Here is a 413,974-nt window from a genome sequence, read left to right on the forward strand (position 1 = left end):
CATTTTTCCGCTCTATTCAGTGGGTCTCCCAGAACAGGATTTCCCCTGGGATCTAAGGATTTCCTGGGGAGCACACTCAGGGCCTGCGCCCCAGGACACCCTGAGATTCTGACTCAGTGGTTGTGGAGCGGCACCCCAGAATTGTATTTTTCCAGCACCCACACTGATTCTAAGTGGAACATACCCATGCCCTTGAAAAAGACTGCCCTGTGAACACCCACCCGAGACCTAACAGAGGATAGAAAAGTCTTTCAGAATCTTCCAGAACAAAAGGAGGAGGTGGTGGCAGTCGCAACAGCTGGAGGCACGTATCACAGCATCTCTTTATCTGCCTTGTTGCCGAGCCCTCTGTCAGCACTCCATAAATAATAATCACCATGATAATAATAGCTGGAATAAGTGGACTGAAATTAAACATAAGAAAAGTGGAGCCACAGCTGGAATGTGCAGTGGTATAATGACGTGGGGGAGGGAAGTCCTGGCTCTGATTAAGGAGAGCCCCCGGAGGCCCCACCGCCTCACCAACCACAGGCAAAAGCAGGCTGTCCTCCTGATGCTGATGCTGATGCAGATACAAGAAGTCCCATACAGAATCGTCCCCACGTGACATCTGTGGCTCCTCGGGTGATCTCCCTGAGCCCAGACAGGACTGGGGTTCCTGGGGACCACGTGAAATCAAACTTCATCACTCTGGCATCGGAGACTACCACCCCACCCCGGAAGTCACCCAGTCTCTCCACCAGTCATCAGCTCCATTGCTCCCGATCTCTTGACCAATACTAGGGTTCCAACGGGGGCAAGGCCCTGGACTAGACAAGGGAGATCACAGAAGGAGACACTGTGGCGGCCTCCTCAGATGTAGTCTCTTTGTGGAGATGAGATCAAGGATGTGATTAGTAAGACCAGGTCCTCCCTTCTTGCTCCCCCGGGCTCACTCTCCACCCACATCCCGCTCTGGGGCCCTAGACGATGATGACTTAGGAATGCATAAACCAAGCCCCCATTTCCTCTGGCTTCCACCAGAGGTTTTCCAGGGGTTCCACCACTGGCAGCCGACAGTGGGGGGGATTGGAGAGCAGGAAGAACAAGAGGTCTAGATGTTTATCCCCCAATCCCTCCCTTCCTGTCCAAGGGCTGTCAGTGGCTGAATACCCCTACCTGAGAACACAAATGCCCTTTGGAGGCCTTTCCCTACACCTGCCATCTTACCAAGTCCCAGCAATTACACTCTCCCCTGGGCCTTTCTAAGGCGTCTCTTTGATTTCCAATTCCAGTACTGACCATCCAGTGGATAAGAACCTTCATTGTGCACCTTGTACCCACTGAACCGTCTTACATACAACCTGGAGCACCAAAAATGTTCAACGAATAATGGCTTTAATTAAATCGAATTGAAGTTCTCTGGTCATGTTGGTCATATGTGTTCTCCGTCTCTGTAGGGATGGGTAGAAATGAGCTTCCAACAAAGAGACGAGTCCTGAGGACAAGCCCCAGGGAAACTGGTCACTACTGCCCCTCATTTTAAGGAGGGAGAAATGAAGGCCTCCTCTATCACTGAGATGGAGACTCGCCTTTCTCACCCCTGCTATCTTCTTTGCACTACGTTGAACAGCAGAACATAATGCACGGGCAAGAATCTTTGTTTATGTTTCCCATAAAACCTCCGGTGGGTAGAATAGACCTTGAACACAATGGGTACCTGATTCATGTTTGTGGAATAAAGAAATGGAATGTTAATTTTGTGGCCGTCACAGTGCATCAGTCCAGGTCCTGATGGAAAACACAAGGCACAACCAAATTGGGAACATTTGAGGTGGTTTAATAAAAGGACGATTTAACGAAGATGTGGGCAGAGTGTAGGGAAGTAACGAGTAGTCGTGCAATACCCTGAGGCAAGCAACAGTGGAGAACCATTATGATCCCTGGACCTGACAGGCTGGCAAGTTAGCTGCTTTCCAACCCCAGAGAAAATTAGTGGAGAGGACCATCTGACAGGAGTTGTGACCTTCAGGCCAGGGACCTAGTGGACCCCCAGTGGCCTCTCAGAGAGGAAGTTGGAGGAACAAATACTCCAGCTCACTCTCCTCCCACCTTCTGCTCTCCTGCTGGAGCTCCTCATTAGCCAGGCTAACGGGAAACCAGAGGACGTGAGAACTGACTGATTTGGCACCTAGCCTGTGGGGCAAAAGGTGGTGTGGGGAAGAATAGATCACCCAAGGGGGACAAAGAGAGATTACCCAGCATGACTTCGCATGTATTATCTCATTTAAACTTCACAAGAATTTTATGAAGTAGGAACTTTCATGATTCCTATTTTAGATGAAGAAACAAGGGCTCAGAGAGGTTAGGTGACTTGTCTAAGGATGCACAGCTACTGGAGGAGTGGGGCTGAGTTCAAGTCAAGGAAGCCTCACTTCAAAGCAGTATCTTTAACCACTGCCCCATCTCTATTGTCCTTTGCTTGAAGGGATCCCAGAAAGAGGTCGTTGACATCCATGAACCCCCAACAGTGAACCACTACCCTCATCACGCTATCTGTGCCCAAATAACCATTTCACAAGTAATGTGGTTCATTTCCCATGTACCGAAAACCAGTATTATGTTTTCTCTCTTAAGTCATGCTAGTTTCTTCACATCTCCTTAAGCATTCTGGAGGCAAGTTTCAAGAAAGAGGAGACCAAGTTCCTATCATCAGAGTTGAGAAGGAACTTTAGAGTCCAAGGTCACCTGGCCTGGTCTTAAATCCAATACTTACGTGCCTCTAGATGGTCTCCCGGTCTCTGCTATTACGCCTGCGTGATGAGGGATAACATGCTCCTGGTGCGCCCACACCATCTGGGCAAGTCTGACAACGAAAGCATCCTCCCTGATGATGTACATTTTTAGTTTGTATGTAAAAGTCTTGATTCTCTTTCTGCCCTTTGGAACTATGTAAAGCACGTCACATTTCTTTAACATGAGAGCCCAGATTCTGATGGGTCCCCACAAAGCCATCATATCTCTGGTCTCCTCTCCACTTGACCCTACCACTTGGATATTATTCCTCATAAAGTATGTCTCTCAGAACTGAACACACTACTTCTGGAATTGTGTTCCTCCCTTTCGACAGATCTAGAAGGTTAGGTCTAAAAGTAAAGCAAGACTTCCTGAAAGTCACACATGCAGACACACAACATGTATGATCCACTTGGGCCTACAGCTAGGGCTGAGGGCGGCCATGGAACGCCCCCCCCCCCGGGGGGGGGACATTCTCTCTTCTTCTCCTCCCCACCAGCAGCTTCCATACCTCAGCTGCCTCCTCTTTGTGGATGACACTGGACGGGGAGGCAGGCAGGAGATATGCTCTATGCCCTCCCCTCTCCCTTCCCAACAGGGGCGGCCACGGTGGGAGCCAGGAGAGTTCTATTTACAGCCGCCTCACTTGCACAGGCGGGGGATCTGGACAGCCGACTGAACTCGTCCAGGATGTGAAGCTCTGGGAGATGCCAGATTGTTATCATTGTCAGATACAATTTCCTCCCACTGCCTCTGCCCCTCCACCAGGCCCGTGGTGTCCATCTGTTTATGGAAACAACGAGGTCCTGGCTGGGTATTTTTAGACAGAGCCTTTGTTGGGCAGGAGTGACTTCCCACCAGAGCCCCACTTGTCAGCACCATCCAGTCTCTCTTCTCCATTTATTTGTTGTAAAATCTCTAATAATATATAAAACCACAAAGCCGGGGGTTGAAGGTTCCTCAGAATGTGGTGGGTGCTGACCTTTCTTCCCACCTCCTCCTGCAAGGGTGGATTTTCCTGTTTTGACCTGCTTCTGTTTTTGTTGTGTTTTGGTTTTTTGTTTTTTGTGTTTTTTTTTTTTTTCTTTTCTGGTTCTTTTTCTTCTCCTGTCGTTATTTTGAAAAAGAATAATGTACAGCAAGTCCCACCCCCATTGAAAAATGAGCTTTATTTGAGGACTTCCTGAGGAATGGGAAATTGCACGGCATGCTTGTGACAGCTGAGTCTGCGGAGGAGAGGAAGTAACGCCAGGGTCAAGGGGAATGAACAGTATTCCAGCGTTAGCACCATTGGGTCAGGGACAGGCTATTAGTGACCATCAAAACTGATCATCGTTTTACAGATAAGGAAACTGAGGCACCCCAAAGGGAAGGGAGTCATAAGTGACAGCCTGGCAGCTTGTGCTTCAGCGTGTGAGTGTCGCTGGTCGCCCAGCACAAGAAGCTGGGGCCGGCAGGGGCAAATGGGAGCAGCCTCTTTGGGGAGAAGAAGCTTAGGAGGGAGAGGTGATGAGCAGAAGAAGAAAAGCCTGGTAACCCTTAAAGAGAACACATATCCCCGTGCTTTAGAAACCAACTGTAGGGGGACTGAGACACTGTCATGGTGGTTTAAATGGAACCCCATCGGATTCTGAACCATGTTATTAACCAAATAGCTTTGGGGGCTTTGAGCTTAAATTTGCTCATGCAAACAAACCGTGGTGCATGCCAGGTTCCAAACTTACACTATGTGTATAAAGTTTAGATGATTTAAATTATGAAAAGCTTGACTTCCATCAAGTCCATGTAAAAGGACAGTCAGGAGAAAAGCAATGGACATGGAACTGGCTTGGGAGAACCCGATTCCAGCTCCAGCCCGGCCACTAACCCTCGGCAGCAAGGCTGGCGGGATGGGCAGTGATCTCAGCCCTCGGGGCCTCAGTTTCCTTATCTGGAAAATGCCCAACGAGCTTTAAAAATTTTTTTCAAGCTCCTCGTCTTTTAAAACATTTCCTTGTCTTATCTGAGAACCAACACTAGGTAGAGGTTGGAGTCCAGATCCCCCAACTGGCATTTAAATTGTCTTGTTTTCTAATACATATTGGAATAAAAATCAAACTGGAACACGAAATAGCAGGTAAATACGCAGCCTCTGGACGCAAGAGCCTGGATTGGAAACCTAGTTCCACCACGCACCCATTCTGTGGCCCTGGGGAGGTTTTAACCTTATAGTACTTTGGTTTCTTCATTATAAACGGACATACTAATACCTACCTCGTGAGATAGTTCTGAGAATTTAGTGAGTTACTTCATCCAGGGTGCTTAGAGCCTGTCAGAGCAAGCAATGCATGCTAACTATTAAAAACTGGTCTGCTGCCATCTAAAATCCCCTCGTATACTACCAAACGTCTGAAAACAATGAACTTGGGGTGAGTTCTAACCCATTACAGGGGGAGGGAAGGGAGATGAACAAGTATGGAGTATGACAAGTGGGGGTAGCACTAGCTTTTAATTGTGATGTACCAGGAGGCATTAGCCCTGCTGCACATGGAGGCCCTGGATCTCCCAGAGCTCTCCACGGCTCAGGCCCAGCATGCACCCTGCATGTCTTAGAAGGCCTGCTCGTTCATGCTGGACAGCCAGACACTGGACCTGAGGGCAGCATGCCAAGTCTATGGCTTCAAGAGAAGCAGGGAGCGAGGGCTCACCTGGGAATCAGAACACGTGGGTTCCACAGCTAGCTCTGGAACTATGAATCATGTGACCCCAAACTACCACTTCTACTCTCAAGCACCACTTCATTGTTCATCTGCCAATGGTGGGGCAGGGGGGACAAGGTGAAAATGTCTCTGAGTTTTCTACCACCTCACACAGTACATCTCTGGAACAGGGTCAAGTTCTGGGAAAGTTTGCCCACCTGGACATTTCTGAATAATCCGAGGAAGCCGAATCACATACAGGAAGTGCATGAGCCCCTCAAGACCTCCAAATTCCCTTCTGCTTTGATCCAGGTCCTTGTCTGGTGACCAGAGCTAGGGAAGGGGCAACTGGGCACTTTCCAAAGACACTAGAACCACCTGTTCCTTGGCCCTTTTCCAGAGACAAGAGGAATAACAGTAACGATTTCCCCTAGGAATGCCACCAAATGGACCCAACCCGCTGGTTGCCCCCCCCCCCAGGTGTCCATTCTCATAGAGCCAAAGTGCTTATTAAAATGCAGGTTCTTGGGTCTGCTTGGAGCCCACCAAATCAGAATTTCCAATGACAGAACCTGGGTATCTGTATTTTCACGACTTCCTGCAGGCAATCCTGATATAGAGTCCTATTTAAGAACCCTAGATCCGAAGAATACCGAAGTATATTGCCATCTTTCTCTCCACTGCAAGGTACAGACAACTGGTCGAGTGTGACTTGGCCATCAATTACCCAGCTGGAAAGGCTGCTACATCCGGGCCCCTTGTTTCTGCTGTGGGCCAAGCAGAGATCACTATGACCCACCTGTTCCTTCAGGGGCATGCAGTTCCTAGACAGAGATGAGGGAGTGGAGAGGGATGAAGAGACAGACCTCAGATGAGTAATTAAAATACAACTCGGTGTGAGAAGTATAATAGGAAATGGGCAAATACGATGAGCCATCACAGCAAGCAGTGTCATAAGGAGTATGGCCTTTGGAAACACAGAGAACAGAGTTTGAATCCCCACCCCACCACTTACCAACTGCGGATTCCTGTGGGCCTCACCTTCCTATTTTCATAAAGGGGATGGAAAACTCTGAGACTCGTGAAAATCACACGACTGCACCTGGCACAGAATAGACACTTGGCGACCTCCAACCCTTTCCTTTGCCCCTGGACTTCACTAATGACAATCGGTCCACCAGGATGCCACAGAGACAGAAATGATCTCTTATCAGGAGCTATTGTTAACTCCAGTTGTCAGAGATAATAACATATTCATCTAGTTGTCTAAGAAAGAGTTTGTTTTATTTCCCATTGTTTAGCTGAAAATAAGACCTGCTTCCGTTTTGGGGATCTTGGGGGCTATTTGTTCTGGCCCTTCAGAGAGTTCTAGACCCCTGGGAGTGGCTTGTCCTGGAAACAGAATACCTTGCTTTCCCAACGGGAGTGTGGTCCTCCAGGCTCCTCCTCCCCAACGGAGGAGTCCAGCATGGTCTGGGAGAGAGGCCAGCATCTCCTCTCTTGGGGACATATCAGTCTGAGATGCCAAGACAAATGGCCTTGTTTGTTTGTTCTCTGTCAGCCGAGTCTATACCGTTTACAAAGTGCTTTCCCACGCATGGCCGATCCCGTGGTGATGTCAACATGATGGTAGCGATGACAACTGAATGACTCTCTCCCTCACCTCCTCCAAATCTTTGCTCAAAAGTCACGTTGTCAATGAGGCCTACCCTGACCACCTTACGAAAACTGAAACCTGTGCAATCCCAGCACCCCCACTGTCCTTAGAAGTTACTTTTCTCGTGTGTAACGTGAGGAGGCACCCTACAGACCAACTCTAGGCAGCACGGTTGGCCAAGGGCCTCAGCTGCTCTGACCCGACACCCATCACTGCGTTTGAGCTGAGACCCACCTTCCAAAGGCTGTCCCCAGCCAGCGACTGAGTACATCCACAAGACTGGGACTCCTCCCATCGGGCTCAGGCTTGAAGTCTCCCTGATGGCCTTGCCGACCTGGGAAGCTTCCACCCAGCCTTGTCCCTCTCCTCACTCAGGGTCGGACTTGCATGGCGGTCCGATGGCCCACGTTTCTCCACAGCCCCCTCCTTTCCCTCCCACAGGCATTTCCTCTAAGGAACTCTTCACATGTTCAACCCTAACTTGGAGTTCGCTTCTCAGAAGACCCAGACTAACACCCGTTAGCTAATTTCTCTACCAGTGCACTAAGCCCTTTGCTTATGGTATTTATTTTATTTTCTGTCTCCACCCATAAGAAGCAGGATTTTTTTTAAACCCTTGTGTTCACTGACGTACCCAGGCACCTAGAAGGTGACTCTATACGAATGTTAAATAAATAAACAACGCCCATTTCACAGATAGGAAAAGCAGGTTCAGAGAGGTGGAGTGACTGGCAAGAGGCTCAGCCAGTAAGTGGTGAAGGTAGACCTAACCCCAGCCTTCCGGCGCACAAACTCTGATCTCTTCCCTAGGACCTGTCCTGTCTTCCCTCCCTACTCTGTCCTCCCTTCCTCTCCGCTCACCCATCAGAGGCTCCATTCCTCTGTTTCTCCGCTTCTGGGTCTTTCTCTTTGTTCTTCATGATGTCGTTTGCCTCTCACGTGCTCAGTCTTTGTGGTGTGTGTATGGTGTGTGTGTGTATGTGGTGTGTGTGGTGAATGTGCGTGTGTGTTGTATGTGTATATATGTGTAGTGTCTGTGTGTGCATGTGTATATGTGTGGTGTGGGGGGTGTATATGTGTAGTACGTGTGTGCATGTGTGTGTCTGTGTGTGTGTCGTGTGTCTGTGGTGTGTGAGGTGTGTATATGTGTGGTGTGTGTGTGTGCTGTGTGTGCGGTGTGTGAGGTGTGTATATGTGTGGTGTGTGTGTGTGCTGTGTGTGAGGTGTGTATATGTGTGGTGTGTGTGTGTGTGTGCTGTGTGTGTGTCGTGTGTCTGTGGTGTGTGAGGTGTGTATATGTGTGGTGTGTGTGTGTGCTGTGTGTGCGGTGTGTGAGGTGTGTATATGTGTGGTGTGTGTGTGTGCTGTGTGTGCGGTGTGTGAGGTGTGTATATGTGTGGTGTGTGTGTGTGCTGTGTGTGCGGTGTGTGAGGTGTGTATATGTGTGGTGTGTGTGTGTGTGTGTGCTGTGTGTGTGTCATGTGTCTGTGGTGTGTGAGGTGTGTATATGTGTGGGGTGTGTGTGTGCATGTGTGGTGTGCGGTGTGTGAGGTGTGTATATGTGTGGTGTGTGTGTGTGTGCTGTGTGTGTGTCGTGTGTCTGTGGTGTGTGAGGTGTGTATATGTGTGGTGTGTTTGTGTGCTGTGTGTGCGTGTGTGAGGTGTGTATATGTGTGGTGTGTGTGTGTGTGCTGTGTGTGCGGTGTGCGTGTGTCTGCGCTGTGGCTGACCGTGTGTCAGTCTCTCTCGGGGATGTGGGGCCGGGGGCGGGGGAAGGCTGATGGGACACAGGTGGAACCACGCAGGTGTAGGGCTAGGAAAGATTCCAGCAGGAGTGGAAGGATGACCCAGGGAAGTGACAAAAGCGATGACAGAGACATGTACCCAGGTGATAGACAAATGTGCAGGCGGGAGTGGGATGACGGGCCCCACCCAGCTCCACACGGGCCTGGGGACTTTGGCGCAGTCCCTGAATTCTCTTCACTGAACTGTCGTCTTCACTTTAGGAATTCCAGGTCAGTGGTCTCCACAGCAATGAAGACCAAATGAACCAGTGGTGGGAAAGTGCCTGGTGAGCTGAGCATCCTTAAGGAAGGACAGGTGGACACGGGCGACAGGAGAATCACGGCCAGGTCTGGGTTCTCTCGCACTCCACGTTGACCCCAGATGCTGCCGCCCACTGAGTGGTCGGAAAGAAAACACCTTCGGCCTGTGGGATTGGGGCGGCAACAAGGAATTTCCCGACAGAGGGGCGGCAGAGGCGATGGAACAGGTGCCCGGGGAAAAGCCAGGGAGTCGCCTTCCTGGAGCGTGGGATCCATTCCCATGTGCCTGGGGTGATTTATGCAAGGTCTTCAGGGCACCCCCGGAGGGGGAGGCTTTAGCCTCATGAGGACGGCAGGGGGTGGACAGAGCCCAGGACAGAGGGACTGCAGGCCTGGTGCTGCCTGCAGGGAGAGGCCACCAGGGGCATGAGTGCCATCAGTGGAGGTGGCACTGGCCCTGCCCAGAGCCCTCCCAGCCCGCAGACTCCAGCTCCTGGGCCCTAAGGAGGGAGAAGCAGGAGAATGTGGGGAGCTGGTGTCCTGATTATCCTTCTGCAATCACGGAGGGAAATAAAAGGCAAAGTGCAGTGAGGGTTTCACCCGGGTGCCCCGTCCTGCCCGACCCAGCATCTGTCAGTCATAGCACACATTCTAAAGGGGCTTACAGCCATCGGGGAGCAGAAACCTCCTGACTCAGCAGAGAATGTTCTTTCTGGGCCTTAAGGAGAGCTCCAGGAATCCTGCTCTGATTTACAGCGTCACTCGGGGTCTCCCCCCACCCACCCACCCACTGCTCCGAGGCTGGAGAGCCGGCAGTCAGGAAGATGGACGGTGGACTGTGTCACTGACTTGCTGAGGGGCAGGGAACATGGACCAATGACCACATTCACTCCAAAAGGAGGCACGAGGGCGGGGCACCAGGGGGGTGATGCTGCCCTGGCCCCCATGGAGGTGCCCATCCCGCTCACCCCCAACACCTGCATCCAGTGGTCCTCGCAGCCTGTGCACGTCAGAGTTCTCTAAGAATGGGCCCCCATTACTGCCCTCGTGAGCCATGCTCCCTGCGGGAACTCAGGAGAGCGTCAAAGCCTCTTTCCCCTTCTGTCTGTCTTCTCTGAGGGCACAAATAAAATACATAACTCTGTGGATCTGGGGGAGTAGCATAGAGAGCTCGGTGGAGAAGAGCCTGGCCAGGCTCATGATCCTGGAGGTTAATCCAAGCAGTCATTGATGAGGACCTGAGAGGAAGTCCCAGCAGGTTCATGCACTCTGCAAGGCGTCGCCTGGCCTGGCATCGCCCCCGCACTTCCTGGATGTCAGCCAAGCCATCCTCGCCAGACCAAGGCCAGAGAAAGGACGGCGGTGGAGCCTCATTGATCTTGGGCCTGGGGGAGTTCTATTCTGCTGAGCCAGGATTCCAGGAGTCCTGAGAGCTCACTCTTAAACAAAAACCTCCTCCAGTTTCCCTGTCTGCTGGTCCTTTGGCCTCTGCTTGGCCACTTCCACTGACAGGTGCTCACGACCTCACAGGACAGTCCATTTTACGGTGGGACAGCCCTGGATGATAACTCAGAGTTTTATAGAATAAAGGCTCTGCCTTTACCACTACCCCCCTCCCACCTCCTTTAGCTCCATGACTGGGGCACGAATTGGGACCTGGGATACTCCTTCTCTGCTACTTTCCTCAGCAGCTCTCTGGGGGAAAAAAGCACAAAGACAAAGGACACCCAGGAGAACCTGAAGTTGCCTATGGCTCTGGCCTCCTAACTTTGCAAATGGTAAAGAAACACAAAAGGGAGAACTTCTTTAACCTAAAAAGTGGGCACATCCCCCAAGCCCAGGCTCTTCTTGCCCTCCTGTCCTTGTCTGGTTTTTGCCCTCCCACTCCACTCAGAGAAAGTCATCCGGGAGGTGGAGTAAGAGAGAAAAACCATGACCAAGACAGAACCAAATTCTGGGCGCTGGTCTCCTCAGTCTGCCAAGAACAACAAATGAACTAAATGACCATGTGACCTTCATAAAGTTAATGCTCCCCATCTGACACTCTTTGACTCGTGCGCAGCGACCATGCATGGGCTTGGACTCCGGATCGCCATGTCCAACAGATCCTCTTACCTTCACCTGGGAGGGGGTGCAAATCCCGGAGTTCCTTCTCGGAAATTCAAAGCTATCCCATCTCTGCCATCCCATCTAGACGAGGCCTGGGATTGTGGGTGGTCTCGGATCTCTCTGAGAAGGTGTCCGTGTGTCCCAAAGAGCAAAACTGGGTCTTGGGTGACATCCCAGAGTCCCTGCACTGTGAAACAAGTAGCAAAGGGGACAGGCGGCATGCTACCAGGAGGGCTCAGAAGGAGGACAGCCTCTATAGGTGTCTTGGAGACCCGCTGGGGCGCATTATCAGCCTGTGTGGGTCAACATATGCCATGGTAAAGCGGACAGCAGGGACTGGCAAATCCAAAGCCCCATAGTGACCCGGAGGCCAGCATGACCACAGCGCCATGCTCTGTCATCAAGATGCCGCGAGGGCCCGGTTCACCGGATGGCGGCTTTATTTGCAGATCAGCTCCTGCTGGGCCCTCCTCCACCTTCCTGAGCTGTAAGTGTAAAAATGACTCAGACCGAGGCAGTCTTTCCATCTAAGCAGCCTAAACTAAATCTGATGGAGATCTCACCCTCCCGGCTCAATTCCGCAGGCCTTCCGGACATGCCTAACCTAACTCACCAGGTACGACGAGGGACCCCTGCCTTCTCTGAGACCCCATCTTAGAAGGGAGAGCAACTGGTCCCACCTGAGCGCACGGCTGCCCTCCTGTGACTACATCAGGAGTTCTGAAAGAGCTTCCTGGCAGGAGCTCTCCTCCTCGCTGGGCTGTCGCCATGGAATAAACAGTCCTCTCCTCCATTTGTAAATGCGGTTCGGGGAACCACCCCTCCCCACGTGCTCAGTCCTGTGTTTGGACCTTATGCCTGAATCCCCTGTCCTGCCTACTTCCATGACTGATCAAAGTCCGGGTGATGGCACATGACCCAAGACAAGCCAGAGAGACTCAGGACAAAGGCTTCTGAGTAAAACTGTTACAAAAAGACATTTGCCGTTGGGGATGCTCAGCCGCCATTACCTAAGCTGGTGACTTTATCTGGTGTCCATCTTGCCACCTTAAAGAAGGCTCTCCCTGAGGACAGAGCCACTACAGATGAGAGCCAAGTGATAGAGAGGGGGAGAGAGTCTCAATGACATTGTCTGTCTGGAACCAACCACAGATTAAATGGCACTCCCTCTGAGCTTTAGAGATCTGGGTTGGAAGAGAAAGGAGCTGATACTGATCCCAACATCCTTCCTGGCATCTCTGTGCCTCTTCATTAAGTGTGAGAAAAGCGAGACCTCCACTCTTCCTTCCCAATAGGGCATCACTAAATAACCCACCAGCACCAGCCCCCAGCAGACTAGAGAAAAATTCTAAAAAGCAGAGACTGGGGGAGGACACCATGAATGGATTTAAAGAGTGAAACAGCATGGAGTTTGGAATCTGGCAGATTTCTGTTGCTATGAAACCTTTGACAAGTTATGGTGCGCATTGGGGAGGACACCTTTTGTTTCATAGTACAAATAATTCATAGTTATACCATTATAAAAAATTTCAACTTAATACAAAAAGAAAAAAAAGATTAAGTCCTGAAAGCCCACCTTATCTTACCATCTGAATCCTACTTCCTTTTCCAGAGGGAACTTTGGTGCATATCCTTCTAGACATTTTTCTTTGTATTTGCCTGAGTGCGTACACACACACCCATAGGTAGTTTTATTCTTTTTTACATAAACGATGTAGCAGAAACCTTATCATACTATGTATTCACCACATTGTTACTTAATCCTGGGCATGTAGCGGAAAATATTTCCCAGCTTCCCTTGCAATTAGGTTGGGAACCTGGGACTGAGTTACAGTCAGTGGGCAGTAAGTCACATGTCACTTGTGGTCCAAGGCAATTATGTCAACAATGCCTTCTCCGTGTCGCCTGTTTTTCATCCCCATAGCCAGAGGTAAAGAATTCTGAAATGATGGAATTACAAGGTGGCGGCAGCATGACTTCCGGGTCCCCACTTGGAAGAAAGCCACACCAGAGAGCCAATGGACCCACACTGGAGTGGGACATGGGCAAGAAGTAAGTGCTACATCTCTCAGATTTGATGTTTCTATGTTACTGAAGAAAAGCCTAGACTATCCTGACTAATACAAGTGGAATCATACTCTTCCTCTTTTTCTGCATTTTTTTCTTCTTAACACCATGTATTTGCACATCATTTCTCTTCTCCTCATCAGGATAACATAGAGCCTTTGTGAGGGGATTAAGTGAGAGCACCGAACATAAATTCTCTCAAACTCAAGTAACCCTTTCTTCTTCGTCTCCCGCATGCCTCCCTTATAGCACTAACTAATATTCTGAAGGACACCTGAAACGCTGGGGTTTTCTTATTCCTCTTGGGAAACGGGATGGGTTCTCTGCTTTGAGGTGCTCTGAGAAGACATCCTTGTCCCCAACACGTCTTTCATGCTGGATCAAAAACACCATTATTAGCCATATATTCCTTTGGGTCCAGAGGCTTTAAGAATTCCTACAAATACTTTGGGAACTAGAACATGTTAAACCTCACCCAGTTAAGTGGGGATTCGTGGTCCAAGCTGAGAATTTGATCGTATCAGGGTGTGGGGTGAGTGACAAGGGCACCCAGATAAGAAAGAGGTGAAAGAGGAACACAGACAAAGTTCTTTGATTCTTCAGTTTTATTTCCTCAAAAAAGCACATTCTTTCCAGGAGAGCTCTAGTGTTGGTTATAGTGTGTTGTTTCTAATTCTCGGAAAAGTGGTCACCCACGTAGGGAATCCCTGACAACACTCCATTAGCCAGAGTGTCCAAGCAACCAGAAGGCCCCAGGGATGTTCCGTTGGGAAGCACAATGATGCTGAATCTTGTCCATATTGTTTATGATTTAACAACTGGTTTATTGTGTAGGGTATTCTGGGTCACTCCTGGGAAACTATTTAAACAAATAATCTGCAGTTTAATGATCTAACAGAACAAGTGTTGTCAGGTTCTTGGAAAAGAAGCATGATCTAAAGCTATTCATAAATTCTTGGAATTGGAAGGTACTTTCAATATCTCCTAGTAAGATCCCTTTATTCTAGGAGTGAGCAAACTGGGACCTAGAGAAGCTAAGGAACTTGCCCAAGGTCAAAGTTTGCATTCTTCACACATATCCTGACCACCAAAGGGCTGATGTCATTTTCACCGCGTTGACATTTCCCTGGTGTTACGGAAAGAACACTGGAATGTGAGCCATAAGACCTGTTTCTAGCGTAGGCTCTGCTGCCCAGCAGTGCATGACCTTGACCAAGGTGTTTAACCTTTCTGAACCAGGTCCACCATCAAGCTCTTAGGAGCCTGTCAGTTATATGACTCCCTGCATGCAGTCATTTCCTGCAAAACCTACCATAACTTATGCTTTGAGTTGAGCAAAACCACCTGCTCACAACTTTTCTGGCCAGGGATAGGGGAGCAGTCAAGGGCAACCACAGCCATACTCCAGGTGAGTGTGGGAAAGACCACTGACATCAGAAATAAAACAGTATGAAATCTACGCAAGAAGCACACAGGTACTGGCAGCTCCCTTTGGGGATATTTAAATGCTAGGCATCATAAACTCACTTGGGTATCCACCCAGCACCTCTCACCCTTTTCTCCTTCCTAGGAACTCCAGTTTTGTTCAAGTGTCTGCTCTCCCTCACTTATTCTGCTTGCTTCAGGTGTAAGTTCTAAATACACTACCTAAATCATGGCAGTCCCATCTCCCCGACCAGTGTTTTGCTCAAGAACTCAGTTTCAAGCCATTCAGCACACAGCATTCCCCTAACAATTATTATTTGTCCAGAAATGGGCACACGTCTTAAGTAGGACTATCAGGTAGAAAGAAAGGACTTTTATTCCATGCCAGGGAAGGATTTTTATTCCGTGTTTTCCCTATCTGCCTGTATGTGAAATAAGAGAGCATATCGCCCCACCTGCTGTGGGCAACCATCTTGAAACCATGACGGAAATGGCCTGAGAGCCAAGACCAACCCTTAGAAGGGAGAAGAACCAAGCAAATCACAAAGAAATGGATCTGATGAATACCCCTTGCTTCAAGTCCACACCACCTCTAGATGTTCTCTACGTGAGATTTTAAGTGTCTCTACCACTTAAAGAAGCATGAGGCTGTTTCTTGCAGTTGTAAACATTCTAACCAATAGACAAGGTCAATACATATGGAAGAAGGCAAGTTCCTGGAAATTATGGTGTATCCTAAATGAGGTCAAGAGATGGCTCTAGTGCCATACGTCTTGGTCCTGGAAGCACCGGGTCCCACATGCCATGCCGCTGAGAGGTCACATTCCTTATTCCTTGGCGTCTCTGAAACAAATCCCAAGAACTGAAGTTTGACCTAGTGTGTCTGTTCTTGTAACCTCTAAGGAGGGTGGCCAGCATGTGCTATAGTCCTGCTCCCACGTGTAAACCAAGCGGATACGGCGCATCTAGCTGACTCTCATTGTCCGCCTCATAAGCCAATTAGCCATTTCCAAAATCTCATCTATTTCCCTTCTGCTCATCCCCTCTCTGTTCCTCCCTGAACCCCTCAGCCAAGAGCGGGATCCGGTTTGGAGGGAAGGGGAGGAATGAAGAGTAGAGGCCCTAGAGCCATCACCTGAAAAGATACCGTTTTGCTCTGGGGATGGCCAGAGCCTCCGAGACGAATCAGAATTCATTCAGATGGAAGTGCACCACCCTTCTGCCTCCAGCCCGGTGCCTGGCAACACCCTGCAGGATGGGCCAAGGCCTCCAGTCCCTCCGCCGTCCTTTTGGCCTTTGGAAGTCCATGCATTCCATTCCTGGGCCCAAGATGGTGCTGGAATGTTGCAAGTCACTTCTGCTTCTTCCCTGAGAACTTCTGCCAGGCACGGACTAGGCTAGATTCTGAGAATGGGATCCCTGAGCGGGAAGGGTACATCAAATCTCACCATAGGCAACTCTTGCTTTCCCCTCTCCTCAGGAAACCGTTCAGCCAGGGATCCCTGAGTAACAGTGAACACAGAAGCCACACTTGTAGGGAACCAGAGATGCCACAAAATCGCATAGTGGAAGCTGAGAGGCTCCACCTGAGCCTCGTCCTCTTCGCCAAGGATGTGTGAGGACTTCACTTTTCTTCAACCCCCAGAACTGCATCCCTGAAAATGTTTCTATTCCCTTGGAACAGGATATAACAGCATTCAGACACTTAATGTGAAAAACAAGAAGTTTGGAATGAAGAATCCCTGAAGTCACTTCAGATCATTTTTTTTTTTTTCAGATTTTATTTATTTATTTGACAGAGAGAGAGGCAGTGAGAGAGGGAGCACAAGCAGGGGGAGTGGGAGAGGGAGAAGCAGGCTTCCCACTGAGCAGGGAGCCCAATGCGGGGATCGATCCCAGAACGCTGAGATCATGACCTGAGCCGAAGGCAGACACTTAACGATTGAGCCACCCAGGTGCCCCCAGACCACATATTCTTGGTTATAACCTCTCCTAGAATTCATGAGACTCCTGGAATTGAAGACTGGCACCAAAAAGCTTCTCTCTGGCCTCAGTGTCCTCCCCTGTTCCGTGGAGCTCTACCTGTCTGTCAGGCTTTGCCCACAATCAGAGGAGGTGAATGGATGTGCAAAGCAAGCATAAGCTCTTCTGTCTCATTTTCACACGTGAATAGAATGGAAAGATTTCCTGCTGTTTCTCTCTCTTTCTGCCTCCAGGGAGCATGAGAAGGGGGTGACTTCCAACCCAGGTCTTCCCGCTATATTCTACCTGCAATCGCAGCATTTTCAGGGACTTGTAGGTCCTCTTGCCACAGGTCTCCCCAGTTGGGAAAGACAACCCCGCTCTCCAGAAATGATCCCCGCCTGCAAAGCCCAGTCTTCCCCAGGGCGCTGGGGGCTGTGTCTTTCACACGGGGCTTTCCTGCCCCGGAGCAGCTGTGGGAATTCGCACCCGACCACGGCGGTTCAGCTGTGAGTCACAGCAGGCTCGGCATACACCCTATGGGCTGCGTAGGTTCCCAGGATCAGGACCCACCCAGGACGTCTGTCGCCTGCACCTGGCTCCTGATCAGCCCTGGAATGCACGGGCAAGTGGGGGACGTCTGCTCCTCTTCCCATTGTACGCTTGTCTCTCTTTTCGGCTTAGCAGACTAAGGTTCAAGTCAGGGTCAGGGAAAGGGCTTGCTAATGCCGTTCAGATTTCAGACCCAGAAGGAGCTGAGAGGCAAATTTCTGGGCCACTGTTGAAAGGTGTCCTAGAAAATATTTTCTCAATTTCCCAGCAATCACATGCTGAGCGCCTACTCCATGCCGGCTCTGAGTCCAAGCCAGGGGATACCGGGATGGGTCCCATGAAGCCTAGAGCGAGGGGACAGACACGCTGATGGTGACAAAGCTACGAACCACAGCGAAGAAAGGGGTCAGAGGCGTGCGCCATTCTAAGGCAGGGTACTTGGGAAGGAACACTCTCTGCCTTCTGGAAGCAGAACCAACTTGATGTCTACAACAATCTTCCACCTCGCCCCGAACAGGATCGAGCTGCACGTCTTGTCTCTGTGAATGGAATTCCTGGAGCTACTCAGGACACAAGACCCGTGCGACCCCCGCCCAGCAGCCCTGCCTAATGGAGGTCGGCATGGAGCAATATTGTCTTTATTCTTTTATTCAGTCCGTCAATAAATAAATGTCAATTACATGCCTACGACATACTGGGCTTGGCAATTGTGTGTTTTATTTCTCTGATTGTCCCTCCACCAGACTGTGGTTTCATGAGGGCAAGCGATCAGGTACGACTTGCTCATTTTTAGATCCCTAACCCCAGCCCAGAGCTCAGCACGCACAGGTTCTCAGTAAATGTTTGTTGAATGAATGAACGAAATTATGCCACCGCTACAGAGTCTTAGGGTTGTGCCAGTAAAACTGATTGTAGCCAGGAGTTGTCTCTGCTTTTCTTCTACTTTCCCCAAGCATACAATACCCACCCAAAAATCCACACACAGGATGGGCATGGGCAGAAAAAATGGGAGAGAATATTTTTAATTGGAAAGTTCCTAAGGAAAAAACAAAAACAAAAAACAAAAAAAATAACAAAGCCATACCATCACAGTACATACTTCATCCCCTTTCTTCTTACTGGCTTCCCCTCCTTCTGTGCCTCCGGCCTAACCTAGGGCTGGTTTTCACCAATCCTTGCCAAATTATAAAAAGTTTGGTGACACATTGATAGGTAAGGACTCAGCTCACTAAGGAGTGTTTGCACCTCGGTAGAGGGCTCTGAAATTTAGCAGTTCAGCCAGGCTTTAGCGGACATCCTGCCAGCGAAGCTACTACACCAAGAACCAGCAAATCAAAGATAAGTAAGACAACTTTCCAAGGATAAAAGAAGTTACCCAAAACTACAAAGTCAAATGCTGTGAGTCTAAGAACCCTACAAAGGGATATTGAGGGTTCAGAGGAGGGAAAGCTGGAAGAATCCAGAATCTTTGCAAGGAACAGGCCCTGAGATAGATCTTGCTGTTTGTGCAGGCATAGACGGGGTGGGCAAGGCTCTCTGCACGGAGGAAAGAGCATGAACAAAGATGGAAAGATGCCTGGTCAGTGTTTCCCTTTCTGCTGGAGCTCGGCATACACAGAAGGGACCAGGACAAAGTGTCAAAAATAACAGCAACACAAGCTAATATTGCTTGAGCTCTTACTCTATAACGGCTACTCTGTATCTAACCCTCATGACGGAGGAAACAGAGAGTATTACTTGTCCCTTTTGACAGATGGAAGACACTGAGGCAGGGGGCAGTGAAATGACTTGCCCAAGCTTGCAGCTCTGTTAAGTGGTGAAGCTAGCATTTAAATCCAGATATCCGAACTGCCAAATCATATCGCAAATAGACTCTTGTCTTAGATTGTGGTTCCCAAACTATGTCCCAGGGAATGCTGATCTTATGAAATGACAGCTCCTCCACGCCCCCACCCACCCCCTCAAAAAAATACTTTTAGGAAACCCTCTATACTATCCTGTCCACCCTCTGGGAGAGTTACGATGCACAATTATTTATTAAATAATTTCTGATAACTCCTATTGTAAAGAGACAGACTTCACTTGGTCTAACCCAGTGTTTTCCAAATGCATTTCACCAGAAAACTCTGTAATCATGTAGCACTCGTGGATAACCGAAGCACAGTGAGCCTCAAGAAAACCTGGGAAATTCTGCCTCAGGACGTTATTCCTCTCCCCTCTCTTCCTTCCTTGTAGACTAAGTCCTAGCAGAAATAATAATAGCTTCTCTTCATTTCATTCCAGGGTTTTTCCAAGTGCCTTAACAAAGATCATCTCATCTCACAATATTTGAAGCTTTCAAACTACCTTTCTAATTTCCTTTTTCTTCTTGAAAGCAGAACCCCACATGATCGCATTTATGTAGGTGTAACTCAGAAAGTTAACACCCCTGTCTATCTTTTATTCAGATCAGAAGGGTGAAATATTCTACTACTTAAAAGAGAGAGAGAGAGAAATCCTTTTCTCCTAACAGATTTTATCAGTTTCTAGGAATTACTTAAAAATACGCTTATAATAGTAAATGTCAAAGATTAACACTTCTCAACTCCCTTAAGAGGTCTCCTGCCAGACGTTTATTCTGATACGAACTCCTTCCTATTAAGGATTACTTTACAAAGAACACAATTAATTTAAAGTAAGACATTTTAAAAGAAAATGAGAATTTGTTGTTTTTTTAATAGAGCATTTTAGTGGCTAAATATTTGCATTCAAGAACAGAGTTTGGCTTCACTCAAAGGAAGGGCTCTGTGATAAGAGCTTCAGGCTGCAGGAGGACTATTTGGGGAGGTGAAGGATGTTATTTTTATCCCTCGAATCACCCCACCTAGGCAACTGCATCTCTAGCTCTCAGGTTTGTTGGGTTCTTTCTACTCCTTCTATCTCCTGAATTTCTGGACTGCATGGACATTGAAATTCGAACTGGTATGAATCCCGGCTCCAACCCTACCTCATCGGATAGTGTTTCTTAAACTGCTTTTATCTCCATTTCTTTATCACTAATTATAAAATAACACTGTTTAATAACACTGTGCTGTTGTGAGAATGAAGCTGGAACAGGTGCAGAGTATCTAGCTCCCGCCTGACACTCAGCAGGCGCTAAGAAGGTGTAAGGCTGCAGATCTCCACTTGCCTTGCAAAGAGCAGGCAAGACAGGCAACCAGACGCCCAGCGTTGCCTTAGGGGCTCCAGGGCGTGGACTTTGAAATTTCTACTTAACACGGACAAGTGGGTGAAGGCTTGTCTTCTCTCCACCTAGCAACCCAAGGGGAGACCGAAGAAGGCCACTGGCTCCCCGCCCGGCCCCATTTCTCTAACATTGAATCCCATTCATTCCGCAATGGCGGCCATCATTCTAGGGCACCTGGCGCTTGGAAAGGGGGGCTCAGGAAGTCTTCACGGCTTCTCCTCATTTGCAGCTGTGGCTCCAAAATCACCCAGAACTGTGGGGCACAGACAGAGGCTTAGGAGACTGGGTTGGGGGCAGGGGCCAGGATGCAAGCATGTTCTCAACCAAATGCCAAGTTTAGTAGCTTGCAAAAAAACCATCCTGACCCCCAAGGCCCAGAGGTCACCGTCTGGAAATGGAAAACCGTCCCCAATAAATTGTTGCCCACCACATTATTTCTGGATTTCAGAAGAAGCTGAGTTCAGCCTGAATTTCTCCCTTTCACTGACCCCATTTTTATCCCTTAAAAGGGTAAAAGGCTTTGGGACCCAAACTGTGGCTGTGAATGCCCAGGAAGGGGGGGATGGGTTGTGGTGAGGAGTGTGGCCTTGCCCTCTTCACAGCTCTCCAATAGCTTCACCCTAAGGCTGGGCCACACCCCACCACGGCTATTTGGTTCCGCCTTGGTTTCCAGACACTGGGCTCCGTGGGCAAAGCCAGCAGATCAGTGAGCCCCTGCCTCAGCTGTGGACCCCTCCATCCCTCCGACCTCCACCTTACATCCCTCAGCCTTAGAGAGAAGCCCTCTTCCCCTTTCCGCGTCCCTCCAGAAATCCCATGGGTGGTCTCGGGTGTCACCTGCAACCAAAGCGTCTGTCTGCCCTGCGGGGCTTTGCACAGTCCCCCAGCCCCATCACCCCAGGCCCCATCAGAAAGCTGAAAGGCCTGGCGTTGCTGACACAAGGATAATGGGTCTGCTGGGCTGAAAGCATTCCAGTCTCCCACATTCAGTAGGAAGGGGTGCATGGTGGGGAGGAAAGGTCGGTAATGCTGATGGTTTATGTTTTCCCAAGCCAGCATTCCTCACAAACAGCTGTGTTTATACAAAAGCGGGGAGAGGGAGAGACGGAGAGAAAGGACAGTGTCCGGGGATGACATCACTCTGTCTTGTCTGCTTCAGCTCCAACCACGGGGGCAGGACGAGGTGGGCGGTGAAAGCCACAGCGCGTTGGTGCCGGGGCGCTCATACGTGCATGTGTTTATTAGATACATAGTTTTGCGACTCTCCACTCTGCGCCCTTCCCCCTCTCACCCCCAGAGCACCCTGATGCACTGTGCAGAACACTGGTTTCCCTAGCACAGCGCCCTACGAAGAAGGCTAGATTGGGGGGCTTGCGTTCACTCCTAATCTCTTTAACCCCCCGCCCAACCACTGAAGAAAAGCCGGATGGGAGGCAGAGCCATTAAAGTGAATTAAAATGCATCCAAGAAGAGATTAGCCCCCAGAGCCATTCCCATATCAGACAAAGGCCCCTTTCATGCGGACTCCAGCCGCTTGGAGCCCTGGAAGCAGAGATTAGGGAACAAATTCTCAGAACCCAGCAGCACTGGCTCCTCGGACGCGGGCCAACACAACCTACCCTAGCTCGACCTTCAGGACGCAGCTTCCGCCGAAGCTACCTCTGCCTTCTTCCGACGCCGGTGGTAAGGGAGGGGGCCACGCAGGGGCAAGTGTATCCCCCCTCCACTGAGCCAGCCTGGCCCTGACACAACTCAGAGGCACAGGGCCCGCACCCGTCCTTGCACTGGCCCGAGGACGTAGTGCTAACTCCAGCCTCCCGTCTCAGCGTTCCAGGGAGGATGTCCTTCCACCGGCGGTCTGTCCTTCCACGCAGTCCCTTCCGAGCGCCATCCCCTCATCTGCGGGGGTTTGGCTGAGCATATCTTGTGCTGGGCTGAGCAGGACGCGGCGTGGCTACAGAGAGACGGGCAGAGCAGGAGCCCTGCTGTCGGGGCACTTCCGCTGTATGTCTGAGGAAGACAGGTGTGTTAGAGTGAGTGCATTAAATATTGCATGCACCTAATAAAGGCCGCCCGGAAAGATGCAGGAAGGGCGCCAAACACGACCGATGGTCCGCTGGAAGGCTCAGGACAATTTCATAATAAAAATGAGTCTTAAAAGAGGAGTACATGTTCGCTAGGTAAGCTCAGGCTGGAAATGGAGGAGGGAGGGGTGGGAGAACATTCCAGGCAAAGGGTGCAGCGTGACCAAAGGCAGTGAGCACGCCAGAGCATGCTGCCCTGAGTAGCCCCCGTGGTTCTTCCCTAGAGGAGCAGAGCCTCTGAGCAGCAGCGCGGCAACAGACGACAGGACAGGTACGCAGGGGGCCGGGTTACAAAGAGCCCTATGTGCCAAGAGATGTTGTCTTCAAACTTCAGAGTGCTGGGGGATTTTAAGCAAGGGACAGTCCAGAGTCAGCCATGCATTTTAGATAGATCGCTCTGGGAGCTGGCCAAGGTTGGATGCAGGGAGATCAGGTGGGAAATTATTTTAAGAATGCAGAAAAGAGTTGGTGAGATTCGATGGATTCACAAGAAGGAGCACGTGTATGAGACAATACTGAAGAGAGAAAAATGGAAGTAACGGGCCTTCTTCATCCGATATGAGGAGTCAGGGGAATGGAGGAATCTAGAATGACTCCAAGACCTGGTGGCTGGAAGAGGTAGTGTCAGTCTCCAAAACAAGGGTTGCAGGGGAAGAAGACTGCTGGGGCAAAGGCACCTGTCCCGTCTTGGGCACCGGCTCCAGCCAAGGCTTCAGCTGCCAGCTCTGGGCAGGTGCCACAGTCCCGAGCCGGGGCAGCCTGTCTCCACCTCGGCCTCGGCACTTTCCCTGGGGGCATCTCACACCAGGGCTTCTCTAGCCTGCTGTGGTGCGGTGGCCCTGACGGGACTGCCGGGCACTCACATGTGCCCAACCCAGAAGCACAGGAGAATTCATGCCCGCTGGGCATCCAGTCAGTGATGGGGATGATGGGAAATGTTTCCCCTTCTCAGAAGGGACCACAGGCTGGGTCACCTAGTCACCCATGGCCGCCTTGGCAATCTATCTTTGTGCTGGATCTCTCTCTCTCTCCTGTTTCATTCTCCTTTCCCCTTACTTCTCTTGGGAGTCCCAAATAAACTATTCACACATGGGATGGTTCATTTTATGTGTCAGCTTGGCTGGGCCACAGAGCCCAGAGATGTGGTAAAACATTATTCTGGGTGTTTCAATGAGGGTGCTTTTGGATGAGATTAACATTTAAATCAGGGGATTTTGCGTATAGCACACAATGCTGGTGGGCCTCATCTAATCAGTTGAAGGGCCGCATAGTGTAAAAGACTGCCCTCTCCCAAACAAGAGGGAATTCTGCCAGCAGATGGCCTTCAGCTTTGCATCAGCTCTTCCTGGGGCTCCAGGCTGCAGGCCTACCCTGAGATTTTACACTTAGCAGCCTCCATAACATCATGAGCCAGTTTTCTACAGTAAATCTCTTTGTATGTAAATATACATTCTGTTTGTTCTATTTCTCCGGAGAACCCTGACTAACACAACATATATGTCTCTGTCTTGGGTTCTGCTTTCTGGGGAGCCCAGCTTAGAGGAATGATGCTGATCTGGGATCTCAAGGAGGTGAAGGTGACTATCCGACTGGGGGTACCCACAAGAGGGGTGTGGATTTAGGTGTCACCCATCTGCAAATGGCACTTGAAGCCAGAAGGATGAGTCGAGGGAAAGAAAGATGACATAGATCCTTCAAATACTCCAAAAATCATTACTTTAGATCCCTTGTCTTCACGCAAAATAAATGAACTCATTTGCTTTATACAAACTTACTTGAATGTTTTGTGAGGGGATAAAAAAGGAAATGTCATTAAAATAAATAAAAGTTTCACTGTGCTCATAAAGGATGAGTGTCACCAGGGGGTCCCAGCTTTCAGCTTGAGAGGCGTTTAAAAACAACCGCACTCTTTCGCCCAGGCTTCCATACGAAGTCCCATCGTCTGCAGCCCCCAGGGGACAGTGGTCACTACAGTGCATTTGAGTTTCAATCTCCATCCCTTCTCCATCCTAACCATCTCCTTCCGGCCCCCAAAGCAGGTGGAGGGCATTGCTTTGTCTCCTGGAATAGAACTATTTTTTCTTTTAGAGTAACCCTACTCCAAGGCTCCTCACTCGCCACATCCTTCACTCTGGCCCCATGGCGTCCTGGCATAGACTGGGTGGGAATGGCAACACTGGAGTTCTCGTCCTGGCTTTAACCTCTAACTCGTCCAGCGTGTCACTGCCTTTCTCTGGCCTCAGTCTTGTCACGAAAGAAATGGGAGAGTTGAACCAGGTGCCCCTTAAGGTCCCTTTTATATCTAGCATCCTGGCTTTCTTACTTTTTTTTTTTAAGATTTCATTTATTTATTTATTTATTTATTTGAGAGAAAGAGTCAGGGGAGGAGCAGAGAGAGAGGGAGAGAGAGAATCACCAGCAGACTCCACGCGGAGCACGGAGAGCCCGATGTGAGGTTTGATGAAAGGCTCGATCTCACAACCCTGAGATCATGACCTGAGCCTAAAACAAGAGGCAGATGCTTCACTGACTGAGCCACCAGGCGCCCCTAGCAGCCTGGCTTTCTAAGATGTCCCATGCTTAACTCCCAGCACATCACTCCCCTTTAGAGAAGCTGGCGGTGACTCCCATGATGCTCTCCTCCTCGGCTTTGGCTCTCAGAAGTTTTACTGGGTGACCACTATGTGCTCAACTCAACACCACACACACACACACAGACACACACACACCCCACATAGCTCTGTGTTCCCTGCTCCACGGTCTGTGTCCACTCCAGTACCCCTGCCCCCACATGGCCTCGCCTCCTCTGTCTTCATTTTCAACTGCATAGGAAAATTCTGGAGGAGGCTGCAGATGTAAAAACTCAGGCACAAGAAAAAGGCAACAAGGAAGCCAATGAATATTTAATAAAAACTTCCTCCAACCTACCTTTTCAAAAATGGAAAGGCCATTTGTCTCTCATTGTTGACTTAGCTCTTTCGTCAGCCATCAGGGAAAACCCTTTTCTTATTTAGTTCTTAGAGGAATCTTGACTCGCCTTCATCTTTTGTTTGTACTATTTTAACATCTGTGCACATTCTCGAGCCTCCGACAGTTTTATGTTGCCTACGCGGTACCGAACACCGAGCGCGCACATTTGCAGGCCCGGAATCTCCCCGGTACTGGGCAGAGGGGAAGAGGCCACTGGCCTCTGATCGCCCCATCTGGGAGACAGAGCTCACCTGCCGAGGGTTTCTCTCTCTGTCTCTTGTTTCCTTCCTTCATAACGCCTCGTTACAAAGACATAGGTTCACACTGTTACCTGGCTGGACTGCAAGACCCCACGGAAAGGTGCCCTTCGAGCCACTGCACCCCAGCTCTGGTACAAGGTGTGGCATAGAAGAGATGCTCTGCAAATGCTTCGTGGATGTTGGTCCATGAAGCGGCTGGGCCAGAAATGCAAGACACTACATCTGATGACAGAATTAACCACCCCCAAGCTTCAGCTGTTCTCTCACTTGCAGACTGAGAGAATTAAAACGGGCTGAAAAACATCCAAGTTACAAGGGCCATGAGGCCCTGGAACAAGTTGAAATAGAAGGAAAAGCCCTGGACTGAGAGCCAGGAAGTCTGAGTTCAAATACCAGCTGTTTCTTTATCAATATATGACCTTGGGCAAGTAGCTTATTCTGTCTCTCATTCCTATAAAAAGAGGAAATTATACCTGATCAGTATTTTTTTCAAGGTTTCAGAACCTCATATTTTTTACAGCAGGTTAAAGTTGCATTTCATTAGCATACGACATTGCCCAAGTTCAAATGTATGATATTTACTTGATCGTTTACATGAACAATGGGACCGATGAGGCTATCTCGATGAACACGAAAATATCAGATCCAGAGCTATGGAGAAAAGCTGACACCTTCTGTTAAGTTTAACTACACCATCTCAAAATTCAGATTCACACAGATAAATGGTTTAAGAATGGTGACTCCTCAGATAACCATGTCCAATTTCCAAGCATGTGCCTAAGACAGTAACCTGGTAAGGCAGACGCTGGTTAGCTGGTTGACTACATTTCTCAGAGTCCCTTGCAGTGAAATGGGGCCACATGACATATTTCCAACCAGTAGCATGGAAGTGGAAAGATGTGCACAGCCCCCCTAAGAACGTCTGACACACAATTCTTCCCGTTCTTTGCTCTTCTGCTGGCTTGATAAGCAGGGCCCCAGACAATGTGGAAGTCCCAAGCGAGAGGTGGGGGAGCTACAGGATGGAAGGAGCCTGGGTCCCCACACCTCGGCTTGAAGGAGAGCTGGCCAGCATTCAGAAACACCCATGTTAGGCTTTATTCTTCTAAGATACTTGATCCATTATGGAATTTTTTGGAGCAAATAGCATTTCCCTAATTACCTGGCAACACAAGTTAACTTTTTAGGGCTCTCAAGTGCACATCTCAAAATGTGGTCTATAATACCTGTTGTTTTCTTTGGGGCTTTTGAAATAGTTTATATGTTTTTCAGGATGAAATATGAATAAAATAAATGTTTGTGATATCCCTGAAGCTCCTTTATGAGGCCCCAAGTCTTTATAAAACATATTTGAAAATCACTGGGCCAGGACTAGATGCTTTCAAAGCTCCTTTCTGGAGTCAACATATTATCGTTGAGTCGTACTGGTCTTCATAAAGAGGAAATAAACTCCTTTTGCCTCTGAAATAAAAACGCATCTAAGAAACACCATGGGCCACCCACGGTATTTCTAGCATAATTGTTGCATATTTGGAGGGGGGGAGGTCCTTCTTTAGAGAACTTTCGTTCCAGGATCTTCTTTCTTTTAGATGTAATAACAATCATGCTAAAAATGGCCTGAACACTCTGTCAAGCAATGACATAAGTCGTTTGGAAGGTCCTTCAAAGCAAAGTCAAAATTAGAGCAATTTTTTCATGGGTTCTATTTATACGCAAACACATTAATAAATGGCACTTTGATAAATCTCAGAATTACTAACCAGAACCAAAACAAAGCAAGGCCAGTTTCTTCTGCTGTGATCTTTCTTTAGGAACCATGGTGCTCGGAAGCTGGGGGATGGCCACAATGACCTTTGCAATGTGCGGTCACAGTAGCAAATGGACGCCAGGCCCAGGCCCAGATCAGAAATTCTCCAAGCCACAAGGAAACCCGGGCTTCACCTGCAGGCAGGACTACCCCAGGAACTTTTTCTAGGCTCATAGGAGGGCCAGTCTCTGGAGGAGACGAAGAGAAAATAGCAATGTGGAAAACCTTGACATTTCCCAGATTCTAAATGTATCTTAACTTAGTAATGTTCACCTCTGGGGACAGGAGTATGCTATCAATCTCCAGGGAGTTTAAGACCTCAGGGAGCCAAATATCATCACTGCCTGCCAAGCTTGAGAGCCTTGAAGAGAGGTATTAGCCTAAAGGATAAGGAAGAGATTCAGAGACACTTTGGATTTAGGCCTCCCCACGTTTGAATCCAATGCTTCGCACGCTGCCATGGGACCTTAGGGAAGTTACGTAACTACCCTGAGCCAGCCAGCAGCTTCTCATGTGAAAATGACAACTAGAGAGGAGCTCAGGGTCCAACCTGGTCCAGCCCTGCGAACTTATGCCCAGCCGCAGCCCTCTGATCGCCTCTCAGCTTCACTTTGTCCCAAGCTTCTAAAGCACCCTGCTAAATGCTGAACCTTCCAGAAGGGGAGGGTGCTCTGTCCCTGCAGGCCAGAGACTCTGAAGCCACTGAGTCCTTGCCCAAGTTATGTGGTAGAAAGAGAGAAGTTGTTTTCCTTTTTTTTTTTTTTCTCCCTCTTTCTTTCTTTTTGTTTTTCTTTTGCAAAACACTTGAGAAGCTTGGGGAAAAGAATCTGTGTGAGCCCCTGCAAAGATGTAACTCGAGATGGCCTCCCAGCTGGGCCAGGCCTGCCAAGTGTCAAGCTGGAGACCACAGAGAGAAGGAGGGTTTCCGCACAAAGGAGGCCTGGGTCTCTGGGACTAGATGATCCAAGGGTGAACCAAAATAAACTTGTCATAGTCTGAAAGCTGGGACAGGCAACACTACCTCCCAGTGCAGAAGGCCTCTCATCTCCTGGGCCACACTGGAGATTGGTGCTTGGAGAAAGAGCATAAAATGGCTCGTATCCACTCTCCATCGCATGGATATGGCCTTTGCCAAAATGCCAGAAGGCAATGTGGGATGGCTGACAGGTTGATTTTCCGACTCTCTGGCCTGCCTTTTCCCTCCTATCTCATCAGGCCCAGGTCCCAAGGTCTGGCAATGGAAAAAAGTAACTTACTGCACTCTCCTTCCAGAGGGATTATATCCCCATGCTATTTCTCAGGAGAGTCCCCATACCAGACTCAGTTTCCTTTCTCCCCAGATTTCCTTGGCCCCACCTGGCCCTAAACCTCAGTTGCTTGTCCAGTGGAGTCTCGGCTGCCACCCCTGCACCCCCACATCTTCTAAACCTGCCAGCTGACTCAGCATCCTCACAGAGCAGGAGCTGGGTTTACGTTGGCCTCCGGCACGTCTGTTCAGGGTGCGTGTTCCAGTGGTTTCGGAGCTTCGGCGACTCCAGCACCCAGCTCTGACCCAGCTGGATTCACAGAGCTTCTGCCTTTCCCAGCAGCTGCCTAACGGGGTCAACTCTGAATCATGAGAGGCGAACAATACAAAGGCTCTAGCTGATAAATGCTTCTCACGGCTCTCTGGAGTAGAGTCTCCAAAGGACTGTTGCAAGACATTCCAAGATTATTCCTCGCAATCGCTCCCGAGAGCTTGCCCGTGTGCCCAAATGACTTGCTGTGTGTCTTCTTGGAAGGCTGTGGCCAACTCCCTAATGTACCACTTTGGATTTGTCTTTCCCTCCTTCTCTGCCTCCTCTTCTGTGTCCCTCACTCTCTCGCTGCCCTCAGATTGTCCTCTCCAAAAACCTATTAGCATGTTGGCCTTAGGCTCTCTGTGCTAAAGAATGTGGCCTAAAACAGCCCTCATTATCCTTACTCTCTCTCCAGCTGAAGGGACTGATTCAGGCAGGCCGCCCTCACCCCCACCCACTTAGCTCTTCTGTTCCCTCCCCGTTCCAACCGTGTACCTCCCAGAAGGAAGTAGTGTAGAATGCCTCTCGAACTGTTATGCCAATGACTTATAGTCACTTTTTTTCATTTCGCGCATTTTTGGTTTTATACCTTGAACTTGTGGTTTTAGGATGCCCTCGTCAATTTATCAAAAATAAGCTGTAAATCCACGTCCCTGCCTTCCCAAGGATCTAGAAAGAAAGAAAATTCCATTCACATAGACCTCAAGCCAGGTCTGCATTTGTGCAGCAAAGAAGACCCAGAGTTCACCCTGGAGTAGCATTTCCCAAAGTCCAATCTACAAAACACTGGTTGTGTAGGATACGGGAAATTATCTCACTACTATGTGGAATTTAAGCAACAAGGCAGAGGATCATAGGGAAGAGAGGGGAAAAAACGAAACCAGAGAGGGAGACGAACCATAGAAGACTCTGAATCTCAGGAAACAAACTGAGGGTTCCTGGAGGGGAGGAGGCTGGGGGGTGGGGTAGCTGGGTGATGGACATTGGGGAGGGTATGTGTTGTGGTGAGTGCTGTGTATTATGGGAGACGGAGGAATCACAGACCTATAGCCCTGAATACATTAAATGTTAATGATTTTTTAGAAAGTAGATGGTTCTATTCTCAAACACACTTGGGTGCCTGAGGGTTAAACAAAATGAAATTGTTTCCCTGGCCCTATAGGGTATCTGAGGGCTTACTATAGTACTGCATGGTGGTCCTCTCCAAGAAACGAGTTTGTGGCATTTTCAGAATTTACTGGAACACACCCTTTTCTCCCTGAGCATCTGATAAGATTGATGCTACGTGAAATACTCAGTTCCTATGCTTACGGACGTGGCAGAAATTCTAGATGAACCAGCTCTTGGGAAGACATCACTCCGGTTACAGAATCTTTGGGTCCCTGCTGAAAACTACTAGGGCTGTCTAGAGTCAGTCTTACTCTACTATCTAGAGGCCTATAGAACTAATAAAAGCCGAGGTTAACCACCCAGAACTAATTCTGGGCAAAGCCTACTTCCTCCTTCCTATTCTCCATCCACGGAATGATTTATATTCATGATTCGCCCACTGCTTTTCCACATAAGGTTCAGGTACTCCTCCCACCCCACTTATAACCGCTGTCAACCCGACTCTTTAAATCCCAACAGAGAGAAGAAACCGAGGTGCAATTCACCCCCCCAACCTGCATATTGCCACCCGTGCCCCCACCCTGCCTCACTTGACTGAGATCAGCTGTTACGGAGGGTTCAAGGCATTCTGTGTTCCTCCACACCCAGTAGTGCTCCCTAAAGTCACTTCTCAGCTTGGGGTTAATAAAGCACAACGAGGAGGTTTGCCGCAGTCAGTCCTGGGGCTAAAGCCGCCATCGCTGCACAAAATCTCGGGACGGAAGGCTTCAGGAAAGCAAAGCAGGCGAAGGCCTCCTGTCCCTCTGGTAATAAGCAGCGGAAAGGAGCTTCTGGGGAAAGCCAGGGTCCCACATAAATCCCTGTGTTAGCAGGTCTGTGGGCTGGAGCAGCAGAGGCTGCAGGGAGGGGACAGCACGGCGGGCCGGGGACAGAGCATGGAGCTGGGAATGGTCCGTGGAGATCACCTAAACCAGCTCCTTCATTTTGCACAGGGGGAGACAGAAGTCCGGAGAAGGAACTTGCTTGCCCAAGGCCACGGCAGGCGTGAGTGTTGAGCTAGGAGTAGAATTCTGGGTTAATCTTCCCAAAGCAAAATCCGGGACAGCAGAGCCAAGCTATTTTGAAGAAAAGCGTCTCTCTGGGTCTTGGAGACGTCAATGTGCGCCTCCCACATTTGGGGAGACAGTGATACCAGCAATGGAGTGAAAACTGGAAAGTGGAGATTATTCTTCCTCTCCGTGCCTCTGTTTCCTCTCTAAAGGCACAGCACGGAAATGGGAACACGACACTAACGTGCTTAGGAGGAATTTTGAAAGACAACCTGTATTCTAGAGTCTCCCATCGCAACAGGTAACTAAACCTGATGTAACAGTTTAATTAGAGGGACTCACTGTTGGAATATAGAACAAAGAAGAGTGGGGAAAAAAATAAAGAGAACTCAGAGCTAAATTCCTCCCTGGTCTAACTAAGCAGAACACCCCTCCCTCCAACATTTGGGGACCTGTAGAGCCCCCCTCCTGGGCAGCAAAGACTAACCCAAAGAGAGGGAATAGCATCTGTTTTGAGGCCTTTGTGTTTTAATATAAATTCTCATTTAGCCACGCAGGGCACAGGGACGACAGCACCATGAGTGCAACCCAAGCCCCAGCTAATGGGACAGTTCTGCAGGGCCCCAAGGAGCCCCTCAGATTCCAGCGCTCTGGAAACTCTGCCCTGTCTCCTGGCAGCTCTCCGAGGCCAGACATTCGGGCTCTGCACTCGGTGTTCCATGAGCCAGCCGCGTGTGGAGGGGGCTCCCAAGCCAGGGTAACCGAGAGCGCCCCATGAAGGAGTGTTCCAGGAGAATCCTTCCCAACGTCAGTTCTTATTTCCTGTCCTCCTGCAGAACTGGCATTCAGATGCTCCTCTCATCTCTGGCTTTCGGGAAAAATACAGCCAGAAAAAAAAAAAAAGATTTTTATATATATTCCCTGCCAATCCAGAATCCTCTCTGCTCAGTCCCCAGCCTGTGTGGAGCGTGAGACACACTGTGCCACCCTGAGAAAGCCCCACCACTCAGGACCTCACACACTCTGCGCATGTGACCAGGGGGCACAAGGGCATCTTTATCTAGCGTCCTACCAGCTCTGGGGCTCGGGGTCCCTATGATTTGATGGCAAACAAAAGAGGACAGACCAGCATCTGCCAGAGTACTTCATCGACCAAAACCTGTGCACACCCTCAAACATAACAGTCCCTCTGCAAGGATCTTTCTCTTTAACCCAGCAAATGTGACTCTGCAAAGCCTATGCCCAAATGTCTACGATGACCCACCAATCATGTTATGGCACTTTGCCCTCCAAGCCCCCCATCCAGAAAAAGTCCAAAAGAACAAGTCTCCCCGACCTCTCTACCCAGTGCCAAATGCTTCTTTGTCAAGACTGTCCAAGAAAGAGAAGGACTGACCACGTGGGATAGATTGGGGGGATGTTAGAAGTCCATCCAGACAGGGCAGAGACTGGGCTCCCTCACCTTTTTCTGGTGAGCAGGGACAGGTGATCTCAACCTTCATCCTTCTTCTCTAAGGCCCCCGAATTCCCCTCGGCCCACCTGAGAGCTCTACTCCACCCACAAACTGGCAGACCATCCTCCCTCCACCAAGCCCTCCTCGCCAATCCCTGGGCCTTATTCGTGCTATGGGGAAGGGAAGCTGGCCAGAGCTGGAGGGAGCGTGAGGTCTCTCCTCATCTGCAAGACCCTTACCTGAGTCCCCAGCCCGACCTAAGCACAGACACTAAGAAAAAGACTCAGATGTGGGGTAATAATCCAGCACCCAGGATCAAGATACCTCTTCCTCAGCAAGAATTCCTCTCTGCAGGTACTGGGGCAGAGTTGTGATCCAGGGAGAGAAAATCCAAAACTATACAAGTTTCTCAGCATACTTCCTGGAAGCCTTCTAGAACATACTGTGACTTCCTCTTGGGCATTGTCACAAAGGAGCCAACTTGTTATGTACTACAAACACCTCAGGTGAAATTCATCATCCCTTGGATCCAAGAGGCTGCATGGGACCAATAATTAATACTCTCAGAAGGCCTGGAGAGCTCCGGTTGGTTCCGGTAGAGATACCTAGCCCCAAAGCCTCTCCCAGGACGGAGCACCCACCCACACTTAGTCCCAAGAGGAATAATCACAAACCAGAGTTTCTTAGGGCTGAAGACATCTCAGAAACTACCTAGATTCTCTCTTAGGCCCCCCCCCTCCCCACAACAAGAGCCATGACTAAAAGATCCCCAGGAAGTTGACTTATAGTTATTTTGAGATGCCTAAGAGATTGGTAAATCCGGCTCATTAACCTTGGGAGAAGCGCTCCAAAATGTCTATGCAAAACCCCTACACTCCTACTGCCGCCAAAACCCACTTTCTCCTCTCCTCCAAAGCTTTCCTTGGCTCCCTAGTGCCCAAGGAATTAATTCCAAACTCCTGGCACTTGATCGAAAGCCCTCCAGGACCTGTACCCAGTCTACAAGCTGAAACTGAGTTCTCATTGAGCCTATCTGTGCGCTCTGTGCCCGAGCCCACCAGTCTGGTCGTTAGTCCGTTAGTCCCCAAGCACACGCTATACTTGGGCCCATGCTGTTCTCCTCCCCTGCTACACCAGCAGCAACACTACCGCCAGCCGTCTGCTCTGCTCTTTTCTAAGCAGTCAGCCCAATTCATCCTGTGTTCCACTCTAAGTCCGAAGTCACAGCTCCTACTTTGTATTTCTATGGAGGAAGCACCAACTTAGAGAGTGAGTCAGGCAGAGGCTCATTCCTCAATGCCCTCAGCACATCTACTGAGCCTCCAGAGTATGCCCAGCCTCCCAGCACTTTGCTGAGAACCGTCACTCCACGAGACTGAGTAAGATACAGTTCGATCCTGGGGCTGCTCACGGTCTAACAGGACAGTCAAAGGAAAAAACACAGATGACAGTGTAACAGAGTGACCGCGCTGGGGGACATGCAAATATCGTGCTGAGATAGAAAGGACCCTGGGACAGCTGATACACACGCTCAACAAATACAATTCCTTCAGACCCAAGTGCCGCGGAGGAAATCACAGGGACCGCGAGAAAGGGCCTTGGGAATTATGTGGGGAAGGAACCACAGGAGTTAGAGATCAACCCAACAGAAATGGTGACTCTGCTCCTCCAGGGACATCTTGGGGATGCTCACGGCATCTCCTTTTAGAACGCCTTCCTGGAAGAAAGGAAGTGGGGCTTCCTTGGGGGGTAGGGGAAAATCATCAATGTCAATTAAGAACCTACTTCCCCACGTTCGACTCAACTCAATTACATTCCACAAACATTTCCAGGACCCTATAAAGAGGCCCTGTGAAATCATTCCTGGAACCAAGCTCAAACCTTGAAGACAGTCCTCAGTACCAGAAAGCCATAGTTATTCTCAGGCCGGCTAGGAATCCTGCTCCTAGAAACCTCTTTAGCCCACCGCACGTGCCTTTCTGAGTCTCAATTTCTCCCACAAGGCTGTCAACTCTGTGAAGGCAGGGACTGCATTGGCCTGATTCATTGGCTTTCAGATTTTTAGCCCTGGAACTCCAGGTTTAAATGCACTCTTACTTGGAAGCATGAATGAGTAAAACGGAGCAAGGAGAGCTTGTACCAGTGTCCTGGGGCCGCTGGAATGATTCGCCACAAACTTAGTAGCTTACAACAACATAAACTCATCACTCGACAGCTCCCAAAGGTAGAAGTCCCACAGAGGTCTCCCGGGCTAGGATCAAGGTGTCGAGGGGGCTGTGTTGCTTCCTGGAGGCTCTGGGGGAGAATCCTTTTCCTGGCTTTTCCAGCTTCCTCAGGCGATACATGTGGCCCCCTTTCTCTGTCTGCACAGCAACACTGCAGCTCTCCAGCCTTTCCTCCACAAGCACAGATTCCTCTCTGACTCTCCTCTTCTGCCTCTCTCTTCCACTTGTAAGGACCCTTGTGATTACATTGGGCCCACTCAGACAATCCAGATTAATCTCCCTATTTTAAGGTCAACTGATGAACAACCTTAATCCCATCTGCAACTTTAATTACCCTTTGCCACGTAACACAAACTATCCACAGGCTCCAGAGATTTGGTGCGGCCATTTTGGGGGGGCCATTATTCTCCCTACCACAGAGCCCAATCCACCCCCAGCCCGGAGCACAGATTATAAAATGACTGCGATTACCATCCGGAAGGATAAATCAGCTGTGTGTAGCCTCCGCAGGGGTCAAACTGGCTCTTCGGCCCACCACGCACAGCAACACGCAGCCCCCAGCTGCCTCCTGTTGACACGCCTCAGGCCGCATCCTTTCCCCGGAAGGCCAGCTTCCCAGGAGTGTGGGGAGAGAAGGGCAGAAGAACCCAGAGGGGACCGGAATGGAGATCTGTGATGGAATGTCACCTGCAGAGAAGAAAGGTCTGTGGGAGAAAGCACATTTCAGAGGGGACCTCTTCACCCCGACGATTGCTTTCTTGTCACGCCAGGCTGTTTGAAGGCAGGATCTGCGTTGTAGTCATTTCTGGGTCCCTTTTCTTTCTCTGGCCATAGCGTCATACTTGTTTCATGGCCAGCCCCTTCGGGGACAGCCCTCAACCAACGACAGACCAGAGCTAATGGATACGCAGGCCAGCTTCTTTGCCCTTCTTTGGCCTCCGTGGAACAATCTGAAGGCATGATCTACACTGTTGTCCAGGTCTACACCCCCCCGTGAAATTGATTGGGCCCAGGTGCCTGCAGCAGTAACCTACTGACGAACACAACTAGGTGACCAGCCTGTCCCAGTTTCCTGAGACTTTCTCTGGTTAGCATGGGAAGTTCCATGTCCCAGGGAATGCCTCAGTCCCTGGCAAACAGGATGGCTGGTCATCTGAAACCCAACCTACTCACTAACACAGCTTTCTTCCTTGCCTTCCCTGCTCCATTTTCACACTCCCCCCTGGTGCTTCCAGATCTCACCTCCCAAATAAAGGACTTGTGCGGAAATCCTTATCTCAGGCTCTGCTTCTGGGAACAGTCAAGCCAAAGTCCACGATCTAACTAGCCAGGCTAGTGCATTATGGCCACACATGCCACACACCCCCAAGCCCTAGGGGGCGCTCTACGCACAGACTACGATGAGAATGACTTCCCGGGCAGAGTGAATTTGGAGGCCCTTACAACAGCTGGTATCTCTGGCTGGGCCCCGGTCAGGTTGTTCTAGCATGAAATTCTCTTTTCCCCCACCTCCCACCACATGGGAAAGAAGAGGCACACATTACCAGTGAAAATCTTCCCATAAAGACGGAGCAGTTTTAATCCTCCCCTGCCCTTATCCTCCTCACCCCAGCCCTGCCCTGCCCTTTTCCAGATGTTCCCATTTAGTCATGGTGGGAGCCGAGCTGCAGACGGACAGCATGACTGGGCCTGCACACACACTGATTGAGCTGTGGCAGCTGGGCTGGCCCCCAGATGGGGAGAGCTCTGTGCAGACGGTGATCATGGCGGTGAAACCGAGAGCCTTGGGGACTGGCAGGCATGGCTGCTGCTTCTGCCATTCCCCCTGCACTTCAATTAGCAGCCCTGAAAATGAGGAAGGGCTTTCTGAGCTCTGACATGCCTCCCACAGACACCGGTTTGGCCTCACCTGGGGAGACAGCCCGCCCCCAGGGATGGAAGGCAACTCTAGCAGTGGACATCTGGAGCCCCCTAATGAGGCCAGCCCGGGATGGGAGCTCGGCTAATTGCTCAAATAGGCCGTAATGTCTGGATTCCAGCTGCCACGTCTGGCAGCCCCGTTCGGATGTCTTGAGTTTACTGTGGGGTTGGGACCAAGAGACCCTTAGGAATGGGGGATGTCAGCCGGCGCTCATGCTGAAGCAATTAAGGGGACATTTGTTGTAGGTGAAGAATGGTGGGACAGTAAAATAAAAATATCACAGCTTGCTGACATCTTACCAGGAAATCCATAGTCCCCAGCCAGGATGGGCCATTCCAGAAACACGGAGCGTGTGCTGTGTGATGAAAGAGGAAGGGAGGGGAGACTAGGAAATGTGCTGGGTCCCAAACTGGGACCCCAGGTCCTCCAGATGAGGTCTCATCTCACATGGCCTGAAAAACAAGGACTCCACTTATCCGTCCCGCGTCCAGACCAGATTACCCTGAAGCCCGTGAAGGTTAAGCTCAGGGCCCTCATTTTTACAGGCCAGTTTCAAGGTCCTGGACAGAGTCCTAGAGATGGCATATATGGTAAAGTTTTCTTTTTTTTTTTTTTCTTTTGAGCAAAATTTGCGAAAGAAGGATGTATTAATCAGAATCAGCTAAGAGCACTGTTTCTTTCCATTCTGACGTCCCCATAGCCATACATCCTCCAATGGCAGGCGGTGTTGGTATTGCGGGGATTTAGCTGAAAGAGTTGAATTTAGGGTACATTTAGTTTGGGTTTAGTGGGTATTTTTATGTGGTTCACAGTTTCTCCTCTTTATGTTCCAGCTGTCCTGTTGTAGGAACGGCTTCCAGAAACACTCCTATTTACCCACTCAGTGGACTCACCCAATGTCATGGCATACAGGTGCCAGGCCAGAGAGCCTATGATGACATAAATGTAACCTGTGGCATTAGAATTGGAAGTATTTGCATAACATAGAACGATTCAGGTTTGAAATATAAAGAGCCAGAAGCTAGACTGTGGAAAATTATTCTGTCATCAAAAGCATAGAATTATACATGGAGAATCCAGTTCTCATCAGTCCCTAGGCAAAATGGAAGAGTTCTTTCTACCAGGAGTACACTTAACTCTACATTCACAAGTATAAACATCTTACACAATAAAAATTAGTTTTCATAGATTTCTACAAGAAATCAAGAGATTACTCTGACATCAATAAGTGAATTATACCAAAACAATTTTGATGGTTCAAAAAGCAACAATTCATTAACAGAGATACATTTGAAATAGGAGTAATGAATAGACTCTTGGATTGTTAGGTAGTTCAATTTTAAAGGAGAAGAAAATTACATAAGCATATTGGAAAAAAGAGTTTAATTTCTTGCTAATTGTCTTGGCACTAAAAAATAACAAAACTCCCAAGAAGCTACTACAAAAACACCATGACAGGGAAACTGGTTAGGATGAGCGCAATCAATTCAAGAGGCACTGAAAATTAGCCACTGCTCAAGAAAGCTTGACTGATACCAAAAACAAGAACGGAACACCACCACCACAAATGGAAAATGGGCAGAGGACTTGAATAGACATGTCTCCAAAAAAAGATAATACAGATGGCCCATAAGAACACAAAGAGATGCTCAACATTGCTCATCGTTAGGGAAATACAAATCCAAACCATACTGAGACACCACCTCATTCCCATAGAATGGCTACTATCAAATAAATAAATAAATAAATAAATAAATAAATAAATAAATAAATAACATGTATCATCAAGGATGTGGAAAAACTGGACATGCAAAGTGGTATAGTTGCTGTGAAAGCATTTCAAGTTACAAATGGTGGTTTCTCAAAAAATTTAAGATAAATTACCATGTTATCTAGCAATTCCACTTCCAGGTATATGCACAAAAGAACCGAAAGCAGGGTCTCACAGAGATATTTGGACGCCCACATTCATAGCAGCATTATTCACAACAGCCAATGGGTAAAGGCAACCCAACTGTCCATCAGTGGGTGAACGGGTGAACAATGTGTGGTCTCTACATACCATGGAATATTATTCAGCCTTAAAGGGGAAGGAAATTCCGACACATGCTACACTATGGATGAACCTTGAGGATACTATGTTAAGTGAAATAAGCCAGTCACAAAAAGACAAACACTGTATGATTTCACTTGCGTGAGATACCGAGGATACTCAGGTTCATAGAGACAGAAAGTAGAATGGCGGCTACCAGGGGCTGAGAGGAGGGGGAAGGGAGAGTTGTAATTTAATGGATATAGAGTTTCAGTTTTGTAAGCTGAGAAATGTTCTGAAATTGGTTACACAATAAGGTCATTGAACTTGACGCTATGGAACGGTACACTTAAAAAATGGCTAAAATGGTAAGTTGTATGGTGTGTGTATTTTTCCACAAGTAGAATTTTTAAATCTCAACAAAGAAAGAAAACTTGCAATGCCTTAAATCTTACAGCTCATATATGAGAGAGAAGTGATTGAGATGTTCCCAAATTTAGGATTTGGGCAAAACCCTAAAAATTACATGACATCACAATAACAAGTTATAAAGTGGACAGAAAATTAACAAATGATCAATAATAAAAAAGTTAATTGTAATCAACATAAAAAAAGACAAAATTATCTTTGTATTCTTGCTGTAGAAAATGTTACCATGGGGCGCCTGGGTGGCTCAGTTGGTTAAGCGTCTGACTCTTGATCTTAGCTTAAGTCTTGATTTCAGGGTTGTGAGTTCAAGGCCTGTGTTGGGCTCCACACTGGGCATGGAGCCTAATTTAAAAAAAAAAACAAAATAAAAGAATATAAAAAGGGGGGAAAAAAGAAAATATTACCAAATTGTGACATATTTTTAAAAAGCAATGAAAATGTATGCATCCAACAATGTAAAAAAAGCATCATGGGGTGGTCTGTTAATTAATAAAGTTATAAATGTTATTTTCTGGACACCGTAGTACTTATGGTATTCTGTGAGCATTTTTGAATTTGTAATGTGTTGTGATTTCTTTTCTCATTCTAAGTAAATGTTCACTTGTGTATGAAATTTTGTATTATTTTTCTCAAAGCATGTCCCCCTGTAAGACCCCATAGGACACGTATATGCCCTTCTTTCTGCCCATCCCTCAACACAGCAGTACTCTTGGGGAAACTTGAGCTTTGGTCCCTATTTCTACGTCCGAGAAGTGAGGCCAGAGGAGCCACATGGCTCTGTCGCTCTGCCTGCATGATCTTGAGTTTGTCCTGTTACAACCTGAGCCTCAATTCTCGATCTTAAAATGGGGGGAAATTCCTTGGCATTCCCTACTTCCCAAAGTGAGACTCGGATCCACAAGAAATCACCATAAAACCAAAAGCACCCTAGAAACACTCATGAAAGAATAAACCATATTTCTCAAAGGATATACCTCATTTATCTGAATTTTTCCAAGGTGCCTTGTCCCATTGAACTTCCTTTTTATGTTTGGGAGTGAGGGTTGGCGTGGGATGGCAAAGGCCACAGGAGAATAACTGAATATAAGGAAAATGTGAAGGGACCCCAGGCTTACTTAGATCCATTGAACAAAGAGCCGCCCATTTGGGATCTATGACAGGGAAGACACTTGGGGGAAGTTGGTGGCTTACTGGTCCGGAGAAGCATCCAAAGAAAATCTAATTAGAGTAATTAAGCTGAAACACACCTCTCCAAGATGTCAAAGCAGTAGAACATGGACCCAGTAAATGGTTTCAGGGCTCGGGTGTAATTTAAGACAATGACCCTTGGGATAAAAGGAAAAAGTAGAGGGATTCATTCCTTCAAAACCATTAGGTTGGATATAGGAAATAAGAGTAAAAGTTGAACTGATTCTTAGATTTCAGGCTCAGGCAACTAGATTGAAGGAAATGCTATTTATTGAGATCAAGAAAGCTGAGGGAGAAACAGGGTGGAGAGGACACTGAGTTCCTTTCTTTATAAGTTCAAGTTGAGACATTTATAAGACATTCAGATAGAGATGCCAAGTAGACTGTCGGTTATATAAATCGGGAGCTCAGAGGAAAAAATCTCGTTTCAGATTATAAATTTGGGAGTTATCAGAATAATAATGGCAATTAAATCCATGAGAATGGGTTAGATCATGTGAGAGGGGACAAGGTGGGGGAGAAACTAGGATGAAAGAACCCGAGCATTTAGATGTCAAGTGAAGGGCTCCCAGGTGGCTCAGTTAAGCGTCTGCCTTCGGCCCAGGTCATGATCCCAGGGTCCTGGGATCGAGCCCTGCGTCAGGGTCCCTGCTCAGTGGGGAGCCTGCTTCTCTCTCTCCCTTTCCCTCTTCCCCTCTCCATGCTTGTGTGCTTGCGCTCTCTCTCTCTCTCTCTCTCTGTGTCAAATAAATAAATAAATCTTAGACATCAAGTGAAGAAGCCAACGAAGCAGAAGTGACCAGGGAGATGGGGGAAGAACCAGGAGAGAGCGTGCCGTCCTGGAATCTAGGAGAAGAAAATGGTTAAAAAAGAAGAAAGTGCTCTGCTATGCCAATGCGGCTGACATATAAATCTAATTACTGCCTTTCTGTTATCAGATGACCTGTGTGAATACCGTCCAACAATACTGTCTGACCTCCTGGTCGGGGTCAAAGGAAGTTCTCCCAGTATTGGCAGGGAAGTTGGTCAGGAAGGTTTTTCTGACTCCAGCTGAATAGGAAGTCGCAGAGCTGTCCAGAGAGGGGACAGGCACTGATGACTCTTTCCTCAGGGAGACGAGAGACCAGTCAAGTGGTAGCAAAGACAGATCTGCCCTAGAGTGGCTCTCAGCGTCCGTTCAGAGGGCCAGGAAACTCCATCAAAGAACCCGACATCCATCATCAGCTGGTCTCAAGCAGAGAAGTTCCACTCAGATCGTTGATTAGAGAAGTGAACAAAAATTCAGTGGCCGGGGACTTTCCTTTCATATTCTCTTCCTGCTGCCTAAGGACACCGACACCAGTCACGTCCACTGGCTTTTGCACACGTCCCCCATTCTCAGTGGCAAGAGGGGAATCGCTGGAGCCACGTGGCACCAACTCACACCAGCTCTGAATGTTGATTGTGGCCACCTTGTCCCAACTCATGTGTCATGTGGGTAGCTGGAAATCAGCTACAGTGGGAGTATTTACCCCAGGAAATCAGCAAACAGTACTAATTAGGGCTTTCCCCATCATTCCCAGAGAGCCGGTTGTTACATATTTCCAGCACACTGGCCAAGAGTGTTCTGCAAGATGTAACATGGTATGCCAAGAGAGAAAAAAAAGTTCAGGTCAAAGACTTTGGGGGAAACACGACCTACCTCTCTTGGAGATTCCCCGTGTACATAAGAATAGGAAAGTCTTTCTATAAAGAAATCTCTTGAACTTTTCTTTTTTATAACGAAGAGTTTTCCAAACTTATTAAGCTATAGAATGCTTTTTTTGGAGAGTATCTATTACTGTCATCCGAAGTTCATGCTGCTTTGGGCTCTTCTTCTTAAATAAAACTAAGTTGTTAGCATTGACATAGAGATAGAAATTGGCCGTAATAGTCCTGCTGTTCGTTCCCATGGCTATTTTGAGAGGTGTGTAGATGACGAATGTCTGCAGCCATTCTTGTGACTGCTGAAAGACACTTCTTATTTATGACCTGAGTTCTGGGTGGTGATTGCTGTCATTAATAATGATAGGGTAGCCCCAAGGCTGGGGAGACGGCCGCTCTGGAGTCAGATCTCTACTTAGCCTGACATTCCTGCGATACAGGAGTTAGGGCTGTAAAGCTCAAAGCACTCACTTAGTACCAGCACAGGGAGTGCTAGGTTTCAAATTCTTGCCTCCGTCAAGAGCAGACTCTTGGGGCCCCAGGACAGGGGTCTCACTCTAAACGTGGAAACCACCACAGGCTCATAAGCAGGGAGCAGGGAGCTCCTGGGGACTTGGGGGAACAGAACAACTGTGTTCATTAAGAGAGCCAGGAAGCAGCCGTGGGGGTCTTGTCTATCCACGACTTGGCAGGACACAAAGTATTTTACCAAAAGGAATCTCACAGCTGGAAGGAGCAGGTGCGGGCAAAGCCGAGCCAGGGCAAATGCTGGAGAGAGATTAAGGCAGGAAGGAAATTGGATTTTCCCAAGTTCCACAGGGGAGGAGTGCACTAGGAGGAGAAAAGTGGTGAGAGAAAGAGAGAGGAAGACTGAAATTGATTTAGGGCTTGAAATAAATATCCTTAACCAGGGAAGGGGTTGTCGTTTTGCATTTTAACAATTTAATAGGCAAAAAGCCTCAGCATTAACTGAATCCGTGCCTTCGACAGAAAGGGAGATTATCAGTGGCTGAACAGGAAAAGCTATAACTAAACAGACAATTTTCACATCCTTCATTCCCCCAGGAGCAGAACCTGGTGCCAGGAAAAATACTTCTCCCTGCTTTCCCTCCACCCTCCAGTGTTCCCGTCCCTGGACAAAGGGACTCGCTCCCAGCCCCTGGCCCTGCAGCTCTGGATAGATGACTAGCAAGTGGCAGGTTGCCCCCAGGGGTGCAAAGAAGAAGGCCAGTACCAGCCACAGACAAGCAGCGAGGCTTCCCTTCCAGACAAGGGTAAAGCGGAGGCTGGCCACCGCGTTTCCAGAAAGCTGTGGGCTTCTGCCCCTAATCACATTAGGTTCAACTTGGGGCCATGTTCCCTCCCCCACTTCCTCTTACTCCAGCCGTTTGAAGTGGTGTTTTACTTCTGGAGATCTAATTCGCGAAACGAAACAAAATGAAACCACACGTACAAACAAACAAACAAAAACGAGAAGTTCGACTAGATAGAATAGCACCATAAATTATATTTTAAAAACCAATGCAAGGTCATGAAATGTCACCAACAAAAATAAAAACAAACCTGTGTTTGTTCCCAAAAAGGCAGGGCTCCTCATCCCCACGCTCACGGATTTGCGCTGTGGCTGAGAACACAGCCCTCGCTTGCAAGTGCGGAGGGGTCTGGGTCATCCTTTAGCTACGGGACATTAGCCCCTCCGGATGGATCACCATGGAAGACTTTCAGAAGAGGGTTAATGGGCTTGCATTCAAGGACAATGGCAACTACATTGGAAAATTCTTGCTCTTATTCGTATTGAATCTTTAAACAGTGATTGACATTCTACAAAGTCAGTCTCATATACATTATTGTATTTAGTCTTAAAATAATCCCATGAGTCAGGTGATAGTCTGAGCCTTGTTTTCCAGTTAAGAAACTGAGGCTCAGAGAGCCCGAGGCAAGCCCGGCTCAGGTCACACAGCTGGTAAGCAGATCCGTGTGACTCTAAATCCCTTGCTCCTTCCTCCACCCCTTGCCATAACCCTCTGGAAGGCAGAGGTATGGGCAGGAGACTGTTTCATTGAAGATGGAGGAGGAGGGTCTATTTTCCCACCACCCCTCATATAGCCCAGCAGACGCTTCCCTGCACCATCCCTCTTCTCTGCATACACAATGAAACGTCGACTCCCAAACCCGCCCTATAGACCAGATTGGGGAATTTGCTGGAGTGACTTGAAATGTGCAACAAATACTCAGCCCTATCCTCTCTAGCACTCCTGCCAGAGAGCACGGAGCCCCTTGGGCTGAAAGGTGGAAGAAAAATTACTGGAAGGATCAAGGAGAGTATACCCAGCAAATACCTGTTGAGCTGAATATTCCCCAAACACGTCCGCTGAACATATCACATCAGGCAACTTGTTCTCTCAGTCTTCTGGCCAGTTTTTATATCCTTCTAATTTTTGTCTGATCTCTCCTCAGTCAGGACCCGAATGTGGCTCAGTAGCCCAACCAGAAAAGAGATGCATTCAAATTCACCTGGGAGATCTGAGAGAGGACCACATCTGGCCTTTGCCCCTTAGATCTCTCTTTAAGCTGCCCCACTGTTCCTGAGCCAGTTCCTGCATCCAGCCCCTCCCTCATCCCAGAATCTTCAATCGTTCTTCGGTGACTCTAGGATTAACTCCAAATTTATCTTCAAGGCATTTCACGACTCCATACCATTCAAACACCACTCGTGCAGGGCAAGCATATATATCTTGGATGGATGGAAGGATGGATGGATGGATGGATGGATGGATGGATGGATGGATGGATGGACAAATGGATCTAATGCTCAGTTTCCAGTTAGAACATTTCCTCAGCATCAGTGGGGGAGAAACAGTCTTCTGCCTCTGGGGCAAACAAAGGACCTTATCCCTTTTCCTGCACATACCTTCCCCAAACCATACACCCTCATCACTATTGACATATACATGTCTGTTGTTTCTATGGCTCATAATCCAACCCACCAGCCTAGAGGGGTCCAAGGATGGGCCACATCCTAAGATGTGGACTATTCTGAAGCCCCAGGCTCTGAGACTTCTAGGATTAATGGACAATGTTGACTCAAGTAACATCCTTCTCACACCTCCATTTCCTGGTTTGAAATTGAGGTCTTCAGGTACAGATTAGAGTTAAGAACTCAAAAGCCCCTCTTCGTTTGGGAGTACACAATATTCCCCAATTTCTCAGATATCAGCCATTTAGAGAATGCAGCTGCTGAAAGATACTTGGAAAATCCCCCAAAGTATTTGCAAATGCAGTATCCTTGAGTGTAGCCAATGGATCATGACCCCTGCTTAAGGCTATGTGAGAGGCTAAGGGAATCCAAACCAGGCAACTACTGAAAAGGGCCCCAAGTGTGTCCAGGTAGATGGTCAAGGTCAAGCTCACCTCTGCTCCCTGCTGCTGCTCCTGCATCTGGGGCCATTAAGGCAGGTGACCCCAGCAACCTGAGAGAGACACAGTCTTTCATCACTTCCCTCTGCCTTCCTTGACCCTTGGTATCTCTGGGACATAGTACCCATTCTCGTCCAAGGTCAAATTAACCTAACATTTCTCTTTCATCATTTTAAATCTCTTTAGTCATTCTAATGAAGAGTTCTGGGGCCTATTACTGCTCCCTAGTGAGCAGGAACTGGATTTTGAGTTCTTGTGAATTGTGGATAAGAGCTCTATTTGTTATAAATTTTTATGAGCACACACTCCTTCCCAGATGATAGTCACTTAATGGGCCAGGGTTAAGAAGTAAGTGATTCTACAGATGCTCCCTTCTTGCTCCTCAAACTTCTCCTCACCCACCCTCTACCCTATAATGCTTCCATCTGTGAAATAAGAGGGACTCTTACATGACCTCTCAACCATCCCGAGCTCAAAGACAGCCTGTTCCCAGGCACAGCCCAGCACTTTTCTAATGGACACATGAGCATTAACCGAAAACAGAATGCTGCACCCTGGATCTAATGGAAGCTGGTCTAGAGGCTCCATGGGGCCAAAGATAGGGCATGGCCGGGGAGGTTAGGAAGCATAAGCCTGTATTCCATGAGAGCCTGTTTCATGATTCTGTGTGGTCTCAGATAAGTCCTTTCCCTCTCTAGGCCTGCTTTCCTTCAGTAAAGGAGGAAGAACTGACTTATTCCCAATATCAATGAAAATTAGAAAACACCTCTGAAAACCCTACTTCCAGGAAATATGAAAGAATATATGAAGAAAGGCATACAGAAGATCTAATTAAATGGAACATACTGTGTTTGTGGGAAGATATCCATGTTTCCCAGATTAATTTGCAAATTTAATGCAATCACAATTTTCAGGAGACTTGGCAAGATGATTCTAAAATTGATACGGAAGAACAATTGAGAAATTATTGAGTAAATGAAAGCAAAGTACACAAGAGGAAATTCTCCCCACCGGATAAAATAAGTAGAGCCCAAGTCATTTTTAAAATGCAGTGTTGGCTCAGGAATAAACGAATAGTCCAGTACAACAGAAACAAAAACCTACAAGTCAACTGTATGATAGAAAGAATAATGGCCTTCCAAAGATGCCTCCCCCTCCCCCGCCATGTCTTTATCCCCAGAGCCCGTGAATATGTTGTATTAAATGGTGTATTCATTTCCTAGGGCTACCATAGCAAAACACCACAGACTAGGTGGCTTAAACAAAAGGAACTTATTTCCTCACAATTCCGGAGGCCGAAAGTTCAAGATCAAGATGTCAGCAAAGTTGGTCTTCCCTGAGGCCTCTCTCTTTGGCCTACAGATGACCACCCCATTACTACCTTCTTACATTTCCTTTTCTCCCATGTCACGCATCTCTCGTGTCTTTTTGTATGTCCAAGTGTCCCCCTATAGACAGCAGGCAGATTATATTAGGGCCCACCCAAATGACCTCACCTAACCTTAATTACTTCTCTAAAGACCCCATCTCCAGATACAGTCACCTCCTGAGGTACTGAGGGTTAGGGCATCAACATACAAATTACGGGGAGACAAGATGCAGCCCATAACACACGGCAGGGGGATATTAAGACTGCAAATGGGATTCATCAGTTGACCCTGAATGAAGTGAAGAGATTATCCTGGAGTATCTAGGTAGGCTTACTGTAATAACAAGGGTGCCTAAAAGTGAAAGAGAGTGATGAGAGTGAGTTTCAGAGTAACCAGTAAAAGAAAGACCTTACTGGCCATTGCTGACTTGATAATGGTAGGGGCCATGGACCAAGGAATGTGGGGAGCTGGAAAGGGCAAGGAGACAGCTTCTCTGTAGAGCCTCCAGATGGAAGGCTGCCCTGCCAACACCTTGACTTTAGCCCCAAGAAACCGTTGTAGATGCTGATCTCAAGAATTGTGAGACACTAAATATGTGTTGTGCTAAGCCACTAAGATTGTGTAATTTGTTACAAGAGCAAGAGGAAACTAATACATCATGTATATAAAGAAATTAAGATATGAGGAAAGTATCATTTCAAATAGCTGGAAAAGGACAGACAATTAGCTCATCCTCTGGTCAAAAAATAAATAAAATCTGATTTCTATGCCATGTCATTCACAAAAATAAAATCCAGATGGATTAAAAACCTTAACAATATGCACATGAAAGTATTGGAAGAAAATATGGGAGGACGTGTTTATGACTTGGGAGCAGGAGAGGGGAAATAAACAAAAATTAATAAAGTTTACAATATTAAAATATAAAACATTTGTTGCAAAAGACACCATAAACAAAGTCAAAAGACAAGCAAAAAATGAGAGAAACATATTTCCAACATACATACTCTTCGAATTGTGTTGTTGTTGTTGTTTCTTCTTGTCAGTGAGCATAGATTACTTCACTAATTGAAAACAAAAAAGGAAAAAGAGGTGGAAAGCGTCATCTCTACCATCCCCTTCTTCCTGGGAACTGGGTTGAAATAAACGAATAACCTCCCTGAGAGCAAATTCACCCTGGGAACACAGGGCTCTGCTTCACTGGAGTAAAAACTAAATTATGATTTCTTAGGGCGTTTCCCCGGCTGCGTCTTCCCCACCTGCCCGGACTCCTCCTCCTTGCACACACCTGTGGCGTGTGCTAAGCTCAGCGTTCATCGGAAAGATTGCTGGAAGACTAACCTATCCAGGACCTGTGGCTGAAACTGGCCATTTAGTTCTTCTTTCTCCCTTCTTCCTGGGCACACAACTAGACTATATTCCCCTAACTGCTCCCTGGCAGCTAGATGTGTCCCCGTGGGTCCTAGCCAATGGACTGGGGGCCCAGGTGTCACACTTCCAGGCTGGTGCATGGGAACCTCACATACTCCATGGTCTTTCTTCTTTTGCTGGCTTGATACAGATGAGTGTGCAAACTTGATGGCGCGTGCTGGAGTTACAGAATCACTCAGGGACCAAACAAGAGAATCACCCAGTGATCAGAAATACCTGTACTGGGCTTATGAGAGCTAGAAAAAAAATTATATTGTATTTGAGCTAAAAGACATTTTTGAGTTTGTGTTTGTTTCAGTAACTGGTATTACATTAACTAACCCAGAAGCCAACCTGACTTCTTTTGGCAAATATCTTGGCCTGGCGTCTCCTCAACGGCTCAACTGAGCCTAACAATTGTTCGGGTTAAATTACCTCTGGTAGAAATCGGGTCAGTTGTTTTGACTCATAACTGGGCCTGATTGATACCCTAATGCTCTCTCGGAGATGCCTGGGTTCCTCAGTTATCTCAGTGGTACCAATAACACAAAAAGAGATGACTCGTGTCTTCCTCCACCCAGCACCCTCGCCCTCCCTACCCCTTGCCACCCCAGACAAGAAGCAAACAAAACACATCCCCACCTTCTGTGGGCATTCAGTAGACCTCCTACTGACGGCTGCGAACTGGAGATAGGAGGACCCCGTGTTTTGTCCCCTGTGTCATGATGTCACTGCTTAGCCAGCCACATATCAGACACCACCTCCACCCCAAGAAAGGTTGGGTGAGCCACAGAAATGAATTCCTGACTGCTGCCCTCTGACACCCTTTCCAAGGGCCACTCTATTCACCCACGCTCTCTGACCAGCTTCTCCACCAGAACCAGGGACACACATCCTGGACAGAGGGGCTGCTGGAGGAAGGGAAGCTCCTTAAAGACCAGGATTTATTCATCTGTGTATCCTCCATCCTGAGGCACAGAGCTCAGAGGGCACATATATGAACTCGCATCTGATTAGCTCTTCAGAGAATTTATATTTGCATCCATTCTCTTTGCCTTACACATGGCAGACATTCAGTGAGCCTAGGTGGACTGGACCTGAATGGAATTGGATCCCATTTCATTACAGCTGAAAGGTTACCCCTCCTAAGAAGCCTTCGCCTGTTGCCCCAGGAAGACCTGCTTTTTATTGCCCCCACCCCCCTGCGCTTCCACACCTCTTACTTGGTTTCCTCTATGTAGCCCTTGCCATGCAAGATTACATTTGCTCCGTATCTGTGTCTGCCTTCCCAATATACTCTGAACTCCCCAAATACAGAATATCTATGCCTTTTTCATTTTTGTGTCTGCAGGCCTGGTAACCAGTAGGCATTCCAAAGACAAGTAAATAAATGAGTGAATAAACACAGGCCTAAGGAAACAACCTTTCCACCCAAAAGAATGCTAAGCTCAAGTTCACTGCCCTAAGCAAACAGTCCCTTCCACTGTTCTACAGCTTTGGTCCTTAGAATGGTCTTCCTTCTGTTTGGCCAAAGTCTTCCTCCTGAAAAACCTCTCTGTGGGCTCTGGTTGTACCCACTGGAAAAGACACCTCTGACATATTCCTAACTTCTAGCAGAGATTCTAGAAGATGCCAAGGTCCAGTGCCCTGGGCCGTCTCCAATCTGTCACTTCCAATAAGTATGGTACACAGCCAGGGAGTTCATTTCCTTGCCTCCAGCTAGGATTCTCAAATATATACCCTATTCCTTTCTGGAGAACATCCACAGGAAAGCAACCCAGCGCCTTTCTCTGTGTCTGTCCTGGTGCTCAGTTCTAACTCAGAATCCTTTTCATTGCAATCTCTGCCACTTCCCTCAGTGAAGAAAGAGTACTTTTGGTCCCTACACTACACAAAGAGTAACCAATTCCTCTCTTTTCCTCCTCCCCCAACCACATGCCCCTGGCAACCCGGCCCTGTCTTTTATGAGCTTATTCAGAGGTTCTGAGTGAACAAAGGTCCTCCTTAAGCACCCTTACTGCCACATGTGGGTGAGCTTGCAGCCTCCCAGTGGCCAATGCCTCCAGGAAGCAGAGGCTCCATGCCCATGCCAGCACCTCCCAAGACACATCCCAAGGCCTCTGTGCCCACCATGTCCCCACTTGGACAGCCACGTGTGGGAGCAACACCTCCAGCAGGGGCTGGAAGGACGTGAGAACCAGCAGGTCCCTCCTGGCAGACCTATTGTGGACTCTAACCCTCCCCTGCTGACCAGCCCTGAGGAGCACTGGCCCCCATGCCGTGAGCTTAATTACTTTGCAAGAGGACATTTGTAACTGGACTTCCTCTTTGTTGCAGAGAAAGCTGGGAGTGGGCAACAGAACAAAGGCAGGTCTTTGCAGAACACAAGCGAGGGAGAGCCCATGCTGGGAATCTGGGTCTGGGCCCGTGCCTGGAGGAGGCTGGGGACATGGGGACTTGGGAAGCATGAAGATGGAGCCCAGAGGAAACTAAATCCCCACCTGAGTGTTCAGGCAGCCCTGTCGCTGGGCTCCGACTAGACTCAGCCATATCTGAACTAATTCATGGGACCCGAAAGGAAAAAAAAAATGCCCTGAGGGTGTCTCTCTCCTGTTCCCGGCCATTTTCTTAAAACAGGGTCTCTTTCTGTTTGGGGAGAATGCATTGGGTCAGAGGGAGTGCGAAATTTGTGTTGTGCCCCTGATCAAGGGCCTGAAGTCTCATCATTAGAATACTCTTCGTGATATCTAGTCTCAATTCCTCCAGCAACTCAATGCTGTGAGTCTCCGGAGACTCCAAAAGGCTACCGGGCCTTCCTTTAATGTATAGAATGGGATCGATGCTTCTTCACCCCCTGACTCTCCCTCGTGACGTCTGGGGCAATATTCCCTTGGCAGAATAATTCTTGGAGCAATTCTCCGCACCAATATTAACAAAGGAGAGGTATGTGGGTGGTCAGTGTGACCTGCTTCTAAGGACGACCGAAGGGTTCCTCTGGCTCGCGGCGGCCAAGACGGGTGGGGAGAGAGGCAGAGAGAAGACCCAGGAGTGGGCAAGAGGAAAGGTGAGGAGACAGCGTGAGAAGGAAATCCTGGGTGCCCATTCAACACTGATTATCTACAGGCTGAACGACAGCTCCACAGAACAGGTCACCGTCGCCGCCCACCTCGACTGCCTCACTCTGTGTTTGTGTCTACCTAAAAGTACGTGCTTCCTGTGGTGGACTTAGCTGCTCTCCTCTCTGCAAGCTGCAGTGTGCACACGTGAGTCACCTTCCTATATGCGTCAAGGTCATTTCCAAATCATCCTTTGACCTTCTTTGCCCCAGACCCAGATTCACAGCATGGGCTCTCCCTCACTTGTGTTCTGCAACGACCTGCCTTGGGCTCTCTCCCCATTCACATCCCTCAGAAATTTGAAGAGGGAGGAAAGGAAACTCATAAACTGAATATATAACTCAAAGAAGGAAATGAGGGAAATGTTTTCCATCCATGTGTTCATTTCACCCTCCCAGCTACCTCCAAATGTGTGATTTTATCATGAAAGGGGGAGAAACCTTCCTCAGATATGGACACTGAGACTGGAGAAATGAATTGAGCAGCCCTGGATCACTACGCTGATAAGTGGCATCCATCAGGTTGAGCTCTGGATCTGTCAGATTCCAAGGATGGGGCCTTCATGGTCCTTCCATCAGCTCTGAGTCTCTGCTACCAACCCTGACCCACTCGCTTGTCCCTCATATCCCGTTAGCCCTGATACTGCTTCGAGCGCCTGACCTAGATGGGAACGTGAAGAGAAAGCAGCACCATGCAGCCAAGTTGGAAGGCAGGAGATAACCCCTAGGTCTGGGTCAGACTCGTGCATGAGCCTATGGAAGTGGAAGCTTCTAGGAGAAGATGAGGTATTATCCATGGCACACAATTATTATCCATGGCACACAAACCTCAAGGGCAGGAAAGGGCCCGGACTCACTAGTAGTTGAGTTTCTCTGGAAACCACAGTGTTCAGTGCTCAAGACCCAGCTTTTGTAATTACCAAAGTGGTGTCAGGAAGATGCATGTTTCAAATGTGGTGAATTCTCAAATCTCTGTTTTCCTCTTTATTTTTTTATTTATTATTTTATATTTATTTATTGGTTTATATCTTGTATTTTATTTATCTTAGAGAGAGAGTGAGTACACACAAGCAAGGTTGGGGGGAGGAGCAGAGAGGGAGGGAGAGGGACAAGCAGACTCTGCACTGAGCACAGAGCCCGATGTAGGGCTCGATCCCAGGACTCTGAGATCATGACTGAGCTGAAACCAAGAGTGAGACTCTTAAACGACTGAGCCACCCATGTGCCCCTCTGTTTTCCTCTTTAAGCACGACTGAATCCTAGAAATATCTCTGAACACAAGAAACACAACAGAGGCAACCCCCAAGCTATAGAATCACAGAATATCGAGGCTGGACAAAACCTCAGAGCTCATCTAAGCAGACCCCCTGATTACAGCTCTGGGAAACCAGCTGTACCAAGTCTTCCCCAGTTGACCAATGACAGAAGGTTAATTCAACCCTGAGAGCCCAAGCTGCCATCCACCACTCTTTCCACTCCACCAGGTATCCCAGATCAAGTGATGTATTTAGGTGTCCTCCCAGGTCGAGGGTGCCATGGGGACAGTAGAAGTGGCTGCTACAGGAAACCGCGAGAAAGGACAAGCACTCGCCCCTATCTAGGAAAGAAGTCTGTGCCTGCCTCTTCCTAATGCTGCCGGGCTCTCTCCCACACCAGCACCTCCTCTTCCATGGAACCCAGGCAGAAATGATTTCTGTCCCCTTCCAGATCGCCGACATCATAAATGCACAGCCTAAGCTCATACTCTGCCCAATTGCTTCTGTGTCATCTCACCCAAAGGAGACAAAGAAGATTCTGTGTGCTGGGACATAGGGCTCAAAATGGCAGAGGGGCGAATTCAAGGATAGAGTTGGACTCTTGTAAAAAGATGGGTAAGGCCAAGGTCTCTATCCAGGGCTCTAGGAAAATGAAGAACCATGGAAGGGAAGCCCCCAAACTGTAAGGAGTCCGTTTCTCTGTCCCCAGCCAGAGGCCTATGACCCTAATTCGTAAGAGTTCCTTGATTCACTTCAGTTTCTTTGTTTGTTTTTATCTCAAGAAGAAAAGGAACCAGAAGTTCAGCTGGAAAGAGACTCTCTGAGTCCACAGAGGGAAGGCCTAGACCACTTCACCAGACCACCCTTTGCCTAGGAGACATTCCTGAAGCCTGACAGCCGAGAGGCGCCTCCCTGTCCAGGGAGAAAGCCGGTCCTCCTCCTTCTGAGGGTGTCAGAGCCTCCAAGTGTGTCTGCTGCCCACTGGCTTCCATGTCAGGTTATAAAACCGCTGGCTAGCCCACGGTTTCCCTAAACACACTCAAAGATTATCTTACCACGGAGGGGGTTATCTGACACAGAGATCTTGCTGTGTGGCTCAGGAAAATATCCTAACAGCCACCAAAAGGTAAATCGAGACGCCAAACTCACGCCAGCCGGGGCCAGTAGCAACATGGCCCTTTGCCTGGCAGTTCTAGGACAGTTCTCAAACATAAACACCTCTCCTCTTCCTCTTGTTCCCTCCCCCTCCTCTCTTTGTTTTCTTTCCTAAGGATTAAGAGATTTCATTTTCATTGTTCCATAGATGGAATGGGAGGTCTTTCTGAGCCAACGCCAAGCACTGTGTGTTCCTTACGGTTTGGTTTGGAAATAACTTGAAACTCTCTGTCCCTTACCCGCCAACCATCCCACACCGTATCCCCAGTCCCTCGGAGCTCTCCTACCCCAATCTGCTGAAGCTGCTCCGGCAGCAGCAAGTCTTTCTCCAACCTTCCCCGACCATGCGGAAGCCAAGAAGGCTGGTGGAAACACCGTCACCCTACCTGAGACAGGGGTGCAGGCTGGCAAGGAGGAGGAGCCCCAGGAGGGAGAGACAGCTCTGCTAACAGTCTCTCTGGACGTCCTGATGTCTCCACGCACCGATGAGACAGGGGCAGGGTCCCAGGCTAAAAACGACTACAGGCCTTATGCAGTCCCTCTACTCTCTTGGGTCAGTGGCTTCTAGTAAGCTCTGGGAAGAAGCGAAGATAGACATCGAGAGATGGGGCAGAGTGAGGAAGAGAAGCAGGGTCTTCTTGCCCCCATACACTGGTCATTCTCCACATGCCCCCTCCCACCCCACCCCACCCCACCCCACCCCAGGTCCGCTCTCCGGCCTGTCCTGGGCCCTGGGACCCGTGAAAACCACTGCATCCATCGCCTTATAGCCCCAGCTGGATTCAGCCAAGGATTCAGCCAAGGGGGCCATGCGGGAGACAATTGGGGAATGAAAGAGCAGACGTCCCTTTTGGAGCTACATTTCTGGCATGTTCTTTCACTACTCCAATCATTCCCCCCAAACCCCCCAGCCTCCATGAGCCCAACCCTCTTCAATCCCAGGAACACTGCTTCCTTCCTTTCCCGCCTTACAATGGTCACCGCTTCCTGCTGTTGCTGGTCTCTGGGTACCTCAGTTTCTCTCGTGTGCCCCTTTGACACCCCCCCACACTTTGTAAGCCGCCCCCTCACTGAAGTCTTGTTTGAACTACCCAAGATGAAGGCTGTTTCTTGCCAGGACCCCGACTCCTGCATCCGTTATGTTTGAGGCAAGCGTGGAGGGTGAAAAAGAAAAGGGAGCTGTCAACCCTGAAGAGATCGTATGTGGTCCCCGGGGCCAGCTGGGGACTTGTTACTAATGCAAATTTGTGGGCCCTGTTGCAGACCCATTGACTCAGAAACTCTAGAAGCGGGTCCTGCAATCTTCGTTGTAACAAGCTCATCTCAGCAACCTAGCTTATTTAGTACCTCAGTCCTGGCAGTGACCTCTGGGAAACTCTGACGCACAGGAAAGATGGAGGAATGCTGCTCTGACCCTGGGGAGCCAGTGACAGGCATCTCCCTCTTCTCTCATTCTCTCTCTCTCTCTCTACTTTCCCTATCTCCTATCCCATCTTGAGGGGAGGCGGGAAAGGAGACAGAACATTCAGATATCCCACGATCACAGAAACTGGGTTCCTGCCCCACTTGGTCATCCGAAGATGACCCTGTAGGTGGCATTTACCAGCTGGGCAATGGCTTGGGCTAAAGAGGTCCCCGTGAGCGGACAGCCCTTCGCTCCACTGTGCAAAGGGGACAGATGCTTTCTGATGCCGTCAGTAGCTGGTGCTCGACAAGCCTGCTACTCTCTGGGATTCTTTGCACGTAAACCCAGTCCAGACTCTTTGTTCTCAAATGCATGAATCCACAGCACGTTGGCCGCAGACACTGTCTAACTGCTTTCTTCCAGCTGTGGCCAGCTGTGTCACATGGACTGAAACACTGTGTTTTTTCATCATCAGGAAAGTTTTCTTCGACTCTCTCTGCTCACACGTGGCCCATTCTGACCCTCCTTATACCAGCTGCTCAGGAACTCGCTCACATTGTCAATGGCAACACTTGGACTCCGGGGGAAAGACAGACCTCTCTTGAAATCTGCTTACCTGTCGTGCCAGCTGTGTGCCCACAGTCTGCTCCTTCATTTGGCATTCATCTCCTCCATCTGCAAAATGGGAGTGATAATCTCTGTGTCTCGGGGTGGGGTAAGGACTCACTGAGATGACGCACGAGCAATGCTTTAGCCCAAGAGGTGGCACGTACTCGGGGTGGAGAAAACCTTTGCTTTTCCACTCTTTCTCCTGAGAGGCTGGGAGCCTGTGTTTTCTACGACGAGCAGAGCAGAACCCGGACTCGGACGGCCCGTGTTTGTCCCAGTGCCGCCACTTACTCTCCGTGTGTCTTTGGGCAATTTATTTAACCTCTATGTACCTCAGTTTCCTCATCCACCAAATGGGGGTGATAATAGTACCTACCTCATCGGACGCTTTAACTCAGAGTACACATGAAACCCAGCACCTGTGTTCACTCTGGATGCCAGCTGCTCTGATTCATTATTAATAACATTACTGTTATAGATTCCAAGGGAAAACCTGAGATGCAAAGCTATTAGGGACAGATCAGCAAACAGGGACAATGGGATGGAATATTTGAAATTAGGACCACATTCATGTGCCTCTTTGCATCTTGCTCATCCCCAGTGTTTGGGGAGGAAAAGAAAGTTGAATACGCATCTCCGGTAAGAGCGTAGAAGACAGAGCAGGGAGATCATCAGAGAAGGCGTGAAGAGTCTGGAAGTGGGAGGAAAAGGGCCTGACAGGGCTGGTGGTAAGAGAAATAGCGAAGCTGAGCCAGCGCCAAGGACTGGGTCTTTGAAAGGTCCTTGCCACAAAGTACTTCTCATGGGTGAGTTTTTCCATTGCCTGGAGAAGAACTGGTCTGTTTTCCATTCCCGCGTCTCCGCGGAATCCTCCACCACTAGCCACTTTGTTCACGCCCTTCCCTACCCTGTAAAGCTGTTCCTTCTTTCTTCTCCTTCCAAATCCTGCAGGACTCTGCTCCATTCCCACTTCCTCTGGGCCACTCCCTGGTGGATCGGTCCCTCTCCTACCTCCTCTGCCGCCGGAGACCCCCGTGTAGGCTGTGGTCAGCTCCAGGCCACTTAGCACAAATTGTCTACATTCCTCACCAGTTTGCTGTGGTTTCACACATGCGAGTCTTTTTTTCCCCAAACCAATCATAGGCTTCTCCCTGAGGGCAAGGACCACATCTTCCATTGCTCCTGGGCCTAAGCCTCTGAAAGAAATTAGACCCAAAGGAAGCATAAAGGGTGCGTTGAAAAGCTTTGAACAGCAAGGGGACCCTTTGCACCATGTCTTTCTATCAGACTTCAGTGTCCCCAGCCCCTGCATGCTTCCTTGTTCTCAGAGACCTGGAACAAATGAAAATAGAAAAGGAAATCGGGCATAGTGTTGTTTCTCCATCTTGGCAACTCACTGTCCTCGTATTGGCTTGGATCTTAATCCCACCCCACGAAGCCCACGATTTCCCACTCCCCAGGAAAACTCCAGTGTTCCGCAGCTCTCCTTCCTCCACCAACAGAACAGCAGTGGACAGGGGTGTCAACCAAAAGGACTTTTCTCCTTGGTGCCCCTCCAAACAAGATTGCAGAGTGAGGTTGAAATACGGATCCAAAATATATATTCATAGGAATTAAGAGATGATCCTACATTTAATATTTAAAAATTAAGTGCAGAAGCATAGCATGGGGAGAGTGAAGTTGACTGCAGCCTCAATATAAAATAATAAATGTTATTAAGAAAATTAAAGCAACCTGGATACATCAATAAATACCTGATGTTCAAAACGTTGGTGGTGATATTTCCACTCCACCAAATGTATTAGTCCGACCGGAACTAGAGCATCTGGGATTTTTTGTAGGGAGGGCACAGACCATAGCCAGGGGAAGACAAGGTCAAAAAAAGCATCTATAAACCAAATCACAAAAAGAATATGCTGGAAGGACCTGAAAGCATTCAGCCTGGAGGGAGAAAAAAAAACCTCCTGGGGCTATGATCCCTATTTTCAAATATTTGAAAAGTATTCATGTCAGAAAAAGACTGTATATTCTATTACTCCAGAATAAGGGGAAGCAGATTTCAATATGAGAAGAAAGTTCCTTCAGTACTCTTAAAAGAATAATGGAGCCCTTTGTGAGATGGTGAGCCCCCGCCACGGGAGATCTTAGGGAAACATGGCTCTCTGCAGAAGCCTGTTACTTTCTGTAGGAGTTCAGTGTCTTCTTGTTGTCCTAGGACAGTTCGGGATCCCCCCACAGGGCACATGGGGACAGGAAAGCAAACGTGGTCCAGCAGAACTGACTTAGCCGGCTCTCCACCCCCTGGCCCAGTGAGGATGCAGGGTTGCAGGTAAAGCAGACAGAACTAGGCTTGCTGATGGACTGACTCGCCGGAAGACACCCCCCCTCGGCCCCCAGCAAACAAGGAACAACAGTCAAGGCAAAATGCTTAATGGGGCTCTGAAATTATTTCACTCCCTGGAGGAAGCCCAGGCATCCAGCGTGGTGGTGGTAGAGACATTCAGAGGCCTGAGGTGTCTACTGTATCACATCAAGAGTGGCTGCCCGTTCCCCCTCTGGAGACAGAGAGTAAAGCCAAGGCTTGAGAAGGTCAGGCAAAGCCTACATAAGCTGAAAGCCCAGCTCTGCCACTTACCACTGTGGACCTTATGCATGTGACATCACCTATCCATGCCACCCTGCCTCATCTACAAAATAAGGATGTTGATCCTGGTTTTACTTGTGATGGTTAACTGTGTGTCAACTGAGCTGGGCCACAGAGTGCCCAGATATTTGGTCATATATTATTCTGGGTGTTTGTGTGAAGGTGTTTTTGGAGGAGATGAATATTTAAATCAGTAGACTGAGTAAAGCAAATTGCCCCGCGTCATGTGGGTGGGCCTCATCCAATCAGTTGAAGACCTAAATAGAATGAAAGACTGACCCTCCCCCTAGGAAGAGAATTCTCTTGCCTGAAGGTCTTTGAACTGGACATCAATTCTTCCTGATTCTATAGCAGCCTGCTGATCTCGGGACTTGTAGTGAAACATTGGCTCTGTAGATTTGGGACTTACCAGACTCTATAATCTCATAAGCCAATTTCTTATAATGAATCTCAGTAGATGATAGATTAGATGATGATAGATAGATAGATAGATAGATAGATGATAGATAGATAGATAGATAGATAGATAGATAGATAGATAGATAGATAGGAGAGAGAGTGTGTGTGTGTGTGTGTGAGAGAGAGAGAGATCCTACTGGTTCTCTTTCTTTGGAGAAAGCTGGCTAATACAGTACTATCTCAAGAGGTTCATTAAGATTAAATAAGATAATGGACCTGACTTTTGCTATATATCTTGTATAGAATAACTGCTCAGTAAATACAAGTTTTTCTTAATAAGGCCATCCATTCTTGAGGAGCAATATCATCTAATGAGTTTTGTTTTGGGGAGAAGATAAAAACTTATAGACAAGACTGGAAAGATTGGGGACAGATGTGACCACACCCCTAGGAGGGGAATGCCTACCACCTGGACACCAGCAGTGTCCCCCAGAGCTCCTGCACTCCCCTGTCCCCTCTTCTCGATAGCGGGGGTACCCGCCAATTCCCTGCAGAGTTGCAGACGCACACCTTGGTCTGGAGCCAGCTCCTCTTCAAGAAAGATAACAAGGCAGCCCTGAGACCAGGAGGGCAGGAGAGGTTCCTCAGCAGTGCCTGCCATCCATCCACTGCAGCTCCCAAAAGACTCCAACTACATCCATCCTTCCTGACTCCAAAACCAAAGCCTTTGTCCAAACTCTAGATATCTCCTACCTTCACCCCATAACCTCCTCCTCTTTTCGTCTCCCTGCCTTTCTAGGCCTGAAAGCTTTAGCTGAGCCCACCCTCCCCATTGAAATCATATTTTCATTCCAGAAGGCTTCCCATCTCCCTCACTCCCACCTGACTTTGTCCCACTACCCACCCAGCCACTTTTCTCCCTTGCTGTCACTTAGAAGACCTTCCTGCACCCTTCACATGGTCTCCCCCCTTCAGTCTGCGCCCACTGCCTTTCTGACGTCCTCCACATGCTCCTTGAGGACAGAGACCCTGCATCTTACATCCCAGCACGTAGGGTGCTTCCACGTCTGTTCAATTGCTTCCACCAAATGACTAGTACACTCGCAGCTCCTCAGCCACCAGCACCCCCTTGGTGTTCTCTAGCCTGGAGGAGTATCAGAATCACCGGGGCCTCACCAAGACCTACAGAATTGGAACCTCCAGAAATGGGGCCTTGGCATCTGCATAGTTTTAAAGGGACGCAGGTGATTGTGATGAGTGGCTGGGTTTGGGGACCACGGCTCTTGGAGATCTAGAAAGCTTTTCCTGTGGCCTTGGACTCTTCCCCAGATGACTCAACTCATCCAAGACCATGTGGATAAACCCATCCCCCATTGCGCTGTGGTACCCACGCTCCAGTCTCCTGTCCCTTGCCTTTCCCCCATCTGCCTGGTCCTCTAAGCCCACTTCTTCTGTCACTCCCACCTTCTCCTTCTCTTCCATGCCATGAACTTGCACGTTCCAGCTCCAGCCCCCTCCTGAATGGACCCTCACATCAGCACTGTCTCCAGCTTGGCCTTCCTAACCAGCATGCTTTCCAACAATGGACTTGAAGGGAGCTATAGAAAATGTCTTCATTTATATGCTGACTATTTCAGGGGAGTTCACGCATGTGTTTGTTCCAAGATAAACACTCAAGAATATGACTGATTAGGTAGAATGTACCAAAAAATGTATTTGTGCTCTGTCTCTTATCTTGCAATAGGTTCTGGGGGGGAAAGAAACCCTCATTTAAAGAAATTTAGTGCCTTTGAGAGCATGAGCAGGGTTTCAAAAAGATGTCATCTTCGTAAATGAGATCTCGCATTCAAAGAGCCGATGGCCTTTATCCCGGCCTGTTTATGACGTTTGGTGTGCCTGAAATCTAGAATAGCAGGGCTGGGAGGGACCTTCAGTGCCATCTTATCTGAGGACTCAGAGAGTCACCGAAAGTTCTTAGAATACAAACCAAGTGCTTAAAACTTTCCTTATAATTTTGTTGTCAGAGGCCACACCTTTGTTCTGTCCACCGGGAACTGGCAACAGTGAATGCTCTTCTCAGACCGTGTGAACCCTTCACGTGTTTCTGCGGACTTTTCCAGGGATTTGGCCACAGTTTACTAATCCCCGGGGGCGGATTTCTCAACAGCGGCACTACCGATGTTGTGCACCCATGGTTCTTTGTTGTAGGGGGCTGTCCCGGCCACTGCAGGCTGCTGGGCAGCATCTCCAAGCTCTGCTCACTAGAGGCCACCAGCACTCCTCCCCAGCCCCTTGGGGGGAGGACAAAGTGGTCCCCAGAAAGAATGTTCTAGACAGTCTTGTCTTCTAGGAGTCCACCATCCAGATGGGACATTGGCATCTCCACCAATACTCACCAAACCCCGTGATAAGCTCTATCACAGGGAAGAGGGAGGGCCAACCCTGCCTCGGAAAGTCAGAAGAGGCTTCACGGTGGGGCGACTTTGGGGGCAAGTCTTAAAAAATAAGAAGACCTTTCCAGAGGAAGGGTATTTCAGATGAAAGAAACAAGCTTGCACCCAAGGCATGGAGTCCAGGGTTGTATTCCCCGAAGAGAACTGATTGGAGGAGCTAGAGCTGAGAGTCCCTGGTGAGAAGGGACAAAGGTAGAAAAACTGAACCAGAACTTCCAGAAGCTCCAGGTTAAGATCCCTGGACTGTATTGTCCTTTCCGAGAGCCCAACCAACGCTGGAATTCTATGACCGTGACTGCCATGGCCCAAATCCAAGAACTCGCATGCAGGTGTGCCTGGGTAGGGGGCTGCCTGCCAGTAAAGGCTGGATTGACTCTGACAGAAGGCACTAAACAGTCTGCCAAAAAAAGAGAAGCTCGCTGTCAGTAGACATTGCTTCTGGCCTTCCCAGCATCCCAGTGGCCCTCACTACCAAACTGGCCTGCCCTCCCTCCCAGCCTCTTGGCTAGCCTCGAGGGCTGGCCTCTGTGCCCCTCGCCTCATCATCCATCCACTCCTGGGTCCCCCCACCCCCGCACATGACAGAATCACAGCGAAATAGCTGCGTATCTGTGGGGGTACATTTTCTCCCGATGTCAACGTCCCTTGTCTCCACCTCGTCCCTGTCCCTCACTCGGACCCTGGCCGAGGCAGGCGCACTCGGGGTGAGCAGCGGATGGAGAAAATGACCTCTGGAAGACCCCTCCAGCTGACATATCTAATTCTATATCACTGAGGACGCTGAAGAAAGGAAAATGTTTATTAAAATCAGTGAGACCTAACAAGGGGGTGGAGACAGCGGGAGCGCCTGAATTCCAGCTCTCTCCCCACGGAGAGAGGGTGGAAAAACCCAGGCCTTCCTGCCTGGACATCATCAGATCCCGGCCTCCCCAGAGCCAGAAATCAGTGGAAATGCATATATATTTTAATATACCCTCATTACCAATAAAAACAGTGTTACATCAATACAGGGGTTGGTTGAAATGCGTCCCAACTTTGCTAAATGGGGAACGCATCGAAACGCCTGTAATAATATCATGCAAGGCACTCCCTCCGCCAAACGTGGAAGGAGGGGAGTTCGTGCTGCCAGAGCAAATCTGTTCTTCATCAGTGCTCCAATATTTGAGGAAGCTGGGGACATTTTGCTGCGATTGAAGCAAATTGCCAGCTGCCAATACTATGATTTAATTCCCTCTTTTTTCCCCTCTCATTTGAAACAATTGCCACAAGCATTTGGTGGGCCATGAAGTCCCTGTGCGTAACCCACCTTACACCTACGTGGAAGGAAGGGACGTGCTTAGGGAGAACAGGAAGAGAGGCAGCGTGGTGTCAAAGTGAGGCAAGAGAAGAAAGGAATGAGGGGAGCAAAGGGGAAGGAGGGGCGGGAATAAGCAGGAGACGGGGGGGGGGCACTGCATGCAGAGAAGGAGAAAGCACAGGGAAAGCAGAAAAGTGAGGTAGGGAAGGACAGAGGAGAACGAGAAGAATGTGGGCGAAAGAAGGTGAGGAGGGGAGAAATCACAGCTGGAGACACAGAGAATGCCAGAGTCAGACTGAAAGGCCTCAGAGACCACACAGCTGGTTTTCTCTCGGGGGCGAAACATTTGCCCAGGGCCATGGAGCTGGGAGGGAGAACCAGGTGGTCCTGACTCCAACGCCGGCCACTCGGCCACAGGCAGAGAGCAAGGCAGAGAGCGCAGGAATTAAAAAGAAAAAGGTGATGTATGGTGACTAACACAATATAATAAAAAATCATTTAAAAAAAAAGAAAAGAAAAAGGTGAGAGCTTGTAAGTGTGCTTAAGTCGGCCTGCAGTACCCGGCTTCTTCAAATACCTGCGTTGTCTAATATCATCTAACATTCCAAAATCTAACGTGATCTCATGTTCATAGTGTCCCGACGGTTAGAGCCTGGGAGCTTCTCATGAAACATACCCAAGACCTTGAGGACACGATGTGCTCCCTCATCAAGTGGTAAATTGTAGCTCCAAGGCTCCCAAGGCCTCTGGCTTCCCCGGGGGGCTAAGTATCCTGACGAGACCCACCCCTTGTGTGCCTGGAAATCCCAAACTCCAAGGTGGCAGTTCCAGCTTTGGAAGCCCCAGGCAGCCCTTCAAAGAGGAGGGTCGTTCTGGCTTAGGCCTTGGTTAACTAGTTTTCAATCCTGTCATTTAGTTAATAGTATTATGCCAATGTTGATTTATTTCGATAATGGCTCTGTGGTTGTGTAAGACATTAATTTCAGAGGAAGCTGAGTCAGAGATCTACGAGGTCTTTCTTTCTGTATTGTTTTTTGTAATTCTAGTAAATTCTTTAAAAGAAAAAAAAATCCTTCATCATGATTTCAAAGGCTAGCTTTGAGTTTAGAAGTGGTGGTAAGTCCCTGGGTCCCCGCCTCTGGCCTCTGGCAGTGGCTCACCTCTCTTCTCTTCCCTCCTCCAGCTCGTTCCCATACCAGGAGACACGTGTGGATGCTGTAGGGTGCTTGCCCAAGCTCAGGCCCTGGCCCCCCGATCCTGCAAATAGCCCCTCCTTTGCACCCCCGGGGCCTAGGAATGTGCACATTGGCTCTGCCATCCATCCCCAGGAGGACAGACCCAGGGAAGGCTCGGGGCCTTTGGACCAGGACATTTCAGAGTCTCAGTTACCAGAAACTAGCAGCAGGTGTGAACCACAGGCTCCAGGGAGGCCCATCCTTGGCATCCACGCCTGAGGAGGGGCATGGGAAGAGAACTTCGAGGTTAAGGATGCCTTACCAGCTTTCTCTCTCTCCATGAAGACAGTGTCCGCACTCACTGTAAGGAGGCAGGTCCTGTTCATTCAGATCCTAATCAGACACCCCAGCCCCCCAACCCCCGATCCCCTTTCAGGAAGCATCCCCAGATTCACTCCACCCCCAGACACAGGGATGCCTGCCCTTCTCGGTTCCATGTCACCTCCTGAACTCCTAGTGCTGCTCTGTTTATAATTCTTTGGTTCAACCTGTGTCTCATTCGCTAGATTGAGAATTTCTCCGAGGCAAGGATTGTGTCTCAGGTACCCCCCGCACTCCCAGCCCCAAGTCCGGCACATATAGGGGCGTTATTCATGGGTGGTTGCATTGTTATATCCTCCAGAGAGCCCAGAGAGCATAGCAGAGAGGTCAGGAGATTATGTTGCCTGGAACCACGCAATTCAGAGTTCAAATCTGACTCACACACTTAATTGCTATGTGACCGTGAAAAAGTTACTTAATCTCTCTGAGGTTTAGCTTCCTCCTCCGAGCTGTTGTCAGAATTAAATGAGGCAATGCTGTTGAAGCACTTGGCAGAGCCCCTGGTATTCAGCAAGCACTCCATAAATGTGACGGACGGTAAGATCAGGCTGCCAGGATCCTGGGCTGGTCCGTGGATGAGCTGGTTTGCTCACACCTCAATAGCAATCTCACGGTTATCTTGAAGTACAGGGAGAGCCTGAGCAGAAGAGAGACGCGCCCCACACACTCCTGGAAGAAATCACCCCAGGTGCCTCCCAGCTCCGGAACCCGGGCCTCGGCCTCGCTCCGTAAACTCAGGCCAGCGCCATGCCGCGGCCCTCCCAGCCCACTGCTGACGGATGGAGCCCCAGACACTTTCCAGAGAGCTGACACTCTATCATCTCCGGCTCAGGCCATCATATTTCAGGGTGGCTGGTGACAATGCTGAGACACATCGGGAGCTGACAAACCAGAAAAGACTGTTTTCAAGAGATCAACACATCAACACCTGTTAGTCAAAACTAACCGACTCCAGCAGCCCGGGAATGCCAAGAAAGCAAGAGACATGAAAGATGGATCCCTGGATGGTAGTAACAGAGACTGAGGTCTCAGAGCAGATGGCCCTGTGTGGTCACAAGTCTGGTGTGCGGGGAGAGGGCAGCAGTCCCCGAGGGACCCAGGACTGAGGTCAAGAGGAAAGTGTAGCAACTCAGAGCTAGACCAAATCAATTCCAACTGCCGTTAAAATGACAAAAAGCAGAAGGAAAAAGAAAGTAAAGGGTAAAAATCGAATCAAACCCCACATTAAAAAAAAGTTTGTAAGAGAATTAAAATGTAAGCAAATTAAATTTATGTAGAATTTCACTGGAAAAAGAGCATGTCTGAAATACAAAGTCAAAGGTTACAGATGTAACTAAGTGTAGACATTAAGGTCTAGTTCTGGGGCAATAACGCAGTGGTGTTCTGGAAAAGTCTGTCTTTCTCATTATCCCCCCACCCCCACCAATGAAACCCTGCTTTGCAGCATTTGCAGGTTTCCATGGTGTGAACATTTGCGGGGAGAGGGGCAGAGGGAGAAGGAAAGAGAATCCCATGCAGGCTCCACGCCCAGCACAGAGCCCAGCTCGGGGCTCAGTCTAACCACCCTGAGATCATGACCTGAGCCGAAACCAGGAGTCAGACGCTTCACCAACTGAGCCACCCAGGTGCCCCTGGACCCACTTTTTTTTTGTTTTTAAATGAGTTGCTTGTTTCGTTATAACTGAGTTATAGGAGCCCTTTGGCTATTCTGGATACGAGTCTCTTGGCAAATATTTTCTCCCATCGTATAATTTGCCTTCTCTCTTTCTTAATAGTATCTCGTGATGAACAGAAATTTGTCTTTTAGTTTTGATGAGGTCCAATGTATCCATTTTTTTTTTGTAGTTATTAACTTTGTGGTCTGCCTAAGAAATCTTAGCTTATCCCACGGTTACAAAGGTATTCTCCCATGTTGCCTACTAGAAGCTCATTGTTTGAGCTTCCACATTTAAATATATACCCATTGCAAATTAATTTTTATTTTTCTTATGAAATAGAGTCTCTTTTTTTAATCCCATGTGTTTATATCCAGTTGCTCCAGTCAGTACCACTCACTGAAAAGACCTTCCTTTCCCCATTGAGCTGCATCGGTGACTTCCCTGAAAAACAAGTGACTTCCCTGAAAAACAAGTGACCGTGTACATGTGAGTCTAGAATCTACACCTGTCCAAGCTGGTCTGCCTGTCCAGGCACCTGAAACTTCATCATTAGAGATAATTATCTTTGTAATTTGCATGATATGAGTCTTTAAAATCCCAAATATCTGTCTGTGAAACACCAAATTAAGCTCCGTTCTCAATTTATACCTTGGGGTCCTGGCTTTCATTAAGTCCCAGATAGTAGAGATGCCCTGGGCCAGAAGGCAGAAGAGCTGGGTTGCAGGCAGTTCCAATCCAGCAAACTTCCACTGAGGGCCTTCTCTTTGCCAGGCAGTGTGCTTGGGTGTGTTGGGGTGGGGGAATGGGAAAGACTGAGAAACACATTCCTTGTCCTGAAGACCTTCACAGCTGGGTTGCATCTCAGATGGCCTGGGACCACCTCCACTGACCCCATTCTCTACAAAGAACTCCAAAACCCAGAGTGGAGAATTTGGAGGATTTTTTACTCCACTGGTAGTTTCAGAAATTTTAAGACATCTTAGTCAGTTCCCTACTGGGTCTCGTGAGCCTTAAATTTCTCCACTGTTGAAGAAAAATAAAAATGGCTTCATTCCTGAGATAATTCACACAAGATGCTTACCTCTGAACTTGACATCTAGTGATTGCTTAATAAATTAGCTGTTGTTGTGATGATGGTGGTGATGATGATGATGTTAATTTCTCCCAGGGATGTGATAAAAATAAAGTTGTAGGGACACAAAATCTCAGGGTTGGAAGGAAACTTCCCACCGAAGATCAGGGGCTAATTATCAGAATGGCCTGGAGATCTTATTTTAAAAATACCAATTTTTTGGTATTTTGGGGTATACCCCAATACCAGGGACCAGCCCAAGATTCCATTCTTTTTCCACTGGGTGAGGCCTGGGAACCTGTATTTGGAACAAAAATCTCCAGATATTCTATGATCAACCAAGTTTAGAGACCACTGACCTCTGGCACAACCAAAGAGTGGTGGGGACGGGAGGATGCCTCCATTGTCTTAGAAATGCTATTACTATACAAATCGAATTGGTTAATCGGACAAAATGGCTATAGTTGTCAAATACTTTCCAGAGAAACAGCTAGTGCCAGGCAAACCCAGGGAAGGAAAGGGCAGGAGATAGGAGGGGGCTGGAAAGGAAAATGGTTGGGTGCCAGAGACACATTTCAAGTATTTCACAATTTTACGTGGGGCCAGGCCCTAAGACCCAAAACCAATTTGTATCAGCTTGGTGATGGATGAAACCAACAGATCTGGTAGCCAATTCAAACTCTAATATGAAAAAATAAATAAATAAATAAATCGGAGCCAAAAACTAATTGAGTGCAAGATAAGACAAGCTGATATTGCAGACTCCTTAAAAAATGATTTTAAGGCACAGTAGCAAATTTCCAATTCTGACTGAGGCATGGTGACCCAGCAGGACTGCTGAGAGTCAGGGCACCTCCAGAATCATGCAAATCCGACAGATGACAGGCCAAAGAAAATTGATTTCAAGATGGAACAAAGCAGGGAGGGGTTGGGACTGGTTTGCTCGGCAATAAAATTTTCCATGGGTCACTCAGATTTCTTCTTCTTTTCTGAATTTCAGGGTGGGTGAGCAGATGGCTAGAGCACAGGAAGAGAGAAATAAAGGCTCTGGCTGAGAAGAACAAAGTGGAAGTCCTGTAGGTCATGACTGAGACGGGAAGCAGAATGATCCCACCCCCAGAATCTCCAGAGAGGAAAGCATACAGCCTCATGATACAGGAGAAGGAGCTCTGGGCTGGGATGCAGGTGGTCTTGCTTCAGCCAGTAAAACCAGAATGACCTTGGATAAGCCAATTCCATTCCCTTGGCCTCAGTCGACACATTGTCACAGGTCACAAGTCACTAGATCCTACAGTCATGACCCCTAAGGTCCCCGGAATACCGGATTGCTATTGCTGGTTCACTAAGCCTTACTGAGAGATTAGGGAGCCTACTGGGGTCACCAAAAATTGCTTGCCCATGAAGCTTCTCCTACTTTTCCTCATATCCCCTTGTGCTTCTCAGGATGGGTGGCTGAGTGCACAGGGCACTCAGTGGCATGGAACTGGGGAAGAGGGGGTTCCATGGGTCTCTTGCCCAGCAGCAAACCCCACCAAACCTGAGTAGGAGACGACCTTGGAAGCACTGCTGGGGTCTCTGCTAACACTTCTCCCACCCGACCTCACCCCCAGTTCCCATCATCACCTCCTCGTCTGGACTGGGGAAATGGGGACTGGAACACCAAGAGCACTCTTACTATGGAAAAAGGGAAAGTTAAGAAAAGCCAAGGGGAGCACTGCCTCTCATGTCCAGAAAGCCAGTAGCATAAAACAAACTTCCTCTTAACTGTTGTAAGCAGACTCTGGAATGGCAAGTCCACAAAGGAAACCAGAATATTTGGCATTTTGGATAAGCTCCAATTTGATCTTTTGGTAATCACATTAAGGAGACTTATCTTTGAGAGGCAAAGATGGCACTAATATTCTCTTTCTTTCTCTTAGACACACACACACACACACACACACACACACACACACACACACACATACACACTGTTGACCTACCATGGCAACAAAGCCCAAGGAGAACCCCCAATAGAAGTTGGGGAAGATTTTGTTCCTTTGAGTGTTTCCCCTGCCTTAGTTTAATTGTTTCACAGTGGGGTGACATATATCTTCAAGAGTCTTATTACCGACTAGGCTGCCCAGGTGATTTCCTAACTCCTATCACCCTGATGAAAAATGGCAAGGCTGACTCGCTCCGTTGAATCCCCGGAAATGGTGTGAGCACCTGAGCCCGCCTCCTCATAGAAAGCATGCCACCAGCTGGAGGGCGGGAGTGGAAGTTCGAATGAAACCTGGTCATTGTGACTGTGATCATGATGGCGTGGAGGGTCAGCTGACACCAGCATTTCAGGAGAACCACCCTTGAGACACCCTTCGTCCTCGGCAACATTCCTGTCTTTCCTGGGGTCAAGCTCACTGCCACGTTGGTTGGGACAAAGAGCAGGACAGTTCCACACCTTGAGACTCAGGGCCCTCTGCAGGTCACCCACCTGACTCACCTAAGGAGACCTGAACTCTTGTCTATCCCTAGTTCCAGGGCCCAGCACAATTGTTTGTGCACATCCGTGCAACAAAATTTTGGAAGACGTTAGACATAGTCGAATTTAACCTGCGTGAACAGACACAAAGACAACCAGGCCACGAATAGATTTCCAACAGAGTCACCTAGTGCTTTTGTCCCTTTCTCAAGACCAGAGATAGGGTCTTTCCCCTCGTTTCTAATTTGAATCTTCTGGCTATTTTATGAGGCTACTTTCTCTTTTTGAGGGAGGAAGAAAGAGGGTTCCCTAGTACAGAGAAGAGCCCACCCAAATTCCTTTTTATTTCATTTTATTTTTTTGAAGGTGGGGGTGAGGGACAGAGGGAGAGGGAGAGAGAATCCCAAGCAGGCTCCATGCCCAGCAGAGAACCCAACTCGGGCCTCAATCTCACCACCTTGAGATCATGACCGGAGCCGAGATCAAGAGTCAGATGCTTAACTGACTGAACCACCCAGGTGCTCGACAAATTCTAAACATCAAAACAATTCCTGGCTGGAAAGACATAGAGAATTCCTCAGACTATATTGCCTGTAACCTGTAAAATGTCTGGAGGCCCAGTCTTCTAAACTTACTTATTTTCCCATATTTTGAGAGAGAAGGCTCCCAAATCCCATTTTATAGTCATAGCCACATTCGATGTATTCCTGAGGTCTCAAAACCTCAAATCCACTGCTGTTGGTAATGAACCCAAAGGCTCCTCTACCAGCAGGGGCGTCTACACAAGTCAGCCCCACAAGACACAGGAAGGACAGGACTCATCGCACACCACATGTGAGCACTGTGTATTTAAAATAGTTGCCATTTTTTTCAGATAAGAATTCGACAAGTTAACTTCATTCCACAGCCAATATCCTTCATGCAGGAGCAACCAAATGGCCATATGGGAATCCAAATTGCTGGAGCTCTGAGCTTCACCACGTGGGTGCAGACTGCGGGTGCACGGGAAATTTTTCCAGCCTAGACTTCCTGGAAATGCCAAAATCTGTTTTGTCCTCATCTTAAGTGAACTGAATTATAAGCTGGAAATATCTCAGTTCCTTGAAAAAGGAGGTGTGCTAGGTACATTCCATCCCCGGATCAAATTAAACAGTTTACTCTAAAGTGATCTTTCACGCACACCAAGGCTCATCGGAGTTTCCCTGCAGTAAGCACAGACTTTGCTCAGTGGGAAAAGCTCCCTTTCGCAACACCCAGCCCCTTCCCCTGAATCGTGTTCATTTCCCCTGCCGATATTGTTCATTCTTACAACTGAGGGATTGTTAAACGGGTATTCTCTTTGATTTCTCCTGTTTCCTCCCCTCACCGCACCCAAGCTCTACCTCTCTGCAAGCCTGAAGGAGAAAATGGTTCTCAAGGGCCAGAGAAATGAGGGAGGCTAAAGAAAGTTCTTTGGACTTGGGAGGGTATGCCAAGCCCTCGGAGAGTTGGAGAGAAGTTTCACAGAGTAAGAGTCACACGAGGCTAGAGCTGTGTGGTCAGTGGGCTGCACCCACCTGCACCCTGGGTTGCTGTCCCCTGAGCTACCATGGGAGGGCAAGAGCCCTCTCCCACCCTTTTTAGAAGCCAGTCCTTCTCAGAGGCTGATCACTTACAGGTGCTGTAGGCAGAATAGGGACGTGGGAACTCCCTCTGCCATGTTCGATTGGCTCCATCGTCTGGGTCCTTTGGGTGCTTTTAAAATCTGTTTTCAAATATCTTTCCAACTTATCCATTTCCAAAGTTGTAAATGTCAACAGTAGGGATTTCATTACATTCAGCAAATCATGTATATGTAATCTGATTGCCTAGCATCTAAGATCTTCCCTGCTTGAATATGAACAGCCTGAAGAATGAGAGTGGGGCCTTTTCTGTCTGTATCTTCAGATCTTAGCTTAATGACTGGCACACAGCAGGTGCTTAATGCAGACAGTTAAGTGAACGAATAGAACAATGAATCAAGGCTCAACACAGACCCAGCATTAGCTAGGCAGACCTTGGGTAGAAGCAAGGAAGGGTGAGAGGGAGGGAGGAAGTGAGAGAAGGAGGGGAAAAGGGGGGGGGGAAGGAAAGAAGTAGCAGCAGCATGTACAGCACTGGTTCTCCAGAAAGTAAGATTTTCCTGCATAAAATAATTGGGGAACAAGGAAATTCGATGTATATAGTTCCCTCCCCTGGAAGACAAATAAATCAGATGAAAGAGTGAAACTGAGTTTTCAGAGGCAGAAAAAGAATGTGTGTGTGCATGTGCAGGGAGGGGAGGGGAGGGGAAGGGAGGGCAGGGGAGGAGAGGGGAGGGGAGGGAAGGTAAAGACACATAGTCTACTGCCAAAGAAAGAAGGGTTGCAAGCCTGATTCTGCCAGGTCAGCCATCCCTATTCATCAAACTCACTTAATTACTATAGTCTGGACTCCTTTTTGCCTGAGTAAACGAAACCTAAAAGATTTTTCGAGTTTATACCCTTGTTTTCTTAGCTCTTCTGAATGTGCTGTCAGCCAAAGGCATTGGCCGCACCCCTCTCTTTCAACACTCTCCAGGGGTTTGCTCTGTTTATCGAGCAAACAACTGGTTTGCAGCAAAGACCATCTCCAGCTTCGGGGAAGCTGCTTTGTTGGCTTGCTAACCTGTTTGAGGAGCTGACAAAAATCAATTTTCTCTGTTGGAATCCTCAGAAAGCCATTCAGGTTCCTCCAGGCTCCTCACTCTTCGCTTTCTTGGATGATCAATCCATCCCCTCCCCACGTGAAGATTGAGACCGATGACACCCCCTTCTCAGTTCTTGCGCTGGCCTCCTGGCTGTCATAGCCACGTTGGCAATGTATTTCCATTGCTAGATCACGAAAGTTTTAGCAACACGTTGATGGCAGCCCCACCCAATTGACTCGCACTTCTTCGATTACATGCCGAGTGTAAGGCATTTCTTTTAACTATCTAGAAACCCACCAAATGTTGCAAAAGTATGCGTGCATGTGCACACACACAAACACATACACACACACAAACTCAACCTGAAAAATCCCATTTCTCACAGGATTCTGAAGTCCTGCTTCTCCCGAAGAAGCCCTTACACACCACAAAAGGCTTATGCTTCCATGTCCTGGAAACCTCTTTGAAAGAAACTATTTTGAAAATTGAGCAAGCCAAAAAGATGGTGGTAGAGAGGAAGTTCACCTTGTGTAGCTTAAACGAAGGAGTGTTCCAGTTAAATGCCTACATATTTTGCCATTGTCTAAATTGATTGTGACATTCCAGTAACACAAATACATTTATCTTTGAGTTCTATGTAATGTATATATAAATCTTACATATTTGTTCAACATTTACTGCCATTATTTATAATGGTCTGAAAGCACTGCAGATGTTAGGTCGATGCTATCTGTTTTACATCAAAAACTTAGTCTAAAGGGTAAAAACCCAGCTCTGAGCAATGACTCCAGACACAGAGGTTTCCAAACCCAACTGCACATTAGATTCATCAGGAAAAAAAAAAATTTTAGTATTGATTGCAGGTCCCACCCCTGAATTTCTGAATCTGGATCTCCGGGAGGGAATCTTAGACTCTTTTAACCACATTCCTTGGTGATCTTTACCAGCCCGCTCAGCAGAGTCAGGACTCAACAGTCTAGCAAATCCAGCTGTGATTATTAGCAGCGTCTCCCAGATGGAACAGCGTCTGCTGACGCCCAAATCTCCCTGAAGTCAGTACTCTCCAGGACCTGTGAGAACGAGATGAGGGAAACCCTGCATTCCTGGGGTGTGGGAGAGACCTCAGAGAAGGCATTTCGTGAGTGAAGACCCTGGAAGATCATGGTGGAGATCAGCTCACACTGCTTCCTTCAACAGGGTCAACGTCTTCCCCTACCTCACCGTTCTCAAACTGCCCTTCCACCTGCAGCCTTCCTGTGCACATGAGGGAAAAAACGAAATCCCGAAAGATCACTCAGGATTGCTCCAGAGACACCCCCTCACCCCAAACGTGTTCTGAAATGACCTTTTCTGCGGTTTGCTCCAATTCAACATTTACCGAGGCTGTAGCTTCTCACCTTTCCTCCATCCCCAAAAGAGATGTTGCTCAAGCTAGGCCATAAGCAGTGCAGACAATCAGGAACCCAACGGAAGCCTCTTCTCACTCCATTCTGCATCAGAAAACCCAAGAAAAGCCAAAATCCCTCCTCCCCGCATCCTTCCTATCCCCCTATTTCTGGACGTTCAAAGAGTAGATGAGAGGGATTCTGGGAGTCCCTCCAGTTCTTGCCTCTTTATCCTCTACTCTGGCAACATTCATCTCTTGTTCTCTGTCTTGCTTTTTTCTGCAGTTTTCCCTTTACACGCTGTGCAGACCACCAGCAAATGCTAAAATGCTATTCCTTAGCAAAGCAGAAACAGCTCAGTAGTGATGCTAACCTGACCTCACGCTGGGCTTTCAGACCCTCTCCTCTTTGAACCTCCAGGGACACAAACTCTTGTCTCTAAGTTCTTTATAGCTATGGTTCATCACCATCCACAAGGTCACTGACTGCCCTTCCCCATGACCTACAGCTGTATTTGTTTGCAGCCTTAAATAGTACTGGCTTCTCCTTCTAAACAATTGCCTCCCTGCCCCACCTCCCACCCACCACTCCTCATCCTTCAGCCCTGGGTCAGCCAGTGGTAAGTCAAGGGCGAGTACAAAACAAATTTGCAGTTCTCCTTCCTGCCCCAGATCTCCCTTAGTGCTAATTTTTTCCAGCTTTTTCCTTAATGCTCAGATATTTGTATCTGGGATTCCTGTCTCCAGATGTATTAGTCTGTGTGGTTCCAGGCTGGACTTTAAGTTCCTGTCCTTTCCCATGAAGAAAGGATCTCTAAATCTAGAAAGTTCCGTCCTGGAATCTTTGCTGTTGTCCACCAGCAGTTCCTGTTCCAGAATCTACACATGGCTTGGAGAAGAGGTTGGGCAGGGGTGAAGCTCTTCAATGGTTCAGGCTGCAAATATCCAGTCAGTCCATCCCACAACACACACCAATATTGGCAACCCGCATCGTGGCTGCTGCCACCCCTCCCGCTGACCTTCACTTGAGCAGAGAACTGGCTGCAGTGTCTCCCAAAATGATCTGCACACAGCTTCAACTGAAATTTACAAGCAGTCCTATCACATTTTTTCCTAAAATTCCAAATCCATAACATCTACAGAACTCCTTTTATCCAATTATTGGATAATTCCGTGGATGGAAAAAAACAACAGTGGAAAAGCAGACCAACCATCCTCCATCCACCCATTAAGGTTTCCATGTTTTGCTCTTTTTTTTCCTACCAGCCAGGCTTTTGCACTTTGCCCATTGTGATCCCAGCTTGGTTTTCCACAAGTGCTCTGGAGCATAGAGAAGTGATCAAGTTTGATTAGAGCTCCAAATACCCACCATGCTCTTGAAAATTAATAATCCCTCCCAGTTGCCATACTCCCTGCCTTCCAGGGTCTTGGTACTAAACCTGTGTATCCACCAGGTGTTCTCTGAACTATGGCACTCAAGGAGAGGCCTGTGGGTCTGGAGGTCTAGAAAGAGGTGGCTCAACTTCACTGACTACCCAGCTCCCTCATGGGACCCCCAGGGGGTTCCCAGTTCTTTTTTGTACTCAGCTGGATCTGAATCCCTTGAGCTAAGAAAATGAAATCCAGCCATACAGCAGTTTTAAGAGAAAGAAAGCACAATGGATCCAGTCACTACCATGTCACGGATTCTGAAAGTTGGGGAATTTCTGCTCTCTGGAATGTCAGTGGGCCAAAGTGACAAATGGATTGTTCTTTTCCATCTGGGTAGTTGGCATCATGTGGCCATAACTGGTATCTGATCCTACTGCTTTGACAAACACTAAAACTATGCAGACCAAATTTTCCTACAACAGCCGCAAAGGGCTGTGGGTTTATATCACGCTGAATTGCCCTGCATCAGAGACTTCGCCAAAGAAGAGGCCACCTGCTAGAATTCTTGTTGCTGCCTGGAGAGTTTGAAGAGAGCAGGAAGGGTCCCCTGAGAACCCAGCCCCCACATGCAGACCTCTAGTTCCTGCAGTGGAGCCACACAGGCTCCCAGGCACCTTCCAGCTGGAAGAGAAAGACAGAGGGAGAGATGGAGAAAAAGAGACACAGAGAGATCGAACCCAAGCCACCCAGACCCCGGGCTCAATCGTCACACCCTGGTTACCCTGGAACAGAGTTTAACAGGGCATTCCCTGATCCAGAATGTGTCCCAAGTATTCTGGTCTAAATTCCATGGTCTACCTAATTTCCCTCTGCTTCTCCAGAATTCCCAAACTCATCCCAAGCTGGAACTCTGGATTCTGGGCCTGGGTGAGGCCTGGTGCCCGGTGGCCACCTCTGGCCTTGGGTCACCCCCACCTTCTGGTTTGGATCCTAAATCTTGCATGTCTCTTCCGACTTGACAGGTTTCTACCTTGCCCTCAGGACTCACTATAAATACCCAAACTCCCCGGGGCTCCCAGGCGTGAGCTGGCCTCGGTTCAGTGACCTGGAACTAGTTATTTTTGGTGAAGGGCTAAGTTGTGTCATACCTTTCCTGAATTCCAGTCCAAATTGTTTTTAGAAGCTCGCTAGCAAAGAATACACAGCTGGAGAAAGTTATCTCCTTTCTCTGTGTTTTCTAATCTCCAAATTAAAAACTAGAAGTCACAGCTCCAATAGGGTATCCTGGCCTCTTGACAAGGACACACACACGCGCACATGCATGCACGCACGCACGCACACACACACACAAGTTGTCCATTATGAGATACAGTAGAAAAGACACAAGTCTGGATGTCCAGAAACCTGGGTTTCACTCCTGGCTCTGGCACTACCTTGCTGGGTGACCTTGGGAAAATCACTTCACTTCTCTGGGCTCAGGTATTCTCTTTCAGCTTCTCTATGTGCCTGTGACACCCAAGAAGTCACAGCCTTGCCAACCTAACCGCCCACCTGGCTTACAAGCATGATTCTAACTTGCATCAAATCACTCAGGTAACTCCTGCGATGGTGAATTTAGGTGTCAATTTAAAAGGCATTTTGAATGAGATTCACATTTAAATCAGTAGACTTTGAGTAAGAAGCTCCCTCTCTGTAATATGAATGGGCCTCATCCAAACAGTTGAACCTGAATAGAATAAAAAGAGCAGTCTCTCCAAGTGATAGAGAAATCTCCAGCAGACTGCTTTCAGACTTCATCTGCACCATCAGCTCTTTCTGGGTCTCCAGCCAGCCCACGCGGCAGACTTTGAACTTGCCAGCCTCCATAATTGCATGAGCCAGTTCCTTATAATAAATCTCCTCCTATATACAGGCACATCCTATTGGTTCTGTTTCTCTGGAGAACCCTTACTGACACAGCCCCCAAGGACTGAGCATCTGCCATGTACTCACCCCATGGCAATCGCTGGGACATAGTACTCCCCAAGAAGTATGCAACCTCACTGGAAAGACAAACTTGGAGGAAATAATGCAGAGCAACATATGCAAGTGGCAGAGGGTGTGGGCCAGTTGCCGGTGCTGTAGCTCAGAAGAGGATTCAGAAGAAACTTCGAGGAGGAGATGGCACTCATGCTAGGCATCTAGGGCAGCTGGAATTTTCCAAGGGGGAGAGAAAAGGAGGGATGGCCTAAAGGTGGTGATGTGGGTGGTTCCTCTCCTCCCCCTGGCTCTCCTGCCTCCGTGAATGCCATCACCATATCCACAGGTGCCTGGGTCACATGGGCCTTGTCCTTGTCTCCACCCAAGCACTCCAGCCTCCACTCCGTTCTCCCGCAGTCAATCATCTATCTTAAGACACTAAATCCTGAGGAACGTTCCCCTGTTGTCCGGCCCCACAGCTGCCTTTCCAGTCCAGGCTGCCATTTTTGCTCCCTCGGACCACTGGTATACCCCTTATATATTCACCCTTTCTTTAGTCTTGCGCCTTTAACTCTTTGCTCCCCACAAAGCAGAGTGATCCCTCAAAAGTGAACATTGGATCGTGCCTCTCTTTAAACTCTTCAGTAGCTCTTCATTTCCTATAGAATAAAATGCAAATTTAGTTTAGCTCCACCATGCTTGTTCTAGCCATTCCTACGTCTCCATCCCCATAGCTTGCTGCTCACCCTCTTTTACCTACTAAAAGCTCTCGGGTCCTGAGAAATGCCATCTTTCCCACCTCTAGGCCTTTGCACATGCTACACCCTCCACCCAGAACTCTTTTCCTCTTTCTTCAGCTACTTGCCACTTTCTTTGGGTCTCAGTTCTTCTATTTTCCAGGAGAAAACCCCTCCTAAGTTCTGTAGATTTGTTTGGGTGTTTCCCCAGCTACACCCTCTCCTCCCTCTCTCCAAGCACTTACCATGAGTGCCAATTGATAAATATTCTATCTTCCCAACTGGACTTTAAGCTCGAGAGACTGTGTCCAACTCCCAACCCCAGAAATCCCCCCCAAATGCAAAAGTACACATGATAGAAACTCAGATGTTTTAAGTATGCTAAGTCTGTCCTGTGCCCCCCAAAATACAACAATAACAAAACAAGCCTGCCCTCACAGAGCTCACACGCTGAAGATAACAAACAAATGAATAATGTATAAATGCAGTTAGAGTGGCAAATAGGGCCATAAAGGAAAGAACTAGAAGGTTGTCTTAGACCATACTGGAGGAGCTAGAGCTGGAACGCCTACTTTAGACACCAAGTGGTAGGGAAGGTCACTCTGAGAAGCTGACCTTGAGCAGGGATCTGAAGAATGCAAAATAGACAGTCATGCAAAGACCGGGGAAGTGAGATCTCAAGGCAGAAGAAAGCTGGGTATATTCTAGGAATGTCAGAAGGTTAAGATGGCAGCAGAGAGGAAAAAGAACATATTCTTCATGCTAAAGCCCACTGCACCGAGGCTTAGACCACAGTCCCTTTATCGCCTGTGGAATGAGTCACTCAAAGAGATGGCTTAGTTGCCTTCAGTGGGAAAGGCCCTGGGTAACAGAGGAGCCCCATGCAGCATTGCCTTTTCTACAAAACATCTCAAAGCCCTAAGGCCACGCCTTACAAGCTCAAATTCCAGTGCAGTGAGGTGATCCTGGTCTTATTTAAAATGTTCCATACGCTTAAATTAGTTAACAACTAGCAAAGGAACAGGAATGAGATTGTTAGTGGTCCATTTTTTCCTGGATTGGAAAAGGTGAAGGACAGGACTTCTGATGTCCTTCCAACCATCACATCAGGATGTGTCTCTTTGAGAAGATGGGCTCTGAAGGTATCCCTGGGATGAGTAGAACTCTTTCTAAGGATTAAGAGTAGGGGCTTCCCAGGGGGTGCCTGGGTGGCACAGCGGTTAAGTGTCTGCCTTCGGCTCAGGGCGTGGTCCCGGCGTTCTGGGATCGAGCCCCACATCAGGCTCCTCTGCTATGAGGCTGCTTCTTCCTCTCCCACTCCCCCTGCTTGTGTTCCCTCTCTCGCTGGCTGTCTCTATCTCTGTCGAATAAATAAATAAAATCTTTAAAAAAAACAAAAGAGTAGGGGCTTCCCTTATGGTCATGGCATCCCCAGCCACACCCACTTTATTCCAAGGTTACCTGTGCAACTAGATCTGGAATGTGCCCTGTCATCTGCTCCTGGTTTGGTTCCACCCTTTCCCTGCCCCAGAACAATACCCGTGATTGACTGTGAGTAACTGTGGATAACAGCAAGGACACTGGAGCCAAGGACTATTTACATGTCCTTCTGAACAACCTGTTCTCTTATCCCACCATCAGAATCAGAGCTCCCTCCCTCCATTCGTCTCCTCCTCCAGCCCTCAGAGATGGTCCACATTCCTAGCTTAGGCAATGCATTCTTGCTGCCCTGACACATACCACCAGCATAGGCCAGGCAGGCTGTTGAGAGAGCCAAGCTACCCACCCAACACTTGGCTTTGGCCAAGGGCATCAAGCCAGGCCATGGCATCATAGCAGCTAAGGTCCCTTGATAAGCCACATCAGCTCAACTCTTAAATTGTTCATGGCATTGCTGATGGAGTCGATGAGGGTTACATCAGACTGTATCCCTCCAAAGCCCAGATTGAATGATTTTTAATTAGGACAAGTCTGGCAGTTAACTCTCCCCTTACTGTGGAGACAGCTGCTAGATCCAAATCTGGGGTGGGTTTCAGTAGGGTTTTGTTAATAGGGTGCTCCATAACATAATAGGAACTGCGAAAACTCTTAGATTCAAATCCACAACTGGGAAACCACCACTGATTCTGGATTATTTTGAACCAACGTCCAATATCAATGCTTTCCATGAATAGGTTTCATTCATTCATTCAGAAATTGTATTTAGCGGCTCCTGCATGTCATGAGCTGTGCTAACTGTGCGGGTCAATGAGAAAGAAGACATGGTCCCGTCCTTCAGAGATATCCACAAAGGGTAATGTATGTATTTATTTATGTATGTATTTTTCTTTATATAAAGGTAAATATGTTTATTTCTCTTGAGATGGTAGCTGAAATACGTCTATGTGAAACTTCCAAAGTCAAAAACTACCAAAAATGTCATCATGAACTATAATGAGCACTCCATCTACAGGGACAGTGATGCTGTTGCCAGCCACCCACCCTCGGATTGCTGAATCGTGCTAAATCAGGCTAATGCCTTTTCTCTTCCACAAGACCTCATGTGTCATAGGCAGTTAATAGTGGACCAATAGAATGAAAGAGAGCGGCAGTCTTTACAGTAAAAAGGTTATTACTTTTTTGTTGTGATTACTAACTGTGACATTAATATTAATAACTACGTTTGAATGCTTACGTAGTATGGGCAAGGTCTAAGTGCGCTCTGTGAATATCATTGAATCCTAACAACCCCAAGAGGTAAACACTAGCATTCCCCTATTTTCACCTGGACTTTGCAGAGGCAGCAATGGAAGCTGAGATTGACTTGTGTACACGATTCCCTGAAAGGATTTCCAGGGGCCCCAGCTGAGAACTGCTGACCTGGTTCAAGCTTCTCGCTTTATGAAGCCCATTCATTCAGGCTTTCTCGCTGCCAGGCAGTGGCCACATCACTTTTCCTAGTGGTGGCCACAAACCCACAGGCCCCAAATTGTGAGGTTATTTAGTCATTCAATGAATGCCTATTCTAAATTCCCATGGGATGAGAATACAGTGATAAAACAAACACAGGCTCTTCCCTCAGGAGGCTTTCAATCTGGAAAAGTAGATAAAAGATGAAGAGAAATAAGGTAGAAAACGAGGAGCAGGCCCTGAACCCACTGGACTGCCCGACACTGGTCTAGGATCCAGTATGAGCCTGGCCCTTCAGCTTCCCCCCAACTCAAGCTCCCACAACTGGACCCTTGGGCTCCAGGCTCTTAGTATGGCTCACACCTTGCAACTGTGCCCTCCTATGGCCCAGAGCCCTATGACCAACCTCACTCCACCAGCACCCATGTCATCAACATCATGGGCAAGAAAATGCCAAAAATTTACTTTGTGTCTCTTAGTGAAACTAAACATATAGAGAAAACACCCAAAGAAGGTCATTGGACAGACTGTCCACTGGCTTCAGGAATTAGAAATGAGAAGACACCCACAGCTACCGAGATTGGGCCCTTTACTTATATCGTGGCAGGAGAGGCCACTTGACCAGCATCCTTCTCTTCATTAGGAAGTGTCCATGAACTACGGCCTGGACTCCTCATTGGTATCATTGTGGTCCATGAACCTGAGGGCCTCCTGGTCATTGTCACTGTCACCTTGTTAATGACAGAAAAACGGATGGCCCAGAAGAACTTCCTGGTGAAGAACGTGGACGCAGTGGAGACCCTCATTCCACTTCTATCATTTGCTCTGACAAAACTGACTCTGAGACTCACCACGGGACCCACGTGCAGTTTGACAATCAGACCTGCGTGGCCAACACACATGAGGAACCGACAAACCAGCTCTCTGCCTGAAGCTCTGGAATCGGGGCCTCCTTATTCAAGATAATAACACCGGATAAGCAAGTTGGGTTCACACAAGGGTCAGAAAAAGTTCCCATTATCAAGAAAGTTGTGCTTGGAGATGCCTCAGAAATTGACCTCGGAAATTCTCAGAGGTCACTGAGGGTGCTATGGTGGAAATTAGGAAATAAAACTGCAAAACGTCTGAAATCTCTTTTGAGGGATGGCTCCAGTGCTAAACGCTCCCTCGTGATGATGAGACCCTCTCCCTGAGAAGGTCTTAGCACAGCACCATCATTATCAATGTCCCAGATTCGCCTCCGGACAAAGGCAAAGCTGAGGCCTTCCTCACCGTGTGCATGGAGCTAGATGGCCTCGGGGAGACACATTCTTGGCTTCTACCCCCTCTACCTGCCAGCACACAAGTTCTCAGACACCTACTCAGTTGACAGATACCATGACCTTTTCCACCTCTAATTTCTGCTTCATGAGCTCTGGTCAACAAAAAATCCAACCCCTTCGGTCCACTGTGCCTGATGCACTCACCAAACTCCACAGTGCTGGGATCGAGATCATTCTGATTACAGGCAACTGTCCTTCCTAGTCAAAGCACTGCCCAGAGTGTGGACAGACTATTTCAGCCCACAGTGGGATGGTAGAAGACATTGAAAAACACCCCACCGCAGGCAGGGAACAAGTTAGGGAACAGCCTCCTAAAGCCACTGTAGTGGCCAGTACTGAGCAGGACGTAAGTCACGGGCACCTGCATGAGCTCTTAACCAACCACTCAGCGATCGTCTTCGCAAACGCTGATCGTTGCGGTAGGCTGTGAGAGACAGGACGCAGGGCTTTCCGTGACCAAGGAGGCTGTGAGTGATTTTCCAGGCTAAAGAAGACAGATGTGGGGACTGTCATGGAGGTAGCAGGTTCCGAGGCAGCCAAAAGGCAGGCCACGCAGTCTTACTGAATGACAATGACATCTCTGCACCTACAGTCACAGAGTGGAGGAAGGCCGCCTCATCTTTGATAACCAATAGATCATGGCTTACACTCTGGCCTCGAACAGTGCTGAGCTTTGCCCCCTTTTTTTATTTAAATTTAATTAATTAACATATAGTGTATTATCAGTTTCAGGGGTAGAGTTTAGTGATTCATCAGCTGCATATAACACCCAGTGCTCATAAAAGTGCCCTCCCCAGCGTCCGTCACCCAGTTACCCCATCCCCCACCCCCGTCCCCCCAGCAACCCTCAGTTGGTTTCCTATGATTGAGGGTCTCTTATTGTTTGTCTCCCTCTCCGGTTTCAGCTGCCCCTTTTTGATTTACATTACTGTTGAGCGCGCCCTGCCATTGGCATCATTTCCATCTTACCCATCAATTTGGACCCAGACATAATTCCCTCATTGCTTTATTTATGAGAAAGCTGAACATGATATTATGAACCAGAAGCCTCGCCATAGGAAGATGGACAGTCTGGTGAACAAGCCACCTGCCACATACTGCTGTCCACACATTGGCCTCCAAGAAGCCTTGGGAGCTTTTGTTGCTCATGTCACTATGTATGCAGGGGGAGATGTCGACCCAGTACTCTCATTGACTCTGGGACAATGGGAAAGGACGGCATGAATGCCTGGGAAGGCAGCTATGGACAGGAATGGGAGAGGTATCCGAGGAAAGACCTAGAATGGACAGGCTCTCATTGGCATTATTAAGGTCCAGCACATCGTGCTGGTAGATCCAGAGCAATTCCATCTTCTAGCAAGATCTTTCCAGAAATAAAGCCTATCAGGTCAGGGATTGCCTCGTGCTGTATCATAGCATTAATCCTTTCCTATGGCCTTAACGGTACCACAGCCCTGAATTTCACTGTGTTCCTGGCACAGGATTGGTCTGTGGCTATGCCACTTGCCGTTCTTTGGATGTATAATCACGTGTGAAAACTTTTCATCAGATTTTACCGTGGAAGCTGTTAGGATAATATGTCACTGAGACCGTCCTTTTCCCCATGTCTCCCAACTCCACATTGGCGATATCTTCAGATCTCTTGTGCAATGATCACATCATCAAAATTCACACTAGAGAATAACAAAAACTACATGAAAGGCGTGCAATCGATGTTTTGAACTTTACAGCTGAGATCTGACTGTTCATGCATATGATTTTCATCTCCCCCTTTGTCTCCTGTTTGCAAATATGAGAATTTCAAGGTGACGCTGTAGGGAAGAAAAGCATGTTTGTATACATCAGGTTTCCATGACATTAAACAGTCTTGTATAACCCAGCTAAGGGCTGGGCTCTCCCTGCTCTTCAGCTCTACAGAGGATTCCCCAAATGTCTATTCTGCATCCTGTTGAAGATCCAATGCCCTCCCCAATACTTCCGTCAATTTCTGGGGAAACTTTGTTCAAAAACTCAGCTCCAGGTTTGTAGGAAATGGAGGTGGCAGGGTCCCATCATAAGAACACGGGCATCTACCTTCATTACTCGCAGACATTGTCGGCATGCTTTCCCTGCACATCACCCCTCACCCCCACCCCTCGCTGGCTTACTAGGCCATTTTTGTATTAGCTACTCCCATCTCACCTCTTCTCCTGTCTCCCAGATTGCCCTTGACCCCTACCACTGAAACGCCAATTTGGCTTCCTCCAACTCGTGCTCTAAAACTGAGCTCCAAGTGCACTTTGCATGTCCTAGCTCAAGGGGCTCAACTGAACAAAAGGGTCTTTCATTTACCAGGAAGCCATTATAGTTTGAAAGAGTAATATCCATTTCTTGTAAAACATGTGCAAAGCACTTTCCAGCACTGACATTTTGCCAATCCTGTTTCACGCTTTTGACTTAGGTTTATTCATGTGTAGAGCGCACACCTATGTTGACAGGCCCAGAGAGAGCTCATTTTAAAGTAAAAGACATTTTCTAAAACAAATAAAGATAGAAAGTATTAAGTGACATAAGAAAGATCTCGGGATCAGGCTATCAGTAACTGACCTCTGACATCCCTTCTTAATTCTAATTTTCCATGTTCCAGGTCATGTACCATGATGCCTAGTTAGGGAATAGAGGAGGTTTCAAGGAGCAGGTGCGTCTGGGCCAGACCTAAAGAAGAGACAGTGTCAAGCTAAGGGAGCCAGTGTTTAGAGAAAAATTTGACTGATTCCATTTTCCTTTGAATCAGTCAGAAGACTTTACCAAAAAACCAATATTGGGTCTTTGATCTTTCTGGGACATTCTCAATTATCTCTTAGGTTTTATTACTTGCAAAATGAGAAGATACCACTGCCTCTCTTTCCATATTTACTTCCTTTAAGCAACATTTCTTGGGGGTCTTCTATGTTTTGGGCTGTGCGCCAGGCACCGGAAATACAAAGACACAGCCCCCAGAAGAAGGAGTTCAAGTCAAATGGGAGAATAGAAAGGCAACAAGTGTAGCTCAGGCTCAGACCTTCCGTCCCTGCATCCCTGACAGCCTCTGCCTGTCCCACTCAAATTGAGGCACAATACCCAGCCCCCCTCCCGAGTTCATTCCCACCAGCCATTTTGATGATTTTAATAACTTACAAAAAACCTTCAAAGGGAGTCAGGATCACTTCCTTGCCTTCGTTCCCATGGTCTCTCCCATCCCCTGGCTGCCCCCTTACCTCTTTCTCCTCTATTTTGTCCTCACTCACCTCTCAGCAACAACGTTAATTTCCCTCCTTGCCCTATGCACGCAGTTCCAAAGGCATCTTTTGCTACTTGAGCATAGCTTTGGGTGTCACCCTCCACCCATAGTGACTCAAAATATTTCTTCTGACTAAATACAGGCCCTCCTCAAAAAAGAGCTCCAGAGAAAGAGGGAAGGGGGGGGTCTCCATCTACGCTCAGAAAAAGTAGCTGTGCTCAGAATAGGGTGGGTCTTGTCCAGTACAAGGCAGAAGAGGCAGCCTATGTGGGAAAGGCTAAAGGGAATTCTGGTTGATAAAACTTTATTTCTAATTCTCAGGAAGACTGTTCCAGAAATGAAGGGAGTTGGCCCATGGACTCGCCAATGTTTGGGTTATGTTTCAACCTTGCTTGAACACCAGAAATGCACAAAGTGCCAACTCCCATGTGCTTTGAGGAGGGCTGGGCACATTATGCTTCTCTGGTTTTGTTTTTGGGTCCTTTCCCCATGTGTCTGCGGTGTTTCTTCCATTAAAACCAGGACTTTTCCTCCCTCTGGGCTTCCACACAAACTCTGGCCCAAGCCAATACTCCCAAGGGATGCTAAATCCACTTTTGGAGCCAAAAAATAGGAATAATTTATTCAAAAACATGCCAATAACTCTACAGAGAACTTTTACAGGCGGTATCATTTCTCTCCAGATTTCCGGACAGGAAGGAGTTATTTTGCTCACTTATGACATGGCAATGACAGGTTATTCTCCAGACATTTCTGTGATGGAAGGAAAGGCAAGTCCAGAACATGAGGTAGGGCAGGGGAGCCCCTATTCTCCCCGCAGCCTGGTGTGGAAGTCTCTGCTTGTTCACCTCTGAGTTATCTCTCCCTCTTTTTTCCAGGTCCTTCTGATGTGCAGGGGCCCCATCTCAAATCAGTATTCCAGATGCAGTTTCCCAGCAGGCATGGCATTCTTGCTAAGGCAGCCTGGAAAGATTTCAGAAAGGCATGATCACTGTCCTCAAATAGCTGAAGGCCTGTCACATAGAAGAGGCATTAGATTTACCCAGCTCGGTGACAGAGAAGAATGGGCACAATAGGCAGAAGCTGCTAGAAGGCGAACACATCTTCATTATGGAAAAGAGGGCTTTAGACCAACACTAGAATTGAGCTATTTCAGACATCTGAAGTTAGGTACTCCCCCCAGATTCCCCAACCCTCAATTTATTTACAGCCCTGATTTGCATAGGGTGTGAGGATGTCCTGGGGAAAGAACTTGAACTTGAACCATGGCCAAAATGGGGGCTCAGACATAGAGACATGGTGAATTTGGGGGGTGTGAGTAGGACATGACAAGAGAAGCCAAATTTCAAGGGGAGAAGCCAAGCAGGATCTGTGAGCAGTGGGGAGTCTGGGGGAGAAAAACATCAGAGTGTGGGTTCTGGACTTCAAGGATGAGAGTGGAGGCTCCGGGAAAAGTAAGGCGGCGGCCCTGCTTTAATCATCCCCAGCCCCAAGGGCTATGGTGACATGTGCATTGAGAGGAAAGGGTCTTTTATAAGCATAAAAAGAGCCATGATATCTAAGGATCCAAGTAATTTTTCAGAGGGATCCACAAAGAAGTAGACCACCAAGACAAGGAAACCATTTCTGTCCTGGCAGAGAGAGAACTGCCAGGTAGCTTGGAACAGTAAGGGGAACAGTACCCTGGGGAAAAGCCTGGAAAGGCCTTGACACAAGCTACAGACCAAGTGCAGCTTCAGAGACAGAAACTGGGACAGAGGCTGGGACAGAGCTGCAGGAACATCAGAATTATTGGCCCAGAGAGAATAATGACCCAGGTCCCTGAGGCAGCTGGAAGGATTCAGACGCCCACGTGAGGCAGCCCTTGTAGACCTCCAGAGGCAGGAGGGGTCCGCCCATGACCACGATTACACGAGGACCGAAACTTTGCAGCTCCACAGATGGAGACCATCCAACTATCGAATTTTGTGTGTGCGTCTTTTCTTTCAATTCAATTTAGTTAACATATAGTGTATTATTAATTTCAGGGGTAGAGTTTAGTGATTCATCAGTGCATAGAACAGCCCGTGCTCATTATATCAAGTGCCCTCCTTAATGTCCATCACCCAACAACCCCTTTCCCCCACCTCCCTCCCCTCCAGCAACCCTCAGTTCATTCCCTTGTGTTAAGAGTCTCTTATGGTTTGTCTCCCTCTCTGTTTTCATCTTATTTTATTTTTCCTTCCCTTTCCCTATGTTCTTCTGTTTTGTTTCTTAAATTCCATATAGGAGTGAAATCATATGGTATTCATCTTTCTCTGACTAATTTCGCTTAACATAATACCCTCTACATCCATCCGTGTCACTGCAAATGGCAAGATTTCATTCTTTTTAATGGCTGAGTAATATTCCACTGTGTATATACACACCACATTTTCTTTATCCACTCATCGGTCGATGGACTTCTGCGATTTTTGCATCTTTTCTATATTTTTCTAAGGTCAGAGTTATATACGTATATATATAATTTGCTTACAGTAAAGTCTACCCTTTTAAGTATGCAATTTAATAAATTTTCACAAGCGTATACATTGCAAAATCACTCCCACAATCAAGATGCAGAATATTTCCATCCCCCCAAAATGTGCCCTCATGCCTGTTTATAGTCAGTACCTTTTTATAGTCATGCCCCAGCCTCTAGCAACCACCAACCTGTTTTGTTCTTTTTTTGTTGTTTTGTTTTGTTCTTGACCCTTGACCAACAAGGGGATTAAGGTCACTGACCCCCCCCACAGTCAAAAATCCATGTATAACTTGGCCCAAAATGTAGTCACTAGTAGCCTACTGTTGACTGGGAGCCTTGCCAATAACATAAACAGTTGATTAGCAAGTATTTTGTATGTTGTATGTATTACATACTGCATTCTTACAATAAAGTAATTTAGAGAAAAAATGGTATTAAGAAAACCATTAGAGGGGTGCCTAGGTGGCTCAGTCAGTTAACCAACCAACTCTTGATTCCGGCTCAGGTTATGATCTCAAGGTCATGGGGTCGAGGCCCGCATTGGGCTCCATCCTGGGTGTGGAGGCTCCTTAAGATTCTTTCTCTCTCCCTCTCCCTCTCTCTCTCTCTTGCTCTCAAAAAGAAAAGAAAGGGAAAGGAAAGGGAAGAAAAGAAAAGAAAATCTTGGGGTGCTTGGGTGACTCAGTCAGTTAAGCATCTGCCTTTGGCTCAGGTCATGATCCCAGGAACCTGGGATCAAGCCCCACATCGGGCTCCCTGCTCACCGGGGAGCCTGCTTCTCCTTCTCCCTCTGCCGCTCCCCCTGCTCATGCTCTCTCGCTCTCTCTCTGTCAAATAAATAATAAAATAAAGTCTTTTTCAGAAAAAGGAAAAGAAAATTATAAGAAAGAAAAAAAGACATTGACACTACCATACTGTATTTACTGGAAAAAATCCTCGTTTAAGTGGACCCATTCAAATACACTATTTGTTGCCTCTTCCAGAATGTCATATAAGAGGAATCGTAACCTTGTGCAGCCTTTTGAGTCCGGTTTCCATAGATAAGGCATTGAAATTGATCCATGATCCTTGACGTTGCTCATATCAGCCATGGGTCCCGTTTTCCTGCTAGTAGTGCTCTAGGTATGGGTACACCACTGCCAGTTGATGAACTATTGATGATGTTTGGGTTGTTTCCAGTTTTGGGTGGTTATGAATGAAGCATTTGCATCCAGCTTTTAGTGTGGACATTTGTTGTCATTGGGTAAATAGTGAAGAGTGGGATCGCTGGACCCAACAGTAACTACGTTTAACTTCAGAAGAAAGGGCCAAACTGCTTTCCAAAGTGGACCCTTTGGCCTCCCCACTGTGTCTGACTCTTATTAGGGGACCCCATTTGCTCTCATCGGACCTCAGGCCGAGCATACTGACCTTCTACTCCTACTGATTCAATATGCAGGAAGTCAGACGTGTGCCGAAGAAGTAGAAGAAGCAGAAATTGCAGCTTCTGGGAAAGGGAGTTTCATGCCCCTGTGGGTATCCTGGCAGCGGCTAGTTACCCACTTGTCAGGGACGCGGCGGAGGGCTAGAAGACCTCACCTTCCAGCACCCTCCCCACTCTGTGTTCTCTGAGACCGTGAAATGAACGTCACCCTGTCCAGCCTTCTGAGACATCACCCACCCGCATTACTTACCCCTTGGCTCACAGACAAACATGCATCTTGACGCTTGACATCTTTATCAGTTTGACTGATGTGTTTCCCCGAGCTGATCTCTTTCATGCCATCAACTGGCTCTCTTGGCAGTTTTTGCAAAAGAGGTAATAAATTAACGGGCCACCCACATTCTGTTGCAGGTTCATCGGCTGACCTGTCTGAGACGGTAGATATCTCACTCAGTCTCTTCATGCTTTCGTTTCCCCATCCGTGGCTGACAGCACCCAGCGCTGAGCATTCTGTAGAATAGGAAGGGCTGAGAAATGATGCTGCTATTTATGACTAGAAAGACTGCTTTTATTCTGCCCTCTTTGCTGTGAGTTCTAGAGACTGACAGGCCTGAATCTGGATTCTGACTCTGTGACTAGCTGTGTGATCCCGAGCCAGTCACTTCACCTCTCTGAATCTTGATACAATGGACATACTCTGCACACGGTTAGCTAACGTAGGTAAAGAACCTTGCATCGTGTCTGGTAGAGTCACCCTCTGGGGAACATGATTCTTATTTTTACTGTCGTTGAAACTACTCTCTCGATCACCACCACTTAAGGGGACTGTATGGTGACTAACATAATACAATAAAAAAAATATTACTATTAAAAAAGGGGGGGGACTGTGGTCATCTCCAGTTAGTGCAATCGGAAATCCGGGGCTGGGAAGTAGCGCTAGATACAGAGCGGAATGCGGGGATGGAGGGAAGGGCTGGATGGGAGGTGACCAAGGTGACTCAGGAGAAGTGACCCATCAGCAAGCATCGAGGAGCTGCCTTCTCGTGGTGAAGCTGGCCCCCAGTTTCTGGATTTGGAACCATTTTCTATCACTGTCTCTGAGCTCCTGGCTCGGGACATCTTTCTGATTAATGGATTTGCATTTCTGTGTCTCCCAAGGCTCTTCAACTCCTCCCAACCATATTGGGCCTACAGGAGCAGAATTACCACAAATTATTTGGGAGGACCCCTGGACCACAGGTGTTGAGCAGAAGGGTGGCCAAGCAGTTCCGAAATGCTTTTCTTTGATAACCAAGGTAGTGGGTGGACCTGATTAGACTTTGCCAGAGAAATCAGAAACTTATAATACTGTGAGCTTTGTTTTTAAAGCGATTTCCCTAGACCAGGCCATTGTCATCTCCAAGAACATGGGAATAACGAAGGGAATATGCCCTTCACCTTAAGAAATGTCTGTAAACGCTTCTCGAGACCAACACAACAGACTTCTCGCCTCCCATCTCCACCCAGGTTCCTCCCGTGTGTGTCATCCCTCATCTCGACCACCCCACTTCTCCCTGCTTGGGGAGACAAATTAATTCCTTCCCTCTTCCGGCGACATAGTAAACCAGGACAATGGGTTCCAGCCGAGAACTGTGCAGTGAAGGAGCCAAGATCTGGGGGAGCAGTGGCCATCTCTGCTCCCAGTCCCGACCTGTTCTGGGTCTAGGGGAGGGTGGGAGAACGGGCGACTCTGCAAAGCTCCATGGGGCAGAGAACACTTGACTCGGAGGGAGAGCATATCATGTGGATCCCAGCATTTGTGAGTCATGCAAATCTGGGCAAGTGACGACTTCTCCTAGACACCGTGTTCAGACTCGGAGCCTATAAAACGAGGGTAACAACACAGCACTTGCAAGCTTATTTTTGGGGATTAGAGATTACACATATAATGCAACTTGCACAGAGTAAGCACTTACCAAACCATAGCTACTCTCGTTATTGTTGTCTTTCTTCTTGCTGTAAGGATTAAATAAGACAGTCCAGTTGAAATTCTAGCACCGATTCTCAGCAGATCCTCTGATGTACGACGGGGAAGGAGGGGAAGGACTGGGTTCATGAGCATGGGCCCTCCTGGCTCCATGACTTGTAGCCTGAGTAGGGGACAAACAGGTTCTTTGCTTTTCATCAGCCCCCACCTTGGAGGGAAACCTCAGAGCGATGGAGGAGCTGGAACTGAAATTGTTCCAATGTCACTTTTCAGCTACTTAACTTTTGAAACATCTTCTTAAGGGGGTACTTAATGCAGGTGGCTGACTTTTCAAAATCATTATCAATTTGGGGTTCTAGACATCATTTCTCTGGGCTCTCCGAATGCTCCCTCACCCTCCCACGCCCATGCCAAACCATGGAAAATCCACAGTTGGCCTTGGACAGCGTGTTCTGCCTCCCTGTCCAGCTCGCAGGTGATACCTGTTATGGGGACAAACAGAGGGGTCTGGTTTCCAAGGCTGTCAATCTGGAAGCCAATCCACTTGCTAAAAAGATTGGAAACAGCGTTTCAGCAGCTTAGAGCTAAGCATGAAGGCCTCGGCCCCCAGGGAAGCTCTCACGTTACACAACTTGACAGAAACCATGGCAGCTCAGAGAGACAAGACCCAGATCACTTTGTTCTTGCTGCAGGAATCTGGGTGGGAGACAGAACTGTGGCCGGATCCCGGCCCCAAATACCACCCCAGCCATGCAAGCTGGCTCGGCAAAAATGGACTGCTTCTCCCAAAGCAGCCACCTCCGTTTTCCCCATCTCTCCACTCCGTCTTTATGTCCAGTCACTCCACAATGGTGTGGGGCCAGGACTGCTGGGGCAAGATCTGTTCTACCAACCTGAAAACCCCACACAAGGGCATATCCCTGCTTTCAGCGCGATAGCTCTGCCTGCTCTGGAGAACAGGCCTAATCAAGCCAGAAACCGAAAATGCCCCATCCTAGGCCTTGAGACTTCACCTGCCAAAAACGTGTCTTTCTACACCATCCAGAAGATTCCAGATCTCAGAAAAGAAGTATCTCACAGCTCCAGGCTCTGCGTGCTGACTCATTTCTCATGGACAAGTTAAACCCCTTTTGGGAGACAGAACTAAGCTACAGGTGCCCCAAACTCAGTTCCAAACGCCCTCCAGGAGGGGGGCTCAGACAGAGCCAGGAGGAGTGGAGGCGGGTGGCAGGGCTGGGAAGGCGCCAGAGGATGGGAAATGAGCTTCTGCCCTTCGGTCAGTTTCCAAGAGCAGTTCCTTCCAGCCAGACTGGGACGCACACAGCTGCCTCCCTGGTGGGGCTTCAATGTGTGTTTCCTCTCCAAAATTGCAGCTGGAAAGGACAGTTGTGCAAAAATGAAAACAGGATTACGAATCCCTCTTCAGCTTTGCTTCAGCTCAAACAAAGTAAAAATGCGGTCAACGAAAAACAGGAGAAAATAACATCCTGAGCGAATTAGTACTTTAGCACAAGATTAATTGGTAAAATTGCTTAAGAACTAATTGTCCGTGTTTTGCATCTCTAGAATCCTAGGGAGCTAATCTAGTCTAAAAAGGAGGAAAGATAGGGACTTTGAGATTCTGATGGAAATGTCAGCTGGCCGCTATTTATGTCTGTGTTCATTGTCTCGATTCCATTTAAATTATTGTGATTTCTTTATTAAAGAAGCAATCTCTGTTTGTTGGAGCAAAAAATCAAAATTCAGTTAACTAGAAAAGCTGTTTTTAACTCCCCCTTCACGTCTTTCCCTTCCCGTACGATGTACATAATTTCCAGATTTTTTTCTATGCACTTAATAAGGTTTTGTTTTTATAAAAATGGAATTACACGTATTTTGTAATTCCTCACCCTCTCAATTTTATCATATGTTACCTCTAATCCAGGTCACCATTTTTTTTTAATTTATTTATTTAAGAGAGAGAGAGAGAAAGTGAGGGAGAGAGAGAGAGCACAAGCCGGGGGGAGAGGCAGAGGGAGCAGAGGAAGAAGCAGAGGGAGAAGCAGACTCCCCACTGAGCAGGGAGCCCGATGCGGGGCTCAAACACAGGACCCTGGGATCATGACCTGAGCCAAAGGCAGACGCTTAACTGACTGAGCCACCCAGGCGCCCCAGGTCACCATTTTAAACGGTTCTATATCATATCTTCATATTCCATAATCTACTCAATAAATTCTTGTTATTGAATATTTACAGTCTTTCCAATTTTTTGTATTATAAACGTTATAATAAGCTCCCCTTCTTGCTACAGCGATGTGAATTTGCCTGGTCGTTTATTTAGAATATATTCCTAGATGTTACATTACCATGTGATATTTTGTTAATTTTTGATACATATGCCAAATTGTCTTCCAGCACAGTTGGGCCCCGTTATATTCCCGTCAAGTCATGAGTGTTCACGCCTGCACACACACTGTCACTATTATGAGTATTGTTCTTCTTCTCTTTATCTCTTAGCCATGTCCAAGTTTACAGATAACTGCTTTCATTTGCCTTGATGAGCGTATCATGAGCATTTTGTCTTTGCTTTTGGTTGCATTTGTAAGATAAGATCAACCTCGATCATTGTCTGTTAATAGGAAAAAAGAGAGTAAGAAGGAGACAAGGGAAAGTCCGTTCAAGTAAATGAGCAAGAACAGGTTGTGTCATGGAGAGACCAAAAATCTCCCTGGAAAGGAGGCAGTGGAAGGTGCCTTGGTTCAGACAATTTCCTGGCCTTTGCCAGTTGTCCCCTGGGAACTCTCTCTGTGCCATTCAAAATGGTAGGAGACCCTGTGTCACCACTTCGTTTCATCACAGCCATTTTTTTTTAAAGATTTTATTTATTTATTTGACAGAGAGAGAGACAGCCAGCGAGAGAGGGAACACAAGCCGGGGGAGTGGAAGAGGAAGAAGCAGGCTCATAGCAGAGGAGCCTGATGTGGGGCTCGATCCCATAACGCCGGGATCACTCCCTGAGCCGAAGGCAGACGCTTAACGACTGCGCCACCCAGGTGCCCCCATCACAGCCATTTTTAAGTTGATGTTTCTGGTTCAAGCGATGCGTGTACCCAACTTGCAGAGAATGCACAGTGGAGCAGAGCTGCATTTGCCCTGAAAGAAAATAGTGAGGCATTCTCAGAGGGATGGAACTGGGCTCGGTCCTCACCCAGTATGCCCCCCCCCAAGCCGTTCTGTTCATTAGCAACCGTGTCAACAACACCGCTAGAACTCCCAACCCCCAAATACCAAAGACTGATTGGGACCCAATGAGAGAAATGATGACGTTAGTGCTTCTACGCTCGGGCCTTCCTTTCTGTTACATTCCACACACATCATCTCTTTAATTCTCGCAACAATTTGAGGTAGACTTCACGGTCTTTCCCACTATGGGGGGAGAGGAGAGAGGGACAAGTTGAAGCACAAACCATGGCGACAGAGCCAGAACTTGAGTCCAGGAGCTCCAATTTCCAGCTCAGGCCCTTTCTACTCCCATCGCCTGGCAGGGCTTGCAGGAAAGCTCTCCACTTCTAGTTCAGTTCGAAGGGAGCCTCAGACAACAGCCCAAAGGTAGCCAAACCTCTTGTCGTTGCACCAGATAAGAAAGAAAACAGTAGTGGGGTGACAATACCCAAAGTCCCTTTCAGGTTCTGGGCACAAGGACAAGGTATCTGTCTCCTAATGGAGTAGACTCCAGTGCTTTCAAAACTGAGAGGTGTTAAGAAATCAACCGCTTTTAGACAAGCTATGTCTAAACGAATGACATCCCGTCTGTTTCTTCCTGGAAAAACTCCTACCAGGCCCATGTGGCTTAGACTGAGTTGCTTAGAAATCATGGGGATCATGCAGGGACACAGGATGTGAACGCGAGACACCAATCATTTGGCTTCCTCCTCGTCATTGCAGCTTTCCTCCAGGAGGCTATCCTGGCCGCCAGATGTTGTTGAGGGTACGAAAGCTGGTGTCTGGGCTTTGCCAGAAGCCTGCCACAACCACAGGGCTCTGTCTGATGGCTCACATCAGAGAAGCTTCTCCCGGGCACCGGGGCTCAGAAGGGGTGTTTCAGGGAGACTGGGTCATCTGGTGCTGTTTGTCAAGACTGCGTTGAATCTGGTAGGCTGATTTGAGGGCTGCTGTCAGGAACATCAAAGCAATGAAAATTTAAGCAAATAAGCCACTTTAAGATGCTTTCTGAGGTGGGGGAGCTCTCATAAGCAAAAGCCAGTAGAATGCTGTCATCCTTCCCCTTTTAACAACCCCACACTTTGCAGGATTCTCTGCCACTAGCCAAAACTTCTTTCACCTAAATTAGACCTTCTACTGATGGGGCTTCAAAGCACTCCATCTCCCAGCCTCTCCCACCTTCTTCAATCTCTTTTAAAGGACTCTTAAGCTCCAGCCCGGACTCCCCCAAAGACAAATGCCATATGACTCCATTTTCCAGCCTTCCAGTCCTTTCTCAGACCATCCCACATAGCAGAGTCCTCCAGCGTCCTACATCCCTGAGGTGCTTGAATCATACCAAATCCCTGACTCTGGGGAGCCTTCTATTGTCCCACACGCCCACACCAGTGGCCATCATCACCATGCACACGGGCTTGCATTCCAGGACAGGCGTTGACCACAAATGCCCCAAAGCGCATGTGTTAATCCACACGTTCACACGTCACATTGCAGGAACACAATTACCTTGTGACTAAAATCAACCTCAGAAAACTTGCTTTCCCTGCGTTCAGTAGATTCTCTCTTCCTCACTCACCAAACTGCCTCATTCCAGCAGAGGCTGAGATCTTCTAGTTGTAAGAACATAGGTCCTCCTTCAATCCCCACAGCAACGAGATGAGTTAGATACCATTAACCCCATTATACAGGGGGATGAAGCGGGGTTCAGAAAGATGGAGTGATTTGCCCAGGTTCACACAGCTGGCTGAGATTCGAACTCAGATCCATTGAAAGTACAAAGCGTGCTCTGACAACAACAGCCTGCCACATGAGGGACTTCCCCCAAGTCACACGCTCAGTGGGGTTAGAAAAATAGAACTAAGAGGAAGATCGAGGCCTGAGGAAGGGAAGAGCAGGGATAAGCGAAGAAGGTAGCCTGTTGTCAAGGCAGACAGATGAACTCTTACACTGTAAGCATTTGACCATGGCAGTTTTTAAGCGGAAAAGCAAAAGTAGGCAGAGGAAGAAAAAAACGTAAGTAGAAAAAAAAAATCTCTAAAAATCATTATGTCTAGCCTTCTGCCTCCAGAAAAGACTTCCCTTAAGCCACACAGACCGGGTGGAATCATTTCCCAGGAATCTAAGATCCCCAAGCCTGTGCGGTATGAAATCCCAAGCAAATGCCCCTGAGCCCTCCCCAGAAGGTCCCCCTCCCGTGATGCTCCCCATCTTCAGCGGCCCCGGGACAGCCGGGCTACAGCAATGGCTTGGGGCTCAGCCGAGGGTTGAAACACCAGCTCAGCACTGCTGCTTAATCCTCAGCCCTGGTTCGTGGCTGTGGTTTTGATGAGAAAGCCCAGACCTCCGCACACCGGGTCTGAAGGGCAGGATAAAATTCCACAAAACCTCCCACCCAAGACTGCATTAGGGCCGAGATCCTATGCCTGTGTCCCCCGGGCTGTCCCTGCAGGGGCACAACTGGATCTCTGGGCACAGATTTTCGTGGGACTCCCAGGAGCCTTGACCCTTATGGATGGGAAGCCAGCACTCCCGTTCCCACTGGCCAAGCCAGCACTCTCTTCCCATGTTGGGGTCAACAAGACACCACACTCAAGAGTCGGGAGAACAGGGTTCTGATCCCAGGCTAACGACCAACCGGCTGCAGAGCCTTGAACCTCTGACCGGCTCAGCTCCCTCATCTCTGGCAATTCAGCCTCCCTATTCTGCGGGGTTACTGAAGAACAAATGAGAGTAGGGATAGAGAAATCACACCAACTTCAGGTCTTTCCATACTTTCCACTTGGTGGGATACTGAGAGAGAGAGGTGGTGAGATCAACGGATCGCTAGAGGGTAGCAAATGTTCTTCCTCAGATGCCTCTCGAACTCTTTATACATTTAAGATGGTATGTCCTAATCTCTGGTCCAGAGAATAGGGAAGAGAATCCAATCCCAGGAAGAAAGTCTCAGCCTAAAGGAGTGACTAAGGACATGGGCTCTGCAGTCCCAACTCCACCTCTGGTGAGGTGTGTGACCTCAGAGTGGTCATTCAACCTCTCTGGGCCTCAGTTTCCTTCATCTACAAAACAGGAACGTCGAGAATACCTCCTGGTTGACTTGGGCCTCCCATAATGGCGGTTGGTGACGTCATGGAGGAATTCTGACTTTCGGGCTCCATCTGTGCCGCTCTGTCCTTCCAGGCCTCCCTGTCCCATACACCCCAGGTATGACTCATAAGTCAGCCCCTGGACGTTGCCTTGGATGGTTTGCCTCTTACTTTGTCAGATACCCACCTCTTGGGAAAGAGCAGATTTGCGGCAGCTGCAGAGCTGGCTTTGCTCCCTCCACACTGCAGGAGCAATACACGGCTGCTGGAGAGATCGAGCAGGAAGAGTGAGACCCCACAAGGAAGGTGCCATGTCCCCTGGCATCTGACAGGGAGCTTCTGAGCGCGGAGCTCCCTTGGGCGCAGTGGCTGACTGTCATCCGAATTGTCCACAGCACTTGTCAGCATGAGGGAGGCCCGCATGTGGTTTGAGCTGCCTTTCCGAAGCCCTGGAAGACAAAGGCGGCATCCACCACCTGGAAACAATCCGTTGAAATGTAAAGAGTATGGTCAGACTCATAATTCGAATTCACGTTGCGTCTCCACCCCACTGCCCTCCGAGGTTCCATTCTTCAGTTCCAGCAGCTGACTTGTAGTGAGGACATGGCCCAAACACGGAACCTTGAAAGACTGAGTTTCCAAGCCATAGTGGAGATATTGGGTCTAACGCCCTCATTTTCCTGGCGGAGAAGGCAAAGCCCAGAGACTGGAAGTGACTTTGCCAAGATGGTAGAGTTGACCAGAGTCACACAAGACTCTAGGAGAGGAGCAGAGGCACGTCCACACCTCTCACTTGGGAGACAGATACCCCCACAAAGAAGGGGATGGCCCGTTGGGAGGTGTGGGGTGGAGGGTTGAATTTCAGGGGCACCATAGAGGAGTAGAATGAGCACTGTACCAGGGGTTAGAAGACCTGTGTCCCCCACTTGTCTCTGTCTCTTACCAGGTGAGCCCCCTTGCCCTGTCACTCCACCTCTCTTTGGCACTCAGTTCCCTTTTATAAAATGGAGCCCCCTACCCACCTCTCAGAACTGCTGTGAGAAGTAGACGAGAAATGTGTCTTGAAAACCATAAGGGTCTGTATGTGCACAACCAAATTCTGCTGGTCTACACAGCCATCTTTGGGATTTGGGTCAAGGGTAGGGGAACAGGCAGAGAGAAGGGTGAGGCATGCTCTCTGAGCAGATCCACAACCAGGGGCTCTCTCAGCAAAGGGGTCCCGGAGCACAAGGCTAAATCCATGTCATTCGAGCTGGGCTCAGGCTGCGTGTGTCTAAGCAGCTTTGGTTTGAAAAGATTAGGAGGCCGGTGGAGCAGAAAGAAAATGTGATGAGGCAGCAGAGTCCTGCCCGCAGTACCACACTGCCCTCTTCAGGTCAGTGGGGAGAAGGCACCTCGGCGGGGCCAGGTGGGGCGAAGTTGGAACGCCTGGGGTCACGGGATCTGTTCCCCTGCCTGGGAGCCCCGCAAGCCCTCCGCAAGTCAAACCAGGGTCCGGAGGACCACCCTCACCCCCAGCAAATCTGTTCTGCCTAGCCCGAATCTTCCTCCTGTCCTAACGCTCACCACTCTCCAGCCTGCCTTCTGAGGAACCTGCAGGCAGCCTTAGCATTTCTCTCTGGATTTAGACCATTCTAGAAACAGAGGAGCAGCCCCAGCTCCTGCCCTGCTCACTGTAACCTCTTTGCCCCAGAATAAGGTGGTCTTTCCATACTCTGGACATATTCCAGTCCTTGGGGAAAACCCCCTGAGCAGACGGAATCGTGACCTGCTTAAAGAAAGGAACAAGCCAGGGCCCCGCAGGTTTCGAGAATGAACCAGAAGAAATTCTATGACTCAAGAACCTCCAGCACAGAACCTACCACTGCTCCGAGATGTGGGGGGAGACATCCAGGGCCCAGAGCCTGCCCCATGGCCCCATGAGAGTGTCTTCAATAGCCCTGGCTGTGCCAGACCTTCCCCCACCCCCACCCCCACCCCATTCTCTGTCCTTTCTCTGCTGGTGTCGCTGGGAGCCTGGCCCTCTGCAGCTGGCCGACCAGCCTCCCGGCGTGGGCTCGGGCCACGCTCCTGTGTGCCCCTGTGCAGACCCGGGGAGCCGCTGCAGCCGGCCATGTGAGTCACACCCGCGGACGCCCAAACCAGCTTCTCCATTCTTCCTCTCCAGGCCATCACAAAAGGCACAGTCTCGGCCTTTTGGGCTGCAAACCCTTCAGGACAGAGCTGCATTGTTCCCAGGGTCAGGAGGGGCTAGAGGCTGAAGGGAATTAAGAAGACAGGGAGCCCAGGCTCAGGGTGGTTTTCCAGGCAGCAGATGCCCTCGTGCAGGCCAAGCCCACTTCCTGTCCTGGCTCCGATCCTGGGGCTCAAGTTTACATCTCCTCCTTAGGAACTGATGTCGGGTTGGGTGGTTGGCTTTTCTTATTTTCCACTCTCTGCACGTGTGCATTTCTTTGAAAAATATGCCTGTGCTGTTTCTTTTGCCCTGTCCGACACACATCCTTTTTTAGAGACCATAACATAAATTTGGAGCCCGGCAACCTTTGTCTTTGGGGGCATGCTTCATCTTTTCTCTTCTGCTCCCTGCTGCCAACCAAATAGGGCCCCAGCAGGTGGATTGGGGCTTTCAGGGATTGAGGAAACTAGTCCAATTCTTCTGATTCTCAGATTATGAAACTCTTCGATTCTGGGTTGTTAAAAATAAGTTCCTAGTAAACAAATACTTGGAAATGGAAGGGCTTTTGGAGGCCACGTGGTCCCAGCCTAATCACCAGGGAGGTGGTCCTTCCTCCAGAGCAGGCCTATGGCAGGCTAGTCGGTCTGCCCCACTTCTAAGCAGCTCCAACTCATTAGAAAGTGTTTTTGACCATCAAGCCAAAAAATCTGCCCCCACCCACCCACCCTCTGCCCCGTGGTAGACTGGGAAAATGACCACCATTCCCCATCCTTCTTATTCCCACACTGTTGCATGTGACTTTGCAGGACAGATCCTGTGACTTCGCTTTGACCAACAGAATACAGCAAAGGTGTTATCATGCTATTTGGGTCTAGGCTTCAAGGGTCTTGCATATTTCCACTCTTCTGGAACCCTGTCACTGCCAAGAGAACAAGATCAGGGTAGCCCGGGGGAGGATGAACAAACGCACGCTGGAAAGCTGAGTCAGGCCAGCTTGAACAACCCTAGACCAGCCAGGCCACAGCCGGCCTGCCAGCCGACCGCCATTGCACCAGTGAGCCCCGGCTGAGATCCACCCCGCTGGCCCCACCAGCAGAACTGCCCTGCTGAGCCCAGCCCACACTGCACGCCCTCAGAATTAGGAGCTGAAGAAATGGTTGTGGCTCTGTTTTACTTGTGGAAAATGTAAACTGATGCACCCCCATGATAACCCTCTGGGGCCATACCGAATAATTCTGATTCCTTGTAGGGAAAGGGGGAAGGGGCTGCCCTTTCAAGCTTGAAATAGCCGATTATCGTTGACTCTACAGACCAAAATGGCTCTGGGGGGAGGTCCCACGCTCTAGTCCCTGCCTTAGAGGAAAAGCACCCCCAGGCATCTTTCCCACCCCACGAGCTGCAGCAGAACTTCCACATCCTTCAGCAGTGTCATGGACACTCAGGAACCCCCAAAAGCCCCAGTGCTCAAATACTCTGGTCTTCCTGGTATATTCTATTACCAATTAAGAGAAAAATTGAAACATTGAAGTGAGGAAGGTGCTAAAAGTTCAATGAAAATACTGGAAGTCAATTAAGCTTCTTGAAGCCACTTCTGACCCAAACCCAAACTGCCAAAAACCCTCCAAACCAATGTCCTTGGTAGGTTTCCAGTGGAGCCCTGGCTCCATGGGCCACAACAGCGGGAGGGTGGTCAGAGGGTGCTGGCTTCCAGAATTTGCCACGTGGAGCCAACAACAAATACACTGAACTTGGTCTTGGGGTCTAATGGGGAAGGTCAGCATCCCCGCCACAGGAGACGGATCAGGCCAACGGCAACCCCCAGGCTTAACCAGACACAGAGGGAAGTGGTGTTGTGGGAAACGGCGGCCATCTGTGCATTATCCAGCTGAAAACTTCGCTGCAAAGTTTGCCAGTTCCAAACGAGCCCTTGCAGCTTGGCTTCCTGTTTTCCGTTTGTGTCCCCCGTGTGTCACAGCACAATTATTCTGGGAGACGTTCTCAAAATGGACATGGTCTCCAATTTTCCTTCCCTAATAACAGTGCTTCGGGAAATAGGGGTGAGGGAGGCAGAGAGAGAGAAACCCCAAACCTCAGAAAAGGATGAAAACACTCCTAAAATCTATTTCAAAAATGAGAAAGTCACAGTACATAGCCCTCTGCTCATTCAATCCAGTCCCCTGCTCCGGGCAGGCTACAGGCTAGGAGACACTTGGGGGAAGGGAGGCAGGTGAGCCCTGCTTTCATGGCAGATGGAATGAATAAGTCACGGAGACAGAGAGAGGTACAGCCCAGGGAACAGAGTCGATACTATTGGAATAGCCTTGTGCGGTGACCGCTTACTGCGGTGAGTGTTGAGTGATGTATAGAATTGTTGACCCACTATGCTGGGCACCCGAACTTATCAGAACATTGTGCATTGATTACACTTCAATTTTTTAAAAAAAGAATATTTTGAAATATCCTTCCCCAAGACCCTAAAACTCATCAGCATGCCATCGATGACAACAGGGTCAAGTGGCTGGTGGCAGGCTCCTAGGAAGATGGCGGCCACCAGCCATTGTTTTTCAACCACCTAAAGGACACTGACTGGCTCAACACAGAACAAAGAACGGGCGACTCTCTTCCAACTCCTTTCTCTCTTCCATCAGACAAATGCACCAGTCCCCAAATCCATTCTTCCTCATGGCCGTGGAAACAGTTTGAAGTCTAGAGTATGCATGTTTTGAAGGTCTTGGAGCTATCTTGCTTACGGATTTTACAAAGATTAGACTATGTGAGTGTCTGTGTGTGCCTGAGTTTACCCGCTCTTTTATCCACGTGCATATGGACATACATTTGTGCTTGGGAAAGCGCCTATCAATGAGTGTGGGTTTACATAAATAAGTGTCCCCGTAATGCTGAAATTCGGTGCAGATGTCTGTGAGCCCATGCGTTTGTGCACTTGTCGGCCGGCACGTGCGTGAAGTCGGGCATGTGTGTGTGCGTGTGCAAGCGTGTGTGCAACATGTCTTTGGGACTGTGTTTGAGGCAGGTTTGCATGCGTGTACATGCTGGCCTCTGAGAGGTGTGCCTGTGTGTGCACGTGTCCTTTGCACACACGAGGCCCCATGCCCGCCCCATCTCCTCCTTCCTTCCCTTGAGCCCACAGCAGCCTTTGTTCACCTCCCTTTGGGATCTGCCAGCTAATGGCAGGGGTCCCTCTCCCAGGAAACAACACTCCTCCCCTGCTCATTTGTGTCTCATCAGAGGGCTCCAGGCTCCAGCCCTTAAATGGCAGCCCACGACTGCAACGGACGACTTTCTTAATTGCCCGTGATGCTTGCGGGCACAGTGCAAACACCGCGGTAGCTACTAGGCAGCCCGAGCTGAAGAAGGCTGCGTTTTGCGCCTGTGTGAATTGAGTGTTCCCGGGAGCTGAGAGGCCAAAGCGGGCTGGAGCTACTGAGAGGCTGTTATTATGGCCTGGCATGGGCCCACTGGAAGCTTCTTGGGACCCTGAGGCGATTTCACCACACTCTCCATCTGCAACACCCCTAGAATTTCCAAACCAGGACACCCCCACGGCTGCCTCCTCCCCTACCCCCCGACTCCTGCTTTCTCTTTCTCTTTCTCTTTCTCTCTCTTTCCCCTTTCTCTGTCTCTCTCTTGTTCTTTCTCCTGGTTTCCTTCTCTGTGTCTCCCCCCTTCCCCCTTTCTCAGCTCCTCCCTCTCTCTTCTCCCTTCCTGTCCTCTCTCTTGGCCTCCCCACCCATCCTTAGTTCACAGCGGCCCACTTAAAGCTGGACAGTGGCCTGAGAATCAGGGCCCCCACCGGCAGCCCCCAGCCCCGGTGTCTCCCCCTGGTCTTCATCCAGCCCATTCCTTCCAAGCTCTGAGTCTCGAGGGGGATTTGTTCTTTATATTTATCTCCAAGGCTTTGGAGAGATCAGGGTGGCCTAGAAAAGGGGCTGTCTTATTTCCCTATTTTCATCTGTTCACCCCCTCCTAGGCACCCAAGATAGCCGTGCCCAGCCCCTTGATTCCTGCTTTGGTGGCTTTCACTCCCATGGGGGAAGTGAAGATCCAGAGACAGGGAGAAGACACAGAGAGACCCAGCAGGACAGAGGCAGGGCCACAGGGTCCATCACTCAAGGCACAAAACTGCTCCTCTCTGGGCACAGATCGAAGAGAGAGTTGAAGGATTTTGAAGGGATGACAGCAGACCACCTGATTTCCTCCTGAGACCTGGGAGGAAGGGGTTGGGGAACAGGGGGAAGACTCTGTTTTATAAAGGGCTCAAAGTACCCTCTTTCAAACAGCTCTTCAGAACATTTTGCTTGGCTCCATAAATGTTTATGAGTCAGTAAATGAATAAATGAATGAATGAATGAATGAATGAATGAATGAATGAATGAAGAGACTACTAGGTTCCCCTCCCCAGGGATGCAGGGAAACTACAGTAATGCTAAATCTAGATCTCTCCTCCAAGCGCAGATGTGTGAGGCAACATCAGCAAGGCTTTCCAACAAAAGGAGACAGCAGCCCTTGGGTCAGTCTCTCCTGGTTGCATTCAAGATTCCTTGTCTATGAAATGAGCCTCCTGTGAAGTCTCAATTGATCTTCCCACCAAAACGGTTGGAGATGAGGAAACTGCAGCATCAGGAGAAAGGAGTGGCAGACCCTTTCATGGTTTTGATGCCATGGGCCCAGCACCCTCTCCTGTCCCCATCCCATCCAGGACCCCTGGAGACTCCCAGGTGGCCCCACACAGAGTCCTCAGCACCGCTGGAGGGACACGGAACCAGAAGTGGGGGTGCCAGCCATATTACCCTCCCCATTTTGTCCACCTTGCCAGGTATGGGGGACATCATCGGACTAACGGTGAGGAAGTTTGAGAGTTTGGGTCCCCTACCTCTAGTCAGGATGTAACTCTCCCTCCCTTATCCCTTGGTGGGATTAAGCTAAACTCCCCTCCATGTGTCTTTGCCTGAAAGAGCTTGCTTGACTCCCTCCCCTCCTCTGTCCTGCGCGTCCCACTCCCTCTCAAGCTTCTCCCAGAAGTCCTTCGTTAACAAATCACATATACACGAATACTCAGCTCAGGTCTGCTTCTGGAAAACTGATCTTTGACAACAGGTACTCAAACAAAAATGCCTTCAGCTAAGGTGTGTAAGCCTAAGGAGCTGTAAAAACATCCCATCCATCTCAAGAGAGTGGCCACTCTCCGGCTGTTTGTTCCCAGAGGGAATGGAAGCCATGTGGCAATGTATCCTGATTTTTTAAAAATTTTCTTAAAGGAATTCATGGTTTTCATGAGATATCTTGGTTTTTAAGTGTAAGAAACATCTGAGAGTGTTTTTAAAGCACTGTGCACAAAGAAAACAAATACACAGACTATCCAACATTCTGGCAACTAGATGCTAATATGTGATCTGCTGGTTTAAAGACTACAGCTCAGAAATGATTGGGAGTGACTTCTGTATCCAACTAAGATGATATCCAATCCAAAATCACCACACACTCAAAAAAGCAGGAAAATAGTACCCATAATGAGAAGATCAAACATTCTGTGAAAACCAACCACTGACACATGGTAGAATTCACAGCCAAGAAAACTGAAACAGTTATAAGAGCTGTATCTTACATACCCAAAAGGTTCAGTGGAAATATGCAAGATATCTTAAAAGACCAAATCAAACTTCTAAAGATGAAAACTAAAATGTCTGAAATGAAAAATACACTAGTTAGAATGAATGGGAAATCAGGCATTGCAGAAGGGAGGAAGGAAAGATTAGTAAAGTTGAAGGCATAGCAATAGGAACTATCCAAAAGGACACAGAGAGAGAAAAGATAATTTTAGGCAAAGGGAAAAAAACCCAGAGTATCAGGGACCTAGGAAATGACTTCGAGCAGCCTAATGTATGTATAATTGGAGTCATCGAATTGGGGGACAGAGAGGACAGAAAAAATATTTAGGAAATATTGACAAAAATTTCTCCCAATTTAATGAAAACTATATATCAACAAATGAACAAATGCCAGGCAAGAGAAATATGAAGAAAAATCACACCATATAATTAAATTGCTCAAAACCAGTGATAAAGAGGTGCTCTTAAAAGCAGTCAGAGCAACAAGATAGACTACAGAGGAACAAAGATCAATATCGGAGTAGATGTCTCATCCCAAACAGTTCATGTGAAAAGGGCAGTAGGACCACATTTTTAAAGGAATGAAAGAAAAAACTGGAATTCTATACCTAGTGAAAATCTTTCTTTTAAGAAGGTGAAATAAAGATGTTTTCAGGCCTAAAAACTGGAATACTCCATCACCAGCAGACTTACACAAGAAGAAATGTTAAAGAAAGTCCATCAGGCAGAAAGAAAATGAAACCAGATGGAAAATGAATCTCACAAAGGAATGAAGACTGCCAGAAATAGTACCTTGCACCATATACAGAAAAAAAATTAACTCAGGGTGCCTGGGTGGCTCCGTCAGTTACATCTCTGCTTTGGCTCAGGTCATAAACTTGGAGTCCTGGGATTGAAGGCCGCGTCGGGCTCCCTGCTCAGCAGGGAGTCTGCTTGTAGATTCTCTTTCCCTCTCCCTCTGCCCCTCCTCCCCCACTCATGCTCTCTCTCTCTCTCTCTCCCTCTCAAATAAATAAAATCTTCAAAAAATAATAAAAAATAAAATAAATTAACTCAAAACAAAGCAGAGACCTAAATGTAAAATGTAAAACTATAAAATCATCTATAGAGAAAATATAAAGGAAACGTTTTATGATTTCTTAAATACAATACCAAAAGTACATGTGATAAAAGAACAAATTCGTTAACTGGTCTTTGTCAAAATTAAAAACATCTGCTCTTCAGAATCAGAATGAAAAGGTCAACCACACTTAAATATTTATGAGTCATATAGCTGATAAAAAGGACTTCAGTACAGACTTATGCAGAGAACTCTCTAAAACTCAATAATAAGAAAATAAACAACCAATAAATAAGACAGCCAAAAGATCTGAACAACGGGCACTTCCCACGGAGAAGAGACATGGACGACTTGCCCATGAAAAAGGTCAACATCGTTACTCACTAGGGGAGTGCAAATTAAAACCACAAGCACGTACCACTTGTGAAGCTAATGAAACAAGGAGGCCATTGGACTGAGGTGGCTCTAACGCCCTGGCACCTATGTAAGCAAATCAACCTTCTAGGAGGCGTGTAAATGCCTCTAGGTTACAAAATCAAAACTCCAAGGACTGCCAATCGCAGACAGCCAACTAGCTTTTCTGCTATAACAAATCAATAATTTCCCTACTCCACTTTTACAGAGAGATTTTCTCTATAGAATCTCTCCCTGAGCTCCTGCCCACGGAGCACTCCTAACCACTCCGAGCTTGGTGCTGCGCAACTCAAATCAATGTTCACTCAGATAAACTCTTAACGCTTGTAATATGCCTCAGTGTATTTAACACAGTGAACAACTATAAGAATGGCTAACATTTAAGAGACTGACCATATCAAGTGTTGGTGAGGACGTGGAGGAACTGGAACTTCCCTAAACTGCCATTAGGATTTTAAAATAGGATAAGCACTTTGGAAAGCAGTTTGGCTACTTCTTAAAAAATTAAATATACACCTACCATATGACCCACTCTTGGGTATTTACCATAGAGAAAGAAAAGCATATGTTCCTACAAAGACCCGTACATGGATTTTTCATAGCAGCTTCATTCGTAACAGCCAAACACTTGAAACAACCCTTCAACAGGTGAATGAATAAACGGTGGTATGTCCATACAAGGGCCCACTAGGCCACAGTTATGAGGCGTGAACTACTGATATGCACTAGGCCATGGATGAATCCCAAAATAAGTACGCCGGGTGAAAGAACACAGACAAGGTGATCTAAAACATATTTTTCCATTTGTAGAAAATTATAGGAAATACAAACCAACCTATGGAGACATAAAGCAGATGAGTGATCTCATGGGGGAGAGGAGCAAGAGAGGACTCCAAAGGGCCACAGGGAAACTCTGGGGGATTCTGGACATGTCCATAACTTGATTGTGGTGAGGGTTCCGCAGGTATAGATGTACATTGAAACTTGCCAGACCGTACGTCTTGAGTGCATGTGGTCCATGGTGTGCCCATTATACTTCCATAAAGCTGTTTTTAAGAACAGGGTCTAGCAGGTAATGAGTGCTCAATAAGCAGTTGTTGAATTAAAAAGAAAATTAACAGTTACAAAGAGGTAAATGTCCCCTACCTGGACATCTTGGGGTAGGAGGAGGATTTGGACACTGCCCATAGGATTTGGGACACTCAGGCGCTGGGGCTCCCCTAGAGGGTAGTGGTCCCAGGGTCCATTCATTCCCTCTCCACATGCCTCCACAGGCTGGAGTTGACAGTACATTTACTCCAAGGCCATGTGGTTAATATCCGTGGGGAAATGAGAATGGATACGAATCTCCCCCAGGCACCAGAGCTGCATCATTATTTTACATAATCCGTATAAAAGTTTGCCCTTTATCCAGGCCTAATACCTGACTTAGGCTAAAATATGGGGTTTACCCTTTACCCTACAAGCATAAATACAGTGTAGGCCAAATATGACCCGTGACTGGCCCATTTGTTTTTCACTTCTCTGCACCAGGGTCTTACTGGTGTTTACTAAAAGCCTAATAATGATTTTTCAATATATTTCTATTAAACTGCCTTTTCCTCTTGGTGGGAACCCTCAAATGACCTCTGAAGGGTCTAATTTATGACCCCGGAGCCCACAGCTACTTCATTTATGTTCTTTTATATTTAAAGCAGTTCCCACTCATCGACATGTGTTTCTTATCTCTCAAGGATTTTCACAGCGCCCCGTGGGAGTCAGCGGAGCGGACACATGATCCCCTCCTCACAGATGAGAAACCCCAGGCACGAATGTGAAGAGATGTGCTCCATGTGACACAGCAGTGAAGCTCCGGCCTCATGACTGCCCACGCAGTCTCCCGGCAAAGTGGGGAGAGGGAAGCAGTGTCACCAGCCAGGGCCTCTCAGAGGCCATGACCTTCACCAGCTCTCTGGGGTCAGAGAGACCTGGGCCGTGAGGTCATCCAGGGGAGCCCCAAGGCCCGAGTGTCCCAAGTCCTATCTGCCACCAAGACTCACCCTCCTGCCTTTACTCACTCGTCAGCTAGGAGAGGATATGAATCTGATTACTGAAGGGGCCAGAAGATTCCATGGGTCTGGAAGCCAAAGTGGATGCCTTTTGTCCAACTCAGCTCTGTCCCTCGAGCCAGCAGGCAGTTTAAATAGATCTCAGACAGCAACTGCTCTGGGAACCCAAGGTCAGAGAAGAACACGTACCTCTTACATTCCACCACCACGAGACCCGCTGCACGGGGCTGGGGTCTCAGAGGCAGAAAGTAGGACGGGCAGGGCTTCTCCAAGGAGAAAAGTGGGAGAATGGAGGGCTGCTCTTGCCGCACAAGCCCTGGGAACCTCCGGACCAGCCTGGCATTCCAGCATGACAGGCTCGCCCCTACCAGAAGGCCACAAGCCCCAGAGGTCAGTTAAGAGGCCGAAGGCCAGCACATGAGGTGCCAGACCCCCTCCAAATGGTTTTAAAATCAACCAGCCAGACACCAGCAGGGATCTGCAGCTGGAGGTGGGGAAGTAATTCAGGAAACTGGTGGAGAAGATCACCAACCGGGGGAGTGGCGGAGTTCAGACAAAGCTGCTTTCAGACCCAGCTCTCCAGCTTCTTAGCTGTGCGACCTCGGGCAAGTTACCTTGCGTCTCTGAGCCTCAGTTTGCTCAGTTAGAGAGTGGGCATGACAGATGTGCCTACGTCATTGGGTTGCCACGAGGATGAAATGGGTTAATGCACAGAAAGAGTTTAGCGAAATGCAGGGTACAGATGAAGTGCCCGGTAAATATTAGTTACTGTTATAAATCTGCTTGGAGACAGAGGAAAGGAAGGGCACATTCTGGCCTGTTCGAGTTTTGCTGGATGGGTCCCCATGGAGGAGGGATGTAAAATGGGGCAAAGGGAGCTAAGACAGAGCACGCGGATGCTAAAAGTGGACACGGGAGGCCACCAGATCCTCCACATACTTGTTCTGTCATCTAATTATTGTTCTCACTTGGCGAGGACGAAATGAGACTCCATGGGTTGCATGGCAGAACCCCCCAGCAGCTCCGGTTCTACTGTAGGCCCCGCTCTTTGTCGAGACTGGGTCCCTTTCCATCTGGAGAACCAGTGGGGACAGGACGTGCCTTTCAGCAAGCCTACTCCAGCACCATGCACCGAACAGCTGACCTCCACGCTGTGGCACCTGCGGACATGCTTCGGGACAGCACCATGACCCTCTGATGCCTGCCACCCTGCCGTAGGGAGAGCCTCCCCAAACCCCCAGGCCCGCAGCCCACCTGCTCTGCACTGGAAGTCCCAGACACAGTCCTTCCAGCCTTCATCCCACCTACTGAGTTGCAAGCCAGGCCCAGGCAGCTCGGTGCTAACTCAGTACTTGGGGCGGGGAGTGTGGAAAGGTGCATGGGGATGAATCACTCAGGCCCTGCTCACCCGGAGAACGAGCGCCGACCAAGTCACAAGGTTGGCTGCGACAAGTGTCTTAGAGGCAGAGGCACAGATAAAAGGCACTGGGAGTTCCAAGAAAGGAGAACCTTCCAGCTGTAGGGCAGGAAGCAGGCATTTGACCCAGGTGGCATTTCTGTGCCTCAGACGGCCACATCCATGGGGATTTAGCCCCTGACTTTCCCTGGTGAGACGTGGAAACAGGTGATGGAGGCAGCTGATAGCACTTCTCTGAAGACCTTGAAGGGGAGCCAGAGCCATAAGGTGGGCTCCCGTCCTCCAACAGTGCTCCAGCCTCAGTCTGGGACTTCCCATGCCTCCCCACACACACACCTGAGAGCTCCCCAAAGAGCCTGGCCGGCTTTGCATGCAGAAAGGGTCTCGCTCAGGGCCCACGGGTGACTTCAGAGCCCATGTGACTAGGAGAGAGCTCTGAGGTCTCATCCCCTCTGCCTTCAACTTGCTGTGAGTCCCTGGGCTCTGGGGGACCCCTCATGGACCACAGCCATTCAATGAGCAGAAACAGTGCCCCTTGACTCCCAGCCCTGGGATAAGTGCTGGGAACTCATTCAAAAGGTGGGAAAGAATAGGATACATAGGACTAGATGGCAAGCTCACACTTCACCTGTCCCTAACACCTCCAGGCTTCTCTGATCCTCCTTCTTTCTTGACTTCATTCACGCATCCATTTACTTAACAAATGTTTATGGAGCCCAAGTTCTCTGAAAGGTCCATGGTCTCTCCCTCCTTCCAAAGTTTGCTGTCTTTTCAACAGTGCTTCTCAAACTGAGGTGGGTTCACCCTCTGCCACAGAAACACGAGGTGGTTGTAAGCCAAGGACTTCCAAGGGTTCCTGTCACTCCCACCCCACACTGCATCGGAACCTCAGCCGTAAATCTGGGACCGCAGGCACAAGTAAAGGTGCCTCCAAGCCCAGCCCCTGTGTGGGCACCCGATGCACACATGTGGGGTCTCTGAGCTCAGAAGCACCCCGTGTTGGCTTTGAGGCTCTGCTGTCACCGTCTTGAAGTTCTTAGTAATTTTATGTTTGTGTTCTGTAAGTGAAGCCCCGTGGGACACGGGCATGTTCACGAGCAGAGCAGAGACGAGCATTAGCTTGTCCACCAAGCTTGGCCTCTCCGTCTGCAGAAGCGTTTGCAATTCCTCGGAGCACAGAGCTCCAGCGGGCTCCTGGTGTGTGGCAGCTCCGCACGACTCAAAGCGAGTGCAAGGTTAAGTGCAGCATGTCTGTGACGAAAGTAACAAGGGAGCGGACAATCTCAAGAAGCTACGTTGTCCATTCAAACCAGAGGTGGTTTAAACACAGAAAGAAAGAAACAGCTTCTAGGAAACATGCACAACCAAGGAAAAGGGAGGAGAGCAATGCATGGATCTCATTCCTTTTGGATCTTCAAGTCCCAGCCAGGAAGCGAAGGTAGAAAGAGCTACGGAATGTGCGCACACCAACAGGCAAAATGAAAACTGTCGAGTCAGGGCCCCTGGAGGGCTCAGTTGGTTAAATGTCTGCCTTTGGCTCAGGTCATGATCTCTGGGTCCTGGCATCGAGTCCCTGCTCACCGGGAAGCCTGCTTCTCCCTCTGCCCCCGCCCTGCTCGTGCTCTCTCTGTCTGTCTCTTGCTCTCTCTCAAATAAATAAAATCTTAAAAGCAAAAACAGTTTGTTCATTAGAACTGTAACTTAAGAAAAAACAAACATAGAGTTTGTTTTGTGAGAGTTCCCACTATTCAGGTGTGAACTATGACATGCGACCGTGTCATTCCGGGGTTCCACTAGTTAAACGCTCCTCTACTTTCATCTAAGACTGGCATTGCACAATGTAACAATAAAATTCATGCTAATCATTTAATTTCTAATTTTTCATTTACTTAGAACTACATTAAACAGCAAATTAAAAACACCTTGAGAGACCAGGCAGGAAAAGAAAAAAAGTTCCATGTTTTAGCAGCTTTAATGGCACTTTTTCCCCTGCTGTTTGAACAAGGGGCCCGCATTCTCATTTTGCACTGGGGCCCGCGAATTCTGCAGCCCGCCCTGTGGACACCTGCTCAGATGAATGCTGGGGAACCTTCAGCTGGGTCACAGTGGTGCCAGAGTCCACAGCAGCGATGTGCCGGGCTCCCTGTCACGGCTCCGGTAGCTCTAAACAGCCGGCGAGCATCCCCCGCCCCCAAGTCTGCAGTCAAGACATCACATCATAACTTGAAATCTGCGATGGCGGGAGTATTTACACCACAGAAATGAGCTCACACTACAGATCAGGCCTTTTTTCCAGACAGCCACTGGTAAGCTTTTACCAGCACTCGATTGGTCAGAGACTCTCTCGCTCAACCTCCTCAAGGTACCCAAAACGAGGAGGCTGTGGTTGTTTAAGTTCCCGCCGTTCCCAGGGAGAGGCCTGTCAGCTTCGGTCTCCGAGGTCTTAACGTGGAAAAGAGTGGTCCCCGAGAGGCCACTAAAAACCAAAGGCCAGCAGCCTGGCAGGTCCCTGTGCCGGGGATGGTGCAGGCTCTCCCCAGATAATGCACGGGTTAACTGCACGGAGTGTGTCCTCCCCGGGTTGTCCTGTCACCAGGCAGGAAGGGTAACCTTTGCTTACAAATGCTGGGTCTCGCTCCAGAACATGCCTCCCGGCCCATAATTGCTTTCAGAACATGCTGTTTCCACTTAGGGAAACCTGAGCTTCCTTCCAAATGGCACCGGGCATGACCTGAAATTGCATGTTGCCTTCCGAAATGGACGTACCAGTGAAGCCGCGGCCCCGGGTCCCAGCAGCTGGGGTGCAGGAGGCGCTGGCAGGAGCTGGCTGGAGCACAGCAGACCGTGGCCCCGGGTGAAGCCCTACTGGAAGCCAGGCTCGGGCAAGTTCCGCCGTAATGCAGAAGCCGGCACCGGTCCCTTCTCTACCTGGGCCTGGACCCCCCCCCCCAGGCCACAGCGCTGCAGCTTGGACCACCAGGGGCTCCTCAGTGCCCCCATGCTGCCCAGAGTCTCCGTTCATTAATGCAGAACACACTTGCCAAGTGCCTATCACTGAAGACGCGATCCTGATGAGACGTTTATCCCGTCCTTACGGGGCCCACGGGCTGGTGAGCAAAACAGATGTGGAGGCAAGATGTGGAGGTCTCCTTACCATGTAAAGGAGACCGTGATGTGCTCCTGGAGAGAAGAAGGAAACATAAGGTGCTTATTTCTGGCCCGGCAGGGAAGGGTGGGGTCTAGGGTGGTGTGACAGAGGCGATGATTCTCCATCCGGACATTGAAGGATGAGTATGCTCGAACGCTTTATGGTTTCCAAGTGCTTGTGTGAGCATCAGTTCATTTGATTCTGAGAACCATGCCATCATAAAGAGTAAGAAAGACAGTGTTAGCACCACTTTCAAGAGGTGGAAATTGGGGGTCAAGTTGACTTACCCATGATCATCTCACTAGAGAAGGAAGAAAACGGCTGAACATCGAACAGATGGAAGAAGAGGTGAGACCTTAGCTTCCGTTCAACAGGAAGACAAGCTTGTCTTCGAAACTGAAGTGGGAGAGGGCTGGTTCTCGTTTCCCCGGATCCTGATACAAGGGTATCCTCCATATTCTCCCCCACTGGGAGACACTGTCTCTGACCTCTGTCCCCCTCTGGCTTCTCTCTTCTCCACAAATGCGCACCCAGCATCTGGCCACCAGCAGCCCCTGATTCCTGGGCCCCCTCAACTCCAGCTGCCCCACCCCTGCCCCACCGGTTCTCCCCCAGCCAGCGCCAGTGTGTGCCGGGCTGCAAAGTGTGTGCACCTTGCTCCTGGAGAGAGAATCTGGGGGCTCCTGGACGTAATCCCTGCAGCTTCCTTGGCTCCATCCATAAGATGTCCTGTCCCTCCAGCTTCACAGAAACACCTAGAGAGCCAGGGAAATACGTCCTGGGTGCCACCTCTGATGACTCTGGTTGAGTGTGTGTGGTAGGGCTGGGAAGCCTCTATGACTTCTAAACTCCCAAGCGAAAAATGAGAAGCATACATGGGTGTTTTACTTCTATCCCCGCAGTTCAATCTCAGCAATGCTTGGAGGTACAAGGATGTTCATGGTACTAGTTTGCGTTTTCATTAACTTCAAAGGGGGTGAAAGATGTGAAAGCTCTCCATATAATCGGACATACCCAGATTTGGGAACGAGTCTTCAAGGCCCTTGGGAGTCACTTCACTGGTCAGCTCTGGTCTTCAAGAAGTGCCTTCAGTCCAGCCTGTGGCCCACTTCCCCCATCCAGGTCTCTGGGGAAGCAGAGGTGACGGCCTCCTTCCTGCCCATCCCCACTGTCTCACCTCCCCCCTGACAGATGGCCCTCCCAACTACATCCCTGTTGACCCTAGACTCCAACAAAGACATTTTCCTTTTATACTCGAGGGGGACAGGCGCCTGCAGAGTTGAAGGCGTAAGGGTGACGATAAATTTTTTAGATGAAAATAATACAGTGCTTTGAAGTGAGCTTATTGGGGTGATACTGGAACGAGTGTGAGGGAGGAACGGATGCACGGGAAAGGGGGGACGGGGATTGTCCTGACACGTCCACACTGAGAAGAGACAGGAGGCATTTGAATGCTAAAATCAAGGGTTTGGCTTGGGTGGTCCCTTCTGAGAGCCATGAGGGAAGAATGTGGTCCTCCCCTCCCCTCGGCTTGCAGATGGCTGTCTTCACATCATCTTTCTTCCTCCGTGCCCAAAATTTAAAAGGACACCAGTGATACTGGGTAAGGATCCATCCACCCTGATGACCTCACTCCAAGTTCATCGCCTCTGCAAAAACCCTGTCTGCAAACAAGGTCATACTCTGAGGCGCCGGGGGCAAAGACTTCAGCATATTAATGTGGGGGAGACACAAGTCCACCCATAGTGCTGACCTCAAATCTCATCTGTTTTCACAACGCGTGATGACCGCGGCCCCTGCGCCTGGTTCACAGAGAGGCTGAACGGAGGTGAGGCGCAGCGGGCTGCCCGTCCGCTGGAACGGCAGTGACTCGCTGGCTGGAGCCAGAAGCTGACCCAGCAACCGGACTCCCGGCCCGGAGCGGTCACCCGAAGCCAGAAGGCAGAGGCCTCAGAACTGGAATCTGAGTCCATCCAATACCATGTGGTTTGCTCTGAGAGCCTTTTATTTACTTTAAAATAGAGACATATAGAGAGCTGCGTGTACTCCAACATATGTGAGACAGCCTCTGCTCCGAGGCTCCGCGAAACCCCAAATTGTCCCCACTAGGTTCCCAGGAACCTCTCTTGTGAGTGCAGCCGGACCTCAAACCCCACCCGCCTGGGCCAGCGCTAGCCAGTCATTCCACTCACTCCGGGGTCTGAAAATCCCTCACGTGCCCCCCATCCCCACCCGCCCCCTCCGCCACATCATCAGAATTCACTGAGTCCGTCCACAGTTCAAGTTCAAAAAGAACATTTTTCTTTTTCTTTCCAATATCCTGAATGTCATTCCCTAGATGACACAGGGCAATGGTGTGCCAGGCCTCCCAGGGGCGATCTGACAATTCAGGGAAAGGGATGTAGTAGACTGGACCCTGGAGAGAACGTCCCGATGCCCACGCACAGCTCAGACGGCTCTGGTCAGCCTCTGAGCCGGAGCTCTGTGGACCTTGACTGTGGCTGTGCTGGGAGATTATTCTGAGGCTATATCCGGTTGTCTCTGTGGCTCGGCTGAGTCCCTAAGTCATGAGCTCAGCCTCCTGTGGGTTCCCCATGTGAGTGTAAAAGCATTCAAACGTGTGCGGGGAGAACCAATCCATTTCTCCAAGGGAGCACGACTTCTCAGGGACGGCCCACACCATTGCGATCATCACCAGTCCTTCGCGAGGGACTTCTGGGGGGTGGCACAGGGCTCGGCCTGCACACAGGGACGCTCTGGGGTTCAGAAAGGCAGACATAGTAGAATAAACTGACTCTTCGACCACAGTGTGTCCATCATTTGCCTGTTTGCTCCCCGCTGTCTGCTCCATGCTGCACTGCAGAGAACCCCAGATCCCAGGCTCCCTTCCCTCTGACTGGGGGGCAGTTTTGACGTGGGGGTGTGACGGGAGGCTGAGGGGCAGAAGGAAGACCACACTCTTGCTGCCCCTTTCTCTCTGCTTTGGGCAGCATCTCAAGCAGTGGCCGCTCCCCCGCCACAGGCTGCCCGTGGTCTCAGCTTCTGCCACGTGGCCCCCACCCTGGGTGCCAATAACATCACCACCCCCCTTTATCCCTTCAGCGCCAAAGGTGTTCGAATCTTCCTGATACGATGAATTCCCATTTCGTGTCTCGGCTCTGCCATCTTTGTGTTCGACTCTCTGCATGGAAAATATTCCAAGTGGTTCTGCTTTCTGTCTGGACCCTGACTAATACAGAGAATGACAGAACTCCAGTTCAAACCGGCCAGGAAAGAGGAGGAAGGAAGCCGTGGGCAGGACAGGGAAGCAGCTGCGTGTTAGGAGCAACCGGACCCAGAATTCTCCCCTTGCTTGTGTCTGCTTCTCTCCGCAGGCCAGCCTCCCCCCCGACAGGTGTCTTCCAGGCTCCTTGGGAGTGGTCCCCCGCAGCTCCCGGACACACCTGCAGGTCCAATGCCAGGAGGCAATGACTGTTGTTCCTTCTGTTTCAATTAAAAAGACAGCAGGTGAGGACTAACTGGGGACACGCGCCCACCTGCGTGGCCGAGACACTGGGAACTGGTGGCCAAAGCCCACTGGAATCACGTGGCTGGGGGGCACTTAAAGAAATGAGGCCCGAGGCACCCTTTCAGGGATCAGGCTTGTTGGGAGGTGTAGTCCCGAGGCAGAGAGGGTACAGGAAAGGGTGGTTGGGCAGGAGGGAAAGGCAGCAAATGCAAGCAGCACCTCACTGCCTGGAGCACGGCTTCCAGAAAGGCCGCAGCCAGCCATGTTCTCACTGCACCCGACCCCATCCCAGCAGGCGGAGGAAGGAAGAACTGATCTGCGGGAGCCCTCCCCTCTGATGTCTCTCCTAGGTCCAAGCCGTCCACACGAGCTAGTAGCTCCCCCACACTCTGGGTTATGCATCACTTGGCATCTCGAGGGAACCCCCGGGAAGTCAGGCGCCGCACTGTGCCATGTGGCACTCCATCCGAGACCAGGATGGGGGGCGGCTTTGGGGGGGTGGGAATGAGGGCCCTTGTGGACCAGGTTGGGTCAGGCCCACCACGGCAGGAGCGATGGAGGCCACGCTGGCGCCCAGACTCATCCCAGGGGAGGTCACGCTGGCAGGAGCCATCGCCGTGGCTACAACAGGTGCGTCTCCATGAGCAGGGGGTGAGGGCCCAAGAGAGAGGGAAGGCCGAGCAAATTGGAGGTAATGCGGACGCTGATGGGATGGGGCTGAGGGGACCAGGGCCCAGAAGAAGGAAGCATTGTCCCAGAAGGAAGGGGTGCTCTGGGGACAGAACGAGAGCTTTAGGGCCGGACACCGCCAGGTTGAACAAGAGGATGAGCCGACCCAGGTGCTCCTCTGACATCCACGGCAGGGGCACGCAGAAGACACATGGGGAACGCCAAGCGAGACTCGGACGTGGGCTTTCGGGAGCGGTGCTGTGTTCTCTCACTCCTCCGTTCCCTCTTCCAGGCACCTGCTCGTGCCTGACACCGTTTCCGGTGACTCCTACATGGTCTGTGCTCACACTCACGTGCCCTGAGTGCAAGCACTCCTCGTGGCCTCTGCGCTGGCCCGTCCTCCCCACCCCAGGCTCCCGGGCTCAGCTTCTAACCAGTCCACCTGCTTTGCCGGCCTTCCTTAGCTTCAGGCTCTCCCATACGCAGCGGCAAGATGGGCCTTGTAAATCCCAGCTCAGCTGTGATTTGTTCAACCTCCCAAGGCTTTCTTCCCCTCACACTTTGGACAAAAGCCATAATCATCTGCTCCTAGAAGATCTGGCCTCTAGACCTGTGGCTTCCCGTCCTCCACTCTCCTTTGCCAGGGCCTTTGCTCCTGCTGGTCTCTCTCCATGAAACCCTCTTCCCCCGGATATCAGCGTGGCCCCCGCCCTCCCTTCTTTCAGGTCTCTGCACTGTATCACCTTCTTGGAAAGACTACAAAGTCCCCCTGTCCAATCACACAAGCTATAATAGCACTTCTGCTTCATGCTTTACCCCCTTAAATTGTTTTCTATTCCTCGTGCATATACCACGCACTGACATCACTGTGTGTGTGTGTGTGTGTGTGTGTGTGTGTGTGTGTGTGTTTCTCCCTCTTCTCCTTCTCCGTTGGAAAGCATGCCCCGTGCACTCAGGCCCTTGTTGTATGTTATACTCCCTGTCACAGCTAAAACAGTGCCTGGCACTCTCAATTAATACTTGTCTGATGAAAGGACCAGGCTGGTGGGGGAGATGGACCCCCGCGGCAGGATGAGTGCTCAACAGGTGAAAGAACAAGCCATCATCATGAACGCCTCGGGCTGGTCCTGCAGCCACAGTGGTCTGGAAAGCCCCGGAGGCCACCCGCCGCTGGCACTCCCTCGCCTGCGGTCTCCAGAGCAGTGCAGGGGTGATGGCAGACTGGGACCAGAGGCCAGGCTACCTCTGGTGCGGGACACTTCACAGTGGGCCTCGGGGGGTGTGCAGTGCAGGCCCTCAGGGCCCAAGCTTACAACTATCTATTGCCTGTTTAAAAACGTTCATCCTAGAATGTCAGGGCGAAGGGGAGACTGAGTCCGCTCCCCTACAGCACAGCCTAGGAAACAGAGTCTCAGAGGAAGTAAATGACTTATTTCCCCTGACACAGTATGTTGGTGGCCAAGCCCACCGTGACAGATTCCTAGACACTCTTGGCCTCTCCATAGTGTGAAAGATTTGGTCCTAGGGACACACCTTCCTTCAGACAGAGACTCTGAGACACATTCCCACCACCCGTGGCTGAGGGGAAACTCGGCTGTTAAAGAAGTTTCCTTGTATTTAAATTAAAAATAATAAACATTTAAAAAGAAGCAACGAAAAAAAATAAAACAATCAAGTGATTTGTCAGGAGATGTAAGATTTTCTTACTCCTTTAAAAAAAAAAACTGGTTTTGCAAACATCATGAGGTTTGGGACGACACTTACATGAGGGGCCAGGCACCTGGTCAGCACTCAGGAACCAGGGCTGACCTAACTGCGTAAGGAGACTGGGGAGTCATTCTTCTGGAGGAAAGGGGCCGGGCACCATGTTTGGTGTTCCCTCCCTTTTGTGTCCGTATGGGGGGAAAGCACAGGGAGGCAGCCGAGACCAGTCACGGCAGTGTTAGGATGAGAAACCGAGGCATGTCCCTGATTCAAATAATCCACTCATGGATGAAAACACGACAACGCCCGCCACTCAGCACTGGCCAGGCTTTTCTCGATTTAGAGAGTAAGAGGAGCTGGTGTGAAGCCTGGGAGTTATTCCTACTCTTGCCGAGTCTGACTGAAGAGGGCATGTCACAAGAAATGTCCCGCAGAAGCCTCAATTATGAAATTATCGACATTTTCCAACTGCCATCCATGTGAGGGAGGAAGCTACCTTACTGCTCTTAAGGGTTTGCCCCTTTGCAAACTTGCTCCCTATGACTTCACTGGACTCATAAATGGTTTTAATCAAGAGTTCTGCTCGTTCCCAGCCTGTGGGCGTCGGGCCTATGTGACAAAGGGCCACCACGGCCGCAGGCCCCAAGGGCAGCTCACTTCTTTGAGGACATGGGCACACTTCTCACAAGCGGAGTCAGCAAATCTAATCTAAATACACAGCCAGACAGGGAGCGCCCAGCGGAAGCTGAGGACAGCTCCACCCTCAGAGCCAGGCCAGACGGACCCCCGTCCCGGGCCGTGCTTACAAGCCCTGACCTGCTCTTCCTCTGGCCTCGAGGTTCTCCACAGAGCAAGGAGTCGGGGGGCCAAGGGGATATGCCAGCCCAAAGCTCAGCACTCCCTTCCACAGCACACTGTGGGTACCTGTGCGCGCCTCTTCCCCCAGGGGTCCTCCTGCCAAGACTGGACCAAAGCCCCCTGCTGGCATGCACACACCTGGGCTTGAGGGGTGACCAGGCTTGGCTGCAGGACGTGGTGTCACCCCCTGCATGCACACAGGCTCTCCAGGCTCAGGGTGGAGACGGAAGCAGGGAGAGCAGAGGGGTGGGGATGGTGGGTGGGGACCAGGGACAGTCCTCCCTGTTGTGGCATATTGTGATCTTCCAGGTTGTTACAGAGGATTGTTTTGGTCAAAGAAGGAGGAAAGAACACACAGTCTGCAGCTCTGTTTATAACTTTGAACACTTAACCACACAATAGAGGGACCTCCCTCCTGCCCTGGGCCCCAGTAATAGTAGGGCTACGTCTGGATGGAATGTCACTTCTCCCCATCAAGTCCTTGGGGGCCACTGCTTCGGGGTACCAAGCCTGCGAAGGGTGTTGGGGGGGTGTGACTGGAATGCCCAAATCCCAGAGCAGCAACCCATTTCCACCAGATTCACCCCAGCAAGGGCTTCTCCAAATTCGAGCTTCCAGCCTTCCTCTGTCAGAAGGAAAAAAAAAAAGAAGAAAAAAGAGTTTCCTAGGGAAACAGTGAGTTGCCGAGGTCACTGGGCTTATATCAGCCGTTCCCAAAGGGGGGCAAAAGAAGGAGACTAGATCAAAGAACTTGTGTGGGGAGAAGGGAGGACGACCATAGGGACTTAAGAAAGGCCTAGCGAGGTCACTTTCTTCGGAGAGTGATTCTCTGCAAGGCTTACAAGACTTTCGAGAGATGGGGAAGGAAAATCAGAGCTGGCCCTGGTTTTCCCAAACCTTGGAGCCAGTGCCAGGGAAAGCGTGGGGTTTAGCACTATGTTAGGGGGCAGCAGGGGCAGCCTGGTCCAGGGGAGTTCTCAGAGCCCTAGAGACCGACAAGGAGGGGCAGAGCCATCCCATCACTGACAGCACACACCGCTGATTTCTCCACCAGGCACTGCGCCTGGGGCCCACTCTGTTTGGGGGCCCCCTCAAAAATGCCTTTATTTTAGTTTCTTTAAAACTCATAAGGAAAAATCAGTGTAGAAAGAATGAATATGGGGGCGCCTGGGTGGCTCAGTCAGTGAAGCATCTGCCTTCAGCTCAGGTCATGATCCCGGGGTCCTGGGATCCAGCCCACGTTGGGCTCCCTGTTCAGCAAGGAGTCCGCTTCTCCCTCTCCCTCTGTCTGTCACTTGCTTGTGCTCTCTCTCTCAATTTCTCTCTCTCTCTCTCTCTCTCTCTCCATAATCATGAATTCTCTGTAATTCACGTAATCATGAATTCAGCCTGAATTGTATTTGTCTTTACACCAATGCCATCATATAATGTTGAATATTTTTCTACGGAGGAAGGAGCCCACGAGGGCCAAGTGCCTCAGGCCCATAGAAATCCGAACGGGGCCCCGACAGCAAGAGGCCCTACGGGGCCGCAGCACCCTGGGGAGAGATGGCCCCGGTCTGAGCACCTGCCCAGCGTCCGTCAGCTCCGCCGAAGCTGGGAGGGGGCAGCGGAGGGTGGAATGTGGGGACAGAAAGCACTGGGCAGCAGTCGGGCGCACAGCAAGCATCGCTGATTCCTGCGAATTATCGGTGACTGTCAGGCCCACCGGCACCCCCGAGATGACTGCTGGGCTGCTTAAGATCCTCGGCTTGCCACGACAAATCTAGAAGCCAATCCCTGCTTTGCTTCTCACCAAAGGTGTGACTTTGGACAAGAGCCTGCGTTTCTCAAGCTGTCGAATGTGAATGATGCCCTCAAAGGGTAGCTCAGAGCCCCACGCATACTAGCTGCTGGGTAACACCGAACACTGACACTTTCAGGGCCAGAGAAGAGGCAGGTGCCCACAGGGTGAATGAGAGGTAACTCCCCCCCCCAAACAGCTCTCCAACACTCCAACCCCCAACTCTCTCCCTCATATCTTCAAATCAGCCATTCAAAGTCTTCTTTGTGAAAATGTAGACACGCATCTTGAGGGCCGAGTAAGACGGCAGGCTTGGGGTGAAGAACGGTGAGGCCTGGGCCTCGCAAGGCCTCGCAGCTCAGCATCCACGAGGCGTCAAAAGCGCAGAGTAAGGTGGAGCCGATCAGCACGTCGTACACCTTAACCTAGCACATTGCTGCACGGCCACTGTAGCCAGTGTTTTACGTGCACTGAGTAAGGGTCTCACAGAATAATCTAGACAGATTCCCAGCCCGGGACGGGAGCGGAAAGAGAAGGAAAGAGCTGAGAGCCCGCTCAGGGAGAGACACTTTGTGAAGATCTCCCCTCCAGCAAGTGGGAGGTCGTAATCCTGTGCCCTCGTCCTGATAGGTGGGCTCCTCTCCCTGTTTGCATCGACAGCCCTCCGGAGGTCCCTTCATCCGTCCCCCTGCCTCCAGGCAAGACTCCTAAGAAACCCCAGGGACACCAGGAGACCTTCGTCTTGCTCTTGTGGTTTCTGGGGAAAGGGGACTTTGCAGCCCCTTCCACTCTGCCTGAGCATGTTAGACAATTTACAAATATGTCCCAGAAATGCTGTCAGAGCCACAAAACTTTCTGGGGCTCTGAAAATCCCATGTTGGCCTCTGTCCCCCTCATCCTTTCCAGCCACTCCCCACTCATCTGACTCATACCGCAGCACTCCCACCTACAGAAGATACTGTTAGCAGGAAATTAGTTCACAGAGACCATTTTTCAAAACTTTTTTTTTAACAAAAACTTTTTTTTTTTTTTTACCTTTTTATGTTAGGGTAAAAAACAAAAATCAGCTACATCCAGACCAACAACCTGTCTTTCTAAAAAAAAGAAAAAGAAAGAAAAAAGAAAAAAATTACTTTCTTGGACTAAAATCAACCCAATGTTTTGTTTTTAATTTCCCAAAGCAAACAACATGTGCAGATCTAGGATCTAAGTTTCATACCCTTCTCCCCACCAGCTCATCCCTGACGCAGAACACAAGGAAAACCAAACAAACAGGAGAGAAGGGTGGGCAAAGCAAGGCTCATTCCTTCCGGGCCAGCTGCCTGATTTCCATCAGGCCAAGCCTGAGACTTTTGTGGTCCAGCTATAGTCAGTCAGGATTTGGAGACTAACGAGGCTACAGAGGCATCTGCAGAAGCTAGGGGTTTCTGATTGCTGCCCCGAACCATTTCAAAGAAAAATCACATCGTGAGGTTAAAGCATCCATCAGCCAGCATAAGGGCTGTGTGCCAAAAACCTTTATCCAAAAGACCCCAGACCGTAGAAATCAGCAAATCAGTTTGAAGAGTGAAAGCACCTTGACCAGCCAATCAGCAGGGCAAGGCCCAGCCTCGGCAGGCTGGAATCAAGGGGTCCAGGCCCCCTGCCCTGAGCTGTTTCCTTTACATTACTTTCTTCTATCACCCCAGCTGAGATCCCAAGCAGCCAAGGGGACAGTTCCCGGTCTCACCGTGCTGGCATTGGAACTATCTGAAATCAGCAGAACTGGACTGGCTCCCCGACCCACCCTCTCCCACCCGACAACAGCTAAATGAACTCAGCTGAGAGTTTCCGAAGAATTTCACTTTGGGGCCAAGCCCAGCGATGGAAACTTTTAGCCTGGGAAGGGAATTTAGCAGGAAGCAGAGCAAGTGAAAACAGAAGGGCCGAACGAGGAGGTAATGAGAGGGGCATCACCGCTTCTGTGCAGGCAGCCTGCGGGATCGGGCACCCCAAGCCTGCTCCACTCTGCGATTGTCCCCCAAGTGGGGCATCCAGCTGCCGAGTCACCATCGTGGAAACGGGGCATGGGCAGGTAGGTGCTGGCTTCCTATCCCTGGGGCCTGTATAATGAGGAGTCTCTAGTCTTTGTCCTCTGTACCTGGCCAACTCACCATCACCCTGCACCCCACTTTCAGAGATACCCCTGAGAGCTCTGAGCTGGGCTTGCTCTGGGGGCTGACCACACCTGACCTAGTGCGGAGGTCACTGGAGGCTGCAAGAGGGGGTGCCAGTGGGGTCTATAGGGCCTCTCGCTGGCCCCAGAGGAGGCACTCAAATGACCCAAAAGTCCTGAAGGCAAGAAGCCCCTGTCTAATGGGGAAGATGGAGACAGGAGGGCAATGTCTCATTACGGGGGCCTCCGAACTTCCCCTTCGCGTCTCTAAATAGGCTTAGACATCTTCCCACCACAAAAACGCTTCTCTGAAGGTGAGAGCCCCTCACCACCTACCAGGGCTGCTGGCAGAGTTCAATGCAGGAATGCACGCGAAGCTCTCAGCCAGGTCCTGACACTCAGAATTGACCGCTGGCCATCAGAGCGAAAGCCTTGCGAAGGCAGGGCACTCTTTGGCTCTGCACCCTCAGTGCCTGGCATGCTACCAGGCATACTGTGGTGCCTCATTAATACTACATGGACTTGCGCACACACACACACACACACACACACACACACACACACACACACATATCGCCAGCAGCCAGGCCCGGGTTAAAAGCAAGAAGGTGGGCCAGTTAAGAGTTCTCTGTCCAGCCCAGTTCCAGAAGCCAGGCTGGAGTCAGGAGCCCCTCTCTCAGGCACACTCTGACTTGCATCACGTGGGCAAGCTCTGAGATACCCGGCAGGAGGGTCCTCCCTTACCTGGGGCCATTGCAGACACACAACCCATTCCATGGCCGGGATGTGGTGGTGTGAGCACAAGGCAGATCACAGTGGGCACGGGCTGTTGGCATCCGCACGGCTAGTAGATACAGGTATGATCTCCATTTCACATACGAGGAAACTGAGGCATCCCATGTTCAGTCACTTATCCAAGTTCACATAGCTACTGAGCAGCAGTTTGGATTGGAAGCCCCCCCGCCACCCCTCTTGCCCCAGAGTGTAGGTCCCTCATTACCACACTCTTCTCTTCTGAGAGGAAGAGAGCTTAGCTTGACTCGAAGTAGATGGAGTCAGTTGTCTGTCATTGCCTTAGCCCAGGCAGGCATCCTGGAGGAGGCCGACTCTGATGAGTCCCGAGAAAGCAGAGGCAAGAACACTAAGGAACTCAGGAAGGAATGGGCTTCCCAGAGCACGCCTCTCAGAGACAATGGCCAAGCAGGGATTACGCAGCCCACGAGAGGTAACAAAGGCTTGGACGTCCACCAAATATCACCTACCAGCTTGTCCTGGTGCCTGGAATCACCCCTTTTGAGAACAAAAAGAAAAAGAAACTTACGTTCCTTCAGCGGCATCCTGGGATCTGAGAAGAGAGGAGAGGCTGGCGCTTCCGGTCCACAGATCTTCAGAGGGGGGCAGCCGCCTTGGCAAGACCCCCAGAGGCCTCACAGTCTGGCCTCGCCCTTCCTGTCCAGTATCATGTCCTCCCGCTCCCCCAGCGTCCCCAGCTTCCCACAGGCCGGCCACGCAGATGACCTCGGCGTCACGCTCCCGGCCCTTACTGGTCTCTCCCATCAGCCTGAGCCTGCGAAGTCCAGCTCACGTGCCACCCTCCTGCTGCAGGCCGACTTTCTAGCCGCCCTGGGCCCCCCAGAACTCAGTTCTCAGGACCAGAACAAGTCCTTAAAGGGAGGCACTCTGGTCACGGTTCATGTATCCGTCCCTTGCCCCGAAGCGCCCGCAGGAAGCCTCGTCCACCTCCGTGCCCCCCCCCCAGAGCGAGCACCTGCGTGAGCGCCCCTCTCAGAGGGTCTCGAAAGGCCAATCTATTATTGTTAGTGATGGATACATTTTTATTTCTGCCTTTTTGATTGCGGTGGAATATACAAAACATAAAATGTACCATTTTAACCACGGTAAGCGTGCCGTTCGTCGGCGACAAGTACATTCACGCCGTTGTGCAACCATCATGCGTCACAACGTCTCCAGAACGTTCTCATCATCCCAAAATAAATTCTCTCCACATTAAACAATAAACCCCATACGCCCCACCCCTGAGTCCCCAGTTAACCGCCATTCTACTTTCTGTCTCTGAATTTGACTATTCCAGGGACCTCCTAGAAATGGGACCACACAATATGTGCTTTTAGGTCTGGCTCATCTCATTTAGCAAAATGCCTTCAAGGTCCATCCATATTGTAGCGTGTGTCAGAATTTCATTCTTTTTCAGGTTGAATAATTTTCCATTTGTATGAAATAGTACGTGAATATTGTTCCATATAATATTTATAAATATTACCTATCAAAGACCACATTTTACCCCTCCACTGATGACACGGGTTTTGCTCCCACTCAGGCTGGGGCAAGCAGAGACTGCCCCTGTGAACACGGGTGTGCACACAGAAAGGTGACTTCTGAGGGGGATAAGAAAGGGCTCTGGGTCAGGGGATCCAGCCTGGCAGAGGAGCCCTGAACTTGGGGGGCTGGGGAGAAGACACGCCTGCCCCCTGCTGTCTGGGTCTCCCTTTGCCCGCCAGGAGGAAGGGACTGGGATCCCAGCGCATGTCAGACTCGTGCACAGGAGAAAACATGCCCTGCTCATTCCTGCCGGGTCCGTGCTCACCGCCCGACATACGCCCTCCCCGAATCCTCAGGGTAGCCTTCTGCACAAGTACTGGCAACACGCCCATTTACAGGAAGGGAAAACGAGGCACAGAGAGAGGTGAAGTGCTCTGCCCACATCACCAGCATGCAAGAGGCAGAGCAGGGATTAGAACTTGGAAATCCTGGCTTTGGGCCTGTGCTGGAGACCCCGAGAGACCCCTGTCTTGATGGGCCCCAACATCTCCCCCGGAGAGGAGGAGGAGCTGGAGTCCAGGCATCTGGGAGAATCTGATGGAAAGATGTCTAGCCCACCGGGGCTGAGGCCTTGGATTTCAGAAGATGAGGGGCCCAAGAGGGGGCCCGAGGGGGTGGCTTGTCTCCAGAGGAGCAAGGGTGTAATCCTGAGGCCAACAGGCCTCCTGGATGGGGAGCCCTCTTGGCAGCCTAAGCTTCCGTGGGCCCCACTTGCCTTGGGAACCACAAAGCCAAAATGTAAAGGAATCTATTTTCTAAGGAAAACACATACTTATACATTCTGAGTAATTTCCCGTGGAACTAGGAAAAAATAAACACAACACCCCAAATGGCTTTTTGCTTACAAATGGTTTCAAGCAGAGAGAAGTGGCAGAAGAAAATATAGGGTCAGGGGAAACTCTGCGCTGGTTCCAAACCTCAGAAACGGCCTGGAGGCTAGAGGGGGCTGGAGGGATGAGGAGGGATGAAGAGGGATGAGGAGGGATGAGGAGGACTGGGAAGGGATGAGGAGGAATGGGGAGGGATGGGGAAGGATGAAGAGGGATGAGAAGGGATGGGAAAAGAGGAGGAGGGCTGGGGAGGGCTGGGGAGTGATGGGGAAGGGTGTGGATGGATGGGAAGAGCTTGGGAAGGATGAGGAAGACTGGGAGTGATAGGAAAGGTTGAGGAGGTTTGGGGAGAGATGGGGAGGGATGAAGAGGGATAGGGAGGGATAGGGAGGGCTAGGGAGGCCTGGGGACAGGGAGGGATGGGGAGAAGTGGAGAGGGCTGAGGAGGGCTGGGGAGAGATGGGAGGGATGGGAAGGGGTGGGGAGGGCTGGGGGTGCTAGGGAGGGATGAGGAAGACTGGGAGTGATGGGGAGGGGTAAAGAAGGCTGAGGAGAGATGGGGATAGATAAGAATAGGAAGGGATGAGGAGGGATGGAGAGGGTTGGAGGAGAGGCCTGGGGAGGGGTGGGGAGGGATGAGGAGGGATGGGGAGGGACAAGGAGGGATGGGGAAGGTTGGGGAAGGGTGAGAAGGGCTGGGGAAAGCTGGGGAGGGCTGGAGAGAGATGGGGAGGGATGAGGAGGGCTGGGGAAAGATGGGGGTAAGGGACAGCCAGGCATGGGGCTGAGGCACCCAGACCCAGAGGCCTGCTGGCTCCTCTTCTAAGAGCTCCTGACCCACCCTGGGAGGACTCAAGAGTCACATGTCACACATGGAAGGGGTTTGGCAGCTAGAGGGCAGATCATGCAGCCATACAGCACAAGCTCCAGACTGGGTTCCAGAGCCCAGTGCAGAGGGCGCCAACAGTGGGCAGCAGGGTTAAGGTGAAAGCTAGGTCACATGGCCATAGACTGGATGGTCTGGGAAGAACCGGCTAGGGCGGGCCTGGGGGCCAAGGAAGGACAGCTCCGTGGGGGGCTGCAGGTGACAAACATCACTCCAATAAAGCCATGAAGAAGGCCACGGGTGGGGAGAGGACAGTGTAACGATGTACAAGCACTTTGCTTTCCCGGGTCTCACTCAGTCTCCCCGGTAACACGATGGGTACACTCTCACGTCTACCATCCTTCCATACAATTCCAAACTTGACAGAGAGATAATCACGGTGATGATTTTCAGAATCAGGGGCCTGGAGGATGGGTCCTTGAGAGCCAAGAGACCTTGGAAGAGCTAAGAGTCCACTGGAGTGCAAGTCAGCCCCAGAGGGCACGTCCTGACTGTCAGGGGTCCCAGGATACTGGAAGTTTGGCGGCTCCAGCGTTCTGAGCAGCTGGCCTGGATCTGCTCTTGCAGTCGTGCCGTGTACAGGTCTCCATTCTGCCCAGGTACAGCCAGCAGCCTCCTACCTGCTCCATCTATGAAGCACTTCCCTGTTGACAAGCCCCCCATTTGACCTTCCCAGTAGCCTAACAAGGAGGGATCAATCCTCATTACCACTTGGCAGATGAGAAAACTGAGGCTCAGGCTGGCCACATGCCTAGCAGAGCCAGGAATGGGTCCCGTGACTCCTGCCCCTTTCCCAGAGGAGCCAGGCCTGTGGAGGGGTGTCACTGTCCCAAGGCGTACAATGCCAAGGGGCAGGGACCCTTCCCATCCTCTGCCTCTCTCCCAGCTCACTCCCCCAGGGCCCACTGGCAGCTGCTAGAGACAGGAGGCCCCACATAAGAACACCTGACCGGGCCCGGAGACCTACCTGCAAGGCTACCCGCTCTTGGCCAAATCACTTCGCCAGCCTGAGCCTCAGCTCCCTCATCTGTAAGAGCAGAAATTGCCCCAGGTTAGCAGTTCGTGATTGTTTAGAGTCAGGTCCTGGCTTCCCCTCAAAATGAATCTTACCCTAAACCCCAACCTAAAAACAGAAAAGGCAGGACCGTGAGTCAGACCAGAGGCCTGGCAGGGTTAACTGCTTATCAACCTCCATCCATCCACGGAGTCCCCTCCACTGGACCAGAAACCAAGCAGAACACGATTTGAAACCCTCTTCATCCTTCTCCACAGAGCCCCGAAGAAACAGAACTTCTTGTGGCTCAATCTGGGTCTCTTCTCTCTTCTTATGTTTTCCTAAATGGCTCAACAACCAGCAAAATGCTGTCAACTCCCAAATTTTAACTTCAAACCACCCAACACCTACCCCTGGCCATCTGTATTAGTTGTCTACTGCTGTTTTATCTCACACAGTTTCTGCTGGGAGGTTCTGGCTCAAGGTCTCTTGTGAAGCAGAAGGCAAGATGTCGGCTGGGGCTGCCGTCCTCTGGAGGCTTGACTGGAGCTGGGGGATCCACTTCCAACATGGCACACTCACACGGTTGTTGGCTGGAGGCCTCAGCTCCTTGCCACCTAGACCTTCACAAGATGGCAGCGACTTCCCCCTCAGCGAGTGACTCAAGGGAGCATAACAAGATGGAAGCCAGAAGGCTTGTTATGACCTAGTCTTGGAAGTCAGAGAACATCCCCATCACCGTACTCTGTTTATTAGAAGCAGGTTACAAAATCTGGCCCACAATTGGGGGTGTGCCCCTGGCTTGCTCAGCGGTTACTGGTTGCTCTAATAGGCACCAGGCAGGTGGGATTGGGTCTGGGGGAGGATTTCACACAAGTGTGGTTTTGGATGATGTAGTGGTTTTAGACAGGTCCACAAATTCTCTGATACTCCTTTCTTCAAGAAGTGGAGCTTGATGGCTCCTTAGATCACTCCTCCCAGTCTGTGTTACTTAAGCAAGTCTTCTCTCCCCCACTTGACATGAAGCCCCGTGCAAGCAGGACCGCACCTGCCTTTCCTTGCCACTGTTTACAGGACTCCTGAGCCAGTGCCCGGCACAGGGTCAGTTTTCACTAAGTGTTTGTAGAACCAATACCTGAAATGTTCCCTCAGGTCCTTACGGCCCAGGTTCCAAGACGCAGCCACTAGCCGACAAAAAGGGTCCGCCCTCCACAGCTGCTTTCGTCCTTCCTCACCCACCCGGAAGGTGCTGACCCACCAAGTCACCCCCTGAGTGGGACCATCCCTCACACCCTGCAGCCTTACCCTACGTGTAAGCGTAAACAGAAACTGGACCCCTGTGGGAGCACCAGGAGGAGGGCTGCCTAGCTTGCTCCGGGGCTGGCTGGGGCTCACCACACCTCTGAGGAAGTGATGGATGGGTTTCACCCATGGCCTCCCCATGCCTGGGAAAGGCACACATTTGCCTGGCTTGCTCAAGGCTGGAGTTGCTAGCGGTCCAAACCCCTGGCCTTCTCTTCAATTGCTCTCCCTGAAATGGAGGTCAACCTTCAGTATTCTCACTGCTTTCTCCCCCAGGTAGAAGCCTCAATTTGTTCCCTACAGTGGGATGACCCAAAATATTCTCTAAGATGCCCCTCGCAAGCATTTCCAGGACCCCAGAGTAGATTTGGAAGAGACTTTCAGCTCTTTCCCTAAGATATAATGTTCTTTTCCTTATATCCCCACACTCAAGTTACTCATTCAACAACCTTCTTTTTTTTTTTTTTTTTTTTGAGAATCTAATCTGTACTTGCCTCTATTTTGTATACTGAGGTTGAAGCAATGAACAAAACAGACCGGAACACATGCCCTCTAGGGTTTGCGTTCTACTGAAAGCCCAGCAGAGATGGAGCCAAAGTCCAGAGAATTCCCTCTGCCTGATCCTGAGGCCTCTCCACTTACCAAGTGGAGTCCACCTTTCTAGTGCCGCCATCTTGAATCCCAAAGCATCTCGCCAATTATGTCTCTTTCAAGTTAATTCCTGTTCTAGCTGTGGCTCTCCATGGCTTCCCTTCCAGAAAGGGACAACTGTGCCCCCTTGGGCTTCTCTAATATCTCCATTGTTTTTCCTTCCTCCTTCCTCTCCCCTCCCCGCCAGGTCAGATTCACTAGTCAGCACTTTTTGCCCAGAGGAACATCTGTCTATCCCCTCCTCAGTCACTCACCCCCCTTTTGTTTTGTCTCATCAGCATGGCTAGGCTTTGCCGCCCTCCACGAGGATTTTCTCCTCCCTAGAGGCTGCTTCTGGAGTCCACAATGACAGGGGAGCTGAGCATTTCCCAGTCTGCTGCCAGCCCTCAGCAGAGCTTGGCCTGGGGCCTGTGCAAGCATCTCAGGAGACGAAAATCAACTTTCCTGGACCCAGCCCCTGGCTTTCCAGTGAGAGCCCACAGTCCCCACAAGCTGCTGGCATACCCTCTGGAAGGACATATGGGATGGTAAACAGGACTGCGTATGTCCCCACAGCCTGCAGGCTCCACAGGGCAAAGTCTGGCCCTTTCCATAGGAGTGGATCCACACACAGGTTTTATATCTAGTTCCCATGTGAACATGGTGTGTGCCCGACCTGGGCTGAGGTGTGGCCTTTGGGACCCCTGACTCCCAGGGCAACTGAAGGACTCCTGAGGGCTCTGAGGTTGTGATAAGGTCTGGAACCTACAATGGCATACACCATGATGCCACATTCCATTAGCTCTTCCCTCCCCACCAGGGAACTCTCCAGTAAGGCCTGACTCCTCAGGATCATATGGCCCTGGCATGAACAAGAAGATATTGCACGTTCCCCTGCTTTCCCTCTCATGCACACTCAAAAAGAGAGTTATCCACACTCGTGGGCCAGGCAACCAGGCCGATGCCAACTTCCAGGTGAGTAGACAGGCTCAGCGGAGTCTGGACTCTCTCGGGCCCCTGTATGATGTTCAGAGCCCTCCAGACCTAGTTTTAGACCATCACCAACATCTATCCACCCTCTGCGAGGCCTGAGACTCCATTTGGGTGGAGAGGACAGGCTGGGCAGAGAAGGGTGACTCTTCCAGTCAGTCACAAGAATGCCCTGCAAGTGAACAAGTTAGGACAAGACAAAGAAGGACTAGAAATCGAAGTGGACCTCTGATGCTGGGGTGGCCAGCCTGACCCCTCGGAAGCAAGGCTGTGGGAGGATGTCTTCTTCCCTCACCAAGTGTCTTCTGCCCCAGTTAGAAGAGTTTCCAACAAGGGAACGTGCGTTAGCTCTGGCGCAAACCCAGGGTGACCCAGAAACGGAAGCTCAAGAGAGAGCCGTGGCTTTACGAGACCAGCTGCACTGAGAGGAGAAAGGGGGAGGTAGAAGGTAGGACAGCCAGGTCACATTGACCTTGGGAACCCGGTAAGACTCTGAGTCGAAGTCGCCAGGGCAGAAATCACAAGGAAACGATGGCAGCTAGAGCACGGGAGACGCTTCCCAAGGAGACAGAGTGGGGTTCAAGAGGAGCTGGGGAGTAGGCATCATCTTTCCTGGAGATCAGTGCCAAAGAGAGCCCCATCCAGACGGAGGACAGCGACTCCAGCTTCCAGATCCCAGACAGGGGGAAGGGAAGGTATGTGATTCTGAGAGTCCTATTCTCCCCGGAGCAGAGAAGGTTCCACCATGGAAACACCAGGAAGGGTTGAAGACTAGCTTGGGAGAAGAGAGGATCCAGCCAGCCCCCTTGCTTTCACCCATGCAGCCTAGCTCTTGAGTCTTGGCAGTCCCCAACGCCAGTAGACCCGTCCGTGGTACCTCCCAGAATGCAGCCATTACACAAAGCGCAGAGGCAGGTGGGAAGGATCTGGAAACATGGCCCGTAATGACCTCAATCATCCGTAAGGGGGGGGGGGCGGAATGAGATCATATTCTTCTGGCCTCCCCACACATACTTCAACCGGGAAAATGTTTTACTTCACTCTTTTTGTTTCTTCTAGTGGGTTCCATTTTCACTCTCATTTAAAGAAAAGGTAACACAGCTAATGCGAATCTCGGGACCCAATGATGCTCAAGGGCCCTTCCAGCTCTGGTGTGCGCCATCTCCCCTCTGCTGTCCCCTCCCCGCATCCTCGGGTCCTGGGAGCACAAGCTGATGAGCCCAGCTCCTCCGAGGTCGGATATCAAACGTCAGTGCTAGGGTTTACTTAGACCCACGTAGCCTGGCTCCAGAGCGGAGACGCCTAGCCTTCACTCCACGGCACTCACGCCAGCTCGCTGGGGGCCAGACTGTGAAGGGGGAGCCCACCGCCACTGGGGGTTCGGCTCTCTGTCCCCCAGACCAGAGGGACTGGGGCTTCAGGTAGACTCGAGCATTCTCTGATCTTATCCAGAGATGGAGAAAAAGGAGTCAACCTTCCGGGGTTCCCATCTGCCTGCTCCTGAGCTGTAGGTCCTGATAGCAGTTGATCTGGGCCACAACCAGGGGCGGGGGTCAGTGGCTGGAATGGGCAGGCATGGGAGTGCTTTGGGGGAAAATGTTTCTTGAGGAGAATCAGCATGTTTATGGTCTGGGTGTCCTTGGCGAGCAGCGTGGACTCCCTTCCCTCCTCCAATTTTGGCCCCAGTCTACCTTTTCTAAGCCTCAGAGCCCAGAAGCCCACCCCCTAGGCAGGTGGCAGAGACTCCCCAGGCCTCCGATTCAGCTTCCTCCTCCCCTGGCCAGGCTGCTCACGCAACTCAAGAGGGAGATGACGGTGTCCCTGTTTCCTCTGTGAGGATTCCTCCCTCACCAGGCAAGGGCCCTGCCACCATCCGTGTGCGGATCAAAACACACGGGCAAAGGGGGTTCTGGCCTGCCTGAACCAGGTGGGAGAGCCATCCCTCTCGTCACCTTCCTCTTCCCCTCCCAGAGCACTCATTTAAGTTATGACACTTGTCTCCCTCCCTCGAATTCAGTGGGGCCTTCTCATGGTGAGCCAAGCATCTGACTGGTCTCAGAGGTCCTCCTGAAGCATTTCGTGACAAGTGTCCCGGGTCCAAGCCTGATGTTTGGGAGGCTCTGGGCCGAGAGGAGCAGAGCAGAGCTGTGCAGTGGCTGTGCCCGTGGACTCTGCAGACCGATGGCTGCCCGGCGCAGGGCTCCTGACTTCCCTGCTCGGCACCCTTACGTGGTTAGTCTTGTCTAACAGTCTAGAACAGAAAATGCAGATGGTGGCCGGACGCCTACCTTGTACGCTTGTCACGCCCAGTAAGTAAGATGCAAAGGCAGTCACTTAGCATGGAGCACTCGCCATCAGCCCTTATCGTCCTTCCGATTCGACACAAGGGGAGGCCTCCAGGCCCCCCAGAGAAACGGCAGTACCATCGGCAGACAACCCCGCCTTTGTGGTCTGGCCCAAAGACAGCGAGGAGTGGTGGGAACTCTGAGCAGGGAGAGAGGAGTGCCGCCCCATCACCAGGCCGAGGGGACACATTATGGGGCAGAGCCTTCACCATCCCATTTTACAGATGAGGAAACTGAGGGAAAGAACGAAGGCTTCTCACTAGCGGGGCTCTGTGCCCCAAACCCAGTTGCCACTTCAGCAAGACAGTGTGGAGTTGAGCAGAAATCCCCCGGGACACCGGGGGCAGGGGACTGGACAAGAAGGCAGAAGAGATTGGGAGACAGTGCCCTTCACCGACCCGACCCCAGCGGGTCTCTGCCTGGGTACCAGGCCTCCTCACTGACCAGGCCTGCGATTCCCCCAGCTTTGGGTTTTTCCAAATTCTGCCTCTCTCCTCTCCCTCCCCCTGGAAAGCCATCTCGCGCAGGCCTCTCCCAAGCCTCTGTTCACAAAATTATAAGCTTCCTTTGTCCCCAGCCTCCTCTGGTTACAATAATACTCGCCGGCTCTCTGGAGCTTTCAGGGGCATGGAAAATGTGACCTCACTCCTCAAGGATTTTCTGCTTTAACAAAATGGCATTGGGAAAAGAAAAAGAAAAAGAATGCCTCTGTCCATCCTTGAGAGAAAAAGCCCCAGGACTCCTGCCGCCCAGCCGAGAGCTAGCAGCAGCAGCCCCCAGAGGGTCCGGCAGAGGTGGACAAGGGACCCTGGCTGTCCCCACAGGCTGTGTGGGCTGTGCGGGGAGCAGGGAGACAGGCTGCCTGAAGAGACGCGTGGCAGGCAGGAAATGCACACATCCCGCCTTGCCATTCCCCGATCTGACTAATTTAACATTTCTGCACTTAGGGATTGGTTCAGCCAGTCCACTTCCTTGTTCCAGATGCTTCAAGTGAGGGGCTCTGGGCTCCAGCCACCCAGGTTGGTGTCCCAGCTCTGCCTCTTGCTAGCTCCTTTACTTTGGGTAATGGATTCCACCTGTCCTAGCCTCAGTTTTCCCATCTGTAAAATGGAGACAATACAGCACTAGCCGTTGCATGGACTAATGAGATGATATGCCCAAAGGGCTCAAAAGCATGCCCAGCAGATTATAAGCACGCAATGACCGGTGGCTATTCTCCTCGTCATTCATCCCTGCACCTTTTCCAAGAAGAGCAGCGTGCTGATGCTGGACTGTGGGGAACGATCTCCAGGTACTGCCATCTGCAGACCGGGGCCTGGCCTCTCACCACCAGGCCCACGGTGTTGGGCCTAGAGCGATGCGGAGGCATTGATAGGGTGGCTGGCAGCTAAGGAGAAGGGAGCATTTGCTGTGGACTCTTCCTTAGAGAGCTCACCTCTCATAGAGCGCAAGTCTCCAGAAAATATAATATAAAATAAAATAAAATAAAATAAAGAGAAGGAAAGAAAAGAAAAGAAAAGAAAAGAGAAAAGAAAAGAAAAGAAAAGAAAAGAAAAGAAAAGAAAAGAAAAGAAAAGAAAAGAAAAGAAAAGAAAAGAAAAGAAAAAAGAAAAGAAAATGCCAGACAAGACGGTCATGTGTGAGCACGCCCTGCCCTGCGCCCTGCAGCGCCAGCTACTGGAAGCAGAGGCTCGCACAAGAGAGGGCTGTCCACGCGGGAGCTGGGGGGAGTGCAGGAAAACATGCAGGGAGAACAGAAAATGAACCCCCTTTCTCACACAGGTAGATGACACGGCCCCACCTTCAAAGAGGTGGCTTCCAGGGGTCCCTCCATTTCCACCCCTGCAATCCCTGCCCCTTAGCAGCGGGGAGCAGCAACCCACCCTGGTGATATTTCAGGGGCCACAAAACCCTGCAGGAAGCCAGCCGGCGCTGCCCTGAGCCTTCCTGAAGACTGTAGCCTAAGCGCCGATGATCTGGAAAGATCTGCCGTGCAATCAGCGGACTTACCGCTGAGACCACCCGGACATCAGGGTGACAGCAGGCTCAGCTTGGGGAAGCAGCACCGGTCTGGCAAAGGAACTGGAATTTATTTAGCATCCGCTATGCTCCGGCTGGTCTCACAAACACCCTCCCTGTTCATCACACATGCACAAGAGGAGTGCTGTCCCTCTCCCTGCGGACGAGGAGGAAACAAAGATCCCACAAGGGCAAGAGCCCAGGTCGCGGAGCTTCAGTGTGGCGCATCTGAGACTAGAAGCCTCAACCAGTACTTAACAGCAGTAAGAGTAATACTGCCGTTGATGTTACTGCTCCCATTTTACAGATGAGATCCTGAGGCACAGCAATCAAATGACCCTCGAAGGTCAGGAAGGCTGAGCCCAACGCCTTAGCTCTTCCCCACAGCATTTTTCTCTGCTGCGTAAGGGGCACTTGGGTGGCAAGTGCCAGCGGGTCTGAGAATTGGTGACGGGGGTAGCGTCCTGCAGATGCATTGAGAAACACCACCCAGGGGCACGAGTGCCTTTGCACAGGACATACAAACTCTCATTATTTTGAAAGAAAACTTTTGCTGAAATGAAAATTCAGATTTTTTTAATAAATTAAAGCATTGCTTTTGGTAGCAGAAAATAAAACCTCTCCATCTCTCTCCACCTAGCCCACACCTCAAATCAGTGGCCTGAAATGTTCCATTCTTTTAAAGAAACAGAGAAAAGTCTAGAGCTGACCCAGCGGGGACGAAGGAACGCGCGCAGACTGTTGAAACGGAAAGACCCCTCGTTGGACAGATGAGAAAACTGAGGTCCAGGTGACGGGAACGACCCGCCCAGGGTCAGGCACCTGAGCACACACCTGGGCACACGCAGGCCGCACACACTCGGGCGCTGGCCCTGCACAGCCCCAACGTGCCCTCGCGCACGTACACACGGCCGCATCACCCTCTCCTTGAGCCCACCCCTCACCCTCCCAGGGACTCGGCTCTGCTCACCTGTGGGTAAAGACTGCCCCCTGGTGGTCATCAGAGTCATTACAACCTGCAGGCTGTCCTCTTGCGCTCTTATTAGGTCCTCCTTCCAAAGTAAACCCCAGGCTGCACTGCGAACAGGACTTCCACCAGTGTAATCAGGGGTCTTAGGACCAGGGAAAGAATAAAGCAGAGACTTTTGCGGATCAGGTGCCCAGGAGGCAGGAGGTTTAGGGGGGGAGCATTCTAGGGACCAACACACCTGTGCTGGAGAAGGGCGCAAGCAGGGCAGGGCTCTGGCAGTCACCTGAAGGCTTCTCCTGACCCCACAAGGGCACTGAAGTTGGGACAGCCCTTCATCCAGATTCACCAGATCCAGCAAATAAAAATAGAGTATGCTCAGTTACATGGGAATTTCAGAGAAACGTGAATAATTTTTTAATATAAGTATGTCACATTCAAGATGAAGAAGGTGTCTGGCCAAGAAGGGTGGGAGTTGCGGGCAGGAGCGAAACAGATGAGTTACCCAGAGAGAGGGGACAAATAGGGAAGCTACTGAGGGTAATGGAAGCCAAGTTTCTCACTACTGGGGATGGGACCAGGAAATCTGGAAAGAAGACAGAAATAAACCCGAGGGAAGGAGATATATTGGTGTGACCTCAGCTTTCAATATAAGGAGATATAAGAATAAATACAAAGGTAAAATATGTTTGACTATAGATATAATGTTTGAATCCACACCTGTGTACATATGCATACATATATAGTTTGAATATTGTTAAATATTTCGGTATGGAAGAGGCTGGCCAACTGACCGCTACATTTCCTGGGTTCCCAGACAGTTCGAGTTTTAAATGTGATTTGCGCTCTGTCAATCAGATAGATGTATGCCAGGGCTTTGAAAGCAGAGGTGGGATTGTTACTGCTGGTGCGGTTTCTGGCTGGAGCACGCAGCAGTGACCATGCTGGTTTTTCTGTGCGCAGAATTAACAGAAGCCTGGGGCGGCGGGGAGGGGGGTCCAGCAACAAGCTTCGGGAGCGCCGAGGCGGGGGCTGGAAGCAGCCGTCCACTGCTGGTGGGTTCTGAGCAGCTCCGCGGGGCTCTAGAGACAGTGGCAGTGGTGGCTTCCCCATCTAGACAGCGTCCTCCTCATGGGAACAGGAATTGGTAGTGTGGTTCTGGAGACAGTGCTCCCTGACTGTGGACATCACAGAAACCCCCGGGATGCTTTCTGGAGTGGTTCCTGAAATTTTAACCTCAAGTCTGTGTTTTTCTCCTCCTCGTGAATGTTGAAATTCATTTAGTAAATTCCCTCCCACTCAAACTATCTCGAGTGGCTTTCGTCCTGCACCAGAACCCTGACCATACAGTCATGTTCATGTCAACCTTGGACATGGACTTTCAGTTTTAGAATCAGCCTATGAAGGAGAGCCCAGAAACGGACCCTCCATTCTATGGCCAACTCATCTTCGACAAAGCAGGAAAGAATATCCAATGGGGAAAAAGACAGTCTCTTCTACAAATGGTGCTGGGAAAATTGGACAGCCACATGCAGAAGAAGGAAACTGGACAATTGCCTTACACCATGCACAAAAATAAACCCAAAACAGATGAAAGAACTAAACGCGAGACAGGGATCCATCAAAATCCTCAAGGAGAACACAGGCAGCAACCTCTGTGACCTTGGCCACAGCAACTTCTGGCTAGACACGTCTCCAAAGGCAAGGGAAACCAAAGCAAAAATGAACTATTGGGACTTCATCAGGATAAAAAGCTTTTGCATGGCAAGGGTATAGTCGACAAAACCAAAAGACAACCTATGGAATGGGAGATTTTTGCAAATGTTTTATCAGATAAAGGGAGAGTATCCAAAATCTATAAAGAACTCATCAGACTCAACGCCAAAAGAATAATCCAGTTAAGAAATGGGCAGAAGACATGAACAGAAATTTGTCCAAAAAAAGAAATACAAATGCCCAAAAGACACATGAAAAAGCACTCAGCTTCACTTGGCATCAGGGAAATACAAATCAAAACCGCACTGAGATACCACCTCACACCGGGCAGAATGGCTAAAATGGACAACTCAGGAAACGACAGATGTTGGCGAGGATGCAGAGAAAGGGGACCCTCCTACACTGTTGGTGGGAATGCAAACTGGTGCAGCCACTCTGGAAAACAGTGTGGAGGTTCCTCAAAAAGTTAAAAATAGAACTACTCTATGACTCAGCAATTGCACTACTAGGTATTTACCCCAAAGATGCAAATGTAGTGATCTGAAGGGGCATCTGCACCCCAATGTTTATAGCAGTAATGTCCACAATAGCCAAATTATGGAAAGAGCCCAGAGGTCCATCGACAGACGAATGGATAAAGAAGATGTGGTCTATATATACAAGGGAGTATTACTCAGCCATCAAAAATTCTTGCCATTTGAAATCATGCCATTTGCAACAATGTGGTTGGAACTAGACGGTATTATGCTAAGCCAAATAAGTCAATCAGAGAAAGACAATTATCATATGATCTCACTCGTATGTGGAATTTAAGAAACACAGAAGAGCACAGAAGGGAGGGAAAAAGAAAAGACAAAATCAGAGAGGAAGACAAACCATAAGAAACTCTGAACCATAAGAAACAAACTGAAGGTTGGAGGGAAGGGGGTGGGAGGATGGGGTAAATGGGTGATGAGCCTTAAGGAGGGCATGTGATGTGATGAGCACTGGGTGTTATCTGCACCTGATGAATCACTAAACTCTACTTCTGAGATGAATAATACACTACATGTTATTTAATTGAATTTAAATAAAATTAAAATTTTTAATTAAAGAAAGAAAGAAAGAATCGGCCTATGAAGAAATCACTGAAGATAAGAGAAAGACTACAAACTTGGTGATGTACACGGGACAAAGACTGCTAGTTATTAACCAAAATTAACTGTTTTGTTTTCTTCTTCTTTCTGAGCAGCTAAGCCGAATACATCTCCCAAACTCCCCCACCATAAAGTGTGTCTGTGGGTCTGAGTTGCAGCCTGTGGGACGTGAGTGATGTGACGTGTGCTTGGCCCAGAGACATTGCCCGTCTCCTCTTGTCCATGCTTGTTATTCTTTACTGCTAGCTGAGAAGCAGATTATTACCATGGAAACCCCCATGATTCATTGTTGAATTCATAAAGCTTCCATCAACCTAAATCAACGAACAGACTGTCAACCTAGGGCTGCTCTGGGAGCCGTGAGTAAACTTCCTCTGTGTTCGAGACATATTTGTCTCAGCATCTAGTATCACCCCAACAAATACAGTCAGTAAAGGCACACGTGAGAGAAGATAAATGTGTAAGGGGAGAAATTGGTGAAGGAAATGGACCCAAATATCCTCAACTTACAAAATGAGGGAATCAAGATACATTTTTATAACTTATATAACAAGAAATAAAGACGCATCTTCTAGAAAGTTCCAAAACAGACAAAAGAGGGACTACAAGTAATGATATTGATAAGAAGTGAAAGGCAAAGAGAGGGGATTATACGAGAGAGCTGTCAGCGTATCCTTGCGGAAAATGACCGGATAATCCCTGAAACGATCATCAAGAAACAGGAACATATTACAGAAGAGGGAACTGCAAACAAAACTTTAAAACAGAAACGTGAAGTTCCATCCGGATAATGGGCCTGGGATAAGGAAGAGTTGGATGGGGCTCCCAGGTTAGCCTCACAGGTGTGTGACCCCTGCCGTTGGGCAGGGCACCAGACTCATTCTCATGTTCTGTAGCCAAGGTCATGAATTCTTGATGAGTTTGTCTTTGAACTTGGGTTTTGTAAGTCAAGTCCAATGGGCCTATAGATAATGCCCATGAACAGAGATGTAACAAAAACCTTGTCCACTCGTCTTTGCTGCCCAAACACACACAGGGCTGTTGGCAACACCCGGTGAGCCCAGAATCCAGTGGCTGTGCCCTGCGCTGGAATTCGGCAGGATTCAAAGTGAGTACAAGGCAAGCGTGATGTATCTAGGACTAGGTAAGCCGGGCCCTCACAGCCCTGGGAGGCCACGCCTTCCATTTGAACCAGAACTTGCTTTGAACCCAGACAAAGGGAAATTGTGTTCTAAGAAACACACGCAACCAAGGAACCGATCACAGTCTTCCTCGTTCGCGCTACTCCCCCGTGTCAGCCAACCATTCATGCTGAAAATGGTGCTGCAGGAGAGACGAGCCCATTGAAAGCGTTCTTCATTTCTGCTACTGTGTCTTCTATTTTGAGCCTTTCCATTTGATTTTTTCCTATAGTTTCCACCTCACTTTTGAAATTACCCATCTGTTCATCCAGGCAACAGTTTAGATGAATCTCAAACCATTTTGCTAAGTGAAAGTAGCCAAACTCAAAAGGCCACTTACTTTTAGATTCCATTTACATAGAAAACAGATCTGTGCTTGCCAGGTACTGGGGGTGACGGAAGGGATTGACCGTAAAGAGGAACAGGGACCTTTGGAGGGTGGTGAGGTGGTGTTGGAAATATATGTATTTTTATTACAAAAATATATAGTTTAATGAAAATTCATAGATCTGTAGACCTACAATAGTGATTTTTGCTATCTACAAATTATATATCAATAAACCTTATTTCTAAAAAAAAAAAAAAACCACAATGAATGTCCTGCCATTACACACACTCCGGGAGAGCTAACTTTCAGGCAGGTGTCCATACAAAGTGTTGGTAAGGATGGAGAGCAATGGCAAGTCTCTGGCTTTATTGGTAGGAGTGTAGATTCCTATGAGAACTTTGGAAAATTATTTGACAATATCCACTGAAGTTGAATATATGCACACCCCAGGACCCTGCCCTTCTATGACTAGGTTTATGCCCAAAAAGAGATTCATAAGAATGAACCCCAAGATATTTACCCCAAAGATACAAATGTAGGGATCCAAAGGGGCACCTGCACCCCAGTGTTTATAGCAGCAATGTCCACAATAGCCAAACTATGGAAAGAGCCTAGATGTCCATCAAGTGATGAATGGATAAAGGAGATGCAGTATCTATGTACAATGGAATACTATGCAGCCATCAAAAAATGAAATCTTGCCATTTGCTACCACGTGGATGGAATTAGAGGGTATTGTGCTAAGCGAAATAAGTCAATGAGAGAAAGACAAATACCATTTGATGTCACTCATATGTGGAATTTAAGAAACGAAACAGAGGATCATAGGGGAAGAAAGGGAAAAAGAAAGCAAGACAATGTCTTCGGCTCAGGTCATGATCCCAGCATTCTGGGATCAAGCCCCACATCGGGCTCCCTGCTCAGCAGGAAGCCTGCTTCTCCCTCTCCCACTCCCCCTGCTTGTGTTCCCTCTCTCGCTGCCTCTCTCTCTGTCAAATAAATAAATAAAATATTGGGGTGCCTGGGTAGCTCAGTCATTAAGCGTCTGCCTTCAGCTCAGGGCATGATCCCAGGGTCCTGGGACCAAGCCCTGCATGGGGCTCCCTGCTCCGCTGGGAGCCTGCTTCTTCCTCTCCCACTCCCCCTGCTTGTGTTCCCTCTCTCTCGCTGGCTGTCTCTTTCTCTGTCAAATAAATAAATAAAATCTTTAAAAAAAAAAAAAAAAGCAAGACGAAATCAGAGAGGGAGACAAACCATAACAGACTCTTAACTCTAGGAAACTGAGGGTTGCTGGAGGGGTGGGGGTGGGGATGGGTAACTGGGGGATGGACGTTAAGGAGGTCACGCGATATAATGAGCATCGGGTGTTATATAAGATTGATGAATCACTGAACTCTACCTCTGAAACCAATAATACAGTATATGTTAATTGAATTTAAATTAAAAAATAATTTCTAAAAAAAAAAAAAGAATGAACCCCAAGAGACAAGTAGAAAAATGCTTAGAGCCTTACTTATAGTAGCCAAAGGTGGAAACACCACCATAGGACCCGTAATGTGCTGAGCTCCGTGTTTATATACAGTTGTGTTTTGTACACTTTTCTGAAGGTATGTTGTGGTTTTCTATACTTTATGAAAACATACTCTACAGCAAGGCACGCAGGCCTCCCATGCTCCGCCCTGCCCACCTCTGCAGACTAATCTCCCCATTTTCCGACAGCCCCCGCTCCAGACACACTCATGCACTACGGCCTCTGTGCCTCATGCATTCGCACACTCTGTTCCGGCTGCCCGGATAGTCTTCCGCGTGTCTGATTATGACACGCCTCATCTGCATGGGAATCGCCGACTTATTTCCCAAGCCCAAGTCAGACAGGACCTCCTGCCAGGAGCCTTCTTCGAACTCCCACTTCACACCACCTCTCCCCACCAGGCTGAATTGGGCACCTGTCCTGTAATTTCTCGTAACACCCTATGTTTTAGGTCTGAGTTTATCAGTTCCTGCACTATGGACATTTGGGTTGAATAGTTTGTGTTCTGAGGGTCTGTCCTGAGTATTTTAGGATCTTTTTTTTAGCACCCCTAACCTCTACCCACTAGACACCAGGAGGATTCCGCCCTCCATTGTGAGAAATGTCACCTGGGCTGGCAAAACCACCACTGGTTGAGAACCATGGCTCTAGGGATTTCGAGAAACAATAAATAACGTCCTCTTTCCACACCTGAATTCAGAAACAATTGACCTAAAGTCGGGAAGATGAAGATCACGGCGTTACTAATAGAGCTGATGGGAGAACGTGACTTTGGAGCCGTGGCCACAATAACCTGCTCCCATGTCACTCAAAGTGAGGCCCTCCGGTACAGAGATGAGCGGCTCGGAACGACGCCAGGGCCCCTGCCCAGGACAGACCCCCGGCCACGGGGCAGAGACTGGAATGCAAACGTTGCGAGAGCGTGCTGGCTCTGAGGGGCAGAGAGAAGTACAAGGAGCTCCAGTTCTCCTCCCAAACTCCCCAACCCGAGAGGGGTGAAGAGAGAGGCCAGAAACCCCTCCGCAGGAGAAGGGGCTATGCCCCTAACACTGTGTCCCTCCATCCCGGAGATGGCTGCGTGATGGTCAGCTGGCCTCCGGCCTGGGTCCCGCATGGATGGTGGAGGGCACGGTCCACAGTCCTTGGCACCGCAGCTATTTTAAGGTGCCTGGGAGACCTAGAGCTCCGAAGTTCCTCCGGAGAAAACCACTCACGACAATGAAGTCTGAAAGCCGCCGCCATCTCGTACGCACCCTGCTCCTGGACGTGTCTCACTAAGGGAGCCCGATGCCCAGGAGGTCAAAAGTATGGGGCCCTTCCTCTGATCATCCAGCCCTGACTTCGTAGTATCACAGCATGGCCACAAGGGGGCGACATCCCCTTTCCATTGTCTCTCCAGCCTCCTTTCCTAAAACCAACCCTTTCCTCAGGCCCCAGGGGAGGTCAATGAGGCAGCATGCCCACTTCCCTCTTCCAAAGGAGAGAGGGGATTCTGGGCCAGGTGACTGACCTCGTGGCCACAGCTGGATGTCCAGCGGACTCAGACTCCAACCATGATGTCCTTGGCCATGAGCTGCCTCTCTGGGGCTTTTCTCTCCCTCCTTCCCTGCCTTCCCTTGAGGTTCTTTCCTATTAAGTCCAAGAGCATCCCCAGCCCCTCAGAGTCAGGGGAGGTGACCCCTCCAGTGCGGTCTGGGGGCTCTCCCAGTTCTGGCCCCACCTCAACCCTCAGGCTTCTCACCACCACAACAGCTTCGTCCACGGTGTCACTGTTGCCCTTTCCCAGTGCTGCCGATGGCCAGGCCCTGGAGTCTCCCCAGAAGCATCCCACAGACAACATCTGGCCTTCTCAGCCTCCTGATGACCGTCCTCGGACTCTCAATCCCTGAATTTTGGACGAGCCAGGCTCCATGAAGCCAAGTGACCTATATGGAAAGTCCCTTCCCCTCTCTGAGCCCAGCTGTCCTGCTCACAAAGGGCACAGTGAGATGAGCTGTTACCAGATCTCATGAGCCCCAAGGCCTGCCCCTGGCTGCCTTCTTCCCTCCCTCCTGTCTGGCTCTTCTCTGGTCTCACGAGGACTTCTGCCTTCTCAGGAACCTGCCCTCAGGAGGCCCCTGCCTCCACCCCATCTATACTTTCCTAGATGAGTCTTTGGAAGCAGACGCATGTGAGTTCAATTCATTAGATGGGCTCTGAATTGCATTGTCACTTCTCTGAGCCTTGGTGTGTTCATCTGTGAAATGGGGTGATAATGAACACTTTCTTGAGTTCATGGTAAATGAGATCCTGTGTCTCACACTCGCAGGCAGTCGATAAATGTGACGGCCCTCCCAGTATTCCAAGCTGGACACCCAACATAAAGGACTTAGTAATATTTACATAACTGTGTCATGACTTCCCTGTGTTACAGACAAGGAAACTGAGGCACAGAGAGGTCAAATGACTGGCCCAGAGTCAGGGACTAGGAAGTAGCAGCGCACGCTGGAGCGACTCCCCCACCAGGCGCTTCACCTCCGTGTTCCACGTGCAAGCTATAGAAAACATCTCATCTTCGTTTTTCAGCTGGGGTGTCAGAACTTCGGTCCTGCCTCTGTGGAGACGCCCACCATCACTCCTTTTAGGGGAAAGAAGCCTATTCACTTATTTATTTTCATGTTTTGTCAGATTCGGCTTCTCTTTCATAAAGACCTGGGGTAGTCTGGTGAGCTCAGTGGCCTGGAAGTCCGCGAGAGAAACGTGGCTGTTCACGCTCACTCTCAGGGGGCCCCTGACCTTACAGAGGGGGCAAATTACCAAGTCCAGGGATTGCAGATGCTCGCGCACCTGGTTCCCAGACCCCGGGCCCTGAGAACGGGAAGCCACTGTAGGGCTGGACCCTGCAGAAACATGCTCCCGCGGAAGGCAGAGGCGCAAGGGTGAGCAGAACAGAATCTACAGTGTCGAGTCCCTCCAAAGGGAGGCGTCCACTCTGGACTCCTTGCCTAGGAGAGACGCTCGCCTGCCCTGCGGTGAGAGGAGGGAGAACAGCAGGCCGGTTGCAGGGGGTGGGCAGATGGGCCTTGTGGACCCAGGGAGTCAGAACACGGGGCTAGGGTGTGCAGGGCTGCGAGAAGGCATGGTCTGGCCCAGAGGCCCAAGTTAGAGAGGAGGACATGGCGGTTTTGAGAAGGGAATTCGCTTGGCCAGCCCCCAGTGTACCCAAATCTCTTGGCTGCTAGTCCAGTGCCCCTCCACGGAGCCACGCCCTTCGGTCAGGGCCTCAGTGACTCCTGCAGCTGCTGACCACCTGCAGGGTCTCTGGCCCTGCCCCCAAGCAGGTGACAGAGGGGCTCCAGACCAGCTCCAATCCGCCAGGAAGGATGATCCAGGTCTCTGTCCCCGTCAGTCCCCTGGAGATTTTAATAAACAGCCTGCCTCGAAGTGCCCAACTACTCTCGGTTTCCAGCTTTCAGTAAATGGATCTCTCAGGCCCTTGGAAGTTGGCTGAGCCCTGAGCCCACTGTGACCTCGTCCAGGAATACCCGCAGTACCCCCTGTTGGCCACTGGAGGGAGCCTTAGGTCAGGGTTGCACTGGGAAGCCAGTGTTGTGTGGCCCTAAGGCTGGAGGAGAAAAGCTCAGATACCAGAATCCAGCCCTGCCTGTACTTCCAAAGCCCTCCCTCAGCCCCCCACCCATGCCTAGGCCCCTCCTGTTCCCTGAGGTCCCTGCTCCATCCACCCTGAAGGACCACAGCCAGAAGCTGCAGCTTGTCTACAGGTGACCCCATTGTGGGGGCCGGGGGGGGGGGGGCCTGGGGGACAGAGAAGGAGCAATGAGATGAGATGGGAAGTGAGGGGACAGGACTCAGGGAAGGAAGTGGGAAAGAGCAGCTAGGAAAGGGAAGGAGAGGCAGGGAAGAGCAAGAAAGGCAGGAGGGGAGGGAGGAAACCTTGAGCTGACGGTCTTCCCTGGGCCTCCTCCCCTGCAGGGCCCAGACACCCTCCTCTGGCATCTGCCTGGAGCATGGGGCGGCCTCCTCAATACCGATCCAGGGCTGGCTTATCAGCGCCCCAGGACGTCCGGGGGAGGGGCAGGAAGAGGGCTGTAATGTCACACCAGGCACATACAAAGGCTGCAGGTCTCACCTGGTTTTCACCTCCCTTATCTCCACACTTGGATAGAGTCAGCCGGTTCTAGTGATCTGAAGGAGCTTCATTCAGAGAAGGCTTCTCCCTCGCCGGCTGACACCTGCCGATACCGCAGCAGGAAGGATCGAGGTGAGGTATCAGGCGGCTCCTTGGGCTGGGCCACCCCCAAGGGGCTTCCGATTTCCAGGACAAATCACCCCCTTTCCCAGGTCTCAGCTCTGAACGCAAGCTGAACACCTGAAAGCAGAGAGTGTCACGGGGGAAGAGAAGTGAATCACAGTGGGGAGAAGTCAGGGTTCTTGGAAGAGCTGTCCACACCTGCTGTCTCTCTCCACCTCCTGTTCACTCACGGGGTCACCAATTCTAGAAATACCATGAGGCTTTTGGAGCCAGACACTGTGCTGAGTGCCTTCCTCAACCCCACGCCCCCACACTGTGCTGTCTTTCCCCGGAGGAGGAAGCCAGAGTGGCCTCCTCGTGGGCACTTCAGTGACCTTCTCCCAGGGCTCATTCTATGTGCTCCTCTGGGGGGCGGCTGGATTGTCTGTCGATCTCCCATTTCTTCCTGGAAACTCTCGCCCCCTTGCCTACGAAGACACGAGCTCTTCCTCCCGTTCCCAGACCTCCAGTCTTCTTCACAGGACCCTCTTCCCCCCTCCTCCCTGCACCCCCATGTGCCCCGGTCCCTTTCATGACCTCCTCTCTCTATGATGCCTTTCATCGGGATGAGTCTTCCCCCACAGCTGCACAACAGTCCATCTGTGATTCAACTCATCTCCATCACCGAACCCTCCGGACGGAAGTAGTGAGAACGTCAGTGGGCCAGGGACCTGAGCCTTAGGTAGCGCCGGGGCATCATCTGGGCTGCGGGGCCCTGGTTAGGCTGCTTCCCGCAGTTTCTGGGCCACACCTGAAGCCCAGGGTCTGCCGCCCCGGTCCTCGTCCTCTGTACTGAGACGCAGGACCGTCCTTCCCCTGTGTCCGGTCCCATCACTGGAGGTAATGTCGAGACGTTCCTACAGCCACCTGCCACCCCAGACCCCACCTTGATACCAGCCTGCTATATCACGGGGAGGAAGCGGTCAGGGTGCCCCAACGTGCCGACATGGCTGCAGGGGTTCACCCCTGGAGGTCAGATCCTGCCCATGAAAGGGTGACCACTGAGCTGTGTAGCTACGCCACGTGGTGTCACTAACTCCAGGATCTTGACCCCTCACTTCTAAGGGCCCAGGGAGCATTTCCACCAGAAGTCCCACAGCTGCTACCCTCCACACGTCCACCTCCAAACTCAACTTCTGCTCAAACCAGTGCCTCTCAACTCAGCGTGCTGTCGCGGGGCCCAGCCCTTCTCAACCGGCCCTCCTTCGGCCCTGAACTGGGTCCGTGTTGAAGCTTTTCCATGTCTACCGACTGAGCATGCTCTGAGTGTGGCTCCAGAAGGAAGCATGGTGCAGGCCCTCACCTCCTGCCCCGGGAGCGGCAGACGGGCTCTCCCCCGCACTGGCTCAACTAACAGCGACTCCCAATACCCACTGTCCTCTTCTTCCTTTAGTAATAAGTCCCCAGAAGTATGGCTGGGCTCTTGGCAGCACAGCATAAAAAGTAACGTTTCCAGCAGCTAGCTGAGGCCATGTGATAGTTTGGGCCCTTGCCATCTAAGAGGAAACAATGTATACAATGTAAGCAGTGCATTGTGTCCTTAAAGAGAAGGGCATGATCTTTCCTTCCCCTTTCTCTGCTTCCCACCAACTGGAATGCAGTTGCAATGGCTGGAGCTGGATCAGCCTTTCTGGCCACATACTGAGGAGGGCCGAGGGACAAAACTGAGCTCCTAAACGACTTCATAAGTAGAGCTCTGATATGAGCTAGAGCCTTTGCTTGAGAGAGGGAGAAACATCTATCACGTTTAAGCGTTCGGTAATTTGGAATCTGCTACAGAAGCCGAGTCAACATCCTAAATGGTGTGGAGCTAGGAGATCGGAAGTCCGTTTCTCTAGCATTTTTAGCTGCGAGATCTCGGGCAAACTGAATCTCCCGTGCTTTAGTTTCCTCGGCTGTATTCCCTATTTCCTGGGGTCATGTTATAAATAAAGGAGGTAACATCTGACACATCATCTTACATGTAGTTGGGCTTCAACAGATGTGGAAACGGACAGCTGAGGCATCTTAGCCAAATGCTGATCTGTCCCCCCACTCCCTTGACTGACACTTTTCAAAAACATCCTCTGTTCTTCCGACAAACACCAAACCCTTCACATGACCCAAGGCGTCCTGCCAAACTCACCCACCCTCTCTAGTCCAACCTCCTGACTCCCCCAGCCCCCACCCGCTCCCTCTGGCAACACTGACCTTGCGGTTAACTCACTCCTTCTACAAACGCTGATGGAGGGCCCCCCATGGGCCAGACACTGTGCTGGGGCTTCAGGTATAGACCTGGGTCCTTGCTCTTAAGGACTTAATAGTCTGGTTGGGCAGAGGGGGTCAAATAAGTAGATAATAAACATAGCTGACATTGATCAAGCATTTACTATTTGCCAAGTGCTGCCCCAAATGTGTGTATAGGTAGAGACCGTCAATTGCTAGAACAACCCCGAGTTAGATACCACCGTTACCATCCCCCTGGCAGCAAGGTCGAACAGCGTGCTCAGGGTCACACGGCTAATAGGAATGGAGAAGCATTGGAACCCTGACCCCACAGCCTGTGCATGAGCGCTTTTCCCCGTGGCCTGCAGTTGAATGTGAAATCAACATGGTAAAACACGCCACCCAGGGGAAGCACATGAGGTTCAGTGCTAGGCCCCTCCTGCCCCTGGACCTTGGCATGTGCTGTACCCTTTCTCTCCTTTTTCCCCAATCAACTCCTGCTCACTCTGTGAACCCTAACATTTGGAAAGAGTCATGTCCTCGGGGACACCTTCTCTGCTCTCCCCAGACCATCGGGATCCATTTACAAACTCTTGCCGTACAATGAACCTGTCCTCCAGGGCACTAATCATATTGTAATTACATAATAGCTGCTTCTTTGTTTTCCCCACTCTCCCTTCCCTGCTGTCATTAGACCAGGAATGCTGCAAGAGAAACAAACACACCAGTAGTGTTCAGGGCCAGTACAATGCCTGCACATAGTAGGTACTCAGTACATCTCCGGTGAATTCACTGGCTGATTAACTTACCCCAAGGGAACCCCAAGGTCTCCACCAGCTCTAGAGCTCCGCGTCTGTGAGGTTTTCTCCGTCTCTCCCTAGTGGTCTCCTGCCCTCCTCCAGGACCCCCGGCCCACACAGCCTGTGTTCCTGATGTCCCCAACCAGCCCGAGTCCCATGAGGAAGGGGCGGTGGTTGTGCCAGCTCAGGTCCTGCTCACGCAGGATAGGAGGCTGAGGGGAGGCAAGGGGCCTGTGAGCTTAGGGGCGCCCCCTGGTTTCCCAGGACCAACTCGGAAGTCAGGGTATGGGAAGGGGCTGGGAGGAGGGGTCCAGACCCCAGACATCCTGTCTCGATGGCCAGAGATGATCTTTAAACCCCATAAAAGCTGGAGCCACAGAGGCAGCTGTACCCCCCCCCCAAGCGTGTGGTCTGGAGTCAGGAGCCGGCTAGATCAATATCGTTAGGGAGGCTTTCAGCTACAAGTCTGTTCTGCCGCCAAGTCCCCCCAGAGGCCTGAGAAATGGTGGGGAGGAGGCAAAAGGCACAAGAAGCGGACAGGGGTGCATATTCCTTAAGGCCCCAGAGCCCAGCAGTAGACTGTGTTCCATCTGCACACCACGCCTCGGGATTGGTGTTCTCCCATTTTATGGATGAGGAAACTAGGGTCCAGAAAGGACAAAGCTTTCCTGAGGCCCTGGCAAAGCCAGAGCCAAACCAGTGTGCCTGGTTCGGACACCAGCACTCCCAAGGCAGGTCACAGCTGACCAGGCTCATCTCTGGTCCCAGGGCCTGGCTGTGTCTGCACTCCCGGCTCAGGCTGGAAGAGGGGCCTTTCCTAGGCTGTGCCTGCGGCCACACCCAGGATGGAGGCAGTCCTCACTCCAGCATCTGTAGGCACAGGGGCTCACTGGTCCCAGAGCACGCTTTGCAGTAGCTCCTCTCCACTCTGGGCTCCCCATAGCGCTCACCTAGGACAGCGAAGAACCCAGAGACTGTGGGCTCCCTTGTCCACGGGAGGCTACAGGACACGGCACAGCCAGCAACTCAGCCTCCCCCAAGCCTCCATGTCTCTAAGCCCAGCTGTCCCAGTCCTTAGGCTCCTCATGGCTGCAGCCCACCAGCCCTTTCCCACCGACTCCCATATGCCCACGTCCTGCGTCCACCGTGCACTGGGCCCCTGCATGACCTGCAGAACTCCGGGAGGCAGGTGCTCTCCCTCTTCCTCCCTCTCTGCTAATTAGTGCAGCCAGGGCTCAGCTTGCTGAGGGAGCAGCCCTGCCCCGTTGCTGGCTTGATGGCCCTGGGACTGTCTCCACACCAGAATGTCGACAGCAAGGAGGGAGCAAAGGAGGTGCCTACGTGGAGACAGCACAGCCCAGCAGGCTAGGCCTCGTGTGCGCGCACACATGGGTGCATTTGGTCCTACACCTGCTATCCATTGTTTAGCACCAGCTGTATCCTTTCCATACTTTGACTTGCTTAGAAATTGCTGAGACTAATCATTAGTCATCTTTGCCAGTGAATGAAGAAAATCCAGGTCTTTCAAAGAGGAAGGCAGAATCTAATGCCCATGAGGAGAAATTTCAGAGCCACTGGAGTTGGATTTCCCAGACCCTACCCTTTCACCCACATCTAGAGGTCCTGGGCATGGCCGCAGGGGGACAAAGACAGCTTCTCCTTCCTCAGAGAGCTCTGGCTCAGGCGGGTCCGGGCTAGGACCCCCCTGGATGCAGGAGGAGGGACATTGGGCTCAGCTCCTGAGTGGAGAAGGGGGGTACCTGGGGAAGGGGGCCGTGGGGACGCCCGAGCCAATCCAGAGCCAATCCAATTCTTCCTCCCCTGCCCCTGCTCCAGACCGTTTCCCAGTGCGTGTGCGTCTATGTGTGGGTGCACACTCCTGCCACAGAGGATTCTGTTTGCACAACGGTCTTCCACAGCGGTTCTGCCCATAGAGTCCCCGGGGGAGAGAGGAAAAGATCCAGTGCCCCCACTGGACCTTAGATTCACCCAGGACCTCAGGGTGCGACCCCCGCCCAGGCTTCGGTACTTTCCAGCCAAGTTTGAGACCAAGTGAGAGACAACTCATCTTTGGTCCTGACCCCATCCCTCTGCCCCTCCTGCCGTCCTACTGATGTTCCTGCCTCGTGCAAGGGTGGCCTCTGCCCACACTCCAAACACCTGTCTCAACCAGGGGAGCGCGTGCCCACGCCAGGCCTCACCCCCGCCAGCTCTCGCCAGCCCCGGGCTGCACAGATTCTGGGATCCCGCCAGCAGGGCCAGCCGTGAGGGGAAGCCCAGGACCCCTTGTGTCCAGCAGAGGCCCAGACAAGAGCAGTCACGGTCCTCATCGTTCAGGGGGTGCGGAGGCGAGCCCTGCGCGGCACGTCAGGCCCTGGGTTTGGGTCCCAGCCGGGCGACCCTCCGCCAGGCCGCTCGGGCTTCAGTGCATGTGCGGGTCTCCTGGGGGTCTCCTGAGGGGCTGGTCTGCAAGTCTGGGGTGGGGCCAGATGCTCAGCCTTTCCAATAAGTTCCTGGGCGTTGCCAGCGCTGACGGTTCAGGGACCGCACTTGCATAAGAAATGAAGACAGTCTTCCGTGTAATAAGGTGTGTCAGACGGACCCATGTCCCTACCCCGAGCTCTCCAGCTGCACCTGCTCACTCCCTCCTCCTCCTCAGGGCACACTGGGAGCACAGCCGGCCCCCACCCTGCCTCCCTATTGGGGCCCCTCAGAGCCAGGCCGCATGAGCCCAGCCCGAGGTAGCCACGTCACTCCACAGCTGGGTGGCATCAGAGGGTGACCTCCCGGTCACACACCTGCAGCCCCAGTCCACTCCATGGGAAGCCAGCCGGACTGCCCAGCCCCCGGGCCCCCCTGTCTGACCAACGCCACCAGTTGGGTCTCCTGCGTGCCCCTCACTCATCAGAGTCTGTCCTTCCCTCATAAACAAAACCCTAAGAGCAAAGGAAGGGGTGTGAGCTCCAAAGTGCACGGATTTTCAGGGTTCACAGCCTGCTCGGCCAGTCACCAGCCTTGTGATGTCGAGCAACCTCTCAACGTCTTTGAAGCTCAGTTTCTTTCTCTGTGAAATGAGGACAAGGACAGCCCTCATGTCACTGGCGCATGTGTGTGAGAAAACACACGCTCAGCACTTAGCAGGATTGCTCCACGCCAGCTGTCACCTGAGGGGACAAGTACCAGTTCTGCCTGTTAGAAGCTATGTGACCTCTCACAGACTCGGTTTCCTTCTTTGTCACTTCGATGTAATGACAACTACCTCCCGAGTGTGTTGGAAAGATGAGTTGTGACAACCCTAGCCCGCGGCAGGCGTGCGGGACCTGCTGTCGCCATGCTCCAGAAAGCTCCAGAGGCCGTCATGTGAGCCAGCTCTGCATAGACGGGGTGGCTCTGAGTTGGTCGTAGGACCCAAGCAGGGTCTATCAGAGCCTAACAGCACTTGCCCCAGCATTTAATATTTGCTTTTTTTGCCCCCCTTAAACCAGTTTGAGTTTCTCTCCTCGCTGAAGGAGTCCAGACGAAACTCTCATGGCGATCGGAACCAAGACTGGACGGCAGGGAAGCCGCTGGAAGAATCATGGGCAAGCTGTGTGCAAGAGGCACCCCTCAAGCCCACCTCACATCCGGAGCCTGGGGGAGGCCCCCTTTGTGCTCCCCGGAGACTCGGCAGACCCCTTCCCAAAGAACACAGCTAGAGAAAGGCACAGATTTTTTCTTTCGCTTTATCATTTATAAAGCCATACAATGGGTCGCAAGGAAACAAAGCGGCTGTACAGGGCTGGGCCAGCATGGGCATACAATACATTCATATCCGGGTAAGTAGCACAGGTCAGGGTTTATACAAGGTGGCAGAGCTTATAGGCACGATGATACAAAATAGAAAGGATATTTCCATCTATATAAATACACAGCCAGGGGATGGGGAGGATGCTGGGTTATTCTGTCTCTCCTGCAGAGGGCCGGGGAGGCGGGGAGGCAGTGGCAAGGAATCTCTTACATTTGTTCTGAACGGCATGTCAGAGGGAGGAGAGAAAACGGGGAAACACGGCATGCACACGCCGATGTGCTCACCCGCACACACAAACCAAACATGGACACACGGGAGAGTCTCAACCTGTTTAACACTGATTAGAAACCAAACTTGGGACGGCCATCTGCAGTGACCTCGCTGCCAGGAAGAGCCCAAGTGTGGGACATACACGAAAGTCCACCAACAGTGTGGACGACCAAGGACAGAGAAGTCAGGAAGGAGCCGATCTGCCAGACCCCACCCAGGGGAGCCAGTCCTCCCCATCGACAATACTGAGATTCCACCCATGGGGGGCCCTCCTGATTCCTTTCGCTGCTGGATGATACTGAACTGGATGTCCATTGCCCACACACTACCTTTGACCCTATCCCCACATTTCCCAAAGAGATCAGCAAAATATGCACACACATACACCCGCACGCGTACGTCCTGCGTTACACTGGCCAGGAGCTCCAGTCTCCGGATCCTGGGCCCTGGACCTGGGTGAGGAATGGCTCTGGGACTCTGCCCCCAACGTCTCCAAGGACCCTGAGTGTGGGGAGTTGTAGGGGCAGGAGGCAGCCGCTGGACAGGGCATGGACCCACTTGACCTCCCCAGGGCCTGAAGTTGAGGATTTCCAAAGAAGAAGGGAAGACCCGGGAGGCAGGGATGGTGGGCAAATGTCCAGACGCCTCCATATGCCCTGCATGGCAGGAGGAGCCTGCCTGACCTGGGCTGGAGTGCATCAGCGTCCCCCCACCGAGTCCCCCCTTATAAGGATCACACTTGTCCAGCTGGTTGCTGCCTCTTAGCCCCCAGGCCCCACCACCCCATCCTGCCAGTTTCTCATACACAGAGGGATTCCGCAAAACCCAAGGGAGAAGGAGTCCACGAGTTTCCAGAGCTGCTGGGGTGAGACTCTGATGAAGATGGGGGTCAAAAAGGCTCATCCCAAACCTCAGACGCAGCGTATGTGGCCCTCAAACAGCTGGCTAGATGAGGGGGCCAGGATGCCAAGACTGCAGGGCAGGGGCACTCCAGGCACCCCTGGAGGCGGACCAGACAGCTCCCTTCCTTCCTCTTTGCCCTCTGGGGTCACCTCTCCATTGTTCCCATGCTCTGCCCTCTCCTCCTCGTCCACCGGCGTGGGGCCACCTGCACCTCGCTGGGCCTCTCTCGCCAAGTCGCACAGATGTCATTTCCCTGCCCTCTTCCCTCCAGACACCACGCAGGCCAGCCCCAGGCTGGCCTCAGACGCCTGGCTGGAGTGTGGGGGCCGTGAGCCCGCCTGGCATCTGCACCCCTGCTCTGCAACCTGACCCTGCCTCTCCCGTTCCTCCTTGCCAACTTCCCCCAGACCCTGGCCCTGCCAGCCTGTTTTCAAGACCAGACAGCACTCTTCTGGCTGACAGACAGATTCAACAGTAACAGCAAAATGGGGCGAGGGGGAGGGAGGAGAGAAAAGGCTAGACATTTACACAATAATAACAATAATGATTAAAAGTGCTTTCTCTTAAAGGAAGTCTTTGGCAAGAATATACTGCAGTGCTGTGTGTGTGTGTGTGTGTGTGTGTGTGTGTGCACGCGCATGTGCAGGGGTGCACAGACCTAACCTGTGAGACATGGGAGGGCCACAGTGTCCTCCCAACCAGTGTCTGACCCAAAGGTAGGGCCGCTTGGGGACTGGGGTACCCTTCCCTAGCATTCTTCTGGAAACCCACTCCTTCCAGAGGGATGCGAGGGAGTGAGGACTGAGCTGATCAGCTTCCCAGGATGCTCTGGTCCTTCCCAGGGTCACACTCAGCTCAGGCCTAAGTGGGGCAGGCTGGCCATGCCTGGGAGGTGGGGGCTGCCGGTGGGCGGTGGGAAAGCGTGTGTGAAGGCCCAGGGCTGGATGCTGAAGGGTCTGCCGCTCCGCCTGACCCCGAGTGAGGAGAAGACATCCAGACCAGGAGGGGCGAGTCCCCGGGGCCACATCCAGGGGGAGATTGAAGATATTTACAAAGGAAGTGGCAGGAAATATCTCCTATCTGGGAAGAGAGTTGGGGTGGGTGGGAATGAGGAGGGGGGAGATCTGGGTATCTGGCTTGAATGCCTCAGAAGGAAGAGCACTTTGGAGGGACTTCGGTCACCAAGTACAAGGTTGCAATCTTTTGGAAGCGGGGGCCTGCTCCCCACCTTCAGACACTCTCCTTTCCAACTCCCTGAAACAGAATGTCCACACAGATAACAGCTTCTTGGAGGAGAAAAAAAAACGCAACACACACACACGTCACCCATACCCACCACACACACCCTCGTCCCGCCCAGGCTCACGCGTTTGCTCAGGCCCCTCTCTGGGAGCGGACTGCTGTGCCCCGGGCTTGCCAGAAAATACGGGGGCCAAGGGGATGGAGCACGGGCACCCCTCCCCGCTGAGCCCCCTGCTCGCTCCGAGGATAAAGGGCCCCTACATTTCAGACTTCACTTAGACATAAAAAAGGGATGGGAATTGATTTATGCCTGGGGAGGCAATAAAGCAATATGGGAAAACAATAAATACTTCTTGTCAATTTACCTATTCTTTTTTTCAACCTTTTCTTATATTTTATTAGCTTACAGATTCTGTCAGTATGTCTCACATATATATTATATATATTTATATATCAGTACAATGCCTCTCTCTAGGGGACGCCAGAGGCTTAAGAAGCCACTCAAGAATGGAGTCCTGGTGAATTTTCCACTCTGGCTTAGAGTCCTTGGGTGGCGATCTGGGGGTTTCCCATCTGCCCAGATGGACTCTCGGCCCTCTGACCTACATGCAGGCCTTCACGCCTCTGTTCCACGGGCAGCTTGGCTCTGCCGGGGAAACCAAGGCAGGAGGGGGAAGAGCAAGGCTTTGGCATGATAGGGAGGCCATGTGGGATGCATGGACAGCAGCAACAAGAGCTCTGCTAAGGCCATCTTGGGCAGCCCAGTAAAAGTCAGACCCTGAAACACTCGCAGAGGGGAGCACGAGGCCTCCGGGAGTCTCCCCCGGGGCTGGCCGGGCAGGGCTTTTGAAAGCAGGCTCCCCAGGACAAGCTCCAACATGGGGACCCCGAAGGGCAGGGCAGGAAGGCTCAATCCCCCACACCCGGAAGGGCATCGAGCAGAGAAGCAAATGTGAGGAAAGGCTGATCTGGGGCACAAAACCCGAGAACGGGCTGAGGGCTCGGAGCTGTGGGGGGCAACCCACCCGTACTGCCACGGAGCCACACATCTCCGAGCCCCCGAGCCACCGAGTGCACAGCTGGCCCTCCTGACGGATCTCTTTCCCAAGACGATGTGCACGCGTGTCTGTATCTCCCGAAACCAATGCTCCGGCCTCACGGCTGAGACAGAACAGGGGTACCATCGTCGCCGTCGGGCAGCCAGCCCCCCTCCCACTGGGGTCTTTGTGGAGAAGGGGCTGGCAGCACCCAGGGCCACCAGAGTGCAGGCACAGGGACCCAGAGTCTGGGACCCAGAATCTTGGGTACTCCTGGGGAAGACGGCCTATGTCCCCCCACCCTGCTGCCCTGTCACCCCCAGCTGTCACCTTCTTTGGACAGGACGCAGGTGTATGTGCAAATACATGGGGCTTGGACAAGGACAGGTGATTATAACTCTGCCAGAGAGGCCCACGGAAGTCAGTGTGTGAGGGTGTGGGTGTGGACCTATTACACACCCCATATATACACCCGCACACACTGTGCAGCGGAGGCTGGGTCCAGAGACCGCAGGCACCCAGGTCTCAAATACTTTCAAAGGCAAAAGTTGGGCCCCTTGACGTCCCATGCTGGCTCTATCTGGTTCACCAAACTACCCCCAGAGGCCGCCAGAAAAGGATTCTCTCAGTCTGATTTCTCTTTGCAAAGCAGTCGGGTTAGGGAGACAGAGCTTTTCTATTTACTCCCAAATGACAGATCCCCAAGGAGTTGGTCTGTCTCCTCTGAGGAGCCCCATCCTCTCGGAGGGGGAGGGGGAGTGAGGGGGACCTGGTGAGCGGTGGAGGCTTTGGGGGCTCCACAGTATCCGTCTACCCAGGGGAATCCAAGTTATTCTCCTCCATCTTTCTCTCTCTCTCTCTCTCTCTCTCTCTCTCTCCCCCCTTCCCCTCTGCAATTCACTTCCCCCTCCCCATGTTGCACTTTCTTCTCTCCTTCTCCACAATTGGCCCAAAGTCCTCCTTCTGGATTCAAGGGTGGTCAGGATTCATGGGTCCCCTCCCCACATGCCCCGTCCCCACTGCCCTGGCCCCGGGGAGGGGTGGCGTTCATCTCTTCTGGCCGGCACTCAGCATGACCTTGGAGACGAAGTTGACGATGGCGGAGGCTGGCTGGTTGGGGTCAAGCTCAGCGAAGAGGTGGCAGGCGTTGTCAGTGGTGCTGCCCTGTTTCCGGGCCACGAAACCGAAGAGCCTGCGGGGGGGCAGGAGAGGGGTGACGGGCATGAGGGGAAGGCAGGGGTGGGGGGGAAGCCCAGGCCTGGTCGAGCTGCCCATGTGAACAAGTTCATCCTCAGGTCAAGAAGCCTCTCCCCAGTCTTCCCACCTCTCCCTGCGCATGGGGACGGGGCCCCTAGCGCAGGAGAGAATCCTCTCTCTCTTCCACCCCCAGAAAGCCAGGTCCTGGAGATGAGGGTGTCCCTGGTTCCAGGGTAGGCAGCCATTCCCCTTCAAGGAGCGGGGGGAGGAGGAGCGGGAGGCAAAGGAGGAGACTGGACAGCAAGAGGTGGGGAGGACACCAAAAATAAAATGGGGACATTCCTAGGCGCGCTTCTCTCCGTCCTTCCCAGCCCCACCCCTCCCCGACTGTTCTTGCCCACGACACAGAAGCACATGAAAAAAACGCCGCCTGCCTGTCAAAGCGCTTGACCTCCTCAGACACCAGGAGAGGATAAGGGAGACCAAAGGACAAGGGGTCACCACCCCCTTCACACGCACGCACGCACGCACGCACACTTCTGGGCTCAAGAGAATGGGAGGGGACGGGGGACCCCACACCTGTTCCTCCCCACCCCCACTCTCTGCACCAGAGCTGGAGTGACCTGGCATTCTCTGTGCAAAACAGAGTTAAAAATATGAGCAGAGAACAGAATGTGAGCCCAGGTCCCCTCCCAGTCGGCACATTGCTAATTAGAGCGAGATGGGGAAATCGGGACAGCTGGAGATTCCAATGGAAACCCCTCTCCCCGGGACTGGACCACAACAGCTAAAATTAGCAAAGCTGGGTCCTGCTTGCCACCAGCCGCATGCGTGTGCATGCACACACACACACACACACACACACACACACACACACACACAGAGGACTTCCTATAGCTTTGCTCTCCCCAGCTTTGTTTCAGGGGTGGGAACAGCTGGGGCCAGAGGTCGGGGGTAATGGCCCGCCCAAGGGAAGGGGAGGCCTGGGTGCCGGGCACCTCCTTTCCAAGCTTGCTCAGGGCCCCTCCGTGCCGCGGAGGGCAGTAAGGGCGGAGGGAGGGAGCGGCTCCGAGCTGCCGCAGGACCGCCAGCCAACGCGGGCTGCCTGGTTCTGCCAGGGTGGAGCCGGCCAACCTCACCAGCCTAAACATGGCCCACCTGCCCTCCCCGCTGTTTATGTCAGCTCCTGGCTCCACGGGCCAGTTCGACAACTGCCAAGTCCTTTCTCTGCTTGGGGGAATGGATCCAGGCAAGAAACCTCAGCCCCAGGGCAGGGAGGAGCGCTTGCGAGAACCTGAGAACAAGGCCTCCTGAAATGTGCGGCCTGAGGCACCTCGCATACCTCTCCCTGGTCCCTGTCTGACTGAGCCAGGCTCTCCGGCCTCTGCCCTGCTGAGCAAGGCCGAAGCTCCGGGATGAGAAGAACGACTTCCAGGCTTGGAAGCAGCCCCCTTGGGTCCGTGACCCAGCATCTCCCCATCGCGGGGCCGGCGGTGAGCGAGCATGAGCTCCTTCAGACACGCAGCTCTGGCCTGCCTGCTTGCGTCAGGGGCTCGGAGTCCCTAACGACCTGGGAACTTGGAGAAGGCTGACATGGGTGTGAGGCACGCTCTGAGACGGCTGGACACCCGAGTCCTTCTTTCCGCTGGGCTGCTAACTCTTTACGTAACCGGGGGCAAGGCCAGGGCAAGGCGAGGTCCCCTCAATCCCACCCAGCCCCTCTGGGTGCACCCAAGGGCCTTCACGATGCTGTCTACTGCTGAGCAACATTCACTCCTGACCACAGGACTCACAGAGGCTCACCGAAAGAGTGAGAATAGGAATCAAGGAAGCCAGGATTTGGGCAGAAAGACCTTTCAAACAACCCCCGGCCCTGTGGCCACTGCCTGCAATATAACTGCCAGATCTCCGTCCACTTGCTCAGATCCCAGCTGGTCTGGTCTGGTCCTGGGAGAGGCAAGGTGACAAGACAGGAGGCTGGGCCTCCAGCCTCGAGGCAGGAGAAGGCAAAAGACCTCACTGCCTGGCCAAGCTCTCCTCCAAAGTTGAGTGACTGACCCCAGCACAAAGGCCTTTGTTGCCCCAGCTTCTAGGCCTCCCCCAGGAGCAGCCAGCCGGGGCAGGGGAGAAGACACTTACTTCGCAGGGACACCTCCCTCTGTCTTCATCCACCTGTGGAAAGATACACACCACAGCATAAGACACTACACCTTCTCACCCCCCAGAACCCGGCCCCGTGCACGCCAGGCCTCATGGGGGAAGGCAAGGGGGACCCCGTTCCAGGGAGATGGGAGCCTCCAAAGATCACGCAGGGGAGGCATTCACGGTGGAGAGAACACTGCAGCCTGTCTCCCAGCGAGCTCTCCCCGGTGTGAAAGGAGAAGCAGATTCAAGGTCAAGGATATGGCAGAGGACATGAAAGCAAGCATCTGAGTCCCTGGGCGGGGCTCCAGATTTGTGGTGGGAGAGCCTCAGAAAGCTACCCGACACAGTTACTCACAGTCTCACAGACACAGGCAGACCTTCCAGCCGCACCAAGAATAGACACCCACACCCACACATGCACACACGTGCACACACAGAGACTTCAGTGTTACAGAAACGGGTGGGAGGGAAGGTGTCTGCGAGAAACTTACTTTCTCTCCTGAGGGTCCAGGTCGCAGAAGGTGACAGTGTTGAGGGGGTAGTGTCGTCTGAAGAAGAGCCTGTGGCACAGATACCAGATAAACAGGGAATGAGCGGCGCAGTGCCCACGCTTTCCCACCTTCCCCTTGCAGGTCAGGCCGCCATGTGTGGCTGCCATGGGCTGACCCGGCCTCCCCGTCATCTGCAAGATGGCCTGAGCTACGAAGAGAGGCAACGCACAGGAGCAGACAGACATGTCCCTGAAACAGGTCTCAAATGCTGGTGACTCGGAAAAGAAGCAAGGAACTGGTTTTGAAGAAGGAGAAAATGAGCAGCCCCTGGAGGAGGAAGGAAAGAAGCGTGAGGGAGAGCCTGAGAGGAAAGGCTGTGCTCTAGACAGCAGGCCCTGTAATCAGTTGCATTTACAGCTGTGTGCTCCTTGCAGGCACATTTGTAGAAGGAAAGATGGAAGGATGGGTGGATGGATGGATGGATGGAAGGAAGGAAGGAAGGAAGGAAGGAAGGAAGGAAGGAAGGAAGGAAGAAAGGAAGGGAGGAAGGAAGGAAGGGAGGAGGGAAGGATGAGTAGAGACATAAATGGATGATGGGATAAGTGGGTAGGGAAGGGTAAATGGAGGGTGAATGGTTGAAGGAACGAGCAAATCAACTGGTGAGTGGATGAGTAAGTGGGTGGGTGGGCAGACGAGTACAAGGAACGAATGGTAAGTGCGTGGGTAAGTGGATGGATAGACGGATCACAGGGAGAGAGCCCAATATGGAAGCAAGTAGAAGAGCCTTACTTTCTCTGGTTGTCAGTCAGTGTAATTCCCTGGGCAGAAACTTTGAAGTGAACGATGGTGGCAGCTGGTGTGGGGTCAGCAGCCAGTGTCTCAGAAGTGGCTTTGGAGATGGCCTGTGGCCCAGTGAGTGACTCCATGTCCACAGAGTTGACGAAGAGCACGTTGCAGGCTGGAACAAACCCACCCGAGGAGGAGTCAGGGGGGGCCGGGGTGGGTGGGGGTGACATCCCAAGTCAGCTCTCAGGGGAGAGGAGTGGATGAAGTTGAGGCCAGCCTCGGGCCGGGCATGTGCGCAGAGCGATGTGGCCTGCTCAGTGATATGTGGGCCTGCAGGAAGGGACAGGGCGGGCAAGAGGAGAGGCCTGGGCGGGGACCCAGGCCGGGGTGGCCACTCACCTGCCCCTTGCTTCAGCAGATCGGTGGTGGAGTTGGCAGGGCCCGAGCTATCTTTCGATTCATCTGTGGGGTCTGAGACAAAAATTTCATTCAGCCGGTAATTAAAACTCCAGAGCTGGAAAGCAGCACACGTCTGGCTGAGCCTCGGGCAAGCTCTGCAAATACTTCATGCAACGGATACTGCTTTTCATAACAGGCCCTGGCAGCTGGCACGTGTGCGTCCAGTCTGAACATTCCAGTGATGACTGTAAGCTGGAGAGCTCCGGGGTCCCACAGTGTGGGCTTCAGACCCTCGCCCCAGCATCTGCCAATATCTATGAAATGGAGATGCCATCGTACCCATTTCTCTTGGGTTTTCGAGATGCTCTACGTATAGTGTGAGCCCAGTGCTTGGCATAAGGCTAGTCTTCACTGCCGCTGTTGTCACTGTGCACGGAGGCGTCTTTGTGTAGATCGATGAATGAATGCCCTACGTCATCAAGCCCTTCACGCAGCACAACTATGATTTTAATATTCACAAGAACTGGGTATGATCTGAACCAGTGTTTCTCAGACTTTGGTGTGCAGGCTTCTTAAAACAGATGGCCGAGCCCCACCCCAGAGTTTCTGATTAGGTGGGGCTTGAGAGTATTTGCATTTTTAACAAGTTCCCAGGGGTGCCAGTGTTGCGGGTCTGGGAACCCTACTTTGAGAAGCACTGTCTTATACAATGTAAATATCGAACAGTTTTATAATTGCTAAACTACTTTCATAAATTTCAAAGAACTATAATTTAGTTGGTGTCCAAATTATGGGGCTAATAATGCTACTTAAGTTGTATTTGAACTTTTAAACTAATAATGTTGGTCAATTATCATTAATAATTCAATGAATTGAGTTGGATACATAGAAATTATGAACTAAAATTGGGGGTTTTGTGAGCGGGCATCACCTCAGGAACTCCGAGAGAAACTGAAAGCAAGTCCCAGAGGCACTTCTGAATATCCTAGTTGTAAACACAGAGGATGGGGAGAAGGGACCCAGTTTCCAGTTCCTAGACCTCGAGGTCAGGGCCGAGCATCACCCCCCTCGCGTGAGCCCTCAAACGTGCAGCCGGTGGCAGAAGCCTGTACCGTGAAGGGCCTTGGATGTCCATCTGCCATCGCCCAAAGCTGGAACACTTCTCTGAGAGAGGCTAAACTCTCCTTTGCTGGGCCCAGGGTCCCACTCAAATTCTCACCTATATGGCCCAAGGCTCTTGGGTTCCATTAATACTTCCCACAATCAACAGGCTTTGCTCCTCCCATCAGTTCTGCGTCCCCTCAGTCAGAGAACACCCTCACAGCCAAGCAGACTGGAAACTCCAGGGACATCTTGGCCCCATTTTCGTCCCACGCCATGTGGAGCCCAGTCACCTCTTCCTCTGAGTGTGCTCCCTCCTCCTTACTCACACCAACCTCCAACCCCTGGGCAACACCCTCCATAACCTAAATCTGCCTTCCCCTCCCCCTTCCCTCAGCCCTGTCCACCGATGCCCATCTCATCCTCTGCACACACGGTCCTCCCCATCACTGTCTCCTACTTCTTGTGCCTCCCCTGGGCTTATTCTGAAGATTCACGAAAGAATTCCTTAAAGCCACCAGAGAACTTTCCAGAACAATGTGGCAAGTCAATTATGTGTGTTCCTGGAGTTAAGTTTTTTAAAGAACTTTTTTTTAATGGGGGGGCAGGGGGAAAGGAGAGTAGTTTTGAATTTCCCCGGATTGGCAAAATGACCCGCGCCATCCAACCCTGGCCCGTGTTCTGGAGCGGCTGGCAGAGCTGACACAAGGAGGAGGCCAGCTCAAAGATGTACTTGGAGAGCAAGGAGTCTCACGTTCCTACCTCGGTTTGGAATGACCAGCTTACAGGGCAGAGCCAGTGGGATGATGGAATGCTGGTAGACCAGGGCAGAGAGAGACCCTGTGGGAGGAGACAGCACGTCAGGACCAGTGTCCCTGGGAGCGGGCCAGGGTGCTGGGGAGCCCAGACACCCCACCCCACGATCTGTAATCTCCAGCTTCTTGATCACCTCTCTCTCCTCACACCAGTACAGCTGAAAATCTACCCCCTCCTTGTTAGCAAGATCTAAGGGAGAAGTTTCCAGAGGCTCGCTCTAGCAGCCACAAGGTTTCCTTTCTAGAAGATTCCTCCCAACATCTCTCCTCAGTCCTTCTGGCTGCTGGGGCCCCTCTCAGGACAGTGCAGCCGAAGTATCAGAGAATTGTGGGATCACATCCCGGCTCAGTGGCTTACTAGCTCTGTGTTCCTTGGGTAAGTTCAGCTTCTGTGAACCTCATGTGTAAAATGGGACCATAACACCTGCCATGCAGGACTGTTATGAGACCAGAAGTAATATAAGGTTCCCAGACAGGGACTTTCACATACCACGGGGTCATTGATAAAGGCAGCTGTTACAATCGTTATTCAAATTCTAACGGTAATGCACTTCAGTGGGGTGGGACAAAAGCAGAAAAGCATCTGGCAGAGCAAAACAGCCACAGTACAGAGGACCGGGCCACTGTTCCCCGCACCCGCGACAAGCGGGACCGGGGACTGCCTGAGACTCTGCGGGGAGGCTGAGGAGGTGGAGGGGAGGGACAGCTCACCAAAGTTTGGCTCATTGGGGCACCCCTTGAGCTTGACTCCTCTGGGGCCGGTCTCGATCAGGAAATGTCTCACCAGCTCGTGGGTCATGTCCCCTGGGATGAAGAGAAAGACGGGAGGAGTGAGCACTTTTCGTGGCATCCTCCCACCACCTGCCAACGGCACTCCATCCCTTGGCTCTGTGAGGGAGCAAGGGTGGGACAGGTAGTATGGCCAGAACCCCCGGAATGGGGAGACCACCACTCAAGCAAACACAATCACAGGGTTCCAATAACCCTGCTTCCCTGTGCTCTGACCCCAACCATCACCAGGCCCAGGACTCGTCCTCCTGAAGAGTCTGACTCAGCAGGGACCAGCTCCCCTGCTAGTCTCAGGGTCTTGGGCACCTCAGGCTCCGAGGAGACCAGACAGACCATGGGGTCTGCAAGCCCTGCTCCAGGAGGGGTGCTACCTTTCTTATTCTGCTGCATGATGGTCGGAGGGGGAGAAGACACCTTCATGGCCAGCCCGTAGGCCCCTCGGAAGGAGTGGCTGTCGCGGATGATGAAGGCCCCCGGCTCCTGGTCCTTGAGGAGTGCGATGGCTGGGATTGGGGAGGAGAGAAGACAGTGAAGGGCCTGGCCTCACTTAAGACTCATCAGGCCTAGTGAATCTTGTTCGTTAGTTAGAATTTAAACACTCCTGAGGGTCCTCCTCTGAGAGAGTAGGCAAGCACCTTCTATAAACGGCCAGGAAGCAGATATTTCAGGCTTCGCAGGCCCTGCCACAGCAGCCCCAAAGCAGTCACGCACAATACGGAAGCCCATCGACACCGTGTGTTCCACGAAAACTGCAGCTACACAAACAGGCCACAGTCCGGATTCGAGCCCATCGCCAGTGCCAGCCCTACAGACCTGCCTTGGGAGCCTGAGGGGGCCTCATCTCCATGCCCACAATCCCAACTCTGTTCTTTCTGTAAAATGTGCAAAAATCTCCCACCTCACGTAGACAGACGGCTAAGATTTGCTGTTACATTGGCAGGCCTTTTACTTGGTTTGGAAAAATCCAGACTTCACTGCTTTTAAGGACCCTTCATAGGTCTACAAACCCTGCCTCTGACCACCCCCCCCCCACTTCACGGTGGGGAGGTGCTTCTTACTGTCTGACCTCGATCCCAGCCCCTTTCTCTGTGACCACCATGTACGGCAAAAATGAGTAAGTCGGCTTGTGTTCCTTGCCCAAGGAAGACATGGTGGGCAGCAGCCAGCTGTGACCTCTGATGGGCCACAGGACCCTCGGTGCCACCCAGGACTCACCCTGCTCTCTGGAGATCTCAGGCTTGTACCAATACTTGGAAGTGTCCTGGACAAACTTCACTTTAGCCCGCGTCTCGGGGCTGTTGTCTAAGAGAGGTGAAGAGAGAGAAACAGTGTTAGGGGTTGAATTGTATCCCCCAGGAAGGTCTGTTGGAGCCCTAACCCCAGGTACCTGTGAATGTGACCTTATTTGGAAATAGGGTCTCTCTGCAGATGTCATTAAGGTAAGATGGGGTCGTGCTGGATCAGAGTGGGCTCTAACCCAATATGACCGACGTCCTTATCAGAAGAGGGGAAGAGACAGAGAGACACATGGGGAGGGTCATGAAGATGGCGGCAGAGACCGAGGGATGTGTCTACAAGCCAAGAGACAACAAGGATTGCCAGCCACCGTGAGAAGCTAAGACGAAGGCCTGGACACGAATCTCCCTCGAGCCTCCAGAAGGAACCAAGCCTGCCAACACCTTGATTTCGGACTTCTAGCCTCCAGCCCAGGAAGGATTACATTCTGTCATCTTAAGCCACCATATGCGTGGTACTTGGTCATGGCGGTCATAGGAAACCAGCGTCCTCACTGCTGGAAGGGACCTTGAGCGGCCTGCCCATCCTTCCCGACTCCTGCCAACTGTCACGCATCACGGAGCTGCTCTTCTGTGGAAGAGCCTGGCACCGCGTTCTCACTGAGCTGCGGAAAGTGCCTCCTCCACCCCACCCCCTCCTTTCTCCAATTTGGACTAAACCCCTCCTGCAGCTTCTCTCCCACAGGCTCAGGCACCCACCTCTGGCCTCTTTCTCCACGAGATGGCTTTCCCAACTGTGTCATAACGACCTCCAAGGTGAGGCAAGAGAGATACATTTCCACCACTTCTCCCCAGGCTCTGCCACCCACTCCCCCATGCCCTATATGGAGAGCCATATAACAGAGCTAAAAAAATTCAGCCCTGCCCTGGAACAGAGGAGGCCTTGCCCTGGAACAGAGGAGGAGGTGGCCTAGAGACTACCTACTGTGAGTCGTATCCCTACCCCATTTCCCTGGCAATGACCTTCATCCAGACCCTCTGCAGACCAGAGATGGTTTATGGAGCATTACGGTTCAGGAAGACACTCAGAGAGCATCCAGTCCAACCACATAACCTTACAGATGAGGGAAGTGGGGCTCAGAGAGAGGCTGCCCAAATCACACAGGTGGCTCTCAGAAAGCCTCCTGTAAGGCCTCGCCAGGGGAGGACACACAGCCGCCAATTCCACGCCGGCCACACCTTCTCTTCCTTGTCCAGGTGTTAGGACGTGTGGCCCTCGCTCTCCAAGCTCTTTCTTCATCTTTGGGCACCAGAGAAACAAAAGGGGTGTCGGGGGAAGAGGAAGAAAGGAAGATTCCAATTGCACGGGTTTCTTTGCTCTCCTTTCTTCATAGAGAAGCTGGGACAGAGGAAGCCTGGGCTAAAGATGCTGAGACGCTGACGGCAAGGACCCGAGACACTTGTCAGTAACACTGTGCTCAGCCCCTGGGACCGGCCTCCGGAGGACAGCAAGGGGGTAGGCCGGCTCCCTTTCCTGGCAGCTGTGCGCGGAGGGGGGCCTCTGGGCTAGGCAGCTGGGCCACAGGGGCGGCTTGCCGCCTCTCTCCCTGCTCTGAAGGCCCAGGCCCCCACTGCTGCTGCGGCCTAATGAGCTGTCAGAGGCGGCTGCAGCCCCATGTGCCTTCCTGTGTTGACTCCAATGGCTATTTTAAGCAGGGAAGATGGTGGGAAACAGGAAATGTCCCAACTACTAGAAGTTTTCCATCCTCCAAGAAGAGGGGCTGGGAACCAGATGTCTCTGGTGGGCAGCAGGAAGCAGGGGCATGCAGGGTCGCGGTAGGTGCCCCGGGTTGGCAGGCTCGGGGCAGGTCCCAGGGGAGTCACACTGAGCATCTAGGCACCTGGGGCCCACCCCAGGCTGCCCGAAACCTTCTAAATCTTCCTCGAGTGCTCCAGAGCTCCAGGCCCACTCGGCAACAGCCACGTTCAAGGTCTGGCTGAGAGGCTACAGATCAGCCGAGGCCTTGACCTTTGTGTTTAGATAATGAGCCCTCTACATGCAGGCGAAAAATGCCCAGTTCTGGTGATGAGTGAAGAATTCAGCGTGTGAACGGGCATGGGCTTCCGTGAAGCCGGGCCGGTAGGAACCAGACTCCGGGAACGTGCCCAGCCCCCGGCCTCGGCCCACGGTGCAGCTGGCTGCCTGGTCTGCTATTAGTGATGTGCACAGTGGGATCAAAGGAGGGGCAGAGTGCTGTGGGCTGCCAAAAGGTATGGCGGTCCAGGTTAGGAAGGCAGATTTTCGAGGTCATGTTAAATCACAAGTATGGAAACATGGTAAGACAACAATCACGCTGTAAGAGCACAAACTCTTACTCTAGGGTACATGGGTCTCAAGCAGAAGCCATTTATTAAATGTCTGACCCTGGACCAATGACAGTCTCTCTAAGCCTCGGTTTGCTCCTGCATAAAATGGGAGTGAATAAGGGGGGGGGGGTCACCTGGGTGGCTCAGTTGGTGAAGCGTCTGCCTTCAGAGCCTCAGGTCATGATCTCAGGGTCCTGGGATCGAGTCGCCCATCAGGCTCCCTGCTCAGAGGAGAGCCTGCTTCTCTCTCTCTCCCTCGGACCCTCCCCCTTGCGCATGCTCTCTCTCTCTCTCCAATAAATAGATAAAATCTTTAAAATTAAACTAAATTAAATTAAATTAAATGGGGGCAATAATACGTACTGTGCCAGGCGGCCATGAGGACTAAAGAGCTCGCGCGTGGCTCAGAGCCTGGCACACAGCAGGTGCGCAACAAACGGCAGAGGCCAGGCTGGTGGTGACAACCATCATTCACAGTAATGTCATCATTACCATTCTCCTCCTCCTCCTCACCCTCATGGGCACCTACACCCTCATCACTGCCCCACACCCAGCACCCTTACTTTGAGGACACCTCCGACTCCCATTATACAGACAAGGAGACTGAGGCCGAGAAGTCAGTGATCTGCTCGAGGTTGTGTGCCAAAGAAACGTCAGAACAGAGGTGGAGACAGATACCCTAACCGGCAGACGGTCCGTCGCAGCGGAGGCGGGAGCAGAAGGAGGGGCTCACCTGGCATGGAGTACTTGGAGAAGTCGGGCAGGGTGTGGGAGAAGGAGACGGTGCTGCCCCCGCTGGGACTGGACATGCCGCTGGCCACAGGCGAGGAGGACACCTTCCCATTGATAGTGGCGTAGTTGGGGAGGCTGCCCGCTCGGTCGCCCACGGACATCCTCCGCTTCTCTGGCAAGGCTGGCGTGGGGCTCCCTTGCCGGAAGGCTGCTGAATCCGGTGATGGGGAGGTGGCAGGGCTGCTCAGGCCCGGGTAGTAGGCAGGGGACACAGGGAAGGAGGGCGTGGAGGGAGCCTGGTAGCCAGAGGCACTGCTCTGCCGGGACAGCGTGGGTCTCGGGTCCTCAGGGGTGGAATAGCCACAGTAGGCCACATGCCGGTCCAGGCTGGGGCTGCTGGGAACCACAGATCCAGACCCTCCCAGGTGCCGGCCCATGCTGGGGCTTCCAGGGCTGGCTATCGCATTGCCATGGAGACCAGAGGCCAGGCTGCTTTGGTGGGCCCCAGGGTGCCGGGCCAGACTGGGGCTTCCAGGAGTCGTGGCCACACTGCCATGGAGGCCTGAAACCTGGTGGGCCCCGGGATGCCGGCCCAGGCTGGGGCTTCCCGGAGTGGTCGCTGCACTGCTCTGGGGGCTGGAGACCGTGCTACCATGGAAACCAGTTCCTGCTGGACCCATCACCTGGCGGTGGCTCAAACTGGGACTACCAGGGGCAGCCACACTGGGGTTGATGGCCCGGCGGCCAAAGCCAGGACTGGGGGGGGTGTTGGTGCCCACTGTCCGGTGGCGTGCCTGAGGGCTCCCGGGCACGGTGTGGACGCCGGCCACGGTGAACTGAGACCGTGCCTGGCTTTCCGGGGAGCTGAACTGCTGAAGTGAGTAGTCAGGGCTGCTGTAGCTGCTGCCTGCAGGCGGGAGAGGAGAAGAGCTCTGGTAGCTTCTCTGAGCTGAAGGGCTGGGCTGGCCCAGGCTGCCGGAACGGAAGCCCGAATCCAGCAAAGGCTGGGTGGGTGTCCGGGGGCCCTGGTCGCTGTTTTCCCCGGATGGGAAACTCCCCACTGAAGTGCTAGAAAGAGAGGGGGCAGAGATGTCAAGGTGAAGGACAGGCTCTCCGTGAGCATGCAGCCCTCCCTCCCCCCGCTAGTAACAACGACATGAGCTCCACTGGTGTGTTTGCTGGAACATCATGACTTTTGCACATGCCCCCATGGAACTGGCAGAAGAAGAGACGGAGGCTCAGAGAGGTGACACACTAAGCTCCCAACCACACAGTAAAAGACCAAGGTTCCAGCTTAATTGCATCTGACTTCAAAGCCCATGTTTCCCCCACTGCCCCTTGTTGCCTCTTAAACCACAAGTCAAAATGGGGGGGGTCTCCCCTATGGAAACTGAAGACAGCTGTCCTCACGTCACCTCCAACATCACTGAAACCGAACACCAGGGAGGGGTCAAACCACCTGGCTCCTGTTCCTACTGGGAGTATCCCCGCCTTGACTCACTTTTCCCAGAATGCTATTATCGCCTTTGGATACAGAGAGTGCTGGAATTGCGCTTTCATTCCTGGAGAGCTCCAAACGGCAAAGACAACAAGTCTCACAGAAGGAGGTTTCAGCTTATTGTGAGGTCTGCTTTCCAGCCGTTGGATCCGGCCACTAATTTAGCAAGCTGCCTTGCATACTAATGAGACGCCCGTCATTAGCAGTATTCAAGCAGAAGCTGACTGACTTCTTGACCTGAACGGGGGGAATTTCCTCCATTGGGGGGTTAGATTAGATGAGTTCAGAGGTCACTCCCCATTCTAAGACTCCCGTAAAATTCAGTTCAGAGGGGGCTGTCCCTGGGGGAATAGCCTCGATCACAGATTCCCCTCCGAAGTTTTGTGCAAGTCTGTATGGCAGTGCAATGCAATGGCCCATCAGCTGGGAAACCTAGATTCTGGAAACCTGTTCAACTTTCTCATGTGGCAAACAAGGCAGCTGGGTTAGATAACCCTGATTCCTTCCAGAACCAAACTCCTACCCATTGATGATATGGTAGGAGAGGCAAAGGTTGACAGGGCCCCTGCCTGAGCTGTGGCTGCAGGGAGGTAGCAGGTGAGCTCTGCAGCAGGAGCTTCTGGGCAGGGGGCAGGGGGCAGGGGGCAGGGGTGGAGAGCAGTCCTGACACGAGACAATGAGCCAAAGTCTGGGCTACAGACTGGAAGGACTCTCGAGGCCAGGTTGGATAAGCTCAGGTCCCCAGCCAGAGCCAAGGGCAGGAAGCAGGTCACGGGCCAGGCCAAGAAAAAGTCTACCTCGAATGCCAGAAGGAGCTAGAGTGGAATGCCATTCCTGGGATGCAGTAACACGGACTCTGACGGATGGGAGGATGTCAGGCTGAGCAGGGCAGGGTGGGGGACACTGACATGGAGTTCTGGAAGATTAATCCCACTGGAGAAATGCTAGCTTCCTGAGCCCTGAAAAGAGCCAACTCTACAGCAAGAGGAATTTGAATGAGAAACAGTGAAAACCTCCTAATGTCAGGGCTTCCTGGACAGGAGCCGCGGTGGCTGGCCAGGTTAGGAAGATCCATCCTCCTTTAAAGGAAGAATTCACCTTCTGCCCAGAAGCAGACTTCCTGAGAAATGGAGCCACCTGCCCTGTCAAGAGGCTGGGGAGGGGACGAGATGGACTGAGGATACATGCTTGGCCTGATGTTCTCGAATTCTTAGAACACAGAAGAACACAGCCTCTGCTCGCCGGGCCACCCCCACCCTGACCTGGGAGGGGCACACTGCGCTGGCCCAAGGTAGGTCATAGGGCACACAGCAAACTCTGCACCGGGCCCAGCCTGTGACAATAGGAGGGGGTGGCTGGAGAGTTTCTGGGCCCCATGGGAGGCCAGGCTGGGAAAGGGGGTGAACATGCAAAGGGATGCCTAGCAGCAGTTTCCCTCCTGGAGAAGAGCTCTGGTCCGGGTAGGCAAGCCCAGTCCGTCCCCCCTGCTTGGCACCCTATGTGTTGCCTGGGCTGATCTCAAGCTCCCTCTCCCATGTCACGTCCCATTCTCCCCGTCACAAAGCCTATACAGCCCACTCCCCCTGCACCCCGTACACGGGGCCCTCCCTCTTCACAGCACTCCCCGGCCTGATTCCAGGCTTTCCTCTCTGTCTGACCCACTCGGAATGCCAGCCGCCCATCCTCCTCCCCACCTGCAGCTGTGTGCCCTCAGCCCCACGCAACAACACGTCCACACCCCAGCCCTCTGGCTGGCTGTGCTGTTCCTTCTAGAATGCCCATTCCCTCCTTGTCCTCCACCTTTCGAGTACTGCTCAGCCTTCTGGCCTCACTGCAAATACCTCCAGCCTCCAGAAACCCTCTGTTCATCCCAGCCAGAAACAACCACCCCTCGCTGGGAGCTCCAAGCACTTCTATGTCTGCTCTGGGCACATCTGTCAGCCTGGGACGGGCGGGCACAGAGACACAGGCCCAGGGGAGGGGAGAGACATGGGCTCTAGAACCAGAAACCTTGGGTCTGAATCCTATTTCTGCTACTGTTTAGCTGCAGGACCTTGAGCAAGCTACTTGGCTTCCCTGTGCCTCAGTTTCCTCTTCTGAAAAGCAGGACCCTAAGAGTACTTACCTCTCAGGATGGCTGAGAGGATTAAATAAAATAACCAGACACAGCATTTAGCGAAGTGCCTGGCACGGCAGAAGCACTCCCTGCATATTGATTGCTGTTGCTAGGTTTTGAACTTGGGGGAAGGACTGGTTCACCACGGTGGCCTCCATTCCTTCCAACACAGTTCTAGACGGTGGGATCTAATTCAACCTGGGAAGGCTCATCCACCTTCATGCTCCCCATGGGCTTTGGCACCCGGGATGCTCTCTCAATGCGCCCCAGTGGGCTGGTTTCCGAGGTACAGCTATCTGGGTGTGATTTCTGCCCGTCCACGCTCTAGGCAGATCCAGGCCTGGCTCCTCCTCCCCACTTACCTGTCAGCGCTGAGGATGGGGCTGCTGGTAGAGAGGGGGCTGGGGGAGACAAAGGAGCCTCCCAGGGTCCCGTTCCTCAGGGGTGTCTCGTGGCCGTAGGCCTGGGCAGCTGGGGCGCTAAAGGTCTTGGGCTCGGGGTCCTGAGCTCGGGGTCCAGCCACTGCCGTTCTCACCACCGACTCCACATAGCTCCGGGGCTCTGGAAGGGGGCAGAAGAGAGCCTGAGATCCATGGGGGTGCAGTGTAGACCCCTCCCAACCGGTCGGGAACTCCCCAGCCTGTGGGGACAGCTTCAGAAGGACAGCCGAGCATGCAAAGGGCACTTCTGGGGTTCCAGCCGGCCCACGCCTACCCCACTTCCCAGTGTCTTGGAGAAGCTGTGAGAGCCCCCACAGAACCTTTAACCAGGGCCTCGCTCACAGAAGCTTCCCAGAAATGGACCCCAGCTTTGCCTCTGAACACAGCCATCATAGAATCTTCCCTCCTACAGCTAGGCACCCCTTTTAGCGGCTAGCACCCCTTTTAGCTGCTTCTTCCCTCCTAGGTCCCCCCTGGCACCGCCGGAGTCTGCTCCACAATGGACCCAGAGCTCCGGCCCAGCCTTGCCCACGTTCAGAACAGTGCCAAGCTTCCCGTGGGCTCCACCCACGCCCAGAATCCAGAAACAGGCTTGCTGGCCTAGCAACAGGCCTGCGCCGGCCAGTCACACCCAGCCCCTTCCATGCCAAGACACACCCACCCACCTTGCCTGACACACTTAGCATTCCTCCCGAGACTGACATCATGATCCCTGCCTGGTGTTTGGAAGAGCCTAAGAATCAGGGGAGTTGGGGGACAAGGGCCAGACAGGCCATCGTACAGGTGAGGACGCCAAGTCCTGGGGCGTGTGACGTCCGGAGGCAGGACCAGGAGGAGATCTGATGCCCAGCCAGCGTCTGCCTGACCCTCCTCCCAGACTGAAGAGGCCAGGCCTGAAAGGCACTCAGGGCTACCCAGGGAGAAGCAGCAGACCACTCTTGGCTTCTCCAGGGACACGATCAGGGATAGATGACGTTCTTAGCACCTCCGTGCCTGGCACCGCCCTGTCTCCCCACATGGGACGTGATCGGAGCACAGCTCAACGCTAACCCCAATCAGGGCATCTGCCAAGACCAGCCTAAGAAAGTGAAGAAGCAGAGGATGTGCACTGCCCTGGGCAGGCCAGGCCCCTGGAGCTTTCGCGGGCCAGGACTGTGTGATCGTGCGTGGGCGTGGGGCAGGATGTCTGCAAAGGGACAAACAGGCGTGGGGTGGTCTAGTCCAGGGACGGGGCCCCGGGTGATGCAGAGCCAGCCACCTGGGTGTCCGAAGCCAGCGTCCCCATCGGCAGAGGTCAGCCTCCCAAGAGGCCGCCTTGAAAGCCCCCCTCAACCGGCCCTGGCCACCCCCCCACCTCACAGAAGCCTCAGGCCGCTTTCTCTCCAAAGGTGTCGATTCTGTGCCGACCATGCCCGAGGGCCCAGCTGGAGCCAAGACAGGCTGCAGAGACCCCCTGGCCTGGCGCAGGCACACGCACGTTTTGTGAAAGATTCGATAGTAAAAGCAGCTAGTCACTGCTGCTTTCAAAGCACGAGAGCAGTCGTAGATAATCCGTAAACAAGAGGGCGTGGCAGTGTTGCAATAAACTTTCTTTACACAAACAGGCAGTGGGGCCAGATTTGGCCACAGTTTGCTGCCCCACGATCTCACCCCTCTCCTCGGCCCAGAGAGGTAGAGAGATTTGCCCCAGAACACACAGCCAATCAATGGCCAGAGACGCAAGCACCACGGTCTCCTGACTCTCAATGCCGGCTCCTGGTGGCCTAGAGGAGGGCCACAGCCTCACGGGGACGCCGAGAGCTGGCGGCCACCCAGTCCTCCAGCATGTGGGCCAGGACTATTAATGATAAAAATAGCAAACGATTACATGAGGAAAGCAGGAGGATGTAAGTAGCTCACCCCATCACACAGTACCAAGGGGCAGAGTTGGCCCAGGAATGCAGGCAGTCTGGACCAGAGCCTGCTCCCTCACCCACGGCGCACACACCAGCCAGCTAAAAATCAGGGAGCCAGTTTAGCCTTGGGGGCCTAGCTGTGTCCTCGCCACGTGACAAGGAGCCCATAGAAACAGCGATGGAGATGGAACACCACAGTCTATGCTCCCCTCCCACCCCTCACGTTCTGGGTCACTGAAAACTTCTCCTGTACCCTTCCAGGCTCTCGGCTTCACCCATGTGCCTGCAACACTCGGCACCCCCCTCTCTCCCACAGAGACAGCGAGACACCCCAGGCTCGTTGCTGATCTATATTCGCAGTGCCCCGCACACCCCCGGGCACACAGAGAGCCCCTGATATGCATCTATCCTATAAGCTAGTGGACGCCTGACCTTCCCCCTCCAGCCCCACCCACGCAGAGATGCATAATAACTAGGACCCAGAGGCCCACATTCATGTTCTTCATTCCCTGGAATTCGCGCTGACCCCAGAAGTTCAAGTTGCAACCCCCACGGATGGTCCCTGAAGTCTGTGCTCGCCTACCCGTCGCTGTCCTCCTGGTCCACTGTCCAGCCTGCTCTGCGTCCCCAGAGCCCAGTACTGGCTGTATCACCCAGACCCTCGGGTCCTGGGGCCCTAGAAGGCTTTGGCCTTCAGCCAGAGGGAGGGATTGACAGGAGATGGGAGAGAGAGTGAGGAGAGAAGGTCAAGGTGCCCGCGGCTGCATCCCTCTACCCAAGACCACAGCTCTGGTCAGGGGTCCTCTCCTCCAGCTCTCTGCTTTTCCTTCAGGTCTGGCATGGGAATGGCCCCCCCTCTTCCTACAGATCACCCAGGGGGTGCTTCACCATCCGTCAGTGCTTTACCCAGACCTTTTCAATAGTCCACGAAACTCCTCTCTTGCCCCATAGAATGAATCATCTGTTTCCTACTGGGACCCAGGCCCATACGCTGGGTAAGCAATTCACATTACCCTACACCCCATCTGTAAGGGAAAAAAAAAAAGGTACATGTATCCCTTCCACCAGCAGTAAAACTGAGATAAAGCGGGCCTCACCACCCTGTCCCCCAGTCAGGACAGAGCCACGCCTGGGACCCGGGGATGCTGACTCCCATCCGGCCCGCTCGCCACTGGACAAGGCCTCATCCCCACTCACTGCTCCAGGCCGGACGTGATAGCCTGAGCTCCAGGCCACGGGCCCGCACGTAGTTTGCACAGGGTGACGATGGGACGGCATATGAGAAATTCTGGGATGTCAGAAAGCACGAGGTGGTTACAGGATGGCCACCTTTGTAAGGCATCCGTGTCATCAGCCCCTTCCCCACTGCAGCAGCTGCCTTCCTTCCACACGGTAGGAAATAGTCCTTGAGCTCAGAGGCCAACCAGCCTCAGGGCTTTGTTCCCGGCCTAGCGGCCTAGCGGGATTCCAGTGACCCAGCCCACCTGGCCCTGCCCTCACCTGGTCACTGTCCTTCCCCAGTCCTGCTAGATGCACGCCCGTCCTCGTCTCTGCTCAGCTAGTCTGTGACCATCTGTCACCCCTTCCGGGCTACCAGGCCCCCCAGGAGCAGAGATGAACAAAGCCCTCTGTCTCCATCTCTGTTTCCCATGAACCTGGAGCAGGAGGGACCCTTGGGAAGTTACTCCCTTTCTTGAGTCCATCTCCAGAACTGTTCAAAACCAACCTCTTAGGTCAAAAACTCCGTTTTCCCAAGTGTTCAGACTCGGTTGCCATATTAAAAACACCTCCTTTTTCTGTCTATTCCTCGGCTTTTTCTCTCTTTCCCACCACAGGACAACATACGACTCGTAGGATCCCCCTGCTTTCAATTCCTGGAGGGGTGACCTAGGACAGGCTGCTGAAACTTTGTGGGACTCAGTTTCCTCATCTGTAAAAGGGGAATGAGAATACTCACCTGCCCAGCCAGGATCAAGTGACAGAGATGGGAAAGTTCCCTCTAAGTTTTTCCTGCTTGTTTCCACACCAGCGTTTCTAAGCAGCCCCACCGCTGCCGGCCTCTGCCCCAGCCACACCTGCTCCTGCCTCCCTCCACCCTTCTCTTTGACCCTCTCCTGCTACTTTCCTCCCCTCGTCAAGTCCTGGAGCAGCTGCACCCAAAGGAGTTGGGAAGAGTAGGAGAGGTGGGGCCAGGGAGGGTGCTTCACACAGAACATTCCAGAGCTCAAACTTATTCTAAGTGGCTGTTGGCGACTGAGAGCAGCTGGAAGTGTGAGTGACTTGGCCCCACCAGGCCCTGCGCACTGTCAGCTCTTCACCCACACCCTGAAGTGCATTTCCTGCCTCCAGGAAACGCTTTTTGCTTGGAGAGAAGGGGTCTGCCCACCCCAAGTAAAATGAAGACATGTGCGTGGGGGAGAGGGAGGCAGTAAAGAAACGCCTGTGTTCCAGTCCAGAAGCTCAAAAGTTGGAATTTCAAGCCTTTTAGGTTGGGCCATACACAGGAGTTCTGAACTCCTGTAAACACCCTGTTCCAACCCCCGCTCAGCACTTCTCCCCAACGCTGAGTTATCTGTTGGTATCTCTGTGCTCACCAGGGTATCTGACCTTATCCCCACAGTGGGTATACCCTCAGTGCCCAGCACAGGACCTGGCAGAGAACAGGCACTCAATAAATGGGCATTGCACAGTACAGCCCTAGAGTCCCAGAGGCCACAGTACACGCACCACCAAGGATCTCCGAGGAGGAACAATCCCCCGGAAGGGCCATTTCTAGTCTGGTCTTCCTTTATGCCAAATCCGTCCCACCTAGTCGTCTGGACAAACAGAACCTAACCTGAACGTTCCCTGTTTACATTCCTCTGGGAAAGAAGCTTCTATGTTTTCTTTCCCTATTTCACCACTGGGAAGACATTCTTGATGTTGACCTCATGGTCTTTACTGCTGCAGGCTTTATTCCTCTCCTTCCTTCATGGACAAGAGTACCCAGTCCCCAGCCCCACTGTTTAGAGGCTGTGGCCTGTGTAGTCACATGGAAAGGGGCAGCCTCCACTGATCTGGCGTTGGCTCTCAGCCATGCCCCTGACTGGCTCGGTGGACCTAGACAAGTCATTTAACTGCCTAAAAGTCATCTCCTCATCCATAAAATGGGGTTCCCACCACCTTCCTCTCGGTGCTTCTGTGATTGTTAAACAAGATGGTGTGACAAGGGTCCCACAAGGTCCCACTCCTGCCTGTTGAACCTCACCTGTACCACATTCCCTCTTGTTCCAGCCTCGAGCTCCCTCTTGCTCTCAGCCTCACTGATTTTGCAGTTCTTAGAAAGAAACCATGCAGTTTCCTCCGACCCCAGGGCCTTTGTATGTGCTTTTCCTCTACATGAATGCTCTTCTCACCTGCCGGTTTCACCAAGTTAATGTCGCTCACCCTCACATCTTACTTCTTCAGCCAAGGTCAGGTTCTTGGCTGTAAGGTCTCACAAACGATATCCCTTCCCTTTGGAGCACTATCTGAATATATCATTCCAAGGAATCGGGCTCCGGCTCATGCATATGCTCCATGAGACGAGGAATCCTAGTACTGCTGCTCATGACACTCCCAGAGCCCGGCACGTGCGCAGCACACGGTAGGCACATGAATTATTAAATACAGGAATCAGTGAATGAGACAATGAGTGCACGACACGCATTTAGCAAAAGCCTTGACCACAGCAGATTACCTTAAAGTCTGGATAATTCTGCCTCTGATCATTTTTCCTCACAGGCATTTCTTCTGAATTTCCCATCAAAGTCTCAGCAGGGAAATCAAGCAGAGCTTCAGAGGGTCAGCAAAGAATGTGCTTTAGTCTGACCCGGGAGGTGGTACATGAGTCAGGAGAAATGGAACGGGCTGCCCACAGCCTTGCTCCCTGCCCTGCTTCCGCCCCCCTCCCCAGGCCGCGACAGCAATTCCGACCCCCCACGCTGGAATCCCAGGGCACGGCGCCTGGAAGCAGGAGGAGGGCTTTGAAATAGCCCCTGGACTAGCAGATGGGAGACCAGTGAGTCCAGTCTGGGTCCTGCTGCCTCCTCACTGTGGCCTTGGGCAGAAGCCCCAGACCCTCACCCCCACAACACAGGCCTCAGCCCCACATCTGTGAAAACGATGGGTGTTGCTCAGCAGATCCACAAGAACCTTCCCCTCCAAGCTCTGTGGCTCCAGGACATAGGGAAGAGGGCCGGAGGCCTCGGGGCCTTGAAGGCTGAGAGTCATTCGTGAAGCGAAACGGGCAGGTCTCAGTTCACAACTGTTGATACTCGCTTCTCTGAACTGTCACCCCAACACAGGAAACACGACACCCAGGGCCTGTCAGCCTGTGGGATAATCTCTCCTCAGACCCTCCCACTGGAAAGTGTTTGTGGGTGGGCTCCCGGCCCCAGCTTTTCTGGACTTCACTGCCCTGTCAGGAGCCAGGAGCCGGCGGCCAGCCTGGGGGAAAGCCCCTTCCCAGGGATGGCAGGAGGGCAGTCAAGAGCACACTGGGGCTCATTCCACTCTGGGATCTGTTGCTGAGGGCCACCTCGATCTGCAAGCCCCCAGCAGCCTAGCGCTGCTGCCCAAACTCTGACTGCTCCAAGTGGCCAAAGCCCATGGGAAGCCGCAGCCATCTCACCTGGGTGACAGCAGATTCAGAGGGGGACAGCCCACGGCCACTCTGGGGTGGGGGGGGGGATCAAGGTGGTGAGTGGGAAATGGACTTAAGAAAGCAGACGGGGGGCGACTGGATGGCTCCGTCGGTGGGGCATCCGACTCTTGGTTTCAGCTCAGGTCCTGATCTTATGGGTCCTGGGACTGAGCCTCACAGCGGGCTCCACACTCAGCAGGGAGTCTGCTTAAGATCCTCTCCCTCGGCCCCTCGGCTGCTCACATGTGTGCTTGCATGTGTGCACGAGCTCTCTCTCTCAATAAACAAATAAATCTGAAAGGAAGGAAAAAAGGGAGGAAGGGAGGAAGGAAGGAAAGAAAAGGGAGGGAAGGAAAGGAAAGGAGAGGGGAGGAAAGGAGAGGAGAGGAAGGAGAGGGAAGGAGAGGAGAGGAGAGGAGAGGAGAGGAGAGGAGAGGAGAGGAGAGGAGAGGAGAGGAGAGGGGAGGGGAGGGGAGGGGAGGTGAGGTGAGGTGAGGTGAGGGGAGGGGAGGGGAGGGGAGGGGAGGGGAGGGAAGGGAAGGGAAGGGAAGGGAAAGGAAGGGAAGGGAAGGGAAGGAAAGAGAGGAGAGGAGAGGAGAGGAGAGGAGAGGAGAGGAGAGGAGAGGAGAGGAGAGGAGAGGAGAGGAGAGGAGAGGAGAGGAGATCGAGCCTTTAAGTCAACCAGGCCACATGGAACCAGGGCCCAGGTGGGAAGTCAGGACACCCAACATGTCAGGGCTAGAAGCGATCTCAGCGCACCCCTCATCCAACGCCCCCTGGTGAAGGAGAGGAGGACACCGATGCCCGGAGCCACACACAGACGGCCCAGCCCGACATCACCTTCATTTCACCTGATGCTCTGAGTCATCATTTGAATTCCGTCCCTAATACATTAAAGGCCTCCAACGAGATTACGTCCCCTCTCTGCCTTCCCTTCTCTGCTTACATCCCCTTCCCTGCTTCACGTACAACGCAGAGTACGAGGCTTAAGCTGAGCCACAGACATGCGCGCTCCCTGAAACTGTCAAAACCGTGTGCACTGGTGTCCCGAGGCCCTCGTGTGGGAGTGGACCTATCGCTGCTCTGCGATCCCCAGAGGCATCCAGACCCCCTACCATCTGTGTTGTTAGGAAACCAAGCAAGGGCTTCAAGAGGGCCATGCTCGGCTCTCGGCTGCTGAGACAGCCCGCTCCGGGCTATGCACACGGAGGACGCCCCAGGCAGTGGAAGAATGTGTGTCCCGTTGCCCTCTGAGGGCGCTGGCTGCTCCCAGGCAAACTAGCAGGGGTGCCGCTGGGGGAGGAGGTGGCGGGGGCGCGGGGGGGCTGTTACCAGGTCGCACCGTCCTGGTGCCTGGAGCTGGCTACGCCTGAACCCGGGCCCAGCTCGCCTGTCAGAACTCAGGCGGAGTCCAGGGTGACAGCTCGTCACCAGGGGGTGGGGACCAGAAGGCTCTGTGCCCGGTCATCTGAGACCTGTCAGAAAAGAGAGCTGCCCCCAAGCCAGCCCGAGCAAACTCCCCGTGAACAGCCATTCCCAGACCCAGAGAGCAGGAAGCAGGCACACAGCCAAGCCACACTTACCTTTGGGAAGCTCGGTTGCCACCTTCCCCTCATCCTCCTCTGAGGGAAGATGAGAGGAGGTAGGAGGAAGGAGAGGTAGGAAAGAGAGGCGGGTGAGGAGGAGGAGAGGAAGAGCAGAAAGGAGAAAGAGAGAGATCGATTAACAGAGATTATTTCCTGAAAGACACTCTGCTGAGACAAGGGAGTCAGGAAAGCAGGGGTGAGGCCGGGGCAGAAGAGCCCGGGGTAAGAGGTAAGGTCCGTCCTGACACATCCCTGGGGGCTCAGGACGCACAGCTGAAGGAGGGCCTTGATCTCAGGGACAAAGCCGCCCCCCTCGCAGCCCCTGCGCCCCGGGCTTGCATCTCAAGCAGAAGTGTGCTGGCTGGTGAGAGGCAGCCCCAGGCCCCGTCTGCTCGCCGGTGACTCAGTGTCCCTGGCCATGCAGACACCTCCGAAGGGGAGGTCGTGCCGGCCGTGTGTCCGCGTGGGTCACACATGCATGTCATTGCCCTCCTACCTGGCTGGATCAGTCTTCTGGGGACTAAGGAAGAAAAGCAAAGTTGGCCCAAGAGCTCCAGCCCAGCCCTAAAACCAGAGTCTAGGGAACAACCTTCTGGGCTCAGCCTGCTCAAAATAGCCACTCAGGGCCCAGGGCCCTCCACTCTCCCCTTCCCCACAGGGAGGAGGGGAGCTGAGGGATGAGGTAAGGAAGTGGGAGGTGTGAACTGGGGGCGTGTGTACATCTGTGTGTGCATGTGTGTGCATGTACACAAGTGCCTGAACACTGTGGGATGGTGGAGCCAGCCTTCTGGCAGAGACCGAACCAACTCCAAGGAAACTGAGGCCAAACTTCCAAATCCCCAAGTCAGAGGCCCCTGGGAGTGGCACTGACCCCACCTGTCCATGGGCATGAGGCTGCAGAGGGTCCCATCCCCCTCAACCCCTGCACAGAGAGCCCCCACTCAGGCCTGACCACACTGTGGGCACAAAGCCAGGCTGCCATCTCGTTTCCAGAAGGGTTCTGAGAACCCATCATCTCTGGGCATTTTCTGATTAGATCCTGAGGCCCTGCCCAGGACCACAGGAGTCCTCCAACCCCTACTCCTCCCTCTGGCCTCCCCCACCACCTCCCTTCCAGCTCAAGTCACTCACCACCTGTAGGGTGCAACAGGATGTCCGCTGGGTTGTGGGGTTTCAGGCCGAGAGCAGACAGGGGTGTCTTGGCCAGACCTGGAGGGGAGCGCACTGTGCCAAGGAGAAGAAAGGAAACAGGAGTGAGCCTCAGGGTGAGGGAAGTGTGGGGAGAGGAAAAGAGGCAGAAGCGGGGACACCCCTAAGTAAGGACATGCTGGTGAGGGGTGGGCAACAGGAGGCCATACAGGGTAGACGGCCCCAGCACCAGAGGTGACTGCCTTGCTCCCACTGCCCGTCCTGTCTCCATATTTCTGCACAGCTCAAAGGGTAGAGTGAAAAAGTCAGGGAATGGCTCTGCCCCTCAACCCGGCCCTGGCCCTCAGCCTCGAGTAAATAACTTCTGTGCTGGGGCCCTTAGTGGCATCGCCGCAGTCCCCGTGCCTCGCCATGGCTTACAACATACACGCAGCTTTCTTTGAGTACCTCTGACTTCCTCCACACTACTGTCTCTCTTCCTTCACCCCTCGCTCCCCCAATACACACACAGTCTTTCCACACTGTGCGCTTGGGTGGACTTGGAGAGCAAAAGGAAATGAGATATCAAGATGGCACCTCCTGAAAAGGACAGAGGGAGGGAGGGATCACGGGCGGAGCCGTGCCGACCCTGAGACCCCAGGGCAGCCCTCGGCTGGAGGTCTTTGACCCCCAGCCAGCCATGTCACTTGTAAACCCCAGGATGAGAGAATTTCTCCTTGGGGGCTCTCTGTACCCCCCAAATCTCGGTGTTCTGGAAGAGGGGAGAGCTCCGCCTCCACAACCCTTGGCCGGAACACCAGCTCCCTGCGCAGACCCCAGGGCCCTTCCAAGCTGCCCGGCCGGGTTAGCGGTGGCGCGTAACACACAAGGTCAGAAAGGGCTGTCTGGCTCTTTCCCCTCAGCCAAGGACATGGCCGGACTCCGAGCTGAACTGCAGGGCGGCTACTATGCGCAGTCACGAGATTTCTCGGGGGCAGCTGCTGCATCCCCTAACACACCTCTGAGAAGAAGCGAGAAATGAGCTGTGTGTCTCCTATGGTGGCTATCGGGAGCGTGCAGAGGCCACGGGCCCCGAGGACAGGCAGCCACACAGGTCAGCCAGAGCCCAAGCCGCCTGCCTGCCACACACCCAGGGTGTGTGGCCCTCGAGTGCCTGCACCCACACAGCAGCTCCAGGACCGCCCAGACCCCTCCTCCTTTCCCCAAAAGACAGAGAGGCCTACAGGAAACAAAGCTACAAGCTCTCAATGCAAGCATCGTGCATAGCGTGTCTGTGCGCGTGTGGGTGTCTGTATGCATGGCACACGCAGCAATGGTGAGAAATCACAGGGGTGTGAAAGGGGGCAGACTCCATCCTCACACCGTCCTCAGAGGCCCAGTGGACAGATACAGCAGATACACACACACACACACACACACACACACACACACACACACACACGCACAGATTTCGGTTTCTGCCCCTCCAGCCGCCTTGCCCATTACTGAAAATGGTGTCTTGCAGTAGACCCTTACCGAGCACTTATTAATGTTTGTCAAATGAACAAATTTGAATGTAATTAACTATGGAGGAATGAGCCCAGCCTCAGAATGCCCGAGAAGCATCTCCAGCCCACGGGCGTGCATGGTCTAGGCGGCACAGCAGAGGCACAGGTGGACCACTGAGACGAGGTGAAGAGGACCAGAGACAGTGGGAGCTTTCTCTTGGTTCCACCTTAAAGCACCTCCAGCTCCCTAGTCACTCGTGCCCCAGTCTCCAGGCATCTGGCTCTTCTGCTGAGGCAGACGAGTAGGTGGCCCTGAAGCCGGGCAAGGCTTTTGCTTCCCGAGAGAGGAAGGCCTTGCATTTCTCCACCTCTGTCCTCTCTCCCAACACTGTACATTGATGAAACCTTTGACTTATTCTCCCCACCGGGGCAGCAGGGTTGGCAAGGGCAGGGAGAGAAGAATGGGAACAGACACATATGGCAAAATCTAACCCTAGCTCAGCCCAGATGGCTTCCATCCCACGCGGGGTGATGGCCAAGATCCTGGCTCACTGGACCAACAGCGAATCAGAGCAGGTGTGAAGGTGAAGGGTCAAGGCCACCCTCAGGAGGGAGAGCGATTCCAGGGAGTCACAAAAGGCTATGGAGGGGGCGCCTGGGTGACTCAGTTGGTTAAGCATCTGCCTTCAGCTCAGGTCATGATCTCAGGGTTCTGGGACCTGGCCCCATGTCGGGCTCTCTGCTCAGCAGGACCTTGCTTCTCCCTCTCCCTCTGTCACTCCCCCTGCTTATGCTCTCTCTGTCAAATAAATAAATAAAATCTTTAAAAAATATAAAAATATAAAAAGCCACGGAATTGTCTCTTCAGCAGACTGCCCTGGGCTTGCACTGTCCAATATGGCAGCCATGAGAGCACCTGCTGTGGGTGTGGCCATGAGAGCACCTGCTGTGGGTGCGGCCGATCGGAACTGAGAGGTGCTTTCGGAGCAACACACACACTGGTTTCCAAACAAGTGTTATGAAACCAGAATGCGACGTATCTCTTTATATTGATTCCATGTTGAAACTATATTATAGATCGTTTGAATTCAATAAAACCTACTAAAAGTAATTTCACCAGCCTCTTTTCACAGTTTTCAAAAAAGATTGAGCACTGGGTGTTACACGCAAATGATGAATTATGGAACACTACATCTGAAACTCATGATGTACTCTATGTTGGCTAACTGAATCTAAATAAAATTTTTTAAAATAAAAGATTATAAGATCTCAATATTTTTATCTTAATCTACCTATTGAAATGACAATATTTTAGACATTTGGGGTTAAATAATAAATATTACAATTCACTTCTCCAGTTTCCTATGATGTTTTTCAGGCTGTACATTTAAAATGCTCCATCACCAACAGGGCTTGGGCTGGATTTCCACTGGGCCACACTGCCCTGGGGAGAGGCATGGCTTCCACTCTCGGCTTTGGCCTCCCACATGCCCCAGACGATTGCCCACACAAGTTCTGCTGGGACAGGGAGGGGCTCCGGGGCCACATTCTTCCCTCACGACAGCCAGCCCCCAGGAGAACATACCGCCAGTTCTGGTCTCTGGTCCTCACCCTCCTCCCCTCCCTGATCTCTCTCCTCCTCGGCTGCCCCAGGCCTGCCACTGGGACCCTGAGTCCTTCTCAGTAGTGTTCTATCACTGCTGTCCCACAGTCACCCTTCTCCAGCTCCCCCTGTCTCTTCTACCATAAAAAAGTACACTACCCCACCCCTGCACTCATCCGGGTCTTCTCTTCTCGTGGAAATGCCTCTGTCCTTCAGAGGCTTTGCCTCTCCATTGAGCGCACCAGGGGCTAGAGACTAAATGTTCCTGCCTAGTGACCAAGGATGGACAAGATGGGGGCTGTGACAGGCTGAGTGTTCTGGGCCTTTCTTTCCCTGATGGAAACTTAGTAGGCTGCCTAAGACAGAAGAGGTGCCTGGATGCAGACGGAAATGGGGATCAGGAGCAAGAAGGTCAAGGGGTATCTCAGAGATTCATCAGCAGGTCACAGAGAGTCACTTTAGGATGGGGGTGGTGGTGTTTTGCACACAAGATACAAAAACGCTCAACGACTAGGAAAATTGCAGACTTTGGGAGGCCAGGGACCCCACAGAAGGTCAGTAGGACCCCAAGCCTGTGGCTGCTGTACCGCCACATATGTGCATGTGGACAATGGAAGGAAGGGGAGTCCGGCAGGGATGGTGAAGTGAAATGAGCCATCAGGACCAGGAGTGACAGATCCTGGCCCTGCCCAACTCTGCCAGCACCTCCCCCCAAACCTGGGGTGCTTACTCAGGCCAGGCTGAGACAGCGGCTAGAGGGGGCTCAGGGAAGACAGGCTTAGTGAGGCGCTCTTACCCCCACTGGGCGGTGGGCTGGTCGGGGAAGTTCCCTCCATCTCCTCAAAGGCCTCCTTGTAGCTGTGCAGATGGGGCTGCAGGAGAAGAAGAGGGGAGGTGGGGGGATGCCCACTGGTGGCCATGACCCTGAAGAGCAGGGGTTTCCCAGGTAACCAGCCCCCAGGTCCCCTTGCCAGTCCCACCACCCACCCCTCCACCTCCAGGACACAAAGGGAGATCCTGGCCATTCACGGCCCCACCCACCCCTTTGTCACTGAGAGAATGAAAAGCAGCTATTTGCAAAGCCATGGTCCTGCCTGGGTGGAAATCAGGAGCACTTGCCTTAGAAATATTCCCCAACAGGGCCAAAGAGAAGGGGCTGGGGATGGGGGACTCAGGTCCTGCCCAATGGCAGGAGAGAAAGGGATGTCCAAAAGCCATTTCTACCCAGAATAATGGATTTTATCGGACATGAGCCACTCATATCAGAATCTTCCGGGCTGGGGCGCCTGGGTGGCACAGCGGTTGAGCGTCTGCCTTCGGCTCAGGGCGTGATCCCAGCGTTATGGGATCGAGCCCCACATCAGGCTCCTCTGCTGTGAGCCTGCTTCTTCCTCTCCCACTCCCCCTGCTTGTGTTCCCTCTCTCGCTGGCTGTCTCTATCTCCGTCAAATAAATAAATAAAATCTTAAAAAAAAAAAATCTTCTGGGCTGTACATTTAAAGTGTATGTTCCCGGGCCCTGGCCCATATCTACTATGCTGGGATCTCCGGAGGTGGACTTGGGATCTACATTTTTAACAAACTCCCTGGGGGCTGTTATGCTTGTGGCAGTCTAAGCTCTACCACCTCCAACCACAGACACGTCTCCAAAACGCAAACATTCCGGCACTGAGATGAGATCTCCCGAGAAAACCCTGTACCTAGAAGGAATTCTAAACCGCTCTTGTCAGTCTATATGATTTGGCTTGCAGTTTAGAGACTGTGGTCGTCTGTGTCATACCCAGGACACTTACCACCCTACTAAGCAGCGCTCTTTAGGAATCAAAGAGGGAACTTCAATCTCAGTGTTAATCTAAGAAGTGGGAGCGTAAAAAGTATTTAGGGAGGGAAATGCCAGATTCCACGTGCCAGCGAAGAGATACTGAGGACTGAGTTTCCTGATAGGGCAGGGCCACGCAGGTGACGATCTGACTCCGCTACTCTCTTTGGCCCCAGGATGAAGCCCAAGGACTCACCTCTTTGGGCCGCCCTCCAGGATTGAGGGCGATGGTGAGAGCCAGCTCGGGGGAGACGCACTGGACAGGGGAACGAACCCCAGGGCTACGGGGGGACGCGGGTTCTGGAGACTGGTTCTCATACTGTCCATCGCTGGCTGCCCGCCTCCGGAGAGGGGCTGGGGGCTCGGCAGGCTGCTTCTCCCGAGCCTGCACTCCTGGGAGGAATGCAGGACGTAGAGGGCAGTGAGCATATTAGGCGAGAAAGATCGATCAGGCCCAGTTCCCCCAGAGAAGGCGGTACATCTCAGCTAGGGGCCACGCTGGAGCTGGGCCTGTCTCCCCTCTGGACTCCCCACTGCCTCCCTCTGCCCACACCCCAGGCTTTCTCTGCAGGGTGGGGGATCTGCTGGGGTGGGGCTGGCCTTCTCCAGGAATCTCTGCCCTGCACAGGGTTGGGGCCCAAAGCACAAAGGGCTGATACGAGAAACAGATGTCAACTTCTTTCAAACCCTGGAGGCAGAGGGCCAGAGCTTCCAGGCAAATGAGGGAAGGTGGAAAGAGGACAGACAGTCTCCAAGGTGACCGCATCAACCAACAAGCAACATCAGGCCCGTGGGGAAGAACTTTGGAAAGAGCAAATAATGCATCATCTTGCAAATGGTACTCACGAGAAGAAAAAAAAGAAATGACTAAGTCTTGTCATGAAGTCCCCAGCCCCAGCTGGCCCCTAGAGTATTGCTGGCCTTCTCTGGGGTTCCCCAGCCTTCCTCCCACGCACCTCTGAAAACACTTACCAACTGCCCTTATGCTGGCCCCTCATCTCCCCACCCCTTGTCTCGCCCCGAAGATGGTCCAGCTCCCACTCCCCCCACCCCCCGTCGAATAGCAGGCAAAGGGCCTGAAGTCATGTGCTCCATCTGCTCTTCTGTATTTCCCTTCCGTTCCACAGGCCAAAGTATGTTGTTAGCCTCGCCCTCCTTCCTTCCCACTCTGTCTTCCCACAGCTGGGCTGAGGCATGGAACCCATTGCCTCATTGAGCTGGCTCCAGAATCCTAGAAAACTTAGTCCCCACGTCCCAGAGGCCAAGACCCAGCCTGAGGACAGGCTTCTTGTCTTCATTATCTCGTGCGAGGACGTTTTCAGCTCTGCCTTCACCACACCCCGGGGAAGAGCAGGTTAGGGGAGGGGACGTGCTGGGCCATACCACGGGGCACGTGGGACCCTGGCCGCCCCAGCATCATGCAGACACGTCCGGAACACCGTCCCACGGCACACGGCACACGGCACACACAGACACATGCACGCGTGCACACCACCGGCCCTTCGGGATGTGCCACTGCAGCCGGGCAGGCATCACTCTCCTCCAGACTGATCACCTGCCCCCACAGTGGGGTCCATGCGCCCCCCACTCTGGCCTGGCACAGCCACTAAGGCCACCATGAAAATCACGTGCTGGGAAGCCTTCCTACTTGTCATGGACAGCAGGCTGTCAATGCCAAGTTAGGGACGGACGCACACTCTCTCTCTCACACACACACACACACACACACACACACACACACACACAGTCACTCCAAGACATGCACTCATCCGATCGCATACCCGGGGGCCCCATCCGGATAGCAGCAGGACTGGCGTAGCATTTACAGAGGCAGAGGGACCCAGGTGGGGTGGGGTCTCGAGCCTGCACTTTGGGCTCTCTATGACTCAGAGGCAGCCTGCCTGTTATGTCCACCAAGAGAAAAGAGCCCCGAATGGGGACAGAGAACCAGACTCACAAACTGCTTGACTTAAAGCAAATAAGCCCTCCTCTTAGAGTGCCCTTATTTTCCGAATAGAAAAATGGAGCTCACATAGTCCTAACAACGGTCTGTTACGACCACCAACCCAGATTAAAGACGCAGGCAGGCTCTCCCAGGGCTGAGCAACACCCCGGACCCCAGGCTGCGGCCACCCCAAGCTCCCAGCCATCAGAGAGGCAGCTGCCCCAAGCACCACACAGCGCCTGTGGGTGCTTCCTGCCTTCGCCCCGCTTCTCCCACCTCCACTGAGCCCCGTACTCCCCAGGCCTGGGCAGCCCGGTCCAGACCTGCCACGCATTTCATTCCTGGCAAAAACATTAGAAAGAAACAGACATAGCCATTGATTTTCTAATAATAATTGTGACAAAGGAGGCCCATTTGGGAAAGACTCTTGGGGTTTGGAACTAAGTTCAGCCCCAAGGTTAAAAGAAATGCATTAGGGCTGGCTTCAGTTCCGGCTCACCCAGCCCAGCAGCCTCTTTCTGGCAGATTCCTGTGCCTTTGCAAGGGGCGGCCAGTTTCCCTGGTTGGGGATCTGATGTCTGCCCTTGAAAGGTGGGTCTGTTTCAATTTGAGGCCCTAAATCTCCCCGAGGGACAGAGAAAATGCTCCCCAGTGTGACCAGAAGCACCCTCTGTGTTCAGGTGCTGCAGAAGTCTGCAGCCACCCAGAGAAGGGACAACTCAAGAGGGGCTTCCCAGCAGCAGAGGATGCGAGACCCTGACACAGTCAGCCATCTGAGAACCATCACACCTCCTGAGACAGGGGGATGGACAGGATGACCCCCAAAGAGCGAGGCGCTGCAGAAGGAGAAGACCCCACATTCCACTCGCACGGAGACGGCCTCTCCCCCTGCAGCATGCCCCACAGCACCAGTAGCCGGTCAGAGCCTCTCACATTCTTTGAACACAGTATCTCACTGTTGTCCCCTTTGGCAGGCCCAGATATGCCCGGAGTGCTGGAGAGCCATGTTCCCTCTCTCTTGTCCTTCTCTATGGGAGGGGAGACAGGGCACGGCCAGGGGAGGGAAGAGAGCCCTATTGTTCCTCGGCCAAGCTGGGACGGCTGGACACAAGCTAACAGCCACTGTCAGAGAAAGAACACCCCTCCCTCGAGTGCCAGAGACTGACCGATCGTAAAAATAGGCTTACTCCCCGCCACCCACCTCCCCACCACCACCACCCTCAACCCCAGGACTTTCTCAGTCTCTTGGCCCCATTCCCTGTCTCTGTCGAGGCCCCTGTGTCTGTATGCTCCACTCCCTACATGCACGCGCGCACACACACACACACGTACATGGACACATGCGTGTGTGCACACACACACATGCACGGACACATGCACGTGCACACACACATACATGGACACATGCGTGTGCATGCACACACACACACACACACACAGCCTTCACCCGCAGGAATGGTGGTGGGTCAGAGTGGCCCTCAGAACCTCTACCCCAGCAGGAGACCACGGGGCTGGAGGAAGCTCGTAAAGAAAGGTGGAAAGAACAGGGCTGAGGGACTCTGGAATGTCTTCTAGCCCCAGGAGCGTGGGGAGTAGGATGCCCTCATGGCAAGGAAGTGGTCTTTAGAATAATAACATTCAGAAGCCCTTTGTGTCCCGGGCGCCTGGGTGGCCTAGTCGTTAAGCATCTGCCTTTGGCTCAGGTGATGATCCCACCGTTCTGGGGTTCTGGGATCGAGCCCCGCGTCAGGCTCCCTGCTCAGCAGGAAGCCTGCTTCTCTCACTCCCACTCCCCCTGCTTGTGTTCCCTCTCTCCTGCCCCTCTCTCTGTCAAATAAATAAATAAAATATTTAAAAAGAAAAAAAAAGCCCTCTGTGTCCTGTGAAGGGTGCTCACACATTGCAGGTGCTGGGCCTTCCCCGCCACCGGGGGGATGACAGGCACCTCAGCCTGGGGCCTCCGCACACGCCACCAGATCTGAAGAGCAGGGTGCCAAACAGCCCCACTTCCTGGGGGTCCTCACTCCACTCCCCACAATGGTGTTGTGTTTGGGGGAACCGCTGGCTCCAAGGCTCCCCTGAAGTGGGCTGGACCTGAGGCAAAGAATCCCCTTCGTCTAACACACACACACACACACACACACACACACACACACACACACTCTGACTTGTGGGGACTGCAACCCTAGCACACATCAATACACCCCCTTTGGCAGAGCACGGGCGCCCACCGCCCGAGTCCCATAGACAAATGCCCCGGTGTCAGGCTTCATCACACGCTTCCTCTACACCCCCCAGACTGACCGTGTCCACCCCCACAGACCCAGCTCTTCTTTCCTGCCTTCCGATTTTCAAAAGCCTGGATTCCTCAGCTCTAGGCGACAGGGCTGGGTGTCCGACAGCATGCCTCGGGCTCCGAAAGCCAGGGTCTCCGGGAGGCCACCTGCTGGGCCAGGGCACCAGAAAGCCACACGGCGATCACACTAGCAGCCCCAGGGCAAGCCATGCCAGCTCCCTTCAGGACAGGCCCACCACCCCAGAACTGCCCCAAACCCCCAGGTCCAATTGAACACTGCACTCCCCACCACTGGGCCGAGAAAGGGTGAAGGGAGGGGAGAGGAGGTGGACAGGAGACATTCTGCTAGAGCCATCTCTCCATTTTCCATGGACGGGGAAGAGGAGGGTCTGTGCAAACACCAGATACTGCCATTAGGAGTTAACAATCCACTACCCCCTATGCCTTTTCCCGGAACTGCTCAAGGCTATGGCATGGGGCAATTCTGAGCACAGCCTTCTCCCTAACCTGGGCTTCTGGACTCAGAGGTGCAGGGAAAATGATGAGGCAACTCCCTCCCCAGAACTAACAGCCTATGGGCAGACATTAGTGGGCATCATTCTCAAGGAGAGCAATGGGACCCTTGATGAAGGGTCCACCATATTGGGTCACGTCAAGCCACCAAGCAAAATACACATGGCAGGGCTATGATCTCTCCCTTTTTCACGTTAGGAAATTGAGCTCTGAGTAATTAAGAGACTTGCCCAGGGTCATAGAGGTGGTCGCAGGCAGAGCCAGAACCACGGCTAGGACTTCTGACTCCTGGCCATGGGTCCTAGGATCAGAGATATGGGATGAGGTCAAAGGGGGTGCCGTGTCCCCGGAGAGTACCGCACTCAAGAGTAGACAGAGCAATGGGTGCTAGGGTGCCACTCTTTGTCGTGAGCCTGGTGGCCCAGGCAAAGCACAGCCTGGCTCCTGCTGAAACCTTGGCCCAGCAGCCTGGGTGGTCTGGCCAGGGGGGCCAGAGAGCTGGGCCATCCCCGCCCTCATGAGCATGCTCGCTGTGAAGGCCTGTGTGTCCACCAGGAGCCTGAAAGTTCATCTAGTCACCCCACACCCTGTTCCTAGCAGGTAAGACCAAAGCCAAAAGCATCAGGCCTGTGTCCATGCAGAAGTGGGAGCACTCGCTCATGCAGAAAGGAGGGGGAGAGGGTCTAGAGAGAGGGAGGAGGGAGAAGTGGGGGGGGCAGTAAGGAAGGGAGGAGGGGGCAAAGAGAATGGGAAGAGATGGAAAGAAGAGGATAGAAGGGGGAGGAGAGAAAGGTAAGGGGGATGGAAAAAATGAACAAGGACGAGAGCGGGCAAAGGTTGGAAGAAGTGGTCCATGAAAAAGAGGGGAAGAGAAGCTGAGAGCTGCAGTGAGGGCCAGAGACTTATAAGGGGGGAGGGGAGGAGGGGAACCAACCGGAGAGGGAGGAAGATCGGAGCCGGTGGAGAGGAGGCAGCCGGAAGCCGGTGTGCCCCATGCCCTGCAGCTTGGCATTGTATGCTTCCCATCCACACCCCGGGGAGCCGGCAGGGAGGGAGGCAAGCAGGAAGGGAAGGGGGGGGGATGACACCAGGCAAGGAAGGCACCACACCCACGGCACAAGGGACAGATGGACACAGGACACACAGAGAACACAAGGGACGAGGCATTAAACAAGACGAAACAAAACAAAAACAAAGAGAAAAATCAAGATTAGTTGGTGTTCTGAGTCTGGGATCTGGCCATAGGCTTGGAGGGAGGTGGGAGGGTGTCAGACAAGAAGAGAGTGTGCATCCAGAGTCTTGCTTCTCCAGTGGGCAGGTGGACCTCTTGCCATCCCGCAGGACGCCACATCTCTCGCTTTTCTAACCCCAGCATGGGGCAAGCAGGTACCAGCCCAGGCCCAGGAGATTGCAATCCTATTGCCCCACAAGTCATCTGCCCTCACCGTCAGCATGGCCCCATCCCAGGGCCTCCCTCCTCTCGAGGTCACCTGCCTCTTCCAGGAACCAGCTGTGACCCTACCAGCCTGAGCCCAAGGGCCACAGTCCCTAACATGCTAGCATCCCCCTGCCCTTCATCCTTCCCTCACCCCCACCTTAGTAACCCACTTCCCCGGAGTCCCTTCCATTTCTACTGTGGCCCAAAGCTGCTGGGCACCACCCAAAAGCCCTTAAAAGGAGCCCACCTGGATACACTATAAAGACCTGCCATGCCCTCCTTCTCTCCACCCTCGCTGACTCCCCGACCCCGCAAGGGCCCCCCCAGGGAAACACTGATCCTTCACCAGATCTCTGCTTCACGAGCTAATGCACACCAGCTTCTTGGCCACTTCCCCTTCGTGCCTCCGACTGCCAAATGTGGGAGGCTCTGGGACTCAGCCCTGGGACCTCTTCTGGATGTGTGCTCACCCCTTGGTGCTGTCACACATGCCACGCTTCGCATGACATCACACACTGGTGACCTCACGTACTGGTATCAGAATGCCCACGTTTCTAAGATCCAACCTCTCCCTGTGGAGGTTTCGAGGGCATCTCAAATCTATCATGGCCATAATCACACTTCGGACATTCCCTCCAAGTCCGCTCTTCCCACATCCTTACCCATCTCAGTAAAGAGCAACTCCACCCTTCAGTTGCTCAGGCCAGGAACCCTAGAGCTGTCCTTGACTTTTCTTGTTCACATCCCACGTCTAGCCTTGATGGCTCCACCTCCCCAACTATCTACATTCTAAGCACTTCTCACCATCTCCACAGCCACCACTCTGCTCGATAGCAGCAGCCCCCTCACCAGTCTCCCTCCCATTCTGGCCACACCAACCCTTTGGGAACAAGTCAGATGATGTCACTGCTGTGCACACAGCATGCAGGGTGGAAGCTAAAGTTCTTAGAATCACCTACAAGGCCCCCTGCAAGCTGGCCCCCAGGCCCATCACTTCCTCAACTTCATGCCCCTCTACATCCTCACATCAGGCACACCCCAACCTCAGGGCCTTTGCACTTGCTGTTCCAGCTGCATGTCCCCTCTCTGTCCAGGGTAGGCTTCCCTGGTCCCTCTACCCCTCACTGATGCTTTCCTACTTTATCTCTGCGGCACCTACCACCCATCTGACCTAGTATATATGTATTTGCTTATTTGTTTATTGTCCATCTCCCCCTTGAAGGCAAGGGTTTTTACCTCTGTTGTTTACCACCATTTTTCCAGAGCCTAGACTAACACAGACTAGGAATTCATGCCAAATGAATGACTGAATGGGCCTTGATGTCATCTCCTCTTTCCACGATGAAATGTAAAAGTTGGGTTCTCAATTCGAGGTTCCAGCTTGATACAGATATTTACCTGTATCTGTATTCATCCTTTATTCTTACTTCACAAGGAGACATCTCACCTCCTCATTGAGCCTAAATCATTCACCTGGGCTCCTAGGCCTATATCCCTCTCCCTTCTTTAGTGGTCTTATTCTAGCAACTTCTTTCTCTTCCATCTTTTTCTTCTTTCTATTCCCTCCATATTCAACCTCTGCTCCTCCTCCTCTAGAAACATTCTCATGGCTCCTATATTTACAAAAAAAAAAAAAAAAAAAAGGCTCTCCATATCTTGCTACACTCTTTACTACCATGCCCTTCCCTTTTATCATACAACCACTCAAAAGAATAGTTGACATCCCGTCTGCACTGCCTCTCTGCACTCACTCCTCAATCCTGCAGTCTGCTTTCTGTCACCACCACTCTACTGAAAATATGTCTTTGAAAATCCCCGGGGCCACCTAATTGGCAAGCCTAGTGAATTTTTCCCAGTCCTCCTCCTCATGTTCTCTCCAGTGACATTGTGAACCCCCTCACCCCGTCCTGGAAACCCTTTTCTGTCTTGACTTCTGTGGTGACCCGCTGTCCCTGTCTTCTCTCACTGTCCTGAACATTCCTTCTCAGCCCCCTTCCCCTCCATTCCCCTCATGGCCATTTCATCCTAAGTTCTTTTCTCTCCATGCCCTCTGACATAGAGATCCCATTCATGGCCAAAGCTTTAACCCGCGTCTTTGTGAGGATGACTCCAAAATCTACAGTTTTTTTCACTCTTCCAAGCTCCAATTCCAGATATTTTGCTGTTTCCCATACATCTCTACTGCTTGCAGGCTCCAGTGTCACCTCAAACTCAACATATGCAACACTGATGTCTTCATCTTACACAAAATCCACTTCTCCTAACTCCTGGTTTGATAATGGAACTAGCATTCTGTTCCTATTCATGGAGCCTCAGCATCATCTTTGATGTTTCCTCTCCTTCACCCCCTACATCCAATCAATTTGTAAGTGCATTGGTTCTACTCTCTTGGTATCCTTGGCACCCATCACTTCTTTTTCATCTCCATGGGCAGCACCCTAATGCAACCCCCCAACCCAGTCTACCTAATAACCAACTATATCTCCCAACTCAAAGTCTCTCCTATTTTGCATCCTTCCTGCCCAGATCCACCAGATACATCCTCCTAAATTACAGCTCTGACCACAGCATACTCCCAACTAAAACACGGCCATGACTTCCTACATTGCCACTAGGTAAGATTCAAGCTCATTAGTCTGGTATTTTAAGACCAACCAGAGGCAGGCCCCAGGCTACCTTTCTTGACTCTCTCTCAGCCTATATGTTCTCAATCTACTATATTCTTCAAACACATGCTTTCCTGTGTTCACTAAGACCTGTCTCTCTAATGACCCCATGCACTTTCAAACTCCTATCCCTCTCCCAAGGCTCTATTTAAAACACACGCTCAATACACTCCTCAATCTCTTCCACTGATACTGATCTTTCCTTTTTCTTCACTCCCACCGAACTTTCTACATATCTCACTTATTAGGATGACTTCATTTTCAAGTTCCAGTTCTTTCTCCCCTTACTAAACTCTAGACTCCTTAAAGATAAGATGCACATCTGATCTCCAACATGCATTGAAATCTCTACCTCTAAAGACATCTGAGATCAGTCCAGTCACAGAATCTGGATCATAAGATAACATGGACTCAACAACTCTGACTCCTATTTCTTTTTCTTGTCTTATTGCACGGGCTAGGATATCCAATACAGTGTTAAGTGATAGTGGCAATAACAAGCATATTTATTTTGTCCCTGGTGTAACAGGAATGCTGCTCATGTTTCACCAGAAAGTGTGATGTGCACTACAGATTCCAGGTACCTACCCTTTATCAAGCTAAGAAAACTACCCCTATATTCTCTGAGATCCAAGCTGAAATAGGACATAAGGAGTTGTTGGATCAAAATGGAATGAGCCAGGGATATAATATTGAGGTACGGAGAAGGTTTTGAGACAAAGAAGAAAAGGCAAACCTGCGAGAGAAAAGCCAGCAGAAACCAGATCAGATTCATGGCCATGAAGAGGCTCTCCCTCAGATCTGAACTTCCTGGGTTACTCGTGCTGAAGCTTATGTTCTAGCTTCTTGCAGAAGAACATAGAAGAAGCAGGAGGAAGTGGTACTGGCCTATTCCCTGACTCCCAGACTGTTGTACACAATGATCCTGCCTTGGCACCTTTACCTACACAAGCACTGCAGACATTCTACAGGGCTACTGAGGAAGTTGTGCAAACAGGACCTGCTGACATAAGAAACACTTTCATGACAGGGCGTGGACCAAAGAGGCCCCTTTCTAGCCCTGGGGACCAAATACATCTGTCCCCTCTATACATCGCATCCCTTCTCCTGACTGAGTCACTCACAGTTGGCAGAGAAGATGATAGCAGGGTTGGGGGTAGAGACATTGTACCAACATCCCTCCCTCCCTATGACTCCTTGGCGGCCGAAGCCTGAGCAGCTAAGGATATGGAGGCTGACAGTCAAAACTTCAGAAGCTGGTAGGAGAGAAAAGGCTGAGGGGAGATGCACTCCAAGATGGGCATCGTTCTGGAGCCATTAAGGTATGGCTTCCTTTAGAGAAAGCTCCAGGAGAGCTATACAGAGGGTTTCCTGGTTGGGGAAAGGAAACCCCCTCAGCTTCCCCAGAGAATCTGCACATCGTTAGGTTAGAGTGTCACCGTTCCTCAGGTCACCTCAACTCTGTAAAATATTAAGAGGAACCCATTCCTCTCCCTTTAACAAAATCTCCGACAAAGAAGCCAGGGGTCCTTCTTTCAGGAGCCCAGAGGAAGGAAAAAGCAGAGGATGGCAGCCCCACGTGGACCACAGCACAAAGCTTTTCACCTCTAGAGTTATAGAGCTACTTATCCTGTGTTTTGACTCTCAGCTAAAAGCAATGATGTGCTCCTAGACCAGCTCTCCAGGCGAGGTGAAACCCGGATGGCCAATTTCCATAGCATAAATACTTCCATCGTGGCCAATCTGAAGTTACTGAGAGTGGAAGTAGGGACCCTGCTCTGCTCTGAAGGACAGCAGGGCATCCCTGCCCCCACACCCAGGTCCTGGACCCAGCCCAATAGCCAGCTGGCCTGCCCTCAGCTGCTTCCCCAAACCCACCCTCCATCCCCAAGGACAGGTCTCCCTCTCTCCCTACAGCTGGTATGGTGACTCAGCTTCCCCTACATTTAGGGAGGGGGGAGAGGGCAGGGTCAGCTGCCCAGGCTCCTCTTCTCATCCCTGAGCTCCCACCACCCCATCAGCTGAGGCGCTTGGCACATCTCCACAGTTAAACAAACCCACAGGATTTCCCACCCAGTGTGGCTGCCCCCATGGAACTGTCACAGGCTTCAGCCAATAAGAAGGAAGGGAGCCCTTCCTGTTCCTCCCAACATGGCCCTGCACACTCTGCCATTTCTTGCCTTGATCTCCCCAGTAAGCTCTGTGGTCGCCCCATTCCCTCTCCTCCCTCCAGAAACATAAGCCCACTCTGATAGGAAATGAGGCTTTGTTTCTCAGTGCTTGTTTCTCACACAGCACAGGTCGGAAAGCAAAGACTAACAGGACAGTTGAACAACCAGGGGAACCTTGGCCTCCCCACCAAAATGAGACATACCCGGAGGGGACCCACCAGGGTTGAACACTCAGGTAGAGCCCTGGCCTTAAGGACACACTCTCTTCTCTATTATGCCTCTGGAACGGCCCAAGGGGGAACCTGAGTCTACAGAAGCCTCCCTCCAGCCTTCTCCACACCTTCCCCCAGGAACTGGAGTCTGAGGACTGCAGGCAGTGGCAGAGAACATCTTCTCTCTGCCTAGAAAAATTTGTACTCCAGCCCCCAAAGCCACCACTTCCAGGAAGCCTTCCCTGATTGCCCTAGGTAGTAAGCCTTGCTCTCCCTCCAACTCTGGGGCTTTGGTCCCCACCCCTGTCATAGCACACCTTACACTCCTGTGTACCTGTCCCTTCACTATACCATAAGCTCCTTGAAGGAATGAACCGAAAGACATTGATCTTTGAATGTCAATGCCTGCCTGACAGCCTAACAGACAGTGAATACAGGGGAGGGTAGCTGGCGTGTGGGCTCCTGATAGCGTCTTCCCCAGGTCAAAGCAGCACTTGCCAAGGGGTGATGGCTACCCCTGGGCCTCCCCCAAGAGAACAACCAATGGAGGGACCAGGAGGGGATTCCCAGGACTGATGGTCCCTGAGGCTCTTACCTGCTACCCGGTGGGCCACCAGCCCCTCCAGGTTCAGCGGCTCTTCCTCTGGAGTGCGGGATGGGTCTGAAGCGGCCTCCTTCGGTGGGAGCTGAGGCTGAGCAGTGAGGCCCGGGAGAGAGGCTGGGGGCTGCTGAGGCCCTGGAGGGCTATGAGTAGTTGGAAGGAAGGCAGGCGAGGAGGAGGAGGCTGGGCTCTTTGGACGGAAACTCTGGCTGGACCCAGGTGGACAGGGCTGATAATCATAAGGTGAGTAAGGCCTGCCAGAAGGGAAGGACTCCAGGGCCAGAGAGGCCCGCGGGGCCGGCTCAGGGGTTCCCAAGGAATGCCCACTGGGGATGTAGCCAGACCTGGACTGGGTCAGTGGATGGGGCTGGCAGGAGGAGCCAGAGGGAGGCTGGGAGGACAGCGGGGAAGCCCCCGGCCAGGCCCCCGGGACACTCTGGGACTTGTGCAGGGGGGCGGCGGCTGCAGCCGGCTCCAAATCCAGCATCAGCATGTTGAGTGCTTCGATGGACTGCTCGATCTCCTGCTGGGAGGCCGCCCTTGGGAACTCAGGGAGCCCTGGGGTCGGGGTCTCTGCCAGCGGCTGGGGGCTGGGCCTGCTGGGCCCGAGACTCTCCAGGTGGGCTCTCTCCTGTTGGCGAGGCGGCGGACGGGGCTGCTGCTGCTGCTGCTGCTGCCAGGAGTTCAGCCCCCTCTGCACAGCCTCCCGGCTACTGCCCCCACGGGCTGGAGCAGGGGGCAGCTGGGGCTCGCTCTCCGGAAAGGACTGGGAGCGGAACATACCGCTGGGGTCAAGGCCGTAGTGGGAGGTGGTCACTGGCTGCGGCCAGGCTGGGTGGGGCCCCTCCCGCGGGTAGCCGGCCAAACCCTCCTGTGCGGAGTAGGAGGGCCGCATGGGGGCCGCGTGGCTGGCGTGGGCAGGCACCGCCCGGCCAGCGGACTCATAGGGGTAGCCCCCGCCGTTGACCATCGGTTCCACGGGGTAGGTCTTGTCCAGACCGTTGGTCAGTGAGGACAGGGCCTCGGGGTAGCCCCCCTCACTGGTGTTGGTGACCCCGTCCAGGGACGACAGTGTGCCCATGCTGCCCACGCTGTGTCCATCCTGGTTGGGCAACTCATCATCCAGAATGTCCGTCTCCCGCTCAGATGCCAAGGCCCCGCCGTTGACGTGAACCTGGGCTGGGACGACGTGGCGGCCAGAGGAGGGCACGGCCGGGCCCCCCGCTGGGCGGGACCGGAGATGCTGGACGTGGTACATGGGCCCTTGCTTCTCTCTCTCCACACCGAAGCCACTGAGCAGGCGGTCCAGCTCGCGCTTCTCCTCGGGACTCAGGGCAGCAGGGGCGCAGGAGGCGGCAGGGACAGGTTCATCGGTCTTGTCTGTCTTGGTGGAGGCTGTGGAGTTGCCTGAGTCACTGCTCACGGAGAGGGTGTGCTCCACGTGGTTGGGGGTGGCCGACAGGGCAGGCCGTGCGGCGTTCACGGCCCCAGTGCTGCCGTGCAGGGAGTCCTTCTTCTTCACCTTGGCATACAGGCTCCCGTCCAGAGGTCCCTGAGTGTGTCCCACCACCTCTGCAAGACAGCCGGAGGGCAAACAACAGACGGCAGATGTCAGTGGAGGCTAGGACTCCCTCTCTGCTCCCAGAGGAAGGGAGGGAAGAGCTTCCATTCCCTGGATCCTAAAATCTCCTCGCACCACTCAAGACAGAGCTGAGGTCAGGGAGGTGGGGGAGGAGGACGAAAGGACGCCTAGCCCAGGCTTTTGGGCCTGAACACCCAGCTTCAGGGCCAGGCAGTGAAGCCTAAGTGGCGGTGGGGGGGCTGGGAGCAAGATGCCCCAGTCCAAAGCCTGGCCCTGGCTTTTCACCAGCTTCCAAGGACCTGGAAGTACTGGGTCAAGATGGGGTTCAGCAAAGCCAGCAGTCCCCGTGTCGAGGGGATGTGCTTTCTCTCGGAATGTTGGGCTTGTAGGATTCTGGAAAGAGGATCCAGAGATCAGGGGGGCAGGGGAAGCATCTTAGGGATCCAAGACACAAAAGTAGATGTTCTCATCAGGGAGGGGTGTCCCCTGTGTCATTTTGTCTGGGGACCCCATGAGCAATACTTTCTCTGGAAGGAAAGAGTGAGCGCTGGGTGGCTCAGGGCCAGAGGGCTGACTCAGGAACGAAGAACTTCCCCACCCAGAGGGACTCAAGTGATTTCACACCCTGTACAGTCAACAGCCCAGCTTCCAGCCCCAGCCCCAACACACACACACACACACACACACACACACACACGCAGACCTTCCCCTCTTCACTCCAAGGCAGGCCCCCAGTTGGCAAGAAGAGAAAGCCCCCTCCCAAATACTGCACAAACTCCAGCCAGACACCAAGAGTCACACACAGACACCATTCACACACACGAAAACCAGACACAAAGACGTCCGGAGACACACACGCCAGCTAATAATCACCCAAGTCAAACACCCTGGTGCCCTCCCAGGGTGCACTAGACAGGGGACCCCGAGGTGCCAGACACCTTGCAAGGCACTTTACACACACTTTATTTCTAATCCCATGAGTCAGGGAGTATTATGTCTACTTTAAGAATGGGAGAAAGTGAGGTTCACAGAAGTGAAGCCATTTATCTGCAGATACACAGTATCTGGTAAAGCTGGGATTTAAAATCGGAACTAATTTAAGATTTAATTAAAATTAAACTAAATTAAAAGCAAAACTAATTTAAAATCAGAACTTCAAAAACCATTCAATTTTTATTATTTCACACTGTCTCTCTGTATCACACACACACACACACACACACACACACACACACACACACACGTAAATTAAACACATAAAAGGCAGCAATACCCCAAAATAAATACTTAAATCTAAAGCCACAATCATTTCAGAAAATACAAGTTCCTACCATGCCCAAGGATGAGCCCTCAGGCCAGAAGTGGCAGCCTCTAAAAATAAACACTCATACAGAAGCCCGCAGCCAAAAACGAGTGATCAGACAACCACAAATGGGAACGTCGTGATCAACACACACACACAAACCACAGGCCGCCCGAATGACGTCCCGGGAGCTAGCCGGCGATGCCCAGTGAGGCATCGTCCACACACACCCCCTGGGGGCTGGATGCTCTGCACATTCACTGAACTCTCCAGAACCATCGCTCTGTCCCCAGTCTTCCCTGGGGCTTTGGGACCTTGGCCAGCAGCATGCCCCAAGTGATATTGGGCCAGAGTGTGGCCGCAGCCCCAGGCTCCCAGGGACGGGGCTGGTCTGAATCGGAGATAGGTCTGAATCCCCAGCAATCGGTTCCTTGTGCTGGGGCCCCCAATGGCTGCGAAGAGGCAGCTGCAAGCACGGCTGTCTCTTCCACCTGGCCTGTCATTGCCTCTAAAGGTGTCGAAGCTTCTGAAGGAGAGAGGCTGTCCCTCATGCCATGTCCTTCCAAAGAACTGGGCTCCTTGTTACACACACAAAAAAAGAGACCCCAGCTGACAGCTTCCATAGGGGGAAAGCGTTGAAGACAAGAGCTCTCCTCCACTCAGATTTCTGGGGGTGGTTCCCACGAGGGTGGGCCCCTTCGGCCAGTCAGTGGGAGGCTGAGGAGCTGTCCTTCCTTCCCACTGTGCCTGGAAAGCGGCTGGCCCCACTCCGAAGCTCACACTGTGAGGCCAGGGAGCTTCTCCATCCCCTGCTCCCCCTAATCTCCCAAGTTCATGCTCATGTGGTCTGGGAAGTGGGGGGAACAGCAAAGCAAAGAGGGGAGTGTCCAATAGGCTCCCCATTTACACTTAGGGGCCATGAGGACCACTGGGTACAGACTTGCGTAAACCGAAAAGAATTTCTTACTTCAGGGAGAAAGTAGACCCACTCCCGCATCTCACTTGGGTTCACAAAAGAAGAGCTTTTGGCAAGAGAGCTAGGAAAGCATCCCCTGAGGGAGGCAGGGAGGAAGAATTCACACCAATTACCAGTACCTGATATCTTGCCCCTTGTGGCCCCTTCATTGATTCTGACATCGTCAATATTAAACTTATTCTGCCATGTAATTTACCCCCGCGTGGACCACTGTTTGCAGCAACATCAGGAACAGTAACTACCAGGCCACCGAGGCTGAGTAAGAAAATCAAAGAAGTGTAGATTGTTTAACTAAATCTTTTCCGCACAATACAAATGGAAATGTCTACTGCTGTCCTCCAAGAAGGAGCCGGCTGCTTCAGACCGCCAAGGGCTGGCCCCACGCTCCGGGCTGTCCTGCCAGACACTGGTCTTCCTTTTCCCATCAAGGGGAGGCCGTGAGGATACCCAGGCCCATGTCGGGTCTGTCTAGCCCCCGGGAGGACTCTGCTGAAAGCTCGGTGTGTTGGCATGAACCCAGCATGGCAGGTACCCCTGTTCCTCCCGATGGAGATGGAGCGCCCCTAGCCCCCCACACCAGTATACACATGCTCGTCCTTCCCTTCAGCCCGGCCACTGCAGCCACATTAAGTGCTACTTAGCGGGACCACAAGAAGCCGGAACACAATGTTGGTTTCAATCTATTAAGGCAGGAAGGGCAAAAGAGAGAGGCGGGCAGAGCAAGGAGGAGGAGGGAAACAGAGAGCCAGAGGAGAGGGTGGGGGAAGATGGCTTCGAGGCTTTCAAGCCCAGGGGTCATGAGAGCCAACTCAGTCCCAGCTGAGCCACGGCCAGCTCAGGCAAATCCTCTTGGGTGAGAGGGCACTGGACACCCAGTGGCAGGGAGCAGGGGACAGAGGAGGAACCTGCCAGCTCGGGGCCGTGGGTACCGGCACAGGTGAAAATGGAGCAGAAGGACGGACGGCAGGGGCAACGCAGGTTGCAAGCGGCCCAGAGTGGGGAGGTCCCAGCCCCACAGGCAGGCCAGCCGAAACGTCCGGTCTCGTGGGCCGTCTCCCTGGCCGCTTCTCTAGAGAAGTCAAGAAGCCCACAGTCCCTTCAAGGCCCCACTTGCTTTGTCTGAATATGTCCCCTGGCTCTCCCCGGCAGCTGCTCCAAGCCCCCGCCCCACCCTCCATACTGCGCTCGGTTGCACCAAGAGGCCCTTCTTCCACGGCGGCCTTAATCCAGATGTGCGAGTCATGCTTTTGGAAAGCTTGGAGGAAAATCCCCAGCTGACTTGGACATGGCCCTACTCCCTAGGCTCCCTCCAGCAAGCCGTGGAGGTGTGCTTGGTGCTAGCAGCACAGTACGGGCCAGCATGCAGGGGAGGAGCAATACGGGCATCCTGTTCACTGCAGAGAGAATGCGAGAACCATGGGATGCAAAGGTGACACAGGTTTGGGGTGGCTGTTTTCCAATTCTGATGTTCATAAGAATCTCCTCCAGGGATTGTTAAAAATGTAGATGCTGGGGTCCCACCCCCAAAGATTTTCACTCATAGGTCTGGCGCGAGGCCAAAAAGCAGTATCTTAATTCTCCCAAGGCTCTGGAGCTCATGTGGGTGGGTGACATCTTGAGAAAGCCTGACCCAGTGGTCAGCACTTTGGACTCTGAGATGAAGGACCCCCACTTCTCTTACTCAGGTCTAGTGGGGACATCTCGCTTATTTAGAGGTCAGGACAGATGGCCCGACCATGAAGAATAAAAGGTGCCAGACTGGTTGACTCCAAGAAAGAAGTTGCCTTTGGCGATGAGTGAGCAAGGAGCGATCCGTCCTCGTCCAACCAGCAGGCCTGTTTTGAATAGTGAATGATTTATTAAGGTTTTCGGGATGCGGCCCTTCCTGATTAAAAAAAAAAAGTCCTTTGGGGGCGCCTGGGTGGCTCAGTCATTAAGCATCTGCCTTCGGCTCAGGTCATGATCCCAGCGTTCTGGGATTGAGCCCCGCCTCAGGCTCCCTGCTCAGCAGGAACCCTGCTTCTCCCTCTCCCACTCCCCCTGCTTGTGTTCCCTCTCTCACTCCCTCTCTCTCTGTCAAATAAATAAATAAAAATCTTTAAAAAAAAAAAAAGTCCTTTGGATCCACGTCCTACAGAATAGCATTCATTAAAATATATTACCCAGAGCTGTGATGAGCAACCAATGTGGAGGAAAATCCAAGAGTGCCAACAGGAAGAGGCCTCGTGCCCACCCTGGACAAGGGCAGTTTAGAGGCAGACCCGGGCCCCGGCAAACCCAAAGGGAATCTCAGCTCCTTAAATAGGGAGTGGGGCATCGAACGCCATGCGCGTGCGTCTAGGAAGTAGGTGAGCTTTGACAAAGGCTGAGGCTTGGCCAAGAAGCAGCCAAGAAAGCAAGGTCTGGACATGTGAACCTTTTATCACAGATTCTCCCTCCGCCGTGGAGGGAGCCAGGCCAGGGCTAGGATCAGGGCTACTGAGCGGCAGCATGTGGGAGCCAGAGAACCGGGCTGGGTACCAGGAAGGCCCCAGGGATGTGGTTCTGGAGAGAAGACAGGAGAAGCGCCCCTTCAACCCCACCATTGTGTCAGATACAACTATTACCCAGAAGGTTGGTCCCCATCTCAAGGGCACGTCAGCTTGCTTCAACTACCTAACCGCACAGAGCCTGGCCTCCAAGGCTGGTGAGTGAAGATTCCAGTGCTCACCTGCAGGTTTGCTGAGTGGTAGGACTCAGGAGCTAAGTACCTGACGCTAGGCCTGGCACACCTGGGCACTCTGTGTTCTCCTCTCTCCATTCTGTTTGGCATGTTTTAACAGCTCCCATCATCCACCCAGTAAAGCCCAATGCCCCCCTCCACTGCTGGGCATGCCATACCTCTTATCATCTGGCCCCTGCTCGCCTTTTGAAGCCTCACCTTCACTGCCCCCAATACCCCCAACACTCTTCACTCCTCTTACTATTCCTATGCTCTTTCCTACTCTGGGCCTCCCACATGCTGTTCCCTCTCCTGAAAGATCCTTCTCCATGTTTCTTCCCCCACAACTCCCAAGCTCCCTGGAAAACCTCTTTCTCCTCCTTCAGGTTCAGCCTGAACTTCTCTGGGAAGCATCCCTCAACCTAACCCTTTTCACAGCCCTCAGACTGACCTTAACCTCTTCTGTGTTCCTGTTGCCCTGGGCAGACAACTCCTGTAACACAAATTACCCCCTAGCTGGTCATCACTGCTGTCCATGTTTGTCCTCTGACCAAGCTGAGGGCTCCTGGAGAAAAAGCCTTTGTTCCCCTTACTCCCCTCCACCCAGTGCCTGGTTCCCAGACGGTACCCTTCACAGTACGATCTATGTGAACAGTGCCTCTTGGAGCTTAATGCATCACCTGCGTGGCTTATAGGGCACTCTGCAGAATGCAGCGTCTGGCACGCACTCCGCGTTTCGTAAATGCTTCTTGCATTCCATTAAATAGTCCGAGAAGTTACACAGACTCCTGTCAGCCACTGAGGCACTCTTCCTCCACTGCCGTCCAGAGACGTGAAAAATCGGAGATTCAAGGTGGACCCAAGCTTCTCCCCAAGAAAAGAGAAAAGAGAGGCCCTGCAGCCAAAATATCATGAGAGAGGAGGATTCCACATAGCTGGTCCCCCAGGCTGGGCACAGTGGAGGTCCTGAGCCAGAGCCTGCCCCAGGGTGTCCCTCAGAGGACTCCCCAGCCATACTCCAGGCCAGTGGACATTAACTTTCCTGGACCAAGGACCCTTTGGGATCGCTGATGAAAGCCCAGACTAACTGCCCCCAAATTGCACAAACACAAATCGTGCACATAATTGCAGGGGTGAATGCACACCTCAAGGTCCACCTATGGATCTTAAATTCCGATGTATGCATCTAAGCTGTTGCATCTAGGGTGTGGTCTCTGGGGAGCCCTCTCTGTCGCCTGGGATCCCACGAAGAATGCCAGGGTCCATCCAAGAGAAACAGGAGAACACACAGAAAAGGAAAATCTTCCAGCTGGAGGAGCGGAGTTGGGGTCCAGCCCAGAGGATCCCACTTTGTTGCAATCTGCCCGGGGGAGGGGAGTGTGAGGAGGGGATGGGGATGGACAGGGGTGTGCAGAACCTCAGCCCCATGGCTCAGGAACGACCTGGAGTCCTCTAGAGACACCGTGGCAACAGTGGCAGGGATCTCTGTCACTGTCTTAGCCTCCACCGTGCCGACCTCCCATCCCATAGGCAGCCGGGGACTAAGGCAGCCCTTTGTTCCTCACAGCTGCAGAGAGCTCTGGAACGTCTCCCAGTGGGAATGGGCTTCGTCAGGGACTCTGAAGGTCAGCAGAATTAGGGTGGAAGGGCAGTCCCCAAGTCTCTGAAGGGGAAGCACACAAAGGCGACACGGCCTCTGGGATGGCAGAGAGCAGGCAACAGGTGCAGCCCAAGAGACTTAGGTTCACACTGGGAGCTGTTGGCTGATGGGCACAGGGCCTCAGGCCCTGCGGGCAGAGACAGATGAGTCCAGGCGTGACAAACAGACACCTGTCTGTCCTCCTGCTTAATAGCACTGACGGGGAACCCGCTGGCTTCTCAGAGACTGGACAAAAGAGAAATAAGGTTCTTCTCAAGGTTGCTGTCAGTCTTTTCACAGGTGGCTCTGTGCCCCATACAAGTGACCTCACTAGAGTCCCCCATAAACCTGCCTCTGTGGACCTGGGGGGAGGGGTGGCCACCTCCATCATTCTGCTATGGCAAGAAAGAGAGAAGGCCCAATGTTCAAATGGAGCCCTGGTTGAATGTCAGCACGTGGGCCTGGAGGATGGAGAAAGTCAGCATTCAAACAGAAATGGGAAGTAGAGCCCCTCCCACGGGCCACTCCTCTCTCCTGCTGCTCCGGGAAGTCAGCGGAGCCAAGAGAGGTTTCTAAATGCCAGGGGGATTTTAGCGGAAGGGTCTCAGGGGATCAGTTAATCCACTGTCCACCCCTCATTTTACAGGAGGACAGGGACACTCCGCAGGCCCGGATCCCCTCACCAAGGTCACCCAGCACAGGGAAGTTCACTGCTCTTTCTCCTAATGGCCCTCAAGGTGAAGATGGCCGGAGTCTGGGGAGGGCAGGGGGGGCGGGGACTCCAACCACGGCTGCAGACCAACAGCCTCCCAACATAATACACGGGGCTTCATCAAGTGATGATGACAGATGTGTCCCCAGGCCTTCCTCAGGAAGGACCCACGGTACTTTCACAGATACCATCTCACTTGAATTCCTCCAGAGAGCAGGAGAAGGGACGGAAAAGTCAATCCTGACCTTTATTTCAGACCCGAGGGACCAGGGCCTGGAGTGACCTGCTCAGGTCACAGGACGGCCCATGCCTGTGGGGCAAATGTGAACTTGCAAGGCCAGCCTCCTGACTCCAGCCTGGCCTTCAGCTCCCACGCCAGGCACTATAAGCAGAGCCTGGCACTCCCACTCCCTGCCCGCAGCCTATCCGGGCACCAGATATCACAGGCACTCGGGACAGTAAAAATAGCACCTGAGCCCACAAGAACCGAAGCCCTTCTCTGCCAGGCCAGGGCGCCTGCCTGACACTCGGGGACCCCTGGCCAAGAGGACGGCCGAGCCACTCCAAGCCCTGACGGAGTTGGGGGAAAGCCAGGAATGGGAGCTCGCGGGTGGCCAGCAGGGTAATGGTCAGCACTGGGGGTGCGACAGAGCTCAGACCACAGAAGGGGAGGGGGGGTGTCCTGAAGACACGTCCCACCAGGAGTGTCTGAGGGGCTCGCCATGCTGCCACCAAATTCCCTCCACCCACCACCTCATCCTCATCTTCCGTGAACCATCACTCCCAAAGAGCGAGGCCAGCTCAGACACACTGCCCCCCACCAACTCACCACCCCTCCGACCTGAAGCAGCGGCTCTTCCGAGTCCCAGGACAGCGAGTTCGGGAGGGAGGCAGCCAGGTCCCCCACATGCACCTCCCAAGGCAGCGCCACGGGCCACGGCCCCACGCAACCCCCCACGCGCTTCCCGGGTCCAGGTCCACGGCAGATCCTGGTGCACGAGCCCAGAAGTTCCCCCAGCCCCAGGGCCCACAGAGAGCCACCCAGGACCCCTCACAAATGCCCAGCAGACACTTACCCTCTGCACGGAGAGGCAGACAGGGGAGGGGAAATAACTGCTCTGATTTGATCTCTGCTCCTTGTGCCTCAAGTTTCAAATAATTCCTCCATGGCTGCAGCCCCAAGGCTGTCTGTGTCCTGCTCGGGCTCACTCAGACTGTCAGGGGTGGGAGGAGCCAGTGCCGCCTGCCTGCCCGGTCCACACGCACCACCCCCCCCTCTGCCCGCGCCCTCGCTCTCCCCCTCTCGGCCAGCTCGGCCTCGCTCTGGCTTGTAGGAAGCCAGTGGGATAAAACTCTGTCTGTAATTTCAGCCAGCTGGGTCCCCAGGGCTTCACTTATCATCCTGTAGCTATGCAGTTCTTGAATGACATCACAGTGGCTTCCCAAGCCCTCCGCACGAAGCGAGCAGCAGCGGCCAGCCCAGCGACTGCGACGGCCCAGCCCAGCCCCAGTCCCAAACCCATCCCAGCTCCGGTGCCCAGCAAAGTGGGAAGAAAAGGCCTGGAAGCCGAGCGGCCGGGATGGTAGCAGGAAAGAGGGAAGGGCCAGAGTTCCTATGAGGGTACTGAGATTTATTTCCCCAAATTTTTCCACATTTTTTTTCCATTCTCAGCAAATGAAAGGCAGAACAGATGACAACAATTTTCCAGCTGCTGAACAATAAGGTGGAAATCTTTTTTTCCCCTCCCTCTCCCTCTCCTTCCCCCTCCCCCCCACCACGGTGCAGAGTCTAGGAGCCAGGACACTTCCTTGGCTTATAAAAGGGGGAAAAAATTTGAAAAACCCACAAACCCTTGTACTTCCCAGAAGTGACAACAGACCTGAGGAGAGGCACCGAGGTGCCACCCAGGCAGGTCTCTGGGAAGGGGCGGGCAGGAGCCCCAAAGCTACATTCTCAGGGCGAAGCTGGATTCTGACCCAGCAACCTTGACAATTCTTGAGGCCTGACTTTGGGAAGGCCAAGTGGGCATCTGGCCCAGGACATCGATCCACCAGGCCACCTAAGATGCCTCCCATTGACTAGCGATCGGTATTCGGGTCGTTCCAATCTATAAAGACCATGGATGGCAGAGGGAATAAGTTCTCAGAGTGTCAGTGACATCCACCTTCACCCCCAAGCACCCAGACCTGAAGCAGCCCCCTCGACCAAAACCACGAGAGCTGCCCAAAAGTCCCCACCACGATCCTGGATGCCCTAAGAAGAGCCAGAAGTCCCTGAGAGCAGGACACCAGACCATAACTCTTATGTGCACGATGTTGGTGACTTATTTTCACACTGAGTGAATGTTCCAACGCAACTCCCAGAGTTGGTAAGAGATGGCCTGGGGTCTGCAGCCAGCCCAGTGGGAGCTCCAGGGCCCACTGTCTCCTTGAGGACCCCAGTTGGTTTGCAACCCCAAAGTGCTTCTGCAGCACCCCCACCCCAGTGCCCACACCCTCCGTAGCCAGGTCTGGGCCCTGCAGGCTCAGGAGAGAGAAACATGCCAGGTACGGGCCACCGATTCCTCCCTCTCCTGAGCCGACACCTCAACCCCGGCCCCCTCCCCATCACACACTCTCCCGCTGCTTTTTTCTGAGAGTAAAGAAGGGAAGTAAGAGGAAGAACAAACATGGTACCGCATGCCCTGTGTGCTGGCCCTATCCTGTCTTAACTGCATCTTCAGGGACAATGTGGGTGAGGCCCCTTGCCCAGTATCACAGACTTCACAGGAGCCATTAAGAATGGGGAGGGGAGGGGCGCCTGGGTGGCACAGCGGGTAAGCGTCTGCCTTCGGCTCAGGGCGTGATCTTGGCGTTATGGGATCGAGCTCCACATCAGGCTCCTCTGCTATGAGCCTGCTTCTTCCTCTCCCACTCCCCCTGCCTGTGTTCCCTCTCTCGCTGGCTGTCTCTATCTCTGTCAAATAAATAAATAAAATCTTTAAAAAAAAAAAAAAAAGAATGGGGAGGGGAGAAGTGGATCTCCAGAACTGGGGGCAGGAGGACTTCCAATTTTCCGAGGGCTGGACTGTTGGAAGACCACAGTCCGGACAAATGATTGCAATTTTCCTCCTACCTCTACAGAGCCTCCTGGAACTAACCAACAAACCCCAAGCACCTAAAAGGGTTAAGGTCACCCAGTCCACCCACATTCCTACCCCTACCCCCACTGGCATCAGGGTGAAAGAAGATTTTATTTGCATACAACCCTCCTGTTTATCTGTACCTGTGAATCCCATCAACATTATTTTTATAAAAGTTTATAATTTAAAAAAATAAAAAGTAAAATAAAACAAAATTTTGTAATTTTTAAAATAAACTTAAGTCCAAGTAGTTCTAAGCATCATGTCCATATATATGTACACGCATTAAAACAAATGCACCTGAAATCATTCCATGTGTAATTGTCAGCCCTGCCGACACACCGTACTTTGGAAACACCACCACACCACAGTCCGTGGAAGTAACAACTCCATCCTATGGTGCTCCGCTACCATCTAGGGACTGGCTGCACCAGAAGCCCCTGGGGAGAGTTTTATAAAAACCCTGATCCCCGGGCCCCACCCCAGACATTCAGAAGCAGAATTGTGAGAGGTAGAGCCCGGGAAATCTGAATCGTAAAACACTCCCCAGCTGAGAATGCTAGGCAGCCAGGTTTGGGAAAAACTAATCCTAGCTGCGCTTAACTATTTTCAGTTATGGGGAATCTTACTATTTCCCCAAAATGCCCATTTCATCTTCTGATGGCTCTAACAAGTAGATTTTAGCACCCTGTTTTTTCCACTAACTGGCCGTATGGTGCCCTATGGGATGGCTCAGACAAGCCAAATTTCTGCCACACGAGAGCTCTTCAGTTACAAAACGTGGTGGGCATGTCCTCCCAAGTCTCTCCTCTGACAGGCAGTCTCCCCTGGTCCTGGCCTGGAGTCCCTGAGCCGGCCCCACCATACCCTCCCTTTGCTTCTCTTCCTTACCTGAGCACCTGCTTCCAGTGGTTTCTATCACTCCGAAGCAAGAGACCCACAAACAACCCATGTGGCTCTCTGATCAGTAAGAAGCCCCACTGGCCTATCACCTCCTACTTTCTGGACACCATACCTTTAATGATGAGGTTATTAATGTTATACCCAATGTTATACCCAACCCTTCTTGCTCATGTCACTTCAGCATCTCCCAGGAACACAGTGGTTAAGAACATGGGTCAAGAAGACACTGCTTTGAATCCAGACACTACCACTTACTAGCTTAGTGCAACCCTGGGCCAATTCCTTAATTTTTCTGAGCTTCAGTTTCTTTATCTGCAAAATGGGTGTATTAATATATTTTTATCTCCGAGGGTACTGCAAAGACTAATATAATGCATAAAAAGCACTTGGCACAGCACACAGCGTGGAGATGCTCTAAATGAGGGGGCCACGTACATACAATCATGACCGTGACATCTGCTTCCTCCTCCTCTTTCCCTAACCCAGCTCCACCTTGAGCTGCACGGTGGTGACCCTACGGCCCGGAGCACAGATGCGCATGGCCGATGCTTCAACTTCAGGGCCTATCATTCACCTTGCCCTTTCCCTTTTCGAAAATCGTGGCATCAAATGAAACAGCCCAGACTCTGAGAGCGTGACGCTGCCCAGCTAATAAATACCAAGACTGCCCAGCGCGCACACCACCAACAGCAGGCCGGAAAACGCCACTGCCTCTCCCGCCTCCAGAGACGGCTTCCACTAGGACCATGAGGAGGGCTGGGGGTGGGGGGCAAGACTTCAGCTGCCTTCACACAGATAGGAAAGTACTGGGCAGAGGGTGTGGTAGACCTGGTTCCAAAAAGGTTATACTCAGTTTTACCACTTCCTATCTGAGAAAAAAAAAAAATGTTTTTTTTTTCCCCTTAAACTGCAGAATAGAGCTGGGGCAAAGATCTTTCTGGGTGGGAGATGGGCAAAGCTGAGCTTGAGAGGGGAAAATACTGTTCACTCTTCCAAGGTGGCTGGGTGTCCCCTGTCCCCTGAGACGCCCCTGGGCAGGGCAGTTTCATGAAATATACGATCGAGAGCAGGGTATGACCCGGTGACCTTCTGGAGTGCCTCGGATGCTCAGTAGTACTGGAGACCCCAGATTTGCCACACGAGGCCCAGCTGTGGGCCACCAGCCCAGGCCAATGCCTACAGTCACAGCATGGTCAACCCAGAGGACATCCTGAGTTCATCAGGCCCCCCACACACACCCCGATGTGGCCCATCAGACTCAGGGCGGGGAATTTTCCCCCCCTCGCATATTTGGTCAGGCCTGGAGCAGAGACTAACCACCCAGGGCCCCCGGTTCCCAGAAGGAAATGCTCTCCGTTGTCAGAGTTGAGTCAGACACCATGAGGGGGATGCCCAAAGGGTACCAGAAACCCTGTTACATTAGACCCTCCAAGGTCTCCGGGTCTGGCCACGCAAACAGAGTGGAATAATTGAGGGCAATTCTACAGCCGAGAGAGACTCTCCCCGTGCAAATCGAATACACGCTCCATCCCCTGCAGGATGAGCTTCTGGCCGGCAGCCCCCCAGCTGGGCCGGTGGGGTGCCCCAGGGCCTCTCAATCACACTGAGGGTCCTCCAGGGAGGAAGGGAGCCCAGCCTCCTTCCATCACCTCCTTCAGCCCCCTTCCCGCCCAGGGCTTTCTTTTCATTGGCAGGTGTGGAAGCATCTTCCCAAACCTGAATTTTTTGCTCTTTCTCTTAAGGAACAAAAAGCCTGAGTGTTTTGGTTTTCAAGCAGTCTATCCTGGAACAGAAACAGGAAGCAGGAAAAGAGAAAAGGGCTGTTTCACAGCCTACCCGTGGGAGAGGTGAAGTCCCAGAGACAAAGAGCTGAGGGGACAGCTAGGCCAGGGGTCCTCCCCCAAGGTGACGTGCCTCCCCCCCCCCCCAGGGAACATGGAACAATGTCTGAAAATATTTGGGGCTGTCGCATCTAGAAGAAATGCTATTGGCATCTGGTGGGTGGAGATGCTGCTGACCATCCCACAGCACAGAGGACGTGGCCCGGCAACGAGCAATGACCCAGCCCACGTTCCCATGTGCCACAGCTGGGGCGCCGTGAGCCAGCCTGACAGCAGAGGGAGTTTGGGGTGTGAGACACAGAGCTCGGACTATGACTCAGGAGTCCTGGTTTCCGGTCCCCACTGCGCCACTAACTCGCCACTTGACCCTGGGTAAGTCACTTCCTTTTCCTGGGCCTCAGTCTCCAAAGTGGTAAAATGAGAGAACAAGATGAGCTCTGAACTCTAAATCAGCCGGTTCTACGCAGAACCAGGAGGAGGAGAAAGGCCCGGGTGTGCCGAGCATCAAGGTGTTGAATCAATGTCAAGGTGTTGAATGAATGTCAGGCGGGCCAAGGGGGAGTGCAGGGAGAGGCCTGCTGCCCAGGTCGGGTGGGACGCTGTGTGTGGGATGAAAACATGTCCACAGACCTTTTCAGGACCTCCTCACGCCTTCCGGCCAAGGAGTGGGGAGGGAGGGCTGCCCGGAAGCTCAGGGAGGTGGAGGCAGGGCAGGTTCTGGGCACCCCTCGCACGGCCCCGGCCTCCCAGGGTCTCCAAGTGCTCCCCACCCAGGAAGGCAGCGGACAGGGCCAGGCTCAGGACAGCGTTCCCTGAGAAGAGGGCAGGAGCCAGTGTGCCTGAGGGTTACTCAGGAAAGGAACTGTCAACTCCCAGGCAGATGTCCAAGTGGGACAAAGGTCGGGGGGGCACACCCGCACACCTCCTCCTGCCTCTCCCCACTCTTACAGCCTCCCAAGGCGTGGCAGACACCTGGAGAAGGATGCAGGGGAATGGGGAGGGGGCTGCGGAGCTGGGGGACCCAGGAAGAATGGGAGTGTCACAGAACGGGGACAGTAGGTTATTGCTGTGCGTCTGCCCTGCGACAGATGCTCTCACATTTGCTTCCACAAGTGCCTTTTAAGGGAGATACAATCGTGCCCATCTTCCTGATAAAGAGACTGAGGCTTGGAAGTTGTGGCTTGCTCAAGATCACATGGCCAATCTGACTCTGACGCTCATGCTCTTTCTGCTTTCAGGAGTGGGAGAAGGAAGGAGAGGGAGGGGCAAAGGGGGAGAGCCGGAGGCAGCCACCGGGACGAAGGGAGTGAAGAGTGACAACCAACCACAATGCTGGGTCAGAACAGCCTGCCCAAACCCCACCATCCAAGTGAGTGCTGTCCCTGTCCAGGTGGTCCCCTAGGGCTTTTATGCACGTATCCTAATGATGCTTCTAGGGCTCCAAGCATTCCCGGAAGCTTGTAGGGAACCGCTATAAGCCTGGTTCCAAATCCACTCAAAGGAACCCATCCAGCACTTCGGGGTCAATCCCCATTCTTGACCCAAACAGGCCCATTAAGTACCACACATAACTACTGGTTATCGGACTGGCCATGCAGTTTTATAATTAGAGCCCCATCACCACCGTGGGGGTCTATGGACGAGTGGTGGGTGTACGTCGAGTGGGGGTCTTTGTGGTTCTCTGCATAGACGGTGAGGGGTCTATGTGGTCCTATACATGAGTAATGGTGTGTGCGGCGGGGTCTGTGCGGTCCTATGCCTGAGTGCGTGTGGCTGTGGGTGGCGAATCTGGTTGGGTCTCTGTTTCCTTTCCCAAATGGGCACATCCATGTGCATCAGTGTAAGGAGGCTCATACCGGCATCTCCGTGGGGTCTGCGAGGCAATGTGCATGAGCTCTCGCACCTGAGCAGGTGTGGGCCAGAAGCTGGCTGTCCCTGCTGCAGAGGGGCAAGCTGGGAGTGACTCTCCTGACCCACAGAGGCTACAGAACCATGGGGTACAGGCCTGGACAGGACACAGGAGCCACAGCACTGCCCCCAGGCTTCTTTCGCTTCTTGTGTCACATGAAGAGCACCTGCCCAGTTCTGGAAGGTTTGCAAGCAGTGTACAGACAGAGGGAGGGGGGCAGGGAGGCAGGAAGGGAGAAGAGATCTGAGTGGCTTTGAGCTTTCATATCAAAATCTGATCTCACTGCCCCTGGAGAAGGAGGAGAACAAACATCAAAGAACACTTTGCTGCTGACAATTTTTAAAGCTATCAGAGCAGCCCAAGGCAAAGTCTCTGACAAGCATCAGGGCATCGACAAGCTGTAAGGATGTGAAGACTGGGCTGGTCCAGGATAAGGGAGGCAGCCAGAGCTCCTGGAGCCCACCCACTACAGCTCCTCAGCTGCTCCCCAGACAAGGGAGTCCCACTGTGGCTTGGATAAAGCCCCCAGAGGTTGTATAGGTCCTGGCCCCGGAGGGTAGGAGAGAGACCCCAGCAGGCCTGCCATCGGAGGCAGGATGCCCCGAGACCCTGTCAGAGAGTCCTGTGCTTGCGAATAATGCTTGAGTACAGAAAGGGAGGGGCAGAGAAAAGGGAGTTTGCGGCAAGACTCCAGTGTCCCCTTTGCACACAGAACCTTGTTGGGCTTTGTCGGAGCACTCTAGAATTTGCCTTGTTCCCCCACGTCCATGAACCGTGGTCACTCATCCCATTTAGACAGCTGTGTGGGGTGGAAGGAAACTCAAGAAAATCCAGTCCTGCCACCAGTTCTCCTTTCTCATGTCCCTCCAAGGCAAGCCAGTTCTCCTGGAAGTCAGATCTCTCTGCCCGGCCTGCTGCAGCTAAATCCCACTCTCTCGCACTCAGTCCTCACATCCCTACCCAGCCGCTGCACAATAAACAGACCAGAAAAGGCTGGCCGGTAGCAACAGCAGCAGCCTGGGAGTCAGGGGGCAGAGTCCTAGGAGTGATCTTAGATGGGCCTCAGTGTGCTCCTCTGTGCAATGGGACAGCACAACCACATGACCCCCGAACTCCTGGCCAACTGTTGGTGCTCGAAGAGCCACCTCAGAGAAAACGCTCCGCTAGGCACTGACCCTGGTTCTCCTCTCCTGCTTGGTCCTGCTTGGGTGGCTCTGAGCTCCAAGCTCATCTGAGGCTCTTTCTGCGGCAGCCCGAGGGCCCCCGGGGGCTAGGACAGAAATAGTGACTTACAGGAAAGCTTGAAGTACACCCCAGGCTGCAGAGCTCGTGAGGGCCATGCCGGGCAATAAAAAGGCTGATTTATTTTCATCAGTGAAATGCCGAAACCCAATCCCCGGAGTGAGCTGACCCCGCAGACAGCAGCAGGGAGCGCCCCACCTGGAGCAGAATCAGCTGGATCGCAGCCTGCAGGTCTCACTGCTGGGGCTGGTGAGGGGAGGAATGGAAGGGGAGGCCAGCTTAGCCCGTGTGGCTCCAGGTCCCTTGGGATGGCCTCTTCCCAGCCTGCTGCTGGCCGGCAAGGGTCTCCGGGATGCAGGTGCAGCAATGGCAGAGTCATCAAGCAGGCTTTCCATTTTAACTCTTGTTTTCAGGAGTCTCAAACCCCAGGCCACTAGGTCCACATGCCCACTTGGCGGGAGTGGGGGCAGAGGGCCAGAGCGCCTCGGACCCCTGCCCCTGTGAAGCCATGGTGGGAAATGGTGGGCATCAAAATCCCAGCTCTACACCCACTTGGCTGTGCAAACACTGGTTGGTTACTTAACCTCTCTGTGCCTATTTCCTCATCTGTGAAACAGGGACAAGACTACTCAGCTCACAGGAGGGTCCTGAGGAGCAAAGGAAATCAAGGGCACCTAATAGAGCCTCACATATGGAGGGTGTGTAGAGAAGGAAGAGGTGGATTTCCCCCTAGTCCCTAACCAAATTGCTGGTGGGGAGTGTCAATTAATACACCCCTTACAGAGGCCACTTTGGCACCATAGAGTTATATACGCATATATTCTTCACCCAGCAATTCCATTTCTACAAATTCCACTTCCACAGATAGAATTGCACAAACAAAAATGGTGTACGTACAAGGTTATTCTCTGCAGCATTGTTGAAAACAACAAAAGACTGGAAACCACCCAAATGCCCATGTCACTTAAATACAGTTAAATAAAATACCAGTTAAATAAAACACAGAACATGTATACAGTGGAACTGATGCATCTGAAGAATGCTAAAACGGCTCTTTACAAAGCTATTATGGAAGAATCGCTATGACACATCGTTGGATGAAAAAGCTCAGGATACGAGCCAAATCCTTGCAGTGGCTACCAGAACCCCCAGTGACCTGGTCCCCACTACCTCTGACCTCATTGCTTACAGCCTTCACTGCAGTGACCCTGGCCCCTCTGATGCTTCCCAAGCCTATGTCTCAGGCAAGCTGCTGCCTCAGGACCTTTGCACTTGCTGCGCCCCCCACCCCCCGCCACCAGCAATGCTCTTCCTCAGATATTTTCTTGGCTGACTCTCTCACCTCCTTCAAGTCTCTGTTCAGATGTCTCCTCCTCAGTGAAGGCTGGGCTGATCAGGTTTTTAAAAAATGTCAACTCACCCCTCAACCCCCCCATCACCCTTATTCTCTTATATTTTCTCCCAAAGTCTTCATCACCTTCTAGCATGCTCTGTCGTTTAGATACAATATCTTCAAATTTGTTTTTCATTGTCTCTCTCCTCTCACTAGAATATAGTCATGACAAGGGTGAGGATCTTTGTTTTGCTCACTGTTAGGTCCTCAGGATCTAGAATAGTGACTGGCACATAGTAGGCACTCAGTGAATATTTGTTGACTGAATGAGTGAATGTTACTGTGGGAAGTCCATGCACCAAAGAACACAAGCGATTTGTTTTTCTTTTCTTCTTCTTTGTCAGTGGAGCGGTTTCAAGGTTACCCTTACAATCATGTTATTCTCACTCTCCTGCACTGTTTTCTCAAATGGATGAGAAAGCAGCAACATTAGGGCCATGCTAGCAGTCACCACAACCCAGAGCCTGGGCATCGTGGGTGACTGGTGCCAGGGAGGCAGGACCGTGGAGGTGAAGACCCTGGAAAGACCCTGGGAGCTAGGGCTGGCTCTGCCCCCAGCTGTCAGTGTGACCGCCGCAAGTCCCCCAGCCCCAGAGCGGTGGGAGGAGCTCCCCCGTGGGAATGGAGCCTGGTGTTTGAAGGATGCCAGGGAAAAGGTTCAGACACCCGCACCTGGTTCCACATGGTAGGAAGAACATGGAACGTGCAGCCAGAGGCCCAGGTTCAAAGTCCGGTTCAACAACTGTGATCGTCAAAAACTGAACTGACTTGCACTCCCGGAAGCATTTAAGAAAGTAGCCCCCAAGGTCAGGTAGCAGTACCAGTAACAACAAACGTGAACCCCTGACCCAGAAGTAGGTGCCTGTAGATGATCTCAGGTAATTCTCAGCCCCAGAGGAGAGGTGCCATCCTTGCCCCATTTTACAGGTGAGAACACTGAGGCTCAGAAAGGCTAATAGATCTGCCCAAGGTCAACAGAAGGCAAACGGACTCGTCCGCTGCAGGATTCTGTGTTCTCTGTGTGTATGATTTCGTGCTGTCTTTTCTCTGAGTCTCCTGGTTCGCACTCCCCTCCTGGACCCTGGTATGTGGCTCCCTAGGCGCGCCCCTCATCCTCACCTCCACCCTCTCCAACGTTCCCACCTTCACCTGCTCCAGGGTCCTCCGGCATCCCACCCGCCCTTCCCAGGATGACAGCGGTGGTGAGAGTGAGGTCAGTCTGAATCGACTGCTTTTCTCCCCCTCCACTAGCTAGACTTAGAGCAATGTCGTTACGCCACTTCTAGACTGGAAAACAATTCTGCTCTCCATGCCACGTCCACCTCCCAGACCCAGTGCAAATGCGGCCCCTCTGCAGAGCCGTCCACCTCTGAGCGCCACCAGCCCCCGGAAGCTGCCTGTCTCCTGAGAAGCCAAGGTCCCTGGCTGAGATCCTTCTCCAGCCACACCCCCTCCCACACTGTCTGCAGGCAACTCCAGCGCACGACTTTCTACAGCGTCTATAGCACCCGGGCCAGCACGATGCCCACCACCTAGGAGGCGATCAGTAAGTATTTGGGGCAAAGAAAGGAGAGAGCAAAGGAAGGGAGAGAAGGAAGAAGGGCAGGAGAGCAAGTGGGGTGATGGGTGAAAAGCAGCCGCAGTTGGGTAGGAAACAAGAGCTGATTAATAGAAGCGTCAATATCCTTCCTCGGACATAGTTAGAATCGGTATCCTGGGGTCTTGTGGGCTCTAGCTAACTTGCACTTGTCTACAGGTCTGGCAGAGGAGGAAAAGGGGAGGGGGGTGGGAAAGTGCTCTCCTCCTGCCCTGGCTGGAGCTCGATATTTGAGCACAGCAGGCAGGCAGACGTGCGGCCCAGGCCACCGGCCAGGAGCTCTGGTCCACTCCGAGTGTGGCTCCGTCCTTCCAACCTCCAGCCGATGGCAAAGATTACAGAGGACCAAAGGCACATTCACTCCGGAGGGTATTGTTTTACTGAATGTTCCATGGGCAGACACTACTCTCCAGGCCTGCCAGCTGCCTCGCAGAGCAGAGCCAGCAAAAGGTCTGAGGGCATGGGGACAAGCCCTGCCTTGCCCCACTAAGCAGGTGGCCGGCAGATGCTGGGTCAGTGGTGTCATCTTCTCTACCCACAAGGTCAGGCCAACCTTGCGTGTGGATTCTCAGCACTCTTGAATGTTGCAGGAAGTCAGCAGAGAGGACTCCCCCCGCCACCTTGGGGGAAGAGAAGGTACCAGATCCTCCTCAAGAAGCCATTCTATCCCTGCCTCTGTCACTATGTCTGTGCAGGCCATCCCACACGGAGACCCATCTCCCTTGCTTCTTGACGTCTCTGCCCAAGGGTGCCAAGAGGACAAGGCCCCAACCTCCCCACCACAGCTGACCCACTCTCTCACAGACAGGAAGTTCTACCAGGTGGCTAACTCAAATCCTTCCTGCTGCAGACTAAGCCCTAGGTCCTATATGACATGACAGAACAGGGACAGAAGATTTCTGCAGCAGCTTTGAATTTCTCCCTCTCTGCCCATCCCTGTCCCCCACCCCCTGAACTCACATGCCAGAAGGGCTGCCTTCTCCAGGAACCAGGTTGGGATTTCCCAACAAAAACCAGTCTGGTGCTGAACCCCAGGCTCTCGGTCAGAAGATCACCCCCTAAAGCCCTCTGCTCAGAGATATGGGGCTGATGCATCACTCTGGGATCCCTGGAACCTTCTTGTGAATTATTTGGGACCACCTGCGATCTTACACTCCTCTCTCCTTGGTCCCTCTTACCCAAAAGTTCCAAAGGCAAGAATGCCACACCCCATGAAAGTATGTCAGGGCAAATATTTAGCATGGGGCCCAAGTGCTCTTCCAGAGAGGCACAGGGGCTATGCTCCCCACTGCGAACGCCTCACTCCCAACCCAAAGGGGCTGCCTTCCGGAAGAGGGGCTACCCTCCCCCATCCAGCCTGGCCTTGGGGAGATGAAGGGACGCAGGGCCATGTGGGTGGCTGAGGCACTGGAGGGCAGAAGTCAGGCACGTCTGTGCTGCTCTGCCATCCAGGGGTCCGAGACGTGGCCTCCCTCTCTGTGTCGCGGGCCAGCTTGTCTAGGCCAGTTGCAGCACCAGCTCTAGGCCTGGAAAGAGACCAGACCAAGCAGCCTAAAGCATTTTGGACTATAGATGAATAATCGTTTCGATCAAGATCATTAAATGATAGGAAGCAGTATCGATCCCCAACTCTGGCTCCAGACCCCCACGCTGGAATCCTGCCTCCACCATTTACTCAGGACGCTACCTTGGACGAGGCCCCCAGCCTCTCTGCTACTACCTGTTTCGTCATCTATAAAATGGGAACCCGAGTCGCAGCCAGACAGTAACGTGGAAGTACTGGGATCTCCGTCGTGACAGAGGCCCCAGGAAGATGAACGTCCCACGCCAAAAGCAAGGCAGGCGTCAGCACACAAGCATTGCAGAAAGACTTCGCCAGCAGCGAGAGCGGGAAGAGACAACAATCCACAGGGTAGGAGAAAACACCTGCCAATCACTTCTCTGATAAGGGACCTGTTTTCAGAATAAAGAACGTATAACTCAATTGCAAATGGACAAACAAAAGAATGATGTTTTTAAGTGTGTGAAGTATGTGACTAGACATTTCTCTAAAAACAGATCTATAGTGGCCGGTTACCACGTGAAAGATGCTCAACATCATTAATCACGAGGGAAATGCAAACCCAAACCGCGAGAGCCCACTTCACACCCACTAGGACGGCCGCGGTCCCGAAGGCAGGAGGTGGTGAGGACGCGGAGACACTGGCATCCTCAGGGGTGTAAGATGGTACGGCCACTTTGGACAACAGTCTGGCAGGTCCTCAAATGATTAAACATGCTGCAACCCCATGACCCGGCAATTCCACCCTTAGGTTACCTACCCAAGAAGAAGTGAAAACCTGAGTCCACGGGAAAACCGGCCCATGAATGCCCACAGCAGTGTTTTTTAAAAGAGCCAAAAAGTGGATACAAAGCAAACATTTGCCGACTGAGGTATGTAGGACCAAACTGTGGTGTGGCCATAAATGGAGTATTATTCAGCAACCAAAGCGAAGCACTGACCCCCACTCCAACCGGGGTGCGCCCTGAAAGTATTATGCTCAGTGAAAGAAGGCCACGTGCTGGGTAATTCCATTTACAGGAAATCTGCAGAACATTCCAATCTGCCCGGACAGAAAGGAGACAAGGCTGGGGATGGGGGCAAGAAATGGGGGGGTGGCTGCTGATGACGGGGGAAGGGGGGGTGTCTGCCAATGGTGGGGGGGCAACGGAAAGGTTCCACAGTTAGGTTATGGTGATGGTCGTACAACCCCAAATATACTAAAACCCACCGAATCATATACTTTAAAACAGGTGCAGTGCCGGTATTAAGTTATATCAAGGAATACAAGTTTATTACATGATATTGGGAATATATAATGTTAACTGTTTTATATATATATATAAACATTTATATAAATATATACATACAATTTTTTTTTTTAAGAGAGAGAGAAGGCCAAAAACTATTCTGTGGCTCTAAACCACCTCACACACATTCATGTGAGGAGAAAAAGGATCAGGAAGGGGGAGAGTCCAAGAGGAATTTTGGAGAGTGTTGTTTTACTGCTGGGGGCTTTTCCTGCCATCTTCCGGAGCACAGGAGAAACAGAGCCTGGCTCAGTCTGAAGAGTGAGAGGCAGGCGGGGGAAGGGGGGGGACAGACAGAGGGGCTGCCTTGGCCACCTCCGTCCCAGGCTTGGCTGAGGCCAAGAGCAGGTAAGGGCTCCTGCAGGGCTGGGGAGGGAGAGCCAGCCTGGGGTCCCCTCAGACGCTGTCCAAGAGGGCCACCTGTTGGGCTGAACCGACCTCAGGAGGAGAAGGCTGCAGGGAGTGAGGACTGTGTGGGCCCAGAAGGGTTGTGAGAGTTGGCCAGAGCGGCAGTCCCCTGCCTGAGGGAAACACTGAGGGAGTGGCTTATGGGGAGCTTAAGGGGGGCCCCCAAAATGCCCACAAAAGCTCTGCAGGAGAGACACAGTCAGCATTCGACACCTCCAGAATCTTCCATTGGCAAAGAGCTCAGGAGTGGTCATCTGTGCCTGTCTCCACCGAGAGTGTTCCCGGTGGGTAGGAACCCCCTCCTGATTCCCTCCCTCATTCCCTCTCCGTAAGTCAGGAACCCTAGTGGGCCGCCCCCCACACGCATACACGCACGGCTGGTGCCGGGCAGGAGCCGACAAGGGGAAAAGAACAAGCTGACTGATGTGCCAAGTCTGCTGGCCCTGGGCAAGCCGTGACTGACCAGAGGGTCCTCCATTCCCTGAGAGCGGCCACATCAGGCATGGGACTCACCCTAATATCATGCAGGCACAGGGAAGGCGGAGGACAGATTGAAGGGCAGTGGTAAATGAAGAAAGGGGTTTGTATAACCACACCCCGCAAGTCCTGCCTATTAGTCACGGAATAGCAGTGCCTACTGGGGAGGGGTAACCACGAGAATGTGGAGCTGGTGGGGCCCGGCTCAGGGCGGGTACCAGGGCTCGCTACCCTCCAGTCACTGGCACTGTTATCATTACCATCGTTAAGGCTTTAGAGCTGAAGTCCCCTTTGGAATCCACCCTCCTCGATTCACTGATAAGGGAACTGAGAACCAGAGAGGAGAAGTAACTTTCCCAAGGTCACACAGCAAGGTGGTGTCAGAGGCAAGTCTCTGGACTCCCAGGAGTGGGGCTCGCAGAAAAGAGCCAGCTGTAGACGGTTCCCAGAGAGTAGAGGGGCCAGACGGATGTGGAATTTTTCTCAAGAAGAGAGGGCTTGTATACATTCAAATCACCTCTCTACCTTCCCTCCTCCAGCACTTAATAATAATAATAATAATAATAATAATAATAATAGTAATAGTAATAGTAACAGACACAAATTACTGCCAGCATAGTCCATACCAGGCAATCTGTACTTCGCCTTTTGTGTACATTACCTCATTGGATCTTAACAACAATCTCATGAGGAAAGTACTGTTATTGTACCCATTTTATAGATATGACATTTGGGTCTCAGAGAGGTAAAGTGCCTTGACCAAGGAACACAGTTATAAACAACAGGGCATAGAACCAGATCTTCTGATTCTAGATCCCACAGACTTCATCCCTATCATAGATCTTAATCTGTTCAACATTATTTTCACTTTCCGCACCATTTCTCAACCCCCTTTGAAGTTAGGCTTGGGTGTGTGACTTGCTTTGGCCAATGAAATGTCGGCAGAAGGAATGTGTGTCACGTCCGGGCAGAAGCAGCGTGCACATCACAGTGTCCGTACCCATTGTGACGGCAGTGACCACTGAAACAGCCATGGGATGAAGCCACCACCAGCCTGGAGTAAGTAAGATGAACGCAGACCCCTTGCCAACCCATACTGGACAGGCAGCATGGGCAAGAATTTTTTTTTTTTAGTAAGAATTTGGGGCTATTTGTTACCCAGCATAACTAAGCCTCTCCTGACTCCTACAACCGTCACTGGGCTACAGTGTTGCCCCCGCTCCAAGCTCATGAGGTGGGAAGGTCTGAGAGGGAAAATCAGCAGGTCCACCTTGGCACCTCCCAACTCACAGAAACAAACGATGATTAAGCCCAAAGAAACAGAAAGAACGACTCCTCCAGTGCCCTCGCTTTACAGAAATAAGGGAGATCTGCAGAAAAGGAGTTACCAAGGACACCCAGAACACAAATCTCCAGGCCAATGTCTGTCTGAGTCTGTCTGTCTCTCTCTCCAGGTCTCTGCCTCTCTCTCCCTCCCTCTTTCCCCTCTCTCAAAAACAAAAACAAAAACAAAAACAAAACAAAAACCAGAGAATTCTTAGACAAGCCCAGCTCAGGAGAAGTCATCGCTGACCAGGGGACTCCGGGCTGCCATCACGGAGGCTCTTCCCTGGCTCAGACAACAGAGCTCGAGGAGGCACTGGGTACCCTACAGTACTGGAAGTCGCCCTGAGGAAGGGAATGCCTCTCCTCACAGATCCTCTGAGGGCTGAGAAGCTTGAGCACAAAAACAACACTCCCTTGTCACCAGCCCCTGGCTCTTGGGGGACTTCCCACAGAAACAAAGGAGGGCCTGATGGGCACCACGCAGGAGAAACCCAGAAGAGGGGTGGTTACCAGCCCCCCTGGCCATCTGCAGCCAGGCCTGGGGGCTTGTCACGGTCTCCAATCTTTCTTTTAGCCCCGAGCAATCCACTGCTGTGCCCAGCATGCACCCCGATACCCACTTAAGTTGTGAGAGGCCCTGAACAACTCAATGTCTGAGGAGGTTGGGGACAGGAGAAGTGAATGGGGACAGTGAGGCAACTCAGGCCTGGCCAGCCTCCGGGCTGCTTGGAGGTGGAAGGCAGCCCACAGCTCTTGGTATGGAACTGGCTTCCGAGAAGGCTTGTCCTGGCACACTCTGGAGGAATTTGGAGGCTGCTCTGTGCAGCATAGGCAAAAAATACAGCCCCACTCCCACCCACAGGGAGCTGGTTGCTGGGAGCTGGGCATGGGGCTTCAGAACTCAGGCCAAACAGCTAATGGGGCTTCTGGAGGCTGTGAGATGTGGTGTCAGCCAGAGCGCTGAGCTGGCAGGCTCCAGACCAAACCAGAGAAAGACAGACACAGCCTGCAAGGAGGAGGCTGGTGGGGGGCCAGACCACTCTCCCCTCCACCCGCCCTGGACCTTCTCTTCCCCACCCCCCCAACTCAGAACCCAGACTCCAGGCATCCGACTACAGGCAATCCAGAAAACTCCTTCCTCGGTGTCATGGGCTGACGTGTTCCCCCCCAAATTCATATGTCGAAGTCCTAAACCCCAGTACCTCAGAATGAGGTAATAGGGCCTTTAAAGAAGTAATGCAGTTAAAACGCGGTCACAGGAGTGCGCCCTCGTCCAGTCTGACTGGTGTCCTTATAAAGAAGGGATCGGGACACAGACGCACACAGAGGGAGGGCCGAGCAAGGCACAGGAGAAGACCACCACCTACGAGCTCTGGAGGAACCAGTGCTGTGGACACTCGGCACTCAGACTGCTGGCCGCCAGAGGTGGGAAAGACTCGTCTGCTGTTGAAGCCGCCCAGTCTGTGGTACCCTGCGGTGACCAGCCGCGCAGACCCAGCAGCGGCCTGTGGGGCTCACCAGAGGGTGCTTCTCCCTAAGTCAGGAGTCCCAGAGATGGCGCGTGTTCCCCTGCTCCCCAGCCACATGTCCCAAGGCCTGGAACCTTCTCTGGTCAGAAAGTTCTTGATATTGAGTTTCTATCTGATTCTTCAGCTTCTGTCACTCCCCTTTCCATCTGGCCTGAGTGCAGGGAGCCATACGGGTCCCAGAGCCTCCATGGTCACTGCAGCCTTGATCCACCACACATCGGCAACTCTCCCTTTTCCCTCGTCCAAGGGGGAACGGCCTGCCCCGTGTGGCGGGGAGCTCTCTGCCATCTAAAGGTGTGAGAAATTGGACAAGCATCTGCAAGGACCACCCGAATTAGGGGGTGTAGGGCGCCAAATATGCTGAGCTCCAAGGGAGGTGGGAAGGCACCCCTGGATTCAATATCAACCCCACATCCTATCTCATGACCGCCCCCCACCCCGGCACGACCACCTTCTCCATATGTCGGTGTGGCCATCGGCGCAACGGGGTCAGGAGAACAGGAGCTGAGACCATGCCAAGTGGGGCTCCACACGTGAGGATTTCCTCCCCCTCCGGCAGGTCCCCGGCCTCTCGAGCCTCAGTGTCGTCCCTGTGGCAGTAGGGCATCAGATGGGCTCCGTGACTGGCCCAGGCCACCCCCGAGAACAGAAGTCCATGGATTTTCTTCCATCATTTTGCTGCTGAGATCAACCAGCGATGTCTTGAGGGAGTGGCAACTTGAACTGGGAATGAGGGGGCCAGGAGGAGAAGGGGGTGCAGGCATCGAGGAAGGGGTTAAGAAGAGGCAGGAGCAGGTGGAACTGGGGGTAGAGGGCTGACAGCCCTCACTGCAAGGAGGGGGTGAGGAGCAGCCCGGGCCAGAGATAATCTCTCTCTGTTCCCCAGTGCCTGGCTCAGCGCCCCCTGCCTTCCCCTCTGAGTCACCCGGTGGCCTCCAGAGACACTGGCCTGGCCTTTCTGATCCCCTCCCTCACCAGGCCTGAAATAGGAGAGGCGTGCCACTTCCAGAAATGGCCTCACCTCACCTCAGACACGCTACCCCTCCTTATTTTGAGAGGCCATCCCCTCACCAGAGGCATCGCAGTGCGAGCAGCTCCACGCCATCTTGGGGGGTGGCATAGGGACATCAAGGGACACGCCTCAGCTGTTGCCTGCACTTAAGTCCAGCTAAGCACCTGCCCAGTGGTCTCCCGGCTGCTACGCTCCAGGTACGGCTACATCCTAAGGCCCAGGACAGGGGTTCTCCGGCCGGCCCAGTGGTGAGAGATGGGGACAAGCTCGGTGGTGACCCAGGGGGTGTCACGGGAACCGGCACCCAGAATGCAGGCATCTGTGGTTACCAAAACAGCTCGGTGGTTAGTGCTGGGGTTCCATACCCAGGTCTGCTCTGCACTGGTGAGGCAACCTTACGCAGGTTACTGAACCCCACTGTGCCCGTTTCCCTACCCAGGCACGGTAACAGTGCCCCTCACAGAGCGGCTGTGAGCCTTAGGTGAAATGGTGACTCACAAGGGCTTGGCGCCGTGGCTGGCGCGTAGCAAAGCCAGGGCGGGCTCCCAAGGCCAACGGGCCTCCCCCTTAGCCTTGTCTGCAGACGCCAGAGACACTGGCCACCGTCACTACGGACGTGTCAGAGACTCCTGAGGGGCCACGACAGGCCGCCTCCGCAGCTCCTAGTCTCCAGAAGGTGCTCAAAATGATTTGTTGACTAACTCCCCCTTCACAGGAGAGTAAGCCGAGGCCCTGAGAGGATGGCGTCTTGTCAAAGGAGCTGAACCCGGGTAGTTTGGATCCAGAGGCCACACTCTGGATCCCTACACTAAACTGCCTTTCGGGAAAAATGCTCCATTAAGCCAGTGACACCCCAAGTCTGTAGAAAAGGAAACGGAGAGCATAAGAAGGCCAAGAAAGGCCTTCAGCTACAGAAGGGGGATCTGGGACCTGGACCGGCCCCGGGCAGTCAGGCCTCAAGCACACATGCTCAGCCACTCTACCACAGCACCTCGGGACTAGCCTGCCTCTCCCTGTCCGTGACTACCTCCGGGAGCAGGCACAGCCACCTCGGGTACCACATACCCACAGAGCCCATCCCCCCAGCCACAGGACCACTCCAGGGAGCTCCCAGGCACCTTCCAGGCTCCAGCTGGAGCCATCTGCTGGGCACCCCAGAGTCTTGGAGGTTAAGTGTCCTTACCCCAACTAGTATATGGGGAAACTGAGGCACAGGGACTTGCCCACAACTAAAGAGACAGGCTCAGGCCTCCTACTTCCCTCTCTTGATCAAGAAAATTAGCCAGAAGAAAATGCTTTTATCTCTGGGTCCCCGAACCTAGAACTTTCCAGAAGTGCCTCCAGCCAGAAAGAAAAGCAGGATTGGAATAATGGTCACTGTTCCCGCCCCACGGCTGGCTTTCCCGTCCCCATGCGGGATGCCGCCCAGCAGCAGACAGGCAGAGTCTGTCCTGGTGACCACCCCAACTGCGTAACTCCCAGTCCAGGCCAACTGTACTCGGGACAGGCCAGGCCAAGGAAGAGGACAGCAGAGCCTCGATCTGCTTCCCCTGCCTTCCCTTCCCACCCTTCAGGCATAGGGCCAGCTTCTCAGCCTCCAGACAGGGGTCCCTCTGTCCCTGCAGGGTGAGCTGACCTTTCACTGGCCAGAAAGTCCCACTGGTTCCGTCCCCCTGCCTGGGGGGATGGATGAGGAGAGAGGAGGGAAGCAAGGGATGGAGAAGAGTCCAGGGCTCCCTCAACCTCTCCTTCCTCCCTGTTCCTGCCTCTCACTGCTGCTGTCTCCCTCTGCTCCGCCGGCCGTCTGCCCCAGGCCTTCCCTTGAGGCAGCTCTGTCCCCACCGGGCCTTCCCCAGCCTCTCCTTTCCCCTTAACTATCTTGCCTTTTGTTTGCCTGGCACTTTATAGTTTACGGAAGGTTTTTAGATTTACCACTGCACGGAATCCACAGCAGGGAGAGACGGGGACACATTGAAAATACCTTCAAATTGCCAAGTGTTCTTGTTAAAAATGCAAACATCCCCAGAACGATAAACAATTAGGCTGGCAGCCGCTGGTAGCTTAGAACGAATTCATTTCATCCTCTGCCCTCTCCCCAGCCACTCAGCACCGAGGAGGGGGCCGGGGCAGTGGGGAGGAATGCTTGGGGCGGTGCCTCAGCAGGATGGGGTATCTGGGGGGAGGACAGGAGGGCGGAAACGAAGGTAGGCTTGAGGACAAGCAATCGGCTTTGCACGGTGCTGCCTGTAAACAACACGCCCTCAGCGAGCCCTAAATGCTAGCCCAAACACCGCCCGCATCCGGCTCACTCTGAAATCCATCACTCATTCTGGTATCTCAAAGGTCAGAGGGAGAATCTTTTTGGAGAAAAGGCCTAGAAGACTTGCAGGGTGGAGTCAACAAATCGAAAACCCTGGAGAAGAAGGTGGAAGGAGGCAGGGGAGTGCAGAGGATCAGGAGCGAGTGGGGGGCCAGCAGGCCTGGCCCTCCCTAACCCAGCTCTGCCCCAGGGCCCAGAGTCCCCAGGATGGCACAGCCCCACCCTAGGACCAGCTGCAGCCCCAGGGGCTGGGATCTGGTGTCCTTGAAAGGACATATCCTGGGCCGTGGGGGTAAATCAAAAGACCCTTCCTTCCGGGGGGGATCTCAGTTACCCCCAAATGATAACTGCAGGATGGGCCGACAGTCCTGAGAACCCTTCCAGCTCCCGCATCTGCAGTTCCGGGACCAAATCAGAAAAGCAAGTCTATGCCAAACCCCACGCAGGCATCTCAAGAGCTCCTGGGCTCCAGCTGTGCTCAGTTTTAGAGGTCCCACCCCGCCTCCCATATTCAAATAAACCACACAAACAAATACAACCCACATCTAACCCTCAAGGACTGAAGTGAGTTGCAGTCGCCCACTTGACATAATGCTAGGTTTTGTAGCTAAATTAAACATGCATTAATTTCGACTGCGGCTTACTTTTCAAATTTTGGAGCCTATCGGTTACCAGCTCTCAAACATTTTTCTTGGCTATTGATGAAAGCTTGTAGGCCTTACACGCTGTGTCTAATTCCTAGCGCTCTGACCCCGGGGAACTCAGGCCGTGAGCCTGGAGACATCTAAGAGCAGGTTTCAAAGAAATCGAACAAAGTCCTGTGTTTGCTGCACGGGAGTTATGTCAAGCTCTCACTCAAGGCCACCTCCTCCAAGGAGCCCTCCCAGGCCCCTCCAGCTCTCAAGAATCCCTCCCCTGCCAGTGTCAGAGCACAGGCCGTTCATGGTTCGTGCCCTGTCTTCATTATTTCACACATTCCTGTTTTGCCTTATTGTCCCCCACCGAACTGGGAGCTCTCCAAGGTGCCCTGGACCTCTCCTCGGCCTCCCCTCTGAACCCACTATGGTGCTGCAGCCCACCAGGAGCGCCGAGGCCACAGGAGCAGGGCAGTGCCACGCGGAGAGGAGCTGGAAGCCCAGTTGCCACCTACCCTCCATGCCGTCCTCTCGATGCCCATCAAAGTTGTCATAGGAATCCCAGCGGATGAGGGGATCAGAGGTGTTATAGTCCACGGACACACTCGGCCCGTTCTCCAGGTGTTCCATGCCTGAAGGAATGGGGCGGGAGGGCAGCGAAGAGAAAGGAAAAAAAAAGGATCAGCAGCTAGAAAAAAAGAGAAGAAGCCAACAGCTCCCCCCAGGGCTGCTCCCTGAGGGGCTTCTCATTTTCCTGACCACGTGGGGTGCGGCCAGTGGCTTAGAGTGGACAGAGAACCCAGGAGTCTGGTTTCTTGCATTCTTGTTTTGTTTTGTTTTGTTTTGTTTTGTTTTGTTTTGTTTTGGGAGGGGGGAACAGAGCAGAGGGAGAAGGAGAGAGAGAGGGACCCCGGAGCAGGATCCACGCCCAGCATGGAGCCCAACACGGGGCTCGATCCCACGACCCTGAGATAGTGACCTGAGCCGAAATCAAGAGTCAGATGCTCAACAGACTCAACCAGGCGCCCCTGGTTTCTTGCATTCTTAAGAAGGCTCATATCCGGTTACAGGGGTAAATCAAGACAGGACACTGAGGAATGAAGAGCCCCCCGGGAGAAAGCTGGGGGGCCTTCTGGCCAGGTGTCTGCCTCTTCCTTTTCCGTGTCCCAGAGGCCCCTGGGGCAGTGCCAGGAGACCAGAAAGTCTGCCTCTGTGTCAGAGGGAGTATGGAAAGGCTTGTGATGAGCAGCATGAGGTCGAGGACAGCAGGGAAACCATGGCCATGACACTGAGAGGACACAGGTCATTCCAGTCATCCCCCTGCCTCCCATTTAAGAGGCTCCGGCTCCAGGCAGAAATGTGAGGGGAGAAGCAGTCTCTCCTACACATCCACAGAAAGATGAAGACTGCACGAGCTGTAAGTCCCACCTCCTAGGGCAAGTCCCTTTCCCAACCTGGCAGTCCTTCCTTGAATCTTCCCAGTGTCCCTCCGTCTGTAGCCTAACTTCGGCTCATCTCATTCTGTTCTCAGATAGGGTGGAGAACAACTGGTCTCCACATATAACCAGCCTAAAGGCTTAACAGCTATTATTAAATTGGCCTTCTCATCTTCAGGTTGAACCACCTCAGTCCTCGTAAATACTTCTCATCCATCCAGCACCTCTGAATGTCCCTTCAGCCACTCCCTCCATCTGCCACAGCCCTCAGTCTCTGAATATAATGGGATGGTGACCTAATGGGACCAGAACAGTTTATCCTATCCAGCACCTCTCAGTCGGCCCTTTTATTTTTATTATCCAAATATTAAGTCACTGATTCATGTTTAGCTAGGGGTCCACTGTGATACCCAGATCCTTTACTGCTGGCCTGCCTCTCATTTACAGGTAACTTGATAATTGCAGAGCACATCAGTAGGAGAATGGTGGGGGTGGGGAGAGGACAGGTTAGGATGGAGGCAAGGGGGTAGAAAAATGAACTCTAACAAGCTTATACCTTGAATTTTCTCTGGTCCATAAGAAAACACAAATTCTACTTTGCCATATTCTGGAAATCGATCATCTGAAAAGAGAGAAGGAAAGACAAAAATGAGCAATTAATTCCCAAAAAGGACTCCAACTTTAATGTTTCTGGAGAAGGTTAAAATAATACACAAACATATGGTTGATAATACCATATACATATATAATGAAATAAGCCTCTTGCCCACTTTGGCCCCAGTCCTACTTGCCTGAGATAACCATTCCCAACCATTTCTATTTCTTGTTCTACTAGCAGTTACCTCTAAGACTCTAATAACCCCTATTTTTATGCCACTATTTCCTGATATACCAATTTCGAGTAATCTCCATTGATTTACCACTATGAAGATAATGAATTTGGCCCACTAATATCACTCCCATCTCCCTTCTTATTAAATCTAGTAGTAGTATTTATTCTGATTGCCTTTGAAACTCTAAATACTACAGCTAAGCCTCTATTTCTTGAACTGTCCATTTTTAGTGGTGCCGACTCCCTCTGTGTAAGAGGAGAAAGTTTGTGCCCCCACTTTCCCCTGCCTCTACCAACTCCACCTTTATGTTGTCTGTTACCCCTTTATTTTTCCCTGTTAAGACTGATAACATTTACATTCTGTTCTGTAATCATTATGGCGTCTTCTGTTTCTGCCCTCCTGGCTCCAGTACAGAGGAAACTCATCATAGACACATCCTTCTACTGCATGAGCCAGACTGCACTTGGGGGGGGGGGTTCAGGATCCTCTCCACCCCCCACCCCACCCCCGAGCCCCAGCCCTACTCTCTTCTCTTGGCCTAAGCCCAGTCTGGACACAGATTACCGTCCAGTGCTTGTGGGAAGAGAAGTTACAGTAGGGATGGTGACTGCCCATCATGCCTGTGCATGTCTCCATCACTGCAGGCACCGCTTCCTAGTACCCCGCTCATGTGTCTCTTTCTCCCATGGAACTGTGAGTTCCCTGAAGGTAGGGCCTGACTTCTTTCTCTTTGTATCCCCAGGGTCTAGCACATGCCTGACACATAGAGACCCATAAGTATTTCTTAGTGGATGGACAGATGGATTTGGATGGATGAGTGGGTGGGTGGATGGATAGATTTAGATGGGTAGGTGGGTAGATGGATGGATGAATGGGTGGATGGATGGACAGATGGATTTGGATGGGTGGGTGGACAGATGGGTGAGTAAATAGATGGATGGTTGGATGGATGGATGGATTCGGACGAGTAGGTAGGTGGATGGATGGATAGGTGGGTGGATGAGTGAATAGGTGAATGGATGTGGATATTGTCCCAGGTCTGAATGTGATACAGACAAAACCTTAAATAGATAAAGAAGCAACGGAAGACACCTCCCTAACCACCTCTCCTTCCCTTAGAAAATGGTTTCGCCTTCACTGCTGCCATAGGTCCTCCATTATTTCTCTTCTACCTTGTGGTATTATTCCTTGCTAGGTCTATGTCTCTGTTCAATGAGCCCACCTTTGAAGGCATCATCAAGGTCTTCCTTCCCAAAGACAACCCCCAGGTCATGGATGGCACAGGTGTGGAACTGCACACGGAAGATGACATCTCGGGCTGGGCTCCGGAACTTCTTGTGGTAGCACTTCAGCTGGGTGGGAAGGAGAGCAGAGCCCATCAGGGGCCAGAGGAGGGGACATCAGGTCTCGGGGAGCCTCCTTATTAGCTCCTTGACTGAGACCCCAGGGCTCACCCAAACTTAACGAGGGAGAGGTCACCAATACCAAACAGGATCTCAGAGCTATCTGGGGAAACTTCTAGAAAGCAGAATGTTGGAAGCCAATCTTGCCCTGTGAGGACAAAACTGTCCTCCCAAGAAGTTCCTGCACACAGAATGGAAAAAATAGCAGTGAATTTAAATTGCAGGAGGAAAGACTGAAGTTAGAATTGAGGGAGTCCTTGTCACAGAGGCAAGGAGGTAACAGCTTATGCTGAGAGATATTTCCCTGGAGATATTCTAGAACAAGAGACAAGCGCAGGAGAAGGGATGTCTGGCTCTGAGGCAGGGGAAGGCCTTGCAGGAGCCCTGAGGGCCTATGGCCCCAAGGCTGGTGGCCCACAGGAGTGACAATCTTGTCTGGAGAGGCAGGAGGGGAGCGGGGAGACAGAAGAGATAAACAGGGAGGAGGGGGCTTGAGACAGGGGAATAGCACTCACCAAGATGTCTCCCTTCAAGAGCAGCCCGGGCTCGATGGTGATGCAGATGCTGGTCTGGCTGTCTCCTTGGACATTGCTATGGGGGAGAGGTAAGCGGAGAGCAAGAGAGCTGCTGAAGGGGGCGGGCAGCGTGCTTGCTCCCCGCTCCCCCTGCCACAGGGCTCCTGGGAAGGTTTGCTTGCCTCTGTCCCTCAGCCCTCTGCCAGATGAGATCCTCCTAGAAGAGGTCCTGGTCCATCCCCCCACACCCTTGTCCCTGGTCCTCGGCCTTGGGCCTCCGGCCTCCCTAGCCTCTTATTCCTGTGGAATACTTACTAGATGCCAGATGTGTAGACAGGCTGCATGGCCTGGTAGATCCGGAGAAAGGGCCGGCACCCTGTAAGGGAGGGTCGTGTTAGCAGGGGGCAGTGTGGGGGCGGGGGAGAGGGGGAAGGAAGGAAGGGCTAGGGAGAGGAGAGGTAGGAAGGAGAAATGGAAAGAGAAAGGAGGAAGAAATACTAGCTTTTCCTCTGAGAGGCATTTTTAAGTTTACAAAAACTACTGCCACATCCAGCATCACGTGCCAGCCGGCACTGCCGGATTCGACCCCGTGAATACAGCGGGGCTCACCGGAAGCTCGGGAGGGGGGCGCAGTCGAGACTCCAGTCCAAGCCTACATTTTTATCCCCTAAGGCTGCCTCTTGAGAAAAGAAGATGGGAGACAGGAGGGGAGGGAAGCCAGACAGCTCAGGCGGGTACCTCCTTTAGACTCGAAGTTGGGGATGCCGTGCATGATCACGTGGTGCAGAAACAAGGGCTTGTTGTTCATTTTGATGGAGCCAGAGAGCAGGCCACTGAAGTAGTGCACGTACCTGGGGCAGGGAGAGGGGCAGCCTCAGCGGGCGATCTGTCCTAGAGCACAGCCACCCCGGTCTCCTTTCTGGCCCCGCCTAGCGCACCGCCCCCCCCCCCCCCAGGCCTCCTGGAAGCTGGGCTTTCCACTCCAGCACAGTCCTTCCTTGCTGCCTGGAGCCCCAGGTAGGGTGGGCAAGCAGATATCACTCAACCAGGACCTGAGTCAGGCCAATGCACCTGTTTGGGGTTCTCTGGCGCCCCCTGGTGGTCAACATGAACATCTCTTTCCAGCTTCGCTCCCAGCCCAAAAATCTGCCACTGGACCAAAATTCCTCCCACACATCCCTGACATCCCTCACATCATTATGCTGCTCACTACTGTACAAGGCAGGCTGATCAACCATCAAATATCTCTAATACTGTCACACTGAGCCTAAACCAAGCTTATGCTTATACCCAAGGCCCCAGTTTTGCCCCAACAGACCCACCAGCCACATGACAGTCCAGCAAACAGTGAAGAGCTTAGTAATTATAGTCCTTCATTTTTTCATATCACACCGAAGTGTATGAAATCCCTCTATATATGGTATTGAAAGACATCTAACTTCCACTAAGGAGTCCTATCCCTCAGGTCAACACTCCCCAATTCTTTTTGGATCTTGTTGGAAGAATGCAAGAATTAACCCATCTCCACTCCTTCTAGAAGAGAGAGGAATCTGGGTCCAGAAACAGTTGCCTGCACATAGCAAGAACACACAAAGCTGGGGGTGGGCAGGGAGAGAAGGAAAGCAGTCTGAACTTCAGTGCACCTGCCAGAAAGAGAGGTCAGTCCTTTTGCTGGCAATTGGTCGATGCGTCCTCCTTTTCTGAATGGCCAGAAGAGGCCGAGCTGGGCCAGCCAGACCGATCAGAATGAATCCTGAGACTCCAGGAGAGGCTCTCTGAGGCTGGTGGAACCAGAACCTACATGACCATGACAACGGTCCCCTCCTATCTCTGGGCTCCTTGGCCCCCCTCCAGGCCTGCGAGCCTCTGTCCCTGGGCCCCGGGTGGGGCCACCTCGCACTACCCAAGCCAGATAATCTGATGGGCAGCACCGGTTCCTGTTCAGCCCCTGCCCAGCCCCCAGCCCCATTACTCAAACCGGAAACCTGGAATGGTAGTTCCTATCAGATCTCTGGATCGTGCCAACAGGATGTGTCTGTGTGCTGGGGACAATGAGTCCGGGGGTGGGGTGACAATGAATGGGGGAGTTGCAGGCAAAGCCCCTCCCTCTGCCTCTCTCTCTGCCCTCCTCTCCTCCAACTGCTCCATTCCCTACAACTGACACTGCCCAGAAGGCGGGAAGGTGGCAACAAATACGCAATGAAGCCAACAGCCATACTTTCACACATCGGTCCGGACACAGTGACCCACCCATAAGCAGATGCGGTTGCAGATAGAAGCTGCCAAGCAGACAGATAATATAAACACACCACCACCGCCGCCCCCACTGCGTAAGTGAGCGCTGAGCACTGTGGTGTCCCAGCACACTCCTGCTGCAGAGAGGGGACAAAGGTCCCGTTCCCTGGGCTTTCAGCTTCAGGGACGTGGCTGTTCTGCCCACTCTGTCCACGCCACATTGTGCCATCGCAATACCGCATTCCTCATCCTTCATGGTCAGACTCGTGACCAAGGCCACCAGTCATATGTGGCAAGCGGGTACTTGAATGACAGCTCTTTCCTCCGCAGGAAGAAGCCCATTGATCTACAGATGCTGTGTCTGGCAGCCCAGCCAGAATTTTCTGCACATAGACATCCGGTTTCTGATGGCTGACCCAGAGACCGGCTCCTGGCTGTCCTGTGCCAGGTGGAAGGCTCCGGGGGCCGGAGGGGCTCACTTCTGCTTGGGCTTCCCGCTACAATAGCAGACACACTCACCAGGAGAGGCCAGGGGGTCCTGCTGGCCTGGTCAGCATTCTGAGGGGCTAGAAAAGTCAGGGGGATGCTTTGGCCCCTGGGCCAGCCTACTCGTTGTTTCGTCTGCATGGTTACCGCAGACCCGCACTCAGGAAGCTTCCTTCCTCCCCTTGGAGCTCACCCCATGGGACACTTTCTCTGCAAGTTCAGCCCTCGTACCCACCCCATCACTCTCGAAGCCATCATGCTCTGCTGGGTTTTTTTTTTTTTCTCCTGCCAAGTATTCTCATGACTTGAAAGTACATTCATGGCTTGTATCCTGCTGAAACGGTCAGCCCCGCGGTCACAGTGCACAGAGCAGCATGGCCCATCACAGACGTGCGGCTGGCCCACCATTCTGGCCACTCGGGGGCTGGGCACCATTCCCCATCTCCAGTTCTGCCCTCTGGGCCTGGGCTTCTGCCTCGCACTCACCTGCAGCCTCCCCATAGCCCACCAGGCCTGATTCCACCTGTGCTCTCCTGTGGACCAGCCATCATTAAACAGCACGTCATCCACAGAGCAGGATTCAGCCCTCAGGACTGGGGCTGGCACAACCCGGGGGCGGGGGGGGCCAGTCTGGCCTGAGTTACAGGCCCCCAAGTACCTTCTAGTTCTGCTACTACTCACTGCGGATCCAGGCCATGTTGAGTCCCCTCCCTAGGCTCAGGCTTCTCATCTGTAAAATGGGGATGCCCTGGATGGTCATACAGTAGCTCATCATTCTTATCCAGGTTTGGCCTCAAATCCACCACCTCTGACAGGTGTTCCCTGACCCCCTTCATTAAATAGCCCCGGTCTCCTCCATCAGGTCTATCCCACTCTGTTCTCTTTCTTTCCTAGCACTAACCGCTACTGGAATGGTCCTGTTGGTCTACTTACTTGTGCGATGTCCATCTTTCTCAATGGGGTATCAGCTCACTGAGGGCCAAGCACTTTGTCCTGTTCACCTAGATTTCTAGCCCTTGGAATATAGTAGAGCACCTAAAACTTGTCCAATGAATGAATGACTCATCCCTGCCCTGCCGTCTGCCTGGGCTGCTGGGGACTTCAGCGAGACCACGTGCTTGAGAGCCCGTGGTTAAATTTTTAAAGCTCTTCCAGGAGAAGATAAGCCTTATGGTAAGAATCTGTGACCTCTCCAGGGCAGGAGGCGATGATGTCAGCCTCCTATAGGCTCACCCACACACGAAGCAATCCCGCTGCCAGGACCAACAAATAGCACCGCCTTCTTATACAAGCTGCCTTCTTGCCCCCAGACCGATGTGTTCCCCACCAACGTCCCCATTGCTCTCCAGCACTGGCCTCAGGAGCCAACTGCCATGCCCACCTGTGGACACACACAGCTGCCCATGGGCTCACCCACGTCCCTGAGCTCACACCACTCCAGGCTGCCACCTGGATATGAACACTCTGTACACCCCCACCTAGGCATGGCTGTTCCAGCCCCTGTGGGTGCATAAGGCCAGTCCCCAAGATAGCAAGCGTGTGCACATACACATACACACACACACACACACACACACACACACACACACACGGATGCACTGGCTGTGACCCCTGGAAACCCACCTTCTCTGGGATGGCTGGCCAATTGGCACAATCTTATCCTCATAGAACCGCTTCATTGCAAACCGGTCCAAGGCCTGATCAGCACTGCAGGGGGAGATGGGTGGTCAGAGGAGCCAAGAGCCTATGTCCAGAGCCTATGTCCTATGTCCAAGAGCCCTCTGCCTCCCCACCCCTGCTCCCCCAGACCCGTAGAGCCCTCCAGCAACCCTGTGCTGAGCAGCTTTCATAAAAAGGGTGCCCCAGCATCTCTATATCCTGTGTGCTGCAGGACTCAGCACAGGGGCTTTGGAGCCAGACAGCCTGAGTTCCCACAGCAAGTCAGCCCCTTACTTATCAGCCCCGTGTCTTGAATCAGGTTATTTAATCTTTCTGAACGTGATTCCCCTTCCTGTCAAAGGAGAGTGACAAGTGCCTTCCTTGAAGGTTGTTATGGCAATTAAGTGAAATAACATCTATAAAGAGCTTGGGACATGTGGGCACACAGTAGGTATACAGGAAATGTTCACCATTAAGGGAAGATTAGGCTGGGATGAGTTTCTTAGAGTCACAGAACTACCATCTAAGTCTCCATAGAACATTCTATCTATCCTCAAAGAGATCATTTTAAAAGAAGAGACAGAAGATGTAGCCCCTCTATTCTTGACTCTCTTATGACATCCCATCCCAAACCCCAAAGTCCTCATCGAGGCCCACAAGAATGAGATAACTTCTAGATGGTTCTGCCAGACCCAGATCTGATCCAACATTTCTTTCTGACTCCCTCACCAGCTCACTCAGGAAAACAGAAGGCCTTTTGCCAAGGAAAAGTGGCCCCGAGAAGGTGGCTGGATGGGGTGTCCATAGATGGGTTTGCCTCCCAAGGCTACTCCCACCACCGTTCCCAGTAGAGGGAGGGACTCTCCTTTCTCCTGCGCCCCCCCCCCCCCACACAGCCACCTGCCTCAGAGCTGTAGGCGGCTCCCTCTCCTTTCTGTGGGCTCCTCCACCCCATCCTCACACCTCTCAACCCCAGGGAAGGGAGAGACCATGGGGGGATGGGCAGAGGGGGCTCCCGCTGTCAATATTCAGAGAATGGGAGGCTCTTACCTGGCAGAAATGTTGCTGTAGTGCATGTAAGCTGCGATGACGACACCTATCCTGCCTCGGTTTCCCTAAAAGAACCCCAAACACAAAGCCTTTATTTCTAAGATCAGCCCTACTGCCCTAGAGCCCATTCAGAAGCCTGGAGAAAAAGAGGGCAGTGGCTGGAGAGAGGAGTGTGGTTCTAAGGGACAACAGGAGAAGGGAGGGAGATGCAAGGGAGGGAAGCAGGTCGGGCTGAGTCTGAAAGAGAAGAAACACAGCTGATCATCCACTATACTTGAGGACCCCACAAGCTCGTAACTCCCCATTTCCTGGGGGTGCTCCCTGGGACAGAATCTACCATCTCCTAGAAAAGAGAATACACACAGACTTGCACGCTCACTCAATCCAATGATAAAGTCAGGCACGTACACTCATCCAAGGACACATCTACGCATGTGTGCATGTACGAGCACATGTCCACGTGTGTACATGCATACACACACACACACACACACAGAGGCCCCACTCTGACCTTATTGTGTAGAACGACGACGTTGTGAGGGTCTGCATTGAGCCAAGTGTCCATGGCCTTGCAAACACTGCAGATCTTCTCCAGGGCTGGGGTGTGAAGGTCAGGCCAGCCAAATTCCAGTATCTGTGGTCCAAGCCATGAGTGAGAAGGGGCGGAAGCCCCAGAGAGTTGACCAGAGCCGGAGGGGTGGCACATATTCCCCACACTGGTGCTACAGTGGCACCACCCCCCCACCTGGCTCCCTGCCCTGCCCATCAGTCCAGAGGGGAGGCGAGCATGTGGACGCAGGGGACACTGGCCCAGGACCAGAGACCCTGGGCCTGAGTCTCAACTCTGACACTGCCTTGTTCTGGGGCCTCTGGGGAGTCATGGCCCTTGTTCTGGCCTCAGTTTCCTCCATATGTGTGTGAAGCTGATGACCCCAAGGTCCCTTCCACATGACTCTGACTTCAAAATGTGCTGGGGCTCCCCAACATTTCCCCACCCCCAAGCTCTCCTCCCACAGACAACCCCAAAGCCTGGCTCAGGGACAAAGAGGGAAAGTGAAGGGCCCCCAGCTGTTTACAGCTCTTTTCCAGGCCCGGACACCCAACCCCTGATTTTTCAGGTTGGCCAAGAGAAGCCTGAAGGGGACAGAGGGCAGATGTGAAAAGTAGACTTCAGGCTCCTTGAAACTTTTCTTAACTCACAGATCGTTAAACTGAAAGAGAATTCATGCTCAGAAGAGCCGAGAGAGCACATCTAATCCAGCCTGTCCACTTTCAGAGGTGCAAACTGAGGCCCAGACAACTGTCACCTGCCCAGGGTCCCAAAGCAACAGGCCCCGGAATTCCGGAGCCAGAGCGGCCATCAGCGCAAAGCTTGCGCTCAGCCCACCGCGCCAGCAAGTGAAAACGGGCCATTGGCAGTTTTGAGCCAGTTTCAATACAAAATGCTTTTCGATGAGGCTAGAACCCTCATAGCTCCAGCCTCACCCCAGAGATACTATGCGCACCCCAGGAGGGCAGACCTGGGCAGGAAATCGCTGTATCAAGCTTGGCTTTCTGCAATCCGTATGGCAAAAACAAGAAATATGCTCTTTTCCTTGTTCCAAAAAGAAGACGGCATAGACACGGAGTAGGTGTTGCCAAGTGTCTCAGCACTTCTCCCCACATTCTAAAGGGGGATCCACAGGGAGAGGGAGCCCAGCTCTTCTCCTTCTCTTCCAGGCCACAGGAAGCCCCCACCCCCGATCGGCATCAGCTCACCTTGGCATGGAGCTTTGTGATGTCAGGCCTCCGCTCAGAGAGGTTGAAAAGCTAGGAGGAAAAGGAAGACATTGTGAGATGGTGCTCGCTGTCTTCGGACTGTCTCTCTGTCTCTCTCTGTCTCTCTTTCCTCTTCCTGCATGCCCAACTCAGTGAAAATTCTACCCATGCAAGAGCTTATAATGGTGTCCCGTCGGACACACACATTGACCAACAAGAACATAACTATAGGTTCTCAGGGTAAAGAGGAGGAGAGAGAAGTATGTAGACACGGTCTCTCCCCTCAGTGAGTGGACAGATGCCCAGAACTGAAGATAAGAAGGGGATGGAGCCCGTCTCGGGTCCCACGTGCCAGCCACAAGGTGGGCATCTTCACGCACTGAACGGGAATCCAGCGGTGGTAACTGTATTTGGCCATCTCTGGTTTCCACTTCACATGTCAACTTGAAAACCTCATCCCCTGAAAATGCAACAGCTCTGCGGTCAGACGCCCTCCCACAGAGGGTGCAAATCGCCCTGAGTGGGCCCTCTCAGACCCTCGACACCCCTCTCCCAGCCGATGCCCTCTGATGCCTCACCACGTCCCATGGGAGTCCCCAAATCCCTGGAATTCCTGTCTCCACCTCCAGACGAGGTGCTCAGAATTCCCCACCTCCACCTCACTGCCTGGGAAACTCAAAGAAAATTGTGCCCTCCTCCTGGGGAGACAAGAGGGCCCATGGCCTGCACTAGGTAAGACAGAGGGAGGGTGGCATAGCACAGAGACCCACGGGATCCCAGACTCCTGAGACTGGGAATGATCCCAGAGGGCTACCAGGCCATTCTTGGACCCCATAAGGGCTCACGCTTTATTACATTAACAATGGTCCCCACTCAAGTGTCCCCAGCCTGCCAGCCCACGCTGAGGCCTTGGCACCTAGCAGCTGACTTAATTCTCTCATCCACCACGAGAGGTAGGTGGTGTAATTAGACCCATTTTACAGATGCAGGACCTAAGGTTTAGTGAGGTGAAGTGGCCAAAGTCAGATGGTAGAAGCAGAGCCGGCCTCCTGTGTGTGAACCCAGGGCCCTCAACGATGCCCAGCACAGCTGATGGACAGCCCTCTGCGGTGGGTTCAGCAGCGTCCCACAAAAATCCATATCCACCTGGAACTTCAGAATGTGACCTTATTTGGAAACAGAGCCTTTGCTGATGTAAGTATTTAAGGATCTCAAGATGAGATCATCCTGGATTTAGGGCGGGCCCTACATCCGAGGCCTGGTGTCCTTATAAGATGAGGAGAGGAGCCACAGAGAGACGCGGGAAAGAAGGCAGGCCATGTGGGGGCAGAGGCAGAAACGGGAGTGACGGTGCGACAAGCCAAGGTCACTGGGGACTGCTGGGAGGCCCCAGACACCAGGAAGGGGCGTGGCTCTGCCAACACCTCAATTTCGACGTCCAGCCTCCAGAACCGTGAAAAGGTTAATTCTGTCGTTTCCAGACCCCCAGTTTGCGTCATTTGTTACAGCGGCCCTAGGGACCTAATATGGCTTCCCGCGCCCTGTCTCGGCTCAAACCTCAGGGCAGCGCCCCGAGCCTACGCTGTCTGGTCGGTGGGTCCAGCCCAACCCCACAGGTGCTTCCTTGTAAAGTGGAACTGAGCTCTCCTCTGGCGCCAATCCCCCATGCCAGCCCTCTGAGGGTAGAGAAGAACAGTCGAGAAGAACCGCCAGCCACCTCATCCACGTCTGGGAGGTGCTTCTCCTGGGCCAGGCACTACCCCAGTGCCAGCCACACAAGGTCCCGTAAGATGCAAGTTGCCACAACTCTGCCCTCAGACCTCAGCCCTGCCGCTTCCTGACGCTGTCACCTGGGGCAGACACCCCACCGCTCTGCGCTCCAGCGAAACCTGATTTCTAGGGCTCGCATGCAGTTAAACACATGCTTAAAACAGGGCCTGCCTCGTAGGGAGCGCTCGGTAACATGAATTCCTCATTGCACACATATACACACACACACAGAGGCTCGCGTGCACACGTGACTTGGGTCCCGATGCTGCGTTCCAGCTGCAGACACGCTCCTCACGGCAAAGTGGGGCTGGAGAGTGAGTGGAGACTCAGGCCATGAGCAAGGCACATAATCACGGGAAAGGGAAGAGCTGGAGCCGGCCCGGGGGCCCAGTGGCAAGGAGGTGGCGAGCCGAAAGGACAGGGTGCACCGGGCCCCAGCCTCACCAGGTAGCTGCCGCCATGCTTGGACTTGAGCATCTGGGCCACCTCTCGGAGGTTGCTCCGGAAGTTCTCCTCGTTGGCTGTGCTGGGGAAGGAGACAGCGATGATCCTCTCTGTGACGTACACCAGGTCCAGCTCACAGCTGTCCTCCACGGTTCGGCTCACACTCATGTTTCTGGAGAGAGAGGAGGCAGAAGGGGGTCCAGGTCAGAACCCAGCTCCTCAGGGCAAGATTGGAATAGCTGTACCCCCCTACACATCACATGTGGTCCACAATTCCAGCCCAGGAGGCTTGGCTCTTCCCTGACCCAGAGCCAAAGCCAGAGGCCTCCCCTGGCAAGGCCCGTGCAGCCAGCAAGGCCAGCCTGGGAGCCTGGGCGTACCTGGGCGGGGGCAGGCAGGATCTCGGGCCAATTCAGTCATGACAGCAACCCTAGGTGCCCATCCATCCTGTTGGCACTGCCTTCAACCTGTGATCTCAGAGGTCAGGGCCAGGGCCAGGACAGGAGTCAGCCAGGAGCCCAGGAGTCCAGCTCAGCCTCCCAACACACTGTGGCCACCTGGTCTGGCAGAAGTCTCCCAAAGGATCCCGGGACAGATTTTGAAGAGGAAGGGGAGCCTGAGCTGGGTGGTCTCCAGCAATCCAGAGCTGAGCATCATGCTGCCCCCCCTTGCTCCTGAGCTGTAGAGGGGGTGGGGAGGCTTCTCAGGGGAAAGGGCAGCTCAGGTGACACGCTCACCTGGGCTCCAGGTAACCCAGACCACAGTGCACATTCCAGCCATCCCCGGAGGAAGGCTAGCTCCTGCCCTTTGTTCCCTGGCTCTCCCACCTCTGGCAGCTCCCACTGCCAGCCAGGGCTATTTCTTGGCATTGGCCTCCGTGATTTCTAAAGGCTCAGGAAACAGAGGGTGCTGAGACTTTGTGGCTGTTGGTGGCCCGTGGCCCCCAGAAATCCCAGTGCCATCTGAGCTCCTAAAAGAAATGGGAAGCCCCTGGGCTGGGCTCTGAGTGAGGGGCGGTAAGGGTTCACACCTTTACACCTCACCCAGCTTCTCTTCCAGCACAAGGGCCCAGGAAGGGGAAATGGGTCTCGGGACACTGAAATTCCATTCCGAGGGGCACCTGCAGCTTCTGGGGGCCCCTCACACCCTTCCTAATCCCACACCTTCTTACCCCATCACCAACCCCCTACTGTCTCACTTCCCCTCTCTACCCAGGGTGGGCCACACTCACATTTCCTTTTGAGAATCTTTCACTACAGCACAGTAAAGGAGAGATTGGGGGGCAGCGGAGAAACACTGCCAGGGTATTTCAAAGAGATGGGGTGGCACTGGCAGAATCCAGATGTCCACAGAGTTAACTCTGAGCCCAAGTATGTATACAGGGCTTGGAGCTAGGGGAGCCAAAGGTGATGTATGGCTCCTCGGTGGTGGCAAGGGCAGGAGCCAAGTGGTAGAGGGGCCAGTGGGCTGGGGCAAGGAGCACAGTTTGAATTTGACCTCTGAGCCCCCACCATTCTTTGTCCCTAAGATAAGGTTCTCACAGCAGCCTTTGGGGCGGGGAGGTGGGGCGGGGCCCACGGTGGGAGGGGGGGGGGGCGTCTAAGGCAGAACAGTGCCACCGCCTGGACAACGTCAGCATCGCACCCTGCTCCCACCCACCCCAAGGTGGTTCTCAGATGTAAAGAAGAAAGGGGATGCTCTAAAGGACCGGCCAGGTCTGTGGGCCGCTGCCAGTTGGACCATAACCCGCTGGGGGCTTTAGCTAAACACCAGCCCTCTCTGGCTGGGGCTCCATCTCCCTGGGGCCAGATTCTCACTCATCTCGGGAGCCTCGAGAATGGAGGTGAGGCAGAGAGGGAAGAGCCCGAGTCGGAAAACCACAGACCCCGGCCCCAGGGGAAAGGGACTGAGTCTTCGTGCATCCCCTTCCCCAGCCCCTGCCAGCCCAGCCAGATAGAGAGCTCTCCTTTTAGAAATGACCCTCCAACATCAAAAACCCCTGCCCACGAAGAGGACCTGGATCTAGCACAGGCCTTGACACGTGTCAGTCCCGAAGGCACACCGGGGTCTTGCCTCTGGGAGGCTGCGTGACCTTTCACAAGTCACCTCACCTCCCTGAGACTCAGTTTCTTCATCTGCCGAATGGGAATCAAATAACTTACCTTGCAAGGTTGTTGCAAGGACTAGATGAGATCATGCAGGGACAGAAAGAAATCCAGCTCAAGGCCTGACTTCGAGCTAGAACTCAAAACACCAGCATTTCCAAGGGGCACCTCCAGGTACCTCCTCTCCCCATGGCTGTCCTGTCTCCCCATGCTCCCTACCTGTGGCTTTATGACTTCGGTCTCAGAAACCCAAAGGCATGACTTGCTGGAAACACCCACAGTGACCTCACTGCGGCACCCCCACCCCTTGCCCCCCCCCCCAGAGGCCAGGCATACCTGATAGGCTGGGGATGGGGCTGGACACTCGGGGTGACTCTGGCGGAGCCCTGGGACAGAGAAAAGAGCAGCGGCATTACAGAGGGGGCCAGTGGAGAGCTGTCCACAGGAGCAGTCAGGGCCGTGGACCAACGCAGATTCCCTACTCCTTTCTCTGCCAACATTCCAGCCCAGGCACCCTGGCACCCAGGCAACACCGCAACCTAGAGCCAAAAGCCATCAGTGCCAATTCCTTGTGAGTGTGCATGCAAGCCCCCAAAGGGCTTAGCTTTCCCTTCCCCGGGGAAGGAAGAAATCCCAAATGCTGAGCACCAATCTGGGCTGTTGCCATCTGTCCACACACACAATAAAATGGTTCCTAAATGGACGGCAACACATTTCGTCTCCATTCACTGGGCATCATAACAGTAAGCCTGAGTGGAGAACACAGACTGCAAGCCTGAAAACAGGAAAGGCTGGTACGGCAGCCCTCTGCCCGGCTGTGAACCTGTGTCCACCGGCCACCATCACCCCGCACTCCTCTCCTTCAAAGCAGCACCCCTGAGCCATCCGATCAAAACTTGTGGGTCCCGAGCAGCCCGGGGTGGCGTGTGGCGGCCGAGGCCAGTGCTAGGCAGCAAATCCTGCTGTTGAGGACCTGCTGCTCGTCGTCTGTCACCCCTCACCCGCTCCCATCCCCAGGGCGGTCCACTTGCACAAAATTAGGCAAATGGACCCACGCTGGGGTCCCAAACAGCCCAGCACAACCGATGGCACAGGGACGAAGGCGCAGGGCCAGGGCCCCTCAACATCCCGCCCTGTAACCTCGCGGCCCTTAACACTCCGAGCCCCCAAAACGTCACGCGGAAAAAGGGGCGATCCTTACCAGTGGTGTGAAGATGAAAAGGGGCACTTGTATACTGTTACTGTTATTACATCTGACACAATTACAAGGGTAGTTAGAGATACAACCAACATTCACCTCCATAGAAGATCAAAGATCCGCATGGCCCCCGACACCAGCTGCCGCCCGCCCTGTCAGCCGCCTCACCTGAGGCACACCCGAACACCCAGCTTCTAGTCCCCAGGCCCAGCCAGAGCCCTCCGAGCCCACTGACGCCTTCCAAACCTCCCCGTGCTTCCCCGAAGCCAGCCTTTCCCAACCACCAAGTCGCCACCGCCCCTTGGAGAAGACGGGAGCATAGTCTGCCAAGAAGAGGAGAAACTGAGGCACAGTGACTCACCCCCAAGTCCCGGGGAAGTCGACAACCGGCAGGTCTCACCCTCAGACTCCGGGTTTGACCCCAGCGGCCCAGAGCCGAGGAGCCCCTTCCAGCCTCCCCCAGGCCCCTGCGGTGTCTACCAAGCAGGGGTGGGTGGTAGGCTTGGAGCCCTGGCTCCCGGCCGAGCCTGAGGTCAGGGCAGCCCCGCTAAGAGGAGGGCTCTCCATCCAGCCCCCCAGGAGAAGGCTGCACCCCGAGCCCCCTCTGCGTGGGCTACAGCCCAGCTCTGCACTGCTCAGCCTCTGTGACAGCAGCAGGAGGAACGAAGAGCCAAGTGGGACTGTCGAGGTGGAAAGTTTCTGTCTCCACAGCCCCTGGCCCCGACAACTTGGGTTTGCAGGAGTCAGGAGTGGGGGCACGGGGGTGGTAAGGGGGGATCATGTTTGGTTTTCAAGCCCCAAGCCAGGCTGTTCCAAGACTACCCACCCAGAGGAACACAAGAGACCCAACACTCCATCCGTCTTGATTTCACTGGTCCCTGATGAGGAGTCGCTGAACCTCCCCAGGCCCTAGGCCCTGCTCCAGGCCCCAGGGCCACCGCGCTATAAATAGCCCCTCGGGTTTCATTTGCTGCCGACCCACAGCCACGCTTGGAGGAGGCCACCACAGCTGCCTCAAACACTAGAAGCCACAGCTGTAGCCGAGGCTCGAGGTGTGGCCAGGGCCATGGGTCCCGGGCCACAGAGCTGCAGGGAGACAATGCAATATTGAGATGGGCTTGGCGGGGAGACTGGGGAGCCAAGGGGAGCCAGAAGCCACCCGGGGCGCAGGGGTGAAAAGGAAGAACAGGGCAGGAGAGCTGGATCCTGTTTCTCCACCCCCCTCTTCCCAACGTTACAACACTCCACATTCCTCAGCCTCCCCACCCCAAAAAAGCCAGGAAAGATAAATAAAAACTTGGCCCCAATGGAGTCTGGCCATGCCGCCTCCAGAGGTGATAAGACAAAGTCCAAGCCGGCTCTGGTCCACCAGGCTGGCCAGGGCAGGGGAGGCAGGGGAGGAAGCTGCCCCGGGCCATGACCCCAGCAGATGACGAGGACGGGAACAGCTGGATGGTCATCCCCTGTTGAATCACTGGGCTGTCCTCTAACTGACGGGGCTTCCTGTTTTCCGCAGAGTTTGGGGACATGTGACACTCGCTGGCAGAAAGCACACATAGACGGTGACAAGTCTGAGGCTAGTGGACGTGGAGAATCGCACGCCGTGGCAGGGGTGGGGGTTGTATGTAAGCAAAACCTTATGCTCCAAAACACACAGGTGACCTCACACAAGAGGCCAGAGATGGGACCCCGCTGGGGCACGCCTCACCACACAGGCCCTTGCTAAGAGGCTGGGAGGGCATCGACGCTTTGGTCGTCTCTGCTGCCCATCACGGCGCTGGAGCCCTCATCCTGTAAAACCCTCGTGGAGTGCCACCAGCTGTGTGCCACGAGACGTGCTAGGCACCGGGAACCGGAGAAGGTGAAGGCCCTGACCTCGGAGAACTTCTATTCCATGAAGGAAGACACTCTTCAAGAAGTGACCAATCTGTAAAATGGGTATAGCACAGCGCTCGTGGGATTGCATCTGTTCTCCCTGTTCCACGTAAAGCCTGCAGGGAAAACTACCAGAGGGCTCTACAAAGAGTACTACAAAGGTTATATTTTAAAAGAAAAATAAGTTCTCTGTCTGCCGGTAATCCCATTCTTCTCGTCTCTGGGGCTGTCAAAGCCCTTTGCCCCCCAGGCTTTAACTTCCTCCCGGGCCCTCCCAAAACAGAGATCAGTAACACAGCTTTGATTCAACTCCCTAAGCACCAAGAACTCTCCCCTACAGTCATCACCAAACCATGGTCTCTGTTTCACTAACAGAACCGCATGAAAGGAAACTCCACCCCACCCCTCTCACCCCCACCAAAACAGTGTCTTGCTTCTCTTACTATCGGGAAGTTCCTCCTGGTGTCTAACCCTCACCCTTCCTCCTACAGATCCACCCGACTCTTTTTGCCTCGGTCCTCCCTGCTGACCACCAGTCAGACACTCCTAAGTGGCTCAAGGTCTGTGGCCCTAGGCTCCAATCTTGCCTTCTCCACCATGCAGCAAGGAGCGGGAACCCCAGGACTTGGGTGGGGTTGGTTTAGTGCAAAACGACTGTGTGGGAAGAGTCCTGCCTGCCTTTGAGGTCCACAGACCAAACACAACAGCTCTGGACCAAAAGAAAAGGCCCTTCCTGAGCCCCAGTCCCCAGGGGGCCCAGCTGGGAGGAGGGTCTGTAAGAAACATCAGGGGCCGTGTCAAGCAGCCAGAAATTGGTGCCTGAACTACGTCAGGGGCCTGTCCCCATTCCTACCTCTCCTCTGGGGGCTGTGGCCACCCCCTCCCACCCCCACCACCCCTCCAGCCACACCCCTTCCTCTCTCCTTCCTGCCCACCAGCCTGGATTTTTCCAAAACAAAGTGCGACACAGCACACCATCCACAAACCTCTGTACACACCAACCCTGCTAGAGGGAAACAGCCATTCCTGCCGTGAGTCCTGGGCCACGGGCCAGACAGGAAAACAGCTCCACAAACAGGCACACTATCGCGCCAGGAGGCCCAGGGCTGCGACCAGCAGCCTCTGAAACAGGTCTCCTCCCAGGGGGCAGACTGCAGGGGGCCCCCTGGCTGGGCGGGGCACCGACTAATGACCCAGGGTTCACCCAACCTGCGACAGGTGTCTGGCAACTCTAAAAATTAGGACTTCCTTACTTTGCAGTGCACCGGCCATTCCAGAATCTGCTCCCTTGCCTAGCCTTCCACCCGCTCCCTTCGCTGGACCAGCTAAACCAAAATTCATGTTGTCTCTCATCCCATATCCAGACAGGACACACCCCTTACCCACCCTGTACACACAGACACACACAGACACACAGACACACAGACACACACGCACACACACACACACACACTCATCCCAAATCAACAAAATTTTCTTCCAAAAAGAAACCTGTCCCAACTGAAGGGTCACTTCTTTCTTTCCCAGGACCAAGGTCATACCCACTGTCGTGTGAAAACTTTCTTCATAATGTCTAACTTCACTCTCTCTTGCTGCAGCTTCCTCTGATAAGCTATCTCTGGCCCAGGCTGGGGCTGCGGGAAGCAGCAGCATTGGGACGCGGCTTATAAATGTGCACGGACCATCGGGTAAAAGGTTTGGCTCACACAGCATCCCCTGGCCGAGGGCTGGGAGAGCCGGGTAAGGCCAGATCCAAGCAGCAGACCCAGGAAGGGATGGAGAAGGCGCTCATCGAGTCAGAGTCCCTGCAGGTCTCTGTGTTTCACATAAAAATGGAACCAGAGCTTCTGCCATAGGGAGGGTGTGTGGGAATCAAAAAACAAACAAACAAAAACCCATCCCCCCTCCTAGCCTTCGTCGAAATAACAGTAATAAGAATGGCTCATATTTATCGAGCGTACATTATATGTTCTGAGTGCCTTAAGTTAGTTCATCCTCAGTAGTAGGTACAGACAAAAATTAATTTCTGACCCACATCCCAGCCCCAGAAATATCACAGACTTGGACAAGAGTCCCTCCTCGACACGTGCCCCTGTGCCCATAGGACCAACGCATACCTTGAACAGAGCCTTCCCCACTAATTTAAGAGGCATGCTCCCGCTCCATCTGGACAGGCCACGCAGCCCCGGGAACACCTCCGCCTTGCAGGGCTGGCCTTGCAGGGCTGGCCCTGGGCAATGCGGCGGTGGTGGCAGGCTCCCCGCAGAAGTGTGGCGGGCCACAGCAGCGGCCTCTGGCTGCCCCAGCGCCTCCCTCCAGGCCCCCCCCCCCCCCACCGTGGGTCAGGCAGCTGTCAGATGATAGGGCCTCATGCCATCAACAGCTCCCCCTGTGCCAACCGCCAAAACCACTCCCTGTTCCTCTGCAGATCAGGGCGGGCAAGGATGGAGAGGCCAGCAGGGGGGCAAATCGTCAGAGAAGGGTGGGGAAGAAAGAGAAAGGCCTAACGCTGTGGGGCATCTCCCCCAGGGATGTGAGAACAAGCCCAGACACGAGCATTGCTCAAAGCAGGGTCCTGGGAGAGCCCCTTCTGCCCTTCCTTGGGGTCCTTCCATTTTAGGAATTTGCCCATTGACCTGCACCAGAAATGCACGTCTGGAGGAGCCCAGAGGGATCACCTGGCTTGGCCCATCTTCCAGCCTTCTCCCGAATCAATGGCATTTAAAAGTCCCACAGAACACTCTGACATTTTCCAAGACTCCTTTCTCCCACGATGCAGAGCATGCAATTCCCCCAAGCCCTGATGACCCTCTGAGAGCCCAAGAGTCCTTCCTCACCTCTACTTTTAGTCCCTCTTGCTGTCCCTTCTTCACCTCTGCCCTTAGTCCCTTTGCCCATTTCGCTTGGCCTTACCTTGATGACTGCTCGCCACTAAGCCAGGCCTCGAAGAGCACTCCCTCTCTGGCCTCCCTCCCCATTCTGGAGCGCTGAGGTCTGGCCAAGTGATGGGCAAAGGGGCTCTGGGTCCAGCTGAACTGGAGGCCAAAACCAAGACGGAGGCCCAGTATGTAAGTACATGGGCCTGTTCACCATCCCAACCTCTCCTCGCCTTCTCAGCCGCAGGGCTGCGTGACCCCCCCTGCCCTTCTGGAAAGGAGGAAAGGGGTGCTCCATCAAAGGAGACAGGTGTGAGACATCAACCACACCTGCAATGCCCCCGGGGCACCATGAGCCCAGACACAACCTCCCCTTCCTCTCCCCATACTTACGTCTTCCTCAAGGCTTTTCCGTGTGTTTCCACCCCGGAACGCTCCTTCTCCCTGGAGACAGAGAAAAGGAGAAAAGTCAGAGCGGGGAGTCAAGGAAAGTAATCAAGAGGCACCCTGGTCTTTCCCCTCCTGGGTCTGGCAGGGGCGCAGGGGTGAGGGGGTTGGCGCAGGGCCTGGGAGGGAGCTTAGGTGTTTGTTTAGCATTTCCTTGTCCATGAAAAGCCCCTCAGAGCTAACCAACCCTCTCACTTGTGTCTCACCACCACTCTTCTGGGAGATCTTCCTGTTCCCATTTTGCACGTGAGAACACTGAGGCACACACAGGCTCATGACTTGCCAACAGTCACACAATAAGATGCTTGGAGGAGGCAGCATCTGAACACAAGCCCTCCAACCGTAAGCCCATGACTGGGCAGCAGCCATGGCCAGGAGATGCCCTCGGCAGCTAACCTCGGCTTCTGCACTACAGGACCCACCCACTCTCTTCCCTTCCTCCTCCATGCAGCCTTGAGGAAATTGGGAAATTGTCTGTCTTTCTGCTAAGTCAGAAAGATCTGTTTGGAAACATCTGCCCGGCTTTCCCGCATTCTACATATTTAATAAAGAAACCCACATTTAGCCACTGGCCTCTCCCCCCTGCCTGCCTACTTCCCCAGCAATCCATTTCTGAACACACAAGTGATGTCACACGCCCAGCTCCCAACGTGACCCACATCGCCATCACCTTCCCCGAGTTCCTCAAATCTACTCCAGAAAGTTAACCCCAAACACCTATGTTCACTTTCCCCCAAATCGCCCTTCTGCCTTCTGGGCTCCCCACGTTTGCCCAGGATGTTCCCCGCCACGCACCCCACCTGCTGTCACTCACCGTGTTGGCTACATTCTTCGGTGCACTCTCGGTGTTGATGGGCTGTGAACACAGGGGGAAAACAGTGTGAGGCCTCAGGGCGAACAGCCATGGATTGGCTCTCTCCCCGGGGCTGGTGGCTGCCATGGGCAGAATGCCTCCTGAGGCAGGGCCCAGGGCACAAACCCAAGGCTCAGACTTAACCTGGCTAGCCCCAAGCTCGGGAGGCAGTTTAGAAAATGAAAAACAATCCTGCTGGTAGTAGAACCACCCAGCTCGACAAACCTCACCAAGGCCTCCGACTCAGTGTTGACCCCTCAAAAAGGAACACAGAGCAGGTAAAAGTCACACCTGTTCCTACCAGGCAGATATCTTCACCTGTACCAGCTCATTTATTCATGCCAAGAACCTGGTTAGTTCACCCCCATTAGCACTGTTGAGCCCCACTTCACAGAAAAGAAGTTAAACGAGTGGCCCAAAGTCATCGACTACTACTGGCGACCACGGGATCTGAACGCCATCTTGGGACTCTGTCCTTCCCGCTCTTTGTGTGAAATCACCACAGCCCAGGATGAGGCTTGCCAGAGTTTTACCTTCTGTGGGTTTTCAAGGCCCTCTACCATTAGCCCTGTCCACTCGCAGACCTCAGTGCCCCAAAGCTCGGCCCCATCCAGACCTGTCCCCTGGATCCCCTGGCTTATACCCGCATCCAGGCCTTTGCTTGTGGAATGGCTCCCCCGCCCATGTTCTCCTCCGACAAGCTCTCCTCCCCCACGAGGCTCTTCCTGAACACCTGGCAAGGACTCCCTCCCACCTTGGAACTCCAATAAGCCTGCCCTCTGTGCTACGTATCTGGTCGTTAGGGTATACATAATCTCATCATGGGAGCATGTCTTGTTCCCCAATATTGTGCTGTGAGACCTATCCCACCTGCCCCCTAAACAGATTCAAAGCAGTGTTTTACCAGCTCCATTGCCATATCCCTCACTCCAGGGATTGGGATGGATATGTAGAGGGCCACCAATGAACACCTGTGGACCGAGCCTGTCCCTCGTGCCAGTGCCACCCCTTCCCAGCCAGGACCAACAGACCTGCTTCCTACTAAAGGCATCCTGAAAAGCAGGCTCCTTGGACTCCCCCATAACAGGAGAGAAACTTCCCACTCCAGGTCCACCTCCTGCCTCCAGGCTCTAGGGCTCTGTTCCCAACCCAGTGAGGTGGTTCCAGGGGCCCCTGAATCACACACAAGGACATGAGCATGACCGTCAAGGTGAGGAAGCAAGCCTTTGCCAAGACGAATGGGGACCACCTTAGGATACAGTGTCTCAGAACATGAAATGCCCACCCTAACCCCATTGCTGGTGAGCTCCTCACCCCTGAGAAAGACAGAGGAATGGACAGAATGACCTCTGAAAAGTTCTGGCATCAGGGAGGAGAGTGGGGCCAAGAAGGGCATGGAGGAAGAAAGCCGGCAAAGGTCAAAATAGTAGTGTTCTTTCTGGAAATGGCCTGGACTCCTTTACCCCCACAGCCTGGAGGATGGGAGACTGAGGTCAAAACTTCTTTCCAGGGGATGAAACTTCCTGAGTCATTCACGGCCAAGGCAACTCGGATGGTTGAGGGAGGACAGGGCCCAGGAACAGAGTAGGAGATGGGAAGGCAAGTCAGCTGGGCCCTCCCAGCCCCCAGGTCAGCCCATCTGCAGCCTGAGGGTGGCTCTGGAGAAGTAAAGATGCCACATTCCACTCCCTCCCAGCCCAACCCCAAGTCCTCCCCAGGCCCTCCCAGCCCCAGCTCTAGGAGCTGCTGCTAATTGGGGCCAGGTTCTCCCCCTCAGCCTCCAAAACCACCAGCCCCAACCAGGGGAGTCCCCGGCAGTGCTCCCAGCACACCCTGGCCCCCGACACCCCACCTCTCCCTTCTGGCCAGGGTCTGCAACACTCCGGTGGAGACTGTGGCTGGACTGGAAGGCCTCTCTGGGCTGCTCTGGCGTCCAGGCAAGGAGGAGGACTCCAGGAGGGCAGATTCCAGGGACCTTCTATGTGCAGAGCCTACACCACAGAACTGCGTTTTGAATCCAGATCTCTCAACTCCAAAGCCCTCACTCTTAACCAGCCTGTCTAGACGGGGTTGGTCAGAAAGGACAGAAACGGGGTAGGACAGAGAAGGTGGAGACAAAGCACTTGCCCCAGGCCTATGACAGGCCCTGAAGAGCCCCTCATCCTGCTCTGGGGAAAGCCTCCTAAGAGGCCCAGACCCTGGGCAGAACAGAATGTTCTCGAACATTCTGAGTCTCAAACAGCCCTCAGAATCACCTGCAGGGCTGTGGACACAGAGGGGACAGCGGGCCTATGGAGGACACAGAGGGTCTAATCCAGCGGCCCTATGGTGGGACCCAAGAGCGTGCATTTCTCAAAGGTTTCCGGCCCCGGGGAGAACACTCCGAAAACCACGGGTTTAAGCTCACAGCGTTAGCCGCAGACCACCAGGGCCCCGTCCTGACTCCCTCTACTACTAGCTGGGTGACCTCAAGCAGGCCACTTTGTCCTTGCTGCTCACCAGGCCTGCAGAGGGCTATTTTGTGAGCGCCAGATGAGACGGAGCACATTAAGCACTTAGAACAGGGCCGGGCACTTAAGAAACTCTCAGTAAATGTTAGCTGTTATTTCTCTTCTCCATGCCTGCACACACCCAAGGCCCACCCTACCCCACCTTGACCCTCCTGCTCCATCCACCCCCCACCCCGGGTCTGGCACGACGCAAACCAGGGAGACGAGTCAATATTAGAAACCACAGGCCTCAGCCCTGCAAGAGAAACTTCCCTCCTGGCCAGCAACCATCTGAGCACCAGCCCCTCTGCCCCCACCCCTTCCCCACGCCGCTGGAGGCCGGCCACATTGCCAGCCACCAGATGCCTTCAACTTACTGGTCAAGTGGCTCCCTGAGATGGTAAAGATTTCCAAAAACCCCTCCGGAGCTAAACACCCAGTGTGTTCCCCCCGCATCCCCCCACTGCCGCAGTGTTTGCAAACACAACCCAGCATGTATGCTGAGCTCCCCAGCCCTCTCCTCTATCCCTGTCCTCCCAGGATTGCAGTCCTGCTTCTCGGTTTCCCGGGCACCCCCAGGGATGGGGCCACTGGGACTGAAAAAGGCAAGGAACAGGTAGCACGAGGGCAGGCTCTCCCCAGCACTGCCCTACCCCAGGCCCCCAGCAATGCTGTAGGGAAGCTCCCAGAGCACACGAGCTGTGGGTCTTGAGGTTGGCAGGGCCAGAGCCGATGGCCAGAGAGACCTACTCGGACTGGGCTGTTAGCCCACCTTGGGCACACCCACTCGAACACGACTTTCTCCCTGTCGCATGGTTTATTTTTCTTCCTAGAACTCCTCTCTCCAACACAGTAGGTAGTTTACTTCCTGATCTCATTGAGGGTCTTCCTTCCCTACTATCACGTAAGTTCCTGTAGCCCCCAAAGCCTAGGACTGGGCCTGGCACACTGGAGGCCCTCAGCAAATACCGACTGAGTGAGCTAGACAAGAGAGCCCCTCACTGCCTCCCCCGGCCCCCTGACCATGCTCACCGCTGACAACACAGCACCCCCGGACCTTCTGGGGCCGAGGTCTCTAAGCTCCATCTTTGCTTGGATTTTGACCAGGACACACCCCCATCCTTGCACACCACTCCTCAGAACACCAGCTCTGAGAAGGACTTCAGATGCCATCTCTTCCCTCCCTCCCTGTTTCCCAGATGCCCACCCTCTCATAGTGTGGTCCATGGCACGACTGGGGTTGGCACCCAGGTCCTGCAGAGCCCACTGCTGGGCTCACCCTTCTGCCCCTCACCCCAGTCCCTAGCCAACCTGCAGGCAGGGTTAGCAGAACACCTCCCTGTGGGCTCTCCTCTTCCTTCCCCGAGGCACAGCTGCAGAAGGATGCAGCAGTTGGAGCCCAGACAGAGACAGCACCCCCACACTAGCCCCACCCCTACCCAAGCCCAAGACAAAACCTATGGCTTTTTTTTTTTTTAAGATCTCATTTATTTATGTGAGAGGGAGAGAGCCAGGGAAGAGGCAGAGGGAGAGGGAGAAGCAGACTCCGCACTGAGCAGGGAGCCGAATGCAGAGCTCGGTCCCAGGACCCTAGGATCATGACCTGAGGTGAAGGCAGATGCTTATCTGACTAAGCCACCCAGGCACCCCGACAAAACCTATATCTTAAGGACCCCAGGCTTCCCAAAGTGGAGAGCAGCCCATGCACAGCCCCGCCAGGGGTCTTCCAGAATCCTCCTTGCCCCGGGGCGGGACACCTCCAAGCAGGTGGCAGGGTTTGGATTTGGTGCCGCTTGGTGGCCAGACCTCGCGCTTCCCAGCTCACTCTGCTCTGGGGTCTCACACTTGAAAGTCTGCAGCAAGGCAGGGACTCGGGAAATTTCAGAAGGCATTCACCCTCAGCTTGCTCAAGGTGTACCCACACAAGCCTGAGAGCCAGGCCTCCTCCAGTGCTCCACCCGACGTGCCTCACCTGCCTCACCTCTTCCTGCCCTGCTCTGGGGACGCCTTTGCATAATGGCCATGCAGTAACAGTCACCGTGCATGAAGTGCTAATGATCTGGGCATAATATCAAGTTCTTTACTTCCACGATCGTCAATCCTCAGAGCCACTCGGGCAGGTAAGCATGACCCCGCTTTGCAGTTGAGACAGAAGGTCCAGGAGGTTCGGTCACTTGCCCAACACCGCACAGCTGGTCTTTGAAGTGGACTCCCTCTATCCCCCTCGGGCCCTTCTCCTCTCCCTGACAAAGCTCACTCACTGCAAGTTCTTCTCAGTCAATTGCCCTCCCATTGGGAACAAGCTTTCTGTGACTTACAGACGAATTGTCTTGGATCCCGGGGAGGAAGGGACTCCTTCAGTGCACTGCCAGCACTGCCATGGGAAGAGGAGGAAGTGGACGGCAGTAGGAGACACTGAGATCAGACAGCAGAGAGAACTTCCTGAAAGTGAGGGGTTGTGAACCACAGGGCGGATAAGGGAAACTGCACATCCTTTCCTCAAGTTTTTTTTCCAAAAAAAGACACGCACGCCCCCTCCGTGCATGCATACCCACCCCTAACTGTGTGGGTCCGAGGGGCTGGGGAGCTGGGATGATGCCCAGAGGTTCGTGCAGTATGACATGTTGGTGGCCTGCAGGGAGGGTGGGCTGGGAAAAAATGTCTCTGTGGGCTGCTGTTGTGGAGGAAGGAAAAGGCAAGGCAAGGGCCATGGGGGGGAGGGGTAGATGCCCAAGCCCAGGCTGGGGGGAGGGGTCTGGCGCAGAATGCGGACTCAGCCTCCGGAGGAACATTCTGTCCAGAAATTCCTCACACCCTCCTCCCTTCCACCCCGCCAGCCCTCCCCACTCTTGCCCCTGGGAGGCCTGGAATCCAGGCAGTTTTTCAGGCCAAAACGACCCCATGACATCACATCTCCCGCCATGGCAACGCACTGTGAGATCACAGGTAGCACTGCCTATCAGGATGGGAAGGGAGCTAGGGAGCCAGCTAGGAGCTGGCAGGTAGGGCTGGTGGGGGCCAGAGTGTCCTCAGCCCCGGGACCCACAGCAGGCTATTCCAGGCTCACTTGTTCCAGAAATAGAACCCTAAGCAGTGAAGGGAGGGGCTGGAAGCAAAAGGGAAGAGCAGGGAAGCGCCATTTACTGGGCATTTAGGGGGGCGTAGCCGGGCTGGCACGTTACAGACCCCACGGTCCCCCGGAGTGGGAGAGGGACTATCGCACAAGGACAAAATATCCTGCAGCAGCTGGGCCGCTCAGGTGGCATCTGAACCCCTTTTGGCAGATGCAGAAACCGAGTGTCCAGGTCTGCACCCCAAAGCCTGTGTTTGCCCCTCACCTACCAACCCGCACCCTCCCCACATTAATTACCACCACCCTAGGAAGGGGGAGCCACTGGGGGTGGGTATCAGCACTGAGGGCAGGGGGCTGGAGAGAGGGTGCGGAACAGGTGGCGCTAGGCCCGGCCAGGGTGGGAGGGAGGCCGGAGGCCTGGTTCCCCATGAAGGGTTTGGGTGAAGTCCCTCCTGGGGCTCCATCCTGTCCTGGGCAGGCCTAGGCCACCAGAGAAAAAGAACAGGCTGGGTGTGATTAAATGAAATGTGATGCCTGATTTTCCCTGCAATACCCCCCCCCCCAGGAAGGGGCCCGGGCAAGCCCACTCCTGTCCTCGGGCTGGCCCCAGTTCACCCCGAGGGACCCGGCACACAGCTCCCAGCAGAGAGGGGGCAACTGCAGGGGTGGCGTGCACTCACCCAGCCAGGCCAGAGTGGGATACGCCTCACCCCCTCCTGCCCCTGCTCTGCACTGGACGCTGTTCTCCCCTCAGCCAGGGCACTGGGAGTCTGGGTTTCCCTAGGCCCTTCCTCCGTGCCCCTCTGGCCACTCTTGTCCACATTTTCTCTACTCCAGCCGAGCACCTGCACCAGCCTCTGGCCTGGCCCAGCACTTCTCCCGCAGCCCTCTCACCACCGAGCCACACCCCACAGCTGGCAGCAGACTCTCTCAGATCCTGCTCCAGGTCACTTCCCCACTCAAGGACCCATAATGGCCCTACTGCTTGGCTCATCAAGTTCAAGTTCCCCTGCCCAGCTTGTGGACTCCTCCCTGATCTGGCCCCTCTCCACACATGCCATGTTCGCTCTGTTTCCATCCTGCACTCACCAGTTCCACCAGCACGCCCAGCCAGGGCCACCAACCAAAACGACACAGAATTGCCTGGCTCCCACTACCCCCACCCCCAGCAAGGGCAGACCAGCCAAAAATATTTACCCTGGATTTGCCCTGGCTCCCAACAGGCTCAGTAACTCATACCAAGGCCCTGCCCCCTCTGTTTCAGCTCTCCCTCCTCCTTCCCTCTTCTCTTCCATTTGCTCAAATCTTAAACTAGACCTGGAACAGGAGACAGACTTCCCCAACTACCACAGCACAAACTGATTGCTCCCTTCCCTGGCTCCCGGGGCCCCCTCTGGTCAGAAGGCCCCTGGCAGGCACTAATTAGTTTCCATTTCATACTCCTCTCCCCCCCTCCCCCACTGAACATGGCCCCCAACGACTTCTCTTCACCTGACTTGGGTCTCTCCCAGTGGAGGTCCCCAGGGACAGTAGTCAGCACATTCATTCATGGATGCCTTGACCTCCAAGCGCCATGTCCCTTCACAGCCTAGTCTAAGGGCAGGACTTCGACCAGGCCCTCCCCAGAGAAGGAATTTGTCATCAGACCCACCTTACACCTAGTAGGTGCTGGCGAGTGTGGGTTCCAGCAACAGACAGCAACTCCCCCGAACAGCCCCTCTGGGCCATTTCAGATGTTCAAAAGCTCTCCTTTACATCCAAGTCTCCTCCTCTTTGTAAGAACCTCCACCTACTAAGTTCTGCTCCGGACAGCAACAGCAAATCCGCCCTTCCCCCCGTCTCACTCCCATTCTGCATCTGCTCTGTATTTTCCCTCTCCAGACCTCGCAGCCCTGGTGCACGAATGGAGATCTTCAGCCTCCTTCCCCACTCTGAGAATCTCCTTCTGAATGCAATGCCCAGTTGGCTCTCTCCTTTGAAAACCAAGGCTCTATTGGGCTCATCTCTCCTGACATTGCTCCGTTTTCTAGAATCTTCCAAGATGGCCGCTCATGGTACTCACGGCTAGAGGATGAAATTTATCAGAGCCTGGAGTTCAAACTAAAGCGACTGCTAGTCAGTCTCCTTAATGGGGGGCAAGATGCCATCATCAGGGCTGAGGGCTCTGCACACTTGTCCAGAACATCATGACCTCCTCCTCCTCCATGAGAAAGCATGTCTCAGATCTGACACTCGAGCACCTTGGGAAAGTCGTCTGAAAATCTCAGGACCACCACCTTATGCCCAGGAGGGTGGCTGCCCTCAAGAAAACAGTGTTACTCACAAGAGCTGAAACCCAGAAGTCACTCACATGTCCACTGGCAGATGAATGGGTAAGCAAATTGTGATGCAGACGTACAATGGAATATTATTCAGCCTTGAAAAGGAAGGACACACACCTCAGCACAGGGAGTCTTGAGGACATCAATGCTAAGTGAAATAAGCCAGTCACAAAAGGACACATATTATATGAATTCACTCACATGAGGCACTTAAGTGGTCAAATTCAGAGAGATACAAAGAGAATGGTGGTTGGCAGGGACTGGGGAAGGGGAACGCAGAGTTCTTGTTAAATGGGGAGAGTTTTGTTTTACAAGATAATGAGAGTTCTGGAGATGGGTGGGTGACGTTTATACAAGGACAGGAATGAACTTAATATCATGACTGTGCATTCAAAAATAGTTAAGATGGTGAATTTTATGTTATGTATATTCTACCACAATAAAAAAAAAAACAAACTTAAGTCAAAAAAATTTTTTCAGGGCCTCCATTTCAGCTGAAACAGAGCAGGACTGGACCAAATGGTGTCTAAAGTCCTTTCACACCCATGGCTCCATGCCGACCCCAACCCCACCTGCCTTTCTAGAAGGCCTGGCACTGTGGCAGAAAGGACTTTGCAGCCCCAGCATTAAAACAGCAGTGGGCACAAGGTGGGCGCTCAGGAAATGTCTGTGGGTAGGATGGTTGGAGAGAAAGATGGAGGGACAGACTTTCCTCTAAATCCCAGGCCCTAAGCTAGCTGGTGCACTTGTGGTTGGTGCTGTTTAGAAAAAGAAATCCCAACACGTGAAACTAATGTAACATGGTGTGTCAACTATACTTCAAATAAATAAAGGAAGGGAGGGAGAAAGGAAAGGAAGGAAAGGCGAGGAAATCCCAGAAAAGTCCACCTGGCTGCATCCAGTGTTTATATCAGCAGCAAGCATCTAGGGGATCCTGGAGAGAAAGCAGAACCAGGAATCTAAAACCCCACTCCTGACCCAGCACACCACCACCCGCCCCCTGACTGCTGTGGGACTATGAACAGGTCACCTAGCCTTTCTGAGCCCCACGTTGTTCCTCGGCCTACCCAGGTGGCTCTCACACGTGCCCAGACTTCCACACAATCCACGGTGGGTTCCGGATGGCCCTAATGTCAGCAGAAGGGCTTTGAAAACCGCAGGTGTCATGCAAGTGAATGACGTCTGTCACGACTGATGGTCAGGAGCATGGGCTGTGGTGCTGGACTACTGAGTTAAAATCCCAGCTACCCCTTTGAATAGCTCTGCGGCCTGAGGCCTCAGTTTCTCATTGGTAACATCGGGATAATCACAGCATCTCTCTTGCGTATTGTCGTGAAGAATAGATGAGTTTATTTTTGCAAAGCTTTCAGAACAACGTTTGGCAGAAAGAAAGTTCCATACAAGGGTTAATGCCTCGCTATTGCTCTGATGGCTATTACGGGTGAATCCAGCCTGGCATTCCCATTGTCCCATTCACCTCTTCCCCCCCTGCCCCCACACACTCCCCACCTGACCTCCAGTTCATCCCACAAGGACATTCTGAGCACCTGCCGAGGGGCGGGTCTGTGTGAGGAGAAGCAGTGCACCCCCGTCTGTCCCCAGAGCAAGTCTCCTGGGTGCCAGGCTGTGTGTGCAGGAGGACTCGCCATCCGGCCGACCTCGGCAGCCACTCCACTTGGCTATCACCCTCGGGAAATTCCTTTTGACTCTTTATTTTTCAGAAGCTAAGAAAAGCTGCTTCAGCAATTTCCAAGGATCAGGAGTGTCTGTGGCAAACAAGCCCTCTCCCCTCTTCATTCTGCCCCCACCGGGGGACCCCACAGGAGGGAGGTGACCCTAGGACCCTTCTACCCAAGGCCTTGGGCAACATCTATTGAGTAAGATGAAAACATGGGTTGAAGATTAAGCCACTTTGCCCTCGCTGGCCTGGCACAGGCTGAAAAGTGTGTCTGGCAGGCACACGCCGGGCAGAAATCCTGTACCCAGGACGTGGGCTCCCGATCCCAGGGGGGTAGGATCGAAGCAAGATGGGTGAGAAGACCAGAGGGAGAGCTGGGGGCCCCCCGAGACCTGGAGAAACCACAACAGACAGACACACACGGTGTGAGGCACGAGGGAAGGGAGCAGGGAGATCAGAGACCAGCTCTGCTGAGGCTGAAGGGGAGGCAGCAAATGGAAAAGGAAGGAAAAATACAACCCGCCCTTTCCTCCCTCTTGTGAACCCCTTGCCTTGCCTGCCTTGAGGAAACAGGTGCTGAGTGCTCTCTGGGGGAAGCCAAACTTTCGCCCGGTTTCCCCTGGGTCACTTTCCCACTCCCTGGGGACGACAGCAGAGCTTCCCGTTGGAGCCCAGCCCCCCCGAAAAGACAGACCCCTGCCCACAGGCAAGCCAGGGAACATGGGCAACAGCAGTCGTCCTTGCTGAGCACCTAGCCCACACCGGGCATCCAGCTGAACGCCTTTCTTCCAGCCACTCGGGACGTGCACCTACTATGTGCCAGATGGTGGGGATACAGCAGTGATCACAACAGATACAAATCCTTTGTTGACAGAGGTTGATGTGCTGGTATGAAGGGAGCCCTGTAAGTGAGACACACTGTGTACCAGCTGGTGAGATGTGGAGGGACAAGGAAAGCAGGGAGAGGAGATACGGTTGCGGGGGGCGGGGGGGGGGGGGCGGTGCGGGGAATCTCACACTTGCATGACACCTGAGGGAGGGAGAGGGCCTGGCGGGGATCTGTGGGAAGAGCCTCCCGGCCAGAAGGAACAGGGAGAACAGTGGTCCCGAAGCAGCATCATGCCTGTTATGCTCAAGGATCAGCAAGATCAGGTATCTGACGCAGAGTGAGGGAAGGAGAGAGCTTCTAGAAGGAGATGTCAGAGAGGAAAGCTGTCCTGTGGGGTTGTACAGGCCAATGCAAGAACCTGGACTTTTACCCCAAATCAGGTGAGCAGCCCCTGGAGGGCCCTGAATAGGGATTAATTAAATACATTCATGGGGCACCTGGGTGGCTCAGTCAGTTAAGCGCCTGCCTTCAGCTCAGGTCATGATCCCGGAGTCCTGGGATCGAGCCCCCCATAGGGCTCCCTGCTCAGGGAGGAGTCTGCTTCTCCCTCTCCCATTCCCCCTCCTCCCCACTTGTGCTGTCTCATGTGTGCCCTCTCAAATAAATAAATAAAATCTTAAAAAAAATACACCCATTTGCTCCTTTTATTCTCCCTAACAACCTTATAGGGTAGCTACTATTACCAACTCCCAATCTGCAGAGGGGAAACTGAGGTCCAGAAAGGTTAAGCAATGTGTCCAAGGTCACACAGCAGAGACTGGGAAGCCAGGATCCAAAGGGAGAGGGTCTAACCCCCTCACTCTTGGGGGGAAGAGGGTGGTTCTGATTTAGGTGGGAGCACAACCTGGTGTCACAACCATTCCACCACCAGGTGGCTGACTCAGCCTCCAGGAAGGTCAGAGCCCCCTGCACAAGTAGGGCACATAATAGGGACGGGAAGATTCCACAGCCTCACTCAGGTAGGAGTTCCTTCTGGTACCTAACTGCAATCCCTCCAACTGGAATGCCAACCTCTTCCCTTTTGTTCCAACCTCTGACCCTTCCTCTCATAAACAAAACTCACAAGACTCCAAGTGGCCAGGAATCTGGCTTCTGCCTGGAGATCCCTAAACCCCAGACCCCCCAGCTATCCTAGACCAGCCAAGGACATTGTGTTCTCAGAGGCGAGGTGGCAGTTGGGTTGAAACGATGAGACTTATGCTCCCTGCTTCCCCCACCCCCTCCCCGCCCTCCCACCACGGTGACCCTCCACAGTCCCAGAGCGACTTCTTCCTGGCAGTTGCAAACCAAGCCGACACCCCGGCCTCACCGCCCCCCACTGTTGTTAGATGACCTGCGACCGGGCTCCGTGCGAAGAACGCTCCACATCTGGAGTGGTACAGCGGGGCAGAGCTGAGCCCCAGAGGGTCTGAGCCCATGAGACCAGGGAGGAGGGGCCTCTGCGAGGAAGAGAGATAGCCCGGCAGGGCCTGGGCCGGGGCTGCAGAGGGCGGGACACTGCCGTGGGTCCAAGGTGTCTGAGTCACGAGCACTTTTACAAACTCTACTTCACTCCATCAACAACCCTCAGTGGAAGGGACACTTCTCAGCACCGAGAAGGCCTTGGAACCATCTAGAGCAACCCCTCTCCTTGGCAGGAGGGGAAGCTGGGGTCCAAAAAGAGGATGGGACTTGTCCATTGTCACTGGCAAATGGGTATTGGAGGGAAAGAAGAGACCACATGGCCTGACAGAGATTCCAGTATCCAGGCCGAGCGAGTATGCAGACGCCTGAAACTGCCAGGACATCCTGGCCCCCTCCCCCAGACTGCCACCCACACCGGTGTCACCAGAGGCTCCTCTGTATCAGCAAATCGGATTGTGCCCATAGGGGCCCTCTGTGACACCCTCCCTCCTACACACACACACACACACACACACACACACACACACACACACCTGTACTCATGCAGACCCCTCCCCTCCAGCCTCCAGGGCCCTGCCGGCCTCCATCGTTGGGCTGGGGAGCAGGGGGGCCTTCGGAGGGTGAGAAGGCCCTGAGAGGGCCAGGAGGAAAAGTTCCCAGTGTTCCACATCAGCCCAGCTGGGATCCGTCTGGAACAGGCCCCTCTCCCCACAGCCCACAACTCACAGGCGTTCTGCCCCTGTCCACACTTTTCTGGAAGCATGACGGGGGAGGCAGGGGTGGGAGACATGGAGACAGAGCCGGAAAGCAGAGTCAGCCAAGGGGCCTGGAGAGGGAACGGGCCACCTGAATGTGAGCCACTACCCAGGCAGGTGAACTCTGTGGGGCAGGCCATCCATTCCCCTTCCTCCAGCCGAAGGGTACCTGAGTCCTGACCCGAGACCAGGCAGGTAGAAGAAGGTGCCGTCCCCTGGTCCTGGAAGGCCCTAGAACAACAGGCACCTGGCCAGGCCCAGAGGCATGCGAGATGCCCTTTTATGGGTTTTTCCAAGGACTTAAGTCTCAAATTGAAATAGGAGGCCCTGCATCTCATCAGAAGGGACCTCATGACTCATTTCCTCCCAGTCCAGCTTCAGCCTCGGGAAGTGTCCCCCTCCTCCTCCTTACCTAATTGCCCAGCACCCTCTGGGGCTAGCAGCCTGCTTAGGTCTAAAGGCAGCTGTAACGAAGGAGCTGAAGAAAGAGGGGAGAGAGAGCAGCAGGGTAGGGAAGGGGCTCTCACTCACCACCAATTCATGGCTGGACGGAGGAATGCAGGGGGCAGCCACCTGGGGGGAGAACAGAGAAAGGGCAAGGTTAGCATCTTTTATCCCCACAGAAAACCAGGGCCTCCCAAGACCATTCCACGGCCCCACCTCCATGCTAGACACCCCTTCCCTCAGCTCAACCACTGACAACCTCCAGCTTGAGAGGTCACTGGAAGACCCTGCAGCCACGTGGGGGGTCCCTCAGGCAATCGCGCCGGGTAGGGGGTGTGTGGCAGAAGGCAAAAATGAAATGTATATCACGATTCTTTAAAAAGTTTTACTTATGGGGCGCCTGGGTGGCACAGCGGTTAAGCGTCTGCCTTCGGCTCAGGGCGTGATCCTGGCGTTCTGGGATCGAGCCCCACATCAGGCTCCTCCGCTATGAGCCTGCTTCTTCCTCTCCCACTCCCCCTCCTTGTGTTCCCTCTCTCGCTGGCTGTCTCTATCTCTGTCAAATAAATAAATAAAATCTTTAAAAAAAATAAAAATAAAAAGTTTTACTTATTTATGTATTTTAGAGAGAGAGTGAGCACACACTCATGGTGGGGAGGGGCAGAAGGAAAGGGAGAGTGAGAATCTCAGGCAGACTCCGTGCTGAGCGCAGAGCCCCATGCGGGACTCGATCTCACAACCGTGAGATCATGACCTGAGCCGAAATCAAGAGTCGGAAGCTTAACCGACTGAGCCACCCAGGTGTCCCGTATATCACAATTCTTTAATTCTGTAGAAAAATATGCAGAAGACTGGAGATCAGTGCACCAGGATTTTTAATAGCAGTGGGTTAACGTAATGAGAAGGATTTTTTTTCTTTGCTCTATGTTCTAAATGTTCTACAGTATACTAAGATTTGTTTTACATTTTTTAAAAACATGGTTAAGGCCTCAAAGAAAGGAGGTTCTCTCCAATGCCAGGGCATCTCACGCAAAGCTGCAGACAGAGTCTGGGGTCCCCACAGCATGTGGGAAGCAGGTTGGTGAAAGGGCCCTGCCAGTTCTTCCAAAGAAAGCCTTGAGTGAAAGCACCCTCTACGGGCGAGCTTTTATTCTTAACACCACCCTCATCTTCCTCTCTGCTGGAGGGTGGGGACTGGCAACAAGGGCCTCCAGACGGAGGGAGGGGGTAGGAGCCTGCATTTCTCCCTCCCCTGAGATAACACCCCCCATCCAGGCCAGGCAGCCAAACCACTACCCTGACAATTAGCAGGGCCCTTTATCAGAGACTCGGTGTGTTCTTTTTTTCTAGCTGGGACACGTTTTTCTTGGAGCTCATACCTCAATCTTGGCTCCAATTCCCGACCCAAGGGGCCCACAGAGGGGACTAGGGGGAGGCTCTCCCTCGGGCATAAGGGTGTCTGGCCACAAGCCCCGGATCGCCAAAGAGGGGGTTGCTGCCTCCTCAAACAGTGGGCCACCCCTGCTCCAGCCACCACCCCAGCAGAGCGGTGATGGTGACAGCCTCCAGGCTCGGCTAGAGCTGGCTGCCCACAAGAAGCCAGCCTCAGCCGGGCCCTCCCTCCACCTGATCCAGTCCTGTCCTCCAACCGGCCCAAGGGATCCCCAGGCTTGACACACCAGCCCAGAGGGGGACAAGATTCACGTGACGGTGTGCCCTGAGCTCTGGAAGGGGCGGAGAAGCTGGGAGTTTAGCATCCCTGGGTTCTCGACCCAGTCGAGAGCTATGAGCCCGTAGCAACGGGCTTCCTGCCCAACTCATTCTCCAGAAAAGAAGCCTGAGTTGAGTCTCAGTATGTATCGTCCTGTACTCACCATTACTCCGAGACTGTTGAGAGACTCATATATGAGGCCAAAAGAAAGGAACGATAGCTAACATTCATTGAATACGGACTATAGGAATGACAGGCATTATTATCAATGCTTGACCCATATTAACTCATTTAATCTTTTCAACGATCCAATAAGGTAGGTACTATTACATCTTTGGTTGAGGTGCAGGGGGGGCACAGAGAGGTTAAACGACTTGCCCAAGGTCACAGAGCTGTTAAGTGGTGACGATTTGAATCCAAGCATTCTGATTCCCAAAATGAAATGTGAAGGGAAACTCCTCCCCTATGTTCAAGAGAACGAGGAAACATGGGGGCAAATGTTCCCCCAAGTTCAGGGTTCTTGATACACACAAGCATGAAGCCATGAGTGACTGTTTTAGAAGTTTCTGGGGGGGGGGGGGCGCCTGGGTGGCACAGCGGTTAAGCGTCTGCCTTCGGCTCAGGGCGTGATCCCGGCGTTAGGGGCTCCTCCGCTATGAGCCTGCTTCTTCCTCTCCCACTCCCCCTGCTTGTGTTCCCTCTCTCGCTGGCTGTCTCTATCTCTGTCGAATAAATAAATAAAATCTTTAAAAAAAAAAAAAAGAAGTTTCTGAGGGGAGACAGAGCCTGGGGTGGGGTGGAGGATGCCAGGAGAACAGACCGGGAAGGAAGGGAAGGTCCCAGAGGTGGCTGTGGCCTGCAGGGTTCCCTGCCTGCCCTGCCCACTAGACAAGGTCTCAGCCATGGGGGACACTACTGCCCCCCCAAACACCTGTGGGGCAGAAGTCCTGCATCCCGCAGTGGCCTCTTCCCTGTCCCTTCCTGCCCCTAACCCTGTTCAGGGGCTATAGGTTTCAACCTCATGGGGCCAGGTTCCCAATGGCTCCTCTCCCACCACTCTATCATTTAGGGGTCCTGCAGGCCCTAGGTGGGAGCAGGTGCAATCCACAGGGCAGCGCCCTGCTCTGCTCCTTCCTTCGGAGCTGGAGCTGGGGCTCAGGTGGGGCTGGGAACCTGAATGCAGGACCACGCTGCAGGAGGAGGGAGTCTGCGGGCTCTGCCATAGCCTCCAGACCCGGGCAAGTCCTGTCCACAGCCACTGCCTCCCACGCGGCTACACAAGGGGGCTTCTAGTCTCCATTCAGGGTCTGGGGACTTAGGGAGTTGGGGAGAGGTTATGGATACATGTAAAGCAGGGGCAGAATGGACAGTGTCCTCGGAAACAGTGGGAGGGCCTCTCTCCCAGAACCACCCTAAGGCAGCAGTGGAAAGAACGGGGGGTCCAGGTGTCCCGACCCCAGGTCCCTTCCCTATTCCCCCTGAGGCAGAGCTTCCCGTAAGGACCGAGCTCTGCAGCGGAGCGGTGGCCCCCCAGCCAGAGGGCCTGGGGTCTGGGTGCCCCTCGTGGCCTGCTGCCCCCTAGCAGTTCCTCCGCCCGCCGCCCACAGCTGTGCATTCCAGGCCAGCCGGCCAGCCAGCCCACTAACTTTGTTGTGTGTTTCAATGTTTCTTGTCTCTCTTTTTTTTTTTTTTGTAAGCAGAGAAATGTTTCCTTAAAAGGCTCTCTCCTTCCCTCCGGCACCCTGGCCCCTGGCCACCCTCTCAGGAGCCTGGAATGTGCCAGGGAGAGCCAGGGCCCCCTGCCACTCTGCGGCCCGTGCCCTACGGCCCCACACTCCTGGTGTCAGCAGTGACCGCTCCCCTTGCCCCCTGCAGAGGGGGCAGACTCTGGAGTGTCCACAGGGGCTCTGGGTCCCAGCCCTGTCATAGACTCACTTCCCAGGCATTGGCAGTGCGGGATTCCAGGGCTCAGGCCCAGGAGGTCAGCCTCAGGTAAGCCTCCTCCCTTTGTATGTCTCCAAAAACCCATCTACACATTGGGTGCTGAGCAGGCCTGATGCTCCGTCTCTCCACTTGGAAAAACCTAACGGTAAAAGCAGCAGCAGCAGCAGATACCCCCATCACACCTGCTGTATGCTATGCACTATTCACACTCCGCAGAAATTCCCTCATTTTGTTCCTATGACAACCTCAACATCCCGTTTTATGGACCAGGAGGCTGAGGCGTGCGGAGGTCGGTGAGCTACCCAACAGAGGAGGCAGGATGTGAACCCAGCAGTCTGGCTCCAGACGGAGATGCGCCCCTGCCCTCTTGGCTAGCTATGCCGATGCTCCTGTAAACACTAATCACCATACAGCTATAGCCAACCACAACAGCTCACGGAATGTGGCTTTCCGCCTGCTACTGTCCTGAGCTCTCAAAATGTTTGGGGTAGAGGCTTACTATCCCCATTTAACAGATGAAGAAAGTAAGGCACAGAAAAGGTAACGATTTGTCCACTGCAGAGGAGACGTTTGGCTCTGGAGCCTGCAAGGTAGAGAGCGGGGGGGGGGGGGGGGGGTGCAGCCGGGGAGTGAGTTACCAGGCCCAGACCAGGACCAGTGCCTGCCATTCATCAATCAGTCCCCTATGCGCTAACGTCTTCTGCATTTCAAAGGTCCCTGGACACAATGCCAACCACAGGACACACCCTTGGAGATTCCCCCAGGTCACGAGGGTCCAACGCACCAGACAGCAACCAGCCAGGCAAGGGCTCCCTGTGTGCCCTGGGCCCTGCCGTCCTCTCCACCAGCATTCCGTGTCCATCCCCCTTGTCCAGGACCTAAAGCCACACACAAGGGTGGGCTCCTCTCAGTCCTTCGAGCACAGCTAGCTCTGTTCCTCGTCGGGACCTCTGCATTGGCTGTTGCTTCTGCCTGGGACGCCCTCAGCCCAGCTGTCTGCATTAGCGGGGTCCTTCCCAGCCTTCTGGCTTTGACTAAAAGGGCACCACCACAGAGAGGCCCTCCCTGACTCCCTAAAGTCATGCACGCAGGTGCATACACGCACACAGGCACTGTTTCTCAATTTGCAATTAAACAGGTGTGTGTTTCCTTATCTGTCATCAGTTTCCCCTGCTAGAAAACAAGTGCCCTGAGGGCAGAGCATACGTCCTGTTCATCACACGGGTCCCAGCACACAGTAGCTGTGCACCAAGCACTTGTGGAAAGATAAGGACACTCAGGCCCCAGGAAGGGAAGCCCTGCAAGCACTAGTGGTCAAACCACCGCCAACGCTGAGCACCTCCTAGCGCCAGGTGCTGGGGCCAATCCTGCCATAGGCCCGTCTCTCTGAGCCCTTCCAATCCTGCAGTAATATCGCTCCCATTTTACAGATGAAAAGAACTGAGGCTCGAAGAGGTCATGACACTTGTCCCAGGTCAATCATTTGGGAAGGGTCACACTGCAGGTGAAATCTTGGTCTGTGGGCTCCAGGCACTGCTCTCTGCAGAGCAAGAGAAAACCCAGGCACCCACCTGGCACAGCCCCCATCACCTCACCAGCGTGCAAGCGGCAGGACCTGGTCCCCAACTGGGTGATGCTCCCATCCTCAGGGACTCAAGTTGTCAGCCTTGGTCACACAAAACCCCGGGCTGCTAAACTTGCCCAGCCCTTCTGAGGAAAGCCTGGGGCTGGACAGGACCGCCTTGCCCCACCCAAAACTAGAACCACTCGAGTCTCTGACTCTAGCATTTCACACGATCCTGAGCAAAGGTTCTTTTTTTTTTTTTCCTATCTCTGGCTAGTCCTTGCTATTATTATTATTGTGGTGAAATGTATACAACATAAAATTAACCACTTTAACCATTTCTAAGAGTACATTTCAATGGCAGATAAGTGCATTCACGCTTCTGTACAACCATTACTCCTACCGGTTTCCAGAACCATGTCACCTTCCTAAACAAGAAATCCCACATCCTTTAAATAAGAACCCTGTCCCCCTTTCCTCCCAGCTTAGGGGACTCTAAGCTACCTTGCCTGTCTATGAATTTACCTGTTGTAGGCACTTCACATAAGAGGAATCACACCTCATTTTGAGCCTGCCTGATTTCACTTTGCATTCTGGGCTGAGTCATATCACCCAAAATTCACACGCTGCAGTCCTAATCCCCAGTACCTTGGAACATGACCGTATTAAGAGATAGGCCTTTAAAGAGGGCAAGTCACAATGAGGCCATCGGTGGGCCCTAATCCAGTCTGACTGGTGTCCTTAAAGGAAGAGTTTAGGACCCACAGAGAGTCAGTAGGGGGACGTGCAAAAATCGAGGACCATGTGAGGACACAAGGACCGGCGTCAGAGGAAATCAAAAGTGCCAACGCCTGGACCTTGGAGCTCCCACCTCCAGGACTGGGTGACGATGAATTTGTTGTGTGAGCCACCCAGGGTGGGGTGCGCTGTTAGGGCAGCCCCAGCCGCTATCACACTTAGCGTCATGTCCTTAAGATTCATTCATGTTGTAGCAAGTGTCCGAGTGGCCTCCTTCCCAGGGCTGCATACTAGTTCGCAGGGGGAGCCCAGGACGCTGTGCTTATCCACCCATCCTTGATGGACACACAGGCGGTTTCCACTGACGTTCTTGCTGGCAACTGCTCCACGTCCCTGCCCCCACAGCTTCAGGCTCCCTTCTCGACTGACACCCAAGGGTACATGAGAGGGAAGGAAAGTAGGGTTTGCAGAGCCCCTACTGTACATCACTGACCTGGGTGCTTTACATACATTTTACTTAGTCTTCATGACAGGTCTCTGTGGTACACGGGCTCAGAGAAGTCAAGGAATTGCCCAAAGTTGAACAGCTCGTAGTAGGAGGAATGGCAGAAGCAGTGGTTACTGAGATTTTGTCGGAGGCTCTCTGTGTGCCAGGCACACTATTTTATCCCTTCCACTCCCTGGGACCTTCTGGAGGCAGATATGAGCACCCTCATCTCACGGGATCTCAAGCCGTCTTCTCGACAATCCTGTGAGATCCAAGACGGCATAGCCGCTAAGTGACAGACACCAGGGTCTGCCTGACTCCAATGCCCACTTTGCCCCGCATGCCACGCTGCCTCCGTGGCCAGACAGAGGTGCCCGGGCTGTGAGTACAGAGAGCACTCAGGGGTCCCGGGCAGGGTCCGCAGAGGAGGGGATATCTGGGCCCGGCCTCCAGGACACATCGCTTTTGTCTACTGGGCGTCTCACCCAGGGCCATTCTAAGAGCTGCGAGGGCAGGAAGCCCTGGTCCAGAGCCTGGAGCTCACCTGGTATGTGGATGGGGTTTTAAAAAGTGGATATGGGTAAAGGGCATTTTAGGTAGAAATGATCACATGATCACGGCATGGAGGAAAGAACCACAACAAGTCCCCTTTGGCTGGGACACAGGCTGGGGGAAGGGAGGAAGGAGGGACACTAAAGGACATACTGAAGGAGACAAAGGGAAGGAGGACTGGCTGCAAACTCTCTTTCCAGGCTGGACCACGGGCAACTTTGATGGCCCAGCACAGAAGTTAAGACTTTTAGGTGCTGGCACTGGGGAGCCACCAAAGGTGCCTGAGTAGGAAAGGGAGTAGGGGGAAGTAAAGGGTGAATCAGGGTGCCTGGGTGGTACAGTCGTTAAGTGTCTGCCTTCGGCTCAGGGCGTAATCCCGGCGTTCTGGGATCGAGCCCCACATCAGGCTTCTCTGCTAGGAGCCTGCTTCTCCCTCTCCCACTCCCCCTGCTTGTGCTCCCTCTCTCGCTGGCTGTCTCTGTCAAATAAATAAATAAAATCTTTAAAAAAAATTTTTAAAAATTAAAAAAAAATAAAGGGTGAAGCTTAAGGCAGGCAGAAGATGTGTAATAATGATACTAATAATGGGGAGGGGGAGAAGGGGAGGGGAGGCCCAAGGCCCACAGACAAGGGGCTCCTGGACACCCTAAGACCAAGAGGTCCCCATCTCCACCCTAACAAAACACACATTTGGGCAGACCCCGACTTCCAGCCTTGCCTTCTCTTCCCCCAGCCACAACACAGGAGGACACCCCTGCCCCAGCTCCTTCCCTCCCTGCCCTGCACAGAACAAGTGGACCCTCCCCCACCACGGGAGCCAGGAGCCGCCCCTCTGGGCCCCTCCTGGGGAATCTGCAGCCAGCATGTTGCTACCTCTGAGCCCTGGTCGCTGAGGTGACACCACAGGGGTCAAGAATAATACAGACCATGACCCCCAGAGGATCTAGCCTCCATGCCAAGTGACTGAGGAAAGAGCCAGCGGACCCCTCGGCAGTGGCCAGCCCAGCACCTCAGACTTGACGTGACAAGTCCACTGGGCTCCGGCAAGAAGGCCATAGCCAGCCCCGGTGAGCCGGGCAAGGGCAGGCTGGCAGGCCCAGCCAAGTGGACTGCAGGATGGCTCGGAAGCCCAGTGGGAGGCGAGTGTGCACTGAGCGTGTGCAAAGCCAGGTAGCTAGAGAACACCTCTACCGGGGTGAGGGCACAGGGAGCAAGGACAAGCCAGGGCTGCAAAAGGCAGACCCCAGCATGACTCAGTGGCTCAGGACACTGGCCTTCTGTTCTGAACCCCAGGCCCTGGGCAGGGGGCTCCTGGGGAAAAGATGGCCGCTACCCCATCTCCATTTCCTCCCAGGCCTGTGCCCTCCCTTCCAGGCCGCCCGTCCTCACCAGCGCTTGCTCCCAGCCTGCTCGACTGTTTCCTTCCCTTATATAGAGTTCTGCTCAGGATCAGGAAAGGAAGTGCATCCAGTTCCTGGAGGCAAGAAGGGGCCTGTTCCCAGGGACACCTCGAGCTGAGGGGGGTAGGGCATGTCCCAGCCCAGAGTCCCCTCCAGAGCCAGGGGGCCAGGCCTTTCCCCAAACCCAGCACAGGTTCCAACTCCGACAAGAAATAGAAGAGAGTCCCAGAGGGCCTACTCTGGCCAATGCCTCCAGGACTCCTGCCCCCACCGTTCGCCCAAATCCTTCTAGGCCACATGCCTCTTGAACCACTGGCCCAATCCACTTGCTCCCCAAGCTCCAGCAGCGCCCCTTCTCCCCAGTCCTTTTTCTTGTCTCGGGACCTTCTCCTCAAGCCCCACGCACCAGCCACCCAGCCCATTGCCAGCCTCGAGGTCTGGTAGCACGCTCAAGAAAGGGCTCTCCAGACAGGGAAGTTTCTCTGCAGGCCAACACCTCCCTGACCTCTAGCCACACCCACACTCAGCAGCCGGCCCTGCACAGCCCAACCCTGCGCGAGGGGGAGAGCCGGGTGTGCCCCCCTCGTGCCCGGCCAGAAGGTGCAGCCACAGGAAGGGGGGTGCCGTGGACATAGCAGGGCATGCTGTGGAACCAGCAGGCCTCCAGCTGCGGAAGCTGGGCCCCTGCAGAGCCCTGTGGAGGACGGCATGAGCTAGCATCCAGGTGAGCCCAGGCTGGACCCCCGGCGGGGGCAGAGCATTTTCTCCGAAGATGTACCTCCCCAGAAGGCCAAGTCACACCCCAGCTCAGGGGCCACGCTTACCCACACCCCCAATTAGCGACTACAGGAGGGCCGAGGTTGCAACCAGGCCAGCCTTCTTATGATCAAACCCAGTGAGCAGGAGACGCAGAAACGTCGAGGTTAGGCAAACTTGTACTGGGCATCCACTGTGCGCCAGGCCCCAGGAGCCCAAGAGAGAGAGGAAGCCAGGGGTCCCAGAGGGGCTGAGCAGTAGCCACAGACGAGAGTGGGACAAGTGGAGCCGCAGGAAAACACCAGCAAGGGTAAGAAGGCAGAGCTGGGCCCAGGGCTTGACACTGGTCAGCATCCTGGGCTCACAGCCCTACCCCACGCTGCCTCCACCTCACTCCCCCCAGTTCAGCGCTGACAACCACCCCACTCCCCCGCCCCCGGCCACCCAAGGTTGTGAAGCCAGAAACCTGAGCATTGGCCTTGACTCCTCCTTCCCCTCCCTCCCACCAAGCCTGGACAATTCTTCTGCCCAAATATCTCTCCAAGCCGCCCCACCCCACACCATAGGGATTATTACAAGAATCTCCTAATTCAGGTCTCTGCCTTAGGTCTTACCCCTCTAACCTATTCTCCGCTAAGCAGCCAGGGAACTATTTCTAAAATGCACATCCAGTCCTGTCACTCCCCTGCCTGAAGTCCTTCCCGGCTCCATGGGACAGAGTCCAAATGCCCTAATATGGTCCTCACGGCCCTGCGGGACCTGACTGGGTCTCTCTCCGTCAGGCCCCATTCCCCACCTCTCTGCCTCAAAGTCCTTGCTCCAGCCAGAGAAACCCCCTTTCAGGTCCAATTCTGTCCCATCTAATATGCTCTGAGGCACTAGGGATTATCAGCCCATTTCCCAGATGAGGCTCGGAGAGGTCACACGCTTCGTCCCAGGTCCCAAGCCTCAGCTGTGCCCAGCACCATACCGCCTTGTCCCATCAGGGGCCACAGCAAGAGTTTCATGGAGGGCATGGCCTCTGAGGTGGGGGGTAGGGGGAGACATCAGATGTGGGGGAACAGAGAGGAAGCTGGACAGCGGGGCCCAGGGTGCATGGGGCAAAATGGAGGAAGCCATTAAAAGGGGGCACATCGTGCAAGGCCTGGAGGGCTGGACTGACAGACATGTCCAGGGGCTCTGGAGGAGCCCAACGCCTCCAGATCCAGCAAGAGAGGGCGCAGGCAAGGGGCAGGGCTGGAGGCCAAATGTCCAACCCAAAATAGGCAGCTGCTGCCAAAGAGAGACTAACACTGAGCCAGGGTTCAGGAGAGAGGCTACCAAGAGAGCTTCAAGGGGACATGAGAAGATGGAGAAGCCAGACAGCACCGAGGGGCCCAGCCTGGAGGCCTCAGAGGAAGCAGGGCCTCTGCTATATAAGTGAAAGTGTCAACAGGCAGTTTGAAATGGAGACTTCAGAATTGCCTTCTCCTGAGATCCAAGGCCCAGGGAAAACCCCAGCCCTTCTTCCCCTCCTGGAGAGGGGCCATTTGCTCTGAAGCAGGGGGTGGGGTGACATGGCCTGCTGCATAGAAAACATAGCTTCTAGGAAGTTCCTCGAAGAATCTGGTCAAGGAACAGACTGTGGTCTGTGGTCAATGTTTTAGTGGAACTGGGGACCCGGGGGGTACTTTCTAGAAGCTATGTTACGGGCATGGGAAGCAAGACCCTGCATTCACTCAACAGTAGTAAGTCAGCACCCCCCCCCAGCCCCTGCCCCACCTCGGTGCCAGGTTCCCAGCAAATGAGACAGAGATGAATAAGAATGGCCTGGCCCAGGAGGGGAACTTGGGGCCCAGTGGTGGAGGCCCACATGTAAACAGGGAATTATAAAAGAGCCCAGTAACGGCTATAATGAAGGTATGAAGAGGGCTATTATCTCGCTGGGATTCAAATCCATCTGTTTTTCCAGAAATTACGCCCAGAGGGAGACTGCCCACCCAACCCCCCCTCATTCCCCACTGAGAGTTTCTGTCCCTAGAGGAGAACTTGAAGGGACAAAAGTCTTTGACCCTCAACTGTGCCGGAACAGTAAGCAGGAAGGACGCATGGGAAAAACAGCTAAGAATATGGGGGAAACCCAAGGAGGCAGAGGGCTCGGGAACTGCTGAGAGGCGCACAAGCAGCCCTGGGACGTGCGAAGGAGGCTGAGCAAAGGGTTGGGGCGGGGAGAGGGTAAGGCACAGCCAGGTCACAGACTGGAGAATTCTGGGGCGGGGAGCCACACTCGAACCCACAGCAACACCAGAGGGTCCCTCTGCCTTCTTAAACTAGACCAGAGCCTGCTTACGGGCCCCTCTCTCCCTTCCACCCCTGCAAACTGGCAGGGTTTAACCACCCTGCTTCCTAACCTTAAAGGTGCTACCGGTTGCCTGGGGCACCATCCATGGGCTGACAGCTTTTGAGAGGGAAAAATGCTACCCCAAATGCATGCTTCAATTGCAAGGTCCATACCAATTCCAGAAATACCAAAATATTGAAAGAAAAAAAAAAAGGCATCCCAAATTGAAGAAAATTTGTGTTGATCCTTCAGGCTCCCCAAACTGCCCTATGTGGCTGATAGTCAGGAAGTCCCTGGCAGCGTCTACCTACTTTCTTTTTTAAAAATCGAAGGAGGCCCAAAGAAAGACCAAGGTGAAAGGAAACTCAAGCCCATGCTACCCAGGAGAAAATTGTACATCCTCCAAGCCCATCTGTGGCTCTTACGCTCCCTGGACCCCTACAGGTCATTCTGTCCCATGGCCTGACTGCGGACAGCTCTGAATGTAACCAGGAGCTGGGAACAGATTCAGTTCTGAAAGGTCACACCTAACTCCCTCTGTCTGTGGATCCTTCCGTCCAAATTCCTCAACACGTCGAGAGGCCATGCGTTTCCAACCAAAGGGCAAGAGCTGGGACAGAAAAAGCAGAGGGCTGGGAGTCAGGCGGGGCTTGCGATTTCACGTTGCCACAGACCGCCACGTCCTGCAGCCCCCCGAGGCACTCTCGTCGTCTGGAAAAGGAGGATACGGAGACCCACGTTGCAGGCTGCAACTAAACAGAGTTGACACCGTTAAAAACTCCTGGAACACAGCACACGCTTAGTACAAGGTAGTCCTTTCCGTTGAGCGGCTGCTAACACGCACCTCCGTGTCTCCGTGCGCAGAGCAGTAAACCGCACGGCGCGGGCTCTGCGCTGGGCGCCGTTCAAGCGCAGAGGTATCTCCGCTCATCAAACCGTCACTTCAGGGGCGTCTGCGGGCTCAGTCGGTTGGGCGTCCGACTCTTGGTTTTGGCTCAGGTCATGATCTCGGGGTCCTGGGATCAAGCCCTGCGTCGGGCTCTGCACTCAGCTCAGAATCTACTGGAGAGCCTCTCCCTCTCCCTCTGCTCCTCCCCCTGCTCACGCTCTCTCTCTCTCAAATAAATAAATATAATCTTTTTTAAAAAACCTTTAAAAAAACAAAACCATCACTTCAACCCTGTGAGGTAGGCTCTGTTCTTATGCCCCCTTGACAGAAGAGCCACGTGAGGAACGATGCCAGGTGAGAAGAGGTGGCTGATGGACAAGGTCCCGTGCACCAATACGGCAGCACTTGGGACAGGGTAATACAGCGCAAAAGATTCTCATTAAAAAAAAAAAAAAAAAATCCGCCTCTTTTCCCTGAGCTCTCGACTCTGGCCGCAGCTTCGGTTGTCTGAAAAGGCACTCACGGCGGAAAGTCCCGGGCCCCGGACGGCAGCACCAGGAGGAGGCAGCGTGATGCTTCTGCACAATCAGCACATGGCCCGGGCTGGTGTTCTGGAACCCCATCTGCTCTGATGGACCGCACCAGGAGCCCCGGAAGCGAGTCCCAAGGGCAGGGCAGCCCAGCGCTATGTTGCTCCTTTAAATCCATCTGCGGCTAAGGCTCGGAAGCCCCCTCTCGCTCCCAATTAGCCAGCAGCAGAGACTTGAAGCGAAGCCAGCACTGAAGGCCAGCGGAGGCCTGGCTGTCACCGGCATTGTTCGGCTCCATCTGACGCATATCCACCCACCCCCCCTGCAACGTTTCCTTGTTCTCCGGGAGAACCTCGGAGATGCACGCATCTGAAACCAGGTCTGGAGGGAAGGGGTTGCTGACGGGAGGGGCAGCAGAAGACCCCGCTCCATCTGGCTCCGAAAACGCAGGCAGATTTTAAACAGACAGGGGCGAGGGCTCACATCAGCCACAGACCCGGGGACCCAGAGACGCACAGTTCACACACCCCGAGGCATACACACAGCGCATTCACAGGGCGCAGGACCCCTGCCAACTCCAGATGCAGAGTCACTCCCTGGTGCTGCGGCCCCACCCCGAGCACAGCCGCACTGACTCCTGCACAGCGGCCCCACCAGCACACCCACGGGCAGGGGCAGCGATCCTGGAGCACAGCTGATCTCAGGAAGCCAGGGTGGGAATGATCCAGGGGGCAGACTGGAGGAGGGGAGAGCATGAACCAGCAGAGGTGGGGAGTTCAAGTCTGAATACTCACCCAGATCTCCAAGTGCCCCCAGGAGCCAGCCTATCCCCGGTAGCAACAAATTCCCCTTGGACTCTCCCCTCGACTTGCCTCCTGCCCATCCTTCTGGAAGCGCAGGTGAGGGGCGAGGCACACTGACAGAAGCTGGGTAGGAGGTGTCAGAAACAGGAGGGCAAGTGTACTAGCCGTGGGGCAGAGCTGACAGGAGAATAAACATCCTGGAAATCACGGAATACAGCCATGGGAGCAGGAATTTTAGGGGTGGAGGCGGGGAGGAGGAGCAAAACAGAGTTTAGGGCTTGACGGACGACTGAATTATCCGAATACCTCAAATGTGCTATGTACTGCAGACACAGCATCACATTGAACCCTTTCAACGGTACATACAACAGCCAAATCTCCCTTTTCCATAGGAGGCCACAGAAGCTCCGTGAGAAAAGTAAGTTGCCCAAGGTCACACGGCTATGAGCAGTGGAGCTGGGACTCAAACCCAGGGTGGCCAGACTAAAATCTATACTCCTGCAGGCACCCCAAGTCACCCGGGTGTTTCGAAGCCCAGACGGGGCAGCTGTGAGGCCTGGAGGGCGTGGCAGGATTGCTGGGAGGAGGGGCTCACACAGAGGGGCACAGAGAGGCGAAGGGCGCAGGTGGGTGGTAATGCCAGCCTGGACCCCCAGCTCCTAAGGCACTCCCGCTGCCGTGACTCAGTGGCTGGGCCTCCGGGGAGCATTTCCGGAGCCTCAGACAGCTCTACGAGCCTAGGAGCCACTGCCCAGCAAAGACACTGGGCCATTACTCACAACCCGTTAGTTACTCACTCTTCTCCGCACCCTGCCCCCCAGCACATCACTCACTCCCACTCCGTTCCCCGAGAGTGGCCAAGGGGAGCCAGCAGATCTGGCCGGTTCCCACCCTCGCTTCACTAGCTCCAATCCTGCCAACGCATCTCCACCTGAGTCACTGGGACGGAGCCCCGCAGACTCTGGCCCACTCAACCCTGACAGCTGTTCCCCTCCACTCTGTTCCAAGAAATGGAGCTGCCTGGAGGAGTGCTCACTGGGCAAAGAACCTTCCAATCCTAGGGCTAGAAGGGACCTTCCCAGCATCTCAGCTGGCTTCCCAGCAGATGTCTGAAGACCTTCCGGGACCCCCACATCCATGCTGGATGGCTCCTCCAACGGCCCCAAGAACGAGAGCCTCTCTGTTCATAAAGATCCGCAGCCTTGCAGAATTTCAGCACTGGTCCGAGAAACGGAGGGCTCTCCTAAGGCCAACCTCTCATCTAACGAATGAAGAAACTGAAGCCCAGAGAGGGGACATGATTTGCCCAAGGTCACATAGTGCTGAATGGGCACTGGAAAGAGGCTGCCTGGCCACCCCGCCATCAGTCCCTCCACTCACGGCAAGTCCTTTGGCCCCATGGGGAGTCGGTTGGAGCAGTCCCCGAAAGCCTACCCTCAGGCCCTCCTGTTGCAAAGCAGCTGCTTGTCCCAAACCACTGGACGTGGGACAGCTGAAGCCCAGATGAGAAGAGAAGGAAGGAGCTGCAGCCAGACCGTGGTTAGTGGGCAGCAATCACTTTCTACCAGGGACGGAGCTTCAGGAACAGTCTACCCGGCAGACGGGAGATGCACCACAGGCCTTCCGGAGGCCATGGTGCGAGAAGGCCAGGCCCTCTGGCAGGACATGATGGGAGGAATTCCTGGGGTCCCAGCTGGGGACTTGGGAGAGTCCTGGCCTCCTCTCTGCTCACCTCTCCTGCCCCCGCCCCTCACCCCGGCTCACCCCTGCTCTCCCAGGGCTCCAGCCTGGAATCCAGGCTGGCCGCGGCCTCCACTCCCACGCCCAGCTCAGCCCAGCTGCCACATCAGACACAGCCCCACGGGTGGCGTTCGAGGCAGCTCATGAGGCACCGAGGAGCCTTCGAAGCCTCCCGAGGAGCCTCGTCTCTCTGGTGCTCTCCCACCCACTCAGGGCACCCATGCTGGCCGAGAGGCCCCTGCCTGGCTCTCTCCCTCTGCACCAACAAATAACAATAGTAGTAATAATAACCAAGGGTCACAGAGCGTGGCCTGTGTGCTGGACATGGTTCTAGTCATTTCCTGCTTTGACAGATGAGTAAACCAAAGCACTGGCAGGTTGGGGTCAAGACTGAAACCCAGATAGTGTGGCCACAGCATCTGATCTTGACCCCCACTCCCGACCGTGCCACACTGCCTCATGACGACCTCGCTCCAAGTTAAAGCTCCCGAAATCCCTGCTTCCTCATCCACGCACCAGCACGGAACTCCTACAGCCACGCCGGCCTCGGTGACATTCACCAGTCCCTGGGGCTCTGGACAGGCAGCCCCTGTCCAGACACTCACCAGGCCACTTACAGTAGGGCTGGGAACACTAGGCCACCCAGCAGGCAGGCTCCACCACCCTGACTTGGGGACACTCCTGTTCTTCCATTCATTCGTTCAACAAAGAGTGAGGGCCCACTGTGTGCCAGACAGAGAAGGAGACCCCCAAAAGGAGCTTCCCAATTCCTTAGAAATGTGAGCTGCCTGCGGTCTACCCTGACTCCCGCCTGCTACAATCCATCCGTGCCAGTCTTGTATGTGAAGCCTCGCCAACGAGGGCTCTCTTCTGGCCTGAAAGATCCCCCAGGAAGGAGAGCTCAGGACCTCCACAGCCTGCTGATCCAGGAGAGGAGGGCAGCACGTGGGAAGGAAGTCCAGAGAGATGAAGCGACTCAGGAGAGGATTTTCCAGCTTGGGGTTGAGAAATTTGCACAGAGGACTCTGAGGGCTTTGGCTTATGGGCTGTCCCCAGAGCTCCCTGGCCAGGACAGCCTTCACAGCTGCCCAAATCACCTTCCTAAATAACAGTCTCATCACATCTTCCCCACATGAAAGCCCTCTGCTGCTGCATCATTCACCTGGCCCAGAACACCCCCATGTCTGGACCCCAAGCCACACCAGCAAGCTCTCCCAAAGCCAGCCTTTCCCTCACACAGCACTTCCTGTGGGCCTATCCCGTGCCGGGCTCTGACCGGGGCACTTCATGGAGAGGAGCTCATTTCATCCCCATCACAGCTCTATCAACCCCGTTTGACAGATGCAGACACTGAGGTCTGGCTCAAGGTCACCCAGCTAGCAAGCAGCAGAGCTGGGAGGGACAGCGCATTCTGTCCGACTGGGGCTGGGGCCATTATTTGATGCATCATGACATGAGTGCACTGTGCCTTTGTGCATGCCTTCCCCCCCGTGCCTGAAGAAGTCTTTGTCCCTTTTGCTTCCTGCGGAACTCCTTCTCAACCTTCAAAGCCCATCTCCCATGGCACCTCTTCTTCAAAGCTCTCCCCACCCCACCAGCTCGTGCACCCTGCTTCCTGCTTGACACTCCCTCTGCATGTGGCAGAAACCCTCCATCGACTCCCCTTTGTCTCCTTCTAGACCATGCCCCCTGGCCTTTCCAGCCCCATGCCCCTGGCACCTTGCCTGGCATAGGGTCGGTGCCCCAAAAAGGCTTTGAAGTGAATAATCAGAGGCCTCGTGTGCCTGGCCAGACTCAGCCACCGCCATACAGCCTCTACTTCCCGCCCAAGAAGCCCACCCCCAGTCACAGGCAGGCATCAAGTACCCCTCATCACAGCCCAACACCCAGCTGGTATCCCTCGGTGGGAGCTTCTCCCCATGCCCGTCCGCCTGCCCCTCTGCTCAACCAGCTCGCCTGTTTCTGGGAGTCTCAGCCGGTGATTAGGGCCCTAATCAGCAGGACTTCCTGCCAGCGATTGCCAGAGGTGGGGGCGGGGCAGGAGGGAAGCAAGGTCAATCCAAGGTGAAGTTCTGGCAGCCTGGGACCAGGGCAGATTCAGTCAGGGAGATGGACTCCCGGACTCTTCAAGCCCCTGCACCTTCCCAGCCTTTCACCGCCAGGTGAGGACGTCAGGCCCAGAATGGGAAGGGACTCTTCCAGAGGCCAGGAACAGAGCCAGAGCACTGCTCTCCCCATGCCCTGGGCCTTTCTTACACTCCCCTTGAGCCCTCTGCCAGCCCTTCAACCCCCACCCCAACACCATGCCTGGGGCCTCACCCACAGACTGCTCCCCATAAAGGGTTGTTGTAGACCAGCTGATTGCTCAGGTCTGGTAAAGGTCAAGAGCCAAAGACGAGCGAGCCCCTCGTCCAGATGAGCAATGGCCTAGAAATGGAGCAGAGGTGAGCAGGGCTGAGGAGGGGAAGCGAGATAGGGCCGGGTTGAGCTCAGGAACCCTCCCCAGCTGTCATCATCATCAACCCAAACCCATTCTTTCTCCAAAAAAAAGCTTAATGCCTTTTGCAGCTGCAACTGGGCGGGCCAGGGGTCCGGAAATAGAGCTCACCCCCGACCTGGAGCAACCCCAGCCTCCCTGGGTGGGAACCAGGGCTAGGTGGAGAGTGCAGCTTGGCAGGCCTTGGGGGCTGACCCCTGCTAATGAGGAACGTCAGAGGCACCAGAAAGTGGAGGACCCCAGAGAGGACAGAGGCCTGGGATGAGGAGGGAGTGTGGCCAGGACCGGCCCCTGCCACGGGTTCAAAGCTCCCAGCTTTGTGGCATGCAGGAAGGGCTGGGCATGGTTCCCCCCCTAACTCCCACCAACAAGGGACTGAACTTAAAGTTGCAGCAAGAGGCATGCAGGTTAGACTTCAGAGAGGCCCAGCGGGTATAAGAAACAGCAACTTGCAGCAGCTACTTGGAGATCCCACTTTAAAATAGAGATGCCACCCCCATGGGTATAGCCCATGGTCAAGAGTAGCCTGCCTGGAGGCCGGGCCAGCCACGTCCTTGCCAGGCCTGGGAGTCTCTGATTCAGTGACTCTCATCAAGGGTTGGGATGGGATCCAAGGAGGGGAGCTTGGACTGGTTTATAATAATGCATCTTGTTTACAGTGATGGCAGCTTTCTCAGAGTCCTCCATAAACACAGCTCTGCATCGGCTCCCCTGGGCAGACAAGGCCTCGGGAGGTCCCCTTAGCTCTACCCCCCCTCTCTCCACTCACAGAGAGGAAGAGACAGCTCCAGCCGTTAGGGGGCGGGGTGGGGGGCAGTCTCTTCTCTGGGCTCTGATGCTGGGTCCCCTTGAGGGAAAATGATGCCACCATCTCCTCCACTCTCTGGCTCCATAATCTTCCTGTCTTAGGAATGGAACAACCACAAGAGAGAGAAAAGAATCCACCCAGAATTGAGCTCCTGGAGAAACAGCAGTACCACCACTATGACCCATAAGAATAATAATTACTAACATTTATCAGTCCCTTACTATGGGCCAGGCACTGCTCAAAGTGTTTCAAATAAACTAACTCATTTGATACTCACAACCACACCCTGAAACAGGTACAATTCTTACTCCACATTTCAGATGAGGAAACCGAGGCTCAGAGAGGTTCAGCCACTTGCCAAAGCCATACAGCTAATAAACAGGGTCGGCCTGAATTGAGCCCCAGCAGTCTGGCCTTCGGAGTCACATTTTCTGCCTCACTCTAGACCTCTTGGCCAACACAGCCCTATTTCCAGGCCCAGCAAATCCTCCCCAGGCCCTGTCTAAATCCCTCACTCCAGTGCCCTCGTCGGCCAGTCGATTAGTACTAAGCACACTCTGCCAGGCACGGCATGGACCAGGGAGGCAAAAGGCACGGGCCTGCCCTCAAGGAGCTTGTACCCCAGCCAGAAGACGGGTGAGCTCTCAGGAAGTTTGCAAGGAAAACTGAGGGGTCCCATATTCTCTGCTGGAGAGGGCCGAGGAAGGTTTCTGGGGAAGCTGGACCTCAAACTGGGACTCCCCCTTACCATGGTGGCGGATAGGGTTCTGCTCAAACACTACTGTCACACCCCCCCTTGCTCATCGGCTCCCCGGGACCGCGCCCTCCTGGCCCAGTCCCTCCTGCCTCCCAGAACACCCAGGCCTGAGCTACAAGCCTCCGGCCCTAAAAAGGCAGGGATTACAGAGCCCCAGACTAGCCCTGGAGGACGCAGCGCCAGGGACTGGCTCGGGCCCACCGACCACCCCACCCCACGAAGCTCCAACTCTCCGGAGACCGACCATCTCTCTGAGGGAAACCAAGGCACAAACAAGTAGGAAGACGGCCAAGGTCACCAACCTTAGTGTAGAGGCAGCCTAGGGACCCAGCTGTGCCTCCTGCCACCTTGCCTCTTGGGAAAGTGCTGCAGGCAATTTGAGCAAAGGAAGGAAAGGAGGGCCAGGTGTGACCTTGCATAATGGAGCAGAGCACCCAGGGAGGTGGGCATGGCCCGCAAGGCTGGCAGCCGCACCACCTGACTACCCTCGTTCCAGCTCGCTGGTGCCCACACCTCTGTGTGCCTAATGGCTTTGAAAGCTAAGAGCCAGGGCCATGGGAATACAGCAATGGGGACAACAGTCGTCCAGTCTCTGGAAACCTCTCTCTCCCTCCCCCAGCATCACACCCACTTGCTATTTTCAGTCCCATAACAGAGAGGGCTTTCCTCTGCCCCCCTCCAATTCACACCCCTCAGCTGGACCTCAGCTTCCCTTTCTGGGCAGAGACTCATGGCCCCAGAAATAAGCCAAGAAGCCAGAACGGCCTGCAGCTGAGAACCTCTGCCGTCCGTGGCAGCTCTGACCCTGACTCATCTAGGCTCAAGGGCACACTCAGCATCTCACCTTCCTGCCCCTCTGTCAGGTCTCTGTCAGACCAGAGGAAACTGTATTCTGACGCAGCAGCCTCATCTAGTCCCGGCTTGGGACAACGGACTCCAGTTAGACACTGAAAAGGACTTCATCCTCAGATGAAGCCAGGACTGACTGAGGCAGGGGGATGACTGGGGTAACCTCAGGACCTACTCCTTCACTCTCCCCACTAAGGAGAAAAGGAGTCACAGGGGCTGTGGGGAGATGCAGGCTGGGACAGGAAGGACAGAGCCCAGGTGGGTCCTGAGCCTAGCCCAGAAGCTCACCTTGCCATTCCCACCACGAAAAGCCCCAGCCTCCCAGAGTGTGGTGTTCAGAAACCTCTAACGCCAACCCCACCCTGCCTCTCCTCCCACCTCCTGGTGCCCACCCCACAGGGAAACAGGTCTGGAGAGGTGGCGTAGAGGGAGTGAGGTGACCTGCTCCTCCCACACTCCTCCCTTGCAACCCCGCTGCCACTTACATAAACCACTTCAAGCTGCCCTGACAGCCCTGGGTTATGTCACAAATTTGGAAACTGAGGCTCAGGTGAGGGTCACCCCAGGAACTTTCTGCATCTCAGATCTTGACACTGTTCCTCTGCCCACTTTCTCCAGGCAGCCTGGGGAGGCCCCTTCCCATGAAGGGAGTGGTAGAGGAAGACAAACTGGGCAGGGACTTGAGCTGCCAAACCTCGAAGCACACTCCTGCCCCTAATCCTCCCACGCTGGTCCCCAGTTAGCCCCCTCAGCTGGGAGCATGGGCTCTAACTGAAGAGGGGAGGGGGCAAGCTCGCCCCCTCCATTCGGCACCACATCGCACAGCCCACAGGTCTGTGCTGGCCCTCGTGGGGTTAACCAGCAGGGCAAGGCTGGGGTGAGACAGGAAGAATTGGAAGAAACTCAGAATCTTTGCAGGAAGCAGCTGGGGCAGACCTGGTAGGAGAGTGAGCAATGGGTGCGAGGACAGCGTCAGGCTCTGTTCCCCAAACACTGGCAGGGAGGAGGAGGAGGTAGTGCCCACGCCCCAGGCTGGAGGCCACCGCCTTCCTGCTCCCCCATTCCGGGTGTCAGAGAATTCCTGACTCCAAGAATCCCAGGACCTCAGCATCCCAAGAGACCATCAGGGTCATCTCTCCTAACCGCATCCCAGCTCAGGAATCCTTCCAAGCTGTTTTCCAGCCTCTGTCTGAACTCCCCCCAGGACGGGAAGCTCACTACCTTACAAGGCAGCCCATTCTCCCACTGACCAGCCAGGCTGGTTAAGAACCCCTTCGTTAAACCTGAGCCAAGCTTCCTTCACCCAACAAAAATCCATTCTCCCTTTTTGCTTCCTGTTCCTACCTCAGTACAAACAGGGCACTGAGAAGTCCCAAACTCCAGGTCATCTGCTATAGTCCGTCAAAGGTGAGAAGATGCTCACCCAATAGCGAGATCGGCTCTGAACTCACCTACACCCCAGCCAGCCCCCCCACCCCCACCCAGCCTCCAGTCACCAGCTCCCGGTGTTTATAATTCTGGATGCTGCCACCCCCATGGGAGACCCTAGGCTGGGGCTCTGAGAAAAATGAAGTATGGAGCAGTACTGAGTGAGCGATAGGGAAGGAGAGACAGGCATCTGCAAGCAGAGGGGCCCACCTTGCCTCCTCCACCACCAGTAATTCTCAGCTCCGGAGCAAAGTCGTGGCTCCCAGCTCTGGGGGTCCTGTCACCGGCAGAGACCTTCCCCAACCTGGGATCCCAGCACTGGTCCGGGTGAGAGCTCTCCCACCCAGCTCCCCATGCGGAGCCAGGTTCCCACAGCCCTGGGCCAGAGGGGTTGGGGCAGGGGGGCACTCAGCGACAGCAAGTTCTGAGGTCCTGGGGGAGAGTGAGGGTGGGGGAGACAGGAGGAGCGGCCAGCTGGCAGGGTGAGAAGCAACTTAAGGCCAAGTCTGAGCCACAATGGTCCCCACCCCACCCAGGCAGCTTCAGGAAGGGGCCCAGCAGAGACTCAAGGAAAGAGAGTGTGCTCCCCACGCCCTCCTGACCCCCCTGCTTTGACTCTGCCACATGGAAGAAGTTCTGCAGCTTCCAGAAGAGAAACCCCTGTCCCCAAAGACTCTGGAACCCTGGTTTCCAGTTCCTCTTCTGAGCCTCATCCCACAACTGCTTGTCCTGACCCCTAGCCAGCACCCGTCCCGTCCCTTCACCGCATCCCACCCCTGCAGGGAGCCCCGCCTGGGAGCACAGCAGGCTTCTCCTGGTCACCCCTAGGTCACCCCCTCCCAGTTTTCTCTTCTAGGACAGTGGCCAGCCTAAAAACAACTCGTCCTGAATTGGGGGGTGGGGGCCAGACACTGAGGTTAGCTCTGCAGAGCCTCTCCCACTTGGGAAGGGGTGGCCGGCGGGGCACCAGAGGGTCAGAGGAGGAGATGGGGGTGGGAAGAGAGGGAGGAGAGAGGGTGGAAGGCGGCTGCTGCCCTGTGTCTGTTCCCTAACCACCTGGATGAGCCATTTCTGCCCAGAAGGGTAAGGAGCAAATAAGAGCTGCTGGCTGGGGGAGGGCAGCAGGGGGCACTCATGCCAGGCTGTGCCCTGTGCCCAGGGACCCAAGCTGAGGGCAGTGCAGCCAGGGAAACCCTTCCAGGCCTGCCTGACCCTCCTTCGCAGCTTGGCCGGCCCTCTGGGAGATGAGAGGCGGGAGCAAGGAGAGCTCCAAGGAGGAGAACGGGGCCCAGGAGCAGCTCCAGTGGGTGGCAGGGAGACACGAAGAGAAAAAATGTCCAGGCTTGCATCTCAGGGTCCTCTCCGAGGCAGCCCTGGGATGGGCAGCAGGTAGGGGAAGAGACGGATCCTCCCGACCTCCCCCTCTCGCCCTGCCGGCCTCAGTCTCAAGCGGCCACTGACACCAGCAACTTCCCGAGCAAAGGAAACTCCTTCTGATGGGTCTCTCAGAGCAGGGACAACCGCACCCCAGACATCCCTGCCAGAACCAGACCCTGAAGGCAGAGGACTGACAGGTTGGCCTCCGGGGGCTAGCCTAGCCCAGGGACATGTGACCGGGTGAGCTGACCTCCCCCTCCCCTAATTTACAGGATCGGTGGTCCTGACAGCATCCATAGGACAGGCGCGCGCGCGCGCACACACACACACACACACACACACACACACACCACTCACCTTTCCAACAGAAGAGCCACCGGGTGGGGTGGGTGTCTGGACTCACGGGACAGAGCAGTGGGCAATGACGGGGCAGCAGCTGTGGCCGGCCAGAAGCTGATTGCCGAGAAGAGGGTGTGAGCGAGCCTTGCGTCCGGGCAGGAGTGGGCAGGGAGTGGAGCTGGTCCCAGGGCCACTGCTGGGAGCAACTGAGCCAGGGCGCTGCTCGCCCGGCTCCCTCCCCCGGCGGCAGGCGGGCTAGCGGGCGCACCGCCTCCTTCCCCTCCTTCCCGGAGCCGGCCAGCAGCCCGCCCGCCGCTGCCTCCTTTAACCCCTGAAGCGCTAGGCTCCCAGCTCCCAGCTCAGGGGCTGGGCGGCAGGCACACACGCCTGGGACCCCAGTGAGCCCCGAATTCTGGCCTCCCCTCCTTCAGCCACCGGCCCAACAGCCTCGCCAGGAACTGCAGGGAGGCGTCAGAGGGCCTGGGGGCAGAAACCAGGAAAGGGGACAGGTGGTCAAGAGGTCCAGGACCCCAGGGAAGAGACACAGCTGCAGAGAAATGGCCAAAGGACTGCCGGCTGGAGAAGGATGTTTGGTCAGATAGTAATGACAATGATAATCATAGGAAGAGCAACTCCCAGTTTCTGCAGCGCACCCTCCTCTCCGCCAATCCCAACTCCTTTGGTGACAGGAGACCTAGGATCTCATTTCTGAACCTGTTTTTTCTTCATCTGTCAAATCTGGGATAACAGTCCCTGCTTTTTTCTCTCGACTGAGTTAAGGCAACTGTGACTGTATTTTCAAAAGTGATGTGAAGTGGGGGCACCTGGGTGGCTCAGTTGGTTAAGCACCTGCCTTTGGCTCAGGTCATGATCCTGGGGGCCTGGGATCGAGTCCTGCTTGGGGATCCCTGCTTGGCAGGAAGCCTGCTTCTCTCTCCTCCCTGCTTGTTCTCTTGAGCCCTCTCTATCTCTGTTGCTATCTCTCTTTCAAATAAATAAATAAAATCTTTTTTAAAAAGTGATGTGAACTCTAGTTAATGAGGTGTATGCTTCAGCTCTCTTTGAAATGCAGCAAACAATAACAAGGACTGAGGGAGGGAGAGACAATTAGAAATGTGATAAAGCAAATACACCAAAGAATTCATGACAGAATCTAGGGAGTTTACCATATAATCCTTTCAACTGTTCTATATGCACAAATTTTTTTTATAATTACAAATACCAGGGGAAACGTGATTCGAAAAGTTTGAAGTACACTTAAATAAGAGTGAGGAAGCGGACAGGATTATTTTGAGTGGAAGGGAAAAGTCATTTGCTGCACACCTGTCACATGCCAGGTACTTAAAGAATATTCTCTCTCACTTAATCTTCCATTCTCCCTTATTCTAGCTGAAAAAGTGATGTTGGAGTGGTTAGGTGACTTGTCCAAGACCACACAGGATGGTGTTGAGTGGAAACTCAGCCTTGGACAAGCTTGCTCCAGAGCCAAGCTCCCCACCACTCAGCCTTCCAGAGACGGAAGGCCCTTCTCTTCCCCATCTGGGCCGCCTTTGTGGGAGGTCCTGGGCTAGTGACCTGCATCTCTGAGCCTCCGTTCCCCTGCTGTCCGATGAGTTTGAATCCAAAGGTCCTCAAGATGTCTTCCAGTTCTAAGACTCTAATTTACTAATTCAGCCAAATCCTTCCCCAGGCTTCAATTTTCCAAAGAGTAAAGTGACAGGGAAGGCCCAGAGGAGGGACAAACGGCTTCAGGAAAGATGTGGGGGCATCTGGGGCCAGCAATGGTCAAACTTCCCTCTAGAGGACTGCCTTCCTCCCCACCCCACCCCCTGGCTTTGGTGACAGTGAACTCCTTGAGGATTCAAGGAAGAGGGGCACCTTCCCAGGACCCTGTGTGGACAGGGTGGGGACAGTGGCATCATTGCACCCACCCCTGCCTTCAGAGCTAGGTTACTTCACCCCTGTCTGGGTGGAAAGCCTGGGTTCCCAGCATCGCAGCACCTACCAGCCTCGCCGGTGGCCTCAGTCTGAGAGGGTTAGGGTGCTGGCAGAGACAGAGATGGGAGAAATGTGCCCTGCTGAGTGTGTCTCTGAGCCTGAGGACTGTGTGGAGAGACCTGCCCAGCCTGGTTCCCTGCCCAGCCCTCACTGGCCCCAACTCTGGGGCAAAGGTGAATCCTGATAGCCTTGTCCTGCTAACCCTGCAACCCCTGCAAACCAAGGGTGGCCCAGGGGCCTGGAACAGCCCTGATAGGCGAGGGAAGTGAGAGATCCCATGTCAGCAATCGGGGCTCCTCTAGAGGGGGATGGGGAGTCTGCCATACAAGTGGGAACCCCACCCCCATCTTGGGCCACAGAGCAGCTCCCCATCCCCAAGCTCAGGACTGCACATCTGGTTCCAGGGCCACCCCCCCCATCTCCTCCTTCTAACCCACACCCGCTGTCACCCTGATCAACACCAAACTGTCCCAGGCTCCCCACTGCCTACCAGATCCAATGCAGCTCTGCAGAAGGGTGCTCGGTGACACAGCCTCACCTCGGAGCCTTTTCAAGGAGCAATTGCCTCTGTTCTCTACCAGTGATAGGGCCTCAATTCAAAAGCCACATCCTCCCTGGGTCCCTCTGCTCCTGCTCCATTGGGTTGGTCCTGTCCCTTCCTCTGAACACCTAAGGCTCTTGCTCATCCATTAACACCAGGACACTCACTTGTTGGGTGCACTTCTAGATCTCCCCGTGAGTCGAGCAAAGATTTATTCATCATTCCCTTCCCCTATGCTAGCGTGCTCAATGCCCAGCACAGGGGGACACACAGATTCTCAACGAATGCAGAATGAATAACTGAATAGTAGAGAGACTGATGGATGGATGATTGGTTACAAACAGAATAAAAGAGCACTTTCAAATGCTTAATTCGGCACAAGACTGTACCAAGACAATTGTTGGCAGACTTTTATTTTCAAAGCTGTATAAAAAACTGACCATTGGAAAAACTGACCATGCTAAGACATGAGGCTCATGTCCACGATGTCCCGGGCACATCCCGTCCACCCCAGGTCTGCAGCAGATGGGGGGGGGGCAGCTCTGAGAGATGCCGGCCTCAGCTGCTTGCAAGGAGCTGGGGCGGGGGCGGGGGGGTAATGCGCTCCATCCTCCACCCCAACACTACCCCTCGCTCCCAGCCTTCCTGCCCAGCACCAATTCAGCAAGTCTCTAGAAACCACACAGACTGGAAGTCAAGGAGCTTGAGGATTTCAAAGCAAAAGAGTAGCCTTCCCCTTTATTTCCAAGAGCTGTCCCACAGCTGATCATCCCCCCCAACTACCCCACCCCGGCTTTCCCCAGTGTCAGTCCCAGCATCTCACACGCCTGCACTCAGGCACGTGCAAACTCACACACACACAAACACACTCACACACGGAGTGAGAGCTCCTTTCTACAGAAGGCTCCTTAGCCCCTTTTCCCTCCCCTCCTTGAAGCACTCCTCTCTGGAGCCAAAGCAGGCAAGGGATTCCCAGTGTTTCCCATCTCCCATCCCCCCCCCCCGCCCCTCCCCACCTCCTAAGCCAGCCCATGCCCCTTTCCCTCCTCCCACCCTCCCTCCCTCCCCTCCCCAAGTGCAGGACTGCACATCTGGTTCTAGTTGCGGTTGGTCCGTTCAGGGGTAGGCCTGGGGGTTTCTCATAAAACTGAATAATACCAGTGTTGGAGCCTGTGGAGCTGGGGGGGAGGGAGGGCAGGAGGCCGATGGGGCGGGAGGGAGAGAAGCGGGCAGCAAGGAGGCAGGGAAAGACACAGGGCCCAGAAAGGAGCAGGCCCGCGCCTGGCATCTAGCGAGGAGTCAATGGATGCTTGTTGAGGGAAGATAGAAGCCGGAGAAACAGAGGGCAGGAAAGCCAGGAGGAGAGAGAGCAGGACAAAGAGGGGGTCAGAAACAGAGACCCAGAAGGAGGAAAGAGACGAAGCTGGGGGTGGTGGGACAGCGCTACGGAGCCACAGAGCAGCCATTGAGAAGAACAGGGAAAGTGAATTGTGCCTGTCGGGGCCAGGTGCTGAGTAAGGCACTTCCAATGGAACAGGAGGGGATGTGACAGAAAGGAGGACAAAGGGACACACAGAGACAGAGAAGAAAGGGCAAAGATAAAGGCAAGGGAAAGATGGCCTGAGAATGTTGAATCCGGATTCCTCTGGCCTCTGAGCCCCATGGGCGGCGCAGAGCTGCTCCCCTGTTTTCCCTCATTCCATTTGCATCAAGATTTGAGGGTCTACCCTGCACCAAAACTTTCGCGCGTGGTTTTCCATTAAAACCTGGGAAATGGCTATAATTCTTACCCGGGTCTTAGAGATGGGCTCAGAGCAGTTAAGCGATTTACCTAAAACCACAGGGTTCATTGAAACAGAATTTGAACGCAGGTGTCTCAACTCAAGGCTGTCTCACTGCCCAACACACATGGGCTTCCAGGTCCCTGTGCTCCCTCTGGACAGCAACATGTCACTTAACCCCTGCTGTTGCAGGGCCAGACCCCCAGCTCCTTCCCACACTGAGCAGAGCTAAGAGCAGACCACCATCCAGCAGGCAGGGACTGGCTGCCCCATCTTCCTGGGAGGTGCTGGAGCTACCCCCTCTAGCACCCTTGGCCCCCACTCTCTTCCTCCCTCTCCACCACAGAGAAGGCAAGGCCACATGCTCAGGTCCCAAGGGGTGAGACCCTGGGCCTCAGAATCCTGCTTGGCCCACACCACAGCTGGCTTGGAGCCAGGCCCTGGGGGACACCCTAGGCACTTGGTCAATGTCTGTGCCTTGGGTTCTATCCTCCCTCTTCTGACCGCCCCTCCCCCCCACAACTAGAGATGAGTGGGGCTTCCTCCCAGGACCCTTAATCTCAGGGACATCTCCTAGGAACCCCCCCCCTCAGCTGGCACTCCCTCTCCCCTAGAGCTAGCTCCAGAAGCCACGCCCCACCCTGCTGCCCCACAGAGCCCCTCTCCCTTCCTTCCTGATGCTGGGTGCCACAGCCCAGGTCACAAGTCTCTTCCTTTTCTATTTGTCATCCTCAACACTCAGGCCAGACTGAGGAAGCAGCAGGGGCACCCCCTCCTCACCACTGTCCACCCCATTTGCATCTCATTTACATGCATTCCCAGCATCTCCCTGAGTGCAGAACTGGGCAGAGCCTCAGCCCTGCACCACACTCTCCCCTAGGGAGGGAGACACGCTCAGCCTTCCACGTTCTGGTTTCCTACTCTCAGGTTTACGCCCCTATTCTGGGGGCAGAGGATCAAAAGAGCAGGAGAAGCATGAGAAAAACAGCCCGCCAACAACTTGTGCCTAAGACACATGCTGGCAGCCCCTCCTTCCTGAGCCTGCCTCAGTTTCCAGCCAGGAAAGGCACTGGATCCAGTCCCAAGGCCTCAGACCGGGAGTCAGGGCCTTGGGTTCCAGCCCTGTCCAGCCACCAATGCCTTGGTGACCAGAGGACACTCTTGGTCCCTCTTGGCTTCCATCCCCTCATCTGACAACCTCTAAGGTCCCTCGGAAGATTCCTGGAACATGTTTTTAGGCTGACGTTGGTCCTTGGCAGAAAGTCCCTGCTGTGCCAGTTCATTGCACACAAATCCCTGTCTCCCCTGAGAAACCCGATTTTAAAGCTCTAAGAGCTCTGGGCTGTAATCGCCTCTGGGACAGGATTCCTCTCAAGCCTAAACCAGCACTGATCACCGGCTTCAGCCTGGATCCTTTCAGAGAACCCACAGCCCTCCCTCACACAGCACGCCCACTACCCTAACCCCACTATTACAAGGTCCCTAGCCCGGACAGGACAGTCGGGGATCCCCCACACCTTAGGTTATCTGGATTTCAGGAAGGTGTTGGCAGGAGCCATGATGAAATGCTTGGAGACGAGATAGAGAGCCGAGTGGATTCCTAGCCAGCAAGCCAAGGGGTGTTGATTAACAGATCAATGTCAACTTCCCGACTTGCCAAAGGGCTCTGTCCTCTGCCCTGGCTTGTCCAACATACTTATCAGTAACTTAGATGAAGACTTAGACCAGAGGCTTACCAAGTACACAAAGGTAAAAAAGCAAAAGGAAGAGAAGGCACGTAACTGAACCAAAATGCAAAACGAACTTTATAAACAGGCCAGAATTAGTAAGGGAACATTTCTCTTGAGGTCAAGTCCTAAACTAAGGTTCAAAACTCATAAAATAAAAACCCTGAATTAATAATAGTTTGTGCAATAACAAAAAACAGTTCATGCAAGGAAAGGTCTAAGATTTAGTGAAAACAAATTCAGTTCAGCTCTCAGTAGGATATGGCTGTCACCGAAAGTCACGTGCTCTTTGGGTTGCATTAACAGAGGTATAGAATGTAGACCAAAGGAGATGAGAGTGCCACTCTACTCCATGCCTCTCAGACACCATCAGAAGTGTCAAGTCCTCTCCTGTACTCTATAAACCAAAGAGCATCCAGAACAAGACAGCAGCAGACATTCAGTAAGTATTTGTTGAATCAAAGTACAAGAAAGGTTCAAGAAATTGTGCCCAATTTTTGCTTCAGATGATTAAAAAAAAAAAAAGGGCACAGCATACATCGTCAAGTATTTGAAAAAAGCTGTCTTGGAAAGCAGGCCAGGGCAAACTCTACTGCCCGCATACCCCTCCTTTGTGTCTCTGCCCCTTCATCTGTCAATTCCTTGAAGCCTGGGACCATTTCCCATTCATCTCTGAATGTCCAAAAGGCAGAATCAGTCAGGGGCTGAGCTGCTGCGAAGGACGAAACAGCATCCTGACAAGGCCAGGCCTGTGGGCGCTGATCAGTAGGGAGCGTGCTGGCTCTGGCACGAGAGCTGACCTTTCGCCAAGCCGGCTGCTGAGCTAGGGGAGGCGAGGAGCCAGGCTGGTGGCTGAATGTTTGGCTCGCACATGCTGTCCCAGGCAGGCTCTTGTGCTGGCCAACTGGCCTCCCACCCCCCAGACTCACGGCTCGCCACTGCGCTGCGGGAACCGGCCCCAGATGGGCACCCTTGCCCGAAGTGTGGAGCTGCCCGTGGCCCGGGTCCTGCCATGACTGGGTTGGTCCTGTCTCTCATCACCCGCATGGCCTTCCACCTCATCCTCTGTGCATCGACTTCCTTTCCCTCACCCCCCAACCAACCCTCCCATCATCATTCCTTCTCCTTAACATTGAGCCTCATGCCTCCAGCGTTCTTCTTATGCCTACTTCTTGCTCTGTGCTCCGTGGCTGTGGGCTGCTGAAAACTGCAGCCCTCACCCTACTCCCACCTCCTCCCCATCTTTGTCTTATTTATGTAGCACTTCCAGGGCTGGACAGAGCTGGAGACTTCCACCTGAGCACTTAGCTTCCACCCCTGAAGATAATAATCTCTCCGCTTCACCTTGAAATGCGGTGCCATCCCTCCTGGAGTTTGAGAGCCAGGGAAACCCGGCCCTATCCTACTGAGGCCCAGAGATGGAGGGGAAAGAGCCTAGGCTTTGGTGTTGCACGGACCATCTCCGAAGTCTGGCCACCCCCCTCCCTCTCTGTGCGACCTCAGGCAAAGTATTAACCACTCTGAGTCTGACCCAGAGCAGCCCTCCCTATACTCCAGCTTCCCCCACACCCTCCTCCTTCAGAGAAACCACCACCATCCTCACCCCGGAGTCACGATCCGTCTCTGCTTCCTGTGTGTCTCTTAGGCCCTATTTAATAAACACATTTATTGAGTGTTTTCCATGTGCCGGGCACTATTCCTAGAGCTTTGTGGATATTAACTTTAATCATCCTAACAACCATATGGGTATTGACCATTATTAACCCCATTTTACAGAGAAGGAAACGGACGCTCAGAGACGTCAGCTATGATTGCCACGACTCTCCTCCCTGAGCAGCATGTCCGCAGGGACCTCAGGGCCATCAACATCCTGTGTCCGACAGATGCTCGCTCACAGCCTCAGCTCTTGCACACCGGGCCCTCGGAGTTCTCCCCACACCCTGCTGAGGTTGGAAAGTTCCAGTGAGTGTGCCCCCTGGTTCTGCTGCAGAGAACAAGTCCCTTTAAAGCTTTATTCAGAAATCTCTCTCTCTCTATCTCTCTCCCCCCCACACACACACACACAGAGCTCCCAATCTCCCCCAAGTACTCGCTTCACAGGATGGACATTCCCAGCTCTGCCACAGGTTCTGGCTCTCTCCACCTTCCAGCTGTTCGGTTGTTTCCCGGCTCCTGACCCCATCCCGGTCGGCCGTCAGCCGTGCATCCACTCACCCCTTCCTTCCACAAACGCTCCTGAGGGCCTGCAGTGGGGCAGGCCCAGCGGGGGCCCCACGGGTGGACCCCGAGCGAAGCCAGACAGAGCACCCACCCTCGGGAGCAGTTGGTCTAGAGGAGACACCACACAAATAGAAGCCTCAACACTGAACGCAAAGACTGCCGAGCGTGCAAGGGGAAAGAGCAGAAAGCCAGAGGGAGGGACGGCATAGACCCTGATAGCTCATGTGCCCTTAGTATGCGCCAGGCCCCGTTATAAACCCCGCACGTGCCTTCTTAGCTCGTTCCCTCCTCACCACAGCCCTGGGAGATGTCCTTCTAACCCCACTTTGAACGGTGGAGGGAGCTCAGACGCAAGAGGCAAAGTCACTTATCCGAAGCCAGGAAGACAACAGCAAAGGGGCAGCGGCGACAGGCCCGAGCCCTGGCTGTACTCTCAAGCACCACGCCATCTTATCGCCAAGAGGTTCAGGAGGGTTCCTTAGGACCGGTTCCCAATCCACTGACCCCTCACACACATGCCAGCAGCAGCCTGACCGGGCAGAAGGTAGCAGGCCCACCCTGGTGGTGACCCGGACCCCATACTGTGCTTTTCATCCGTTTACCCTAGCGCAGCATTGGTTTCCCAAGATGGTAGTCACCCAAACACCAGACCCCCAGCTTATTCTCTACTTGCTGTCACCCTCAGACATCTGAACTTTAGCCTGGTTGGCTTCAAGGTGGCTGGGAAAAGATGCGAATGGAGCCAGTGGCCAGCCCCTCCCATCAGGGCTTGCTTGAGACATGGCTCCTGGTGTCACCGATGGGACCAGGGATGGGGCAAGAAGGGCCCCCAACTCTGGGAGACAATCACCCCAGGCTCTCCCCAGGGCCGCCCAAGTGAGGCTCACAGACATTGACAAGAATGTAGAGTTGACTAATCCAATCCTCTCACTGTAGTTAAATGGAAACTGGAGCCCAGAAAGGACAAGTAGGGAGTCGCAGTGTCACCACAGGGAGGAACTCAATGGAGCCAACCCTAGAACCATGTGTCCAGCTCCCTCCCCAGTGCTCAGGCCCCTGTATCACACTAGCCCCCAGGAGAGCCGTTTCTGGCTTCGCCCATGTGGGGATGGAAACAGGACCGTATCCATTTCACCATGAGGAAGGAAAGAGGGGCTCGGGCCCTGGGGTGGTGAGGGGCCCACAGGGCCCGATAAAGGATTCTTGGTCTCCAGGTGCAGCCCAGTCCTGCTCTCCACCAAGGACCAGAACGGAGGCTGGGGCAGGAAGGGTGAGCAGGGCAAGGGTCACCAGCTGGAGGCCCTCCCTCTGGGTGCTCCTCCCCAGGGACCCCACGGGTGACTATTTTCCTAGGAACGTTGTGTTCAAGCTGTGAGTCTTGGCTCACGCACCCTACCCCTGGCAGATCTCCAGCTGCCTGTTTAATAATGTACAGCCAATCGGCCATTTAACGCAGGTTCCAAAAAAAAAAAAAAAAGTTTGATGGTTGTTTTGTTGTTGGTTTTCTCTTTTCCTTCCAGGTAGTTGGTGATGGTTATGAGGAACAAGTCTCCCCTGGCTGGTGTCCAGCGCAACCACCGCCTGCCCAGGCTGAGGGATCCTGGCAGATCCCACCTGCCCCTGCCCACCCCGCCCACCGTGCCCAGGCGCCAAAGTGCCCGCTCCCGCCTCCACAGTCCTGGCGACACCCTGGGGCCCGCTTCCCGAGGGCAGGCAGCTGTCCTGGCACCTGGGAGGTCCAGAGAGGCCTAGCAGGGCCGAGGGAGAGGATGTGGGATGTGCTGGCAGGGGCAGAGGAAGGGCAGGTGGGGGCTCAGCTCTAAATGGGCCCAGTGCTTCCTAGGAATTCTGCCCCGTCTGGCCACAGTCAGCAGCGGAAGGTGGAGCTCGGGCAGCCCAACCAGGTGCGAGGACCTAAGTCCAGAGCCAGATGGCCAGCTCTCCTGGGCAGGGCTGGGCAAGGGGGTGAGGATTCTGGGCCCTGCCCTCCTTGGGGCCAACTCATCCCCATCTGAGAGAGGATCTGCAGCAGGATCAAGGGAGCTGGAAAACAGAAGACTCACGGGAGGGCAGTTAGGACAGAGAGTGGAAACTTCGATCCTATAGAACAGCTCCAGTCATGAATAGATGGGTCCTGGGCTATCGGCAGCAGCCGACCCAAGTGAGAAAGCCTGCCAGACTCTCCCTGCCTCTCCAGCCTGGCACCCCAGAAATGGGAACGAGGCAGTGCAGGGGGTGGGAAGAGCTGCCAGGAGCCAGAGGCTGGGTCCTCACAGTTACGCACGGCTCCCTGATGATCCCGGGCCAGTCTGCACCCTCTCTGGGCCTCCATCTTACTGCTGTGCCAGGACGAGCTGGAGGGGGGGCTGAGCGGGGGGGGGGGGTCCCCCATCCTGCCCAGGGGTCCCAAGCACAGAGGGACTGCCAAGGCCAGATGTGAGGCAGACAGAGGAGTCCATAATCGTGATGATGATGGGGATACTTTATCATTTATCAAGCTCCCGGGATGTTCCAGGCACTGTCTTTTTCTCTCTCATTGATTCTGCCGGGCAGGTGCTAGTGTCCCAACCGCTGCACTGAGGACACTGAGGCTTAGAGCAGTTGAGGAGCCCCTTGCTCAAGTGACGGTGTGAGTGACAGAGGCAGGATGTGGACCCAGTTCGTGCTGCCTTAGAGGTTCCAATCAAGGGGAGTGGCCCAGCTCCCCTCAAGAGCCCAAGCAGCCCCTCCTCTCCACTCCACACATCAGATCATTGCCTCCCAGCCTCTGTCCTGCCCTGGTGGGGTCAGCAGCCTCCCCCGGTCCTTCCCCTCCCTAGGCCCCCTTAGGGCTTCCTGCTTCCCCACACAGTCCTGCACACTCCCACACTCATACACACACACACCCGTGCGTGTGTGCACAGGGACCCATGCACTACACGCAAGCCCATGCGCTTAAACTCACACGCACATACACAACTACACACACAGACATGAAAATGTGTACAGAATACACATGCACCCTCTTTGCACACACATTCCCACGCCTAATGGCCCCCCAAAATCCACACTGACACATACACCGGCACCCACACAGGTACATGCCCCCGCGCACACACATACACACGGATCCATGCACATACTTCCACGCGTGCACACACACACACACACACACAGACACGTGAGCCCCAGCCATCGGAGGTTTGCCGTAGGCATCCGCGGACTGTCTGGACAGGCAGAGCCGGACAGATGTCTGCCATGCCCCCCGGGTGGTTACCCCAAAGGCGAGAAGGCCGTCGGCTAAGAACACTGCAGTGCATTCCTGGCCTGAGATAAGCGGCCCCAAGCATCCTCGGCACGTTCTGGCCTCGCTGTCTCACCCCTGTGGATTCCACCCACCCGCAGCGTCGTCCTGGAGGAGCCCAGCAGCCGGCGCCGCCAGCACACACACCTTGGCCGGGGGCCTGCCACTCTCCCCTCTCCGGGGACCCCAGCCCCACGGTGAGCCTCGGTCTCCCCACAGAGACACACACGCAGGGCAGGAGGGGACGTGTGTGTCCATCCTGAGAGGCAGGCTAACCTACAGGACCGGTGTGCCTTCCAGCCCCAAGCTGGGCACACACCCCACATGCCCCCACCCCTAAGTACCACCACTCCGGCGGGGCGCCTCCTGCCCGGGGCTGTTTCAGCGCCTCACCACACCCGTGCTCACCACCACTCAGCGACATCACTGTGTCCTGCAGGGGAAGGGACTGAAGTCCACGGAGACCCCACTGCTAGGAAGGAAGAGACCCCAAATTTGAACCCAGGTCTTCCTGCTCCTAAGCCAGGGCTCTTCCCAGAACCTCAAACCATCCCCCCTCCTGGCTGACTCTTAAATCAGCCAGGGCCCCCAGGTGGATCAGGGACATCTCTGGGATCACCTTTCTCGGGGAAAAGATTCGTGTTCATTACAGGCTCAGAAGGGGGACTCGCAATCACACACACACACACACACACACACACACACACACACAAGGGCAATACCCCCACAAAAGTGTCAGGTGTTAGGGGACGTTCTGGGGCATCTGCAGCTGCCTTGAGGAGTGAGGAGTATCCCTGGGACAGGGGACAGGAGACTCTGAGCTCTCAAACCCGCAGATCCCGAGGGCTTGGGAGGAAATGGAGCTGTGAAGACAGAGAAAGGGGCTCCCCCACCCATGGAGTTAAGAGGGAGAGGCCTTTGGATTTTAGGGCTGGAGGATCAGGACGAAGGGCTGGGCCTCGGGGAACAAGGCAGGATCCTGAGGATGACATAAACATATAGAGTCCTCAGGGGCCCAGAAGGGTCACAGAGAGAACAGACGGGAAAGAGAAAGAAAAATTTAAGGAACCTGAGGTCCCTAAAGGAAAGACGCAATAGGGAAAGCTAAGAGACGTGGTTGCTACAGAGGCCAGGAGCTAGAAAGTTCTGGTGTACCTTGGTGAGCCCAGGCAGCCAACACTTCTTTTTCTTACCTTGTAGCCCAACCCTGCTCTGGGGCAGCAGTTCTAAAGTCTCTGTGTGTGCGTGCACACACACACTCACACACACAGATACACACACACACACACACCTAAATCTCAAGTATCCCTCTTGGCAACCCAGTCAATGAGGTCAAGAGCTGTTCTGGACATTTCTCATATGAGAACAGTGGGGCCCAGAGAGGGGCTGTGGCTTCCCGAAGGCGCCAGGTTTCCTTTTTGCTGGGAAAAAAAAAAAAAAAAAGCCAAGAAGGGCACCCAAGTATCCCTATCTCTTCAGTTCCCCCGGAGGGAGCCCTGCCAAGCAGCAGGGCTGAGACCAGAGGCCTCAGAAGCAAAGGGAGAACGGAAGGAAGGAGGCCCCGGGGACTCTGGGGCGTGACTTTCCCAGCCCCAAGGAGATGGGATCAGGGACGATCAGAGCAGCATCGCGAGCTTGACACCAGCCAACCAGGCTCCAAGAGGCCAGGACCTTGGCTGGCGATGAAGGCAGAGGGCACAGAGACACAGGAGGTGGGGTCGCAGTGGGGAGGGAGGCTGAAAGAGGGGGTGTGTTCCCATGAAGACTTGGCCGCCCCCAGCCACTGGCTTGGTAAGGCAGCTGCTTCCCAGAGCCGTGTGACCCCACAGCCGGCGGGCAGCCCCTTCAGCGTCGCCTGCTGGCCACCCCCACACTCCCCCCCACTCTGAGCAAGCCAGGCAGCCTTACAAGGACATCTCAGGGACACAATATGTATCAGATGAGGCATCAAGGGACACAGACGTGTGAGCTCTCCCCTCCCTCCCAACTTCACCCTGGGGTGCCACTCTCTCTCCACCGCCCCTCCTTCCAGAGCCCCCTCTTTCCTGGGGACAGGGCAGCAGACCTGTAGGCCAAGGCCAGAGAGGGGAAGCTGAGATGGGAGGGATATTGGGATCCGATTTCACATCCAGCTGGACAGAGACCCCAGCTGGAAGCCTGTGGAGAAACCTGCAAGGGAGAGGCCAGGGATAGAAACTAAGGAATGAGGACCCATCAGAAAAGTGATCACGTATCGTCAGCTGATTAGTGAAGGGACAGAGGCAAGAATATATGTAAATATTTGACTATTCCAGAAACAGACAAGAGCAGAGTTTCCACGTTCATCTGCCTGATGTAAACAAACTGAAACAAGACATTTCTGAGATAATCAGAGAAAATTGAACATACACTAGGTATTAACTGCTCCTAAGAAATTGTTATTAATTATGTTGACTGTAATAATGGTATTATGGTAATGTTAAAATTAAAAGTCCTTATCTGTTAATGATACATAGAGAAGTACTTACAGTGGAATGATATAATGTCTGGGATTTGCTTTAAAAACACTCCAGCAAAAAAAAGGGGGGGGGGGAGTGAGGGGGGCAGATGAAACAAAAACAACAGAAGTTGATGGTTGTCGAGCATGGGTACAAAGGAGTTTATTATGCTATTCTGGTTACTTCTGTATATGTTTTAAATCTCCCACAATGGAGAATTGACACACGCACACAGGCACGCACACGCACGCACATACACGCACGCACACAGCAGGGAAGTGTGGTATTAAGATGATTTTAGTTGGAAACATGGCTCAACAATTTTCTTTTAGTATTTTTGCATATTAAAAGAAATGTAAAATATATAATTGTAGAGTAAGCCTATACATCCTTTTTTTTAAAGATTTTATTTATTTATCTGAGAAAGAGAGAGAGAGAACGAGAGGGAGAAGAGAATCTGAAGCAGGCTCCCCACTGACCACAGCCCAACTCAGGGCTCGATCCTACCTGAGCTGAAACCAAGAGTCGGGTGCTTAACTGACTGAGCCACCCAAGCACCCCAGAGTCAGCCAATATAGTCTATCACTTAAATGCGTAAAAGGTTATAAAACCCAAATGGCAAAGAAGAATGCGCCTGAGGGCAGCTGGGAAACCACCAAGCCCACCCGAACTCCCCACTGCCAGGGAAGCCACACAGGGTCCCACGGCAGAGCCACGCATCCTCCTCATCGGCATCCTGGACAGGCAGGTGTGCAGCCAGGCCTGAGACATCACTGCAGAGGCTGGCCCGGTTATGTCCGCGAGCAGCTGGGATGCACAGACCATAGTGGGTCACAGTTGCTGCTGTTTACCAAGGGCAGCTCCCTCGGCACTGTACTTGTACAATCTCCCAGCCCCGATCCCCACACAACCCTTGGAGGTAGACAGCATCATACCCATTTTACAGATGGGGAAAACTGTGACTCAGAGAGAAGATGGGACCTTCTTAAGGCCCCAAGGCCAGTGGGTGGCAGGGTCAGGATTTGAACCCCCACCTCTCTGACACCCAGGCCAGCAAGTTGAACCAAGAAGGCAGTCAGGTAACCAGCCCAGCAGGAGCCCGTGGCCCAGCAAAGAGCTAAAGCACTGAAAGAGTTGGGAAGGAAGACAAGAATGACATGATCTGTGGGAGGGAGAGGAAGGACAGACAGGCCGGTAGGGCCTGGGCTGCACAATCAGCTTGGGTGCCTGCATAGTTGTTACCCAGAAGTGGCAGAAAGGGAAGGGACTACAGCAAGTTGAACAAAGGTCAGACAGCTAGGGGAACTGAAAGGTAGAAATGGAAGGCTATGAGCCTTGGTCAACATTTCAAAACACACTTCTGAGCTCTGGGCTGGAATTATACCAACTCAGCATGGGAACATAGGTTATTCCGTGCCTCCTGGAAGTTTCTGGTTGGTAGCCAAACTGTGCTTGATTAACAAAAATGGGGAAATGCATATAATTTCTCCAAATGTGAGGTTCATGGGGGAAATAGTAATAAAAGAATCCTTCCATTGTGCACCAGAACCTGGAATAGACCCTAGGACAAAGGGGTTAAGGTAATGCCCTAGAAAGGCTATCTGCCTGCCCAAGTCTCTAACTCGACAAGGCTAAGAAACAGGGGAAGGAACGCTTGAGGGACACAAAGTTTCTACAAAGCTCTAAGCACCCAGGAGATTCCCATCCATCTTTCCTGGCAGTGGAGATGCCCCAGGGAAGCCCAGACTCCCAAGCCAGTCTTGCTCCCATTCCTGCATCTGCCCCAGGGCCAGGGCCTGGGGTCTGGGTTGGACAGGCTGACTGGAGCCTAATGCTTATTGTGGGGAGGGGGTTCCAGGGTATCAGCAGCATAGGGGTTCTGGCTCCATTCATTAGCTGCATGAGTTTGGGCAAGCAGCTTGATCTCTCTCCTGTTTCCCCCGCCTTCCCACCTTCCCCTGCCCGTCCAGCTATGACTAGAATAATAATAATAATAATGACTTCCTCATGGGGTTGTTTTGAGAATTCATTGACATGATCCATGAAATGTGCTTAGTGTGGTACCTGATACCTAATTGCTTCCTAAGTGATAACCACGGTAATTATCATCGTGAACTATCCTGTCTGAGATCCGCAGTTGGGCCCCTGATGAGCCTGGACCAGAGGAAGCCCTTAGGGTGGGCAGCAGCCCGCAGGACAAAGGCAGTGGAGAGGGGAGAGCAGCCCAACCTCATCCTCTCCAGGAATGCGGCTGGCTGGCGGCTGGGAGGGTGGGGGGCGAGGGGAGATGCCTCGCCGCTGAGGTCAGGCCCTATTTGGAGCTGGCAGAGTGTTTATCACCCTCACGTGTGAGGGGAGAGGGGGTGGTGGGGAGCGGAGAGGGGGAGGAGGAGACGCAGCTGCTGGGAGGAGGGGGAGGACTCCGAGTGGAGGGACCTAAGCCCTGGGAGACCCTCCCCTGCCCCTCCACGAACTCACTCGGTGAGTGGGGAGCAGGAGGAGTGCCAGCCGCACACAAAGATGCCCCCCACTCGCTGCCTCAGCCAGGAACAGGACATCTGCCCTACCGTGGGCCCCATTTCCAAAGCTCCTTCACAACAACCCAGCAAGCTAGATCTCATTATCCTCATTAGACAGACGAGGAAACTGAGGCTGGGGCTGGTCGAGCTCAGCACACAAGGATGCTCACTGATACCAGCCCCATCTCCTGGATCTCCTCAGTGCCCCAGAGGCAACTCACAGCCATGGCTGCAGGGGTGGTGTGAGAAAGGATGTGTTCTTAAGGAGGCACAGTTGGCCTGAGCTGGTTTTCCCCAGGTCGGTGCCAGGCAGCCTGAGTCCCTTCATCCTGCCCCCTACAGACACATGCGCCACCAGGTCAGGACAGCTCGGCCTTCCCCGGCCAAATGCAACCACTTCTTTTTTTTTTTCAAGATGTTATATATCTATCTGACAGAGAGAGAGAGAGAGAGCACAAGCAGGGGGAGTGGCAGGCAGAGGAGATGGAGAAGCAGGACCCCTTCTGAGCAGAGAGCCCAACGTGAGGCTCGATCCCAGGACCCTGAGATCATGACCCCCGCTGAAGGCAGATGCTTAACCAGCTGAGCCACCCAGGAGCCCCCAACCACATCTATTCTTGACATTCCAATCAAGGGGCCCCAGTGACTCCTTCAGTGTCCTGGTACCCCTTTTCTGGCTCCCACCACCAGAAGACAGCCCCTCGAAATGAACCCAACTCACTCCAGCTGCCATTTCAACCTGTTTCCTCCTAGGCTGTCCTCCACCAAGACCAAGAAAATTATCTGGTTACCCTCAGTAACCAATGGTTGTGATTATAGCCACTCCTCTACTGATGCTAAGACCCACCCTAGGCCTCGGTTTCCCCTTATGGAAACAGAGAGGTAGGAGGAATGCTGAGGCCCTAACAGCAGGGAAGGGCTTTGGGGATATACCTAGAGCTTTCCATCTTGCTGGTTTCTCCCTAGTTTCCACATCTTCCGCATTCTGGGAAAGCCAGACCTCCCCTGCTCCCTTCTCTCTGCTGCCTACAAAACATCAGGGACCTCAGCACTGTTAGAGAGCCTTGCTCAGCGGCTATCGCCTCCTTGACAGTTCAAATTCCCGAAGGTCTCCCTGAATTTCCAATCATTCCCCACACACACCCCAGGATATTTCTCTCTCTCTCACACACACACACACACACACACACGTGCGCACACATACACACACGTGTGCCTCGTAGCCACAATTCCTGCCTGGGCTCTGTGGTTAACCCACTTTGATGACTCTGATTACTGTCTCCCATAGCGATTAGATCAGACAGAGGAAGTACCGTTGCCAACACCACCTTAGCCTCTCCCAGAAGGGAAAGTACCCCACGTGTCCCCAGAAGACTGGCCGCACGTCCCAGAAGGCAGCTGAAGCCAAGCCCTGCGGAGGGCGTATTCCCACTTAGGCTTCTGAGCAGGCATTTAAAATCCTCCCGCTGTCCCCCAGCCACCTGAGAACAATAATGATTCTTACATTTTACAGATGAAAGGAGCCATCTGCTCAAATCTCACAAAGGGCAAGAGTGAAAGATCAAACCTGCAAACTAACAGGGCCCAGACCAGAAGCGCGTACTTCCACCCCAAGCCAGCCCAATGGGACCCCTGTATTCTCCATCCCTCTACCGACCTTGACAAATGAGAAGCTAAGTGGCTTTCACGCTTCCTACAGAATGGGCGGGTGTGTTAGCCTTCTGTGTCACCTTGTCTCATCCACAGTACCCAGTGATTTCATCAAACACGATCTGGATGTTGTCTGAGGACAGTTAATATCTATAATCACTTGACCTTAAGTAAAGGCGACCGCTCTCCATAATGTAGACAGGCCTCCTCCCATCAGTTGAAGGTGCAAAGAGCAAAAACTAAGGCTTCCTGGAGAAGAAGGAATTCTGCCTCCAGACTGCAACACCAGCTTCTATCTGATTTGCTAGACTGCTGGCCTGCCCTAGAGATTTCAGACCTGCTGGTCCCCACAGCCATGTGAGCCAATTCCTTAAAATAAAATCTCTTAATATACACCCGAGCATACCTCTGAGACATTGCAGGCTCAATTCTAGACCACCAGAATAAAGCAAATTGTCCCAGTGAAGCTAGTCAAATGACTTCTTTGGTTTCCGGGTGCATATCAAAGATAAAAGCTACATTCACACCAGACTACAATCGAGTTAAGTGTGTGAAAGCATTATGTCTAAAAATTTACATAATTTAAAAAATCTTTGATTGCTAAAAAAATGCTGTCACCTGAGCTTTCAGAGGGTCACCGTTCAGCCAGTGGAGGGTCTCGCCTCCACGTTGATGGCTGCTGACTGATCAGGGAGGTGGTCGCTGAAGGCTGGCGTGGCCGTGGCAATTTCTCCCAATAAGACGATGAAGTCTGCCACAGCAATGGACTCTTCTGTTCATGAACCAATTCTCTGTAGCGGGTGACGCTGTTTGAGAGCATTTACCAACAGTACGACTTCCTTCATCATTGCAGTCAATCCTCTCAAACCTGCCTCTGCTTTGTCAACTAAGTTTATGCAATATTCTAAATCCTTTGTGGCCTTTTCAACAATCCCCACGGCATCTCCACCAGGAAGAGACGCTGTCTCAAGAAACCACTTAGTTTGCCCATCCACAGGAAGCAGCCCCTCACCCATTCAAGTCTGATCAAGATGGCAGCCATTCAGGCCCATCTTCAGCCTCCGCTTCCAATTCTAGTTCTCGTGCTATTTCCACCACTAAAAAGAGGTATGCCCATATATACCTCCTACTGGCTGCTTCTGTGGAGAACCCTGACTGATACAGTGAGCAAATAAGAGATGTCAAAAGCGTGAGTCCTAACCAACTTTAACAAACTCCCAATGGCCATGGCAGGGTCAATTCGATCAAGAAATAATAATGATGATGATGATGACAACATTGGGTTACAACCTTTAAAAAAAGTAAATACCCAGGGGCGCCTGGGTGGCTCAGTCATTAAGCATCTGCCTTCGGCTCAAGGCGTGATCCCAGAGTCCTGGGATCGAGCCCCACATCAGGCTCCTCCGCTGGGAGCCTGCTTCTCCCTCACCCACTCCCCCTGCTTGTGTTCCCTCTCTCGCTGGCTGTCTCTCTCTCTCTGTCAAATAAATAAATAAAATCTTTTTTAAAAAAATGAATATCCAGGTTCCATACTGACATGAATAAATAATTGAATAAAAAAATAAGGGATAAGAGACAGAATGAATAGGGACAGCAGAATGTGAAAGAACAGTCGAATTCCATTTATCCGTGTAGAAGGAATGATGGAAACACAAAATCAAATAAACTCAAACTAAGAGGCATGCTATAAAATATCAGACGCATACTCTTCAAAAGTGCCAAAGTCATGAGAGACCTGGAGGGACCACAGAACTATCCCAGCTGGGTGGAGGCTAAGCAGACAGATGGCTAAATGCAATGTGGGATCCTGAGGTGGGTCTGGGATCCGGAAAGGGGCGGTACTGGAAAAACCCAGCAAACTCCACTAAGATCTGTGGATTAGTAACAGCATCCGATCAATGTGAATTTCCTGGTTTCGATCATTGCGCAATAGATCTGTAAAGCTGTCAACATTTGGGGAAGTGGATGAAGGGTATATGGGAACTCTGTATTATTTTGGCAAACTTTCCGTAAGTCTAAAATCATTGCAAAAAAAAAAAATTAAGTGGGTTCTGAAGAAGACACAGATTAAGGGTCAGAATGAGAGTCAGAGGACAGTTAAGGAATTAGGTCTTTGGGAGGGAAGAGGGATTCTGTGGGAAGGCCCCCGGTGCCTCAGGGAATCAGAGGAGGGATGCTCAGACGAGAGGAGGAGGAACAGGCTGTTTGGGGTGCACGGCACACCGATCTGGCCTCCGGATAAGGTGACACAAATACAGTACATGGGCCTCCCAGCTCTGGGACCCTCCCCTGGAGAGAGCCAGACTTGACTAATGACCACGATGCCACCGCTACCACCACAGCTGTCACGGATTGCAGGCCACTGCACACCAGGAGCAGAAAGCTCCATATCGACTAATTTCATCCTCACTACAACCCTGCAGGCAGGTCTTTATGACCTCAGTTTATAGATGAGGAAACTGAGACTCCGCGCTCCTCAGTAAATGATCCCAGGCCACTCTGCTGTAAACAGGAGAAGCAGGGAACAAATCCAGCTCTGACTCCCAAGCTCCCAAACCCTAAAACAAAAGAGACTTTGACTACCCCTAGTCCAACTTCCCTCCACACAGCACAAGATGGCTGCTAAGAGCTTACCATCTCACAAGAGAGCCCAGGCCAGTGGGGACCATTCTCATTGTCTTCCCTGGAGGTTAAAGCTAGCTTGGTAATATGGAATTCCCTCCACCCAATCCGATGGCAGCCTGAGACCCCAGTCCCAAGGCAATGACAATGACAGACTGCTGAAATTCACGACTGCACCAAGCACTGTCTATGCATTTACACATTTAACCCTCACAATTATCTGACAAGGCAGGGATGGATCAGAAGCCCAAGTCACAATGAAGCTGCTGAAGAAAAAAGTCAGAAATGGGTCAGGTTTCTCACTATCCCATCCACAGGTCAGACTCTCCCCTAAATCTGGGTTCTATTCCTGGGTCCCGGTTCCACCACCTTCCTGGCTCTGCTAGCATGCAGCTCAGCCATCTCAGCCTGCCTCCTCCTCTGTGCTAAGGGATCATATTAATGCCTACCTTTTCGCGTTGTTGTGAGGATTAGATTAAATGGATCCAGTCCACGCAAGGATAGAAGATCCTTGTAAGCCAGGCACTCATGGTGGAATTCAAGCCAGTGTGATTTTCGTAGTGCAGGAGAGGGCACTGGGGCTTTGCTGCTGTTCCTCCAATCCCGTCTGACCCATGAGTGACCTTCCTCCCCAGCTTCCTTAAGCAGAACCCAGTTTGAACCCAGACACCTCGGGACACCCTCGCTTGGGTGCCCCGGCCCAGGAGGTGGAAACAGGCCAGGGGGTTAATCTGTGACTCACTCTGTTCTTTCTTGTGCCTCAGGACATACATACCCCTCTCTTCCTAATGGCCCCCCGCTAACATCCCACCCTGCTTGCCAGCTACGGGGGACAAATGACCAAGTCACTCATCAGCCAGAGGCCAGAACCCTCAGAGAAGAGGGGGCGGGGCCTCCTAGGTCCTGGGCAGGGCAAAGCAGGGCACAGGACAGGGGGTAAGCAGGTGACCACAGGCAGGGGAACCAGTGTGGGGGAGGGTAAGGGAGTGTGGGCCATTGTCATTCTGGTGGAGCTGGCCAGACCTGCTAGCCGGTGGATTTCTGGGGCACTTGGCTGTTTGTTATCCTTGGGTCTCAGAATAACAGAATAAATAGGAGTTACCACCTATTGAGAAAGAGCCTATTACATGCCAGGATCTTACCACATTTTCTCGAATCCTCACACCAGCCTTGCAAGGCTGGCTGATATCAATGTCCCCAGTTTTATATTGATGGGGAAAGCAGAAGTCGGAGGTTTAAGTGACTCGTCTGATATAACACATCTCACATAAATGGCAGAGTCAAGATCCACCTGAGCCCAAGGCCCGAGGAGCTCCAGCTGCACCGGGCCCCCTCTCAGGACACTCAGTCTCTGGAAACCGTTCTAGGTCAGTGGCTTGGGAGGCTCAGAAGGCTAAGACAGTCTTGGCCGCTAGGGAGAGCCACGCAGGAAAGAATGCTGGGTTCCAGGAAGGCAGCTCAGGACCCCAGGAGGCAGGGGCTTACCAAGCCCCAGGAGTGGGAAGCCCACCTCTCCCTCACCCACCCTGCTTAGCCAGGTCCAGCAGAAACTACAGACCCCCAAGCGAAAAGCTGGAAGCAGTGGGGGAGGCTGGTATGGGTCAGGGGTCCAGGAGTCACCCTATTCCCTCCCGCACCACTGACAAGCCTCTTGCTCTGTGCGGGGCCTTCTGCCCAAGCCCCCCCCCAACACGGACCCCAGGCCTCAGCAGATCCCTCACTCTCAGTGGGAAACCGCTAGCCTCTGTTCCCTCCCACATATTTCACCACATGTCCTGTCTCAACAGGACCCCAGGGTTTCCCTCTCCTTTACCCCTCTCTGGCTCCAAGTCTCCATCTCCCATTCGCCCCCTCTCCTGGCTCTGGGCTCCCACCCTCCCCCTTTCGAGCTCCTCTGTTCTCTCAGACGGAGCAATCCCCTATGTGATGTTTACACAGACCCAGAGTCAGAAACGCTGAAAACTATGAGACCTTTTGGGAGCCACATTCCAGGAAAATGAGACGCCAGTCAGCTCAGTGTCACTTTCTCCCCCTCGACAACCCCTCCCCGCCCTGCCCCCTCCCTGCTGGGGTGTGTGTGTGTGCACGAGCGCGTATGCACTGCTTATGACACACGCCCCAAGCTGACTTATTAACTCCTGAAGGTCCTACACTCTATTACCTCAGAGAGAACTTTAGGAAGATGGAGTGGATGTGGACAGAGGGTATCAAAATGTACAACTTCTCACAAATTTTTTTAAACAGCGAGGAAATGGCTTCCCACCCAAGACCTACCTTATCCTTGACCCGCACCCCAGGGGAGGAAGAAGCCAGAAGAACACAGAGCCCAGAGGAAACCAGTGGCTTCCTGGTAAACCCAGGAAAGTTGAGGAAGAGTATCCAGGGCAAACATAGGTTACTCAGGTGCTGTCAGGGAACCCCAGCATCAGAATCTTTGGGGACATTAGGGGCACGTGGGTGGCTCAGTCGTTAAGCGTCTGCCTTTGGCTCAGGTCATGATCCCAAGGTCCTGGGATCAAGCCCCGCATCGGTCTCCCTGCTCAGTGGGAAGCCTGCTTCTCCCTCTCCCACTCCCCCTGCTTGTGTTCCCTCTCTTACTGTGTCTCTCTCTGTCAAATAAATAGAACTTAAAAAAAAAAAAAATCTTTGGGGACATCAGATAATACTGCATATCCCTGGATCCAAGCCCAGGCTCACTGAATCAAAGCAGAGGGTGGCAGGCACATGCTTGACAGGCTCGCCAGGTGACACAGAGGCCCACTGACAGGTGACGTGAGAGAAGAGTGACCCATGGCTCTTCCCCTTAGGAATCAGAAAACGAGCCTCAACAGCAGACTGTAGAGGCTGAAAGCAGAACGGGGAGGTCCCCTGCTGCAGGGAAAAGTCATCAGGCTTTGGAGCTCCAGCTTTACGACTGGCACAAGTGCTTCACCTCGGTGTTCTCATTTGACAGTGTGGCCAATTACATCTGCTTAGGTGTATTTTCTCAAGGATGACATGAGTTGAGTGTCAAGTAGCCACCATGCAGAGGACACTCAATAAACAGTGGCCACAAACAGAGTGATTGCAATGAGAAATCCTGTAAAAGTAAGAGAAAAAAAGTAGGGTCTTTGAAAAGGCCAACAAAGTTGACAAGCGTTTAGGTAGACTGACCACGAACAAAAGAGAGAAGATCCAAATTACTAGAATCAGAATTGGAACAGGAGACATTCCCGCCGACCTCGTGGAAATAAAAAGAATTGTGAAGGAAGACTGCGAACGATCATATGCCAATGAGTTAGATAGCCAAGAGGAAATGGACAAATTCCTGAAAAGACACAAACCTCCCGGGCCACCTGGGTGGCTCAGTCAGTTAAGTGTCTGATTCTTGGTTTCGGCTCAGGTGAAGATCTCAGGGTCGTGAGATGGAGCCCCACGATGGCTCCACGCTCAGTGCAGAGTCTGCTTGGGATTCTCTCTCTCTCTCTGCCCTTCTCCCTCTCTCTCTCTAAAATAAATAAATAAAATCTTTTTTTAAAAAAGACACAAACTTCCAACACTGATTCAAGAAGAAACAGAAAACCTGACTAGACCTCAACCAAATAAAGAGATTGAACTCACAGTCAAAAAACTACCCACACACGCAAAAAAAAGCCCAGACTCAAACTGCTTCACATGTGAATTTAAAGAAGGATCAATATCAATTGATTCTTTTTTTAAAGATTTAAAGAAGAATCAATATCAATTCTTCCCAAACTCTTCCAAAAATTGGAAGAGGAGCAAACACTTTTCAACTCATTCTATGAGGCCAGTATTACCTTGATGCCAAAACCAGACGAAGACATTATAAGAGACAGAAAACTAAAGACCAATATCTCTTATGAGCAGAGATGCAAAAACCTTCAACTAAATACTAAAAAATGTAGCTACATATAATAATAATCATACGCCATGACCAAATGTGATTTGCCCCAGGAATACAGGGCTCTTTTCACACCTGAAAATCAACAAGTGTAACCCCAGTCCATAATTAAATTCCACAAAACAATCCATATCAAAGGAATAGAAAAACAAAACCACTTGATCGCCTCAATAGATGCAGAAAAAGATTCTGACAAAATCCAGCAATCTCTCCCGATTTAAAAAAACAATAAACACACTAGAAATAGAAGGAAATGCCCCTGACAAATGGCATCACAAAAAAACCCACAGCTATCATCATGCTTAATGGTGAAAGACTGCATACTTTCCCCTCCAGTCAAGAGCAAGATTAGGATTTCTGCACTTGCTACTTCTAGTCAAGATCGTAACGGAGGTTCTATCCAGGACAAGGGGTGGGGGGATGAAGGGGATAAGAAATCAAAAACATCCGGGTTGGAAAGGAAGAAGTGAAACTATCTCTATTCACAGATTACACGATCTCATATATAGAAAATCTTTAAAAATCCATTTAAAAACTATTAGAACGAATGAGTTCGTCAGGTTGCAGGATAAATCTCCAATGTTCAAAAGTCAGTTGTATTTCTATACACTGGCAATGAGCATTCTGAAAATGAAATCAAGAAAACAATTCCATTTTAAGAAATTCCATTTCTTCATTGAAAAGAATAAAATACTTGGGAATAAATTTTACAAAACCTACTCTGAAAACTACAAAACCTTGTTGAAAGAAATTTTAAAAGATCTAAATAAATGGAAAGACATTCCATGCTCATGGCTCAGAAGACTCAATATTGTTAAGATAGTAATACTCTCCAAATTGGTCAATAAACTCAACACAATCTCCATTAGAATCCCAGCAGGTTGCTTTGTAAAAATTGATAGGCTGATCCTAAAACTCAGGGACCCAAACAACCAAAGCAATCTTGAAAAAGAAGACTCACACTTCGGGTGCCCAGGTGGCTCAGTCAGATAAGCATCTGCCTTCAGCTCAGGTCATGATCCCAGGGTCCTGTGATCCAGCGCCTGGCAGGCTTCCTGCTCGGCAGGGAGCCTGCTTCTCCCTCTGCCTCTGCCTGCCACTCCCCCTGCTTGTGTGCTCTCTCTCACTATCTCTCTCTCTCTGTGTCAAATAAATAAAATTAAAAAAAAAAGACTCACACTTCCCAATTTTAATACTTACCACAAAGCAACAGTAATCCGAATAGTATGGTACTAGCATAAGGATAGCCATATGTATCAATGAAATAGAGTTAAATCCAGAAATAAACCCACACACCTATAGGCAATTGATTTTTGGCAGGATTGTCGAGATCATTCAGGGTGGAGAGAACAGTCTTTTCAACAAATGGTTTTGGGACAATTAGTTAGCCACATACAAAGGAATGCAGTTGGGCCCTTACCTCATACCCTATATAAAAATTAACTCGGGGTGTCTGGGTGGCTCAGTCAGTTAAGCGTCTGCCTTCAGCTCGGGTCATGATCTCAGGGTCCTGGGATCAAGCCCCACATGTCTGGCTACCTGCTCAGCAGGGAGTCTGCTTCTCCCTCTCTACCCCCTCCATGCCCTCCCCATGCTTTCTCTCTCTCTCTCTCTCAAATAAATAAAATATTTTTAAAAATAACTCAAAATACATGAAAGACTAACTGACAGAGCCAACATTATTAAACTTTAAGAAGAACACCCGGGGTCAAATCTTCATGACCTTGGATTTGGCCATGAATTCTTAGGTATGACACCAAAAGCAAAAGCCATTAAAAAATAATAATAAACCAGGCTGTATCAAAATTTTATCCTTTTGTGCTACAAAGTAAAAGAACAACACACAGAATGGGAAAAAAAATACCTCAAATCATATCAGATAAGTGACTTGTATCGTGAACATATAAACAACATTTACAACTCAATAATAAAGACAACCCAATTTTTTAAGTGGGGAAAGAATCGGAATAGACATTTCTCCAAAGAAGATACACAAATGACCAATAAGCACATGAAAAGATGCTCGTCATCCCTACTCATCAGGGAAATCAGAGCAAAACCACAATGAGATGTCACTGCATTTTCACGAGGATGGCTATAATCAAAAAGTCAGATAAGCAGCGACAAGGATGTGGAGAAATCATGACCTTCATGCATTGCTGGTGAGGATGTAAAACCGTGCAGCTCTGTTATGGGTTGGATTGCGTCCCGCTAAAAAGATATGTTGAGGTCCCAATCCCCAGGACCTAAGAACATGACCTTCTTTGGAAGTAGGCTCTTTACAGAGATAATCAAGTTAGAATGAGGTTTTTGTTGTGGGCTCTAATCTAGCATGGCTGGTGTCTTTATAAAAATCTGGACACAGAGACAGGCGGACACAGGGGGAAGATGATGCAAAGACATACAGGGAAAATACCACATGAAGACAGAGGGCTGGGGAGATGCTTCTGTAAGACAAGAAGAGCCACAGATTGCCAGCAAACCCCCAGGTGCTAGGAAGAGGCAAGGAAGGATCTCGTCCACAGCTTTCAGAGGAACGTGGCCCTGCCAACACCTTGATTTTGGACTTCCAGCCTCCAGAACTGTAAGACCACACATTTCTGTTGTTTAAAGTCACGGGCCTGTGGTACTTTGTTACAGTAGACCTAGAAACCTAATATAAGCTACTTTGCAAAACAATCTAGCAGTTCCTCCAAAAGTTAAGCAGAATTAACGTACGACCCTGCGATTCCACTCCTTGGTATATGCAGTCGGCCCTTGAACAAGGGCATTAGGGGCCCCAACACTCTGGGCAGTGAAAATCCCCATATGACTTTTGACTCCCCTAAAACTTGACTACTAATAACCTACTGTTGACTAGAAGCCTTACCAATAATATTAACGGTCAATTAACACATTTTTTTAATTGAAATCGGCACATATTTTATATGGTATATGTATTACATACTGTAGTCTTACAACAAAATAAGCTAGAGGAAAGAAAATGTTAATTAAAACATCATAAGAAAGAGAAAATGCATATCCATGACCATCCTGTAAAAATCTGTGTATAAAGTGGACCTGTGCAATTCGCACCTGTGTTGTTCAAGAGTTGACTCTAGGGGTGCGTGGGTGGCTTGGTCATTAAGTGTCTGCCTTTGGCTCGGGTCATGATCCCAGGGTCCTGGGATCGAGCCCAACGTCGGGCTCCTTGCTCAGCAGGAAGCCTGCTTCTCTCTCCCACTCTCCCTGCTTGTGTTTCCTCTCTTGCTGTCTTACTCTCTGTCAAATATACAAATAAAATCTTTAAAAAAAAAAAAAGAGTTGACTCTATACCCCCAAGAAATGAAAACATACAGTCACAAAAAGACTTGAACATGAATATTCATGACAGCATTATTCATAATCATCAAAAGGTAGAAACAACCCACAAGCCCATCCATTGAGGAATGGATAAACAAAATGTAGTATACTCCCATGACGGAATATTATTCAGCCATGAAAAAGATATGCCTTAAAAACATTACACTAAGTGAAAGAAACCAATCATGAATATTATTCCATTCATATGAACTCTCCAGACCAGGGAAATGTGTAGAGACAGAAAGTGAATTAGTGGTTGCCTAGGGCTGGGGCAGGGGTGGGGGGAAAGGATGGAGGGACTGAAGAGTGATAGCCATCATGTACAGGTTTCTTTGCAAGGGGACGAAAAGGCTCTGATATTGATGGTCAGTGCCTGACCAAGAGAGAAAGGATGGAGATGGGTCTTCAGAAATTGGGGACCCGTGGTTCTCAAATTCGGCTGCCAAGGGGACTTACCTGGCCAGGTTTAATTTAAATCAACTATATTGAGAGACAATTTAAATACAATAAATGCATGCCTTTTAAGTATATAGTCCAAGGAGCTTGACAGATGTCTACACCTGCATAACTACCACCACCATCAAGATAAAGAACATTTCTATCACCCAGAAAAGTTCCCACACGCCCTTTTGCAAGCTTCCCACCACCCCCAGTTCCAGAAAACTACTAATCTGCTTTTTTGCCATGATGGCTTCCTACTTTCAAGAATTTATAAAAGATGGAATCATCCAGTATGTACTTTTGTATGTCTGGCTTCTTTCCCCCAGCAGTGTTTTCAACATTCACCCACAATGCTGTGTGTAACAATAGTTCGTTCCTTTTCATTGCTGGGTAGTATATCACTGGGCCATTATATCACATATTTCTCCATTCACCTGCATTTGAATATTTGGATTTTTCCAGTTTGGGGCTATGGTATCTAAAGCTGCTACACATATTCATGTATTTTGTAGACATATTTCCATTTCTCTTGGGTAAATACCTTAGGGTGCCATTGCTCGGTTAGGCAACAAGTGTGTGTATAATTCATAAGGAACAAATTCATATGAATTCATAATTCATAAAGTCAAACTCTTTTCCAGAATGCTTGTACCATTCTATACTCCCAATGCTGGTTTTTAAAAATCCCAATTCCCGATCATGCCCCAAACCAATTAAATCAACTCTGGGGAGAAGGACCCAGGCATCATGACTGCCCCCAGGGATTCTAATGTATAGATAAGGTCTTTAGAGGCACTGCTGCAGTCTCAGGTGCCCTGGGACAAGCGAATAAGCAAAAGACACATTGTATTCACTGGCACCATTTCCTTCTGCCTCCTTGATAATGGAAAGAAGAGAAGAAAAACATAGGCGAGTATCTTGCCAAGTCCACGCTTTGCCCTATGTTGGTCCCCCAGATTCTCCCCACCTTTCACGAGTTAGGAGAAGGCAGGAGGAATACAAAATAATAATATTGGCAACTTTTTGACCACTTGATCTTGAACATGGCATTAGAGTTGGGTCATCATTCTCAGTGCTCACGAGAGCCCTGCAAGATAGGTCCTACCATCATCCCCACGGCATGGATGAGGGAACTGGAGCTCAGAGAGGTTAAGGAACTTGCCCAAGGTCACACAACCAATTATGGATGCAGTCAGGATTTAAACACAATACTCTGCCTCCCAAGGCCAAAGGACAACTGATGTGTCCTGCGGCCACGAGCCTCCCCCAGTCCGGTGATACCAGGTAGCCGGAGAATACTCCAAGCCCCCAACACAACCGTGAAGGAAGGTTGCAGGTGTGTTTATGAGAGAGCAGGAAAGGTGGTGTGTCATATGACTGAAAGGTGGGGTTCATTACGGGATTTCCTTTCCTTTCAAGCTTAAAGGATGGGACTTAAACCCCTTTGGTACAGGGAGGAGACCAAGTCATTGCTGGGGAAGAGCCAGAGTCTGGGAAGAGGGTAGGAGAGAGAGAAAGAGAGAAGCGGGAGGTGAGTAGGAGCCTGGAGGCTGGAGGCTGAGGCATGGGCAATTTGCCTGCCCAGCAGCTGCCTGGAACCTTCCTTTAATTCGCATCCGACCAGGAATGGAAATGAGCATTTTGCTGGAAGGTGCTGCATTTTTCAGCCGGGACTGCTATTTTAAAACAAGGGGCAAATCAGGAGTGCAAAAAACGTTTTCAAAAATGTATTAGGGATTAGGGAAACGGTGTGGGCTACTCAGGTACTCCCTGGATCATCTTTGCGACTTTTCTGTAAATCTAAGACAACTCTAAAATTATGTTTCCTTTAAAATAATAGATAAATAGATGATAGTTAGCTAGCTAGATAAAACGCACCTGGAGGTTGTGGAATCCTATAGCAGGGGAGCGAGAAAAACACAAAGCAGAAGACAATCTGCCGTGTATACACGCACCGTGCGTATACTGAAATAAAAGTGGAAGACAAATCCTGGGACACCCACGTTAATCCTCAACAGGAGAGAAACAACTGGGGACAGGTAAGGACCCCATGAGACATAGGGGTGGAGACTAAGGGAGGCTTGGAACTGCTTCCTTCAAGGGATTTGGAGTGGAAAGCTGGAGGGTGGCAGTTCCATCCACTGTGGTGAGTCTCAAACGTCCAAACCAGCCCCGCTCTCTGCGTGTCTCACTCTCTTTCCTTCTCACCTGCTCCCCACCCATGGAGCCCAGGGCAGTGCCAGAATCATGTAGAAAGCCACTGGCCCTTAACCAAGTTGGTCACCCTCCCCGGGCCCCAGTTTGGGATCTATAAAATAGGGCTACCATGAGCCCAACCCACCTCACAGAACCGAGAAGGTGAATGAAGACAATTTGTGTATTACAAAGTTCTGCGTGGATACAGATGATTAAGCGTTCATAGCACGTCTGTTCATAATAGCCCCAAATTGTAAATAATCCAAATGGCAATCAACAGTGGGAGGGATAGGGGCGCCTGGGTGGCTCAGTCATTAAGCGTCTGACTTTGGCTCAGGTCATGATCCCAGGGTCCTGGGATAGAGCCCCGCAACGGGCTCCCTGCTCAGCGGGAATCCTGCCTCTCCCTCTCTCTCTGCTGTTCCCCCTGCTTGTGTTCCCTCTCTCACTGTCTCTCTCTCTGTCAAATAAATAAATAAATAAAATAAAATTTAAAAAAACAGTGGGATGGATAAACAAATTGTGGTTTATTCATATATTGTAATACAACGTAGTGATCAAAAAGAATGAGCCGCTGTAATATGCAAGGGCGGGTGACCCTCCCAGACAGCAAGCTGAGCATAAGCCAAACACAAAAGTAAATAGGGGCGCCGGGGTGGCGCAGTCGGTTAAGCGTCCGACTCTTGGTTTCAGCTCAGCTCATGATCTCAGGGTTATGGAATCGAGCCCCATGTCAGACTCTGCAATCAGCACAAAGTCTGCTTAAGACTCCCACTCCCTCTCCCTTTCCTTCAGCTCCTCCCCCTGCTCGCTTGCATTCGCTCTCTAAAATAAATAAATCATTTTAAAAAAAGAGTAAACATACCGTATGATTCAATTTATATGAAGTCAAAAAGAGGCAAAACTAATCTGTGATGGCAGAGGTAAGACTCTAGAAATTTCCTTTGGGGGATACTAACGTGGAGGGGTGCAAAAGGGCACTTCTGGGTGCTGGAAATGTTCTAGATCTTGATCTGGTTCATAATAGGTACAAACTTACTGATGTGTGCACTTGACAAGCTGGTGAGTTATACTCCAGCTAGAAAATGTAAGTGACTAAAATTATGTGGGGTGTGAGTCTCTGTCAGAAGGTCTGAGGGCTTTTTGGAAGGATATTACGAAACGATTTTGCTGCTCCTTCTCTCCTGCTCTCATGCCCTCCCTCGCCCCACTCCACAGCCTCTCTCTAAATAGGAACCTCTTGTTCCTCAACATTCCTTTATTCCACTCCTTTACTCCTTCATCGGAACCCCTACTATGAGTCGGGCACTGTTCTAGAAGCTGAGGGTACAACCTCACTCTCAGCCCTCCTTTGTGCAATAAGCAGGTATTTTAACATCTACTCTGGGGCCCCTCCTTGACCAGCATGGAGCATTTTCTCTCAAGCACTTCCCAGCAGCAAAGAACTGGGCATAGAATATCTGAGATCCTTTCCAGTCTTCACCCATGCTTCAAGAAAGGAGAAAGGTACCTACTATGTGCTGGTGTACATTTACTCCTTTTTTTTTTTTTAATGATTTTTTATTAGTACATTTACTCCTGTACAACACAGGTCACACAGCTGGAAGGCAGCCTGCCTAGAGGGGTGTGTCTGACTCCTACCTCTCTGCCCTTCCCACCCCTCCCACAGACCAGCTCCCCAGGAGCCAGGTCAACTTTGCCCTCTCTCTGGGCATCTGCGTAGTCGGCCTCCAAAGTGGCCCCCCAGGGATTCTTGCCTGCAAGTATTCATGTCTTTATATAGGTCCCTCCCACAGTCAATGAGGATGACCTATACAATGAATAGGATATTGTAAACATAACAGTGTTTTCCTTCCAAGGTGAGGATATAAAGACATTGTGGCTACCACCTTGCTCTTTCTTGAATCACCTACTCTAAGGAAGCCAGCCACCATGTTGCGAGGACACTCAAGCAGGTCTATGGAGAGCGCCATGTGGCAAGAAACTAGGACCTCCTGCCAACAGCCAGCGCCAACTTACTAGCTACATGAATGAACCACCTTGGAAGCAGCTCCTCCAGCCCGTCAGGCCTTCAGATAACTACAGCCCCAGCTGACATCATCACTGACACCCCATGAGAGACCCCAGGCCAGAACCAGCCAGCCAAGCCACTCCCAAATTTCTGACCCATGGAAACTATATGAGATAATAAATGTTTGTTGCTGTTTTAAGCTACTAAATTTGGGGGTAGACTATTACATCGTATTGCTATATGTAAATAATATAGCCCCTCCCAGATCAGATCATGCTGCAAGAATAGTCTGGAAGGTGGCATGTTAAGGTGTCCAGAACTATCCACTCACTGGCAGAGTGACCAGCACGGGCCGAATTTGAGAGGACAGGAGAGAACACACATGCACAAGAAATCCCCAGTGTGTGGGAAAAGAGCTATGAAATAAGAAATCAAGCAAAGCAGAAATCTTGGCACCTTTTCCCTAGAAATTTCTCACACACTCCATCTATCTCAGTAAATGGAACCACGTGCACCCAGTGACTCTGGCCAAAAACCTGGGAGTCATCCTTGGGCCCATTCTCTCTCACACACCCAAAATCTCATTGATCAGCCAAGCTTTGGGCTCTACCCCAGAATGTATCCCAGACCTGGCCCCTTCTCACTGCCTTTCCTGCAAGCACCATGGACTAAGCCACCAGCCTCCTTCATCCTAGCAACATCAGCAGCCTGTTGGCCCATCTCCCTAGCCTACCCTTGTGCCTGTTCAAGGCCAGAGTAGACTTCTCAAAACAGAGATCAGATCATGTCCCACGTGCTTAAAACGCTCCAGGGCTCACTATTCTCTAGTGACATGGCCTTCTTTCAAGCATTTGATAAGCTCATCTCACCTCAGGGCCTTTGCACTTGCTCTTCCATCTTCCAAATCATCACGTAACATCAACATTTGGGTCTCACCTCACGCAATACTTCCTCTGAGAAGTTTTCCTGGGCCATGTTAGCCTAATCACTCTCTAACCCACTGCTTTAGCTCATTTCCTTCATAGCATGTTTACCTATTTATTGTCTGTCTCTCCCAGGAGAATGTGAATCCCATGAGGGCAAACGCCTTATCTGTCTTGTTTACCTAGAGCACTGTCTGGCCCTTGGAAAGAGCTCAAGAAGCATTTGTGTAATGAGCTCTGTCTAGAGGTAAGGGAATGGATGAGATGACCTCCAAGTTGATCTAGTTATAAAATCCAGAGGACAGAGTTCTGCTGTGTGCTGTGGGGCTCACATCGCCCTTCCCAGCAGGAGGAAAAGTCAGGGCGGTAGTAAGAGCTGTGGTTTTAGGGGAAAGACTTGCCAGCTGGGTGGAGCTCACACCACCAGTGGGTCCCATTTCCTATAGAGGAAAATCCTCTAAAAAGTTCCTTCTGTCTGTCCGGCCGTGCCCTGCCAGTCCACCTCTACCCTCTGGGCTGTCCTCCGGGACTAGGCAGAGCAGGATTTTGCCACAGCCTGGTGGATTCTGAGCCCCCAGCATTTTCAAGAATTGCCAAGCAGGCTATGTCCCCAGAAGTCACCTTTGGCGTCCCTCTGTCATCCTACAGGAGGCTGCTGTATAATAAGAAACCCTCTTTGGTCACTCCTCCAGACCTCTCTCAGCCCCCATTCAGCCAGACTCAGACCCTTCACTGCCAGTATGTTCATCCCCTTATCCTCTCTGAAGGCATCCGCTGCTGCAAGAGATGGAAAGCAAAGGGGGAGGGCAGGGAAGGATATAGGAACTTCAGCAAGATGGGATATTTAGAAGGAAGCACAAAGGCCCAGGGACAAAGACGGATGAGGAAGTAAACTGTGAGACCTTGGGAAAGTCATTCACCTTTTGGGTGACTCAGTTTCCTTATTTGTACAACAACAAGATCTTTCAGCCTGTTTCATGCTGTGATGGAATTAAAAGAATAAAATCAGATAATGCATTGAAGCCCTTTCTAAAGCCTGAAGCACTGTACAAACACTCATTGTTATTAAGAGAAGCAGGTGCAGAAAGGAAGGGAGTAGACGGGAGGAGCAAGAAAACGCAGTCTCTGGGGTTAAGGGTGGAGAAGCTCTGCTCTGGATGAAGAGAACAAGGAAGGAGATGGAGGGAGAAGCAGAAACTCACTGCCCCCCCCCCCAACTGAAGGAGACAAGGCTAGGAGAGCTGGAAAAGCAGAAGGCGATGGGAGGGGCAGCAGCTCTCCAGGTGTGCCCATTGTGAGCCAGGCCCTTTGCACGTCTGCTAGGAGGGCACCCCTACCTGGAGTTTACCGATGGGGAGATGCCCCCAGCAGAGCCGCATACTTAGCTTGAGCAAGGTCACCAGGGAGCAAGTGGACTCCCTCCCAGATCTGTCCACCTACGAGCATCCTCCAAAATAACACTAGGCTCTTGGAATCACCAATTGATCAATCAGTTGCTACATTTTTGAGCACCTACCTTATGTCAGGCACTGTATTGGGTACTTTCACCCACATTATCCCATCTTATCCTCATAATAACCTTTTCTTATTCCCATCCCCTTGAGGATGAAACAGAAGCTCAGAGAGGTTATGTGACTTGCGCAAGGTCACTCAGCAAATAAAGATGCAGAGCACGAAATGCACCAGATACTGGGTCTCCAGTGCTCAGTGCATCCTTTTGAAACTTCTTCCCTCCCCCTTCCATTCACTGAACTCCTTCCTGAAAGATCAGGAACAGCAAAGGTGGGGTGAGAGGGCAGGGAGGTGAGCCATTGGGGGGGGGGGAATGCAGACTGACAGGTAAGGCAGGGCATTTCCACCTCCAGGGAGCTGAGCCCATCTGACAGAGCAGCTTCCCTACCAAATAAGCCATCATAATCCATTACTCCAAGAAGCCGACCCCTGATCCAGCACTCCTCTGACCAGGCCTGAGACCATGCAACAGGGCTCCAACCAGCCTGGCCAACCAGGACCCAGCAGCCCCTCTGGCCTTCTTGCCTCAGTTTTCCTCTCTCACCAAGACCAGCCCTGAAACACTGATGGGGAAACTGAGGACCAAAGTGCCACCTGGCCAATAAAGAGAGCGGGATGGCTCCACAGGAGGTTCCATGCCCAGAGAAACTCTGACCTCCGACCTCAGCCCCACTTCCCCACCTATTCCATTTTCCCCCGCTCTCGGGCTTCTTTGGCTGCAGCCCCCATTCTGAGATTTTCCAGGCTGCCCGAACTGGGCCAACCAGGGCTCTGCGCGGCCCACGGGAGAACCGAATTGCAGCCCCCTCCTCCTCCATTCCCCCAACCAGCACCCCCCCCCCAACTAGGTAGAAATACCTTCAGAGACCCCTCCCTCGGAGCTCCGTCCCCGCCAGCCACTTTCAGAAGCTGCCCAGACCCCGCACCCCGGGCCCCCGCCCCCGGCCCTCGCCTTCACCTTGACCCGGGCCGGCTCCGGCCCCAAGCTTTGCATAAACAAAGAGCGGGGCAGGGGACGACCGGGGCACCGCCCCCGGCCCCTCCGCGCCCACAGCTCCCCGCCCGGACCGAGCCAGTCCCGTCCCCGAGCCCCCCGCGGAGCCAGCCGGCCCGCAGCCCCTTACCTTGGCCTGGCATTTCCGATGACAGGAGAAGCTGCAGACTGCGAGAGGGCGAGACACAGAAAGAAAGTTTAGCCGCGAGGTATGAAATGGAAACTCGGGCGAAATCTCCTCCCACCCCCGCCCGCACTCGGCGCTCGGGAGGGAAGGGAGGGAAGGAGGAACGGAGGGAGGAGGGGGCAGAGGGGGGCGGCTGCCGCAACTCCCCGGGGCCTGCGGGGCGGGAAAGCCCGGGACTGCGGACCCGCGTGTCGGGGAGGCGCGGAGCCCCCATCTCCAGAGCCCCTGGGGCGGGCGCGGGAAGGTGGGAGGGGCGGGGGAACCGACTCCCCCGCTGGATCCTTGCCAGGGGCAGAGGTGGCCCGGACCCAGGCCCCGTGGCAGCGCTGAGAAATACGGGGGGCCTTCTCCCCTTACATACACACCAGGCAGGCAAGCAGCCAGCACCCCAGGAACAATCATCACGCTCACTCTCCCCCCAAGACAGACACACAGACCCGATTTACCATCCAGGAGAGGACAAGTGCACACGCGCACACACACACACACACACACACACACACACACAGAATCACCTATAACCTCTATCCCCATACACTCGTCCAGACATGCACACATACACACATATATACACACACAGCCTGACACACACTCACACTCATGCCCAAGGGAAACCTCTGACTCCGGGGCCCCAACACACACACTTTCACAGGACACCCTCAGAGTACAGCCTGACACGGTTGGTGGACACGGACACACGGATAGATGCTTACACAGGCTCACAAACTTCTGCATCACTTGAAACACACACACACACACACTGCCCTCCCACTACCAGAAGCTGGAATCAAATTTCCTATGGGGTTCCCTCAGTCTGGAATGTCCCAGCCCTGACTGCCCCACCCCCAGGGCCCTCCACCCTGGGGTTTGGTGGTCCCCTCCCACCAGGTCCCACAGAAGGGGTGAGGGGTCTACTGAGCCGAGCTTCTGCACTGACTTGACCTTTTTAGCTGCTGAGACAGGTGGGTTACGGGCACTGGTTAGAGAACAGTGGTCAGGGAGGCAGGGGAGAGCTGTCCCAACCCCAAATCCCTGGCAGCCACAGCCCTGGGCCACAGCCAGCTGCCCTGGCCTCTTGGATCTACAGTTTGTCCAACCCCTTTCTGGCTTTGAGCCAACCTGATTCTCGGCAGAATGCAAAAGGGGAGACCGAGGCACAGAGGAAGGCCCAGAGCTGCCAAAACAGGTCTCTCCATACAAGGCTTCTGATTGGTCTGTAGGAGTGGAAGTCTGGGATGTGACCTTGGCCATCGGCCCTGCCTGGGACCTTGTTCTCCCAGAACCTAGTCCTGGCCCCAGCTCAGGCCTGTGACTCAGCTGGTGCTGAGCAAGGCTTTCCTGACCCCATCAGCCACCCAGTCCAGCCCAGGGACTTCTCCACCCCTGTCCACACCAAGGACATACCCACCCCTGGCCACCCAAGTCAAGTCATGCCCATCTGTCTAGCCTTTCTGCTTCTCTCTTGCCCCACCCCCTCAACTACTCCAGGATGGCAACTCCCCTCCAGACACCCCGGCCCCACCCCTGGCCTTGGAATGTGGAATTGAGAAAGCCTTAGGCCATGTGGCCTGAGCTTGGAAGGCCCTTCCAGCCAAGCAGGCGCCCCACTGGGCCACTACCTCCAAAGAGAAGGACCTTTCCCCTTGCTCTGCCAATCAAATCCCAGGCCTTGGGGAATAAGTCCTGGGCCCCTCCTCTGGAGGCCTCCCTCGCTGTTCCCTCCTTCCTCACTGGTATCACCACACAGCACATTTCCCCCACCACCTTGGTCCCTACAGCTGTGGGCTCCGTCAAAGGAAGGACCTGTCTCTCCCTCCCTCTCTCTCTCTCTCCCTCTTTCTCTCACTATGCAATACCTGGTACACAGTAGAAGCTTAATAAATGATTGAGAAGTTGGACCTGACTGAAGATCTCCCCTGGAGATCTCCATTAATGGAGACCTCCATTTAATCATTCCCACTCCACTCTCAACCTTTCCCTGAGCCATACCCTGCCCCCAACATTTCATAATCCATCAAAAAAGGCATTCCCTAAGTGTCCACTCTGGGCCTCCTAACCCCAGTCAAGATACCAACAGCACAAGGATAGCCAGGACTCCATCCTCCTCAAGTATCACACTGCATACTGCAGACAGTTCACAGAATGCACCAAATCCTTTCCTACCCCAGGACCTCTGCACTTGCTGTTCTGGCTGCATGGAACATTCTCCCTCACCCTAGCTGTCCATTGCTCACCAAGCCAAATCCTTCTTCTACTTGCAGAATCCACTGAAAGCCATCTATCTCCTCAAAGAAGCTTTTCCTGACCACCCAAGTGACATTAAACACCTCCAACATTCTTTCTCAGCAGCACCCCGATAATTTTCTTCTTAACACAGTTCATAGTCTGACAAATCAACGTGAATAATTCCTGCTCACTTATGAATAGTATATCTCCCTACACTAGATCCATGAGGGCAGGGAGTATGCCCGTCTCGTTCACACCAAGTCCCCAGCAGCTAGAACAGTTTCTGATCCAGGCCCCCCACACCAAACAGCAGCTTTGTGCAAAGTAGAAAATATGTTACCCTCTGGGCAGACCAGCCTCTTGGACACACAGTTGAATACGGCGTCTTTGTGGAAATGGCGAGAAGGTGCCCTTTCTCCAGGTGGACCCAACTCTGTACCTGGGTGCGTGGTTTGGAGAGCAAAGCGTGGCTGCTTCCGGAGCTCTCTCGGGTAGGCGCCCTTGGCAGTGAACGGCCTGCATGACCATACGGGGCGGCCCTGCCTGTCACACAGTGGGCAGACACTCAACAAATGTCCTTGGGCGGAGGGCAGATGGAGAGACCGTAGGGCAACGGCAGTACAGTGAGTGGAGGGCTCCATGCGTTCTGGAATGCAGAGCGTGCCCTTGAGAGCTCTCCAGCGGGAGCAAACGAGACCTTCCCCAGCCTCCGGCCCAGAAGACAAAAGCTCGGCAAACTCCACTCGAGTGGCAGGTTCCCAGCAGCTCTGCTGGTGGATTTTTTAGACCTTAGGAGCACCTGTACCCACCCCCAGGGAGGCCCTCCAGGAACAGTGCCCTCACAGTAGGCCACCCTTCTCCAGTCTCCCCCAGGGGGCAGTATCTCCTACTCTAACTGGCAGGTCCCCTACTGTCATGCGCACCTTGGTCGTGCCACTCTGCTGGCTTCCCACTTCCCAGATGCATATGGCACATTCAACTGTGCTCCAGAAAGGGAAACTGAGGCAGCCAGTGTTTCCTGCCTCCTGGATGCACACCCTCCTGTCATCCTCTCCCACGGTGACTAGGGCTGGCTCATGTACCCCACTGAGTATTGTAGAAATGCTGGTGTGTGACTCCTGAGGCTCAGTCATCAAAGGCATCGTGGCTTCAGCCCCGGTCTCTTGGATCACCGGCTCTGGGAGAAGCCAGTCACCACATCGTGAGGACACCCAGGCAGCGCTACAGAAAGGGCCATGTGATGAACAGCTGAGGCCTCCTGCCACCAGCCAGTCCCAACTTGGTAGGTGCATGACCGAACCACCTTGCAAGTGGATCCTCCGGTCCCTGTCAGGCCCTCAGGTGACTACGACCCCGGCTCACGACTACAACTCAAGAGAGACCAAGGGTCCAAACCACCCAGTGAAGCCACACGTGAAACCCTGACCCTCGGAAACGCTGTGAGATCATAATTTCATATCTGTTGCAAATTGCTAAGTTTGGGGACAAATTTGTTATGTAGTTACAGGTAATCAACACAGAAACCAGAGCCCAGGATCCCTCAGAAAGCAAGAGGCTAAAGGCTGATGATGGACACTGAAGCCAGAGGCCATCTCCTTGCTCCTTCCTTGCTCCCTGGGTACAGGCATGCTTATTTCTGGAATTCCTTCTTCCCTTTCCTTTCCCTACCAAGCAATTAGTCATCGTGTCCCAGAAAGTAATTCCAAAGAGGCTGTCAAATATGCCCCCCTTCCTTCCAGGCCCCCCACTACTGCACCAGTTCAGACCAATTATCCTTCCCTGGACCCTGTCTCCCCTCCAGGCTTGGCCCCCCGCTTTAATCCATAGAGCCACAGACCATTCTCAAGTGCAAACTGATCACATTACACTCCTGCTTAGAACTGTCTTGTCCAGCTCCTCGGCACACTCATAAGGCCCTGCATGGCCTGGTCTTGCCTCTACCTCCAGCCACTGCTGCAAGAGAGATCTGCCACACTGACTCCCAAAAAGGGCGTTAAATCTGGTACATCTGAAATGGTGAACTCATATACATCCTCCAAGGTCCATTTCAAAATGTCCCTCCCTGGATAATCGGGCATTCAAAGATGATCCCTCCCCTTCCTGTGCTCCCAGTGAGGTCCTGCTCAAGCTGTCAGCTTTGCATCCTGCCCCTTCTCCTAGCACGAGGGCTGACTTACAGATGGGGCTCAACAAATGTGCTGTAAATTTAAAACTGGAAGAATTCTTCCCAGCCTCAACCGCTGGGACTGAGGCTGATGTTCTGGGGCAATGGAGCAGCCACAAGAGAGGGTGGGTGAGCCCCACTTTTCAGCTCCAGCCCCTGCTGGGAGAGGGCCAATGTGGACCACGGTCAGTGCTTTCTGAGTGCCTCAGTACGAACACCACCTATGATCCAGCCTGGTCCACTTCTCCATCTACCCGCTTACCTGCCTGGCTGCATGGAGACTGGCCCTCAGCTCAGATGTCGGTCATGCTCTGTGATCTGGGACCAGTTACGCAGCCACTCTGAGCCTCCATTTCCTCATCTATAAAATGGAGGCAATAGCAGCACCTCCTTCCCAGGGCTGTTGTGAGAATTGACTGACTTCATGTGTGCGGCTGGCCCCGAGTATGGTCTGTATGAGGTTGTAGCTGCTATCAGCGTCATCGGATTCTGTATTGCTGCTATTATACCAGAGACGCTGTTCTAGACCTGAGTGCCATCAGACAGCTGTGTGACCTGAAGCAAGTCATTCCCACTCTCTGGTCCCCATTATGCCCTGCTGACTCACTCATTTGCCTGCATCAGTCCTGAAAGCCCCTGCATCACTGAGCCCCGGAACAGATGGTCCTCAAGCCCTCTTCCGGCTGTGAGAGCCTGTGGCACCCCACTGGTCTCACCACCTGCCTCTTCCTCCCTCCGACGAAGAAAGGGGAGAGGCCCGGGTTCCAACCCTGAGTGCATCCCAGACACTGTGGAGGGAACAACCAGCCTGCGGTTGACAGGGATGCCCACTCTGCAAGGTACCGCTCCTCCTTGTGGGGGAACCAGGGCAGGAAAACGTCAGCCTTCCCATCCTGCTGTGCTTTGTACTTGAGTCGTCCCCAGACACGCATCTCGGGGTCCACCCCACCTGAGCGGACTGTGGCCTCCCCCAGTTCCCACAGAAGGCAGTGGCCTCGTAAGCCAGTGACCCCACAAGATGAAGGCCCCCGGGGAGGGACCCTGTCAAACCAAAGCTTCATGGATCCCCAGGAGCCTCATCTCTGCCCATGGGTGTCGACACGGCCTCCCACCCAGCAGGCCCCAGCTGGTGGTGGAGCAGAGAGCCCCATAGTGTGGAGGGTCCACAGGTCACCTGCTGGGTTAGACAACTGCACCCCCAGCCCAAGCCCTGAGCCAGCTCCCGCCTCACTGGGCTGCTGGTACTCTGTCCTGAGGTGGCTTCCTGCCTCCCGGGAACACAGGAAGCCAACATTGTTGGGATCTAAATGGCCTTTTCCTCCTGGCCTCAGCTCGGAAAATGAGCACATAGCCTCGGTGTGCACCTGACCCCAGCAGGAACAGCCCACACACCCAGTAGGCCTCAGCTCCTTTCCCCAGCTGGCAGAGAGACTGGCCCAGCCACCCACCTGCCCGCGTGGCCTCACAGCCCTTCCCTGCCCTGCTTATCTTCACGGCCTGGACTGGAGGTGTGTGATGGTTTATATTATGTGTCAGCTTGGGTAGGCTATCTATCATACCCAGGTAGTTGTTCATCATTATTCTAGATGTTTCTGTGAAGGGGTTTCTTTTTTTAATAAGATTAACATTTAAATCAGGAGACCTTAAGTATAGCACATTAACTTCCATAATGTGGGTGGGCCATGTCCAATCAGTTGAAGGCCTGATCTCTCCAAGCAAGAAGGGACTCCTCCAGCAGACTGGTTTTGAAGTTGAACTGCAACTCTTCCCTGGGTCTCCACCCTGACAACAGATTTTGGACTTGCCAAGCCTCTATAATTGCATGAGCCAATTCCTTAAAATAAATTATTTATCTATCCATCCATCGACTACCCACATATCTACCTACTTATCTACCCATCCATACATACATCCTGTTGGTTCTGTTTCTCTGGGGTACCTCAAGTAATACAAGGTATCTCAGGGGATGGCCAGGGGTTGTGGGCACCACGTGGCTCTGAAGTTCAAGCAAGAGGAAACCTTCTAGATGTTCTCATCCAGTGGTTTTCAAACTTTCATGCAGATGGACTCCTACATGGAACCTCAGTGATCTTGGGTAATATTTACTAAATGCTTGTTCTGAGCCCTTTATGTGTACATATTATGTCATTTAATCCCCCAAAGTAACCTGAGGACGGAGATGTGCTATGTGTCTCATTTTAAAGGAGAGGTGACTGAGGCTCGGACAGGTGACATAATCCGCTCAAGTTCTTACTAGTAAGGGGCAGAGCTGGGATATGAATCCAGGACGTCCGGGCTAAGTGCAAGACCACCATCCATACTGCCACCTGATATATTTAACTGCCAAAGCCAGAGCTGTTCTGATTAAAGTGGGTAGGGGTTCCAAGGGCCCCAACCCCCCAAGGCTTCCCCCTTGGGTTTCCCCTTTTTCTTACCTTCTCAGGCCCCTAAAACACCTCCAAAAAAACCTCACAGTTCCTTTCGATGACAGTTTAGAGCCTCTGATCTAGTCCAATCCGTCCTTTAGGGAAACGGGAAAGCCAGGCCCAGAGAGGTTAAGTTTCTCACCCAAGCTCACACAGCCAGACCATGGCAAAGCCAAAACTAGAACTTGGGGTCTTCCCACCCTACCAGTCTGCCTCCAATGATTCCAAAGAGGTCCTCAGACAGAGGGTAGAAGCTGGGATCCCCGTAAAGAAACAGAGGACAAAGAGCTCCCTGAAACAAGTTTCCCCAAATCCCACCAGTAAGGGCTTCTGGGTAGGTTTGTCCCACTGAGAGCCTAATTATCTTTCCCAAGTGCATCGCACTCTGGGTAAACTGCCGGCAGCTTCCCCTACCTTCCAGGCTGATCAGAGGCATTGAGAAGGGAAGTAGTCTAAGCCTAGCCCCCAAATCCAGGCCCAGATGGCAGCCCTTGGGCTCTTGGGCTGGCATTCTGGTCTCTTCCCTTGGGTTTCAGCCTAGCAGAAGGCTAGGGCCCTAGACTCCCTAGAGCACCACCCCAAGAATCTGTGGGAAACCCACTGTTTAAACAGAGGAGCTCCTACACACCCCTCAAGACCCAGCCTACCTATACCTTCCCTGGTGAGGCCCGACAGGAAAATCTCTGCTAAGTCAGAGATGACCTTTCACACACACCTCCGGGTCAGCTTTGCCACCATGTTGTGTGATCGTCTGATGGCATGTCTGTCTTCCCCGGTCAGGGGCTGGGTCTTGGCACCAGGACCTGGCACCACATCCAGCCCAGAGGGGGCTCAGTTCACGACCATCAGAGGGATGCACGTGTGTATGCAGGAGGTGAAGTGGCTGCCTCCACTGGGAGAGTTATCGAGCCTTTACTGACTCCAACAAGGGAGTTTTCCAGACACTAGCCCCCATCCCGCCGCCATCTGGGCCTCAGTGAGCATTCTTGGTCTAATCCCTTCCCTGTAGTTGAGGAAACTGAGTCCTGAGCAGTGGCATGACTTATCTGAGGTCACACAGCCTATGGGTGGCAGGGCCAGAGATAGAACCCGGACCCTTAACAAAGGCCCGGGGCCTCCTCTCCCATCGTCTCATCCGTCCGTCTCCCCCACGCGGAGCCTTAGTCCTTAATGCTGGTGTTCGTGTTCCAACCACACACAGAACATCCATGTTCCTCACAGTCACCAGCCCCCCAGGGACGCAGGTCAGGGTTTATTATTAACCCCATGGTACGCAGGAGGAAACAGCTCAGCGAAGGAGAAGACTGACAGCCATCTCATGGTGACCTCTTGGCCTGTTTATCAGTCACACGTACGCCCAAATGTCCCTCCACCTTAGTTCTTTGTGTGGTCCATCTCTGAGTCTCCCAGACCAGACCCTGGGCTCCTTGACTCTTCTCCCCAGCCCCGCCTCCCACCTCACCCCCTCAGCCATATTACGTGCAACAGTAAAACGCAGGAAAGAGGGGGCAGAATTGTCCGAGCTATAGAGCAGGCCAGCTGCAGGGAGGCGACAAGTGCCCCAGTTTCTCTAGATCTAGGAAAGTGTCCTCACCGCCCCTGCCTGCAGGAGTTCCCTCAGCACTGCAAGCCCTGTGGAGACTGAATTCACAGCCTTGATGTTCCATACTCCCTGCATCCCCAGCACCCCAGCCACGAATCCAGAAGGTAAGCATGCTGGAAGCCCAGACTGGAAGCCCAGAAAAGGAACCAGAGAGCACAGCAAACCCTGGGCTTGGCGAACAAAACATGACAGGATTTTAGTCCACAATCACCCCCTTTGCCAGGGAGCAACCTGTACAACCATACCTGGTGGCCCTTCATGGATGGATAGATTGATGGCTGGATGGATGGATGGATGGATGGACAGATGGACAGATGGACGGATGGGTGGATGGATGGATGGATGGATAGATAGATGGACGGATGGATGGTTGGATAAGGGAGTCTATCCATCTCATGCCACCTCCTGGTTCCGAAGCACAGAGAGTCGTCTCACTGCTGCATCTCCCACCAGTAAGCCCAGTGGCCCCAACCCTGACCTTGGGCCTGGTAACCCCGACGCTCTTGCTCAGAATGCACACCATAGCCTGTATAGCTGGGAGTCTTCAATCCTCCCTTGCTGGCCCCCTCTCCCCCTGGCCCCAGCCCTTCCATGGTCCAGTCCTGACACCTGGTGGTGCCTTTGGACTTCAGTCCTGGCTTTCTTCCCACTTCTCAATAACTCATTCAGAGCTGCCAAACCAGACTGGCAGCCCACTGGCCCCCTGCCCTCCACTCTGGTTCACACTGGCAGGGCCAGGCTCCTAACCAGGTAAAACCCGCGTCTCACCTTGGGAGACTTCCATTCCCACGGGGTCACATCCCCTCCTCAACCCAGGCCCTCAAGCCAGGTCAGCTGGGGAACCTAGGACCACAGACCATCAGAGAACATGCGGCCACAGATGTGCCCAAGGTCACACAGTGAGTGCCAAGACTTCCTTCGACTCTACCCCTGTGCTGCCTCCTATCAGAGCAGCACGCTGGCAGTCACTGGGGTGAAGGGAAGGCACACTGGGGAAGGAAGGAAGGAACTGGGGGGAGGCTCAAGGGCTAACTTCAGCGGCAGGTTCAAGGGGCGGGGTCAGGTGGGGCGGTGACGCAAGCAAAATGCAAAACCCCGCCCCCAGCAATTCGGGCCTGACTCATCCCAGCTCCCACCCTGACCCACCACCCGTCTCAGCCAGACTTCCTGGGAGGAGGGTGACACCATGCGGCGGATTTGGGTACTGCAGAAGTCCCTGTTGGCCCCCTAAACTCCATTTGGGTATCCCAGCTCTTCAGTGAAGGACCATTCACCTCTCCCCTTTGCCCAGAGCAGGACATGCCTAGAATGTCCTCCACATGCACATTCACACATGCTCACACGCTCCCATCCACACACTCCCCACTCCATCATGCTGCCGGAACTCCTTGTCTAGGAAGACTTCCCTCCCCCAGAGAGCACAGCCCCTGACAAGCCCACTGGGACCCAGCCAGCTGTGTGCCGTGGCAAGCATCTTAATGACTCTGAGCCTCAGTTTCCTCCTCTGTAAGGAAAGAGTGACACAGGGACCCCCCCCCCCCATGCTGTGAGCACTGCAGGAGAGCCATGTGAGTGCTTTGATAGGAAGTGCTTTGATAATTACTCCCTAGGCTCTGAGCCCACACTTCCTAACCCCACTGAGACTTCTGGGCAGGGGGCGAGGGGAGGAGAGGAAAGTCCACATGAGTAAACGCCCGGGGCAAGAGCCTGGCCCCTTTGGCATGTTTGACAGGCCTGGCCTATGCAAGAGCTGAGCTGGGAGCCCCTGGCCTGAGTATGGACTTGGGGGACAGGGGTAGATGGGCCAGAGAGCTGGCAAGGGGTGGATGCCGCTGGGCCTCACAGCCACAGGAAGGGGGCAGTGCTCTGTCTTGAGGATGGGGGGGGGGGGGCTCCCAAGGCTGTATCCAGGGAACGGACAGAACTAGGTCTGCATGGAGTCTGGCTGGGAGCTGGTGAGGACGTTGGATTGGAGAGGGTGGTTTGGCAAAGGAGCTGCAGTCAGCCCTCCAGCTGGGAGGTGCCGGCAGCCGGAATTGGTTGTGGAGAAGCTCAGTGACTCAGACTATATTGGGGGGCCCTGGCGATTAACGGGAGGTTGGGCGGGGGAGGAGAGGAAAGCATCTGGTGGGGCAGCTGGGTGGGGGGATGATGTCAGCCACTGAGATTGGGTGCAGGGGCCTCCTGCTGATTCTACCGTGTGATCTGGGGCAAGACACTGACTTCTCTGGCAACAGGGACAGCCAAACCCCAGGCCGGGTCAGAAGCGCACGAGAACAGTGACTGAAAAAGCCCAACAGCCAACAGGCCCTTCCTCTAGTCTGATTCGGGGCCTCTTAAACTTACCCCTAAATTTGGTGTCTTTCCCAGTGCCAGTCACACGCCACCCACACACCTTCCGCATGCCCTCCACGTGCCAATCACAGGACCTCCACGTGTCACCCACGTAACCACCATGCAGCACCCACACACCTTCTACACGCCATCCGCGTGCCAACTACCTGACATCCCAGCCACACCCCACTCCCACACCCTCCACATGCCATCCACACACTCAGTACACGCCAACCACACGCCAGCCACACCCCACTGGCCATACACCTTGCTCATGCCATCTGCATGCTTTGTTCATATCATCCACACACAAGCTACATGCCATCCCCATGCCACCAACCATCCGCCACGTACCACCCATACACACCCACAAGCTTGTCACCTGGTGTGCTCAGCATCGCCCCCCAACGTGAGAACCTGGCACCAGGCCAGGACCCCAAGGACATCCGCCCAGGTCCCAGGCCACCTCATTCCCACGACAACGCGCTCCCTGCCCCCCGTAGCCTGACCAGCTACTCACCTTTGCAGGTGCAACCCTCCCGGGTGATGACCTGACGGCAGATACCACAGGGCTTCACCTTCTTGAAGGTCTTCACCTTGAAGTGGTGAGTCTTGGGGGCTTCCAGATCCTCTGGCTGTGGGGGGAGAGGCACAGTGATCAGGCCTGGGCAGAAGGCTGGGGAAGGAGCCGGGGGACTCGGGGAGAAGTAGGCCAGGGCTGGGGAAAACAAGAGGTGACAGCCCCTTCAGGTGTGACAGTCCTGAGCCCATTTCTGGGAGGAGGTGCCCCAGGAAAGAGAGCTGAGTGTGACCCAGACTCCCGCACCTAGCTGGGTCGGCATACTGGGACACTGATTTTAAATGGCTTCCTAGATACAATTTTCTACACATTCACCGTGTCTCCACACCCCGGAAGGCTCTCTTGTGGCCGTCCAGGCAAGATCCCCCTAAGATAAACACTATTGTGCCTTCTCTTTCTTTTAAGATTTTATTTATGTATTTATGTATGTATGTATGTATGTATGTATGTATGTATGTATTGGGGGGGCAGAGGGGGAGAGAGAGAGAGAGAGGGAATCTCAAGCAGACTCTGTGCTGAGCACGGAGCTCGACAAGGGGCTCAGTCTCACGGCTCTGAGATGACCTGGGCTGAAATCAAGAGCCAGACACGGGGCACCTGGATGGCTCAGTTGGTTAAGCAGCTGCCTTCGGCTCAGGTCATGATCCCAGGGTCCTGGGGTCAAGCCCTGCATCGGCCTCTCTGCTCAGTGGAGAGTCTGCTTCTCCCTTTCTCTCTCTCTCTTCTCTCTCTCAATTAAATAAAATCTCTTATTAAAAAAAAAAAAAGAGTCGCATGCTTCACCATCTGAGCCGCCCAGGCGCCCCAACACTATTGTGACTTCTATCACCAAAGATTCGTCTTGCCGGAGTTGGCCACTTCACGGCGCGGTCCGTACCCCTGTGTCTGGCTTCTATGGCTCGGGTGAGTCTGTGGGATTCATCCACACAGCCACCAGAGCAGCCACGCTTCCTTGTCACTGCTGTGTGGCAGCCCCTGTGTGAAAGTGGCTGCTCCCTTTATCTGTTCTACTGCTGACGTCCTTAGCCTCCTTACCCACGTCCCTGGAATGCCACGTTCTCCCATTCTCTCTCACCCCCTCACTACTACCCCCAGCCCCAGCCCAGAAGCCTTCTGCCAACTTTATTTTTATTTGTGGTTCTTTGCATGATGAAAATATTGCTCTGTTAAATCTCCTTTTTAAATCTACCCCACCATACACATGAGATGGGAGGCAGGTGGGCGGTCCAAGTCTTCTCTGGGTCCGACCGGCCGTGAGCCTCTGGCCCAGTCACTAACCACCGCTACCACAGCCTCAGTTTCCCGCTCTGGATAGCGTGAGGTTGGGCACCACACCCTCAAGCCCCAACAGTCTGTCCTTTGTAACCACATATAGGAAGGCACTCTAAGCCGCAAAGCCCTGCACCCACATGGCTTAGGACACCCTCCTTCCATCTGCAGCCCTCAGCCCAGGCACAGACTGGGGGAGCTCCCTGTTCAGAGGACGCCCCCAGGAAGCCATCCCTGCTCGCAGGCACCAGGCCTCTCCAAGGCACCTCACCGTGGTGTCCAACCCGATTCATTTCCCGGCTCCGGCAGCAGGGGCCAGCAGAGCACAGACTTTGGCAAATCCCTCGCTCTCTCCCTCTCCCAGGCACAGAGCTTCCTGACCTCCCTCTACGCACATAACCACACACAGAGACACAACTGAGGACAGACCCTGCAGTTCTGGGGGAGGGTCCTTCTCTTCCAAGTCTTCCTCCTTGTACCCTATTCCAGAGCCTCTGGGACAGGGGCTAGAGGGAGCAACTTGTGTGTTCAGGGGAGGAAGGGAGGCAGCCTTCCTCAAACCCAGCAGGTCCAGGACTCCTCTTGGAAGACGCAGCAGCAGTGAGTCCTGGGGGAGAGAGAGGCTGAGCCACGAGAGACAGAATGAGAGAAAAACCGACAGAATGAGAGAGAGACAGAAAGCCAGAGAGACAAAGAGGCAAAGAGATAGAGAGGGAGACAGAGACAGAGAAAGAATCAGAGAGACAGAGAGACACAGATAAAGACAGAGAGCTAGAGAAAAATGGAGAAAAGCAACAGAGAGTCGGAGAGGAAGAAAAGAAGATCCAGATAAGGCAGAGGCAAATACAGAGACGAACCAGCACACACAGAGAATAGGAGAAATTAGACAGAAAGACACAGAGCCTATAAAGGGAACCAGAGAATCAAAGGGGCAGACAGACAAAGGGATACAGGCGCCAGCTCGAATGGGCCCCCCAAAGGCTAAACCTGGGCAAATTGGAGCATTACAATACAGAATGATAGCAGTGGCTTCAATGAGTCCAGGCCAATACGGGAAAGAAGTGAAAAAATTCAAAGTGTGATGAGAAACAGAAGATTTACAAATCTCAAAGAACCTTGCCACGCCATGCTTCTAAATTACAAAAGGGAAAAAAATAACTTTGCCTGGCAGTCTCCTTGTTCATCAAGGGATCAAAGCAAACATGACCAGTAATGGGATGGATGGAAACCGAGCACCAAGAGACACTTGGAGAACAGGACACCACGTCTGCCATGTTCCTGCCAAAGAGCCACAGGCTGAACCTAATGAGGAAGCATCAGACCAACCCAAATCGAGGCAAGTCTACCAATGAAATGGCTTGTGATCATCAAAAGTGACAAGGTCGCAGAAGTCAAGGAAAGACTGAGATTTCCAGACCGATGGAGCCTGAAGAGATACGACAGTCAAGTGCACTAGCTGACTGGGAACTGGATTCTTCCCGTGCCCATAAAGGACATCATCAGGACAACTGGCCACACTTTCAGTGGGGTCTGAGGACGAGACGGTAGTCATGTGTCAACATCAGGTCCCTGACTCAGATGGCTGGGTTGGGTGAGGTAGGAGGAAGTCCTCGTAGGAAAATTAGGAAAGCATGTAGGGGTGGTAGGGCACTGTGTCAGCAACTCGCTCGCAAACTGCTCAGGAAAACAAGTTCTTTGCACTGTATTTGCAACATTTCTGAAGTTTCAGACTGACTGGCTCAAAATTCGAAGAGACGGGCAGACAGACATGACAGGGAGGCAGGACAGACCAGAGATAAAGCCCAGGGCAGAGGTGGAGAGAGGGGAGGGTCGTGGAACTGGGAGCCCAGCGCTGCCCCTGGTGGCTAAACCAGGCAGCGGGGCTTGGGTCCTGTGAGTCCAGAGTGTGGGGTTCTAGGAGCTGTGCTTCCAGCTTCTGCTGGGGGGGGGGGGGGGCAGGCTGGGGGTAGGGCACTGTCCTGCACTAGACCTCACTCAGTGACCCCATCCCACAAGGAGGGGCAGGTGAGCCCCCTCCATTCTGAGGTCTCACCTCCCCTGTTTGCCTGTCTCAGCCCCTGCCTGGCAGCCTTCCAGATAATCTCTGTCCTAGACATTCCAGAGAGGGGGCCCAGCCCAAAGTCAACTGCGGCAGCCCAGCCCTGGGCCGGAGGGAGGTGCAGGAATGGGACTTGGGGTTCAATTTAAGGCCTGTGTGGGGAGGCAGGCAGGAAGCCCTAAAGCCCAATCTTCTCAGGCCTACTCCAGCCATCCCCCAAATCTGCCTCTCCCACCCGGTGGAGTCAAGCTGAGCTCCCCATTCCAGCTTATCTCCTAACTTCTCTGTCCATACCCCAAATCCAGCTCTTCCCCCAAAGCCCACGGAAGGAGGCCTTCTTCCCAAAGTATAGTTGGAGCAGTGGAATCTCCCAAAAGAGGCTCCGGGCTGCCCAACGAACAGATGGGGAGCAGGCAGAGCCTTCCAGGCTGACAAGCAAACGCCCAGGTTTCTCCCCTGGGCCCTGGGCTTGCCTGCCCTGCCTGCCCAAACTCATAAATGGGAGTTTACAAACTCTCTCCCCGCACAGGCTTGGAGAGCAGGAACAGAGTTGCACATACATTCTCTTGCCTCACTCATGGCCTCTGTAAGCAGCCTGTGGGCCAAGGCCCTGCTCACTCCTGCCCCTCCCCCCACCTCATTCTGGCTCTCTGGCTGAAGGAGCACTGGGATGGGAGTCCAGAGACCTGCTCTCTAGGCTGGTGACCTTGAGAACATCAGTGGCCTTCTCTGGGCCTCATAGTCCCCAAATGAAAATGATGGGTTTGGACAAGATAGTCTGAGTATAGAAAAGAGCAGGGGAGGGGCGCCTGGGTGGCACAGCGGTTAGGCATCTGCCTTCGGCTCAGGGTGTGATCCCGGCGTTATGGGATCGAGCCCCACATCAGGCTTCTCCGCTAGGAGCCTACTTCTTCCTCTCCCACTCCCCCTGCTTGTGTTCCCTCTCGCTCTGGCTGTCTCTATCTCTGTCGAATAAATAAATAAAATCTTTAAAAAAAAGAAAAAAAGAAAAGAGCAGGGGAAACGATGGGCCAGTTTGAGATGAAGAGGCTGGAGGAACTGGGGGTGGGACCTGCTCATGGTTACAGAGAGGGGTGCCTAATGAGATATCACCCGTCCAAGAGAGGCTGGGGGACCCACGTGGGAGGGAGGAGGCCAGCCCAGCCACCCCCAGGCAGCCCAGCCACCCCCAGGCGGGAGGCCCCAGGCTGTGCCCCGCACTCTGCAACATTGGCTTGCCCGGCTGTAAAACGGGTGGCTGGCAATGTCGTTGAAAGAGTCACCCACAAAAGTCTGAAGGTCCCAGTTTGCTGGAGGCAAAAGTCTAGGGTGGGTGAGCCTTAGATCTTCAAATATCTGAAGATTGTATCCATTGTAAGAATGGACCAGACATGATCTATGAAGTTATTGAAGGCAAAACAAAACTCAGGGGGTAGAAGCCACAAGGCCACATGATTCGACGCAAGGGGTACAAGAGCTTCCCAATGACTGAGCGTATGTTAAAATCCCGACGAAGAAGAAACCCGGGGGTCTGGCACCTACATGCCCTCCCCAGGGTTACTCTGCAGATAGGGGCAGAGGATGTGAGCGAGCCCATGGATGCAAAGCTCTGCTCAGGGGTAACCACGTGTTACAGCAATGCTCATCACCGTTTTCCCTAACAAGTGGCAGACAGCCTCACAAAGTGCTCCCCCACCCTTCCTGGGGGACCTGGGGGAACCTGGGGGGCAGAGGAGTCACAGCTGCAGAAGGAGCTGCCTGGTGTTTCGACATCCACCTCCCTCAAGAGCCAGAGCCCAGAGAAGGGCAGAGGTCCCAGCCAGGAAGTCACTCCTCCCCACCCTCCAAACCCAGAGCCCAAGCCCTGTGACAAGCCCACCCACCCAGCGTCCCAGGGCTTTCCTGGGCCTCAGGGGGATCGTCTCCTTCCCACCCTCCATTCAGCCCAGCCAGCCTGCCAGATATTTCCAGCCAGAGGGGCGTGGCACATTGGGCTGGGACAGCTTTGGCGGGAGTCCTGGGCCCTGGGGTGGGAAAGGCTGTTTGTTGGTTCCTCCCTGCCCCATGGGGGCGGAGTGTGGTGGGGTGGGGAGTGAAAGGGGACTGACAGCCCTTGGGGTCCTCCAGCTCAGGCCTCCAGCCCCTTCCACAAGAAACTCCCCCAGCCCTGCCCCCACCAGGCTCCCAGCGCCCACACTAGGAGCCCTGGATGATGTGGCCAGAGGGCAGGAGTCTGCAGGCCAGTCAGCCTTGGGGAAGAAAATCACCAAAAAAGCAGGCCCTAGAGAGTCAGTCAGCCCTCTCCCCGCCTCCTGGCCATCCACCGCTCCACGCCTTGCCTTTTTGGGTGGAGACACCAGGATAGGGTTGGCATCAGCTGTCATTTCTGTGGGGGAAGACTCGGACTCCCCAAGGAGCCCAGGCCGGCATCTGGGAGACCCCAGTCACTTCAAGTGCAAGCTTTCCCCAACCCCATCTCCCTTCACATACACACCAAAGTTCCTTAACCGCCCCCCCCCCCCAATCTGCTAGCCAGCTAATGGCCTGACGGTGTTCTTGGTCGCCCTGATGGAAAACTCTGAGTCACCCCCAACTCCTCCCAGCCCTCCACCCTCCAATACAACCAGCTGCCAGACTCCGAATTTTGCTTCCCGAACACTCTCGGCCTTTTGATTCCGGGGCTTCTGCCCTATGGAAGGCCTTGTCACTTCTACCCATGGCTATTGCCACAGCCTCCCGGGCCCCCGACACTAGGCCCCTCCTCCCCCACACAGCCTCGAAAGAGCACAGCTCCGTGGGGTCACTGACACCCCCACTCACCCCAAAGTGCTTCCATGCCTACCCACGCATCCAAGATGAAACGTGCACTCCCTCAAGCCAGCAGGGGAAGCAGCCTCAGTCCATACCCAGCCCACCCTGCCATCTCAATCCCCACACCCCGCTCCCCAGCTCCCTGCCCTGCGTCCACCATGGAGCCTCCACTCTGCTGTTCCCTCTTCCCAGAATGCCCTTCCTCCCCTCTCAGCCTGCCAAGCTTCTATAGGTTCTGGAAGGCCACATTCAAACCCCATCCCCTCAGGGAGATTTTCCCAGATACCCTCCCCCTGCACAACACTGTCTCGGAGTCAAACTCTCCACTGCTGTCTTTTTTATTTTGAAGGGTTTGGAAGTGCTGGAAAAGATGAGCGGGCAAGTTCCCATCACCGTGATTCACCGTTTGCTAATGTTGTACCTCTTTTGCCTGCGCTGTTTCTCGTTTCTCGCCTCGGCCCCTACAGAAAGCCCGCTCTGTTCCTCACACGCAGGAAATCCCGCATCAACGCGGTTCTGTTCTCTAAGGTTTCGTTCCTATTCGAATTTCCCCTTTTGCCCCATTCACATCCATCAGAGCTGGGTCTTTGGTCTGGTTTTGCTCTGGGACTCAGGATCCATCAGGACCCCGCACTGCGTTTCCTTGCTGCGTCTCCTTCAACTTCTTTCATCCAGACACACTACTCCACCTTTTCGTTTCCCTGTTTTGAAGACTCTGGGCTGTTTTGCAGGAGGTCCCTCCGTCTGGATTTGTCTGCTTACTTCCTCAGGGTTGCATTCAGGGTGAGCACCCCACCCCCCAGGCGCCCCTTCCTCTCCTGGTTGCACTTTCCTGGCGCCCCATGGGAGCCCGCTCCACCATATGACTGCCCATGTTCCTTCCTTGTTAGCGAGGTGGCCCCAGGCAAGTGAATTAACCCCGTCTGCCTCACTTTACTAATCGGTTAAATGGGCTGATACTAGTAACCTCCCACAGGTTGTTCTGAGACAATGCCTGGCACATGGCGAGCACGCCCGAGGCGTGGGCTACGTTCCATGTCATCTGTCACTCATGTGTGCACTAGACTAGCACACCGGGGGGCACGTGTCTGCCGGGACTTCTGTTCCATGTCCCTGTGCCCTGGAATGGTGTGATCCCTGAACAAGTCTGAAGGAGCAAACTGAATGGACTCGCTGCCTGGCCTCAGATTCCCCACGTGCAATTGTACCCCATGCGCACTGGCCTGCCCTCGGGGAGAGGACACGGGTCACCCCCTTCACCAGCCACAGATGCCAGGCTGAGATGAGAGCTTTTTGACTCTGAGTAGCCCCGCTTCTTCGCAGAGGGAGGAGGGCAGGGGCCGCACTTACTGACCTCTCCCCTGGGACAGGGACGCTTGCAGAGGCTTGGGAGCCCCGGGTTCAGGCCCGGACTCAGGTTCCCGAGCTGGATGATCTCTCGCCTCAGCTTGCCCCTCTCTCCCCTGCTCAGCAGCTTCATAAACCGCTTCCCCACGTGCCTGAGCAGCCAGTCCCAGGTCCCTTTGTGTGCCCTGAAGTGAGTCGTCTCCTGGGGTGGAAGGGCTCAGAGACCAGACAGGCTGAGCCCCATGCGGGGGCCAGTGCCATGCCAGGGGCTGGCAGAGATTCCTTCACTGACCCCTCACAGTGACGGGGAGCCTGACGAGCCTGCTCTGGACACACACAGAGGGCAGGAGGGAACAGAGATTCAAATCCAAGTCTGTCTGAGCCCGGGTCCCAAGTCCCGAGCCACTGCACTCCCATGACAGTTCCATTGTCAGTGCCCCTCTGCCCAAAGCCCCCACTCCCACCCCCGGCAGTTTCCCCAGTCCTGTCCAACCACAGTTATCCTTACCTGCTGTACTTGGACTTCTGAGCTCTCAGCTTCACCCCTGCATTAAAGTTCACCTTTCCTATTACCTCCCCCTCCTCCAGTCCAGGTCAGGTCCCCCCTTATCTGCCCACACAGCTTCCCTCTTGGCAACACCCACCGCTTTGTAATCCTTAGCTCAAGATCTGCAAGCTTCTTGAAGAAAGCAAGCGCCCCATGGTCATCCGTGAGATGGATGGACGGGCCGCGGGTGGGTGCGCGCCTCCGTGGCCCAGTAGCTAGACGGTTTCTGCATCGCACACAGCACTTCCCCAACAGCAGCCACTACCCCAGCCCTCAACCCAGAGCTCCGGCGCCCTCCCAGCCCCTACCCTTCCCTGTCTAGGAACACTGAACCCAGAAGCCATGTGGGCCTTGGGCAGGCCCCTTCCCCTCTGTGGGTCCCCTTCACCATGGCCGGACCCTGGAACTCTCGTCCCTGCTCTTCACGCCTTACAGAATCACACTGGGTTCCAAACAAAACTGGGGAAGTCGAGGAGCTACACACAAGGAAGGCCCAGAGAGGCTAAGTAACTCGCCCGAGCACACAGCGAATAAGTAGCATGGAGGCAGGCTGTCTCCAGAGCCCACGCGCTGACCCTCGTGCACGCCGCCCACTGGGGAAGGCCCTGATTGTTCTCGGCCTTCGCATCATTCTCCTGATTCTCCTGGCCCCATTCACATGACCCCACACACCCTGCCCTGAAGGATTCCCGGGATGGAAAGCCCTCGATGGGGGCCCAGGACAACCCAGGCTCTACTTCTGCTCTAGCTTGCTGTGTGGCTCTGAAAACATGCCATCAGACGGTAAGAGCTAGCATTGCTTGAGCCCTGACGGTGTGAGAGACATTATTCTAAATGGATGCATCTATTAGCTCATTTAAAACCGAAAGACCCTCTAGGTAGGTGGGGAAACTGAGGCCCAGAGATGGGAAGCCACTTGCCTAAGGTCTCACAGCTAGCAAGTGGCAGGGCCGGGATGGAAGCCAGCCCAACGCACTTGCTCTGAACACTGCAGGAGAACAGTGAGGTACTTGTCCCTGATTTTGTGCCTCGAACGTCATTCTGAAAAGCTTTGCAAAAGGAGGGTTTTATTTCAGGCCCCTGTCAGTCTCGGGTAGCCCTACGTCCCAAACCCCACATATCAGGAGGCCCCGGGTGGGCACAGCCCTCACAGGCCAACAAAACTGCAGAGACAGCGAGTTCAGGACCAAGAGGTCAGACTGGGCTCTCTGGCAGAAAGTGCACACTGAGAATGTGCGGGCTCGTGAGGACCCTTCTGAACAAAACTGTGCTTCGCACTGGGAAGAACACCAGCTCCAGAAAAGAGACGCTTCATTGTCTGCAGCTGCAAGGGGCCTCTGAGAATACTTTCCCCACTTCTGTGAGGTCCAGAAAAATCCAGTGTCCAGCCTGAGGCCCACATGGCTTGCTCAGGGCAGGGCCAGAGCACTTGCCTCCTCCCCCTTCTCCCTACTCTCCCCGCCCGTGTTTCAGTCCACCACCCTTCATAAAGTCCTTCCCAGTTCCAGAGAATAGAGTGTGAGCCCTTCCGGAAGGAAAAGCCTGCAGCTCTAACTCATCGGCATGACACCAAAAAGCCTCAATTAATGGGCGTGTAATTATTTTCTAAAGACGCCATCCTTGAATATGTAATAACAGGAGCATTTGATGAGGAAATCAAGTTATGCATGATATGTAGCTATGCCCCTCCGCTAATAAAGCGATTCTTCTTCCTCGAGCCTGGGAAAACCATGCGGATACACTGCTCCCTGGAGGAAGCATCTGTACCTATCCCTGTCCACGTAGACGGGTGAACACGCACACTGGGGCACCAGACCGCTCTCCTTCAGACCATGCCTCAGTTTACCTCCCTGAGGCTGCAGACCGGCCTAGTTGTTGGCCTCAGAATAGCTGGGCAGCCCCGGGGCAGTCAGGAGCCTCAGAGGTGGGGTCCCATCCCACAGCAGCCATCCCAGGGAGATCCTCCCCGCACATGAGATCTGGGTTCAGGGGACCCCACGAGCCAAGCGGGAGGTTTCGGAGCAGGGGAAGGATGAGCATCTACTGAGCACCTACTGTGTGCCTGGGCACCCGATGCTTTGATTTCCATTACCTCTGTGCTCATCCCAGGCACACAAGTGTGTTTTATGATTCCCACTTGACAGACCAGGAAACTGAGACTCACGAAGGGAACTGTTTTACCCCAGGCCCATCTCGTAAATAATGGAACCAGGATTTTCACCTAGCCCTGTCTGGTGTCAAAGTCCACACACTTCCCACCACCAGCTGCCTCTCAAGGCAGAAGCAGCCCCCTTGGCAAGGTCTCCAGGGCCTCTGTGCTCGCTCTCCATAACTGGTGCCGTCTCCCCCTCCATTGCCTGTCACAAACATATACCCCAGTCCCGCCCAGCAGAGAGGAAGGTGGCTGGGAAAGCTGCCTGGGCAACTGTGGGGGAGGGGGGAGCCAAGAGCCCTGACCTGGCCAGAACAGTGCCCTCTGTCCAGTCCACACTTCCCCAGACTCCAGCCACCCCCCCACCCCCGCGGCATGGGCCATCCCCTCTGCCCAGCCCGCTCTCACTGCTCTTCCCGTCGCCACAGACAAGTGCCCACTGGGTTGGCCCTCAAAGGGCCAGGCGGGACAGGGCTGGGAAGGGACCAGGACAGAGAGCAGGGGAGGGGCTTAGGGGCACCAAAGTGGCAGCATCCACACATGCTTTTGGTCACCAGCACCTTCTCCCAACTCCCAGAAAGGGCAGTAAGAGCGGCAGGCACTCATGCCTGCCTCTCAGCAACTCCCTTCACTCTCCTCATCTCACCCACAGGGAAACTGAGGACTGCCAGAGTGAAGTACTTTTCCCACGACCCCTGAGCAGAAGTGGCCCTTCCTCCATCCACAGCATCCTGTCACCCCGGAAATCTAAGGGCTCCCGCCCACCCACCCACCCCCCGCCCCTGCTGCCCACCTCAATCCTCAGCACTGTAGGCAAGCTTGTCCGAGGGAGGGAGGGAGCTGGAAGGGCCTAGAGAGATGAACTTGGCCAAGGCTCCCATTTTACAGATGTCAACACCAGCCCAGAAGACCACTGGTGCAGCCTCTGTGCAGGACGTTCCAGGCTCTCTCGGTCTACTCTTCTGACCCACCCCTGCACCCGAGCCCCACACTCCACCCAAACCCCTCGTTCCAGCCCCCTCTCCCACCCATCCCCTCTCTGCCCCCAGGACACCTGGCTGCCCAAGTCTGATCTCCCACAGCTGCCCCCAGCCTGGGCTTGCCAGGGGACTGGCCGGAACAGGGGAAGGGGCAGGAAAGGCCACATCTGGATCCTGGGCCTAGAGCCCCTCCCCCCAAGCCAGCCATCCCTCTCTTTGAGACCGACATGAACCTCAGCCAGGGATGACTTCCTCGCCCTCCTGACCCCTCTGCATGCCTTCACCCAGCCCAGACAGCCGAGAAGCCCCTCTGAGGAAGGGGTCTCCTGCCCCTGCCCCCACCCGTCCTGTGGCAGTCAGGACTCTCCCAGCCCCCCTCTCTCCCAGGAGACTTTTAACCTCATCATGTGGCCCCCAGACCCTGCCTGCCCACCCCTCAGGCACCCTCACCCCAACACACACCTTCCGTCAGGCAAGAAGGGAGAAAGAGGAGGCAGTGTTTTCCTCTTCTGGGCAGGAGGGGAGGGAATCAGGAGGGTCTTGGTAAGGATGGGAGGCCTATAGAGGATAGAAGCTGATACTGAGTCTAGAAGGGATAAAAGTGATGGGATCCAAGCAGAATTCTCCACAGCCAGGCTTCCCCAGGTTTCACTTGCTAGGTCAGTGTCTCCTGTTCCCCAGACCCCCAGCACGGCCACCCCCTCCAGCTCCGGCTGAGCAGTGGAGGGGGTGAAGTATTTTCCCCCCAGTGCGGGGCGGGGGGCGGGGGGCAGGAGAGGCTCCAAAAAGAAACAAACTTCTTGATGACTTCCTTCCACTACAGCTCCTGGACTCAAGTGGAGGCAAGAGAGGTGGGGAGGGGGGATGTCCTGACCAGTAGAACCAGGGCCTAGGCCCTGTTGATGGGGAAGGACTAGGGCTGAGGGCCAGCTCTAGTCAGTCTGTCCTCCTGTCGGTCAGTAAGAGGCAGAGAGGCCCTCCAACTTCACCACCAACACCCCCACACTGGCTCTCAGCCTAAGGATAAGATGGACGGGAGGGGGGCCCTGCGACCTCCTAGCTAAAGCAGCCGGACCTACCCAGAGCATGCAGGACAGACAGATCCACGTCATCTTCGGTGGGTGCCTTCCCTCGGGCCCAGCCCGGAGCCCGCTCACGGCCCCCTGAGCTCACAGCCCCCACGGAGCAGGCAGAAGGCAGCTCTGAGAATGAGGCTGCTCTCCTCCAGCCAGCATCTGCCGGGCCTCTCACCCTGCCTGCCTCCAGCTCACCCTCCCTCTTTTCCTCCTCCCCCCACTCCACCCCCTTGTCCCAGCCTCCTGTCTCCTCCCTCCTCCCAAGCTCCACTGGTGGCGTTGGGGGTCAGAAGCCCTGCTTTGCAGGGGGGTGTGAAGGAGAAAGGCAAAGGGATAGCTACTGGAGACAGCTCCCCCCGGGGCCATCACTGTCCACCCTGCACCCCCACCCCCACCTCCAGACACACTAACCCTGTGAGCCACCAAGGCTCCTCCTGCCTTCTGGCCTGATGCTGGCAGGCCCGGAGCCTACTGTCCTCACTAGAGACTCCCTCCCCGCCCCCAGACCACTGATGAACAGACAGACAGACACAACCTCTATATCCTGGCGTTCCCTGGCCCTGTCCCATCTCCTGAGTACAGATGCGTGCCCTCCTGCCCTGGGAACACACATTTATTTACACACACTCAGCAACAGGCTTTAACACAAGAAAAACCAGGCCCGAGACTGTGGGAGAAGGGCCCTGCCTCCAGGCTGTGGATTTCAGTCCAATTTTTTTCCTACTTCTTTTTTTTTTTTTCCTTCTTTCTTTCTTTTCTCCAAACATCTGTCCCAGCCCTTCCTGCCCTTCCTAAATGGAGCCCCGCTCCAGGCTCCTGCAAGAGTCTGTTTTTCTTGACTGTACCCTGGGCCAACATTTGGTTTGCATTTCCCCACTTCCTCCTCCACCTCCCCTGCTCCCCCTCCCTGGGCCCAGTTTTCACCTCCCACCATTCCACCCGCCTACTTCTCCCCCACAGTGTTCCCCTTCCCCTCCAGCCCTCCCCTTCCCTCTCTCCCACCTTAGCTCAGGGGCGAGAGTTTGGGGTCCAGAGCAGGGTAAAAAGTAGGGTACAGAATATAAATGTATTCCCAGGGAGCACTGCAGGGGAATCCAGCAAAATCTGCTCAGGCCCTCATTGTCTTGATGGCCCCCTCCACCTTCCTCCCAAAGACTTTCCTCTTTGAGCTCTGGCCAAGGCTGGACCAAGTGAGGGTGGGTGGGGCTGGTGAATCACCCGCTCTGCTTTTTGGAGCCTTCCAGGGGAGGGAAAGAGGGCTCAGCCCCACCTCCTTCTGTAGACACACACACCAGGACACACAGTCCAACTCACATAAACACACAAAACGCTGAGGACAGGACCCCAGTCAAAGTAGGCACTTTGAGACCACTTTCCTAGATTGAGTAATCTGGCGAGAAAGTCCTCACACTTCGCTCTTCTGCACAGGCACAAGTGTGCTGGGCGTGCCCCTGGCATGTACAAAGGGTTACATATCCCCTGACTCTCTCCCCCCTCACCCAAAAGCATACCCTTGCCACCTTCTGTCAGTAACACACACGGTGCATCCCAAGGGTTCAGTCTCTACAACCGGCCTCTCCCCTCAGCTGGACCTGCCCAGCTAGGTGTGTGGGCTCCCAGTCCAACCAAGACATTTACCTGCCTAACTCCAGGAAGAGAGGGATCCCTTCACACTTCTTCTGGGGAAAGCCTGCCACGTGCAGAAATGCAGGTTGTGCACTGCACAAGGGATTGACACTGTATCTTTTGGTGATTCTGAGAAGTCAGGGGAGGACACTGAAACAAGGTGTCTGATTCTGGTCCTTCCTGGAGCAGATGCCTGAGTTCAGAGTCTTTGTTCTGGTCAAGGAGACAGGGTGGGGAATCGGGGTCCCTTCTGGGGGACCCTTTCTCCTATCTCTCCAAGTCTCTCTGAGTCCTTTTGCAAAGCTATGGAGCTGCAAAAGGTTTTGCCCCTTCACTGCATGCCCTGCAACATCATGATACCCTTCGATTCCCCCACTCCAGCACCTCCCTTCCAAGCCCACTGGGGCTCACTGATAGTTTGGCCGACACTGAATGCGCCAGGGTTCCACGCATAGCTGACCCTGCAAGACCACTGGGGGTGTCCACAGACAGACCCTCCTGTGAACCTTCCCGCCCTCTGCAGACTGGAGCCGTGGGCAAGCAAGGAGGAGTGGCTTTCAGGAGGCCTTTCGGAACCCACCCCTCAGCCACCACCACCAGCCCTTCCAGCCTTCCCACAGCTTGGAGGGCTCAGCTAGCTACATCTTGACATCCCAGTACCCTGGTCCACCCCTCTCCCCCTGCCTGCTCCCACAGCCCTTTGCTGCTGGCGTCACTAGAAAAAGCGCCTCCCGGCAGCTATCTCCGAAGTTCTGAGAAATCACCTTGCAGCTTCCCAGAAATGCTGGAAAACAAGCCTGAAGACCAAGTCACAGTGACACCAACTTGTCTGGTCTCCCACAAAGCCCAAAGTGGCCCTGCAGTCCTCAAGCCAGCTCCTTCCCCAGTCCCCTCAGGGTGTGGAGGACCCTCGTGCTGGGGGTTCCCGTGGAAGAACCCTCCCCCAGAATGTCCCCATCCCTCTTTTCCAAGCCTGTCGGGGTCTCTCCTGTATCTACACCTCTCACTGTTGGGAAGTCCTCCCTGCAACCTAACCACCATCCACCCTGTTGAATGTTAAACTCAGCCACCTGAGGTGGCTCTAACTCTGTAATGACCCCCTGTTTCTCGCTTGCTACCCATTCTTCATCCTTCACAGCCTGGTGTGCCCTCCCCCACCCACACAAGGGGAGAGTTCCTTGGGCAAGGACATGCCCTGTGTTTTGTGTCCCCAGAGCCTGGCATACAGCAGGTACCAGACATGGTTGAAGAATGAATGAGTCAATCTATCAATCAGTGGGTCCTAACGCACTTTCCTCCTGTTAGCATCTACCATCCCCTTCCCAAACCTTCCTTCTCTCCCCCTGACCCCCTTGGAAGGGCCTTGGGTAGTCCTGCCTGCACACGTTTGCACACGCCTGTGATACCCACCTATCTTCAGCACCATCTCCCCCTGCCACCCCCTGGCCTCTGAGCTCTCTCAGGCCCTGGACTCTCAGGGGGCCCAGACAGTATTGCTCAGCCCGGATTCCCCGCCTTGGGCTTGGACCAGGGTCTTCTCTGCAGCAGACATCAGGGACACGCCAGTGGGCTGGCTGGATTTTCCGGGCTGGGATCCCAGAAGCCTCAGAACCCGCCACCACCGTGTAGCACGCCACCCCACTGCCTCCCCACTGCCACGGCCAGGCCTGGGTTCCACTCTGCTCCCCCATCTGCATGCAGAGCACTTCCCGCTAGCTGCCCTCTAGATCCAGACCCAGCAGCCAGCAGCAGAAACAGTTCTCCAGGCTCAGGGGCTGGCGCTGGGCGGAGGTGGACTGAGCCGGCACAGAGGGATGGGTGAGTGAGGGCGGGAATGAAGCTCAGGGGCTTCATGAGCCTGACCTGACACCCCCCTCTCCCAGCCTCATTTCCTCACCTGCAAAATGGCCCAGCTGATGGCCTCTCAGGTCCCTTCCAGCTCCACCTTCTATGATTCCCCCAAGTCCCCAGGCCGAGGCCCCAGGTCTCTCCAGTCCACTCTTCCTAACCCCTGACACTTGTCCATCAAAAAGTTTTTCCTGTTGTCTGGCCCATCTCCTACGGTGGGATTGAGCCTTGCCTCTGTCACTACTGGCACAGAAGCTGGAGGTCACAGAACACTAGAGGCAGAAAGACTCCCAGGCTCAGCTAGCAGTCACAGTCAGAGCGACTAGCAGGGTCACGGTCAGAGCCTTCAGGGGCCCGACGGAAGTTAAATGAGAGGAGCGGGCAAGGGGTCGCTGGGGACCTTGGGAGGGCAGCCCCGGCTAAAGGGGACACACGCTCCTCAGTGACCACTGTGGCATCAGCAACAGCCACTGTGGCATCAGGGACATCTGACAAAAGGCCATCAGATCTTTTGATCTCTCAAGAGGCCCCAAATCTATATTATCATATAAAATCTTTCATACAAAACATGAACAAAAAAACCAAGTTTTTAAATGTTGGCTTTAAAAAAAACAAAACCATTCTGCCAGCCAAATTAAACATGTCCACTGGGAGAGTCTGGCCTTTGGGGCGCAGCTTCTCTAATCCAGCCCCCTTGTTTAACAGATGCCAACACTGCAGCGGAGGGAGGTCGCAGTGCTAGTCAGAAACAGAGCCCAAGTCTCATGGTTCCCAGGCCCCGCACATTTCCCTAAGCAGCCTGCCATCCAGTCACTGTGAGACCAGAGTCATGCTTCCAGCTTCCTGCCAACCCTGCAGCCCATAGCCTTCCACGCAGGGGCCGCTCACACCACAGCCTTCCTCCCAGCCGGTCCCAGACGCCCCCCATCAGATAGGCAGGTGTACTTCTGGCTCTGGGGTTCCTCTCCAATGCCCAGCTACAGATCCTAACAGTATGGGACACGCAGGAGTCTGACACCAAGCACGCGACTACTCTCTCTGTAGACGATACGCTCCCCACCCCCCCCGCCCCGCCTTGCCCCAGGAAAGATCAATATTAACTAATCAGGCACTTCACTGTGGTCTCCATTCACGGCTCCTACCAGCTCTATTTTACCGATGCAGAAGCTGAGGGACAGAGAGGTTCAGCAAGCTGCTCAGGGTCTGCAAGAATGGAGACCTGGGCGACTGACTCCACATCTCATGGGTACTGAGAATGTTCCTGCCGCTCCTGTAGCAGCAGTACAGTCGCCCAGGGACGAGGGGCTATGGTCCCATGTGGCGCTGCTGTGTTAGCTCTCCTCCCACTGCTAATGCAAGGGCTGGCACTGCAGCTCCGCAAAGGGGGTTGGTGACCCAGGCCCAGGTCTGGCTTGGGTGGGAGGTACAGGGGGCAGGAAAGAGGGAAGCCAAGGACAGTGCTGCCACAGGGTTCGGGGTAAGACTGACTGGCTCCCTTGTGGCTCCGGAAGAGCCAACAAGAAGAGAAAAGCCACAGGACTCGCAAGCTCTGGGGCCCGAGGTCTGGGTGAGCACAGGGTCTGGCCTCTGCTGCCCAGAGAGCCTCCTTTCGGGTAAGCTCTGCCTCTTCACCCTGCTCGCCAGCCCCATACGCACTGGGCCTTGAGTTCCGCGGTGCGCGAACCCTAGCATGCCTCCACGTATCACCGCATGGGGTGCTCACTGCACAGGGTGCCAGGGGTCAGTGGGGGCTGAAGTCCCATCTACGCTCTTCTCAGCAAGCCTGGCATGGGACACATCAGCCCGCAGCATGAGGCATCCATCAAAGCTTACCAAGGCACCCAGTGGGCTGGGGAGGTCTTGCCCCTCGCCCCCATGCCTACCACCCCTCCAGTACGAAATGGAGGTCACCCCCTTGCATTCCGAAAATCTGGTTGCTCCCTGAGACAGAAGGGGAGGTTCCAGCTGGGCCCTGTCTGGGCCTCAGTTTCCCTAGCTGACCCAGGAAGGAGCATCATTCACATCCCTTTCCCGTAACCTGCCCTCCGCCAGCACCCAAGGTGGGGACAGAGTCTGGATCCAATCCCAACAATTTTTAATAACCTCTTTCCCAGGGCTCTGCTCAGTGATCTTGATCTCTCCCCCGGCTCTAATTTCCTGTCTGACTCAGGCCCTCAAGGGCTGGCTGGAGGGAGCGAGGGAGGCAGCTGCAGCCCCAGTGCCCCGCTCAAATCCTGGCCCAGGAGGAGTTTGGGTCACCCTCTACCTCCGCAAATGAGGAGTGGGGGATTGTTAAGTGGCCTGGGGTCCAACTGACCTGGTCCTGGCTGGCCATTGCCCGCTGCAGGCTGCCTTTTCCCAAATGTGAAAATCCGGCTCCGCAGCATCTGAACTCAGAGTCTGCTGGACCGTGGATGGGGCTCTGGCCCCGTGCTCCACAGCTGCTGCGCCTGCCTCCCAGCCAATCGCTGGGGATGATGCATTTTGCTGGAAGATTTCAAAGCACACCTTGGGTGACTGGGGCGGAAGCCTGCTGGCACCTTTCCCTACTGCGGAGGGGCAGAGAGGGAAACTGAGGCCTGGAGGCAGCCCCTGGGAGGAGGAGCTGAACATTCCATCCCACATGATGGAGAGAACGGATTCTGGGAGAAATCCCTCCATCCCCACATACCCCAGTTCTGGCCTGTCTGGAGGTCCACAAGGAAGGAAACCCCAGCTGGAAAGGCACAATGATAATCAAGATAATAGCCCTCATTTTTATTGAACACCTACTGTGGAGTAGGTGTTCTCACGTATTGCCTCATCTAATCCTCACAACAACACAGTGGGGTAGGTAGTTTCATTATCCCCATTTTACATGTGTGAAAACTAAGGCACAGCTGGATCTAGCAATTTGCCCAAGGTCCACAGCTAGTAAATGGGAGACCCAGGATTCAAAGCCAGGCGGACGGGCTTGGCACCTGGCACTCTCAACAAGAGGGGTGGACTGCACCCCTCTTCCCCAGCGTGACAAGGCCCCTTCTGATTCCCCAAAGGAATGCAGAATGGATCAGAAGACCAGTTCCATGTTACAGGACCCCCAGTCCCTGAAATCCTTCCCTTTACTGGACGCTTCCAAGGGCTTACGGCATTGCTCTTGGGGTTCTCTCTGCCACTCCAGGGGAGAATTTAAGGTTACGCACAGTTCTTCCAGTTCTTCCAGTTCCCTACTTTGCTGGCTAGCTATGCCTCCACCCTCTCCCCAACCTCCCCTTTACACACACACACACACACACACACACACACACACACACGCAAACACACCCTGAAGGCATTGTCAAGGAACATCTCTGGGAGGATCCCAGGGGGAAAGATGCTCAACCGAGACACGCCCACCCGTAGACCCATAGCACTGCAGGTCCAGGCGACCCCTCGACCCTCCCTAGCCCAGCTACTGCCTGCCTCCTGCCCTCAGCCTCTTCCTGTTCAGTTCCCTGAGTTCCCTGGTCCCTCCATCCTCTGGGAAATCCCTCCTGAGTTCACCAGCCCCTTCATGCCCTACTTCCATCCCACTCTGCTATGCCCCAGCCTTAACTCTGGGTCCTCTTAGCCTAGTGGGGGAAGAAGAGACATTTCCAGGAACTCGTCCTCCCTTCCCACCGAAACGTAGGAGGGATGCTGAAAACCCTTAGAAATGCTTCTCTGTGCCCAAATCCCCACAGACTTCGGTACTATCCTTCAGACTTCTGACCCAACCTCAAGATGCACTGGGGGAGGGGCAGCCACTCCTCCCTCCGGGCATCCGGGCCGCACCGGGAGGCGCTCCCCAGGAGCCCCCAAACTCTGATGAAAGCCAGGCTGACAGGGGTCAAGACGGTGTGTCCCTGAGGGTAGAAGGGTGATACATGAGCCGCGGAGGGGACTCGGCCGGGAGTGCGGGGGGGGGGGGGGGCGGGGAACAGGTGCCAGGTGAGGCAGAGGGCTTTTACCTGGCTGCGGAGGCAGAAGCGCAGGGGCAGCAGGCAGGAGAAGAGGTACTTGCCCCATCGGATCACGCAGGAGAAGCACCAGCTCAGCCGAGTCATGGCGACCCCAGGGTGGGCGCCTCGGCGGGCGCGAGGGTCTGGGAACGAGCACCGGCCACTCCGCTCCCGGCGCTGGATTGGGGTGGGGAGAGGAGCAAGGCGAGAGCCCAGGCCCCCGGGAGCCTCAGCCCCGCGGGAGCAGCCCGAGTGTCCGGCCCCCTCTAGAGGGAGCAGGGGCCCCGACGTGGCTCCATCTCCCAGGAAGCCCCTGCGGGAGGCGCGGGCCGCTGCGGCCGCTCCCCTGCTCGGGGACTTCCTCCGGCGGCTCCCTGTCTCTGCCCCGCGGCAGCGTGACAGCCTCTGCCCGCCTGCTTGCTGGGCGCGCTGGGGGGCGGGCGACAGCACCCCGGCAACTTGGGAGGCTCGCGGGGCGGCGCGGGAGAGGCGGGTCGCGACGGGGCAGAGGCGGTGCCAGGCGCCGGGCGTCCACCTGTGAGCGGGGCACGGTGGTGGCGCTGGGGAGCCCGGGCGGCGGCGGCAGCAGCATCGTGCTCCAAGCTGCAGTGAGCGTGTGAGCGAGCCTGCGTGCGTGGATTCCCTCCAGACCTCACTCCATTCCCATATTGCTCCCCAGAGCATGATGTGATTAACTTCAACGGAGGCCACCTGCTTCCAGGACAAGCAGAAACACCCATGGGCTGCGGCGTGCACATGGGGACCCTGAACACAACCCGGGCCAGCTGGCCCCACTCACCACCAGCCTCGGACCCTGGCCACACTCAGACTCCTCTACCTGGAGCTCTCTCCAGGCAAGTCAGTGAGTGAGGGAGTTCTGAGCATCCAGAACCTGCACAGGTGGGAGGGACCCAGCCTGGGGCCGGGGGCTGAACCCGCTCAGACCCTAGAGAGCTGGACAGGCCCCCTCTGGCTATGGCTGAAACTCCTACTGCTCAGGGTTCAGGGCGCACCACTTCCCATCGTCACTGTCTGTCCTGCCCCGTGGCTGCCACTGGAGCCGAGGACCGTCCTCTGCCTCTGCTGTGCTCTGATGATGTGAACAGAGGACGGGGCCTCTCAGGAATATTGTTTGGGGTGAGCATACTGTGCCCCTGGAACTGGGGAGAGGTTAGAAGAGGGAAGTGAGAAGGAGGTGAGGGAGAGAGAAACAGCGCCAGAGGGACAAAAGCAGAGAGAGACCGGAGAGCCAGTCTGCAGAAAGTGGACAGGCAGCCATGAGCTTTGCCCTGGTCTGCTGCTGCAGAGAAAACGGGAAGGCAGCCAGCCAGCCAAGCCCCGAGAGAGAAGGGGCGGGGGGTGGGGGAGCTGCGTGCTAGCAGGACCCTGCCAAGGCCTCTTGCACAGCAACAGGCCACCAGAGCTGTGGCTAGGGACCCCTCCCCCAGTGCCCAGCCAGGCTTCCCTGGGACCGCCTCAGGGCCATCTTTCTTGGCAAGGCCGTCTCCCTGTCCCCTTCCCCTCCCCCCTCCCCCAAGCTCTCCCCTACTCCAGCAGACTTCTCAGGCCCTGGTCCCCTCCCCACTTCAGATGTCCACCAGGAGACAAGGCACTGGGGTAGAGTGCTTCAGGGGAGATTGGGCGGGAACACAGTGAAAGAAAGGAAGAGGTTCCAGCTGGTGCATGGCTAGGGAGAGGGGGAAAGACAGACATTAGGGCCCTCAGCCCCTCACAATCCCCCAAGCAAGGGGACCACTATCACACACACACATACCCCACATACACACAGGGGCCTTCCTCTTCTCTGGGGGTCCCCACAATCTCCACAGCTTCCCTCCCCACCAGGGCACCAGAGGAAATGGATAAGACCTGAGACGTGAGGAAATGGGGCTTAATCCATAGCGAGTGGAACAAAGTTTAATCGAAAGGAATCACTTGTTGAATGTTTTTAACAGGAGGAAGTCCTTCAGATAGGATTGGCTGGAGTGTGGCCCTGCTCAGACAAAGAGAGGAGGACCAGATGACTTTTTCTTAATAGCATCCTTAAGTCTTCCCAGCACTTAGGGCACAAAAGGCACTCATCAAACACAGAAAGAAAAGAGGGGTGGGTAGGAAGAAAGAGAAGAAAGCAGTAGCTAGACCCAGCTCTTCCCAACAAGGAGATCCTGAAGAAAAAGGCTCAGAAGGACAGAGAGCCCTTCACTTCATCCACTGCCCAGCAGGAGGTGTCCTTAAGCCAAGGGCCCTTCCAAGAGGAAGGGAAGAGTGTGCAGCCGACGACAGGACACCAAGTCTGGTCCATCACTGCCAGGAGCTGCTCCCAGTGTGCCCCTCCCAGCCTCTGGCCTGGCTTCATACCCCATGTCTCAATTCCTGAAGATCAATGGAATCCTGCCCCCCCGCCCCCATGTCTACTGCCTCAACTGCACCCAGAAAGGTGTCCCCCCTGGGGAGTTTAATGCCTTGGGGGAAATCACAAATCCTCTGTTCTGTTTTCACCACCAGAGGAGGTCAGAATCCTGACAATAACAGCTGCAGGATCCCCAGAACCTCCTGGAAGATTTCAGCCATGACCCCTTTGCTTCCTCTTCCACCAAAACTTTGTGATTTGGGGGGAGGGGGGGTGAGGAGGAGCTTAATCCCAAAAGGTCTCTCAATCTCAATCCCCTTTTCCTGCAAGGTACTCAAAGCACCAAAAACTGCACCCAGCTCCTGGTGGGTGTTGAGTAAGTCTTTCCTCCCTCTCTTTCTTCTTCCAGGCCCCTGAACATCGGGGACAGAAATGCAAGGCTCCACAGAATGGACCAGACACAGATGATCGACACAGGGGACCACATATTAGAGTCAACACATGGAGTGAGTGACGGGTCAGGATGAGCCTGGGTGGGGTCTGGTCCATCTGAGGACCTCACATCACACCCCCAACCTCTACAGTACCCACGTGGGTGCCAGACAAAAGCCCCCCGACTCCTAACTCTCCCTCCCCATTGGAGCTTTTGCGAAGCTGGCCACCATCCTCGGAGGGTTAACCAACCCTTCAATGACTGCTTCCACCTCCCACCTCCCCCAACCCATGCGACGTGGCCCTGCCCACACCTCCATGGTCCCTGGGCCTGGCTCCCGGCCCTGCCAGCCTCTGAGACCCCCGCTCTTCCTCCCTCTCCCTCCTCTCCTTGACCAGAGTCCACCCTGGCAAGCTAGGCTGTGCTGCAGGGCTGGCCAGGGCCTGAAAGAAGAGGAATTTCTTCTTCTCCTCCGCGCACTCTTGTTCATGCAGCCTAGAGACCCGGATACTGAGTGCAGGCCAGGGAGGAAATTCCAGACACCAGGTGGGATGGAGGCCACATGCACAGATGGGGCCACTCTAGGCTTTTCTCCCCAAGTTTTCCCTGGGTCAGTGCCAGGAGGGCCCCCTTTTCCCTTGAGTGGAAGAACAGGAAACTTCCCAGAGGCAGCCAGCAAAGGTGTCAGAGAAATAAGAGAGCAGGTCATAGCCACAAGCCCGCTGGGGACAAGCCTTGGGAGGAGGGCCCATCCGCTCAGGGGAGGCACAGAGCCTCCTCTGTCCCAGGCCCCCAGGGTCACAGTGCCCCCTGCTGGTTTTGTCTGGGGGGGGACACAAAGGCGGCTCCTGTTTGGGAAGAATGGCTTGGGCATCTGATCGGAGGCTCTAGGTCTTCTTTTCACACCCAGCGAGAGATGCACAGAGGCTGCTCCCCAGGGACCTCCCAGCCTCTCTCCTGCATCAGATGGGGACAGCTCTGGCAGGCCTGGCTTTCTCACTACCAGTTCGGTTCAATACCCTCCCAGCCACGGCGAGTCCTCCTGTGGCCTCCAGGTGGCTCTCACTTGGGTCTCACCTCCCAGGCTGGCTTCCCCAGAGCCCAGGCTGCTCTTCACAGGCTGCACCCATCATTTCGCTGCCCAACCATCTATAAGGTCCAGAACTCGAACAGTTTTCCCTCCATGCAACAGAATAGGGGTCCCTGCAGATCTGGGGTCCCATGTCATGTGGGCTCCAATGTCATGTCCTAGGCTCCTATCTCCTTGGACAGCCCCATTAAAGTCCTTGCATGCCTCCCATCGTCAGTCTTGTGGGACACCAGCATTTCTTCAGAGCACTTAGCACCGGCTGTTGACAGATTTGCTCACTTCCCTATCCCACCCCTTTCCTGCCAGAAGGCCAGCTTGCTGAAGAGCTGATCCGCCTTTCCATTGTATCCCCTGGGCGAGCGGGCGCATGGCATGGTGGCACGCATGGTCGAAGGACATGCATTATGTGGTAGATTGGTTGGTTGATTGCATGGAAAGGAAGGAAGGAAAGAAGGAAGGGAGGGAGGGGGTAGAAAGAGAGAGAAAGAAAGGAAGGAAAGAAGGAAGGAACAAATGAACAAAGGAACAGACGGGGGAAGGGAAGGGAAGGGAAGGGAAGGGAAGGGAAGGGAAGGGAAGGGAAGGGAAGGGAAGGGAAGGGAAGGGAAGGCAAGGGAAGGCAAGGGAAGGCAAGGGAAGGCAAGGGAAGGCAAGGGAAGGCAAGGCAAGGGAAGGCAAGGCAAGGGAAGGGAAGGGAAGGGAAGGGAAGGGAAGGGAAGGGAAGGGAAGGGAAGAAGGAGAGGAAGGGAGAGAGAGAGGAAGGGAGGAAGGGAGGAAGGAAGGGGGAGGGAGGGAGACCACTCGTGCTTCCAGACGCACTGGTCACTCCCCAGCCCTGGATTACAGGCCAGCCGGGAGTGTGGCTTTCAGGGCTCTTGCTGCCAGGGCAGCCAGGACCCAGGACGGTGTGGTCTTGATGCAGATCTGCTCCATTTGCCCCTAGCTAGGGGGCCCATGTTCCTACTCTGAATAGCTCCGCAGTATCCAGTCCTGAATCTGGTTCAACCCGAAAGAGAGCCCACACCTTCTCCTGCCCCTGCCCCCAACACACACTTGATTTATATATAAGGACTCTGAGGCCCAGAGAGGTAAAGTGACTTGGCAGGGGTCACTCAGCTAGAATGTAGCAGTGCGGACCCTGGATGGAGGGCCCCCCGTGTTTGGTCCATCACTTTTCCATAGTACAGCATTGCAGACGGGAGGAGAGGAGGCAGAGAAGGGGTAGGGGAGAAGGAAAGACAGGAAAGGCTTCTTCTCTTATAGATATCCCAAGGAGGTGAGTCCCTAAGTTCTCCTTCTCCCTTTCTCCCCCTGCCCCCTTGGAACCTGGTCTCTGACCCCTGACGGGCAGGAAGTCCCTCCTGATACCTAACCTCCATTACCCCCTCTCAAATGCCGAAGTGTATCCTCTTAGACTGCTTTGCTGGGGAAGGAGAACAACCCAGTCCCTCTCTTCTGCACAATGAATGCCTTCAGACGCTGTCAGCTCATTATTCAAGCCCCCATCCCCACCCCACCCCCACCCCTCTCAGTTCTGCAGGATGAGAATCCTGGGTCCTCTAGGCCCCTTTCCAAACGACTTCCATCACCACCCAGCGGCTGACATGACAAAGGGTGGAGGGGGGAGGGGTGGGGACAGACCTGGAGTGATGGTAAGGATCGATGCATTGGGAAGCCCAAGGCCTGGTCTCCCTCCCAGGGCAGGCCAAAGCAACTGGGGGTGGAGAAGTAAGAACAGGGGCACTGAGGTCATCCTGGTCATCCCTCCGCCCCTAGGGTGCTGGTTGCAGGGCCCCACGTGGAAACTGCAGACCGGAGCTGGGCAGCTGGGTCTGAGCCCAGGCTCCTGCATGAGATTAAAGCAGGGACTGTCTAATTGATTCTGATGGAACTGGGAGAGGGAGGAAGATGAATGGAAAGGGGGGGGTGTGCAGGGGAGGGGGAAGGGAGGTGGACAGGGGAGGGCCCAGTCTGGGAAGCCCAATTGCATCAGAACTAGCTAACACAATTATCATTCACCTCCACCCCCACCTACCCCCACACCACCCCCTCCGCTTCCTGGGAAACCAGCCCATTGACTGGTCTGCCCCTGAACTGGACAGAGAGGGCAGGTGGGTGTGGGAGGCACGGAAGAGAGGAGCTGGGTTAAAGTCCCCCAGTCCCAGAACCTAGAAGACACAGAAATCAAAGACAGGACAGTGACTGGCAGACAGCTAGAAACATCCAGAGACAGGCAAACGGAGACAGATACAGACAGATAAGCAGATCTCCATCTACCCCCTCTTCACCCAACAACCTCCCTCCCATCCCATTCCTGGCACGCCTCACCACCCTCCCCAAGTCCCCTCCCTGGGCTCCTCTCCTGGGCGCACCCCTGACTACAGAGTGAGGAAATGGGAGGGAGTAGGGGAAAAGGGACCCCGGGACTCTCAGGCTCCCCACCCCGCCAACAGCCCTCTGCCTGCACCCCACAGCCCTCCAGGGAAGTGGGAGAAGGAAATAGGGCCAGGAGGAGCCAGGAGCTGGGTCCCTGAGACAGATCCCAGGTGGACCCCAAGACTGAGTCGCAGACAGGAGGAGAAACAAAACCTCCAAGAGAGACAAGCAAGCCGGGAAAGGCACTGGGGCTGAGACCGTCAAAGACAGGAAGGGAGAGAAAGTTCATGTGAGTGGAGAGAAGGCGGCAAGCAAAACAGAAAAGCAGGAGGCCGGTGCGAGGACAAGGACACAGGAGGAAGGTGACCATCTCACAAAGGTGGCAGCGAAGGGCCAGCTTCGGGTGAGGGGAGGACAGGCAAGGAATAAATGAAAGAGGAGACAGCGTGTAGGGTGCCACCTGCCAGCCAGCCAGGGAAACCGAGGCACAAAACAAAGTGATACGGCCTCATGCCTCGGCTCCAGAAGCAAGCAAGGGACTCCCGCCAGGGCCCAGCTGTAGCCCCTGTGGTCAGGAGCCAGATCTGGGCCAAGACTCTCAGGGCACTTGATTCCTGACGAGGAGGAGGCCCCAGCCTGCCCAAGGGGCCAGGCCCAGAACAAACTCCTGAGGGAACCCAAGCCCCACCAGATGTAAATTCTTCACCACTCCAAACGTGCCAGGAGGAATGGCACCTCGGTGCCCCCTGGCTGGATCCTGCATCCTCCCAAGGCTAGAGGCCCTCCTGGGGCCCACAGACTTCCATTTGCTCCCCTGACCTGAATGGTACAAGGTGGCTTTCTCTTCCCGCTTCCCAAAGGGTTCCACACCCCCTCTGTGATCCATTCAAGCTCGGCTTCTGGCATGTTCTATTCTCACTCTGTCTGGTAGCTTCAGGGCAAAGCAGGGCAGGCCTGGGCCCCAGGCAGACCAGAGAAGAGGAAGTTACTGATACAACCCCGTGGATGTCTGAGCCAAGTCACAGGTCCATGGCGGGGTGAGGAGTCAGACCCAAGGATAGAAGGCAACATCCCAGACAGGGCTGGAGCGCAGCCCCTCTGGGAGCCCCGCATCACCTGCCAAACGGGTACTTCTGCCTTTGCCTTTCTTACCTCCCAGTGCCATTGAGAGCATGCCGGGAGAGAGCTCATGGAAAGCGTCACATCCCAAAGGAAAGGATACAGGTTCAAAGCCAGCAGAGACCAGGGTCCAAATCCCCACCCTGACACTTAACCAGCTGTGTGACCTGGAAGAGATCACTTCCCTATTCCGAGCCCGTTTCCCCTTCTGTAAAAGGGAGACAAGGACCCCAACCTCATGCGGTAATTGTCAGGGTGGAATGAAATGTGGAAATGCCTGGCACGGGACCTGAGTCATCAAGGCACCCTGGGGAGCTACTGGGCAAATATCTCAGAACTTGGGGCCAGGAGGGGCACCCTGGGGCAACTATCAAAGCAAGTTCATCCACCCCCACCAGACAGATGCTCCCCACCAAAACTTTGGGCAAGAGCACCCTGTCTGGAACACACAGTCCACAGCACCATCTGGGGAATGGACACCCAAGGAAGAGGAGCCAGGAGTCCCAGCCGGATGAGCCAAAGCACCATTGTTAGGCCATGTTGGAAGCAGGCCAGAGGAGAGGTAGAATGGGGGCACATGAGCCCAGAAGAAGCTGGAACTCAAGAAGAAGGAGGGATTGAGGGAAGCCTCTCGGGTAGAGAAAACAGAATAAAAAAGCAAAACAGTGAGTTCCTGAACTCCCCACCCACACTGAAGATAAACGTGAGGAAATGGGTCTGGACTGAAGCATGAGATACTCAAGTTAGACAACAGGCAGAACTTCCAATGAAGCGTCACACCTACAGAGAAGCCCCAGTTTTCACCCCATTACTTCCCCACTCTCCTTTAAACCTTGAATGACGTTTGAGTCTTCAACTTTCCATTACTCAGCATAAAACCTTAGTATTAGAAGTCCCTGTTCTCCTCAGCAGGAAAATAGGCCAGCCTTGCTTCCCTGATCCCCAAATCTCCAGACTCACGCAGCCCAGCACTCTCCGTACTGCTTCTCTGCCAAAAACCAAAACTCAGTCCTACCATCCATGGCTATCTCAGATGTCTGGAGTAGAGGACCACTTCCCATACAGACGTCTACTCCTAACCCCTCAGAAACCTCCTCTGCTTCAACCAAGCCTTGCCTGGGCCATCAGACACGGCTCTGTCTAGTACCACTTGTCCCCTTCCTTAAGTTTTCTGTCTGGGAGGCGGAGGGAAGGCTGTACAGGCTGAGGATGGGAGCAGGGGACGTGGCAGTTGTGAAGCAACTTTGGAGACGGGGGGAGCCCTTATAGGGAAAGGTTGATGGAACCCCATTATTGTTACTGAAAGCGTGTAAGAAAGGGCTGGGACTGGGTTTGAAAGGAAGCAGAAATGGGCCTGGAAATAGAAGTGTATACACCATACACACACATACGTAAAACACATGCCCCCGCAGGACAAAGTGAGTGTCCTGGAGAGTCAGGGCCAGGCTGGGACCCTGCAGACAAGGAGTGGGGGACCAAGACAGGAAAGAATGGAAGGCAGTAGAGCTGAGTACCCCCAGAAAGAGAAAAGTAGGTGCTAAAGGAACTTTCTGACCATTTTGGACCCCAAATGACATAAAAGCCTGATGCAAAGAGTATGTAGATGAGGTTTCCCGGCAGAGAATTCTTTGTCTGTGCTCGCCTGTCCCGAGACATCAGTGTGGGGTGTCACATGGAGATAAGAACTACCCCCAGTCCCCCAGCCCCTCACCTCCCAACAGGTGGCCCCTCTCTCCCTCCAGCCTTGGGCCCCAGAGAGAGGGCCTCACAGGGCCTCTCCCCACTACCCTGGGGTCTCTTTGTAGGCCCCCAGAGCTCCGCCGATCTCTGCCCTTCACACCCCAAACTTCTTCCTTCCGCAAGGGGTTGTCCCCTAGCCCACAGGAGGATGACCCTGACTCCCACAAGAGAAGCTTTCTGTTGATAAAAAGAGGAAGGGAGGCCACAAAAGGGAAATGAATTCATCAACACTCAGGGGCAGACAGGCAGCAAGGCCCCCTGGGATCCCCCCCGTCAGCCCTCTGCCTCCCCAGAGATCTCCTCCAGCCCAGGCCCACCAGGGTCCCTCCTGGCTTAAAGTTCTTCTGAAAGGGAGACGAGACCTTACAGCCTGCCCAGATCATCCTGTTCTGGGCTTCCCAGCCCTGGTTGGCTGAGAAGTGCTCCCAATTGTCTGACCTGCTGCTGTTTTCAAGCTGGCTTTATATGTCACTGCCCCGTCAGTGGCCTCCAGGCCATACACAAGACAGGTGATACCTAACACAGGAAGAGAGTGGAGACCCTGCCTCCCGGTCCCCGGAAAGACTGTCTTCTAGCCCTCCGGACCAGCCACACATCCTCTCTGCCTGCCAACCGTGCTCCTTTTTTTTTTTTTTTTAAGATTTTATGTTTAAGTAAACTCTACACCCCACATGGGGCTCGAACTCACAACCCCGAGATCAAGAGTCAGACACTCTATGAACTGAGTCATTCAGGCACCCCCCCCCCGCCCCCACTTTGCTCTCCTGCAGGCAGCAGCTGAAACTCCGAGAAGTGAAGAGGATACTTCCAGTGACGTGGACCAACTGAATACACACATTTACTTGTGCTCCCTTTTGAAACTCCTCTAAAACAACAAGATTTTTTTTTAATTAAAGCAAAAAGCTGGGAGGACAAATAAAAAAACAGAAAAGGAGAAGACACAACGGCGGAGGGCCGTTCAGCACAGCGCAAGCCCCACGGCTGCCGGGATAGTAAAACCCCTTCTGTTCCAGCTGGCAACTAGCTACCACGCACCACCCCCCCCCCCCAGTGCTCTGGTCTTCCCCTGGACCCGAGGGGCTAATTCCTGGTCCAGGAGGGGCCTCAGGACTGCTCCGGCCTCCCAGCCCAGTCGCTAGGATCTCTGGTTAAATATTTTGATAATCACCCTTGACAACAGTATCAAAATTCTGGGCTGAAGGACACATGGGTGAGCACGGTCTGTGAGCCCGGGAGAGCTGCACCCTGAACTGGCTGCAGGAAAAGCCAAAGCCAGGAAGCCACCAGACGCTTCGGCACAGGACCCTCCAAAGGCTCCAAATTAGAGGGAGATACCTTTGGGGGTGGGAGTGAATGTGAACTTAAACTAGATCGGTAGAACATTGGAGACATGGTTGGTTTCCAGATATCCTCTCTGACCCCACAGCACAAGGTGGAAGGCTTAGTCCCTGGAGAGGATAAAGTAGCGGGCCTGGCCTGGGGGCCACCAGGCCCAGCTGAGAGCACAAGTATCAGTGGGAAAAGGGGGATTGAATGTTGACTGAGTAAGAGGCAGCCAGGCCTGTACTTGCCAGGTCTGTATCTGCCCCCAGTTTTCACTTCTCTGGGGATCTGGCAAGTCCAGGAGAAGGGACCCAGATATAGACAGGAGGCCCCCCAATGCCGCAGCCTGGCCAGGTACCCAAAAGTGAAGCCCTTGGTGGGTCCGTTCCCACCCTCAGAGCAAAGCAGCCACCCGTTAGGGTCCCGTTTGAAATATAAGCCAAAAACCCAGGCTGCAGGGAAAGCTTAACAGAGAAGAACTGAGATGCAGAGCCCCTCGGAGGAAACAGGTGCGGCGCAGGGAGGGGAAAACTTCAAGATGAAGTTACTGGCATTCACAGAGGCCAGAGAAGAAGGTGCATCTACAAAACAAGAACGGTAGGCAAAAATAAATACATACATACATACATACATAATAAAAAGAATATTCAGGAAAGAAACAAACCAAAAAGCTCTTGGGAATTCATTGGCAAGTACAGAGCCCAGACTGAGGCCCTCACCAGGCGTTGGCCCACACTTGCCCCTTCATGCACTCTGCACACGCCTCGGGCCCCCAGAGTCCACGACGGGAGTGATCCAGAGACCAGATGAAGTGGAGACCCGGACCCGGGAAGGGACCTGAGAGGCCGGGAAGAGACGAGGGCCCAGGGCCCGGGACTGGAGAGGGCCAAGGCCGCCAGGTGGTGAGCTGGGAGACCGCCCCCCGGAGCCCTATCCACCACCGCTCTCAGCAGAGACGCAGCCCGCAGGAGGCCCAAGAGGTGGAAGGCCCGCTTCCAGGTAGGAAAAGCTCATGTTCAAAGAGGTTGAGTCACGGCTCAGGGTCCAAAGCAGGAGAAGCACAGGGCAAGGAATGCGAATTCCTGCCTTAACTCAACCTTCCTACCACAAAACTGAGGCCGGAGTGTCTTCGCCTCCAGGCTAGAGTCTTCTCGATGTGGGTTCAAGTCCTGGCCCTTGACACTTACCAGTGAGGAACCCCGGGTGGATCCCAGCGCTCAGTTCACGTCCCTCTGCCCACGTGTCACCCGCCAGCACCTGAAAGTCCCTCCCAGGTGTCGCCGGGGCCCCTGGCCCTCCAACCAGGCTTCTGGCTGCAGCAGCGTGGTGGGGAAGCCCCGGGGGCCCGGCAGACTCTGTCCCCCAAGGAGACCATGAGGGACCTGTGGGGTGGACCCTGCCTCAGCCCCAGACTGCCCTGAAAGCACCCCAAGCATGGGTCTATTTTTAGGCAGGCCCTAGCGGGCAGCCAGCCACCCAGAGTTATTCTCGACTGTGGGGTCATCAGGCTGGCCAGGGTAAAGGGGAGCCAGGGCTGAGGCTGCGGAAACGGCACCCCTGGGAGGAGACACCCGCAGACTGAGGGAGGGGCTGAAGAGCAAAGCCCAGGGCAAGGAGTCAGGGCCAGGGAGGGCTGAGTTGGGGGCAAAAGTCCAGAAAAGGCTAGGATACTGGGACGGCAGTAGGTGACAGGGCCTCCCTGGAACTGGCATCGAGGGGCGGGGAGGGAGGTCTGCCTTGTCTCTCCTTGGGGACAGGGGGCCGTGCCAAAGGAGGCAGAGGCCAGGCTGAGAACGAGGTATAGGCATGGGCGGAGTGGGCTGGGAGGACAGAGAAGGGGCAGGGCAGGGAGAGGAGAGACAGACAAAGAGACAGAATGACAAGAGAATCAGAGAGCTGGGTAGAGGTAGGGGGGGCGGGCAGGACCGGCTCCTGGGGACAGAGTCTTGGCCTCACTCCACACACCCCGGGCCTGACCACCCTCTCAAAAGTACCCAGTCTCCTTCCACCTACCAGGGCCACTCAGCCTTGGAGCAGAGGCCCCAAGACTGCTTGGGATCCCTGACTCCTTCAAGATTCCTCCCTGCCCCCAAGTTGCACACGCACACGCACACACATGCACACACACAGCCTCCCGGGAAGAGATGGGACAATGGAGAGGAGACAGAGGGGTGTCCCTTTGTCCCCCTGCCCAGCCTTGGGAGCTCAAATCCACACAAAGAGCTTCACAAAGTGCCTCTGGCTCCCAGAGGGGGAGATAAATGGGGGGAGAGGGGGGAATGGGAGACCCCAGATCTGGAAATGCCCAACAGTGGGTCTGGGAAGCAAAATGGGGGCTGTTCTCACAGTCCCAAGAGGCCACAGAAGAACTTAGGGGGAGAAGGATAAAGGAGGTTGGGGGGGTGCGTGGGCTCAGGCAGCAGGGAGAAAGCTAGGGCCAGAAGTGGCTTCCTGGAGGAGGCGGTCAGAGGTACTAACCTGCTGGAGGCATTGAGAGAGAGGTAGCCAGGCTTCCTTTCCCAGCCTAAATGAGGGGGCAACAGGCCTAACCCCACCCTATCGCCAAAGAATGTGGGGAGAGCACAGACCACCCCATCCTTTATCCCCCTTCCCTATGCTGCCCTGGGTCTAGCTGGGAGAAGGGTGAATACCTTCTTCAGGGCTGAAGGCCAGGCCCAGGTGGGGGTGGGGGGGTCCCAGGAGAAGAGCTGACCAGTCAAGCAAGATCATAGCTTCTTGCTCCAAAAAGACCAGTAGGAACAAGAGGAACCTCTCCCTTTGCGCCTACTGCACACCCCCAACCCGTCCTATCAGGAGGAGGGGAGCTGTCCTGCTCAGAAGAACGAGCGAGAAGGAGAGAGGCCGTGTGCACAAGAGGGCTTAGGATTCCTAGCTCACATCCTAACTACACTAACAGCAGTGCGGCCATTGACAAGTCACCTCCCAGGACCTCAACTTCCCCATCTGTGAAATAGGGTAACAACGCCTGCTCACATCACTTTCCAGGGTTCTCGTGAGCACCACGTGAGGCTCTTTTTAAGGGCATTTATTATCACGATTGCCAAGTGACCTCTGAGCTGCTGGATAAGTCAGAGATCCCACCCCAGGGCTCTCCCTCAACCCTACCCCCACTTCCTACTCTCTGGAGGAGTTCCCAGGTGAGGCTTCCGGCCAGCGAGTGAAGGGGTCAACCAGATGATCTCAAAGTCCCCTTCCAGGGGAAGGAGGAAACTGATGTTTATTGGGGGGCCTACTGTGTGCTAGGAGCTTGACATACATCAGCTACTCCAATCTCCTGGCTAACCCTGCGAGGCAGGTGCCATCATTCCCATTTCCCAGATGGGGAAACTGAGCTCACAAAGTTATCAGTGGCAGAGCCCAGATTTGTGACCAGGCCAGCCCATGCCCTGGGCCCATGCTTTTCTACCACAAACCCTCCCTCATTTCATCACCGTGGTGTTCGAAACCCCCCTGTCCCTGCCCTCATCCCCAATCCTTCTACTCCAGAGCAGAGCTTCCAGAAAGGCCTCCTCCCCCAATACCCATCCCCAGCTGACCTCAGGATTCAGGACCACAGAGGGTGACAAAAGAGGGACAGAGATGCCAGCAAGAACAGAGTGTGGACGGGCTCGAACAGTGCCGCCCGCCCACGGTGTCCCAGGGCTCGGCATAGACTGTGAGCCTGGCTCCACGTAGCAGCCTGGCAAGGTGGGCTCTGTGCTCCCCATTTTATAGGTGAGGAAGCGAAGGCTCAGAGGCACTTTTCCAGGGCACCCTGCTAAGAAGCAGGTGAGCAAGGATTCACCCAGCTGCCTGTCGCCCAGTCCCTGCTCCCTGGGCTACAGGACTTCCTCTCTGGGCGGAAGCCTTGGAAGAGGTGGTGTTGAGGCCCACAGGGAGCCTGGGGAGCCTGGGGGTCTTGCCTTAGAATGCAGAAAAACCACAGAGAACCACCCCCCCCCCCCAGCGCTACCTCCACCATGCTCACCCCCTGCTGGCTTTGTGCAACTCCATTAAGAAGCAAAGGAATAAATTAGCCCTGCTTAGCATATTGAGTGGCTGGGGTTCAAGAGGCCGTCTGGGTGGCTCGCACATCTCAATGCAGTCTGCCAGCAGCTGCGATGGTGGAGAGCCGGTGGGGGCAGTGGGGGGGGGGGTGCTGGTCTGGCCAGGCTGGGCCTGCTCCGACCTCCCGCAGACCGCCTCAGCTCAGTGCCCAGAAGCATTTGCTTCTGCTCCAATTTCATTCCCCTAATGGAGCCGCAGCTTGGCACCTGCTCTCCGCACCCCTGCCCCATGCTCTGGCCAGCCCCAGCCAGCCCCAGCCAGCCCCAGAGGACACCCAAGGGTAGTGTCAGGGGTACTGTCAGGCTGCCCAGCCTTCCCAGGATGAACTTTGAGATGGATGGCTCTGTTCAGGGGGGAGGAAGCAAACAGCACAACACAAAGTCCTGAATGCCCCCGGGTAGGCCCCCACTGGCCTCTGTTTCCCCCTCAGCACTGAGGCACCCCGAGCACAAAGGAAAGATGGGGAGGGGAACAGAGGACTGCTCCAAAGACAAGGTGGGTCATCCCTCCGCCCCAAGCAGGAGCACGCCATCTACCACCACGAGGACAAAGGATCTTAACTCAACAGCCAGAATCCAGCCTGAGACCAGACCCAGCAGGCCCAGGCCTGGAAGGGAGCGGGACAGCCTGGGGGCCCAGTCTGCTGCCTCCTGCCACACCAATGGGTCGCTCCCCTCTACCCCTCCCAACCCACCCCAGACCCCCAGCACCAGAGGCCTTGTCCCCCTCCTTGTCTCCAGGCCCTGTGACAGCCACAAGAATGCACCTTTCAGACCTCCTGCTACAGGGAGCAGGACTGGCCAAGGCCCCAGCTGTGCACTTTGAAATCACTACCATGCTTGCTGGGGCCAAGCCTCTGAAGGGGCCCCGCCATTGTCAGAGTGCTGGGGCAATTCTAAAGCAGCCTTGTTCCTGGCAGACACAAGACTTGCGGCCAACTTCGGTTCATGGCTTCCCTGTCGGCTTTGATCCGGAGTGCACAGAGGTCTAGGACACTTCTGTCGAACCCGGGCTCCCTGTGCCTCCCCTTCACTCAGGGTCCGACTTAGGTGGGCATCTGAAGGCTCTCCCAGCCTACCCTGGCCCCTTCCCTTCACTCAGCCATTTCCCCTAATAAAATCTTTTACACATTTAATCCCACCTTGTTTCTTGGAGGACCCGGACTACCACAGCCGCCTTCACTACGTGCTAGCCTTCACTACGTGCTACTGATACGCCCCGCACTGTTCTAAGGGCTTCCAAGGGCAGCAAAGGATTTCAAGATACAGAGAGCTTACAGAATGTGCTCGCGATGCACAGCCCTGAAGTGGCAGAGCCCGAAGCTGACAAGAGTTTCGCCCCAAAGTCCACTGTGTCACCACCACTCCACACTGCGTCATCTATGAGATGCCAGCCTTCCCGCTTTCTGCCTTCGGGGAAAGAAAGAGGGTAGAAAAGGGAATTGCATCTCCCGAGGAGTGGGCAAGACGGACACGCAGAGAGAACGGAGCTGAGACGGAAAGAGAGAAAGAAGGCACAATGGCCCCTGAAGAGTCCTGATTCCCACAAGCCAGAGCACCTCCCCTCCCCAGGGCAAGGACTGGCTGAGCTCGGGGACCACAGGGAGCAGAAGAGGAAGGAGAAGGTGGCCGTGCAGCCCTTGCCGACCCCGCGCACTTGCTGCCATCCTTGCCCCACCCCCACTGCCGTCCCCCTTGGGCATGTGACTAGGGTGTGCCAGAGGTGTCAGCCAAGGGACTCCTGGCAGTACCCAGTCCCTGCAATCTCCATCCCTCCCCACCCCCACCATTCCTCATCCTCCATCCCTTCCAGGGCAGAGCCAGCAAGCCTAGCCCAGCTGGGTCTCAGGGTCCCAACAAAGCCAGGCCTGTCCCCTGCCCAGCCTCCGTGGGAGTGATATCTGGGCCAGGCAGCAGGTAAAAGTGAGCCAAAGGGACGTGGCAGAGAGCCAGCTGTGCGTCCTCCAGGTGAGTTCCCAGCTTAACCCCTGGCCTGCCGGGACAGAGTTCTCAAGGCTGTTGGTTAGGGGATGAAGGGGTTGGGAGAAGCAAACTCAGGGACAAAGAAGGGGAACCAGCTTCCAAGGGGCACCCGTACCCACGCACACATGTGTGGATGCGTACACACACATGTGCGCACACACACACGCACACACATACAGATCCCCATTTGGTCCGGCCACATGAGAAAGACCCATCACCGGATCCAGGCACCCCACACCCACCTCTCATCCATCCTCCACCCTGGGCCAAGGACAGTTTAAAATGCAGACTCCACCCCCTCCCCACACACATACTGCTGAACCTTCCAGGGGCTTTCTATGACCCACGTAAGTCTGAAGTCCAAACTCTTTAGTTTGGCATTCAAGGCCCTGCCCATGCTGACCCATCTCTTTTCCAGCTTCTGATCCAGCCTCTCCCTTCCCGCCCTCTCCTCCAGCTCCCCGAGGGTACCACACACTTGCACGCCCCTGAGTTTCCTTCCCTCTGTGTCGGGGGAGGTCACCTAGTCACCTTGTAGGACCCAGGTCAATATGTCACCTCCTCTGGGAGGGCTTTCCAGACTGTCCCAGGCAAAGTAGGCCACCCCCTGCTCTAGAATCAGGCCTTCCTGCACAATGTCTCCACATGATGTGTTTGGACATCTTACCCCCTGCCTCCAACCTGGGCCTCTGAACAGAGGGTGAGGACTTACTGCAGAAAACTAGTATGTGTGCCCAGGACTTGGCAGAGGGCAGGTGAGCAGGATAGAGGAAAGGTTGTTGGCCCAAGGATGAAGGGTGGGCAGGTAAAAGACAAGGAGGAACAGATGGGTGGCAAGGCGGATGAGCTGAGAGGGGAGCAGACAAGGGAGAACCGAGAAGCTGCTAGGAGGTGCAGAAGCCACATGTGACACATGGTATCAGCGTCCACGGGACATATAACAGAATGAGGAGTGGGCCCAAGGGCACACCAAGGCTTTCCCAGAGAGACTGCCAGAGCTTGCCTGCCCTTGCCTGCTTTCCTTCAGCTGCGGCAGGAGGAGTGGGGTAAAGTCAGGTTTGATGGGGACCCTGAGAAGTTCCTGAGAAGGGGGTGCTGGCAGAAATGGCAAGAGGAGCTGGACAGAGGCAAAACTCATGCTGAGGCCACAGGACAACCCCCTGGGCCTCCCAGTGACTGCCCCCCACTGCTGGCCCCTGCGGATCACGGGGTCTTACTCCCCTCCACTCTCTCCAACCTTCAAAAAGCCCTCTGTCAGTGGATTTCTGACCATGGCTGAGCTTGACCCCAGTGGTCTTGTCCTCACTCCCATCTCATCCCCACAACCACACCCACCCGTGGGGCACCCAGAGGAGCTCGGGCCCAGGGAGACCCCCAAGGTGGAGCAGGGATCTCAGCTTCCCAAGCAGGATAGCTTGCCCAGCACAGCAGGCCACACCTGCCCGTGGCCTTCCCCTGTGCCTGCCCCCTCTGCCAGGTTCTCTCACCTGTCGGGTCTCTGCCTATCCCAGTCTCACACGCGGCCGACCTTCCACTGGGCAACCCTTATTGAGCCCATCTTCTGCTAAGTACCTAGGATAACAAATTCTCAAAAACTGGACTCTGGTCTAAAAACACTGGCCCCCAGACTTACTGGGGAGACAGACTTGTGAAGAGATATCACCAGAAGCACCCTAACCCTCTCACATCCTTGGTCAGAAAGAAACACTAAAGTTAAAGTCCCTCATCCCCTATCCCAGGGCGGTTTGGAGACCCAGCTTCTGCTCTGGGCCCTAGGACTTCTCAGGCTGGGAGAGGGAGGAGCTGGCCAGAAGTGCCAGGGCTGCTGTGTCTGGTGGGGAGGGAGTCAACTTAGGGACCAGAGCTGGGACAGTCAGCAAGGGGACTGAACCCTGGACATTGCCCATGTTCCCTTTGCTCCCCACCACTTGGCTTCTTTGCAGATGGCAGCCTCTGCTTCCCACCCACAGGCCGCTGCCCCTCCAGGGACTGCCGGAGCTTGCCTGCCCTTGGCATCACGCTCTGTCCTGGTGCCAGGGGCCCTTGGCAAGTTCATACATCAAACAGGGAGGCAGTGGCTGGCTTCCTGCCCTTTGGGAAGGAGGGAAGGTTGGAGGCATGGCCCCATCCTCAGCTTCACACCCTCCTGACCCACCAGGGACTCAGACCTGTCCCTAGAGAGTAGGTAAGTCCGAGAGGGGTGGTCAGCTGACTCCTACCCACCCCTGCTCCAGTGCGGGCCTCTAGGGTTTCTTCTCCCTTCCGCTTCTACACCTGAGCCCCACCTTGAGAGGGAGGGAAGGATAAGAAGAGTCACTACAAAGGGACACATTAGGGTGCTAGAGAATCTACCCTTTCCCAAAATGTCTCTCACCCCCCAAAATGCCTGAAGTGCTCCCTTTATAGAATGATGCCTCGGATTCTTGAGATGCTGGGGTCTTCCAGAGACACCCACCAAAATAAAGGAATGAATCTACCCAACAGGAAGTAAAACCAATAGACAGGCACAAAAATGTTCACGGCAGAGCTATTCACAATAGCCCCAACCCGGAAACAACCCAGATGCCTGTCGATAGCAGAACTGATCAATAGACTGTGTCGCCCACATGGTGGGAGCACTGCCCGGCAACGAGAAGGAGCCGTCTACAAGCTCATGTAAGACAATGGATGGACTTCACGACCCTAGTGTTGAGCAAAAGAAATCAGGCGCAAAGTAACCCATAGGATGTGCTCCGTTTGTAAGAAGCTCTACAACAGGAAAATCTATGTTGTTAGAAGTCGGGATTAGCAAAGAACCCTCGGAGGGGAATTAGGGACTGGAACAGGCACGGGGAACAACTTCCGGATGCTGGCAATGCTCCACTCTTGGCTGAGTGCTGGGTCAGGGGCACATGGGTGTGTTCAGTGTGGGAAAAGTTCGTGTGCTTTTCTGTATTTATGAAACACTTCGAATTTCTAAGATACCAAACTGAAATGGGGGAAAGTCTGCTGCAGCCTTAGCAGCTGCTTCCGAAGAGGAAAGGGTCAGCTTCATACACACCTCCGTGTCGCCCCCACCCATCTCCAGCCCGTCTCCGGCTCTTGTCCTTGTCCTTTCTCCGCCTCTCCCCCTGAGCCCTCCCCATGGCCGGCTGCCTCCCTAACCTAAACCATCAGATGATGACGGCAACTGCCTACCCCAGGCAGGTCTCCTGGCTTTGCGCCTCACCCTTTCCAATCCATATCCACAGCTTGCGGATGGCAGGGTTCATGGGGCACCAAGAGCAGCCAGAGAAAGCCTCTGTCAAATCCTATAAGGACTCACACCTCTTTGTCTCAGGATGTTCAAGTGTGCTGTTCCCACCCCCTGGGATGTTTCTCTTCCCTACCTTCTGCTTGCACGTGGTCTCCTTACTTAAATACCACTTCCTCCACCTTCCCAATCGAAATCTGCTCCCTCCATCGGCTCCCATGACACCCTTACTTCTCTCCCATGGCCCTGTTTCCAGTAATGCATTTATTCATGCAGCTATTTATTTGCACTCTGTTCTGTCTGTCCCGCTGTATTGACACTGCCTCCAAAGGCAAGAACGGGGGCTGCCTGCTTTCCTGCTCTGTCTCCGGCTCCTAGCTCAATGCCCGACTTAGAGCAGGTGCTGAAAAATGCTTGTTGACTAAGGGACTAAATTTTACTTGTTCCCACTACAAAAAAAAAAAAAAAGATAATGATGTGACTGGGTAGAAGTGTTAGCTGAGGCTGCAGCCGTAATCACATGGCGGCACATAAATGTATCACACCAATGCATTGTACACCTTAACCTTATTTATACAATATCATATGTCAAATGTACCTTGATAAAAGTAAATTTTTAAAAATACATTAACCTACAATAAAATACACTCAATTAGAAGCTAAGGTCATAAATACTCCTAAACTTCCCCCTAAAAAAATTCTTGTTGAATAAATGAATGGCCGGGCCTTTGCAGGCAGGCTTTGAGGAAGGCAAAGCTGCCTCTGGAAACAAAACTTCCACTTGCCGGGGGTCAGGACACCTGGGTCGTGGTCCTGATTCTGCCACTCACTTGTTTTGTGGCCGTGGGCAAGTCCCTTCTCTCTGGGCTTCAGTGTGCTCACTGTGAAATGCAGGAGTGAGATGTAGCAGGCCCCTAGGTGGGCTTGAAGGGGTATATGACATTTGTGTGTGTGGGGGGGGACACACCCGTGCCCATTTTCCTCGCAAGAACATCCATAGCTTTCATCAGATTCTTAAAGGGATCTGTGACCTCAAAAAGTTCAGAACCACTAACCAAGATCCTTTTCGGCTCTGGGGGTCTACAATCGCATATAACTAGAGAGAAAGAGGAAGTAATCCAACCCATAGCAGAGGGAGTTAAAGAACTTCCATCAGGGGTGTAGGACCCCACAATAGGAACACAAGGGAGGCTGTAGGACCTGGCCTCCTGGGGAACTCCTAAACTCAACGGGGCTCTAGGTGACTGGGCAGAAGCCACACCAACTGACCCGAGGGGCTGGTTTTTCGAGAGAGGAGGCAGAAGCAAGCCAGAGTCTCCTCCCCTCTGCTCCTGCCACCGTCGGACAAGCAGCCACTTGTCTTGGGATATGGCAGAAAGCGAGGAGGCGAGGCTGGCACCTGGAGATGCCCTCCAGGCCCCTTGGCACCCAGGTCAGAGAAGGCTTGGCCGGAATGCTCAGGAGGGGCGCCAAACCCCACCTTCCCTTCTCCCAAGGTTGGCAGGCTGACACGTGGAACCAAAGGAGAGCTTAGGACATAGGGTGATCATGGGACCCTGTGGAGGCCACCTGAGAGGTGAAGGGCCTATACCCCCAGGCCCCAAAAATCCAGAGCTGGGGATCTGAGGCCTGGGAAGCAAAGAGGGGGAGCAGGCCACAAATTTGGGATGGAGGAGGAGAGTAATGTGGGCAACAGAGCCTGGGAGGACAAAGCAGGCCGCCAGAGAGAAGAAGGCAGTGTGGTCTGAGCAGAGGACAGCCAGCTTAGGGGACCGAGTTGGGGGCAGCACGCAGGGTGAAGAGGGCAATGCGGCCTGGGTGGGAAGGGGGTGCCCCAAGGGGGAGGGGGAGAGTAGGTTGTGGGTGGAGGAGGTGATGAGAGCCTGTGGCCCAAGGAGAGAAGCTTAGCATGCATACTGGAGGAGGACACTGGTTGGGGGGACATGGTCAGTGGCAGCGATGGCGGCATGTCAGTAGCAGGACTGTCAGTGGGAGTGCCCTGGAGAGGAGCCCAGATGCCTCAGTAACTTCTAAGCCCTGACTCCTGAGGGGAGCTGAGAGCCCAAGAGATGTTTATCCGCCACAAGAACGTGGTACACGCCTCCGGCAGTGAAGCAAGAGGCCGCCTGGCTGTTCTTTCCTGGGTCACGGGTCTCCTGAGAGTTGCAGTATAGATGGCAAGGGGAGAGAGCAGCCAGAGACAGCAGCCCCCACCGGAGCAAAGGCCAGGGGAGCGGTGGGCACAGGCTGGGGCTGGGATGGAGCTTCATCCTGCAGATAAAGGAGGGCGTGAGTCATGGGCGAGCGCCAGGCGCTCTCAAGAGGCCACTCAGAAACCAGCTCATCCGAATGCAGACAGACACTTGTCCCCATCCCTGTCCCTGTGGCTGTCACACACTCACGCACTCACTCCTCTCCCCCCTCCTTCTCCCTTCTCCTTGATCACCCACGCCCACTGCCCGTGGCTTCTTCCTCCATCTCAGCCCCAACTGCCTGGCCCTGGCCCTGCCCACCCTCAGGTGGCCTGCCCGGCCCCCAGTCCCCAGCCGCCTGCATCACCAGTGCAGAAGGTAGGCAGACAGAGAACGTGAAGTCAAGGAGGGTCTGAGCTAGGAACAGACGAGGGAGGGACATCGTGAACTCACTTCCACCTGAAACCTTCAAGGACAGAGGAGGGCTCATGAGGCTCTGAGGCAGAGGAGAAGCCCTGATGACCTCTGGAAGGGCCTGACCACCGGAGGTTGGGCCAGGTCCCCTTCACTCACCAGACCCTCTGCCCCTTTGCCAGGGCTGAGAAGCAATAGTCTGGGATGCCCAGCTGACACCCTGAAGCCTCGCCCTACCCCGGTGCACTAAGCCAGTTCAGGCTTCCATCAGAATCACACCTGTGCCTCCACTACCAGGTCTGGGACAACTACTACACCCCACCAGGGCTGTCCCTCCCCGTGATCAATCATCACAGTGATGACCAGGGCTAGAGCTTGGGAAGGACAGAGAGTTCTATGGAGTATAACCACGAATATGACCTCATCCTGCCTCGAAGGGGCATCTGATCAAGTGAGGCAGAGGGGTCACCAGCATAGACACACACACACACACACACACACACACACACACACATCGGGCTTCACTAGCTCCCCCAGCGAATGGGAAGAAGGGCTGGGATACGGGCACATGGTACATTGCGTGTGGGTACAGACCCTGTGTGCCCCAGGTCGAGGGGCATAAGACAGCAGCATAATCCAAACCCCACACAGCAAACAAATCCGAGGCTGCAACCTTCCTAGGCCCCAGACGGGGAGGTAGGTTGGATTAAGCAGGTAACCTAGAGCAAGGTTACCTAGTCCTACCTAGTGACCCCAAATGTCTCCTTGTCCTCCACTTCCTCCTTGGAGAAATCTAGTGGCCACACCTAGTGGCTCCCCGACAGACGCCTCGCGCAGAACAAACACCTGCCTCCCAGTGCCGGCCTATCCCCAACTCTCCGGGTCAGCTGCCCACTTGCCAGGTGCCAAGACTTACTGGAAACAGAGAACGCAGCGGGGAGGCTCCAGCTGCCCATATCATCTTTAGGTCAGGCCTTGGCTCTGGTAGGGCCTTCCCCAGTTCAGAAGGCGCCCTCCCCCCTGCCTACAGAGGTGGGCGACAACCGCCACAGCTACCCTGGGACACACAGTCAACTCTGGACCGGCTCAGGGGAAACAAATTCCTTCAGTGCCTTTCCGCAGCGCTCCCAGCCCTGCCCCACTTGGGTGGCTCCTGAACCTCGCCTGAACCACTTGCCCTTTTAAGTGTCAGGTCCTACATCCGCCTCCTCCCAAGGACGCAAGGGACCCGGGAGAGACCTCGGCCCCGCTCGCGGCCCCTTCACCCGGCCCCGGCCCCGGCTGCGGGCTGACAGGCGCGTCCCCGGCGGGGCTCCCTACCTGTCGCAGGTGAGCCGGGCTGGGCCCGCCACCGCCACCCGCTCCCCCTCCCCGGTCGCCCCGCGGCGCCCTACCTGAAGCGGCAGCCGCCCGCTCTCGGCGCGGACGGAAGCCCCGGGGTCCCAGCGCTCGGGCCGCGCCGGGGCCGGGGGGCTCCCCGGGGGCTGGGGGCCGCAGGGGGGCCCGGGCTCCAGCGCCTCGCAGCACACCAGGCTCACGGTGCAGCCCATCCGGCCGGGCGCCCGGCGGGCCGGGGCCGGGGGCGGGGACGAGGGCGCTGGGGGTGGGGGGGCGGTGCGGGGGGAGCCGGCCCGCCCCCCGCCCTGGCCAGCGCGCCGCCCCGGGGCGCCTCGCACGTCGGGAGGGGGGGCGGCGACGCCCCCGGCGCGTCCCCGCCCGGAGCGTGCTGGGCCCGCGCCGCCAGCCAGCCGGGGAGCGCGGGCCGGGAGAGGGGCGGCGACGCGGGCGCCCGGGCGCAGCCGCGGGCGGAGGGAGCCCCGGGGGCGCGGGGAGGGGCGGCGGCGGCGGCTCGGGCCGGGGCGGCGACCTGCCGAGGCTGGGAGGGCGAGAAAAAGACCGACGGCGCGACGGGGGAGGCAGGAAGCAGATAAGCAGAGAGAGCGAGGGAGAGAGCGGGAACCTGGGGGACAGAGAGGGGGGACGGAGCATGTGCGCGGGGAGACCAAGTCCCACAGAAGGAGAGACAGGCAGGAAGTGGAGGCGGGAGGGCAGAGCCGGGCTCGGCCACCGCGTGTGCCACTGTTTACGGGCGGTTGCTGAAGTCTGGGAAACTGGTCCGCGCGGGTGCCTGCTCCTCTGTTCTCTGCCCCCCCATACCCGCCCTCGGGGCATCCCAGCCTAGAAAAACGAGGACCGGGAGGTGGAAAGACCCCAGCCTCAAGGAGGCGGAGCACAGCCAGGGTGAGAGGGTCACGGCCCCGCGGGGCCACCCAGCTGGCCCGGTCCTGGATCCAAGCTTTCACAGTGGTTTCGCTTCCATTCTTTTAGGAGGGGAGTGCCGGGTCGGGCAGGATGGCACTGGGGACCGGGAGACTAAGGTGGGGAGGAGGAGGGAGATACACGGGGCGGGGGGGGGGCTGTCCTCCCTCCCCCCACATGCACCACACTTCCACCGAGAGACTAAAGCCTGGAGCAGGATCTGGTGGGGCAGCAGTCCCAGCCTCTTTGCGCCGCCTGCTGGGAACAAGGAAGAAAGACAAGAGCAAGTGACCCCGAAGAGAAGAGAAGGAAACTTGGATAGGGGCGATTGCTGCTGTCACTGGGGTGAGTTGGTGTATAGCCAACAAGTGACTCTACCACCAGTTCTGCCCGAAGGGTACCATCACCCAGCTCGCCCATTCTGCCCTGGTGCCCTGGACCCTGCCTCTCCCACTTCTCTCCCCACCCACCCAGTTTTGTGCTCCTCCTGCTCTGAGCAGGGTTTCCCCCTCCAGGGTGCTGGGCTGGGCCTGAGTCACTTCCCAGGCGGCACTCTGGGAAAGGCTGCGCGGGACCCACGGTCACAAGTGACAGGCTCAGGCTGCAGTGCCCGCTCTCCAGGCCTTCCCAGGTAAGTGGCAGGGAAGGGGTCTAGGGGAGGCTGGAGAAAGGGGGCAATGCCAAGAGTGGGGGCAGAGACTCGTGGACAGAAAAAAGAGAGCTGAGGAGGTACATCTAGGTGTTCATGGTTTTTCTAGAGCATCTGGACCAGAAGGGGATGCAGAGATCCTCAGTCTGCCTTTTGGTCTACAGATGGGGAAACTGAGCCCAGGAAAAGCAAAAGGTCATACAGTGAGTTAGTAGCAGGGCCAGGATGGAGACCCAGGTCTCTTAACTCCCAGCTCAGTGTCTCCTGAACACCATCCCCGCACACCCTCCCTCCTTTACCTTCTTTTCTCTCTCCCTCCCCCTCCACTGTGTCCCGTGCTTCTTCACTCCCATCCACCCCCGAAATTCCAGCAACTACATCCTGGGAGGCAGGGCATGAGGGTTTTCCATGCCTGGTCTTTACTCCAGGTTACATCAGGATAAGCCACTGGCCCCCAACAGCCACAGTAGTCCTCTCTGAGCCCCAGGACCCACCCTGGGAGAGAACCACAGGACTAAAACCGGGTGCCCTGCTCCCACACACACACCCAGCATTCTGGCCTGGTCCCAGCTCTGGGGCCTCATTTTACTGCTGCCTCCCTTCCCTCAAACACACATTTTCCGCTCAGCTGGGGGCCAGGAAAGGATGAATGTGTGCCTCAAGGGTGATGACTGCTCTGGCAAGGCTCCCTGTGGGGGAGAGGGGTGACTTTCCCTCAGTCCAGCGTCCTCGTGGCGGGAGCATTACCAGGGCCGCTCCCATCCAGTTGCCCTGTGTGTGGGCACACAGACCTGAGTTCGAACTCTACCTTCTCCGCTTAGAGCTTTGTGGCGTTAGATAAAAGCCTTACCTGTCTGTCTGAGCCCCCTTTCATCTTGTATCAAATGGAGTTAGTGACCTCCTCGATTATTACGGGGACGGAATAAGACAAGGATGTCAGGCGCCGAGCAGAGCACCCAGCACCCAGGAACTGCTCCATTAGTAGGGGCCACACCGTCCCCTTGCCACGCTGGCCTGCTGGAAGAGCTGGGCTGTTGATCCTACCCGTGAACTCACTGTGTGACTCTAGATACATCACATGCCTGGCCTAGGCTCGGATTCTTCCTTTGGATAAGGAGACAACTGGGCAGCTGAACCCAGAGGCTCCTTCCTGGGTTGTGCTTCCAGAGCCCTGAGGAATCTCATTTTGAAATACTCATGGCAGAGGAGGGGGGCCGTCCTCACCAGGAACCTGCAAGGTGAGTGTGTCCCGAGAGATTTTCTGGGATTGAGTCGGGGGAGAAGTGAGGGGTCTTGGGAGCCCTCACAACCTGATGCCTGATGTCCACCTACCCCCCCCCCCCCCCACAGCTGCCGTCTTGGCCGTCCTCCAGGGCTACGGGGGCCGGCAGCAGCCAGTGACAGATGCCAGTGCTGAGCTGCACAGACTCTGCGGCTGCCTGGAGCTGCTGCTGCAGGTGCCCCCCTCCCTGCGCTCCTCCCACTCCCCTCTCTCCATGCCCAGAGAGCCCCCAGATACTCAGCCCCCTCAGAGTCAGCAAGCCCTTCCTGACATCTGACCTCACTCTTGGGGGTTGACACCGTAGCCTAGGAAGTAAGGTGGGGCCAGCCTGGGGCCCGGTGGGGGTGAGGAGGGGTGGGGCGGGGTGGCCACCCTGCTCCGAGGACTGAAGTTTCAGAGGCAAGATGTCCTAGGGCCAGCCCTTCCTACGGCTGGCACTTTTGTTGAGCACGTACCACGGGCCAGGCTAAGCCCCTCTTATGCCCCACCTTATCAAACTCTCATTCTAACCCCCTGAGGTGCTTGATGGTCCTACCACCCGCACATACACCCACATAGCCTTCCCAGGTCTCTGTGTGAGACACACATGTGTGGTGTGAGTGTCCGTGTGTGCACGTGAGGTTTGCTGGGTGCACATGTGAATCTTCTGCCAGTCTACCCCTCATCTGCTGCACTCCAGTCACACTAGCCTCCTTGAGCTTCCTAAAGCACACCGGCAGTGCACCCACCTCAGGGCCTTTGCACGTGCTATTCGCTCTGCCTGGACTGCTCTTCCCTCAGAAACTTGGATGGCACGATTTCTCATTTCCTTCAGACGTGGACTTGAGTAGTATCTGCTCGGTGAGCTCTCTCTAGCCACTCTAATGCAGAAATTCTTTTCAGATTATTTATTTATTTATCTATTTGAGAGAGAAGAGTGCAAGCGGGGGAAGCCGCAGCAGGGGGAGAGGCAGCAGAGGGAGAGGGGAGAGCTGAGCAGGGAGCCCAGTGCGGGACTCAATCCCAGGACCCCGGGATTATGACCTGAGCAGAAGGCAGCCGCTTACCCAAGTGAGCCACCCAGGCACCCCCCGAATCCTCGAATTTTTAAAACACACACACACACCCCCCTAAAATCACACGCACGCAGGCAGACACACTACACACACACATCACACACCACACATGCCTCACACACATACCACATACATACATCTGTGTGCACACACACCACGTGTTTTCTGTTCTCTTTCCCTGCTTTATTTTCCTCCTTAGCAGTCCGCACTAACAATATATGTTTTACTTACTTTTTGTTTGTTCATTGTCTGCCTCCACTACCAAGCGTAAGCCCATGCAGTCAGCTTGTTCGTTGCTGCGTTCCCAGGGCACAGAACAAAGCCTGGCACATAGTACTCAGCAAGTGTTTCTGGAATGCATGGATAGAATACCAAAGGCTCAGAGAGGTCCAGCACCTTGCTCGTGGTCACACAGCCAGTAAGGGTGGAGACAGGTCTGTCTACAGTAGCCCTTTCCTCTCTCCGCGTGCTGGAATGCAAGGTGGAAACATTTTGATGCTTTCCTGTCCCTCGTCCCGCTCCCAGTTTGACCAGAAAGAGCAGAAGAGCTTCCTGAGGCCTCGGAAGGATTACTGGGACTTCCTCTGCACCGCCCTGTGGCGCCAGCGGGGTAGCACGGAGCCAGCCCGCTTCATCCGCGCACAGGACAAGGTAGCCAGGGCCAGGTGGGGGTGTGGCTGGCCTCAGCACAAGGAGGTCCTGCCACCAGGCCCTTGACGGGGATGGCCTCCAGGGCCCCTTTCCCACCCATCCTGCTCTGCCGAGCACAGACCGCTCACCTGGTCCTCCTGTCTCGTTAGCCCTGCCCTCGGCATCCCTCCGGGCACCCCTCTCGTCCCCTGACAGTACAAGTTCCCATCTTGTCTCTGTGCTGGCTGAGCTCCCTCTGTCCTAATAGCACCCCGCCCCCCACCCTGCCCCCCCACCACCACTCACCCCCTGCACTCCGCAGCTGAAGACTCCTCTGGCCAAAGGCCGCGCCTTCATCCGCTTCTGCCTAGCCCACGGACAGCTGGCCGAGTCCCTGCAGCTCTGCCTCCTGAGCCCAGAGTTCACCAGGTGGGGCTGGCGAGACATGCTCCTCCGAACTCCCCCTGAGCCACTGTCCCTCCCTTGTGAAAGATGCCTCTTCCCCCCCCCCCATGGATGGGTTAATAACAAGGAGAACAAAACGAGAGCCATGAAAGCAAGTCAAGGAAGAAAGGGCAAAGGGGGGTCAGAACACAGGAGTCCCAGTAGCACCACAATGCTTAAGCCTCCTGACCCCCAAAGGTCACTCCCGTGGGAACTATGTGGTGTAAGCAAAGGCAGATTCTTGGGGGGGGGAGGGGAGCAAAGCACCAAGGCCGAAGGCCAAGGCTGCTGATCACCATTACCACAGGGAATGGTACGGCCCCCGGAGCCCTCTGGTGTGCCCCGAACTCCGGGAAGGCCTCCTGGACTCTCTCTACGCTCTCAACGGGGTAGCCTTCGACCTGGACCTGCAGTGGCCAGACCTAGATGAAGCCTGGCCCATGTTCTCCGAGTGAGTGCGTCCCACGTGGAGGGAAGCCCCTTTCCAGTGCCTCACTGCCATTTGACCACCACCCACCCCAAGCAAGCTCCACGCTCAGCCTCTGCCCCGTCAGCTCGTCAGTTCCTCAGTTCACCTCCCCTTCTTGCCGTCTGAGCCCCTGATTCCCTGCCTTCCCAGCCTTCCGTTCTCCCGGTGTAAGCCCATCATGAGGCGGGAGGCTCCGTACAGTTCACACGCATGAGAAGTTGTTGGATGCTTGGGGTGGAGGTCAGAAGGATGACCCAGTGGGGGATGTCAGGATGCGTGGTGGGCGGGGAGTGTGCATGGATGGAGAGGGGGATCCATCCCCGAGGGTGGGAGGGCAGGAAGGTGGGAGGGGTAGTGCCGTGAATGGGTGGCTGGACCACTGCCGGAGAGAGGCCCCTCTCTGCAGGTCCTGTCGTTCCAGTGCCAGCCGGACACAGGGAAGAAGACCCAGAAAGACCAAAGACTCTCCAAAGCAGGTGCCTCTGCCCAACCACACTCCGAGTTGCCTCCTCTCCATCTCTGTTGGGCCCCCCAGGGTGAGCAGTGACCAAGCAGACAGACAGACAGAGAGGCCAGCGTGTAGACTTGGGGATTGGGAAGCCACAGAGGACTCAAGGGTTCATATTCCTGAGGTGGTGAGGATAGCGGGGAGGGAAAGGGACCATTGGCACCATCCGGGGGAGCCGGGGCGCCCAGGGGAGGGAGAGATGGTCGGGTGGATAACTGGGAGCACGTAGGATGCACACCAGGGAAACCGCCTCCATTGGACAATTTGCAAATGTCTCAGTGCAGTTCAGGGAGCAACTGAAGAGCCAGGTTTCTGGGTTCAAATCCCAGCTCTGCCCCTAATAACCGAGGTCCTTGGCAAGTACTTGTACCGCCTCGCAGGTGATTGTGAGGACGCGCTGAGACAGCCCGCTTAGCACAGAGCAAGGCCCCCGCCCACATGCTCAGGAAGTGGTAGCTTGTGGCTATTGCCATCCCCCAGTCTTGCTTTGCACCCCCTCGGCTTCCACGCCTCAGGTATAGACACCATGAGGACTCAGCCTCTGGCCAGAAGGGGGAGCCCATCCCAATACAACCTGTAAGGTGCAGTGCTGCAGACGCACAGAACATGGGAGCACAGAGAAGGCTGCTTGAGAGGGGTGACTCTTAGCTGCTATGGGTCTGTTTAAGCTTTCAGCACAACCGTACGAGGCAGGGGTTACTATTCCCATTTCACAGACAGGTAAACTGAAACACAGAGAAGTTCAGGGGGCAGGATGGGGGAGGGGAGAGGGTGGGAAGAACTTAGTGGAAACCAGATCAAAGGCACAGGTGAAGGAGCATAGGAGGAGAGGAAAGAACACTGAGAGGCACCCCTGCTCCCTCGGGCCCCCGAGGCAGCTGGGGCGATGGTAACATTCCGATTGCTGGGCCCTGTCCCGGATCTCCTGAATCCCATTCCCTTGGTTTAGGTCTGTGGCCTCTCCTATGCACCCGGTTGGTGAATTGGTGCTGAGAGTGGCTTTGGGGGCTTCTTGCAGGTCTCAGCCACACGTGGAGACCCCACAGGAGTCCGGCCAGAGACGCCGCACACTAGCCCAGCTGGCTGTCTGCGAGATGCGCCCAGGGAAGATGAGTTAGCTGGACTCCCGAGGTCCCAGCAACACAGGCAGCTTCCTCCCTTCGTGGAAAAGAACAGAGAAGATCCCAGGAGCCTTGGACCCCCCCAGAGCATGTGGGAGCCAGCGGGGGAGGAGCTTCAGCAAGCCCAGGAAAAGGGAGCCCCAACAACTGGGATCTGCCTGGAGAACTCACCCAGCTGCCAGGGACAGGGGAAGTGTGCCGACGGAGCTCCGAAGGAGGTGATAGGGACAGAGGCTGAGGGCAGAGGGGTTCTGCCGGGTACAGAGGGGACTCACAAAGGGGGAGCAGAGTGGGGTCAGGTACACAGGCTGCCGGCCTCCAGCCCCACAGGGACAATAGAGGACAGGATGTCAGGGAGCCCGCAGGAGTGGGAGGTGCTTAGCATTCCGGGGGAGCCCCAGGTCCTACAGGACCTGGGAACAAAGGAAGACTCCACCCCAGAGAGACCACAAGAGGAAAGAGGAGTGACCAGTGTGACCAGGAGAAAGGAGCCGGCAGAGGTGGCCTTGCAGGCTGTGGTCAAGGTGAGAGCAGCTGAGCGTTGTACCTGCCTCTTCCCCCCTCTCTAACCTGGCCCACAGGTGGGAGTCTTCAGTGGTGGGGGTAGGGGCATTGCAGCCCACAGATCAATTCTGATTGGTCTGCACAGGATGATTAATCTTCGAGGGGGTCTTCTTACCCTACCCTCAGGCCAGGCCCGCTTCATTCATCAGTCCTACCTGCCTGGCCCCTGCGGGCACTTGAGTCTGAGACCCCTCCCCATCAGCTCTTCGGGGCAGCCGCCTAGCTGCCCTTGTTGTAGACGCTTCTAGAGTCACCAAGATTGATTTCAAGCTTTCCTTGAGCCTCCTCTCTAGCCGGAGTCTTCATGCCCCTAGAGCTATAACTTTCATCCTTCAGCAAAGGAAGAAATGGTGGCTGCAGGCGCACCCAGGGGTAGAGCCTGGCCTCTCAGGGCCCAGCGCTGTCCGCAGTCCTGCCCTCCCCTGAAGGGCTGTCTCCCCTGGCCTGGGGCCTCACGGGGATGTTTGTCAGGTCAGACTGGGGGGGGGGGGGCTGGGATCTCTGCCCTCCTCCTTTAGCCTCCTTTTCCCTTCCTTTACCCCCCACCCCCAAGAGCCTGAGACATGAGCTCCGGAAGACCAAGGAGCAGGCCCAGCACCAGGAGCAGCTGCTGAAGGAGCAGGAAGGGGAGCTGAGGACACTGCAGGAGCAGCTCAGCAGGTAACCTTGGTGACCACCAGCACAAACAGGCCTGGCCCAGCCGGCAGGACCACAGGCGCTCCCTGGCTCCTGCTCGCCCCTTCGTGGTCATGCCAGTAAGCGCCTTCTGAGTGCCTCCCGTGCTGGACGCAACTTCCAGATGCTGAGGCATGCAGGGCATGACTCCTGGGGCTCCTCGATGAGCTCCCACTGACCTCCCCCCACCCCCCTCACTTGCCAGCCCCTCCCTCGCTGGCCTCCCTGAGAGCCTCCAAGAGAGGTGGATGCCTCCTGCCCTCCACACTCACCTTTGCCCCTCTGTGGCTGCTCCCCTCTCTTTTTAAGCCAGTCTCCCTCCCTGCCCCTCCACACTCCTGCCCTTCGTCTCTCCATCTTTCCCCTGTTCAATTGTCTCTCATTTTCCTGCTCCCTGTTACAGCCTGTCTTTCACCCTCTTGAATCACGATCATCTTCATAACTATCACGGACTAAGCATTTACTATGTTCCTGGCACAGTTCTAGGCATTTCCTCCTAACAAACCTATGAGGTAGGTTCTTTAAAAATCCCCATTTTATAGATAGGGAAACTGAGTCTCAAAGGCACCACACAATTCACGCAATGTCACCAGTTAGCAGAGTTGTGAGGTCTGCACCCCAGCAGCCGACTCCAGAACCAGCAGGCTTATCCGCGGGCCCTCAGGCAATATTTGGAGCGTCTGTGTTTATCTCAGTCCCTCTGTCTATCCCACTCAGCCCCTCTCACCCTCCAGCTTGTTCGACTGTCCATCATCACATTAACCTCAAGAGCCCGGAGCACACTCTCTCAGTGTCGGAGCTTCTCTTTCAGAACTTTTTAAATATCTCCGCCATGCAAAGGTCTCCCTTGGTCTGACTCGGTCTCTCTGTGTCTGTCTCGCTTGGTCTCTGTGTGCCTCCGTCTGCCCACCTGGCTCTGTGTGTTGTACCTGGCTGACGCCCGCCCCGGGGCCGGGAGGCCAGCCCAAACCCCACTGGAGCCTGGGCAGCTGTGCTTCAGACTGAATCATGGGGCAATTTACGGACTCTGCTTAAAAGGCTGAGAGAGGCTGTGGGCCCAGAAACCAACCCCAAAGGGCCCCCCCCCCCGGGCTCCTCCCACCGGACAGAGGGAGAGGAGAGACTGACCTGGGGCAGGTCAGTAGGATAACGGGAGACCCTCGCACGTCATCAGAAGGACCCTGGCTTTGACTCAGAGTGTGATAGGAACCACTGAGAGTTCTGAGCAGGGAAGGGACAAGACGTGACTGTTTGCTTTAAGTACGTCAGCTTTTTTTTTTTTTAACAATTCAGTGGGTTTTGCTGTATTCATAAAATTGTGCATCGATCACCCCAGTTTTAGAATATTTTCATCACCCAAAGAGAAACGCTGTACCATTAGCAGTCACTGCCCATTTTCTCCCAACCTCCCCGCCCTGAGCAAGTGCTCGTCTGTCCCCATAGGCGTGCCTATTCCAAACTGATCTGTGCTTTCAAGGGCTCAAGGCTGCTGCTCTATGGAGCTAGTCTGTAAGGAAGCAGGGACGCTGATGAGGAAGGGGAGTGCGGGGGAGCCCCCAAATGCTCTCTGGCAGTGAAGGTGCAGAGAAGTTGTAGGATTCTCGATCCACTGTGAGGCCGGGCTTCCTGATGGGAGAGAGAAAAACAGACGTCAAGACTGACTCTCATTTTCCCGCCTGACCAGCTGGAAGGCTGGAGTCCCAGCTGACGGTCTGCCATGGCAGGGCAGGCTTGTGGAGGAAATTTCAGGAGTTGAGGTGAGAGCAAGTTAAGTTTGAGACGCCCATGGGAGCAAGTGGAGGCGCTGGCCAGACAGGAGGGTGTGGAGCTCAGAGGAGAGGCACGGGCTGGGGATCTGCTGGAGAGTGGTCAGAACGCGGGTTTTGGGAACAGAAGCTTTAGCGGGCTAGGAGGACGATGCGCTCCCCTGCCTCGTGGGATCCAGGGAACTCAGGAGGAACATCTCACTCCAGGGGCCATGGGCATCAAGCTGTCTTGATGGAGATTGGCTGTCTCACCACCGCCAGATAGAAGTGCCATGGGGCCCACTGAGGCAGCCAAGACTAGTATCATGCTTCTACTGTGGCCATGAGCAGGGTGACAGCTGTGAACAGGCCAGGCGGTGTCCGCTGTCCAGGACCTGCGGAGACAGACAACAGATCAACAACTAGAAATCAGATGTCAGTTAATCAGGGGGCTGTGGGAAAACATCAGTCCAGGAAAGGGGCTAGAGAAAGGAGAGTCACCTAGACTTAGAGTCACGGGCTTCCCCTGCAAGGAGATGACAGTTGAGCAGAAGCCCCGATCCCTGGAAAAACTGGAACGTGCAGATATGGTGGGAGAAGTGCTCCAGGCAGAGGGACCGGCAAGTGCAAAATTCCAGACATGCACGTGGGGACAAGCAGGCCCGTGGGGCTGGAGCAGAGGGAGACTTCCATGTGCTCTGGAAGACTGGAGCAGAGCCTTGAGCAGGAAGTGAGGGGTCCCAGGGTTTTCTGGATTGTTCTGTCTGTGGTGTAGAGAATAGAGTGAAGGTGGGCAGCGGTGCAGCCCCTGGGAGCAGAGCCCCAGGCTGGACACACAGGCGAGACACAGCCAACCAGCCAAGCACCAGGCCCCAGCAGACCAACCAGGGGCTAAGAAAATACATTTGGAACTGAGCTATGAGGATTCGATACCCACTTCCCAGCTTTCTGGTCGTGGCACCTTGGGAAACTGGCCTTTCTTCCCTGGCCTCTGGTCCCTGATTTGCAAAAGGAGATGGTTGGATCTCTAAAGTTCCTCCTTCCAGCTCCGATGCTCTATGAGACCATCTTTCCAAGCAGGTGGATTTCCTCTGCCCCTGGGTGAGACCTCAAAGGAAAGGTGATTAGATCAGATATAAGTGGAAGAGGTCCTCAGATGGGGAATTAGGCAAACATCACACTCCTCCCCCTCCCCCCACCCGAGCTCCTTTGAGGCACACCAGGGCTCATACGGATCCGTCCCTTGCTCCCGCCGGCTGCCCACTCAGCACTGGCACCGTAAACCACGAAAGTGTAGGGAGGCAAAAAGAGTTGATGGCATGACAGGCCTGCATCCAGATTTCTGCCCCCTCCACATGTCAAGCAAGTGTGATTTCCTCGCTGAAGCTCTGTTCTCTTTCCTGTGAAATGACGATCATATTACCTGGCCATACATTTGTGAAAATTAAACGACACCAGGCTATAAAGCACTGAGCTCAGAGTCTGGCACGTAGTAGGTGTTCAATAGACCTGAATTCCTTCCACGTCCCCTCCTGCACCAGGAGTGTCTGTCAGCCCCCTCTTGAAATACTTGGGTGGCTTTCCATTGCACTGAGATGAAAATCCACTCCTCCCAGGGCCAGCAAGGCAGAGATCAGGCCCTGCCTCTTTCACCTCGTCTCTTGCCTACCCCCACCTCCTGCCCTTCATGATGTTTAGCTTCCCTTGTCTTCTTTCAGTTCCTCAAACACGCCAAGTTCTTGCCAACTTGCAGACCTTTGCATGTGCCTTTCACTGGCTCTACATGGCCGACTTCTCATCTCTTAGATCTGCTTAAAGGTCACCTCGTCTCAGGAGTCTTTCCCGAGCATCCTCTCAAGTCTGTCCCTGCCTCTCCTTTATCCCGATCATACGCTCAGCTTCACCATGTTAGTGGCCTATCACTTCTTTTGAACACTGCCCCAGACACTCTGGGGCTCCAGCGAGAGCCATAGGCACTGCTCTATTCCTGCCACGTCGAACAGCCCCTGGCACACAGTAGGTGCTTAATAAATGCTCCCTCCCACCTCAAAGACACACTGTAACCACAGTGCTCACATCAGGGCCTGCACCTGCGACACCAAGGCCCTGGGATCAGTGCACAAGTAAACTAGCTTGGGAAAAGGAAACGCCAATACTAAGAAGTAAGGATACTGGAGACCAATGTTTGTTAAAAGTCAGAACGCAGCCCTGGAACAGCCTTCCTCAGGGCTGCAGGGACTGACTGGTCTTTCAGGATTTCCATGGGTATCTGGTGTCGATTTGATTTTACAGCCCACCCAGCTTTCTTCTCTGAGGCCTGCTACACAGCGGCGTTGTAAAAATTCATAATTCAGTTCGCTGTGAAGCCTCTTGCAAGCCTCAAACACACTGAAGCCCGGGGTGTGGCCACGCACAGACAGACACATGCACACACACACGCACACATATCTGAGGTCACAGGATGTGCACCCGTCTTTGCAACACCCTCCCATGTGAGCGATGGAGGGAGGGGCTGACCCGGGGCTGGGACCTTCTTATTTCCAGTCCAGCAGATTTCTTGGAACCTTCTAGGAAGCCACCAAAGACAAAAAGAAGAGGCAAGAATAGAGCCGAGGCGATGCCAAGCCCAAACTGAAACAAAAATTTAAGAAAGCCATATGTTTAATATTGCCTTTTTAATTGAAAAGACAATGTACCATAATTTTTCAAAATATTTTAAAACCTAAAAATCACCCAAGCCCTACACCAGTTACCCCCCTCCCAAACCAACAATTGTTTTCAGCCGGGCACAGCCCATCCCGCCTGCAGCCCCAGACAACCCCCCTTTCCCTCCAGTGAGCTGCCATGATGGTGAGTATGCCTTTCAAGAACATTACATTTTAAAATGGAAATGTTAAAAAAAGAAAAGAAATGCAAATGGAAATGTTGGCTACACCCTGTTTTCATTCCTTTGAATGGGTGGTAAGGAGTCAGCCTACAGATGTCGTGCTATACACCGTCCTCCATTTGGTGTGTGTGGCACAATGTGTGATACGTGTGTGTGCATGTGCGTGGCCCGGGAGCGTGTGGGGGTGTGGAGAATGCGTGGAGTATGTGTGTATATGGGAGTGTGTGTGTGGTGTGTGTCATGTGTGTATATTGTGTGGTGTGTATGGTGTGTGTGTGGCACATGGTATGTGTGTTGTAAGTGTGTGGTATGTGGTATGTGGTATATGTGTGTTGTGTCATGAGTGTGTTGTGTGTGTGTGCTGTGTTGCAAGTGTATGTGCTGTGATATCAGTATGTAGTGTGAGATGTACGTTATGTGGTGTGTGTGATGTGTGTAGTGCGTGTGGTGTATTGTGACTTGTGTAGTATGTGTTGTGAGGCATGGTATTTGGGTTGTGAGTGTATCTGGTGTGTGTGTGTGTGTGTGTGTGTGTGTGTGTGGCATGGGGGCTGTGAGGGGCGGAAGGATATGTGAGTGTGTACATATACGTGAGCGCGTGCGTGGTCAGTGTGTGTGGGTGTGTGTGGTGTGTGTGAGCACGTCCGCCGTGGGAGGCAGGTCCGCTGTGGGAGGCACCGCCAGCTCCCCGCAGGCGCTCCCCGGCAGGCGGAGACCCGGCCTGGCTCGGGACAAACGCTGAGACCTGAGTGCTCGTTCTGTGCGCAGGTGTCGGGAAGAGAGGGCCCGGCTGCAGGCAGAGCTGGAGCGCAAGCAGCAGGAGGCCGAGAGGAGGGACGCCGTGTACGAGGAGGAGCTTGGAGGGCAGCGGGACCTGGTCCGCGCCGTGAAGATGAGGGTGCTGGAGCTGATCCAGTAAGGGCGGACGCGGCGGGGCAGGGGTGTGGAAGGGGGGTTGGCGTGGGTTGTAGAGACCGGGGAATGAAAATTCTACTCCACTAAGCACTATCAAGCAGGGTTCTGAACCTTTTATGTATGCTAATTCATCTCCTTCTTTTGGCCACCCCAGCTGTTCTCCTCATTTTATAGATGAGGAAATTAAGGGTCAGAGAGGCCAATGTGGCCAGCAAGGACACACAGCATATAAATTAGAGAGAGTCTGGCTCTCAGGCACGCCACCACTCCCACCCACCCCCACATACACATACACCTACTAAGGTTAGGGGAAAGGAAAGGAGCCCATGGAAGGAGAAGGAATTGAGAGAAGGGGGAGGTTAACCAAAAGCTAATCGTATGTCCTGTACCTGACTGCCTGCTGGACTTCCGCAGACCCCTGGGCCTATGGGCCGTCCTGGGTCAGCTGTCCTAGGTTCCAGAGGCTGAGCTCGCCAGGATCCAGTCCAAACCACTAAGCCTGGTTTCTGCCCTTCAGGCTAGTGGGGAGCTAATGTTATACTTTATCCCAGCTCAGGAAGCAGGACATCATTGGACTCAGGTTCCATTAGAATTGGAAGGTCGCTGAGGAATCATCTAAATCCTCTTGCACAAAATCCAGGTGATATTAAAGATGAGAGAAGAGAGATGTCAACCTGGAAAGAGCAAAGAATTTAAGGAATGATCTCCTCCAAGGAACTGTCAACTGGGAGAAAGGGAATATGTAAAAAATTAGCTGTATGTCTCACAAAAGAATTTAAGGTAGCCAACAATAAAAGACATATATATATGTGTATGTATATATATATATATACATACATATATATATGTGTATGTATATATATATATATACATACACATATATATGTACACATGTGTATATATGCATATATATATATACCCATGTGTATATATATGACATATATATATATATGATTGTTAAAGAAAAATAGATGAAATGGAAGAGGAAAAATATATACTCTCAAGGTATTAGGATAAGGGTTAGGGTTGAAATTTAACTCTGAGCATCTTGGCAGCTGAATCAAAAATGGAAACCCGGAAAGTTGCCTAAGTGTCACTAGGCATTCCAAGGAAGTACACCAGTGCATCAAGAGAGAAAAATGCTTTTCCTCATGTTAAAGAAACTCATCACAGGATCCCAAACTATATAATATAATGTCCCTTGCAGAAGCATCATGGAAAATCTGGCCCTATGCAAAAAGAAGGGGGGAAGCCATAGAGGCTGACTTCTGCATCAAGATGGTAGACGGACACAACACATCACCTCTTTTCCATCCTGAGATCTCACTAGAATGATGGTAAAGAAATAAGGAAATAAAACTTATAATAGAGAGAAAGGTGGAGGAGCCAACCACAGAGAAGAGTTTCTGGTTTCCAGAAACCGGAAAATGGATGAAAAAACAGATACTGGATTTAGCCCAAGTTAGAACTTCAGGGCCCAGAGACTCCAGGAACACAGATGGCAGAAATGAGACGAGGGACAGAAATCAGGGAAATTAACTGATAAAGTCATTAGAAAGAGCAGTGAACACTCCCTGCTTTCTGCCTGCCTCCCCAACTACAGAATATCAACCCTCAGGGATCTATCTCCCAGGCAAATAATTAAAACATCCTTCTCTAAAAAAAGAAAAAAAGAAAAAAAAACGCTAGATGCCCCCAAATAAAAGAGCGGTATGTTCTGACATTTGACAGTCCGTGGGGCAGGTAGCTCCCTGCTCAGTCCTTCCTAAAGGGAAGCCGTAAGCCAACCATCCCTGTCCACTACTTAAAGCTCCAGCAGCTTAAACATGAAATGGTAACCAGAGATCCCCAGATGTTTGAGAAGAATCTAGAACATAAAAGGGAGCGACAAAGATAAACAAAAAGATCCGTCTCCTGTGAAACAAGACGCTGCAGAGCGTAACCGTCAAAGGATGAGACATGTTCTTGGAAAATAAAATATCGCTCACAGTTTTTTTATCATAAGGATTGGAAAAGAAAGAGGAGTCAGTCTCTCAGGACATAGAGTGAAAGGCAGGAAGACATGGAATATGTAAGAGAAACAATCGCAAACATGATGAAACAATCCAGGAGTTTCACTATCTTCTCCAACTGACAAGAATTCCAAAGGAGAGAATAAAATCGAGGAGATTATCAGATAAAAAGATGAGAGACTTTCCCAGCTCTGAGGGTCACAGGTCTTCAGATGTAAAGATCTCACTTGAGTGAGCAGTACAACAAGCGAAAGGAAGGGAAATGTACATCGAGATACATCATTGGGAAATCTCTGTAAAATAAAGGCATGGACAATATACTCAGACACGTCACTTATAAAAGAAGTAGGACACAGAGAAACATGTTAAGGATCAATGGTGCTTGGGTGGCTCAGTTGGTTAAGCATCCAACTCTTCATCTTGGCTCAGGTCTTGATCTCAGGGTCGTGAGTTCAACCCCTGCATTAGGCCCCACACCGGGTGTGAAGTTTACTTAAAAAAAGAAGAAGAAGAAGAAGAATCAATGCAGTCATACTTTAAAGTTCTAAGGAAAGACAGCTTTTGCCCTAGAATTCTAAGTCCAGCCAAATTATGAAGCGAGTAGGGAAGGTGATGCAGGAAAGACGTTTTTCAGAAAAACAGATCACAGAAAATGTACCTCCCACATAGCCTTTCTTGAGAAGTTAATTAAGGATGTACTTCAGAAAAACAAGGAAGTAAGCCAAGAAAGAAGATGTGGAATTCAGGAAACAGTCACGGTAGCCTAGGAGAGAAGTAAAGGGAATTCCCAAGATGACAAGAGGACAGCAAGCCCAGGGATCAGTATGTCCAGGCTGTAGGAGCAGTATTGAGGACCAGGAGGAAAGTCTCTGGGGAGAAAGAGAATCAATAGAATACCTGATATGATGAAGAATTTGTTGGAGAGAGGGAATAATTAGGCTATGTTAAAGGCAAGTCATGCAAGGGGCAAAGAAAGGTAATTGGAAAGTCCTGGAAAACCAGAAACTTTCCAAGAAAGGAAATGTTTAGAACACATCTTAGCTCTCCTTGAAGCAATATGCGTATATGTTGTCTAATAATGTAAATAGTATTAATAGATTTTTTAATGTTAGAATCAAACTAAAGACCAAGCACAGAAAACAACTGCAATTATGGAACAAATGTAAATGTTATCACCTAAGCATTATTAAGTATAGGATGGAATCCAATAGAACTTTCTGTGAGGATGGAAATGTTCTATATTTGCCCTCTCCAATATGGTGGCTACCAGTCACATGTAGTGACTTGAGTACTTCAAATGCGTCTTGTGTGACTGAAGAACTGAAGTTCTAATTTTAGTTCATTTTAGTTGAATTAAATATAAATTAAAGTAGCCAGATATGGCTAGTGGCTACCGTAGTGGATGTTGCAGGAAAAGATAAGTAGGAGGTGGGCAAAGGAGGCCCCCTGAAGAGGAAGAGATGCTGGCATCATATTACAGAATGGCAGTCAGGATGCTATCTGTGCTTATAGGATGAGTGAGAAATAAATGTGTGAGTATATTCCGCAAAACTACAGTAGCAAGAGAGGAACCAACAATAGGGATATTCTGGGGAGGAAGGAGGTGGAGTTAGTGGGGATGGTACTAAATAAGCTGACTCCCTGACGTCAAGGTGAGGAGCTCTGTAGATGTTCTGTCTTGATACACCAAGAAGAGAGGATATGAGCATATTACTTAAGTGTGGAAGTAACATCAAGGAGAAAAAGTATACGAAGTGGTTTGCCACTGAGATTGGAAGAAGTGGGGAGGGTGTCTATTTCCGTTTGGTATAAGTTCTTCTGTACTGTTGGATTTTTAAGTCATGTGTATGTATCATTTTGACCAAAAAAAATCCTTTTTTTAAAAGAGGGAGACATAGGGGGAGGGGCAGAGGGAAAGAGAGAGAAAATCTTTTTTTTTTTTTAATGATTTTTTATTATATTATGTTAGTCACCATACAGTACATCCCCGGTTTCCGATGTAAGGCTCGATGATTCATTAGTTGTGTATAACACCCAGTGCACCATGCAATATGTGCCCTCCTTACTACCCATCACCGGTCTATCCCATTCCCCCACCCCCCTCCCCTCTGAAGTCCTCAGTTTGTTTCTCATAGTCCATAGTCTCTCATGTTTCATTCCCCCTTCTGATTACCCCCCCTTTCTTTATCCCTCTCTTCCCCTACCGATCATCCTAGTTCTTATGTTCCATAGATGAGAGAAATCATATGATAGTTGTCTTTCTCTGCTTGACTTATTTCACTTAGCATTATCTCCTCCAGTGCTGTCCATGTTGTAGCAAATGTTGAGAACTCATTCTTTCTGATAGCTGAGTAATATTCCATTGTATATATGGACCACAACTTCTTAATCCAGTCATCCGTTGAAGGGCATCTCGGCTCCTTCCACGATTTAGCTATTGTGGACATTGCTGCTATGAACATTGGGGTGCATATGGCCCTTCTCTTCACTACGTCTGTATCTTTGGGGTAAATACCCAGTAGTGCAATGGCTGGATCATAGGGTAGCTCAATTTTTAACTTTTTAAGGGACCTCCACACTGTTTTCCAGAGTGGCTGTACCAACTTGCATTCCCACCAACAATGTAGGAGGGATCCCCTTTCTCCACATCCTCTCCAACAATTGTTGTTTCTTGCCTTGTCTATTTTTGCCATATCAAAATACCAAGGACATTTTTCAAAGAACTGGAACAAACAGTCCTTAAATTTGTATGGAAACAGAAAAGGCCCCGAATCTCCAAGGAACTGTTGAAAAGGAAAAACAAAGCTGGGGGCATCACAATGCCGGATTTCGAGCTGTACTACAAAGCTGTGATCACAAAGACAGCATGGTACTGGCACAAAAATAGACACATAGACCAATGGAACAGAATAGAGAGCCCAGAAATGGACCCTCGGCTCTTTGGGCAACTAATATTTGATAAAGCAGGAAAAAACATCCGGTGGGAAAAAGACAGTCTCTTCAATAAATGGTGCTGGGAAAATTGGACTGCTACATGCAAGAGAATGAAACTTGACCACTATCTCACACCATACACAAAAATAAACTCCAAATGGATGAAAGACCTCGATGTGAGACAGGAATCCATCAAAATTCTAGAGGAGAACATAGGCAACAACCCCTACGACATCGGCCAAAGTAACCTTTTTCATGACACATCCCCAAAGGCAAGAGAAACAAAAGATAAAATGAATTTATGGGACTTCATCAAGATTAAAAGTTTCTGCACAGCCAAGGAAATAGTCAGAAAAACGAAGAGGCAGCCCACGGAATGGGAGAATATATTTGCAAATGACACTACAGATAAAGGACTGGTATCCAAGATCTACAAAGAACTTCTCAAACTCAATACACGAGAAACAAATAAACAAATCAAAAAATGGGCAGAAGATATGAACAGACACTTTTCCAATGAAGACATACAAATGGCTAACAGACACATGAAAAAATGTTCAAAATCATTAGCCATCAAGGAAATTCAAATCAAAACCACACTGAGATACCGCCTTACGCCAGTTAGAATGGCAAAAAAAGAGAGAGAAAATCTTAAGCAGGCTCCATGCCCTGCTCAGAGCCGATCTCACAAAACCCTGAGGTCATGACCTGCCCGAAATCAAGAGGCGGAGCTTAACTGACTGATCCACCCAGGTGCCGCCTAAACATCCTTAAACACACACACACACACACACACACACACACACACACACACACACACACAGTGAGGATAGTTTTGCAAGAGTGTAGCATACATAACTAGAAGGGGATTTGTATGAAGTGCCAAATAAAAGCTAAGGGCATTATAAGAAACTGCTGGGAGCTTCTACAATCAGGGAGCACTCCTTGGAGGAGGTGGGATATGAAGGTTATGTTGGACGAGGGGGACCCGGGCATCACCATCCATCTTCCCAAAGACTACAGCCTCCCTCATCTTGTGTGTGTGTGTGTGTGTGTGTGTGTGTGTGTGTGTGTGTGTGTCTTTCATGGTCTCTTTATTTCTGTCTTTATCACTACATCTCTTTCTGTCTCTCCATCTTTCTCTATATTTGTCTCTCCCTTTCCCTGTGTGTCTCTGTGTGTCTCTGCATCTTGTTCTCTTGGTCTTTCTCTCTCTCTCTCTCTACATTTATCTCCCCATCTACCTCTCTGTGTGTCTCTCTTTATCTCCCTCTCCGACTCCCTGACTTCCTTTCTCTCTGACCATCCTCTCTGTCCCTCTTTGTCTCCCTCTCATTTTCTATGTCTCCGTGTTTCTCTTTCTCCCCCTCTTGGTCTCTCCATCTTCCGGTCTCGTGTGCGTCTCCCACCCCCATCCACCCATCAGAGAGAAGGATGACCTGTGGCAGAAAGCCCAGCATCTGTCTTCCATGGCCCCCGGATGCTGCGTGGACTGCAGCAAGATCTTTGGCCGGCTGTCTCGGCGGTACCCGTGCAGGTAATGGGGAGGGCACAGAAGCCTTGGTCTGGGACAAGCGCTGCTTCTACCAGCCCACAGCGCTCTGCCCCTGCTGGGAAGGGAGGGACATAGGAACTGAGGGTTTATGAAAGCTACTTAGAGCCGGCCACTCACTTTACACAACACTTAGCATAGACATGAACCAGAACAGGGGAAAGGGGTCAGACAAGCAGCAGTGTCTGGAAGATGGGACTGTGCAATCCTTCCGAGAAGAGACATGAACAGGCTTCTGGAATGGGAGGAGATCTCCAGTACAGAGGAAGCGGCTCTCTTCACCTTCCTCTGGGAACAGGGTGGCAGGACAAGCCGTGGGAGAGAGGGAAGGGGGCCAGCAGGAGAACCTACCATTTGGATTTAAAGGACTCTGGAGGGGGTGGGGCATTGAGACACCTTTTAGGAAAGGGGAGGCCTCCTTGGACAGACCCAGGGCTGCTCTGCTGGGAGATAAGGAACAGTGCATGCTCAAACCCCATGCTCCCCTCCCCGCCACACACCCATGAGCTCCCCACTCTTCCCACTCTGCTCCCAGGCTCTGCGGAGGCCTGGTTTGCCATGCCTGCTCTGTGGATTACAAGAAGAGAGAGCGCCGCTGCCCACCCTGCTCCCAGAAGGGAGACGCTCAATCCAACTGATGGGATCACCTGGGTCGGGCCACCCACCGCCACCCCAGCCAGCTTCCTCCCTCCGCCCTTCCCACCCCTGTGGTCTGACCAGTACTGCCCTCTAGAAGTTGGTGATCTAAGGTGAACAGCACTTGTGTGCACATCTGCAGTGTGGAGAGTGGAAGCTGCCGGCTCGCAGGCAGGAGACAGGAGGCCGGTTGGAGCCCTGCATCCCCCACCCATGAGCGGGGCGGCTTGAGAAAGCTCACAGCTGTCCGGGCTTCTTCTGTCAGGAAGGGCGCCAGGCACCATCCTCCCTAAAGGCCCTCCAGGCTCAGAACATCCTGGGCCAAGAAGAAGACCCAGGGGCCCTGACATTTCTCCGCACCCCCACCTCACCCAGCCCACCATTCACCACACTTGGGAGCATCCTGTCTGGAGTGGGCTTTGAAGGTCTACTTTTGCTGTTGCATTTTTAACAGCTTTCTTGAGGTCCTATTGACATTGACCACACTTCGCATAAATCGCACAATTGGATGAGTTTGACTGTAATGTACACCCATGAAACCATCACCATATTCACAATAATGAACACAGCCATCATCCCCAGAGTCTCTTCATGCCCCTTGTAACCTCCCCCCTCCTCCTCCCAAGGCAACCACTTATCTGCTTTCTACCCCTTAGACCCTAGTTTTCCGGAATTTTATATAAACGGAATCATAGAGTACGCACTCTGTATTGTCTGCCTTCTTTCACACAGCGGACTTATTCTGGGGTTCACGCATGTTGGTGGACATATCGACAGTCCCTATTTACCGTTAAGTAGAACTCCACGGCATGGAGAGACCACACTTCTGTTTACACACTCATGTTGCCAGACATTTGGATTGTTTCCAGTTAGAGGCTGTGACATGTACGTTTCCTGCGATCAGCTGTGTACAAGTCTTTGTACAGACATTTGCTTTTATATCTCTTGGAGAAATACCTAGGAATGAAATGGCCAGGTCCTATGATAGGCATATGTGTAACTTTTAAGAAACCGCTGAGTTGTTTCCCAAAGAAGTTGTGCGTGGTCCCCTCCCACCGGCAGTGTTTGGGAGTCCCCGATGCTCCCCAGAGCACAGACATGGGGCTTGGGCCTCTCTCTCCTTTCCTTCCACAACCGCTGTGGTGACTCGGTCGGTCCCAAGTGGTGAGTGCCCGGGGGGGAGGGGCCGAGACCAGCCGACTCTCCATGCAGTGCTCACTCAGCTACATTTTCATGAAGACGGTGGAGGAGGACTCGTGTAGCTCCACGGTACAAGATCATATCCCCTGCCTGCCTGAGAAGTCGTATGTAAATTCTGTGTCATTCCCTGGGCACCCGATTGTGGTGCTTCTGAGAATACCAGTTCAGAAGAAGCGTGGGCCCCACTCTGTATCAGGGGATTAGCTGCCCTATCTGAGCTCCAGGGCAGACTTTGTGGCCCCAAACAGGCATGCGTGCTATGATTCCCATCCCCTTCGCCTCACACAGACCTCCAGAGCCTCTGCAGTGGTTGGGCAACCCTGTGGCTCTGGCCAGCGCCTGTGCACCGCCTCTTGGGGTCAGGGCCACCCAGAGTTGCATCCATTACCATTGCATGGAGCAAGAGTTTTGCAATAGCAGTTCCTGCCCTGGAGAGCCGGGTGAGAACTTCTCCTTAGCAAAGGCTGCAAAAAAGGTGAGGGGCAGGGAATGGAGGGAGCGGCGGGGGGCAGGGCTGGGGCTCTGGTGCAATCAGGGCAATAGAGTCACCCCTCCCCTAAAGGGCAGCAGCCCCTTCTTGAGGGTCCGATTTGCTCAGAAACTTTTATTAGGGCAAGGTTCATATTCTAGTGGCAGACATCATGTTCTAGGAGAACCCCAGTGCTGAGCGCACGTCTGCCTGAAGAACTGCGGGAGCGAAGAGACCTAGCAGAAGCCAATGTTCAAAGAGGAGGCAAAGAGTTCTGTTCCTGGACCAGAACTCAACCAAAGGAAATCAGGGGCCGGGAATGGGGGAACTTAACCTTCTCCCCGTCTGGGAGGGACAGAAGGACAATGCTGATGACCAGCTTCTAGCTCCACACTGCCCCCCCAAAGAGTCCCCACCAAGTCCAACGAAGAGCACAAAAGCTCCACAAAGACATGAGAGGATTGGGAGAAGTTTCCACAGTCACCACAGGCCACCCCGGTGCTGCAAGGGCGTCGGTCCTTCAGCAGTGACTGCAGAGCGCGTGACTAGCACAGCAGCACCCAGAAGAGCTCCTGGGGGACACTCCCAATGGACTCCCTCAAATTCCCGGGAAAACCTTATTGGGGGGCAGGGGGATGAAGCCCTGCATGAGCACAGGGAGTCTCAGCCAGTGTAATTTAGCACCCTGCTATTGATGGGACCTTGTTTATGCTCACAGGCTGGGGATGCCCCGGAAAGTTTGGGCGACATAATTATTTCTTTAAATTAGATGTCACTCGGATCCTCCACTACACATGAGTTCCCCCACCCTGTCAATTCGTTCGGTGCTCAACGAAATGACATGAAGCACCCAGGACATGCCCAACACTGGGATGAGATTTTTATCATAGATTTATCATATTTATGTATTTTATTTATATATTTTTCTAAATTATATATCATATATTTGTATATAATGTTTATATATTATATATAAAAGCTATAAAATCCCTCCTTTTAAGAACCTCACAGTGGCGAGGAGGGAGCTGCCGAGCTGATTACAAATCCCCGGAGTAACTGAAGCCCTGATAGAGATAAGCCCCGGGGCGCGGACACACCGCACCGAGAGAGGGCTGCCATCCCTGGAGGTCAGGACCGCGCTGAATCTTAAAGGAAAAAGGAGAGCTGGCCAGACCAAGAGGGTAGGGAAGAGCATTCCAAGGGGAAGGGAAATGCATGCCAGGCTCTGCGGGGGGAACCAAACAGCTCTGCACGCAGTTCGCTGTGGTTGTAGTTGAGAGGTTGGGGGGGGGCCTTCTGGAACAAGGCTGGGTAGGTACACAAGGTCAGAGGAAGAGGCACCAGGCGCCCAGGTCAGGAGACTGACTCCACCCGAGGACCATGCAGGTCCTCCAAGGGTTTTAAAAGGAAAAGTACACGACCGAATTCACACTTCGGGAAGATTGTTCTGGGAGCAGAGTGGAGGATGGTCTGAGGGGGAAAGACTTGAGGCAGAGATGAGTTAGACTCACCCTCTCCCCGCCCCCCCAGCTCATGCCCACTCTCTCCCTTTGTCTCTCTCAAATAAAAAATCTTTAAATATAGACGCATTTAATTCACAGGACAACACTATGCAGTAGGTGCTTCACTAGCCCCATTTTACAGATGATGAAACTGAGGCCCTGTGAGACTGAATGACTTGCCCAAGGTCTGCCGTCCAGCTCCGGAATCCATGCTCCTGCAGGCGCGTTGCAGTAGTTCAGGCGTGAGAGAGTGAAGGGTTGCCTAACGCAGTCGCTGAAGATGGTGAGGAGGAGATAATCAAGAGGGATGCTAAACAGATAGCCTCGCGCAAGGGGCGTGCCAGGGGCAGGCCATTTCCCGTTGGCGGGAGGCCCGGCTGGGAGGGTGGGGCCAGAATTCCAAGAGACAGGTTTCTACCTGCTGAGCTTGTAGCACCTGTGGGACCTCAGGGGAAAGGTCAAGAGGCGGCTGCGTGAGGAGTGTGAGCTGCAGAGAGAAGTTTAGGAAGCCGGTCGGGCGCTGAAGGTGTGGGACACCCTGGTATTTACTGGGTGGTGGCTGAAGCCAAGGGAGCAGGTGGGCTGGCCTGGGGAGGGCAGGGAGAGAAGAGCACCAATGCAGAGCCCCAAGGAACCTCCAGATTTGAGAAGTGAATGGAGAACTAAAGCCACAAAAGGAGACTAAGTTCAGGAGACATAAGAAAAGAATGAGGTCAGTGGGAATACATGCTGCCGAGGTCATATGAGACTTGAACAATAACCATTTCACCATAAACACAGTGACAAGGCATACAGCAGGCTGGGAGAAAATATTTTAACATAATTGACAAACATGAGATAGCATGAGTAGATAGGGCAGCAGGCCCTTCTATGAACGGCCAATGCGAGAATAAATTGGTACAGTCTTTTTGTCTATCGAAGCATAGTTGATACACAATGTTATATTAGTTTCAGGTATACAACAGAGTGACTCGACAACTCTGTACATTATGCCGTGCTCACCTCCGTGACCGTAGTCACCATAAGCTGGTACGACCTTATCAAAATGTAAATGTGCACAGATATGACCCGGCAAAATTACACTCAAGCTACACAAACAATCATACAAGTTCCCAAAGACCTACATCCAAAGATGCTCATAGTAAGACTTAAATATTCAACCATAAGGTAACCATCAGGTCAATCACGAAGGCTCCGCACCATGGACTGGTCTGTTGTCAGTGGAAAGAGTAAGGCGGGGCTCTGTGCACACCCAGGACAGCATGCTAAGGTGCAGAATGATGTAACTAGGTCAATGTCATATGTTTTAGGGGGAAAAGGAAGGAAAACATGTCTGTCTATGCATGGGGGGGAAGGTCTGGAAAGATGGACACAAGATATGTGTGAATCTAAGGATGGAAAGGAGTCCTTCCAGTTCGACTTAGGTGCTGTCATTGGTAATGTTGGCAAGAGCTGTCTCCGCAGAGCGGCGGGAAGGGAGCCGGCTCCAGAGGGCTGAGCGGTGAACGAGAGGAGGGGGTGTGGAAGCAGCACTTTCTCTAGAAGTCCAGCCGTGAGGAGGGCGCTGGGGGCGTAGGAGCTGGAGGGGTCCTACAGCAGAGGGAGGGGGAGAGAGACGTGAGCAAGCTCATGGAAAGAGATTGCAGATGGGGCAGAAGAGCCAGGAGGCAGGACCCTAGAGGATGTGAGAGGCAGGGTGTCCCACAGCCAGGGCAGGAATTCACCGGAAAGAGAAGGAGGGACACTTCTCACGCTTCCCCTAGAAGGAAGGAAGAAAGTGTGCAACAAGTGCAGGCAAGTCCGTTCCCCGGGGACTGGGGTTGCCTGCATCTTCCTTGTAAAGAAGGAGGTGCAGGTTTGAAATGCTCAGAGACAGAGGTGGACCAGCCACACCTCCACCCTCAGACTGGCAGGCTCCTCCAGAAGCCCTCAGACAGGTAGGTGTGCAAATCCCCAGTGCTCATCACAGACTCTCCAGGCGGATCCTTGGCCTGGAGTCAGAGTCCCAGGACAGACCTCACCGCTCCTCTGAGAGGATGCCTCCCCTGGTGGGCCTCCTGGAGTTCACCCTGGCGACCCCAGGTCGGACATTTCGCTATAAAGTCTGCTTCGCTTTTTTTCTGCTCAGCAGTGCTGACTGCTCCCAAGTCCCGAGTCATAGAGGAGGTATCCGTGGCCGCTCCAACCACAACAGCAGCTGTCGCGGCAAATAGCAGGTAAGTGAGCTGTTCGGTGTTAGGGCTCGTGTCTGATGGAACGTCAGTCTCCTCTCTGAGCCCCCTGAGAACCGACGTGTTGGACTACAGAAACGTAGAGCTAAAGAGAACGAAGTCTTCACCTAGACAGCATGGCACGAAAGAACTTTCTGCAGTCCCTGGAGTGTTCTCTCTCTGCACCGTCCAATATGGTAGCCACTCCTCACATATGGCCCTTGAACCCTTGAAAGCCGGCCGGTATGACTGAGGAACTACAGTTTTCGTTCCATTTCAACTAAATTTAAGTAGCTACATATGTCAAGTGGCTACCATATCATCTCATATCAGATCTAGAACAATCGCCTCACTTTCCAACAGACCGCATCAAGGCCCGGAGAGAGTCGACTTGCCCGAGCTCATCCTTACCATCAACAGCGGGACCAGCCGGTTCTTTAGTCACCCCACCATCCGTATGCAGGTGGTGGGTTCCCGGGAAATGAAATCAATCTAATGAAAATCAAGAAGTGAGCCGGTGGGGAAATGACAAATCTGGGCTCCCCTTTCTACACCTTTTTATTCCATTGTCTGGGACAGAGAGGTTCCTAACCGAGCTCAGACAGCAGAGGCTAAGATCCAGCCCCCTTGTTACAGGGGACAGAACACAGGATTTGAGGTCAGGTAAAAACAGTTCTTAAAAACTGTTTAAAACCCAGTTCCCTGTGTCACTCTGATGAAGTTGCTTAACTCCCAGAGTCCGGTTTCCTCATTCAGAAAGTGCATACTTCACGGCTTTGTTGTGAGGATTCAATATGTACAAATTCTTTTTTTTTTTCAAGATTTTATTTTTAAGGAATCTCTACACCCACTGTGGGGCTCAAACTCACGACCCCAAGATCAAGAGTTGCATGCTCCCCCCACTGAGCCAGCCAGGCACCCCTAAATGTACGAATTCTGAAAAACACTTTTTCCAGAAGCTGGACCCTAGTAGGCACCCAACATTACCGTTAATGTGACTATTGTTATCCAGGCCGGAGCCAGTGAAGATATCCATCAAAGTCAGCCTGGAAAGCGGACCTGCTGCTTTCCCTTCCTTGGGGGGTGTAGGGGGACAGACATCACGACACTAGCCGACGAACTGCTCCAGAAATGAAGATCACCACAACGAACGCCGACACCATGCTTATTGTACCTCTTAAGTGCTTCACGGGTCATCCCTCATTTGATCCTTAGCACGACCGACGAGTTACATGTTATCATTGGCCTCATTTTACAGCTGAGCCAACCGAGCGTCGGAAAGGGAAAGTCACTGGCCCCGAACTGCTTGGCTCGCTGACTCCTCTTTCCTGTGCCTCTCTCCGTGTGTAACAAGCCTCTGTCTGGTTTTAGCATCGCCTGGCCAGGAGTCACTGCCTTCATCTCCAGCATGGGAAAGACAGAAGTGACAAAGAATATTTGCTAAACAGTTGGACTCAAAGGTTCTTTCCCAGGGGTAGGCAAGTTTGTTGCAGGCTTCGAGCACCCTGGGACGCAGGGAGCAAGAGGCGTAGTGAAGGGGCTGGAGGCACGGTTTGCTGGGGCGGGGGCTTGGGAGGGAGCCGTGAGTTAGTGTTCACTGTTCTGCCTGTATTTATCCTTTCCACTGTAATCAGTGGCAAATGTGACAAAGATACATTCTTAGTGTCGCTCAACACTGCTTTCGAAAATGTGTTTGGACTTGGATAAGATGCGAATTTTCTCCAAAAGGCTTTCTTTCCAAATCAGATGGTCTGGGCTCCAAAGGCGGCAGCTACTGCCGACCCAATCCCAGGTATACAGGCCAAGAAAGAAGAGCAATGCCCCTCGGGGGGCTCCTGGTCAGAGCAGATGGTCGGACAGGGAGGTGAAAGACAAGAGAAGTGAGTGGAGCCCCCGCTTGGGGGTGGGGGTTCTCGAAGGGATGTGACATGGAGAAGGAATCCATGAGGCTTTAAGGGCTCCAGGGGTAAATGGGGTGGGGACAGGGGGCCTTGGGTCCAGGCTCGCCAGAAGCTCAAGTTCCATCTCTGTCGTCTTCACGAGCTGCTCTCCTTTGAGCTGGGAGAGATGTTCAAGAGCAGGAGGGCTGCTGGCTCCCGAGCAGGGGGCAGCCAGAGGCAGCTGGAGTGTGGGGAGAGTCAGACAAGGCAGCTGAGAAAGCCAGGGACTGCTGAGACCAGGGCAGAGATGACAGCAATCCGGGCCATCCTGGGCAAACCGCTGCCTCTGTGTGGGCCTCAGTTTGCTCATCTGTGAAATGGAAAGATTGGCTAGAAAACACCACAGGTCCCTTACCAATATGAAACTCTACCAGTTCAGAAAATGACTCGTGATCCAAGAGCTGACCTGGGAATTAATTATTCAAGCTATCAAAAGCATCCAGCAGCCTCAGGACTCCACCCTAGTATTGACCAATCTAATCCACCGCTCACTTCCTCCACTCTCTTCTCACCACCACCGCCGGGTCAGTCAGGCACATCTGCTCTCCTGGACGGGTCCTACAGGTGAAAGGTCCAGACTCCTGGTAAGTCTTGGAACACCCACCCTTTTCACCTTCCAGAATGTCTCTGTTCTCTGTCCCCTTTGACCCCCAGACTCCGTTGACCCCAGACATCTCTCCCTGCCCTGGGGTGGGCTTCATTCCTCTTAAGGCCTCCCTATCCCCAAAGGGAGAGCCCCTGCCCCTCTTCCTTACACCTCTCTCTGACAACCACTTAGGGCAACTCTCTGCCTGGCCCCTCCCTTCCTGACTCAGCCAGCTCTCCTGCTTTGGCTAGGACTGGGTCTAAGGAAGGGCCAGATGTTGCCTAGCCCCTCCTCCCCTATATTGAATGCAAATTTGTGTGGATTGTATTTATAGAGAGAAAGGATGCTAGACCTGTATTAAAATGACAATTTTCTATTGTTATTGAAAAGATGGCCTTCAATGTTTGCGATCTTGTAAATGTCTCCGTTGTATAGCATTTTCATAAAATAAATTAGAATCATCCCATCCAGGGGCCTCTGGGTGCCTTTAGCTCAGGGCATGATCCCGGAGTTCTGGGATCGAGCCCCACGTCGGGCTCTTCCACTGGGAGCCTGCTTCTTCCTCTCTCCCTCCCCTCCCCCTGCTTGTGTTCCCTCTCTTGCTGGCTGTCTTTCTCTCTGTCAAATAAATAAATAAAATCTTTAAAAAAAAAAAAAGAATCATCCCATCCATAGAGTTTCTGAACGGCCGTGAGGCTTTAAGGGTCTGGCCATTGCACTCAAAGAGGGAATCTCCCGCTTGTTCACCAAGAACATGACCAAGGGGTCAGTAGAAGTCAGCTAGTTCAAGCGTGGTTGGTTTATCATTCCTGCAAGGGCTGTTTCGTTCATTCTGGGCCTGCAGAATAGATAAGAAAGCAACGCACAAAATATCAAGCAATAGGGGTTAACTGTATACAGCCTGACTTCATGAGATCTCAAAAACTTAGCTTACAAATGTATTTCAAATTTATTTAATATATGAGGTACAGTTTGGTTTCTTTTAATGAAGCAGGTCTGTGCACTGTAAGTAGCACGTGCAGCCGTCCACACCTCCATGGAATCCTGGAGGCAGCATTTGTAGGCTCTGTGACCAGGGGCTGGTGTCTGAGCCCGTCTGTGCCTGTCTTCTCACCTGTAAACGGGGGCTGAGCATATCCACCTGTAACCCTCCAGGAGGTCATGTACCTAGGAGGCACAAAGCAGACCTCAGAGAGGTCAACTCCCTTCCCTTAGTCTGTCCCTTTCACTGTCAACCCATCCTCCCTAGAGATTGGTAAACTGGAAAAACCGCAAACATCCACAAAGTGTTGTCCCCCCAGGGGCCGGAGGTCACTGCCCTGGCTTGCTTCTCTTGCCCGAGTTCTCCACCTCCTGTCCTGACTTGCGGGGTCTCCCCCTGGACCCTCAAGCCAATCCTTCGTGCCTGGGAGCAGGAGCTCACCCGTGTACCCCCAGCCCATCCCCTGCACAGCTGAGCACCGGATTATCCAGAATGAGGACTTATCAGAGAAGTACGCTTGGCTGCTGCTATCTCCTGATAGGGCAGTTTCTGCCGCCACCCCAGCCCTGCGTTCTCACCGTCAGTGCTCCTAAATGAGGGGGTCTCCTCTCTATGGACACAAGCTCTCTGTCCCATCATGCTCTCCACCCACTCTCAAAACTGGGCCTTCTCTTAGGTCATTTCTTCCCTTGAGAGTATCTCTGATCATCTGTTCCCAGAGGTGACCCACCCTTGACCTTGTAACTTCATTGGACATAACCCTGGGATAAACATCCTCTTGACCATGGGACTGCAGGACTAGTGACTTGTCACAGGTCTTGCCAACAACACTGGCTGAGTTGTACAGTGGCCTTTCCCATTATGACTTTATCCTCCTGGCTAGAGAGCCCCCCCACCCCGGCCATCAGATCTTTCTAGGTTCACAGGATGATTGAGTCTGCTTTATCTGTGGTCTCCATGGGCTAAGAAGCTGACTTAACTGGCCCCCATCACCTAGACTAAGAATTCCATCACTCTAGGGGAAAGGGCATTACTTTTCCAGTTTCTCTTGACCCTACCTGGCTTTCTTCTTTGCTGTATATGACTGACAGTGACAGACTTCCGTCTGCTAACGAGAAAAGCTCAGGAGTTTTGTTGTTGAGGGGTTTGTTTTACCGTTCGTGCTTACTTTTCAAGGGTGTCCCCCTTTGTTAATTTTTTCCTACTTGAGATCTAATTCCCACACTGCAAAAGTCACCCATTTCCAGTGTACAACTAGTGGCTCTTAGTATATGCATGAAGTTATACAGTCCTCACCACTGTCTAATTCCTGGACACTTTCATCAGCCTGAAAAGAAACCCCTCCCTCCACCGCCTGCCAAACTGATCTACTTTCTGTCTCTACTGATTTGCCTCTTCTGGACATTTCACATTTTCAAGGTTCAGCCGCGGTATAGCACATATCAGTACTTCGTTCCTGTTGTTGGTTGACTGATAGTCCATCGTATGTGTATGCCTCCGTTAGTTTCTCCAGTTCTCGGCTGATGCACATTTGGATTGTTTCCACTCTTTGGCTATTATGCTGCTGTGAACATTTGTGTACAAGTTTTCGTGTGGACACAGGTTTTCAATTCTCTTGGGTACATACCTAGAAGTGAAATTGCTGGGTCATTGGTAACTATGTTTAACGTTTTGAACAACTGCCAAACTGTTCTCCAAAGTGGCCGCACCATTCATACATTCCCAGGAGCAATGTATGAAGGGGTCCAATTCTCCACACCCTTGTCAACAGCGCTACTGCCCTTCTTGTTTCATGATGAGGATCATATTGAGTATTGAAGTAATTCTGGAGCCTTGTTACTTTGTGTTTTTCTCTTTAATGCTGGTTCCATTTTGAGGTGGGTTACCGACTTGCATATGGTCCCAGGGTGGTCATACCTTGTTATAAAGAAATGGCACAGTGGTGATAGGCCTCGTGGTTCACAAGGAACTCATTTGGGAGCTGGTTTACTTTCATTTACTTCCTCTTTGAAAACTGGGTAAATATTTCAGAGGGACTGCAGCTTCCCCCAGAAGCAGGCTTTGGGCTATCCCCATAACAAGGGCAGAGACAACAGAAGCAGGTTTACCTGGATGTAGTCTGGGGGTGCTGGGGAGTCAGGGATGGATGAAGGTACTCACTGGCAGGACAGATAGTATCCCCACCAGAGTTGAAAAGCCACCAAAACAAGGATAGTGTGTCTCCACCTGTCTCCACCTGTCTTCTCTGCTTCCCGCTGCCTCTCCTTGTGCTGGGGGCATGCTGGCTTTCTCTGCTTACCTCTGCATGGCAGAACATGGCTGTTCAGAGCTCCCAAGACAGTCCATCACATTTCCGC

General features: G+C 53.1%; 3 protein-coding genes across 23 annotated transcripts in view; 2 read left to right on the top strand and 1 right to left on the bottom strand.

Annotated features, from left to right (window-relative positions):
- Nucleotides 1-156,437: 156,437 nt before the first annotated feature.
- On the bottom strand, nt 156,438-381,957 carry TNS1 (tensin 1). 19 transcript variants are annotated; one of them, XM_087863307.1, is made up of 36 exons: nt 381,786-381,957; nt 338,339-338,453; nt 327,009-327,046; nt 267,339-267,380; nt 254,160-254,201; nt 253,292-253,342; nt 247,286-247,335; nt 244,845-245,016; nt 242,631-242,681; nt 241,384-241,506; nt 240,873-240,937; nt 239,787-239,870; nt 236,181-236,293; nt 235,758-235,818; nt 235,443-235,518; nt 234,747-234,876; nt 233,248-233,313; nt 231,771-231,887; nt 199,773-201,350; nt 193,625-193,708; nt 188,133-188,329; nt 186,915-186,990; nt 183,011-183,103; nt 182,376-182,399; nt 181,877-181,915; nt 173,658-173,856; nt 169,683-170,749; nt 166,563-166,649; nt 165,719-165,850; nt 165,270-165,362; nt 164,506-164,583; nt 162,643-162,714; nt 162,247-162,415; nt 161,458-161,526; nt 160,961-160,993; nt 156,438-158,816 (listed from the first exon to the last, which is right to left on the bottom strand). In XM_087863307.1, exons 1-36 carry the CDS (start codon nt 381,939-381,941, stop codon nt 158,672-158,674), a joined length of 5,787 nt encoding a protein of 1,928 aa, XP_087719433.1. In that variant the 5' UTR covers nt 381,942-381,957; the 3' UTR covers nt 156,438-158,671. The 19 variants fall into 19 exon arrangements, with proteins under 19 accessions (XP_087719433.1, XP_087719369.1, XP_087719440.1 ...); XM_087863243.1 differs by lacking the exon at nt 381,786-381,957 and adding an exon at nt 358,082-358,192; XM_087863314.1 differs by lacking the exon at nt 381,786-381,957 and adding an exon at nt 350,643-350,660.
- A 786-nt stretch (nt 381,958-382,743) lies between these two features.
- RUFY4 (RUN and FYVE domain containing 4) lies at nt 382,744-403,427 on the top strand. Its single transcript, XM_087858475.1, has 14 exons — nt 382,744-382,769; nt 382,950-382,995; nt 383,166-383,281; nt 384,467-384,537; nt 384,650-384,756; nt 386,162-386,287; nt 386,589-386,695; nt 387,018-387,161; nt 387,586-387,715; nt 388,706-389,332; nt 389,926-390,032; nt 395,448-395,594; nt 401,967-402,077; nt 402,628-403,427. Exons 1-14 carry the CDS (start codon nt 382,744-382,746, stop codon nt 402,728-402,730), a joined length of 1,968 nt encoding a protein of 655 aa, XP_087714601.1. The 3' UTR covers nt 402,731-403,427.
- Nucleotides 403,428-407,713: 4,286 nt separating this feature from the next.
- CXCR2 (C-X-C motif chemokine receptor 2) overlaps nt 407,714-413,974 on the top strand; it is a 12,489-nt gene continuing 6,228 nt past the window's right edge. Inside the window, exons 1-2 of one of the 3 annotated variants that reach the window (XM_045777604.2) lie at nt 407,714-407,836; nt 408,028-408,115. The gene's annotated coding sequence lies outside the window, so the exon portion shown is untranslated. Of the gene's footprint in view, nt 407,837-408,027; nt 408,116-410,111; nt 410,634-413,974 lie in introns of those variants that run through there. The other 2 variants (XM_045777606.2, XM_045777603.2) reach the window with 2 other exon arrangements.

The sequence above is a fragment of the Ursus americanus genome, chromosome 1 (assembly GCF_024610735.1).
Source record: "Ursus americanus isolate L20-20 chromosome 1, mUrsAme1.1.p, whole genome shotgun sequence".
In the NCBI taxonomy this organism is placed as follows: Eukaryota; Metazoa; Chordata; class Mammalia; order Carnivora; family Ursidae; genus Ursus; species Ursus americanus.

What these genes read in the sequence shown, in the direction of transcription:
- TNS1 (XM_087863307.1), bottom strand. Translation starts at nt 381,941, where the DNA reads ATGGGCTGCACCGTGAGCCTGGTGTGCTGCGAGGCGCTGGAGCCCGGG. An exon ending in GCGGGCGGCTGCCGCTTCAG is followed by an intron (nt 338,454 to 381,785) that starts GTAGGGCGCCGC and finishes CTCCCCCCACAG; the next exon opens with CCAGAGGATCTGGAAGCCCC. An exon ending in CGTCCAGCCATGAATTGGTG is followed by an intron (nt 254,202 to 267,338) that starts GTGAGTGAGAGC and finishes CTGTGTTCACAG; the next exon opens with CCCATCAACACCGAGAGTGC.
- RUFY4 (XM_087858475.1), top strand. Translation starts at nt 382,744, where the DNA reads ATGGCACTGGGGACCGGGAGACTAAG. An exon ending in CGATTGCTGCTGTCACTGGG is followed by an intron (nt 382,996 to 383,165) that starts GTGAGTTGGTGT and finishes TTCCCCCTCCAG; the next exon opens with GGTGCTGGGCTGGGCCTGAG. An exon ending in CTGCAGGAGCAGCTCAGCAG is followed by an intron (nt 390,033 to 395,447) that starts GTAACCTTGGTG and finishes TTCTGTGCGCAG; the next exon opens with GTGTCGGGAAGAGAGGGCCC.